Below are 576,716 nucleotides of genomic sequence, written 5' to 3' on the forward strand. Positions count from 1 at the left end.
GGCGCTCTGAGCTGTTCGCAGAAGCACCGGCCCCTCCTCACAGCACTCTGGCTGCCCTCCCACCGCCTGGGGCTCCGCCCGGCGCTCTGAGCGCCCAGCTCTCCCGGGACCATGCCTTCGGCGTCCCGTCCTCGCCCGCAGGGGGCCGTTGGCCCTGCAGGTCGGTGTCTCAGTTCCTCCTGTCGTGGCGGCCACGAGCGCATCGGGGCTGGTGGTGTGCCCCCGGGAGGGCCGGCCTGGGCCCCTACTGGGCGCCCCAGGTGTGAGGGGACCCCGCCCGGGGCGGCAGCTACGCCCCCGCGGTCCTGCGTGCTATGGGTCCTGGGCTCTGCTCTTCTGCTTAACGTCTTTCCCGGCGCAGGAGTCTTCTAACAACCGGTGTTTAGTTAGGACTCGTATTTGTGGACACCAGCATCCGTGTGGTTCATGGACGTAGGTTCCGCCACTGCCCCTTTCTCTGAGGGGAGCAGCTCTTGCTCCCGCAGCCTTGGGTTACCTGCCTGTGGGCCGCCGTCACCCACCAGGCTCCCTGGGGAGAACAATGGAAGGTGGCTTGGCCCTTCATGATCCTCATTTACTGTGGCAAAGTACTTGCTGGAGCCCAACTGCCAGTAACGTGGTGCCGACCACGGTCCGTGGAACCGTCTGGGGAAGGTCAGTTGGGAGGTGAGGGCTGTGGTTCTTGCTCTGTCACTAGGGTTAGTTCAGATGCAGCAGACTGTGATGGAATTCTGGGCTGGAGCAGGGTTTTAGGGGCCAGAGCTTGCAGGGACAGTGGAAGAGCCTGGACAGACTGAGTTCAGAGCAGCCCTGGCATGGGAAGAGTTTCCAGACCACCTCTTTCTGCCATGCTCCCCACCTCCCCTTTGTCCGGGGCCTGCTTTTTAAACACAGGGGAGAGCGTCCTCTGCCTGAGATCCCCCACCCCATCTTCCTGTTCCCTGCATCTCTGCCTCCCCGACAGCACCCCCCCACCACCACCAGCATGGGCTTTGGGCCATGCTGGGCCTTGAGCACCTGACCGAGCGCCGGCCGGGCGGGGCAGCTCTGTTGCCCTCCTGGGTGGGAAGGTTGTTGTTCCTCCTGGGAGGAAGGTGCTATGGCGGCTGCTTGCCAGGGTTTCCTGCGAGTGGAGTGAGCTTTGGGATCCATCCCGCAGCATGTGAGAGAGGAGCGGGCCGTCCTGTAGGTGTTCTTGGGCTGTCACCAGTGCCCGGAGAAGCGGGTGTGGCTCTTGTGCCCCACCTGGGCCCCTTGGGCACCCTGGCAACCACGAGGGCCGGGACGGATCCTTGCAGGGACAGGGTTTGCGGCCCTGAGCCTCCTCTCTTCTTGCTCCGCCACCTGAACTTCCCTTCCAGGCCCACGTGTCACTGGATAACTCGGGGTGCAGGTGTCACTCCATTGCAGTCTGCTGTCTTCCTGGGCAGCCTGGGGCAGCCCCGCTCCTTCCCCGGGATAACGATGCGAGTCAGATGGAGGCCCGTCCTGCTTTGTCTGTGGCCTTCACTCTGGCTTCTTGGTAACTCGTTACTGGGAAAGCAGTGACATGAAGTAGACGTGGTCACTGAAGCCATAGCCCAGGCAGTCCCAGCAACCCAGCATTTATTGGGCCAGAGGTGCCGTCTTTTGGGTCGTGTGATCATGGGAGAGGGAAGGAAGGGCCCCATTTCCTGTCTTCTGTTCTCCCCTTACTGACGGGCGTTATGTTAAATGATGTGTCAGCGTTAGGATTCCAGACGTGGTTCCGGCAGGTCCCAGGCTCTGGAATTGGGGGTGACAGCAAGAGGGGATGGGCTGCCTGGCCACAGGTGCAGCATGAGGACTTGGCAGAGGCCAGATGGGGGCTGCAGCAGGGACAGCTGTCCAGAATCCCAGCCTGGACAGAGGGCGCGGGAGCAGAAGGAAGCACAGCCAGCTCGTGTAGCCGGGGCCAGCCATGAAGGGCCTCGTGTGTTTGCTGAGAGATTGGAGCTTCCGTTGAGCCCTGAAGGGACCCTTGCAGATTTGAAAGGCTTTAGGTGTTTCCATCCCCCATTACTCCCCTTCCCCTTCTCCTCTTGGCTTAATGTTCCTTGTATGTGAGACCCCCAAGAAGTTCAAGGGTATTTATTTTCCTGGCTAAGATTAGCCCTACTTGCCTGAGGTCGCTTGAGGCCTGCATCTTGGACAGGGAGTGCCCGAGGAGGCGGCCATCTGTCTGTCGTGCCTTACCCTGGGGACGGCGAGTGCAGCCTGTCTTCTATGCCCAAAGACACTGGCTCGATGATCTCCACATGTCTCTTTCTCTCAGAGAAGTCCGTCGTGCCTTCAGCCGGGCTGCTGACACTAATTTTGTGGGGAGGGTCTTGGAATATCTCCATGTGCGGAGTTCTGTAAATATGATGGGTTCACATATAACGAAGTGGTTCTGATTGGGGGACTGTATTGATTTGCTGCACATGAAATGGGAGTTTGAAAAAATCCAAAGACTCTGTAATGAATTGTAAAGACTGAATGATTTGTATTATAAAATGAACTAAAACCTCTGTAATTTTGTACCATATATGCCTTTCTGTCATATGACCAGCAGCCTCTAAATAAAACCCGATTTCGTGCCTATGTCTGAGATTGGTCTTGTTGCTTTTCCCTCCGTGAACCCAGACGTGGTGGTTTTGCGCTCATTGTAGACTGTCCCACAGGGCAAGGGGTGGCCTGGGTCCAGGGCTTTTCAAGATTGAGGCTAGAAGAGGGAGGTTCAGGGAGGCAACAGGTCCCCGAGTGCATGTCTCCAGCCCCTCTGCTCTTTGTGGTTCAGACTGAAGAACCAGGGAGGTGCAGTGGGTTCTGTGACCAGTCTTATCCCCTTAGTTGAGATCTCTCTCCGGCGCCAAGAACCGGTGGAAACTTTGGGGTGGCCTTTGACCCCGGGTAATGGGAGCTTCTGGGCCAACTGGGAGGCAGCTGGCCTGGAGGGGGTTGGTGGGGGTGGGGACAGGCCGCTTCTCTGGAGCAGGACGTCCCAGTGCTCAGGCCAGGGCCCCACTGCCTTATCTACAAGATCGACCTCACATCAGACCCCCAGCTAGGGAGCCGGGGACGTGTTCCACGGCTGTACAGGCGGTTCTGGGAAGGAGGTGATGGTTGTGGACCCTGGCAGGGCTGGGCCGCACCCCCAACAGGCTGCAGAACCCAGTGTTCTCTGTTGGCTCCTGCTTGTCCCCATCAGGACGTGGCTCCCAGCCACCACCCAGTAGGGTTCACAACGGCACTCGGGGTGGTGGGTCCGGCCCCTCCGACCTGGGCAGCAGGGAGCAGGTCTCCTCTTAGATGGCCTGCGGGGACCAACTCGAGGTCCCTGAGCGCAGCCCGGCACTGGACAGGGACGAGGCCAGCCCAGGGTGCTGTTTCCACAGGGAGCCGACTCATGGGCAGCCTTGTGCCGGCCGCTTGTGTGGCCCTCAGCTGATGTAAATGTCCTTGCAGATGGAGAGGCCCGATTGGTGGTGGCCACCAGTCAGGGCACATGTTTGCAGGACTTGTTTATATTCATAAGTGCCAAAGACTTGTTCTCAGAGAAAGTACTGCCAAATTATGACAGAAATTTGGCAGCAAGGAGCTGCCCTGCTCTGAGGCAGGAGTCTGAATGTAGAACTGATCGAGCTCCTGGGATAAATCCTCATTTTTCGAGTTGCTACTCGTTTTCTTAAGATGAGAAGAGACCTTCTTGGCCTGCCTGAGGTGGTGGGCTTGTTTCAGTTTTTCACACCCGAAAAGGGGCTCCAGTGGACACGTCCCATTTAGTTCATTCAGTCACTCACTCGCTGAGTCACTCAGTGAACACTTGTGTCCTTGTCCTGCGCCAGGCCTCATGCAGCAAGCAGTGCAGACAAGTGATCCTGACTAGACGAGCCCCACAGCCGGGTCTAGAGGGCACGGGGTCGGCAGGAGGGGCCCCAGGGGCTGTAAGGGCTGAGGGGGTTCCCTCCAGTGTGGTGTGTTTGCAGGACTCAGAGGAGAGAAGTTGGAGGGGTATCGCTGGGCAGGCGGGTGTGAAGGAAACAGAAAGCAGTTTGGGCCCAAATAGAGGAGCGTGAGGGGACGATGGTTCTCGGCATTCCCGCCCCCATCTCCCGCCCACCTCCACTTGTGACTTAGGATTGGGGGGCAACTTAAAATTCAGCAGAGCCTTTTCTAATGATGTATGTATGGGAAGAAAACCATTTACTTCTTAGGCTTTCTCTGAGGAGGAGTAAAGCAAATCAACCTGAGTCTGTTGGGTGAGAGGGGGCTCAGGCACGTTGTCCTTAAGTCCTGGGTAAGTCTTTAAAGAAACACAATGAAGCTTCAGCTTTCTTTGATTTCATTTTTCACTGCTAAAGGCTAAAGCCACAGGAAAGATGGCTCCTTTAAGAAAACGAGGTGCTTGGGATGTGGCCTGGTGTGGGAGAGGTGGGTGGGATTTCACCACTCAGCACAAGAAAGGAAAAGGCTGCGGTCCCAGTGGTGGAGAAGGTCCCAGTGGTGGAGAAGCCGCTAGGACTGCAGTGGTTCTGGGATGGGGGAAGCTGGTGGGAAGGGAGGAGGAGAGGGAGGGAGGCTGGGGCCTGCATGAGGGCACCACGGGGCAGGACAGCTGGGGAGAGGCACAGCCGCTCCCGGGGTGGACACACCCAAACAGAGAAGGCGCTTCCGGGGGAGGTGGACGGACTCAGGGCCTTTTGTGAGCAGGTGGCATTCCCTCTCACCAGGCAGTGTTTGACCTCTGTCCAGGCATCCTCACGTCTCCGGGCGCACCAATCGCTTTTTAAAGCAAAGGCACCGATGTCTGAAACAGAATGCGGCCGCCCCTCTGTCTGTTAGTGTCGAGGCGCTTCCCAGGCGACCCTCCTTACCCAAAGAAATCCGGCCAGTCTTTGTTCAGTTATACGTTTTATTCTCTAATAGGTACAATACTAAAATAAACACAAATTAAAAAAAAGTTTTATTAAAACAAAACTGTACAAAAAAGCAGTATACTACATTTTAATTACAGAACAGTCTACTGTCCAAAAGGCACTAATCCAGAATAGGAGATACAATGATACAGGACTCATTTGAACTATTTTTAATCAATACAATAGAGCACTTGTTTCTTTGACCATTTACATCTAGAAACAAGGGCTTTTTGCTACAGTCATTACACATTGTTATAAATATGAGTCCCACAGGTGAAGGTGCAGTATCGCTCTCCCTAGACAAGGTTCACGCCAAGAGGGACTGCCTTGGGGTTGAGAGGTGGGTGGGCAGCGGGGGTGGGGCCCGGGTCCGGGGTGCCCGATGCCTCCCCCGGGGGAAAGGCGACCGCCCTGGCGCACAGAGCTTGTCTTCCAGCCTGGCCTCTCAGATGGTTGGTTTCTGGCCATTACTGGCAGCCACTTTACCTCCCTCTTGTGTGTTAGCACCGGGAAAGTGGGTTCTGAGATGCTCCAGGGAACTGGGGCTGGAGGTCTGGGTGATGAAGCGTCAGTAGCTCGGCAGAGGGGAGGCATTTTGGTAACCTGGTCTGAAAAAGGCAGCAACTACTCGGAAGAGGGACACAGAGCCCAGGGACAGCCAGTGAGCTGGGCACTAGAGCTGGGCAGGGCCCCCTGCTCCTTTCTGGGCAGACTTCTGGCCCAGAACTGAGAGGTCCTGCACCTCCCCCTGAGGGACCCGGTGGAGTCTTATGTTAGAGAGATCTGACGATCCTTTCTCTTGGAAGTTGCTTTCTAGAAGTGAGATTCAGCTTCCCAGAGGCCGTGCCCTGCCTCACTGCTGCCTCAGGACCGCAAGCAGCTCCTGGGCAGGAGAGGGCCAAGCTCTGTCCACTTCTCCATGTTTGGTGGCCTGGATAACTCTCTAAACCCCAGATTTCATTCTCTGTTGGACTCTGGACCTAAGGAAGAGAGATACTGCAGCTTTCCAAACAGTGTCATACACATAGAAGACAAAGACAGGCATCTGATGTTAACAAAAATAAGTAACAAAGAAATAGGATTAAACCAAATCTCTTCTCACAGCATCCTATACTACATCCTCCTTCTGCTTAGCAGAAAATTGTACGTACACAAAAATACAAATACACAATTTTGTAGAACAGTCTGATTTTAATATATTTATATATATTTATATTTATACGAGTGGCAGGTTAGTTCATTATATAGAGCTTTTTGCACTTTTGGCTCATATGCAACAAGGCTTATAAATTCAGCTTTAGCTTTCATTCAGGTTTTATAGCTTTTGAACAATTGTTTTCACATTTAAAGCAGCATCCAATTTGCACTAGGAGTTTGTGGTGATTACAGGAAAGATGGGGTCAGGAGGTTACCGACAGGGAAGGCAGGGCCAGGGGCAGATATACATTCCAGTGTGTGCGGCGATGTCAGAGGATTGCTATGGGACAGAGTTGACCATGATGACCCCTTGAGGTAGACTGAACACCTTACAGCAGACTCAGACACAGGTGCGACTCCCCTCAGGGACACATGGTGCACAAGATGGGGGACAGAGACCAGGAGACGCCAAAGGGAAACACAAAGACTAAGACACACGACGGCCAAGGCAGGGAAGGGGGCGCTCTGCCCCCACACCCATCTGGTAGGGACCCCACACAGCCCGTCGCAGATACTCGAGTATTTGGTGGACGCTAAAGACTTTCAGGCGGTCCCAAGGCATCTGGTCCATGGTATCTGATCAGATTACGACTGTCAAACCCACTTTCCGTTTTATAACCTGCCGTGCCAGCTCGCTCCCACCCCCGCCACCAACAGGCAGAAAGAGCTGCACGTGGTTCCGCAACGGGGATGAGCCCCCAGCACTCCGTGGGTGCCGGGGCGTTCGGGTCCAGTTAATGGAGAAGCAAGCGGGCCTCTTCGGCCGGGCGCTGCAGCGCACGGCCACCTCCCCGCGCCCCCCGCGGACCCCGCGCACGCGCGTCTAGGGCAACTGACTAGCGCTCGCGGCCCCATCCCGGGCTGGCTGCTGCCCTCAGCAGCAGCTCCCTCTCGTCACCACCAGGGCAGTGGCCTCCCACTGGGATCACTTTCATTAACACGCCTCCCTTCTCTATTCAAAATCCAAAGAATTCCTCTGGCAAATCTGCCCATACCTGTTAAATGTGAATGCCCACCGTTTGGGTTATTACATTGTCTGAACAAAAACGCTGGATTATTAATGAAAATAAAGTGCCTGGGTATGGATTTGTCCATTTTGCAAAAACTTTCTAATGCACCAACAAATCATCTGAGCGCTGCTTAGTGCCGTGATGTGAACAGAGTGCAGTCACAAAATAATCCGTCCTACACCCACCACATAATAAAGGCCCCGAATTTAGGTCAGACTTCAATTACTTTAAAAAAGAAGCAAACAAATAGCTCACACTCATTTTCAAAGACGCACTTCTGATCTTGCTTCACCCCAGCAATGATGGCCCTTCTGAGCCCTTGTGAGCAGACACCCTGATCCCTCAAATCTAGGAAGAGAGGACAGGGAGAGGCAGCCAGGGTTCCAGTGATTAATGATGGCAAATGAATCATGGTGTTTTTAACTGTGATTATCTGACTCTTTGCCCTCTTGGATCTGGGTGCATTTTCCAGCTGAGGACAAAGACAGACTGCATTCTGCTCTGTGGCTGTGTTGCTCTCCCCTATCTTCCCCACTCAGGAGCTGTAGACCTTGAGAAGCGGGCTCCTGAACATTCTCGATGAGCCAAGACTGGAAGCCCATCAACAGAGACATCCCTAAAAAGCAGCACAGGGAAGAGTGACAAGCCAGCCTGCCGGGGCACTGATGATGTCGCCCTGCCCACCAGCTTGCCCTGGCAGTTGTTCTGCCTGCAGAACGCTGGGGACCCTGGAGAGGGGCAGCTATCTGCGCCCGTCCCTGGGGGCTAAGTGCAGGGTGGGGAAGGGGTGGGGGCAGGGCACAGGCTGACTCTCTGGCAGGTTCCAGAGGTCTGTAACTTGCTTAGGCACTTAAAAAACGTAACTAGAAATGTATCCTTGGAAGGTACCGCATACCCAACGGTGACTATGGCCGTGGAAGGGAGGGAGGGGAGCCCAAGGGGAATCAGAGAAGGCTGTGGGCTCTTTCAGGGGAGGCAACTAGGATGTTCTCGCTATCTTCTGGCAGGGGAGCGCCCCACCTTGCAGCCTGGGTGAGTCTGAAGAACCAGGGCTGGGCTGGCAGGGGCTCTGCTCTTTTCTGTTTCTGCAGACCAGGGCGAATGGATGGGGGAGAGCAGGTGTGTGGGAAGTCGGGACGGCCTGCTCTAGACTCATGGCCACAGGACAGCACGGGCCTGCTTTCTATTATCCGTGTGAGGAAAACTACTAGGAAAAGAAGAGGCCCTTTCTGAAAAGAGTGTTCTGGCAAAACCAGTGAGCGGTAAAGAAAAGCCTTGCCAGAAATGCTGATGCTTGAAGGTAGAAGCTCCCTACCCCCAACCCCTGCCCCCAAGAACTTTGGTTTTGGTTTCGTGGTGCCCATTTTCAGAGATGCAGGACTAAGGGGCTCACTGACTCTAACATACAGAACTGGGGTTTTCAAGGCAAATCACTAACAATAATGCTCTTGCAAGGAGCCCGTGGCGGAGCTCTCACCTTCGTTCAATCCACTCCACTAATGTCCTCGCTGCCTACCCCGCCTATGAATCTGGCATAAAAACAAAAGAGTTCAATGTAATATTACTAGAGTGGCTGCTGTTTACACTAATACAGCACTAATGTCGTTTTCTTTCCAGTTTAATAGCTTCAATGAATGATGAAGTGGAAAAACGACCCTCGTAAGTTTATGCTGGGCTCTTAGTTCCAGTAAAGCAACAAAAGGGGAGCGGTTTCTGGGCTTAAAGGAAGCCAGAAAACAAGGCTGAAATTTCGGCTTGACCTGGAAGTGATGGGAAACTGGACAAGGCAACACAAATCTTGTGACTCATCTCTCCTACGTATACTGGTTGGTTAAGAGTCATGTGCTCTTTCCCAGGACGGAGTTAATGTCTCCATTCCAAAATTTCAGTGGCACCCAACTGCCACCAGAGATGCCACATCAGGATCAAAAGCTACATGGAAGGCGCGCAGACCTTGTTCTTCACATCACGGTGGGGGTTTTTGTTTTTTTTGTTTTGCTGTTTGTTTGTTTGTTTTTTTGGTGGGGGAATAGATAACCAAAAAACCCCATGGGCCAGCTAATGAAACAAGGTACCTATTACGGGGGCCCCCAATCCCAAGATGTCAACTTGGTGGATCCACTCATGGGGCCACGCCAATGGGGGCTTTCCTCCAGGGCGGACTCTACTCTCTTGGGCTTCAAGGATGCCTAGGACACAAGAGAGCGGATAAGAAGAGAGAGGGAACGCCAGTTCCTGAGAACCGCTTATTTGCAAGAGGAAAAGTGTCAGAGAAGTGACATGGAAAGGGGTTCACTGACTCTAACATGGAGAGAAACATGGAATTTCAGTCCCGTCCTCAGGTCAGCTTGGAGCCCATGCCCCTGACAGTAGTCACTGAGCTGCCACCTGAACTCTGAGGTAGCTCGGCCCTGTGCCAGGCTGTGGTTATGAGAAAGTTCTTATTCTGAGCCCAAATCTGCACCTGTCTCCATGCAGGGCAGACGCGAATACCAGAGTCCCAGAACCGCCTACTGGTCATGACTATGATGGACATGACAGCAGAATGAGTTGGAATGGCTTAGCTAAACACTTCTGTGCAGAAGCAGGATGCCTAAAGGTAACAGGCATTATGAAGATGCTCAAAGAGCTAAACAGAGAGAAAACAGGAAGTGTGTGAGATTTTTAACATCCTCTGCCTCAACTAACTGGAACTACACCCAAGGAGTGCTAGTAAATTCTATTTCTCCACAAGACACAGATGAGATAGCCATACTGTTTCTTCCCCACAAAAAGGCAGGACCTCACATTTGCCTTCTGGAGACAGGATGCCTGAAATAAGAGGTTTTACATCATAGCTGTGGAGCCTCCCTGAGGTCACTGTATTTCCATCACCATCACTAAAACAAGGAGAAAGGCCAAGAGAAAGGGGCGCTCTCGTGTCTAGATCATCACGGTAGCACTAGTTCAGGGTCAGAGGGAATGAAGGGCAGGGAGAGATGATAGCATTGGGAGAGGGGGCTGGTGAGAATTATCCAGTGTGGTCGTTTGAGAAAACAAAACAGATTAAATGCAGTTATTTCACTCAGAGCAATGCCAGGCAGACTCTCTGGTCCATTCTCCAATGAACATCCTACAAAGATGAAAGAAGCAACTGGAGATTTCACTCTTCTCCATTAAGGTGGTAGTGCTCAGTGTGGGGTCTGTGAATCTTCAAGAATAAACGAGACAGACCACTCAGCACAGTGCCGGGCACACAGTACATGCTCAGTAAATGTCAGCTGCTATTATCATGAGCTCTGAATACTTCAGGAGGTCTGAATGTTTGTCTCTTGTCACATCATGATTTAGAACAACGTCTTTACTGTTTTCTTGTAAGAGCAACTTCGGGTGTTTTCTTCCCCAAAATACGTATTTCAAGGGTAAGTCCTACCTACGTTTTCACAGATTTTGGTGAGTTGGCTTTCTTTTTTGGTTTTGTTTTTCTTTTTAGTGGGGGCTGCTGGTGGTACCGGCATATATGGTGGAGGGTGTTTTGAATTACTGAAGTGGCCTCTGGAAACACCTGGGGAGGGAGATGTCTTGCCAACTCTGGTTCTTTCTTAGTAGCGCCATTCCTTAAGCGGCGCATCTAATACTTTGATCCCTCAAATGGTAGATTGTGTTAGAAGGTTTTAACTGCAGTGATAATTCTATTTTCTTTGAATGTAAGCAGATAATCAGAATGTTCTGCTGGCTGTTTTAATGCAGGTCTCACAAATCACAGAATTATACTCATCTAGTCGGTTCTTAGAATTGCAACTCTTAAGACAGATTCTCAATTGTAATGGAGATAGTTATCTTTCAGCAGCTGGGAAAATAAGGGATGAGATACTCTGCTCTTTGGGGTCATAAATCCACGATCATTCCAACTGTCAGAAGACTGACAGGATCCCACAGAAAAGTCTCAAAGACAGCACATGTGTCTTGAAGGCAGGCATGCTGGGGTGGGGCTGAAAGTCCCTTTAAGATCATCTAGGAAGAGAAGCACTGAGTAAGAACTTATAATGGCATTTTTCCTGATTTAGCCCAACTACTATATATTTGGAGGTATTTTTGAGGGGAACAAGAATAAAAGACCCCAAGGCAGTCTTTTCCCAAATTGTGTGTGTGTGTGTGTGTGTGAGAGAGAGAGAGAGAGAGAGAGAGAGAGATAGACAGATAGACAGATAGATTGTGGACAGGGGGAGAGAACAGTTATAGAGAAGCAGCCTACCTCAGCATTTTCATCAAACTAAACTTTAGCGTTTGGTTAGGATCCCTTCTGAGCCGTGGACAGGGGAAAAGGTTTGTATGAGGCTAAACAGCAAAATACGAACAAAAGCAAGAGCCACATTTTCTCAGTGGTTACTAACCAACGCTGGAGGGTTCAGTGGGCCAGGCTCGTGAGCACAGCCAGGAGCCACATGAGAATGAAGCACCGGGAGGGGCCACTTGGTACGATGCTGGGTGCTGGTATTTGTGTAGACTGACTCTTGATATAACTGAATGAAGACTTCTGCAAGTGATGGAAGAAGAGCCAAAAGCACATTCTAGAGAAAGGCTAGATAAAGACACAGCAGCTCCGGTCCAGTGGGAGGTCTTGGCGAGGAGAACAGCAGACATCTGGGGCAGGAGACTGCGAAAGGCGTCCAGGCCACCCAATGCTCAGTGGGTGGGACGAGGTGGATGAAGAGAAAGGAAGAGAAGTAGAAGGGAGAGAAAAAGAACACGGACTCGGAAGGGCTAGGGAGACAATCCTGCCGACTTGGCAGAATAATGGAGAAAACCCTGGCTAAGAAAAGGCTGCCAGTACAAGGAAGTTGGTGGCTGCCGTGTGAGAGCGGCGTGGGGGAACACACGTATACCCAGTAGCCTCTGGACGCTGCCAATCAGTACTCCAATTACAGCCCATATGTGTTCCTATGTATTTGTGTCATGCTGGCCAAACATCCTAGGATCCAATGAGGAAAATGTGTAAATTTCCATTTGGTACTTTCTGATGGTGACAAAGGAAACACCAAGTAACCAGGGAAAGAATTAAAACCCTAGGGAGCTTGTTAAGCAGTGAATATCCTCAAGTTAGGCTGCACAGTACGCTAGTGGGCTAGCAAGTCAGACAGAGTCGTGGAGGCCTTGTCAGGGGCCGACTCAGTTTGGGATTCTGACTGTAGTTTCTGCCAAAGGTGAAGCAGTTTGAAACTGGATGTGAGACAAAGAGGTTTCAAATCATGTAGAAGTCAAATGGGGAACAACAGCAAAGGCTTCCATTTTGAAGCTGAAATAACTCCAAATCCTTCTCTTTCACTAAGGAGAGGACACGAACACCATGTCATTATTTTAGTTTACTGAGTTGCTGTTCCAAATGTTCTTGGGAGCATTAGTGCTAAAAGGGAACAGGGAATGGGAGATCTGCCATTTCCAATCACATAAAGGACAGAAATCCTTTTAATTATGACCATGCCAATCTACATCTTGCTAAAACAGCTAATTACATGTCAGGAGGACACTCAGTCATTCAGAACAATTGTCATTATATTTTTATATATTCATTCTGTGCCACCCCCCTCAATTACCATGGTTACAATTTGAAAGGATTCAGGCAAACCTTCATTTGATCACAGCACACCAATGTGAATTTGAGAGTTAATTATGGATGTACAGAGCCACGTTCATTAAAAGGGAAAATGCAAATGGAGTTAGGGGAGCGGCACCCCGAGATGTCCGAACTGGGAACCGAGCTATGAGCATACTCCCTCTTCAGGTCAGCCTCGGCAACCAGTCACACTCAACAGCTGCCCCATGCCACCACACCGTGGGGCTCAGACACCCACAGGAGGGCACAGTACTGCTGTCCAACTCAATCCCCAAACTTGCCAAGTAAAAAGGACGTCAGGAAAGCAAGGCAAAGCCTCCTGCAGATGTCTCCTTGTTTGCTGTTAGGGTGTGGCGCTGGCTAAGGAGCTAACGGGCGTGGAATGTGGCGGTTAGTGGTCTTGGTGTACAATACAAGTCAGACTTCACTTGAATGGAATCGATTTAGTTCTACTCACTGCTTGGCCCCAGGTGTCACGTGAAGCATGGTATAAAGAAAAAAGTCCAGTGATCTGCACATTTGTTACATATGGCGTCTACTATATCCTCAAGGTCCTCGGGTGACGGTAAGAACAGGATCTTTTGGTGTGGCCAGAGTTTCCTTCTCTTCTCCACCATATCTACTCCCCTCTTAATTACAAAGGAAAACTAATGTTACAGGAAACCGGATTTCTCAGATCGTTAGCTTTCTCTTTGCTGCCGCTTCTCATCTCTGCCAAGAAAGAATAATGAAACTGATGTAGACACCTCACAGTTTATGAACTTCCAGCTTTTGAACGTCCATCAATAGGAACAAAGTCGCACTTCAGAGTAAGCGAGTCAACCACTGATGGGTCCTCTAAGACGGCAATAGTGGGGGCTTATCACTTTTAGCTTATAAGTAAAGAGAATTAAGAACAGTTTTTCTGAACATAACCCAGTTTGTGAGAGGAGATTCTGTAATCAGAAAGGGACCTGTAGGTCCGATGTAGTTAAAAAGCCTTTCCCACCACCCCAGTAGGGTAGTTCTCCTGAGAGTGGTAAAGAAATCTTTCCTCCTAAGTGATAGTCATCTTTTGAAAAGAAGAGCATACAATGAAGGAGAGGGTGGTGCTGGAAAAGAAAGGGCCTCTGACAACAGGCTACGGTCAGGGAAATCTTTATAGGATAATCTGGCCCCTCATAGTTGCCTCCCTGGGAAAACCTCGTGTTCTCATTATGGTGCAATATCTTCAAACTGGAAAACATGAAGTAATGTAAAGTAGACAATCCGGAAATTAAGAAACAGGAAGAGGGTTTCCAGGGCATGCAGCTCAGTTAGCCAAATGCAATATGGCTGACAACTGATCCCTGAATCCTGAGTAAACATCCTTGCTATTTAGAGAGCACACAAAAAGGAATGTTTTAAATGTGTAATTCCCACCCCTGCCCCAGTGCATCCCCCCACTTCGCCCCTATCCCCCACACAGACGCCACCAGCAGAGCTGGTCAGTGCGCCCAACTTTCGCTTGGGAAATCCTGACAAACAAATCCGGCTCAGTAAAGCTATAAATGGATTTGGCTGGTCTCAATGCAGCCCCAATGAATACAGTAGTAAAACATTACTAATAATCACAACAACAAAATGACAAAATCTATCACCACTCTGACCTAAGATTTAAATCACGGACGGAGATTAACACAGAAAACCAACGCACAACGTGAAAGGTCAGGACTATTCAGTGTAGAGTGCTACTGAGCACAAGATCATCAATAACAAGAAAAATTATTGCCTAAGAATCTGTTGAGACTCACTGGGGAGAAAATACTCTGGTTGTCCTCTGAACAAGAAAAGACAAAAAGCAATTTTAAAAGGCAGAGCCACAACTTAAATGGGAAGACTGCTTCTACCCAAACCCTTCTTAAGACCAAGAGAGTAGGGACTTGAAGTTCACATTTTTAGGAAAGGGGTGGGAGGATCGTATATGAAGAAGGGATTATTTCCACTGTTATGGGCAGAGATAATGCAGCTGGTCAGTGGAATAAGTAGCTGGTCAAAAGGATGGCCTGCAAGACAGGACGGAGTGTTTGTGTGAAGAGAGGACCACACCCACCTACTCTGCCTACTGTGGAACATAAAATCCCAGCACAGATGTCAGATCAAGATGAGGCCTTAGTATTGGAAACCAAGAGGGAAATGGAAGAGGAACTGTTCACAGGAGGAGACAAAGCCACTGGAGATTCCTGAAGAAATGAGTCTATTTACACCTGGTGCCTCTGTTTGGAATCCAGGAGCGAAGTTTGTGAAGACAAAGGCCAAACAGGGAGAACTGAAACAAGTGTATGAATGAGCTCTTCATGAGTTGTCCCCTTTGAGGTAAAAAATATATGGTGGATATCTGGCCCCAACAGTGGTACTGCTGGTCACCGGACTGCCTGCCATCCTAATCTACCAGGAACTGGGATACTGGATTTGCACACCTCAGTGGTAATGAGCTGCTTCCTCACTCACATCTCTTTAGGGGGTCACCTCTACTAAGCTAGAGTGAAAGGTACCTTAAAGGGGTCTTCCTGTTCAGGAACTTTCTTCCTGTGAAGGAATAACAGGAGAATGGGGGGCGGGGCTGTCCCACCCAAGGACAGGGTGCGGGAACCAGACAGATTCCCTAGATAAGTGGGAAGGTGACCAACACTATCAACCACTTTAAAGGACTGAGACTGTGAAGAAAACTGCCCTAAGGTGTACTCAACAATTAATTACAAGCTTTGCTGAAATAAACCTGAAATAAACCAAAATGTCTATTTGGTACTGACGGCACCAGAAGGTATCAGCTAAGGGTGTGCTGTACGGCCCTCCCTGGCCTTCATCTTGCCTTAGGGTTATCAACAGCAAGGCCGAAGTCTCACGAGGGTGGTCCATCTTTCGAAGGTCCCTTTGTAAGGCTGTGTTGTAAGAGGAGTAGGAAGCTTACCCATGTGACTACAGTAATTCAACACAAGTGTCTTTTAAAAATAATAACAGACAAGTTACAGGAACTGCCGACAAGGTTCCCCATCCTCCTCACCCCTTCAGTCTTCCTCACGAGGAAAGAGCAGTCCTGAAACAGTCCTCTGGGGCCCGAGGGAAATACAATATGGAATAAGAGAAGAGGGACACAACAACCAAAAAGCACAGAACGCGATTTTTTTAAGAGCCTGGCTCTTTCCCCTTCAGTAAGAGCGCAGTTTAGGGTTTCTATTTAAATATCACCAAACCTGAAAAAGCTTAAGAAAACAAATTCACTAGCCAAAGATATTACAAATCGGACAGTGGCAACTCCATATGCCATCGTAAGAACTAAGGTAGCCCGGACAAGACAGAATTCAACCTGGTGTCAAAAAACAAAACAAAACAAAACAGACCCCAAAGCAAAAACAAATCAACCATGGTAGATTTAAATCCAGGCCCCAAAGACCTACATTTTCGCTCTTGGTGAAAAAGCAAAACTTATATGTAAGGCAGCGGGTCTTCAGAGCAGGCCAGCCGTCTTCTTCAATTGAAAGACGAATTCTGGATGAAAGCTTCCTTCCTCCTGTTCCTACTGGACCCAGGACGAGGCTATCCTGCATTGGTAGACATGTTCTTCCACTTTTTCCAGGTCGCCAGATAGGGCTCGGTACTGCTTTCATAGATACTGACTCTCCTTTATTCACTGAAGCTTTTTTTCCTTTCTTAAGGCCTTAAAACAATGAAACCTTTTAGCTCTTCTCTGGCAATCACTGTATTTCTTTAGAAACTGCAGCTGTCTTAACAGTTTGAGTCTGTTTCTTTAAAAAGACCAGCAAGAACAAATGATACCAGCAATCCCATCATAAAGAAGCTATCAATTATAATAATCTCCTTACAATAAATCATGGATGTGGCTTGTCAGACAGTATAGTCTTCTCTCTTCTTTTCTTTCTGAGTCAACCGAGAATAAGCAGACAAAATTCCACCGAAATGGAAAGTTACAATGTTATATTTCTTCTACGTAATATAAAAGGAAAGAAAGATAACATAATCTCCTAATTGAAATAAAATGTCAAACACACCAAGAAAGAAAATGAGCAGGGGGATCATTCCTGAGAATAACAAATGCTACTCTTCAATTTGTTGGTTCAAGTAATACGGTAAAACAGAAAAGACTACCCCATTTTACTTCAGTTCTTGGAAGAAGCATATACATTTTCTGCCCGAAATCCACAACCAAGAGCAGGCCCGGTCCCTGCGCAAAGCTCCTTAAAGTCACAGACCCATATAAGGTGGCATCTTCATGCCCTCTCGAAGGCTTCCGCACACTGGCCCAAGCAGAATGAACGGATACGGAGAAGACCTTGTCAGCATGTGCCTTAAATGGAGTCAGACCAGCTAAAAACTGGTGGATATTTACTATTTCACTAATGAGGAAGGGAAAAACAAAGAAGGTCAGTCAGTCTCTCTCTCAATGGTTTTAGGCTGATAGGGGAGGAGGGGTGAAGAGGTAAGGAAATGGCACCTTTCTTCCACCTTAGAAATCGTTCTCAGGTAATGGACGACAAGACAGAAGTCCTGGTTAACAGCCAGCCCCACATCCCCCTTTAAACAAGGCTTTACCGTGCGCAGAAAGGAGATGGAATGAGGCAGAAAATATACAGCAGGCATGCCTCCTTCAGACGCACCCTAAGCCGCTACATCGAAGGCGGTCTCCTCTTCCCCACAGTGACAGTGTGTCATTTAATCGGGATGCCAAGAGATCATTTTCATACAAGGCCAGCAGATGTAATTTTCTTTGATGCATGAATAGTTCATCATTTTGCTACTAGATGACAAGGTGATCACAGGGTGACTTTATAACGCAAGTTCACTGTTTGGTATTTTGAGTTCTCAAAATGAAAAAAAGATTTATCAAATATAAATATCTTTAAAAAGTAACAAAAGTGCTACATATGTGATCAAGGAAAAAAATTCCATTAGTTACTGCCACTTAAAGTAGATTAAACTTTACAAATATTACCACATCCATTATCAATATGGCTTCCAATTATTAAATAAATTGCCTGTAGCAATATAGCTTTTCACACCTCTACAAGGACAGAGTAAAGAGAACACCAAAGCAGTCACATCACGTTGTATCTCGAAGACCCACCGCGTAAGTGGCAACTGTCCCCTGCTTTTTTCTGCTCCTATTTAGGAAAGTATTTGCATTTGTGATAGTCAGCCAGCATAATCCCGCTCTAAAGTCCTCTATCAACCTCTCGTATTGAGGGGGCTTCAGTTAATGGATACAAAGACTGGAAGTTCATTCACTCATTTGTGACCTTAGCTCCATCCTTGAAAGACTTTTTTTGGTAGCAGGGAAAGGGGACACAGACAGGAGGCAGAGCAGCATCCATGATGGCCTCCAGCACTCTTCCAGGCAGGCACACACCTGTGCCACGCAACGTACAGTGGTTCTGAGAACTGGACTTAACATCCATTAGACATTCAGCTCATGTTTTTTTCCAATGCTCTCAAGCTGGGTTTTTTTTTTTCTTTAATGACTTTTGTTTTTTATCTTTTTGTTTGTCTGAATCATGGTCCCAAAGGCAGAAGGCAGTATTTTATCTACTAAGTCACACAGCTTGTGAGAGGAAAGGATGTCTGTGTCAGGCATGTTAACATCAACCAAAATTTGAGATCAAGTTTTTCCATGGACATTCTTAGCACAGCACCCAAAGAAGTATAATCTAGCCACAGTGTGACTATTATGAGGCACGGCTTATTGCAGCTGGAAATCAGTGATTCCCACGCTGAGTGGGAATTCTAGTGTTCCTTTTACTCTGCGGATACTCCCCAAATGGTGTCTGTCAATCCTGGGCCACACAACCTCAGCTTGCATCCTATCAGTCTTGGGGAAGGAAAAGGGTACAGTCTAGTGTTACAGGAATCTAAAGGTACCCAAGGTCTTACACGTAGCCTAATAGTGGAGAACCAAGGGCTATCTAAATACCTGGAAGCACTTTCTTGGAATGCTAAGACAGAGCAGCAAGGTTTTCTAGCCTCAGGGGCTGGGAGAGGGAAGTTTGGTTGGTTGGTTGGTTATAATTTACTGGGAATTAATACTGAGAGAGTATATGCAAAGGCTGAGGGCACCATGCCATCTTCACAGAACAAGACCCTAACGGCTAACTGACATACAAGAAACTGCAAGTTATACTGTAAGAACACATGTTAAGGACCGAGGAAAGTCTGCTAAGGTGCTACGTCTAAACTAAGTTAACTTCTCCTGTTCAACCCTCCCTGATCAGTCGTCATCCAGGGCCTCTGTCTTGATTTCGTTGGCTCCTTGTCGGGCCAATGCCAAGATAGTGTGGTTGACTGCTGCCATTTCCACAGCTAATGAGATGGGGTCTTGGTGGTCACTATGGCTAGTGCTGTCATCCTAGACGTGCAGAAATAAGAAAGAAATGTTACTAGTGGATTGGCAAAATGCTCCAACTCACAGAAAGGCATGCTGTGGGCAAGGGGAGGCAGAACATTCGTGGGAGGAAACAGTGGGGGAGGGGCTCATGACACAGTAGAGGTGAAATGTATTTAAGTAGACACTGAATGGAAATAGGTCAGGCCTTCAATTGCCATTTTTAGGATTCAACAAATAAAAAGCACCAAAATGTTTTCTTCTTGCTGAGAATTTGATTCCTTCTATCAGAAAGACTGCTGGTGATGCTAATCAAATCTGAACAGTCTAGTTTGCAACAGACATAGCACTAGTCATTGAAGGCCAAACTAGTGAGCTACTCAATTCTGGACTGGTACTCTTACAAACGGATTCAGACCTCATTGTACCTCTCTACTGAACTGAGAAAACTAGACTAAACTACAGACACCAACATCTAATGGGTAAAAACGCATTTTATAAAAGAACGAAAAACCAAAAACCTCTCAATTACAGCAGGATAAAAGTATACCAGCCGGAAATGGCTACGGGAGACAATGTGTGGTGCTCTCCTCCTGTAAGGCTGCTGTGCCGGGCAAGTGGCAAGGGAGTGCGAAGCTCTCCTTCAGCGCACAGCTCAATGTGTTACACAAAAAGCTGTGAAGGAAACTGGCATTGCAGGATGTTTGTCAGGCCCTGAAGATGGTGTTACAAATAAGGGGTAAGTTTCTCACCTGTCACATCTTCAGGGGAACTCTGCATCAAAGACCTTTGGAAAGGGTAAGCCCCTTTTGAAAAAAAAAAAAAAATCATCATGGGATATGCTGCCCTTAGGGCATGTGGAAAAAAACGGTGGAAATGATCCAACTACATTACATGGGTAGATTGAAAAAATAACAGGAATATTCCTGATTAGAAAGACAGAATATTTTCTTGAGTAAAATGTGGAGCTATGATTTAGAGTCCTAAAAAAGAGAAAAGGTAACTCCTGGGAATTATGGGCATCATTGTTTCATTCTCATTTTCACAGACTGGGCTTTAGAGTTTAAAAGGGGGTTGCGTGCACTCCTGCAGCGTCGGCGCTCAAGCTGGTAAGGAGAGGCTGTAAAATGGTTGGCAGAGGGAAGAACATGGCAGACTACATTTAAGAGCTGGCTGAGGGGCCAGGAAGAGATGTTTATATACCATAGGAAAGAACAAGAGTTTCCCTGCTGGGGTCCAGAAGAGATCATACGTCCTTTTCATATTCCAAACAGAAATGAATTTTAAATCCTATGGCAATTTTAGTGAAATCTGTCAAGAGATATGTGGGGGGAAATTCCCACGTTCTTGGTGACTGAATTACTCCATCCAGTGGCTACAATTAAATATATTTCCCCCCCCAAGCAATGAAGACTAAATCAGGGTGAGGTGAGAAGACATGCATTTATGACAGGATGTGTGTGTCGATGTGCCAGAGACTCTGGAAGAACCACTCATCTGGGCATGAGGGTTCTCGCTGCAATGGGGCCGTGGTGGGTGGGACCTTCCACTGTGTGCTGCGTCGGGACATGTTTAGGCATGGATTACAGCTACCCAGTAGCCCCTAGTATTTCTCAAACATTGAGTGTGTGTGTGGTGGATGGTGTAACTTGCTTGTTTGGATCAGATCCTCCTCTCTTCTTCTACCTTCTCTGCTTCTCTGCCTCCCTCTGAACTTCTTCCCTCCTCCTCCTCCCCATTGCGTACTTGCCAAGTATCCTGTTGTATGACAATAAATCCATGTGGGTGAATAACAGTTTCTCACAAATTTAACAGGACAACTGAATCTTACCACATTCCTTTCAAATTACATGAAAATCTAACTACACACATGAGCAGAGTGGAGGGACACTGGATTGTCTCCTCTTCCCCACCCCGTACAAAACGCACCCACAGAATTGACTTGTCATACTGTCCCACCCGCTCTGTAACCAAGAAGCTCTGCTCTCTGCTGCTCACCTGCTCTGAGTAGTCATTCCCGTCAACATCATCACTGTTGGAATGGCCTCCTGGACTCTGTACATCTATCCCATGACTCTCCAGGATTGCTGCTTCTTCGAAAAAAGCAAATAGATCCCTAAATTATCTGTTACATTATTGGAACAGCTTGAACACTGAATTAATCTTTGTGCTGAGGAAATAAGGATGTCATTAAACAAGAACCTAGATTCCTGTATGTTTTCTTTTAAATTGCAGATGGACAGAATTCAACTGCATCCAGGCCGGGGGGGGAACACGTCTGTCATTCTGGAGCCCCCGCTGCTATGAAAGCCACATGTGAGTGGTTGACTGTTAGGTGCTTCCTAAATACTTACCAACTAATTCAACAGCCCTCCTGTCTCAGGGCTCTGTAAAGTGTTTGAGAATTGTATTGATGGAGAGGAAGTTAAATTTAGAAATGAAATACAATTTTAGAAGCTCAAAACCAATTCCCCACACTAATCTTGTCAATTCATATTTCTTAAATGCTCTTTTTTTTTTTTTTTTTTTTAAGATTTTATTTTTTATTTGTCAGAGAGAGAGAGAAGCGAGAGAGAGTGAGCACTGGCAGACAGAGGCAGAGGGAGAAGCAGGCTCCCTGAGGAGCAAGGAGCCCGATGTGGGACTCGATCCCAGGACGCCGGGATCATGACCTGAGCCGAAGGCAGCTGCTTAACCAACTGAGCCACCCAGGCGTCCCTTAAATGCTCTTTTTAAAAACCCTTGTTTTGGGGCACCTGGGTGGCTCGATTGGTTAAACGTCTGCCTTCGGGTCCTGGAGTTCTGGGATCGAGTCCCACACGTTGGGCTCCCTCATCCGCAGGGAGCCTGCTCCTCCCTCTGACCCTCTTCTCTCTGGTGCTTTCTCTCTCTCTCTCTCTCAAATAAGTAAAATCTTTAAAACAAAAATCTTAAAAAAAAAAAGTCTGTGTTTTGCTCTGTTCCCTCTTAAGACTCTTTCATTCCAATTTTATTAAGCACATGTTTCTTAATATCTAAGTCACGGCCCAGTAACAACAAAGAAGCTCAGGGTCTCATTCCTGGCTCAATAGCTTAGCCAGTAGCTTTAATATGTGGCACAGGATTCATGCAGTCAGGGGCCATGTCTAATTCTAGATTCTAGACTATTAAGAACAATGATATTATTAGTATAATACAAACAGTGCTAATAATATTAGTTCTTGAAAACACAAAGAAAAACAAAAGGACAATTCTTGTTAGGCTTAAAAGTTAGCATCATTAAGACCTGCAGTTCTAACTGAAGGTGCTCTCAAAGCAAATACGACGTCCATGACTGCTTCAAAAGGGAAAGCAGCCTCTCTGATACATTACCAATATTGGCTCTCCTCTTGATCTCCTTCCGTCTGTTAGCAAACCAATTATATACTTTCAGGGAGGTAACTCGTTCCAGATCAGACAGTTTTTTGCCTGTGAATACATGCAATAAAATTCAGATAGTCTGCAGCTGAGACCAGTTTAAGGAATAATACTTTTCTTTTTGAAAAGTTCTTTTGATTGCATTTATTGCCAATAACAGATATAGGCTTTCTTGTTGTTGTTGTTCAGTATTGTGTATACACTTAAACTATTATTGAATGAATAAAAACCTAAGAAATACAAAAATAGCAGGAACATAAAATATTTCAGAAAGCCACATAACACTAAAGAATTCCAGTACTATAAACAAAATTAATGAATTCCACAAAGTCAGGCTGCCAGGGTTCAAAGGTCATAGGATAGGCTGTGGAGGCTTCATTTAATTAGCATCATTATAGGTGAGTATGTTAGGCTTCATCAAGTTTTCAGGTAGCTCAGGTTTACTTACATCTTTAAGGCCTTATATAAACTGTTTCCTGTTGTTAGTTAACATCTTTAAGGCCTTATAGAAATTGTTTCCTGCTGTCTACAGACAGCAGGAAACAACTGTCACCCATGTTTTCTTGAGGACTAAAGGTCACTCCGACATCCATTATTATAACTATGCTAGAACGCATAGCCCAATTCAGATTGCATTTTAGATTCATTATCTTCCTTGCTGTCAAATGTGACTTCTTACAGATTAGCACCATGCTGGCCAACAAGGGCCCGTCTGCTCCTTTCCTTTCTCCACTGGCCTTTTCTGTTTTAGCTTTTAATCCACAGAGGGTGGAGAAGCCAGAAAACAGGTTGAAGTGTTGATGATACGGGGTGAAGTGTTTTCCAGGAAGCTTCTGAGTTCCTGCACAGCCTCACGCGTGGGACTTTGGCTGCTGTGAAGTTAAGAGGTAAGGGTATAGGTGCCATTGGAGGTGTGTCTGGAGGGTCTAGATTGCTAGAAGTCTGGCTTCTGGGTAAGGGGGAATAAACCACAGTTTAATTAAGATAAAACATTGATAACTTTTTGTATACAGATGCTTTAAGCCAATCAGATTAACTGTCCAAATGAAGATCAATTGATCATCTTAACTGAGAATGATTTCTGGTAACAAAAACCGTGAAGTGTGGAATAATATTTTAACACATGGAAGAAAAGTCATGTGTGTTTAAGTTGCTCGGCTGACTTGCATTAAGAACATTAGGACTTCAGAATGGAACTAGCCTAAGTTTTTCCCAGGTGTGTGCAGAAGTCATCCCAATGTGGGAAGGAGAAAGAAGCCAACTCTAATAAGAATTCTTTCTTTAAACAGGAATACAGAATTATAAAACTTGTTAAAAAAATCTGAATCTTTTCATTTACAAGCCTTGCTTAAATATTCCAAACTTGAAAATTATTTTGCAATTGACATAGTTATGCTATATTTTTGGAGGAAGAAATCTATACGGTCTTTAAAAATATAATTTCAAGGTCTCATATCTTAAGCAGGGATATTCCCTGGAAACTTTCCCTATGAATGTTTGATCTGGAGTACTGTAATCGCATCCCTAAGAAGTGCTGCTTGAACAAGACATGGCAGTGACTGGACAGGAAGGTAGTGAGGACGGAGCTAATGGCACCCAGCTGGAATGAGTAAAAGAAGATTTCCCGTTACAGATGATGATCTGAAGCGGAGATGACCGCCATGGAGGAAAGCAGCAGCCTGCCGCCTTACCTGGCTTCTGTATGACGGCGTTGCAAGCGTTGGCAATTTCTTCTCTCTTAGCTTCATCTGGATATTGATTCTCATTGAAGTAACTGCAACCAATTAAGACACAAAGTTTGTATTTTAAAAAATGTGCTCTCATTAAAACACTAGCCCACTGAAAAATATATTCTTCTTTATGATGTAACATTAGCGTCTGGTCCAGGGTGTCCAGTGGAATTCTCTGTGAGGATGGAAATGGTCTGGCCTTTACTCTCCAAGAGGGGAGCCACTGCTCACAGGCGGCTGCTGAACAGCTGAGATGACGCTGATGTGACTGAGGAAGTGAATTTTTGATTTAATTTTAGCAAATTTAAATTTAAATCGCTAAATGTGACCAGTGGCTACTATATTAGTGCAGTCCTAGTTACTGCTTTGCTTCACTGAAAGATGTCCTTGATACAAAAGTTGCTTGTGATACATATGTGGGTGGTTGAAATCATGGAGTTCTATTACTGAGACACTGGTAACAATAGGACTTTTTTGTGTGTGTCATATTTTGTAGTGGCAAAAATTCTAAATGACCAAATTGTGCATCAATGGGAGAATGGTAGAACAAACTATGGGACATCTATATTTATACACGGCTATTTAAAAATGACTAGGAAAAAAAGAAGTTAGAGCTCTATCCATTGACCTGGAGGGATGTTTACAGCATTCCTAGGTCAGAAAAACAGTCTGCAGAATAATGTGCATGGAAAATGCCATTATGGAATTTGAAAAATTCCTATGTGCACATAAATTTGCATGGATAAAAGCTGGAAGAGCATACAACAGGCTGTAAAAATCAATTACTTCAATGTTGGGGAAGGGGATTAGTGGGAGGAGATGTAAATATTTTTGCTTTTTTCCATGTGTTAAAAAAAAGCACATATTCTATGCAATAATAGTACTTACAAGAAATTAGGTTTACAGAATTCCTCCTTAGCATTATCAGACCTTTGAGACTCTATGTGGGAACAGAACATTTATTAGGGCTACTTTTTCTGTCAACTATGATTTTAAGTAAAAGGATCTACATGTTATGATCAGGAAATGATCCCTTGTCAGGTCCTATACCCTCCTGTTTTGTCTTCAGGGGCTTCCCTTCCCTTAGCATGCAGCTCTTCCTTTCCCTCACCCTCTGGTCTGCAACGGTGGAAATGCCATTGTGTCAGGAATAAACAACTGGAGGCTGCAAAGCCTTCCTGTGAAACCCCAAACCCCGACTCCTGATGCCACCACCCCAGCTCCCACTGCCTACAACCCCCCCCCCCCCATCTCCATGGAGCACATCCTTTGACAGAATGGCTGCCGTCCCTGGGAAGTCTTTTCTTTGCTGAAATGTTAAGTCCTAGAACCAGATTATACCAGGCCTGTCAACTACCATCCTCCACAGTGGCCTCCTGCTTAACTCCATGCTTTAAGCATCTCTTCCTACATGATTTTCTGTCATCTTTAGGGCTCTAGTGTTCATATTGAGCATTTTCCCAACGGACTGTCCCCACAACTGCTCCGCTTCCACATTCCTACTGCCCTTTACTCCACCTGTGCTGTTCACTTGGGCAAAGACATTCTGAACCAGTTTCACAACCCTGCAACACCGGCATCAACTGGAGGCTTATTAGAAAGGTAGAACCACAGATCCCACCTCAAGACTGATTCAGAATCTGAATTTTCTAAGATTTCCAGGTGATTTCAATGCACATTAATATTAGAGAAGGGCTGGATTAGCCCATTTATTTAAAGTTCCACAAAGACAACAAAAGCAGATATTAAGTACCTAACATTGTACGTTTGCACTGTGGGTAAAGAGGATTAGATAGTTTGACTTTAAGGAGTTTATAATCTACTGGAGACACACATACAAATCAACATGCTCGTGGTAAAATTCGTTAAGATGTCTGAAGAGAGCACTGCTGGAGCACAGATGAAAGTGTGCTCAGTGTTGTTTGCAGGGTCCCAGAAGGATGTGAAAGAGGAAGTGCCCTCTTGAGTTACTTCTTGAAGATGGGCAGGAGTTTGCAAGGCAAAGAGGAGGAGGAAGAGCATTTCATGCAAGGGAACAGCATGTGCAAAAGCCAACGGTAGCTAGAAGCCTTGAGGATTCTGGCCACAGAAAAGAGTGGTTGGAATATGGCGTTCACAGGAAGAGATGAGATACTAGCCTGGAAAAGCAGGATGGGGCCGGCTTGTGAAGAGCTTGTTCTTGTCAATAGTAAAGACATCATGGTGAAACAGAGGTTTTCAAGCCATATCGAGATAGGTGTACACCCATCTGTGTTTTAGAGAGATTACACATCTTCAAGACTCAACCTTCTAACTGCTACCTCCATGATCTTCATTCTGAAATCCCCCCACTCAACTTTCTCCTTACTACTCCTCCTCTTCAGAATAATTTTTCCTTTACCTTCTTTATAATCTCGAATCCTTTTAAAACGCTCCCACTCCAACTTAAAAAACATCTGTTTATCTATTTTTCCGGCCTCACCTTTCATTTCTTAGCCTGAACTTCACGGCAAGCCAAATCAACAATATTCCTTAGGAGAAACTTATTTAGCTTCTCTATCCTTCCACCATGCCTGTCCAGCCAATTTCCTACCCTGCAGAAAGCACCTTCCACATGTTCTCTTCCATCCTTCTCTCCAAGTGTTCCTGGACAGTCATAAAATAGGGCCAATTGGTCTCTTTGTAAGTCTGTGGTTTTTAGCCTTAACCAGGCCCTCATTTCAGATGGGAACTTTTTTCTAACTGTTTTTAATACTCCATCTTTCATGTCCCACTTACCTGAAGCCTTTTCACTCTTAGGTTCCAAGTGCTCAAACCCACCAGTCATTCTTTTTACAAATGACCTTGCTTCCTCTTTTACCAAGAGGGAGGTTATTTGATGTAACTTTGTGTGATGTTTTTAGCATCTCAACCTCTCAACTTCTGAGGCATTGTTCACCTTTTCATGTCCTGGTGGAGGAAGATACACTCTGCTCTCCAAGGTCTACTTCTCCACTTCTATCTCTGATCTCATCCTCCCTCCTCTGTTTTCTCAGCTCTCTCCTGTCTTTCTTGCATGTCCCATCTTTTCCCTGTACCTGTGCAATGATGCTATTTCACAGATTTTGTGATGTACATTTATTACTATAATCCCTAAAATCAAGATGTATCTTATAATTGGTGGTGTCTGAAAATTAACTGGCAGTGGTTGTTGGGTTGTTTTTTTTTTTGTCCCCCATCACTGGTACATAAAATCAAGGTGTGTCTTATAATCAAGGCCTTTTCAAATCTGATAGAACATGGCTGTTGTTAAGACCTACAGGTCCTATTTCAGCAGCAGCTCTAGGCCACTATACCTCATTATAGCAACTCTTCTTCCAAATTACTGCAAAGCCAGTGACTGACACCCCATCTGCCCCTTAATATCCCTAGTGTACATCTCTAGTCATGGGCACTATCCTGTTAAAAATTTTTAAAAGTTTATTATAGAGGTGTTTGGAGTTCTCTTCTAAACTTCCCTTGCTTCCTTTTCTGTGGCTACTACCATATATGCATGCTACAGTCTAGGAAAATGGAATAGCCTTGTAAACTCCTGGTATCTCTGTGCCTTTCTCTTGCCAGTATATCTGCTTCTTGCCTCCCCCCAACCTAAATCTTGTCTTTCAGGATATAGGTTGAATATCAGCTCTTGGCCAAAGGTAAATATCAATCCCATGAATCCCACAGCACTCAATCTGTTCTTCTCTCACATTTTTTTCACCTTGTATTATAGTTATTACTGTGTACATCTCTCCCCTACTATGCTGAAAGCCACCTGAGATACAAGTCTGATTCATCCTTCCTTATATGCACCCCCACTGATGGCAGTGCTGATAAGTCAATAATGATGATCAAAGTGTCCACCAACCCAGTGTAGGGGTCTCCAAAAGAAATAAATACCACTGTACATGGACTGCTGAAAGTCAGGGATATAGAGTTATTTTAAGAAGGTCTCAAAAGATACATACTAAAGAAATGCCTGTCTCTTGAGAGCACGAATACTGGGGCTGGATGGAAGACAGGGAAATATTGGTGATAACTGAGATCCGTTTTCACAGTCTGTTTTATGTATTTCTCTGTTGAGTTTCTGAAATGAATATGGGCTATTTTTATAAATTTTTAATGAAAGAACTTTGGGGAAATACTGAAACAATTAAACACTAGTTTAATGATTAATACTCCATAAACAATATATGTTTGTAAAGTGTATTTGGATCAGCTAGAAAATATTAGGATTGTGACTGCTATTCTAATGATTAGTAGGATAAAGTCACAATATTTTGGGAAGTTAAGTGAAAATTTGTAGGATAAAGTCACAATATTTTGGGAAGTTAAGTGAGAATTTGCAGTTATTCGCTGTACGTATAACTTAATGAATTAAGAAGTCTTAAAAATCATTTTTACTATATATTTTTAGGATCCAGTCATATAAAATAAAGATGACCAGCATAAAAATAAATCAGTATCTTCTTCCAAATCAAGGAATATAAGAATTCACTACACTTCTATCTCTCTAAGCCGGACAATTAATCCTTTCTTCTATGTTAGGACCTATTATTTTCATAATTAAGAAATGTAGGACTATTCAAAGCGTAAAATTTCAGTAAAATGTACTACTGCAGCTGGAGGTGTGTACGCTGGACTACTGAGTCCACTTTCATCTTTTTGTGTTTCTGTAGTAATTCAATGTTTAAAAAACACAAATTCAAGGGAGACTGTATAATTTAAACTGATAAAATAATATACTTTAAGATACCCCATGGTAAACATATAAGTTTAAGATGTAATAATTAAAAATATTCACTGCAAAGCTCTTAAAGCCTCCCCAGCCCAAGTGGGAACAGATACACAAAACCAGCATAAAGTGGAAGAGATTTTAGGAAAGACAAAAGTAGGCCAGGAAATAAAATATTCAGCAAAAATGTTACATGAGTGTACTTGTGGAGTAGATATAAGTTCAAATATAAGCCCTGATCTTAAGAACATGTGGTTCAGCTGAGGAGGAATATATAAATAAATATATAAAAAAAGTTAAGCCATAGAAGGAGTCAAGACAACAGTCAAAACAGTAACAGACGAACCAAAATATAACAAGCTGCTAATTAAGGATATAAATGATAAGCTAAATAAATTCAGAAGAGAGATATTTCCATAGATGAGGCTGATCTGGGAAAGCTCACTGAATCAGGCAGCATTCTGAGGGATACACAAACTCCAGTACTGGAGAGGAAAGGGCAAAGTTTACAGTAAAGACAATGATACAAAGGCATAAAAACCTAAGATGTGCTTGAAAAACAAGGCAACTAGTAATGCAATCTGATTAGACTATCAGGGGGGTTATATATAGGGTGATCTTGGTTTGCCTGAGAGAGTGCTGTTATTTCGGGTTATTAACAAATTCACTTCCCCCAAAGTATCCCACTTTAGATAATAAACTATATAGTCACCCTGCAACCACATCATATTACTGACTAATCTGAATTAGTGTCAAAATCCCTTTTCATATGTGCTTTGTGAAAGAGAGCATGTTAATTGCTCAGAAAAAAAGGAAGCATCAAAGAAGGTGGTTAACTACAGTTTCTACCTAGTTACTCACAAGCGGACCTATCTGAGCCCAAAGAATCTGCTTGGCATATAATGGACATTCAATAAGCAACTGTTTGATCAATAGATGGTTGAATCAATAAATACATGAGGGAATAAATGATGGAAGAAGGAAAGAGAAGTGAAAACATAGAAAACAGTGGTTGCAGTTAAGGCTTTTAGTGAAACCATGGGTATCTTTCAGGAGAAAGCCAGTTGAGCTCTCATCATATTGTACACTATCTTCTCCAGGCACACTCGGAGGCTTTAGACTAAGATACAGCTGAATACAATTACATTAGCATAGTGTTTATTTCTGAGCTATTTATAACCAATAGACTATCAATGAATTTGGGAAATAGGTCTAATGACTTTGATTTTGGAAATAATCATTTAGCCAATGAAAAAATGTTGATTAAGTTCTAATTTATACCAGGCAATTGGCTAAATGGTGACAAAGATGAATCAGACAAAGCTTCCCAGTGTCACTGGGGGATGTATGTATGTAATGAAACGTATTATAAAATATCATAGAATGGACTGTATTAGTGATATGAATATAGTATATGGGAGCAGAGAGGAACCAACATTTGTGCAGGGTCTTGAAGAGAGAGCAGAGAGGGTGGGTAGAGGGAATTAATACAAAGTAGAGGAAGCAATATATACAAGAAAGGGAGTTATGAAAGAGCTTAGAATGTTCTTGAGAATGGGAGGAGTTCAGTGTGGCTGGAATATATTGTACATAAGATGGGGCAGTTGGGGACCAAACTGAAAAAAAAATCCACGAGGTCCAGATTTTAAAGGGTATGACAGAATTTGCAGTTAACTTTTTATGCAACTGGGAATGAAGGTTTTTAAGTAGGGGTATTATATGATCAGACTTATTTACCTAGGAAAGTATCTCTGGTGTTACTAGAGGCAGAAGTCAGTTAGGCAGTGTGGCAATAGCTGAGGAGGGGTCTGTAGTAGGCTGAGGCACAGAAACAGAGAGGAAAGGTAAAATTCAAGAGACATTTCAGAATGGTAATAATTCAAGACAGCTTCACCTCCCGGGTTTAGGTGCCTCTCTATCCCCATACCAAAAAAAAAAAAAAAAAAAAAAAAAAGCCTTAGGAATAGTACACACTATTTATTATTCACCTTTAAGCATTTTAACCTTTAGATTATGTCAAAGAAATAGATATTTCTATTGTTACCAGGTGGACAAATTATAGGAGAACTTGGCTCTAAGACTAAAAGAGATCTGTTTCTAAACTGGAACTCTGGAGTTCAAAACATAGTTCTGTTCCATATAAGAATATTTTATAGACCTAGACATTTTCCAAGACAAAAAAGGGAAAGAAATGTAAACAGAAATCTACAGGTAGTAATAAAAAAGTAATAAAATAAATCCTAAGGGCACTACACTTTTATAGACAAAGGACATTGTCAGCTGAGTAATCAGTGAATATCTTCACAGAGAGAAATCAAATGATCGTTTTGCCAGACAATGACAGCAAAGAATTAAAATGAAAAGTGGCAAAATAATTTACATGAGATGAGAAACCATAAGCTAGTAACAAAATGGAAATGTCCTTGAAGCACTTTCATTTCAATAACACTGAAGTCTATAAAAATTGCAGCCAGAAAATGCCTGCTTTTGTGTCTTGGTGAGCATATAGAAAAGATGAGGACTAACTCTTTAAGCAAGAGATAATGGCATGTAAATGAATTTTTTTTTTCCTTCTGTGCCTTTATGTGCACATCTCCTGAAGAGATATTTAAGCCTCACCATTTTAGTAATTCAAAATAAAGTTTCAGGACTGTCAGACATTGCCCACTATCTACAATCTAGTGTGCATTTCTTTATCACTAAGTAAAATTATGGGGCAGTACACAGGAAAGAGAATAACATGAAACTGGAGCCCTTGGGAACCCAACTGTCCTGTCTCCTACTTGAGATCACGTATGTGTTAAATGGTTTTTGGCCATCCAAAAAATTTAAAGTTTCTTATTTTTGTTTTTAAACAACAGAGTGAAAGCTGAGATGAAAGAAATGGGAAAACCTCCAAGTGCAACAACTATCTTGTTAATCCATGAAAGCCTAAGGAATAAAGAACCCCTTTAGTTCACATTCACATACAAACCAGTATAGTGATATTCTTGTATTTTATCCAAAGATGTCAAAGTCCTTCTGACGCTAATCAGACCTTAAAGTACCCCTGAGAAACAATCAGGGACCAGAGAAAAACAAGAGGAGTAGAGCTAGATATTAGCTATACATATGATTCTTCACTATTTAATGTAGATTTTAGGACAATGAGGGACCCTGAAAGATTATTCACTGATCAACATCCTCATTTGAGAAATGGAGACAGTGACAAGCCTATAGATGACAAGCTTCCCCAAAGTTAACAGATCTAGCTAGGATCAGAGCCAAGCTTTTGGATTTCTGAGTTGATTCTCTTTCTACTACTGCTTGCTAAGGAAATTGCTGGGTGTAGTGAGTTGAATAGTGTTACCTAAAAATTCATGTGGGCCCAGAACCTCAGAAAGTGATATTTGGAAACAGGGTCTTTGCAGATGTAATCATAAGGATCAAGATGAGGTCATACTGGGCCCTAAAACCAGTGTGAGTGTCCTTATGAAAGAGAGAAGAACACAGACACAGAGAAGACGAGTGTGGAAATGGACACAGATATTGGGGACAATCAAGTCAAGGAATGCCAAGGATTGCCAGTAACTGCCAGGAAGGAGGAGAAAAGGCATGGAAGTGTTTCCCTCTGAGCCTCTAGGAGAAAACAACCCTGCTGGCCCCTTGATTTCAGATTCTGGCCTCCAGAACTGTGAGAGAGTACACTTCTGTTGGTTTAAACCACCCAGTTTGTAGAAATTTGTTATGTCAGACCTAGGAGACTAATGCTGTGGAAACAGAGTCAGTACAAAAAGAATGGGATGGTCTTAAGGGCTAATGTGACTCAACTATCATGGTTTGACAGACTGTATTTCACTACAGAAATATACCTGGCAAGTAGACTGAATAGCAGCTGTTTTTGTAAGCTGAACAAAGGTTTTCTCTTCTCTAGAAAGTCTGGTCAAATACTAAAAAATTCTTTTTTTTTTTTTAAATATTTTATTTATTTATTTATTTGACAGAGAGAGACCACAAGCAGGCAGAGAGGCAGACAGAGAGAGAGAGGGCAAAGCAGGCTCCCTGCTGAGCAGAGAGTCTGATGTGGGGCTCGATCCGAGGACCCCGAAACCATGACCGGAGCCGAAGGCAGAGGCTTTAACCCACTGAGCCACCCAGGCGCCCCAAATACTAAAAAATTCTAACTTCAATTCTTTTTCCTCTGTAGTCCAAGTTAGACAGCTGTCCTGCTTCTGATGCTTGACACTAACCTTCGGTGGAACAGTTTTCATAATAAGGTCCCATTTCAAAGCTTTATTGAAAGTTTTTAGATTGGCCACTTCTTGATAACAAACAGGGCTAAGAGACTGCCGTATTCACCTGTATCTTCAGCAGTTAGTGCAGTGTTGACTTTTAAAAATCTTGGAACACTTAGTACAGATAACTACTTCTTTAACACAACCAAGAGTATTGATAATTTAAAAATCTGCTAAGAGATGTGTAATAAAACAAGTATTTTTAGTAAAATGTTAATGGTAGAATCTAGGTGGTAACTATAAAATTCTTTCAACTCTGCTGTATATTTGAAAATTTTCACAATAAAATATTAGGAAAACAGTAAGTGATAACATTAATAATAAAATGATAAAATGCAAGCAGCAACCTCATTAAATCAGAGACAAGGCAACAGAGCCCACAGCCTCAATATAATTTTTTCACTGGCTACAATTTAATGTTTATCTGAAAGTCCTAGTCAGTATAATAAGACATGAAACAAAATTAAGAAACAAATTGGGAAGAAGGGCCACAAAATTATCATTGGCATATTGTACTACATCAAGAAAGCCCAGGGAAAAATTGAAAATGCCTCACAAATAATTAGATGGTTGGGTCCTAAGTAGAAAAAAAATACTGAAACTTTCCCATGTATCAGTAATAACTGGTTTGATGTGATCTAACAGAAAAAAGGCATCTATTTAAGAAAGCAAGAAAACTGAGAAAAATAAAAATAACTGATGAGAAAAATATAGAAACCACATAAAAAACTAAAAAATTTCACTCACTTTGCTGAGAGGTACTAAAAAGATACAATAAGTGGAGAGGCGTATAACACATTGCCAGATAAGAATGAATAATATGACAATGTCATTTCTTCCAAAATGAATCTTTAAGTTTAATGCACTTTAATCAAATTAAAACACACACATTTTTTTTCTTCTCTCTTTTTTCTCCGTTGAGTGGTATGGAGTCAACAATATGATGTTAAAGTTTACCTGGAAAAAAAGATTGTAAATGGCTTAAGAACATTTTGATAATAAATAGTAAAGATGGGTCCTATCTTGTCAAGTATTGTGAAATTATAAAGTTACAATAATCAAAACTGTGGTTCAAGAACTGATGATGAGACAAATAGAACCAACAAATATAATAACTTTGTAGCAAGAAAGAAAGAATCTTAAAGGAGAAAGGAAAAACTGACTATTTGGAAAATAAGGCCAAATTAGATCCTCAACTTATATAGACCCAATATATTAGGGTGAAATGTGAAAGTGAAATCATTAAAAAAAACAAAAAACAAAAAACTAGAAGAAAACATCCAAACGAGAAAGCATAAACAATGGGAGGTAGCTACACAAGAATAAAGCAATGGATTTACCTATATTTAAGTGAAAAATAAAATAAATTACAAATAAATATAAACACATAGCAGAAAATGTTAATGATCTCATTCTATAAAGAGTTAATATCCAAGTCAATAAGAAAACATGAATACACAACAGAAAAATGGCAAAAGGAAAAAATAAACAGCAAGTATGAATAAACACATAAAAATGTTTAGCCTCACTAGTAATCAGAGAAGTTTAAATGTAGACAAAAATAAAACATTGCTTTTCACCTATTAGATAGGCAAAACAAAGATGATTACAATATGCATGGAAGACAGGCTCTGGTGATAGGAGCAGTATATGCTCAAGACACTGTGAGTGATGTGGACAAATTCAGCTTTTTAGAAGGAGGTAGTGCATGGAGCACTGGGTGTGGTGCGTAAACAATGAATTTTGGAACACTGAAAAAAAATAAATTTTTAAAAAAAGGTGGTTCATGCCAGTACTATTTAGGAGAGCAGAACTGGGAAGATTTAAAAGTCTAACCAAGTAATAACAGTTAAATAAATTATTTGAAGAAGAAAGGAGCCATTAAAAATCACATTTTCAAAGAGTACTTAATGACAGGAAATGTTGGGGGGAAAAGCAGGTTACAGAACCATATATGCTTTATTGTAATCATGTTAAAAAATTATATCTAGATACATAGATAGAAACACTGTAAGTAAATATATTCATATATTTCCAGTGTTAAACTTATGAATGGAAATACTTTTTTTATAAACTGTTTTCTAAATAGTTTACAGTGTTTAACTATTAATTTTCTAATAAAAATGTTCCTGAAAATACGTTATGTGATATTACAAAAAAACCTGTCATTAATTTTATAGCTACTTTTCAAAATACTTTCTCTCTTTTACCAATCATGCATCTATCTACAAACTGGCAACATAGCTAGTTATTAAGTCAGGACCTGAATTAGATACAGTTGCTAACCTAAATTTCTGGCTGCAGGGGATTGGGTAATAAATCATATATATATATATATATATATTTTTTTTTAATGGATTTAGTCATTAAAAATCGTGTTTTCAAAGAGCATATGTATATTAAATATAAAACTACATATCTTTGAAAAGATATAACCTTCTTTGAAAAGATGCATACATAACAGAAAAATGACCAAAAAGAAATACAGCAACAAAACATTAATGATTATCTCTAAATGGTGGTAAGTGGTATCTTAGTATTCTTCTTTATATTTCCTTACATTTCTCCATATTTTATATAAGCATGTGCTAATTTTTCAATCAAAAAAACATTATTTGAAAATAAAGTCTGCTGTCTCAAAGTAAACTTACGGAAAGTTGCATAAAATTATTTTTAAATAATTTTCTTGGTTTATCTTAATGCCTTTCAGAAACAAACAAATTTATACTTGAATGTTTGTTTTGCATATACACTATAGTACAACAAACAAAAGATGTTCCATACTGAAGTATTTTTTATAAATAAGAGTTCATTTTGAATTCTACAGACTTAAAATAAGTAACAGCTCTCTCCAAATCAGCCCTGTGGAAGGTTCCCTTGACTATAAGGAAAAGCTGAAATATAAATGAGTTCTATTATAGAAGAAGCTATAAGTTTTCATGGCTTTGCAGCTTGTTAAATTTTCAGAATAGAAAAGCCTATGAAAAGAGAAGCCTTTAAAGCAGAAAAATTAATATTAACCTATGAACAAATTAAAGAATTCAGATACAGTAAGTTGAATTTTGGAATCCTAATTCATAAATGCAACAGAATACCATAACATAACTCCTTACCCATGGATTTAGATATTTGACAGAGTAGATCCTGACAAAGAATCAAAGTACTTTAAGCTGAAAGGAAGTATTACCAAGTCACTCTCTTTATTTTGCAGATGAGGACATGAAATTTATCTCAGGTTTCCTGACTCAGTTCATTGGCTCAAAGTCCTCACAGGAATGGTCATCATTCTGTTAATACTTGGTATTGTTTCAGACTTCCTTTAAGATGCAAATTTCTGTAGCAATGAATCATGTAAAACAAACTCTTGTAAATTTCACAAGTGCTCCTAGAAGCAAAGATGCGACAGCATCAGTAAGAAACCCAGGATAGTCCCAGGACTACAGCTATCTCTCACCTAGGGGCTCTTTCCTTCTGGCAATTGCTCTGGAGACAACCACAAGGCTGACCTACCTTTTTTCACCTGGACAGAGGAGAATTAAATAAATTGTGGGACTTGTCTCTCAAAACACAACATCAGTACACATTTAAATTCTATGTATATAGTGTAGGTTAATCTAACATAGAAGAGTTGGCAGTACCTCCTCAGACACTAGCATACACACAAAAGCTTTCCAAGGCCTTATCAAGATGGTAAGATTCCTTTCTTTATTTGCTTAAAAAAGAAACATCCATATATGAGAGAATTACGGATACCATGTATGAAATGTGCCCAAACAAAATTTTTATCTCCCAAATGTTTTACTTACTTGCACCATGTAACCTGCAATTTAATGATAAACAGGTACAAGGGTAATACTGAATTTAGGGGCTACGTTTTTTAGCATACTCTATCCTATCAGTAGTCTTAGAAACAACATAGGCCCATTATTTGTCCAGTAACATGTAGGACTTCCCTACATGAAGTCCTACCATGGTAGAAATTTAATGTGAGTTTTATTACTACATGACAATTGTAGAGCTAGTTTTCTTTCTACTATGGATTACCTTTTAGTCATAAGTCTTGCTATGAAGACCATGAAAAGAATGGAGACCATTTTCTGGAGTTGGCAGACAAAAACAGTAAAATCGCCAAATTCTAACTACCTTAAAAACAATGGAGAAATGGTGTTTCTTTTGAAACCTGTCTCTTCACTGCATACTACTGAATTCATTAAATGTTTGTTCAACCCTCCATTTTATTTTAATAAGGAAGAAAAAGGACATGCACTTAAAGGCAGTGTTTGGCTTTGCTGGTTCAAACCCAGTTTCCTAGTTTTCCTAGTTTCCTAATCAAACTACCAAATATGAGTGAAAATTTTAGGAAGTTCATACCAGTAGAAACTGTGATACTTGGGAGAGTGACCTGCTTCTGCCAGATCACACACTCTAAGGCACGGAGGGCAGGGAAGTCAAGGCATTGAAGCTGGTGTGCCCCTTGCCGCATGGACTTCACTTCTGGAAGGGTAGCAGCTCTAGCCTCCTTTCCCTGTTTTGTCAGCCTCTGCTGGTAGGAAGTACGTTTACAAAAGAGACTTGTAAGGCGATCTGATGAAGTTTCTTACACCTGGTGTACAAGTTGTCCTAAGGCAGAAAGCCTTTAAATATAAAGCACTGATTATAAACTGATTACTTAAGAATTTGACACTACCGGGGCACCTGGGTGGCTCAGTGGGTTAAAGCCTCTGCCTTCAGCTCAGGTCATGATCCCAGGGTCCTGGGATCGAGCCCCACATCGGGCTCTCTGCTCAGCAGGGAGCCTGCTTCCTCCTCTCTCTCTGCCTGCCTCTCTGCCTACTTGTGATCTATCTCTGTCTGTCAAATAAATAAATAAAATCTTTAAAAAAAAAAAAAGAATTTGACACTACTGATCAACAATATACTTATTTTTTTAAAGTAATCTCTTCACCCAACATGGGGCTCAAACTCATGACCCTGAGATCAAGAGTAGCGCTCTTCTGACTAAGCCAGCTGGGCACCCCAATCAACAATTTACTATAAAGTGAAGATCAACAGAACAGGATTGATAAAATCAATCCATTCATTATCTCCTGCATGGTTTTTCTTATGATCAATACAGTCCTGCAAAATAATTACTTCTTGCTAAAAGGTATAGTCTGTATCTAAAATGAGAAGTTATTCTCTCCCAGGGGGAAGTCTGAACAAATAGCAAACTAACCACAGACAACAGCATAGATTCTTTATAGAGAATCAGAGGTAACAATGGTTGAGGATTATCCTCCTACCGCCCTGAAGAGGGAGAAACACAATACCTTGTATTTAGGGGTACTTACTACTTCCTCTAAAACTTAGCATTTACTTCCTGTGTCATAGGTTTGCTGCTGTTTTTATTGGAAGTCAATCAAACTACTCAGGATAAATGACTCTAATTGCCTATTAAAAAGCCAAGTTAATTTTGGTAACACTTGACAAAGAACTTGTACATTAATGTCAGAGTGAAAGGTTATCATACCAATTGTGTACAAGTTAAATTCTTTCATAGTAATACTACAGAGCAAATCTGGGTGGGGTATAGTCATCTTCCAAGGAAGATGTTTTGGTGACAAATTACAGTTTCTATTCCTATAAAGAAGATAACTATAGGATGGTCTAAAAATGGTTAGGACTATACATTAGTCTGATCTTTTGACCTACCAGTGAATGACATGTCAAAGTAGGAGCCAATAAAATATAATATTTGGGTGAGGCACTATTATGATTGGGATTTCTATGGTATACAGGTTTTTAAAGTGTAAAGATGATTTTTAAATACTTTCTTTTTTTTTTTTTTAAAGATTTTATTTATTTATTCGACAGACAGAGATCACAAGCAGGCAGAGAAGCAGGCAGAGAGAGAGGAGGAAGCAGGCTCCCTGCGGAGCAGAGAGCCCGATGTAGGGCTCGATCCCAGGACCCTGGGATCATGACCCGAGCTGAAGGCAGAGGCTTTAACCCACTGAGCCACCCAGGCGCCCCTGATTTTTAAATACTTTCTATTCCTGAAATTACACAGTCCATTCAGACTTCCTTAACCAAAAGGCAACTAAAACAGAAACAGCATATTTACCCACCACGTTCATATTCTACTATTCCAAGATCTTCAAACATGAAACACATATGTAAACGTTGATACATGCTGTGAATGTTTAGTCTATCCATAATGATTTCCTAATGCACTATTATAAGGGTCAGGACCACATCTGTTTTATTAATTACTATATCTGTCAGTGTCTATTACAATAAGTAGAACCTCAATAACTATTTGTTGAGTTTAAAAAACAAAATGCTCACTAGTTTTCTGAAGATTTTTCTATTAGTCCATAAATCATGTCGATATTAGTGTTTATAATATGATGCTTATAATTCTGCTCCTGGAATGAGTCATATCTTCATTGGTGATTCATTACATGCAATACCAGTATTTCCCAAATCATACTTCATTTCTTTGTAAACTGTGGCCACAGAACAGAATGAAGAACGTGGGGTCTTTGTCCTGTTTAATTGGTCAAGGAACTAAAGAAATGAGGGTCTGTTGTTTGTACAAAATGAAACTACTGGCAAGTCTACATGGGGATGGGGAGAATTTTTAATCTCCTCAAAAACATTGTGATAATTTCTTCTGGCTATTTCTGTTTGACCAGAAAGGAACCAGGAAGCATAATTTGCCAATTTTAAAATGCATTTAAGGACAGTTCATCTTCTTACTGGCTATGAGAAATGGATTGGGATAACTTTACCTGTCAATAAGTGGGAAAGTTTTGTTGTTTTTTTCCTCAAATAGTCTAATGGATTGAAATGAGGTCATGTCCAGGCTCCTGCTGTCTTATATAAATGTTAAGAACTTCCTTTTATTTGCAGAGATACAGGAGGTGTAGTTCATTATGTTCTACCCGAGTCATTCCATAAGAAGTATGAAAGAGGTTGAACTCTTTTTAAATTCAACTTCCAGCATCCATTAATTCCAAAATTTATAGTGTATTCTTGCAGCATTTTCCATCCTAGAACAGCAATGACATCAGAAAAGAGGGAAAGGAAAACCAGCTTGCCAGGGGTTGCAGTGATGGCAAGACAACCTAAGGGAGGACAGAGTACATATATATTAGGTCCTCATTCCTTATAGACCAGAACAAATATTCAGTTTCACAGGACTCATCTTTAGTCCCACAAAGTGTTTTTTGTTGGGGTTGGGGGAGTGGTAGAATGGTCAGGCTAAGGAAAAACATTATCAAGTCACTGGGAAGTCATTTTTCTGCTGTTTTTGAGTCATTTTGATTGGATCACTTTAAATCATCAAATTATTATTCATCACTGAATTGAACTGAATGCCTCACAACCTTAACAAAAGTAGGAAATATTGTATACTATTCCCTACTTTGAGCCTAATATGTCTCACAGGGGATACAGAGGGATAGCATTTTCTAATTAGGTTAAAGTTGTATAGTCTCCTTAAATATTCAGTCCAATCAAGTTCAAGCAACATTTATTGATGTTAGATTTTCATGCATAGCACCGTGCTAGCCTAGGAACCAGCTAAATATAACCAAACCCTAGCTTGTGGGAGCACATAAACTTCATCACTGAAGTACCAGGTGAAATTTACTTATTGGACAGTGAAATTATTCATTCTGGTAAAGATATGGCCCAAATTTTCTTCTTTAACAGAAGTCAGTAGAAAAAGTGAATTGTATAATTTTATGATAATCCACTTTTATAATACAAGTCAGCAGGGGGAAAATGGATCAAAAGATTTCTTTAAAAAAAAAAAAAACCTGAATGGCCGGAATTTCAACATATTTCCTTGAACACACAGAAAAGGGAGTATGATTTAGGCTCTCTCTTTTTTTAAAAATTTATTTATTTGACAGAGAGAGATCACAAGTAGGCAGAGAAGCAGGCAGAGAAAGAGGGAGGAGGAAGCAGGCTCCCTGCTGAGCAGAGAGCCTGACGCAGGGATCGATCCCGGACCCTGAGATCATGACCTGAGCTGAAGGCAGAGGCTTAACCCACTGAGCCACCCAGGCGCCCTGGGCTCTTATTTTTAAAAAGGAAGGCTGAGAAAATACTTCAAAATAGTTTCAATTTTTTAAAATTCTAACAATGTTTCACAAATATTAGACACAAGGAACTAGAGTCACCCTGAAAATAATTTGAGTCCCTGACAGAAAAGTTCTCCTGATGCTTTATATGTGGGAGGAAAATGGATTAAGAGATTTCTTCCCCCCAATTATTAGAACCATCATACTTCGGCATGGGTGCAAATACAACTGCTTTGAGAGAGACAAATGTTGCCACTGTGGCAATTCAAGTCTTTTCCACAATCTGGATGCAACCCGCTTCCAGCCTCATTTCCTGCCTGAGTGATCATACATTCCAGTTAGCTAATTTTTCATGCCTCTGTGCCTTTGCCAAGGATGCTTTTCTTCCTCTTCCTAAGCCATCTAAATCACACTTTTTTTTACAGGACCCTGCTTGACTGTTACCTCAGTGTTGCCACTCTCCTCTGTCCTATTGGACTTGGTACCTACCTCTTCCATGAGTTTTTTTTTGTTTTGTTTTATTTTTGGGGGGCCTGATTCCTTCCCACCCCCGCCCCAGTAGACTGAGGCCTATTGGGCTAATATGTTTAAATATGCTTCAGCACTCACTGGTTATAGTGCTTGTCACACAGATGATGAATAACTTTCTTTTAAGTAAAGAAATGCTAAATAGCCTTTTATTGGCCGAGGCTTAGGAATACAAAGAATAACTTCAGAAAATTTCATTTGAAGATACCCAAAATTCTTTTTGAAAGTTCCTACTTGTTTAATATTTCTGTGCTGAGTATTTAGGAGTAGGAGGCATATATTAAACTCCTACATGTGTCCCCTGTACCATGCTTTGTACTTTACATGCACTGTCATTTAGTATTAAACCATAGCACTCCTATAAGATAGGTGTGATTATTACAGTCATTTTATAACAAGGAATTGCCTGAGGATATATATAGTTAGTGCATAAGACAGCCAGGACTGGAACCCCAGTCTTTCTAACTCAAATCTGTGTTCTTAACCACTGTATTTATCAAAAACAAACAAAAAGACAAAAAGTATCATAAAAACATACAACTATTCAACATTTGGGGGAAATCATTTATTGAGAAGTTTTATAACCTCTCCCAATCTTTATCTTTGTAAATATGACTTTTTTACATTATTGTTATAATGCAATTTTTCTTTCATTGCTCGACATTATTTTATTCACATTTTTGTTTGAATTTACATAGGCCACACCTGTCATTCTATCATGATACTCCACTTAATAGACTGATCATCACTGACTCAGCCACTTCCTAAAAAGCTTTCATGGATGCAGGTAAAGAAAATATTTTCTGAATTTCCTATCCAAACAAAATCACTATCTTGGTTAGACACATGCCTTCTTTGGTCCTAGATGTGAAGAAGATATTCTCTTCAGTTAGTCCACTTAATTCAGAAGCAACATAACAAAGAAGAAAATGGGATGTAAGTTTCTTTGCAATTGTAAAGTACTTGAAGGAAGTTTTACTCTTAGAGATAGAACAGAAAATAGGAGAAGCAAATTTCTTCCAAGAGTGAGAACATTTTTTGCTTCTTTATAAGGAAGAAGGAAGTAATTATCACTATCTAAACTCATAAAAGGTAGGTGAACAGTGATCTCTTCACATTTCAAGGTTGCAATACTCTTAAGGTATTTCATTACTTTAATATATGAACACAGAAATTGAGAGATCAGAATACAAATTGGTTGCCAAACAAGGTACTGAGATAAATTTTTTTTTTAAGATTTATTTATTTATTTGAGAGAGAGAAAGAAAGAGTGTACGCACGAGCCAGGGGAGGGGAAGAGGGAGAGAGAGGATTTCAAGCAGACTCCCCCTGAGCATAGAGCCTCACGCTGGGCTCAATGCCGGAGATCGTGACCTGAGCAGAAATCAGGAGTCTGATGTCCAACCTACTGAGCCACCCAGGTGCCACAAGGTAACTGAGATATATTATGTGGAGATATATAATATGGAGATAACTGATCTTCTGACAGAACTGAGTTACCATGGAAGTGATTTAGTTCTTTGAAGTTAGTCTCTTCATGTTGTTACACTGAGCACCAATTATTTTCCAAAGATTTTATTCTAAGATGGGAGTATTTTCCTGTTAAAAGTCACTGGGTCTAAGAGAGAACAAAGTCTCCACACAAAACAAGAAATTAGAATCACAGAGCAATACAATTTGAGAACTTGAAAGATCCTTGAAAATTACAGAAGATTAACTAACTTTCTGAAAAATATGATTACCAATTTGCTTTTTATTCTTTTTTTTTTTTTTTTTAGATTTTATTTATATTTTAGAAAGAGAGAGCCAGCACGGGGGGAGGAACAGAGGAAGAGAGACAAGCAGACTCTGCGCTGAGCATGGAGCCTGATGTGGGGCTCAACCCCATGACCCTGAGATCATGACCTGAGCTGAAATTAAGAGTCAGATGTTTAACTGACTGAGCCACCTACGTGCCCCGACCAATTTTTTTTTTAAATGAAATTAAATAGGAGTATACTTTTTAAACTAAGTGTAGGAAATACTAAAGCATATATATCAGTTCACATTATAATCAACTACAAAGCAACTAAGAACAAAGGCATGATGGTAGAAGGTGTGCTTAAAAGAAAAGTGTAAAGGAGGGGAAAAAGGAAGACTTACAAGGCATGAGAGAAATAAGAGATGAATAAAGCAGCACAGACAAGAAGAAATTCAGTGAAAAGCAGTAAGAGGACTTTTATTTTACTCATTTTTGCATTCTAATTCTTGGCATGCAGCTTAGTTTAGAGCAGACATTCTATAAATGTTTATCAAAGAGGATAGAAAGAAAGGGCTGAGGGCACCTGGCTGGCTCAGTCGGAAGAGCATGCAGTTCTTGATCTTGGGGTCATGAGTTTGAGCCCCACGTTGGGGTAGAGATTACTTAAGTAAATAAATAAACTTTAAAAAAGAAAAAAGAAAGGGCTGAGAAGTTCAATGAATATACTTCTTAGAAATCATTATATGGCTCACATGGCTATGGATTCAAAATGAGCAACTTAATCTCATTTCTTCTGTGAGTTTAGCTAAGTTCATTAACTTCTTGGTTAATTAACTACAGGTTTTTGGTCTAAAAAATAAGCTAATTGAACTGGATGATTTTTAGGGTCTCTTCCTTATTCTCTCCTGAAATAGTAACCAAATATAGGTAAATAAAATCAAAGGAAGGTTCTTGGCTTAAATGCTGCTTAACCTAAATCAGTGGTCAGCAGATGTAATTTATATATTTTTGTACAACTAAGGCAAATTAGTCCCTTTATTGTTCATACGGCACAAGCAGTCATTCAAAGAAACATCTAGATAGGTCTCAATCTGTCAGAAGAACAGTATTAGGAAAGCATTATAAGCATTTCTGTCCCAATTTTTTTTCTGGCTAGATGTATCTTACTGAAATGAGCAGTGTCTCTTACTCTATAGATTTCTGTTTAGTATTAATGATACCAAATAATACTGAGACACTGCATAAAGTAATACAGAAGGATACTTCCAAGAAAGCAAAGAGTGACTATTTTTCCATTTTACAAAGTAACAGGATTCTGTTCAAGAGACAGAGATTTTTGTTTTTGTTTTGTTTTTTAGAGAGGAAAAACATTACTAGGAGAACAAGCAGTTATTTCCCCATTCTTTTATGGTAAATAAGGTCTCACACTATACTATACTAACAACTATACTATGTAATGCAAAACAAGAAGAAAAGAACATTAAAAGAAAATATGGCTTCATGGAATGGGAGCTGAAGTGGAGAAGAAAAAAATTCTGTGTAATTTTATAATTAAAATTTTCTGTGTAAAAAAATTTTAAATCACACAGTGATAATTAAAAGTAATAAAAGAATGATGGGATGCGGCACCATGAAATCAGGGTGGGTTAATATCATTTGGAGATTACTATAAAAGAACACAGAAGAAACAGATCTTCCAGAGCCACTTCAAGTATGAACCTATGGGACTCTTCTGTCTTTATTTTAATTAAACACACACACACACACACACACACACAGAGTACATACTACGTATCATCATATCATCATAATTCAGCATAATTCAAAGTCAGAAGACTAGGAAAAGGAATGTTCCCTGCAGGTCAGGGTTTTGATGACTGGCAAAACACTAGCACGCTTGCACTGCAGTTGTCTGAGCCACACCCAGTCTGCAGTTAAATATAGAATTTAGTTTCTGGAACTATTGGTCTTTTTAACCTTCACAGTCCAAGTATTCACTGAAAAAATTAAAAGTAAAAAGGAGAAAGGAAAGAGACTGAAACCGAAGTCCAAATACTAATAAACTGTCCTGGGAAGAGTTCCAAAATGCAGTAAATACAAGAGAATTAAATTACAGAAGCCTCAAGCAACGTTCTAGAAACACACTTTACAAACTGGTTTGTCTCTTCCATGCTGATTCTACCAGGATGTATAACATACTTATATAAAACGTATTTGTGTACTAGATCCATGTCTCTAATTCAGATTATATATCCAGGCTGTATAACATGTCAGGTTAACAGCAGTTACACCAAATCTGGAGCTATGATTTAATTTTGGTTTGTTATAGTATTGTGGTTGTGATGCTATTTTTGCTCATGAAGAGGTACTTTTATCCTAAGAAGCTATTTTTAGATTGCTTAAATTTTGAGGGAAGAGACACTCTCAAGCTAAAATTTTTAATACTGATTCTTTGTTGGGAGAATATTTGGGGTTTATTTTTAAAAGTTAATTTTGGAGACAGACAAAATTTAAACAACAACAAAAAAATGTTTTCCTCGTAATTTCAGAGGGCTCTGGGCTTTAGTAATGATTTTGTTTTATATATTTTTTATTTATATCTATATTTTAAATTTATATTTATTTATTTATATTTCACTGAGGACGAAGGTGGAAAGAATTAAGAGGAGCAAAAAACATAGTATAGGAATACTGTTTCCATGAAAAAATAAAACATACAATAGTTTTAATCATAAACACAGAGGTATTCATTTTGCTTCCACTTTCCTGTGCCTGGTATCTAGACACAGATTCATCATTCAGCTACGCTGATGAAAACTAAAAGCAGTAAGTACCCTATATACACAAATATGGCTCCAAAACTATTACTCTTAACCACTATATACTATTGCTTCTACCTGCCACAGCTAGGTGCTCTTACATTTATTCTTGTATCTAAAGTCTTCTCCAAATTGTTGCTTCTTTCTATTGTACTTAATTGGGCTGAAAAACCTGTATAAGGAGATTTGAAGTGTCCTTTTATCTATCTTCCTTGAAACCAGAATAGATGCACAGCCAGGTCGCATTCCTTTGTGTCCTGGTCATATCCTAACACTCCAGAGCCACACCTGTTTCCACAGCTAAAAGAATACCTGCCCAAATTGCAGAAAGGGTACAGGAAAGAAAAAAAGAAAAGAGTACATTAGAAGTCTTGCTCCTAGGCCACAAAGCCTCCAAAACTCCTGACCATAAACTTGAAAGACGTTTCGAGTCAACTAGGTTCATCATCCCTCTAACTCCTATCACCCGGAAGTATCTCCTTCTCTGTCCCCAGCGCTTTGCCTCACACCTAGTGAGTACTTTGTTGAATGAAATGAACCAAATGATGATTAGGTTTGCTGAATAAAAACCACATTTGAGTCTGACATTACATTATTTGCACATGCAGTTATTTCTGACATTATGATATAGATATTTTCTGCCCTTGTGAATAGGTAAACTATTGGAGGTAAGCCTCCCTCAGGGCCAGCACAGAGCAGACGCTATATAAATAAATGACTGAATGAATAAATATTAGTCAATTATCTAATTCTATTTTAACCATTTAAATCTAGTCAGGTCCTCCTTAAACAACTGTAACAACAATCTTTCCGATTACGGAAAATTTCAAATCTGTACATGTTTGTGGACTTCTCTGAGCGCTTCCCTCTCCTCATTTAAACAGGAAGCACGTCATCATGGGAATGAGGATGGGAGTTTGCAGAGAGAACAAAGTGGGAAATAATTCTTTAGAAGATTGGGAAAGACTGAACCAGGTGGGTTCCGTATACTATGATTGTCTGGCAGAATTAAAGAGCCACTTGAGGTTCATGGTCATGAATTTAAAATGAGATCAGTCCACAGGGTTTTAAATTTTTCTCCAGCCATAGTTAGCTGAAAAAATGCAAAACCAGTATAAGCAAAAATGCAAGACAGATTTGACCAGGATTCATTCATACCTGTGGCTTTAACTGCACCTGATGTAATGGTGCCTCCTAAGTCTCCATTTCTAAAGGCACTGAGCTCTCCTAACATCCTGAAGTGAGTTCACAGTCAAAGCTCAAAGTAGAAAGAACTTTAATGGAAAAAGAATACTGGCTCACCACTGGTTATGAGAAAGGCGTTCTACAGTGTGCTTTACAATACAGTGATCTCATATAACTCTTCTCATAATAGCATCTCCATTTTATAGAAAACTGAAATTCTTAACATTAAGATGAAGCTGGGACTAAATGGTAAGTCTTTATGACTCTGAAACCCATTCACTTCCTACTATATCATAATACTTAACTGTTCTTTTTTTAAATTTCGCAATTGGGGTTAAGAGATGTTGAATGAGGGGTGCCTGGGTGGTTCAGTGGGTTAAGCCTCTGCCTTCGGCTCAGGTCATGGTCTCAGGGCCCCATATCGGACTCTCTGCTCAGCAGGGAGCCTGCTTCCCCCTTTCACTCTGCCTGCCTCTCTGCCTACTTGTGATCTCTCTCTCTCTCTCTGTGTCAAATAAATAAATAAAATCTTAAAAAAAAAAAAAAAAAAGAGAGATGTTGAATGATTTGTCCAAAGTCAAACTATTTTCTACTGGTATAGATACTGTCTCCCAGAGGAATGTTCTACGAACATCATCAGCATTAAGCTCTCTTTTACACTTTCTGCTTTGTCATCTCTATGTTCCATCTGTAACTAGGTTAGGCTGTTCTTTTCTTTGTATTTTTTCTGATACCTATTACTTTCTATCCATTTTGTTTCCCCTTTGCCTTGAAATTACAGCTGGGGCGCTCATCATCCATGCATAGAAACTCTAATGGCCTCCTAGCTGGCCTCCACTTATCCCTCTTCCAATCCATTTACATGTGGGCTAATCATGGTCACTTCCTTTCTCTGAGGCTCTTGTCTATAAACTATAAATAATAAAAATATATACAGTACAAAATTTTGAAGGTCAATCATCATACAGAATAATTATCAATAAGATCAATAATTATATACAAACTAAAATTTATAATTATTTTAAATTTATTTTCCCTTGGCTCTAGGCATCTGGTATATGTGTTCAAATATATATTTGATTGGCTGATTTCTTGCCTATCTTCCATACTCCCACTAATATTACCTAATGGACCAATCTGATCAGGTACAATCTCCTTTATGAAAAAGCCTAATCAACCAAAGCTGTGGGATAATTAAGCATGGTACTTATTTAATTATAGCATGCACAGTATGACTAAGTCTTGTATAATCAATTCGAGATGCTCTTAATGAAAAACCCTATGTTTCGCCATGAAGAACTTCATGATAATCTAGAATATTCTCTGATTCTCTAATTAGTGAACTTCTATCATCCATCAAAATGCAGCCAGATTGTCATCATTTTGTTAAAGTCTTACTCTCTCCTCTGTTGTTTGCATCTCATGGACCCATACACTCAAGTACTCATCCTTATAGTAGCATTTATTCCTCAGTTCTATAATTGCTTATACAATAGTGCTCCCCCCAAGTTTGTGAGAGACTCTATTTCAGGGTAACTAAAGAGTTGATGAGGGAAAGTTCTTCTTTAGGGAGGAATTCAGCTAATTAATGCAGAAGAAATGAAAAAAATTGGAATACAACTGTTACAAAACCAAAAAGTGACTAGGAAAAAAATCATCAGTGGATGACAAAACAATGGTTTTCAATCCTGGCTGTACTTTAACATCACTTGGGAACTTTTCAAATATACCTTTATCTATCTATATGTCCCAGTTGGTCAAGGGTAATGTCTCACTGATATTTTTAAAAGCTCCCAGGTTATCCTAATATGCAGCTAAAGTTAAGAATCACTGCCCTCAAACTATTCACTAAATGGGGAACTTTCCAATAAGTGGATCAAGATGACAGCACTGAATCCCATGATTAATCTTATAGTTACTAAAAATGGGACAAGCAGACATAATGTGCCTCCTTATATGATGTACTGTGATGAACAAAGTAGCAGTTATGTGCCAAAAGAGCTAAACTAGAATCTAATGAGGACTCTAGATCTAACTACCAATCTACAGAAAATATGAAGTCATGTTAAGACACACATATGAGGATGTAACTGGCCAAACCTAAACTGTGGGAAATTCAATATGACAAATGCCTAACCACCTTTTTTTTTTTTTTTAAGATTTTATTTACTTATGTGAGAGAATGAAAGAGAGAGAGAAAGCATGAGAGGGGAGACGGTCAGAGGGAGAAGCAGAGTCCCTGCTGAGCAGGGAGCCTGATGTGGTGGGACTCGATCCCAGGACTCCAGGATCATGACCTGAGCTGAAGGCAGTCGCTTAACCAACTGAGCCACCCAGGGCCCTGCCTTAGCGTCTTTAACAAATAAACAGCATTGGGGTACCTGGGTGGCTCAGTGGGTTAAATAAACAGCATGAACAAAATGTGTGTGTGTGTGTGAGGAACCATTACAAACTAAGAGACTCAAAAGACACAGCCACCAAATGCAGTGTGTAAAAATATATTTGATAAACAGGTAAATGAATGAATGAATGAATGAATGAGTGAGTGAGTAAATGAATGCTAATTAAAGAAAAAAATCCAATCATTATAAATAATAAATTGTTAAATCATATACTCTGAAAAGCAGGGTGAGATGAGGGAAAGGATGCAGAAGTAAAATAATTATATGGGAACTAGTGAAATATTTAACTGTTTCTATCACTGTCATAAAGAAAATTTTCTAAAATATTTCAGTGGACTTAATGTTTGGTTTTTAATTTATATTTCTCTTTGCCTTATGACTTTGAGTAAAAAGAAAAACAAAAACAAATCATTATGGGGCAAACATAACCATTATTTTTTCGATTGGGGATGAGATACAGTTGTTCTGTATCAGAGCTGTCTAATAAAATTTTCTACAATGAGAAATATTTCATATAAAATTTTCTGTGATAGAAATACTGTCTAAAACTATAATCAGTAGCCATATATGACTACTGGACACTTAAAATGTGGCTAGTGTGACTGAGGAACTGAATTTTAAATTTTATTTCATTTTAAGTAATTTAAATTTAAATAGATACTCATCGCCACCGTATCAGACAGAGCAGTTCTATTTGATTACAACTCTTCTCTCTACCTGCAATATTTGCTCTTTCCTTATACCTAAGTGACTCTTACCACATCCCCTATTATAAGATGTCACACCATGGTGAACCTTTCCTTTCATACATATATTACTGTTGCAGTTTTACCTTGATTTGTGTGATTATCTGATTAATGTCTGTGTCTCCAACCTGATTATAAACTCAAGACTGCAGGAACTATTTACGTTCACAATCGCATTGTAGAGTGACACTCATTTACTAAAGAAAATGCTATTATTAGATAACACTGTGTAGTTGAGTTTTTGTGATAATGAAGACTTTTCATTTCTCGTAATTCCATGAAATCTGATCCAAGATTTAGATCCTTAACACACATACCATATATGTATATATGTGTATATATATACATGAAAGTAGAGAAAACTGTACCATGAACTCCCAAATAAACATTACCAGGCTACAGAAACCATCAACTTATAGATACATTCTTTGTTTTATCCACACCCTTGCCTCTGCCTTTCCACTTTGTGTTACACTGAAGTAAATGCAAGATAACATATCATTTCACATTATATTTTTCTAAAAGACAAGAACTCTTAATTTTTATAAATGTACCACCACTTACATATAAGCAACCATTATCATAACTGAAACAAGAATCACCATTTATACAGTGTTCAAATTTCCTCAACTGGCTAATGTATTAAAACAACTTGAAGAAACTTAGTTATTATATTCTTAGAATCTCTCACATCATGAACTTTGTTGATCTGAATTACCCATAGTATCATTTAACAGAACTTTGTTCCATATCTCCTACACACCTGGAGCTGGACCTAGAGGCTTGATTTGATTCAGCTTCAATTTTGTTAGAAAAGTACTCTATGTGGGTGGTGGTATTTACATCCTCCAAGAGGTACATAATGCCTGGTTGTCTGTCTTTGTTAACAGCTATTCATGATCACTGTCAGATCTATTATTTCATTAGGAGTTTACAAAATGATGACACTGTAATTATATTATTCCTTTTTCATTTATTAGTTGGGCATCCTTCATTAAAGAAAGCCTTTTTTGTTCATCAGTGATAAAGTTCATATGCAAAACACAAGTTAAAGGCTCAGTTCCTTCCTTTTACCACTTTGAAATTCAGTTGGTTCTCTAACATTCTTCAGGTGTGACCAATAATTTTTTTTAGTATCTTTATCACATATGGATTTTTAATAAGTTTGCTGGGCTTCAATCTATTACCACTGGTGTTACTACTAATGTTCAAATTATTTCCATCTTTGGATAAGGGGAGCCTCTTCAAGTTAGCTCCTGAGTCCTTTTGATATCATTCACCTATCTATAATGGCCTTCTTGCTTTAACAAGTTCTTGGTCTTATCATGTACATTTCTTGTCCCAAGTCTAGAATCAATCCAAGGAGTGTTAATGGTACCCATGACCACAGTCTGGGCCCCAGGCCTCCTCATTTAGGCTGATCGTTGTCTATGGGCTTTTTGAGTAAGTAAAGATGAAAAGTACACCCCTCCTTTTTTTTTTTTTTTTTCAGAAGAAACTACAACAAATTCACATTATTATTTCTAATTCACATTCAAGATTTTAGGATTTCCCACCAAAATTATGGCTGGCTTCTCAGCAGAAGTTGACAAGCTGATCCTAAAATTCATATGAAAATACAAAGGATCCAGAATACCTGAAATAATCCTCAAAAAGAAGAAAGTGGAAAATTCTTATATCCAGATTTCAAAATTTACTATAATAAAACAGTAATTATAACAGTGTGGTATACAGATCAATGGAATAGAAGAGAATTGAAGAGTCCCCTCAAATTTACAGTCAATTGATTTTTTTTTTTTTTTAAAGATTTTATTTATCCATCTGACAGACAGAGATCACAAGCAGGCAGAGAGGCAGGCAGAGAGACAGGAGAAAGCAGGCTCTCCATGGAGCGGAGAGCCCGATGCGGGGCTCGATCCCAGGACCCTGAGATCATGACCCGAGCCGAAGGCAGAGGCTTAACCCACTGAGCCACCCAGGCGCCTCACAGTCAATTGATTTTTGACAAGGGTGCCAAGAGTAATCACTGGGAAAAGAATAGTTCTTTCAACAGTACTGGGACAACTGGATATCTACATGCAAAAGAATGATGTAGGGTCCCTACCTCACATAATATGCAAAAATTAACTCTAATGGATCAAAGACCTAAATGTAAGAGTTAAAAGTATAAAATGCTTGGGAAAAAAACACAAAAGTAAATCCTGTGCTTTGATTTAGGCACAACTTTCTTAAATAAGATAATAAAGGTACAAGAAGCAGATGAGAAAATAAACTGCACTTCACGGAAATTAAAAGCTTGCATGCTCCAAAGGTCATCATTGAGAATACGAAAAGACCACCCAAAGAATGGGAGAAAATATTTGGAAACCATGTGTATCAGACCATGTTGTCTGCAAGAGACTCATTTTAGACAAAAAGATACCTCCAGATTGAAAGTGAGGGGATGGAAAACGATTTATCATACTAATGGACATCAAAAGAAAGTTGGGGTGGCAATCCTTATATCAGACAAATTAAATTTTAAACCAAAGACTGCAATAAGAGAAAGACACTATATCACAATTAATGGTCTATCTAACAAGAAGATCTAATAATTATAAATACTTATGCCCCTAACATGGGAGCAGCCAATTACATAAATCAATTAATAACAAAATTAAAGAAACACATCGATAATAATACAGTAATACTAGGGGAATTTAATACCCCACTCACTGCAATAGACAGATCATCTACACAGAAGATCAACAAGGAAACAAGGGCTTCGAACGACACACTAGACTAGATGGACTTCACAGGTATATTCAGAGCATTTCTTCCTAAAGTAACAGAATACACATTCTTCTCAAGTACACTTCAAAAATTCTCCAGAACAGATTACATACTGGGTCACAAATCAGGTCTCAAATGGAACCAAAAGACTGGAATCATTTCCTGCATATTTTTAGACCACAATGCTTTGAAACTTGAACTCAATCACAAGAGGAAATTTGGAAAGAACTCAAATACATGGCAGCTAAAGAATATCCTACTAAAGAATGAATGGGTCAACCAGGAAATCAAAGAAAAATTTAAAAAATTCATGGAAACAGGGGCACCTGGGTGGCTCAGTAGCTTAAGCATCTACCTTCAGCTCAGGTCGTGATCTCAGGGTCCTGGGATGGAACCCTGCATTGGGTTCCCTGCTCAGTGAGGAGCCTGCTTCTCCCTCTCCCTTTGTCTGTCACTCTCCCTGCTTGTGCTTGCTTTCTCTCTTTCTGTCAAATAAATATATAAATAAATCCATTTATGGAAACGAATGAAAATGAAAACACAACTGTTCAAAACCTTTGGGACATGGGAAGTATACAGCAATACAAGCCTTTCTTAAGAAACAGGAAGGGTCTCAAATATACAACCTAACTAGCCTTATACCTAAAGGAGTTGGAGAAAAACGGCAAATAAAGCTAAACTCAGCAGGAGTAGAGAATTAATAATGATTAGAACAGAAATCAATGAAATCGAAACCAAAAGAATAGTACAAGGGATCAACAAAACTAGGAGCTGGTTCTTTGAAAGAATTAATAAAATTGATAAATTCCTCGCCAGAATTATCAAAAAGAAAAGAAAAGGGCTCAAATAAATAAAATCATGAATGAAAGAGGAAAGATCAAAGCCAACAACGAAGAAATACAAACAATTATAAGAACACATCATGAGCAACTCTATGACAACAAATTGGACAATCTGGGAAATGGATGCATTTCTAGAGGCATATAAACTACCAAAACTGAAACAGGAAGAAACAGAAAACCTGAACAGACCCATAACTAGCAAGGAAGTTGAAGTAGTAATCAAAAACCTCCCTAAAAATAAAGAATCCAGGACTGGGTGGCTTCCCAAGGGGAATTCCACCAAATATTAAAAGAAGAACTAATACCTAGTAACTAAATCCTAGAGGAGAACACAGGTACCAACCTCTGTGACCTCAACTGCAGCAACTTCTTGCTAGACACATCTCCAAAGGCAAGGGAAACAGGCAAAACTGAACTATTGGTATTTCATCAAGATAAGAAGTTTTTGCACAGCAAAGAAAACAGTCAACAAAACCAAAAGACAACAGACAGAATGGGAGAAGATATTTGCAAATGACATATCAGATAGAGGGGTGGTACCAAAAATCTATAAAGAATTTATCAAATTCAACACCCAAAGAACAAATAATCCAATCAAGAAATGGGCAGAAGATATGAACAGACTTTTCTCCACAGAAGACATTCAAATGGCCAACAGACACATGAAATTATGTTCTACATCACGTGGCATCAAGGAAATACAAATCAAAACCACAATGAGATATCACTTCATCACAACGGTCAGAATGACTAAAATTAACAAGTCAGGAGATGACAGATACTGGTGAGGATGCAGAGAAAGGGGAACCCTTTTACACTGTTGGTTGGAATGCAAGGTGGTACAGTCCCTTGGAAAACAATATGGCAGCTCCTCAAAAAGTTGAAAATAGACTACCCTATGACCCAGCAATGGCACTGGTAGGTATTTACCCCAAAGATAAAAATGTAGTGATCTGAAGGGGCACTTGCACCCCAATGTTTATAGCAGCAATGTCCACAATAGCCCAGATGTCCATCAATAGATGAATGAATAAAGAAGACGTGGTCTATATAAATAATGGAATATTAGTCAGCCATCAAAAAATGAAATCTTGCCATTCGCAATGATGTGGATGGAACTAGAGGGTATTATGCTAAACAAAATAAGTCAATCAGAGGAAGACAATTATTATATGATCTCATTTATATGTGGAATTTAAGAAACAAAATAGAGAATCATAGGAAAAGAGAGGAAAAAAATAAAACAAGATGAAATCAGAGAGGAAGACAAAGCCTAAGAGACTCTGAATCACAGGAAACAAACCGAGGGCTGCTGGAGGGGAGGAGGGGTAGGAGGATGGGGTAACTGGGTGACAGACATTAAGGAGGGCACGTGATGTGATGAGCAGTGGGTGTTATGTAAGACTGATGAATCACTGACCTCTACCTCCAAAACTAGTAATGCATTACATATTAATAACTGAATTTAATTTTTAAAAAGATTTTATTTATTTATTTAACAGAGAGAGAGAGAGATCACAAGTAGGCAGAGAGGCAGGCGGGGGCGGGAGCAGGCTCCCTGCTGAGCAGAGAGCCTGATGTGGGACTCGATTCCAGGACCCTGAGATCATGACCTGAGCCCAAGGCAGAGGCTTAATCCACTGAGCCACCCAGGCGTCCCCTGAATTTAAATTTTAAAAATTCAATAAATAAATAAAATGTCAAGGTACAAAAAAAAGTATTTGAAACCATGTATCTTATAAGGAACCTCTATGTAGAACATATAAAGAAAACTTACAACTGAATATAAAGACAACCCAATTTAAAAAATGAGCAAATGATCTGAATAGACATTTCTTCAAAGATGAAACAGAAATAGCCAATAAGCATATGAAAAGATATTCATCATCATTGGTTAGGGAAATGCAAGTAACAACCATAATGAAAATCTACTTGTTCACATACTAGGAAGATTAGAACCAGTAAGACAGCAAAACAAACGCTGGTGAGAAACTGGAACCATCATATAGTGCTCGATGGAATGTAAAATGGTATATATGCTTTGGAAACTGTCTGGCAGTTTCTGAAAAGGATGAACACAGTCACCATATGACCCAGCAATTCCATTTAGTACACAAATTTCATTGATGGCAGCATTACCGATAATAGATAAAAAGTGGAAACAACCCCAAATGTCCAACAATTGATGACTGAATAAATTATGAATGAATAAATGAATGAAATAATAATAAATAAATAATGAAACAAATAAATAAATGAAATGAATGAATAAAATATGTCATATCTATAGAATGGACTATTCTTTGGCAACAAAAAGAAATATAATACTGAAATGACCTACAACATGGATGAACCTTGATAACATTCTACTAAGTGAAAGAAGTCACAAACAGCCAGGTTTGTTTGATTCCATTCATATGAAATGTCCAGACTGGCCAAATCTATATACAGGGAAAGCAGATTAATTGTTATGTAGGCTTGGGGAGGATGGGGTAGAAAGGAGGGACTGCTACTGGGTACAAGAGTTTTTTGGGAGGTGGAGAGAATATTCTAAAAGTGATTGTGGTGATGGTTGCATAATTGTAAGTACACCAAAAAGCACTGAGTAGTACACTTTAATTAGGTGAACCGTATCTCAATAAGGCTGTTATTAAAAAAATACAATCAAGATAAATTTCTATATGCACACACATACACAAAAGATTATAGTGATTTACTTAATTATTTTATGTTTATATGTTCTACACTGAAAAACTTGATTCCTAATAACACTATGATTGTCTTACCTATGTCTGTATCTACACAAATAAAAATAGTACCTGAATAACATTATTAACATTACCAACATTAGTAAAAGCAAGGTAAGATTTTTTTGTAGTTCTTTTTATTCCTAAGCTGTATTCCACCAAGACGCATAGTCAAAATACTGTGTTATAAAGCTATTCAACACAGTTCATGAATGTTTAGGTCACGCTTTTGTTTCCTTTTAGTTATTTTTAGGGGTCATCTTCCCCCCCATTTCAAAGTAATTTTGTTCTATAATTACATAAAATATTTATATGGTTACAATGTAAAAACATGGTATATTTAGATGAGTTGAGCTTCTATTCTTGTCCCCTCCAATCTGTGTTTTTTTCTCTTCTATTGGTAACCATTTTATTTATTTTATGGTGTACTCCTTCATCTTAAATTATAAGCAAACACATAAATGATAGCCTACTATATACAACTGACACTGCTTTTAACATTATATTCTGAAGATCACTGTATATAGAAAAGTATTCATTCTGATGGATATAAAAATGTGAAAAAGCCTTACAAAATATTTCATAGTGATGGTACAGAAGGACACAGTATGATTTTCACCATACCATCAACACCAACAAGTTGTAGAAAGGAAAACTGTAGAAAGGAAAACTCATTCCCTTTGCTGCTGTGTGGCACTCTATTATTTGAGCCTGCACATTCAATGTGTAATTCACTATAATTTATTCACCCAGTCCACTACTGATAGACACACAGGTTGTATTCAATATTTTGTTATTATTGCAAACAGGGATGCTATATTTATGCTTCTGTCAGTTTATCTCTGGGATAATTTTCTAGAAGTGAGAATGCTGAGTCAGAGGGCAAATCCATGGGCAACTGTCCCCAATACTATCAAATTCCTGTCCATGGAAGTTGTTACACTTTGCATTCCCACAAGCCGTGTATGAGAGTGCCCATTTCCCTATAGCTCAATCAATAAAAAAACGTTATGGAACCTTTGGATTTTTGCCAATGTGATAGGAGAAGAATAGTGTCTCAGTATAATTTTAATATGAGTTTCTCTTACTATGAGTTAAACTGAACATTCTTTTATATGTTTAAGAGGCATCTGCATTTGTTTTTCTGCAGGTATCTAGTTTCTACAGAATTGGTGGTCTTCCTTCTCTTTTAAAAGTTATTTATACATCAGGGATAATAATAAGCAACAAATATTTTTTCCAATTTTTCTTTTTCTTTTTTATTTGTATCTTGTTTGTAGATATTTTTCTCCCCAAAGTTTTTCTTTTAATGTAAATAATCAAATTTATCAATCCTTTCCCATATTTTGGATTTGGAGTTCTAGTTAGGAAAAATTTCACCATTTCCAGGGGACCTGTATTTTCTTCTATTATTTTATACGGATTCACTTTTTTTGATTCATTCGAAATTTGTTCGGTGTACGGTATGAAGAATGAATAATTTTTGACTTATACTAATATATTTGACTAAGCCTACCAGTTTGCTGGCTTTATAGTCTATGCATGTGTATTTATTCACCAATTCAGTGTACTGAAAAACACCATGCATTGCCAGAGAATTTTATATTCCATGTTAGAAAATAAAAATTTCCACTTTCACAGAATGAAATCATACCATGATCTACTGCTATTAAATACTCTGAGAGGCTTTTGCATTTTTGCAACTACTGGAATAAACTACATACTTTCTTACTGGTTGAGCCAAGTAAGATAAAATTAAACCAAAGATAACCAATTCCTGGATTAAAGGCATTTATTAACTAAAATGAGGGTTAAAAGGTGAAAACTAAGATTAAATGAGCGTTTTACACAGGGTAAGTGCTCATATCTTTTTTCTTTTTAAAGTGGGCTCATGCCTAGTGTGGAGCCCAATGTGGGGTTGGGCTTGAACTCAAAACCCTGAGATCAAGACTGGAGCCAAGATCAAGAGTCACCGGCAGCCTCAATATCTTTGTAACTGATATTTGATCAGTGTGATTCTGTGGGTAGTTTGGTTGCTTTGGAAACGAGGTTCAATTTTGAAAATGCATTAGGAATATCACCTTTCATTATTATATCAATTTTAACATTAATCTGTTCTCATACTGACATTATGTGATAAATGTATATTGGTATCTTCGTGAAAAAATTAAATGGAGGAATCAGTAGCAAAATCAGAACTTACAACCAAAGCTTGTTTTGTACCCAGGTGGAAAATAGATAATGCTGCAAATAATTTAAGATTGATATTATTTAAATTCATTTCTTTTTATTTATTTATTTATTTGACAGACAGGGATCCCAAGCAGGCAGAGAGGCAGGCAGAGAGAGAGGAAGGGAAGCAGGCCCCCGCTGAGCAGAGAGCCCGATGCGGGGCTCAATCCCAGGACCCTGGGATCATGACCTGAGCCGAAGGCAGTGGCTTAACCCACTGAGCCACCCAGGTGCCCCTTAAATTCATTTCTGTTATGTAGTAAGTTCTGAAGAAATTTTATGAAACAATCACAGTTTCTAGAAGAGAAAAATAAAGCAGATTTTAAATGTCAGGGCTCTGGGACAAAAAAGTCTCACTCTTCTACTTTAACTGCTCAAGCATAAAAGGATGCGTTATTCAATGAATGGCCTCTACTAGAATTTACAATAAAGAGACTAAGGAAAGCAACATATAACATCAGTGAATAATCTACAGTCTCTTTAAGTAAACTTTTTAATTTCAACTGAATCACAAGAACAAAAACCCAGGCCTCAACTTTCACATTTTCAATCTCTCTCTACTTTAGGTAGTGATGTCTAATGAGCTGGGAGATAATCAGAAAAGAGGCAGAAAGAGAGATGGCAAAAGTCCCGGATGACATATGGTTCACCAGCGGCTACTGAAAAAATTCATTTTATAGATGAAGAAATTACTGCTCAGAGTTTGTGTCCTGGACAAAGTTGCATAGCTGGTTAAATGCCAAAGCCAAACCAGGGTTTCAGGTCTTTGACTCTGAGTCAAATGCTCTTTCCAGTTTGCCATTCGACAAGTCAGATTAGATAACTGGGGAAAAAAGTGAAACTGGTTCAATATAAATATGTATTCTATGTTACCTTAGAAGTTAAACCCAGTTTTAAACATTCAATTCCATTCTTTTCCATTATTTAAATTATTGAGAAATCTTAATATGAAAATCCAATTGTTTTTACCCTCGCCTAATATATTCTTTTTCTCTATATTTAATCTTCAGAAGTAAATACTTTTCTAATGGAAAACATTACCTTATTGAATATAAAACTCTTCATCGAAACAAAATTCCATACACATTACTTATAGGTAGGAGACTAAAAGGATAATTCTACTACAGGATCACCCTAAATATACTGAACATTTAATAATCATATTTAATTAATTTATACCATTTCAGATAGGAAAACTGAAGCTAAGGTCTAATTCCAGTCTAAAACATACTGAGTACTTACTATGGATCAGATACTGGTACTAGAATCAAAAGATAAATTACCAAATCAAAGTAAAAACATGTATTTTAAACCTTTGGGACTAAGCTTATTTAAGCCACACTCCTGATTGAAAGAAGTAAAATCTCAGTGGACTCCTATGTAAGTATTCAATATTTTTGATGAAAATAAGACTTCGAAGAGTGTTTCTAAAATACAATATAAAGATTTAAATAAAAAAAAATTCTTCTAAAGTTTCTGAAATTACTGAGAACACTATTAAGTTATATTCACTGATGTTAAATCCAGTTTTATGACTTCTCAATGGTAAGATCATCTTATTTCAATAATATACATTTATAATATTCCAAAATACATTTAGAGATAGAACCTAGATCCCAAATTACTTGTCTGAAATGAAAACTGTCCCAAATCTATCTAAGGTTTCTCTCTTTCCTAAGGTTGGGAGATTGCTCATGGGAAAGGACACATGTACCTTTCCATTACAGCCAGGCACTCCTTTCTCCAGGTAAATCGACTCCCTCGTCGTAGTCGGAAGGTGCCAGATGTGGCAGAGACTGGGGGAGGTGTTTGTCTCCACTCTGGGTCCTCTATTGGAATGGGGGCTGGTCTCATACTTAGTGTAGCCCCTGAAATAAACAAGACATTTTTAGCAAATATCTTGCAATTTACTAAAATCAATGACAAATATAATCATGAACTCGACAACAATAAATTTTTGTCCTTCCATTGGAAATTGCAAGCCAAATACATTTGATATTTACATTAAAAAAAAAAAGTTCCCTGGGCCTCTCACAGTGCCTACCCCATGCCAATGCAAACTGTTGCCTTGAAACCATTGCCTACTCTCTATGCCACAGGCTATGGGTACTGAAGCAGTTTGCAGTTTGGGGGAAAAATAATTTGACCCAAACAAAAATCCAAAGGGACAAAAAATTTTCCTTAAAAAGTTTATCATTAATTACTTTAAAATGTCTTTTGGGGGGGGGTCACTTGTCTTTTATCTTTGTTTATGTCATCTTTTGAAACTAAGCCCAAAATCTCTCTCTCCAGGGGAAAAGGGAAGTATGGTCTTTGGACCAATGACAACTTAATCAGAGTATCTTCTGAAAAATCTTTCTTGAAATTTCTATCTGACAGTTTTAACTCTTTTGAACAATACATACTATATGATCAGAACTTTTCATTACCATTCAAAGGACTCTTATTAAGAAAATGGAGCCCTTAAAGAACGTATGCAGGTAGGAGATGAATTTAAAATAACCCTAATTGTTGTAAAGTCTCAAAGAAAAAAAGTCAAATGTAGCATCAAAGACAGTAAGTAGTATTTGACATTATTTTAGTCTACTAGTTAACTAAAGTCAGATCTCCATAGGTCTACTATGTGTTAAAGCTATACTGTTTTCTGTTACCTCCTGAATGTAATAAAAGCAATGGGGGGAAATGTAATTAGGATATTTTATTAATTTAGACTAGCCTTTTCTCAAACAATGAACTGCTGATGATACATGTATTCATTAGTTCACCATTTATCAACACCCCCCCCCTTTTTTTTGGCTTGCTCTAGGTTAGAAGCTAGGGGGAAAAAACCCAAAAAAAACAAAAAAAACAAAAAACCCAACATCGTCTCTGACCTCTGTAGAATTATTTCAAAGTATTTAAATATAACTTGGTATGTGTTCACAGACTTCAGTCCCTGGATTTCCCACTGTTCCTTCATTCTGAATATTGTTAAATTCATCTTCCCAAAGCATAATTATGATCATAGCATTCCACTGACCAAAAGCTTTGAAAAAGTTCCCACAGCCTATGGAGTAAAATACAAACTCTTAACATTGACCTAGAAAGACAGGTTAGAAATTGTTAGAATTATGTGGAATAATGCACATATTAATAAATATGTATTTATTTCTTCATAACAAGAACCATACCTTATTTATTGTACCTTGTAATTAATACCTTGGGTAGTATTTCTACCTTACTACATATAGATCTCTTTGTGGATCCCCCCTAATAGCTACATATTTATAATCTGTTATATAGAGGCCCAATATTTTAACAAATCCTGATTTTCCTCTCCAAACCTGCAGCCCTTTCCATCTGAGTAAATGGCATCTCTATTCTTCAAATTGCTTGACTCAAAATTCTCAGATTCATCTTTCACCTCTCTATTTCTCCTACATAACATATATCTAGACCATAGCAAACCCTGTTAATTTTATCTTCAAAGTATATCCAGAATCAGGTCCGTTTGTATTACTTCACTTAGCTTTAGAATAAGCCAGCATCAACTCTGTAAAGCTTAACTTCCTGGAAAGGTTCCAAACATGGCCCTTCATAATAAGTCACACCTCCTGGTAAACATGCTCTTGAATTCTAACCTGGTTCTATGACATGTTTTGACAGCAGAAAATGGAAACAGTTTGAGGCTAGGTCATAAGACCCTTTGCAGCTTCTAACTAGATCTTCTGTAATGCTGGTTCTGGGGGAAGCCAGTTGCCATATAAGAAGTATGGATAACCTGAGACTACAATACTGTAAGGAAGCCCATGTTAGCCACATGGGGTGAAAGATGCCCAGCCAACCCCCAGGTGCCAAAGTTGAGGGGAAAAAAGCCATTCTGGGTATTCTGGTCACAGCAGAGACCATATAGAAAACTGTATAACCCAGCAGATGGAGAAGTAAGGCCTAGGCATACACTACAAATATAGCCATGCGGTAGTTAGCCCCCAAGATAGTTCCAAAGGATCCCTGCCCCCTGGTATTCACCCTGTTGTGTAGTTTCTTCCCATACTATATACCAGGATTAGTGTTTGTGACCAATAACATATGAAAGAAGTGATGATATGTCGCTTTTGCCATTAGATTACAGACTACACCATGGTGTCTGTTCTAGATCCTCTATCTCTTAGATCACTTGCTCAGGGGAAAAACAGCTGGCAAGTTGTAAGGACACTCAGGGAGTCCATGTGAGAGAACTTGAAATCCCTGTCAACAGGCAGGAAGGAAACTGGGGCCTGCCAACACTCAATGGTAGCAGTCAGTGGCAGATTGTCCAGGGGCTCACAGCTCGACTACAACCTTATGAGAACTCTGAACAGAACCATCTCAGCTAAGCCACTCTTGGATTCACCACCCACAAAAATTGTGAGATAATAAACGTTTGCTGTTTTTAGCCGCTCAGTTGTATGGTAATGTGTTGCACAATCATATAAAACAAATATGAGATATTATAACCATCTCCAGTTGTTTATTTCCCCACATTCCCCAACATACTGAGTACTATGAGTATTATTATTCACATTTATAAATTTGGCAGGCAAAAAAATTTCCTTTAATATAGAGATTTCACTATTGGTAAAATAGCATCTTTTGTTTACTGAACTTTATATATCTTTCCTTGTGAATTTGTATCTTTTGTCTTTTCTTTTGAGTTATTTATCTTACCGGTGTGTTGAAACAATACCAATTGCTAGTCACACAGATTGCAACTTTTTTCCAGTTTGTCTTTTTATTTATGGTATGCTTTCTGATCTTAAATTTTATGTAGGCACATTTGTCACCCTCTTGTTTTGTGGTCAATATGCTTTGTATCATTCAGAATATTTTTATAGTTTTCTTATTATTTAAACCCTTGATACATGATTTCCTATTGTATATGATGTAAAGTAAATATTTAACTTCTTAATTATTAACTTCTTCCTCAAATGGACAAGTATGTCATCACACAATGCTTTAGAGATTCATGGCTTAAATGTCTGGCAGACTATGGCCAGCTGCCATAGTTTAAATAAAATTTTACCAGAACATAGCCACACTCACTCATTTACATGTTGCATTTATATCAAAGTTTTACATATACATTACATTTGCATCAAAGTTAACAAAGTTTAGGCACAAGGAGAAAATAGAGGGTTGGAGGATTTCAAAGTCTTTGTTTTGGCACTTTTCTAAATGCAAGCAGGAATTTCAGGATAAGGGCTCTGGAATCTACCTAAGTTACATTATATAAATTTTGCTCAATAGTGATGATAAGGGGTCCAAAGCAGAACCAAGCAGATTTCATTGCTGAACAAGACAGAGGTAAAAACAGATTGGGTAAAGCAGTAGGTCCCCTCATCCAAAGCCTGGCTTCTGGTAAAAGGATATTTTTAGGGCTTCAGTGGGTGAAGGATAGGGAATAGGTGAGTAAATTATAATTAGTAGGCTACACTATAACTATGGCATCTTTTCTTAGTTAAGGAATAGATAGGTATAAATAAAACAAAAATACTTAGAATCTTAATCATGGTAGTGGGGTTTATTGGTCACGTAACTATTCTTCTTTATAATAGTCTGTATTATACAATTTTTCTATACAAAGGAAATTTAGGTGAAACAAATTACTTTAAAATACTTAAAAAGAAATCAAGGAAACTTATGCACAGATGGGTGGAAACTCAGTAATTTCAAACTCGTAAACATACTGAATTTGAAACATAATATTATCACATTACTTTTGAGGTTTTTTTTCCCCTTGCTCCTTTTTCTTTTTCAATGTAGCAGTATTTAAAAATAGCACAAGCAGCATTCTGGAAACACTCCAATAAACACAGATTTGTTCTAGAAACCTTGGTTAATCTTGCTCTAGTCAAAGCGGATGGAGAGCAATGAATAATCCAAGAATGGGTTCAAAATTATAGACTCTGACAGAAAAATACAAAGATACTAGAATACAGAAACAATGTAACTTTAAACCCCTCTGAAATAAAATATGGGATTTCTGGATTGGCTATGAAGAATCCACTTTTTGTTTTTCCTTACAGGAATTTTCCTTCCAGAAACACTTTTTTTCCCATCTTGTATCTGGGCTCTCATTAAGAACAAAATTTTGCACATTAATCCAGCAACTCTAAACCCAAGAGGAAAAAAGTCTTTTCCTAATTTGCTGATAGATTTCTAATTTTGATAAATGTTCTCTTTGCATATATGATAATTTTCTTATCAGGTTTACTTCTGAGTGAGACTTTGCCAGTCAACTAATAGAATATGACTACAAGCTTGTTATTACTATCCCGTTCACAGAAACTACCTTCTCCAGAAGTAATTTTTCATCATCCCCTATGTCACACACATGATTTCCCTGAGGTTCTGACACTCGGCAATAGTGAAGGGAGGAGGCATTACTTCTGATCTCCAAATTTACTTCATGTGCTTGCTGTATGAGCCTCCTGGCAAACTTTATTTGTTTAATTTAGAAATAGGCAGAATCAGTGCCATGAGCCAAGAGGAACTCAGCAAACCCTGTCTGCTATAGTAATGTTTAAATTAGACAAGGGAAAAGATTGCTGAGCTTAATTTGATTAAATAAAGGGTTTTCTGATGTCAACCATGCTGAATTTAGTACCCATTTCTTTTAAAAAATGGGCGTTTTCTTGTAAATGTTTTCATAAGAAACAAGATAAAATGTATTTGATCAGTTTCCATCAGTCTATTTTATTCATACTCCTTGGCAGGCTTTGGGGTATGCTGGGAAATTCTAATGATGAGTCTGTTTATCAGAGAACTACAATGTATCTATTGGATTATCAGTAAAAATAACCTAAATACCACTCTATTATTTTTCTTGCTGAGTTCACTTAAAGAGAGACCAAAAAAAAAAAAAAAAAAAATCCTGCATCCAAATGGATCCAGAGTGAAGAGGTTGAGAAACAGAAGAACTTCAATGATGATAGACAGAAAGAAATGCACTGAGCCCAAGAATAGAGATAGAGAATGTAGAAAAATTTTTTTATTTGTTTTCTAAATGCTTACATTTAGAGAAAAGAAAAAAAGTACTTTTTCGTTTTGTGATTTTCCTTAATTTTGCATTTTCCCCCCAGAATATAGCAATGGGATGGTACCATTTACATTTATTCCGATGAGCAAGTAAAATTTGTGAAATAAAATCACTTCCTATCAATCAGGAGGTCTGGACCACATGAACCTAGGTTCTTCAGTTTTTTTTATATCTTGAAAACTGTTAACAAAGCAGATTAATTTCATTTCTGCCTCTCTCTCTCTCTCTCATTCCTTCCCTTCCTTCTTTCCCTTCTTCCTCCCTCTCTCCTCTTCATGAAACTTTATATGTATCTTTTGAATACATAGTGGAAGTACAAAATTCATAAAGACACGAAAGGTTATACAGTTAACAATCTCCCTGCCATCCTGTATTCCCAGTCTCTCAAAGCCTCTACAGAGCCTTCCTTAGCTCCAAATAGTCTGCTAGAGATGTTCTATGTTTACATGAGCATATACATGTATGTGTTCCTTCTATGTAAATGACAGTATACTGTATCTACTGTTTTGCACCTTACTTTATTTCCTTATGAATTTGATATTACTATATATAAATTCAATTCATATAAAACCCTCCTTTAAAAAAATAACTATATAGCCTCCATACTGTTCCACTGTACAGACGTATCATTTCTTTAACTGGTTTGTGACTGAGGGACATTAGGCAGATTCCAATCACTTCTGCACTGACCTGCAAGGAAGATTCTCATGTACTATAAGTACCTAACAACCAGATAGTATATAAGCTATTTTTAGGTGCTAACATAATTTTAGTTCATCAAGATGATCCAAACAGAAGAGTAGTTTCAAAGTGTCCATGGAGAAGAAACAACACAATTCTTTACCTAAAATCAAAGGTTATTTTATTTTATTTTTAAAATATTTATTTATTTATTTATTTGACAGAGAGCGAGAGAGGGAGAGGGAACACAAGCAGGCGGGACAGAGAGGGAGAGGGAGAGGCAGACTCCCTGCCAAGCAGGAGCCTGACATGGGGCTCGATCCCAGGACCTTGGGATCATGACTTGAGCCGAAGGCAGAGGCTCAACCAACTGAGCCACCTGGGCACCCCTCAAAGGTTATTTTAAAGTCAACAAAGCCTCACCTAGAAAGAATTCTATCAAATTAGGTCTTATAATAAAGGTAAAAATGCAAAGAATAATTTCTAAACATTAAATTTTAGTCGCTAATATCTGATTACTGTTGATGCTATGAAAACTACCAACTGACAATTACAAATTATCCTCTTCTCTTCAGCTAACTTTAAATTCTGTCCTACAGAACCCCTATGGACTTGGTTTTCAAGTAAAAAACAGAAAGTCCTTTAAAAAAAATAATCAGCAAAACAACTTCACTGAAAACCAAATGCATATAGTTAGGGGAACTTATTCTCTTTTATTTATTTTTAAGTAAACTCTACACCCAACATGGGGCTTGAACTCACAACCCCAGATCAAGAGTCACATAACTCCACCAGCTGAGCCAGACCAGGTATTCCTAGGGGGAACTTATTCTTAAAAGGAAGTACTATCTCCTTAAAGAAAGCAACTCCTCATCAACAGCTGGATGAATGCTGTTAGTCCTTTCCCATTTTCCTGTTTCAGTGCCCTAGTTCCACCTTTCATCAGTTTCCTGACAATGGTTTAGCCTAACTCTGGTTCCAAGACAAACTGAAATAAAAAATAAGATCAAAAATAAATAATTTTTAATAAAAACTTAATAATTTTTTAATAAAACAGCTTCAGAAGAACATTATATCACCCAGAGCTAAAAACTGGATTTTGATAGCAGTATTCTGCAGTTGGCAGTGCTATCAGATCAGCTGCAGGGACCTAAGAGCTGCACCTTAGTCCCCTTCTGCTTTCTGGTGAATTCATTTTCCTGGTATCCTAGTCCCTGCCTGGGACAGGAGCCCAGCCTTGAAATCCCAGGGGGATGGGAATTTAGCCTCACCAACTTGATTAGATTATATGTCAAGGCACTATTCTAAGTGCTAAATCTGAGAGACAAAAAAAAAATCCCTTCTCTTATGGAGGCTGATTGCCTGACACAGTTGGCTAGTTTTTGTCCTTCAAATTCTTCACTCTTCTGCCCTATACATTTTTGAACATCTTGATAATCCCTCTGGTGCTCCCCACCATGGCAATCAACTGCTGCAAAGTGACCAGGTTTATGAAAGCCCTAGGTACAGTTCCTTATTTACCTAGCCATCCCTTTGCTCTCAGCTGCTCTATTAAGCAGACCAAGTGCCAAGTTTTTGTTACTCACCATCTGATTTGCTTTGCTGTGTGTGAGTCATGGGAGAAGTGATGTCTTTGGAAAGATTGCTTAGAGCTAAGTTTAAAGCGTTGCTTCAAGTATGATTTATCTTAAGATTGTCAAATATGGTAGCCACTAGCCACATGTGGCCATTGAGGACCTGAAATTTGGTTGATCGGAAATGGTATGTGCTTCAAGTATAAAATACATACTAGATTTAAAAAATCAGTAGAAAATAAAAGAGGAAGGAAGGGAGGGAGGGAGGGAAAGAGGGGGGAGAAAATGGGGTGCCTGGGTGGCTCAGTCGGTTAAGTGTCCAACTCTTGATCTCAGCTCAGGTCTTGATCTTAGGGTTGAGTTCAAGGCCCACACTGGGCTCCACGCTAGGTGTGGAGCCTACTTTTAAAAAAAGAGAAAGAAAGAGGTCTCAATAATTTTTAAAAGTACTGATTAAATGTTGAAGTGTTAATACATATTTGCTAAATAAAATATATTATTAAAATTAATTTTAGCTCTCTCTTAATTTTTTAAATGTGGCTATTAGAAAATTTTTAAATTATGTGTCATTTGCATTATATTTCCACTGAATTGTGCTGCTTTAGAACATTTAGCTAATGGTAGCAACAAAAGAGTCATTATTTTGAGAGATGTGCTTACATATCTAGCTATCAGAAGAATACCTAAAAATGGAAGTTATTTGCAGAAAAACTGCTAGCTAATAAATGCTAAAGGAATGCTAAATAAGATCATCATCATTTTGCAATCCTCAATGGGATAACTCATTTAGGTAAGCATCATCAATGGGTGCTAAGACCACTGACAAAAGGTTGCTGTAGAAGAGGATATCCATCCGGGGGCAAAATGATGCCCTACAGATTATTATAAACTGCAAAGACAAGACCTGGTGGTCACTACTTTAACAAATGATCAAACTTAGCATATGATAGTGCTACAACCTGACATTACATGCCTCTTTGGATATATGAGGTAAATGTTACTGACAAAGCATTTTGTCTCAATGTTTTACTGTGAAAATTTTCAAACACATATACATCAACAATGAAAGAATTTTATGATGAAAATCTATACTCAAATCATGCAATATTTTACTCACTTACTTTATCACATTATGTATCCATCTCCTTATCCATTTTATTTTGATGCATTTCAAAGTACATTAGAGACCTCATTACATACTCTCTCTAAATAATCTATGAAGTGTTCTTGCCAAAAATGGTTAACTTGAATTTACTAAACCTTACTTCCAGGTTACAGGAAATACAGGGGCTATAGAGGAAAAAGTTAACTGACACTAAGAGAAAACAGAAAAATCCAGAATATGGGACATCTGTGACATTAGATGATTTAAAAAGTGTATGTTATTAATAAAAAAAAAGCTTGAGTGACTAGATTTAAAAGTTTAAAAAGATATGTAACAACAAATTCCAATCTGTCCACCTAAATCAGATACTATTTAATAAAAAAAATTCTTGTAACAATTAAAGAAATATGAATATATACTAGATGTTAGATGATATTATGGAATTAGTATTAGTTTTCTTAGATGTGGTCATGAACTGTGGTTATGCAGGCGATTACCCTTTTTTTCAGGAGATGAATGTTTACATGCATATACATATATACATAGATTTTAAATTTATTCATTTATTTATTTTCTAGAGATAAGGCAAATATAGCAAAATGTTAACAATTATTGTATCTAGGAAGAGAGTAAACATGTTCACTGTGCTGGTCTTTCAACTCTTCTATACATCTGAAACACTTAAAAACAGAAACTGGGGGGCAGGACAGATTAAAAAAAAAACAACTCGTTGTAGGGAGGCTGATACGGTCTTTTCTGTTTTGTTCTGCCTGGGCCTTTCAGATTAGGAATGTGATCTTTAAAAAAAAAAATCTTACCCCTCCCCCCACACGTTTCTCTAACATTATTTCCACCTCAGAGTCAATGCTATATGCAATAATCCAACTGCTGATTTAATCTAAAATAAGCAAAGGCTTTAATGCTATAGTGTTACAGAAGACAGTTCTCCAATCATAAGGCTAAACTTGAGATCAGGTTCATCGCCACCAGTCTGTGCAATGTATAGATTAAGGACAGGCTGCCACACACCTTCAGACTTTATATACCAGTTGTTAAAAGTATCCTACAATAGATCTTGCCTATCTGGCAACTTCAGACATAAAGGTTTTATGATTTCATTTCCTTCAGATTTCCTTGAGATTTCATTCTACTTTCCAACTTATTGCTGCTTTCTAAGTTATCAGGGCAGCTTCACCCTAATGTCCAAAGACATGCTCATTATCCAGGTAATTAGAAACAGAAAATCAGGGGCACCTGGGTGGCTCAGTGGGTTAAGCCTCTGCCTTCGGCTCAGGTCATGATCTCAGGGTCCTGGGATCGAGCCCTGCATCAGGCTCTCTGCTCAGCAGGGAGCCTGCTTCCCCCCTCTCTCTGCCTGCCTCTCTGCCTACTTGTGAGCTCTTTCTGTCAAATAAATAAATAAACAATCTAAAAAAAAAAAAGGAAATAGAAAATCATTAGCAGAGGTCACTGGACACAGTATAGCAGTAACTAAATAAAAGTACTGAATTTATATTTTCTAACTAAAATAACATTTACAAAAAACAAAACAAAACAAAACCAAAAAACCCCATCCAGATGCGGAATCTTATGTGTATACCTACAGTTGAAAAAAAGAAAACAGCCACTGATAATCACGACCTGTCTTTCAAACTATCATTAGAAAGAGCACATAACCTGCAAACAAAGAGGTGCTTTGGAGGAAGGAAGAAAATAACCAGACAGTATTAGACATGAAACTAAAAAACGGTATAATCAGGGCTTAGGTTTTACAATTAATGCTCTTTGGGCGAGATTGGGCACATTCAAGGTGGTATGGCCGTAGACAAGAGTGCTCTTTGCGAAAAAAGAACAACAGTAAAGTATAAAATCACCTTAGTGAAGATCAGTCAGCACACAGATTTAATAAAGTAATTAATTACATCTGTCTTGTTTCAGATGCAATAAAATAAGGAAAAGATATTTACCAGGGTTTGTCTTCTCAAGTTGGTACCATCGGTAAAATGCTCTTTTCTTCTGTTCACTCAGGTCTGACCCCTGCTGCAACAGCCAGTGAGAGATCCGGCTCTGACTAATACCTGTGGAGAAAGAGAAATAGCTGTTGCAGGTACTTGAAGCCCAGGGAAGCTGCGAGTTCTGTTGGTTCTAGGTTACTGGGTCCTTTTTTCTCTGTGTTAATCTGTAATGAAGCAACTTGAATGAATTCTCTAATATTAGATTTCTTTGTAAAGGCTGACTGCACTGGCTGGAATATACTCAGAAATGATCCACCAGAGGTCAAAGCATTTTATTAACCAAGACGTGAAAGTGGTCTCTAAAATTAATCCATAAGCCAAGTTCATGTGAGATAAATGAAGAGATTCCTAATTAATAGTTGTAGGTCGGAAGTTGACTACATTTATACTCTAACACCCCCCACTGCAGCCCAATCCTGGTTGAGAATGTTAGAATATTAGAACTTTTACCAGATACTGAGAAGGAAGAAAAAAAAATCAAGCCAGCAAGTTTTGCTATTCATTATCAACACTGAGAAAAAAGATTTAGGGCCTAAGAAAGGAGAGATTATTGAAAACAGTCTCTTCAATAAGGTTTCCGGCTTATTTGTTAATTCATATAGGCATTTCCAGACTCGTTACTATTACTACATATAACAAAGAATTGGAAGAATTTTAGGTTATGTTGCAATACGACTTTTTAAGAAACCTCAAGAGGTAAGGACATCTTTCTAAGACACAGACTTATTAAAAAAAAAAAAACTGAACAGAATATAAAGCAGTGGTTTTCAGCTACCTCTAAGAAGTTCTTGACAGCAATTAATTAGAAATGTGAAAAACCTCCACATGTGAAAGTAAGAAAGCATGACCAAAACTTACTAGTATGATAATCACATGCTTCTTCTGGTCATTATAGCTATTTCAAAAATGAATAATTCAACATGCAACTGGCAAAAGCAAAGAATAATAGGAAAGATGAAACTGTCTTATACGCCCATAAGTCACTTTCCAAAAGACTATTCAGCTATCATAGAAGGTTAACAGTATCTAAATTCTCCCAAGGAATTACTTATAGTAACTGGATGGTACTGAATGCCATGTGTGCCAACACCTGTTTAAAGCTATAATGCACAACAGGAAGAATAGTTATCAGGAAGAAACACACCTCCTAACATGAGAAGAAGCAGGAGGTCTGGTGATCACATTTAACTCATTAGAAGCAAGAAAATGGGAGGAAACTGGAGAGAGATTTGTTAAAAGAGAGGTTGGGGTTTGAATCATGTTTCTCTGATTGGAAATGCCTTTCACTTTGAAAGGGTAAAAGTCAAACAGTTTTCCAAAACCGAAGTGATTACATCCTCAAGTAATTCACACAGTAGTTTTCCAGTGGACTGAGGATCTATGTGATGCAAGTGCTGGCAGCTAGCACTGTATGCTTGTTCTAAGAGAATACAAATTATTCTGGATAATTAAATCGGCTGTTTAGCAATGCTTTCACCAAAGGTCTAGTTTCAGACATTATACTACTTTTTATATTACCTTTAAACAAGAGTGAAAAAAAAAAAAAACCAACGATTTACCACCATAAAATCAAATTTGGTTTTCATGTCATAAAATGAAACTATTTTATATGGATTCTTCATATTGGTACTACACTATTCATAAAGAGGAAATTCAAGAAAAATCTGTTAAGAAAAAAAAAAAAGGATACACAGAGATTCTGAAAACTTTCAGTATTGAATCTTCTGCACAGAGATCACAGAGCCCACTAGATATTGGAGCTGTCCAGTTCTGGCTGTGCTGTAGTGGAGGAAGAGGAAAAAGCCCATCAAAAGGAGATTAAATTATGGACTACTCACATAATAAAATACTGGGCAGACTTTTAAAATGTTCTTAAACAGCCAAAAAACCAAAACTAACACAAAAACAAACCAACCAAACAAAAAGCCGTCAATATCAAGTGTTGGCAAGGGCACAGAGTATATGGAACTCTCTCACTTCTGAGAGAAGGGTAAGATGTCAGGGCCGCTATGAGAAACAACTGAGCAGTATCTACTAAAGGGAACATATGGATACCGTATGGTCTAGCAATTTCTTTCCTTGATATACAGCACAGAAATTTGTACATACTCAATAGAAATGTGGGGCAAAAGGTATGTACAACTTGTACACATACAGACCTACAGAAGCATTATTCATAATAATCCCCAATCTGAAACAAGTCAAACACAAATCAACAGAATACATAAAAATCATGATTTATGCATTCTACTAAAGACTACCATATCAAATAGAAAAAGGATAAACCACTGATACATGGAACCACATTAATAAATCTCACAAGAATAATATAGGCCCCCCCAAACAGACACATACATAAAAAAGCCACACACGATTATATGATTCAATTTATATACAGTTAAAAAACAGACACAGCTTATCTATATGAGTGGTTACCTATGGATAGGAGGAAGGTTAATTAACTGGGAGGCAGTTGAAGAAATGCAGTGATCAGCATGATTACTGATCTTTTTTTTAAAGATTATATTTATTTATTTGAGAGAGAGAGAGAGAGAGCACACGTGAGTGCATGAGCAGGGGGAGGAGCAGAGGGAGAGGGAAAAGCAGACTCTCCGCTGAGCAGGGAGTCCTGAAGGATGTGGGGCTCCATTCCAGGACCCCAGGATCATGACCTGAGCCGAAGGCAGATGCCCATCCTACTGAGCCACCCAGATGCCCTTGCATCATTACTGATCTTGATCTAGATGAGAGTTATACATGTGGCTTCACTTTGTAAAAGTCATTAAACTTGGGACACTTTTCTCTGTATATATTTCAATTTCTAAAAAGAGTTTCCCGCCAAAGTTTTCAAAATTCTATGCAGTGTGTAAAAATAAATTGGTATGTATCAATATGGAAAGATGGCCATGATATCAATGAAAAAGTATATAGTTTTAAGAATATATTTTCACATAATCTACATCCTGTTTTGTATAGTAAGTAACAAAAGCTTATACATAGCCAAAGACACACAAGAGGAATTTAGAGTGGCTGACTCTTCCTATATTGCATACCTTTATATTATTTTCTTAATCTTCCTACAAATATGTATTAATTTATTTTTAACCTTTCCCTATAATCACGTTTTATTGGTTGTTTTAAAAACACTGTAATGAAGTTAAGGAACAGACGTGTGCAAAAAGAAGTTAATTTCTTCTTTCATTAATTCTCCTGAGGCAGGCAATGTTAACTGTTAACATATGTTGTTCCACAATTTTCTCCATGCATAATTATTAATTTAATAAAACAAAAGAAAGTAATAAAGAATTATTCCCCATCCAATCTTTTGTCTGAAGAGAAAATAAAGGAAATCTTCCCAGTATATTTAATAACAGTTTTCATATAATAAATATAGAAAATGAAGTAATAACTTTTCCAGAAGAGGCACTATAAAAACTAAATATGTACAATAATACATTTTGCAAAAAAAAAAATTTTTGCAGTGATTTTTCTTAATTAGCAGCTTGCTAATAAGTAAGTTTCCTTTAACACTCATCCTTCTGTGCCTGGTCCACGCCTTTGGAATTTTAGTTGATCTAGGTGTAAAAAGGCCCTGCTGCTTTTCTTTACTGTCTGCTTCGGTACTTCTCCTTGGGAGACAAATTCCCTTTCCTCCCTCCCACTGCTGAAAAAAAACATGTCATTCCCCACATGTTTTAGCTCCTCAAAACCTCTTCTCCACCTTTCACAGAGCAGAAGAAAAGAAAAATGCACATATAATTTTCATAACTCTCTTACACTGAGATACTAAAACTAACACCCCATTAATTTCTTTCCACTAAGAAACTGATTGGTCACATTGAATTCAAAGGATGAAAAATGCCAGTCTCATTCACATTCTTTTCTGAGCTTAGCTTCATCATGCTCCTTCCAGTTCCTCAAATGCCATGCTCCCTCCCACTAGAGGGCTCTCTACCACAACCCATTCTGGTCAAAAACTTTGATGCAACAAATTCAAATGTTTCCTCTTCCTTCCCCTTCCTGGGCAATGCAAATGACCAATCACATCATCTTCATCCTTGAAAAATGTTAGATACAACTATCTAATGCAACTTTTTAGTCAGCTTCATGGACTGTTTGCTAGCTCCTTACATGTTAGTGTCCTCACGGTTCCATCTCTAAGAATCTTCTCTCCTATACACTCTTCCTCTGGTCATCACAACTATCAATCATGATTTTAAAATTCTAAATGCCAATGACTTCCAGAGCACCAGACTGTTCTTTCAAACCATGTGCTAGATAGCTTCATGAGATTTTCCCACAGGTCTTCAGTATCGTTAACTTAACTCATATCTTCTTCCTTTAACTCTGCTCTTCTTTGTCCCCCATCTCAGTTCTACCTTCCACTCTACTCTCTCCTCTAATTCTCACATGATTACCATACCTAATCACTTCTTAAAATTCTCTTTATGTTTTCTCCAATCTTCATTCTTGCGGTTCAGAATCTCAGCCTTGTTTGCCTGGACAATTGAAATAACTGATAAAAGAATAAGCCATCTAAGATCCACAAAGACAAAAACCTCATGATCAGATCCTTCTTAATTACAAGGTCATTTCACAGTTGAAAACATGAAATGTGATTCTTCAGTCACTTTCTACTTGAGAACTGCAGTCATCTCAGGGCAACTAGAGTTATAACTCCAAATTTAAAACAGATTCCATAAAAAGTGTTCATAAACATGTGGGGGAAAAAAATCCATTCTCCATCCCAACTTTTCTATTTCTTATCCTAGAGGTTTATTTGGATGTGAATCCTTCTAGATTCTTTCCTGTGCACTTAAGACATAAACATGTACATATATATACATTTAAGTTTTTTTAAGCACACATTTGTAGTTATTCGATATATAAGTAATATTTCTCACATAAATGGAATTTTCTCATGTAGTAATTTAATGAATCTTCATCATTCTAATGGTTACATGGTATTCCACACCAAAATCCACTTACATATTTACCTATTATTAAACATTTCAGTTGTTGCTAATGGTTTACCATTATAAATGATGATACAATAAATACTCTATGCATATCTTCGTGCATATGTACAGATGTTTTAGGATTGATTTTTGAGAATGGAATTTTTGATTCACAGCATATGAGCACTTAAGTTTATGACAAATACCAGAGTGCCCCCTTAAGAAGGTTGTACCAAATTTTATACTCTGATCAATAGTGATGATATTATCTCCCTACATTCTCATGATTAGTGAATACTATAAAACTTTTTTTGAAAGTCTTTCTTTTTGTAATACATGCTCATTATTAAAAAAGAATTATAAGCAATTTAGCGGAAAGAAAAATTAAGAAGACAGCTAATAAAAAAAATACACACATCCAAATTCTTACCGTTTAGAAATAACTATACTTATGATAAGATCATTCCAAGCATATGTAGACATAGGGTAGGCAGAAATAATTACTAAAAGTGAACATATGCATACTGTATACTATATAGACACACTATAGACAGAATTTTGAAATATAAAAACATAAAAATCAGTTTGATTTGAACGCAAGAAGAATTTTTTAATAGAGTGAAAATAAACTATTACTCAATTTTAGTAAATGCTTCTATAAGGCAAGCAAGGTACCTAAAAGAATGCATTAAAGCAAGGAAAAGGCTTATACAAAAACATTAGGTTGGAAGCATTACCTTCTAACTTGTGGGCAGTATGTAATGGCTCCTGGCTAAAAACATTGAGGAAATTAGCAGGGTGTGGTGGCCAGGCTCTAAGATGACCCTTAATTATTCTCTGTCTTCCTCCTTTTGTGTAATACCCTCCAACCCTGCTTGAGAGTTGATCTGTGCAACCAACAGAATATGGCAGAAATGACAGTCTGTGACTTCCGACACTAGGTCATGAACAACGTTACAGCTTCTGCCTTGCTCTCTCTGAAAGCTGGTTCTAAGGAAAGCTAGTTGTCATGCTGTGAGACCATTCAACCTGACCTACAGAGGAACTCACGTGGCAAATAATTGAGGCATTCTACCCACAGCTACCCAAGTGAACTATCTAGACCTCTAGTCTTAGGTAAACCTCCCAATGACTGTAACCTCCTGAGACACCCTAAACCAGAATGTCCTGTCTAAGCTGCTCTTACATTCCTGACCCACAGAAACTGAGATAATAAAGGTTTAGATTTCAAGTTGTTAAGATCTGATGTTATTTCTTATGCAGCAATAGATAACTAATACACATATATATATATACTATATTTTCCCCATCTTTCTCCCTGGCCTATATACCTAACTCCTGATATTTGGAAGATAAATGCAGAGTCAACGTTTATATTCTGTTCTGGATTCATAATTTCCATAGTTGTTTACTTACAGGTCTAGATTCAAATGGATTCAAGATTTACCACATAGTTTATTTTTTGTTTTTAGCTGAGGCATATTTTATCCACAATAAAGTACACTTCTCTCAAATATATATTTCAATGGCTTTTGACATATGTATATACATATGACCATTGCTCAAATTAGTATATAGATTATTTTCATGCTCCCTAAAAGGTCCTTCTGTCCCTTTCCAGTTAAGATCCAAATTCTATATTTTCAATTTAATTTTTGGTTGGTAAGATTTCTTCATCAAGAAGTTTTTATCATTACAGGTTTATTGGTGTTGTATCCCCCAGTCCTTGTTTTCTTATGTTCGTCTTCCATGTTTATTTTTTGAGGACAACTCTACAAAGGAAATAATTTAGGAGGGATTAGCCTTTCCTCCAAAATCTGTTAAATTGGAGTGAGGTCTATGGGAATGGCAGACTAGGACCTCTGAGAAACAAGTCCTCTAAAAAAATAGCAAGAGCAAAAGATGTTCTGCCATAAAAATACTGGCAAAAATTGTCAGAATCCAACTTAACCAAAAGTTTGCAACAATCCAAGGAGTGCTTATTTAAGAAAAAATACTGAATTTTAATGAGATCATTTGTATGACATTTTAACCAGACCTACATCCATTCCCATTATCACCACTGAAACCAATATTCTTTCAATCAAGTGAAAACAGGAATGGCTTAGTAGCCACTGGATGGAGTAAAACAGGTTTGGAGTTCCCCAAAATACCATTCAAAGAGAACTATCATAATTTGACCTATCTGGCAATTCCCTGGAAACTCCCATTTGTAAAGGCTTGCCCTTATTTGACCCGATTCAGAGCTCACTGGGTGTAAACAGACTTTTCTCTAGGAGGGAAGAGCAAAGGGAGGTGGTTTATTGAAAACAATCAGTGACAATCATTTAACATTGCATTAATATTAACTGAGGTAATGATGACAGCTGGGGCAAACAAGGAGCTGACCAAAATATTTAAAAAGCTGAGGAATGAGATGTCTATGAATATCTTCGAAAACCTTTGACAGGGGCGCCTAGGTGGCTCAGTCGTTAAGCGTCTGCCTTCAGCTCAGGTCGTTATCCCAGCGTCCTGGGATCAAGCCCCATATCGTGCTCCCTGTTCAGGGGGGGAGCCTGCTTCTCCCTCTCCAGCTCCCCCATGCTTGTGCTCCCTCTCTCTATCTCTGTCATAAATAAATAATATCTTGAAAAAAAAAAGAAGAAAGAAAGAAAAGCTTTGGCATATTTTTGGGCAATCTAAAAGATTAGGCACACGCGTAGTACTGTGTCTATGTACATAATCACAGTAATATGTACACACAGGAAAGAGCTATGAAAGCACTAAGGTCTCACCTATGGCTAACCGGGAGGCACAGTATAAAGAGAATGTGAAGACAAAGGTGGAATTATGAAGTGCCTATCTGAGCATTAAGGGCATGCAGAGCCCCTCAGCAAAGCTGGGAAACTTAGGGGCTTTAGGTATTTAAGAAAATCTCTGAACAACAATTAGCTCACAACTAAGCTAACAAGAAACCACCACACACCACAAAGAATACTGATTATAGGATTAGTTCAGGAAAGTCACTAAACAAAGAAAGAGCAACAGTATCAAACAGAGACCACAACAAAGCCAAGGGAGGGGAGGAATCTGATTTCCAGATTTCCACATTATATTACTTAAAAAGTGCCCAGTTTGAAAAACAAAACAAAATTTATAAACCATGCGAAGAAATAAGAAAGAATAACACATAGTAAAAGAAGCCATCAATAAGTGTTTTTGAAGAAATCCAGATGTTGAACTTAATAGACAAAAATTTAAATCAGCTATTTTAAAGATATTCAAAGAATTAAAGAAAAAAAAAAAAAAAACATGTCTGGCAGTGCCTGGGTGGCTCAGTGGGTTAAAGCCTCTGCCTTCAACATCAGGTTATGAACCCAGCCTCCTGGGATCCAGCCCCGCATCAGGATCTCTGCTCAGCAGGGAGCCTGCTTCCCTTCCTCTCTCTCTCTCTCTCTCTCTCTCTCTCTCTCTCTGCCTGCCTCTCTGTCTACTTGTGATCTCTGTCAAATAAATAAATAAAATCTTTAAAAAAAAATGTCTGGAGAACTACAGGAAAGTGTGAGAAAAATCCCTCATCAAATAGAATATCAATAAAAAGAGAGGAATTATAAGGAAGAATCAAATAGAAATTCTGGAGTTGAAAAGTATAAAAATTGAAATTAAAAATTCACTAAAGGTTCAACATCAGATGTGAACTGACGGGAGAAATATCAGGAAACCTAAAGGCAGGTTGACTGAGATGATCTATTACAAGAAACAGAAAAGTGAAGAAAGAACATTTGAAAAAATAATGGCCAAATAGTTCCCGAATTTGATAAGAAAACATTAATCTACAAGTCCAAGAAGCTCAGTAGTATTTAACTAGGGTAAACTCAGAGAGACGTATACCTAAAAACATAAATTGTTGAAAATCAAAGACTAAGATAAAATTTGAAAGCAGCAAGAAAAAAGTGACTCACTATATACTAGGAATACTCAATAAGATTAATAGCTGATTTCTTATTAGAAACTGTCAGAAGTCAGAAAGCAGTAAGATGATATATTCAAAGTGCTGGGGGAAGGAAAAAGAATCTCAAACAAAAACTCTATATCTAGCAAAACTATCCTTCCAAAATGAAACAGACCTTAATAAATTGCCAGGTGAACAAACTGGACAGAATCTGATGTCAGCAGACCTGTCTGTCCTACAAGAAAAACTTCTGCTAAGAGAATTCCTTCATCTGAAATGAAAGAACACTAAATAGTAATTCAAATACACATGAAGGATAAAGAGTGCCAGTAAAAGCAATGACATAATTAAACATAAAAAAAACAGTATAAATGCATTTTTTTGTTTATAACTCCTTTTATCCTTTTTAAAAGTAGATAACGCAGTAATTATAAATCTAAGTTGATGGGTACACAATGTATAGCATATAATTTGTATGACAATAATGGCACAAAGCAGGGGGGAGAGGGAATGAAGTCATAAAGGAGTTAAGTTTTTCTATATTATTGAAATTAAGATGCTGTTAATCTATTACAGATTGATAAAAATTAAATAATTCTAGTTATATAATTATAAGTTAATGGTAATTCCCAGGTCAACCACTAAGATAGTAACTAAAAAACATATAGTAAAGGAAATGGTAAAAGACTTAACCTGGAACACTAGAAAATATTTAACACCAAAGAAGGAAGTAATCAAGCAATAAGGGGAACAAAACAGACACATCATAAAAAACAAATGACAAAATGGAAGACATAAGTCCTATCTCATCATAATTATATTAAATTTAAATGGATTAAACATTCCAATAAGAACTGTGCATTGTCTATAAGAACTGTACATTTTAAATTCAAAGACATGAATAGGTTGAAAGTAGAGGTATGGCCAAGGATATACCATGTAAACATAGCCAAATGAAAGCCTGAGTGGCTATACTAACATTAGATAAAATAGACTTAAAAACAAAATTTGTAATGAGAGACAAAAGAAGGCTATTTTTACAACAATAAAAAGGTTCATTCATGAGAAACATAAAACTACATACATAAATATAAGCAACTGAGCCCCAAAATATATGAGGCAAAACTGACAGAATTGAAAAGAGAAATAGACAATTCGATAATAACAGCTGGAGACTTCAGTATTCCACTTTCAATAACAGATAAAACAACCAGACAGAAGATCAATAAGGAAATAGAAGATCTGAACATCATAAACCAACTAGACCTAAAAAACAGACATTCCACTCAACAATAGTAGAATACACATTCTTCTCTAGTGTACATGGAACATTTTCCAGGACAGATATATGTGTGGCCACAAAACAAGTCTCAATAATTTTTAAATCATACAAAGTGTGCTCTCCAAACATAATAGAATGAATTATAAGTCAATAGAAAAAAAAACTAAAAACTCACAAATATGTAGAAATTAATAGTCTTAACCAATGAGTCAGAGATGAAATCATGAGGGATATCAGAAAACACTTTGAGATGATTAAAACACACACAGACACACACAGACACACAGACACACACACACACACACACAACCTACCAAAACATATGAGATGAAGTTAAAGAAGTACTCAGAGAGAAATTTATGGTTGGGATGCCGGGGTGGCTCAGTGGGTTAAAGCCTCTGCCTTCGGCTCAGGTCATGATCCCAGGGTTCTGGGATCAAGCCTTGCATAGGGCTCTCTGATCAGTGGGGAGCCTGCTTCCTCCTCTCTCTCTCTCTCTCTGTCTGCCTCTCCATCTACTTGTGATCTCTGCCTGCCAAATAAATTTTTAAAATCTTAAAAAAAAAAAAAAAGAAATTTATTGTTGTAAATGTCCCTACTGAAAAAAGAAAAAATACCTCAAATCAATAGTCTGGACTTGTACCTTAAAAAAAAACTGGAAAAAGAGTAACTAAATTCAAGGCAAGCAGAAGAAAGGAAATGAAATTATATAGAGGAGATATAAATGAAGCACAAAATAGAAACATAATAGAGAAAATCAACAAAATAATAAATTGTTTGAAACAGGTCAACAAAATTGAGAAACTTTTAGGAATATTGACAAGCAAAGTGAAAGAAGACTCAAAACTAAAATCAGGAATGAAAGAGAGGACATTCCTACCGACCTTAAAGAAATAAAAAGGGAATTCTATGAACAACTATATGCCAACAAATAATACATAATCAAGACGAAATGGACAAATTCCTAAAATAACCTGTGGAACCCAATTCAAGAAGAAACAGAAAATCTGAATAAACTTCCAGCAAGTAAAGATACTGAATTGGTCAAAATTTTCCCCACAAAGTCAGATGGCTACACTGGTAAATTCTAACAAGTATTTCAAAAATAATTCACACACACACACACACACACACACACACAGATCCCTCACAAACTTAGAGAAGGAGAAAACACTTCTCAATTCGTTCCATAAGGACAAAGCCAAACTAAGATACTGCAAGAAAACTATACATCGATACCCCTTATGAGTACAGATGTAAATATCCAATAAAATACTAGTAAACTGATTCCAACAACATATAAAAAGGACTTTATACCAAGACCAAATGAGATTTATCTCAGAAAAGCTAGGTTTATTGAATACATGAAAATATAATCAATGTAATACACCATATTAATAAATCACAAAATCCATGGGATTATTTTAAGACACAGAAAAAGAGTTTCACAAAATCCACACCCTATTGTGATATAGAACACTGAACAAACTAGTAACAGAAGCAAACTTTCATACCCTGATAGGGGACATCTACCAAAAATCCACAATTGATATCATACTTATGGTTAAAGACTGAGTAGCTTTGCCACGAAGATCAGGAACAACATGGAGATGTTTGCTCTCACTATTTAAAAAGCATTCAGGGGCGCCTGGGTGGCTCAGTGGGTTAAAGCCTCTGCCTTCGGCTCAGGTCATGATCTCAGGGTCATGGGATAGAGCCCCGCGTCGGGCTCTCTGCTCGGCAGGGAGCCTGCTTCCTCCTCTCTCTCTGCCTGCCTCTCTGCCTACTTGTGATCTCTCTCTGTCTGTCAAATAAATAAATAAATCTTTAAAAAATAAAAATAAAAAAAATAAAAAGCATTCAGATTACATTGGGGAGGGTATGTGCTATGGTGAGTGCTATGAAGTGTGTAAGCCTGACAATTCACACACCTGTACCCCTGGGGCTAATAACACATGTTAGTTTAAAAAAAAAACTATTTAAAAAAAGCATTCAGATTAGAGAGGAAGAAGTAAAACAACCTGTTTGCAGTTGACATAATCTTGTCTATTAAAAAATTTGAAGGAATCCATGTGAGCATGCATGCTCACACACACACACAGACATTAGAACTAATAAATGTGTTCACTAAGGTTGCAGAATACAAAATCAATATTCAAAATTAAATTCTATTTTTATCCACTAGCAATGAATAAAACAAATTTCAAAAAGTAATTCCATTTACAATAGCATCATAAAGAATAAAATATTTAGGAAATGCAAAGCCTGTAAAACAAATACTACAAAAAACTGTTGAAAAAAATTTAAGAATACCTAAATAAATGGAAAGACATCTCATATTCATGGATGGGACGGGACGACTTAATATCATTAAAATGACAACACTCCCCAAATTGATCTACAGATTCGATGTAATTCTTACTAAAACTCCAGCTGGCTTTTTTGCAGAAATTAATAAACTGATTTTAAAATTCCAATGGAAATGTAAGGGACCCAGAAGAGCTAAAACATTCTTAACAACAACAAAAAAGAACAAAGTTGAAGGATTCACAGTTCCGAATTTCAAAACTTACTGTCAAATTATAAAATCAAGAATATGTGGTACTGGCATTAAGCTAGACATACAGATCAATGGAATAGAACTGAGAGTCAAGAAATAAACCCATACATTCATTTATGCCAACTAATTTTTTACAATGTTGACAAGAAAATTTAGTAGGGAAAGAATAGTCTTTTCAACAAACAGTGCTAGAACAACTAGATATCCAAGTGCCCCCCCCAAAAAGGATATTGGACTCCCCCCTTACATCATATACAAAAATTAACTCAAAATGGATCAGAGACCTAAATATAAGAAATTATAAGCCTCTCAGAGGAAAACATAGACATAAATATGTGTGACTTTGAGTTGGGCAATGATTTCTTAGCTATGACACCAAATGCAAAGAAAACAAAATGGATTTTAACAAAATTAAAATCTTGTGTGCTTCCAAGGGCACCAATAGGAATATGAAAATCATTGCAAACCCTACATCTGACAAGGCACTTTTATCTAGAATACATAAAGAACTCTTACACAATTCAATATTAAAAAATAAAAACTCAATTAAAAATGGACAAAGGACTAGATGTTACTCCAAAAAAATACACAAATGTCCAAAAAGCACATGAAAAGATAGTCAACATCATTGGTCATTAAGAAAATACAAATTAAAACTGAGATACCACTTTACAACCACTAGAATGGCTGTAATTAAACAGATGAATAACAACAAGCATTGGTGATAATATGAAGCAATTGGATCGATCCCTTCTACATTTGTGGGTTTGTAAAATGGAAAACAGTTTGGCTGTTCTTCAAAATGTTAAACACAGAATTATCATGTAATCCACAATTCCAGATCTAGGTATATTCCAAGAGAATCTGTCCACACAAAAAACTTGTACATGCATGTTCACAGCAGCATCATACATAATAGCCAAAAAAGGTGGAAATAATCCAAATGTTCACCAACTGATGAATAAAGTGCAGTATTATCCAGACAGTGGAAAATCATTCATTTATTAAAAGAAATGAAGTACTAATACATGTCACAATACAGGTAACCTTTTCACAACCTTGAAAACATTATGCTAAGTAAAAGGAAGGCAGACATGAAAGTTCACAGAATGTAGGAACCTATTTTATGAAATGACCAGAAATCTGTCTCTAGGTAACTCCACAGAGACAGTAAGTCAGTGCTTCCAGGACCTTGGGAAATGAAGAACTAGAGAATGACTGCTTATAGGTATGGAGTTTCTAGACTGAATTTTATCTAAACAGGAATATTCCCATTATCCTTGTTCCTTCATCCCTTTACAACTGTTGTTGTTGTTGTTGTTGTTGTTCTTCTTCTTCTTCTTCTTCTAAGACTTATTTGTTTGAGAGAGAGAGTGAGTGCGAGTTCGGGGCCGGAGGAGCACAGAGAAAGGGAGAGAATTTCAAGCAGACTCCCAGCTGAGTCTGACCCAGGCCTCGAGCTCACAACCCCAAGTTCATGACCTGAGCCAAAACCAAAAGTTGGACACTCAACTGACTGAGCCACCCAGGCACCACTAGAACTATTATTCTTAAACCAAAAACAATGGATCAACCATTCATAACTTAAGTACTTTCAGACAAACTTATTACCTTCTCCAGAATGGAGGAGGCACATCTCAGTGCCCATCATTTTCTCGTTTGACTCAGAATTCTTATTTGATTTTGTCTGTGTTTTAAGGTTCTAGTTACTGCTTCATCAAAGACAGTTTTTCTTTTATTTTTGTTTCTGCTTGGTTAGATAGACAGAAGTGAAGAAAAATTTTATTCTGCTATTTTAAACCAGCAGTATACCTCAATCTACTAAAGTCTGCTGATCTAACAGGCAAACAAAACAAAACAAAAATGTTGTTAACTTGCAGTTGATTATTATTTTATTTTCTAAGAGGCTGCAAATTTTTTAATATGTTTACCGGTCATTGATATTAAATCTGTAAATTATATACTGATAGCCTTTGTAAATTGTTCTATTGATTATTTGTTGTTTTCATAATAACATGCAATCATTCTTTTGATTAGTATCATTGATACTAATCCTTTGCTCTCTATATTGCAATTATCTTTCTGTGTGAATCTTGTTACAGTGTCTTTTATTGGACATATTTTAAAAATTTTACACAGTTAAAGCCATCTAACTTTATCTTTTGGATTTTATGTATTACATAAGAAAAGTTTTCCTAAAGACATTTATCATATGATCTCTCTGATATGAGGAATTTGGAAAGGGTGGGGTGTTTGGGGGGTAGGGAAGGAAAAAATGAAACAAGATGGGATCGAGAGGGAGACAAATCCTAAGAGACTCTTAATCTCACAAAACAAACAGTGTTGCTGGGGGTTGGGCAGGGGTAGGGATAGGGTGGCTGGGTTATGGACATTGGGGAGAGTATGTGCTATGGTGAGTGCTGTGAAATGTGTAAGCTTGATGATTCACAGACTTGTACTCCTGGGGCAAATAATACATTATATGTTAATTTAAAAAAAAAAGTTTTCCTACCTTAAAATAATAAAAGTATTCAATATTTCTTCTAACAGTAATGTAACAGTACCCTTTATCTGGCATTAAAAAGTATATATACCTAGGGACGCCTGGGTGGCTCAGTTGGTTAAGCATCTGCCTTTGGCTCCAGTCATGATCCCAGGCTCCTTCGATGGAGTCCCACTTTGGCTCCCTGCTCATCCAGGTGTCTGCTTCTCCCTCTCTCTCTCTCAAATAAATAAAATCTTTAAAAAATAAAATAAAATAAAATAAAATAAAATAAAATAAAATAAAATAAAATAAAATAAAAAGCAAATATATCTAGGAGTGCCTGGATGGTTCAGTTCGTTGCACAGCAATGCTTGATTTCAGCCCAGGTCATAATCTCAGGGTTATAAGATCAAGCCCCATGTCCAGCCCCACTCAGTGGGGATTCTGCTTGAGATTCTCTCTCTTCCTCTCCCTCTGCTCCCCTTCCCCTGCTCCCCAGTCACACTTTCTCTAAAACAAACAAACAAATAAATAAATCTATCTTTTTTCCCTTAAGTATCTATATCTACCTCTTTATTCCATATGGAAACTCGTGTTTGGTTCTGGTGTGATGTTGACACTTATTTTATTTTATTTATTTATTTTTAAAGATTTTATTTATTTATTTGACAGAGGGAGATCACAAGTAGGCAGAGAAGCAGGCAGAGAGAGAGAAGAGGAAGCAGGCTCCCCGCTGAGCAGAGAGCCTGATGCGGACTCGATCCCAGGACCCTGGGATCATGACCTGAGCCGAAAGCAGAGGCTTTTAACCCACTGAGCCACCCAGGCGCCCCTTGACACTTATTTTAAACAACCAATAGAAAAACCCCATTTCCTTATGGATTTGAAACACTTCCTTTATTTAAGCTTTCTTTTTTTTTTTTAAAGGATTTTATTTTATTTATTTGACAGACAGAGATCACAAGTAGGCAGAGAGGCAGGCAGAGAAAGAGAGAGGGGTAAGCAGGCTCCCCGCTGAGCAGAGAGCCCGATGTGGGGCTCAATCCCAGGACCCTGGGATCACGACCTGAGCCGAAGGCAGAGGCTTTAACCCACTGAGCCACCCAGGCGCCCCTAAGCTAAATTTTCTTATATACAAGGATCTATTAATGAATTCTATTCTGTACAATCTGGCAGTACAATCTTGTTTACTTACTTTGTTAACCATATGGTACACTTTAATATCTAGTAGGGCAAATTTGTTCAAACTCATTCCTCTCTTCTTCTTAAAGAATGTTTTACTTATGCTTCTTCATTTTTCTTAAAGCTGAATTTTATTTTTATTTTTTAAAATATTTTATTTATTTACTTGAAAGAAAGAGAATGCGCGTGTACGCAAGAGTGAGCAGGGGGAGAGAACGTCCAGGAGACCTCCTGCTGACATGGAGTCCATTCAATGCGGGGCTCAAACTCATGACCCTGGGATCATGACCTGAACTGAAACCAAGAGTCAGATACTTACCCAACTGAGCCATCCGGTGCTCCTCTTAGAGCTGAATTTTAGAGTTATACTAAAAACTGCTGTGATTCTAACTGGTGTCAAAGAGCACACAGAACAACCTGGTAATACTTGAGTTGAATCTAGCCAGTGCACATTATTACCGATGAGCCTATGACATGGTATATGTTTCAAAAACTTATGTTTACAGATTTCACAGAGCACTGGGTGTTATATGTAAACAGTGAATCATGGAACACTACATCAAAAACTAATGATGTACTGTATGGCGACTAACATAATAAAAAAAAGAAATTGAAAAAAATAAATAATAATCATAAAATTTTTAAAAAATTGGTGCTTAAAAATAAAATCACTCATCTCTCTCCCACCACCTTACAACACATTCTCTTCCCCATTCTATTCGAGATATATAGAGCTGTCTTATTTTTTTATAAATAAATAGTACTCCATAATATTATATATCATAACTTACCTAACTAGTCCCCTACTGATGGACACTCGGCTTATTTAGAATCTTTTGCTAAAATATAATAAGCTGCAATAAATATTCCTGCATGTTTATCACTGTAGACATAAGCAACTATTTCATTGGATAAATTCCTATGAGATAAATTACATGGTCAAAAGGGAGTGTGTATATATATTAAAAAAAAAAGTAAGTTACACATACAAAAGTATATGTGTATTTAAGAGAATATGATAATAAAAATCATCAAGCTAAATCTTATCTAAATCTTTATCTAAATTTTAATTACTTAATTTATTAAACAAATATTTAGTTAGTGCCTACGTGGGGGATAAAGGCAAAAGAAATCAGTTTAAAGTAGCTACTGAATTGCTAAATGTTAATAGTTGATTGAAAATTATAGTATTTAGAAGATGGGATACTATGCATTTTTTTGGACAATGATAACAATATATACACATACCAAAAATCACATTTACATCTTAAGAATATAAAATTTTGTCAAAAAATTTTAAATTAAAACAAAACAGAAAAAGACAATCTTTAAAAATTAGCGACAGGGGCACCTGGGTGGCTTAGTTAAGTGTCTGCCTTCGGCTCAGGTCATGATGCCAGGGTTCTGGGATCAAGCCCCGCATCAGGCTCCCTGCTCGGCAGGAGGCCTGCTTTCTCTCTCCCACTCCCCCTGGATGTGTTCCTGCGCTCGCTCTCTCTCTGTCAAATAAATACATAAAATCTTAAAACAAAAACAAAAACAAAACAAAACAAAACTGGCAACAGATTTAAACAGGCAATTCACAGAAAGTATAAATGGTCAATAATATTAAGTGATGTTTAATCTAAATTATAATCAGAAAAATACATTTATAACTGCAGTGATGAAATCTGCTAAGAGAGTAAATGTCACAAGTCTACCATAAGAAAAAAAATTATTTTATAACTATGTGGGGTGACAGACGTTAACTAGACTTATTGTGGTGATCCTTTCACAATATATACAAATTTTGAATCATTATGTCGTACACATGAAACTAATATGTTATTTATCATTACACTTCAATAAAAAGTAAAATAAAAAAAAACTGCAGTGAAATACCATTTCACTTTTATCATGTTAGAAAACTTGACAACATGTAACAATGTACCAATTGTTGGCAAAGATACACAGCAATGGTTAAAGTATAGATAGTTAAAACTGATTTGCAGATCAAACCAAACAGATGTTCAACACTTAAACCACATTTCATCAAATCTATGACAACAATGACGATAAAAATGATCATTATTTTATATACCAATAAAAGAACAAAATCACCAAAAAAAAAAACAAAACCAAAAAAACCCAAACCCAGTGATAATATTCTTTACATACTGATATGGGATAACTTCCAAGTTACAAAAGCTCAGTGTAGAATAATGTAAATAGCATACAACCCCTCTGGCAAAAAAGGAGAAAGGACTGTGGATATACTTGCTTACTTTTTTTTTTTAGGATTTATTTATTTGAGAGAGAGAGAGAACAAATGGGAGGAGAAGAGGGAGAGGGTGAGAATCCCAAGGAGACTGCATGCTGAATGAGAAGCCAGATGTGGGGTTTGATTCTGGGCTCAAGCCCATGACCCTGAGATCACAATCTGCACAAAAACCAAGAGCTGGATGCTTAACCAACTGTGCCACCAGGCACCCATATACTTATTTGTTTTTTTAAATTTTATTTATTTATGAGGGGGAGAGAGAGAGAGAGCGAGCGCAACAGAGATAGCAAGACAGCAGGAACAGGAAGAGAGGAAGAAAAAGGCTACCCCCTGAGCAGAGAGCTCAATACCCAGCTCAATCCCAGGACTCTGGAATCATGACCTGAGCCGAAGGCACACACTTAACTGACTGAGTCACCCAGGACCCTACTTATTTGCTTGTAAATGCATAAAGTATCTGCCCAGACACTGGTGAAGTTCCTATCTTCTGAAAAGGGGATTATGACTAAGGGACAGAGATAAAAGAAAGATTTAGCCCTGTATACCCTATGTACATCTGAAGTGTAAACCACATGAATATATTTTCTAATATATTAAGTAAATTTATATTTATTAATTTTTCACTTTTAGTTCTTTAGGTTTTTATTTCCATAATAAGAATACATAGAAAAATCTTAAATTTCATTTTAGTGACCTAACTCTGTTCAAAAGATAATTTTGAATGACCTTCACTTTCCCTTCTATCTTTTAAAACAGATTTATTAAATATAATTCCCATACCATACAATTCACCCATTTAAAGTGTACAATTCAATGGTTTTTTTTTTTTAATTCAATGGTTTTCAATGCATTGTACAATCATCGCCACAACTGATTTCCCCACCTTTTGAATAATAAAATGAGGATACTAGACAGAATTCTGGCAAGGTCAACAGGTTGAAAATTATGGGGCAGAGAAAAGGAAGATCTTGCTATAAGGGGAGCTGAACTTTCCTTCCTACTTTCAAACTCTCAGCATTAGCTGTAATTATGTAAATAATATTTTTAAGGCAATTTTTTGTACATCAAAATGGAATAGTAATGGTGAAGAAAGTTTTCCATGCTAATATCAAATGAACTTACGCAGTATTTTTTTCAGATGGAAAAGGAAGGAGTATTTTAATAGTTTTTTTTTTCCCAATGGACTGTGGATATTCTCTGATATTACACTAAAACTTGACAAATGATATATTCTTAAAAGTTAGCTGCAATGTTGAATCTGAAATCAACTCACTAACATGCTTTTTTATACTCTTACATTAAAATCTCTAATCTATCATGAAATTTTTTATGTTAGTTTTAGGGGTCAATATAATGACTTGATAAATTTCTCAAGAAATGATTACCACAATAAGTCTGGTTAAAATCTATCATGATACATAGTTAAAATTCTTGTGTGTGTAGGATAAGAACTTCTAAGACTTACTCTCAGCAGCTTTCAAATGTACAATAGAGCACTGTTAACTATGGTGCCCATGCTGTTATATTATATCCTGAGGATTTATTTATAAGTGGAAGTTTGTACTTTTTGACCACCTTCACCCATTTTGCCCACCCCCTAACTCTCCAACACTGGCAAACACCAGTCTGTTCTCTGTATCTATAAATCTGGGGTTTTTAAAGATTCTACATATAAATGATATCCTATATTTGTCTCTCTCTGACTTATTTCATTTAGTAATAGGGTCTATGTTGTCACAAATACCCTCAAGGTCTATCTGTGTTGTCACACAGGATTTTCTTCTTTTTTATGGCTGAATAATATTCTACCGTATAGGTTATTTTCACATCCTAGCTTATAAATATGCTGAAATGAACAGGGGATGCTATATATTTTTTAAAGTTCATTATTAAGTGGCCAAAGGCTAGAAACATTATGGTTAATATATTTAGTCTCAGGAAGTTTAGCTTAAGAAAAATCAATCTGGAGAGGGACTAAGGAGTATAATAATGATGATAATATTATCATATATGATAATATCATATAATGATATCATATATCATATATCATATAATGATAATAATAAGACTTCTAGGGCATTTACTATGTACCAGAATCTTACATAAACCAACTCATTTAATCTCAAAAACCCTGTTAGGTAGGTATTACTATTATTCTCATTTTCCAAAAGAAGAAACTGAGGATTAAGATATTCAGTAATGTGCACAAAGATATGTAACTAGTAAGTGACAGAAAACATATGTATTTTTTAAAAAGATTATTTATTTATTTATTTGACAGAGATAGTGATCACAAGTAGGCAGAGGGGCAGGCAGAGAGAGGGGGAAGCAGGCTCCCTTCTGAGCAGAGAGCCCGATGTGAGGCTCAATCCCAGGACCCTGAGACCATGACCTGAGCCAAAGGCAGAGGCCCAACCCACTGAGCCACCCAAGCGCCCCCAGAAAACATATTTTAACCTTCAAAGTCATGCTCTAGACCACTGCACTATACTGCATCTATATACTGTAATGCTATATAATGAACACCGGCTTTGCAGCAAGACAAATGGCAATGAGCTGTGTTACTATGGGGAAAAAACTGACTCTCCTTTAGCCTCAGTTTTCTTGCCTGTAACTGAAGAAGTTAACACCTGCCTCTCAAATACATAAAACAGTTAGCAGAGCATCTAGCACTTGGTAAGTGTTAAAATAAATTACAGCTAAAAATAAAAACCCTCCAAAAAGAGAAGTTTAGCTAACAAGGTGCAGAGCAATAAAATGCAGAGCCACTGGTCATCCACAAATCACTTAAGAGGGCTATGTGCTCTCTTGGTAGGTTACCTATATAAAGCTGAGCTTTATATACATTTATATACATGTATATATACAAATATATAAATTATATACATTATATACAAATATACAAATAAAAGTATAGGCAACAATGGTTCAAGAGGTATTGTTCTTACTAAATATTATTACACATGAAAATTATTTTAACATATAGCACTCAAACATTTCAAAGGCATTCTTTATGTCTAGAAAAATTAAGACAAACTGGTAATATATCTTCCAAAAAGATATTTAGCAACAAAAGGGCATGGGTACCATGGTCAATCTTTATATTCACAGCAGTCAAAGGAGAAAAAAATGCACTCTTATGAAAACAGCATATTCTAGTCTTTAAAATGTCTCAAAAAATTAAATAAAGATCACATTAAGAATGTTTCTAAAAACTCTTCCCTATGTTCTCATCAAGAACAATGACAGCAAGCCTGGGGTAATGTTATATTGGATATGTACATTAAAATCAATGTGTTCAAACCAAGAAATTGTCCACAGATCTGCTTGGGAACAGATTTAGAGACAGGCCATTCAATATTTTTAAAACTACTACAGGAAGCAAAATCTCATAGCTTAAGTGAGTAAAAACTATGTCCTATACTCAGGCCTAGTAGGGCACAGGGGAAGGGTTATTGCTCTATCTAAAGCAAATTCAATTTGGTTTGTGGTTTGTAATCTTGCTATTTTAGGCAACAGGCAAGAGAAAAGTATTTCTGCAAAGGATAAAATCATGTAGAAAAGTGCTGGCAACCTTTGAGGTATTAAGGACCTGATAATCTCCACTATTCTATATGCTATCTGCAGCCTTCAGTACAAGATAGAAACCCTAAAGGATAAAATTCTTTAGTTAAGTAACAGCCAAGTGTAAGATAATCACTATTTAAAAAAAAAAAAAAAAGCACAGTTTCAAAGATATTTAAGGAAGAAATAACACCAACTCTACATCAATTCTTCTAAAAACACAAGGGAAAGAAACACTTCCCAACTCATCTTATGAGGCCACATTATCATAATAATAAAGTAGACCAAGGACATTACAGGAAATGGAAAAAGCAAAACAAACCCTGAACAATACCCCTAATGAGCACAGATACTACAATTCTACAATACTAGAGTATCAGCAAATTGAATCAAAACATATACAAAGGATAATACATCATGATTCAGTGGAATTTTTCCCAAAGTGCAAGGTTGGTTTAACGTGTGAAAATCAATCAATGTAATTCACCATATTAATAAGACTAAAAAAAAAAAAAAACCCATGTGGTAATCTCAGTAGATGCAGGAAAAGCATTTGACAAAAATACAACATCCACTCATGACAAAAAATCTCAGAAACCAGAAACAGAGGAAACTCCCTTGAAGGGGATCTTGAAAAAGGACAGCTATGAAAAACCTAACACTAAGAACACACTTAATGGTGAAAGAGTGAATGCCTACTTCCTAGGCTTGGAGAAAAGGCAAAGATATGTGCTCTCATTACTATGTTCAGTTTTTGTTTTTTTTTTTTTTTTTTATTTGACAGAGAGAGAGATCACAAGTAGGCAGAGAGGCAGACAGAGAGGGGAAGAAGCAGGCTCCCTGCTGAGCAGAGAGCCTGATGTGAGGCTCGATCCCAGAACCGAGATCATGATGTGAGCCAAAGGCAGAGGCTTAACCCACTGAGCCACCCAGGCACCCCACTATGTTCAGTTTTTAACCAGTGGTCCTAATCAGTGGATTGAGGCAAGAAATAGAAATAAAAGGCACAATCATTGAAAAGGAAGAAGGAGGTGCTGTCTTAGATGGAAGCAGTTCATGATGCTCCAAAACAATTATAATAGTAACACAAAGATAACTGATCACAGATCACCATAACAAATATAATGAAAAAGTCTGAAATGTTGCAAGAATTAATGAAGACACAGAGTGAGCAAAGTCTGTTAGAAAAATAGTTCTGGGGGAACCTGGGTGACTCAGTGGGTTAAGCCTTTGCCTTCAGCTCAGGTCATAATCTCAGGCCCTGGGATCGAGCCCTGCATGGGCTCTCTGCTCAGTGGGGAGCCTGCTTCCCCCTCTCTCTCTGCCTGTCTCTCTGCCTAATTGAGATCTCTCTCTCTCTGTCAAATAAATAAATAAAATCTTAAAAAAAAAAAAAAGAAAAGGAAGAAGGAGAATTAAGTCTACTCACAGATAACATGATTGTCCACAGAGAAAATCCTAAGAATTTTTTAAAAAGCTACAAGAATAAATGAATTTAGCAAGATCAGAAAACAGAATATCAATATACCCAAATCAATTATTCTGTGACTCAAGAAACAAACAACTAGAGATCAACTTTAAAGATAGTACCAATGTAATAGTATCAAAAATGCAAAACAGAGATAACTCAAGAAAATATGTGTAAGATCTATACACTAAAAACTAACATGGTTCAGAGAAATAAAGACCTAAAGAAATGAAGGCATACCATGTTCATGGATTAAAATACTCAGTATTAAGATGTCAATTCCTAATACAGACTGACCTATATTCAACATAATCCCAATCCCAATCTCATTACAAGCACCTTTTTTGTAGAAAATGACAAGGTAATTTTTAAATGTATATGGAAATGCCAAAGACCTAGAATAACAGTGATCTTAAGAAAGAAAAACTTCAAGACTTACTACAAAAATCTATAGTTTTGTATCGTTACAAGGATAAATGTAAAGACCAATGGAATACAACAGTCAGTCCAGAAATAGACCCAGGCATAAATACTCAGTAGATTTCTGACAAAGGTGCCAATGTAACTGAGTAGGGAAAAACTAGTCACCTGACCACAGCTGACCATTTTCAACCAATGGTGCTCCAACAATTGGATATCCATAGGGAAAAAAAGTAGGTCTTAACCTTTACTTTATGCATACACAAAAAATTAACTTGAAATGGTTCATAGACCTAAATGTACAAGCCGAAACTATAAGGCTTCCAGGAGAAAACATACGAAAATCTTTGAGACTTAATTTAGGAATATTTTCTTAGGACACAAAAAGCATGAACCATAAAGGGAAAAAAAAGATAAATATAAGTTAAAATTAAAACATTTGCTCTTTAAAATATAACACTAGGAAAACAAAAATGCAAGCCTCAGAATAGGATAACTGTTATATCCACTTTTTCAAGGACTTGTACCCAGAATATACATAGAACTCTTGTAATCAATAGTAAGGGAAACAACTTGATTAAAAAACAATGGGTAAAAGATTTGACAGACATTTCACCTAAGAAGATACATGAATAGCAAATGAGCATCTGAAAAGATGCTCAACATAATTAATCATTAGAAAAATGCAAAATAAAACTAGAGTGAGATGCTATTACATATGCACTAGAATGGCTAAACCTAAAGAGAAACACAAATACTAAATACCAAGTGTTGAAGAGAATGCAAAGCAACTGGAAATCTCATATACTGCTAGTGTGAGTGCAAAATGGTATAGTCATTTTGGACCACAGTTTGACAGTTTCTTGAAAAGTTAAACATATACTTACCAATAACACCATAATCCCACTCCTCGGTATGAAAAAACATATATCCATGTAAAGCCATGCAGACAAATGTTCACAGCAGTTTAATTCATAATTGCCCAAACCTGAAAACTACTCAAATGGCCATCAATTGATTAATAGATAAATGAATTTTGTTATAGCCATTCCATTAACTAGTATTCAGCATTTAAAACTAAAGAACTATGGATACATGTAACAATACTAATGAATCTCAAAAGTATCATAAGTGAAAGAAGTCACAAAAAGAAAGAAGTGAGACATAAAAAAAGGTATGTATTGTGTGATTCTAGTCAAAGACATTCTAGAAAATGCAAAACTATACTGATAGAATGCAGATCTGTGGCTGGCAGGAACTTGCAGTGGGGTGAGGTATATGACTGCAAACAGGCAGGAAGGAACCTGATGAAATACTGAAAATGTTCTATCTCCTAATTTTGGTTATGCTACTGTATAAATGTGGTACAATTCGGAGACCAATACTCTTATACAAATTTTATCTAAATAAAAGTGATTAAAAATAAAGGAAAAAAGCACATTTCCCCTGCATATCTCAAGTTTTGTAAGATCAAAAGATACAGCTAAATTTAGCTAAAGTTGACACATGGTGATATTAAAAGCTTTCTTAAAGGCCATAAAAATCTGAATGATTGTTTAACAATTTTACAGGCCTCTCAGATACCACCACCCTTAAACTTGGTTAGTTTGGTTAGTTCAAGCTTCAGTTCCTTACCTAAGGAAGTTACTAAAGTTAGAATTTACTAAAGTTAGAACTTACTAAAGTTAGTAACTACACACTACTAAATCCAGTATGTCTTCCTGACAGAACAAATTATTTGTAGCAACTGAGGTCAAATTCTTCGACTTAAGATCTATCGCTGAGTAAATGTCAAGAGTTAACAGAATAATTCCTTAACGCATAAAAGACCATACTATAGTTTACAAAAAATGGTATTTATCCCTTCAAAGCTTTTTTCTGCAGGAAGTTATTTATAATATTGCCTGATGACTCACATGAACTACAGCTGAACTTTAGATTTTGCTATTTTATCACAGAAACCTTCTGACTTATTTACTAGGGTATTCTGTCATTTATTCCTGTTGTTTTTTTTTTTTTAATATAAGGAAAATTAACTTATGTTAAGTAAGAAATAGTTCCTAAAACTGCTAAAGTAATATTATACTTCAGGTAAAGACTCTTCTCCACAATCTTAGGAAACAAGAATTAGTGAGAAGCAAAAATGAAAATGACTAACTGGGGAAAAAGCCACATCTATGCCTAACCTTTTAAAGTCACTTTTGTCGAAGCTTATGGTGGAATAAAAATTTTTTAAATATAGTTTCTACTTTAAATACAGGTGGAGGAAAAATCTTGTTCTTACTTGCAAACCAACCTTCTTAACTTTGACATTAAAAATGTGCAGTCCTATACACTGTATTTGAGATGATGAAAGCCTTGGTAGGACAATGAATTTCAAAAACTTCAAGAATTGTAGCAAACTGATTTTCTAACAACAAAAGTATCCTCTGAAGTTATTTTCACCCCAATTTCTTACTCAGCTATCACCAGAGTGAGAAAATGTGGGTATTCAGATATAGAGGCTAGACTTTTTCTCTAGGAAAAGGAAAACATAACCTTATGTGTTATGTTTATGAGAAAATAGTTTGCCAGCAAATTGCAGAAGATAGAAGAAAATGAGATAAAAAAGTAAGAATTTTTTGAACCACAGGACAACATCTGTTCTTATTCTCTAGAGGCTCCAAAACAAGAGAAAATCCTAACTGCACTCTGCAAAAATATTTATATTGTTGGTAACTGCAGTCCATTCAAAGATCTGAAAAGAAGTTTTCTCCTAACAAACAAAAACTCTAAACTTTTTCAATTTGGAGACAGAAGTTAAATCTCAAATATAGAAATTTGCCTTTTGTAGACAGGTAACTGCCTTCATATCGGAGATCTACCTAAAACGAGTGAAAGTCATTATGCAGGAATTGATAAAATCTTGTTAAATGAGCTTGACAATTAGTTATATTTCATTGTATGACATTAGGACAATACTACAGTCTGTGATATATGCCCTACCAACATTATAGTAACTTTATTCATAACTGCCAAAACTTGGGAGGCAAAGATGTCCTTCAGTAATGAATGGCTGAATAAACTGTTAAGTTCAGACAATGGAATATTATTTAGCACCAAAAAGAAATGAGCTATCAAGTCATGAAAAGACATTTAAGTAATCTTAAAACCATATCACTAAGAGGAAGATGCCAACATGAAAAAGCTACATATTCTAGGATAACATTCTGGAAAAGGCAAAACTGTAGAGACAGTAAAAAGACAGTGTGGTTGCCAAGGGGTTAGCAGGGAGAAAAGAAGGGATGAACAGGCAGAACACAGAGGATTTTTAGGAAGTGAAACCGTAGCATCATATTATGATACTATAATGGCAGATACTTGTCATTATACATTTTTTTAAAACCCCACAGAATGTACAAAACCATTTACATATAATGTAAACTATGGACTTTTGGTGATAATAATGGTGTCAATGTAGCTTTATACATTATAACAAAGGTAGCACTCCAGTGGGAGGTGCCGGTAGTAGGGAGTCTGTAGGGAGTAAACAGGAACTCTGTAGTTTCCACTCACTTTTGCTGTGAATCTAAAACTGCTCTAAAAAATGAAGTCTATTTTTAAAAAAGGTATACTGACACTTTAGTTGGTTTTTAGTATCTGGTCTGAAGTTCTCCATTTGGGGACAGGATCAATATATACCTATCTTTGTAAAGAAATTATTATAATTAGATTGAATATGCAGTGTTTTCAAACTTCATTTTAAACATAAATTTTAAAAAGGGAAGTGATCTAAGTACAGTTGGAACATTTGGAACATTTCTAAAACTGGTTCAGAGCTTTCTCTACACAAATTCTTACATTTTGGGAATGAGACGGTAAGACGCACACTGGTTAAATGAACTTTGTTTAAAAACAGAATAGAATTTGGGGCACCTGGGTGGCTCAGTTGGTTGAGTGTCCAACTCCTGGTTTTGCCTCAGGTCCTGATCTCTTGGGTCATGGGATCCAGTCTTGTGCTGGGTTCCAAGCTCAGAGGGAGTCTGCTTGGATATTCTCTCCTTCTGCCCTTTCCCCCACTCATATGCTCTCTCTCTCTTTCAAACAAATAAATAAATCTTTAAAAAACAAAAAACAGGATAGAATTTGATAACTCAAAAAGATTCTTGGAAATACTTGGCCAAAGCCTCTCATCTTATAAATAAGGAAAATGAGCCTCAGAGAAGCTACATAATTCTTCCCAGGACCCCAAGGCTATTTAAGACAGAGGACTAGAACTTTGGTATTCTAAAGTTTCGTGGTTGCTTTTTCATTACACTACTATCATTCAAGAAAACAAAATTGTGTTAGATTTCTTAAGGTTCAGAGATGTAAATTTTTTCTTCTTCCATTTTAAGAGGATATGAATCCAATTAGTGTATTTTTTGGCTGATAAGCACTCACTCATGCTCTGCCCACTTACTCATTTATTCTGCCTCCTTGATTTTTCCCAGAGGTCATTTAAAAAGAAAATCATATTTTAGTAATTCTAAGAGCCAAAGAAAATGTTTTACCATGAAAGTGAATATAAAACCCACGTGTGGGTTATTACTAAAGCAAGGGCTATGCTCCCCATCCCACCATTGTTAGTCAGAATTTAGAATCCTGCTCGACCTCTAACAGAGGTAAAAATCTACCCTTGGTGGGAGCAGCTGTGACTCTGTGAAAGAAGCTACAAATAACATGCTGGGAAATTCAGCAGGCACTGTTATTATATCCTGTTTATACTGTCATTTTTCCTATCAGTAGGATATTATTTATACAGACCCCACCCATGAACTTCTTGTTTATCTTATTATAGAAATCCTCCAAATCTATAAAAAGAAGCCTCTGTATTTGTTTCTGGAACAAGCACATGTGTTATAATTTTGCACCTCACTACATTTTTTTTATTTAGCATTTTCTTTTGTTATGCTTGTTCTCATTTTTATCTCAAGGTTGATTTATTTCATTATTTCACATATTAGAGTTGAACTTAACTTTTATTTATTTATTTATTTGTTTGTTTGACAGACAGAGATCACAAGTAGGCAGAGAGGCAGGCAGAGAGATAAAGGGGGAAGTAGGCTCCTGCTGAGCAGAGAGCCCCATGCGGGGCTTGATCCCAGGACCCTGAGATCATGACCTGAGCCGAAGGCAGAGGCTTTAACCCACTGAGCCACCCAGGTGCCCCGAACTTAACTTTTTAAGACTACATTATAGGACAAAGATTCTGGAACACCACATCTTAAACTTTATTTTGGGGTAGATTTCATCAGGTAGATATTCCTCAAAGATACACTGGACTAATTTGTTTAAAGATAAAAAAGTGCCTATATACTGAGATCAGGTACCCATAGTGAGTTAGTCCTAAATGCTAGAAGGCTTCCTTACATAGGCTACCTATGCCAGGTATGCCAGTCATGAGAGCCAGGCTTTATACTGGTTCTCACCAACTCACTATTCTGTAACTAGATCTCTTTTCTAGAATGAAAAGCCCTGTCCCTGAGTCTAGCTTGATGGTTGGATGGGCCAGGTGAAAGCATAACACAATAATATATGAGAAATACATGAATTCACCAAGTTGATCAATGGGACAATGAAGCAATGCGGTTGTAAATCATCCCTACTCCCCTGCCTTATGTAAATAATTCAATTAAAGCAGATAACAGAAAAAAATGGGATTCCTTAAGGGCAGAAACTCATGCCGCACTTTTGGAGCAAATAAATAATTATTTTTGGAAAGGGAACGTCACTGGACAAAGTCACTGGATAAATTTTCATATGTATAGCTTGTGTTAGCTTCACTGAAATTCCCTTTACCTACAAGACAGCAAGGTAGATAGGTAAATACGAAATCTTCAGAGAGCACGTATAATGCTAGACTCTCAGGATACATAAGAAAGATCACTGCATTTAAAGAACTCTAAATGCATAAACAAATGCATAACTGAAATGAGGCTTACTATCTAAGTATGGTGAACATACTGTAATTGATTTCAGAGAAAAAGAGAAGTCTACAAGAGCCAAAGTGATCAGAGAAGTCAGAATGAGGATAATAACAGCTAATCTTGATAAACACAATTTTATAAGGCTGAGGTGAGAAGGGGAAAGGCATCCTAGGCACAAACGATTTGTAAGGATCCAAGCGAGGAGAATTCTGAAGATGGCAAGGACCTAAATTTAGCTAGGGAGAATAGTGAATAGAAGATGACAATAAAAAGGAGGCTGGTGTCAGACTATAAGGAATTTCATTTTTCAGACAATGGAGAACTATCAAAGATATATGATTAAGGGAAAATGCACCCAAGCTTTTCGAGCAGGAATGAAGAGGAGGAAGAATAAGTTGGACTGAGGTTGAAATGGGGAAAGAAGTTTTTAACAGCATCAAATCCTATGGTTATAGCAGCAAAAGAAAGGTCCATGTGATAAACAGATATTTTCAAAAACAGGAGATGGCATCATGATGACTCTTACTGAGTGGGACAATGTTAAAACTATGCCAGTCCATTGACGTTAATGTCAGGAAAGCTTACCAATCTCCTAGAATAGTACTTCTCAAACCCAAATTACCTGGGGATCTGATTAAAATGTAAATTCTGATTCAGTACATGTAGAGTGGTACTCTGTATCTTTACATTTCTAACAAGCTCCAAATTAGCTCTTCCATGGACTACACTTTGAATAGCAAGATGCTGAAACATCTTTCATTTTCTCTTTCCAAAAAGGCAAGGCTACTATGTTGAATCCACTATTGTATAGCTAGCCCTTTTTACTCCTAAGAAATTCCATTTAAAGGTACTTTATTATAATTTACATCAAAGTCAGGTGGGTTTCAAAAGCTACAATTTTAAAAGTCCAAGATGATTCAAGATTCAGAGTATTCAAGATGCTGAGAAATATTTCCACCTGGAAAAAAAAATCAACTCTATAATACTGATCTATAACACTACAATTTTGTTCTTTTCTGTAGGCTGGCAAACTAGAAGATACTATTGCTTCTAAGCTTGGAGGCAAAGTAAAAGTCCTAAAGACAACACTCCATCTTTTCATAGTGCCCATCAGTGGGTTTTGGTAAAACTCACTTAACTTGCCCTTATAGTCCCGTTAGCATATTCCTTAATCCTTGGAGATAAAGGTAAGAATTTATTTTATATATTCTATTGAAAATTATAAAAATTAAATTCACACACCATCCCCCTGTATAAGATTTCTAAATGGAAGGATATGCCTTTTATTAAAATCTTTTACCATGAACAGAGGCATCATTTATAAAAATATATTACTAGTGTTATATATTATACACACATACATGTATTAAGATTAGTTGACCTTAGATTCTTGGGATGAAATTTAAGACTTCTGAGGTCTCAAGTTTCATCTTTAGCCGTATTTATGGTCAATAACAACCTTTTAGGTAAATTAGCTTCAATATATATCGATGTCTAGAGAACAGAAATGATATCTTAAAACTGGAAGGTACTGTATGATCAGATCCAACTATTTCATTATAGAGGTAAGAAACTGAGATGCAGAGGCTAAAAAGCCCAAAGTCACATAGCTGCTAATGGCATGTTAAAAAAGGGTGGGAGGAGGAAAAATATAATTTTCATATCTATTAATAGACAACATACAACAATGTATCAACTACAAAACGTAGTTAAAAGAGTTTCTGGTTCCTCTCATGACTAGGGCATAGTTGATTTTTTTAAGGTCTTATAAACCACTGATATCCAAAAAGGGAAGACTACATACCAACAAAGAAGACATGCTACCCCAGAATTTAAGAACTCCATAAAAAAAACGCAATCTGTATAGAGAATGACACATATACACCACATACTGAAGATGGGGCTGTGGTGGGGTGGGTAATGGGATGAGATATAAAGAACAAAGAGAAACCATGATAACTCTTATCTTCTCAGTAATGGTTTGAGGAAAGCTTTCACATAGAGAAAGGTGGTTAAAAAAAAAACAACAACTTCCTTTACTCTCATGAATCATTTTTTAATTGGTAAAATCAGGAATTAGGAGGACCATAAAGCTTTTAAAAATATGAAATGTAGATAGCAGTTGGATGTGCGTGTGTCATGAGCTTTGTCACAATTACAAGAAAACCACAGAACCCTTTTTTAGCCATAAAATGGGGAATTTTGTGCTTATCACAAATGCTATAAAATTTACTAGCACAAGTTTAAAAAAAAATCACTGGAGAAGTTCCATGATACCAGAGACAATGGGTTTTAAATCACAGGCATACATTATTATGCCTAAGTTGACAGGTCTGCACTGCAATGCAGAAATGCAAGCAATATTCCAACATCTGCACCAGAAGGCAGAGACTAGACATGATTCTAGAATAAAGGGCTCTTCAGCTCTTACCTGTAACCTGTGCAACAACTGCTTGGGAAATCCTCCGATTGGCAAGAAAGGCTTTGATTTCCTCTTTTATCACACTGCTGTCCCTCCTAACAAAAACAGAAGACAAGACCAACAATGTATGTTGAAGGTAGAAATCCTCATCTTTGCTAAGAAAGGTGAAGCAGAGAGGTGGGGAGAACATAGAAAGAAAGGACACAAAAATAAAGGTAAACAGACCAAGCTTGTGTGAAAATATGAAATTAAAATAAACCAAGAAACACCAAATATTCAAGTCCTAAAACATCACACCATCAGACAGACGCGTTAGTGAATGCCACATGAGATGTAAGTCTCATACCAGAGGATGGTTAATCGCATGCTGTGTATAATTCACATTAGGAACAAGGCTGCCATATGGTATATACTAAGTTTCATTACTGAGGAATGAATATACCTTACACAGACAGAAGCCCTAGAAAAATAAAAAACAACAACAACAATAAAAATCAGTTGTGAGTAGATTGTGAGCTTGCGTGTTAACTACACAACTGCATAAATATCATGTTCAGTCATTTTAAAACCTTTGTTAATGGAACAGAAATCATCATCATTCTTACAACTGCTAAAATATTAGCCATTTTAGGAAGTTTAATTTGCCTTCTTTTTCCTGTTAAGCCAAAAAAAAAAAAAAATTAAGTGGGATGAGGTGAATATAGAATTTTTTAAATATAAAAAAGGTATTTATTCATTTCCTATTATATGTAATATCTAGAATACTTAAAATTATGTTATACTATGTCCTTGAGATTACATACTATGGACCTAATTTTTCCTCCACCAGAAAACAACAAATTCTCAAAAGACTAGACATTCACTAGAATAACAATGAGAGGCAAGACTTCTATTTCTCCATCAGAATAATAAAGTAAAACTTATACTGAAACCCTTAAAACCAACCAATTTCTCTTTGAATGCTTTATGTCCAAAAGGATTACATAAGTAAAGCACTGATTTTTCATCAAGCTCAAAAGCAACACAGAAGAGCAGTAATTTATAATCTCATATAGGGTCAGCAAACTATGGCTAAATCTGGTCTCCCATCTGTTTTTATACAACCTATGAGCTAAGAATGGTTTTCACAGATGAACACTTGCAATCATTACTTGGTGACAGAGAACACTAACATGAATTAAAGCAAAGTATCATGTCCTCCCCACCAAAAATTCCATTCTTCTCATTGGCAGACCTGTATTTTAAAAACTATTTCCAATTACTAATATTCTATTTTGAATTTTGCCAATAAAAATTTGTGATCTTTTTGTTTTCTCTTAGCTGTAAGTATGTGCATTATATCCTCAATTTTGCCTCTTGGCCACAAAGTATAAAATGCTTACCATCTAGTCTTTTCCAGAAAGTTTGCTGACCTTTGATCTGAGACAAAGGGATCATGAAATCTTTACAAATCATTTTGTAAATGAACCACAAACTTCTATTAAGAGCTCAAGTCTCTTTAAAGATTATTTGAAGCAATGAAAGAAAAGATCCTGTTCAAAAAGAACCAGCTGTGATTTGACTTAAAGCAGGTATTTTAGCCCCTTGGTGAGGAAGGGGCTATACATTCTGCTGGTGGATTCCACGTTCCCTTTCAGGAATTCTGAAAAAGGGAAGAGAACCAACAGTAGGGACAACGTTCAATCTGAAGCTCTTATACTGCATTCCTGATCTACTGGTTGGAAATCCTAGTCAAAAAGACTCCTAGGGAAAGGAAATAGTCCGGAGCCTAATCCAATATTTAAAATTTCTCATACTCATCTAGATTCTGATCTAGATACTAGCTAGATTCTTTCCGTGCTCGCTTCGGCAGCACATATACTAGCTAGATTCTTTCCAAAACTTTCACTGATTTATATTTGAAGTATTTCTTTGAAAAATATGGATTTTCATTTTATTTAAAAACTGTGTATCGGAAAGAAAAAGGCACAAATAAATACACTTTAAAGTCAAATAAAATAAACTGCTCAGTAAAATACAGATAGGTAGTATAGGCCAAATGGCTTGTAAATACCCACCAATAAGCAGCTGAGCAAGAGATAACTTCAGTGGTAATGACATTCATTTGCCTTATGTAAATAAAACAACTAAATCATTTAGTTTCTGATATAACTTCAAAATTAATCTGAAAAATTTTAAATAAAGTACTGCATTGAAATATATAGAATATCTGTCTAGGAAAGTGAAAACTGAGTTTAAGAGAGAATAGCATGGAGGATATTAGGAGAAGGGGAAAATGAAGGAGGAGAAATCAGAGTGGGAGACTATGGAGACTATGGACTCCGGGAAACAGAGGGTTTTAGAAGAGGGGATGGGTGTGCCCAGTGATGGGTATTAAGGAGGGCATGGATTGCATGGAGCACTGGGTGTTATACGTAAATAGTGAATCATGGAACACTGACATAAAAAACTAATGACGTACTATATGGTGACTAACATATACACACATACACAAAAGAGAATATTTATTAGCTTAAATTAAAAATGTGCTTTTTGTGGGGAAAATGATTAAATGATATTTTCTTGACTACTGATTTAAATTGGAATTTAAATCAATTTATTTTAAATTGAATTCACCTAGAGTAGACACTAAATCATAAAGAGAAGATAACACTCAATTATTCCAATAGAAAATATCCAGTTTGTGAATTATTCACAGCCTTGCAGTATGATATTATCAAGGACTGCAGTAAGACAGAAGGAACTTCAAAAAGTCTGCAAAACAGCAGCAATTCACTTACCCTCTCATAGACTATATTTTTAGGTTTACTTGGCAAGTTTGTAAGTACCCACAATGAGTTAAAAAAATAGTAACAAAACCTCTTTTGTCAACTGTTTTACCAGAGAGAAGCTTTTTCAAATCTAAGAAAAACTCAAGACTTAAAAAATAAGGTTATGCTTGGGCAAGTCATTTAATATAGCTGGACCCTGGTTTCATCATCTAGTAAAATGAGAACATTAAAACCCTCATCACAAGACTCTTGAAATTTTTCTCCACACACTGAAATTAAATTTAAATGAAATATAGTATTAAATGTGTGTGTATATATATGTGTATAATATATAAAATAAAAAATTCTTCAATGTAAAAATTTTTGAAACTGTAAAAGCATTCAATAAACAATGATTATTATTTTATAAAACACCAGAAAGAATCTCAGGTAAAGAAGAAACAAATGATCTGCTATAACTACCTATGACTGAAGTAAACATCTGCATGAGGTACTTTAAGGCAACATGGAAAGATTTCTATGAAGTCAATTTAGACACAAGCAGTGATGTGTCATCTAGTTATTTTCTTTCTTTTAAAAAAATATTTTATTTATTTATTTGACACAGAGAGAGATCATAAGTAGGCAGAGAGGCAGGCAGAGAGAGAGAGGGAGAAGCAGCCTCCCTGCTGAGCAGAGAGCCAGATGTGGGGCTTGATATTAGGACCCTGAGATCATGACCTGAGCTGAAGGCAGCAGTTTAACCCACTGAACCACGTAGGTGCCCTGGTCTAGTTATTTTCATTAGGTACAGGTAATCCCCTGCTTTCTAAAAGTTTGTATTATGCCACTCTGCTTTTATAAAAGACCTACATTAGTATGGTAACAGCATTTTTTTGGTAAAAGTAAAAATCCCCTTCATTCCTTTCAGTTAGTGAAAACAGGTACTAATGGAGCTCTTTCCTAAAACTGAAGGGCATAACTCAAGCTTTCACATAGTGGAGGGAACCTGCATTTTCAAAATAGTAATAGTATTCAACTTTCACTTGTGTCCAATTCTCTTGTGTATTTCAAAGATCTCCATTCTATAAGTTAACTTGTTCTTTAAACTTTCAAAAATCCCCCCTTATTTAGTCTTAAAAAGCTGCCTCTCCTGCTGTCCACATAGCAACTCTGTGAAATGACCAGTTTCTTGGTGTGAAAACTCCTTTGTTTACTCCACATTTAATTTTCATATACTCTCCTACTGCTTGCTTTCTCCCTTTGTTTAAAAATTTTCATCCTCTTTAAAAAGAATGAATCCCTTTTCTTCACTTCTTTTTTTGAGAACTGATTTTTTCAAGTTTTTATTTTAATCACCCAGCACTCATCACAATTCACTTACAAAATTTCACATTACTCATGATTTGTATTCCTCAAGTCTTATGAAATTAGAGTGAAACACAAGTTGATTTTTCTTTGACTCCATAGCTTATTTCCAAGATGAGCTACCAGTCTACTCGCATCAAACCACTTCAAATCTATGTCATCTCCTCCTACCACCTTTTCCAAATCACAGCCACACTGAATTCTTCTATCTGGGTGCTTTCCACATGAGGATAAAATTCTTCCTTTCCACCCTCCACTACCATTAATTTTATAACTTGCTAAACTTTCCAAAGGTCTGTAGAGACCTTTCTTAACATCCAAATGAATTAATTAGTAATGCCTCTTTGTAGAATCACCCTTTCTTTAAGATACAATATAACTGTCATCTAGTCAGAGAAGTTCTCCCTGATCCTCACAGCTAAAAAAGATCTCTTTCTTCCAACAGCTAACTTTATCATTTCAATTATACTACTCACATGCTAATACGTTACATGCTATTCTATATTATAGTTATTCCTGATCTGGTCTTATCGCTCCTACTAGCCTGTGAAGTCTTTCAGCACAAAGATTGTGTCTTATTCATCAGGGGGTTTGCACATAACAGAGCTTAATTTGTTCAATGAATGAACAAATCTGAAGTTGAAGATAAAAGGTTATAAAATGGCAAACCTGATCTAGATAATTTATAAAACAGCTCTAAATTCTTAATCTCAGATATGTTTAAGCTTCCCAAATCAGAATGGAAAGTTATTTGTGCTAGCTCAAAATGGCAATCCTTCCATTTCTGGAACAAAGACTATTAAAGACTACATGTTTAAAAGTTGTATGCTTTAAGATCTTCCATATTCTCTCAGTTGATATATACTACACATTCTTTAGGACTCCTTAAAGTAGCCATCTATCTCAATGACTTCCAGAGATGGAGCAATACCTACAAGGACAGACTATATCACAGAAGGGAAAATACAATTACATACAAATTCTTTAACTTTTGAGTAAGAATCTCCTCCCTTTGATTCCTACAGGGAGATAAAGCATAATTAAAAATTTTTAAAGATAACTTTAAAAGGAAAGCTACTCTAATGTATACACAACATAGTAAGTGAATTTAGGAAATAAATACCCTAAATCACCTATTGTTAGGGATACAGTTGAGCACTTGGAATAAAGTCCTGCATCTTATATATAAAATACAAACGCAGTCATAAAATTTAGTACCTGGGTAGTTAAGAATAACAACTTAATATATGGCATTGTTTATGAATTCTTGATAAGCCTCATTTCAATTGTTATTTTATAATCTATATATGAAAGAACAGATTTACACTATAATATTAACAAATGTATACATATATATGCTGACATATAAATATATATGTTAATAGATGCAATTTTAAAATACTAATATGTATATGGGTTTTTCATTCTAGCTTTTCGCTTTAAAGTCCTTCCTAAAATGTTATATATTCAATAAATTGTTGAGAACTCACTATCTAGTTTTTTTTTTACCCCAATCAATTAAAAAATGGGAAAAGTAGCAGTTTCTTTCTTTCTGATTCTTCCTTAACAAGTCTATCAGGTATACAGTTAAAAGTTAATTTCTACAAAAAATTTCCTTTGTGTACCTTGAAATTTTTAGGTGTTAAGTCTATGAACTCAATGGGTTATGTGATTTGAAAAATACTTATGACTGAATGTTACAGAGGTTGGCAAATGTGAGCATGCAAGATGTGAATTATATATGATTATCTAGAAAAGAAGGCAGGAAGGCATTTAGATACCCATTCTCCCCACTTAGAGCCCACCAAATCTAATCCACTACAATTTCATAGTGTTGAGCGATTAGCAAGGGCAGTACAGCCCTACGTGGCACAGCATACTCAGAAAGATTCACTGCTCAAAAATTTCTCTAACATTCTACCAAATAAAAATTCATCTGGTTAGTAACTGATCTGAAGTGGCAAATATCATGGGGGTTGGGTAGAGGGAGGGAGGAGCAGCCCATTAAGTCATTCACAACTTCCACTTGTGTTACATCATCCACTTTTCTTAAAATCTTACTGAAATCTACAGACATGAAAAACTTATTTACAGAGGCAACAGATACCACAGACATGGTAATAAAGACATGGGTTAGAATTCAGGCTCCACCACTTTAAATTTTCTTGGCCTATTTATTTAAATTTAATGGATCTCAATTTCTCTGCTGTACCTCATACACAGCGTGGTTATAATGATTAAAAGTGAGAACAACCATGCAATAAACCTCTCCCTCTGACCTAAGGATCATTATTACGTGCAAACTTGAGAAAAATAAGAGGTGGGCATAAAGGAGGAGTGCAGGTGTGGGCGAGGACACAATGGCAGAGAACTACAGAGAGCCAGAAGGTTCAATGAGACCCTTAGATGATTACAGACCAAAGTAGCAGTTCATAGAAAGAAGCAAAGAATAGGGTAGAGATAAAAGTATTGCAACTATGCAATAAGTGGCAGTAAATTCAATGCAAAAACATGCATATTTTTAATGATAAAACTTGAATGTGTGTTAATTGTGGGATTTAACTACAAATCCTAGTCACTGCTAAATAGGTTTTCTATTCTGAGAACACAGTTGTATTATAACATTATGCCAATGTAAGAGCGAACAGTTAAGTTTTTAGACCCTTGTAGTCAATTTTTAGACCTTGGCCAATATTCAGAGCCTTTTGTTAACAAGAAAGTTTCCCCAAATTTTGTGGTAGTCTAATACACATTTGGGAATTAATTGTTATGTTAAAAGCTTATTAAAACTGACCAATGACAGCAACAATATAAATTTTATTATTGATATCCTCTCTACTCAGGATAATTAAAAGCTAACCTTGTTATATTTCAATGACTTAAGTAACTTCTACTTGACGCAATGGTTCTCCCTCTCAATCATGACAATGATACACATGTTAAATTCATGTTAACTTTGGCCAGCTGTTTTAATAAGTGAAAATGAATTCAAAACCAAATTAATCTCTTACATTTTAAGTTTTAAAAGTTTAAATAACAGGGTTCTATGGCTGCTCTATGAAACCATTCATTACAGGAATTACACTGGAATCTAGATGGAAGAGTCCATTTAGTTCACAATTGCATACAAGGCAGTGCTACCCTAAAAATAAATTCGGGACAGTTTATTTAAAAGAGTTTACCACTGTGGTACTAGAGAGTAGATCTTCCATATGCAATATTAAGTCACCATTATACCGTCTTCAGTCTTAAAAGCCTTAGGAAGAACTATAACTCATCATTACAGGTTTTAACTTTATTTTGACAAATTTGTGCTACAACTTCTTTATCTACTGTAACTAATCTATCTGCAGGCTTTCCTCCTACTACAGTAGTGATAATCTATTGAAAACAATACTGTTATGATGTCTATTCCTACAGACCTGTAAAAAATCCTTAATTCCAAACAAATTAAACATAAACTACTTGTGTGGAACACAAATCTTCCCAAACCTGTACTGCATCCTAAAATAATATTCTTATTTTCATAGTCTAGAGCTCATGCAACCTTTATAAAACTGAACATGCCTTGCCTTCTCTACCTTTTACTATTCCTTTAACTTTAAATAAAGTTCCTATATTTCAAAACGAAAACTATCCTTTTAGATTTAGCTCAAATTCATCCATTCATTTAACATATTAAACCCTTACCATGTGCCAAGGATAATTCTAGATCCTGGAAACACAACATTCAAATAAAACACACGTTTACTGGCCTCACAGTATTCCAGGTCCAGTGTGAAGCCTCTCCTAATTACCTCTTTTGAAAGTGGACTTCTTTCCTCAGTGTTTAAAACAACAAAGGCTTACATTTACCTTGTAATACATAATATATATACATACATATGTGTGTGTGTGTGTGTATGGCATACATTAAATTAGAACTCTGTGTATGTATATATATATGTATATACATACACACACATATATATGTGGTATCTATTAAATTAGAACTTTAGCTTCTTAGGGATAGAAACCATGTTTATTTTTCTTCCAAAGAACACAACTTTTTATATAATAGGTGCTCAAAATTATTTATTGTGGTATGTCAGAGTAAAAAACTGTACAAATTCTTATCATGGTAAAATCATCTTTTCTCTCAAAACTCTGAGGGCTGGAATGTGTTAGCAATTCAGGAAATTCAGATGTTAGCAATTAGTACTATAAAGAGAAGGTTAACTTCTGCTTTGATAAACAGAATGGAAAAGGCTTATCAGGCAGCAAAGAGAAAGGGCTATGGTAGAGAAGACAAAATTTGAATTAAAATCATAAAACTTAAAAATATTTTCTTTCACCTCCAACAGGAGGAGGAGTAAATCATAGTTCTTACAGGTAAGTAGCTGAAATACAGTATATTACTCAAAACCAATCTAAGAACACACAAATTTTGGGGACTCTGAGTAAGCAAAAGAACTAACCTCATTAATTCCTCCACTTTATCATCTACATCTAGGTCCTCTTCTGAGGCTTCAAAACTGTATGACCTCTGACCCATGCTGTTTGCATGGTATCGAGTGGGTGACATTTTTCCATTGGATGTGGATAATCGCTCGTTATTCTCCCTCCCATTTTGATTGGTAGTGCAAGGCTGTGGGGAGGTATCATAACTGTTGCTAGGAGATGGGGACATTCCAGAATGCTGGGTCTGTGTGGAAGCTGTAGCTGTGGACGAAGATGCTGCAACATTGTTGGTACTATTCCCATAAGAACTTCCTCCATAGCTGGACCTTCTTCCAAACTTGTCACTATGCTCTTGATCAAGACGGTCCAAAGTTTCCAAGGCATGGAGAATTTCATGTTTAGTCATTCCAGTACGCCGAAGGCGTTGAAGCAGATCTATCTGCTCTATGGTAAATCTGGGTTCATCTGTATAGTGAGACATGGTTTCCAGCAAACTAAAAAAAAAAAAAAAAAAAAAATCCTTTTATTTATAGCATGTATCAAAGAACATATCATTATAGAGAATGCTTAGGAGAAGATGCAAAATATTTCTACATCAATTTCTTCACTGAAAATGATTAACACATTATTATTATAATAATTATAATAACAGTTATTATCACTCCATGCTAAAATGTTTTTGTTACGGCAAACTGGTATAGTTACTGAGTTTATTAGCAGACGGACATTAGGTGTAACATAAAACCCAATTTCTTTTTTTTTTTAATATTTTATTTATTTATTTGACACACAGAGAGAGAGAGCGAGAAAGAGAGAGAGAGATCACAAGTGGGCAGAGAGGCAGGCAGAGAGAGAGATGGAAGCAGGCTCCCTGCTGAGCAGAGAGCCTGATGCGGGGCTTGATCCCAGGACCCTGAGATCATGACCTGAGCCAAAGGCAGAGGCTTAACCCACTGAGCCACCCAGGCGCCCCAAAACCCAACTGCATATGGCATAAAATTTATACTTTCCTCAATCTGGTAAATATCTGAACCAAAATTTCAGTTATGGCAATAATCCCAAAACAGCAGATTAGATACATACACTTTTAATCCTAGCCTAATTGTGATTACTCATAGGTGGCTTTTCCATCTCAAATTCATTACTCTACAGTAGAGTACCATTAATGAAAAGTTGTTGCAAAAGCAGTTTATATTATCTTGTTTTACTAAATATCAGCAAAACTAACCTAGGAAGTCTGTTATCTTCATTTAGTGCAAACAAATGACTCGGTAAGGTAAGCCCAAGCAAATACTAATAACCGGCAAAAATATTTAAATGGCAAAGAAGGTACATAAAAAAAAACTTACTAAGTACCATTTCATCCACCACTTAGCAATTTCATTTAGTATCTCATCTCTGTAATGCATTCTCTCTTAATAGTTATCCTGAGAAGTGGACCTTTTCATGGTTGTAGCCAAACTATTCATTTTTCTTAGGAAATTCCTTCCATATCATGTTTCCTTTAACTAACACAAGAAACCAGCATGCCAGAAAATGTCAGCGTTATAACAATATTAATTTTAAGCAAATTATCCAATTTAAAAATTCTCACTACTTGAATTCCTTTCTTATAAAACCTGACTTTCCTAATTTAAGATTTTTTTAAAAGGTTTTTATTTTTATAGCTCAAGTGCCAAAAGGATGTATGGCATACAGTAAGTTCTTAATAAATGTTTGCTAATGGAAGGAATTTTCTCATCCTTTACATGTAAACATCAGTTCTGGGTCAGTTCCCCACAGCTGTTCAAAGTCTGTTTCTTCATCCCTCTGTACTAAAAATTTACTGAACATTCACTTCTAGGCAGGCATTGGGCAAGAGTTTCATAGAATGTAATTTCATCTGATCCTCACAACTCCCTATGGCAGACTTTTAAAACTCATATTAGTTGACTGATCATTGAGGAAACGAAGTCTGAGTGGTTCTGTACCTTGCAAAAAATCTGATTTAGAGTAGAAAAAAGATTTAAACCTAGATCCTACTGATTACAAAAGCATATGTTATTCTGTTTTCCAACATATAGCAGAACTTACTGGAATCCTATGCTTTGGGATATAGGGTCTTGAACTCTTTTAAGTCTCCAGTTAAAACCACTTGGGTAAAATCACTCTACTGATGGACTCGAGGTCCTAGAAATAGGTTTTTTAAATTTAAATCTTTGCTCCATCTGGAATTTATATTTACTTAATGAGTGTGAAAGGATTTGGGCTTTAATTTTTTCCACAAATTGCATAGGTGGCTTTACTGAGTAATACATCTCTTCTCCTCTAATCTGAAATACAACCTTTTTCATATACAGAATTTTCACACAAATCTCTATCTACCTTTGGATTGTCTATTCTATTCCACTGATTGTGTTGCCTTTCAAATCCTTCTAAAAATGAGCAGGCAAAAATCTAGAATTTTTATGTGAGATCTCCACTTTTAGAGACAGGCTAATTAAAAATAAAAACAAACACATTTTGTGGACCCCAAATAATAATAATGTTGCAAGCCATTTGTGGTCATAGGTCACATCTTCTCCTTTCTTCCAATACTCACTGTGACAAGCTATCCATGATACAAGTCCTATTTTCATGATTTTTACATTCTTTCTTGATTGCCTGGGTTTTTTTTCTCCAACATTTTATAATGAAAAACATAAAACATACACAAAAACTAAAAGAAATCTGCAGTCAACAGTCACATACTATATTTTACTGTTAACATTCTACTTGCTTTATAACGTTAACTACCCCTTCCCTTATGTATCCATACCTATATTCATCTTACTTTTATGCATTTTAAAATCAAGTACAGACATCTGTATACTCCCTCCTAAACACTTCCACACGCATTTTATTAACTAGAACTCACTATTTGTAGGTTTTTTCTTTTGAGGTAAAATTTACATTAAAAAATACACAAATCTTATGTTTAACATTCTATGAGTTTTGAGAAGTACATGCTGTAAAAAAGAAATATATAACTTGTGAAAATGCCTATGAAGATACAGAATATTACTACCATCCTAAGAAGTGTCCTGTTGCCAGTTAATCCTTGGCCCCTTCTCTCACAAGGAACCCTGCTCAGATTTTTCCCACCACAGATAAGTTTTCCCTGTTCTAAAAATTTATATAAAGGGAATTTCTATGTACTCTCTTCACTCAGCATAAAGTTTTTGAGATTCATGTCCAATGTAGTGTGTATCCGTAGTTTGTTCCATTTTATTACCGAGTACTACTTCATTATAGGAATATACTACATGTTTGTTTGTTCATCCTATTTTAGACACATGGACTGTTTCCAGTCATTAGCTATTCTAAATGTTTTGGCTGTGGGGCACTTGGATGGCTCAGTCAGTTAAACATCCGACTCTTGGTTTTGGCTCAGGTCATGATCTCATGGGTTGTGGGGTTAACTCCCATGTCAGTCTCCCGGTTCAATGAGGAGTCTGCTTGAAGATTCTCTCCCTCTGCCCCTCTCTTAGCACATGAACTCGTACTCTCTCTAACTCAAACTGATAAATAAATCTTTAAGTTCTTTGCCTATTACAATTATACTTTACTACTTGTTAGCTTAATATATTCCCCTCCCTAATATATCATCATCTAGTTGGGAGAGAAGAGAAAACTGCAACCAGAGTAACTCGTTTATTTTTTTCTCCTGACCCATTTCAAAAGAACAATACACCTGGCTTAACATAAATGATCTATTATTAAAATGCTATGCAGTGCTGGTAATGTTCTGTGATCTATGTTAGTTATATTACACTGGTATATTCATTGTGAACATCCACCAAACACTGACTACTGATTTGTGTGTTTTTCAGGAGGTATATTAGGCTTAAATAAAGTTTGTTGTAAAAGCTATGTGAACATTTTCCAAGGGGCTTATAAGAGATACTTAATATTTTAGTTTCTGTTACAATCTTTAACCATTTGTCTGCTCTATCAATGCTTAGTAATATACTAAATCCAAATCCTAGGAACTTCTCTTTAAAAGCAGATGCAAATCTGTTCCACTGGTCGATGTTTCTGTTTTTACGCCAGTACCATGCTGTCTTGGTGATCACAGCTTTGTAGTAAAGCTTGAAATCAGGTAACGTGATGCCGCCAGTTTTATTTTTGTTTTTCAACATTTCCTTAGCGATTCGGGGTCTCTTCTGATTCCATACAAATTTTAGGATTATTTGCTCCAGCTCTTTGAAAAATACCGGTGGAATTTTGATCGGAATGGCATTAAAAGTTTAGATTGCTCTAGGCAGTATAGACATTTTAACAATGTTTATTCTTCCGATCCAAGAGCATGGAATGGTCTTCCATCTTTTTGTGTCTTCTTCAATTTCTTTCATGAGTGTTCTGTAGTTCCTTGAGTACAGGTCCTTTACCTCTTTGGTTAGGTTTATTCCCAGGTATCTTATGGTTCTTGGTGCTATAGTAAATGGAATCGATTCTCTAATTTCCCTTTCTGTATTTTCATTATTAGTGTATAAGAAAGCCACTGATTTCTGTATATTGACTTTGTATCCTGCCACATTACTGAATTGCTGTATGAGTTCTAGTAGTTTGGGGGTGGAGTCTTTTGGGTTTTCCATATAAAGAATCATGTCATCTGCGAAGAGAGAGAGTTTGACTTCTTCATTGCCAATCTGGATACCTTTTATTTCTCTTTGTTGTCTGATTGCTGTTGCTAGGACTTCTAATACTATGTTGAACAAGAGTGGTGAGAGTGGGCATCCTTGCCGTGTTACTGATCTCAGCGGGAAGGCTGCGAGCTTTTTCCCATTGAGGATGATATTTGCTGTGGGTCTTTCATAGATAGATTTTATGAAGTTCAGGAATGTTCCCTCTATCCCTATACTTTGAAGCGTTTTAATCAGGAACGGATGCTGGATTTTGTCAAATGCTTTTTCTGCATCAATTGAGAGAACCATGTGGTTCTTCTCTCTTCTCTTATTGATTTGTTCTATCACATTGATTGATTTGCGAATGTTGAACCATCCTTGTAACCCAGGGATGAATCCCATCTGGTCATGGCGGATAATCTTTTTAATGTGCTGTTGGATCCTGTTTGCTAGGATCTTGTTGAGACTCTTAGCATCCATATTCATCAGGGATATTGGTCTGAAATTCTCCTTTTTGGTGGGGTCTTTGCCTGGTTTGGGGATCAGGGTAATGCTGGCTTTATAAAAACAGAAACATCGACCCATGGAACAGATTAGAGAGTCCAGATATGGACCCTCAACTCTATGGTCAAATAATCTTCAACAAAGCAGGAAAAAAATATCCAATAAATGGTGCTGGGAAAATTGGACAGCTATATGTAGAAGAATGAAACTCGACCATTCTCTTACACCGTACACAAAGATAAACTCAAAAATGGATAAAAGACCTCAACATGAGACAGGAATCCATCAGAATCCTAGAGGAGAACATAGGCAGTAACCTCTTCAATATCAGCCACAGCAACTTCTTTCAAGATATGTCTCCAAAGGCAAAGGAAACAAAAGCGAAAATGAACTTTTGGGACTTCATCAAGATCAAAAGCTTCTGAACAGCAAAGGAAACAGTCAACAAAACAAAGAGGCAACCCATGGAATGGGAGAAGATATTTGCAAATGACAGTACAGATAAAAGGTCGATATTCAGGATCTATAAAGAACTTCTCAAACTCAACACACAAAAAACTGATAATCATATCAAAAAATGGGCAGAAGATATGGACAGACACTTCTCCAATGAAGACATACAAATGGCTATCAGACACATGAAAAAATGTTCATCATCACTAGCCATTAGGGAGATTCAAATTAAAACCACATTGAGATACCACCTTACACCAGTTAGAATGGCCAAAATTAGCAAGGCAGGAAACAATGTGTGTTGGAGAGGATGTGGAGAAAGGGGGACCCTCTTACACTGGAGGTGGGAATGCAAGTTGGTGCAGCCACTCTGACACAGTGTGGAGATTCCTCAAGAAATTAAAAATAGAGCTTCCCTATGACCCTGCAATTGCAGTACTGGGTATTTACCCCAAAGATACAGATGTAGTGAAAAGAAAGGCCATCTGTACCCCAATGTTTATAGCAGCAATGGCCACAGTCGCCAAACTATGAAAAGAACCAAGATGCCCTTCAACGGACAAATGGATAAGGAAGATGTGGTCCATATACACTATGGAGTATTATGCCTCCATCAGAAAGGATGAATACCCAACTTTGGTAGCAATATGGACAGGACTGGAAGAGATTATGCTGAGTGAAATAAGTAAAGCAGAGAGAGCCAATTATCATATAGTTTCACTTATTTGTGGAGCATAACAAATAACATGGAGGACATGGGGAGATGGAGAGGAGAAGGCAGTTGAGGGAAATTAGAAGGGGAGGAGAACCATGAGAGACTATGGACACTGAAAAACAACCTGAGGGTTTTGAAGGGGCTGGGGGTGGGAGGTTGGGGGAACCAGGTGGTGGGTATTGGGGAGGGCACATATTGCATGGAGCACTGGGTGTGGTGCAAAAACAATGAATACTGTTACACTGAAAAGAAATTAAAAAATTTTAAAAAAAGCAGATGCTAAATGACAAAAACAAATGTAAACATATTACATGCTCATGGATTGTGAGAACCAACACTGTTAAAATGTCCTTACTGCCCAAAGAAATCTACAGATTTAATGCAATCCCTAATAAAACACTAACAGCATTTTTCACAAAACTAGAGCAAATAATCCTAAAATTTGCGTGGAACCACGAAAGACTCAAATAGCCGAAACAATCTTGAAAAATATAACCCTAGACTTCAAGATACACTACAAATCACCAGTAATCAAAACAGTACAGTACTGGCACAGAAATAAACACAGAGATCAATAGAGCAGAATAGAAAGCCCAGAAATAAACCCATGATTACGTGGTTAATTAATCTTTGACAAAGGAAACAAGAATATGCAATAGGAAAAAAATCGCTTCAACAAATGGTGTTGAGAAAACTGAACAACTTTACATGCAAAAGAGTGAAACTGGACCACTTTCTTATATCATACACAAAAGTAAACTCAAAATGGATTAAGGACCTAAATGTGAGACCTGAAACCATAAAAGTTGTGGAAGAGAGCACAGACAGTAGTGTCTCTGACATTGGCCATAACAACATCTTTCTGGATATATCTCCTAAGTTAGAGGAAAAAAAAGCAAAAATAAACAATTGGGACTACATCAAAATAAAAAGCTTCTGCATAGCAAAAGAAACAAAACTAAAAGATAACCTCTTAAATGGGAGAAGAGATTTGCAAATGATAGACCCCATAAAGGGTCAGTATCCAAAATATATAAATAATTTACACAACTTAATAACAAAACCCCCAAATAATCTAATTTAAAAATGGGCAGAGGACTTGAACATACATTTTTCTAAAGAAGACATACAGATGGCCAACAGACACATGAAAAGATGTTCCACATCACTCATCACCATGGAAATGCAAATCAAAACTATAATGAGATGTCACTTCACACCTACCAGAATGGCTAACATCAAAAATACAAAAAACAAGAAGTATTGGTGAGGATGTAGAGAAAAAGGAATCTGTGTGCACCATTGGTGAGAATGCAAACTGGTGCAGCCACAGTGGAAAACAGTATGGAGGCTCCTCAAAAAATTAAAAATAGAACTACCCTATAATTCAGTAATTCCACTACTGGGTATTTACCCAAAGAAAATGAAAACACTAATTCCAAAAGATAGATGTAGCCCAATGTTTACTGCAGCATTATTTACAATAGTCAAATTATGGAAGCAGCCCAAGCATCCACTGTTAGATGAGTAGATAAAGAAGATGTGCTGTCTGTGTGTGTGTATATATATATATATATATATATATATATATATATATATCTACATATATATATATGTAGAGAGAGAGAGAGGAATATTAGTGATAAAAATAATGAAATCTTGCCATTTGCAACCACATCGATAGAACTAGAGTATAACGCTAAGTGAAAAAAGTCAGAGAAAGAAAAATATCGTAATTTCACTCATGTGGAATTTAAGGAACAAAACAAATGCACAAAGAACAAAAGAGACAAACAAAAAAACAGACTCAACTCTAGAGAATAAACTGCCAGAGGGGAGGTGGGTGAGGGATGGGTGAAATAGGTGAAGGGGATTAAGAGCACACAGCATGATGAGCACTAAGTAGCATACAGAATTGGTGAATCACTATATTGTATATATGAAACTAAGACAACACTGTATATTAACTATACTGGAATTAATATTAGAAATTAAAAAACAAGGGTACCTGGGTGGCTCAGTCACTTAAGTGTCTAGCTTTGCCTCACGTCATGATCCCAGGGTTCCGGGATCAAGCCCCACACTGGGCCCCCTGCTCAGGGGTTCGTCTGCTTGTCCCCTCTCTCCCTCCCTCTGCCCCTCCCCCCTGCTTGTGACACACACACTCTCTCAAATAAACAAATTCTTAAAATCTTTTTAAAAATTAAAAAATAAATAAATGTAACTGCCCAATCCCTTTAGTAATTGAAATAATTTACCCCTGAATTTATTGATTTATTAAGTTGAGGTTTCTAAACATTATTCTTTGCCCTTGTGAATAAAGTAGATCTGTCCTTTGCTAACTTCAGTCTTAATGCTTTCAAAATATTTCATAAACTACCTTAGTTTAAATGAGACTTCATAAACTGTTTTTATCATATGGACAAAAAAAAATCAAAGCTGATTTTTTTCCTATTTATTTTCCTATCCAATTATATCAGAGCAGGTAGTACCTGTATATAATTCCTTAAACCTTTTTCCATATGGAGCAGCACTCTGATAGCATAAAACTAAAATAAATTTTATATGAATTTAACCTGTTATTGAAAAGTACCATCCTAAGCTTGGATTATAACTATCAAAACTAATGATTCCACAGTATCTGGAACAAGTTAGTATTTTATGTCATTTCAGATTCACCATGGGAAACACTTTTATTTCAAAAGCCCTAAAAGGAGATAACAGAACATATGAATTATTTTTTTCTGCCTAGAGTGTCTCACTGTTTCCAACTATATGTTCTTGGTATTGCCACTAGTAATACCCCACCTCCTGGCCAAAAGGATGGGTACACAAGGAAGCCAAGCCTTGCCCTCCTTAAAATATTTAGGTTAGATCAGGCGGAAAATGGATAGTCACTATAACCGTGCTCAGTTGCAGAAAGATATTAGACGGACAGGTTCCTCACCATGTGAAAGAAGTGACTTTGTAGGAGAATAAAGCAGACATGGTAGGAAATGCAGAACAAAGGAGAAAGCAAAAACAAACAAACAAACAAAGGAGAAAGCTCTGCAGTGTTCATACTCTTTGTTCTAATAATTCCTGGGTCCGTGCCACATCTCTGTCCTTCTTGCTATGTTATGTAAGAGCATAAATTTCCCCTTATGCTACACTTGTTTAAATTGGATGTTTGTGCCTTGCACCAAGAGAGGTCCCTAGTACAAAGATAAATCTAATGTAAAAAGATCTACAATTGCTAAGATGGAATGTATGATCACTACAGAGTAGAATGATAATGGCATAATGACCAGGATCAAATCATGCATATGATGTTGAACGTACTATATTTCACTGAGAAAATGCCAAGATTAGAAGTTTTCATGGATATCAAGAATAGTATCTCCATGTGCATTAACATAAAAAAGATACAGCCTCTCATTTCTACACTTTGTTTCTCATAACTTACCTAGTTTAAGCATGTAATCCTGAAATTATGGCAGTAAATGACATACAAAGGTCATTTAAGTCCATGATACCAGCAATTCTTTTATAACAGGAAAAGATAACATGTAAAAACTGAATTAATTTTCTTATATAGCACAAGAACTGTTCACAGGATAAAGAAGGTCTTTCACTTTAAATCACTAATCTGAATGCAGACACAGGCACAATAATTGAAAATGATGTTAGAAGAATTTTGACACTGCAGTAACACAGCCAATGTTTAAAGCATAAAAGAACAATTAAATTCAGGAATTATGGCTCAGTTTATAAACTGATATTCCAAAAGACTATACTATCGGACCATAATAGTAAACCTATTTTATAATCAATTTTATCCCTACTTGGATTTGTACCTAAATCCTTCTTAGATCAGCATCTGGTCCAGAACACTTACCTAAACTAAATTTTACAAACATATAGAGCAAAGAAGGTTAAAGCATTTACATATAATTAATCTTGAAATTACATGTGCAAAAATGACATTACTACCTTACTTGTAAAGCATTAATAGTTACTAAGATCTTATTAAAATAACTGCGTTTGGCATTTTCTTCAGCTTGATTCTCTTTGCTATCTTTTTTATCTAGAATGACTAGGAAAATTTGACCTACTTATAAGTTAGTTTTGTTTCACATACTTGGTATTTACTGCATGATGATTTAACGCATTCTAGAGTTAATCATAATATTCATCAACTAAAGATGTACTCGGGCTCTTCTTACTATTTGTGGCACATTAACCTCTTTCACAATTATTATTACCATCAAAGGAGTGGGAGTCTTAAAGCTTAAAAATGATAAGAAGTGAGAATAAGTAAGAAATGAAGATTTACTGGGGCCTGAGCTCAACAGTATGATAAGATGATTCTGTAATTCAAACCAATAGGAGAACTGACTAAAACAAAAGAATAGAGGTTATGACTACAAACGACAATATAAGATGTTCTTTTCATAATAAAAAGACTTTGAGAAAAATGAGATTATATTCCAATGTGCCAATCACACTTTATAACAGTTATTTTTAAATTAACACTGATGAAGACTGAAATTTTCTTCTTGTAACCACCTTACACATGTTCAGGAGAAAAAAAAATCCAAGTCAAAATATGCAAGTTTATAGAGGGAAATATAAAGTAGGTGTGCAATCAGAAAACTGGACACCATTTAGAGACTAAGTCATTCATTCAACTAACATTTACTGAATATACCCTATGTGTCAGACCATGTACTTGGCAAAAAGGGTGCAACAAGGAACAGATCAGGCAAAAACTCCTGGTCTCATGACACTTACATTCTAATGGCTATTAAAAACAGCCATTAGCAAGTGCCTCATTAAAAAAAAAAAAAAAAAGGAAATTAAGGCCCAAAGTATGCAGTGCCTTGCCATGTCCCAAGGATATAGCTATTTAGTAGAAACTCAGGCTAGAGTTCACATCACCTGGGCCTAATTCCAGAGACTTTCTGATACATGATAGTCAGTGAGAGAGGGGGAAAAAAAAATTTTTTTTTGAGAGAGAAAAAGACTTTAATGAAAAACCCAAATAATAAAGAAAATCTATGTTAATGTCTACTTACTGGATTATAGAACTGTCAAACAAAATGGAAGGAATTTAATCGAAACATAGTACCAAATTTTAGAAAATACTTATGCTAAAGGCACTCTGCATTAGACTCTAAAGATGCACTTAATGAGCTAATAGATACTTTATCTTCTCTAATATCTGAAATTCCCGGAATACTTTTATTCAGGGGCCTATTTAATACGAACTAGTGGTTACAGTTCATATCCTAGCACAAAAATTCTCAACATAATACCACCATCTCCATTTGTATTTTTTGCCTGACTCCAAAGAAAGGCTACCAATGACATTAGCTAATAGGCTTAACTACATTATTATCTCCAGGAGGTAAAGGAAAAGGGCCAAGGTGCTTAGGAGTTTGCAAACAAAGGCAGGGTTAGGGTAACATGCTTCTAACATTCTGCCTGTCACAAGGAATCTAACAGTAGCTAGCCATCTATTCTGCAAGCTTCTTTTTTCTTTTTCTTTTTTCTTTCTTTTTTTTTACAAGCTTCTTTTTCTTTAAAGATTTTATTTATTCATTTGAGAAAGAAGGAGAGTGAGCAGGAGCAGGGATAGGGGGATGGGCAAGCAGAGGGAGAAGCAGACTCCCCGCTGAGCAGAGAGCCTGACTTGGGCTCAGTTGGGCTCCATCCCAGGACCCCGGGATCATGACCTCAGCTGAAAGCAGATGATTAACCATCTGAGCCACCCAGGTGCCCCTATGTTGTAAGTTTCTAACCTATTAATAAGCAGTTTGACAAAATTAGTAGTTTTATGTTAGAATTGAATGTCAGATATCAAAGTTGAAAATAAATGGTAAAAGAGAAAGTTCATAGATTTGAAAATTTATTCCTTCCCACTATGATTATGAAAAAATTCTTTCAACTCTACGAATCCCTGCTATCATTTTTTGGGTTGTAATCATAATGATTTCTTCACTGTATTAAAAACAATTGGAAAGATAAAAATTAAGAAATGGACGAGATACTTACACCACTGGGAAGGAACTGAGCATACTTTACATGAGGTGAATCAATATCCTTCCTAGAGATGATCAGCGTTATTAACCATTCTGTAGAATAAAGACAGAAAAATTCAGAAATACTCATTAATCAAATGTTGATTAAAAATTTTAACTATATAACTAAAAGATATTAACAGTCAACATCAGCTAACCATGTTTTTAAAATTACCTTGTACTTTTAAGATGAAATCTTGGCTTGAAGCAAAATTTAAAAAATAAAAAAATATTGATAGCTTTCACAATTACTCACTTGGAAAAAGTAATAAAATCACAGTCCTGATTAAAAAAATATTGATAGCTTTCACAATTATTCACTTGGAAAAAGTAATAAAATCACACTCCTGATATTTAATGTTATCAGACATCACCCAGGGAAAAAGATATAAATGTGTGATGGAATGTATATATTACTAAGACATTTGAGAAAACTGTTTGATAATAGTTATCAGTGCACTTATGCAGCACCCTATAAGCAAAAAAACCCACCACAAAATGAATACAGCTAAAAGTCTTAACTGTGGGGTAAATTTTGGGGTCTAGTTCCAAGTATACTAGTACTTAATATCTTGAGTAACTTAATTTCTCTAAGTCCTAATTTCTGCATCTATAAAATAGGGATGATCAATAACTACTTTAAAGAGCTACAAGAAGTTAAAACATTTTTTTAAAATGGTGATGAAAGCACTTCACAAGCTATCAAGAAGCAGGGACTATTATTACCAATTTAAAAGGGAGATTAGTGTCCATGTTACTTTAGATTACTGAGCACAGTGTAAGTTAATAATAGAGTGAGTCCAGTACTTCTGTCTTTTGATTAGTATTCTACTGCTTTATTCACCATTCAGACCCTGTGACCCCTTTCAATTCAGACATAGATTTTAACAAAAAAATGCAATCTACTACTCACAGCTTAGGAGCTGAAGATCATGTATTACTTACTGAACTTATTAGCAGTTTCAAACCACAATCTATAGAAGCAACAATTTCCATTAATGCAAAGTTAAGATTATAAATTACACAAAAGTTAAAAATGTTGATGTCAAAACTCTCACATTAAAATACACATTCAGCACTGAATTATATTAAGCAAGACCAAAGTGTCTAACAGTGACTAATGATATATGCGAAATGTACAGGGTAAAGTTAGAAACCTTTCACATTTGCATATCCTAAATTGTAGCTTTAATGAAGTTCCTGTTGTAGTTAATTTTCTTGCTGACTTAAGAAATACCTGTCCTAAAAAAAGGTAGATATAAAGTACAAGGAAAATCTACTGAAAGTGTTGCTGATTCCCAAAATATCAAAACTAAACCACAAAACTGATTACTGGCCAATATAAATTCCTCATTCTTGCTCAAATTCAGTTAAAACATATAAATATCTTCTTGCCCTGATATAGGCACAAACTCATAATAAGAGTAAGATATGGTCCCAGTAGTGAAGGTCAAATAAAAATTACACACACATACCTCTATAATAAAATGCATAATGTGATAAGACTGAAAATACAAGGTTTATGAGAGTAACAATTTAGAGATTAATTTAGGCTACAGAGAACTGGGAAGACTTCTTAAAGTGAGATCTCAGCTGTTATCTGAAGATCAGAATAAGACTTCCACCAAACCAAGGTGTGCAGGAAGGTGAGAATCAGAGGAAGAAAAGATTCCAGGGAGAAGGAACAGTTAAAGGAGAGGATGAGGTATGTTTAGGGATTAAGTAGACCTATGTGGCCAGCCTTTTACATATATGCATGAGAAATACATGGGCTAGAAAGGGAAGACTTCCACAATATGTGGAAGACTGATAAATGCCTCATAGTAATCCTGACCTTTATTCTGCAAATGTGAGGACTATGGTACAACTGAATCAGACAATCTAGGAAGTAAATTACCAAAACCTTCATTTCACAGGTGAGGAAACTGAGATTAAGTCACTGATACAGACTTGTGTAACTGCAAATCACTGAGTTTATGTTATTTACATTATGGATATAAACAGATTTAAATATTCAACAGAACTAAAATATTCTAAGGACAGAAGAGCAAGCAAGTAAGGTGGTGCTATGAATTCTCTACTCTCGGGCTCAATGTCACAAAGCCTTACTGCATAAGAGACACATTTTTTTTAATTGACAGATTTTTTAAAAAAATTGTTTCAAAAATGAGTTTAATAAACATAAAACTTACTTAAATGAGTTTTAAATAAAAATTAAAAATCACAGCCATTAGAAAGGCCATTATCAGGGGTGCCTGTGTGCCTTAGTTAGGTAAGCATCTCTTGGTTTCGACTCAGGTCATGATCAGGGTCCTGAGAACAAGCCCTGCATCAGACTTCCTCTTCCTCTGCACCCCCCATCCCCATGCATGTGTGCTCTCTCTGTCAAATAAATAAATACATAAATCTTAAAAAGGGGGGGGGAGGCGTTAAAAAAAAAAACGGAAAATAACAAGTATTGACAAAGATATGGAGAAAATGAAACCTCCCTGTGTTGCTGGTGAGAATGTAAAATAGTGCAGCCTTTATGGAAAACAATATGGAGGCTTCTCAAAAAATTAAAAATAGAAATACCTTATAATCCAGTAATTCCACTACTGGGTATTTACCAATGAAAATGTAAACAGAAAACCAAAAATATGTATGCACCCCTATATTTATTGTAGCATTACTTACAATAGCCAAAATATGGAAGCAACCTAAGTGTCCACTGACAGATGAATGGATAAAGATGTAGCATATATTTGAATGTGATATTACTCAGCCATAAGGAAGAATGGGATCTGGGACCACAAAGATGGACCCTGAGGGTCAGACATTAATCAGATTGAGAAAGATAAACACCATACGATTTCATTCATAAATGGAATCTAAAAAATAAAGAAACAAACAAAAAGCAGAATCAGACCTATAAATACAGGAAATACACTGATGGTTGCCAGAGGGAAGGGAGGTGGGGAGATGAGCAAAATGGGTAAAGAAAAAAGTAGGAGATACAGGCTCCCTGTTATGGAATAAATAAGTCATAGGAATAAATGGTACAGCATGTGGGATATAGTCAATGATACCACAAAAGCATTGTGTGGAGACAGATGGTAGCTACACTTGCGGTGAGCGCAGCGTAACATTTAGAGGTGCTGAATCACTATGTTGTACACCTGAAACTAATGAATATTGTGTGTCAACTATATTAAAAAAAAAAAACACCTTAAAAAAATAAAAGAAATCTGAACTTTAAAAAAAAAAAAAAAAGCAATCACCCAGCTCTAAAAAGCAAGTAACCTATAAAGGTTAAGAATCAGCTCCTCATTGGCCTCTTCATTTTTTGTACTTTAAAGAGAGGGGTGCCTGGGTAGTTCAGTCTGGTAAGTGTCTGACTCTTGATTTAGGCTCAGGTTGTGATCTCAAGGTCATGAAATCAAGCCCCCCACCTCTCAGGCTCTGTGCTTGTGGGGAATCTGCTGGAGATTCTCTCCCTTACCCACTACTGCTGTCTCCCCTTGCATGCATGCTCTTTCTCTCTAAAATAAATAAATCTTTAAAAAAATAATTTAAAAAATAGAGTTAAGGAACATTCACAGACGACAGAGACAAAAGAATCCTGTGCCAACCAAGCTTACATTTTGATACATGAAAAAAAACTGCAAATATGCAAAAATTCAGAGTATATTTTCTCAGGCACCCCAGTTAAGAAACATAACCGAGAAAGGGTTCTAACTAAGAAAAAACAAACCAGAAAAAGAGATGTGGTAACAGGGAAGATGAAAAAGAAGAGTAATATTGTCATCAATGAAATTTTCAGTTTATATTACATAATACACATTTAAATAATAACCAAATGTCTAGGAACAGATAACTTATATGATAAAGACTCTTGAAACAAAAGACTATATCATGAAAACATTTCAATACATTTCTAAACTATTCAAAGCAAAAGCGTTGCAGACAGGTGAGCTAAAGGTAGGCAGAAGTTAAAATACTTCCAAGATCTCATGAGGAAAAAGAGGATAAGGAGAAAAAGGAAGAAAGGCAGAAAATAAAAGTATTCTAAAGGTCTCATCTCTTCAAGGTCAAGAAGCCAACAGAGAAAGCAATTAGCATCTTTTGGGGGAAAAGAATATTTTGTTTTCAGATTACTGCAAAGAAACATGTATCAGTCAAGGTTTAATTTTAAGGTCAAAAGTACATACCAGGATAAAGAAAAATGTTATATAATTATGAAATACACAGTTTATGATTAAACTGTAAGAGTTAAAAAACTGTATATACCAAATAACATATCAGGCAATAAATTAAAACTTATTAGAACTTCAATAAATTTATTTTTAAAAACACAAATATACTGAGTAATTTCAGCATACCTTCTAGAATGGACAAATATAGTTGGAAAGAAGAAAATAACAAATTTAATTATATTATCAATAAATATGATTTTTAAAAGATGCCTTGTAATCCTCTAACAAAAAAGAGGTATTTTTTCCTAAGTTTATCACCATGACTGATCCTAAACATGGTCATAGTAAAAGTTTTAAGTTATTTCAGAGATATGTACCTCAAAAATTAAGAAAAAAAATTACAACAATTTCTTTCTGTAAAAACTGTGAGACGACACTTGATAATATTTGGATCAAATAGGAAATCAAAAGGGAAATTATGCTTTATGCGGTAAGCTATGACAAAAAATAGAATAAAATTAATTAAAACCCATGTGATCCAGCAAAATTTATATTTACAAGTAAATTTATGGCTCTAAGAATTTTAATTTTTTTTAAAAGGCAAGGAAGAAAAACACTCTGTAGAAAAGAAATAAGAGAAGAAACAAAATATATCAAAATAAACTAGGAAGGGGGAACCTGGGTGATTCAGTCAGTTAAGCAGCTGCCTTCAGCTCAGGTCATGATCCCAAGATCCTAGGATGGAGCCCCGCACTGGGTTCCCTGCTTGGCAGGAAGCCTGCTTCTTCCTCTCCCACTCCCCCTGCTTGTGTTCCCTCTTCACCTATGTCTTTCTCTCTATCAAATAAATAAATAAACTCTTTTAAAATATTAAAAAAAAAACCTAGGAAGAAGAAACTAAGAGATATTTAAAATTAACCTAACATAAAAAAAGTATAGAGGAGGGGCGCCTGGGTGGCTCAGTGGGTTAAAGCCACTGCCTTCGGCTCGGGTCATGATCCCGGCGTCCTGGGATTGAGCCCCGCATCGGGCTCTCTGCTCAGCAGGGAGCCTGCTGTCTCCCTTCTCTCTCCGCCTGCCTCTCTGCCTACTTGTGATCTGTCTGTCAAATAAATAAATAAAATCTTTAAAAAAAAAAAAGTATAGAGGACATAAATAAATCTAAAAGGTACCCCTTTGAATGATGATGAAATAATCACTCAGTCTAGTGAGTGGGTTAAACAAGGTGGGGAAAGAGACTCACAAGATTCAGAATAAAAGAGAAAACCATCAGCATAGGAGATAACTAAGAAAACAAGACAAAACTAAAAAAAAACAGAAACAATAACACACACAAATGCAATTGCGTGGCAGAATTTGAAAACCTAAAAGAGAAGATGATTTCCCCATAAAATAGAAAATATCAAAATTAACCCAAGAGAAATGAATTCTCGAGTAGAACCAAACACCACAAATTAAAGATAATTAAAAACCTACTATAGAAAAAGATACCAAGACAAGCTGGGTTCTCTGTAGATTCTTATCTTTAAAAAAAAAACATTATTCTAATAATATCAAACCACAGAAAAATACAAAAAATGTTCCAAGCCATTTTTAGGTCAAAACAACACAAAGCCAAATCTAGTAAAGGTACTAGCACATAAAATATACCCATAAACCGATTTCACTTAAAAGTATAATTCTGAATTTTAAAAAAAACAATGTAGACAACAGAGTCCAGCCACATGTCAAAAATAATATCCTACTATAATTATTGCAGAAATATGACAGTGGTCCCTTTATAATCAACATCATCCAAGACATCAACAAATTCAGGAGAAAAAAAATCATATCATTGTATCATTAGATGCTGAAATAGCATTCGATAAAATTCAGCAACCATTTTTAACAAAAGCTCTATGGGAAAAAATAGAAAAAAAATAAGCATTTTTGAAAAAAGAACAGTAGCGGGGCGCCTGGGTGGCTCAGCCGCTGCCTTCGGCTCAGGTCATGATCCCAGCGTCCTGGGATCGAGCCCCGCATCGGGCTCTCTGCTCACCAGGGAGCCCGCTTCCTCCCTTCTCTCTCTGCCTGCCTCTCTGCCTACTTGTGATCTGTCTGTCAAAATAAATAAATAAAATCTTTAAAAAAAAAAAAAAAAGAAAAAGAAAAAAGAACAGTAGCAAGTACCATATGTAGCAAAACACTATAATCATTTCAAATAAAACTAAGGTTACATGAACACCATAAATATGTATATACAGTGTACATATGCATGTGTTTATGTATATACCTATATTAAGAACTTGCTTCTGTATGGAAATTTGATGAACTGAGGAAGAGAACCAACGAGAGTGGTTACTTTGAGTACATGGTGGAAACTGAAAAGATTAGAGAAAGGGTAGGAAGGAGAGTGTTCATAGGAAACTTTTTTTATTATTTTAATCATATGAAAGTTATTACTCATTCAATAAATCAAATTAATAAAATGAGGGGTTAGAACAGCAAGCCCAGGTGTGCCTGGGTAGCTCACTCACTGAAATGTCTGCCTTCGGCTCAGGTCAAGATCCCAGAGTTCCGGAATTAAGGGCCACATCGGGCTCTCTGCTCAGTGGAGAGCCTGCTTTTCCCTCTGCCCATTACTCTGCTCATACTCGCTCACTCTCTCTCTCATTCTCAAATAAATAAATAAAATCTTAAAAAAAAAAAAAAAGAACAGGAAGTCCACTAATCCCTTTAAAATAAACACTGACTTGAAGATTACAGCAACTAATTAAGATACAAAAATGAACTAACTAAAAAAAAAAAAAAGAATTAACTTGCATAAATACCAGAATGAAAGAGAAAAATATCTTTTTGCTAAAGACCTGATGGAATACCTAGAAAATGCAGACAATTCCAGTAAAAGAAAACTGAAATTAATAAAAATAAATTATCAAGAATACAATACAGTTAAAATAAATAATAAAAAATTTTCCCTAGTTTAGAGAGAAACATCTACAAAAATAATGGGAAAAGTATTTCATTCATAGTACTTTGCCCCAATGACTGTATAGAGAAATAACCCCAAAAGATCTGTTCTTTAATTTTTATCGGATCTTAAAGTTATAAAGCAGAAAGTCCAAGAACTACCCAGAAAAGAGAGAAAACCAAAAGTGGAGTTCACTGACCATGTTTCAGAATACATTCAAAAGACACTAATCAAGCCGGGCGCGGTGGCGCGCGCCTGTAGTCCCAGCTACTCGGGAGGCTGAGGCAGGAGGATCGCTTGAGCCCAGGAGTTCTGGGCTGTAGTGCGCTATGCCGATCGGGTGTCCGCACTAAGTTCGGCATCAATATGGTGACCTCCCGGGAGCGGGGGACCACCAGGTTGCCTAAGGAGGGGTGAACCGGCCCAGGTCGGAAACGGAGCAGGTCAAAACTCCCGTGCTGATCAAAAGACACTAATCAAGGGGCGTCTGGGTGGCTCAGTCGGTTAAGTGCCTGCCTTTGGCTCAGGTCATGATCCCGGGATCCTGGGATCAAGCCCCACATTGGGCTCCCTGCTCAGCGGGGAGCCTGCTTCTCCCTCTCCCTCTGCCTGCAGCTACCCCTGCTTGTGTGTTTTCTCTCTCTCTGTCAAATTAATAAATAAAAATCTTAAAAAGAAAAAAAAAGACAATAATCAAATCAACATGGCATTGGCTTAGGAATAGAAACAGATGAGAGGAACAGAATAAAGAACTTAAATACAGATTCTAGTACATATGAAAAATGTACAAGTCAGAAGTTAAATTCTATTTCTGCAGGAAAGGATAAATTATTTTTTTTTAAATTATCACCACAAAACTGGCTGTCATCTAGCAAAAAAAAAAAAACAAAAAAAAACACAAAACAGATCTTTATCTTACATTTTTTTTAAAAAAGATTTTATTTATTTATTTGACACAGAGATCACAAGTAGGCAGAGAGGCAGGCAGAGAGAGAGAGAGGAGGAAGCAGGCTCCCCACAGAGCAGAAAGCCCCAGATGGGGCTCAATCCCAGGACCCTGGGATCATGACCCGAGCCAAAGGCAGAGGCTTTAACCCACTGAGCTACCCAGGCACCTCTCTTACATTCTTTATTAAAAAAATAAACTCTAGGCAGTTTAAAGAAGGACAAACAAAAGAAATAAACCACAGCAATACATTCTACAACATAATTTATAAGATGACAAGTATTCTAAACAATCTTAACAAAGAGGAGAAACTTGAAAAGATAGACATAAAAGTTTAGTTTCCTAGACATAATAAGTGAAAAAAGCATAAACAAACTCAGAAATTAAACCAGAAAAAATATTTGACATGTAGAAAGCGAGCAGACTCAAGTTGTCAAGTTTATAAAAAATACTCAAACTTACTAAAAGCAAAATAACAATTATGTGGTTTAACAATGAGATATCACTTTAGCAAAAATGTAAAAGACTGATTAATACCTTCTCAAAAGGGTACTGTTATATTTCGTTATCTAAGTGAATTATTCCATCCTTTTCAAAGGAATCTAGCAACATGTATAAAATTTAAAGTACATATACCTTTAACCTAGTAGTCCAATTCCTGGTAATCTAGCATATAGAAATATAAGTAATCATACCTAATATGTACAAAGATGCTTACTGTCACTTATTTTCCAAATTCTTAGTCTTTATAAACAGAGATGTTTCAATCAATACAGGAATGGCTGAATACATTACAATTTACTCTGATCAATTAACACAATGCAATCATTAAAAAGAATAAAAAGAATAAATTAGTTTTATTAGGTACCTTGGTGGTGGATTTGCACATTTCATTTGTTGAGTAAAAAAAAACCAAAATGCAATCAAATGAGTATAATATGACCAGGTTTTTCAAAAAATACAATAAAAAAAAACCCTCTGGATGTGTATGTCTTATGTCAGTGGTAGAGCTATATGCGTACATATACACATATGTAAGTACATGAGCACAGAGAGAAAAACAGGTAGTCATCAGGTCATGGAGTTGGGGTTAAGGACAGAAACGTGTATTTGGAATATGGTCAGGAAGGATAAATGCATCTATACAATAGATACACATGCACACGCATTTATGCAATAAAACTGTAAAAATTCCTACTATCAGAAATGGACTCAATTATCAAATGATTAATTTAGGGTTGTCAAAATCCTACACAAAGGCTGAACAATGAAGAAGACTACTGTCAGCATTGTTGACTACTAAAGAAAAATATAATCCAGAAAATCCATTAGGAATAAAAGCCTGTAGATGCTGTATAATCCACAGGTAGTAAGAAAGCTTTTTTTTTTAACCCTACTTTTTTACATAAAAAGTAGTAAAGGAAAAGATTAATTTTTTTGTCTTTTTTTTTAAAGGATGAATTTCAAAAGAACTACTATAGTCTGCCTCCCACCCCAAACTCCTTTTTCTCTTTCACCCAAACACCACTCAGTTTCTTCATACATCTTTGTACGAGGGTTAATATAACTTTATGATAAATTCCCAGCAGAGAAACTGTTATGACAAAAAGTATATACATTTTAAGTTATGATACATTTGTCAAATTGCCTCCCAAAGAGGAAATAATTTATACTCTCACCTTCAGGAGGTGCTTAATTGTGAATCCAGTATATCACTGGTGATATACAATTGAATTTATGCTGTGCAGTTCAGCACGTATCTGTTTCATTCAGTAAGAGTAAACACAGGAAAGACAGAATATTTAAATCAAGGAAGAAAGACATAAACAAGGAGTATAAGGCTTTACAAAAAGGGAAGCATAAGAGAAGGTAAAGAGTTAGCTATCGTACAAGCAGTAAGCAAGCCATCAAAAGGAGAGGGAAGAGTGGACAGTACAAACATCAATTAGTAACCCCTTATGTCCATATTGGGATACTAAAAAAGAATTATCAGAAGTTTAAAACAACCATTACAGAGCTCCTCTTACTGCTCGTTCAGCACCTCACACAGAACCCAGTGCTACCATTTAAACTACTTAAAATAAAGTAAAAATGTGTTAAAATAAGAGGTACACAGCTTCATGATCCTGTAAGTTGGATGCTATTAGTATTTTCAAATTACAGACTGTGAATTCACAGAATTTACAGAAGTGAACCCTCTTCCTGACTAGATACACATCAAGACATATACACATACACAAATACATAACTAAACATAAGGGCTGCCTGGTTGGTGCAGTCAGTTAAACATCCAGCTCTTGGTTTCAGCTCAGGTCATGATCTCAGGGTCATGGAGTGGAGCCCAGTGTCAGGCTCCATTCTCAGCATGGAGTCTGCTTGAGATTCTCTTTCCCTCTCCTCCTGCCCCTCCCACTCATGTTCTCTCTCTCTCTCTCAAATAAATAAATAAATCTTTTTTTTTAAAAAAAGAGAGAGATCAATAAACAGAATACATGAAGGTAAAAAGGGTCTTAAAAAACTCCACTAGAAAAAATAAAGTGAATATCCCTTCCCCTTAGCTCTCAGTCCTTTGACCAAAGATAAATACTATGAAGTTTCCTGTGAATCCGTATAAAGATAAAAATTAAGAAATAGGGATGCCTGGGTGGCTCAGTTGGTTGGACGACTGCCTTCGGCTCAGGTCATGATCCTGGAGTCCCGGGATCGAGTCCCGCATCGGGCTCCCAGCTCCACGGGGAGTCTGCTTCTCCCTCTGACCTTCTCCTCACTCATGCTCTCTCTCATATAAATAAATAAAATCTTTAAAAAAAATTAAGAAATAAATATACATAGACCTCCATATAGCTATCATACAATTCCTTTCCCTAATGGTGGTTTTAAAAAACTTTTTATTATGAAAATTTGCAAATATGTACAAGGGCAGTTAGAACACAGTAATAAGTGCTTAAGTGCCTATCACCCAGCTTGAATAATTAAGAAGGGAGGGGAGCTGTTAATTGTTTTAAAGCAAATTCCAGACATCTTAATCATTTTAACATGTAATTCTTAGCAAGCCTGAATATCTGGGTTCTACATTCAGCAGCAGATTAGATATAGAAATTTAGAAAGTGGTTGGGAGTGTATAAAAAGCTTTACCACAGAAAAAATGATAGCTCCCTGAAAAGAGCAAAATGAAATACATGAAAACAACTATTTAATTATACATCATATATCTAACACTAACTTTTCAAAAACTTAAAATCATGTTTAGTGGCCTTTGTTTTGTTTAAATACAAAAGGCAGGAAAGTATGTGATACACTCATTTTTAAATTTTTTTTTTAAGATTTTATTTATTTATTTGACAGAGATCACAAGCAGGCAGACGGGCGGGGCGGAGGGGCGGAAGCAGGCTCCCTGCTGAGCAGAGAGCCTGACATGGGGCTCGATCCTGGGACCCTGAGATCATGATCTGAGCCGAAGGCAGAGGCTTAAACCACTGAGCCACCCAGGTACCCTGATACACTCATTTTTAAAAGTTGAAATGGTTAAAAGTTTACATTTTAGGAAGTAATCAGAAAGTGTTTCCTTTATGTCAAACATTCTCCCCTGGACAATGCTAGATAAATGAGGCCTTACTACATTTAGCTGTGATTTGAGAGGCACATGCAGAGTTCTGCAGTGTAAAATGCTTGGTGATGTAAGGAAAACAGAACCACAGATATTACAAATTTTTAAAAACTCATCTAGATGATAATATTAATTTCTCAAATAATGCCTCCAAGTAGTTAAAAACTGTAAATAACAACTATTACCACTACTTAATGTATACTTCCATGGGCCAGACACTCACTGCATAAGTGCTTTACACATACAAACTCATTTAATCTCACAATCCCTGAGGTAGGGAATTAAGACAAGACACTACTTGACCACTGTCAATCAGCTAATGGACCTTTCCTTTTCTTATTAGAATTATAACTATATATGTACTTACGTCAGGCTTCATCTTTCTGCAAATATAATTTTAGGGATACAGTTTACAATTTTTCTGGGGCAATGTTTAATTGTGATAGGTACTATGCAACAAGTTGAGCAAAAGATACACCACTAAAAAATCTAATATTTACATCAAGTTTTACTCATTATGATTCATGATTAAAGGATATCTCATATTATGGAGATTTTTATTCCAAAAGAATTATTACATATACTACTTGTCAAAATTTTAAAGACCTATAGACTCATGTAGCTTCTCGTACATCTCCAGTAACATGGAAATTTAATGGAATAGTTTTGCTGATAAAGATCTTCCTTTTATAGACTCTAAATGGTTTCTTATAACTTCAACCCACTTGTCTGGCTGAATCAATACAGACTAAATTTCTTCTTTTCTCTTTCACAAGGCAGCTTTTAAAATTATCTGCATAATCTTGCAAAGAGTCTCCATGCTAAATATTCCCAGTCTTTTTTTTTTTTTTAATATTCCCAGTCTTGATTCTAATTTGACACGGTTTCTTCGTTTGTCATGATCCCGAATGTCTTCTCTTAAAAAGTGGCTCCCCAAATTCAACACAATACTTCTGCAAAGAACCTAATCAGAGCAGAATACAGGGAACTATTAGTTTTCTTGTCCTAGACCTAAAATTATATTACTTTCTCCCACTACCAAGTCAATTTTATATGTACTAAATTTGCAGACCAGTTTTTTTGCACATTCATTCAAGAGGCAGTGATTAAACATCTATGATGGTAACTGAACCAGGCCTCTTTTTATCCCAGACTTCCCTTCCCTAAACTTGGCCTTTTTTAAAAAGCAAAAACAATTTCACTTTTCCTTTCTTTTTCTTCTAAGCAAATATTAATCTGCAGTGTATCATATATTTATATTGTCTATTATCTGTGTCACTATTGTCCATTATCTATACCTGCCCTAGTATCTGGAACATAATAGGCACTACAATATTTGTTGAACTAATTCATGAATAGATAGAAGAGAGTGGAACATTCCTGTTTTTTATGGCCTCTAGAAAGGAGTCTCTAGGCTACAATACTTCATCGTTGGATGATCTTGAAGCTTTATCAATAAACACAATTAATCAGAGGAACTATATGACTGCCACATATCCTCTAGAATTTACTATGGTGGCCAAATAAAGGAGTTATAGGTTTTGATTACTTTAAGATACGTGGTGGTTTTTGACGTTATCTTCGAAGTATTCCCTACTTTTTTCCATTCTAAAATAATGGTATAACCTGAAAATAAAAATAGACATTTCTCTATTATCAATAGAAGGTCACTAGTAAACTCTATAGAACTATGCTGTTTTTGTTAGGAAATACTTATCCTTAGGTAAGAGGCTGAGCCTCAAATGTACTTAACTTCAACCATGACCACCTTTATATCTGTGTAGGTTTAGACACCACTTTCTTGTGGCTTTTATATCTGAAAGAACTGCAGTTTCAGATTCTTAAAATTTATTTAAGTTCAAAATATATGAAGTGGCTACTGTTTATATCATCCTATTTTGCATTCCCTACTATGGAAGTCTCAGGGTGCTTGACTCTCACGGGGTTCTTACAGTTAAGTTACACCATGACCTTACTTCATTCTCATTGAATTGCAGTACCAATACATTGCAGCAGACAGCATTTCTTCTCCACATCAGTTTAGAACAGTTTTTCCCAAACTGTGCTATGCATCAGAATTAAACACACAGAATCCTTAGCCAACTCAGGACCTACTGAATCCAAATAATTGGATGTAGGAATCCACGAACACGTTTCTTCCTTAAAGATTTCATTTATTTATTTATTTAGGAGATGGAGAGGGACAGAGTGTGGACAAGCAGGGGGGAGGGGAAGATGAAGAAAGAGAGAGAGAGACTCAAGCAAACTCCACACTGAGTGTGGAGCCTGACGCAGGGATCAGTCCCACAACCTTTAGATCCTGACTTGACCCCAAACTGAATCAGATGTTTAACAGACTGAGCCACCCAGGCACCATTCCAGGAAAACTTTTAAACAGCTCCTGACGTAATGCTACTTGGAAACTACTGGTTTAGAGAATAAGAAAGAACTCTACTAATATGGCAATGCCACAGCTGGTGTATGAAATGTAATGTCTAGGTATGAAGACAATTTTGAGAATAATGTTACCCAAAATGTTTCCTATTATTGCCCATATCAATCAATACTCTAAGCTGAATACTTAAAATAAAATTAAATGTTAAAAATAAAACAAATTTGGGGTGCCTGGGTGACTCAGTGGGTTAAAGCCTCTGCTTTCCACTTAGGTCATGATCCCAGGGTCATGGGATTGAGCCCCGCATCCGCCTCTCTGCTCAGCGGGGAGCCTGCTTCCCCCTCTCTCTCTGCCTCTCTGCCTACTTGTGATCTCTGTCAAATAAATAAATAAAATCTCAAAAAAATAATAACACAAACTTAAATTAATTGAAGGTAACATTGATAGAATTCTGCTTCACTGCAACAGGAAAATTTAATTTGAAGGTAGAGGCTATCATCATTACAAAAAATTTTTAAAGTCTGTGTTACTATCACTCAAAAATAGAACTATCCCCTGGATTAACATACACAAATAAATTCCACTGACATATATTTAGAATATTTTGATGTTAAAATATAACAATTTACTCACAGAACCAATCCACATGCCTTGATCCATGGCTCAAGCATTCATACAGCTTTGAAGCCTCTATTTTCTTCTGCAGGCAGAGTATATAATATACTGATAAATAACTTCTAGAACAAAAACTTGTGATTCTGCATTTCTGAAAGATCCAATATTTTCTTCCTGTTTTGCATTTCCCTACCCCAGCAGTTTCCCAATGCTTAATAAATGAAATAATTATACAATTGGATAAGAGATTTCATTAAGCTATATTAAGATAAATCATAAAATCTTAGATTAAGCTAGAATAGATGTTAACAGTGTATTCCAATCACCTCTGTTTACAGATTAAAAAAAAAAAAATCTGAAAATAGGAGCCAGAAACATTGACTCCCAAGTTACTGCTCACACTAGTTTACCAATAAGTAAAAGCAAAAATTCCAGTTAGTCATCCAGGATTGCAGGGTCTTTATAAATGCATGAAATTTGAAGGTTTTGTTGAGTTCAGAATTGTTATAAATATGCTAACAGAAGCTGTCCATAGTTGGCTCTGGGCAAGTATTTATTGGAGAGGGATTAATACAATTTAACATATTTTTGAGAAACAACATAACAAAAGATACGAGATAATTGTTTGGTACCCACTTTTCCCTACAGGTACTTCTTGTTATGCGTCAATCATTTTATGCATAAAAAGCATCTCAAGTCATACAGTACCTTGTATTCACTCATTTATGTTTTAAACAAATATTTATTGTTACATGTGTTACAATGTCACCTTCAATTAATTTCTATTACATGTGAGAAATTATACTGGGAAATACAGCAATGAAGTAAACAAAGTCCCTGTTCACATACAGCTTACATTCTTGTGGTGAAAGACTGGCAAAAAAAAAAAAAAGTTTTTTTTTTTTTAAAAGGTGAAATATACAGTATTTAGATCATGGTAGGTACAACAGAGAAGAATAAAGCTGAGAAAGCATTTAGGGATCGTGGATGGAGGCGTTAAAACTTTAAGTAGGGTGCTCAGAGAAAGCCTCAGTGATAAAGCTACATGAGAGTAAAGATTTGAAAGACATTAGGAAGCAAGCCATGTAGTTAAAGGGGAGAGAGTATTCAAGATCAAGACCTCGAGGCAGAAACTGTCTACCATGTTTAAAGAATACCACTGAGGACTCTAGCCACTGTGGCTAGAGTTGCATGAACAATAGAACATGAAATCAGAGAAGTGGGAGCTACTAGGAAGGCCAGATCAAACAGGAACCTATGGTTGAAAATTTCTATTAAAAATACTAAATATTATCGTGGCTAGGTAGAAATTAAATCAATAGCTTTACTAGGGATGACCCAATTTAATAGGAAACTTATCATGAATTGGTAATGGTAGAATTTCTGAAAATATCAACAACAGGTTAATAGGAATGTTATTTTGGGGCATTCCCAGCATCCATTAAATTGACTTCAGAGAGCACTATCAACTACTCATATGACTAGCTCTGAAGCATCCTCTTGTCCATTTACTAGGAGGTGAGTGCTAAAAGGAGGATACAAAGGTAGAGGATGAGGGAATTCACATCCTCTCCCTTGCAAGAGAAGCAGAGAATGTTTTACCTTCCACATCTCAGGAGAATATGCTAATACATAATTCAAAATAAGGAGCTGGCCAATCAGATAATGTTTTACCGCTGAAGTTGAAATCAAATGAATTCCGAGGAGCCAACTTACACTTTATCCCCAAACTTACAACACCATAGGCATCCCAAGGACAGCTGCACTTTCTTTTATTCCCTGCATTCCTCACAATCTACTACAGTTATTTTCGAGCCTCACATTTTGTACTGCCCGACCGCACAGACATAAAAAAGCATTTCAAGTCATGAGAAAAGGCTCTCTACCCGAGTTAGGGAGCCCACGGCTTTTCTCATCTTTAAAATCCTGGGGGTGCAGATATCATCACATTTTCTTTCTTTTGTTCCTTTATGTTCCCCCTGACCCGACCATTCCCAGCAAGATCACAAATTCTACTCCAAAACCATAATGGATTATCTCAATTTTATTTGCTGTAATATAATCTCTATATATTTCAGATCCTTTACTCTGAGTTATTTTCCTCAGATATCTACTGACAAACTCATGAGTTCTCAAACTATAACGACAATTATAAAGTGTAATGCACCATACAAATAAACAGTATTAATATTTTAAAATTGTTTACTATATCTACCAAATACTACTAGCTCTCAAAAAGCACTCTCTGTACTATGGATTTATATCTAATTATAAGTAGCAAGAAATGTTCAATCTTTGGAATAATTTCCAGACTCAAATCAGTTTTAAATTCTTTCATATTATGTCTGACCAGCATTTTAAAATGTGCTAAATCTGTATCCCATGATCTTTACTACTTTTTTTTATATGAGTTAACATATAAACAAAAGGGAAGGTTTAAAAATATCTATCAAGCACATTCATATTAAAGACAATCTCTACAAAGGGCAGAGAATGATTCAGTCTTAAAATTCTGATTTACACTTTATGCCCTATCCCCAAATATTAAGCATTAATAACTTCAACATATATTTGATAGGTTGTCATTTTAAACTGGAATTTATAGCTTGAAAAATCTACTCTTTATACAGTGAACTGAAACAAAACACAAGTATATGCTAAACCAATGATTTAATTATCCTTTTAGCAGGTTCTTTTATCTGTAACTTTCTCTATCTTACTCAAAACCTTCTCTTCTGCTATAATGATGCCATGGTTTCCAACTGTTCTCCTTACCTCCATTCTTTTCCATGTGACACACCGTTGACAAAATAGTCTTTCTAAAATTTAAAACTGGGAGTATAACAGAATAATACAAAGAATAAGAGACCTGGAGGAAGATGTTTGAAATCTCAGCTTCTACCACTTTTTAGCAGTTTGCTCTTGTACAAATGTCTTAATCTCACCAAGCACTGGTTTCCTCCTCTGTGAATTGTGAGCAGTGATTTCTACCTGAAGGGGTCACTATGAGGACTAAAATACCATTAAAAAGGCTCCTGAAGTAGGCACCCAGAAATGTTAGCTCTCTTGCTCCTTTGTAGATATGAACCAACAATCTTTTAAAAAGGTTACTGTAACCTAAGGAAAACTAATTTAAGGAGACTATCAGAAAAACAATATAATGGCTTGTATTGAGAATACTGGCTTTCTAGTAGGGAAGTTTATTTGGAAAACTAAACTATGAGAAAATAGTTTCACGAGTATGCAGATATCGAGAGCTAGACAGCTCTCAGCCAAGAACTGTTTGGACATGGCTTGCTTTTCCCCAGTAACTACAAGGACTCGTTGTCCCAAGTTTCCCACCACCACCAAATTCAATTTTTTATAGTGCCTCTAACTAACTTTCTAATTACTCTAATTATGAGTATATGACCTTGGCCATTTGAGAAAAAGCATCAGTGGCAGTAGTTTACAACCATCTGAAAGAAATTACTTTTTATTTCCTCAAAGCTGTGTAATCACCTTTGATGAACAGGGGTGAGGGCAATGGAAGTCTCTGACAAGAGGGAGAGAAGAGGTAATACAGACAATTTTATAACCCTCTCTAGTAGGAAATTCTGAAACGTGGGATTAAAAAAAATGAAGTAGATAGGTAAGAGTTTTTGATCCGACAGTAATCATAATTCAATGTTTGGAGGCTTTGGCTCCAAGTATTAATTCCTCTTCCAATACCTCACAGAACAAAGCATACTCAAAGGATGCCATGAATGACTACAGATAGAAAAACCTTTCTTGCTAAGATTTTAATACTTATTAACATCTATGATCATATCCTCCCAGCTCCTTCAAATAATGACCAAAATCTAGAAAGAATTCTGGCAGAGATCATGGAGAGAAAGCAGTATTTTCTGATCCTGCCTGCTAAAGTTCTAACAATCTACACCTCTAAAATAGAAAATGCTGGGACACCTGGGTGGTTCAATTGGTTAAGTGTCTGCCTTTGGGTTGGCTCATGACCCCAGGGTCCTGGGATCGAGTCCTGCATTGGGCCCTTTGCTCAGCAGGGAGCCTGCTTCTACCTCTGCCTGCTGTTCCCCCTGCTTGTGCACTTGCTTTCCCTTTCTCTCTCAGACAAACAAATAAAATCTTAAAAAAAAAATAATAAAATAAGATAAAATAGAAAAATGCCTGTTGGAGTCACAGGATATGGTCACCAAATGAATAGAAATGAGATATTAGAATCTCCTAATTCTTTACACTGTCATCAAGGGTGAAGGAAATTCCAAATGTCCTTTACTTTAAAGAAGACAAATTTAAGAAGACTATGATATATAGAACTAAATATTTAACAATCAATGGAACATCTAGAGGCAGTATCTAGCTGATAGCAGACAATGAAGAACCAGAATAAGTGAGAGTCAGAGCTAACGAAATAGACCAAAAACCCACCTCTGTATGTACAACAACAGAGGGCATAAACTGAAGGCTTAGCCAAGCTGGATCAATCCCATGGAGTATCTTGTTTAGTCTACATGGAATTTTAAAGTTAGGACACTGAATATAAATATGAAGACTTCTGTTTTTAAAGAAAAAAAATACAGCATCTGTCACCACTGAGTCACCACTGAGTTTATAATACGTTGTGTGCCAAAAATTGGCTGGAGTTGAATGGCACTGTCTCCCTTTATGTAAGGCAAGCACCCTCCAATTCACCACAGTCCCTACCATCTCTAGACACTAAGTATCTGCTGCCATTTACCACTGAGCTTACTGAGGTTTGTTCCAGGATAGAGAAATAATTCTTTATACTTTTATCTCTAAGAAAAGTATGAAAACAAAAACTAAATCTATTTTTTCCTTACACCTGGTCCATTTATTTATGTTCCTTGGGCACTGCCTAAGCAATCACCAAATAAAATGAGGTGGTAAGACTGCTCATTTATTAAAAGGAGGAGTCTAGAATATAAGCTAGAAATCAAAAACAAACTAACTTCTAAAAATTTATTAACTGAAAATGTAGCAGGTTTCAAATTATATAACCTTCAACCTAGCAATTCCAGTTCTGGAGACTTACCCCACAGATATAGACAGGCAAAATAACTTATGATAAAAGTTATTCTCTGTGGCATTATTTGTAATAGGGAAAGATTAGAAGCAACCTAAATGCCCGCCATTAGGGGACAATATAAATAAGTTATGATATAACCATACAATGCAGCCATAAAAAAATAAGGAAATTCCTGATGTACTAATACAAAACAGTCTCCAAGTGAAAAGAACAGAACAAGCAAAGCATGTAAGTCATTTGCAAAGGAGAAGGGAGAGAGTGGGGAAGAATATATATGTTAACTATATAGATTTGTTTATACATGCATAAAGCACTTCTAGAAGGATACAGAAGAAACTGGTAATACTGATTCCCCCATGGTGGGGGAACTTGAAACCTCAGGGATGGACGTGCTAGACTTTTCACTGGACATGTTTTTTGTATCTTTTGAATTTTGTAGCAAAGGTACTTATTCAAAAACCAGCTTTTAAAGATGTAACAGGTTAACTGAGCTAATTCCAAGAATGATTAAGAATTCAGCAACCACCATGAATGATGCAAATTTCAGCAGGAATCTAAAGGCGGTTGAGAGGGTGAGCACGAGGAGGGTGAGATGAAATAAGGACAATGGAAGAAATGGCATGGTGTCTTTTTCCATCTGGCTCTCTGAACTGGTTTTGAGCCCAGAAATAAAAGGATAGATGGAAAAGATAAGAAACCTTTTCAAGAGAAGCTGAAACTGTGAGCACCAATTCTGCTACTTTGGAATTTGGGTACAAAGTGTGGCACAGAGATGAGAGGTAGGGGGAACTCTCTAATTCAGCCATGTACCACCTGGGTACTCTGAAGACGGGCAGCTCTGAAAGCACTAAAGACAGAATTCCTGGCTACTGTCCCTCACAGGAGACCCAGCAGCAGGGGCAATGAAAAGGTACCATATTGGGGTGGCTCAAGAAGAATGGACTTACAAAGCAGGCTGTAAGAAAAGAATATTCACTTCATGTTCCTAAACACATTACATTCCACTCACAGACTCCCAGAAATACCTAAGGGAACTCTGAAAAGGGCTGGAGGGTTTGTGTGAGCAGAAGGGAACTAAAAGTTGTATTTCATGTCCATACAGGTGATGAAACCTAGAAATAATTGTGCTACAAAAATATAAAAGTATTATGCACAGGATGAAAGAACAGAAAACAATACACTGGCAAGAGAGCCAAAAGGAAAAGCCTTACTGTTTTTTTGTTTTTTGTTTTTTTAAACCTAGGCTATTGCTCACTGGACAGGAAGTAGAAGAGAAAAAACATGAGGATGGCTGGAAAGAGGTTACTCAAGGCTCTGCTGGGAACCAACACACTTAGTTATGCAGTACCTACTTTCCAAAGTGAAATCTTTCAACTGCTTTAAAATGTTTCTTTTCTAAGCCATTGAAAGCAATGAGATCATGTTCTTGATTAAGTGCCAGGTTTTTTTTTTCCCCCTGCAACCCAAACTGTTGAAGTTAAAAAGAAGAAAAATTAAAGGAATAAAAAAGGGTGATGGTAGGAAGAACTAGGAACAGAAAACAGAGAGGGGGGGGGAGCAACATAAATATATTTTAATAGGGCTAGTAGAAGAAAATTATGGAATGACCAAACATAGAAAGTTTGTTTTAAAAGTTGAGGGTATCTTGCCCTGTTCCAAAAATACAACAAAGTATCCATTCAATTTAACTGTTTTCCTATTCCATCTTATTCTGTTAGGGTAACATATACAATCCCTTTATGCCTCACAGCATGTAGTATTAAGTAATTACAAACACAGATTTATGAAAGATGAGGTCTGTATTAATACCATAGGGCTTGCTGTACCATAAAAAGGAATCTGAAGGCCAGTCTTAGGCAATTTTGACTCATGCTTTTCACAGTAGAAATGATATTCACTAACCTTAAACAATGTATAGTGAGAGCTATAATTTGTAAAATAAGCAAGAAATCAAATGTACAAGAAGCAGAAATTAAACTCCACCTTGAAATGCAATTCCTATGGCTTAAAGAATAAGTAACAGTAACATGGCCCATGTATTACTATCCATGACAGTGTCTTCCACTTATATCACTATTTCATGTAATTTTATATTTGAATAGCATTTTAGACTTTTCAAAGTATCTTCACATATCTCATTTAATGTTCACAGTACCCCTGTGACCATCTGCCCTGTAGGCAGAACAGGTATCACTAAGTTTTAGATACCAAAACAGAAAGGTTAAGAGAGAACTGACAGGTCAGTTGTAAGCCGGGAACAGAATATAAGGATCCAGAACTTCTGGTCCAATGTTTGTCAAAATGATGTTTGTGGACCATTATTCATCTGTGTTCACGATTTACCTAGTTAAGACTGTGTTTCAGGAACTACAGATAGAGGCAACAGCAATATGACAGAGAACAAGAACGCACATAATTTCTACTCTCTTAGAGCTTCCAGCTAAGTGAAAGTCACTGTTTAAATAATTTTACAAATAAATGGCATAGCTTCACTTGTGAGGAGTGCTATGATGTAGTTCTTGGTGGTCTGAGAACACATAATGTGGGAGAGTTGACCTAGGAAAGGATTCACTAGGAATCCATAATAGGCTACGATTCTCTTAGGAATTAATGATAAAGCTCAGATCTGAAGCAGACAGATACCATACAGACAAAGCGAGAAAGGAAACACTGATTCTAGACTAAGGCAACATCAGGTGCAAAAGACCTACTGTCGGAGGGGTTGTGTAAAACACAAGAGACCATGTGAAACACAAGTACACTGTGTTTGAAGTAGAAGGCCTGACCCCCAACTTATAAGAAGGAGATCAAGATTCCCCATGTGACCTTAGACACATTTAAAGTTTGAGTGACTACTGCCCTAGTCTAATTTAGTTTTACAATATCTAGATGCTTCACTCAAGAGCAGTGGGTAGACTGAAAAGAATGAAAATGTAAGGCAACTGCTACAACCATTAAAAGGTTTCCAAATCATCTGAATTCTAAGAGGTGAAATCACTTTTAATTTAGGACATAAAGAGAGAATTTATGGAGGTGGTGACATTCGACCTAGGTTTTTAGAGGTAGACTGAATTTCCATAGAGGACTGAGAGGCTAGCACAGATAAAAAAATGCAGAAACTGAAAAGAGGCCCCTTGTTGCTTCATAGGAGTGTGAATGTTTTATTTTAATGTACCCTTTTCTAAGTGGTACTTTAGACATACCATCCCTATAATATCTTAAAGTTGCAGCTTACAAAGCTTTGTTTAATTTTATACACATAACAGATTCTATTAGGTTCAAGGACAAACAGTAATTCTCTCTAATTTGCAAATAAAGAAAGCCAGCTAAATGAGGTTGACTTGTGCAAGGTTACATTTCAACACTGCTCTTTCCTTTTAACATTATAGATTTCTGGTCATCAGAATGTGGAACAGATATCAATATCTGTTATCTGAAATATAGAAAACTGAATAGGCCTGGCATACTAAGACACATAAGAACTCTACTGTGATAATTTGAGGCAAAAGCCAGTTATTTGTTTTTAATTAAATGAAAGTAATAGTAGGCATGTGGTCTTCTTAGATAGTGAGAGAGAAAGAGAAAATAACAGAGACAGAGATTCAAATGAGGCATCCCTTATAAGCTCTAATAACTGACGTATTAAAAAAAAAAAGCAGGTAAGGGGCTGGGGGTGGAGGGGGGGCACAACAGAACAAAGCGTGATATACTGAGGGACAAAAATAACAGATAAGCGGAATCTTAAACAGCACTTTCTAATGTTTTAAAATGATTTTTCCGGGGCACCTGGTGGCTCAGGCGTTAAGCGTCTGCCTTCGGCTCAGGTCATGATCTCAGGGTCCTGGGATCGAGTCCCGCATCGGGCTCCCTGCTCGGCGGGGAGCCTGCTTCTCCCACTCCTACTCCCCATGCTTGTGTTCCCTCTCTCTCTCTCTCTTTTTAAAAAAAAAATAAATAAATAAAATGATTTTTCCAATTTTCTTCCAGAAGTTGCCTTCAAGAAAACTCTTGATGATAACACTTTGAAAATCGATGCTATTCTTAGCCATCAAACACTTTTTCCTTTTTTCCTTTTCTAACACAGGAGGATTCTAAATGATGCAAATAACAGTCTTACTTTTATTAATAAACATTAAGCCTCTACTTTGTGTAAGATATTATGGAAGATACAAAAACAAAGTCTCCAGTCTCAAAGGTTTATTTACTTTGGCAACATCAGTAGGTCCAATCATTAGACTATATTCAAGAAAATCTGCTGGACTTTATTCTCATAAACAGAAAAGCTTTCTATAGAATAGAAAATTTCAGAACTCTCAATAAGAAGATCCATATCCCATGGAGACTGACCCAAGGAAATGGGTGCCTTTGGCTTATGAATCTATCTGGCCTATAACAAGCACCTTATAAAGTGATATTGTAAATATAAGAATAATTTTCCTTAAAGCATAGAGCATAAAATAGGAAGGAACAGAGATGGAATAACAGTCAACTACTAATAAGAAAAAAGCAGTTTCAATGACTATAGATAACAAACTGTAATAACTTATTTCCACAATCCAAAGGTCTGAGGGTCTCTGTATAGAAATACTGATACCCACTTTAATTTCTCAAGAACCAGTTTATAAATCTCTTTTTCAACCTCAGCTTTACCATCCTCATTACCAATCTTACCTTCTTCCTCTTAACAATCTTTCTCAACCTGTCCCAGTGACCGGGGTGACTGAAAAGATGGTGAACCAACAACGGAAAAAAGGAAGACACAAAGAAGACAAGTGTTTTTTCTTTCTTTTGGTCTCTTCAATTCTACTGTCTCATATCCTATCTATTTAATATAAAATGAAAAACAATACTGTACTTTAAAAGTAGAATGATGAAGTTTTCTAGTTTTCTTCCCCCAAATCCCTTAACTTGGTTTTCTTCAAAGTGGCCTTGGTTGCTATTATTTTTTAACCCTGTCATTCAGTGGTCCCTGATAAACACAGGTTCTTAACCTCTCTATTATGGAAAGTTTAAATTTATAATGGATGACTCATGGGTGAGTCTCTATAATCTAACTTTTTTAGATATTAAAAAACTCATTTTCTCTGTGTCAAAGACAAGTGGATTTGTGAGGCAACAAGAGTTCATCTCATTTGACATGAAATCATTCTCTTTTTTAGCTCAAAGTATCTAATATGTTCTTGGGAACCACTTAACTATCTTTTATTTCTTACAGTGGATAATTACATGTACAGTTGAATCTCACTACACTAAAAAAGTACACCAATGACCAATTCTATTACTATTATTATAGTTTACATATATGATACATCATATATATTTATAATGTTATATTTATTCATATAATAATAAATGACATGATTATTTCTTATTATCTCTACCTTTCTAGAGAATGTTTCTTCAATTGCTCATAAAAGTAATGCTGGTAAAAAGGACTGGCTTGGTATAAAACTACAGGGCATTCACAAAAGTACTGTGAGCAAATTGTCACTTAAGAGAAACGGGAAAAAAAAAAAAGACTATATCCACTTTTGATTTCTACAGTCAACAAAGATCAGAAAGATAAACTGGAGTTTAGGGATTTTATAGCTATTTTTACAGCTATTAAAATATTTAAAATTTTAGGGGCACCTGGCTGGCTTAGTCAGTGGAGTATACAACTCCTGATCTCAAGGTTGTGGGTTTAAGCCCCATGTTGTGTGTAGACATTACTTGGGGAAAAAAAAAAGAAAAGGTACTTAAAAATGTTAGACTCTCCTTAAGAGATAATTATACTTGGTTAAATGAAAAAGGTCCTTTCATACTCACCATTTTCAAGGGGAGGAATTAAGGTTCATTTATGTATGATAGCAATAATGATGATAATGATATATTAAAAATATCCAAAAGCATTCTAATATTTTATATCTATTTTTTTATTTGACCATCATTATAATCCTACAAGACAGGCATTAATATTACAATTTACAAAAAAGAAAGAATGAACCAAGGCTCAGAGACCGTAAAAAACAACAACAACACTAAATTTCATATACTGTATCTTTGACAAGTGCCAGAGTTAGGATTATGTATGAGAAGTTCCTGAGTCTCAACCTCAGCACTTTTTCTCCTTCACTATACTGGAGTGATGGACTGCATAATAAGGCTACAAATTATACCATCTCAGGATGTCTGTCTGTAATGTGACCTTGTTGCTCCTTACATGTCTTTCAAAGAAAGAAAGCTTTTAATTTTCATGAAATGAAATTTATCAATATTCATTCTCTTATCATTCATGCTTTTTGGGTCTTCTCTCAGAAACACTGCCTTTCAAAGTCACATTCTCTTCTGTAAGTTTTATAGCAATTTTCAGTTCTTAGGTTTACAAGCCCTGCATTGGGCTCCCTGCTCTGTGGGAAGCCTGCCTCTCCCACTCCCCTAGCCTGCGTTCCCTCTCTCACTGTCTCTCCCTCTTTGAAATAAATAAATAACATTGAAAAATAAATATAAAACATTTAAAAAATTTTTAAAAAATAATATTAAAAAATTTAAAAAAATTTTAAATAAAAATAATTCTGGATACAGTGTGACATAAGGGTCAAAGTACTCTTAACCCCCAAGGATATACAATTCCTCCAGCACCATATGCTCAATGAATTGCCTTGTCACCTTTGTCAAAAATCAATTGACCATTAAGGTGTACATCTTTCTAGACCCTGTTCTGTTCAATTAATCTGCCCTTATGCTAACAGCACTGTCCTGATTACTACAACTCTATTACAGTAAACCTTAAAACCAAAGTGTCAATTCCTCCAATTTTTTTTTAAATAAAAATGTGTTATTATAAGTCTTCTGAATTTCCATATTAATTACAGACTAAGCTTATCAAGTTCTACCAAAAAGTCTCCTGGGGTTTTGATTGAGATTGTGTTGAATCTATTTTCGGAGAAATGAAATTTTAAAATTATTGAGTCTTCTGATCCATGAACATGGTATACATCTCCATTTATTTAGGTCTTCTTTAATTTATATTAGCAGTATTTTATGGCTTTCAGCATCAGGTCTTATACACACGCATTATTTATTCTTAAGTATTTCATTTTTTGATATTATTACAAATGGCACTATTACTGAACATCTGCTTTCCAGTTGTTCACTGACAGTACCAGATAAGGGTTTACAAAACTAGAAATGATTTCTGTATATTGATCACAGATCCTATGATTTTGCCAGACTAATTTAATAGTTCTAAGGACTTTAAAAAAATAGATTCCTTAGGATTTTTTATAAACACAAGTAGGTTGTCTATGAATAAAGACAGTTTTGTTCATTTTTTTCCAGTTTATATGTGTTTTATTTATTTTCTTAACTTACTGCAGTGGCTAGGAACTCCAGTACACTGTTGAATATAAGTGGTAAGGGCAGAAATTCCTGTTGTGTTTTCAATCATAAAAGGAAAGCAGTGGTCCTTCACCATTAAGTATGATGTTAGTTTTAGGTTTTTGGTAGATACCCTTTATCAGTTTAAGGAAGTTCTTTTTTATTCCTAGATTGCTGAGTTTTGATTTTTTGTTTTTAAATCATGACTGGTGTTTTTCTGTATCTTCTGCATCTTTCTCCAATTTCTGCATCTTCTGCAATGAAAGGATTATAGTTTTTCTACCCCAGGCTGTTAATATGGTGAATCACACTGATTTAGAATGTTAAGTTAACCTTATATATTTTGTATTACACTAGTCATAATGTATTAACTTTTTATTATATTGCTGGATTCCATTTGTTATTTTGTTTATCCTTTCCTAATATTTTAGTAAGAATTTCTGCATATGTTCCTGAAGGATACTGGTTTATAGATTTCTTTTTCTGTCATGCCTTTGTCTTGGTATCAGTGTAATATAGCCATCATAAAATGAGTTGAGAAGTGTTCCTTTCCTATTTTCTGGAAGAGTTTATGTGGAATTGGCATTATTTCCTCTTTACATGTTTGAGAGAATTCACTGTGAAGCCCTGGAGTTTTCTATGTGGGAAAGTTTTTAACTACAAATCTTTTTTTTTTTTTTTTTAAGATTTTATTTATTTATTTATTTATTTGACACAGAGAGAGAGAGAGAGAGAGAAAGATGACAAGTAGGCAGAGAGACAGGCAGAGAGAGAGGGGGAAGCAGGCTCCCTGCTGAGCAGAGAGCCCCATGCGAAGCGGGGCTCAATCCCAGGACCCTGAGATCATGACCTGAGCCGAAGGCAGAGGCTTAACCCACCGTGCCACCCAGGGGCCCCTTTAACTACAAAATCTAATTTATGTAATGGACACAGGGATTTTCAGGTTAATCTATTTCTTCCGTGAGCTTTGATAGTTTGTGTTCATCAACGAATTTGATCATTTATCTAAGTTGTCAGAATTGCTGGCATACATTGGTTCATAATACTCTCTTAACTATTCTTTAGATGTTTTGGGGGTCTATAGCGATATCTTTTTTGTTGTTGTTATTCCAGATATTGTTTGTGTCTTTTCTTTTTTTCTTGATCTGTCTTCAGATCTGTCAATTTTATGGATCTTTCCAAAGAACCAGCTACTGGTTTTATTGATTTTCTTGCTTGTTTTCTATTTCATTGATTATCATTCTTGATCATTTCTTTCCCTTGCTTACTCTGGGAAATAAATTTGCTCATCTTAATCTAGTTTCATAAGCTAGAAACTTAGATCACTGATTTGGGACTCCACTTAGTTCACAAGAGTCCAAATCAAAAGAGTTTCTGCACCAGCAGAACTGAATTTGAGGAGCCTTATTCACATATGTACCTGATGCAGATGGACTTGGGACAACGACTACAATCAGATAAGACTTTGGGAAACTTGGGGGAGAAAACTTGCATGTAGGAGAAATACAAAATGTAGTGCCCAGAAAGTCGACTGTGGTAGATTATTTTCAGAGATGGTCATAATAATTACTCCTTTGCTATGTGACTTTGTCCTTCTTTTTCCTAAGAAAGAACATTCGAATCTCAGTGGATTTGGACTTGTTTTTACTAACAGGATGTGAGGGAAGAGAGGTTACACAACTTCCAAAGCCAAACTCTGAGCCTCTGGTAAATTATACTTTTCACTTTCTTGGAGAGCTGTCCTGAGATTACCATGCAAAGATGATCTAGTTTACCAGAAGTTGAGAGGCCACACAGAAGAGAACCAACGCATGCCAGCTGCCAGTCAGACATGTAGGTAATGCTATCTTGGACCTTCAGCCTCCACCTAAATGGACACCCATGAGTAAGCCCAGGCCAAGCCAATTGAGGAGCAGCCTAGCCAGTTATCAAAATCATGAGAAATAATAAATCTTTGTTGTTTAGTCACTAAGTTTTGAAGTGGCTGGTTAATCTGTAATTAACTGAAACTGAGTACTGATAGAAAAACAGATGAAAAAAATTTTCTATTTAAGGAGTTGATAAGGAAGAACATAACATTTAAAACAATTGAGATACTACGAAACATATGCATTAAAAACTACAAAAGTAAAAAATAAAATAAAAAAAGAAGGGGTATGAGGTAGAAGAACTTAAATAAGGGCTTCCCATAATTTATACGTTTGCTTTACACTGTCTATCAGTGCCTGTTCTCTTCAGAAAACAGATCTTACAACCCATTCTCAATAGTAGCCAGAGTGATCTTTTAAAACTGTAATTCCAATCATGTGATGGCCCTACTTAAAACTCTGCAGTGGCTCCCCAGTGCACAGAGAATAACATTTAAATTCTTTGTCATGATCTACACTGTCTTACAAGATTTGGCCTCTGCCCTTCACTCCCTATACTCTAGCCACAGTTGCCTTCTTTTTCATCCTTGAATACCCCAAGCTCACTCCTATTTTAGAGTCTTTAAACTGCACTCTGCCTAAAATATTCTTTTCACAGCTGGTTTCTTATTCAGATGCTAATTCAAATGTTACCTCAGAGAGACCTTTCTTGACTGCCCAATTTAAAATACTATATATTATTACAACTTTGACTTACATTCTTCTAGAACTTACTATTCTAAAATTACTTGTTTATTTGTTTATCTGTCCTCCCAGCTCTAAGAAAGTAAGGATTATTTAGTTAACCATTATATGCCCACATATGCCAAGAAATAATAAACTATATGCCTAAGACTGTAAATAGTGTCTGGCACATAGGAAGGGCTTAAACACTTGTTTTCTTAATGAGTGAATTATGTAAATATAAGATATTTAAATATAAGATATTTTGGGACTCCCACCCCACTCCCATGGGGAGAAAGATAAGAATGCTCAAGCTCCCCATTAATAAATAAGTATGTTGAAAGGTACAAGAAAAGGGGCACCTAGGTTGCTCAGTGGGTTAAGCCTCTGCCTTCAGCTCAGGTCATGATCTCAGGGTCCTGGGATCAAGCCCCACATTGGGCTCTCTGCTCAGTGGGGAGCCTGCTTCCCCCTCTCTCTGCCTGACTTTCCGCTTACTTGTGATCTCTCTCTGTCAAATAAATAAATAAACTCTTAAAAAAAAAAAGGTACAAGAAAAGTATTTGACTATTTCATAAGTTGTCACCCTTAACTATAAAGGGTCTGTGCTAGCACAACTTCCATACTTTATGCTACAAACCAGGGCTGTATGTGAACACATGACACTAATCTAGAGTATCCTAATCAGCTATGACAGAATTTTGACTATAACTTTAACAGAAGAACTGGAAACACAATTTAACCCAAAAGCCAAGTATCAAGCATGCTGAAGAAAATGAAGTAAGATACCCTCAGACATCCCTAAAAGTCCAAAGAATTATTCATCACTTTTGTTGAAAACAGAGTCTGACATGGTAACTCTCCCTTTTTTGGTGGAAGGCAGGAGAATCTTAGTATGTTAATCAGTCTGATGAATCCCGGAACACATTCTCACCTTTGCTTACATGATTTCTGCCACCAGAAATATTTGTATCAAGGATTTTTCATGTTTTCAAAAGCAATTCCATCTTTCAGAGTTTCACCATATGCTTTCAGAAGCAAGTAATAAACAGCACCATTCAAATGGCTTAAATTACGCCATGGCTTAAATTTACTATTTCATACAACAAGAAGTCAGGAAGACAAGGCAGCTTCAGAGTAACTTAATTAAGAAGACCAATGATCTTTATCAAAGAACCTTTCCCTTTCCCTGCCATCCCCATTGAGAAAAAAATAGCTTAAGTGCCTTTTAAGCTATAGATAGGGCTACATGGGGGAAGACCAACCTATATAACAATCAGAGCTCTGCAAGGTGGGAAAAAGAAAGACCCACTGACTAGGTAATTGACAGTACTTACGCAAAGGTTCAATCACAAATACTGATATTTCAAGAAGTCTTTGGGTACTCAAGTCTTCTGTGACATTACATAAATGACTTATATAATTATCTAGCATTTTAAATCATTCTTCTGCTATAAGATTATCATCTTTATTAAAATCTATATGAAAGGAATATACAAGGTATACAAAGCAGGTTTACTTGATATGTGTGAAGATACCAGCAGAACAAATATTAAAATAAGACTATATACCTACATGTAAGAGAATTTCAAATTTGGTATATATCTACATAGATGTGTATAATTTTAAGCTACAAGGATACTCAGAATAATGAAATACTGGAAACAACTCACATATCAAACAACAGATGATTGTTATATATATTCTAACAGAGTTATAGAACTCATTAATATATACTCTTAAGGAAAAAATTTTGGAAATCAATACCTAATGACAGAAAATGCTCATGATAGAATATTAAGTGAAAAGGAGACCACACAAACTCTATGTAGCACCTTTCTTCCTGGACCATTTGAACTAAGTAACAGAATATGCCAAACCAAGTAAAAGAGTCAGTATTTTAAAGTACTAACTTGTCAGGGCACCTGAGTGGCTCAGTCAGCTAAGCATCTGCCTTTGGCTCAAGCCATGATCCCATGGCCCTGGGATCGAGCCCCACGTTGGGTTCCTTGCTCAGTGGGGAGCTTGCTTCTCCCCTCCCCCTTCTTATTCTCTCTCCAGATCTCTCTCTCTCTCTCTCAAATAAATATATAAAATCTTTAAAGAAAAAAAATAAAGTACTAACTTGTCTTGACATAGAAGAGGCATCTGCAAATCAAGGTCAGAAAAAAGTAGACACACTGTTACTGTTCGTCAATTAATAAGCATCAGGATGTAGAAGAGTCAGAGGGCTGTTGTGATGTTCTGGTTTGGTTCTTCACTGATACTTCCTACATTTTAGGGCTGTCTTTCAACTCCGACTGTCACTATAAAGCCCAAGTGCTTTGGGATTATTGAAGAGGAACAAAGGAATAATAAATAAAAGATAAAAACCAGATTAGCTATGGGTCAAAGTGCTAAATTTTCAAAGTAAAAAAGTTAATTTTGTTACACTTACAAACTGCTGCTGTAATGTTGTATGACTTTTAGGAAATGAACCTACACATTATTCTTAAACTAATCTGTGCATAGGCATAAATTTTTTTTTTAAAGATTTATTTATTTATTTATTTATTTATTTGACAGACAGAGATCACAAGAGAGCAGAGAGGCAGGCAGAGAGAGAGGAGGAAGCAGGCTCCCTGCTGAGCAGAGAGCCCGATGCGGGACTCGATCCCAGGACCCTGAGATCATGACCTGAGCCGAAGGCAGAGGCTTTAACCCACTGAGCCACCCAGGCGCCCAGGCATAAATTTTATAAATCTGAAAAGTCTTTGCAAGAATATGTAAACTCATTTCACATGAAAACAACATTGCTGATGGGTTTATTTTTTTTTAATGATTAAATTCCGGGGGGTGCCTGGGTGGCTCAGTGGGTTAAAGCCTCTCCCTTCGGCTCAGGTCATGATCTCAGGGTCCTGGGATCGAGCCCCACATGGGGCTCTCTGCTCAGCAGGGAGCCTGCTTCCCTTCCTCTCTCTCTGCCTGCCTCTCTCCTTACTTGTGATCTCTGTCTGTCAAATAAATAAATTTAAAAAAAATGATTAAATTCTGAATGACTCTTTCAACAATATCCAATTTTTTGTCTTCTTTGTTCATTTCTTAAATTCTACATATGAGTGAAATCTTATGATATTTGTCTTAAACAGACTTTATTTAGTATTATACCTTCTAGGTCTATCTATGTTGTTATAAATGACATGATTTCATTCTTTTTTATGGCTGAGTAATATTCCAGTATGCCACCTCTTCTTTATCCATCCATCAGTGAATGGACACTTGGGTTGCTTCCATATCCTGGCTATTATAAATAATGCTGCAATAAACACAGGGGTGTTTTATCTTATCAATTTAGTGTTTTCATTTCATTTTTTTTGGGTAAATAACCAGTACTAGAATTACTAGATCACATGGTAATTCTATTTTTAATTTTCTGAGGAAGCTCCATAACATTTTCCACAGTAGCTGCACCAGCGTGCATTCCCACCAACAGTGAAACTAGGGTTTGTTTGTTTTTTCTCCACATCCTCACCAATACTTGTTTCATGTGTTTTTTATTTTAGCCATTCTGATAGGTATAAAATGATATCTCATTGTGGTTTTAACTTGCATTTCCCTGATGATTAATGATGTTAAGCATCTTCTTGTGTGTCTGTTAGCCATCTGTACGTCCTCTTTAGAAAAATGTCTATTCAGATCCTTTGCCCATTTTTTAATTGAACTGGGGTTCTTTTGGTGTTAAGTTGAATAAATTCTTTATGTATTTTGGATATTAACCCCTTCCTGCATATATCATTGGTATATATCTTCTTCCATTCAGTAGGCTGTCTTTTTCTTTTGTTGATGGTTTCCTTCACTTTGCAAAAGTTTTTTATTTTGATGTAGTAGCAATACTACTACATCAGAGACTGCTTCCTCCTCTCCCTCTGCCTGCCTCTCTGCCTACTTGTAATCTCTTCCTCTCTGTCAAAAAAAATAAATAAAATCTTTAAAAAACAAAACAAAAAAACCAGAGTCTAAACTTCCAGTCACTGGGTCTCAAAAGCAAAGCAACTACTTCAACTTTTTTAGGTCATCTTAGAAGACAGCTTCTAGGAAGAGATCAAGTCACAGGATCTCCAGAAATCCATGTGATTAAAATAATAATAATAAAAAGAACTGTTTATTTATTAAGAGGTAGGTGGTATAATCAAAATGCATTTTCTCCAAAGAAAGCCAGCATCAGGAATTAGGGTTAATTCTGTGGGAGCTCTCCAGTACTACTGGAAAAGAAGAGGATCCACTTCATTTCTTGGGTCATGGGGCCTAAGCGATTTTGTTTACTCCAAAAGTATTTCGATCTGTGCCCACTGAAAACACCATGAACATCTTTAACTGTATTTTGGAAGGAAGGGCAGATGGATTCTGTAATAAGAGATGATCCATCCTCATGAGGATATACTGAGTGTGACAACCAATGTAGAGACAGAAACTGAACAACTCTGCTATTAATAATGGCATATCTGAAAAATTTTATGGGGTAACTTTTATAACACTATGTACTGTATATGAAGACATTCCCAGATATGGGGAAATTTTATGCTGTAACCTGAAATAATTTTTAAGACTATTTAAGAGTTGTCTGGAATGTGACATCTTGGACTTAGGATCTCTATGTAAAAGTTCACAGGCAGCACAGCAGCTGTATTTCTTTTCTATATCTTATTATAGTACTAATCACATAGTGGAATTGAATATTACTTAGAGGCCAAATAAATACATGCATAAACTTTACATAATTACATAGCTTTTGGTAGAAAGGTTAGCAGCTGAATGCAGAATGAAATCCAGGTTCACGGGCATTCAATAAATAAAATTTACTACTCTGGACACAAGAATGTGATCCTCACTTATATGTAAAATTACCTAAGTGAAAAAAGTATAAAGAGAGACTATGAGTAGCTATGCCAAACACAATTACCCAGAATTCCACTCTCAGTAAAACTCAGTATTAAAGTTATTATTTCAAAACTTTCATGTGACCTCATCTACAATATTTACAATAACTTGTATTTAACTGGAATGATCAAAGGGGCACCTGGGTGCCTCAGTTGGTTAAGTGTCTGCTTTTGGCTCAGGTCATGATCTCAGGGTTCTGGGATCAAACGCCACATGGGGTTCCCTGTTCAGTGGAGAGTCTGCTTCTCCCGCTGTCCCTCCCCACCCACTTGTGCACTTACGTGCTCTCTCTCGCTAATAAATAAATTTAAAAAAAATTTTTTAACTGCAATGATTGGGATGAGTCCTTTCTAAATACTCTGGTCATGTGAGAATTAAGTTTCTTTTTAAAGGTTTACTTATTCTATTCTATTCGAGAGAGAGAGAGAGAGAATGTGCACAAGTGCACAGTTAGGGAGAGGGGCAGAGGGAGAGATTCTCAAGCAGACTTGCTGCTGATCATGAAGCCCAATGCAGGGGTCAATCCAGAGACCAATGAGGTCATGACCTGAGCCAAAACCAAGAGCTGGACTCTTAACCTGCTGAGCCACCCAGATGCCCCATGTGAGAATTAATTTTAAAGCAACAATATTCCAGGGGCACCTGGGTGTCTCAGTTGGTTAAGCATCTGTCTTCAGCTCTGGTCATGATCCCAGGGTCATGGGATTGAGCCCCATATCGGGCTCCCTGCTCCATGGGAAGCCTGCTTCTCCCTCTTCCACTTCCCCTGCTTGTGTTCCCTCTCTCGCTATCTCTGTCAAATAAATAAATTAAATCTTAAAAAAAAAAAAAAGGCAACAATATTCCAGTACTTGATTACTGACAATCCCTCTAAAGTATGTTGATATACAGTTGACCTCTGAACAACAGAGTTAGAGGCACCCTGCCATATAGTTGAAAATCTGCATATAACTTTTGACTCCCCAAAAGCTTATTAGTAATAGTCCATTGTTGACTGGAAGCTTTACCAATAACAGAAACAGATTTTTTAACATATTTTATTTATTTATTTAAGAGACAGTTAGAGAAAGAGCATGAGCAGGGGGAATGGCAGAAGGAGAGGGAGAAGCAGACTCCCCACTGAGCAGAGAGCCTGATGTAGGGCTCAATCCCAGGACCCTGAGATCATGACCCAAGCTAAAGGCAGATGCTTAACTGACTGAGCCACTCAGGTGCCACCATAAACAGAAGATTAACACATTTGTTGTATATGTACTATATGCTCTATTCTTATAATAAAGTAAACCAGAGAAAAGAAAACGTTAAGAAAATCATAAAATATATTTCCAGTATACAAATGGGCCCACATAGTTCAAACCCATGCTGTTCAAGAGTTTACTGTACTGTTTCATTAAGAATATAGGCATGGGGGGGGGGCGCCCGGGTGGCTCAGTGGGTTAAAGCCTCTGCCTTCAGCTCAGGTCATGATCCTAGGGTCCTGGGATCGAGCCCCACACTGGGTTCTCTGCTTAGCAGGGAGCCTGCTTCCCTTCCTCTCTGTCTGCCTACCTCTCTGCCTACTTGTGATCTCTGTCTTTCAAATAAATAAATAAAATCTTAAAAAAAAAAAAAAGAATATAAGCACAGGGGCGCATGGGTGGTTCAGTGGGTTAAAGCTTCTGCCTTCAGCTCAGGTCATGATCTCAGGGTCCTGGAATCGAGCCCCACATCGCATAGGGCTCTATGTGCAGGGAGCCTGCTTCCCCCTCTCTCTCTGCCTGACTGTCTTCCTACTTGTGATCTCTCTCTCTCTGACAAATAAATAAAGTCTTTAAAAAAAAAATAGTTCTGATATTCTTGCTCTACGCAGGGTTGCCACAAACACTCAATTAAAACAACACACACACAAAACCACACAGAAAAAAACATGCAATTATCTGCAAAGCACAATAAAATGAAGTATGCTTATATTATAATTTAGATGCTCTGAATATTTAGGTACTTGCTATTGTATGTATCTTCTAAAACAGGCAAAATCTGTACAACTCCTGAATAGACCCTGAAAATCTTTGTCTCTTGTTTTCTTCCACTTTCCCAATGATTCCCAGTTTATCTGAATTTTCCTCTCTGTTTGCTGCTTTTTGCTCACCCAACAAAATTTCTTTTTGTCGCCTCAGCACTAAGCATTTTAGTCCTCCCTCTCTGTTGCATCATTCCTTCTTTTCTTGCCACTGATTTTCCTCTCTTTTTGCATTTGCAGGAACTTGATTTGCACACCAGTAACAGAGAACTACCTTAAATTCTACACCTTTTCAGTTGGAGCACCTAACATACATAACAATGTCTGCTCTTAGGGTGCCTGGGTAGCGCAGTTGATGAAGCATCCAACTCTTGGTTTCAGGTCAGGTCCTGATCAGGGTCATGAGATCAAGCCCTGTACTCAGTACAGAGTCTGCCTGAGACTTTCTCTCCCTCTCCTTCTGACCCTCCCCACAGCACGTGCTCTCAATCTCTCTCCAAAATAAATTAATCTTACAAAAACTTCTGCTCTTCTCCATGACTTGTCTATTATGATCCTACCATTCAAAACAATAATGCTTATTGGAAGTTTTAAATTAACTTGAGACCCAGTTGGTGATTAACTATACTGTTTGGGGATGCCTGGGTGACTCAATCAGCTAAGCGTCTGACTCCTGATTTCAGCTCAGGTCATGATCTCAGGTTTGTGAGATGGAGCCTCGCATCAGGCTCTGCACTGGGTGTGGAGCCTGTTTAGGAATCCCTATCTCCCTCTCCTTCTGCCTCACTCTCCCTCTCTTCCACTTGCGCTCTTTTAAAAAAGACCAAAACAGGGACGCCTGGGTGGCTCAGTTGGTTAAGCAGCTGCCTTCGGCTCAGGTCATGATCCCAGCGTCCTGGGATCGAGTCCCACATCGGGCTCCTTGCTTGGCAGGGAGCCTGCTTCTCCCTCTGCCTGCCACTCTGTCTGCTTGTGCTCACTCTCGCTTCTCTCTCTCTCTCTCTCTCTCTCTCTCTGACAAATAAATAAATAAATAAATCTTAAAAAAAAAAAAAAGACCAAAACAAAACAAAACAAAACAAAAAACTATTCTTTCTGTATTAGAGTTTCTCATGGCTGAACTCAAAACAATTTCCTGAAGCAATTCAATGAAGCAGTCTCCAATTAATATGATCAACAAAACTTGTACGTTATTCTTCATTAGGGAAAAGAGAAATTCATATTTTAGATACATGTCAGATCAAAGATTTTCTTTTCTAAAAAGTTACTATAACTTCTGAGAATAAACATTTCTACAGTGTTTGGCAAGCGTTCAACACATATAATTTTTCTTGAATTTCATTTAAATCTGCTATGTCAAAATGTATAAAAAAACACAAATTTAACGGTCATTGCTTTTTTTCCTCTCTTGGTATCACCTGGGTTATGGCTCTTGTAAGTAATTAAAAGCACAATTATAGAAGAACATGGTGCTAATCTTCATCCTAGCCAACTCTTAATGGAATGAGCAATATGGAGCTACTTAAAGTGTAATATATCCACCCAATGCAACGCTTTGCAAATACAAGAAAGAATGAAGTTCTCCATGCACTGACATGAAAAAATTGTCATTATATAACTGTCAAATAAAATGAAGAAAAACATAAAATGTGCTACCTTTATGAAAAAGAAAGTGAAAATAAGAATATGTATTTGCATAAAGAAATTCTGGAAGGATATACAACAATCTAAAAACAGTATTACAAAAGAAAGAATGTCAGAAGGAATGTGTTGGGTAAAGAAACTTTCCAATTGTCAATATATAACTTCTTACATTTGTTAATTTTTAATCATATGGAATGTATTTGGTATTGAAAAATGATCTAATTTTAAATCTCCCCTCCTGAAATGAGATTATACATAAATATCAAGTTTAATGGAAAAAATTACTTTTAGTTAAAATATGCTGAAAATCACTGTGGTAACAAAAAACAAACAAAAAAGGGGGTTGAAGAGAAAGGACAGCCTTAGTTCCTAAAAGATTTTCTGGTGATGCTCTCAATACCATATTACATCATAAGCCTAAATCACTTGTCTAAAATTTATACTCAGAATACCCAGCTAGGTACTGAGGGACATGTTCCCTACACTCATAACATAATTGTCAAGAAAATTCAAATATAGTTATAAACAAACAAACAATGATTTAAGGCAGAAAGGCCTATGCCAAATGAGTGGTACAAACAATGTATGTTCCAACTGACTGAACTGAATGCTCACAAAACGCAAATAAATTAAGAGTTCATATAAGATGCAGGCATTAGGTAAGTGGAAAGAAAAGAAGACTATTCCAGGTTAAGTGGACTACTATAGCAAAGATGCTAAGGGAGAAAGAAAAAAAAGAACAAAGTATGCTTAAGGAAACTGACTATACCAGTTTAACTGAAATAAGAGGCTGGTAAGTTAACAGAGAAAAAGATGAATTCTAATAACTAGAGTAAAACTAGATATTGTGCAATATCTCACTTATATTATCTCATTTGATCACCAAAACAAGCACTTGAGAAAGGGTGGATTACAGACAGCCATGAGAATCACACTATGTCCAGCAGCACCATCTAAGTTGGACTAGTCCCTACATTTGAGGATAAGTAAGAAACTGGAGGCAAGGAGACTTGTTATGAAAGATCAGGCATAAGGTAACAAGAATGCAGGTTAAAGTGATAGTGGTGAGAAAAGAAAGGAAGGAAGAAATTCATCAGAATATGGTGATAACTGTGGGAGAAGGTAAAAAGTCTGCCAGCACTTAGACTCAGTTACTAGGAGAATGATATGGAAGTCCAGATGGAGAGGAGCTGTTTTTAGTAAGAGTCTGGTTTCAGAAATATGTTTGAAGTAAAACAATGGCACATCCAGTTTCTAGAGCCTCTATCACACATTCCAAGAGTGTGTTCTATGTCCGCCATCACCTAGCCAAGTGAGACATGTTTCTCTACCATTAGGCCCAGGGCCTAACATCCTCAAAATGGCAACTGATATGGGAGGGAGGAACCAGAGTGACTGCTTAATGGGTATGGGGTCTCCTTTAGAGATGTTCTGGAACTAGACAGGGGGTGATGGCTGTACTGTGAACACACTAAATGCCATTGATCTGTACACTTTAAAATGGTTAATTTACATTATGTGACTTTCATTTCAATTAAAAAAAAAAAAAAGGCAGCTGAAATAAGACCATGATGTCTTTCATCATGTTGTTAAAGGTCTATACCCAGAATGCCCTGTGCTGTCCTGACAATTCATTCTACCTATGCCTCTCTACCTTCCAAGCTGTTCCAGTGTGCCTCTGGCACTGTCTTTAGCAATAACCTGGACATTTTGTCTTAAAACTTTTTTCTTATTGTTTCTCCTTACTTTAAAATAAAGCTGGCTCTCCTCTATGTACAATACTTACTTGCAGCTCATCCAATGGGGTGTGTGTGTGTGTGTATGTGTGTTTTATTTTTTTCTTCACATGGTAGTTATCTCAGGGCCTGGAGGGAAAAATGAGTTTCCCTGGTTTCCCACCATAATCTCCAAAAATTACGCTTTTATCATCATATTAGAAAACAAACAACTCATTTCTTTGATGCACAGGCCCTCTCAGCTATATTACCATTTCTCCCTCATCATTGCTATCATTTTCTAACTTTCTGGTCATTGTCTCCTCATTTGTGTAAGTCTCTGGCATCCAGCTTACAGCCTCCTTCCCCCAAGCTTTGTCATCATTTTAGATACTTTCAGATCCAAGAGAACTACTTTCCCAAAAGTACGCTTTTGGGTCATCTCCAGTGATATTCTCCTTCATGCCACTTTAACCATCCATTGCCGAGGTAAAACTCTGGACACTGATCATCACTCAAAATGCTCTTCCACCAAAATTAATAACTCAGATATCCTATTATTATCTACTTTCGCCATGCATGACTGCATCTGAGCAGCCAAGCAATTACTAGGGAGAGTTTTCCAAAGGGTGAGTTGATTCTATTATTAACTCATCATTACTGATCTCAAAGGAGACTTCCATGCAAGGGAACAATCCTACATTTCTCCAGTTAATGCGTTCTTCCACATGCCACCATGGCTATTGCAAATCTTCTCCATTTTGGGGGCGGGGCGGAATCCTCTGATTGACACTCCCCTCTCTTGCTGTGAATAATGACCTTTCCTCCAACTTTAGAGAAAATAACCATTATGCAAGAACTCTGACATCCTTCCAATATGAAACGCAAAAAACGTGCCTTCAACTGCATCCACCCTATTCTCCCTGTCTAATTCTCAACAAAAGTGAAATATCCCCTTTCTTATCTCAGGCTAGTCCTATACTCTCTGTCTCATTCCCTTCATTCATTCTTTAACATTCAATAAATATTTAGTGAAGGCCTAAGTGCCAGGCACTGATCTCCACATGGGAGACACAATGAGACAAAAAGTCCTGCCCTCCTGGAGCTTACCTGCTGGGACTTGGGGGAGGATATAAATGATAAACAATAAGCATAGGCAATATGGGACATATGCTTCTATCATATGACATGAAAATTACATGTTAGAAAATAAGTGCTGTGGGGGAGGGAAAAAAAGCACAGAAGAACCAAGAATGTGTGGGGCAGGGGTCAGCACTATTTCACTGTAAAATGGGTGTCAGAGTGGACCTCACAAATTTATTTCTCCATCTCAGATCTGTCCTCTGAGCTCCAGACATAAATAATCCAACTCATGAAACTCAAACAGGTCCAAAGAGAATGTATGAATGTTTCCCAGCTCCCAATCTTCATATCCTTAACAAAGGATCCAAAACTACTGTCTTATTTCACTAAATGGTAACCTCCAAGAAGACTGTAAAAGCCAGACCTTTAAGTTATCCTTGATATCCTACACTCTTTCACTTGCCCATTCAAAGTCTTGCCAACTTAACCTACCAAATATTTCTGGAATCTGCCACTGACTTCCATCAACCGCCACAATCATCACCACCACTACCATCCAAGTGTAGGCTACCATCACCTCTATTTGATAAGTTCATATTCCCCCTGCTTCCTTACTTCCCTTCTCACAATCATTCTTTACAGAGCAACCAGACTAACATTTTTCAAAACATTAAAACACTCTTGCTTAAACGACTTACTCTTAGGATAAAGAACAATTTCCTTAAGACATATTACAAAAGGCCATGGATAATTTGACCCCATCCTATTCTCCTTGCCTTATTTTGTATCACACCTGTCGGATCTTTCACTCCTAATCATACTGGCTGATTCTTATTCTTGTCAAACTCCAAGTTACCACAGAGTTTCTGCTTCAAATGATTTTCTCTCCTCCCATAGATCGATTAACCTCTACTCATCCTTCAGATCTCAGCTCAAGAAAAGTCTTCATTAACTTCCCAGACTAGGCCCAACTAGCATGCATAGCACCATGCAAGTCTTCTTTATAGTAGTTGTTTATGGTAGTAGTAGTTCTTTGTAATAGTTGTTACAGTGACAATTTCATATTTTTTGTATGGGTTATCTGATTAAAGACTGTCTCTGCCTTGTAAAAACTGCTACTGAAAAAATTAAAACAAATTGCTGAACTCATAATATTAAAGCCTTATGATAGAATGTCTACTCTAATAAATTAAGGATTAAATTGAATGCCTCTTAAACTAGATCTGGAATAAGTAAGGAGAGTGCTAGAAGCACTGCAATTTTTTTTTTTAAGATTTTATTTATTTATTTGACAGAGAGAGAGATCACAAGTAGGCAGGCAGAGAGAGGGGGGAAGCAGGCTGCCGATGCCCAGTTTAATCCCAGGACCCTGACATCATGACCTGAGCCGAAGGCACAGGTTTAACCTACTGAGCCACCCAGGTGCCCCAGCACTGCAATTTTCAAAAATCTTTAATTTAAATCCAATTTAAGTAACATATACTGACTGTATTATTAGTTTCAGAGGTAGAATTCAGTGATTCATCAGTTGCACACAACACCCAGTACTCATTATTTCAAGTACCCTCCTTAATGCCTATCACCCAATTACCCCATCCCTCCACCTCCCCTCCAGCAACCCTCAGTTTGTTCCCTATAATTAAGAGTCTCTTATGGTTTGCCTTTCTCTGTTTTTGTCTTATTTTATTATTCCTTCCTTTCCTCTATGTTCATCTGTTTTGTTTCTTAAATCCTACATATGAGTGAAATCGTATGGTATTTGTCTTTCTCTGACAAACTTATTTCACTTAGCTTATAATACCCTCTAGTTCCATCCATGTCACTGCAAATCATAAGATTTTATTATTTTTGGTGGCTAAGTAATATTCATATATACACATCTATATATGTAACCTCTTCTTTATCCATTCATCTGTGAATCGTCATCTGAGCTCTTTCCATAGTTTGACTATTGTGGACAGTGCTGCTATAAACATTGGGGTGCATGTGCTCCTTCAAATCACTATGTTTGTATCCTTTGGGATAAATCCCAGTAGTGCAATTACTGGGTCATAGGGTACCTCTATTTTCAACTTTTGAGGAATGTCCATACTCTTTTCCAGAGTGGCTGCACGAGTTTGCATTCCCGCCAACAGTGTAAGAGGATTCCCTTTTCTTGGCATCCTCTCCAACATCTGTTGTTTCCTGACTTGTTAATTTTAGCCATTCTGACTGGTGTGAGGTAGTATCTCACTGTGGTTTTAATCTGTATTTCCCTGATAGAAGCGCTGAAATTTTATGACAGAGGTAATTTCTCAAAATCAGAGGTAAAAATTCAAACATTATAAATTTAATATATTTAATCCATCCACTTTTTTTTTTTTAAGATTTCTTTATTTTAGAGTGAGAGAGCACATGTATATACACATGCGTGCACACGGGCAAGTAAGGGTGAGGGGTAAAAGGAGAGGGAGAGAATCTCTCAAGCAGACTCCCCACTGAGTGTGAAGCCTGACACAGGGCTCAATCCCATGACCCTGAGATCAGGACCTGAGCCAAAATCAATAGTTGGATGCTTAACCAACTGAGCCACCCAGGTGTCCTAATCCATCATCAACCTTTTAAAGGAATGGGTACATAAATGTATGGGGTAGGGTGGGGTATATGTGTATAATCACCAAGAAAGTCACAAAATTCTTTCATATTTAAATACAAGTTCTTTAAGTGTTTTACCAAACTTTTTAGAAGGCCAGCAACAAATTCAGATTCATTTTACTATAATCAAATAAATCAATATCAAAAAAATTAAAGTTGATATAATGTTTGTGCATCATTTGAATAAATAAACACCATTTTCGCTCTCTGCACACTAGACTTTGCATACAACCTTTCACCTATCATAAGTATTTACAAGTAGTAGACCAAGATCACCAAAGACGACAGCTAAGAGAACAGCTTTTAGCCACATGTAGCTTATTTTCAGAATTTATTTGTTTTAAAAATATAGACAAATTGACTTCATAAGGATTAAATAAAAACATTTCTTTGAAATAAAAGATGCCTCTCATAAAAAGACAAAAAAAAAAAAAGAAGCAACACAATGAGGAAGAAACAGTATAGATAGATGCCTATAAAATAATGAGTTATCTTCACAAATGATTTTTCAGGGTTATAGGTGCTTTGAATCAAACCTTCATGACTAAGTCGATATTTCTGACTGGGTTGAGGTGCTCTACCTGGAGTATTTTACTTAGAAACACATTTAATTTTCACCTATGGAACTCGACATGCACTGACAGCGCTTACAAATCATTTTCTCCCATCACCACCACATAGCTGAAAGTAAGCAACAAGAAATATATTGTTTGCCAATAAAGAAACAAAAGAAAGTATTAAACAGTAACTATAGGGCTTTAGTTTAAAAAGAATAAAACTAGGATTAAGAAAAATACCTGGGGGGAAAAAACGTCTATGCAAACCAATTCGATCAGATGTAAATCTGGGCTTAGTCTCTCTTGAAGGTATTCCTCAGGGGCTCAGCTCTTAATCATTAATGCAAAACACCTGATACACTCTACAGCCATCAAATAATACATAAATAAGCATGGCTGCATTCCATTAAAACTGTATTTGTGGACAATGAAATTTTTATATGTTATAAAATATTGTTGATTTTTTACAAATATTAAAAATTTTAAATTTTAAATCATTCTTAGCTCCTGGGCTATACAAAAACAGGTAATCAGCCAGATTTCACCTCTGGTAGTTTTTTGATCAACCCATGATCTAGAAGAAAAGTCACTAATATGACAGATGATCCATTCTCTTATTTATATGTGATCCATAATTTCACTTTCTTCAACAATCCAAAAAAAAAAACCCATACAAAAATTACCTAAAAATGGATCAAATATCTAAATATAAAAGTGCTAAAACTATAAAACTCTTAGAAGAAACCATAGGGAGGGAAATCTTTATTACACTGGATGTGGCAAGGATTTCTTGGCTATGACACTAAAAGCTTGAGCAATAAAATTAAAGAAAAACAGGTACATTGAACTTCATCAAAATAAAACTTCTGTGCATCAAAGGACACTATCACAAGACTGGAAAAACAAGCCAGAGAATGGGAAAATATACTTGCAAATCATCTATCTGAAGGGATTAATATTCAAAATATATAAGGAACTCCTAAAACTCAATGACAAAAACAACAAAAAATCAAATACGAAAATGGACAAAGGACTTGAATAGACATTTCTCCAAAGATATACAAATGACCAACAAGCACATGAAAAGATGCTCAACACTGCTCATCAGGGAAGTGCAAATCAAAACTATAAGATACCACTTGATACCCACTACAGTGGCTGGAATTTTTTTTTTTTTAATGTTAAATAGCAAGTGTGAATGAAGATGTGGAAAAATTGGGACCCTTGTTGATGGGAATATAAAATGGCACAGTCACTGTGGAAACAGTTTGGTAGTTCCTCAAGAAATTAAACATAGAATTACTGATAATTCCAGTAATTCCCTTTCTAGGTATAAACCCAAAAGAACTGAAAATAGGTTTTCAAACAAATATGTGTAGATAAATTTTTACAGCAGCACTATTCATAATAGACAAAAGCAGAAACAACCCAAATGTCTACCAATTGATGAATGGAAAAACAAAATGTGGCATACCCATGTAACAGAATATTAAGCTATAAAAAGGAATGAAGTACTGACTCATGTTACAACATGGTTGAACCTTAAAAACATTATGCTAAGTAAAATAAGTCAGATATGAAAGGCTATACAGTGTATGATTCCATTCACATGAAATGTCCAACATAGGCAAATCCATAAAGATTGAAAGTTTATCAGTCCTTGCCAGGGTATAGAGGGAGGAGATAATTGGGACTGACTGCTTAATATAGGGTTTCCTTATGTAGTAATGAAAAGTTCTGGAATTATATAGGGGTGATGATTGCACAACACTATGAATGTACTTCACGTTACTGAACTGTATGCATTAAAGTTGTTAAAATGATCAAATGTTGTGGGGATTTACCACAGTAAAAAAAAAGTCTTAAAAAAAGGAACAAGAACAAGAAGGGGAAAATGCTTGCTTACCTACAGGCCTTTATACATTATTACTCCATGTATAAAATGAGATTGGATACATGGCATCACTTTATAAATTATAACTATTCCCGAAAAGTATGATTCCTAGCAAGACACACTCTGGATAAACGAGAATTCGCAGGAGAATATGGAATACATTCTATCGTACATAAAATAGTAATATATATTCACAGAAGCTGATAGAATATATTTGTAGTAATATACTGTCACTCTTTTTTTAATAAAAGATTTTATTTATTTATTTGAGAGAGAGAGAGCCCGAGAGAGAGCAAGCAGGGGAGAGGGGAAGAGGGAGAGGGAGAAACAAGCTCCCCACTGAGCAGGAAGCCCCGGACCCTGGGATCACAACCTGAGCCAAAGGCAGATACTTAGCCAACTGGGCTACCCAAGCATCCCTACTGTCACTCTTCTTCAAACACAACTTTATGGGTTCAAAGTCTCCATTACAGAATAAGAAGAATTTAAGAAAACAACTATGGGATTAATGCCTGGTGAGTTCTTAACCAGAGAACTGCTTGAAATTATATGAAAATTGTGTGTGGAGCACATATGCACATGCATCTGTGTGTCTATTACTATGAGTACAGAATTCATAATTTTTATTTTTATTTATTTATTTAACAGAGAGAGACACAGCAAGAGAGGGAACACAGCAGGGGGAGCGGGAGAGGGAGAAACAGGCTTCCAGCTGAGCAGGGAACCCAATAAGGGCCTCGAGCCCAGGACCCTGGGATCATGACCTGAGCCAAAGGCAGCTGCTTAACAACTGAGACACTCAGGTGCCCCAGAATTCATAATTTTTAGATTCCAGTGATACCCAGGTTGACAACTACTGATAAGCCACAAAGATTCCATTAAACAAAAGAATGATTTGTTTAAGCACAGATTTGTCTTTGTAAATATAAAGGGCTTAAAAAAAGGTAGAACTCAGAAATAAAAGCCTACCAAAGTAAGGCTTTATTATTTCAAGGTTAAGTTTAGGTCCAGCTCTTCCCTGAAGCTTTTCCTGAAGACTTCAGTTCATAATTATTTCTCTTTTCTTTTACTCCTCTTCTAAATATTACCTTTGTGATCGTTTCTTATGTAACTCTCATTTGTTAATTTAGTGTAATTCAAGACTTCGGTATGTGCTGCCTAGATCACTAAAACTTCTGTGGAGGTCTTCTCTACTTCCATAAATGGTAAGCTACCCAATGAGAGAGGTTTGTTTTTTACTTATTTAGCGATCCAAGAATATAAAAGATAATTATTTTCACATTCTCCATATATGTCTTTTAAAATTAACTACAAGCATTTATTATGGTTCATGTTCTGTATTTTAAATGAGATATATATCCTGGAGTAATTTTACAGTTTTAACACTAAATAAAATTAAACACATGCAGTTACCAAAGTCATTATTAAAGTAACTCCTAACCATGGTGTCTCATTTGGTCAACCATATTTACTAATGCTTCACTGCACTATTAGTATTGTCCATGAATGCTTATTTTATCTGTAGGGAGAGAAATAAACTAAAATCTTTCCAGAACCTTTACAGGCTTCCTTTACTCCACACTACTCATTGTGGGACAAACTAAGAATGAAAGGTCATTAGCCACCATTTTGACATCAAATGATGACAAAGGAACTATAGAAATATGTTTGGCTTAAATGTGATCAAAATGTTGAAGAAATGTTCCTTTTTTTTTTAAAAGATTTTATTTATTTAATTGACAGACAGAGATCACAAGTAGGCAGAGAGGCAGGCAGAGAGATAGGAGGAAGCAGGCTCCCTACTGAGCAGAGAGCCTGATGTGGGGCTTGATCCCAGGACCCTGGGATCATGACCTGAGCCGAAGGCAGAGGCTTTAACTCACTGAGCCACCCAGGTGCCCCTAAATGTTCACTTTTTTGTCATCACAAAGTTGCAGGCATTCAGAACCACTTAATCACTATAAATTACACTAGAATCTATAGTTTTCTTCTGTGTTTAGTTTAGTTTACCCAAGAGTAAGTCAGAATAGGAACTCAAAATAGGAAGTAAAATAAATCTCCACTTGTTAGCAATTTCATTTATCCTAGGTTCTCCACTATTATTATTTCATCCCCTCATTATTTTGTAGAACTCTAGTCTCTTGAAAGATATATAAAGCCCTTTCTGAGACTCTCCTCTCAAAAAATCAAACCAGAATTAAGCACTTTCCCTCTTTTTTACTTCTATACCACCTTGTTAGTATTTCTACTACGGCAATAATCATACTGCTTGCTTCATTTATACTCCTTTCTCCTTCATTAGACAGTAATCCTTATAAGGTTAGAGTACTGAGTTTCATATTATGTTTTCTAAAACTTAAGCACAATCTCTACTATATGCTCAATTGATGTTTGTCCATTAATTTTGGGGGAAGAAATATTTGGGTATGAGGAACATAAGTTCATACAGAAGCATTAAATAAGATTAAGTTCGTAATATAACCAACCACACAATAGCTTAACACCTGTGTCTTTTCTATTATGTCAGCACAAAATAGTCACGGGATAAATTTCGACCAGTGCCAAAATAACTTCGACCCTTCCTCATATTTCAAGTACAGAGGATAGGATGTACTTGAACTATCCTCCTCTTCAGAAAAGAGAGGCTAAGTTAAAATTTCACTGGAGTCAAGATCACCTAATATTTAGAACCAAGTGGCTAAAAATCTTTGTTTATAACAGCACCATGTCATTTAAAGAGTACATAAAGATGATGTATGGGACACAATTCATTTATAAAAATATCAAATTATTTCCAACACTTTTATTTTGTACCAGTTCTTTACCGTTTTGCTTAGAAAGGAAACTCCTGATATGAGATACAAAAACAAGAGAAAGAAATATTGCTCTACAGAAAACAATTATGACAGACATTGCTAACTGGTTGTTAGAAATCTTTTTGGGGGGCCCCTGGGCAGTCGTTAAGCGTCTGCCTTTGGCTCAGGTCATGATCCCAGGGCCCTGGGATGGAGCCCTGAGTCAGGTTCCCTGCTCGGCGGGAAGCCTGATTCTCCCTCTCCCACTCCCCCTGCTTATGTTCCCTCTGTTGCTTTCTCTCTGTCAAATGAATAAATCTTTTAAAAAAATCTTTTTCTTTTATTCCTTACTAACAAAACTCTGATTTTGTTTGTGATGGCAATGGGAGTCACCAGACACTCTTAAGAGTAGAGGTGTCCACAAGCACCTGGGTGGCTCAGTCAGTTAAGCATCTGACTCCTCGTTTCCACTGGAGATCTCACGGTTCTGGGATCAAGCCCCAAGTCAGGCTCTGAGCTCAGGGCTGAGGCTGCCTGAGATTCTTTCCCTCTTCATCTCCCTCCCCCTCTAGCCTGCCCTTGCTCCTGCACTCTCACTCTCTCAAATAAATAAACAAATAAAATCTTAAAAAAGAAAAGAGCAGAGGTGCAAATATAATACAGTTTTGGCCTGTAAGATTGAAGTAGAAGGAGTCTGTTAGATCAGAATTGAAGAAAAAAACTCAAAACAAGGGGCGCCTGGGTGGCTCAGTGGGTTAAAGCCTCTGCCTTCAGCTCGGGTCATGTTCCCAGGGTCCTGGGATCGAGCCCCATATGGGCCTCTCTGCTCAGCAGGGAGCCTGCTTCCTCCTCTCTCTCTTTGCCTGCCTCTCCACCTACTTGTGATCTCTGTCAAATAAATAAATAAAATAAAATAAAAAAACTCAAAACAAACGTAACTAGGACAGTTAACACAGGAAAAAGCTCATTTGCAGCTAAGGGAGACTTCACAGGCTTTATTCTAATTTTTGCAAATTAATAAAATCGCTTATTTTCTGGCAAAACACAGGTATTAGTTGACATACTAATTGATAACGTTAACAGAGCCCTAAGTATATAACAGGCACTAAATCTATGGGCTTCATACCAAGCAACTCATTAAATCCAACCCTGGATTTATGAGACAGGTAACAATATTAGCTTGTTTAAGGTCACACAGCTTATAAATAGCATATCCAGAATTCAAACCCAGGTAGCGTAACTCCACAGAGTCTATGCTGTCAATGACTATGGTCTAATTATGTTCCAAACATGGCAATACGTGTGTGTGTGTGTGTGTGTGTGTGTGTATATATATATATATATATATGTATAGGTGTGTATAAACATGTGTGAGTATAAACAAACATGTTTAGATATCATAGGAGTTATTGCTGAATTTGAATTTAACACAAAAAATCCTCATAATAATATAACCGATAATGTATTCACACTTTAAGCAAAAACTGCCTAGGGTTTTAATTTACAAGTACAGTTTATTGGTTTGGTGTGACCAAATCTGTCTTATTCACAACTGTGGTCCAGCCTCACCACAATGCCTTGTTCATAGCAGTATCTTAGAAATTTAGTGACCTGAATAAACAATATAAATAAGAGGTTAACATACAGATGTGAAACTACAGCTCTTGTCAAGTTTACCTGGCTAATGTTAAATCTTGGAAGAAATATTTTTAAAATGCTATATTTGTCACAATAAACATAATTGTTTATTCATAAGCCAATTTTGTATGCAATACATCTCTGAGCCTAGCTTTAAAAAAAAAACTCTGCTCGTTCTTTATAATATTTAACATTTAAAAGATCTTTTTGACTAAGGCTTTTATTTTTTTTTCTGTATTTTTTTAATTTATTTATTTAATAAACATATAATGTATTTTTATCCCCAGGGGTACAGGTCTGTGAATCGCCAGGTTTACACATTTCACAGCACTCATCATAGCACATACCCTCTCCAATGTCTATATCCCCACCACCCTCTCCCGTCCCCCCTCCCCCCAGCAACCCTCAGTCTGTTTTTTGAGATTGAGTCTTTTATGGTTTGTCTCCCTCCCGATCCCATCTTCTTTCATTTTTTCTTTTCCTACCCTCTCAACCCCCCCACATCGCATCTCCACTTCCTCACATCAGGGAGATCATATGATAGTTGTCTTTCTCCGACTGACTTAGTTCGCTAAGCATAATACCCTCTAGTTTCATCCACATCGTCGCAAATGGCAAGATTTCATTTCTTTTGATGGCTGCATAGTATTCCATTGTGTATATATACCACATCTTTATCCATTCATCTGTTGATGGACATCTAGGTTCTTTCCATAGTTTGGCTATTGTGGACATTGCTGCTATAAATGTTCGAGTAAGGCTTTTATTTTTAAATTAAGGTAATGATAACTCACTTAAACTCCATATTTACAGTTACCTTTGAACTTTAAAAAGGATAAACAGGGGCACCTGGGTGGCTCAGTGGGTTGAGCCTCTGCCTTCAGCTCAGGTTATGATCTCAGGGTCCTGGGATCGAGCCCAGCATCGGGCTCTCTGCTCAGCAGGGAGCCTGCTTTCTCCTCTCTCTGCCTGCCTCTCTGCCTACTTGTGATCTCTGTCTGTCAAATAAATAAATAAAATCTTAAAAAAAAAAGGATAAACAAAGACTAAATTTTTCTAACAAAGATCTGTGAGTGCTGATTTTATAAAAAATATTTAAAACAGGGTTTTATTTTGTTTTTTTTTTAGCTTTACCTGTTCTCCCTTAGGGCATTTTCAACAAAACTTGGTATAGAACAACTCAAAACTATTTACTATCTTTCAAGGATGTGTTTTTTGCTGAAAGAAAGTTGAACAGTGTATTATTTTGATATCCAGAATCATAAACAAGTCATTCAGGTTGTGGATATCCTACATCCTACTTCTGCATATAACTGTTACCAGTGTTACTCCTTCACTGTAAAAGGAAAGTTGGCTCTGTTGACAGGAACACTGAGCAACCAATATTCTATTCTGTCACTTTCCTCTTGGTACTTTGGCCAAGGAAAAAAACTTCCATGCTTTTTTAATTCCCTAATTTTCAATTTAGAATTGACAGGATAACGAAATGCTGTAAAAACTGATACAATATTTGGATAATGTCTTCAGAAGAGTTCCTGCTGTTTAAAACTGGATTATGACTTTAGTACTCTTTTTTTTTTTTTTTTGACTTTGGTACTCTTCACTGAATTCACGTGCTTAAATTACTTTGCTAACATAATCATAAACACCATTGGCAGACCCTTTAAAATTATTTGTTCACTCATTTCCCAGAAAATGACTATGCCTGTTCTTTCTTTTTTGTTTAAATTCCAATTAGTTAACACACAATGTAATACTAGTTTCAGGTGCATAATACAGTGACTCAACACTTTTTTTTTTTTTTAAGATTTTATTCATTTATTTGAGAGAGAGAGAGACAGCGAGAGAGGGAACACAAGCAGGGGATGTGCGGTAGAGAGAAGCAGGCTCCCCTGTGAGCAGGGAGCCCAATGCAGGGCTCGATCCCAAGACCCTGGGATCACGATCTCAGCTGAAAGCAGACGCTTAACCGCTTAACCACGGAGCCACCAAGGTGCCTCGACTCAACACTTTCATACAACACCTGGCACTCATCACAAGTGCACTCAATCCCCATCATCTAGTTCACCCTTACCCCCACCCACCTCCCCTCTGGTAACCATCAGTTTGTTCTCCATAGTAAAGAGAAAAATGACTACGTTTTTGAATGACCTCAGTTCTACTAGTTTCAGACACTTACGCTAAGTGAAAGGCTGAAAGCATTTAAACTTGGTACCCAGGTGGCAAAATGATGTTTATACACTAAAAGCAAGCTCAAACATCTCATCAGTTATAGGTTTTTGATAATGAAAGAGAGGACATCACTAGAGACCCTACAGAGATCATAAGAATAAAACAGAAACAAGTCTATGTCCATAAATTCAGCAACTAAGATAAAATGGACCAACTCCTTGACATACATAAATTACCAAAAGAAAAAACCTGAATAGTCCAACAGCTATTAAAGAAGCTGAGTTCATAGTTTTAAAATCATAGTTTTAAAATTGCTGAATAGATGATTCAACTTGAGGAAATGGGAAGAAGCAACATGCAGATAAAGCAGAAACTTTATAACTGTTTTGCCTACCAAAGTAGCTACCAGCCGTATGTGGTCATGGAGCCCTTGAAATGTGATTGATCCCAATTAAGATGTGTTGTTAAATGTAGGATATATAATGATTTTGAAGACATGGCATGAAAAAGAAAAGGAATGTAAAACATTAATAATGTTTATGCTGGTTATACGTTGAAATGGCAATATTTGGAGGATCTGTAGAAATTTTCTTTGTAATTCCTTCATTCCATTTGCATATGTTGATAATGCATTTTAAATAAAGCACTTTTATAAAGCACTTCATTTCCATTATAGTTATTAGATGCTAACACTGTTTTAAAATAAAGTGGAATAAATTCTAAGCAAATAAGTAGGTCCTCAGTGAAATAAGAATAGAGAAAAAGAAATGCTCACTGAAATGAAAACCATGTATTCATTTATTAGTTCAAAATTGCTGGGCCCTCCTTAGGCTAGGGGTATTAAATAGGTTTCACTGCCACATCATCTGTCATGGCTGCCTCTAGTGCTGTGGTTCAAAGGATGCTAGGCTGAAGCTGACAGAGATGTTAAGCAGGAAAAAGGAGAAAAGTGAAGACATATTTCAGATATTTGCCTCTGCTGTACAGCAGTGACTCTTCAGAATTAAAAGTAGGAAAAGATTATTTTGATAGGATTAAATTTCATGAACTTTTAATTAATAAGTTAAATTTCCCTGACCATTCTTTAATAGATACGTTATATATTTGATCTCAGAATTACAATTTCTTCTTAAGTTCCTAAACACAGATTTTATTATGTAAGTTCCAATAATTTTCTAATATCCATTTTGACAATTTAGGGTTAAAATTTAGGGAAAGTAGAAGTGGGAGGGAAAAGTGTCCTACTTAAATAGCAGATGAGATAACAGAGGCAGGAAGAAAACGGCCCAACTAAGAAACTGAGTTCAGTATAGCTGGAATACCAATTACAAGAAAAGTAGAAATACAAAATTCCACAGATATGTGGGTGCAGGTATCCTAGAGAGCCTTATAAGATACATTAAATAGTTTGGACTTTATCCTAAGGGCAAGGAATTACCATTAAGAGATTTAAGAGTAACATTATCTATCTGACTAGCCTGTGGGAAAGAGGACAAGACCAACATCAGGGAGTGTTGTTATAAAGTTCTACAGTAACCATTTGAGGCCATCATTAACTGTGACTTGGACCAGAGTGACTGCCGGAAGAAGAGAGAACTGGTGAATTTGCAAAGTTATTTTTTAGTAAACTGAATTCTAGAAGACGTGGTATGAAGGAGACAGAAAAGTCAGGGATAATCTCTAAGAATTCTAGCTTAAACAGATGTTTGATTGGTGGTGTAATTTCAAACAATACTTAGAAGAGAAAACCCAAGTGTGGTTTCCAGAAATGGTGATTTGGGGATGGCTTTAAGACACACAAAAAGAAATGGCTACCAGATATAGAGTTCTCTTTGAAGTTCAACAGAGAGGTCTAGGCCAGTAAGTGGTAACAGGCTATGGGAATAGAAGAGCTCGCCTATTCAGTGTGCAATGATAATAGGGCCTGGAGCAGATCCTTGAGGAACCTGAAGAATTTGGAGTGCAGAAAGATGAAGCCTCCAAGAGACTCAGAAGAAAAGCCAAAAATGAGGGTGTCAAAGAAGTCAAGGAAGGGTTTCAAAAAAGAGGCACGACTGTTGACAAAAACTGCTGAGATACCAAACTAGAAAACTTGTATTTGTCCATGGATTTTAGTTATAGAAAACAGTTTTGGGGATTAGTGAGAGTAGTGAATTGAGGAGTCTAAGAAAGGTCAGGAAATGGAGGTGAGGGCAGTCAATATGGTCTGTAGAGAAGAGATACATGACAAAATCTGGATAGGAAAATAAGGTTGAGAGAGCTTTTGTTTCTTTTTCTTTTTAAGATACAAAATACTTGAGCATTTTTAAACACCATTAAGAGACAGGATTTGTCTCATTAACAAGCTTGAAAATGCCAAATACTCATTTCCCAATTTCCTTTAGAAACAGCATTAGCAGATGTACTTAACTTAGACTTTGAATTGGGAATTTGTGTCACGAACAACCAGAAAGAACCTTTTTAAGCAGAAAGGATCATTGCAGCAAGATTAAGTTTCAGGGCAGCAACAAAAGTCAAGCAGCATCACTGGTCCAATGCCAGCAGCATGGGTCCTGGCTGGAGTTTCTGCCAGGGGACAGCCCCTAACAGTTCTTTCCATTGTACAAGCCTAGTTCTCTGGTCTTCCCAGAAATGGTGAGAGCTTCTGAACATCCATTTGATAAATTTACTTTTAGCATATATAGCCACAGTCAAATTTTGTTGCTCCAACTAGGAAAACTGACTGCTTAAGGAATGAAAACAAAAGCTGATCAGTCAATGATAGGGTAGCAACATACATACCAGGATATCTGGTTTAAAATACTGACTCAGTTACTTAACATCACTCAGCAAGCGAACTCTAGGATTATGTAAATCCTTCCTGGAATAGAGCTGAAAACAAACTAAGGTACCCAGCCACAGGTCTCTCATTTCACTAGTCCTTCTGGTTCCTTAAAATAAGGAACAATTTAGGGGTGCCTGGGTGGCTCAATTGATTATGAATCTACCTTCAGCTCAGGTCATGATCCTAGGGTCCTGGGACTGAGCCCCACATTGGGCTCTCTGCTCAGTGAGGAGCCTGCTTCTCCCTCCCCTTCTGCCTGTCTCTCTCTCCTTCTCTCTCATAAATGAAATCTTAAAAAAATAAAAGTAAAATGAAATAAGGAACAATTTTACCAAGTCAGAAAATTACCACTTTAAAACACACAGTAAAAGAAAAGAAAAAGCCAAACATTAGTTAAAACATCTGAAAATCATATATCTGATAAAAGATAAAGAAATCTTGTAATTCAATGAGACAACCCAATGGCAAAATACCCAAATGAATATTTCACAAAAGAAGATATATGAATGACCAATAAGTACATGAAAGGACATTCAATGTGATTAGTGAAATGCAAATTAATACCACGATGAGCTATTACCTCACTTCTATAAGAATGACTACAATCAAAAAGAAAATAACAAGTATTGACAAGGATGTGAAGAAACTTCAACCCTAATACACTGCTGGTGGGAATGTGAAATAATTTTGCAGTTTCTTAAAAAGTTAAACGTTAAGTTTACCATCCAAGCCAACAATTCCACTCCTAGGTATCTATCCAAGAGACATGAAAATATTTTCACACAAAAAGTTGCATGCAAATTTTCACATAACTTTATTCATAATATCACCCAGCTTGGAAACTAAATATGCATCAGCTGGTGAATGAACAAAATGTGTTATTTCCACACAATGGAATATTACTGAGCAATAAAAAGGAATGAAATACCAATATATGCTACAACATGGATAAGATTAAAAAATATTATGCTAAGTCAAGAAGACCAGACCCAAAAGATCAGATATTATGATTTCATAACATGAAGTGTCCAGGAAAGGCAAATTTATTGTCACAAAAAGGAGATTAGTGGTTCTAAATTTCATCTCAATAAAATTATGTTTTTCCTTTTTCTAAGTTCCCATGCCACATTTTTGGTTTCAGGAGGCCATTCAGCACTTCAGTAGGTCGGGCACCTGGATAATATTTGCAGGAACAGTACTGACTGTAAAAAGAGAGCTTTGTAGACTAGTTATTTGTAACATTTGTATATATTCTTGAACAGTGCCTCTCAGAGCACAGTCTGCAGACAAATGCCTATCTATGAGCACTGTTACTGTATGAAACTGGTCCATCACGAGGTAATTACAGAAGTTGAGAATACCTGTTTAGAAACCTTGATAACAATTTGACAAAGTAATATTACTGCATCTGCTGAATCTGATAATAAAATATTTGGACTTGTATCTTGTATTTCTTTGGTTACTTTTTCCATTTTATTTTTCTAGCCATTCATTTTTATTATATTTACATAAGAATCAGTCAGCCATTGATTGGAAACTTAAAAAACAATGTGTGCCACAGGAACTATTTACAGGGCTTTCCCATTATCCTACAATTGGCTATTGTACCTATTACCATAAGTCAAACTAATTTTTCTTCAAAAACATGTTTCCCAAGATAAAACCAGAAAGTGAGACAAACCATAAGAGACTCTTAATCTCAGGAAACAAACTGAGGGTTGCTGGATTGGAGGGCGGTGGGAGGGATGGCGTGGCTGGGTGAGGGACACTGGGGAGGGTATGTGCTACAGTGAGTGCTGTGAATTGTGTAAAACTGATGAATCACAGATCTGTACCCCTGACATACATTATATGATACTAAAAAAACCCACAAAAACATGTTTTGAAATGCTCAAACTATCTGGTAGTATATTTATCAGTGCCAAATTCTAAGGTCTGCATAATCCAGATATTAATAGATGTTCATCTATTTTTGTTTTTATAAATATATATTCAAGTTTATAATTAAAAGATAAAAATTCAAACTATATATACTTAAAAATTAATGTCAATTTTCTTCCCTTTCCCTCAACAAAGAAGTAGGTTTAAATTGGAAGAAAAAAACCTAGTCTTTACATTCAGATAAATTATGGTCCTACCGAGGTCCTCTAAGTCAAAACCAGGCCAGTTGATTATATTTTTATTTAAAAATAAAAGTATAAGCCAAACTAAACAACATGTTCCTATGTTCATTTGGAAATTAATATAAAAATGATATTTAAATCAGTATAAACCATTATCTAGACATTATGCAACATGATGTTCCAAACTGTATCAATAAATTAGATCAGGCAATATAATGTCCAAGCATACATATATCACTTAAGAGATCTCTAGGAGAGGAGCATCATTATGTAAAGGTCAATATATGGCTAGACAACTCAAAACTAAAATAGAAGAGAAGCTGCCTAAGATCCCTGAGAGATGCTGAGCAGTCTGCAGGCCTCCTGTGACACAGTCAGGTGTAGAGGCATATAAGAAATCAATGACAGCACATATCATTTTTATACCACTTGTACAAGATTATTTAGATAACGTATACTATACAATAAATAATGAAAGCAAAAGAGAGATAAACTGAATCACTGTTAAAAACCTAAACCTATCTATAAAAAGCGTTAATCAAATCCCCTAAATGTCCACAAATTTGCAGAATTTGAGCACAATGAATTAGAAAGTTTCAGCTGCCTTTGGTAACAAGTAGTACAATAGAGAGAATGTGAAATGAGGAGGTAAGTGACCTGAGTTCAACCCCGGCGATAATGACTTTACACAAGAACGTCTTTCTCCCTTCATTTTCTTATTGGACACAAGTAATAAACCATATTATTTTTGGTTCCTCCCTTTCAAGAATTCTACCTTACAGCTTGTTGATACAAACACCAACAATGAAAAACACTGTTACCATATACATTCAATCAACAGCCTTAAAATATTTACTGTGCCTCTTCTAAACTGAATCCTACATATGTGGTTCATTTTGCAAATAATCATACATTTAAAATAAATTAATTTTTCCTCCCAAAATTCCCATCATTTTCCAAATAATTCTGACAACATGTAAAATATGTTTGACTTAAAATTTATTATCTTGATAAGTCAGGAATTATTAGTTTGATAATTTGTTCAAAACTGTCATTTCTAAAAATTCTTCTAAGAATCTCTACTGAAACTATTATGCTTGAAAGGGGAGAGGAAATGGATAGGCCAAGTAAGAAAATGTTCACATAATGAGTATCTTTTATAAATGTAGTATTTTATAAACGCTACAAGACAACTGTATAAACACACAAATAATTTTCTATACAGTAAATTTTGTTTTTATGTAAGCTTGAAGGCAAGAAATGATTATTTTTAAAAATCTCATTAATTAAGAGTTAACCCAGTCATGCTGCTCTAAGAAATCTCTTATCCTTCTTTTACGGTTTCTCTAGATTAAAAAAAAAAAAAAAACCATCATTAACAGAAAGCACAGGGAAAAAGAGCTAATATTTTCCTCCTAACTACAGAAGTAGTAATTAACAACTTTAGCAATCCTATTCTAATTCATCTTAATCTTCTAGATCTGAAAAGATTAACCATTTATTCAGGTTCTATTTCCCAACGGATATTGCTTACTAGATAATTCATTAGGGTATCTAAAATGCCAGTTTCTGGATTTCTCTGATTAATCTCTGATGAAATTCTAAATAACACCATTTTATTAGGCAATAAGTCAGCTTGCACAAGTTCATGTAGCCAAAATTATGCATATATTCTGAAAATTCATATAATCAAAGCTAAAAAAAAGTGCTAGTAATATAAAGATTGAAAGTGTTGGAATCAAGTATTAGTGAAAACCAAGATGCTAACTAAGTATTTTAAAGAAGTATAAGAAATGTTTTGGTAAAAAGCAGGAGACGGTGGGGCGCCTGGGTGGCTCAGGTCATGATCCCGGGGTCCTGGGATCGAGCCCCGCGTCGGGCTCTCTGCTCTGTGGAGAGCCTGCTTTCTCTTCTCTCTCTGCCTGCCTCTCTGCCCACTTGTGATCTCTGTCTGTCAAATAAATAAATAAAATCTTTAAAAAAAAAAAAAAAAGCAGGAGACGGGCTGATGGGGTTTAACATATAAAGGTCCAGATTAAGGTAATCCAGAAATACAGATGACAATCAAGTAAATTAACCTGCTTAAAATAGAGTTGTTAAATAGGGAAATAGTCTCTGGAGCACACAAAAAAATATGATTAAATATATTTCATGAAAGGGACTGGAACCCAGCAAAACAGTATTAATTTTTAGACAGAAAATGCTTCCTGATAATCCCAAATACCCAAGACTGCTAAAATCCTATCACCAAGCATGTAAGTCAAGGATGAAGATCATTATTCTCTTCCTAATGCTACCACTGGCATTGCCTCTGTCCTTTACCCCCATGATATCCTAACAAATTCTACCAGTTTGGGGCAAGGCAGGTTTTTTTTATTGTTTGCTTTATATGTGTATATGGTTTCTGGCTTGTTCATTTAAGTAAGAAATGGTTTTCAGTGAACTTTGAGAAAAGTTCTTTTTTTCTTTTTTAAGATTTTTATTTGTTATTTATTTGACAGAGAGAGGGAGAGAGAGAGTACAAGGGGGAGCAGGAGAGGGAGAAGCAGGCTCCTCACTGAGCAGGGAGTCCAATGCAGGACTTGATCCCAGCACCCTGGGATCATGACCTGAGCTGAAGGCAGACGCTTTAACCAACTGAGCCACCCAGGTGCCCCTCTGAGAACAATTCTTAAGAATAAAAAAATTCTTAAGTTCCTTATTGTTCACCTAGAAGCTCTTAGGCAACCTCCATTTGGCCACCCAACACAACCAACCAGTGCCTTCTGTGCCAACCAAGAGTTGGTTTGTTCCTTAATTGTTTATATCAGTTGTTCATGCAGTTGTGGAATTATATATTATCTAAACCACAAAATGTGAGTATGAATTGTTTCTATGAAAATTAAATAGAAAAAATAGATGGAATAGTTTGGTATAATAGATGATTTACTTTAAAAAAAGAAAATGCTACTGAATTGGGTGTGGGTTAGTCTACTGTAAAAAACTTGAGGAATGGGCACCTGGGTGGCTCAGCTGGTTAAGCGACTGACTTTGGCTCAGGTCACAATCCTGGGTCCTGAGACTGAGTCCCACATTGGGCTCCCCCTGCTCTGTGGGGAGCCTGCTTCTCCCTCTCCCTCTGCCTGCTACTCCCCCAGCTTGTGCTCTCTCTCTGTCATATAAATAAATAAAATCTTTCAAAAAATAAAATAAAAATTAAAAATAAGTTAAAACTGGGGCGCCTGGGTGGCTCAGTGGGTTAAGCCTCTGCCTTCAGCTCAGGTTATGATCTCAGGGTCCTGGGATCAAGCCCTGCATCGGGCTCTCTGCTCAGAGGGGAGCCTGCTTCCCCCTCTCTCTCTGCCTGCCTCTCTGCCTACTTGTGATCTCTGTCCGTCAAATAAATAAATAAAATCTTTTAAAAAATAAAAAAAAATTTAAAAAAAAAATAAAAATAAGTTAAAACTTAAAATCATAAATAATATACATGGGTATGGTTCATGCATGAAAATCTAATGCAGAGTGCCAATCCATGGATTCACATACCAAGAAAAGGCCTTAACTTTAGACCAGGGTTTCCTGACCCTGGCACTATGGACATTTTGTACTGGAAAATTCTTGGTTTGGGGATTGTGAGGGAGGGAGGGGGAGCAATACTGCCCTGTGAATTGAAAGATGTTTAGCAGCATATCCCTCCCTGGCTTCTTTACTACTACCCACTAGATGGCAACAGCAGCATACTCACCCAGCTGTGACTATCAAAAATGTCCCCAAACATTACCAAATACCCCAGGGAGTAAAATTATCCCAAACAAGAACCCCTGCCCTGTATCAAACAATTGAGAAATATACGTATACTTATGTATTTTCATTAAAGTAAAATATTTAGGGGGCACCTGGGTGGCTCAGTGGGTTAAAGCCTCTGCCTTCAGCTCAGGTCACGATCCCAGGACTCTGGGATGGAGCCCCGCATCGGGCTCTCTGCTCAGCAGAGAGCCTGCTTCCTCCTCTCTGTCTGCCTACCTCTCTGCCTACTTGTGATCTCTGTCTGTCAAATAAATAAATAAAATCTTTTAAAAAAAATGTTTAAGTAATCAGTTTTTAATGATTTTTACTATAACCAACTTTTTTGATTAATTGATCAACTACTAATTCAAATTAAGTCAATTAAGAAGGCTTTTCTACATGTAACAGAAAATCCTTGAACTCGTTAAGTGCCAAATAAAATAGCTTTACTTTATATATGATAATATTCCCATTTCTAACACATCTTTTTTGAGATCAAAAGAGAAGCACAAAATTCCTGAATAGGTCAGAACAAGTAGAGAAGGAAGAAGCAGCAAAAGAAACAAAAGAAATTTAAAAAACAATTTCTAGATGGCTGGAAGAGTAGCATAAGGAGAAAAGCTTATCAGGTCTTGACCACACAGTCCTATTCACTGTTACTGCAGGCCCATCCAACACCGGTCAAGAGAGTTTCATATGCATAAACTCCAGAAAGCTTAAATGCCTGCTATTATAGCAAATTATGATTCACTCATTTTTGATGTCCAAAAAATTAAGGTCTTTATGTACTGACACTATCACATATCATTAAATAAATGTAAGTTGGAATATGATACAATTATTTAAGTAGGCATTTAGAAATATGATTTGTACATTAAAAGAAAAAGATCCAACAATAGACCAAATTACAAATAGCATTTATCTCTGGTGTGTTGCATTCTTCATAACTGGCATTACAATATTTCCTTCATACATGCTCTTCTAGAACCTTGCCACTCCTCCTTCAAGGATTCTGTATTCCTTGTTCTTGAACCTAGGCAGGGCAGCAGGACTGCCCCAATAAACAGGATACAGATGAATACTGTGTGGTTTCCAACGCTAAGTCATAAAAAGTGATATGCCTGACTTCCCTTCTCTCTGGGACACTTGCCTTTGGAACCCTGAGGTACCATGTAGAAAGTCCAACTATCCTGAATCCACCATACTCGAAGGACCACCAGTCTTCAGTTGTTTTTAGTTCTCCCAACCTGGGCAACAGACACAAAAGTGAGCCAGCCTTCAGATGACTCCAGATAAGAGATCCCAAGTGAGAACCACTAAACTGAACCAACCCCCAGAACCCTGCAAGAGAATAATAAAATGATTTTGTTGTTTTACGCCATTTAGCTTTGGTTTCTTAGGAGTTTAGTTTCTTATGAGTAATAGAACACTGGGGTAGAAAAACACTGGGGTAGAATATGTTAAGAAGAGGAGGGACCAGTTACAATTGTTATCTTATACATGCTTCTGCATTGTTTGGATTCTTTTCTATGTAATAACTTTATAATTGCAATTCTAAGTCCACAGATCTGCTGTTCTGGTAAAAAGAGGAAAAAACGGAGCTTATCCTCAGAGAAGAGTGAATTTAAAATTCGTACATATCACCTACCCTGTATGTTCTTAACCACTATCATTGGTATCAATATTCTACAGCCAAAAGTATTTGTCAGGAAGCTAAACTCAGCAATCTATATAGTGGTAATTGTTATTTTTGAGAGTAGATCAGAGAAATTACTGAACCAAGAATAACTAAGGTACAGTATGGAAATCTGTACCTCTAGGTTCAGATCTTATCAAATCCAAACTGTGAAGTACCTAAAGTATAGGCCTATGTCTTATATAGTATGTAATCAATATTAGTTAGATGGGACACCTGGGTGGCTCAGTGGGTTAAGCTTCCAACTCTTGATTTCGGATCAGCTCATGATCTCAGAGTCACGAGACTGAGCTCCCACGTCAGCCCACAATGAGTGCAGGGCCTGCTTGGGATTCTCTTTCTCCCTCTCCACTCCCTCTTCCTACCTCTGCTCACATACTCTCTCTCTCTCTAAAAAAATTAAATAATTAATTAATTAAAAATGAAAAATATATTAGATGAATGAGAAGTAATAAATGGGACTATGAAAATTATAGAAGGGAAAAGAATGCAGGGAGGGATAAGTCAATAGGAGACTCAAGGATCTTACACTTCAACTAGAATCCAATTCATATACATAAAATGAAAACTAGAATATTTACAATGTGATATACAATGCAAGTAAATACAAATTATAGACACTATTAATTGAGTGCATAAGTATTCAAGAGTCTGTGTTCTTGAGTAAATAACTGGTCCAAGTGTGACAGGGTTCACTGGAAAGTATCTCCTCAGAGAGGGAAGGCTTTAAATGGGTTTTATTAAGAAGATTTTAACTGGCAAGATAAGGATATACGAAGACATTAAGTAGGGAAATTAGCAAATACCAAGAAATGAAGGCTGAAAACATACAGCAGGAAGAAAGGTAATTTACTTGAATGTAACTGAGAAAAAGAATTTAAGAATAAGAAAATAGGATGCCAGTAAGGGAGGAAAGAATCTAAAAAAAAAAAAGCGCTGGGATTAAAATTGGAATATAACACAATTCAAACGAAGGTACAGCAACTTCTTGAATGACTTGATGAAAAGTGTTTGATGAAAATTATTCTAACAGTACTATGCACCATGGAATAGAGTAGGAAAGAGGCAGAAAGGCCAGTTTTACTGCCGTAATCATCTCAGCAAGAAGTGATGGGGATGGCAACTATAGATGTAAAAAGGGAGAGAATGATCTAAGAGATGTGATAGTGAAAGAATCAGCAGAACACTGCTGATGAATTAGATGGGAGAGGAGGGAGAGAAGTATGAAAAGAAAGTACTAAAAGGGTGTTTTTAAGGTTTTAAATCTAGGAACTCCAAGACCAGAAGTAAATTTTAAAAAGGATGATGGAAAGAAGAATACCTGGACAGAAAGAATTTTAACTAAAAGGAAACAGGCATTTGCATCAAATGCAAATAAGGCCTATGAAAGGATAACTGAGAAGGAAAACAAATCAGGGAACAAAAGTAAGTTGGTTAGGAAGACATTACATACAACATATGAGAACTCTATTGATTCAGAAGGAGAGTAAAAACCTTAGAAACAGTAGCAAAGGCCAACTAATAATAAAATGATAAGGTATGTCTTAATCCGTGCAACCACACTTCTAAGCACATATACTACTAAGCAGAGTAATTTACAAATATTGCCTTACATGCTCACAACAATCCTGTCATATGGGCACTACTATTTATCTCCAATTTACAGATGGAGTTACAGAGGTTTATGCAGTTATAGAGTAAGTTGTGGAGGTCAGATTTACTCCCAGGTAGTCTGGCTTCCAAATCCATGTTCTCAACCAGCTCAATATTCTAAGATAAATTAAGACTCTGAGAAGAATGACAATACACATTTTAAAGAGGTGAGAAATTAATTTGTGAGGGTAAAGGTTCATGAGATGGTTGATATACCAAAGCATGTATGTTGAAAAAGAAAATCCTGCTTAATCTAGAAAACTAGAATAAGGGAGAATTTATTGACTAAACCGAGGGTGGGAGTAGGGGCAAGGGGAAGGACTGCCTTAAGAGTTGGTATGTAAAATTACAGAAGTTTAAGAAAATGAACATATGACATAACCACAAAAGACTAGATGGTTTGGGGTATAACACTAACCATTAAATATTACATCTAGAAAAACAGCCATGGTTAACCAAAACACATCCCATGGCACAATCTAGTATCATAAGCAGTTATAGAGGATGGATATGGAATATTTAAAATAAGGCAGGCATATGTCAGGGAGGAAACATTCCAAGTTATACAGGAATTTAAGATTACTAAGTATTTTACCATAAAACCAAGCACATAGTAAGTTCTTAGTAGTATGTCTGTGCATTTTCCAAATGTCCTGAAGACCACCTTATTACAATTACCAGGCACGCTTATTATGAAGGACACATTCTTGGGCCTATCTGAGATTTTAAAAATTTGGGAGTGGAGTTCATAAAACAAAAATTCTAATACATTTTCCAGGAAATTCTTTTGCACAAAACTTGAGATGCAGTGCCTTCCTGTGTTGCCTAAGTATTTGAACTCTATGACTCCCCACTGTTTGTCTTCTATGGCTTTATAATCTGAAAGTGATCACCTAATTTCTTTCACTGCCTATGCTTGATTTTTGCTTATTTCCAAAATTTCAATCTTGGTTTGGTTAACTTAATCAAGACTCACCTTTGGAGTTTATAACCCTGAAATCCATATCAACTCCAATACTGGCATAGGGAGAGAAAAAGTTCTAGTTCCTTTCCCTAGTTCACGGATCTTCTGTTAAATATAACATATGGTGTCGACTAGAAACTGGGTTGACCCAGTAAGTTAATACTTATGTTGCCAGATCTGTACTGAAGAAAATGCTCAGTACTATAGACTTACCATATGAATTCCTGTTCATTGCCTCTTGAGTAAGAGGGCACAAATATCCTGTCTGTGTCCTAATTTACCACCAAAGCTTGTCAGGGATGAAAGACTTTTTTTATAAAGATCTTATTTATTTGACAGAGAGAGACACAGCAAGAAAGGGAACACAAGCAGGGGGAGTGGGAGAAAGAGAAGCAGGCCTCCTGCTGAGCAAGGAGCCTGATTTGGGGAGAAGGGTGCTCGATCCCAGGACACTGGGATCATTACCTGAGCTGAAGGCAGCCGCTTAAAGACCGAGCCACCCAGGTGCCCTGAAAGACATTTTTTAAGAAGACAGTTGTCACCATATAGACTGTATCTATGAGAATGCTCCTGTTTCTGAAATAGTGAGTTCTTTTAAGATGTCTCTTGACCACTGATAGGGCAAACGGTAGCCAAAAGGCCGTGCGCTTGATGAGAGGTAGAACTGGAAAAAGCCTCTTTAGTCAATAAGGGATGCTCTCTGATAGCAGCAACTAGGATCGTGAAAGAATAGCTTCAAACTACTTTCATGGTTTAAAAGATCTGTGATTCAAATTGTTGAGACAGTACAGCCATGTCTCTAGTGTTACTTTTGGCTCTTTCCATAATCCTGTCTAGTTCTACAGTCCTACTTTGTCATCTTTCTGGTTTGCCTGAAGTAACTAACATTAAAAGCTAACACTAAATTACACTGGGAGACTTTTGCCATTTCCTACAAATTATTTGATCCTTGAAGAAAAGGATTAAATCCAACTAATCTTTGTATCCCACAGAGTACCTAAACATGCACTGCTATACTTGACATGTTTAACTGAGTGCCCTGTTCAATCCCTACAAGAGAATCCTCCTCATGCAGAGCACCCAAAAGCATTAGCCTTATATAAAAGGTGACTTCCCCCTGTGTCATACCCTTAAGGTCATGGAATACAACTGACATCTAACTCATGGTCATACATTCAGGTTTCCCTCTTGCCACCTGAACTAAAAGAAGCACACCATCGCCACTAAGAGGGTAAGTAAGCTTTAATTGAAAGGACAAAACAGTTCAAGTCAGCACCGCTGGTGAACGAAATCCATCTGCAATTCAAAGTTATGGAGAAGCAGAAACTATGTAAAACTACAGTAAGGCAAACAGAAGTGGAAGGAAAAAGTAACAAAGCTTGATGAAGCAGACATAAAAAGAGAAGGCAAGACAAGAAACCATATATACCCAGAATGAGAATCAGAGACTAGCTTCTCAGATTCCTTACAGATCTCCCTTTCACACAACCTCAAAGAGCTGGATCCCTACAACAAACTTCTTTGAAGCCAAAGAATTCCTGATTAAAGCATTATTTTTTTCTTAGAATGTACACCAAGATAAATAAAAAGCTGGCAACAGATAAATCCAAAGAGGAAAAAAAAAATTGCACCAGGAAGAAAATGAAATCTCAGGTTAGTCAAAAAGTTCTCTAAATATGAATCTGACTTATCAGAAAGTACCATCCATACTTATCATATTCTTGTCAATGAAACAAATTAGAATTTAATTGCTATTTTCAAAGCAAATTATCAGTGTGCATAAAAAAAACTGTCTCAAGGGCGCCTGGGTGGCTCAGTGGGTTAAAGCCTCTGCCTTCGGCTCAGGTCATGATCTCAGGGTCCTGGGATCGAGCCCCACGTCGGGCTCTCTGCTCCGCAGGGAGCCTGCTTCCTCCTCTCTCTCTGCCTGCCTCTCTGCCTGCTTGTGATCTCTGTCTGTCAAATAAATAAATAAAATCTTTAAAAAAAAAAAAAAAACTGTCTCAAACTTAGAGGAGAAAAAGGCCATGTGATATATCTTTTCTGGTAACATATTTCAAAATATTCTGTTAGCCTATTTAAAGCAGATATTTGTTGTTTGATGTCTATAATGATCAGTAGTATATTACATTTATAGCCTCATCTTTAAGACAGGCTTCATAACTTAGACAGTTGATAATGGGAAGGCAAAGGCCAGTCCTGTAACTAGCCTCTAACCTGATGGTCTGTTCTTGTACGTAGACTAACAATAGTATCTAGAACCCCATTTTTTTCCCCTCTAAAGATCCTTTCTCTGGAAACAGTCTTTGAACTGACTTTTTCTGAAGAGAGTTCCCCTACAACAAATCCAAGATAAAATTACTATCAATTCATCTGACAAGTTTGCTTCAACACTGTTAAAGGCCAAACTAACATCTGAATAATTTTTATTTTGCTTATCTAATGCAGATTTTAGCATACTTCCTGTCTTGCAAGAAATATATCACTTAAGCCTTAAATTCATTTAAATCTTACATGCTTATTTACAGAAATTTTCCATGTTACTAACTTTAACTAAAAAGTTTAATGGCTATTAGTATTGTAAATCCTCAATTAAGTAAAGCTTGCCAATTTTTAAATTCTCACAAGAAAGTTTAATTGGACTTTCCCAAAAAAAGTTTCAAGATGTGCCAAAAGAATTTCTGAACTACTATAAAAGGCAAAAGAGTGAAATGACTGATCCAATAATTGGTGTTCTTCTCCTTAGTTATATTTGACAAAACAAAATTTATGACTAAGAGGGGAATTATTCAATCTCTGTAACAAAAGAATCGTTCTTCAATAGTATTTGATTGTTGTGGTGGTTATAGAATCCACCATACATGAGCAAGGGCAGATCGCCTGGTTAAGCATCTGCCTGCAGCTCGGGTCATGATCCCAGGGTCCGAGGATCAAGTCCTAAATCTGGTTCCCTGCTCCTCAGGGAACCTGCTTCTCCCTCTCCCTCTGCCTGCCACTCCCCCTGCTTGTGCATGTGTGCCCTTTCTTCTCTCCCTCTGTCAAATAAAAATATAAATAAATAAAATCTTTAAAAATTAAAAAAAAGAATCCACACATGTGATAAAATGGTGTAGAACTATATACACATATTGTACCAATGTCAATTTCCGGATTTTAATACGATACTAGAAGCTACATAAGATGTAACCATTAGGGAAAACTGGGTGAAAGGTATAGGCCTTCTCCACTATTCCTGTAACTTCCTGTGAATCTATAATTATTTCAAAATTAAAAATAAATAAGTAAACAATTTATTACTTTAATAACAAAAATATCATTTGTATTTTTTAATTAATCTAAATACCCTGTTTAGCTGACTAGGAAATAGAAACATAATCATTTATACATACAAGCTTACACTGTCAATAACAAAGTTATTTAATTGACATGCTGTCAACTAAGACATCTATTTCAGAAACTAGAAATTAAAATTGAAGTAACTAATAACTTGTGCTCATTAAATAATTCCTTGTTTTAGGGAAGAAGACCAGGTCAGTTGATACCTGTGTTAAACTGAAATCAAAGCAATATATATATATACATATATATATACACATATACCTATATATTAAAGATTTTATTTATTTATTTATAGAGATTTTATTTATTTATTTGACTGAGATCACAATTAGGCAGAGAGGCAAGCAGAGAGAGAGAGAGAGAGAGGAGGAAGCAGGCTCCCCGCTGAGCAGAGAGCCCGATGCGGGGCTCGATCTCAGGACTCCAGGATCATGACCTGAGCTAAAGGCAGAGGCTTTAACCCACTGAGCCACCCAGGTGCCCAGCAATATATGTATTTTTTAATTATCATACTTTAAGAAAAGTTCCTTTTTGAGAGGAAAAATAATCAAAGATATTTTTATTTAACCTTGGACTACCACCTTTGGAGGAAAATGACAGTTTACTGCAAAGATGATACAGAATTTCAAATAAATAAGATCATGCCAGCTTTTCAGAGAGGTCTTCCTCAGACTATAGCAACTATTCTTGTCCTGAGTGGTTTTAAACAGTTACTATGTAAAACTAAATACAGATAGGCTATATGTGAATCCACAAAATGCATTTTTCAACCAAATAAAGATAATATTCAGAACAGCTACTTTCAAGTTCTCCACAATGAACAATTATGTTCCACAAAGGTAAATGCTGGCTAGGCTAGTGGTTGCAAACTATAGTCATAATACAGCCTCCTACAAAAATTACATTCTAAAGTCTGGACTGATATCTTAGCTATCACCTTGCTACCTCTATACATAGTTTTGGGTAATATTTTTCCTTGACTCAGTTTGGTTAAAAACAAAAAACCAAAAAAACAGGACATTCTTTCTCCTCCATGAGGGAGGAATGAGACACAGATATGAATCACCATATATGTATCATCTACCACTTTGGAAAACCAACTAAAGCAGTGGGAAATAAACTAGCCACTCAACCTCAAGTATAAACATTAGTATGTAAGTAAAACTTATGACCGTTCCCAGATCATATATAATGCAACCATCCAACTGTCTCAATAGCAATGTTTAAAAAAAAAAAATTACCCAAAATGGAATAAGAATTTGGATTTGTGGGGAAAAAATGAAAGAAATTATATACAAAATTAATAGATCCTTCATGAAATTAGGTGAGAAGATAAAAAGGTTGGATTAGCAGTGGGAATCTAAGCTTGAAACATGAAAATGCATTAACAAGGGCAAAGAAAGTGAATTTTAAGTTGTTGTCTGAATTAGGCAATAATCTAACATTGCCTTTTACTTTGAAGGAAAAAACAGAAGTCAGAGCAACAAAATATACTACTATTCTTTATACAGCAATATGTTTTAAAGTTCACAATTAATTCTTTACTTCTGAAGACATTACCAACAACTGTAACCCTCACAGACTAATAATACTTCACCCTCCTTATCTATGCTAGAGTGCTTGTTTGGCCTTCCAGTAGTTTGACATGGCTAAGGCACAGGGTCTAGAGCTGATAATGATGAAATAAACAGAAGAAACTAGAACCCAAAATATGTGGTATAATATGATGATAATAATAGTTAACATTTATGATATTCCTGAAGCATTCTAGGTACTTAACAGTATTCTAAGGGCTAATGAAAATCCTATGAAGTAAGGACTGTGTATCCCCATTCTACAGATGAGGAAACTGAGGAACAGACAGATTAAAACACTTGCCCAAAGTCACATAGCAAGTAACTGGCAAAGCCAGGATTTGGACATGCGTGGAATGACCCTTTGGATTTATTTGAAAGGCTGGAGAGCCTCTGAAGGATTACAGGCAAAGTATGGCTAACAATCAAACCCACACTTTGATTTAGCAAGATCTCTCAGGTAGGAGTGAAAAGTAACTTAAGAAAAAAATACTGAAAGCAGGAAAATTAGTTAAGAAACTGATGTGGCAAGACAGAAATGATGAAGGCCCGAGTTAAGGGAATAGCATATAATGAAAAGAAGTCAACTGATACAGATACAAAGCAAGTATAATCAACTTGATTCTATGATTGGATGTGGAGAGTCAGAGTGACTCAAGGTTAGACTGAGTTGGCCCAACCCCAGTTTCATTTTAATCACGCCACTACCTTATCAAAATTTTAGGCAGATAAATTTAGTCTCAGGTCATCCTCATTTCAGCAACAGCCACAGCATTTGACTTTCCCTTCTTTGAAAACTGTAACTATAAACATTAAAATTACTGCCCCTTGGCAACTCCACACTAATTGTTTAATATTCATACAGTAAAGAGAGCTATTAAATGTTTTCAATAAACCACATGCAGACTGTCACTGAGCATTAGAGACAAGCTACAGAGGATATGTGCAACTTAGTAAACATTATCATAAACAGCACTCTGAGTTTTAAAAACCCTAAATGCCCTCTGAATGAATTAGAATCACTTTATCATTTTTAAGGAGGGATCTATGAATACCTGTTTTAGGATCCCAAAAAAGTATAATAACTCATAACTTGAAACTAAATCTATTGCTTTTTCTCCTTTTGTTTGTAAATGAAAAAACAAAAACAAAAAACAGTATCCTTATTCCCCAAGTCAAGGGTCTGTAACATATTGCATTAGAATTATAATAACCATTGGAAAAACTTACTGTAACTTCAAACTTATTACCATTGTAAGGGTAAAACTATGCCAAAGTCAGAGACTTCCAGTAACTAAATGCTCTTGGAAAGTGTCCAAAACAATGTTATAGTAAATTTCCAACTTGCTTCATCTGGGATCAAGAAAAACAAATTAACTAAAGCACTGGATTATGTTTAAATAGACTATAAGTAAAAGTTATACCTCAAATAATTCATCAGAAAAACCTTTCCTCTATACTTATGCTGGGCCCTACAACCAGTATGGGACAGGTGGGGAGACAGCTGTACCTAGGAATCTAAGTCACATATTAATTTATATTATTTTCAGAAAAATTTCAATACCAATAGGTTCCATCTTGAGAGAAACAGATTTTGGCATAATCTGTTAAAATAATGGTTTATAATGACACTGAAAATCTCCATAACTTCTATAATGTGGACAGCCTATGGTGGTAGTTACTCTGGTTTCTAGTTTGAGCCACTGTTTAGTGTCCTGTTATTTGTGGTTCAGATTCCTTTATTACAGGTTGCATGTCTCATAGATATATACCAATTTCATATATAAACAAACATAAAGATGCTTTATGTGAGTACATATGTAAATATAGCTATATGACACTCTAGACAAGCTGTGATTCCCACTAACAATTTTTTTATAAAATTTTTTTTAAAGTTCTACTGAATTGAGAAGCAAAAACCAATAATTAAGAGAAAAATCTGGCCAAAAAACAAAGGGAGCTACAAAATTAATTTTGGAAGCCAAAAAAAAACCCTAAATAAAGCAAGTTTTCAAAACAAACCCAACATATTTTCACTGAGCACTTTCTAGTTTACCTATAAACATTCACAGTTTTAAAAATCCGAGTGTTACACCAACTTTCATTTATGAAAAATGACATCTTGGGATAAATTTCTAATTTCCAAGAAAAATAACTCAAATTTAAAGATCTGCATACAAAATAATAGAAGCAAGAGCTGCAAAGAAAAGAACCCAAAAAGCAAATGTGGTATTACAGGAAATATGGAAGCTGTGTGCAACATTTAGAAGTGGAATGGACAGAATATAACATACACAAGACCCCAAATGAACTGCATAAATATCCCCAATGTGTTCAACATCTATTGAAACAAGCAATCCCATTCCAATACATACTTGCCGCAAAAATTGCCACAAACTGGTTACTTCTATTTTTTTTAAATGATGAAACAATGAGAGATTTGTTGTAATATATTTTATAACTTACCATTACTGAGCTACTATATTTCTATTAGTGATGCTTCAACTAAGGATTTGTGCTAAGAAGAGTGAAATCTGTTCATACAGCATTGAAAACGAAGCCTCACTACAGACATGCAACATAAAGCTGACCCCTAAAGGTTCCTTGATGCACATTTGCAACCACAGTATTCATGATACGCAGTACACTAAACTAGCAACAGATTGGTTAAAAACAGTTTGGATTCTCAACTTCCCATAATACAGGCAATATTTTTAGAAGCAATCATATTAAAATAAATGTGTCTTTCACAGTTACGGGATGAAATTTTAAGCTGGACAGGCACCAATGCCCTGATTTTCTACTTTTTTCATAAACCATATGACTTCCACATGCTGACAATGTTTTATGCTTTAACCTGCAGTAAAGGCTTTACATCATTTTAATGCTCGGTGCTTAAAATGCAACAGATTCAGCCCCGCCAAATGCAACAAATATGGTTTACTTGTAGTAATTTCAACCAGACTACTAGTCAGAAAAAGTTTAATGAAAGCTTTTCCCGGTAAGTAACTTTGCCCTTCCACGAAAGAAAAGAAGATCGGAGGTAAGGGTAGGTGGAAGAGAAAATACTGTTTTATTTTTCCAACCCTTAAACATTTTAGTTTTTTATTTCTAAAATAAGTATCTAATATTTAAAAACTCTACATCTCACAGAATACCTTTCAGCAAAAATATACTCTATTATGTAGTTACATAGGATTTTCCTCCAGTTTTGGCAAAGTAGTATTTCAGGTTAAGATGGAAGGTTAAAACAAAAAAATTCTGGATATCCTAGTCCAAAACAAACCAAAGGTTCAGCTTTGTATCAACATATTTTATGTTCTAAATTTGAGATTTAGAAGACACATACATCAATTTTTTTTTTCTATTCAGGTCAATCTAAATACACAAACTACCTCACGTTTATAGTCAGCTCATCTGTGTGAATGATCAACTGCAGAAATTTCAAATCAAAGGTTATAAAACATATCATAAAACTGCATACTGTATCTATGTGACTTTCAGGGAATCTAAGATCCTTTACTGATAGGTTTGAGAATTGGTAAGTGTGGAGCCATACATGTAAATATCTCAACAGTCAAAAGAGCAAGTATGCCAATTCCTTTAGTTATGTAAAGGTCCGTATTACACAAAAAAACTGTCACAGAAGTGCTATTGAAAACCTTCTATTTCAGGCTGAAGAAACTACAAAATATATGGTCTTAAATTATCCTGGTGTAATGTTATTAAATATTAAAGACTGTGAGAAAAAAGAGATGTTGCAATCCTCTTGCCTTTATAACTCTACTTGAAACTTGAGGAAAAAAAAATCAGAATTCAAATTTTCCAAACTTGACTTATAAACATAATTCAACTAGATCAAACAACAACTTAGTTGTGCAATTTTAAAATTAGTTTAATGCAAAGCACTTCAATCCTGTTGTGACAATTACCTGTGGCATAAATACAAAGTAAAAACAAATGCAAGTCCTTTTCATCTAATGATGCATTTTACAGTAAAATCACAAAAAGCACAACTATATTAGGACAAAGTAAATAAACAGGTACAGGAGGCATCATGTCCATCTGGGAAAAGAAATGCAGCATGCCAAGAAAGAAAGGACTGAAGGAGGAAAGAGGGAAGGAAAGAAGAGAAGAAGGAAGGGAGGGAGGGAAGAGAGGTTTCTATACCTGCAGGATCCCAGAGAAATGAACTAGTCACATCACTCTACCCTATTAGATACATAAGGGTTTTTAAAGCTTCAGGGTAAAAAACAGCAATCACTTTACACTATTCAACTTTGTAGAGTATAGTATCTTTAATGTCAACTGCCTTCCACCCTTCACTCACCCAATGCTTCCTCACTCTTCCATACCAGCTTCCAGACAAATCCGAGACAGAACAGGGTGGGGTAGAAGAAGAATACAAGCTGCGCCTATCAGCTACTCCCCCCGCCACCAAATAATTTCCAACAGTTTTTCCTAGTACGAAAATAAGTCTCCCTATCTCAAGATACACAACAGTCATCCTGTGTCTTTAGTACACACACAGAGACGCATACCCATGTCAGCACTCCAGACCCCCACCGCACGCCCCCGAATCTTAAGTAATGTTTAATGCATTTAACACGAAGACGACGAGATACATCTACCTACTGTTTCGGGGTGAGGGTGGGTGGAGGACTCCTTTCAAAGTAGCCCCAATAGTGTAACCAAAACACGGTTCCGGAATAAAATATTAAGAACACTTTTCCTTTCCCACCTATCTATGGACTTAAGGATGCAAAAATCCATCTCCACACCACCTCATCTCTAAAATTCTTCAACCCGGAGTTTGGGGTGGAGATTTGTCCAGGGGAGGGGGCGGAGGCGGAGAGGAGAAGAGTGAGCGGGCAATGGGACACAAACGAGTTGCTAACCCCAGCTACCCCGGACCACGTCGCCAGCCCAAAGGTCCAGGACCCGGACCTCACGCACGCTTCTCTGCCCAGGCCCAGATAAAAGCTATGACTCCAGCTATCTAACTCCCTATCTATAGACATTTATTCAAGACTAACATATCACACAAGTACACGTCACACAGTTTAAAACACAGTTATAAACCCCAAACAAACCCACACACCTCAAATTCACCTCGCAGTTTCCCAAACTCCAAACAGAAGACCCCACCTCCAGGATTCAAACCTTCCGCCCACAGTGGAGGAAAGCAGGAGAAAAGAGTTGGGGAGCAGCCGACGCCTTTCAATTACCGCCCCCCACAAACTGCCCCACCCCACACCCTGCGTCCGGGTTACCCACTCGGAAGCCCCCTGCTTCCTCCCTCCTCTCAATCGGGCCGCTTACGAGACCCATCCCCAGCCCACTCACTTACTCCCCAAAACCCCTCAAAGAAAAAAAAAAAGTGAAGAGAAAGAAGTGAGGAAAGAGACTTGAGGTAGTCCGGCTTCAAAACCGCTCGACTCACCTCAGAATCCTTGCTGAGTTCTCTCCGCCCGGCACAGCCCCCTCCCCAACGTCCCAGTACGAAGGGCTGAGGCAGGGAGGAGGGGAAAGCGGGAGGGGGAGGGGTGTCTTCCGCGTGGGGCGCCAGTCGGGAGGGGACTGGGGAGGGGTTGAGGCCGGCGCAGGAAGAGGAGAAGGGGGAGGGGAGGCCCCTATCTCCCAGTCTCCCCCTGAAAACCACCCTTGTCTCAATCACATCAGACTGACTGTCTTTGTCTGGCTGACAACCGCCATATTGATATCAACAGCCCCGCTCCCACCTGCTGCCGCCGGGCGGCCCTGGGAGTTGTAGTTCTTGCCTCCCTTGAGTAAAAGCTCGGGACTCGGCATCCGGAGGCCCCTGGGAACTACAGCTCCCGGCAAGTCCCGCGCCCATCCGCCTTCCCACAGGGAGGAGGGGTAAGGGTCTCCAGTGCCATGGGGACTACACATCCCAGAATACCATGGGTCCCAGGCCCAGCAACGGGACATGATATCATGCTGGGGTGCGGAGGGAGGATGAATTGGCGGCGGGGATGAATTTGAGCTGGCCGAAGGAGGCGTTGGAGAGGAAAGGGACGGAAAAGAAAGATGACCACAGTTCCCATGATTCATGGAGCAACGACTACATTTCCCATGATGCCCCGGGAAGGGGGGGGTGCGTAGAGCAGAAGGACTGCATGTCCCGCCATGCTCTCGGCGGGCCGGTGGCGGTGACTGAACCGGAAGACGCTTTCTGCGTTTGAGGAGTGGAGTGTCTGGTACTGAACAACCAAAAGTCCAGTATGAAACTGGTGAGTCTCTGCTCCTAGGTCAGAGAGCAAAGGTGATGCCATATCCTTTTGGACTTCTTCGTTTGCACCTTGGGAAGTAGAAAGTGGGTGGGCCAAGGAAAGCTGCTGCTGTTGGAGAGGTTTGAATCTTAGCCCCCACCCCCAGCTGCCTGGAGATCTTATCGATCCATTGACGGGTCCCTTTGGTTAGATAAAACGTTGACTCTGTCGCATTTTTTCCTCCTCCGAACTAAGGTTGGGCCTTAATGAGCTAGGTTTGACTTCTCAGCTGCCACGTGAGTGTTGAAATAGGTTAACTTCTTTTCCGTGCTATTGGCACTTGTTTAGCGTTTCTCCCTACCGTTGTTGAGGCGGCTTTTGTTAGATCTGAGCGGAGAGTAGAAAATATCGAGCAGAGGGTAATCACTTATTAAATTTTGTACTATAGAGTCCTAACTGCCCTAGGACTTCAGAGAAGGACGAAGCCAGGGTATGACTTTGGAGGATTTGAGTCTTAAACACTACATACCGTGGGCTGAGAGGCAAGTGTTAAGGCACTCCACCCTAGCGACTGCATGAGGCAAGGTTAGAGGGGAACAGTATCTGGAGAAGTCTTTCATCACAAAACCCAAACACTTTGCTTATAGAAAACTTCTCAGACCTTTATTTTGGGCCGTTTTGGTTGTGCGTAGATCTAACTAGTTTATTCTATCTGTATAGAATTAATAATAGCATTAATTAGGAGGTGTGAGACACTATTTCTCAACCTTTTAAAATTAATGTTCCTGCAGCCAAGTATGTCAAGCTTTACTTTCTGTGATTTTTATACAAAAACAAAAGGTTTGTTTTCTTATTTGAACATACTTTTCCACTTACATTCTCTCTCTCTGTCTCTGTCTCTCTCCAGGTATATACTCTGCATAGTGTTAGCGGTTTTTTTGAAAAGAAGTCAGAAAGTATTAAAGTAGATTAAACTCCAACACTGCTGCCATTTAAGGCTGCCCTTAGGTAGGGAGAAGGGCGCACAGATCAGTAAACTCTGACTACAATTTGTTCCTGGGCCCGAGTATGAAACATTTAAGAATGCAGAATTGAGGGGCACCTGGGTGGCTCAGTGGGTTAAGCCTCTGCCTTCGGCTCAGGTCATGATCTCAGGGTCCTGGGATCGAGCCCCGCATCGAGCCCCGCATCGGGCTCTCTGCTCAGCAGGGAGCCTGCTTCCCCCTCTCTCTCTGCCTGCCTCTCCGCCTACTTGTGACCTCTCTCTGCCAAATAAATAAAATCCTTTAAAAAAAAAAAAAAAAGAATGCAGAATTGAAAGTCACTGCCTTGCCCTACAGAAGCATGCAATTTAATGAAGATAGAAAAGAAAACCAAAATAATAATTCATTGCAATTTATGGTAAAATAAAAACGTGTTCAGCGTTTGGGGAATTGAGAGAATAATAGATGGGGAAGAGCTGAAAGACAGCTTCCTGGAAAGCACTCTAAACTGATAAGAGGAGTAGGCCAGGGCCTTCCATGAAGAGGGTTCACATTACAGGTGGAAAAGAGTTTGCAAGTGTGAAGCAATTTTTTCCATAATAATGCATTTTGCTGAGAGTCTCAGAGAGCCAAGATTTACTTTACATATACTTTGGTTTCCTCATAATATCCTTCTGCTTAATATATTTACAGATGTGAAAACATGGAAGGAAAAAGTAGAAACTTGATTTTTTCCTTTAAGAACCAAAATATGCCTCCTAGGAAGAGGAAATGTTCTATCTGTAGTCCCTTCCTCTTTACTTTCAATCCATGTGTTACATATTAAAACTAATTTGGTAGTTAGATGATCTTGTAGGATCTCTGCAGAATTACCATCAACATAGCAAAGTGCTTTGAAAAATATTGATGCTCACTTAGATGTCCTGTGTGTGGCAAGCCTGATAAAGTTGAAATAAATTGTCCCATGGCCTGAAATTTTTAATTTTTTGTACTGCGTCAGGAATATGTAGTAATAAACCATGCTTTACATTTATTTCATGAAACACAGAAATACATTTTATTGAGCACATTCTTGTTTTGAGATTATGACTTCCCAGAATACCTTCCCCGCGCTCAATCTAGGACCACATCTTTTTGCTTGATTCTTCCTCTGTTCTTGAACAAGTCTCTTTCTCTCCAGTCCCGTTAATACTGCTTTTGTACTGGCTTTTTTCACGGGATACTTGGAATTCAACAATACTTTCTGAATGATCTCCCTGTGTTCAATCTTAACCCCATCCAGTCTATTTACTCTACATCTCAGAAGTTGTTTTAAATTGCAGAGTTCCATAAAACCCCTCAGTACCTTCCTTTGCCCTTAGGATAAAGTCCTATAATTCTTAACTTGGCTTGCAGAATATGGCGTGCCTTCCTCTCCAGGCTCATACTTAGCCCTCACCTCCCTTGCTCTCCTGGTTCCAATTATATTGCACATCTTCTAGTTCCTTCAGCTCACCCTGCTTTTGCCTCTGGGACTTTAAGTGTATTGCTTTGCCTACAATGCTTTGTTGCCTGCCTTATTTCTTCATGTATCTCAGGTCTCTGTTTAACACTTCTTCAGGGTTTCCTTGAATTGGTTGCCCCCATTATATGCTTCCATGGCACATTTTCTTTTTGTAGCACTGGTAATTAATTATTGGTTTTATGTCTGTCCTCCTTCATATATTCCCAGGGCCTGACACGTAGTATGATGCCACTGAATAGTTGTTGAATAAATAATCTCTGAAGGATTATCAAATCCTGTGACTAATGATAAGAAAAGATTAAGGAGTGTATTTAAATCATGACAATAAGCAATATCCGTTGGAGTAAAAATAATAATAATAATTACTACCTTTTATGGAGCCATTATTGTGTGCCATGCACTGTGCTAGGTACAGTGCAATGTGTCACACTTACTCCTTTGCTCTAGGTGATAGTATTCCCATTTTACAGATAAAAAGTCTGAGCCTCAGGAAAGCGAAGTGGCTCACAGTTACACAGATGAAAAGTAGTAGAACCAAGATCTGAATCGAAGATTCCTTCCTTAAGACTCTTTTGCTTAATGAGGGCCGGGATTCCAGCACCTTGCCAAGTACCTGGCATATGTTATCTCTTAATGAAAGGAAGCTAGAGAGTGCATACTGGGAGAGTTTATTCCAGGCTGTTTTTAAAATTAGCTTTAAATGTGAGCTTGATTAAGTTAAGATCTTTAAAAAAGATTATTGGTAAAAAATTAAAGTTTGGAAACTTCCTTGATATTATAAAGGGCTCCATATCAGACCATACCAATTGAGTTGAGTGCCCAGGTTAGTTTTTATACTACCCAATTTAACCTCTGTAATCCCATTTATAGTTCTCTAACTTCACATATGATTCTCTTGGCTTTCCATACACCCAAGGGAAGACCACGGCTGACTTTATAAAATATTCCTTAGATATCTCCATGGAAAAATACCAACTCAAGGGGCGCCTGGGTGGCTCAGTGGGTTAAGGCCTCTACCTTCGGCTCAGGTCATGATCTCAGGGTCCTGGGATCAAGCCACATCGGGCTCTCTGTTCAGTGGGGAGCCTGCTTCCCTTCCTTTCTCTCTGCCTGCCTCTCTGCCTTAAAAAAAAAAGAAAAAAGAAAAATACCAACTCAAACGGTTTTAATTACTGTCTAATATTATGTGGTATTCAGGCAGTTTTTTTAACTGTAGAGAGTATATTGGCACCCTCAGTTAACCAGAATCATTTTTAAAGAACAGGAAAATTAGAAGATTAGAAGAAAATTATCATATTTTAGAGCCTGTTCTGTTATTAGTATAAATTAAGCCTACCTGGGTATACCCTGGTGGCCAATTCAGGAAAGGATAGAGACTAGAATTCATTAGGGTTCTTAGCAAAACATTGTGGGGAAAAAAAAACAAAACAAAACTGAATACGTTGACAAATTGAGTTTGAAACATGAATTTAGTCATTCAAATAGATATAAAGTGAATAAGATAGTAAGAAGCAGTTCAAGAATGAAGCATGTGTCACACTTTCTATGGATCCAGAGATTGAATCTTCTAGTTTATTAAGTCAATAAAGCTTTATTATACAACCACAGTACACCCTTGGCATTCAAAGTTTTAATACTTTCCATTTTAATTCTTATATTTGACCCCAAAGATTGACGACAGGAAATTATGATTTTGCTGAGGCACAAATTTCAATATGACTTTACGATTAGTGATAATCTGGGCATCTGGGTGGCTCAGTCAGGTAAGTGTCTGTCTTCAGCTCAGGTCATGATCCTGGGGTCCCTGGATCAAGCCAGGAGTCAGGCTCCCTGCTCAGCAGGGAGTCTTCTTCTCCCTCTCCACCTCCCCCGACCCGATCATGCTCTCTCTCTCTCTCTCTCAAATAAATAAACAAAACTTCAAAAAAAAAATTAATGATAATCCTTAGTGAATGAACCTGATTGCCTCAGAATCCATGGCTCTCTGTAGTTATTGTTGCTCTTTTGTTACAGTTCTGAAAGAAAGGTCATTTAAATGCTTGTTCTGCTATACTTTTTGAATTTGATGGAGGAAATTGTATGCTGTAGTTGTATTTACAAAATTTAAAACTCAGGAAGGCCAGGAGATGTTCTTCAGTGATCTATGCCCCTTGATACAAAGAGCTGTTTTGTTACTACTGGCTTTTTGGGGAAGGCTTAAACTTTTAACACACCATTTCTCCAGGAAAACAGATGGAGCAAAGAATTTGTCCTCCACTATTCCCAGTGGAGGACAAATAAAACATGAAGTGGAATTGTAGGTGATCTAGAAGATCTTTGTTTGCGAGGGGCAAATTCTGCCCCAAGGTCAATTTAACGAACCATTAGAAAGGGGTGTGTTTTTTCCTCACCTGGGATCTGAGAGTGATAGATTATTTCTGTCATTTACAGAATTGCAGAATGCTTTTGGCTTCTTAGAACTTGGATCAAGAATAGAAAATCTCTTGCTATAAATTGCAAACATTCACAATTTTACCAGTGCTTATTAATTCACCTGTTACGGTGCAGTTGTTAAACCGTCAACCTGATTTCACTCTTTTCTGTTTCTCTTCGCTGGTTGATTAGAGTGCCCTCGTGTGTCTTCACAATGTAATATCATTTCGAGCTTCCAAAAGGTCATGTTTTATCACAACTCCAGTATGATAGGTTTTTTCCTTTCTTTCCTCAAACTTAAAAGCAATGTGTAACACTAGACCAAGTCACATACTTTATTCAGCCGTGCTCTGAGATAAAAATGGATAAATTTACTTTGAGGCCTTTCAAAGTCATAATTGTTGTTCCTCTGAAGATTAACTCTTTTATACTTAAGGTGAAAAAATAAGTATACCAATAATAGATTTTTTTCAGCAATAATAGTTGAATCGAAAAAAATATATATGACTCACAACATAAGCATGACAGCATTAGTATTGCATGTAACTGCAGTAACACATCTACTTTGTGCCTGGTTTGCTTTGAGCACTCAAATGCCACTGTTACTGGCTCTGATGATTAGCAAAGTGTACTTGACATACCAGGGCCAAGAGTGTAGCATGGCATGGAAATCAGTAAAACCCAACATTCCAAATGGAAAACTTGCTCCTGGCTCACTAAATACCAACAGAGGTCCAGGCATACACGGCCCATCAAATCTCCATCATTATTCATTTATTCATTCAGCAGCTCTTCTTGACCACCCATCTCCTCTGTGCTTGCTCAGGGTACTGGGTGTATTGCAGGGAACAAAACAGATTTACTCCCTGCCTTTATGGAAAGTAATGTCTAGTGGGCTTACTGTGCAATTCAAACAATACTACAATGAACTTCTAATGTAAAGATATCATCGGGCACTGGCTCACCTATTTTTTTAATGTAATGGTCAAACAATGCATTTAATTGTATCCAATTAAAATTTTAGCAGTTATGGCCGACTTGCCCACTAGTTTACCATTGTACCAGTAGTGTATGAGAATGCATTTCCTCCCCCTTGCCAACAATGCCATCTGTTTCTTTACTCTTACTATGTGTCTTACTAATGCAACTTTCTTCTCTCATCAATCCTCACACCCTCTTGTCTCTTAAACTTCAGCCATATTTAGTAAAATCCTTACAGTAATGATATATGGATGTGGGAAAATGTACCAGAAAGGGGAACACATTTCTTCATTTTATAAAAAAAAATACTGTGTCATAAGAATCTTTAAAAGGAAATTTTTAAATAGTCTGGTGTTGCTTTGAAAATGCTGATGCATGGGTTTAGTAATTAAGATGGCAGTATTGTGGGATCAAAGGGATTGGAGAGGCAGCCAGGCCAAGTGTGCATAAATGACAGAGGAGATCCCCCATCACCCCCAGAAAGAGGATGATCTGTGAGGTGAAGCTAGAACTTGATATATCACGAAGGGCTGAGGAAAAGGTAGATGCCAGAATTTGCAGAGATCGTGAAAAAAGGCAAGACTGCAAACTAAAAGGATGAAGGGGAATAAGAAAGACTGTAAGGAGAAACAAGTCAGTTTGAAAACCCCAAGGCACTCAGTGATCAAGTCTAAGAACTGTGTGGTAGGAACTTCACTATGAGAAAAACAGGAAGTTTCAGTTGTCCCCGATTGACTATATATCCGAAGGAAATGCCTTGAAGGTCTAAAACATTTAAAATTTATTGAAAGCACAACTGAATGAACTTTAGCTCTCTCAAGGATATATAATCAGATAGATGATGTTCAAGAAAGTGATTTTTTAATAGGAATTGCAAAATGAGAACCCTTTTTGCCCTTAAGGTACAGTTTATTTTTCATCACTCATGTTTATGAAGGGGGGGGAGGTAAATAGTAAAAGGTCTTGCATAATCCATTCCTCAGATATTTATGGCCTAAGCAGAGATTGTCTTTTTCTAAACACAATATTTCTGCATTTTTCTATTTCAGTAAAATAGAGGGAGGCATAATTAGATGTTCTAATTTAATGTTTCCTTCCCATATGTTTTTCCAGCATATGAGAATATGAGTAAACAAGCAGTAGTATTAATAATGTAGAGGATATTATTATTGTAACCATTACCTTTTTTTTCTTTACATTTTAAAAGCAGCTTTATTGAGGTATAATTTACATGCTACCGAATTCAGACATTTAAAGGGTACTATGCCATGACTTTTAGTAAATTTACACAGTTGTGCAACAATCACCACAATCCAGTTTTAGAATATTTCCATCACTCTGAAAAGATCCCTGTGCCCATTAGCAGTCAACCCCCATTACGACCTCCAGGCTCAGGCAACTGCTTATCTATTTCTGTCTTGTAGATTTGTCCTTTCTTGTCATTTCATATAAATTAACTACTACAATATGCAGTCTCTTGTGTTGGACTTTTTGCTCTTAATATAATGTTTTTGAGGTTCCCTCATGTTGTAGCATATACTGCTTAATAAAATTCCACTATATGAGTATACCACATTTTGTTTATCCATGTACCATTTGATAGACATTTGGATTGTTTTCACTTTGGGGCTAGCATTGTGTGTAAGGTTTCCATTTCTACTATCTACATGATTTCATTTCTTTTTCTTGCGTGATTGCACTAGCTAGAACCTCTAGTACAATGTTGACTTGAAGTGGTGTGAGCAGACATCCTTGTCAATCTTTTTTCCTGGTTCCCAATCTGAATGGAAAAAGCATTTAGTCTTTCAGTAGCGAATATGATGTGAGCCATAGGTTTTTTGTAGGTACCCTTAATCAAGTTGAGGATGGTCTCTTCTAATCTTAGTTTGTTGAGCATTTTTAATGGGTCTTGGATTTTATCAAATGCTTTTCAGTGGGGTATCAAGATGATCATATAGTTTTTGTCCTATATCATATTAATATGGTGTATTACCTTGGTTGAATGTTGAAAATTTTTTTTAAGATTTATTTATTTATTTATTTATTTGACATAGATCACAAGTAGACAGAGAGGCAGGCGGGGGGACGGGGGGGTAGCAGGCTTCCTGCTGAGCAGAGAGCCCAATGCAGGGCTTGATCCCAGGACCCTGGGATCATGACCTGAGCCGAAGGCAGAGGCTTAACCCACTGAGCCACCAAGGCACCCCGAATGTTGAATGTTAAATCAATCTTACATTCCAAGTATAATTCTCATTTGGTCATGATGTATAGTCCTGTATACATATTACCAGAAATGGTTTGCTAATACTTTGTTGAATTTTTGCATGTATATTCACAAGTGATACTGTTCTGTAGTTTTCTTGTAATGTCTTTGGCTTTGGTATCAGAGTAATATTGTACTCATAGAATGAATTGAGAAATGTTCCCACCTCCTCTGTATTCTGGAAGGGTGCTCAAAGAATTGATATCATTTCTTTAAATGTGTGATAGAATTCATCAATGAAGCCATTTGGGCCTGGGCTTTTCTTTGTGGGCAGATTTTTTTTTTTTATAACCTTGTTCTTTTTTTTTTTTTTTTTTAAGATTTTATTTATTTATTTATTTGTCAGAGAGCGGAGAGAGCGAGTGAGCACAGGCAGACAGAGTGGCAGGCAGAGCCAGAGGGAGAAGCAGGTTCCCCGCCCAGCAAGGAGCCCGATGTGGGACTCGATCCCAGGACGCTGGGATCATGGCCTGAGCCAAAGGCAGCCGCTTAACCAACTGAGCCACCCAGGCGTCCCTGTGGGCAGATTTTTAATTGACTAATTCACTTTCTTTACTTGCTATGGGTCTTTTCAGATTTTCTGTTTGTGCATTACATTTTTTAGAAATTGAAGTAAAATATACACAACATAAGATTAACTCTTTTAACCATTTTTAAGTAGAGTTCAGTGGCTATAGTACATCCACATGGTTGAGTCACCATCACCATCCATGTCCAGACATCACTTAGCATAATATCTTCAAGGTTTATCCATGTTGTAGCACGTGTCAGAATTTGCTTCTTTGAGAAGGCTGAATAATATTCCATCAAACATGTATACCACATTTTGTTAATCCATTCATATGTCTATGGACCCTTGCATCATTTCTGCCTTTTGGCTATTACGAATAAAGCTGCTTTGAACATGGGTGTACAAATACCTGTTCAGATCTCTGCTTCGAATTCTTTGGGATATTTATCCAGGAATAGAATCGCTGGATAACATGGTAGTTCTTCATTTAACTTTTTGAGGAATGAGGAACAGAAAAACTCTGTTTTTCACAGCACATGCACCTGCACCATTTTATATTCCCAGTAGCAGTACACAACGGTTCTGATTTCTCCACATCTTCACCATTTGCCAATACTTGTCATTTTCTGTTTGTTTTGCTAATAGCCATCCTAATGGGTGTGAACTAGTATCTCACTGTGATTTCCATTACATTTCCCTAATGCTTAGTGATGTTGAGCACCTCTTTTGTAATTTTTTAGATAGGTAATACATGTACATTATTTAATAGTTTAAAAAAAAGAAACTGTACAAGTTTAAGGGGAAAAAAGGTGAAGAGATCTGCTCCTCTCTTTATTTTCCTCCCCAAGAGCAATCTCAGTTATCAGTTTCTTGTGTACCCTTCAGAGATACTCTGTGGATATATATTTATGTAATTTCCATCCCTTTTTTATTTTTTACATATATGGTGAGATCCTACCCACACTGGTTTTGTGAATTCCTTTTTATTTTTTAAGTTAGAAATGTATCTTACCTCTCATTTCATATCAATATCTAGAACTGGCTCATTTTATAAAACACTACATACTCCTAATAAATCAGAGTCTGCATTTTATAAGATCTTGGATCCTTTGTTTTCACAGTTCCTTCATTGTAGACAATGAAATATTTTCAATGCTCCTTTCAGATAGTTTTAAAAATATTTCTAACAGACACTTTGTATTTTCATTGTTGAAAGAGTTTAGAAATATGGTTGTTAGGCTAGAAGATAAAGTTCTGCTGCCCCCACCTACACCCCTCAGGACGATTTTGAAAATCATTCATTGTTAGAGTTTAGGGCATGGTTTTTTTACTAATATAAAACATAACATATGAAATTAGCATCAACATATCTCAAAAATATGTTCATATCATTGCTAGAAAATAAATCAGTTGCACAGTGTTTTGTTGTTTAGATATGCCATAATTTATCTGGCCATACCTTCATCGATAAGCATTACATTGTTTCCAGTCTCTTGCAGTTAGAAATCATGTTACATGATAATCTCCTTTGCGCGCACCTCTGGAATTATATTTGTAGGAAACATTTCTAGGGGAAATGGATGGTTCAAAGGGTGTGTGCATATTTTATTTCATTTTATTGCCAAAATGCCCCCATAGAGACTTATCTGATTACACTCTCTAGCAGCATATCCCAGTGTACCACTACAATTTTACCATCAAATAGTCCTGTTTTTTCTCACTGACAAGTGAAGAAATGGTCTGTCATTATACTTTTTAAAATGTTTTTCTCCTGTGCGTTAAGATGTAGGACATCTTTTCATGTGTCTACAAAAACATCTGTATTTCTGTTTTCTTTTCAACTCCTTTATCCCACTTGATATATTTTACAGTAATAAATTTTATTTTTTGTAGTTTTAGAGTATATTTTAATGTCTTTTTAAGATTTTATTTATTTATTTGAGAGAGAGAGCAAGCAAGAGCAAGTAGAAGTGGGGTGAAGGGCTGAGGGAGAAGCAGGCTCCCCACTGAGCAGGGAACCCGATGTGGGACTCTATCATGGGACCGCGGTATCATGACCTGAGCCCAAGGCAGACGCTTAACCAACTGAGACACTCAAGTGCCCAAGAGTGTATTTTAATATCTTGTAGTACTTGTTCCCACTCATTGCTCTCTACTTTAGGATTTTCCAGACTGCTCTCAAACATTTATTTTTTTCATATAAAATTTAGAATGTTAGGTATTCTATAAAATTGAGAATTATTAGTTCCCAGTAAAATCTTTCTCATATTTTTATTGGAATCAGGCTAAATTTATAAAATGTAAGGAGAGAATTGACTTATTTCTTTCAACATATCATTCAGTCTAAAGAACAAATGTCTTTTCCCTTAAATCCTTTCATAAACATTATCTTTTTTATTGTTACTGTAATTGAAATATTTTCCTATGTAGTTTACATATAAAAAGGGTATTTCTTTTTTTATATTCTCTCTATGGCCCCTTGTTGAATTCTTCATTTTAATTTTTAGTATTTTTTTTTCCAGTTAATTCTCGTGGTTTTTCCTGGCGTATAACTTTGCAGATAGTCTTTTTAAAAAAATCTCATTTTTTTCTGTAGTGCAATTACATTGGCTTATATTTGCGAGATAGTTTGGAGTAGGAGTGGTGGTGGTAGACATTTCTGTTCTATTTCTGACATAAACTGACATGCTGCTTTAACTCAGTATGTCACTGTTATATCAACTTTTGGTTTGAAATTTTTGTGTATTTTAATTTACATTCTATAGCTTTCTGTTTTCTTGCTCCAGAATTTTCTAGTCACTAATAAAGTGAGATTCTTTCATATCAACCAACAGTAAGTTATTTTTTAAGGGGAAGATCTATTTGTATTGTACTGTATTGTTTGTCCCAGGCAGTTAATTATATCTTGCAGGCCATTTCCAGACTTTTGAGAAAACAATGGTTTTTATAACTTAAAGTCTTGGGTGGTGTATAGCAGATTCACAGAAGTAAAAGACTTCTGTGACCTTAAGAGAAAATTGCAGGGTTTCCTTGGAAAACAGAACAGCCAGAAATAGTTTGTCTCTCTGTACTTAAGAGACAGGCCTGATAAAGGCTAGAAATGTAAACAAATTGGTCTGTTAAAATAAACGTAATTACCACACCAAAAAAAAAAAAAAAAGTAGAAACAAAAAAAGAGTTCAGAGCCCTGGGCAAGTGTTTATTTATTTTAAGCTGTATTTGATTCAAACTATGTAGATCCAATAGGAAGATGTTGATGAACAGCTATGAGATAGTTAAAATTAACAGATAAGAGAAGCAATAACAAAAATCCTTTATTTGGCTGTATGATCCAAAAAAATGTTATTAAATGCCTATCTTATACAAAACCTCCTTGATGCCATAAGACGTACTAAAGATAAATAAGACAGAGCCTATTATCAGTAACTGACTATTTAACAAGCTCTGTATGTGTATGTGAGTGACTATATGCAGTTTTAGCAATAGACTGATAAAGGCAGTAAGTGGGGTGTGTAAGTTTAGGATTATGAAAGATGTTTTCCAACCAGAAAGTCAGAGTTGCCTGCAGAAGTAAAACTTGAGTTGGCTTTGAAAAGTATGTTGGCTGACAAATATGTCAGAAGCAGAGTTTTGTGTCACTGCCACTGGGGTCAAGGGTGGAATTGCTGGGGGTTGTCAGGAATGACAGTTAGAAAGGTAGATTGAAACCACAGTGGTGACTGAATTTGAGACTCAATGGTTGGACAGTAGCAAATAAGGATATTTGAAAAACATATATTTCAAGGGAGTTTGGGAGATTTAAAGATTGACTTTTCTTTTTTAAGATTTTTTTAAAAAGATTTTATTTACTTATTTGTCAGAGAGAGAGAGCACACGAGTGCACAAACGGGGGTGAGCGGCAGGCAGAGGGAGAAGCAGGTTCCCCAATGAGCAAGGAGCTGGTTGTGGGACTTGATTCCAGGACCCTGGTCTAACAAACTGAGCCGAAGGCAGGCGCTCAACTGGCTGAGCCACCCAGGCATCCTTAAAGCTTTACTTTAAAGTAAGAACGTTTAAACACCTGGAGGCTTTACATTTATCCCTTGGGAAATCTAGAACAAAGGAGTTGGAGGAACTGTATTTAACACACTTAAAAAGAACTTTGGAATGTGAAATCAAAAAGTATGATTCACTGCAGTTACAGAAAATATTTTGAAAACTGAAATATAATCAGAAGAAGAAGCATTAGGGAGTTTAGCAAATGCATCAAAGCAAATGCAAAGTCAGAATTTACCCTACTTAGGATAAGATTTTTCTAAGCACTTTAAGAGGACCTTATAAGCCATAATCAAACTTATAGGTAAATCAGAAGATGAAAGGGGTCCAGAGAATTTATGGGACCAGTTGACAGTTACCGTATAAGAACAATACCCAGACAGGAAGAAAGGAAAGAACAGAGACAGACAGTGAATTCTTTGACATTCACCTTTATTTAGAAAAATCTGGGCGACAGTCCCTTTCCTGCAGAACTGATAAATGCATAGAATATTCTTGGTTACATCGACAACTTGCATATAGATAGATCACTAGAAAGTGTGATGCCATCCTTAGATTTTTTTTCATGTAATTTTCGTACAGTTAAAGTAGCATAAATTTCAAGTGTGCATATAGCTTGATCAATTTTTATCTATTACACTTCCATGTATGTTCTTGTTTGTGTCTGGCTTTAATTCAACAAGTTGTTGACCTGAAAGTTTTGAAGGTTGTCAACTATTGACTTGTTGGCTAACCTATGTCACCCGTGTATGAAAAGCAACTTCCTAGAGGACTGGCAGAGTGCCTATGGGATTACCATCTCTTTGTAGGGTTCTAGAAGGGACCCTGAGAAATTCAGCCTGGTAAAACCTATTTCTGGGCTTGGCAAGCTGCTGCCGTTCAGTGGGAGACTGTCGGGCAAACACAACATGGTTTCTTTTAAAAAAGAAATCAATCTGACTGAACTATCAGAATTCTGTAAAGGGACTAAATAAAACTTGTTCCTTTAATTCACTCAAATCTTTGAAATGCTTTTCTCAAAAATATTATAGAATCAATAATACTTACAAAAATTTTTTTCAGAATATAATTGAAAGCTATAAAGAAGGAAAGAAAAATCACCTGTCATCTCACTACCTAGAATAATTACTGTTTAACATTTTGGTATGTAATCTGCTCTGCTGGATGTGTGCAATGATCTTGTATATCAGTAAATCTAAAGTTAAAAATCTGTTAGGAGTAGATTCCACTGAGTGATAGGAAGCCTAAAGTAACCATGGTTTCTCTTACGTAAATGAAGTCTGTGGTTAAGTAGTCCAGGGCTGATAGGGCAGGCAGTTCCATGATCCTTAGAGACCCAAATTCTCCCTACTGGCTTATTGCCCCACCACCTTCAATATGTGGCTTACTGTTAGTGATCCAGTATGACTTTACCAGCTAAGGCCATCAGGTCCTTTTTCCAGCCAGGCAAAAGGGAGAAGGAGCAAAGAAAGGATGCCCCTTCCCTTTGTTTCTCAGATTTGCATACACTCCTTTGAGCTATCTTTTTGGCCAGGACTTACATTGCTACATCTAGTTGCAAGAGATACTGGGAAATAGTCTTTATTCCAGGTGGCTATAATTCCAGCTGACATTTGGAGTTCTATAAAAGGACAGAGGGGGATACAGATAATGAGACAACTGTCTCTGTCACAAGCCTTTCCATTTTAAATATTTGTATTGCTCTTGTGGGGTATTTTTATAGTATTACGTTATGTGGTTTTATTCTGCTTCTTGAACCTTTTGGTTTCCATCCCCTAACTGTCCTGCATAATGCTGAAGAGAACATAGTTTATTTACTTTTTTTGAACCCATCTGGTTTTTTGCTTGGTGTAAGTAAATTTCTTGGGTAGAATTGTGAGGTCAAGGACTGTACATGCGCATTTTAAATTTTGACTCAAGATTGCTTTTCAGAAGTTCTTTCATTTTCATCTACCAGGAGTAACAGAGTTTCCCTTTCCCCACATCCCGATGATTAGTTTCTTCAGGTGAGTGTTTGGACAGACCATTTCCTCGCAGTGTAGTTTTAATCTGCCCTTCTCTTATTTCTGTTTCTTGTAGAAGGTTGCATTTGTTTTTTTGGTGTTTTGTCATTTGGGTATTTTTCAGGGGCCCTTTTTACAAAGTACCTGTTTGTGGTTTTCCCCCGTTTTTCTGTTGGCATCTTTGTCTTTTTCTTACTCAGTTATTAGAGTTCTTTATATATTAAGGATATCAGTTCTTCATCTTGGTTTTATAAATGGTTTTTACCAGTGTATCTTTTTTTGCCTTGTTTTAGAGTAGTTCAGCCATACCGCCCCAAAGTTTTTAGTATAAATAAACAAATCTATCATGATTTTCTTTTCAGATCATGGCTTTAAGATGGCACTTAAAAGTCCCTTTCTATGCCAGGATTATATCAAATATTTCCCTGAAGTTTTAGAATTTCTCTGCTAGGATTCCATACAAAGTTTTTAAAGACGTGTTTTATCAACCACAACAAATTGAAAATCAAAATCAAATTACTTCCTCTGATAAATATGGGTCTCCCTGATGCCATTTTTGTAGTATCAGTATTAATAAAAGAGCTGCCTCTTCTGTTCTTTCCCAAGGACCCAGGTGGTATGGGCAAGAAAAAACTCTTTCCTTTACCCTGACTCCTGACATGTTAACTGTGTGACTAGTAGGAAATTTTTTGGTTGAAAAGCCTTTTCTAGACCCCAAAACTAATTGCTGATAGCCTGGTTTTTGTCCACACATAAATGCTCATGAAGAACCCAGCATGAAGTGCTCAATAAATGGTATCTGCTTTTAGAAACTTCCTCACTTAATAAAAAGCAGTTTGTAAATCCATTTCCTTGAAAATCCGAAGTGATTGAAAGGGGCTGAATTTCCCCAATCCACACAGAAACATACTCATATAAAGGTTGAGTTAGGAATATTCTTCTCTGTGCTGATACGCATTATTTTTGGCACCTTCTGCTTAAGTAGAACAGTTTTGTCGACATTGAAAGTCTGTTCAAGGGGTGCTTGGATGGCTCAGTCAGTTAGAAGTTCGACTCTTGGTTTCAGTTCAGGTCATGATATCAGGGTTGTGAGATGGAGCCCTGCATGGGGCTCTATGCTCAGCAGGGAGTCTGTGTGAAGATTCTCTCCCCCTCTCTCCCCATTCTCTCTCTGATAAATAAGTCTTTAAAAAAGAAATAAAGAGGAAAAGAAAAAGAAAAGAAAGTCTATTCCTTTAGGTAACACCTCTTCCCAGTTATCTACACAAATGCCCAGGAAACTCCCTTGTGGCCTTGGTATCTGTTCTCTCTCCTTAATAGTTGACTCTGACATCCACATTTGTCTGGGCATTGAACCTTGAACCAGTTCATTATGTGATTTGAGGGGGAGAAAAAGTGCACAGCTTTTTTAATATGACTAGACTAAACTCCTCTAACTTACTCTTGAATTAATATTAAACTAATAAGTCTCCTTGTTGATGCTGATCTTAGCCACTTACTAGTTTACCATTTTGTTAACCTTTTTTCTTTTTTCTTGCTCATTGTCATTGTTGCAGATTTTTAACAATTGGTATAAATTCCATTGCCCTTAAATTGCCTCTACTTTTACATAATTTATCCTGTAAATAATACCATTACCATATCTCTTTCTCCTTTTAGAGGTATCTTTACCTTCATCTATCATAATCATATATTGCTTTTTACTAGCACTTTTATCACTCTCGCTGCTTTTGTTCTTAGAGGACATCCTTTATTAATAGTGTTCATTAAACACCTGAAAACCAGTCACAAAACAGACACTATAGAACGAAACCAGCTCATAGGCCTGCCATATATGATCTTTAATGCAATATATTTTTGGTGGTGGTGGAGCACAGCTTTTACTCTGAAGTGTCGATATGTACATAGTTGGTTTTCATGAAAGATTAGGTTAGAGGGGCGCCTGGGTGGCTCAGTTGGCTGAGTGTCCATCTCTTGATTTTGGCTCAGGTCCTAGGATCGAGCCCCACATGGGGCTAAACAGGGAGTCTACTTGAGATTTTCTTTTCTTCTCCCTTCTGCTTCTCCCCCCACACCCTTCTAAATAAATAAGTGAATCTTTGAAAGATTAGGTTAGAGTAATACTTATTACTTTAATTTATTATTATCCTTAGCTATTTCTACCCTTATCTTTGCCTCCTGTATTCCTTATTTCCTTTCCTCCAAATGCTGTTATGCCTTCGCTCTCAACCTCTTCTAAAACACTGTTGCATTAAGGAGGGCAAGTGATATAATGAGCACTGAGTGTTACATACAACTGATGAATCTCTGAACTCTACCTCTGAAACTAATAATACACTCTATGTTAATTTTTTCATGATTATTTATTTATTTATTTATTTGACAGAGAGAGAGAGATCACAAGTAGGCAGAGAGGCAGGCAGAAAGAGAAGGGAAAGCAGGTTCCCTGCTGAGCAGAGGGCCCGATGCAGGGCTTGATCCCAGGACCCTGAGACCATGACCTGAGCAGAAGGCAGAGGCTTAACCCACTGAGCCACCTAGGCGCCCCTATACTGTATGTTAATTAAACAAAAAACTTTGTTGCGAATAGAAACTTCTATGGTAATTATTCTGTATTCCAAAAGAAAAAAAAAATCTGATCCAAAAACAAACAAACAAAAACTGGTCAAACTCTGGTTTTAAAAAGAACTCAAGAGGGGTGCCTGGGTGGCTTAGTTGGTTAAGCATCTACCTTTGGCTCAGGTCATGATTCTGGGGTCCTGGGATCAAGCCCTGCCTCGAGTTCCCTGCTCAGCAGGGACTCTGCTTCTCCCTCTACCTCTGCTGCTCCTCCTGCTTATGTTCTCTCTCTGTCTCTTTCTCCCACTCTCTGTCAAATAAGTAAACAAAATCTTTAAAAAAAACAAAAACAAAAAACAAGAGTATCTAAAGTCAAAAGTGAAAGTTGAAGTATTGTCAACCACCCTCTCCCTTTCAGTAACCACTTTTACCAGCGTGTTATGTGCTTTCAGTTTTTTTTTTAATTACATATATATAGATCTACATAAATGAGGTCATATGCATAGCTCTGTGAACTTTTTTTCCATCAGCTCTAATTACTTTTTAACATATTTAAAGTTCTGGTTCCAGACAGCCGGTGATGTTTGTTCCCAAGCCAACCCCTACCTATTTTCCGTCTCCCATCTTTAATATTTACTGCCAACATTTCCACCCTTTCTGAACTTATGTTGGGCTATGTGCGTTTTTATGACCACTCTTTGCTTCTTTACTCATTTGCATGGAGAGCCAAGTCAGGGAAAAGGATAAGCATGAAAGAGCAGCCGTGTCAGTTACCCAACTGAGTGTTATCTAGCCACTCTCCAGCCAGAAAGTGGCTTCTCTGTGTTCACCATGCATGCTGCAGATATTCTGCTCAAATGGAAAATTATCCCTCTATCCAGCTGTGTAGTCAGCTTGACAGTGAGTGTGATTGGCACATTTAACAGCTCTCCTGCAAGATAAAATCAAGATATAAAGTGAAAGAAAGTGAAAGATTACCACATAGAATTGAGATGTATTTATAGAAGTCTCTGAGTGTTGGAGGGCCTGGCCCAAAATTCTTAGCAGGGGTGATAGTTCCAAATTAGGCAAATATGGCTCAGTGGAAGCCAGTTTAACTCAGGATGGTGTGGTTTAAGGCAGAGTTTCTCCATAGAGTATGCTCTCCTTTTTCCCTGCCACACTAAGAATCTTATACATTCTATTGGGGCATGGAATATCTCCTGGTGAGCTATGGTATGGATGGCAACAAACGCATGTATGTATACTCAGGGGTGTTGGTACAGAGAAAAGTTCACAAGCCCTGTAAGGGCTAAGTTTTTTCTTTTTAAAAGAGGTATTTGGACTAGATGATCTTAGAATTCCTTCCAGCTTATGAATCATATAATGTCTTACATTTGCAGAAAGTCAGTTGTAAAGAACACAGTGGCATAAACACATCTCAATGGAAGGTTATATAAAAGACCAAGGAGTTTTGGTCAACCCAATGAAATGATGGAATAATGAGAAGCAACATTTTTGTGTTAAGAGAGAGGTTAGAGGAGCGCCTAGGTGGCTCAGTCAGTTAAGCAGCTGCCTTCAGCTCGGGTCATGATCCCAGGGTCCTGGGATGGAACCCCGCATCAGGCTCCCTGCCTCTCCCTCTCCCTCTGTCTGCCACCCTGCCTACTTGTACTCTCTGTCTCTATCAGATAAGTAAATAAAATCTTTAAAAAAAGAGAGAGAGAGAGAGAGAGGTTAGAAATAATCTAGTTAAGTTTCCTCATTTGCCAGGTGAAGAAATTTGAGACCCAAAGAATTTAGGGATTTGTTTGGACTAATAACAAATTAGAGGCAAAGTTGGAACTAATACTTTATGCCTAGAACTAATGCTTTATATTGGATACTGTGGTACACAGCACAGCAATAAAATCTCTGATTTTTTTTTAAGCTAAAAATAAATTTCTACTTTGGAAAACAGTTTGGTAGTTTCTTATAAAATTAAACATATGTAGCCCAGTAATGTCACTCTTAAGTATTTACTGAAGAGAATTGAAATCATACCACCTACAAAAACCTATATTGAATGTCTATAACTGCTTTTTCATATTCAGCAAAAACTGGAACAACAACCCAAATGTCTGTCAGTTTGTGAATGGATAAGCAAATTCTGGTACCTCTGTGCATTGGAATACTTTTTAGCAATGAAAGGAATCAACTATTGGTAGCAACAAAAAGGATGACTCTCAGAAACGTTATGCTCATATAATATATGAGATTTCTAATTTTTCTGCATCCTTGCCAGCACTTGTCAGTCTTGAATTTTGACCCTTCTACTAAGAGTATAGTGGTATCCTATTGTGGTTTTAATTTGTATTTCTCTAAGGACTAATGTTTAGCATCTTTTCACTTGAATATATTTGAAGTTGTAAGAATTCTACCTTCTAGTTCTTTATGAGATATGTGTTTTGCAAATATATTCTACCAGGCTGAGCTTTCTTTCATTTTCTGAAGACTATCTTTTGAAGAACGGTTTGTCTAATCTAAGACATCTTTGCCTAACTTAAAGCACAGAGATTTTCCTCTGTTTTTCTAGATTTGCCCTGTCTGGAACAGTATCCACCAGCTGCATATGGCTTTTTGTTATGTATCTATGTATGTATGTATTTTTGTGCATATGGCTTTTGAACACAGTGTTACTAGTATGACTAAGGAAGTGAATTTAATTTTTTTTCAAGATTTTATTTATTTATTTGAGAGAGAGAGAGAACGGGGAAGGGGCAGAGGGAGAAGCCGAGTCCCTGATGAACAGGGAGCCCAATGCAGGGCTCCATCCAGGACCTTGGGATTGTGACCTAAGCCCAAGGCAGATGCTTAACCAACTGAGCCACCCAGGTGCCGCAAGAACTGAATTTTAAATCCCATTTTATTTTATTTTGAAGATTCTAATTTTTATTGAGAGAGCGTGCAGGCACAGGAGCCAGGGAAAGGGCAGAGAAAGGATGAGAGAGAATCTGAAGCAGACTCTCTACTGAGCACAGAGCCCGTAGCAGGGCTCCCATCTCAGGACCCTGAGACCATGACCTGAGCTGGAATCAGAGTCGGACACGTAACTGACTGAGCCACCCAGATGCCCCAAATGGTGTTTTATTTTAATTAAACTTTAAAAGTTGATACTTGATTCAGTTACTGAGAAAATTTTTAATGTATTTGGAAGAACTTAGGTATGTGAATCTACTTTTTTAACTAAGTTTTATACAATCTAAATGCATATGATGTATTTCAGATGAAAATTTAACATCTGAATTGAAATATTCTGCAAATATAGCATCCATACTAGGTTTTGAAGACTTAGTACCATGATATAATGGAAAAATCTCATTAATATTTTTATATCAATTATATATTAAAATGAAAACAGAGGTATTTGGGTTAATGAAATATATTACTAAAATTAATTTTACCTGTTCCTTTTACTATTTTAATTTAGTTCCTAGAAAATTAAAAATTATGTATGTGGCATGCATTGTATTTCTGTTGCATTTACTTTCAGAGGTTTTATTGTTTTAGCTCTTGCATTTAGTTATATAACCCATTTCAAGTTCAAAGGCCACTTTAACCCATGTTATGATTTTTATGGAAGCTAAGAGTATGATGAACAGAAAGCTGAGAAAAAGAATTAAATTTTTAAAAAATTTGTAGATTTTGTCATTAGGAAATGCCACATTTTAAAAATGTTAAGATATACCAGGGTACAACTTCTCAGGGATATAGAAATGACAGTGTCAGTAGCTTAATCAACTAGTTAAATGTTTTCCCTTCTTTGTCTATCCCAAGCTCTCTGCTTTAGAAGTAATCTAGCAGGGGTTAGTGGTACAACAGGAAAACAGTATTGATAGAGAATTAGAAAAGATGACTACAAAAAACTACAGTTACTCTTGCTTCTGAGAGCCTTAGTTTGTTTTTTTTTTTTCCTATCCAACTATCCTATCTATATTAAACCTTGTGCTCTTATCATAAATCATAGGTTTCCTTCTAGTATATCAGTGCATGATTGAAGAGAAGGCATTAAGAACTTGTGCTGGTTTGAGTGCAAATTCAATCTTTTAATTAACTGTGTGATCTTGGGCTTTAACAATCGAGTTGGTATCAGTACTACTTACTTTATTTAGTTGTTGGGGAAGAACTAATTAAATACTGGATAGAAAATATTTGTCAGTAATTCGTATTGTTAGTGAAGGTAATTCATACAGTGAAATTTCCAGTTGCTGTTTCTTCCTAAGCTAGGGTCTAATTTTATTTTTAGAATTCCTTTTCAAGTGTCAGCATTAATGTGCATTTTTATGAATATGTATATTGTATAAATATAGCTATCGTGTTAATATAACATTCTTGGTAATTAGATAATGATCAACATCATTTGAAAAATTTCTTGTAAAATTATAAAGCCTTGCTGAATCTTGTTAGAGAAGTGTTTTGCCAAACTTCCTAAGACTAGGAAAGCATCAAGGAGTTCACTGACAGTACTAATGTAATCTCAGAATTTTAGACTAAAAATGTGGAAATTATCCTTGTTTCTTTCCTATCCCTGCCAAAGGCCATATCTTGTTGAATCATCCTTCTCACGAGGTAGCAGTCTCATTTATTCCATTTCCATTGCCATGTCAGCAGTATTTAAGTCTTGTTTACTTATACATCAGGACACGTATATCAAAATGAAAATTGCGGACCATTACCACTATTCAGCACAGTTCCTTAAAAATTAACAAAGATATCTAGCAAACGGTTTACTAATACTAAAATATTTATCCATTATGATCTCTTGAATTTTATTTTTGTACCATGAGACTTTTTTTTATAAGGAAAATAGCACTACAGATTTTGACAATAGTAGGAAAGGTATAGTTACATAATTCCAATGTCTGAGGAAATGTCTCATAACAATACAAAAAAAACCACCTTACTATTTGTTACTAATATTAAATAGATGTTAGTAATTTGCCTTTTTTTGTGATAATATCTCCTCTCTTCCCATCCCCTTTTTGAAGACATAAGTTATATCTAATTCTAATATCACCAACCTTCACTTTTCCTCCCTCTTCCTAGGTTATTGCTTCCCTCAAGTTGATGTGTATCATACCTGAACATGCTTCTGTTAGTTTAGCATATATTATAGTATGTATTCAGTATTATTAGGTATTGCCAACTTATTCTCCAGTCACACCAATTTATACTCCATTTTTACTGTATTCTCTTCAGTACTTAGTATCATCAGTCTGTTTGCTCATTATTGTCTTATTTTGCATTTCCCTAATTCTAGTAATTTTGAGCTTTTTATATGTACATTTATTGCCCACTCTTATTTCCTCATTTCTTTTGAGTTTTAAAATCTTTTTTGTTGTTGATTGGTATGAGTTTTTAATACCGAATATGATACTAGTGCTTTTTTAGTAACACGTATTGGAAATAATTTCTCCCAATCTCTGGCTTGTGTTTGCATTCTTTAATGGTATCCTTTGATGATTTTCATTTTAAACTACTGTAGTCACGTTTCTTAATCTTTCTGTTATGGTTTGTACATTTTTGTCTCTTCAGAAATTCTCCACTACCCCAGGGTAATAAAGTATTTATCCTTTTTTTATTATTCAGTTAAAGTTTTAAAGTTTTGCCTTCATATCTTCAGTATTTAAGTCATTTGGAATTAATTTTTGTGTATGATGCAGCCTTTTTTTTTTTTAAATGGGTTGCAAACTTCCCCAGCACCATAAATTGGAAATACCACTTTTATCATATGTCAAGCCCCAAGGTATGTGTGTGTCTTTTTTCTGGACTGTTTATTCCTATTTCACTGGTCCATTAGCTATCACAGTATAATATCCACTGTTGATTACATTACAGTAAGTTATAATGTTAGAAAATTTAATTCTTCTCAGTCATTTCTCTTTAATATTTTCCTAGGTAATACTTAGCCCTTGACTCTTCCATATGATTCTTAAATTTTATAAGAAGTAGGTTAGTGAAAATTGCTATTTTTTGCAACATTTTATTTTCCTTTCCAGTTAATATTATCTTTAACTAGAATTTTTAATTTTTTTCATAAACATTTTACATTTCTTTTTTACTTTGGTGGTGCATTTAATTTTTTGCCATATAAATGGTATTCTAATTTTTAACTCATTACTCTAATTGTTTGTTGCTGGCATATAAGAGCTCAGTTAATTTTGGTACATTGATTTCTGTATCCAGCAACCTTGAGGAATGCCCTTATTAGCTGTAATAGTTTGTTTTTAGAATGTCTTCTAATTATATCAGTTGTGAGCAATGACTTTTTATTTCTCCATTTCTAATTATCTTTTTTAGTTTTCTTACTTTATTGCATTCTGTAGCATTTCCAGGTGTACTGTGAGGTTTAAGCAGTCATAGTGAATATCCTTGTTTTGTTCTTGACTTTAAGGAAATAGTTTCACATAATTCGTTGTTAACTGTGATGTAGGATTTGGTTAGGAACCTTTTATCAAATTAAAGAAGTACTTTCCATTTATAGTTTGGTAAGAATTTTTGCCTAGAATCAATGTTGTATTTTTCAAATACATTTTCTGAATCTTTTGAGATTTGCTTTTTCCTATATTCATTTATGTGTGAATTATACTAATAGGTTTTCTGAAGTTGTACCAGGAACCAAAACCATTACACAAAAATCAGTTGGCTAAAAGTTTTTTTTTTTTTAAATGTTTTATTTGAATCAGAAACAATCTAAGTCACTTCTTTATTCCACTAGCAGGGAGAACGCAAACTGAACTTGCTTTCTCTTTACTTACAGATCTTCATGAGTTAGTTAAATAGACAAAGGAGAGAAGAAAAAATTGGTGATATCATTTGTAACTTATTTCTTTAATACTGTTGCCTATAAAAAGCAGTTCCTTTATGGTGCTGTGCAATTCTCCCAAACAATATTAAAGAGCTTTTGGCATTAACTCAACCTAGAGGTTATAGGTTACATTAAAGATAATTAAAGGTAGTTCAGCAACAAAACTACTCTACAGTGAGTAAATCCTATCACTTTTTTTTTTTAATGCAAGAGAAAATGCAACAAAAGGAAATTATTGCTATGATGGATTATAGACCAATTTAATAATTTAATTTACTTGGGACTTTTGCTTTATCTTACATTAGCTAGCTAACTAATTTTCTTTGTTCACTACCAGATTATAAATTCAAACTACATTCTTATCAATTCTAAGTAGGGCCTTTTAGAGCACATCATTTTAGAGCACATCAAAAAAACATTTTTTTTCTATCCTCTCTGATGATCCCTTTTTCTCTGTGTAGCATGGCATGCCATGGTGGTTAAGAGTATTCTTTCTGGATCTCACTGTCCTGGATTCAACCCTAGGACAGCTCTTACAGCTTTAGAACCATGTGCAAATTTCATAATCTCTCTGTCTCATTTTCTTCATTTGTAAGATAGGAATACATTTCGTACCTCATAACATTCTTAGGGAGATTAAAGGAATTAAATGTAAAGTTCTTGCAGAGCGCCTGACACTGCATAAACACCATATCTTAATAACTGTGTATGTTATAATTATTTTTAAACAGAACCAGGGAATAGGAGAATATATATGATATTTTGGTCCATGGTTCTTTCTGCAAAAGACCATGGCTTTATTCCTCAGAGCCAATTCACTGTAATTCAGTTTGCCATGACCAAATTGCCAAGTTTAACAAATGTACTAATTTGCTAAATCTTTTGTTTTGTTTTATGAAGTTTTCATTGTTTTATGAACAATTCATACTGCTTTTGAAGATTTCTGTCAGGTTAAGTTGGTTGGTCATTATTTTGCCTTCATAGCAGCTTTTTTTTTTTTTTAAAGATTTTATTTATTTATTTGACAGACAGAGATCACAAGTAGGCAGAGGCAGGAGGGAGGGGGTGGGGGGAGACAGGCTCCCCGCTGAGCAGAGAGCCCAATGCGGGGCTCGATCCCAGGACCCTGAGATCATGACCTGAGCCAAAGGCAGAGGCTTTAACCCATGGAGCCACCCAGGCGCCCCATCCATAGCAGCTTTTAAAAATATTAGAATTGCAGACACCTGAGGTCATGATATGAGTCTTTTTAGTAATAGATTTAATATTCAGAAACATATTTTAAAATCAGTATTCCAAACCCTCAAGGGCTATGTACCTCAGTGAAAGGAGTGCTAGAAAAGTACCATTTACTTGCTCAAGAGGTCAGTAAGGAAGATTGTCTCTGCAAGGAGCTTGAGCCAATGCTTTGAGAGTGTTAAAAGTCTGATTTATAAGCTCCTTTATATAGTTATAGATATTCAAGCTGAGAAATCAACATAAAAATTGATCTAAAGATGGTGATAGTTCTTGGGACCTGGCCCAACCCTTTCTACCTAGAATTTCCATAGATATAGACATAGATATAGATCCACTGAAGGTGGTCTTCCAAAATTTTAAAACAACAGCAAATGAAATCCACTGTGAGACTCAGCAGGTATAGCAAGACTCCTAAGAACTTCAGAAAATTGTATAACCTGCTGGAGAGTCTAAAATTAATATGTTAAAGTGATTAAAGACATATATGGAGATATCAAACTTATGAAAAGAAGAAAATGCTATCTTTTAAAGAGGTATTTATTAAATTTATTTTTAAGTAATTTCTCTGCTCAGTGTGAGACTCAAACTCACAACCCCGAGACAAGAGTTGCATGTTCTACCAGCCAGATGCCCCCAAGATGCCTTTTTTTTTTTCCCCCAAAAAGAACCTCTAAGAGTGCCAAGGCGGCTCAGTTACTTAAGCATCTAACTCTTGGTTTCAGCTCAGGTCATGATCTCAGGGTTGTGAGATTAAGCCCCACGTTAGGCTCCACGCTCAGCGCAGAGTCTACTTACGATTCTCTCCCTCTCCCTTTGTCCTTCCCTATCCCAACTCACTCTCTCTCTCTTTCAAAAAAAAAAAAAAAGTTAAAAAGAGAACTTCTAGAAATGAAAAACAGACACTGAAAAGAAAATTTCAGTAGAGGGGTTAAATAGCAGATTTGACACTACTGAAGAACTAGCTAGCAAACCGTAAGGTAGAGCTGAGGAAATATCCAGAATTCACAGAGCTCAAAAAGCAAAATACGAAAGGATAATTTAGTCACAGAGATGGAGAGTAAAATGAAACATTACAACATACACTTAATAAGCATTTCACTAGTAGAAACTAGAAAGAATGGGAGAGACAATATTCAAAATTATAATAGCTGGCAGTTTTTTTACAGTTGTGAAAGACAAGTCCTTGTATGTTAGAAGCATAAATCAAAAAGAAAGTTATACCTATGTAAATTTTAATGAAAGATCAGAACATTAATGGCAAAGAAAAGAATTTAATTGCAACCTGTAATGGAACACTAGTTAGACTGGCAGCAGATTTCTCATTAGCAAATAGATGCCAGAAGACAAGTTGGATATCTATGTCCTTAGTGTTCTGAAGTAATTTGCTACCCTATAATTCTACTTCCATCACTGTTGAGAAGTAAAGTTAAAATTAAGAAATTTCCAGACCAGTAATGACTAAGAGTTTACCTTCTGAACACCATCACCGAAGGCGGTATACTAAGGGATGTATTTCAGGAAGAAGGGAATTGAACCCAAAAGGAAGAAATGGGGTATAAAAAAAGGATTGCTGAGCAAAAATCGGTTAAAATGTTGGCAAATAATTATTAACTGTGAAAAATAGTGTAAAATCATTGACTCAACAGTGCTATTGTTAAGACATATCTTTCCTTCATTTACATAGCATCAGGTAAGAACAAAACAACGAGAATTAAACCATGACACAATTAATCATGGCACTGATTAATCTGTTAAACTAAATTCCCTTTCCTTTGAAATTTCTTTTATCTAGTCAAAGGAATATGGCAGTTGCCTTCACGTGAATTTCTTTGACTGTGATAGGGAATCCTTTTGTACATATCTTAGCAAAGCTTCGTTAACTTGTGGATAGCTCATAATAGAAAAAAGTCAATAAATAACTAAAATTCAATAAACCAAAAAATAACAGTATAACCATATTACTGAGAAATACAGATGTAACTAGAAGAAATAGCTAGAAGAGTCAAAAGTAGTTACCTTTCAGAATGGGACTATGAGATTTTTTATAGCTTGTAAGACTCTTTGATTCACTGTTAACTGTGTATGTGTGAAACTTCACTTAAAATAGCACGTGAGACAATGATCACCAAAGGAAAAATACTAGTAATAATACTGACTCTTATTTACCTAGTAGTGAAACTTCAAAATATATAAAACAACATTTGACAAAATTATACATTGACAAGTTTTTCTCTCCTAAGACTCAAGCAAGTAAGAGTATGGGAGATTTAAGTAAGGTAATAAAGTTAATCTATTCTGTATACACAATTAGATTATCTTTTCAATTTTCATTGATATTGGATCATTTGTAAAAAATCAACTATTTAGAGTGCACAGAGTCATAAAGCAAATTTAAATAAAGATCCAAGAAGTAATATACAAATTCCATTCTCTGACCATAATAAAATTAGAAGTCAGTAACCAAAAGATAATCATTACTGCCTGTATATTTTGAGATTAAACCAAACACACTTGTAAGCAGTTTCTGACTCAAAAAAGAAATCACAATGGAAATTACATAGTATTTAGAAATGCATACATTGAAAACACAATATAAACTTGTAAAACACATCCAGAGCATCACTTACAGGGCTGTTTGTAGCCTGAATGCGTATTTTAATCAGCTACACATCCAAATGCAGAAATTTTTAAATGTAGCAGTTTAACAAAACAGAACAAGGGGCGCCTGGGTGGCTCAGTGGGTTAAAGCCTCTGCCTTTGGCTCAGGTCATGTTCCCAGGGTCCTGGGATCGAACTGTGCATTGGGCTCTCTGCTCAGCAGGGAGCCTGCTTCCTCCTCTCTCTTTCTGCCTGCCTCTCAGCCTACTTGTGATCTCTGTCTGTCAAATAAATAAATAAAATCTTTAAAAAAAAATAAAAATAAAACAGAAAAATAAAATAGAGCAAAAATTAAGTAGAAATTAGAAAGCAAAAATACACTTATTGATAACTGGATGGTTGCCTATGAACTAAAGGAAGAAAATATTTTAAATTGTAAGGGAAGAAAAAAATAAAATTAATAGAGAAAATACTGCATTGCTCCTGGCTCAGAGAAATGTTGTTATATATTAAAAATGGCAGGGGTGGGGCAGCCAGGTGGCTCAGTGGGTTAAGCCTCTACCTTCCACTCAGGTCACGATCTCAGGGACCTGGGATTGAGCCCCTCATTCGGCTCTCTGCTCAGCAGGGAGCCTGCTTCCCCCCCCCCCGCCTACTTGTGATCTCTCTCTCTCTCTCTCTCTCTCTCTGTCAAATAAATAAAATCTTTAAAAAAAAAAAAAAAATGGGAGGGGCACCTGGGTGGCTCAGTCAGTTAAGCGTCTGTGTTCACCTCAGGTCATGATCCCAGGGTCCTGGGATTGAGCCCCACATGGGGCTCCCTGCTCAGCAGGGAGTCTACTTCTTCTCCCTCTCCTGCTGCCCCTCCCCCAGCTTGCGCACTCACCATGCGGTCTCTCTCTCAAATGAATAAATAAAAAATATTTTTTTAAAAATGGCAATATTCCCTAAATTAACATATAGATTGAATGTAGCCTCCATTGACATCCTTGGGAAAATGTGTCTTTAGAACTGAAGTCTAGTCATTCTAACTTACTTGAAAATATTGCAAAGTATAAACATTACAGCATTAGAAGTAAAAATAAAAAAACAAGCCCCATGGACAAAACAGGCCTCAAAAATATAAACTGCTATAGGACTTGGAGGTGTAAGTTACAAACCAAGGATAATTTAAAGGTGAAAGAGTCACCTTTCATGAATTTTCTAGGGCATTGAGGAAAATGGACTTAGGTCTTTTGTCCCAGTTAGGGATAAGAGATTAATTTAAGACTATTTATGAAAACAGTATTTTCAGAGATCAGTTGTTTGTCACCATAATAGCTATTCTGAAATGTGTTAATATAAAAAGAAAAGCAGCAAAGAAAGAATACACATAGTTGTTAAACTAATCCATGTTGAGTCATGAGCACTTGTTATACTAATTTTGCTTACTTTGCTTACTTGTATGTTTGAAACTTCCCACAATTTTTTTAATGAAAGTAAAGAATGGGGAAAATATGTAGTATGTTTAACTGAAAAAAATTTTATCGAAAAATAAATGCTTATATATATATACATACATATATATAAGTTATATATATATATACACATATATACATATATATAAGTTCCATAAGCATATATATATGTATAAAAGTTCCATAACCACATTCCATTTATTCAATATTAAAAGGAGATCAACAGGGAGACAAGTAAATATTGGTAGTAAATCTTTACACAGAAAAACCTGCAGCTTTGTTGCTAGTTAGGAATAAAACTAACAGGAAAGCATTGCTCTGTGCTTATTAAGCTAGAAAAAGATTATAAAACCTTATATTAGCTAGATTACTCATTTCTGTACTCGGTAGTGACTGTATCTTCCTAGAGGGAAAACTAGCAATAGACAGTATTTATAAAATTATTCACTCACTTTACCTAGTCTGTGGGATACACAAGTGTCTGAGACATTAGTGAATGCTACTATAGAATAGAATTTCTTCTCTAAAATGCTGTAAATTTAGGTGACCCTCCCAAATATAGGTGGCCTTTTCAGCCCTTTAATTGTTCTATAACAACCAGCAATAAACACATACTACAGGTCAGGCAGTTTCCACGCTTTCAGTCCTCCCAGCTTGAGGAGGGTAGCTTCTATTACTGCATCTTAGAGATGGGGGAACTCAGTCTTTGCAGAGTGAAGTGATTTTCCCCACATCACGCATTAATAATGAGCTCACTCAGGATTTGAGCCCAGGCAGTCTTACTTCAAACCCCCTGCTTTTTGAATCATTTCTCCAAACTCCCTCTCAAAATGAAAGCCATGTATCAAGTAGTTGACTTTCCTGTGTAGGGCCATTTAATTGCTTCAGGATAGCTACTACTAATATTACAGCTTCATTTTAGTATAGATTCTAGATGGTTTTGACCATAATGCTGATGGGAATAAGCAGTGAAACAGATCTTCTGATATATAACTGATGACATTGTAAATAGGTACAGCCTTTTTTGGAAAGCATTTTGGCAGCATATTTCAGGAGCCATAAAATGCTCATATTTTTTGACCTAGTTAATGCCACTTCTGGGAATCCTCTAAAGAAATAGTCTAATATGGAAAAAACCGTAAGCACTAAAGTGATCACCACAGCCATGTTTGTAATAGAGCAACTGGAAGCAACCCTAAATGTTCATCAGTAAAGGAATGATTAAACACACCATGGTATATTTACTTAGGCAGCCAATAAAAATGAAGTGTGATGCAACATAGACAAAGAAAACACAGTCATCTTGAGCTTTCAAAGCAGCATACAGCTGTATGTTCACTAAAATTACAGCTTTTACAAATAAGAAAAAAGACGGAGGGGCGCCTGGCTTGGTCAGGTAAGCTTCTGCTGTTGACTCAGTTCACGGTCTTGGGGTCCAGGAATCAAGCCCTGTATCTGGCTCCCTGTTCAGTGGGGAGACTGCTTTTCCTTCTGCCCCTTACCCCGCTCACGTTCTCTCTCACACACACTATCACTCAAATAAATAAATAAAATCTTTGAAAAAGAAGATGGCATAGAACAATGGTTGTGGGTGATTATTTTTCTTTCTGCTATTTTTCAGGCTTTTTGTAATACAGATTTATTCCTAGTTTTAAGATTTAAGTCACATGATTACTTAATGTTTTTGTGTATTCATCTCCTAACCCTCACTAGATTATAAGCTGCGTGTTTAAAAAGAGCATCACTTGACACAGGCGAACTTCAAGCACCTTGCAGGTGCCTCATTTGCTGGTTGCGTGAACCTCGGCCAGTCAGTCAGTCTCAGCTGACTCATTTGACCCCTGAAGTGAGCAGTGCAATTTGCAAGACATGAGTGGAATCTTTGGAGTGAGGAGACCTTGCTGTATGTCTTTGGCTCTTAGACAAGTGGCTCAAACTTTGTAAAGCTCGATTTCCTCATCCATAAAAATGGAGCTAGTGAGATCAAGGTCTGGCACCCCTTTAGTAGAGGCTCTGAAAATGTTCCTTCCATTCAGTCACAGCCCTTACAAAGTGTTCCTCACCTTTCTTTATCCTTACATGACAAGAGCAAATACAAAGTCTTCAGCTAACTCCTTTTGAGCAGCAGCTTTTACATGTCCATCTTCTGGCACAACTTGTTATCTATAATTTAGAGTTAAGGATGAAGGACAAAAAGCTTTGTCATTCAGCGTGACCCAAAAAATTTTAAAGTTTTGTTTTAGTCTTTTTTTCTTCCAACTGTACAAGTGTAGGTAAATGGTCATTGTCAAACATTTGGAAAACACAGAAAGCTGGAAGAAGAAAATTATAATCTTTCCACCTAGAAGTAACCATTATACATTTCATTTTATTTCTTCTTAATTTTTTCTGAATATCTGATTTTTTAAAAAGATAAATAGAGGAAATCTCTTATTAGAACATTTGTTATGTTTGGGGCAAGTTTAATATGATGTTTGTATTTGTTTTCAGATAGTTTACCTTCAGTAGGTTACTCTTATATAGGGATAAAGACCAAGCTAGCAATAAGGAAACAGATGGAGGATGGGGGTAGGGATAGCTCTGTCTTAATTAGTAGGACAGTTTGGTTTTTTTTTCTGTATTTCTGATACCTGTCAAAGAATGAACTTAGGTAAAGTCTAGCTACCCAAATCATGCTTCCTGGACTTTTTTTTAGGACAGTTACAATTTTAAATAGCTTGTGATGTTTTCTTCACAAGTTATCCTGTACCTTTTCAGACTATGAGCTGTGAATTTTGGTTTGGAAAATATAGTCATCATACATAAACTTGGGATAAAGAAAAAGCTTACAGAATAACCACAATTTCTTGGCTCTTGTCCTTATCATTTTTAGAACATGCAATTTTAAAAAATTATCAGTCCCTGTAATATCCTCTGGAAAAAAGGAGGAAATTTACCCAGTGACAGAACGAACAGAGCAGCAAAAACCTAGAAAGACAGCCTGAGCTACTGTGGCCATGTGGGGCCAGGCATTGATGTCACATTACCCTGACTTGTGTTGGACTTAAATCAGAAAGAGAGAATGTACTTGTTGGACTTAAATCAGAAAGGGAGAATGTACTTGTTGAGGGATTGAGAGCATTGATCCCTCCGTTTTCTGGACTTTGCTTGCAAGGGAGGCTTCTACAGGATGACTTTAAGAGTAGGGGAAAAGGTCTTTTCCCTCTTTCATTTCTTTTCTTCAGAGCAGCAATAGAATTATGAAAGGTGACAGGGTACATCCCATATAAATAATTTTCAGTGTGGCATATCTGTCATTCCCACTACATCGAGGAGGACATGAGAAATGTTCGAGGTCAGTGTATTGTCTTGCCTCATCACTCTCCTTTGAATATGCCACTGTGGCTTGTGCCCCTTTGACTTCTGAGGCCTGCTGCCCCAGGCAAGAGACTCTTGATTGGTTGGGAGTAGGTGTCCCTCATTCCTGTTTAAGTATCTGCACATCAGGGAAGTCACTTGTCCTTTTGAGTCATTTCTTCTGACAAAGATGGGCCATAACTCCTTACTGATACTTGGCTTATTAACCCTTTCCAGTCACTTCCTCTTTGAGGAAAATCACTTGACCTCTTCACAGGAGAAAAGCTAACCTATAGCACTGTTTGAGGATCCAGCTTGGAACCTAATGGACCTCTATAGCTTAAGGCAGTACTTAGGTACATTGGGACAGTGGGGATTTGGAAGTGTCCTGTGAGGGATTGGGAGCAGGGGCAGATAATTAAACCCTGTAAACTTTCTACTTAGAATAATTTTGGTCCCTCCAAAAGTGTGCTTGCCTGAGATAGAACTCGGTGTCCTATGAAAAATTATGACATGAGCCTTTTGAACTGCTGAGGGAAGTAGTAGCCAGAAGCTGCAAAGAAAGTTAGCTGAATTTACACACTGTTCTTATAAGAGAAGTGATCAGTTTTACTTAATTCACTGGACTCTTTAGACTTTTTCTATAATTGATTATTGTTAAAAATGATTTAATTTTTTTCAGTATTGCCTGTCGGGGCACCCGACCTTACCGTGCAATGTGCTCAAATTCAAATCAACTACCATTATGTTGGACTGTGGACTGGACATGACTTCCACTCTCAATTTCCTTCCTTTGCCGCTTGTTCAGAGGTATGTGCTGCTTCATCTGGGACAAAATGAGCTTTAGTTTGTTGAAAAATGGTGCTGCTTAGCATAAAGATTACCAGTACCTTGTGTGTTGTCCTTAGTTTACTTTGTTCACTTAAAAATGTTCTTCATCAGAATTATTTCTTTGGCTGGGTTGATGGAAAGTGTTGTATTGATTTATTGATTGACTTCTTTATTATAACTTCTTCTGAGCATCTGTAAAATGTTCCTGCAACTGCTCTGTGCAAGTGAGGTCATGTATATTTCATCTTTCTTGCTAATTCATGTAAGAGCTGATAAATGGTCAACTGATGAGCCCAAGAATTGAATTTTAGAATCATTTAACTGCCTTTGCAGGGACTTGACATCATAGAGCCTGACATTTCTTTTTGATAAGTATCTATGTGTTATTTTCATAATAGTTATAGATATCATGGAATCATATATGAAGCCAAAGTCCTTGTCTTAAAACAGATTACCCAAAACCTATAGTCACCACTGTTTACTCTTACTATGACTTTGTCTAAAAAATTGTTTTCTCAGCTTGCTGCTAATTGAAAACAGCAATTTGTAAGAGAGGTGGGTAACTTACAGAAGCAAATATATTCCCAGTAACAAAAAGTATTTTCACATAGGAGAGACAGAAAAGCTATCTAAAGCAGATTTAAGAGCTTAAAAGCATAGCAACCTGGGCAAACCATCTAATATATCTCATTCATTTCTGAAGACATCACTGTGTGTAATGATTATTCATAATGATAATCTTGTAGAGAAAGTATAATTAAAACTCAGCCTTTGATTTTTTTTCTGAGATAAGGGACACAATAAGGTGAAGGGGACAGAAAGAATTCAGAGATAATTTCAGATTACATTTTATGCAAAGCTGATAAAATTCAGTTATCACACACAACACTTAGAAATACATTTATTATCCACAGATATTATCTGTCTATATATATAATTACAGTTGCTTCAGAAACTGTAGGTATCATATTTCTGTAAAAAATGACTGATAGGTTATTTCTTACTGAAAAAGTCTGATATTATTGTCTGGTTCCCTCCAGAGATTACAGTTTTAATTTATTTTGTGTCTATTAAGAATCTGCACTGTGCTGGACCAGAGGATACAGACGTGAATAAGACAACTTTCCTTTCCTCATGGAGCTTTTATTCTGTTGGGAAGGAAGTATTCCACAGCCAAAGACTTCATTACACTTGTTTTAAGAGAACAACTACATGCTTGTGATAATTTCTAAAAAAAAATTTTAAATAAGGTATTACGAGAGTTTCCAAAAGGGGGCCTGCACACTCTGCAAGGTCATGAGTTATCTTGCTGCTCCAGTCCTGAACTGGGCAGACAGTTCTAGCTGCATATTTTCCCTTTCCTGTTCATTCTTGTCTTTACCTAATTCTTTATTCTCACTAACTCAGCATTGGAATCCACTTCCACTCTCTTCCCCTTATCATTGTTCTTCTGTCAGAGGGAAGTTACGCTAGTGGGATGATTGGCAGCCCATATATATAGTTCCTTACAAAAAGTATTTTCTGTTGCTCAGGCCAGAAACTTTAGAGATGCTCTTGGCTAAAACAGTACCCCCAGTCTCTCCCTAACCCCGTGTCCTGCTTTATTTTTCTTCCTGGTACTTACCATTACATTGTATATATGTATTTACTTTATATATTATTTAGTTTCTCCTCTAGAAGTTTTTTAAGGGCAGGGATTTTTTCTGTTCCCTTCACTGAATACCCAGTGCCTAAAATAGTTCTTGGCATGTAGTAGCTACTCAGTTAAGATATGTCATATGAATGAATCCTTTTATCTTCTCCAGATTCCAACCCTTCTTAATAGCAGTTTAGCTCTTAATTGTAATCTTTTCTTTATCTTGAACCTTTTCATCTTGATTCACTTCTTCCCATTTAATTATGCTCGGTTATTTCTAACTTAGTATTTAAAAAAATTTTTTTAACCTTCTCTGGACTACACTTTCCCCTTCAGCATTACTGACTCCTCTCCAGTCTGTGGTTTGCCCATATCACATATCAGAACACTGCTCTCTAGAGTCACAAATGACTTCTATGTCACTAGATGCAGTGACACAGTTCTCATCCCACTTGGCCCTTTGGCAGAACTGTCCTCCATCATCATGCATTTCTGCTTTTCCTCTTTTCTGACTCTTCTTTTCTATCTGCTTTGGAGATTGACCTTTCTCTAACAATAGTCATATATCAGAATTCTTCAATATCCAGTGCTTGGCCATCAGATTCTCCATCAAGGGAATTTCCTAAGTGCTCAGGGCTTTGATAATCATCTAAATAATAACCTACAAATGTGTATCTTTAGTTAATAATGCTCTTCTGAGTTCCAGATTCATGTATCCAAAATGCCTGCTGAGTTTCTTTCTCTCCTTGGATGTGGCTTTGAAGGTTCTTCAAAACTCAGCATGCCCCAAACTGAGCCCATGAGAAGACTTCATTCAGAAGAGGAGAGAAAACCCTCCCAGACCTAGGTTTCCTCCACAGTGTACCCTATCTTAGTGACTGGCATGCTGATATGAAAGCGAGAAAACTGGGAGATAACTTAGATATGCCACTCTTTCTCATTGCCCGTATCCAATCTTATATGAAGCCTTGTTATTTTTACCTTCTTAAAGACCCTGGAATCCAGTCATTTCTCTTTAGTCCTGCTGTAGGCATGACCATCTTTATAGGCATTACTGTCAAGGCCTCCTAGTCAGTTTCTTCAGTTCTGAACCTGCCCTTGTCTGAATCCAGAGCCATTTTTGTGTAACCTTTTTATTTGAAATCATTTCAGATGTACAGAGAAGTTGCAAGAATAGTACAAACAACTCCCAGTTACCCTGGTTAATATTTTATCACATGTACTTTATCACTTTCTCTTGATATGTATGCATGCATACAATTTTTCTGACTCATTTGAAGGATTTACCTTTACTGCTTAAATACTTGAGGGCCTATTTGCTAAGAAAAAGGAAATTATTTTACATTACCACAGTACACTAATCAAAATCAGTGAATCAAAATAACTCGCACTGACACTGTGCTAGTATCTAAACTGTATAACTTTTTCATATTTCCCAAGTTAGTCCAATTCTTATTTCACTATAATGCCTTTTATAGCAAAAAAGAATAGCAGTACTGGTCCAGGATCCAGTCCAGGTCACAGATTGCATTTAGTTGTCCCGTCTTTAGTCTCCATTAATCTGGAAGAGTTTCGCAGTCTCTTTATGATCTTGTCATTTTTAGGAGTATGGGTTAATTAATTTATATAATGTCTTTCAGTTTGGGTTTGTCTGATGTCTCCTCATGTTTAGGTTGGGGTTATTTTGATAGGAATACCGCACAAATACTCGTATATATTATCAGAGTGTACATTATGTCCATTTTCTTCAGAATCATCTTTTAGAAATATACATCTAATCTTGTCTCTCACCTCTTTAAAACCTTTCAGTGGTTTTCATTGCTCTCGGGATAAATACCAAGTTCATCTTGGCATATTATGGTTTATGCTTACCCCTGTAGTATCTCACGTTTTATTTCCTTTCAGTTTCAGAGAAATCCTGTCTCCTGCTCGGGAGCAGTCCCGCAAATTTTTCCTTCAGCCATAAAGGCTCTTTTCCCCCTCCTGCAAACCCCCTTCCCGTAGACTACTTAGCAAGAGCCTTTATGCCTCCAGTTTCTATATAGGAAGGATCTAGACATAGCGTCTGATTGGATGTGGTGAGAGAGGGTAAATGGGCCTCTTCTTTTTTTTTATCAAAGATTTTACTTTTTTATTTGACTGAGAGACAGCGAGAGAAGGAACACAAGCAGGGGGAGTGGGAGAGGAAGAAGCAGGCTCTGAGATCATGACCTGAGTGGAAGCCAGATACTTAAGGACTGAGCCACCCAGGCATCCTAAATGGGCCTCTTCTTGAAACTTCATTTGAATAAACTTTTATGTAAGATGTCCAGGACAAAGGTTGGTCAGAATGACTTGGAGGAAAATATGGGCCTTGTAGTTGTCTTTCTCTCTTCACTCCAAACCCTGCCCTTTGACTTAGTTTCCCCTTTAATTTAGAACTGTCCAAATCTCAATCATCATAGACCCAGAGAAGTCTTTTGATGGCCTTGACCAGTCCCTCTTTAGGGAACTTTGGACTAGACTGCATCATCATTTTTAACATCTGGTGCTCTTTTTGTGTGATTACTCAGAAGGACAGGTATGTTGTGTTCATGGTCACATCACCAGTACCTACATGCCTGACACATAAAGAAAGATTCATTACTGAATAAGTGAAAGTGAACACCTCATTCTCCTGCAGTACTATTATTACCACATGTTGAGGCTATTGCCTCCCTGTTCCCTCTTTATGGAAAACCTCCTCTACCTTCACCTCCTAATTCCTATTCCCAGCTCTCCCACAGCACCCCACGCTGTCAAAGGTGCCCTTTCTGTATGAACCCATAACACTTCTGCTTACCCCATCATAGCTTTTATTTTATTCTGTTGTGATTGCTTTTTACCATCTCCCTGTACTAAAGTGCACACTCCTGAAACTCAAGGATTATTTTACGTACTGTCATATCCTTGCACTTTGTATACTTTGTTCAGAGTAAGCTTTTACAAGTATTTTTTGAATGAATAAATGTAGTCATGCCTCTTACATTCTTTTAATGCATTTCAAAGTAAGAAGCTGGAAAAATGAAAAGTTAAAAGAGGAAATGAGTTGCATATCATGTTTGTTCTACCTTCTATTATTTTTTTAGGCTATAGATTACTTTTAAATGCCTTAGGTTATTTATTTACTTATGGGAATATTTTATCTATTTTTAAAAAAAATAAGTGGGAAAGGGGATTTAGTAGTATAGATATAAGTCACGGAGATGAATAGTACTGCATAAGGAATATAGTCATTAATATTGTAATAACGTATGGTGACTACAGTTATCGTAGTGAGCATTTAGTAATGTATAGAATTGTTGAATCACTATGCTGTATACCTAAATCTAATGCTGTATGTCAACTGTACTTTAATAGTATAAAATAAATAGCAGATCTTGTATATATGTGTTTTTGACTGTAACATTTTTAATGGCACTTTTCCCTAAGAAATTATTGTTAGTAAGAGATGGAAAGATGTCTTATCCATAATCATAATTTTTCTAATATATTCACCTACCATATTTTATTTTATTTTATTTATTGTGTTATGTTAGTCACCATACAGTACATCACTAGATTTTGATGCACTGTTCCAAGATTCATTGTTTGCATATAACACCCAGTGCTCCATGCAGCACGTGCCCTCCTTAATACCTATCAGCGGGCTCACCCATCCCCTCATTCCCTTTACCTCTAAAACCCTCAGCCTATTTCTCGGAGTCCACTAGGAGATGGAAGGATGTATCATCTATAATCATAATTTTTCTAATATCTTCACCTCCCATTTTTTATTTAAGTAGATTTCTGTGGAGACTTCTGTCTCCTAATTTTAAAAAATTCACACAGTTGAAGGCCCCTGGGTGGTGCCATCTGCTAAGCATCCAACTCTTGGTTTCGGCTCACATCATGATCTCAGAGTGGTGAGATCAATCCCCATATCAGCTCCACACTGGGTGTGGAGGCTGCTTAAGATTCTCTCCCTCTCCTTTTGCCCCCTCCAGCCCCCATGTGCACATGCACACTTGCACACTCGCTCTCTTAAAAAAAAAAGTACACAGTCACATTCTGTAATACTAAGTGCAATGTAATAAATCCCTTCCCCTTTGGTAGCTTAAAGTATACAGACTCTATGATGTAGTCATTAACTGAGTAGAACTCAGTCATCAAATATTTTTATCTCTGTTGTCAGCATCCCTTTGCCATTGGTGACATGTTTCTGTGGCACTTCATCTGTGGCACTATTGTTATAACATGGTCATTGCTCTTCTTTGAGCAATCAGTCCCATCGACTGGCAGTCTCTCAAATCCAGAATAACTACAGGTGTTTTGTAGAAGGCTTTGGTGTTATTTTAAAAAGCGCTTAACAAGAACTAAAACTACAGTATCTAAGGGGCTCCTGGCTGGTTCAGTTGGAGGAGCATGTGACTCTCACCTCAGGGTTGTAAGTTAACAGCTCTACGTTGGCTGTAGAGATTACTTAAAAATAAAATCTTTAGGGCACCTGGGTGGCTCAGTGGGTTAAGCCTCTGCCTTCAGCTCAGGTCATGATCTCAGGGTCCTGGGATCGAGCCCCACATCAGGCTCTCTGCTCGGTGGGGAGCCTGCATCCCCCTCTCTCTCTGCCTGCCTCTCTGCGTACTTGTGATCTCTCTCTCTGTCAAATAAATAAATAAAATCTTTAAAAAAAAAATAAATAAAATCTTTAAAAACAAAACAAACCTACAGCATCTGACAATTTTGCTTTTTAAAAACTTATTGTCTGATAAGCAGTGTAGCATTCTAATCATTGGTTGGTAGACAGCTAACTGAATCAGTCATCTGTAATTTGAAGGCTGATTTGTGGGTGTATGATAGGGAACAGACAGAATACATGTCCTGTGATCCAGTTCTCTTTATAAAGGGAAGTGGATATTTACAGTCTTCCTTTAGAGAATTAGTGTGCATGAAATGAGAACAGTATTCACGTTGTTTTGTCATTAAACTTTCATTTGAGTGCTTGGTTTTTTTATTTGATCTGACAGTAAATATATTTTTCAACAAGTCTGGAAGTGAAGACATACATATAAGTATGAAATGAGATGGGAATTAAACAGTTAATGATAGAATATTTTTCTGAGAGGCTAGAGCAGAAAGCTCCCAGAGTTTAAAAAACAAGTTTATCAGGTATAACTTATACAAACCAAATTTATTCTGCTACTGGTAGTTTTCATTCCCAAGTATGAAATCCAAAATTCTCACTTTTTGATAAATAAAAAGCAAAATGTAAATAGAGAATAGAGGCAAGGGATCTGTGGGACTTCATTATCCTTATATTCGTACAACTTTTCTATAAGTTTGGAGTTATGTCAAACTTAAAAGTTATCCCCCAAATTCCTATTTTTTTTCTAAAATTAGATGAATATGTATTTTATGCAAGTTTTTAACCTTCCTTGAAGATTAGAAAATAGTCACAATATTTATGTTTTTTTTTTTAAGATTTCATTTATTTATTTGAGAGAGCAAGCGAGCGAGCACAAACAGGCAGAGCAGCAGGCAGAGGGAGAGGAGAAACAGACTCCCCACTAAGAAGGGAGCCCAACACGGGGCTCGGCCTGAGCCCAAGGCAGGCACTTAACCGACTGAGCCACCCAGGCACCCCAATATTTATATTTCTATTTGACTTTCATACCCTTTCATCTAACTACAAAGTCAGAACTTGATAAAAAACTATTTTGGCAAGAGGATGAGGGACTGTATACTAACTTAATTTCTGATATGGAGTCTTTTAGTCCCACGCCATTACTTTTCCCTTACTTTTTACTTTACAAACTAATTTTGGGATGAAGTGCTAACATCCTCTTGCCATCCAGCTTGTACTTCCGATGTGCCTTTCTTCACATAACACCTTGGTCATTAAGTTTTTCTTTTTATCAGCATTTTTTCCCCTAAGCTATTTGCATTTTCAGCCTTCAGCATAATTCTAGTCAACTAATAGCATACACTCAAATCCTGAGATTGCCAGAAGTGAATGATTTCTGAATCTGGACTTTTTTAATGTAACATATACGTTAAATTAGCCTCATCTTCTAGAAATTATTCTACCAACGTATGCTGTCATTTTGTAATACTTAGGAGAACTAGGTTTATTTTTCAGAATTAGAAACCCAAGCCACAAGTGAGAAGTGACTAATATCTTTATAAGCAGTGAATCCAGAATGTGGACTTGACTGAAATTCAGGTATTTTTATTTGCCTTGAATTCAGGCTGATAAGCAGCTAAGTGTTCTTGTCAGAGCACCTGACCCCGGCTGCGTCTATTTTCTCATCCACAATGTGATGATCCCGTTCAGCCCTCCCCTCAGGCTTGTTGTCAAGCACAAGCCAGGGGAAGTCACTGGGAAACGATAAAATGTTCTAGTGTCTCATCTTTCTTTTTTCTCTTTATTATTCTGCATAGGAGTCTTTTAATTTTCCCAATTTAGTGCTAAACTACTTGTCATTTTAATGTTCCGTCGCTGCATAATTCTTAAGCTTGTTACAACATGGTTATTTTTCATCTTTTCGATTAGTATTTTGGGTGGACATTGCTGCCAGCAATTTCAGACTCTTTTTAACTTTATGGAGATGATACAGTCACCATGAAATCACTGAGGACTATAATCTATTTAGGATAATTTAATCTTTTGTTTTGCAGTCCCAGGCTGTCTAATCTTCCTGGCTGGTCCCTAAAGGATGGAAATGCTTTCTTGGACAAGGTAATAATAACTGAGGCATATCTACACCCAGTGGAAGCCATCTTGTCATACCAGAGCCACCCAATAGTAATGTAGTGGATGGGCTCATTTTTTTTCCTTTGTATTCTCTGAAAATTCCCAAGATCCATGTAGGGTCTTCAGTACTTGATGATTATTTTTAAGAGCCTTTTAGGGAATCTCAGTGTTCAGATTCAGGTCCAATTTGCTCGTGTGTAAAAATCTAAGAACTTCTGCTGCAAATACATTTTATCACCACAGAAAGAAAACTATTATTTTTAGAATTGCAATGAGAGTTTCAAAGGTAATGCCTATAGAGACTTCCATCCAGTTCGTTCTATTTTCAGGCTGTTACTGACTCCATGACGGGAAGGAGTAAAACTTTTTTTAAAAAACAACTTTAAAATCCTCAAGAATGTGAGTTTTAAACTGCTTCCGTCAGCAGTTAGGTAAAGTAGGGCTTTGAGAAAAGTTTGGTTCTCACTCTTTGGGTGAAGAGAGGCCGTGGAAGGAGGGCAGTGTCATCATCTGATCAGATCACTCTGGCTGCCATTGGAGAACAGACTGCAAAGCTGGTGTTTAACTTTCCAGGCAATGTGTTCTTGAGGAAGTAGGAAGGGAAACATGTTCTTGGGTAAATTTAGGTAGAGGGCCTTCTAAACTATGAGCAGTCATCTTCTCATTCCAGCCTTTCCCAGTAGCCCAGAATGGACAGCCTTATATAGGTCATGAAAAAAGAGCATAGTTCTAGGAATCTAGGATTTCGGATTTTATTGTGACGAGTCACTGACTAGGCCTACAGTAAATGACTTAAATTACTTTTTTCTTTGAGGCTGTTAAATTTTTGACATTAGATTGTCTTCACAGTGATTCCTTCTTCAGATCAGTTTTTAGGCAGTTAATTTATAAAGAGAGACCAGAGGTATAAAAAAATGTTAAAACAATCATCTAGTTGCATTTTCTACTAAAAAGATCAGAGGTAAAAGAAGGTTAAGAACGTTAAAGGTAAAGCTCATCCATGCTGTTCTTAGTCCTCTAAATCATTCTTTCTGTCTCAAATTTCACAATTGAAAGACTGAAGAAATTTAAAGATCCTTAAAAAGAATCATCCATGTAAGGCATTTCCTTCTAATAACAGGTATTATTAAATAAAGAGTTGCTCTTCTTACAGAATTAATTTCTGTAACTGCACTCCAACCTCCAATGTAGGGCAAATGCATAATTTGAAGCCAGATTTCCCTCCTAGCTAACTGTAAAATTATGTGACATTCAGGAACCTGTGCACCTGATTTCAGCCTAACTCTCCTGCTGGCTGTAAATCATTGTTCCCTGAGAAAGACTCAGAAGCATCCCATTACCGGTGCATTGTGAGCGAAAATGACTTGCATGTGTATGTGGGAGCATTTCATTAGAAGGGAGTGGTGAATAAAATACAGAGACACCGTAAGTGCGTGGAATGGCAAATATGCTTCTCCAGGCCAGGAAGGATGAGAGCCTCAGAGGAGGCTTGTCACGTGAGGTGGACATGCCCTGATGTGTAGCATTATGGGGAAGAAGATTACATAGGCAATTTAAGACCAGGCAGGACTTTGAAATTTCCATGATTTGTCTTTAATCATATTTAGCCTCATCCTGAGGGAGTTGGGAGTCTTTTCCCATTAAACATAATTGCTCTTTTGTTTTTTGCTAGCAGGTACATTGTAATTAAGAACTGTTTTCAGTCCATTTTTGGCTCAGTCTTTCACTGTTTAAATGGTAGTCCTGTAAGAAGAGGAATCTGTTTATTATAGCAGAAGGCAAGGGGAGGAAGTCTTCTGTCAGGGTTCTGATATAAGACTTGTAAAATTCAAAAGGAAAATCACACATAGTTAATACCCTAATTTCAGATAAAGATTGAGAGTGGAACCATGCAGACTCTAAAATATAAAGACACATATATAGAATATATAGACATACGTGTTCATTGATTAATGAAAACATGATGGAACAAAACTCTAACAGTATTTTTCTTTTTCTGAAAAGAGCAAACTGTCAACCAAACACTGACTTTCTGGTTTCCTTATAATGTCTTAGAAAACTTTAACCTTAATGATCAAAAAACATCCTCCACAGATTTCAGTGTAAAGTATGAGTGAGGGAAGACAACACTTCTAGTGGCCTTCGGGAAGCACTGTAGCAGCCCCTGTTGGCGGCCCTCTCATGCCTCTTCTCTGCATTGCTCTGTCATAATTTCAGATGCCAGTACCTGTATGAGTCTGCCAGAGAGATTTTCCCCGTGAAGCTGCATGAAATGTAGGAGCTGCCATGTAAATATCCCCTATCACTTGCCCCTGAGAATGGTGACTCCAAGATGTATGTTTTATACCATTTCTTCGAGTTCTCAATGGGAATAAGTCCCAGCTATGTGCAGTGGCATGTAGCTCAGTAACATACCATTGTCACCCCTCTTCCTTTCCCCTTATCACTTGCCTGTCTTCCAGCTCTTTTCTCAGCAATTCCCTGTTAGCTCGTACTCACCCTTTTCTTGAGATCTGTTAGGGAGGGAATCCAAACTAAGGCATATTAAATATCGTAGGTCCCAAGCAGAGTGGGAATTGTAGTATATCTCTTTCTATATAAGTATACTTTTTTCTTTTGAATGAATGCATTTGGTTTACAATCCCAAATAAATTATACGCTCCGCAAGGACAAAGATTATATGCACAGAGGTGATGGCGATCATGGTTGTTTAATCCCTACCCTCTACTCTTAATCTACCTCCTTGTTTGCCCTTGCCCCTCAAACCTTGGTAGGAGGAGGAAAAGGCTGTAAGTCATTTGTCTGGGGCCAAGACTCCTAAGGTGATTGCATAACAACATCACTAGAAATGCTTGGCCTCATACCCAGATTTCTGTTCCCTTGGGTCTTAGATGGGGACCCAGGAATGTTTATTTCCATCCGAGTTCCCAGATTATTCTGGTATTGCTAGTATGAGCTGCATAACTGTGCTGGAAACTCATGATGCAGTGCTGGAAAGCACTGCATCATGAGTTAGAAAGCAGCATATGTCCACACATGCCTTAAAGAGGCATGTACATTTAGAGAATGTACATTCAAATTCTGAGTTAGCCACCAACCAGCGTTTTAAGGCACTTAGCCTCCCTGAGCCTAAACAGGAAAACAGTTGACCTGAGTAACCTTCCGGCTGCCCTCCAACTTTCTGGAAGTCTGTGATTCTTCATGGAAAGTTTGATTTGGGAATGAAGTTTCTTTGGTGCTGTGTCTGTTGGATATCTCTTCTAGAATTTTTTCCTTTTTGTACCTTTTAGGAGCTAAAAGAATGCTCAGGTCATGTATTTGTGGATTCCGTGCCTGAATTCTGCCTGCCAGAGGTAAGATGAAAGTGATTCTTGTTGTAGAAACAAAGCATCTCTCTCAAAATGAAATCAAGAAATAATTTTAAGGGGCTTATTAGCTTTCTGTTTTCAAATTGAAATGAATCTGTTATTCTGGCACAGTATTATGCAACTAAAATATAATCATTTAGGAGCTTTTTATATTATCTGTAAGAAATTTAACTCTCCTTTTTGTATTCCTTGCTCCTTCTACAATCCCCACTGACACTTTGTACCAGGGCATAGTTTTGAGCAAGGTACAGAAATAACTCAAGTCTTTCAGTTTTGTAATTATATGCCTGTGCCTTAGATTAGCTGTACTTTTTGTAGTCTTACTTACAGTAGGTAATTGGGAATTGCTGTTATTCAGCCAATACAGTAAACTGTAAAAATTCTTGCTGACTTGAAATAGCATATCAAATATTGCTTGAAGTTCACAGATTCTGAATTGAGCCATGGATACCTATTGCTTACATATTATTATCACAGTGAGACTTGTTATAAGAGTCTGGGGCCAGTTTTATCATTTTAGAGGAAATGAAGATCAGTTTCCATTCATGTTAAAGGCATTTAATCCCAGCTGACAGTCCTCATCTCTAGAGCGGTGTAGATGGCATTCTCAACAGACAGTTAACGTATAGGGAGGCGAGGTTCCTGAGGAAATCCACAAGAGAAGCTACCATCCTGTCTTTTCCATGCACCCAGTGGATTACAGTGCTTGTAGGAGATGCTTTCACAGTTCAATGCCAAAAGAAAATTTGGAGTACTTTTTCCCCTATTTTTGTACTCTCTTCCTGCCTCTTTTTCCATTTCAGTGCTCTCTGTAGATAAACTTTTTTTCTTCGAAGTATGTTTATGTGCCCTTTTGGGATAGTGGAACGAAAGAGAGGAAAGATACAGTAATTGAGGTGGCAGTTAAGGTAACAAGTTTGAGATAAAGTCATAAGAATAAGGGTGAAGGTAAAGCGTTACCAAGAGTCCTGAGCTCTTCCTAACTGCTATTCAAATCTTTTGTCCCCTTCATCTGTCATTTAGGAATTGATGGGGCAGGTCCCCATCTGTTCAAAGATTCCTAATCCCAAGTGCTACATTTATTTTCAGTTTTCTACATATGGCACTGACTGCTGCAACCTTCAGTTTATGGACAACAATGTAGAATTTATGAATTGTTCTCTAAAGACTTTCTGACCTCCATAGAGCACTAAACAATCAGAAATTGGAATTAAACAATAACCATTTCACAGTTCATCTTTCATTGTGCTAAAGGATTATCAATATATTTAGGCTTCTAGAGCTGTTGTGTAAGGTTTTTCAACTTGTATTGTCTTGTAGTTGGTGTCAAATTAATAGTAGTCACTATTTTAAGGTAGAGGTAGGATATTGTATGACTGGGAGAAAAAATAGAGTCACGGGATCAGGAGAGAGGTACTTACTCCAGTCCAGTCTTCGCAGCCTTGTAGGTGAGCCAGGCAGACCTACTCTCAGTCTTCACTGAATTTATAATCTAGTGCAACTACCTGAAATATTTTTGTATCCCCCGAAGTCCACACTGTAGACTGAGTATGAGGTCTAGGGCAGTATAGTAAGCAGCCAGTAAATTATGAGTGATTGACCCAGTTCATGGTCTGTAGAACCCAAGTGTATCTGTATACAAGTTGAAAATTAAAATAATCCTCATTGGATTTCATCAAGTGAAAGAATGTAAGCAAATATATAAATGTGGGTATATAAACATGCATTGGATGTTAAATTTATTTCTCAGAGGAAAAATGTTTGTGTAGGCACTCTTGATATATATATATATTTTTTTTTTCTTCCAGCTGTCCTCACCAGATTTCTCATGATTCTAGACTCTGTGGGCTGATTCTTACATATTATAAAGAAATTTCAAACTCACCCAGTTTTTATACAGAAGAGGGAAAGTGGAGATGCTTTTGAGCTTTCTTGTTGCTTCAACTGTTGTTCCCTTGTTTTCTTCTGGATCTGTCACCCTGTGATTATATCTTAATTTTCTTATTTGTTTAAAAATGGTTCTAGAGAGGTCGTAGGGAACAGAACTAGTGGAATGTTACATGACCCTTCATTATGAGGGTACTGTCTTGGAAGTGCCGTGCACCATGGACTTAAGGGTGGTGTAAATTGGCTATTACTGTCATTAGGCATTTTATTCACACAGATTGCCATTGCCCTAGCAATGAGTAGCTTCTGACCTCTGATCTACATGCTGTCCTCAAGAGCTGGTTTTGTCTTGGTGGCTTTATTAAATTAACTTATTCCATATGTGAAGTCATTGAACTAGAAAATACAGCCCAAATGGCACACCGTCTCTGTTATTTGCAAAGACGGCACAGATATCTTTGTTACTACCTCTCTGTGGGAGACATATTAGCTCAATAACCCACTCTCCGAGCTAAAACACTTCCGTGGCTTACCCCATGCTGTCCTTTGCGCACCATGCAGTTTCTCAGAGGGAACTTCAGTGATCAAGATGATGTCTGTGAGCCAGAGTGACTCACGTTTTCCCACAGAGGGTGCAGTTAAAATGCTGCATCGCTCCAACGACAGGGCACCAAGCCTTGCTTTGCACTGGCTCCCCCAGCTAGGAGGGGACACAGATGAGTCACACAGGATCCTTAACCTTAGAGACATTTCGTGCTGGAGGGACAGAGCAGTACTTTGAGGAGCTGTTGCGTGGAAAGGAAACTGTTGTGAGAGGGACGTCCATAAAGTGCATTAGCAGTTCCGAGGAAGAGATGTTGGGTTTTTTTGTTGTTGTTGTTTTTTCCTCACCTGGGCAAATCAGGAAGGCTTAATGGAAAAAGAGAATTGAGCCTTAAAAGACAGAAAGGACTTAACTATATGGGAAAACAATCTCTTCTATGCAAAGAGTTTTTATAAAATTTACTAACCATGAGTGGCATTTTCCCTTTTCATGGGACCTTAATAAGGGAGTAAAAGGTAGATTTGTGGTGAAGGCTAGGGCAGAATATGAGAGTATAGTCTCCTTTTGTGATTCTGCCACAAAATTTTTGTTGTTATTGTTCTGTGTCCAGCACCAGTGGTCAAAAGTTATTTCAAAAAAGGAAAAAAAGTTTCCGCCTGCCTTTGACTCGTGAAGAGCTGGATTCGGCCTGCTTCTCCCTCTGATACCAGTAAATCCATGGCGGTCGTGCCTTATGTTCTCGTTCCCCTCACAGCTTCTGTTGTGCACTCTCTGCTTCATGGTAACTGGTTGCACTCGCCAGGCAGCAGCTGCTGGAGTGTCCTGTTGACGTTTACCCTCGTATGTCAAACTCAGAGCTCTATTTTAGTAAAGTCAGAGTGCTGCCAGAGTACTCCTGCGTTCTCATTAGCCATCCTGCCCTGCTACTTAATGTCAATATTAGGAAATACCCTAAAATGAGAGAACAGAAGTGTTGCAGGAAAGTCATCATTATTCTGTAGTACAAAAACGACGACTTCTCTGCATTCTGACAGCATCATTTTTCAGTCACATCTTGCTGATCTGTGTGCCCTGAACAGAAATGTATCATTCCCTCCCCTTCCTTTGCAGACCGAGCTAATAGATCTGTCTACGGTAGATGTGATCCTCATCTCTAACTACCACTGCATGATGGCGCTGCCCTACATCACCGAGCACACTGGTTTCACAGGCACGGTATATGCCACAGAGCCCACCGTTCAGATTGGCAGGTGAGAGCCGTTGTTCTTACCCCAGGAGAAAGTGGCTGAAGCACTTCTTCCTTCCCTGGGGACCGTGTGATAATGTCATGCCACGAGTGATTGCTGTCTCCTCCTGAGTAGCTAACCCAAAGAATTAGCATAAATAGACGACTCTCTAAATACCTCACCGGAATCGCCTTGAGGTTAATGCAGCTGAGTACTCTTGGTCTTTTTTGTTGTTGTTGTTGTTTTTGAAACAAAGACCGGAGGAAGGTGTTGGCGGAGACAGCTCCTCTGTGCAGGTGATACTAATTAGGGAAGGTAATGTTGAGTAAGACACCACAGAGTTGCAAGGTGAAGAGCTTCAGGAGAAAGCAGCATAACACATTTAAAAAAAGAAGAAATTTTATTACTTTTCTTTGAGAATTTCCCTCCTTTATGATTTAGCGCAGACTATAAATGGAGACAGCTTGCAGAAAACAGGGTAAGTAATTAGATGGTTGAGTTGACTGCTTTTGACAGAGTGCAACTCAGAACTCTAAGGAGCAAAAGGAGCCTTCCTTTGACTCTGAGAACACTCCGCCATCCATCCCTCTGCCCCTCCCAAGCCTTTATGACACAGGTGGTTGCTTCAAGTAGCCCTAGCATCATTCAGTGAGAGAAAAGTTGTGTGAAGAAAATCACCAATACGTCTAGGTGGCTTAGTTGGTTATGCAACTGCCTTCAGCTCAGGTCATGATCCCAGGATCCTGGGATTGAGCCCCGCATCAGGCTCCCTGCTCAGTAGAGAGTCTGCTTCCCCCTTTCCTGCTCCCCGTACTTGTGCTCTCTTTCTCTCTGTCAAATAAATTAATAAAATCTCTTTTAAAAGAAAATTACCTACCCCAGAAAAAAGCGTTGAAGCAAACTAGCAAGTATGGTGAAAGGTAAAGATATCAAGACTCAAAAGAGGGGATCAAAGTGTTGATACAGACTCTTAGCTTTGGGTACCAGTGTCTTGCAGAAGTGCAACAAGGTAGAATTAACCAGAGATGAAACCAAATATGCCTTGGTTTTTTGTGTCAGCTCCCATTAAAGAGCATGTAATGTATACAGAGAAACATCAGGGAATCTGAGGAAGAGACATTACAAGGAAGTAAAACAGAGACGATGGATCAGTTGCAGGGAAAGGATAGGCTGAAAACATGAGATTCTAGTCTGAAAAAGTTACAGCATGAGGAAGGACACACCAGACTCCAGAGAGCTACAGCCAGAACAATAATGAGCCTAGATCCCAGATCTTTGAATGCTGGAACTAGTGCTGCTCCTTCAAGATGAAAGGAGGAGATGGGATTAGGAATAAATAAATCTGATGAAAATGAAATGGAAGTTATTCAATATTCAAATGCTAGTAAATTGATGGCTTTGCATGTCTCTGTGTTCATTGGGAGAGGATTTCAGTTAATATGGATCATCTGTACTGGATTCTGAAAGGGGATTCAAGAGATTAAAAATCTATTTCTCACTTTTCGATCATTCTCTAGCCTTGCAGGAGTCTGTCTCTGTGCCATGTCGTCCTCAGAGTACATGTATCATGGATCCTCTCGAGTGAGGCATTTCTTCGGTTCCTTCAGTTGTGATTCCATTGTAATCCATCTTGTGGTCTGCACACACAACCTATCCCTTTGCAGGTGCTTGAGTTAGGCTTTTAGGAGTAATCCTTAGAGTATTTTTACACATGGAATTTTGTAAATCCCCAAAATACATGTCAAGAAAACGTACTTTTCCAATTTAAAATGTCCAGTTAATATTGTCATTAAAAAAAAATCCTGCCCCACCCTGCTACCACCACAATCAGGCACTTCACAGTTATTTGACTTTTCCCCCTTTTATATTTTTAGTTATATAAAGGCAGAGATCTTAAGAGCGAGAGTTAAACCACAGGCTTGTATATTTCAGTGTTCAAAGATAAGATGCATGCGAGGTTTGTTTTAAAGGTGCATTAAATCATTTATGTTCAAAATGTTTAACATGGAAGTTCAATGAGATGGCTGGGGTTTGGTTCAGGTTTATGTAGAAGAGTGTCCAAGTTTATATGCAACAGAGAGAAAGATGATTGGGGTCGGGGGAAGGCAGGCCAGCCCATTTGTCTTGGCTGCAATGTTAGGAGTATAGTGTTTTTCTTCTCCCTTTATGACGTTTACCACTTTTCTCTTTAATTCAGGCTTCTCATGGAAGAGCTGGTGAATTTCATTGAGAGAGTGCCCAAGGCTCAGTCTGCCTCCTTGTGGAAGAACAAGGATATTCAGCGGTGAGCAATAGGCCTGTATGTTCCTCTGGACAGTAGACCCTAGGTTTTGCAAAACAGTCTCATTTATTTTCTTATGTTACACTCTAACATTTATACTGTTAGAACTAGAGATTTTCTTTTCCCTGTTTTAGGGAAGGGCTGTGTTTGATTCAACCAGCACACAGTGGGAGGCAACCATGCCTTGTCCAAGGTACTGTGCTGTGTCTGAGTTTTTAAAAATTAGTAAAACAATTGGCACTGTCTTTGAGGTGCTCAGGGGTTGATGGAAAATCAGACCATTAACAGTTAAATTGCAGTCTTCGGTGGCATATATCGTAAGAGGTGCCTTTCATGGTGCTGTAGACCATCAGAAAATGAGAACTTTCTGTGTATGGAAGCCGAGGAGGACGTTACTTAGGAGATGACAATGAAAGTGGGTCTTGGAGGAAGAAGACGACTCTTCAGGATAGAAAAGATCAGGAAGTGCGTTCAAACACAGCATGATGGAATATAGTGTATTGGGGGACCAGGGAGAAGTACAGCGTGGATTAGAGTGGGAAGGCGGAGAGAAGAGGTGAGAGTTGAAACTAGAGAGGTGTGTTGGAACAAGATAATGAAGAATCTGATATGTAAAGTTTGAGTTTTATAAGATGGAGAGTGGGGAGTCCCTCTGTGGCTTATAAGGAGAGTGATGTGATCACATATTTGTTTGGGGGAAAGTAACTCTGGAAGCAGCGTGGGGGATGGATGGGGGTGCAGAGATAGGAGCAGAAGACCAGGGGTCAGACTGTCAGAAACCCAGGCAAGAATAAAAGCCTGAACTGAGGCAGTAGCAGTGAGCATGAAGAGTCTGACTTAAAAGACATTTCTAAGACAGAATTGAAATCAGTTGGTAAGAACTGTAAAAGAGGCTATAAAGTCATCCTTAGGAAGATAAGAGGAGAGCTGAGTGGAAGCCAAGGGAGAAAAGAAGTTTCCCCAAACCTGGGCTTGTCAGTGGTGTTAGATGCTGCAGAAATATCCTGTAAAATGAAGATGAGACCCTTGGTTAGGAAATCCTAGAGAGACTCATTTTAGTTGAGTAGGAACCCAAACCAGATTTTAAGAGGTGACAGAAGTAAAAATACAATGGCGGAGGGAAGGAGGCAACTTGATTCTACTTTCAGGCTCTCATATTTCATTGGACACCAGCCAGTCTTTAGCTTACTGCAGTTTCTCTGAGCCTCCCAGCTGCTGCCCTACCTCCTGGCACCACAGTGGTCCCAGCCTTCCAGGCCTCGAATCCAGGGTCTGGAGTAAAAACTTGCCATTGGCTTTTTAGGTAGTGGGTATCCCATACGTGCCTACCTAGGTCCACTATTTTCCAGCCACCTTGCCACTGACTTCTCTTTCCCTCTAGGTCAATAACTTGTTAGCTCTCTAGTTATCTGAACTTTGGAATGTCTTAGTTTTTGTGAATGTTGTTTCTAAGAGAATATGTATGTATAGGGGCACCTGGGTGGCTCAACCAATCAAGCTTCCTACTCTTGACTTCGGCTCACGTCATGATCTCAGGGCCCTGCGGGAAGTCTGCTTCTCCCTCTCCCTCGCCCTCCTGTGCTCTCTCTCACTCGCTCTCTCTTACTCTCTAATAAATCTTGTTTTTAAAAAAAGAACATGTATGTGTAGCTAAGAAAATATGCTTTGTTTTTGTACTCTAACTGTTTCAGAGTCTGAGCATCTGTGTGACCTCTGTGCATTCCTTTGTGTATGTGTTATTTGTTTTATTTAACTTAAATAGCACTTGCTGTGTGCCAGACATTGTTCTCAGTGTTTTACTTAATTCATATAAATCTTTAACATCATCTTACAGAAGAGAAAACAGCCACAGACAGGTTAAGTAACTTGTTCAAGGTCAGCCAACTAGTGAGCAGTAGGATTTGAATTCAAACCCAGGCAGGAAGTTCCAGAGTTTGTACTTTAACCATTATGCTGGGCTGCCTCTTGGGCACATGTGTCTCTTCTCAAGTGCATGTGAGCCCCTTCATGTGAGGGGAAGCATGTATAACTGTGCATGTTTTCTCTTCTTTTTTATGGATCTTCTTTGTATCTCTATTAACTTGATTATGGATATCATGTCTGTATGTCTTCATGGTAGGAAATGTTTTCTAGACACACACACGTCTGAGTCTTCTGTGTGTATGTGAGTGACTTCCTTGATCTAACCATACACCTACTTATGACAAGGTCCCTTCCCCTTCTCATTTTGCATTCTTACTCTCAGCTGCCTTTCCTCCTGCCCATTGCTGTCCCTCCTTCCCCTTTCTTTGTCTCTCCTGTGTACCCGCTGGGCCACATCAGACCTAGTTGTCTACACTTCCCTCCTTAGAAATTTTAGGACTTTGTTTTCTTTCCCTGTGGAACATGTACGCCTTGGCTTCCCTTACTTCCTCCTTTTAAATCTGTACCCTTTATAATATTCTGCCATAAATAATTTTGGCACAACAGAGGTGATGTTCAAAGGTCACTGTTTCCTGGCTCCCGAACCCTGGGCCAAGTCTTAGGAAGTCCCACGTCCTTATTTTGCCTTTTCTGCTGTGACCTTGAGCAGAGTCCTTGGCATTTTTCCTTTGCCTCCCATTCTTTGTGAAATACAGCAAGATAACTGGCTTACCAAAAAATGCCATCATTTATTAGGGAGAAGGGTGAATTGAACTAGAAGGAGCAGAGGGTGAGGAGGGTGGGGTTCCCTTTTAAAAAAGGATGCTCCTTGAGATAAAACCTGAACTTGCTATCCCGCCACCTGGTGGGCAAAAATCTGAAACTATTGAACACTAACTTGGTAGAGAAGCAAGGAGAATAACTCGCACTATGGGAGAAGACCTTATTTCCTTATTTCATATATTGTAACCATATTTCTGATTCTGGGCAAGTATTTTGCTTTGGCTTTTGAGCACAAGATGAGCCACCATTACTGACAGAGAAAGGGAAGAGTCTGATTATTGGAAAGAATATGCTACAGTGTTAGAGAACCAAACCAAGCAAGCTATGTCCTCTTTCTCCCCTGAATAAACTCACTATAAATATTAAAAGTGGTAAGAGGAATTTGAAGAGCTATTTTGTAATTAACATCAGACAAAAGAGTTCTTCTGAAATATTCACCTAGAATTTAACCTTGGGCCAGAATACTAAAAGTGTTTCATTTGAATAACATTTATACCAAAGGATTTACATCACTTTATAATTTCTCTCTGTCACGTGCCAGTTTCTGTCTAGTGTCCCAAAGTGCTGTGGTGAAACTAAATTGAGAAACACTGGTTTTTTGCTGTCCATTACAGTAGACATTTTTCCCAAGTGCTATGAGCTGTGTCTTATTTTTTCATTCCCTCTTTTTTTCCCCCCTTTTTAATTCCTGTACTCACCTTGTCAAGAGAGGCCTCAGGTAGGGATCGCAGACTCCGATGTCTCCAGGGATGGGGAAGGTAGATACAGGAGTAAGGTGGACCAGCGGCCACACCCGTCTAAAGGGGCAGCTGACACACAGCTTCAGCAGATTATGGCCAGATGGAAACGTGAGCCCATTGCTGCCAAATCCCCCCCCCTTTTTTTTCTTTTCTTAAGATAAACTCAAAATCTGGATGTTTTAAATGTGAGGTTTTTTTCATCTTTTTAAGATGTTGGCTCACACGTTAAAATAAAATCCTGTATGATCCAAGCAAAACACCTCTGAGTTGGATTGGAGACTCAAGCCCCCGGTTTTTGACTTAAACTTTACACAGGCTGTCTCTTGGTTAAGTGCCTGGAATTGATGCATTTTAGTAGCTTAAGTTATTTAATAAGACTGAACTAAAGAAACTAATAAATTAAAATCTTTCAGACTCATTGGTCAAAGGGATCTGACAAATTCTCTTAAATCATTTGAAGTTAGTTTGAGTTAGCTTTTGATTTAGTATTAGTATGTCTACCAAAAGAAGCTATTACTCTTGCTTTTTGGCAGCTATCTGACTCCCTGCCTTGGTTGACACTGCTCCTGAGATTTATTTAGAAGTTAGCCATCTTTCTTCCTCATTTTGATGCTGCAGTTTACTCTTCTTGAAAAAGAGATTTTGAAGTGTAGGAAATGGAGACTCCCTTGCAATGTAATTTTTGAGTCTCTGACTTTCTCATACTCACACTAGAAGTTTCGGGTTTGCAGTAGGAAAATTTAAAGTGGAATATTCCACTTAAGAAACTAAACCAGCTAGAAATCTAGTTATAATTAAGGAGAAATCATTACAGGATATTGTCATAACCCTCTTGCAAGCATTAAGGAATTGTGCACCGATATATTCCTTGCTAAAATGTTATGGCCATTTTCAGTAGTCACAGCTTAAAATGTGGGTTCATACCTTATCGAAGACATGAAAGAAAATATAGTTGAAGTTCCTCTGCTCTGATGCTTCATGGGCATTTATAGAGGAATTTATCAGGTCTAACTATATGGTAGGGAAAAAATTAAAGCTATGGGCTTGGAGATCAAATAGACCAGTGTTTAAATTTCATATTTGCTTCTTAGTAGCGGTAGCAGTTTATTTTTTCTAGGCTCTGTTTCCTCATTTATAAAAATTTTATAAAATAAGAATAATATTAGCAACTTTGCAGGGCTGCTGTGAGGACCAAATCAGCATGAGAGTCCTTAAAACAGTGCCAGGCACATAGTGGGTGCTCTGTAAACACCAGCATCCTTTTCCCCTTTAATGATACACTTGGCTGACATAACACCCTCTGAGTAATCAGCACACCTTTGCCTTCCACAGGCTAATTTATCTTGAGACGCCACCTTTCCTGATGAAAGCAAGGTAGTATAAGAAGGAAACCGTTTTTCTAATCCCACTGTTGCCTCCTGTTAGCACTGTCATCCAGATACCGGGACTCATTCTCCTTTTTTGTAAAACAAGGAAACTGAATTCAAGTATCTCTGAGTTCACTTAGGTTACAGTTTTTAAAGATGTCCAAGGGAGAGAAGCTCCTTCAGCCAGCATTCATGGAGTGGCAAGTACTTCGATGAAGTCATCAGCACTTGTCCTTGAGCTTTGCAGTTCCAGAAACTTAATCATTTCATTTCACTCAAAGTTGATTAGCCTCTGAGGGGCTGATTCGAACTAACTAAACTCCCAGGATATTGACTGACAAACAAAAATCCCATTTAATTACTTTATGCTGAGACATCTGCCTGGCTCCAGAACTAAAAAGGTTAGGACACTCTGGTCAGCAGGTTCACTTAAGAGATTAAGTTTAGGTAAGAGGAGGGTTTTTTTGATAAGAATAGAATCAAAGCAGAGGTAGTTTTAGGTATTCTGGAGAATTGTTTCTATAGTGCTTTCGTAGCCTAAGCAATTGCCTTTGTCCTTATTAGAGATAAATTGATCTAAGACAAAAATCAGTATTTATATAGTTTCAGATTAGTATTGAGAAATCCTTGATTATCAGGCTCCACTTTGGTAAACTCTGTAAAAATCACCACTCTGCTAACACATTTCCACTCCACCCCATCCACGTGTATTTTAAGTACACTTCGCTGTAATGAGAGGAAAAAGACTTCTGTTTCTTATATTCTTTGTGTTCTGCTCTTATATTCATTTTGCAGAATCCTTCATTCATCACACACTTAGAAAACGCCTAACCAGTGTTTTATCTACAAGCTTTTAAGTGGTCCTTGTGGACTTTAAAGTCTTAATCTTTAACACAAACACCTGGTCTTTGCTGCTTGTTGGATGCTGGTAAGATGGAAGAAGAGACAGCAGAGCTCTGGCATGATGTTAGAGCACTGGGGAAAGTTTATTAAGCACTCAATATGATAAGAAAAAACAAAACAATGAAATCTTTTAGAAAGTACTTATTAAACATTTAGACTTCGAGAACTTGACTTTGATAAGTTAGAAAGCCATAAAAATTAGAATTAGTTCCCACTGGGTTTCCTTATCCAGCTTATCCTGAATCAGCCAATAATCTTAATGGCTTCAAATGGCTCTAAAAATGCCACTCTGTAATTATGGCCTCAAGTAAGCATAAGCAGAATTTTAGGGAAAGCTGGGTTAGAATGTTAGGGGATAGAAGGAAATAGTGAAAAAGTGACTAAATATCTCAAAGGAGTAAGAAAAGGCTGTTAACCAAAAGAATTTGTGTGTGTAAATACGGAATTCAGATGACTTATTTGTTGATTAACTGCCAAGTGCCTGACATCATGGTAAGTTTGCAGAAAAGTGCCCAAAAAAGTTCAAGACATACTCCCTGTACCCAAGAAGCTTATCAAGCAAAGATTATGTACTAAGTGGCAAGACTTAGCCTGAGCTTGGCAGGTTAAGTAGGGTTTCAAAGAGGGAAGAGAAGATTCTAAAATAAGGGAAGGGTATGGGCAAAAACATGGCAACATGGCATGATGATGAAGAGGTGGCTGAATTAGTTAAAATCAGCCAGTGTACACCAGGAAGGAGAGAAAAGAATTGGAAATTAACATTATATAAAAGAATAGTGAAGCTTTGGTCTTTTGAAAAAGTCAGCAGTATATTTGACTAATTCCTAGTTTAAGTCTTTTCTTAAAAGAAATTCACCAAATTGTGAAAATTTTGTCACCAAACATATATGAAAAAGGAAACTTCTGGATATTTCACAAACTGTCATAGGGCTCAACCTCTTGCCAAATTTACTGGTACACTGCAGACAGAACTTGTTAATAATTGGCTCACTGGTTCCTACCTTTCCTGGGGCGCAACAAATGAACAGGTGTTTTGTCTTTTGTGTTGGGCACCGCTCAGTGCTGAGGATATGAAAATGCAAAAAGACACTACTATGTGAGTAATATGATATGACGGAATAAAAACATATACTGTTTTTGTTGTTGTATGTAACAAGGCTGTTCTCTCCAACAATGCTGTAGTAAACTGGTTGATAAAAATCATCATGAAGGTTTCTCTTTAAACAGATGATTTCTTTAGTTTCTTTGGAACATAAATTTATTATCTCTGTGCCATCTACTCTGAAGAGAAGATGAGAAAAGATCCGAGTTGAAATATATCTGAATTTTTCACACGTCCTTTGTTTGGCTTAAGGAAATCGTTTCCCTACCTGAAACACTCCAGTAATTTCTCTAGAAGTAGGTTCTGAACTGTTTAAGACAGAAGTAGTAAATGTTTCACATCTTAAGTCTTCCCTTTTTCCCTTACCGAGGGCTCAGAGCATTTACTGGCTTAATCTGGAGGTTGAATATATGACTGTTTAATCTCTAACAGAGTGGAAACACTATCCAAATGCCTCATTTGGAGAAAGACTACTCCAGATTTTAATCTGCTTAATTTTTGTAGGACCTTGTCCTAGGTGGGAAGGGGGGAGAGTATGCTGGGAAGGGACATCAAAGGAAGAAAGTAAAGCCCAGATGTTGTTTGCAGAATGGGAGTGCTGATTGTCAAGGGATGGGAAAAGGAGATGCATAGTAAAGAAAGAGGGTCTAATATATAGAATGGAATAATACTCGGCCATCAAAAAGAATTAAATCTTGCCCTTTTCAACAACATGGATGGAACCAGAGAGTATTATGCTAAGTGAAATAAGTCAGAGAACGACAAATACCTTATGATTTCACTCATATATGGAATTTAAGAAACAAAACGGTTGAACATAGGGGAAGGGAAGGAAAAATAAGATGAAACTAGGGAAAGAAGCAAACCATAAGAGATGCTGAACTTTAAGAAATAAACTTAGGGTTGCTGGAGGGGAGGTGGGTGGGGGGAAGGGGTAATCGGGTGATGGATGTTAAGGAGGGCACTTGATATAATGAAACTGGGTGTTATATGCAACTGATGAATCACTAAATTCTACCCCTGAAACTAACAATACAATATATGTTAACTAAATTGAATTTAAATAAAGAACTTAAGAAAGGGAGGGAGGAAAGAAGGAAGGAAGAAAGAGGGTCTAATCTAGCCTTGTGTATGACTTTTTGCCCACCCTCTAACAGAGGTAACTCAGTTGTGGCAGCCTGGCAAAGCTGAGAGCAGCGTAAAGCAAATTGACCTAGGTGGAAAGATGCGGTTGGGCTGCAGGCATTATTTGTCATCTGCCCGACCCTCTCAGGCCACTCCCATAATAGCCTTCCTGCTCTGGCATAAAGTTAAGAAACCTTTCTGCTCCTACCCAACCCAAAATAAGTCTTTATTTTTAATGAAGGTCAGCTCTAGGGGGCCCAAGCCCTGGTGCTCCCTGATCCTGAAGAATTTAAAGGAGGAGCTAAAGCAGGAGAGTAGCTTAGATTTTTCCTTGAGACCATGTAGAGCAGTGCTTGGGCCACTCAAGTTCAGTCATTGCTGCTCATTGAACTAATTCACCCCAGGCTGAAGTTTATTTACCATGGTATTGTGGGAAACCACATTTACTCCTGAGCTGTGGTGGCTGCATCTGGGGGGAGGGGGCGGTTAGAGACCATCTGTATTCAGCATCTGTTCTGTGTCAGACACTCACATACATTATGTCAGTTAACCCTCACAGAACAACTCTGAAAGAAAGGTGCTGCTCTCCCTTTTTCACAAATGAGTAAACTGAGGCTCAGAGGTGAAGAGTTAACTCTGGAATTTATACACAGACAAGTCTGTAAATCCTGTTTTTTTCCATCCTGTGCCTGGGAGAGAAACCTCTCCTTCCTCTGAGGGGTTGGCAGAGATTCAGCAGGAATGTGGAAGGAGAAGAAAAGTGGTGGCAGCAGCCCCCACCAGGAGCCGTCCAGAGGGGCCTTCTGTGCCATTTCCCTGTCTCTGATACACAGTCAGGCCATGTTCCCAAAGAGCACGTGAGATGTACACCTGGCCTTGACCACTGTCACAACACCTGAGAAAAAGTGACAAATGGTCTAGATTTTAAAGGAGTAAGTGTTGTCCACGCGAAATCAGAAGAAGACAGTGTGGTGGGTTACAGGCTTGAGGGAGCCTGGCACCGAGAGAACTGTTTGTAGCTCAGTTTATAGAACAAAGGCTGAGGCAGGACCCAGATAAAGAAGGGCCTTATAAATTCATGCTAAGAGCCTTGGATTTTATCCTGAATTTAATGGAAAGCCATTAAAGTCAAGGAGAGGAGGGGTGTGTGTGTGGGTGTGTGTGTGTGTGTAGATTTGCGTTTTTAATGTCTCATTTAGACCCTTTGGTGAGGAAAGGCAAGTCTGCAGGCAGGGATGTCTTATGGCTTTTGACATCTCTTTATTGCCTTATACCATTGTAAAAATTTTCTGGACTTAAGCTCCTTATGAGCAGAGGCCTTTCTGTAGTTCCTGTTAATATCTCTTACAGGACTTCAATGCTATGGCCATAATCAGGGCTAAATATTTATTGAGTAAATATTATAAAAACTAAAGCAATCGGGTGTACGTAGGATAGATAAGTGAAATAAAATCTTGTGTCTGTTTATGCAGAAGATAAAGGGAAGAATTATTAGTATTTTGTTGCTGGAGAAACAAAGGTGAAGAGTATTGGAACAATGTGATCTATATGCTAGGTTAGCTAAACTCACTAGCCACATAACATTGTTAGGATTATTTTTTCTTTCTTGCATGACTTTTTGTTTTCCCTTGAGTTAATAGGGCTCTTGTTTGCTTATTTGCTTAGTTTCCTACGTACTTCTTACTGATTTATCTCCAACCTCTCTGCCATTTGTATGGGTCTCTCCTCAGTATGTTCCAACTCGCTGGGTGTTGTAACAATTTTATCTTCTTGGAAATCCTCTCCCAGAGCCTTCTGTCTTTCCCCAGTCTGATCCCAGCTGCTCTTGGACTTGCTGCATGGCTCCCAGTTTAGGATTTCCTTCACCATTATCCTGAAGATATTTTCAGCTCTTTCTTCTGTTGGAAGCTCTATTTCCTGGGTCTTTCTTCATGCCTTCATTTTGCTGGGGACATCCTGAGGAAGAATGCACAGAAGGTCAATTTTCTGAACCCCTGCCTGTCTAAAATGCCTTAGTTCTACCCTTACCCTCCAGTGGGTAGAAATCTAGATGTGATAACAATTTTCTTTAGCTTCTGGAAAGGCCATTGAAAAGTCCAGTACTGTTCTGAGTCTATATCTTTGGTATGTATCCCACTTATTCCTTTGTGGAAACTTTAAGAATTTTCTTGTTCCTTAAATTTGTGATGATGTGTCTTAATAAAGGACAGTTTTCACTTATGTGCTGAGTACTTAGCGGGTCCTTACCATCCAGAACAGAGGTTCCAGCTGTGGCCAACCCCTGTTTAATGGGCCGAATCTGGCCTGCCACAGTTGTTACAGGTAAAGTTTGATTGGCACAGAGCCACACTCATGCATATACATACTGTCTGGGGCATTACACAGCTAAGTTGAATGATGTGACAGACTGTGGTCTACAGAGCTTAAAATATCTGTGGCTTTTTTCAAAACATGCTTGCTGACACCCCACCCCCCCCAGTCTAAAAAAACAAGAACTTCAGTTTTGGCAAAAAAAAAAAAATTTTTTTTTGTTTATTTTTAAAATTTTCTCTGTCATGTTTTGTGTTTCCCTCTTTCCAGAACTCTCACTACTTAGATTTTGAACCACCTGGACTGGAACTCAGATCTGTTTTTCTGCCCTCTCTTCCCTCTCTTTGTTTATGTTTGCTCTTTTGCCTGAAAAATTTTGTTTACCTCCCAACTGAACCATGAGTTTTTCACTTCTGCTGTCATAATTTCTTATTTTGGCATAATTTTATTTTTTAAATTAACCTTTTTATTATAAACCAAAAAAAAATCCCCAAAATAATACATAGTTAATAAATTTTTATAAAGCAGCCATCCTTATAAATGCTACCCAGGTCTAAAATAAATATTTCCAGTAACTCAGAAGCCCCTCTCTGTGCCCCAGTCTAATTACAGCCCACTCTGACACATATATCATGGATTTCGACCCATTGCAACACTGTCTTTTTTGCAGCTCAGATTATCCCATCTTCGGACTGTGAGCCTCTTTGTGCTGTCCACTGTGTCCTTTTATTGTGACCTTTGTACCCTTTGATTGCTTCCTTGCTATGTACTTTAGCAAGATGTTTAGGACTCCTCTTGTACATTCCTTGCCCTACATCTGGAGTCACCCATTTCTCTAAAAAACTCTGTATTCTTTTAGTGGGAAATAGAATTGTCAGCTCCTGATCTGTTTGCTAACAATGCTTATTACTCCTGCATTCGTCATTGTTTCTAAGTCATCATTTGGAGGAAAGAGTATGTGTATTTTCCTTCCCTTTTTTTTTCCATGCTCATATTATATTATCAGATATATTATATTACAGCCATTACATACTATCTTCTCTCTCTTTTAATCTTCATTTGGTCTTACTTCTACATAACTATATATTTAATATTCAGTACCAGCTTATGTATCGATGTTTCTATAGTCATTTAGGTTGTCTGAAACTCATTCTTCACAAGATACCGCAGGATGGGATCATGAGAACAATATTCCCTGAGTTCTTTCAGGGTAATAATTGTTTATCTGTGCTCTATAAACTGGAGAGTCAGTTTTGTTAATGTATAATCTTTGGCTTGCATTTTTTTCCTTTGAATGTCTTCAGTATATTACTGTTTTTTATTTGAGTAAAACAGCACTGCTGTTGAAACTCTGGTATTGTATTTTTCCCTTGAAGGCTTTCACTCTTTTTGCCTAGCTGCCCTAAAGTTTATTTAAAGTGTAAATATTTTCCCAGAATATATCTGGTGTTACTTCTTCTGGGTCAGTATTCTCAGGTATGCAGTGTGTCCCTTCAGTATTTAACTCCAAGCCTCTTTTTATTTTAGCAATTAGAGCTTTTAGTATTTGTTCTGTTCCCTTGTTTGGATTTCTGTTAGGGACTCCTGTTCTCTGTATTTTGCTTCTTCCTTGACTGTCTTCATTATCTGCCACTTCCTTTCAAAGTCTTTTTATCACTTCATTTCTTTTTAGCATTTAATCTTTTCTTCTATGTTCTTCTTACCTGTTGTGTGTTTATCCACTCTTATATTTCTATTAATTTAGTCTTCATTATTGAAAAAATTTTTTAAATTTCTAACACTTTATTAAGTTCTGTCACCTTGTTTTGAAGCTTTTTTGATTTTTCTTTTATGTTGCTCTTTTGTGTCTTGTGTAATTTTTTTGTTCTTAACTTATTTGAAATTTTGATAGGTTTTGTTGGTATGCTTTCGTTCTCTGTATCCTGTCATATTTTTATGTCCAAGAGCTTTTTTATTCTTTTAATGCTCCTCTTTTTTTTTAAAATAGAAGTCACTTCTCATTTCTTAGTCTATCTTATTTATCTCTCTAAGGATAATAATGATAGTATCTTTTAAAGTTCTATGATGGGCGCCTGGGTGGCTCAGTGGGTTAAAGCCTCTGCCTTCGGCTCAGGTCATGATCCCAGGGTCCTGGGATTGAGCCCCACATCAGGCTCTCTGCTTATCGGGGAGCCTGCTTCCTCCTCTCTCTCTGCCTACTTGTGATATCTCTCTCTCTCTCTCTCTCTCTCTCTGTGTCAAATAAATAAATCTTTTTTAAAAAATAAATAAAGTTTTATGCTACTAGCCTAATTTATTTCCTTTCCTCCTCCCTTCATTTGTTTTGGCCTTTATCATTTTAGAGACTTTCTTCAAGCATATGGTGATCCTTGGTTATTGGCCATGTTTAGGAGTTGGACAGTACAAAACTGATTAGAAAGTCTGTGCCATGAGTTAGGACTTGTTGAATTCTAGACTTTACCATACTGTAAGCGGGTTGGGCCATTTTATCATGAAACCTCCAGTGTCAGTATCTTTTAGTTGATTTTTTTCTTTGGTGCCAATCAAATTCTTCAGAGAAGTTCCTTCTGGTCAACTACCCTGGAGGATATAAGCCTGACTAATAGTGTTCTGAGAGCCTTATGAGAAGAAAATTGTTACTCTTGGTATATAAACTTTTGCTTATTAACTAAGCTGCCTCTAGATATTGATGGTTTCCCCTGGTCTAGACTTTCATTTTTAATTTCTCCAGAGAACAACCTCTAGCAACATGTGTGGGAAGGGAAGAGGCAGTCGCTGAGCTATCTAGACTAGGTGAAGAGAACTGGAAGGTTCTATTTCTTATCAGTATTTTTTTTTCAACAGATCCTCTTGTTTTTAGGCTCACCTTCAACCTCACTTGCACACGTGCCTATTGTTTCAGATTGCTGAGCTTTTTATGGGTTCTGCAGTATAAATTAATATGAATTAAATTTTCCTGTATCTTCTAAGTCTGTTGTCTTTTTACTTTCCACTTTCCAAAATGCTGTTGCTGTTGCCTCTTACTCTCTTTTGTCTTGAAGGGGTGTGTGTGTGTGTGTGTGTATGTGTGTGTAAAGCTCTTTACTATGTTCAGTGGTATTTCAGGAGAGAGAGCAAAGCTAATGCACACTTCAGTTGACCAGAAGTTCCTTGACCTATTTAAACAGAGAATCTCAGGGAAGTCACTTACCCAGGTCTGTTCCTGATTCTGTTAGAACAAATGACACAGTGTTTTTCTAATGACAAAGTTTTGTTTGCTTGTTTTAAGGGATACTCCTGATGCTGATCTGAAAAGTCACAAATTGTGTTTTATTCTCCTCCTTTATGCCAGGCCTCAACTATGTTTAACTCAGTCCTTTTCTATAGCTTTGCAGGCCCATGAATGAAGTGTACTTCATTTATCATTCATGAACAGAAAAAAGAATTTGAAATGTCATGTAGAAGTGTTCTGTGTTAAGACATATATGATAAGCCCTAGAACAACCACTAAGGAAATAAAAGGCTGCATCAGAAAATACTTACTTAGTATCAAAGGGTAAGTAGAAAAGGAGGAACAAAGGAACAAAAAAGACATGAGACATAGAGAAAACAATTGGTAAATATAATCCATCTTTATCAATAAGAAATGTGAGTAGATTAAATAGTCCAAATGGCAGAGATGACCAGACTAGATTAAAAAATAAAACACACACAATATCTGGCTATGTGCTGGATAAACAGAATAAGAAATAGAAAAAGAATAGAGAAAAGTTGTGTTGGTTTTTTTTTTTAAGATCAACAAAACTAGCAAACCTCTAGCTAGATTGACAAAGGAAAAAAGAGAATACTCAAACTGCTAGAATCAGAAATGAGAGGGGGACAGTACTACCAACCTTACAGAAATAAAAATGATTACAGAAGAATCCTGTACACAGTTCTATGCCAGTAAGTTGGACAGTTTAGATGAAATGGACAGATTACTTGAAAAGAATCCGCAATAACATAAAAAGTTGGCATTGTGATGCATTTACAGGCTGTTGCCTTCTCCACTCAAGGACGCAGTGGAAGTATCAACCTGGAGAAGATGCTATACAATGCAAGAGGTGAACTCTGCCCTTAGCAAAATCCAGCTGGTGGGATATTCTCAGAAAATTGTGAGTGTTAAATGATTTTAAGTGATATATGAATGCTTTCAATTCGTATTGTTACCCTTTGGGAGGAGGACATCTCACCCTATTCACTTCAGAACAGTGGGTGCAACTTTATAGGTTTTGGGCAAGTGAAATAGGAAATAGAGAGTATAAAACAGATCAAGAAGCAGTTTGGCAAGTAAAACTTTTGAACTCTGACCGGATAGTTAAGGATTCCCATTTTTGTTAACTTGTGCCCAGAGCCACTCAGTATAGAATGACCAAGAGATTAATGCCTAGGCTTAAAAAAAGAAAGAAAACCCAAGTATTTCTCTCTTTGGTCTTTCTGGTAATCTGTCGTCTCTCTCTTATGATGAGTAAAGCCTGGGTGCCTGGTATGTGTGGCTAGGCTGAAACTCAGAGAGGGGGCAAGTCAAGACTGTAGGATTGCTTTCTGGGTCTCCCTATATGGTCTCCATTGTTTTGTTTTGTTTTTTGCTTTACTTTATATTTTCTGTTTTACTTTAAATTTTCTTTATCTAAGTGGACAAGAATATTTCTGGGTTTTTTCCCTGCAAAGAGTTACCTGGTGTGACTGCACTGCTGAAAGCTCATCACACATTCTTACTGTGGCTCTTTTCTAGGAGCTTTTTGGTGCAGTCCAGGTGACTCCGCTAAGTTCAGGCTATGCCCTTGGAAGCTCCAACTGGATTATCCAGTCCCATTATGAGAAAGTATCGTATGTTTCCGGATCCTCCTTGCTTACCACACATCCCCAGGTAATTCTAATTCTCTTTTAACACTCAGGTTTTTGGTTATTTAACCCAAATTCATAATGTATCCAGAGTATCATCAGTTGGTTTTGTTTTTTTGTTTTTTTTTTCAATTTTTTATTAACATATAATGTGTTATTAGCCCCAGGGGTACAGGTCTGTGAATCACCAGGTTTACACACTTCACAGCACTCACCATAGCACATACCTTCCCCAGTGTCCATAACCCAACCCTACCCTACCCCCCTACCCAATGTCCGTAACCTCCCCTTACTCCCCTCCCCCCCGGCAACCCTCAGTTTGTTTTGTGAGATTAAGAGTCTCTTATGGTTTGTCTCCCTCCCGATCCCATCTTGTTTCATTTTTTCCTTCCCTACCCCCCAAACCTCCCACTTTGCCTCTCAACTTCCTCGTATCAGGGAGATCATATGATAATTGTCTTTCTTCATCAGTTGTTTTTAAATCTTACTAATTTTGGTTTCTACATGTATCCTTTGTTGTTGTTGTTGTTGTTGTTGTTGTTAGGGTAAGAATGCTGAACATGAGATCCATCCTTTTGATAATTTTTGTACTATACCTTATTGACTCTAGGTACGGTGTTATATAGCAGATCTCTAGAGCTTGTCTTGCTTAACTGAAGCTTTGTATTCTGTAGACCCTCTTCATGAAAGTTAGACTTTTCACATTCCAGTATTTAGGATTGCAAGTTCCTCTGTATGACCCTGCTGTCTTTAGGTTCATCTCCGGGATTCTGAGATTTTCCACCACTTGCAGTTACCATAGCCTGATACAGAACAGAAATGGTCACTCGTTTACTGAGCAAGTATTAATTATTTCTTTATTGAGGGTCTCCTCTGTATCAAGCACTCATCTGACCCACAGGCACAGTCCCAGTTCATGAATCCATGTTCAGAAGAGCTGAGAGGCCATTGTGACTGCAGCGTGCTGAGTTCAGTCAGTAGGGATGTCCATGAGATTCGCAGAGCCAGGTCACGTGGAACTTTGTAGACCATGATGAGAAATTTGGACTTTATTTTATTTTTAAAGATTTATTTATTTATTTTAGAGAGCATGAGTGTGAGGGGCAGAGGGAGAAGGAGAAAGAATCTCAAGCAGACTCCATACTAAGCACAGAACTTGATCTCACAACCCGGAGATCATGACCTGAGCTGAAGCCAAGAGTCGGATGTCCAACTGACTGCACCACCCAGGCACCCCTGGGTTTTATTTTAACATGTAGAGGGAAGCTATTAGAAGATTTTAAGTCGGTTGTTCATAAACAGTCTTATTTGGCAAGTAGCTAAGTACATAACCATTGTTACAAATGTATTCTTTATTCCTTTTTAGGTATTATTGTTCATTTCATGAATCCTGATTATTTCCATGTTTGTAAAGGAGGGGCAGAGAAGATGATATGTCAGCTGATGGATGGGTACATACGTAGATAACTTGGGGAAGTCCATATCCTTTTTTTTTTTTTTTTTTGGCCTTCACACAGATTTATTGTGACAAACAGAAAGCACACAGTTTGCTTGAATCTACCTCCGACCTAGCAAAGGCTAAAATACTTTTTTTTTTCATATCCTATTGAAATATGAAGGGGAAAAATGACTGCTGTAGGTCTAGAACAAAGGATGCATCTGAGCTACCACTTTGTATTGGCTTTTTTCATACCTTCTTTTAAAATCAAGTTTCATCTCAAGGTCTAGAGGGGACAAATTGCTATTTTTTCCTATAGCTAGCAGAATTCTGGGCCTTTCCCACTTATTGAAATCAGAAGCCCATCAGTGTCATCTTAATCCGCTTCACTGAATCAAAATACTTTATTGGCAGCTTCTATCATTCTTGATATATTCTTCCATAAAAGACAGAAAGGTTACTTGACTGCCAAGTCTTCTGATTTGTCCTGCTTAGATCAAAGCCTTTACAGTACTACTGATGTAATTTCCAGTAAATTATTCTTCCAAGGTTCGTAAATTTAAAGGAAAAATAAGGCCTTAAAAGTGATGAGCAACATACCTAAGTAATTAACTTTAATTTCTAGCTGGTAACCAGGGTTGTATGTAAAAAAAATAATGAATTAGGTGTTCTTTTACCCAGATAATTGGATTCTATATTGAATTAGCAGGGATAAGAAAAGTTTAGGTTTGGAAAAACTTAATAGTCCACTTCGTAGGTCAGCAGACTATGGCCCATGGGCCAAGTTTGGCTTGCCACCTGTATCTGTAAATAATGTCTTATTGCCGTGGAACAACATGCATTTAGAAATGGATTGTGTATGGCCGCTTGCACAGTGTAACAGCAAAGTTCTGCTTTAGAGTTAAACTTTACAGGAAAGGCCAGCCACTGACCTACTTGAGTGGAATCTCCCCAGCTGGGAAGAATAGGCTGTTGTTGTGATCTCATAAGCTAATAAGTAGAGGGGAGTGGAGCTTTGGATTAAGCCTGACATGGGAAGAATGGAGTGACAGAGAAGACACTGGCAGGTCTTTAATTCAACAAATGCTTATTGAATGCTTTCTGTCTTCAGGGAAGGAAAAATACAGGCCAGAGATTTCTTGCTTAGATGATACTGAGAATGGTGAAGATGACACTAATGCAGTCGACGTGAAGTTGGCAGAGGGGGTTCTGATTTCAGGAGGGAGTAGTGGGTATTATGAATAGGAATTTGAGTGGACACTGGCGACAGATGAAAATAGAGAACTGGAACTTGCATGTGATGGCAAGCCTGGAGACAAATTAGAGGAGCATCAGATTTCTTAAAGTCTGTAAAGAGCTGAAGGGGAAAGACTGAGTTGCAGGAACATTTACCCATAGAAGGTGGAAGGAAGAAAAATGATCTTGAATAAGAATGGAGAGTTAGAGAGTGCCTGGGTGGCTCAGTACTTAAGCAGCTGCCTTTGGCTGGGGTCATGATTCCAGGGTCCTGGGACTGAGCTCCACATCAGGTTCTCTGCTCAGCAGGAGACCTGCTTCTCCCCCTCTCACTCCCCTGCTTGTGTTCCCTCTCTCACTGTCTCTCTCCCTGTCAAATAAATAAAATCTTTAAAAAAAAAAAAAAAAAGGAATGAAGAGTTAGAGAATTGACGCCCACAAAAATATAGTATCCCAAATGGAAAGAGAGAGGTAGTTTTTACTGAGCAGAACATCTCAGTATTAATTTTTCTGATTGATCTGATATTCAACAACGTACTGAATTCTTATATTCTAATATTTATCTATTGATGGTGATATTATCTGGAAAGAAGTAACAGTTTTGTCACTTTTCTTCCAATCATATTTTCTTTTCTTTCTCTGTTCCTGTCTTACCAATTACATACTGTAGTCCCAAGTAGACAGAAGGGATGATAGTGGCAGCCTTGTCTGTACTAGATTTTAAAGGGAATGCTTTTGTAGCTTCTTCATTAAATAGCTGGCTTACTCCTTATTTTAGCTAGCAAGGTAAGGAGTTTCTCCTCTGTTCCCAATTTTCTGATTTGTAAAGATCAAATGTAGATGTTGTACTTTACCAAATGCTTTTTTTGAGTCTGTAGGATGATCATGTGATATTTTTCCTTTAGACCAGTAATGTAGTGAATTACAATATTAGGTTCTCTTATATTTAACTGTCCTTGTAGTCTTAGGATAAGCTGTATTTGATCTCAATGTATTCTTTTTAAAACACTCCTGGAATAAATTGGTAAGTATGTCTGCATTAGTGATTTTCTTCAAAGAATAAGTTTTTGCTTTTAATTGTTGTATTTTTATTCTCTCTTCTGCCCTTTATTATTTCCTTCCTCCCATCTTTGGATTTACTCTGTTGCTTTTCTTTTAACACTTACCTCATTTGTTTCCATCCTTCTGTGCTTTTCAATAAGTGTACTTAAAGCTATCAGTTTGTCTCTTAGTATCATTTAACTCTGTTAAATTGTTGATACATAGTGCTCTGTCATTCATCTCTAAGTATATCATAATTTCCTTCATAGTGTTCTTAATTTAAGTAGCCAAAGTTTATTTTATAGTGCTTGTCTTTTTGTTTCTAGTCCATCCAATATGATTAGACTTAGGGTTAGATGAGAGACTTTTTTCAATTTTTCTTTCCTTTCCTTTTCTTATCTTAATTCCTTCCCCCCTCCCTCCTTCCTTCCTTCCTTCCTTCTTCCCTGCCTGCCTGCCTGCATTTGGCTAAGAGTTTACTAATTCACTGAAGTTACATTGAAACACAGTCTGTTTTTTAAGTGTCCTGTGTATGTGGGAAAAGACTGTATTCACTGTTGAATGAAAATTTTTCTATATATATTTACTCATTTGAGTTTATTGTGTTATTCTGGTCTTTCATATCTTTGTTTAGCTTCCAGTTTCTGAAAGGATGTGGTGTTTGTTGATCAGTTTCTCCATGTACTTTCACCAGTTTTTATTTCTTCTGTTTTTAAGCTGTGTAGTCAGAGGTATATATTTTCATGATCATTATGTTTTATCAGGTTGCTAATTTTTTTTTTCTGTCAAAATTGCATTAAAAGCCAAAAGACTTTCTCCCCACTCCATATTTGCCTGGTATTCTTTTCCATCCCTTTCTTTTCATTCCTTCTGTATCCTTTTTTAGTGAATCCCATGTAGACAGTATAGTAAGGGTTGGTTTTTTTTTTTCTTTTTTAAGATGTATTTATTTTAGAGTGAACCCTCATGCAAGTGGGAGAAGAAAGAATCCTCAAGCAGACTCCCCACTGAGTGCGCAGCCTGAGGCAGGACTCAGTCCCAGGGCCCCCAAGATCATGACCTGAGCCAAAACCAAGAGTCAGACGTTCAACCACCTGAGCCGCCCAGACACCTTGATTCTTTTTTCTTTTTTAACCACGAGGGTCTTTTGATTATTTTGATTATTGTTTTTAAGATTTTATTTATTTATTTTAGAGAAAGAGAGCACAAGCATGAGCAGGGGGAGGGGCAGAGGGAGAGGAAGAAACAGACTCCCATGGGAGCAGGGAGCCCAGTGCAGGGCTCCATCTCAGAACCCTGGGATGATGACCTGAGCCAAAGGCAGACGCTCTGCCAGCTGAGCCCCCCAGGTGTCCCAATGAAACTATTTATATTTCCTGTAATTACTATTGTATCAAGGGCTTATTTTTGCAGTCTTATTTCATGGTATTTTTAGTTTATTCTTTTCCCTGTCCTTTCTGCCCATCTTTTAGATGGCTCAGTTTCTTTCTGTAAGTTTGTGTATTTGATTTTTATTCTTCTGGGTTTTTCCTTAATTTATTTTTCCTTTGAGTATCCTGAGCTTATCAATATCTTTTTCTTTCTCTCCAGAGCCATGTCTTCCTCTTGTCTCTGCCATCTTTTTCTTCTTCCTCCCCACCCCACCACCCTCCCACCATGTTCATACTGTCTGGAATTTTAATTCTGGGTTATTTAGAATGCACGTAGAGTACTGAATATATTGCTTATTATAGACAACAGTGAACCTTACTGAGTTTTGTTCTTTTTTTCACAACCTTACTTCCCATACATCTCATAATCCTTCTAGATTTACTTTCCTTCTTCCAGGAATACTTGAGGAATGTTCACCAAGAGAGTCCTAAAATGGTAACCCTTATGAGGTCTTAAAGTATGAGAACATCTTTAGTATTTCCTCACATGTAAATGATAGCTTGGATAGATATAAAATTCAAGGAAAAGAACTTTGGAACTATAAAGTTTTGAAGGTATTTCTTCATTTTCCGCTTGTACCCTTGTTGCTGTTAAGAACTGCAAAGCCCTGGGGCACCTGGGTGGCTCCCTCATTTAAGCAACCAACTCTTGATTCTGGCTTCTGCCATCTCAGGGGCCTGGGATTGAGCCCTGCGTTGAGCTCTGAGCTCAACCTCTGCTCTAGACACTGCTTTTTTCCCCCAGAATTTGTCTTCCTTATTTGTTACCACTGAGCCTTGTATCACTTAGCCTCATAGTATGAGGGAGCAAGGAAGGGCTGGTAGGGCTGCCTATCCCTTTTTTAAACACTTACCCCACTGTTCTGGTATTTTCTGCCTCACAGTGGGTTGGAACCCGCCACAGTCTGCCAATGGTGGTATGGAGGAGAGAGAAAAGGACAAAGAGTTCCTTGCCAGCCCGTATTTTTCCTGCAGTGCCCAGCCCTGTTTGGCTCTTGCTTGCCATTTTGTCCCCATTCCAGCACCCATGGTTTCCCCAGGAATTCATGATGGTGGTTTAGTTTCTCAAAATTGTCAGATGCCCTTATTTCTTTGCTTTCTCTCAACTTAGATTCTAGAAGAGAGCCAGCAGCTTGTGTTGACTCTCTCTTGTTGGGAACTCTAGTGGAATTTTTGTTTTGTTTTAAAATATTATTCCTTATATTTCTGATTGGAAGATTAATTTGCATTTATTGTAGTAGTTATGGAAAGTAAAAAATCTCAGAGAAAGCAATAAAAATTGTGATAATCCTACCATCAAGAGAGAACTCTTTGCAGCCTGGTTCTCTGCTTTTTTCCATTAACTATGTACTGAGGATTCCTCAGTTCATTAGTATTCCATACATGTTTGATATCTGCCTAGTATTCCATCATACGGATATGCAAGAAGGTATCTGTTTTCTCACAGTTAGACATTTAAGTTATTTTAAGTTAAAAAAAATTTTTTTTCCTGAAAAATACCTCCTCCAAATAGATGTGCATTCTGCCCAAAAAGAAGGCATAAGACACAGTTTAAAGACGGTAACTAATAGAACAAAACAGATGGTGGCTGTGGGTAGATCCCATAAATGCATTAGCAGTAACTAGTGCGCACTTTTGGTTAATATTAGAGCCCAAGCCTTCCTGGCCCTAGGAGTCAAATTAATGGATTTGCTTGTGGGTTGTGAACTTATATTTGCACACCAACTTTTCTAATATGATGGTTTGAAAAAGCAACGTGGTACACATTATTTCAATAGCTTCCTAGCTATGCCGCCTCACTTCAGGAGTAGGACTTGAGTTTTAGATGCGAAAATCACCGGCATAGTAGAACAAAACTACATATACCTGGACGTGGGGAGCTACAGGATTTGGGGTTAGTTTTAGAAACTAATCTAGAACAGGACATGGATTTCCATTTAAGGCTGAGATTTGAAATACAAGAAATTTTATTGTGTGGTAGACATTTTGTTGTTGCTGTTACTATTGGTAATAGGTTTGAGTTTGGTTTTTTTATTGTTTTTCTTTTTTTCCCATCCTTCTTCTGACTGTTAAAAGAGACCCAGAAAGTTTTCTGTCCCACTGCTTCAGCCCTCCTGGCCTTGAGGACTCCCCCACACTCTTGGGACTTGCAACAAACTTAGGAGACCAAGGTCTTCCAGTCACCACGCTGTTTCCTTCCCATTTGACCTTTGGCCTTGAGGCCAAGACAAGTAGTTCTCTCCTTTGCAAGGTGGGTGGTAGCTGTGAGGGACAATGAGAAGAGAGATGGCTTGAAAGCAAGGGCTGTGGATGGGAACTTATGCCTTAGAGCAGTGGTTCTTAACATTTTGTGGGCCAGGGACCCACCCAAAAGCCTGGTGGTGAAAATCTGGCAAGAATGATTAAAATAGGGTCACCTGGGGTGGCTGTTAGTTAAGCCTCTGACCCTTGGTTTCAGCTTAGGTCATGATCTCAGGGTCATGAAATTGGGTCCTACGTCAGGCTCCACACTCAGTGCTGAGTTTGCTTAAGATTCATTCTCCCTTTGCTTCTCCCCTTGCTCACATGCTTTCTCTCTAAACTAAATAAAATCAAAAAAAAAGAAAAAAGAATGACTATAATATGCCATATATATATACATATATATATATGCACACCTACACAATATTTTGCATTTATTTGGCAACTGTACATTTATAGAGCCCTCAGAAGCCCATTGTTATGTATCAGGTTGTTACATATCAGACTGAGAATCTCTTTTGAGTTAGAACCTGGAAATAATTTTTTTTAAGAAAAAAAATTAATTTAAAAAATTAATTGGTGGGGATGCGGCACAGGTGGCTCAGTGGGTTAAGCATCTGCCTTCAGCTCAGATCATGACCCCCGGGTCCTGGAATCAAGCCCCACATCAGGCTCCCTGCTCAGTGGGAAGCCTGCTTTTCCCTGTCCCCCTGCTTGTGTTCCCTCTCTCTCTCTGTCAAATAAATAACATCTTTTTAAAAAATTAATTAATTAATTAACTGGTGGGGCGGCTGGGTGACTCAGTCGGTTAAGCATCTGCCTTCAGCTCAGGTCATGGAATTGAGCCCCACGTTGGGCTCCCTGCTCAGAGGGGAGTCTGTTTCTCCCTCTCCTTCTGCCTCCCCAACTTGTGCTCTCTCTCAAATAAATAAATAAAATCTTTTAAAAAATTAATTGGTAATTTCTACTCAGTCAATTCCCTGAAGCCTATGATGTTCACAGTGGGAATTCCTTCTTGTTGTCAGCGCTGGAAAAGGTTGGTAGCTTGCCTATGAAAGTCTCCTTTGAGGCACACACTTCAGCATTCACTCTGCCTCTCCTTCCTCATCCTTCTCCCTTGGGAGTTCAGGATGAACTGTTGATTTGTTTTCCTGAAGTCTTAAAGACTTTGGCAGTAATAAATGTATATTCTTCTCTTAATCTAAAGAAATTATCTTAAATTTGGACTCCTTGAATCAGGTTTCTAGAGCTAAGGCAGTTTCTTGGGTAGGCTTGTTTGTTTTGCTCTGTTTTGTTTTTTATATTCTCTCTCTTCCCTCTGAATTCCCCAAGTGTTTTGTTGTTACTTATGCAGAACTTTGATCTGGATGCTCTACAATTTGGTTTTGGGTTTTTTAATGTATTTTATTTTGTTATAATAAATATGTGACTTGTTCCAAATCTTCACGTGGATGTACATGTTCAGCATTTTCAGCCATTCCTTAGTCTTCTGATGTAAAATTAATTTCCTTCTAGATATCCCTGGGAGATATCTGTAGGCCGCTGCTTCTCCCTCCAGGCCTGGCCTTACAGGGCTCTCACAATCAGGTTTAGTCTTTGTGAGGTTTCTGGGAGTGTTTGTCTTTCTCCGCTATGGAACTGTGGAATTAAAGCCACATGGTCAGCCTTAAGCACAAGGCAGAGCTGGGGATGTAGTGTCAAAACAAAGACATTTTCCTGCTTCCACAGAACCCTGACTTTAACACAGCTGGTTGAAGCTTCCCTTGCACCGCTGGTCAGAAGTTACAGGCGGGTTTCCCCACCCCATGTTGTTCAACGGTTAACTCTGTTTCCTTCTCTCAGAAATAATGTATGCTACTGACTTATTTGTTCAATCACCCCTTCCATCACTTAGTCCATGGCATCTCTTAAAACCCTACTTTGGGCAGTGGAATATGCTAGGCTGGAAGGGGAACAAAGATGGATAGGTTTTACATTTATAGGTGTTACAATAGGGGAATAAGATGGAGACCTGCAAGATCCTTCAGGGTGCAGGTGGTTAATCCTGTCAGATTAGGAATCCACTGAGAAGAGCCATGGAATTCTCCCCCTTCCTGGGGGGATTAGTGAGACGTCATAGGAGCTAGGGCTTTGATTTGGTCTTAGAAAGCTGGAGATGAGGTCCTTCATGATCTCAAATTTATGTCTTCCTTTCTCTCATCAAAGAAGTGTAGGTCATTGGGTCATTCACTCATTCCTCCTTTTCTGCCTTTAAGTAAACTTGAAGAGTTTTAATATGGAAAAAGGCTTTCAGTGGGCTGTCTCCTTGCTTCACCACCGGATTTTTTCTTAACCAGGATGAGATTTCTCCTGTCGTCTTGCTCAGCTCAGTCTTGTGCACCTGGCTTTCTCCTTCTTTTACCTCCTAGATCTGTTTCACTTCTGTAGCCCAACAGCAATCAGCCTCCAGCCAAATTTACTCTTTTCTGTTTTCCCCAGCATCTCACAGCTGCATTTGACACTGTTCATCATTCACTTGCTAAAATTCTTTTTCATCGAGGCTTCTGAGGCAGTCTTGCTGTTTTCTTACTCTGCTTGATCTTTTGTCATATTATAGGGTATAAGCACCAAAAAGCTGTATTTCCCGAACCGCCAATTTTTACAGGCAGGGAAGCTCTGCACTGCATTGTGTGCTTGTTATTTACTTGCTTCTCTCCCCATTTACCTTACGGGGTCCTACAGCCATGGTCCTAGACACACTCTACTTTCCTCACTCCAACAAACTGGCATTTTTGTTAAATACTTTGATAAAGGTACCTAGCAAATCTCCATATCTATCATGTACTTTTGTTTTATCTTTTATTCTCATAATCCATTTTGTTATCCCCCAAATATTTGCAACAGTCCAACACTGGACTTATTATTGCCTCCTTATTCTTTTAAATCATTGTGTCCAGATTTCCCTTTGTCTGCATTTCTGACAAGATCTCACTTTGTCCATTGTCCAATATATCTGGTCCATTCTGACCTGTCTATTAACGGTTTTCTATGATGTTGCTGGATCTGCCCCTTCTGTCTCCTCAAGTTCTATAAAATTATAGTTTTTCCCCCTTTATGTCCAGGCTGCTATAGAGGACTTCTGAGTATTGTCCCTTTTTTTGGTCTTACCCCCTCCTCAGCTGTCACCTATAATTATTGTTGCCAAAAGGTCACTCTCCTGCTTCAGACTGTTGATTTCTTCCTACCCACTCTGTCAGTTTTCATGATTCTGAACTTTGTGGTTCTTTACTAGTTACACTTTCCCTCATTTTTACTAATCTCTTTCTCAGCCCCAAAGTGAACTTTCTATTCCAGCCAAATAAATTCACTTGACATCTACCGGTTATCTTTCTCTGCCTTCTGCCCAGCCGGTCTCCAGTCCTCCTGCCCAAGTCGACCTGCTGATTCTCACCTTGCTGTCTTCTAGTGAACTATTTCCCATTATGGAATGCTCTCACATTTCCTACCAGACCATGTTTTTTGTGCATTCATTTATTCAGCAAATATTTGTTTACTATTTGCTGTGTGCCAGGCATTTTGCTAGGAATTAGGGATGCCAAATCCTTGCCCTCAGAGAGCTCCATAGGCCCGTTGGGGACACAGACAAGTAAATAGGCAGTTACAATGCAGTTTGATTAGTGCTGGTAGAGAAAGTCTTAGAGGCCACAGGGTCATCCCACATCTTGCTGTGGGAAAGAAGGGGTGTCATGCAGGCATTCCAAAGGCTGTCTTAAATTGAGTCTTAAGTTCCTTAGCCAAAGAAAGAAAGAAAACGGGAAGCAGAACTTTATGTGCCAGAAAGCCTTGTCTAAGTGGTCCCACCTGGCCTGGTGGGGCCCTCTACTCTGCATTCCTCTTGGCCTTCATGGACCCAGTGTAAATTCTTGAAATTCGCATTAGGTTTTCTATGGCTTTTTGAATAATCCTTAAAAAAAAAAAAAGATTTATTCATTTGAAAGAGAGAAAGGATTGGTGAGGGAGGTCAGAAGGAAGAGAGAGAACCAAGCAGACGCCACGCTGAGCGTGGAGATTGACATAGGGTTCAATCACACGACCCTGAGGTTGGACCTGAGACAAAGCCAAGAGTCAGACACTCAACCAACTGCGCCACCTAGGCGCCCCGAAAATCCTCTTTTTTGGTGATAATTTTTTTTTTCTTCAAATGGATTATAAACTTCTTTCAAGGACCTAGAGCCTGAGTCTCCTTTTTCTCATACTCTGTGCAAAGTGTCCAATGTAAATTCACCAGCAGGGGACACAGTGACCACAGCCTTCTTGGGCCTAGGGTTTTTCAAAATTTTATTCTGCAAGCTTGATTGTGACTGTCAATTTTGTAAGGTATTTTTATTTGAATCTTGGACACAGTGGAATTTTCTGTTGTGTGTGTTTGAACAAAATGTTCCCACTCGAAGCACTCAGTGAGTTGCCATTGACACCAATAATATGTACATTTGCCCTTTGGTAGTGAAATGGAGATGTTGGCGGTGTCAGCTTGGTTCTGAGAGTGTCACTAAAAAGCTTTTAAAGCAGTAGCCTTGGGAATCAACAACAAGGGTCTCCCAAGTATAGGGCTGAAATAACAAACACGTAGTCTGACCTGATCATGAACTAGTTCTCATAATTTCCAACTCCACAGTATTCATATTGTAGTACTGCTTTTGGTTTTTACTATGGGCATTTAATTTTCAAAGGAGGGCAGCATTGATGGCTGAGGTTCAGAGGTAATGTTTTCAGGGCCACATTTGTTCTCCATTATATGTTTTCATTTCAGCCCCATATGACAACCCAATCAAATGTATGAGAAAGTGTTCATAGGCACACAAAGATTGTATATACTATTTAGGGGGTTCCTAGACCCTCTGAATTCACCATCAGCCCTGTGGATCATTGTTGGCTTTTTCTAATAAGGTTCTTACAAAATTATTGTCTTTTCTAAATAGACCGTCTAACAAAGTTTGATCCCTTTTGTCATCCCTTTTGTTCCTTCTGTTTGACATATGCACACTTCTCCAGGCTCACTGTGCATCTACTATAAACCACCGTCCTGTACTTCTTCCTTCTCTGGAAACAGTGAATGTGTATGTGTTTTTTAGAGAACTGTGGATAAGTCAGTTCTGCCCAAGCAGAGGAAAAGCTCTTGTATGCATTAGTGTAGTACATCCGTGCAAGTAGGAATTAGAATCTATTCCGTATAGCTGTCACAACCATACTTTTCAGCCTTTGTGTTAAAGAAATGTTTCTCTGGTTATAAAGCAGCTTATATAACTAAAATCCTGTTATTTAAAGATAACGAGCCCCTATATCCGTGTTTATATAAAGTGCTAAAAGAATGTACATCAAAAGGCACATATGTTCAGGTAACATTGCAGGTGATGGGTCTTTGCTGTGCTACTGTTTGGAGTTTTCTTTATTTGAAAATCTGGGTGGAACAGAGAAAGGGGTATGAGGCTTCTTACTAAACTGGGTTTCTGGCTTTTTTCTTCTTACGTTCCAGTGAGTATATGAAATGACAATCAGGAGAAGATGGGTTACAAAATAGCTCCAGCATCTTAATCCATGGGTCTGCATTTTTTTTTTTTTAAGATTTTATTTATTTGACAGAGATCACAAGTAGGCAGAGAGGCAGACAAAGAGAGAGAGAGAGAGGAAGGGAAGCAGGCTCCCCGCTGAGCAGAGAGCCCGATGCGGGGCTCGATCCCAGGACCCTGAGATCATGACCTGAGCCGAAGGCAGAGGCTTTAACCCACTGAGCCACCCAGGCGTCCCCATGGGTCTGCATCTTTGTTTCAGTTTGAATCCTGATTTCCTTGGAAAGGATAGTTAGTGGGTTTTTTTTAAGTGCTCTGGAAACAATCAAAATTAAATTCAAATTGTGCCAAGTAAAAATAAAAATATGACATCCTGAGTATCCCATAATAGTGCCCCGTGGGACTTCACAGTTTACAAGAAGATTGTGTATCTTAGTTCATGAGACTCTCAGAAATCAGGGAAGGAAGATGGGGTCAACAGATATGCCCACGTGTGATCTATATGCCCAGCTCAGAGCCGTAGCTGAGGTCCCATGGCTTTATTAGGGAATGGGAGTGAACCTTTATATTTCTGGTTCCAAATTCAGGGTTCTTCCTGGCTCCTCTGCCATGGAGACTTGGGAAAATCGCCTTGGCTCTCTGAGTCCCAGCTTGCTTTGTCATAATGTAAACTTATTTCATGTGTTTATTTCAAGTTTTTACACTTGTTTTCATTTTGCAGAGTTGTGTTGAGAATCAGATTATACGGTGCAGTGGTTCTCAAAGCACAATCCCTAGACTAGCACCAGGAGCGTCTCTTGGGAGCTCATTAGAAATGCAAATTCGTAGGCCCACCTCAAACCTGAGTCAGAAACTCTGGGTTTCGCACCCAGCAATCCATGTTTTGGCAGACCCTCCAGGTGATTCTAATACACAGTCAAGTTGGAGACCCACCAATGATAATGTGTGAGATAGCATTTTGAAAAGAACAAAGCATTCTAGAAATTTAAGATGGGAAGCTCTTTTTTTTTCCTTTTTTAAGATTTAATTTATTGAAGAGAGAGTGAGAGAGAGCATGAGAGCAGGGTGAGGGGCAGAGGGAGAAGTAGACTTCCCGCTGAGCAGGGGGCCCCATGCAGGGCTCTATCCTGGGACTCTGGAATCATGACCTGAGCTGAAGGCAGATGTTTAACTGACTGAGCCACCCAGGCACCCTGCCCTTTTTTTTTTTTTTTTTTTCAGTTGAGGTAAAATTTATATGTGGTGAAACCCAAAGATCTTAAACATACAGTTCTATGAATTTTCACATTATGTGATCACCACACCAGTCGAGACATGGAACTCTTTTATCGTTCTGTAAAGTTCCCTCGTCCCTCCGTGGTCTGTCCTCATCCCCACTGGGCAACTGCTGTTCACTGAACAGACTTCATTAGAGGAAGTAAGAGGACATGACGATGATTTGATCACAGAGCAATGACTATATTCTCTTTTTCCTTTACTACTTATACTTGCCATTTCTTTTTGAATTACTAAGCAGAGTTCTCTCTGGTTTTTCAGCCCATGGACCAAGCTTCTCTCAAAAACAGCGACGTTCTCATTCTGACAGGCCTGACCCAGATCCCCACCGCGAACCCGGACGGCATGGTGGGAGAGTTCTGCAGCAATCTGGGTACGTGGCCAGCTCGCACCGTGAATGGGATGAGGTGTTCTAGGTTTACTTTTTTGATACCTTGCTTCGGTAGTATGTGGTTCTTCCCTTCACAGTCACACCCACCGATGCCCCCCCCAACCCCATTCAAAGCTTTTCTCCCCATCTGCTTCACCTGTCTTGCCTGTCCTTCAAAGCTTGCTGTTGTCAGCAGAAATTCTTAAGCAACATAAATCTGAAGAACGTCAGAATGACTGTCCTAAGAGTCAGTTCAAGTGCTTTATGCAACAAATACTCAACGTTCTCCCACTTGACTTACGTTGAAAATTCTTATTTATTCTTCCTGCTTTGTGGTGGGATTTGGGGGCAGGACTGGCATTCATACAAGGTAGCAGCTGTCAAAAAAGGGAAGAATTGCAACTTTGCTTTGCAAATAATAGCACGGAAAAGACTGTAAATGCTTTGCGTTCATAACAGGGAGACACTGAACAGATCATTTTTTTCCACCAATATTTGGTTGGTGTTATTTTTTTCTTTGAGAGAAGACTGAATTTGGGGGAGAGACCTGTGAGGTATTTGCTACCTAGAAGAAATATTTGTTTCTTTGGATATAATTGTTAGTAAAATCTAAAAATCCTGCCTTTCTTTATAGAAAAGTATAGGTTGTTTACTATCTTAGCTTGGGCTGCTGTAACAAAACACCATAGACTGGGTACCTTGAACAACATTTATTTCTCATAGTTCTGGAGGCTGGAAGTCTGAGATCAGGTTGCCAGCATGGTCAGGCTCTGGTGAGTGCCATCCTCCTGGCTTGTAGATGCCTGCAAGACCTCAGTTGGCAGAGGGAAGCAACTCTCGTGTCGCTTCCTGTTCTTGTAAGGGAACCAGTCCCATCTTTGGAAGCTGTCCACTCATGGCCTCATCTAATCCCAGTTACCTCCCAAAGCACCCACCCCCCAGTACCATCACATTGGGAGTTATGGCTTCACTATATGAATTTTAGGGGGACACAGGCCTTCAGTCCATGACAGTTACCAAAGAGGGGTTACTGAGCTCAGACCGACCACCCCTGGCAACTGTAAGTGCTATCACCTCTGCTCTGGGGAAAAGAAATGGTCATCATCTTATATTTATGTGAAAGGCAGTATCCTTTGACATTTCACTTGCCCATGCCAATCATCATAGTTTGTTGTTGTTTGCTGATAGTAAACCAGACACAGTTTATTCTTCCTTGAAAAAATTATTGGACTTGTCTCAAATAGCATCTTTGATCTGTATGTTTATTTGTTTATAATCTGGAATCATAGACTCAAAGAACTTTAGATCTGAAAGGAACCTTAAGCTAATCTACTGTTTTTCAAAGCCCACACTAACTACTTGCCTCAAGATCAGTGAGGCCGCTTATTAAAGATGCAATTTGGAGGCCCTGCCACAGATCTAGTAAGTCAGATTCCCTGGGGAGAGGAAAGACCCAGAAGAAAAGCTGCATTTTCAACATTCTCCCTGGCAATATTCACGTACACTAAAGCTTAAAGACCCCTGATCTAGTTCAGTCCTCTCATAACCAATCAGGAAACAGGCCCAACCAGGTATCAGTGGCTTACGTGAGGTCCTATTGCTTATGACAAAGGCGGGAGTAGAGCCAGGCCTCTGGAGCCCTGACCACTTTCTCTCTCCACACTACCATACTCTTGTAATGGCGAGTCAACCAGTGCTCGGAGTACAGTGTTTGGGAGAGTGTGTGTGTCAAACATGGGAATGGAGGAGGATCCAATATACCAGAGGCTTCAAGATCTATACCCAAAAGTTATGTGTTTCAGTTTGTTTTGGAAACCAAACAAGAAACAAACTTAGGAGAACTTTGATTTTTTTTCTTTTTTAGCTAGGTATAACTTCTGATCTGATTATTCCCATAAGTTGCAATTCCCCCATTGTATAACTTGTTTTAAGTATTTAAAGTATGAAGGATTTTCTTATAGATAACACATTAATGAAAGAAAATGCCACTAAAATGAGTCAAACGGAAAAACTCGGCCTATTTCCTTATAGGTCATTCAGCAGTGGTCAGAGACTGAACAGAGCCAAATCCAGCAAAGTTTTGAGCAGGAGCTAAAAAGAGAAGGAGCTTGGAGGGTCTTTCCTGAAGCTCGGCTGCCATTGGTAACCTTTAAAACCCAAACCCTTCACTGCACACTCTGTTCCCAGGGACTGAGACATCCAGTAAAAACCCAGCTGATGGTTAGCCTCTGTATTCTCCCACCCCCTTGCTGTTTCTCAAAAGAAGCAGATCATTATCCATGGGAAATGAATTATATGAACAGAAGTAGGAAAATGAAAGAAATCCAAATACCATTTTTAAAGTTTCCTTCTACCTTTATAAAACTATTCTTCTAATGCCCTGTTTTCTCTCTGGCTTCAACTTTTCTAGCACTGACAGTCCGGAATGGAGGAAACGTGCTGGTGCCCTGCTACCCTTCTGGCGTGATCTATGACCTCCTGGAATGTCTGTATCAGTACATTGACTCAGCCGGCCTCTCCAATATCCCTTTCTACTTCATCTCCCCTGTGGCCAACAGTTCACTTGAGTTTTCTCAGATTTTTGCTGAATGGTATGTCTGTGTTCTTCTCCATGACTCAGTACAAGAATAATAAAAATGAAAATATAAAAAGTTTTTTTAATTAAAAAAAGAATAGAAATAGGTTTTTTCCTCACATTATTATGAGACTTTCATTTTGTTATCTTTCTATGTCTGAGATGTGAAAATTGTATTAGTGAAAGCCAAGTCTGTTATATTGCTCGATGTAGAAGAATGGTTATCAAGGAGAGAAGGATGAAAGACAAAGATTTAACTCAACCAGCTCTTTCAAAATCAGTGACAAAAATATTATGATTTTATCTTCTCACATGCTACCCTCTGCCTGTTACAAAGTGAAGTGACACATTCTAGAAGCTCAGAAAAAGCCCAAGCTCATGTTGTCTGGAATTTACAACACCAAATCTTATAAGAAAGGCTGGATTTTTTTTCATTTCAATAGCATGATATTTGACAAAATTAAGTTTTATTACAGTAGGAAATTATTTTATTTAGTCCTGAGGTGGGTAAATGATTGCACAGGATGAAATCAGTGAACCCTATTAGAATTATTTAGATGCACATCTGAACCTAACTTGCCTGGCCAAAAAAAAAAGGAGGGATGGGGGAAATACATTAACTTTTACAGTCAACCGAACAGTGCCTTAGAGTGGAGTTTCTAGATGGGGATATGACACATGCTCCAGTGTATTTAATCCATTGTTGTGTGGGAGCCTAATAGACACAGTATTCTACTGAGTTCCTCATGAAAAAGGAATTTGTGTGTCATTCCGTCGTAACTTGTTCCATGTACTGCCTCCCCCCCTCCACCTTTTAAAAGGGCATTTTTTTCCCTCCCCTTTTAGTTGTAGTCAGGGTCCTTTTTTCTTTCACTCAATTCAGACAAGCTTCTCTATTCCCTGTGTGTGTTATTCATGTTTGTCCTTAGGGCTGTCATTTTTATTGGTACCTATGGAATTTTATCCTTTTCTCCCCCAACATAGGAAGTTAATCTTGAATAATTAGCAGTCCACCCTAAGTATCACTTGTGCAGTTAGTCAGCATATACTGAATTTCCTCATCCAGATCTTTAATAAAAAAACTCCAGGGCCAGCCCTGCGAGGCCCAGGGGCTGGTGTGCTCCCCCAGGCTTCCCCTCCCCCACTGCATGCTGTTCTTGTCAGAATATCTAATGGAAGAGAAGGCAGGGCCATGAGAATTAGTATAGGTCATTTTTATGTTTCTGGGTCTTCTTATTTGTTCATTTCTAATACATGTGTAAACACATTTACTATAGAAAACAATATGGGTTACAGAGGGAAAAACTGAACCCATAAGCCCACTCTCCAGAAGTAATATCACTGTTGGCAGTTTGATGGATTTTTTTTTCTTTCTATATGGGGGTCATGCTGATTATTTAATTTTGGATCCTGCTTTTAAAAATTTCAATCTGAGGGTGCCTGGGTGGCTCAGTGGGTTAAGCCTCTGCCTTCAGCTCAAGTCATGATCCCAGGGTCCTGGGATCAAGCCCCACATTGGGCTCTCTGCTCAGCGGGGAGCCTGCTTCCTCCTTTCTCTCTCTCTCTGCCTGCCTCCCTGCCTCCTTGTGATCTCTGTCAAATAAAAAATTAAAATCTTTAAAAAAATAAATAAATAAAAAATAAATAAAATGTTCAAGAACACAGTTTTTACATGACTGCATTATTATATCATTTGTACCTTATTTGTATATTGTATAATTTTCTTAACTGTTGTCTTACTGTTGGGCAGACAGGCTTTGCCCAGTTTTTTCCTTTTAGTAATAAATCTTCAATTAATATCATTTTCATGTATAAATGACTGCATCTTCTGCTTAAGTCAATTACTAAATGTGGAATTACTGGAACAAAGATTATAAATATGTTTCAATGCGCATTATACGGATCTAAATTGCTTTCCAGAAAGATTTTTGGCTTCTGTAAATTGTCCCTTTTTTTACATATTTAGAGGTGTTATACTTCTCTTACCAGTTTATCTAAACTCTACTCTTTTGTTATATTTCTGCAGACATTTTTTTCCCCATCTTGGCACTTTGGATTTTAAGCTCTTTGTTTTTTAAATAATAAAGGTGTGACTTTGGAATATTTTGGGGTTACAGAAAAGTTGCAGAGAGTGCAGAGAACTCCTGTATACCTTCTGCTTAGCTTCTGCTAATGTTAACATTTTACACAGCCATTTACACATGCCAAAACTAAGAAGTGGACATTAGCATATTATTAGTAGGGGAACTCCAGTCTTTATTCAGATTGTACCAGTTTTTCCACTAATGTCTGTTTTCTGTCCCAGGATCTAGTCCAGGATACCACAAGGCATTTAGTTTTCCGTTTTTGATTCATTTCTTTTTTGTTTTTGACAGAAATACTTTGGTTTTCTATATTGATGCTAACTAATGCAGCATAATATCCATTGCAACAATCTAAGAAACCTTAAATGAAGATCTTATATTTGTCTCTCTTCCTGAGTTTAAGAGTCTTATCTTCCTGCTTAGAACTATATAGTCTAAAGTAACCCTCCACAAGTATCTTCCTCCAAAAAAGATACAAAGTAATTTTTTAATCAAGATTAAAGAAAGGGAAGTGTAGGAAAAATTAAATAATAAATTGTATTAATGAAGTTAATATAAAACCCAAACCTTGAAGTCCTAAACTACTCCCTAAAAGTCATATCCGTTAGAACTGTTGAAACACTTTAATATTTTAGTAGAATTCTCACGAATGGGCGCTAACAAACGTACATCACTACATATATTTTTTTGTAACGTTTAAAAATGCCAAACCTATAGAACACCCATGGCTCTTAAGTTATCAGTTGTTAATTTTTGCCACAATTGCTTTATTTAGACATTTCCATATTTTAAATGTGAGATCTGGCCAAGAAAGAGCATAGTACCTAAAACATTCACAGTGTCTCCAGAGCTGAGATACTGCATTGCTCTCCAGTTTGAGTTACTGGTGCTGCTTAGTGGGTGTGCAAAATGGCAAGTTTTATGTCTGAAAAAAAGCTTTGTCCTCAAAAAAGATCGCAACGAGTGCAGTAGGAATCTTTGAATTGGATCCTGGAACGGGAAAAGGACATTAGTGGGAAAACTGGTAAAATCCAGACAAAACTGGAATGTAGTTGGTTGTAATGCACTAATATTAATTTCTTCATTCCCCAATTGGATTGTGGTTATGTAAGATGTTAACATGAAGGGGACACTGGGTATAGGGCACAAGGGAAGTCTGGACTGTCTTTGCAACTTTTCTGTGTAAATCTAAAACTATTCCAAAATGACAAGCTTACTTTTTAAGGCAAAAATGTATTGAGGAATTTTAACAGTTAAAAAATGCATACAAGGGGCGCCTGGGTGGCTCAGTGGGTTAAAGCCTCTGCCTTCAGCTCAGGTCATGATCCCAGGGTTGTGGGATCGAGCCCCGCATCGGGCTCTCTGCTCAGCAGGGACCCTGCTTCCTCCTCTCTCTCTCTCTCTCTCTCTCTCTCTCTCTGCCTGCCTCTCTGCCTACTTGTGATCTCTGTCAAATAAATAAATAAAATCTTTTTAAAAATTTAAAAAATGCACACAAGACATTTATGTTCTAAATACTCTGTAAATGCTGACTTTTAGTCACAGTGAGATTGGCAAGCAGGAAGATTTTAAATAACCTTTAGTATTTAGTGTTTATGCTGCTACCACTAGGTGGCAACAGATGCCTTGGGCGCCCTACCTAACAGGCTCTTTTGCTTTTCCTCTTTAAAAGGCTTTGTCACAACAAACAGACTAAGGTGTATCTCCCGGAACCACCTTTTCCTCATGCAGAGGTAAGAAAATGGCATTATTGGGTCAGAGCAAGAAAAACTGTAGATAAATAGTTCAAGATGGAGATAGCAGGTCATGAGGTTTTAAAAAATCCTGGGGCACCTGGGTGGCTCAGTCAATTAATTAAGTGTCCGACTCTTAATTTCAGCTCAGGTCATGATCTCAGGGTCATGAGACCTCTCTTCGGGTTCCATGCTGGGCGTGAAGCGTGCTTAAGATTCTCTCTCATCCTCTCTTTCTTCCCCTCTGTCTCCCTCTTTTTATATATATCTCAAAATAAAAATTAAAAAATCCTTAAGCTCATATAGCCCTTTGTTTCCCATTTAAGAGAACAGGGAAGTACTCTAACTCAAGATTCGCTACTTTCTCTTCTCATTAACACATTGTAGTACCAGTATGTGTCTGCAGTTCATAACTTACCTCTGTTCTTTTGTCCGGGTGAGGAATTTGATCTAACATCTACTGTTAACGTTTTTGCATAATGACAGATTTATTTATTGTCAGTCTTCTTTCCAGTTAGTTATGTTGATCGTAGATGTGATGCTTTAATGATGAAAATAATAACTTTAAGTTTTTGGAAAATAAAGGGTCAGAAGCTACAAACTTCCACTTATAAAATAAGCCATAGGATGTAGTGTATAGTGTAGTGACTGCAGCGACCAGTACTGTGGTCCGTGTCTAAAAGTTGCTAAGGGAGCAGATATTAAAAGTTCTCATCACAAGAAAAAAGTTTGTAACCACACATGGTGATGGACTTTAACTAGGCTTACTGTGGTGATTTTTTCACAACAGATCAAATGCTGTACAGCTGAAACTAATACAACATTATATGTCGGTTTTACCTCAGTTTCTTAAAGATGGAAAAATTATACCTTTCTCACAGAACAGATGAGTGTTTTTATATAAGTTTGTACCCAGTTTTTTTTTCATTATGTTTTTCACCAAATAGTGTATCATGGACATTTTCTTTGTGCCTCACGTCGTAATTATTGCTGCCTCATATCCCGGAGCGCATCATATGGGTGTTCTGTAATACACTTAACCATTCTCTTAACTGTCTGACAAGAGAGTTACGTCCAGTTTTCTGTTATGTTTTTTAAAAGGTTGTGTAAATTGGTATAACCACTTTAGGAAACTGGCAGTTATCTGCTAAAGCTGAACACATAATGTACTCTCTGCCTCAGCAGTTTCATTCCTGATGTATAAACCAAACAGAAATATGTAGGTCTGTCACCAAAAGATGCACAGAAGTCTTGAGAGCTCTCTTAGGAGTAGTTCAGAAATAGACCCAAATGCCCTCAGCAGTCTGGTGATTTTGTGGCATGTTCACACAATCTGCTGTCTTACTCCAGTAAGAATGAACAAACTCCCGTTACACGCAGTCATGTAAACAAAGTTCACAGACACGGAGTGAAGTAAGTCAGACATAAGAGAGTAGACACCATGTGATTTTCTTTATATACAAGTTCAAAAACACACAAAACTCATCTGTGGTATCAGAAACCAGCACAGTAGTTACCCTGGAGGTAGGGATGGGGCAGTAATAATTGGAAAAGGACAAAGGGGGATTTCTGAAAAAATTGCAATGAATATCCTGCTAGCTATTTTAAACTTAACAACTTGTACTATTCTTACTTATTCCTACTCCAGAGGACTTTAACGAACCGGAATCTTACATGGAAAGTTCTGAAAAATTCTTTTTTCAGTCCACACACTCTGTTATAGGAGCCAAGGTATTTGCGGGCTCTGCCATTACCACAGTGAAATTCAGGCTAGAAATATTTAATGTCAGAAAATTAAGTGTGGCAAAACATATTTTGTGGCAGACTTTCCCACTGAAAGTCTGTTTTTCTCCCCCCCTGTCAACAATTAGCCTTTCTTTGTTTTCTAAGAGTGTTGCTATACATTCATACCCACATATGTCACAGATGATCTTTGTCCCGTTTACAGTTATGAAAATGAAAAGACCATAGTGGCATGAACAGGGTTCCTGAAGTGCACTTGCCAACATTAGGGCGTGATGGAGTTGACTCTGGGTACTGTGACCAATGCCCATGCCCCCACGCAGTTCTGCCCTTAGTACTGATAAAAAAAAAAAAAATTACAGAATTCCTCCCCTGCGGCTTCATCCCCTGTACGGTTTAGACATTAAAGAAGTGCAGAGGTAATTCTGGATGGTCAAATGTAGCAAGTCAGCTGGAAAGGTAGATCCAGTTGGCAAAAAAAAAAAGAGAGAGAGAGAGAGAGATGAATTTATCTTAGTTCCTGTGCATTGATCAGAAGAAAGAACTTCAGGAACTGTAGGTAATGACTAAAAAATGATTTAAGTTATGTGCCAAAACCCACTGCTATTCTTAGAATCCCATTCATCTCCTCGACAACAATGAATACAGTAGGCCTAGTCTTTTAGATAGCGCTTACCCTTATTTAACTGGGACAGGGAATAATTTTGGCTATAAATCGGTTATAAAAAGGATGTCAGTTTACTCACATATGACTTGGAAGGAAGGTGGGAATTCAGCGTTTGCTCTATCTTTGCTGTGTATAACCTATCCAACCTTGGATGCCTGATTAGGATCTCTGGGGTAGTGTTGCAGTGCTACTAGTAAAAGCAGTCTCTCTGAATTAAAGGTTACATCTTTAAAGTGAAGAGAGTTTGGCTTCCATTTGGGTATTGTCCCATTGTGGCCACCCGTCAGTATTGGGGTGACTTCAGACGGAGTTGGGGTTGTTGACTGGGCTCCCCTCTTATGCATTGTGGCTTGCTTCAGGATTAAGTTGTGTCACAGATCATTTCTTTATCCATCAGACAATATCTCAGAGCAATACTCCCTTCGCCCTAGCTGGTATTTAGGGCCCCTGAAGTCTGGATGTTTGCCATCTGGCCTTTCAGTCCAGAAGGTGGGGGCGTGGGGGCAGGGCCGGGGCAGCAGGAAGAGCTTCTGAGCCATGCCACAAGATGCCATCTGTGGTTGTAACGGTCTGTGGTGTTGCCTTGGGTTGGGCATGACTTTGGGAGAATAGTGCCAGGTACTGTGCTGGAAGGGAGATTTTTTTGGTTCAGAACATACACTTTTAAGACAAGTTTGAGGCTGCACATGGCCACTTACCACAGTTCTCTGTGTCGTGAGCATGTCACATCTCCTAAATTTCTGAAAGCCAATTTGGCCTTTGTCTTTATTAAGTTGCTGCAGTAACTTTACAGCTGTAACTTCTCAAGAGGTGGTCCTTTGTGGGTAAATAATTTTTCTTGTGTGAGATGTTTATTGTTGACAGAACTTGGTGATCCACATGTTTTGGGAAAGTTACTTGTACTTCAAATAATAACTCATACTGGGAACTTCTGGGGCCAGGGCTCAGGGTGTCAGGAAGCTCTAAAGGAAGACTTAGATTACATCAGGCCTTAACAGCCTGAACAAAAGTATCCCCTGAGTATGTTAATACGTACCAGAAAGTCTCATCTGTCCAGAAAGTCACCTTGTAGGTAGAAAATCTCTGTTTTCGGCAAATAATCAGATTCATGTGTATTTTTAATTTCCTTCTCCTCCCTCTTGCATGCTGTGTGGTTCTTCCTTCTGGCTGCACAGGCTAACGTTTCTTCGTGTGCTTCTCTGTGCATCTTGCAGCTCATTCAGACCAACAAGTTGAAGCACTACCCCAGCCTCCACGGAGACTTCAGCAGTGATTTCCGCCAGCCATGCGTGGTGTTCACTGGGCACCCCTCCCTCCGGTTTGGGGACGTAGTCCACTTCATGGAGCTCTGGGGGAAATCTAGTCTCAACACTGTCATATTTACAGGTAAACAGACAGAACCTTACCCTTTCCACTGAGACCGTCACTCAGTGCACCAACCAGGTGGAGACCAAGGGACGAATTTCACAGTGAGACCGAAATATGAACAACACATCTGTCGTAAATACCAAAGGGTGACGAAACCACAGGGGAAGAGTAAGAATAGAGCAAGATGGACTGTGAGGAAACTACCAGGCAAAGCTTTCCTAGCAGTTTTGAGAGATTTTTGCCCGGAGGCAGATTCCCCGTGAACTACTTGTGCAATGATTTTGTGTGCTGTTTCAAGAATGGCAATAATTCTAGGAACCACTCTTGTTTTACCCTTTAGGAATTATTCCCTGAATTGGGTCTTTCACCTTTGGCTTTAGTTTTCTCTGGCTTACAGTTTTCCTTCTGGAGACAAACCCCTCAGAGTAGAACAGATCCTTTCATGAGGTCAGGCAGGGGTTTTACCTTAATCACTACATTATTTTATCAATTTTAGGTCTTCAGTCAGAAATCTTATGGGCAGTGAAGTAAAGAACCTTGATCCAAATCCGGTCCAAAGGACTGTAACTTAAGCCAAGTTACCCCCATGTCTCTGAGCCTCATTCTTCTTCGTTGTCAAATGGGGTTATTGCTGGCTCCTTCCTTGAGTATCTCTGTGCATTTAGTATAATGTTAAAAAAAGACACTTCATACAGTACCTGGCACATAAAAGCTTTTGAGAAAGTTATCAGTTGACTTCTTTCTCATTGTTTTTAAGACTTGAATGATGGAAGAGAATCTACTCCATCCCCAAGGCTTCAGGATCAGGGACCCCGGGCCCTTCCCTGTGTTCAGCCTGTTGGTGAGAGTGTCAGAGACCTCCACCACATCGCTAGTCAGACAGAGTTGGCTTAGTGACTCATTGCAAGTGGGAAGGATGCAAACCATGGGGAAGTGGAAGGCATCTCAGAGTATGTTGAACTTAACGGATTTGGGCTTCTGTTGGGTGATTTTGAGGTGGGTTCACGACTGTGGGTCATTGCGCTGGATTAGCTGTTGTCAGGAAACAGGAGTGGTTATATTACTGAGTATCTTAATAATTCTTATCTAGAAGGCAAGAAGGATGGAGCTAGGAGAGGGTAATGTTTGCTCATTTTGTGGTTTGAACAGTGTTGTGGTTTTGTGTTCAGGCATGATTACAGAGGGGTTCTTGTTTTTGTCTTGATCCATTGTGGTTACCAAATGGCCATGTCTGGTGTTAGTGTTCTGTGAAATTGTGTGTGTGTCCAACAGCAGAGCCCCGTGGCCTACCTATGAGTGACAGGCTGGCTCCGGCTAATACCAAGGCCTAGTAGAAAGTGCCCAGAGAACTGCGGCTGCTGCTCTCTTTCCCAGGCCCCCTTTGGCCAAGAGGAAGTCAGGCCACAAGACTTGATTCACAGTACCCAGAACCTCACTGTTACCAAGTTTTGCTAAGCAGGAGGTGATCTGGAGAGCATTGTCTGTAGTAGGACCAAAGGTGGTATCTCCTGTTCTTTTTGAGGAGTTGTTGACCCTGATACAGTAGTTGGTACAATGTTTACATAGGCGCAGTTAGAGGATTTTAGATGTTTGGTAGACATCTCCAATGTCTATGGTAGACGTTTTCCTTTAGCCGGTTAGGAAGAAATCAGAGGCTGTGTGATGGTCCATAACCATCCTGGATAATGAATTTAAATCTCAGCCAGTTTTGAGGGGCTTTCAGAACAGCAGTTAGGTCATTTGTGAGGTTAGGTAGTGTCAGAGAGGCGTCTTAGACCACTGTTTTGGGTCATATTACAGCTATGGCACAGTTGAAGCTCACTTAGTCCATGTCAAAAAGGAGTCTGTCATCTCTCCCAGATGCTTGCCTCCTTTGAGGGTATTCTTCTTGGGGAAAAAGGAGCCATTGGAGGGGGAGTAATTTAAAAATCTGGAAGTTCCATCAGTTTTCCCAAATGCACTGGATAAGTTAGTGGGACAGGTGAGTGTAAGCCTGAAGGCTGTAAGAAGTGATGTCCTCGTGGGGCCACAGGCTGTTGGGAATCTAAATATTATTTTTCACACCAGAAATGTGCCAGTTCTTCTGGCTCAGGGTGACCAGCCTCCTTGAGTGGATAGACCGTCCCTCCAAGCAGGCTGCGGGGAGTGCTGCTAGAGGGAACAGATGGGCCATTAGGGCAGGCGTGGTTCCCAGTCATGCTGTCACCAGCTTTGCTGATGGGAGCACAGCAGCGGCAGCAGAAGCGTCTGGTGACATGGAGCCAGGGTCCTTTTCTTTTCCTCTTGCGGCATTCTCTCAAGTAGGTGGTGTGTGGTTTGTCTCATACCTGCGTGTTAACTCTGAGCACTCGATTCAAGTGGCCTGCACCAGATTTCCCCACTGTGAGGTCACTGTTTTATATGTAATAATTATCTTGGGGAGCTGGGGGAGGGACTTCCCCAAACTTTTCTCTAATTTTTTTAGCATCTATTGATGATCCTAGTCAGAAAAAATTATTACTGTGATGGTTGCCAAATGATGATTTTTTTTTTTTTTTACCTTCACTGTTTCTGTTACATTTATTTGGCATGCTGTCATAAAGAGATTTTCTTCTTCCCCCATTTACTTATTTACCCCTTGTTTATCTCCTCGGTCTCTCCATGTTGAAAGCCTTGAGCTCACACCCATACCTCCAATTCCACATCCACTCTGTACTATTCACTCTGGCCTCCCTTGCCCTTATTTGTAGATTCCTCCTCCCCAGTGATAAGGAATCTGGTCCCCCCAGCCTCAGACACATACACTGCCTCACCCTCCCACCGGTGCAGCCATCTGCTCGCCCTTGACCACACCAGCTGCCTCCTCACTTGGCAGCAGCTCCGTTGCATGCATCTCAAATTTTGGTTCTTGTGCTCTCATTAGAACCCGATTTCTCCTACCTGGAAGCACTGGCTCCCTACCAGCCCTTGGCCATGAAATGCATTTACTGCCCCATTGATACACGGCTGAACTTCATCCAGGTGTCCAAGCTGCTTAAAGAAGTCCAGGTAAGGAAGGGAAGTGCACTGTCTCCACGGCCCTGTCACCGCTGGGGAGTTCGCGGGCTGCGGGCAGAGGGCCGCCTGCCTTGCTGCATTTCTCGCCTGGCTCACTTCCCACGCGTCCACAGCATGCTGAGGCATGCGCCTTAGTTACCCTTCACAGTACTGAGCTTTACACCTGGAAAGTCCTTTCTGTTCTAAAGAAATCAAAAGTGGAAGGAAAAAAAAGCATAAACGGTCTATTTTTTTTTTTAGTAATTTTTTTTAACATTTTATTTATTTATTTCACAGAGAGAGAGAGATCACAAGTAGGCAGAGAATCAGGCAGAGAGAGGGGGAAGCAGGCTCCCCGCCGAGCAGAGAGCCAGATGCGGGGCTCAATCCCAGGACCCCGAGACCATGACCCAAGCTGAAGGCAGAGGCTTAAACCACTGAGCCACCCAGGTGCCCCGGTCTATTATTTTTGATGAGGACCATCTGTGTCTGGTTAAAAGCAAATTGCCCCCTCTCCCACCAGAAAAGTTGTTCTGGAAACCTACTCATTGAGCCAAAAGACAGTTTAGCTGAAACCTGGGCTGGGCCCTGGGGCACGTGTGGATGAGCAGCACACACAGAGTTACTCTGCTTTTTTTACGAGAAGTTTCTTTTGATTTGGTTTTTGTTGCATTTGTTTGTTTTTTCCTTTTGCACTTTCTGCCATAGGAGAGAGCCAGAAGTAGTTGGGTAAAGGGGTGGGTGAAAGGAAGGCCATCTGCACAGCGGGAGAATGGAGAGGGAGAGTGGGGAATGGAAGTCACCCCACTGGGCAGCACGTCTGACAGTGGGCACGGGGAGGCTGCTTGGGATTGGCCCGGGAGCGAGGCCAGAGGAAGAGTTCTCATTCCCCGTTGCTTTGGGAGCTCAAATGAGCACCGTGGGGCCCTGGCGCATCTCAGGTCACAAGTTTGCTTTTCTCCTCCGAGAGTCTTTGACCTCGGGATGGGAGGCAGTAACACAGAACTCTGAGGAAGGGTAGCGAGGAATGGGAAACTCAGGAGCCTGAGGAATGCGGAGAACATGGCTGACAGTGATGGCTCACTTGCTGGCCCTACAGGAGGGAAGATGGGCTTTCTCTAGACATGATTCGAGCAGTAGATGAACTGGGGTGGGTTTGGCAATTCGCTCCCCCACTGTGTACGCATCGGCATGCGGGCAGAGACGGTTAAGAGCCTGTTGTTTTCATCACTAACTGTTCCCTACAGCAGTGCTGTGCTCTGTGCTCGTGGAGCCCTGGCAGCACAGGGACGGTGGGGACGGGAGGCTGCCTGGTCTCCCCTGTGGGAGGGGGAAAGCCGGCTGGAGGCCTCAGGCTGGGACCATGCAGGCAGGTGGCTCTGAGAGGAGTTACAGGATACCACCCAGGTCAGGAAGAGGACAGGTCTGAGCCCAACAGAGCAAGCACAGTTTGAATGCATCCGGTGGGCCTGCTGGAAGGCCTCCCTCCAGGAACTGGAGGTGAGCTCCAGGCTCTTCAGTAAAAGCAGTGGCAGTACAAAAACTCAGGGCCCCTGGGATCAGTTTTCAGTTGTGTGGTATTTGTCCCAAGTAGACGCTGGTTTACTACTTCTGTCTCTCAAAATAACAAAGAGGGACATTTTGTAAACAAGCTCTGAGTCAGTCTTTCCTACACAATTGAGAATGTGACCTGAGCAGTGCCCACTGCCAAAAACGAGCAGACCTGCCAATACTGGAAGAAAGCCCAACCCCAGAACACCAGACTAGCAGGACAGTCAGCTGTTCCTGCCTACTGGCCTCCAGCTGTCGCCACCAGTCAGTGATGGTAGGTGTGATGAGAAGACTATGCCCTCCAGCGGCTTAAGGACCAGCTGAGAGCAACCCCCTGAAAGTCACTGTCAAAGTGACTTAAAAAGAATAAAAAACAAATGCAAATAGAGGCAGTGGATCCCCACTAGTCCACGTGGCTAGCAGTTGAGGGCTTTGCCTTGAAATTTTTATTCTTTCCCTGCACTGCACTCACCTCTCCTGCTTCCCATTACTTGGGTTTGAGAGGAGGAGAGGTCAGAGGGCCCGAAAGTGGTGAGGCTGAGCGTGCGTGCTCGAGGCCTCACCCCGCCCCATCCCCTGGATTCCCAGCCGCTCCATGTGGTGTGCCCCGAGCAGTACACACAGCCACCACCTGCGCAGTCCCACCGGATGGATTTGATGATCGACTGCCAGCCGCCCGCCATGTCGTACCGGCGGGCCGAGGTCCTCGCCTTGCCTTTCAAGCGTCGCTACGAGAAGATCGAAATCATGCCAGAGGTGAGCCGTTCTCTCTCTCACGGTCAAATCCAGGCTTTCCACGTGAGTCTCAGAAAGAGGACTGTCCCAGAAGTGGCTGTCTCCTGGCCAAAGAATGCAGATCCTTAAGTGAGGACCTGGGAAGGGAGCCTTCCCAGGGATCTCTGGGATCTTCAGAGCCTTCTCATTTTTTGGGTAGTGAAGTAACTGCTGTTTACATCACAAGTGCATCATAACTGTGCCTTCAGGGGTGGGCACTTGTGATTTCTGCCCTTTCTGTAGTATAAATCATGCATTCAGAACCATTCATTTACAAAAATCTTTGTCCATGTATGGAATATAGAGAACTAAAAGCATCATTGAGTTTGGCCGGGAGAGGCCTGCACGAGATGCAAGGGTTAAAAGTCTGTCACCATTCTTTAGGTTTTACTACTACTAAAGGATGCTTATTTCCACCCCAAATGAGAGCGTGTCCTCTGCAGCTTCCTCCTAATCCTCCTCCTTCGTCCCTGTAAGTGCAGGATGGGAGACCTGATGTGCCAGCCCTTGTGGATGCATTCTGGTGGGAAAACTCTGGTCTTGGGCGGCAAGGGACGCGTCTCCAGCTCGCAGACGTGTCAGCTGAGTGGTGGTTGTTGTGGGCTCCAGGTAGACGTCCCTCATGGCACAACAGAGTCTTAGATTTCGCTCATGGGGCTGCCACGGTTCCCACGATGCCATCCCCAAACCTCCCAGACCAGTGCCGCCAGGCAGCCTGACCTGTGGGGGAGTAAGTACGGTGCAGGAAGGAAAAGGCTGTGTACGGACGGGCATTGTCAGGAACCCTGAGCAGGCATGGGTCTCCCCGGGGGAGCATTTCACACTCATGCCGTGTGTGTTTCCTTATTTCATGAAGCAGTTCTGATTCCTTTTAAATATCCTAAGTGGCTTCCTCAGTCCATGGGATATTGATCTTCATATTTACATAAATGGCATTTTGCATATTTATTCACTTTTGTTTTTACATAAAGGAGACTTGGACAGCTCAGGGTCTACATGTGTCAGAGCAATAGTCAACTCAACCCGGGAGCAAGGGCTTCTCACGGGATCATACATTGCTGCCAGTAGTGGAGTCGGGGAGCTCCAGAGCGTCAGACTCAGATGGTAGGGAAAGAGATGGCCCCCTAGGTAAAGGCTGGGTGTTCTTCCACTTTGGGAGAAGTCAGATTCCCAGGAATTAGCTCACTCAGTCCAAATGTTGCTGTCCCTGTCCTTCCTGCCTGACTAGTCACCTAGTGGTTATGAGGACAGAGGCAGAGGCCAACGTGGAAAGTCAGCACCTGTTAGGTATTCTGAATAAGAAGTCCTTAGCAGTTTCCAAGATATCCTACGGAAGTGTCAGGAGTGGTCTGGAAGCCACCCAAAAGGCGAGTTGTAGTGGTTCAGGTGATAAGCCTGTGGCAGGATGTTGGCGGTGCATAATTTGGGGGTTGACTAACAAAAGGGCAAAGCAGAAGGGCCAGCACCCTGGGCTCCCAGTGTGTGATGGCACAGGCTTACACGAGGTACCTGCTGAGAGTTGCACCCCAGACAGGCTTGGGCTCATTCTCCTCCTCTTCTCAGCCCAGTTTACCCGCCGCTGCCACCCCCTTCTCTCTGCTTGTCTTACCTCCATTCTTTCTTACGATCGATGTATGTATTTGTATATGTGATATATTTTTGATTGAAGGTATTTTTAAAGTTTTTTTACCTTCTTACTTCCTTAAAATTATGTGGTTATTTTAGACTGCATTGATATAAACAAAAGATAAAAGAAAGTGAGGGGGTAAAAAAAAAAAGTGAGGAATGGCGGTCACAAAGACTCAGCTTCCCTGCGCCATACGCCACACCTTTCCCTCCAGGCTGGCAGGGGTGCGGCGCTGCAAGCGAGCTGGTGGCTGTGGAAAGCTGGCCTGGCTGTCACCGGCCATCCGTGAGCTCAGTGTGGCCTCCTGGTCCTGACTTGGGATGGCGTAGCTGCAGCACCTCGTCCCTCACATGTAGGGGAGCCCAGCTGACACCCCTGTTTGCTTCCAGCTCGCAGATGCGCTGGTGCCCATGGAGATTAAGCCTGGCATTTCCTTGGCAACCGTCTCCGCTGTGCTGCACACGAAAGATAACAAGCATGTCCTTCAGGTATGGGGGCAGGTGGGCTGGGCTTGCACCCCCAAGTTGCCACTGGGGCCTGTGAAGACGAGGAACCCCCCAGGCCACCCCCATCAGTGGTCCTAGCGCTCCCACCAGCACAAGTCAGAGACCAGACTCTTAATGGATTGGATTGAAACAGAGAGGACATTGCATATAAATTCTTCCCTACTTATCTCTCTGGCCACATGCCTCAGAGAGAGAAGCGGGAAGAGCAGCTATTATTCATGGAGCTGGGGCCGCACCACATCCTAAGTGCCTTTCCCGACTCCCAAGGACTGGCGTCCCTCAGCGCGCCTGCGGGCGCCTTTGCTAGACCCGCAGTGCGGAGTGCGGGTGGGGGGAGCCCCCAGAGCAACAGGGAAACCCACCCCCGGGGAGGCCTCCCTACAGAACATGCCTTCAAAAGCGGGCAGCGGCTGGGCACCTGTGAGCCACGGGCCGCAGGGCCTTGTCCCCGGCACCTTGTGCCCCAGTTCACCGTGTGTTTACTGCCTCATGGCATGGCTCTGTGGGCTCTTGTCCTCACCCCCCTTCTCGAGAAAAACTCCTTTCAGACTTGGACTGTGCTGCCACATAAAACATATAAGCTCCTTGCCGTGAGCATTTCTTACCTTCCCACATCATCCTCACCAGACTCGGTTACCGCCGCTCTGTAGGCAGTTTCTCTGACCTTTTATCCCGACAGTCTGGGTTAATCCCCCACAGTGGGTGGCCCGGGCCACCGCACTACTGCTACCCCAGCAGCTGCCCACACAGTTTCTCATTCGAAGAATTTACTTGAGAAATACTAAAGTGAATCCTTTAAAACTTAAAAATGAGTCTTGATCAAAGGAAGATCTCTGCCGAAAAAAGTCCCAATGCTCTGTGGATGCTTGGCGTTAGCTTATGTTGGGAGAGTCCCAGCTGGCGTGGGGCCCTGGGCGGGACCAACAGACAGGCTCCTGCTGTGGCCCCACACTGGCCTCTGCGGCTCTGGGCTCACGAGACCCGCCCCCTGTGTCCCACTCTAGCCCCCGCCCAGGCCAACCCAGCCCAGCAGCGGGAAGAAGAGAAAGCGGGCGAGCGAGGACATCCCAGACTGCAAAGTGCTGAAGCCCCTGCTGAGCGGCTCGATCCCCGTGGAGCAGTTTGTGCAGACGCTGGAGAAGGTGAGCGCTGCCCCGGCCGCAGTACCGTGGCCTCCCCACTCTTCGCTCACCTCAAGGAACGCCATGTCGCTGCTTTTCTCTCCAGCTACACGTTCTGAGCTGCTGTCCCTGTAGCATCTGCTTGAGGCAGGGTCAGGGCAGAAAACAGAACCGGGGGAGGGTCCCAGAGAGTTGGGAGAAGACCATACTCTCCTTCCCTGTAGGTCCCCCCATTTCTTCTCTGCCAGCCCCTTGCTGTCAGACTCAGGCCACGAGAAGACTACCCTACCACACCCCATTTCTTGTGGGAACTAGACCAAGGGAGCCCTTCAGAAACTTAGATGTGACCGATGGGTGAGGTGGGGAAGGCCAGATAAAGGAAACTTTGTAAGTCTCCTCCTTAGAGACTCACTTTTCAAGAAGACCCCTTGCTGATCAGAGCGCCAGCATCGATGCTGGCCGTGTCACAAGAAACGAGAGGCTCATACTGGGGGGCGGTGAGGGCAGAAGCACCCATATGTCCAGGTCCCTGGGAGAGGGAGAAGCAGGGCCAGCAACTCCCAGATGGGCGGGAAGAGAGGGAAGAAGTCGGCGGTCCTCTGGAGGACACTGGCCCTTCCCTGAATCAGCAGCCAGCCGTCAGTGGTTTAATTTTTCCCTGAAGGAAAGACCGAGGCCAAGTTGTGCAGCCCTGCTAGCCCCTGAGGGTGGGGGCACTGCGTGGGAATGAGCCTGGGAGCGTCCCCGTATGATGCAGTGAACACAGCAGTAACTGCTTCCTCCAGATCTTGTACTCCTCCGGCCCCTATTGGTAGGACTCAGCTTGACCTGTTTTTTAAAAGCGTGAAACAGCTTCCTTTCCCAGAAGCACCTTCACTAGTTCTGCCTGGCTTGTATAGAACTTGACCCTTAGGATCTGCCCCAACCTGCACATGAGCTTTCTGGAATTAAGGGGAGAAATTCTCCCTAGCCCATGTTCTTTACCTATCCTGTGTCCCTTTCAGGCAAATCAGTCTTATTTCTCCTTTTCCTCTTCCCAACTTTATGTGTGATATGTAAGAAAATTCTATAACTCACATTAAGGTAGTTAAAGAAGGATTTGCTGTCCTACCTTGTCTCATTCTCCCTTGAGAAGGATTTGCCAGATCACAAGGCCATTGATATCTTGCTTTTAGGAATGGCATTTTTCTGGGATGGGGTGAAGCTTTTTTTTAATCAGGAACCTTTGGCTGGTGATGGACAGTCCAGCACCCCAGACTTCTGAACCCAGGCGCTTGGATGTGCTCCTCAGATAACTCAAAAGCTTAAGCAGGTTACAGAAATTTTGTTGTGTTTTCCATGAGATTTGGCATGTTTGGAGGCTTCTTTTAGAGTGTACGAAGCTGTTTTTTAATTCTGTTGCTATAGGAGATCTTGTGACAAGTCTGAAGAATTGTATTGGGGAGCATCAAAAATGACAGTTTCTAGAATGTTCAGTTTGGCCAAGCCTAGGAAGTATCCTTTCTTAAAACCATCAGTTGCTGCAGTATTCTCCTGCCTTTCAGTCAGCCTCTTGCTTTCAGAGTATCCATCATCTGCTTTCTCTTCTTCTTTTGGAGCAGCATGGCTTCAGCGATATTAAGGTGGAAGACACAGCAAAGGGCCATATTGTCCTGCTCCAGGAAGCCGAGACACTCATCCAGATTGAGGAAGATTCGACTCATATCATTTGTGATAATGATGAGATGCTCAGGGTACGACTGCGGGACCTCGTTCTCAAATTCCTACAGAAGTTCTAAAAGGAACATCTAAGCCATTTCTACTTCACTGAAATCCTGCAGTCCTCCGCTGGGGCTGCCGGCACAAACTGAGGAAGGACAGAAAAAGTGGGCCGTAGACTTTGTGGTGTTCTCTGGCTTAAGGAATAAAGAAGTAGCCCTTGAGGGACCTGATTGTCAGCAGTTACAGCCAGAAGCTCCTGGGCTGGATTTCCACTCCATTTTGGGCAAGAACTTTTGCTTTAAACTTGAACTCATTCTCTTCCCAATTTTGCCTCTCTTGGGTGGCCAGGTTGGTAAGGCAGCAAGCTAAAAAATGTAAGTGGAACAGATGCAGTTTCCAAGAGGTTAATGGTGGAAGGGGAGGTAAAAAATGACTGACTTAGCAGTCTTCATTTTTCATGGTTTCATAGGCCTTGGGCAGGAGGAACAAATCTTTGCTTGTGTTTTATTTACTTGTCTACAGTGCTATACCTAAGAAGAAAGATGATTTAAAAACATTTTGGTATAATGAACCATCTATCTGTATTTTATACTGTGAGCCCATTTTGTTAATAAAACTTATTTTTTATAGAAGTACATGTGCTCTGTTGAACCTAGAATGTATACATTGATTTAGTATCCGAAAAAATAATGGTACAGAACAGCATAAATTGAGAAAATACCATAATGGGGCACCTGGGTGGCTCAGTTGGTTAAGCGTCTGACTCTTGATCTCAGGGTCGTGAGTTCAGGCCCCGTGTAGGGCTCCATGTTGGGCGTGCAATCTACTTAAAAAATACCATAGCACGGGGCACCTGGGTGGCTCAGTGGTTAAGCGTCTGCCTTTGGCTCAGGTCATGATCCCAGGATCCTGGATCAAGCCCCACATCGGGCTCCCTGCTCAGCGGGGAGCCTGCTTCTTGCTCTCCCATGCCCCCTGCTTATGTTCCCTCTCTCGGTGTGTCTCTCTGTCAAATAAATAAAATCTTTGAAAAAAAAAATACCATAGCAAATTTTAGTTTGGTGCGTGCAAGCATATAACCCAACATTATTTAGAAAATTCAGACATATGTTTCTTAAATTGTATGAAAAGTTGCCTAACTTTATCTGAGCTGTGTCTGTATAAAAAACAACACAGGGGCACTTGGGTGGCTCAGTCTCTTAGGCATCCAGCGCTTGATTTTGGCTCAGGTCATGATCTCAGCACCCTGAGATCTAGCCCTTTGTCGGGTTCCATGCTCAGCACAGAGTCTGTGTGTCCCTCTTCCTTCCCCCTACCCCATCCCTGCTTGTGCGCTCTCAAATAAACATATAAATAAAATGTTTTTTAAAAAAAAAACGAAACACCAGCACAGATTAGTCACAGCAGCTTTAACCTTTTGGGGAAAGATCCAGAACACACAGCCCAGGCTCCATTAGTTAATCCATGCTCACCGCTGCCCTTGCCACAGATGATCAGGATTCTCTGCATTAAGCAGAGCATTAAACTCAGATGCCCGTAGACCCTTATAATAATAGTAAGCTACTACATTTACAATAATGCTGCTTCTTAACTGCTTAACACAGATATTTACCTCATCTAAGATACCATCAGTTGTAACAGATGTGTCAGTTTTGCAAGTATTATTGTTGGAAGAAGGAGGATAAAGAGCACAGGTCTTAGAATTGGTCAACTGTGGAAGTAGGCCCAGGTCAGCCTGCTCCTACGATCTCTCTAGACTGGTTGACATTCATTCAGTAATCAGTCCTCCAACTTGGCCAGCAGCTGTGCATCACGAAGGGATTTAGTGAGCCAAGAACTACGTACAGTTCTGTTACTGGCTCAGGTTTTAGAGAGAGTTGACAGACCATCCGTCCTCTCTCTGGAGCGGCCCTGCCAGTGGAGGAGTTCTTCATGAGGAGGAAAACAAGCAGCTTCCTTTGACAGGGGTGGGCACAGGAATGCTCAGCTTTGACAGGCCTCTGTTGGCTATGGTACAGGTCATTCCAACCAATCAGGGGGCCTAAGATGCATCTACAGAATGAACTGGGGGGACCTATAGCCTTGGATGGGGATTGACGTTACAGGAGATTGGTTGCTATAGAAAGCTTACCTGTGTTTTTTTAGGAGGAGACTGTAAATATGCAGCACATGTAGAAGACCTCCTGACAAAACTTTTGTGAGAAATCAAGTTAAATTTCAAGGATCTTTCAAAATGTGAAGCAGTATAAACTCAAGAAAATCAAAATGCTTATTTTACTTGGATTTGTTCCAGTTTGATTTCAATTAAAGGGCTTGCTCAGAGAGCCCAAGGCATTGATCCCTTGAGAGGTGATTACCGAAGAAACAAACGGTATGTAAGTGCAAATCAGTCTGTAAACTGACAAGCCAGTAATAACTTAGAAATTCTAAAAACTGTAATCAAGTCACCACCACCTACTGAGTGGCAAAAGCCAGAGAGGCAGGAAGAAGCAAAGAATCATTTGTTAGAGCGGAGAGAAAATCTAGAGCTGGAGCAGTTACGAATAACTGCCTAGAGTTCAGAGATTTGGATATTAAACTAGGTTGGTTAGTAAAAGATCCAGAAGGAACAACAGAACCTGCCTTCCCACGCCATGATTATACTGATGGGGGCTGACTATTGACAATGACCTGGTGAAGAGTTGGACATCTAGAACAATTTCTACTCAAGCCCAACAAAATCCTAATGATGAAATAGTCATTGAAAAACCATTACTAGTGAAGAGGAACCTATTTTTATTATTTCGTTAAATCTAAGAAGTGGTGTGTTTATTAACGTGTAACAAATTACTCCAAAACTCAGTGGCTTAAAGCAACATTCATTATCTCACCATTTCTGTGGGTCAGGAATCTGGTGTGGCCTGGCTGGATGCTCCTGCCTCAGGGTTGTCTCTCCACAGGGCTACAAATAAGATGTTGGACGGGGAAACTGAGGTACAGAGATTAAGCAACTTTCCCCAGAACATAGCCAATAGGTGGTATCTGCCTTACCATAATGTCACATGTTGGGAGCAGGAGCAGGAGCAGGCCTGGAAGCAGGGGCATCCCTATTAGTCCACTTCTTTTCAAGTAAAGGTAACAGCTACTGCTCTCCTGATCCCTTGGGAGCTTGAAGCTTTTGGACGTCACAGCTGTCCTACACAGGCAGGAGTTGGCTCTTCCAAACTACAGTGAAGTAGTAACAGAAACAAGAGTGAAGAAGCCTCCAAAGCTGTCTGATGATAACATTCCTGTGAGCAAGCAAACAGGTGGATACGAAAAGGAGACACTTCTCTCTGGCCCCAAGTCCAGTTTTCCCCTGTGGCCATAAGGAGAGTTGAATATTGTCTCATTGTTTCATGCCACATCGTGGGTAGGTAGGAAGTATCTGATGTTCTCAAATTCACTGCAGTGGAACTGTGGGTAAACAATAATCCTCTTCTTTAAACCCAGAATAAGGTTAGAAATAACCAACTACAACTCCAGAGGAAGTGGCAAGTAAAACCTAGAGACAGGCCCTGTAGAACTTGGCCGAAAATGTCTAATCTCACCAGAGGCTAGAGCCAACATCAATCATGAGTGTATTTACTGAAGTTTAAATACCACAGTCTCTGCTGCTGCTTGGCAGTGCGTTGTGGGTTTTAGTTGCATCATAAAAACAGTATTTTCCCATCTATAGATTCAATGAAATCCTTAGCAAAATTCCAATGACATTTTTCACAGAAATAGAAAAAAAAAAAAAAACCTAAAATTTTTGTGGAACCACAAAAGACCCTGAATAGTCAGCCAAAGTAATCTCAAAAAAGAACAAAGCTGGAGGCATCATAGTTCCTGATGTCAAGCTTTATAACAAAGCTATTGTAATCAAGACAGTATGGTCCTGGCATAAAAACAGACACATAAACCAATGGTACAGAGAGCCCAGAAATAAACCCACACTTAAACAGTCAACTAATATTTGATAAGGGAGCCAAGAATACTCCTTGGGAAAAGAGTAGTCTAATAAATGGGAAACTATAACCACATACAGAAGAATGAAATTGAGCTGCTATCTTACACCACTCAATAATTAACTTGAAAAGGATTAAAGCTTTAAATTTGAGGCCCAAAACTACTAGAAGAAAACATAGGAAGTAAGCTGCTTGACACTGGCCTTGGCAATAATTTTTTGGACAGGACATCAAGCACAAACAACAAAAGCAAACATCAACAAGTAGAACTACATCAAACTGAAAAGAGTTCTGCACAGCAAAGGAGACTCTCAGCAAAAGTAAAGGCAGCCTACTGAATGGAAGAAAATATTTGTAAACCATCTATATGATAAGGAATTAATACCCAAAATATATAAAGGACTCATACAACTCAACAGCAAAACAAAACCAATTTGATTTAAAAATGGGCAAAGGACTTGAATAGACATTTTTCCAGAGAAGACAGAGAAATGGCCATCAGGTACATGAAAGGGTGCTCAACATCACTCATTGTCAGGAAAATGTAAATGTTCAAAACTACAATGAGACACCACCTCACACCTGTCAGAACAGCTATCCTCAGAAAGACAAGAAATAAGTATTGGCGAGGATGTGGAGAAAGGGGAACCCTTGTGCACTGCTGGGACAAATGTAAACTGGTGCCGCCGCCACTGTGGAAAAACAGTATGAAGTACCTCAAAAAATTGAAAATACAGTGTGATCCGGCATTCCACTTCTAGACATAGAGACCAAGGAAATGAAGTCATTCAGATACGGGCAGCCTGAGTGTCCATTGATGGATGAATGGATAAAGAAAATGGACACACACACAATATGGAATATTATTCAGCCATTAAACACACACACACAAATTCTGCCTTTTACAACAACATGGATGGACCCTGAGGGCTGGCTATATGTGAAATAAATCCAAGAAAGATAAACACTGTCCAGCCACACCTCATGTAGCGCATCGCAGATACTGCTGTTTCGACAAGCTGAAGTTTCCAGACTTCAGTGGAGGAAGTGACTGCAGACGTGGTGGCAACAGCAAGAGAACTAGACTTAGAAGTGGAGCCTGAAGATGGGACTGGGCTGCCGCAAGCTCGTGATCAAACTTGAACAGGTGAGGAGTTGCTTCTCACGCATGAGCTAAGTGGTTTCTTAAGATGGAACTTACTGGTGAGGATGCAGGGAAAACTGTTGAAAGGACAGCAAAGAATTGAGCATACTACAGAAACTGGGTTGCTAAAGCAGCAGGAGGGTGTGAGAGGAGTGACTCCAGTTTTGAAAGTTCTGTGGGTAAAATGCTATCAAACCGCATCACGAGCTGCAGAGAAGTCATGAGAGGAAGAGTCAGCTAATGTGGCGAACTGCACTGTTGTCTTACTTTGAGAAATTGCAGCGGCCACCCCAGCTTTCGACACCCGCACCCTGATCATCAGCAGCCACTGGCGTCAAGACAAGACCCTCCAGCAGCAAAACGATTACACCTAGCTAAAAGCTCAGATGATGGTCAGCATTTTTTATCAGGGAGGTATTTTTAAATTAAGGTATGTATTTTTTTTGTGCACTTAATAGACGACACTATAGACATAACTTTGATATGCCCTAGGAAACCAAACACCTGATTTGACTCGCTGTTGCAATATTCTCCTTACTGCAGTGGCCTGGAACTGAACCCGCAGTATCTCCAAGGTATTCCTGTCTGTTCTCACTCTATGTGGAATCTAAAAAATGCAAACTCAAAGAAATAGTAGAATAGTGCTTGCCAGAGCTCGGAGGTGAGGGCATTGGGAGATGTTGGTCTAAGGGTACAAACTTCAGCTATAAGATGAGTAAGTTCTGGGGCCCTGATAGATGTACAGCATGGTGACCAATTAACAATACTATTTTAAAAAGTACTTGGAAGTTAGAAGAATGGATCTTAAAAGTTATCACCGCAAAAATGATCATTATGTGAGGAGATGGAGCTGTTAGCTAATTTTAGCATGGTAATCATTTCTCAGTGTGTACGTGTACCAAATCAGCACCTTAAACTGGCATGGTATGTATGTCAATAATAGCAGTAAAGCTGGTGAAACATTATTCTACATGTATTAAACTTAAGCATTTTTTGAGTCATGGTACCACAGGTTGTCAAGAGCATTTTGCCCACAACTTACTTCTTGTTTTCTTATATTGTTATGTGAGACCACAGTAAAAAACAGAGGGCATCCTGTGCACAATAATTCTTGTGCTAGCAGGGTTTACCTTTTACCCTTCTCTACGACAAGCCATGGTAATAATTCCTAACCCATTTATGAGTCTTCCTGACATCCGGTTAGGAAATCAATCACAAATAAAAAGTAACTTTATTTTTTTTTTTTACAAATAAAAAGTAACTTTAACTTGAATATACAAATTTTGGATTACGAAAAACATGATCAACTAAAAGTTTGCTGACATTTTTGAGATGAGCTAATATAAATGTTTCATCTAGTAACTAGTTATAATACGGTATTTTGAAAATAGTGAATTTTGATGTTATAAAGTCTTTTCCAGTCATCAGTAGGCCCTTCCAATCATCAATGAACATTTTTTAGGCACCTGTTTTAATCTGTGCATTGTGCTCCTTTGATTTTTTTTAAATCTTTTTTTTTTAAAGATTTTTTATTTATTTATTAGTCAGAGAGAGAGAGAGAGAGAGAGAGAGAGAGAGCGCACAGGCAGACAGAGTGGCAAGCAGAGGCAGAGGGTAAAGCAGGCTCCCCGCCGAGCAAGGAGCCCAATGCAGGACTCAATCCCAGGACGCTGGGATCATGACCTGAGCCTAAGGCAGCCGCTTAACTGACTGAGCCACCCAGGCGTCCCAATGTGCTCCTTTGATTTTAGCTTGCAAGAATAACAGATAAAAACTGGAGTTTCTCCTAAATTTCTCATTAAGTACAGAGGAACAAATTTCCAGGACTGTGTGGGTGTGTGTAATATGGAATATTACCAGCCATAAACAGGAAGTTCTGGGGGCCCTGGGGTAGCTCAGGTGGTGAAGCATCTGACTCTTGATCTCAGCTCAGGTCTTGATCTCAGGGTTGTAAGTTCAGGCCCGGCATTGGGCTCTATGCTGGGCATGGAGCCTACTTAAAAATTAAAGAAAAAAGGAAGTTCTGACACATACTACAGCATGTTGAACATTAAAAAATGCTGAGTAAAATAAACCAGACAGAAAAGACTCGCTATTGTATGAGTTCGTTTATATGAATGTCCAAAAAAGACAAATTCATGGAGACAACACTGAGGTTGTCAGGGGCTGACGGGAGTGAGGAATAGGGAGCTGCTGTTTAATGGGCACAGATTTCCTGTGGGGAAGATGAGAAAGCCTGGGAATTGCTGGTGGTGACGGTCATACACTGTGAGTGTGCTTAATGCCACTGAACTGTGCACTTAAAAATAGGTTAAAAGGTCATTTTTAAGTTATGTAAATTCTACCAGAACGAAAATATTTTAATTCTAGGGGCGCCTGGGTGGCTCAGTTGTTAAGCGTCTGCCTTTGGCTCAGGTCATGATTTCAGGATCCTGGGGTGGAGTCCTACAAGGGGCTGCCTGCTCGGCAGGGAGCCTGCTTCTCCCTCTGCCTCTGCCTGCCGCTCTGCCTGCTTGTGCTCACTCACTCACTGTCAAATAAATGCATAAAATATTTTTTTATATATTTTATTTATTTGACAGAGAGAGACCACAAGTAAGCAGAGAGGCAGGCAGAGAGAGAGGGGGGGGAAGCAGACTCCCTGCTGAGCAGAGAGCCCGATGCAGGATTTGATCCCAGGACCCTAAGATCATGACTTGAGCCAAAGTCAGAGGCTTAACCCATGGAGCCACCCAGGTGCCCCTAAATGAATAAAATCTTAAAAAAAAAATCTACCTTGAACAGACACATTGTTAACAGTCATGAACTTCATGTACGCCTGAGTTGGCATTAGTGGTAACTTGTCTTCCAAGAAGATACACACCTGTTGAACTTGATGTACAGTTTCTCAGCAGTTGTAGTAAGGATGAATAGTGGTACCCATGATTCTAGGCCCAGCACTGTCCAGTAGAGACACAGTGCAAGCTACAAATGCAAGCCATGTGTGTAATTTTATATACATAAAATTACAAAAAAAGCAAAAAGAAGTAAGTATAATTTTACCAATATATTTTAAGCAACTCGTTATATTCAAAGTTCTATTATTTTAGCATATAATCAATGTGAAAGAGTATTATGTTCTTGGGACTTCATCTTTGAACTCCAGAGTGAATTTTACACTTAAACAGCACATCTCAGTTCATACTGGCCATGTTTCAAGTGCTCAATACTGATACCAGGCTTGTATGACTATCATACTAACTGCACATGTCAATACCATTGTAGGTGCTCTGTAGTAATTTTATCTAAAATAGGATTTGTGGTTGTTTGTGTTTTGTGTGAGCAGAGTTGCTTGCGCTAGAATATATTTTTATGCGTAGTGATCCATAAAGCTGGTTGTGAACTTGGTTCCTTTCCTTTTATTGTAAATTTAAAGGTCACATGACCGAAACCAATTGTTCTCAACCAGGGGTAATTTTGCTCCCCATGGGAATCTAGTGGGTCAAGGCCACCAATACTGCACAGGTCCCCCACACCCCCACTCCCCACAGTAATGAATCATCTGGTCCAAATCTCAACAGTGCTGACAGTGAAAAACCTTACTCAACTTTGTCCCAGGTTACAACTAGATAAATTGCTATTATTTTGCTCTGAGAATAAACCATGTCTTTGTGCTGAACTTCAGTTGTTCGGATCATGGAATTTCTTTCCACATGTCTTGATATGGGACAAAATATTTTGTTTTCTTCTAAATCTCTAATTATATTCTCTTTGTTAAAATAACTAGTGTGTTTTTTGTTGTGTCGCTGGGCCTTGACTGGCAAAATTATTTTATGTCAAAGAGTTGTCCCTTTGGTTATTTAAATAAGAAACTAGAGATTTTTCAAGGCAAGAATGTTTATTTTGCAGCATTAAATGCCAGCATATCGTTACAGTGAAATCGGGGTAAGGCTGTCTATGACCTTTCATACATACCTGTGCTTCATGGCTTTTGCAAAGATAAGAAGGGATAGTGTTTCTTCTTCTTCTCCTTTTTAAGTAGGCTCCATGGCCAGCATGAAGCCCAGTGCACAGCCTGAACTCATGACCCTGAGATCAAGACCTGGGCTGAGATCAAGATTCAGACACTCAACCAACAGAGCCACCCAGGAGCCCCTCTTCTTATTACTGAGTGTAAAAAGCAAATGAGAGGTACAGTACTATCACTTTAAGTCTGCCCCATTACCCATTCCTACAGTGGCCTTCCTGGCTAACTCCCCCAGGAGAAACAACCACCTCACCAAAAGGGAGGTGCACTTTTTCCCTTGATTATATAAGAAAGATAATTCTAGGGGCACCTGGGTGGCTCAGTCAGTTCAGCATCTGCCTTTGGCTTGAGTCATGATCCCGGGGTCCTGGGACCTGGTCCCGAGTTGCGCTCCTTGCTTACTGGGGAGTCTGGTTCTCCTTCTCCCTTTGCCTGCCGCTTCCTCTGCTTGTGCTCCCTCTCTCTGTCTCTGTCAAATAATAAAATCTTGAGAAAGAAAAAAAAGGACAGACAATTATATCCTGAATGCTAACCTGATTCTTTTGAAGATTTTTTTTTAGGAGCTGGGGAGGGGTAGAGAGACAGGGAGAGAGGGTCTAAGCAGACTCCATACTGAGGCATGGAGCCTGATGTGGGGCTCAATCTCATGACCCTGAGATCACGACCTGAGCTGAAACCAAGAATTGGACACTCAACCAACTGCGCCACCCAGGTGCCCCATTTTAATTGTTTTTTTTTTTTTTTAAGTCAGTGAATAAAGTAGAGTAACATTTGAAAATCTGGCTGATAATATTCCAATGGGAGTTTTGTTTTTTGGACAGATGTTTAGACCCAGCGTATAAAATCTGCTAAATAATGGTGACTTTCTATTCCTCCAAAAATGATCTGTTGAAGAAGTCACTTTCCATTCAGTCCTGGTACAGATGCCAAATTAATGTACCAAGATCTTACATAGAATTTCTTTATTTTAGCCTGTTCTTTTTTAAAAAAACAAAAAACAACAACAGAAAAAACGCTGGTTTCTGTGTTTATAAACACCCACAAAACCTATCTTTTATAAAACGCTGACATAGAAGAACTAATACTCACATTAAATGTCCTGCTCCTGCTATAAGATCATCTTAAAATCAGTCAACAAACCGATTACTGTGAGACAATGAAGACATGCTAACCACAGTCCCTTGCCTTCTAGGAGTTTATCATCTAGGAGAGAATTGAGATCCAGGGAACATAACAGTGCCATCAGATGTTCCCTAAGAAAAAAGAGTCCCATGAATAAAAAAGTTCAGGAAACATTAAAAAAAAAAAAATCCTAGACTGAAATGTAAAAGCTAACACCATAAAGCTCTTAGTGGAAAATGTGAAAGAATATCTTTAGAACTTGTGGCATGGGGACACCTGGGTGGCTCAGTGGGTTAAGCCTCTGCCTTCTGCTCAGGTCATGATCTCAGGGTCCTGGGATCAAGCCCCGCCTTGGGCTCTCTGCTCAGCTGGGGGCCTGCTTCCCCCTCCCTCTCTGCCTACTTGTGATCTCTGTCAAATAAATAAAATCTTTAAAAAAAAAAAAAAAAAGGAACTTGTGGCATGGCTTTCTTGAGTCATAGAAAGCAATAACTAAGAGATAGACCATATCAAAATTACAAGCTTCTGCTCATCCGAAGAGATCAAGAAAATGGATAGGCAAGCTACAAATTGGGGAAGTATCAACAATAAAAAGACAACATACCCATACAATGGAATACTATCCAGCAATGAAAAGAAATGGGCTATCAAACCACAAAAAAGATGGAAGAAACAAGCATTCACATACCTGAATGAGAGGCCCATATGTGAAGGCTACATACTATACAATTTCAATCATAGGACATTCTGGAAAAGGCAAAACTATGGAGGCAGTAAAAAGATCAGTGGCTGCCAGGGGTCAGAAGGAAAGAGCTGGTGGAGCAAAGAGGATTCTGAGGACAGCGAAACTTCCGTAGAATATTATAATAGTGGGTATAGGTCATCATAACTTTTGTCAAAACCCAATAAATATACCACACAAAGAATGAACCCTAACATAAGCTAGGACTTTAGTTAATATGTCAATATTGGCTTATCAATTGTAACAAATGTGCCCCACTAATGCAAGATAATACTGAGGGCAAGAGAGAGCAGAAATTACTCTTCTACTCAATTTTTCTATAAACCTAAAGCAGCTCAAAAAAAATCTGTTAAAAATGTGCTTTTTAAGCAATACAAAAAAAAAAGACCAATTTTTTTAATAGGCATTGTCCAGATTTTTACAAAGAAAATACATATAAATGGTGTAAGCATGTAGAAAGGTGCTTAATGTCATTAGGCTTCAGGGAAATACACATGGAAAAGTAAGAGATATCATTATTAAATTTTTCTTTTTTTTTTCTTTTTTGAAGATTTTACTTATTTATTTGAGAGAGAGAGAGAGAGAGAGAATGAGAGTGACAGAGAGAGAGCATGAGAAGGGGAAGGGTCAGAGGGAGAAGCAGACTCCCTGCCAAGCAGGGATCCCGATATGGGACTTGATCCCAGGACTCCAGGATCATGACCTGAGCCGAAGGCAGTCGCTTAACCAACTGAGCCACCCAGGTGCCCCAGGAGATACCATTATTCACCACCAGAATGGCTAAAGAGACTGACAACAGCATAGCCTGGTGAGGAATTGAGTAACCGGAACTCTAAACATTTTTGGTTTTTGTAGAGAATGGGTACAAATACTTCGGGGAAAGGTCCAGCAGTTTTGTTTTTGTTTGTTTTTAATAAAACTAAATGTATATTATACCTACCTTATGTATCACACAATTTCACTCCTGAGAGAAAATGATAAATCCACAAGAAGACTTGCGCATGAATGGTCATGGCAGTTTTATTACTGATAACCCAAAATGGAAACAGCCCAAGTGCCTAGCAACAGAATGGATGAATGTTGCCATGCGAGGCCATACTACTCAGCAATAAAAGGAACAAATCACTAATAAACACAACATTGGGTAGATCTCAAAAATATGCTGAGTTTCTAGAAGCCTGGCACAAAAGAGTAAAAATTACCATTTATATGAAATTCTAGAAAACGGAAAACAAATCCAATGTGAAAAAGAAACAAAATCAAATCATTGGTTTTCTCGAGGGGGTGGAGGCGGAGAATGACCAGGAATTAACATAAGAGAACTTTCTGGGTTTAATAGTAATGTTTTCTTTTCTTTTTTTTTTTTTTTGAAGATTTTATTTATTTGAGAGAGAGAGAGAGCGCCAGAGAGAGCACACACAAGCAGTGGGGAGAGGCAGAAGGAGAGAGAGAAGCAGACTCCCCACTGAGCAGGGAGCACAACATGCTCGACTCCAGGACCCTGGGATCACGACCTGAGCTCAAGGCAGATGCTTAGCCGACTGAGCCACCCAGGCCTCCCTGTAATGTTCTCTATCTTGACGGGGGTAGGATTACACAGGTAGATGCATTTGTCAAAACTCAAGAGTGTACACTTAAGATTTGTGCACTGCAGGGTATAAATTTTATATTTAAATTTTATATTAAACACATAGAAACTAATACTGACCTCCAGCTAATGATATGTGTACTTATGTATTTGGAAGGAAGTATATTAATGTCATTAATTCACTTAGAAATGTGCCCAAAAATAGGATGGATAAAAGGATGAAGAGAAGACGGACAGATGGATAGGGGGATGGATACACAGACACGGATAAACCAAGTATACAGTAAAATGGTTGGTAAGTATGCGGGTTTATACTACAAATAATATACTTAATTTTTCATGGTGAAATATTGAGACCAATAGTTTAAACAGAATCTAAATAGTTTAAGCCCTAACATGACAACCCTGCGATATGACCAGGATTTGTACTTTCCCAAATACGAAGACAAATTGAAAAAGAGAAAACCATTTGCTGAATTAAAACAAGAGTTTACCAACTGGAATTTAAATTAAAACTTGAAAAGTAAACCAACCAACAAACCAAAACAAACCAAGAAATGGGAAGTTTAATAACAGACAGACCCAGCCCTATGGGTCTGTCTTCTGGAATCCAATCTGCATCTTTCATTCTCCTTGGCATGCTTTCTTGTCTTCCTTTGTCAATGAAGATTTAAAAAATAAAAATAAGACTTCTCAGCCAGTGTGCGGCAGGCTCCTTTAACTCTCTGGTAACACCACATCAACTCTATTCCGAAAGCACTACAGGTCTGGCTACCAATTCAGCTTGTTGCCCGCTGGGATTCCCGTGTGACCTTCTTTGGATATTTTGTCAAGTCATTCATTCATCCAATGGAACAGGAGATAGGGCAAGCGATGGCTTCCGGTGCGTCCAGAATCTCCCCCAACAAGCCAGCGTTAAGACACGCGGAATGCAGAGCAAGCCGCTGAGAATTTCTCAGCACATCACCCCAGTGAGCAGCATTTCTACTGTGGGCCAAATGGCAGATGCCTCACGCATTATGTTAACTTCCACCTCTGAGATCTAAACACACTGCTAGCTCCCCAGCACCACACCACACACACATTTTTAAAATGACCATGAAAAAAGGAAGAAAGGAGAAGCTGGCACTTGCCATCCTACATCCCACTGCCATCAGTTACAGGACACCTGAATTCCTCCCTGTGCCATCGAACCACGGATCCCAGGAATGAGCCCTGGCAAGGCAGCCCACGTCCACACATGCTGACAGCATCACACAGCATCACACGGGTTCAAGTGCACAGGCTGCTCCAAGACCAATCACGCAGCCCACAGGCTTGTGCGGGGAGGGGGCCCAGCTGGCTGCACACTGGCGGCTCCCTGCAATCAGGCAGGCCCCTTCTCTCAGGTCACTCTTCTGGCCCTGTGGAGGAAAAGCACACAGGACCTCCACACTGCTTGAGTTAAAGTCTCCATTTATTTTATTTTTTTACAAAAATCCAACATAAGACTATTGTGCTCATGACTGGAAAAGGGGGACGAGGTGGATGGACATGGCATGGACATCAAAGAGCTTCCCCCTGCAAAATATCATCATTTCAAACCAGGAGCTCTCTGAGCACACACAGAGGCAGCGACTGAAGAGACGACCCCCACCTGCCCAGACAGGGCCCCCCCGATGGTGCGCAGGCCTGGGCTTGAGGAGCAGTCCACAACACATGGAAAACCACTGCCACGGGCACAAAAGCTTAGAGTGGCCTGATGAGCACCTTGGGGAGGCTCTCACGTTGGTGAATGCCCCTCAGGGTGAAGAGCAAACTGGCTAGCCGCAGACGAACACATCCTGGGCCCTGGCAGCAAAGACCAGGCGAAAAGGTGTGACCTGTGGACGGCGGGGGAAACCCATGTAAGCTGCAGAGCTGTTTTCCTGTTCTAAATGAGTCCCCGTCACGTGGTTTAGATGACATCTGTATTTCCCAATGGGACAGATCAGCATCAAGGGCATTTGAAGCATGAGCTGGGTCTCCCCCAACCACCTTGCAAAAAGCAGCATCCATTCTCCAGGAGCACCTAACAGAGTAAAGGTCTGACTGCCCAGCCTCTTGCTCCTGAGGAGCATCGCTTAGGAACATGGCCAGTGCCCACCAGAGCCTGCTGTTTGGAGTCCCTCCAGTTAGTGTCCTGTTGGGTCCAAGTAGTGCTTGCCTTGAGGCTCTGACAGCATAAGCCTTCCTGCAGTAGACTTCAATGTCATCCAGAATCTCAGACCACTCGGCTACTCCTGGATCTCCCAACAGCATTCGGGGACCCCCAGCCTGGCTCTGTGACAGGGGGTCCTAATAGACTGCTCTTTTCTTGTGGGGTCCCACTGAAAGCCAGTTTATGAGTTCCTCACATGAAAATAAACAAGAGAAAAATAGCAGCCACGTATATAGCTCAAAACACCACACTCTTTGGCTCCCTGGAGGGAAGAAGGCTACCACTAGTTAGGAGTCAGGAAAGGGGAGTTAGAAAGTTAGGGTGCCGGGAGTCTGGACCCCTCTGCTGGACTGCTGAGAAGCACGGCTGAATTTCCTGGGTAGCTGCCTCTATAGGAGAGCAACAAGAAGATGCCAGTGGGAATCTCTGGAGGCCACAAGTCCTGGGAGCAGCCCTGGTCTTGCCTGCCAATAAGGAGAGGTCCTTTAATCCAGCTAGTCCTCTACCTGGGTGGGATCTATAGGACAGAATCTGGCTTCAGAATGATACTTGAAGAGACCCACTGAGACAGGTCAGAGGAGAATGTGCCCCCAGGAAAGAGAAGCACAGGGTGTCAAGGTCTGGGGAAGACAGAACTGGCTTAAGGCATGTACATGACCAGGACAGACCTGAGCTTTTGTCCAGCTGTGGGAAACCACCTGTATTCAACTCCACTGCAAGAAAGTGGGGTCCAGGAAAATGGTAGAAGTCATGGGTTAAATCCCTGCCAGATGCCACTAACAGCCTCTTCGGGTCCCCTACTGCCACCACCACCAAAACAAAAAAAAAGAAAATTAGCTTATTTCCATTTCAGCCAGGGAATAGAAATGTAAACCCAGAGTGGAAAATGGTAACACGGGTATGAATTCCTATGAAATCTCAGGCTGGACTGGAGCCTAACATAATAAATGATGTCTTCTTATCGTTCTGGCACATAACAAATCTCAAGGGGTTCTGGAACAACCTGGCATGAGGGATCTAAAAACTACAGGTAACATAGGGTATAGGTCCAGACAAAGGTTGAAGGAAGGTGAATTTCACCAAGGTATTTATCCCAAGGCTGGTGCCTTGCTGTAAGACTTCCCGGCCAGCCGGGTGGGGGTCCACAAAGGATGCTCGCTCATTCTACACCAGAGAGAGCAGGCCAACCTGCAGACCACTTCAGATCACAGCTGGAGGTGCGGCCTGCCAATTCTCTGTTCTCTTAACAAGAGAGAACTTCCAGGAAAGCCTGAAGCCAAAGCACAATGTGCATTTCAAAAGGAGGGCCCAACGAGAAGAGTCATCTGGGAGCACCATCTTCAGGTCTCACTCCTTCCTCATTCTTCTGTTTCAAACGGGAGAGAATGGGAGCTGGGACAGCTCAACCTAGCAATGAATCCTCAAGTAGCACTGAACCCAGCACAGGGAAGCCTCGCTGTTCCCAAATGTGTAGGTCCTCCCAGCGTACTCAAGCAACAGGAGGACTCAAGCTCCAGATCACCAGTTGGCACAGATGGAGGAAAGAACAAACCAAGAGGGCTTATCTCGTCCAAGAGCCCCCTAGGAGAGCCAAGCCTGGCCCTTTTTTGTTTCTGCACATAGATGCTCTGGGGAATATGGAGATGATCTTTAAGGATGAGCCAGATACCATAAGGCCAGGATCCATCTCCACTAATGTCCAGAACATCAGAAAACTTAGTGGGTCCCTCACTTTGTGAAACAGGCAGAACTCTCAAACTTCCCCCCCAAACCTATCTATATCTCTCTCTATATATATGTATATGTATGTGAGAGAGTGTGTGTGCATATATACATACATATATATACACACTGATATATAAATAAGCCTCAAATGGCAAATCTCAAACTTTCTCCTTTTAAATAATAATAATAGTTGTTACTGAATTTAAAAACCACAAACCAGCTGTCCTGGACTTATGAACTGCGTGAGCGACTCCCCGGAGTCCCCATTGTCCTCAGTGTAAGCTATCAGTCAGTGCCCTGTGTAGGGAACCCCCGAGTCCTCTGACCAGGGTTCCAGGCCCAGTGTGGCCGACTTTAAGAGGAAGAAGGCTACTTCCTTTCCACTCTTCCCGCCTCCTCTCCCAGTAGAGGGTTTGGGTCACCCACCCAGCGGATGTCCCTGGGGTCTTTCAACGTCTAGGAACCGTAGAAGCCATCTCCCCCACTCTGCTCATCCTCTCCCCAGCACTTGCAGTGTCCCTAGATGAACTTGAAGCACTTGGTCTTGTCGTGGGGCAGGCGGGTCTTGAAGAGCACAGAGTCCACCCTGAATTGAGTGTAAAGTAGGGGCATATAGCCATACACCTTGACAAAAAAGTTGATACATTTGTGCCGCTCATGGAAGTGGGAATCGTCGTGTGACAGGGCCTGAGGGCATCCTGGGCATCGGAAGGTCCACCGAGAGGTCACCTGGGGATAGGGAAGAAAGAGCACAGTGAGAATCGCAGGGACCAGGACAGACAGAAATCCTGCCGCCTAACCAATCTGACACTTCCATTTTCCCAGGGAAGACACTGACCGCAGATGGCCATGTTCACCCACAGAGGGAGTCAGGAGCCAAAGCCTTGGCTCCTTCCTGCCACATATGTAGCTGTATCGCTGGAAAGAGTGCTCTTTCCAAATGACCTAAACTGTAGATATCAAAAGCCTTACAAGGTTTAGTATTACTTGTCTCAGTAACTCCACCTCTAGTACTTATCTGGGTCACATGGCAAGACGTAGCTATAAAGGTGGAAAAGTACCCATCAAATGAGGACCAGTTAGATAATTATTAAATACTACACATCCACTAGGAAAAGGTATTTAGGAAAACTCTATCTGAAGACATGGGAAAGTTGTTATATGATAGTAGCAGTAGTTAGGATGATGCTGAGGAAATTTCAAGCAGTTAGAACAGAATAAAGAATAGTATTACAGCTTCACTACCAGCAATGTGGCAGACCAAGTAACCTAAAACTCCCTTAGCAGAGAATACCTGAAAATGCAGGACGAACTATATAAACAAACTCTTTAGGGATAGTAATGAAAGAAAACCTGTAATCAAAGGAACAGAAATAAAAGGAAAGAAATTAAATCATCAGAGGCCAAAATAATGAAAAAGCCTGAATTCAATGAACTAGCCAGAGCTTTGGTTTTAAACAGCCTGGGGAGGCAAGAGCCACAAAACTGAGATTTTTCAGAATACCCAGACCCAATGGAAGGCTGCATGGGTTGGAGGCAGCTCCACAGAAAGCTGTCTTCCCGGCCTTCACTCTAAGTGGAGGAGGAACTATCACCTATGAGAATGGATAGCCACACACTGGCCCTCACACACTTGGGGCTAGGGTTTATGTCACCTGTGTGTTCTGAAAAGCCCCAAGATGCTAATTTAGCTTAAACGGAGGGAGGGTGATATAAGGTCTCAACTAGGTCTTGACCCAGGGTATGCAGAAGAATCAAGTGCAAACCCTCTCGGGTATAAAGTCAGGCCTCCCAGAAATGCCATAAGTGAAATCCTAAAGAATACAATTTCACAATCAAATTCACAAAAAAGGGAATGAACCACAAGAGGGAGAATCTGCAGAAACCAACAATAGAATCAGACCCCAAAACCCTGCAGTATCCAGGATTCTCAGATGGTGATGAGAAAGGTAAATGTATATGTGCCCTGAAATTTTGAAAGACTACTTAAGGTCTGAGAAAGAAAGCCGGGACTCTCAAAAAAGTCCTAATAGATATAAAAAAGAACCAAAGAGAACAAGAATGAAAAGCATACTGAATTAAATCAGACAATGGATGGGTGTGAAGAGAAAATTAGTGAGGAAAAGCATACTAAAATAACTACCCGGAACAGAAAATATTGACTGAAAGCTTTAAAAAATAGGAAAGAATGACTGAGAGACATGGAGAGGAGATACTGTAGGATTCCATTTAGATAAAGTTCAAAAAGAGGCAAAACCGATCCTGCAAGAGAAAAAAAAGACCTTGACTGGCTGTCATTCCGCTGGCCGGGCTCCCTGGTCTGCAGGGAAGACACTCAGCCTCCGTAATAACCAGGCAAACGTAAATGAAAATAGTAGGATACAGTTTATACCCATCAGATAGGCAATAATGGAAGTGTGGCAGTACTGAATGTTAGTAAGGATGTGGAGAAACTGCAACTATTATACAATGCTGGTAAGAATATACACTGGTACATTTATTTCCAAGAAAGTTTGGTACTACCAAGTATAATTGAAGGTACACGTACCCCATGACCTCACAGGAGAGGAATGGACAGAGGGAGGGTGATATAAGACAACTACTCTATTTGTAATATTTTAATGTCTTTTAATTTTTAATTTTTTTTTAAGTAGACTCCACGCCCAGCACGGAGCCCAACACAGGGCTTGAACTCACGACCCTGAGATCAAGACCTGAACTCAGATCAAGAGTTGGATGCTTCACCAACTGAGCCACCCAGGGGCCCCTACTGAGATTTTAATTTTTAAAAAGTCATCCTAATCTTCAGCTGAACTCTTATTATATTCCCATAAGATTGAGAAAATTCTCAAAGAATACTCATTTTTCAAGATTTCACTTGGTAAGGATCATGTATACCATGTGCAAATTATTTCTGTCTCATTCTCTACACTGAAGAGATGGTTTGGCTAATGAAACACTGGCCTAATAATATGGTAGACAAACACGCTTTAATAAGGACAAAAAATTCATCACGTCTGTGAGTGCTTCAGGTGACTGATGCTATTATTAGGCACCTAATCACTCAGATACTTTAAATTTTCATGGATAATGTCTTCTGATCTACTAGTAAAGTATAAATAGAAGCATACATCTTGGATGAAGTTTAGTCCCTGGCCACATAAGAAAGGATAAAGAAAGAAAAGAACATTGCATCGATCATTAATTTCTTTCTAAGACCCCTATCTCCCAATCTTAAAGTTTATAAGGAAGTGTGTCTTTTCATTTAACATCACACAGAATGAAAACAAATATTTTCATTTAATATTTATTTATTTTAATATCTTTCACTGTACCTGAGAAACACACTACACTTTTATTAAAATAATTATAACAATTATTCCATTTTTTAAAAATTGGAATATTGTTTTCCTAATTATTTTTCTTTTGTGAGAATTTAGCAGACAGCCCAGGAATAGAAAAAACTATGGGGTAATCAGGAATTAAGTTCTAATGCTGAGCTATACTTGGGAAAAGGTATGATTAGGTATACATGAATGCATAAGGCCCACAACTGTTTTTCTCTCTTTTTATGCTTTTTTTAATGAACCCAATGTCCTCTGTTTACCACTCTACCACCACTAAAGAGATCATTAGCATAGGCTGATGATTACTTAATCTATAACTTACCTTCAAAATATAAGAAGAATGAAATACCCATCCAATTATTATTAATGATATACATGGAAGTAAACTTGTTATTTTGTAAAATTAAATAATATCTTTTTAATAATAATGACATTAAGATCTGACTCAGCTTATTAACCATGAGGACATCAGGTATGAATCCATCACATAAATACTGAAAGACCATGGTCACAGACACTATTACTTTGAACTGACAGATTCTCAAGTATTAACTGCTGCAAGGTCCTTACCAGGCCTACACTAATCCCCTACCAGAAGAGCTTTCACTTGGCTGCACCTGCAATGATGACACAGAAGGTGATGTAACTGGCCCTTCTGTGCATTGAATATGAAATTATTATATTCTGGTCAAATATATTCACTAACTCGAAGACAAAGACAGAACTCAAATTTCTAGAATTCTGAGGGTACTTGTGGTTTTGTTTTTGAGTAAATTGTCTTTCATAGTACTACTTATATGACTGGCACTATTTTTTAGAGCTTTACGTGTATTAACTCAGAAGTCTTAAATTTCTTGTGCCAAGGGTCTATAGAAAACGTAATAATTTTAAAGTCCTGATGGACATAAGTAATACTTCAAGATGTAACAACAAAAGTAACGTGATATGAAAATATCTATGAGTTCTATTGGTGACATAGTTGCTGCAAATACTCTTAGAATGGTCACATGTTTCCTAACTGATGAAAATGCTAAATCCCAGTTACAGATTAGTGAAAATTAAAGATGTTACATTTTTCCCATTCAAGTTCCAAACCCTCTGACTTCTGTCCGTTTAACCTTAGTAGTTAAGAGTCCCTATATTCACAATTCATTTAACCCAAAGACAATCACAGATGAGGACTCTGAGGTATGGTGAGTTTCATACTGCACTACCGCAAAATAAGTGAATTAAGTAAGCATGCACCCCCAGTCTCTTAAGTACGGGGACCCTCACCTTGATGGGGGGTTTCCGAGTGATGTGGGAGACAAGGAAGTTCATGGCAATGTCCTCACAGTTGATGTATTCATCCACCATATCGCGGATGGCCTGGGGCATCACGTAAGAATACAGGTAGGCATAATACTGTCAGGGGTAGAAAAAGAATCACATAATCCGTTAGAGTCCACAGTTCTCTGGCTCTCAGCCAAAATATACATGGATCCAGGGGCTGTTAGGAAGCGTAGGGTGGGGAGAAGGTTGGGTGTGATGATCAGTCATGGAATCACCACTCCATTTAGGGAGCTGGGGAAGGGATGCTAAACATCCTACAAGGCAGATATTCTGTAATAAAGAATTATCCCATCCAAACTGCCATTATCACCCCCCTTTTGAGGTCCTTGGTTCCTCAGTGACTTTATAATAATATGAAGATTCATCAAAGTAGGTCAGACGGTGGTTTAGATGAACAGCACCCTATGTGTGACAATGGCAGTAAGGGATAAGTGAGGGGAAAACCCAAGGATAGAGACATAAGACATCCAATCCCTCAGTTCCTCCACTTAAGGATTCTAGAATCGATCACTTCCGAACTCTTGCCCCTGGCTACTTCCTACTCCAAGCTACAAACATTTCTTGCCTGGATTATTCATACAGTCTCCTAAACAGTTTCCCTGCTCCCATATTTTCTTTCCTCCAATCCATTCTACGCACACCAGAGTGATCATGTTCAAATATAAGTTCAACTGAACATGTCACTCCAAACCCCTCAATGGCTTTTCATCTCGCTCAGAGTAAAGGCCTATGTTCTTAAAATGTCCTAAAGGCCCACAAAATGGTGTGCTAAAGCTGGCTCACACCTGCTAATGAATGTCAATTGCAGTATTTTCAGGAATTTTGTGAGGCCACTTAGAATTTTGTGAGATTATTATGAAAAATAGCCATTATTAAAAAATATAATTACATAAACTTAAAATTAAATAAGCTATATTAAAAACCAATAAATACCTAAAGCACATCACTTCTTAATTAATTAGCTTCATTTCACCATTATTATATTTTACTATTGTCTTAAGTTATTTATGTCTATCATATCTGTATGGTGAAAATATTATAGAACTGCCCATCCCTTCCTATCTCCAAATTCAGTGACTCATGTCCATAACTTGAAATGAGCCATGCTAAAAATATTTATACCACAGAAATGGACAAATGCCATAAACACGGCATATATTAACTATGATATGTTGCAGTGTTGCTGCTGCTGAATGAATAGGTGAGGTGCCCAATAAAACTGATTTATATGTTAGAATTAAAACTGATTTAAATAGTTAAAATCTATGTAATGAAATAATGATCATAAAACTTTTGTACTACCCACTGGTTTGCTGGTTATCTTGTGGCAAAGTACTTAAAAGATGGTGAACTTAAAAGGTGAATTACAGGGATGCCTGGGTGGCTCAGTGGGTTAAAGCCTCTGCCTCAGCTCGGGTCATGATCCCCCAGTCCTGGGATCAAGTCCCACATCGGGCTCTCTGCTCAGCGGGGATCCTGCTTCCCTCCCCTCTCTCTCTCTGCCTGCCTCTCTGCCTACTTGTGATCTCTGTCAAATAAATAAATAAATAAATAAGGTGAATTACACATATTTCTTTTATAAAAAGACAGATGATTGAAATTTGTTGACACTTTAAATGGCCAGTGGCTATCATGAGTAGGCTAATGAGAATATATTTACTGAACACAATCTATATCCTCAACAAGAACTGCCTTTCTAGAATAATGGAGAAAGTATTATGAAAACAAATGTTTAGAAGTATTTGCACCATTATGTGATTAAGACTGATGCCATAAATCAATAAATACTCTGATATCTGTATATTTTAAAATATATAAAAACTTTGTAATCTATTTAAAAATATTTTATCTTTTTAATTTTTATTGATTTTTTTAAAGATTTTCTTTATTTATGACAAAAAGAGAGAGCAAGAAAGGGAACACATGCACACAGGAGTTGGAGAGGGAGAAGCGGGCTCCCTGTTCAGCAGGAAGACTGACATGGGGCTTGATCCCAGGATGGTGGGATCATGACCCAAGCCAAAGGCAGACACTTAACAACTGAGCCACCCAGGCACCCCTGTTTACAAATATTTTAAATGAAGTTTCAATGGCTTGAGAACCTACTGTAAGAAAAAGTAACACTTTCTCATTAGTTTGCTAAAAAAAAAAAAAAAAAAAATCAAATGGCATTACAGAAGATGAAAATTCTAGTCCAATTTGAATACAATTTAGTGGATGAGTATCGTGACTTAATAAGCACAACAATATGATATTTCTTACAGGGACAGTAACTAAAACCAAGTATCAAAAACATGTTTAATTTAGAAATAGAGCTCTGATTTGCCATAACACAGTGTCAAATCAAGATTTAAAAAAATAATACACTGAATCTAATATAGCACTGTATGTTAACTAACTGGAATTAAAACAAAGAGTTAAGGGGCACCTCAGTGGCGCAGTTGATTAAGAATCTGACTCTTGGTTTTGGCTCAGGTCATGACTTCAGGGTTGTAAGATTGAGCCCCATGTCAGGATCCATGCTGGGTGTCAGCCTGCTGGGATTCTCTCTCTCCCTCGCCCTCTGTTCCTCCCTGCTGCACACACACTCTCTCTCTTTCTAATAAATAAGTAAATCTTAAAAAAAAAAAAAAACCTTTAAATAAATGAAGCACATTCAATCATATTGCTCTCACTAAAATTTAAGAATTCACTGAAAATATTATTTTGAAACTTTATTTCATTTTATCTCAACATAAAAATTTCTGTAAGTACAGTAGTACATATATAAATTTAATTTATAAATAAATATACACATCTGTGTGGTACAGGTTTAAAATTTTTTATTGATAGGTACTTATAATTTAAAAATTTGATCTTTCAGAATTAGGGATGACCAACTTCACTGTTTTCAAGGACCAAACAAGAAAGGTAAATAAATGACTTTTTTTTTTAAGATCTTATTCATTTATTTGAGAGTGAGCGAGCGTGAACAGTGGGGAAGAAGTAGAGGGGGATGGGAAAAGGAAAGGGAAAGAATCCCAAGCAGACTCCCTGCCAAGCACAGAGCTCGCAACAGGGCTCAACTCCATGACCCTGAACTAAGACCAAGAGTCAAATGCTCAACCAACTAAGCCACCCAGGTGCCCCAGGAAGCAACATTTTAAAGAAACTGATGAAAGAAAAAATAAAGAATCATGGGGCAAATAAGCGCATACACGTCCATCTACAGGGAACAATAGCTATGTAGCTCCAGCCAATTGGTGCCTGACAAGAACAATGCCCAAATGTGACCTGATCTTCATGGTTACTGAGGTCCAGATCTTTCTGTAAAATTCTCTGGTACTGAAAAAGCCTGGCAGCGTATGGGATAGCACTGGGGGACTAAAAAAACATTTCTGTAAACCACAGGCTTGAGGGCTACTACTTTATAACCCTTGCTCTAGATTTCAAATAGAAAATAAAAAGTATAAGGTATATTAAGTAAATGATTTATTACTTGAAAGTAAAGGGATCTTGCTCTGTAACTTTTAAAGAGCAATCAGAATTTGAGAAGAGGCGACATCTCAGAAGACAAGTAAATTCTCAAGGTATGAATAGACAATGCTGAAATTAGTGGCTCTTTCTCAGATGACCAGTGTGAAAATAAAGGACTCCTAGTTAGGTATGGTTTCTCAGTCAGAAACTTCCTAATCCTACTGGCATCCCCCATCCCAACCAAAACCCACCTGTGTTTGGAAAATAAGCACAAGGGTAAGGTTCAAGAATGGGAAAAGCATATCAGCTTCACACATTAAGTTGTAAAAAAGGAAAAAAAAAAAAAAAGCTAACAATGTAATGATTTCTTAGGCTGGTTCAAAATGTCCCTAGCAAGATGACTTTCAAGATTCTATTTGAGGTGGGTCACAAGATCCCACCATCTGAAATATGAAATATATGAGGGACAAAGCCAGGGGAGTGTTGGGATGTCAGTCTGAAGTACCAGAGGGACATACAGGGGGGTGGTGCCCTGAAAACAATTAGGTATATGAGTACAGGCTTCAGGTAACAGCCAAGGTTGGAATACAGACACAGAAAATTACCAGCCTGTCAGTATTCAGCCCCAAGACCTTGAAATATGAGAGAATGTCTAGGGAAGACCAAAGTAAGAAGACCACTAGATAGAGAAGCCAGAAGACTAAGATACTTCAACATTTATGGGGAAAACAGTATGGTAGATGGGTCTTCCATGAGGGCAATGAAGTTGCCCAGAATGAGAGAGGGCACTGCAGGGGAGATCAAGAGAATGGGCCATGTGCCACGTTTTCAATGACCAGGAAGAAATGGCTGGGAGGTGCTAGATGGCAGCAACAAGACAGACGCTGTGAGCCTCAAATGAGATTTTATATGATAGCTGAGAATTGTCTGGAAGTGTCATCAGTAAGCAATAATGGTTCTTTATATCTTTCCTGCTCCAAAGTACATATCTGGTGAAATAGTACACTCAGTCACTGTCCCTGGAAGAAATACAGAAACAAGGTAAAGGGGAAGCACTGTCCTCAGAGAAAAGTCAGGTTTTAATCAGGTCAAGAGATAGAGGAGACATCCTGTGAAGTGGGGTGTGCAGGCAGCTTGACCTCAGAAGAGGGATTCTTCGGAGCCCAGAAGCAGTACTTGGGAGAGAAGATATAGAGCAACACTATCTAAGATATGTGAGTCGCATCTGTTACTTCTCTAGTAGTCACATTTTAAAAAAAGATTTTCTTAATTCATTTGTGAGACAGACATAGAGAGCACAAGCAAGGGAGAGGGACAAGCAGACCTCCCACAGAGCACAGAGCCTGACACAGGGCTTGATCCCAGGACCCTGAGATCATGACCTGAGCCAAAGTTAGACGCTTAACTGACTGAGCACCCAGGCATCCCTAGAGGCCATATTGTTAAAAAGAGAAACAATAAAATTAACTAGAATAGATTTTATTTAACCCAGTGTAACCAAAATAACTGCATTTTAACATATCAAAATCTGGTGTGCACTTTACACTTACAGCTCATCTCAATACTGGCCAGCTGGATTTCAAGTGCTCAACAGCCATGTGTGGCCAGTGGCTACTTTATAGGACAGAAAAGGTACGGATGAAAGATAAGTCAAGAGCAAAAAGAACTTAGCAATAGCAACACAGGAGAGAAGTAATGACTAGAGGGGTTTGCATTTTAGATATTCAATAAAAATTGGGATGTGTGCCATGGTGAAAGCTCTAAGGAATAAACAAAACTTGCATAACCGTAACAGAGGCTCGTAGTGAAGCCTGAGATAGTAGTGGGTTAACCCGAATGAGAAGAGAACCAGCCTTCTGCTGGGCAGGCCATGTCTGGGATGGCAATGGCAAAACAACAGTATTTTAGCTCAAAGCTCTCAATTTTACAGAAGGAGAGCCTACACCCAAAAAGAACAAACTAATTTTCCTAATAGCCTACATACAATTGTGCAGGGAGCCTTCTCACCCTGACCTTTTATTCCAGAGTTGGTCTAAGCATCTTGAACACAGTCTTTAAAAACAGAAATAACTTACATCTAGCACGCAAGGGACATATAAGAAACATTAGAAGGCCTAACTTTAGGGCAGCATTTCACTACCACACAAAGGCTCAACTCTTAACCAACCTCACACCAACCTTACCAAGCTTTTTCTTACCTTGTGAAAGAAGGCAGCACCTGTCAGCACCATGGACAGCTCACAGGAGTAGTTGGAGTTATAGAGCCAGGACTGATGAGGGATGTCCCATGCATGGTAACGGCCAGGGAAACCCACAATGCGATCCCGTGCTTCTCTCCACACCCTTAGAAAACACAAGTATATGCACATACCTGAGTACAAAGCTCTAAGATTATCAGAAACATTTAAAATTATTGCTCTATCTTGCAGGCTCTGGCCCTTGGGCTATTCTTTTTTCCTCTTAAAAATTTTTAAACAGGGGCGCCTGGGTGGCTCAGTGGGTTAAAGCCTCTGCCTTCGGCTCAGGTCATGATCCCAGGGTCCTGGGATCAAGCCCCACATCAGGCTCTCTGCTCAGCGGGGCGCCTGCTTCCCCCTCTCTCTCTGCCTGCCTCTCTGCCTACCTGTAATCTCTGTCTGTCAAATAAATAAACAAAATCTTTAAAAAAATTTTTTTAAACAAAATTAGTCACAGGCTAAACAGGATAAGAACAAGCAAACAGTGCTACATGTAGCTTCTTTAATAAGCACCCACTTATTGCTCTTCTAACTTCTGCAGCCAGGACTTCTCTGCCCTTTACAGAAAGAACAAGCTGGAATATCATGCGAAGGAGGTAACTGAAGTTCAGAGTCTCCAAAATGGGGTATGTACATCATCAAAAGAAGTGATCTATAGGACCATACAATTGAAAGACTCATAAATGCAAGAAATAATAAACTGAGGGGTGCCTGGGTGACTCAAGTCAGTTAAGCATCTGCCTTCGGCTCAGGTCATGATCTCGGGGTCCTGGGTTCAAGCCCCACTCATTTTGGGATCCCTGCTCAAAGGCAAGACTGCTTGTCCCTCTCCTTCTGCCCCTCCTCCAGCTCGTGCATGCATGCACTCTCTGTCTCAAATAAATAAATAAAATCTTTAAAAAATAATAAACTGAAAACTCAGTATATTTTCAGGATAAACTTTTATATCATCCCCAAATTTATTGATAAGGTAAAACAAATAAAACCAGTTCCCCAATTTCACAGGCTAAAATCAGAAAGCTGAAAGCACTTATGCACTACAAAAACCCTACAGCCCTGTACAACAGCTTCAGGAGTCCTATAAACAATGAACCACTACACCCCCACTCCACCTCACTCCCCAAAAAAATATAAACTGCTTGAGAAACTCTCTCATCACTTACATGGAACTTCAATTCCTAAAAAATGAAAGAGTTTATTCCCAAAGAGTTCCCCTCCTGTTAGGTTTGAAAGCAATTAATCCAGTAGGATAGATGAGAAACCACAACTTCTATCACAATTTAACAGTCTTCTAGATGGGCCTTCTGCCATCTCCTACCCAAGTCCTACCTCAGTCCTAATTTATTTCCTAAGAACAACTCCAAATTACTAACCTAAAAAGCTGTAAGATGTTTTCATTATATATTTGAATGTAAGAACTGCCAATAAATACCACTGAGATATCCAAATGTTATCATCAATATTCCTAAAAATACTGATGTCTTCAAATGCCTATTGTTCTTACTAGTACTACTAGGCTAGCAGAATAGGATACTGAAAATTTCAATTATCTGATTTGGTTGATTTAAATAAATATAATGTAATAAATTCTTAATAAGGCAGAATCTATTGGCTACACACATGATATCAAAAGATACCATCTAATTTGTTAAGGGCTGTCAACCATGATACAGTCAACTGGGTGTTAATTATTTATTAAATAATAAGGGGGAAAACCAATATGGAAGGAATTGTAAAAGATAAACACAGGAAACAGCTTAATTAAATTCCTGGGACAACACATCAGTAGTTTTAGATAGTATGGCCTCAGTGGATATTTGAAAGTTAGGCATTTTAAAAGATTGACTATTAGGGACATCTGAGTGGCTCAGATGGTTAAGCATCTGACTCTTGATTTTAGCTCAGGCCATCATCTCACCACGGTTGTGAGATCTAAATGAATCCAGCTCCACACTCAGCGGGAGTTTGCCTCTCTTCCTCTCCCTCTGCCCCTCCCCCACTCGCGTGCCTGGGCTCTAAAATAAAGAAATCTTTCAAAAAAAAAAAATATCAAATATAAATAATGCTACCAATTTACATAAAAATGTTGCACATAATCAGTTCCTTAACATTATACTCAAACTTGCACTGCACTAAAGATTTTTAACGTATGTGCTATATTATAGATCAAGCTTTGGTATACTTTACCTTTAATGAATTATTCTTTAAATGTGTTAATGTTCTGGTTACCAAGACACTATTTTATTTATTCGCTTTAGAGGGACAGTGAAGGGAAGGGCAGAGGGACAGGGAGAGAGAAACTCCAGCAGACTCCTGGCTCACAACTAACCTATGGCTCAATCCCAGGACCCTGAGATCATGACCAGAGGGGAAATCAAGAGTCCAGCGCTCAACCAACTGCACCACCCAAGGCCCCCCACAACATACTATAATAGGAAAAAAGTTTCAAAGGTAATTTATAGCTCAAACTTCAAAAAAAATTTCGCTAGATAAATGAAAACTCAAAAAACTAAGGAAAATTTTAGAAATAATGAAATCAAGACAGAATTCCACTGAAGAATTTGAATCATGAGTAATATTCTTCTATTTACATTTCAAACTTAAATACTGTCCTCTTGGAAATAAGTGCACCAATTCAACCTTTTTGTGGTATGAAGTTTGACACATCATTTACCACACATCATTTCCAAATTAGTAGAGTCAGTTCAATAAAAACAAAAAACTGTTAACAGTTAAAACACTACATATTTTAAATAAAGACATATTTTTAAGCAAGTATGCAAGATCTAAATAATTTTTAATGAGTCACCTGAATGAAGCAGATGTTACTGTTAACTTTTTTTTTTTAAGATTTTATTTATCTATTTGTCAGAGAGAGAGAGAGCAAGCGAGCACACAAGCAGGCAGAGGCAGAGAGAGAAGCAGGCTCCCTGCTAAGAAAGGAGCCTGATGCGGAACTCGATCCCAGGACCCTGGGATCATGACCTGAGCCGAAGGCAGATGCTTAACCGAATGAGCCACCCAGGCGTCCCTACTGTTAATTTTTTTTTTAAGATTTTATTTATTTCGTTGAGAGAGAAAGCACGAGCAGGGTGAGGGGCAGATGGAGCAGCAGACTCCCCAGTGAGCAGGAAGCCCGATGCGGGGCTTGATCCCAGGACTCCGGGATCACAACCTGAACTGAAGGCAGATGCTTAACTAACTGACTGATCCACTCAGGTACCCTTTACAATTAATTTTTTTAAAAGATTAATTTGAGAGAGCGAGCAAGCATGGGAACGGAGATGGGGAGGAACAGAAAGAGAGGGACAAACAGCCTCCCAGCTGAGCACAGAGCCTGATGCAGGTCTCTATCCCACCACCCTGAGATCATGACCTAAGCCAAATCAAGAGTTGGATGCTTAACTGACTGAGCCACCCATGTGCCCCATTACTGTTAATTTTTAAATGAAAGCTGATTTTATGATCTTTGAAACTTAGGCATAACAGTTCTGAATAAAGATCAGTAAATATTTATGATATTACAGTATATTAAAGTGTATTTACATTTAATGTAAATGTAATAATAATGTACATAAAGGTAAAGTACTACATTTAATATATATTTAGTACCTTAAAGTCCATATTAAACTAAAAAGGACTTTATTATACAAAGACACATTCTTAATCTTGTTGGTTATACTTCCATGCTTTTCCTTCTGGTTCATTAAGAATCAATTTGAAATGCTGTAAGAAAATAAACTGTAAAATTAACTAATAATCCAAAAACGTGTAAAAAAAAAAGTAAGGTGAGATTTTGCCTTCTATTTAAGAAACAAGAATTTCTTTTCCAAATCCCATGTTTCTTATATTATGATAGTATATAAGCCTTTTCCTCCTCTCCAAAACAAAATACTGAGGAACCTATACTAAATCATGGCAAAGGAAAAGGTTTTGGTTAGTTCCCTTTGGAAAAGAAAACCCATAAAGCAGAGCCATGAAATACAGAGAAAAAGACCAATGTACTGCTCCAAAACAAGAGACACCTGGACCCAGTAAGAGAAACCTACCTTACAGTCCAGAATCCCATACCTTCTCTTAAGCTTGTGTAGTCTTTTCTTTCTTTCTTTTTCCCAATAAAGTTTACTGAGATATAAATCACATACCATAAAATTTACTCATGTAAAAGTGTTTGACTTTGGGTTTTAGTATATTCACAAAGCTGTGCAACCATCACCACTATCTAATTTGAGATTGTTTTCATCACTTCAAAAACAAACCCCATACCCATGAGCAGTCGCTCCCCATCTCCGTCTGTCCCCAGCCGTGGCAACCACTCATCTACTATCTGACTCCATTGATTTGCCTACTGTGGACATTTCACATAAACTAAATCAAAGAGCAGGTGGCCTTTCATACCTGGCTTCTATCACTTAGCCTGGTTTCAAGATTCATATGGTAGCTCATATCAGTACTTCACTCCTTTCTATTGCTAAATAGTATTCCATTGTATGGATATATCACTTTTTTTTTTAATCCATTCATTCGCTGATGGATGTCTGGGTTGTTTACACTTCTTTTATTTTTTTTAACAACTAATTTTTGTGTGTGTGGCAAAATACATGCAACATACATTTACCATTTTAATCATGTTTATGAGCACAGTTCAATGGCATTAAATACATTCACAGTGTACAACCATCACCTCCATCCATCTCCAGAAGTTTTTCATCTTCTCAACCTGAAACTCTGTGCCTATTAAACACTTAACTCCCCATTCCTGTCTTCCTCTAGCCCCCTGGCAACCACCATTCGACTATCTGTCACCGTGGATCTGACATATAAATAGAATCATATGATAGTTACCCTTCTGTGTTGCTTATACTTGTTCACTATTATAAATAATGCTGCTGTGAACATTAATGTACTGCTTCTGTATGGGCATATGTTTTCAATTCTCTTGGGTCCCCGTTGTTTTACCTGTCCATGAAGAACCTATCTGCCTTTTTCTTTGCTATATAAGTTGAAATTAGCCAAACCCCTATTATCCTTTGCCTGAGGAGGTAGTTTTTGTTATACCTGCTTCTTCCCTTTTGAACCTAGGTCTGTTCCACTCCCATTCAGATAAAATAAACAAACTGGAAAAAAAAGAAAAAGCTTTTAGGGGCGATTGGGTGGTCCCAGGGTTCTGGGCTGAAGCTCCACATCGGGCTCTCTGCTCAGAGGGAAGACTGCTTCTCCCTCTCACACTCCCCCTGCTTGTGTTCCCTCTCTTGTTGTCTCTCTCTCTGTCAAATAAATAAATACAATCTTTAAAAAAAGAGAGAGAAAGAAAAAGAAAAAGATTTTAGATCAAAGGATGCCCAAATAAATGAGTCAAGTTGATGAAAGGTTGGGTAGTACCACCAGAAATAATTCTCCAGTTCCACACCAGAGGCTAAACCACAAATTTCCAATGATTGGTAAGAAATTCTAACAACTCAATAATAAAAAGACAAATAATCCAAATAACAATGGGCAAAGGATCTGAAAAGACACTTCTTCAAGGAAGATACACAAATGGTTACTGCACATGAAAAGCTATTCAACATCCTTAGTCATTAGAGAAATGCAAATCAAAACTATACTGAAATACCACTTCACACACAGTAGGATGGCTATAAACAAAAAACAAAGAATAGCAAATACTGTCAAGGACATGGAAAAATTGGAACCCTTATACACTGATGATGGCAATGAAATGGTGCAGCCTCTGTGGAGAACAATACAGTAGTTCCTCAAAATGTTAAAGAGTGATCTCACCCCAACATATATATCCAAGAGAAAAGAAACATGAACACAAACACTCGTACATGAATTCTCATAACAGCACTTTCAATAACCAAGAAATAGAAATAACCCAAATATTCATCAACAGATAAATCGACCAGCAAAATGTGTGTATCTATACAAAATAAGTATCAACATGTGCTATGAGAAAATGAACCTTTTAAACACTAGATTAAGTGAAAGGTGCAGGTTACACATCAGCACATAGTATATGGTACCATTTACAGTCAAAGTGTCCACAAAAAGCAATTTATGGAGGCATAGGTAGATTAATGGTTGCCTAGGGCTTAGAGCAGTTGGAGGGAAATGGGAAGTGACCAGTTATGGGTACAGGATTTCTTTTGGCCGTAATGAAGATTTCTAAAAAGATCAAGGTGACAGTTGCATAACTCTGTAAATACACTAAAAACCATTGAATGAGACATAAATGAGTGAATTGTATGACATATGAATTGTATTTAATAAATGTTATCCAAAACGAAATTGTGAGGAAATGATCCCAAACCCAGATGTCACAATAATTGTCAAACTGCTTTAAAATTAAGTCTCTAAGGCCTACCCTCAATTTTTGTACTTACCTCACTGTGGACAGATGATAAACTGTCCATGGCCTGCATTCTAGTCCATGATACACTTTGAACAGTCCTGATCTACTCCGTTCTCTAACCAGTAATGCTCCCTCAACTGGGATATATAAGCCCCAGTAAGAACTACTAAGAGTCAAGAAAACAAAATAGTTAAGTCAGTGGATACTGCAAGTTCCGGAGTCAGACAAACCTGCACTTGAATTCCAGCTCTGCCACTTACTGTCTAGGGTCATGGTTTGGTTCTCCTGGATCTCAATTGACTCCTATGTAAAATGGAAATGAGTACAACTTTTATCACCAAGTTTTTGGGGTGTTAATGAGATAAATCGTAGAGTGCTCAGCCAGTCTCCGGCACACAGCCTGGACTCACCAATATCATGCACTGTCATTATCAGAACCATCTCCACCATCTCCTCCCCCTCTTTTCCTCTGGATCTTTACATCTAACCCCATCCTTCCCTATGTCTTTTAAGCCCCAGGACTCTGGCACTGTTGCATTGCCCTAACACACAGCAACATGTTGCTTCTGCCTGACTGGGAGCTATTCCCCATTCCTGTAAACACAAAAAGCTCCCATTTCTTTCAGGAAACTACCCTTTGCCTCCACTCAGTCCGTGTGGTTTGTGTTTGGAAGATGATGTACTTGCAGCTCCAGGGCCCGGCAGATAAGCCTGGTCTAGCCAATCACAGAAGCCATCTCCCTGGCCTCAGAGGAAGAGCCTTTGCAAAATCAAAGGCAACAAAGAGGAAAGCAGAACCTCGAGATGAAGAGAAATGGAGTTCTTCAACATCACCTATGACCTAAAATCCAGCCATGTCCTAAGTCAGCCATTACTACCTCTGAGGATTTCTGTTACTGACAGCCAAGAAATTCATTTTGCTGCCTAATCCAAGTCTGAGTTGCTTTTCTGTCACTTGCAAACAAAAGCGTCTCCTGATTGAAAATCAGCTGCTCACCGAAACCCAAACATGATTTCATCATGGCGGAGGTGAGCATCATCATCAATAGAGAGAATGGCCTCTGTCTCAATTTCATTCCAGGGCAAGAATCGATTGTTCAAACTGTTCTTCTCAGTACGGACCACCTGTAAGGAGGAAGTAAAAACACTAATGGTCAGTGCTGCATTATAGAATACGAAACCCAAACTGCCTTTAGGTCAAAAGTAAATTTACTAAATAATCTTGCCTGGTTGCCTACTGATTGTAAACCCTAGCATATGCCTTTCAGGAATAGAAACTGCCTTATAATTCAGCAAATGTTTAAGGATTTCACACTTTAAGCTTTATTCATTTGCTAGCTAATTTTCTTGTGAAAGCAGCTAAAGCTGAGGATTATTTTACATAAGCGATAAACACAGTCTAGGGAAATCAAAAATAACTTTCCCAAGAGAACACAAGGTGGCAGAGTAGAACTGAAATTATAATTCCCAGCTCTGAAATCCCCAGGCTTGCTCATGAATTTTAAAACCCAATTCAGAAATCCCCTCAGTCTGTGTCATTTCTGATGCCTAATTTTAAGGTCTTTTATCTGGTATTTTAGAAAAAAAAAAAAAAAAAGGAGCGCCCACCCAGTGGAGATTAATTACCTAACCCTTTGCAATTTGCAATTTCCACCTGTGGCACTGACTATACATAAAAAACTTTCTTTCAGGGGGTACCTAATTCAGAAAAGTTAACAGCTGTGTCCACAGCAAATCCCTATTCAAAGAATCTCTACCCAAAGTGACCCATATATGCAAAGCAGTATTTTCTTCATAAAACAAAGATTAGTGCCCAGAGCTACATTATTAAAAGAAACTTTTTTTTAACTTACACGTTACCTTAGATAAGCATAGTTTACTACAATGCAGGCAGTAGCTTTGCTAATCACCTTGCCCAATACTCAAATGAGGATGACCATACTCAGCACTTTAATAGCTCATTTTATTTTTATGGTATCTGTATCTAATTAATTCAACTGATGAGGAACTATCATTTTATTGCCAAAAAACAGAAACAAAGAACTTCCTGAGGAATCATCTTTTTAGAAAGACTGGAAGAGTCACCTTTCTTTTTTTTTTTTTTTTAAGATTTTATTTATTTATTTGACAGAGAGAGACTCAACAAGAGAGGGAACAAAAGCAGGTGGAGTGAGAGAGGGAGAAGCAGACTTCCCGCTAAGCAGGGAGCCTGATGTAGGCCTCGTTCCCAGGACCCTGGGACCATGCACGATCCGAGCCGAAGGCAGACGCCTAACGACTGAACCACCCAGGTGTCCTGAGTCGCCTTACTTTCAACAGAAGCTTAAAGCGAGAATAAGCTCTACCTAGCTTGATCAATGGAATTATACGCAGGGTCCAGAAGTTTATGAATGGTTTCAAAGGTCCTCCTATGACCTCACAAATATGGTCTCTTCAGTTTAAAATACTTTTTCTCCTATTCTTCGACCGAAATTATTCTCTCCCTAGAGACTGAGCTCTCACACCTCCTGTCACTTCCTCTCTTTTCAAAATTAATCACTTCTATGTTCTTAGAGCACAGTCCGCATACTTCAATTAAATCATTCTAAGACACCTAGAATCCAATTAATTCAGAGCTCAAAGGGCCTTGGAGATCATACGGTCCAATTCTCATCCTGTACACAAAACGACAAATGGCAGAGCCAGACGCTAACTTGTGCCTTCTAACTCCAAAGCAGTCTTTTTCTGCTAAACTCTTATTAAATTTAGAACTCTAATCAAATCAAAGCCCTATGGAAAATGCATTATCAACTGTGTACCATCAAGGAAGAAAAATGCTGCCAAATAAGAAAGCATGTGAAATAGTTTATCACTTAGAATGCTTACTCTACTAAAGAGCTTTTTAAGACTTTGCCTCACCCCCAGAGGAGCTCCTCCCAAGTCAAGACAAGAGAGGATCTATAACAGATTTGCTACTACAGAAAATAGATGTCAGAGCCAAGCAATAGACACAGATTCCACCCTGCCCTGAAGCATGTTTGACCAGTGTAAAAATCCCTCGTCTCCCAAGCACAGATTCAGCAGTTACAGAACAAAGCACTGGGCTCTGGGTCGGGGGAAAAGATCAAGGAGGGGGAGATGATCAAGTATTCACCATAGAAGCTGCTGGGCTCCATCCCCAAGGAGCAGGAAAGTGGCCAGAAGTAGTAGACGCCAAACCCCAACCTTAGCAACCATAAAATGCCATCTATCTTACAATGAACCGAATTTCAGAGATGTTAAAATGTTAATAATGTCCACCTTACAATCAATGGACTATGACATCTGTCTGCTCAACCACAACCAACAAACTTCATTTTACTTTCCAAACATGCCTAGCATTCAGTTAATACAGAACTGCAATTCTGCCAGTTCAGGGGAACAAAGCTGCCCCCTCAACTCTAGTAACAATGCGCATAGCTTAAAATGAAGAAGAAATAATTGAAAAATCCATTTCTTGACTATTCAACTGTAGATTATCAGTTTTGCAGGTCAGACACGAGGAGGATTATCTATAGCAAAATTAGTAATCCAGGAACATAGCACAGAGCTTTAGTACTCAGAGTGGACCCAAAGATCGGCAACGGGCCTCGCTGTCCTCCTGAGGACTCTCTTAGAAATGCAGGCCTACCCCAAACCTACCAAGTCAGAACCTGCAAAATCCCCAGGTGATTCCTATTTTGAGAGGGTCCGGAGAGGAAAAAGGCGGCTTTGGCGTCAATCAGAAAAGCCTGAGTTCAAATTCCAACTCTACCACTTACTTGTTGTGTGAAGGTAAGGAAACAGCCTCTCTGCTAAATGGATACAGCACCATGTTGTGTGCAGAAATGGAACTTGCTTATCAGCCACACTTGACAATCTTATAAACAACCTAATTCACTCTAAAAACAAAAAGCAACAACAAAAACTAAAATGTCGTGATCTGATGCCTAGATCATATCCAAATTTTTTTTTTAAAGATTTTATTTAATTTGATAGAGATCACAGGCAGGCAGAGAGGCAGGCAGAGAGAGAGGAAGGGAAGCAGGCTCACTGCCGAGCAGAGAGCCCGATGCAGGACTCGATCCGAGGACCCTGGGACCATGACCTGAGCCGGAGGCAGAGGCTTCAACCCACTGAGCCACCCAGGCGCCCCATATCCAAAATTTTTATCCAATTTACAAAGTAAATCAAATCAAGAGGACCTACTTGTTCACCGAAGACTTGGAATTGAAGATCTAATACTAAATGTGTTTTAGCCTAGATTTCACATCCACGTTTTTATCAAGTTTATTAAAGTCCATTAAGAGGCAAGTCCATTAAGAACAATTACTATGGGGGCGCCTGGGTGGCTCAGTCTGTTAAGCATCTGCCTTCAGCTCAGGTCATGATCCTGGGATCCTGGGATCCTGGGATCAAGCCCCACGTCGGGCTCCCTAAGCAGCAGGGAGCCTGCTTCCGCTTCCCCTTCTCCCTCTGCCTCTGCCTCCACTGATGAGTGCTCTCTCTCTCTCTCAAATAAATAAAATCTTAAAAAAAAAAAAAAGTACTACTACTATGGATTCCAGAAATAGAGTACACATACTACTTCTGCTCATCCTGGCACAATTCCAATGGGCTGAATGGCAGCAAGATTTTCAGGATTAGCGAACTGACCAATAGTCATCAGAATAAAAGAAAAAATTTAAGGATTCATAGAAACACAACATCATGAGTTACAGCAGCTTATTTCTGGTTAGCTCACAAACAACTGTGGTCAATAAGTCTGCTTTCAGAATTTATGGCAGGGATTCTCAATTCTGAGTGATTCTGCCCACCATGAAACATTTAAAACAATGTCTTTGGACATTTGTGGTTGTCAGAACTGGTGGTGGAAGGGGGTAAGCTACTCGTGTCTAGCGAGCAGAGGCCAGGGGTGCTGGTAAATCGTACAAAGCACAGGACAAGCCCCACAACAAAGACTCATCCGACCCTAATACCATTAGGGCTACTGCTGAGACACCCTGATTTAGAGTCAACGATCAGAAGACAGTACACCAAACTGCAAAGAATAAATGTAGTTTGTTACTTAAGAACAATCACCTTTTCCTCCTAACCAAAAAGATTTCTGCACTTATAAACACCGCACATACAATCTAAAATTAAGGAGGGGAAAAGAGTAAAAGCTTTCTTCTAACAGTTCTGCCTCCAAGCTACAGCGCTTAATGGCTAGACAAACCAACCGTTATCCCTTCTGGCACCAAAATCATAAGGACAAAAAAACTTAAATATTTGTATCGCAGACCTGCAGATGAGCTTGGCCTCTAAGGGTCTGAGAAATGACAGATGATACATGAAAGAAATGAGTCATCCAGATTAGTAAGTCGTGTTTACAAAATATTCTCATTTTTGTTGACATTCTTTGTTTTGTTTTTCAAATTAAAAAACTCCTTCTTCCTCAACTGGCTATTTTTTCATGCCTTATGATTATACGTTAGTAACCTGTGAACATGAAGACTGACCTTCACGTTACTGAGTGAATTACTGGTTACAACACTGACCAAAACGTACAGATTATGGTCCATGGAATCCAACAAGTGTTCAACAAACATTTTATAAATGAATGAATGAACAACTGACTAGGAAATAAGACCTAATTTAGCCCTGTCCATTTTTCAGAATACGGAATAAGACGATAAATTTATGTATCAAAATGTAACATTCTATATACTGAAACCTCCTTGTATTTAATCTAGTTTTCCACAGCAAAACAATCCATCAACCTACAACTATCAAGTCAGGAGCAATGCTCAGTAACATTCATTTTTCTTGTTTCACATACAATGCTTCCTGGGGATGCTTCACTAGTTCTCCTATTTACCATCATTCATAAAAGCCTTGACTTTCTCTCACTGCAACTCTCTTCCTGTCACAATGGAACAGTACAGCAATCATAGCCTGGAACCCTACCATATGCAAATGTATACAAGTGTATGTATGATCAAAAAACAATTAATAGTAACCTCAGGTAACATTCAAATTGGTTCTTGAGGAATTCTGGAATTTATGAATGATAAAGAGCTACTATTCTAATAGGATCCTTTCTTCTAGTACGCTAACTAGGCATTTGGCTTCTAAATCCAGACAGAATCAGCAAACCCACATGAAGTAGGAAAGTATCAATTTATATCATAAATACTTAGTTATCATGATAAATTTGATGTCCAATTAATAGTTAGCAAATATCTCTTAATATGTAAGGGGTGGAAATATAAGTAGTTATTGCTGTTAACAAGGAACAGCACATGTCAACAATTATTAAGTGATAGTTGCTTAAATGTAGCAGGATAAATTTGGACTCAAATAGAATAAATACTTAAATATGGAATCTTTTATAAAAGCAGCTCATGACCAGCCATAGGTAGGTCTTTGAAGTTGGTAAGCGAGAAAAACAGGGCTTGAAGAGATTATGTGAATTAACACAAGTCATAAAGCAGACCAAGAACAGACAGCACAAAAAGGTAAAACATACCTAAGAAGTAATAAAATTAGAAAACGTATGTGGAGGGGCTCCTGGGTGGCTTAGTTGGTTAAGTGGTCGCTCTTGATCTCAATGCAGGTGATAATCTCAAGGTCACGAGATGGAGTCCTGTGTCAGGCTCCATGCTGAGCAGGGAGTCTGCTTGAGACTCACTCTCTCCCTCTCCCTATGCCCCTCCCCTGGCTCACACGTACATATACATGCATGTGCGCTCACCCACTCTCAAAATAAATAAATCGTGGAAAGAAACAGAGAGAAAAGAAAATGTAGGTGGAAAATATAAGGTGATCGATCATGCAAACACATAATGCCACCTACTAAACTCAGCAATTTAAATACCCTTATAACATTATCCTTTCTCTCCTTTTCTCTCTTTTATTTTTTACAGAGAGGGAGAGAGAGACTCCTAAGGAGGCTGCATGCCCAGCACAGAGGCCAGTGGTGCGGCTCCATCTCACAACCCTGAGATCATGACCTGAGCAGAAATCAAGAGTTGGGACACAAGCAATTGAGTCACTGGGATGCCCCTTTTTCTCTTTAAGATCAAATTTTGCTCAGCCAAAGCTAGCAGTTTTCAGCCTCAATACATAAACACGTATAATGCACTTCTGTAATGAATACATTTCTGAAAATGAACCTTATGTCAAGTCATCATATAGACAGTAAGGTAAACAGCATCTAACTTTTGTCCTCCATCCTTCCCTTTCCTCCAACTTAAAAAAGTAACCCATCGCAGAGCTCAGGAATCAAGAAGATGAGGTCCAAAAGGAAGCACATGGTCACGTTTACCTACCTGTGAGGACCCACGTGAAACAGCTTGAGGGGATGGTGATCAACAGATAAAGGCCAAGGAGCATTAAGATATATTAGTTTTTCAAGGGATTCATTCAATAAACACCAAGTGGTGGGACAAAAACTTAGGAAGTGCACAGAAGGAAGAAAAAAGGATAAGAAGGTAACACACTGAACTGGTTTTCTATTTACAACTTACTTTAAATTGGGGTCAATTGCAGTATTAAAAAATTATATATTTTAGGTTGTAAGTCTGTTTTAACTCATATAAGAGAAGTTACACATGCTCCCTATGAAACTGTAGGTAAAGAACTGTGGGCAGCATAGGTTGGAGGTCTGCTATCAAATCAGAGAATGCATAGCAAGACCACAACACAGTGCTGAACCAGCACACAGAAAATGCTCAAAACTTGTTAGCACTTATTATTACACAAGATTAACACAATCTCTTCCTGTTTTATTTTGTGAACATTTTATATACATACATATACATACATACATATACACACACACATATACATACATACACATACTGTGCCTTTTCAAGAAGTTCAAATTTGGTAAAAATATGCACTGAACATGGTTCAGAAGTCCTAAGTTCTAATTTCAATATTAATTAGTTGAGTGACCTAAAGTAATAAAATTCTCAGTCTTAGATTCCTTACTTTGAATTAATAAAAAGAGTACATATAGACTAAGAGGGGAAGATTCTACCTAAAGAACTGATTTGTAGCAATTAGGAAATCATTTATGCAACATGACTTTTCGGCAATTCCTTTATGTTATACATTTATAATTCTTGCTATCAATTTCTGATTTCTGGTAGCTTTGTCTTAAACAATTCTCCTTTGCAGCCATGCAGCCCCTTCTCAAACAGAAAAAAAGAGAGCCACAGCTGTAATTACCAAGTTATTAAATAAAATGATGTCCACCCCCCCCCGAAAAAAACCCCAGATACACCAACACCTAATGAAGTCTACCAGACTTTGTATAATCTTGGACCTAGAAAAGCTGGACAGGGTTTTTCCTATTAGTTATGCTTCAAAATCACAATTTTAGGAAATTATCATCTGACATACCCAAGTAATATTTTTTTTAAAGATTTTTTAATTTATTTACTTGACAGAGAGATATCACACATAGGCAGAGAGGCAGGCAGAGAGAGAGAGGAGGAAGCAGGCTTCCTGCTAAGCAGAGAGCCCAATGCAGGGCTCGATCTCAGGACCCTGAGATCATGACCTGAGCCGAAGGCAGAGGCTTAACCCACTGAGCCACCCAGGTGCCCCTCAAGTAATATTTTTTAAAGGTGAATGGGCACAGATAAAAATAAAGTGTATCAACTTTCTAAGGAATAGCCTTTGGAATTACCTGTACTGTTGCCTGAGGTCTAGCCAGAAGTAAAGCCTTTAACAGCCGGACTGGCAGAGACCCAGGCCTGAATATTAATGACACGGAATTCTCTTCTAGTCTTCCTTCTTCTCCCCTTAGTTGACCACTGGCATGATGACTGACAGGACAATAACCACCTTGGCATGACATCAGGTTCCCAAAACAGAATTCTCCTTTTCCAATTCTAATATCAAGGGCTGAGAAGGAGGGGAAAAGGCAATGGAAAATACTATCCTATCTCTATATATAGTTGTCATTTGGAACAACAAGCACATTTTGGCCTTACCACTTCCACGGAGACCTTGGAGTCTACAAGGGAGGTATGATATGCTTAAGTCACCCTCTCCACCACCACTGCCCAGGTCCAAGCTGCCCACACCCCTCACCTAGGCTCTTGCAATAATAAATAGCCTTTGAACTGTTTATTCTGCTCTTTTCTCCGTAGTCCAACACACATCATATTACTCCTCACTCAAAACCCTCTAATGGCATCCTAACATACCTAGAATAAAATCTCCAATCCCTACCATGACCTACATGGTCCTACATGTGCTGACTTCTACTCTCTCCAACCTGCTTTCAAACGCTCTCCTTGCTCACTCCACCTCAGATAACACAGGGTATTCTTGCCATGTCTCGAACATGACAAGCTCCTCGCATTTGCTATTCTCTATATATTCCTCCAGAATTTACATAGCCCATTCCCTCACTTCACTCAGGCTTCTGCTCACATATCACCTCCTCAAGGAGGCCTTCCCAGGCACATTATGTAAACTGACTGTACCCTTCAATGGAGAAGAGAATTAAAAGTTAAGAATTGGGGAACTGGCTGCCCACAAGACTCTCTGAGAAATGAGTAAGTATGCAGTGTGAAGATGAGTGGGGTTTTGAGTGAGCAAGACCACACCATTAATTACTGAAACATGTCCTCCTTCATAAGAACCCAAGTTTTCAAACTCAAAAAGGACAGATTTTGATGTTCTTATTTCCACAGAAAGCTCCAAACAAGGCCACCCTATTTATTACTATTATCCAGAATAAAAAGGAGAGTGAGGAAGATGTGTTAACTAATGAGAATGAAGTAATAACTCAAACCAAAATTTGGCATGGGCTATGTATCAAAAAGATTACTTGGAGGTTTCTGTTTTCAGGATGGCTGAAGAAGCTCCTAATAGACCCAAACCTCCTGCAGATGGTAACTATAAACTCTGGACAAAAATACCAAGAAAGCAATTACCTGAAGGCACTGGACAGTGAACAGAAGGTGGCAAATTCCAGAGAGGAGCTGAAATTTAGGAAGGAATTACCAACATGAGTAGAATCACCATTGCTTTTATCCTGACAGTAGGCCAGAGTCAGCAGCGTATAGAACAGCTAAACTCACATACAACATCCAACTCTTTTCTGGCCTGAAGAACAAGAGGGAAGAGTGGGAGTCAAAAACAGCCCTCAGAAAGAAAGGAGATTCCAGAAAAGAGAGAGCCAGATAGAGGGAGCTCCAAGTTCTATGTATAAACTACCCAGTCTCTGGCCCCCTCTAAGCCACATGTGCATGCTTGGTGCTGTCTGTAAGCAGACCAACAAAATATAAAAGGATCAAACTCACATTTGAGTTGCCGCTCAAGAGACAGAACTTGCAGTCTAAGTTCAACTGAAGAAATTGCTTGCAAAAACTAAAACATCAATACTTTTCAGAGAAACAAAACCAAACCCACAGTCTTCACAGTATAACATTCACACTGTACAAAACTATGTGACGTACCAAGAACCAGAAAAACATGACTCTCAAGAAAAAAGAAATTCAGTTAAATCCAGCAAGTGACCTATATGTTGGAATCAGGAGACAAAGATGTTAAAGTAGCTATTATAACTATGTTCAATGAAGTAAAAAGCATACTCAGAATGGAAAAAAAGAGATCTCAGCAGAGAAACAGAAACTATTATTTTAAACTTTTAATACTTTAATAGTTTTAATAGTTTTTAATAGTTTTAATAGTTTAATCTATTATTTTAAAAACATGGATAGTCTGGAATTGAAAAATATAATATTTGCAATTTAAAACTGATTGGATGAGCTTAACTGTAGAGATGACACAAAAGTCTGTGAATTTATCAATCAAGAGAAATGATCAAAACTGCAGAATAGGAAAAAAAAAGTTTAAAAAAAATGAACAGACACTGAGAACTGTGGGATACAATCAAAATGTCTAATATACATATAATGGAGCCCCCAAGGGTGAGGAAAGAATGGAACAGAAAAAAATATCTGAATAAATAATGAAGTAAAAATTTCCCAGTATATGCTGGAAAAAAAAAAATTTGACCGATTTAAGCAGCTTAGTGAATCCCAGTCAGAACACTAATCAAAGAAAACCATGCCAAGGCATATCATACTCAAACCACTGAAAACCAAATGTAAAAAAAAAAAAGTCTTGAAAGCACCCAGAGAAAAGAATATATTCCACATGGGGAAACAAAAATTTGGAAACCACTGACATACCATCAGAAACAAGGGAGACCTGAAAACAGTGAAACAGCCTTAAGATGCAATGAAAGTGGTTGTACCCGACCCAGTAAGGAGTTTTTGGAAGGACCAGCTTTCAAATCCCTTGGCATACTACCTACTTCTCTCCATTTGACTTCCATTAGATAGTCTTTGTTGTTATGCTCCCAGAGCTAAGGAACCTGATTGAACTGTTTACAAAACAGGCAAGAGACAAAGCGGTCACCCACCATCACCACATCTGTTCAGCAGCCCCACACCATTCTGACAGCTACTGCAACTAATGGCACTTCTCCCATCTCTCTGGGTGGAGTCCAATCACCTTGCCCAGGCCCTATCCTCTTTGAACTGATGAGAATTAAAGCAATCGGGGCAAGAGTATCCAAGGATGGTAGCAGTAAAGGTCACATTTACTCTAAGCCATATCTAATTCAGTTTCCTTGTTATCTAAATAATAGACAAGAATGAGGAATTTTAATATACAAATACTAGTAGGCACCCCTAAGACAATCCCTCTCTACCAAAAAACCTAGGGCTCAATAGATTTCATAGCCCACATATATTTAGCATTTATATCTAAAGCTTAGATAAGAACCTGAGCACAAGAGAAGCACAAATTGTCCATCGTTTTCTGAAATGGCATGTGGGGTTCCTGGGTTGATTCAAAAATGCTGATTTCAAATCATTTTCTCTGAAGGACTGGAATCTGAGAGATTGCCTGGGAATCACCCTACTGCTAATTTTATAAGGACCTGTTAATTATAACATAATGGATAAGGTACATCTGCATCCCAGGTAGCAAAACTACTCCACAACATCTCATTATAGTGCCATTTCTCCAGAGGGGAGAGAGCTGCCAGTCCCTCCTAGTCTCAATACCTGATAATGTTGGCTCCATGCCCAAGAGGCCAGCAATTCAACCACTGCTCCCCCCCCAAAAAACCCTGCCTCTCAAATAGAAAATGGAGTCAAAATATTTAGAGAATACAGTGTTTTCTCCAGCTTGAAACTGTTTCCTCTTTTTCAGAAGAACTAAAAAAACACCAGTACCGCTAATATGAGTAAGCTATGCAGAATGGCCTCCCATATGGAAAGTTTCTGGCATTTTCCAACTAGGCATTGTATTATTGCAATGAGCCACCCAGTAATCAAAAAGGACTACTTATTTCCCACCAGAGTTAAAAGAAAGGATTAGTTCTGGTAAGTTCTCTAACAAATTTCAGTCACTGTTAACAAGGTGGTGTCGGCTTCTCTACATCCATACCAAATTCAGAGAAAACTCAGGAAAAATGGCAAACAAAAGCTGCTTTATTATTGTATTTGAGCAGCATCCACCTTTCGCAGAACAAATGTTTTCTTTTTTTAAATTTCGGTGACACTTAAACAGTTGTAACAGAGAAAGAAAAAAGTGAAATTTATTAAGAAAGAAATCTTCCCATTCACACTTTTCTTAATATACAAGATAAATTCTGGGACCAAAAGTTTTTAGAACCCCACATAGTTTGAAGAGCCTCAGATTATAAATTCAATTAAAATTTTAAAAAAGAAAAGACTAGCAGTGGTAGAAAGAAAATTTAAAACAAAGATTTTTACAAGAGAAGGTAAATGGTAACAGCTACAACACAAAGGGAAATTATGCAGAGGACAGACAAGGCCTTTACCAGTGAAGTGAATTAAAGTTGTCCAATACACAGGGAGCATATCCATACTGCTTTCCATCTTCTTGGACATAAAGGGATAAGTAGGAATCAAACAGTTACTGGGTACCTTTCTAGATTCCTTACTTGTATTATTTTATTTTCCTCTCTAAGCCTTAAATCAAAGAAGTTAACTCATCAAAGATCACAAAACTGAGTACTTAATACCAGGTCTCTATTACTCCAAAACTCATACTGCCCTATTATACCATGCTGCTGCTCAGGAAATATTTCACATGAATCAGTTTCTTGCTGATACAATTTCAAAAACCAGTCTAGCACAAATATTCCCCTTCTAAACGGATTCTTCCTAAAAACTACACTAATTTTCTTTAGCAACCTTCTAGTAATGCAGGGCCCATGGGAACTTCTGCCTTTCCTTGCTACCTTTTTCTGAAAAATATCTGTGCCACAGGATAAATAGGGGCAGTTTGTTTGCTTATGACTTGCTCTAAGGCCTCACATTTAAGATAAATAGGTAATATTCTAGATTGCTAAATTTATGCCAAAAGGTGGATAAACAACAAAGTCCTCAGAACGAAAGCCCTATCCTACTATTATCTTTCCTGTAAAATATGGCAACCAAATCATGACAGATAAGATAAGGTAAAGAACAGAAAGAACCTGTGAGAGACCAGGACCTCCAACTCCCAAATATTTCAAACCCCAACTCCAATCTTCCAAAAAACCTCTACAATATTCTGATAAATAGTCTTCTTGCTAAGTCTGGAAGGTGATTAAAGCTGCAGCTTCTGGAATCAGACAACACTGAAGCTCAGTTTGTCCATGACTTGTCATGATTATGACCTTGGGCAAAAGAGTTAACCTCTTGAAGCCTCAGTTTCCATAGATATAAAGAGAAGAAACCATAATAATGATGTAAGTTTATAAATCCTAAATTACACTGCCTGGGTCATATGCACTTCCTAAGCATTAGCTTTGTCATCATCATTTGCATGAACATCTTTGTTATGACATGGAAGACATCAACAGGGTAACCGAAGGGCTTTTGTAAACCTTCATGGGGCCAATATTGATTTCAGTTTTGGAGAGTCTTAGGAGATTTAGGAAGTGAGTAGCAGAGATGGAACTGGCAAGGCCTGAAAGGACTGAAAAAGAAGCAAGCACAAATTCCACAGGGAAAGGAAATCTGTATAGTTTAAAAAAAAATTGTATCGACAAAGACTTACATTATATATATATTTGGAAAAGGGATTACAAGTGAAACACTAACTCATGCAGTAAAACAAACCGCTCATTTTTCTATTACCATGATAGGGACGCCAATGTCAGGCCACAGAAGGTCCTCCGACGGCAGCTTGGGTGAATTCCATACCACCACTACCTTGTTCAGATAAGGGAGTCCATTCAGTCTCTCTAGAGAGTTCATAAGCACTTCCTCCCGCTCATAGGTCAACATCACCACTGTGAACTGCTCTCGTGGAACATTGCCTCCAAGTGCTGCCTGAAACTCCTTGCCAGAACCCCCAGCTCCACCACCAATAGGCCGAAATCCAGTCCCTGAGCCCAAGAATTTGGCTTCTGAGGGCAACACGGGGTCAAAGGGTGTGTGGGGGAACAGATGGAAAGGCCCTGGAGCAGAGTTCCAGCTGCGGTAAAAATCAGTGACAGTCAATGTAAAGTTGCGGAGGTATTTGGGTGAGGCATAAGGCGGCTCCGTCTCCACTGGCCCCAGGTCCAGGTCCCCGTTGTCAGCCATGTTAGGGTCAGTTCCAGCCGCCTTGCCTGACCGATGGGGGATCTCAGCGGCTGCCTCTTCCCGGATGGGAGCAGCTGGGATCTGTATGCGAGTCCTAATCATAGCCAGCACGGTATTAAAAATACTGTCAGCGGTTGAGAAGTAAGTCTCCCAGAGAAAGCGGCCTTGCCGCCGCATAGCCAGCAGATCACTATCTGAGAGGCTTCGTAACAGAAAATGAACCTCAGTAACGCGTGGCTTGGGTACCACCAGGGCGGCCTCATTCCACTGCAGCATGTCCTGGTAAGGAAGCTGTACCTGCTCCCCCAGCACAACTGGGACAGCACCGACTTCCAGGGCTTCAAAGAGCCGTGTTGCACACCCAGATGAAATAACCAAGTGAGGGTCCCCAGGAGTGATAATGAGGGCGAAGGTGGAAAGCTTCAGCAATTCCAAGCGGTCCTCACGCTCACCACACAGTGCCCACTCGGTAGGCAGACTGGGCTTTGGCTGGTTTTTGCAGGTAAATTCTACCAGGACCTGATCTAGCCTGCTGTCCTGTACAGCCTTTAAGGTGGCAATGATTCGATCATCATAGTCAGCTGGGGGGTCACCTTCCATTTCTTCTTCAAAGGAGCGGGCCTCCTGAAGGCTGGATCTCAGTGATTCAATCTTCTCACCCTGGAAGGTGAAAAGGTATTTCCGTTTAACTGGCACCTGTGGTGGGATTTCCATGAAGTTGGGCTCTGACATGGCATGGACTAGTGGCGACACTACCAAATCAAAGCCAGGTCTGTATTGGGAAGCATAGAAAGTAGACTGAGCCACCATGGCACGGCCTGTACTGACATTATATAGTAAGTTCTGTGTATCTGACTTCCGAGACAGATTGATGATGACATGGTTGTGTCCATCTGTCCGCCAATGTGGTAGGGAATAGAGCTGCTTCTCAAGTTCGGCAGGCTGAAGCACTACTGGCTCCTGTATTTCTCCCACTAATATCACATAAAGGCAGGCAATGTCCGCATTTTCTGTAACATATACATTGGCTCGTGCTGTAGCCTGAAAAGCCTGCTTGACTAAGGGATCCAGGTAGCTGCCAAAGGCAAACTGGTCACTGTCATATACATAGACTGGAAAACCGGAGGTGAGAGGACAACGAGAATAATCAAAACAATTGTGAAGCCGGCATCCCCGTATGACCTTTGGGGGAGGAAGACCAGCATCGTCCTTCTCTGGAAGCAGCCGGATAGGCAGAGAAAGTTTGGGCTGATTCTGAGCCATCAGCTCTTTATAAGAGTGCTCAGTCTGGCTAATGACATTCTTGAGCTGAAGCAGGTCCTGCTTGGCATTCTCAATACTCTTCTTACAGGCTTCAATCTTCAGATTCAGCTTGGCAATTTCACTGTTCAGCTCTTGGCGCTTGGCTTCCAGCTGCAAAAGCTCCTCACTCACAGACTCACGAATCCGGCAAAGATCCAGCACATGCTTTACCTCGCAGAGTTCGTTACCAGCCCTTGGACCAAAAATCCGCTTGCCGGCCTCATCAGCCTCATCCAGAGTGGTGAGATAATAGTGAGCAATGAGGGGGAAGAAAACCAGAATAATGAAGAGCGTAAAACTGAGCCACGTGAGTCGGATCCGGTTGGACCACCGTAACATACAGGTTTGACCTCCATTCCCCACTCCCCCATTCCGCAACATGGTATAGCCCGTCATGAGTTCCTGTGTGGCTTTTGCCCCCTCTAGTCACGTTGGGTCACTCGCCATAACCATGAGTTTCTAGTAAACAAACTCAATCTCTTTTCACTCACACCTTTCTGTTAAGAGTTAGTGTGCTCCCTGTACAAGGCACGGAATAAAATGGAAATTTCATTTTCCTCAGCTGTAATTGAAATGGTCTCTGACCTTATTCCAGCAGATTTTAAGTTCTGATTGCTGACCAAAGGACATGTCCTTACTCTTTATTGAATGGTAAAAGGTACCACATTGTTGATGAGATGAAAAGGAGAAGGTCCCTGATGATGAAACCCAGGAAAAATAACCTGGAATCAGACAGACTTTTTCAACTGCCATAGCTCTTGTTCCTCGATTTTGCTGACCAACAAATACACATAGTTACTATTCACAGTTAAAAAGTAGCTGGTTAGAACAGAAAGAAATGCCAGCCTCTTATCGATGTCATTGCCAACAATCAGGCCTGCAAAAGAAAGAGAACCATGTCAGTCTTGAAAAGATTATGTCCAACAACCCCACCCTCCTTCATGTTTCTAGAAAATGCTTCTATCTTAAAAGGTAAAGGAACAGCTGAAACATTGGGCATGTGTCTCATAGGACATCTTAAGTTCAGTTTAGGTTGCCTTCAGTATGGATGTTTTCCTTGTGGTTAATAAGAAATGGGTAAGGATAAGTGTCCAAAAACAGCCTCAGATTTTATACAAACAAATATACATACTCCTTCCTCCTATTTAACTGGATATAGAGCAGAATTAGAGCTCTATAAAATGAAGTTCAACCACATTCATCAGAGTGCAAAGATGTCTGCAATAATTTTTATTCAAAACTGAAACAGCATCTTTAGATGGAGAAACACCACCCTAACCAGCCTTAAATACCCAGTTCTACTCCTAAGATGAGTCTCCTTTTAAATTACTTAGGAAAGGAAAAAAAAAAAAAAAAGACTCTGAGAAGCTCAATGTTTTATATTCAGAGTTGAAACAAGTTGAAGAGAATTCTTTTGATCTTTACCCAGTAGTAGGTGCATTAATCCAGAGACAAAATGTATTTCTCAGTTTGCTTCTCATTTATCTTCTGCTAGCAGACATCATGTGCTCCTTCTTAAAATATAAATAGTAACTTGGTCTTTTAGAAAGACTACTATACTTAGAAATGAGGACCATTATTTCTTCTCCTTTGGAGACAGATTTGCTATCAAACTTTATACCTCAGTTTCCTAATCTCCCAAAATGGAGAGAAGTGTACTGAGACAGAAACAATATATTGTGTTGCTATGACAAGAAAGGACAGAGGATGTTAGGATACTTTCAGCTAATAAATCTTGAAACAACATTCCCTCTCCTGTTCATTTACCAACTTTACAGCTACAAAAAGCTTTTCACTTCTTTCATCTCAAACTTAACATATGTAGAACTGAACTCCTAATATTCTGTGCCAAAGAATACTCCCAATTTCTTCCATTCATTTCCTCCAAAAAGTATTTATCATACTTTTAACATGTCTAAGACATGTTCAGTATAGCTGGAAGAAGCTAGAATGCAAAATAATCTTTGAGGGAACCTCCTTTAACCTAAGATATAAGATGTAAACGAACAGCAAGGATATTACTACAAGGTAGGATAATGTACATAGCCCATCAACAGGTCTCATTTCACAATCCTCTCTCTAGCTTCCATGTTTGGTATAAAATTATTAAAGTCTGGATACAGTCTTCTCTCTTTTAAATAAAAAAAGTTGCCAATATTAATAAAAGGCTTGAGTAAGTAGAACAAGAGATACAGACAACAGAAAACAAAACTATTGATCACAAAAAATATGTGATTAAATTTGGTGGATCAAACCTTGGATAATTAACAACTAAGCAAATATCCCAGAGAATGTTAAGTCAGTATTTCTAAAGCACTATCCTTCTAATTCAAATGTTAAAAATCTCTCTGTTTCCAAAAGAATACTCTCTGCACCCTGCACCTTACAATCGGATTATAACAAAGAAAGAAGTAGTGGAGGAAATAAAGGAATGCATAATCAAGAAATTCAGTTGATTCATTCCTTCCTTACCATGTGTTTCTGGATCCTTTCTTTTTCTAACTCATGCAGCATTTTACTTCAGTATATAGTTTCTTGAAATAGTGAACTCCAGGTCCCAGGGCTTGCTCTCCTGATAGAAAATAGAAAAGTGACATGCCATTAGAAAAACACTCAATACTGGGCAGCCTGGTGGCTCAGACAGTTAAGCTTATGCCTTCGGCACAAGTCATGATCCCAGGGTCCTGGGATTGAGCCCCGTGTTGGGCTTTCTGCTCAGCGGAGAGCCTGCTTCTCCCTCTCCCTTTGCTGGCCGCTCTGCCTACTTGTGCCCTCTCTGTCAAATAAGTAAATAAAATCAAAGAACAAACGAAAGAAAGAAAAATACTCATAAACTAAAGGTGCTATTAAACAATGTATTTACTAAAGGGGGAAGATGCTGTGGGAGTAGAAGAACCCTAGGCTTGCCTCATGGTCCCATGAACACAACTAGATAACTACCAAATCATCCCAATACCCCAGAAATCAGAAATTGACCTGAAGACTGGCAGAACAAACTCCACAACTAAAAGTAGAGAAGAACCCATACGAAGAAGGTATGAAGTGCAGAGACACGGTTTGGGAGAGAAGTGGATCCTGGCCACTGCAGTGAGCAGTGAGCCACTGTGGCGAAGAAGGGCAAGAGACAGACTAGCACCCACATGTGGAACACAAATTCCCACAGCAATGGCTTGGAAACCAAGAGGGGCCAAATTTCATGAGCACTTGCTAACAGTGGAGCTTAAAGTCTGGAGTTTTAAAAGTCTGCAGGCTTGGCTCAGGGAGAGCCTAGTGGGCACTGGGACTGTTCTTGGAGAGAAGGCAGGGTGAAGAGCCCGTGGAAACAACAATCTGAAGAGCACCTGGGGCACACAGTGAGGAGATTATTTGTTCATCTAAATGGCAGTGTTTGCAGAGAGACCTCCCCAGGAATGAAGGAACTGGCCTGCACCACCACCTCCGGCCCCTGCCACTCAGCATAAGCACCAGGTCACCTGCGGAACCAGCACACCCCTCACTGCTTTACTCGCTTATAGCAAGTCCCACCACACCCACTGAGCTAGTAGAACTGGCGCTCCCTTCAGGCTTGCCTCAATCCCAGCACAGTGAGCTCCCTATCTGGCACAACCTCCTGCCCACACCACATCTCCCGACCCGGGAGTTTTGCAGGGCCTCGGTTCAGGCAACAGTGGCAACAGGTCTTATTTCACAAGCAGATGAGAGCACATTTAGTAAAAACTCGTCACATTCAGGCCAGGGACCAAACATTGCTCACAACAAGCAACATTGCAGATGACTGGCCTAAAGGATAAAGTAACCACAACACAACAGGAGAGAGCAGGCAGCACACAATGGAGACAGTCCCTGAAGTGCCAGACCCTGGGGAACAGGGAACACTGCACTGTAGGGCAGCACTAGACCAATTTCTTCATAAGGCCATTACCGTCAAGAACAGAAGACTTAACTATCTTCCTAACACAGAGAAATAGGCACAGGGACCTAGAAAAAATGAGATGACCGAGGTATGTGTCCTAGAGGAGAGAACAGGACAAGGCCACAGCCAGATATAAGAGATATAAGTGAAACAGCTATAAGTAAGATGCCTGATAGAGAATTTAAAGTAACGATCATAAAAATAGTCACTGAACTTGAGAAAAGAGTGGAAAGCATCACCAGGAGGATTAACACAGAGATAAGGAATACCACAGCAGAGGTAAAGGGCTCAATAAAAGAAACAAGAAACACCCTTGATGGAATGAACAGCAGGCTGCAAGAAGCAAAGGAACAAATGAATGACAGAGAAGGCAGAATAATGGAAAGTAATCAAGCTGAACAAAAGAGAGAAAAAAGAACTATGAAAATGCAAACAGACTTAGGGAACTTAGTGACTCCATCAAACAAAATCACACTTGTATCACAGGGGTCCCAAAAGAAGAGACAGAAAAGGGGACAGAAAAATTTATTTGAATGAATAAGAACTGAAAACTTTCCTCATCTGGAGAAGCAAAGATATCCAGATCCAGTAAGTACAGAGAACCCCCAACAAAGTCAAGAGAATCCACACCAAGAGATACTATAATTAAAAATGCAAAATGTAGTGATAAAGAAAAAAATTTTAAAGCAGCAAGACAAAAGAAAACAGAAACAGAAGGGAAACCCCATAAAGCTGTCATTGGATTTTTCAGAACTTTGAAAGCCAGATGGAGTGGCATGATATATTCTAAGTACTAAATGGGAAAAACCTCCAGCCAAGAATACTCTATCCAGCCATGAATACTCTAAACAGCAAGGCTATCATCCAGAATACAAGGGGAGATAAAGAGTTTCTCAGAGAAACAAAAATTAAAGGAGTTCACGACCACTAAACCAGCCCTGCTAGAAATATTAAAGAGGATTCCTTGAGAAGAAAGGAAAGACCAAAAATGACAGTATGATTGTAGGAAACATAAAAGCGGTACAAAAATGAGTATTTCTGTAAAAATTCAATTAAGGAACTCACAAAATAAAAGGATTCAGAGTATACACCATACACCTAAAATGTGGGGAGGAGAGGAGTAAAGAATGGTTCCAATTTAAATGATCATCAACTTAATATAGACTGACATATGCAAAAGATGTTATCAATAAACCTAATGGAAAGGATGCCTGGGTGGCTCAGTTGCTTAAGCTTCTGCCTTCAGCTCAGGTCATGATCCCAGTGTCCTGAGATCAAGTCCCACATTGGACTCCCTGCTCAGCAGAGAGTCTGCTTCTCCCTCTGCCTGCCACTCCTCCTGTTTGTGCTCTAACAAATCAATAAATAAAAATCTTTTTTTAAGTATAAATAAATAAACCTAATGGTAACCACAAATCAAAAACTACTAACAGATACGCAAAGAATAGAGAAAGGAATCCAAATATAACACTAAGGTAAACTAGTGAGCCATGAAAGAAAAAGAAAAAGCTCAGAGAAAAACTTCAGAAACAATCACAAAACAAGGACTAAAACAGTAATAAATGCACATCTGTCAATAATTACTTTAAAAAAAAAAAGATTTATTTTAGAGAGAGAGGGAGAGAGTGTGCAAGTGTAGACACAAGAGTGCAGGGGTAGGGGCAGAGGGGAATGAGAAAAATCCTCAAGCCAGCTCCTCACTGTGCACTGAGCCCAATGTGGGGCTGACATCATGACCTGAGCTGGAAATCAAGAGTTGAACGCTTAGACAACTGAGCCCCCAGGTGTCCCTATCAATAATTACTTTGACTATAAGTGGACTAAATGCTCCAATCAAAAGACATACAGTGACTGAGTAAAAAAACAAGACCCACCTATATGCTGCTTACAGGAGACTCAATTTAAGACCTAAAAACACCTGCAGACTGAAAGTGAAGGAATGGAGAAACATTTATCATGGAAATGATATCAAAAGAAAGCTGGAGTAGCAATACCCACATCAGACAAAACAGATTTTAAAACAAAGACTATAACAACAGACAAAAAAGGGCACTAACCACGGTCGCCAAACTGTGGAAAGAACCAAGATGCCCTTCAACGGACGAATGGATAAGGAAGATGTGGTCCATATACACTATGGAGTATTATGCCTCCATCAGAAAGGATGAATACCCAACTTTTTTATCAACATGGACAGGACTCGAAGAGATTATGCTGAGTGAAATAAGTCAAACAGAGTGAGTCAATTATCATATGGTTTCACTTATTTGTGGAGCATAACAAATAACAAGGACAACTCCCTTCTCCTCTCCTTCTACATGAGAGGAGAAGGGAGTTGAGGGAAATTGGAAGGGGAGATGAACCATGAGAGACTATGGACTATGAAAAATAATCTGAGGGTCTTGAAGGGGCGGGAGGTGGGAGGTCGGGGGAGCCGGGTGATGGGTATTATAGACAGCACGTACTGCTTGAGCACTGGGTGTGGAGCATAAACAATGAATTCTGTTACACTGAAAAAAAATAAAAAAAAAAAAAGTTTTCATCCAAAAAAAAAAAGGGGGGGGGCACTATATAATAATAAAGGGGACAATCCAAGAAGATACAACAATTGTAAATATTTATCCACCCAATATGAGAGTACCCAAATGTATAAACAGTTAATAACAAACAAAAAACCTAATCAATACTAATGTAATAATAGTAGGGAAATTTACTTACTTGCTTATTTATTTACTTATTTATTTTTCAGCAAGCTCTACACCCAACATGGGGCTTGAACACACAACCCTGAGATCAAGAGTCACATGTTCTACCAACTGAGCCAGCCAGTGCCCCAATAATAGTAGAGGACTTTAACACCTCACTTACATCAACTGACAGATCATCCAATCAGAAAATCAACAAGGAAAAATGGCTTTGAATGACACCAGATCAAGGGGATTTAACAGATATATTTAGAACATTACACCCTAAAAAATAGAATACACATTCTTTTCAAGTGTACATGGAACATTCTCCAGAACAGATCATATATGAGGCCAAAAAACAAGTCTCAACAAACTGAAAAGGACTGAAATCATACCATGCATCTTTTCTGACCACAACACTACACAACTAGAAATCAACCACAACAAAAATCTGGAAAGACCACAAATACATGGAAGTTAAGTAACATGTTACTAAACAATGAAAGGGTCAACCAAGAACACAAAGGAGAAATCAAAAAGTACATGGGAACAAATGAAAATGAAAAAACATGGGGTCCAAAACCTCTGGAATGCAGCAAAAGCAAAAAGGGAGGGAAGTTTACAACAATATAGACCTGCCTCATGAAGAAAAATCTCAACCTAAACTTACATCTAAAGGAGCTAAAAAAAGAACAAACAAAACCCAAACCCAGCAGATGGAAGGAAATAATTAAGATCAGAGTAGTAATAAATGATACAGAAACAAACAAACAAACCCCGCCCCCTGCCCAGTAAAACAGATACATAAGCCAGCAACTGGTTCTTTGAAAGGATCAACAAAATTCATAAACCTCTGCCCAGACTCCTCAAAAAACAAAGAGGGAAACAAACAAACAAACAAACAAACAAAAAACCAAAGAGGGGGTGCCTGTATAGCTCATCTGGTTAAGCATCTGGTTCTTGATTTCAACTCAGATCATGATCGCAGTGTTGTGAGCTCGAGCCCCGCATCAGGCTCTGTGCTCAGTGTAGAATCTGCTCCAAAATTCTCTCTCTCCCTCTCCCTTTGCCCCTCCCCTTACTCTCTCTCTAAAATAAATTACTAAAAAAAAAAAAAAAAAGAAGAAGAAGAAAGGATTCAGATAAAATTACAAATGAAAGAGGAGAAAAAACCAACATCACAGAAATGCAAACAATTTTAAAAGAATATTATGAAATACTAATACCAACGAATTGGACAGCCTAGAGGAAATGGATATATTCCTAGAACATACAGCCTACCAAAACTCAATAGGAAGAAACAGAAAATTTGAATAGATAATTACCAGCAAGGAGATTGAATCAGTAATCAAAAATAAATAAATAAACTCCCAAAGAATGAAAGTCCCTGACCAGACAGCTTCACAGGCAAATTCTACCAAAGATTTAAAGAAGAGTTAATACTGATTCTTCTCAAACTATTCCAAAAAGTAGAAGAGGAAAGAAAACCTCCAAATTCATTGTATGAGGCCAGCATTACCCTGATACCAAAACCAGATAAAGATACCAAAAAAAAAAAAAAAAAAGAGAGAGAGAGAGAGAGAGAAAGAGAGAGAGAGAGAACTACAGGCCATTATCTTTGATGAACATCAGTGCAAAAATCCTCACAAAATATTCGTAAACAGAATCCAACAATACATTAAAAAAATCATTCACCACAATCAAGTAGGATTTAATCCTGGTATGCAATGGTGGTTCAATATCCACAAATCAATCAATATCATACATCACAACAATAAGAGAAAACACAAAAACCACATGATCAACTCAAAAGATGCAGAAAAAAATCTGACAAAGTACAGCATCTATTAATGATAAAAGTCCTCAACAAAGTAGGTTTAGAGGGAACATACCTCACATATGAAAAATTCACAGTGCACATCATAGTCAATGGCAAAAAACCGAGAGCTTTTCCTCTAAGGTCAGGAATAAGACAAGGATGTCCACTCTTATCAACAGAGTACTGGAAGTTCTAGCCACAGCAATCAGACAAAAAATAAAAGGTATCCAAATTGGTAAGGAAGAAGTAGAACTTTCACTATTTGCAGATGACATGTTACTCTACACAGAAAACCCTAAAGACTATACCAAAAAACTACAAGAACAGATAAATGAATTCAGTAAAGCTGCAAGATACAAAAGAAATGTAGAGAAATCTGTTGCATTTCTACACACCAATAATGAAGCAGCAGAAAGACAAATTAAGAAACAATCTCATTTATCACTGCATCAAAAATAATAAGATACCTAGGAATAAAGCTAATCAAAGAGGTGAAAGACCTGTACTCTGAAAACTATAAAACACTGATGAAAGAAACAAAAATAACATAAAGGAATGCAAAGATATTCCATGCTCATGGAATGGAAGAACAAATATTATTAAAATGTTTATACTACCCAACACAATCTACACATTTAATGCAATCTCTACCAAAATACCACAAGTATTTTTCACGAACTAGATAAAAAGAAAAAATCCTAAAATTTATGTGGAACCATAAAAGACCCTGAATTGCCAAAGCAATTTTGAGGGAAAAAAAAAAAACAAAGCTGGAGGTATCACAATTTCGGACTTCAACTTATATTACAAAGCTGTAACAATAAAAACAGTATGGAACTGGCACAAAAACAAGACACACAGATCAATGGAACAGAGCAGAAAAACCCAGAAATGAACCCACAACTGTATGGTCAATTAATCTTCAACAAAGCAGGAAAGAATATCCAATGGGAAGAAGACAAACTCTTGAACAAATGTTGTTGGGAAAACTGGACAGCAACACGCAAAAGAATGAAACCGGACCACTTATTTACACCATCCACAAAAATAAACTCAAAATTGATTAAAGACCCAATCCAAATGTGAGATCTTGAAACCATAAAAATCTTAGAAGAGAGTACAGGCAGTAAGGTCTCTGACCGTCAACTGTTGCAACATTTTTCTAGATATTTATCCTGAGACAAGGGAAACAAAAGCAAAAATAAACTACTGGGACTTTATCAAAATAAAACGCTTCTGCACAGCCAAGAGAAACAATCAACAAAACTAAAAGGCAACCTATGGAATAGGAGATGTTATCTGCAAATGACATATATGATACAGGGTTAGTATCCAAAATATATAAAAAACTTAAACAAATCAACACCCCAAAACAGATAATCCAATTAAAAATGGGCAGAAGAAATGAACAGACATTTTTCCAAAGAAGACTTACAGATAGCTAACAAACACATGAAAAGATGCTCAACATCACTCATCATCAAGGGAATGCAAATTGAAACTATAATATCACCTTATACCAGTCAGAATGGTAACAATCAAAAACACAAGAAACAACAAATGTTGACTAGGAGGTGGAGAAAAAGGAAGTCTTGCATGGTTGGTGGGAATACAAACTGGTCCAGCCACTGTAGAAAACAGTATTGAGGTTCCTCAGAAAGTTAAAAATAGAACTATCCTACAATCCATTAATTATGCTATCAGGTATTAACCAAAAAAAATACAAAAATTCTGATTCAAAGGGATACATGAAGCCATATGTTTATAGCAGCATTATTTACAACAGCCTAATTATGGAAGCAGCCCAAGTGCCCATCAATAGATGAATGGATAAAGAAGATGTGGTGTGTGTATATATCTATATAATGGAATATTATTTGGCCATAAAAAAGAATGAAATTTTGCCATTTGCAATGACAGGGATAGAGCTAAAGAGCATAATACTAGGTGAAATAAGCCAGTCAGAGAAAGACAAATACCATATACCATATGAGATTTCACTCAGATGTGGAATTTAAGAAACAAAACAATCAAAGGAAAAAGAAAGAGATAAGCCAAGAAACAGACCCTTAACTATTGAGAACAAACTGATGGTTATCAGTGGGGAGATGGCTGGTGGGGGTGGGTGAAATAAGTGATGGGGATTAAGGAGTACATTCTTTGTGATGAACACTGGGTGATGTATGGAATTGGTGAAACACTATTATATACCAAAAACTAATATAACACTTTATGCTAATGATACTGGAATTAAAATAAAATAAAATAAAATAAAATAAAAAATAAAATGAATGTATTTACTGACAACTATGAAAAGCCTTCCCTTATGTATATTAGGTGACCACAGAATTTAATATTCAAACAGAGACACTCTTAAGTGAAAAGGGGTGATATTTGATAATTTATACTGGAACAAGCATATAAATTGACATTTGAAGACAAACCATCCACATATACAGTTACCTGTTTATGTGCTCAAAGAGGGAATAAACTAAAACACTGAATTGTTTAAAAAAAAAAATCCCTACCTATTAGAAGTATATACTGAGTTTTTTTTTTTAAGATTTTTATTTATTTATCTGACAGGCACACCAACAGAGGAAACATAAGCAGGGGGAGCAGCTGAAGGAGAGGGAGAAGCAGGCTCCCCGCTGAGCAGGGAGCCCGATGTAAGGCTCTACCCCAGGACCCTGGGGATCATGACCTGAGCAGAAGGCAGATGCTTAACAACAGAGCCACCCCAGGCGCCCCTATACGGAGATTTTTACAGAGAAAACAATTTATCCAGAATTTGCTTAAAAATAAACAGGATGAGTGAGGGTGGTAAAGTGTGTTTGGAGGTACAGATGAAACAAGATTAACCACGAGCTAACTATTGTTGACACTGCATGATGAGGATATATGGAAGTTTATTATACTGTAGTCTGTATTTACATATGTTTGAAATTTCTCATATTTAAAACTCTAAAATATATTACGCAGAGTCTAAACAAAAAATTTTTTAAAGTCATTTGCTGACTGACTATACTAAATCTGATATTGTTAGTGCTACCAACTTACATGAACACACGTGGAAACAGAAACAAATGGGAATCAATAATTCAAAGAATTTTCCCATCAAGTTCCATCCCTTTTATCAGAATAAAGCAAAACTATTGCCAGTGTCCAAGAGCATGAACTTTCTTTCCTAAACAGACAATTAAATTATTTCAAGCACAAAAGAAAAAGAAAAGCCTCAGAATCTCTTCTGTAAAAAGAAAAAAAAATGAATCTCTTCTTTCATTCTCTGTAAAATGACAATGAAGTTCTTAGGATATAGAAATAAATGTCACTGAAACACTGATAAGAAACAATCTCCAGAGATTTTCTTTACTCCAAATACTATATAACCTGCCTTATTCTCTGTCATCTGCCCAGCAGTGAACATCTAGCTTGTCAGCCTGCCCCTACAAAGCATTCTATACATAGCAACCAGAATCATCATCTTAAAACATGAATTAGAATTTTGGTGGTTCAAGAGCGCAGTGTAAGAAGACACTGAACTCACCTCCTACCAAGGTCACACTGAATTTATACCTACATATAAAGCAATTTCTCCTGAAGAAGAACTGAGGGCTCATTGAAAAGATTCTGCACCAAAAAAAAAAAAAAAAAGAGGGAACACATTTAGAAAAATGTAGGAGGGACAGAAACACTGTAACAACAGGAATCCCACCCCAAAACACCATCCTGCAGTGGGGAGCTATATTACTGAGGGGCCTGTGCACTGATTCATGTATCCCAGGGCACAGCGAGAAAACAGTGATTTCAAGGGCAACTACACCACAAGTGAAAGAAATTCATTTACTAACTCTTGAGCATACACGAAACAGGAGGAAAATTCTCGAATTCTGTGGGGTCAGAGGCACTAGCAAGCCTCTCCACCTTGATAGCATGAACAGGAGCAAGGTATACATGCTCTAGCTGGTGTGCTAAGGCCTCCCCAGCACACTCCAGACCCCAACCCACCCCAGGCTCCAGGTGTCCCACCAAGGCAGCTCCTGTGCAACATGCTACAGGCTCACTTGGCCCATGCCCACTCCAGCTGGCCTTACAAGAAATGTTAAGGAGTCTTTAAGTGGAAAAGAAAAGGCCATAACTAGAAATAAGAAAATAAACCATAACTACAATAAATAGTTAAGGGATAAAAAAATGAACATATAAAATATGAAATCAAAGACATAAAACAGGGTAAAGGGTAAAAACATAGCGTTTTTAGAATTTACAATGTGTCTGAACTTAAGTGACTATCAGCTACATATAAAGATCAATATATATGAACCTCACAGTAACCACAAACCAAAACCTACAGAAGATACACAAAAAATAAAGACAAAGGAACCCAAACATAACACTAAAGAAAACCATCAAACCACAAGAAAAGGGACAAAGAGAAGAAAGGGACAAAAAGAGCTACAAAAACAACCAGAAAACAATTAACAAAATGTCAATAAGCACGTATCTATCAATAATTAATTTAATGTAAAGAGACTAAATGCTCCAATCAAAAGATATAAGGGTGGGGGTGCCTGGGTGGCTCAGTGGGTTAAAGCCTCTGCCTTCAGCTCAGGTCATGATCCCACAGTCCTGGGATCGAGCCCAGCGTCAGGCTCTCTGCTCAGCAGGGAGCCTGCTTCCCCCTCTCTCTATGCCTACCTCTGCCTACTTGTGATCTCTGTCTTTCGAATAAATAAATAAAATCTTAAAAAAAAGATACAGGGTGAACAAATTAAAAAAAAAAAAAGGATCCATCTATATGCTGCCTATAAAAGACTCCAGATCTCAAGACACACAAAGGCTGAGAGTAAAGGGATAGAAAAAGATATTCCATGCAAATGTAAATGAAAAGAAAGCTGAAGTAGTAGCAATACTTGTATCAGACAAAACAGACTATAAAACAAAAACTGTAACAAAACACAAAGAAGGAGGGTGCCTAGGTGCCTCAGTCAGTTAGGCGTCTGCCTTTGGCTCAGCTCATGATGCCAAGGTCTTAGGATCGAGCCCCAAATCATCAGGTTCCCTGCTCAGCAAGAAGCCTACTTCTCCCTCTCCCTCTGCCTGCCACTCCCCCACTTAAGTGTGCTCTCTCTCTCTGACAAATAAATAAAATCTTAAACACACACACACACACACACACACACACAGAAAGGTATTACATAATGATAAAGGAGTCAATCTGATAAGAGGATATAACATGCATATTTACGTACCTAACATAGGAGTTGTTTTAATATTAAAAACAAATATTAATGGATATAAAAGCAGAAATGGGCAATAATACAATAACAGTAGGGAAAATTATACTCCCAATTATATCAACACATAGATCATCTAGACAGAAAATCCGTAAGTAAACACTGGCCTGAACCACCAACACAAAAAAAAGGAGTAAGTTACAGGTCAATATCCTTGATGAATACAGATGCAAAAAACTTCAACAAGATATTAGCAAACTGGGGAGAGAGGTAAGATGGTGAAGGAGTAGGGGAGACTCATTTTATCTGGTTCCTGGAATTCAGCTAGATAGCTATCAAATCATTCTGAACATCTGTGAACTCAACCGGCAATCTGAGAAAAGAATTGCTGCAATTCTACAAATAGAAAAGCAATCACTTTTTGCAAGGTAGGAGGTATGAAAAAGTGAATCTGAGGCAATATATCATCGGAAGATAAACTGTAGGGGGAGGAAGCCTCTATAAGCCTCAAAAAGTGATATAAGCAGTGGAGAACAAAAGTGGAACTTTTAGAAGTCTGCTCCATTAGGGGAAGCCCCTGCCTGAAGGGCACTCAGGTGGCAAAGTGGAGCAGAATCGCAGGTGCAACAGTGTGATCTCAGGATACCCGGGGTCACAAAAAAAACGGGGGTACCTGAGTGTGGCAGGGTTTCCAAGTATCAGAGCAGGGAAGCCAGCTGCAAGCAGTAAGCACAGGTTTGAGCTTTGTGCTCAATGTTGGCATAAACTGCAAAATGAGGCCCAGTCGTGTGACTGCTCTGCAAGCAGGAGCCCAGCAAGGCAAGACCATGGCAAGACCCCACTCCCTCCCCCAGGAGGACCAGCACTGGCTTGCACCACTGGAGTCCATAAAGTTTGGAGACTTGAAACGGGGTCACATGCCTGAGATAAAAACACTTGATCATGGGATGCCTCGGTGGCTCAGTCGGTTAATTGGCTGCCTTCAGCTCGGGTCATGATCCTGGGGTCCTGGGATTGAGTCCTACATCTGGCTCCTTGCTCAGCAGGAAGCCTGCTTCTCTCTCTGCCTTTGCCTGCCACTCTGCCTACTTGTGCTCTCTTTCTGACAAAAAAATAAATAAAATCTTAAAAAACAAAACAAAACAAAACAAAATGCTTGATCACAGGCTGCTTGAACACTGAATGCAGACAGAAACCAGGGAGACAAGAGTGACTGCTTTTCTGTGAGGGCACACTGAAGAGTCAGGGGTGCAAACTTTCAGCTCCAGGGCTGGATATTGGGAAGCTGCAGTTTTCATACCCCAAACTGGTGCTGAAATCAACCAGTTTAGAATTTAGAGAACAAAAGCCACACAGAGCAATCTGGGGTTGCTTATACTGAGCTTGGCCCCCTGGTAAGGGGGATGCAATTCCACTCAGGCAAAGACACCCAAGAATCAGCCCAACAGGCCCCTTCCCCAGAAAAACAGCAGGAACTTCCAGCTAATACCAAGTTTACTGATCACAGAGAACTGCAAAACTCTGGGGGAAATCGGAATTTGTGGTTTTTTTCTTCACAATTCTTTAGCCTTTCAGTTTTAAGTTTTTTCCTTTTCAGCCAATTCCCTATTTTGTCAACTTTTTTAATTTCCATTTTTACATTTATGTTTTTTATATATATACATATATATATTTCATTTTTGGTTTCCTTTCATTGCATTCAGTTTTATTTTTGTATATGTATATAAGCTTTTATTCTACAATTTTGGGATCTAGTTTCTAGTTTTGATTATTCAAACCAAAATACACCCAGGACCTACTTTAATATTCTGTTCTGTTCACCTCTGTTTGATTTTTTTTTTTTTAAGATTTTATTTATTTATTTGACAGACAGAGATCACAAGTAGGCAGAGAGGCAGGCAGGCAGAGAGGAGGAAGCAGGCTCCCCGCCGAACAGAGAGCCCGATGCAGGGCTCGATCCCAGGACCCCGAGATCACGACCTGAGCTGAAGGCAGAGGCTTTAACCCACTGAGCCACCCAGGCGCCCCACCTCTGTTTGATTTTATTCTCTATTCTTTCTTTTTTGGTTTCTGATCTCTTCTGATTAGTATATATTTTTCTGGTGTCATTGTTGCTTTTTATTTTTTTCTCTCTCTCACCTATTCTTCTCTGGACATAATGACAAGATGGAAGAACTCACTGTCAAAATAAAGAGAACAAAAGGCAGTACTCGCTGACAGGGATTTAATAAATATGGGCATAAGTAAGATGTCAGAACTAAGAATTCAAAACAATAATTATAAAGATACTAGCAGGGCTTGAAAAAAAAAAAACACAGAAGACACTAGAGAATCCCTTACTGGAGGAAAAAAACCTAAAATCTAAACAGGCGGATATAAAAAAGGCTATTGCTAAGATGCAATAAAAAATGGAGGTCCTAACTTCTAAGATAAACGAAACAGAAGAGTCAGTGCTATAGAAGACAAAATGATGGAGAATAAACAAGCTGAGAAAAGGAGATAAACAACTACTGGATCATGAGGGGAGAATTTGAGAGATCAGTGATAGTATAAAGTGAGACAATATTAGAATAATTGGGATCCCAGACGAAGAGGAATGGCGGGGTGAGAAGGTTTATTTGAGCAAATTATACCTGAGAACTTCCCTAATCTGAGGAAGGAAACAGGCATTCAAGTCCAGGAGACACAGAGAAGCCCCTTAAAAATCAATAAAAATAGGTTAACACCCTGACATATAATAGTGAAATTTGCAAATCTCAAAGACAAAGAGACAATTCTAAAAGCAGCTCTGGGAAGAGGCCCATTCCCTACAAGGGTAAAACATAAGGCTGGCAGCAGGCCTATCCACAAAGACCCAGCAGGCCAGGCATGACATATTCAGGGTGCTAAATGAGAAAAACATGCAGCCAAGAATACTTTATCCAGCAAGGCTGACATTCAAAACAGAAGAGATAAAGAACTTCCAGGACAAACAGAAACTAAAAGAATTTCTGATCACTAAACCAACCCTGCAAGAAATTCTAAAGGGGATCCTTTAAGTGAACAAAGAGTCCAAAAGTAACACAGGCCAGGAAAAAAAAAAAAAAAAAAAAAGACAAAAGCCCAAAAGTGACTTCATAGGTAATACAATGGCACTAAATTCCTATCTTTCACTAGTTACCTAAATGTAAATGGGCTAAATGCTCCAGTCAAAAGACACAGGACATCAGAATGGATTGAAAAAATAAGACCCATTGATGTGCTGTCTACAAGAGACTCATTTTAGAACCAAAGACACCCCAGATTGAAAGTAAGGGGGTGGAGAACCATTTATCATACTAATGAACCATCAAAAGAAAGCTGGGGTAGCAATTCTTATATCAGACAAATTAGATTTATTAATTTATTAGCAAAAACTGTAATAAGAGATGAAGAAGTACACTGTATCATAATCAAAGGGTCTATCCAACAAGATCGAGCAATTGTAAATATTTAAGCCCCTAACCTGGGAGCAGCCAGTTACATAAACCAATTAATAAAAAAACTAAAGAACACATTGATAATAATACAATAATAGTAGGGGACTTTAATACCCCACTCACTGCAATGGACAAATCATTTTAGCAGATCAACAAGGAAACAAGGGCTTTGAATGACACGTTGGACCAGATGGACATCACAAGTATATTCGGAGCACTTCATCCTAAAGCAACAGAATACACATTCTTCTCAAGTGCACATGGAACATTCTCCAGAATAGATCAAATACTGGGTCACAAATCAGGTCTCAACCAGTACTAAATGACTGGGATTATTCCCTGCATATTTTCAGACAACAATGCTTTAAAACTTGAGCTCAGGGGCACCTGGGAGGTTCAGATGGGTAAGTGGCTGCCTTTGCCTCAGGTCATGATCCTGGAGTCCTGGGATTGAGCCCCTCATTGGGCTCCCTGCTTGGTGGGGAGTCTGCTTCTCCCCTTCCTCTCTCACCCTCTGCCACGCCGCTTTGTGCTTTCTCTAATTTAAAAAACAAAACAGAACAAAACCTAACTCAATTACAAGAGAAAATTTGGAAGGAACACAAACACATGGAGGATAAAGAGCATCCTACTTAAAAATGAATGGATCAACCAGGAAATTAAAGAAGAGTTCAAAAAATTCATGGAAACAAAAGAAAATGAAAACACAATTGTTCAAAATCTTTGGAATGCAACAAAGGTGGTCCTAAGAGGGAGGTATATAGCAATACAAGCCTTTCTCAAGAAACAAGAAAGGCCTCAAATACACAACCTGAACTTACACCTAAAGGAGCTGGAGAAAGAATAGCAAATAAAGCCTAAACCCAGCAGGAGAAGAGAAATAATAAAGATTAGAGCAGAAATCAATGAAATAGAAACAAAAAGAACAGTAGAACGATTAACAAAACTAGGAGCTGGTTCTTTGAAAGTATTAGTAAAATTGATAAACACCTGGTTAGACTTATCAAAAAGAGAAAGGACCCAAATAAATAAAATCATGAATGAAAGAGGAGAGATCACAATCAACACTGAAGAAATACAATTATATGATCATATTATGAGCAACAATATGCCAACAAATTAGGCAATCTAGAAGAAATGGATGCATACCAAGAAACATAAACTACCAAAACTGAAACAGGAAGAAATAGAAAACCTGAACATACCCATAATTAGGAAGCAAATTGAAGCAGTAATCAAAAATCTCCAACAAACAAGAGTCCAGGGCCAGATGGGTTTCCCAGGGGACTTCACCAAACATTTAAAGAAGAATTAATACCTATTCTTCAGAAGCTGTTTCAAAAAAATACAAATGGAAGGAAAACTTCCAAACTCATTTTATGAGATCAGCATTACCTTGATCCCAAAATCAAACAAGGACCCCACCAAAAAGAAGAATTACAGACCAATATCCCTGATGAACATGGATGCAAAAATTTTCATCAAGATACTAGCCAATGGGGGCGCCTGGGTGGCTCAGTGGGTTGAGCCTCTGCCTTCAGCTCAGGTCATGATCTCAGGGTCCTGGGATCGAGTCCCGCATCGGGCTCTCTGCTAGGCGGGGAGCCTGCTTCCTCCTCTCTCTCTCTCTGCCTGCCTCTCTGCCTACTTGTGTTCTCTCTCTGTCAAATAAATAAATAAAAATCTTAAAAAAAAAAAAAAAAGATACTAGCCAATGGGATCCAACAGTACATTAAAGGGATTATTCGCAGAACCAAGTGGGATGCAAGGGTAGTTCAACATCTGCAAATCCATCAGTGTGATATAGCACATTAATAAAAGAAATAACAAGAACCATATGATCCTCTCAACAGATACAGAAAAAGCATTTGACAAAGTATAGCATCCTTTCTTAAGGAAAACTCTCCACAGTGTAGGGACAGAGGGAACATACCTAAATATCATAAAAGCCATATATGGGGGCGCCTGGGTGGCTCAGTGGGTTAAAGCCTCTGCCTTCGGCTCAGGTCATGATCTCAGGGTCCTGGGATCGAGCCCCGCATCGGGCTCTCTGCTCAGCAGTTAGCCTGCTTCCCTCCCTCTCTCTCTCTCTCTGCCTGCCTCTCTGCCTACTTGTGATCTCTCTCTCTCTCTGTCAAGTAAATAAATAAAATCTTTAAAAAAAAAAAAAGCCATATATGAAAAGCTATCATTCTCAATTGGGAAAAACTGAGAGCTTTTCCCCTAAGGTTGGGAACACAGCAGAGATGTCCACTATCACTGTTGTTACTCAACATAGCACTAGAAGTCCTAGCCTCAGCAATCAGATAACAGAAAGAAATAAAAGGCATCCAGATGGATAAAGAAGAAATCATACCCTCACTCTTTGTAAATGACATGAAACTCTATGTGGAAAACCCAAAAGACTCCATTCCAAAATTGCTAGAAGTCATACAGGAATTCAGCAAAGTGGCAGGATATAATAGCAATGCACAGAAATCAGTTGCATTCTTCTACACTAACAATGAGACAGAAGAAAGAAAAATTAAGAAATCAGTCCCATTTACAATTGTACCAAAAACTGTAAGATACCTAGGAATAAATCCAACTAAAGAGGCAAAGAATCCATTCTCTGAGAACTATAAACACTCATGAAAGAAATGGAGGAAGACACAAAGAAATGGAAAAACGTTCCATGCTCATGGACTGGAGGAACAAATATTGTTAAAATGTCTATGCTACTCAGAGCAAACTACACATTCAATGCAATCCCTATCAGAATACCATAACATTTTTACAGAGCTGGAACAAATAATCCTAAAATTTGTATGGTACCAGAAAGGACCCCCAAATAGCCAAAGGAATGCTGAAAAAGAAAACAAAAGCCGATGGCATCACAATTCCAGACTTCAAGCTCTATTACAAAGCTGTAATCATCAAGACAGTATGGTACTGACATAAAACAGACACAAAAATCAATGCAACAGAACAGAGAACCCAGAAATGGTCAACTAACCTTCAACAAAGCAGGAAAGACTATCCAATGGAAAAAAGACAGTCTCTTCAACAAATGGTGTTGGGAAAATTGGACAGCCACATGCCGAAGAATGAAACTGGACCATTTTATTACACCACAAACACAAATAGACTCAAAATGGATGAAAGACCTCAATGTGAGACAGGAATCCATCAAAATTCTGGAGGAGAACACAGGCAACAACTTCTTCAATCTTAGCCACAGCAACTTTTTACTAGACACATCTCCAAAGGCAAGGGGAAAAAAAGCAAAAATGAACTACTAGGACTTCATCAAGATAAAAAGCTTTTGCACAACAAAGGAAACAGTCAACAAAACCAAAAGACAACCTACAGAATGGGAGAAGATATCTGCAAATGTCTTATCAGATAAAGGGCTTGTATCCAAAATCTATAAATAACTTACCAAACTCAACACCCAAAAAAGAAATAATCCAGTCAAGAAATGGGCAGAAGTCATGAACAGACATTTCTCCAAAGACATACAAATGGTCAACAGATACATGAAAATGCTCAGCATCACCTGGCATCAGGGAAATGCAAAACCACAATGAGATACCACCTCATTCAGTCAGAAAGGCTAAAATTAACAAGTAAGGAAACAACAAATGTTGGCAAGGATGCAGAGAAAGGGGAACCCTCTTACACTGCTGGTGAGAATGTAAGCTGGTACAGCCGTTCTGGAAAACAGTATAGAGGTTCCTCAAAAAGTTTTAAACAGCTACCCTATAACCTGGCAATTGCACCACTAGATATTTACCCAAAGGATACAAACGTAGTGATCCGAAGGGGCATGTGCACCCCAATGTTTATAGCAGCAATTTCCACAATAGCCAAACTATGGAAAGAGCCCAGATGTCTATCAACAGATGAATAGATAAAGAAGATGTGCTATATATATACAGTGGAATATTAATTAGCCATCAAAAAATGCAATCTTACTGTTCACAACAACACAGATGAAACTAGAGGGTATTTTATGGTAAGAAATAAGTCAATCAGAGAAAGACAATTACCATATCGTTTCACTCATATGTGGAATTTAAGAAACAAAAGAGGATCATGGGGGAAGGGAGGGAAATATAAAATAAGACAAAATCAGTGGGGTGCCTGGGTCGCTCAGTGGGTTAAATCCTCTGCCTTCGGCTCAGGTCGTGATCCCAGGGTCCTGGGATCGAGCCCCGAGTCGGGCTCTCTGCTCATCGGGGAGCCTGCTTCCCCCTCACTCTCTGCCTGCCTCTCTGCCTACTTGTGATCTCTGTCAAATAAATAAATAAAATCTTAAAAAAAAAAAAAGACAAAAATCAGAGAGGGAGACAAACCATAAGAGACTCAACTATAGGAAACAGACTGAGGGTTGCTGAAGGGGAGAGAGTTGGGAGGATGGGTATCTGGGTGAGGGGTATTAAGGAGGGCACATGATGTAATGACTACGGGGTGAAGTGGCAGGATACAAAATTAACATGCAAAAATTAGTAGCATTTCTATACACTAATAATGAGTGATTAGAAAGAGACATAAAGAAAACCACATTTACAATTGCAACAAAAAGAATAAAATATCGGGGCACCTGGGTGGCTCAATCGTTAAGCCTCTGCCTTCCGCTCAGGTCGTGATCCCAGCGTCCTGGGATCGAGCCCCGCATCGGGCTCCCTGCTCATTGGGAAGTCTGCTTCACCCTCTCCCACTCCCCCTGCTTGTGTCTCTCTCTGTCAAATAATAAAATCTTAAAAAAAAAAAAAAAGAATAAAATGTCACTTTTATTCTTGCCTCTGCTCTCTGCTGATGTGCTATGTTGGGGGTTCCAGAATGGTTAAGTGGTTCAGGATACACAGCCTCTTGAGCACCAGGCAGGGCACCAGGGCAGGGGTGCGTGGCTGTAGCTGGGATGGGTCTGAGGATCCCCTGACCTGGATGTGTGGAGGGCAGCAGCCTGGCCTAGGCCACATTGTTCATGGAACCCTAAGAGGTCCCCAAGAGGGCCCCAGTCTGAGATCCCATGCCAGGATAGGAGGAGATTGGTTTGAATGCATTTTAGTTTACTGGTCATCAACTGTATGCCAAGGAGTTTTTAATATAAGCAGAGATTTCTTCCTTATGAAAGAGAGGCCTCACTGTGTAACTGCATGTATGCCTGCCCTATCACAGTGTGAAATCAAGTCAACATTCAAGTAAAGTGCACTTAAGGTTTTAGATCTTGATACTGTTTCAAATTGTAAAACTTTGCAAAAATCAAATGAATATCATCAACTATGCAGGTGAAAGATGTATGCTTGAAACACAGACTCCTGCTAAATGAATGCTTTCTGGGCACACGAAAGGTGACCGGAGGATGTCCCCGGTAAAAAATTTGAAAACTTGATCTTCACAAGAGCTTCTTGGATCATTTAAAATTTCCAGAAGTCTGAGGGGTACTAAAACTATTGCTTTTGGACAGTCCATAAATATACATTTAAAACAGTGGGACTACTGAAGAAATATTTCAGTAAGTTTCTTGGAAAAAAAGAAAGAATAAAATACTTAGAAATAAATTTCACCAAGGAGGTAAAAGATGTGTACTCTGTAAACTAAAGGACATTGATAAAAGAAACTGAAGACAATATAAACAAACAGAAAAATGGTCTGTGCTCATGGACTGGAAGAATAAATGTTGTTAAAATCTCCATACCACCTGAAGCAATCTGCAGATTTGATGCAGTCCTCATCAAAATACCAATGGCATTTTTCACAAAAAGAATAAAAATTCTAAAATTTTTATAAAACCAAAAAAAAAAACCACCTTCAAATAGCTAAAGCAATCTTTTTTTTTTTTTAAGATTTTATTTATTTATTTATTTATTTGACACACACAGAGAGAGAGAGAGAGAGCAAGAGAGGGAACACAATCAGGAGGAGTGGGAGAGGGAGAAGCAGGCTTCCCATTGAGCAGGGAGCCCGATGCAGGGCTCAATCCCAGGACCCTGGGATTATGACCTGGGCTGAAGGCAGATGCTTATCGACTGAGCCACCCAGGAGCCCCTAAAGCAATCTTGAGAAAGAAAAAGCTGGAGGTATTATGCTCCCTGATTTCAAACTACACCATAAAGATATAGTAATCAGGGACGCCTGGGTGGCTCAGTTGGTTAAGCAGCTGCCTTCGGCTCAGGTCATGATCCCAGCGTCCTGGGATCGAGTCCCGCATCGGGCTCCTTGCTCGGCAGGGAGCCTGCTTCTCCCTCTGACTCTGCCTGCCACTCTGTCTCCCTGTGCTCTCTCGCTCTTTCTCTCTCTGACAAATAAATAAATAAAATCTTAAAAAAAAAAAAAAAAAAAGATATAGTAATCAAAACAGTATGATACGGCCACAAAAACATAATAAAATCAATGGAATAGAGAGCCCAGAAGTAAACCCATGCATATATGGTCAATTTAAAATGGAAGCACCAAAAATATACAATGGGGAAAGGATATTCTCTTCAATAAATGGTGCTGGAAAAACTGGGAAGCCACATACAAAAGAACGAAATGAACTAGGTCCTTATCTTACACCATACACAAAAATAAATTCAAAATGGACTGAAGACTTGAATGCAAGATCTGAGACCATAAAACTCCTAGAAGGAAATACAGGTAGTAAGCTATCTCACATCAGTTTCTGCAATATTTTTTGGACCAGTCTCCTTGGCAAGGGCAAGAAAAACAAAAATACACAAATGAGATTACATCCAACCAAAAAGCTTTTGCACAGCAAAGGAAACCATCAACAAAATGAAAAGGCAACTAAAGAATGGGAGTTGACATTTGCAAATCATACATCTGATACGGAGTTAATACCAAAAATACATAAAGAACTTATAAAATTTAGTCTCAAAGAACCAAACAACCTGATTTAAAAATGGGCAAAGGACCTGAATAGCCATTTTTCCAGAGAAGACATACAAATGCCCAAAAGGGACATGAAAAGATGCTCAACATCATTAATCATCAGGGAAATGCAAATCAAAACCACAATGATATATCACTTCATACCAATCAGATTGGGTATTATCAAAAAAGACAAAAATTACAAGTGTTGGTGAGGATGTGAAAAAAAGTACATCATGAGAAGGTATACCGGTGTAGCTACAATGGACAACAGTATGGAAGTTCCTCAAAAAATTTAAAATAGAACACACCGTCCAACAATTCCACTTCTTTGTATTTATGCGAAGAAAACATAAACAGCAGTTTGAAGAGATATATACACCTCCATGTTCACGGTAACATTTTCACAACAGCCAAGAATATGGAAGCAATCAAAGTGCCCATCAACAGATAAATGGATAAAGATGTGGTGTATATATATACAATGGAGTATCACTCATCCATAAAGAAGAATGAAATCTTACCACCTGAGACAACATAATAAACCTAGAGGATATAATGCTAAGTGATATAAGTCAGACACAGAAAAACAAATACTGTATGATTTCATATGTATGTAATCTAAAAAACAAAATAAACAAAAGAGAAATGGACTCAAATACAGGAAACAAACTGTTAATTATAAGAGGAGGCCTTGGTGGGGTAGGGGTGGGCAAAATAGGTAAAGGGGGTTAAGATGTACAAATTTCCAGCTACAAAATAAATAAGTCATGGGGTTATAAAGTACAATTTAGGGAATATAATTGATAATATTGTAATAACTTTGTAATGTGACAGATATAATCAGATGTATTGTCATCTGATTCATTTCAGGAATCATTTCACAATGTATAAAAATATCAAATCACTGTGATGTACTCCCAAAACTAATGGGATATTATGTCATTTACATATTAATTAAACAAACAAATATATATGAATTAGACCATGTCTCTCCCCTCCTTAAAAATTTTCAGGGGCAGGGCACCTGGGTGGCTCAGTCATTAAGCATCTGCCTTCAGCTCAGATCATAATCGCAGGGTCCTGGGATTTAGCCCCGCATTGGTCTCCCTGTTGGGTGGGAAGCCTGCTTCTCCCACTCCCTCTGCTTGTGTTCCCTCTCTCGCTGTCTCTTTCTGTCAAATAAATAAATAAATAATAAAAATTTAAAAAAAATTTTTTTTTCAGTGGCTTCCCACTGTACTGCCAGGCTTTTCATAACTAGATCCTGACCACAGACCTAATCTCATTTGCTATCACTGTTCCACTTCCTTCCTCAACTTTAGCTACACTGGCCTCCCTTCAGTTCCTTAACTACACCAAGCTCTTTACTGCCTCTCAGAACTTTTACACCTGCCACTCTTTTAGTCTCAAAGGCTCTTCCCCAGGGTTTCTCTGGCCAACTCTCATCCTTCAGTTTTTAATTTTCTTGCTATTTCTGTTTAAAGCAGTTTCTTACCCCCTGACACTTTCTGGCATTGATCTACTGATTTCTTTTGTAACATCTTTCATTTAATTCATTTAATTCTTGAGGACAGGAATCTCATTTGCTTGGCTCACTGCTATATCACCAGTACCGAGCAGAGTGTCTGGCACACTATAAGTGCTCTATAAATGCCTGTTAAATAAATGAACTATATCACCCATCATTTTCTCATTCTACTTTCTACTTGATTTCCCAGGAAACCATACTTCCTGGTGTTCTACCTATTTCCCTGACTTGTTCTTTCTTTCTGCTTTGTTGGCACCCAGTATTCCTCCTACCTCATAAGGAAAATGATCCCCAAAGGTTTTCAACATACCTGATAATGAATCCATCCACTTAAAAGGCTTCAACCCCCAGACCTATTACTCTGAACCTACCCTTTCTGCTCTGCACCAGTAGACCAACATTTCCAATGCCCTAAAGGATACTTCTCCTAGGATATATATCACAGTCATGACTCCAAATATCTCATCTCTCCAGAAACTTGCAGTTCTGCCCATAATACTACATTCTTCCAGTCTTACCAACTAGAAACAGTGTGATATATAGGTAGGAGTATAGACCTCAGGGCTCACCAGACCTGGATCAAATCCCAGCTTTATAAACTATTAGATGGTCACTTAACCATTCTGAGCCACAGTTTTTCATCACTAAAATGGTAACAGTGATGCTCAGGATTGTTGTGAGAATTAGAAATAGTAAATAAAAATTAACCTGCACAGTATCTGACATATAGTAGGCTATTTACCAGCCACAAGTCTTAGAATTATTTTTATTTTTTTAAAAGATTTGAGAGAAAGAGAAAAATAAGAGAGAGAGCACTAGTGGGAAGGGCAGAGGGAGAGAGAATCTCAAGCAGACTCTGCACTGAGCATGGAGCCTAACGTGGTGCTCAATCTCATGACCCTGGGATCACAACCTAAGCTGAAACCGAGTCAGATGCTTAAACAACTGTGCCACCCAGGCACCCCTTAGAGTTATTTTTAATTCTTCCAACTGCTTATGTCCACATCTGACCTTGTGCCAAACTATATCCATTCTTTCTTATAATAATAATTATGGTAGTACTATTTATAATAGCAATAATAATTTATAATAATGTTTGCATTTATCCCTACTGCCTGCACTCTAGTATAGGACCATAAGAAACCATAATGCCTAATCTCCACACTCCATCAACTTATCCTGTTTCACTCTAACTGAATATTTTTTATTTCATCTAATAGTGCTTCAGCTTGAATAATTTCAAGTGACCTTTGAATTCACCAAACCATTCTTCTGTTATGTATAGCCTATCATTCATTTCATTCAATAAATTCTTTTTTAAAAGATTTTATTTATTTATTTGAGAGAGAGAGAGCACGAGTGGGGTGAGAGGCAGAGGAAGACAGAGAAGCAGACTCCCCACTTAGCAGGGAGCCCAACACAAGGCTCAATTTCAGGACCCCAGGATCATAACCTGAGCTGAAGGCAGATGCTTAGCTGACTGAGCCACCCAGGAACCCCTATAGATTTGATTCTAATTGACTATTTTTCCTCTCTTAATCAAGGGCCGTATTTACTTGTTTCTTTGCAATCTTAGAATTTCTTATTATGTGGTAAAATATATAGCACATAAAGTTTGCCAACTAAATCATTTTTAAGTGTGCCACTCAGCAGTATTAATTACATTCACAATGTTGTACAACCATCACCACTATGTATTTCCAAATCTTTTTCATGACCCTGAACAGAAATTCTTGTAACTATCAAGCAGTAACTCTCTCTTTCCCTCTCCTCCCAGTCCCTGGTAACCTCTAATTTACTTTCTGTCTCCATCAATTTGCCTATTCTAGATATTCCTCTAAGTAGAATCATACAGTATCTGTCCTTATGTGACTGGCTTATGCTACTTAGCACAATGTTTCAAGGTATCGTCTACATAATAGCACGTCTCAGAACCTCATTCCTTTTTATGGATGAACAATATTCCACTGTATGTATACACAATACATCCATTTTGTTCATCCATTCATCTGCTGATGGACACTTAGGTTGTTTCCATCTTTTCAGATACTGAGGTATTAGTTAATATTGGCCTAGTTTAACTTCTTCCGTTCTTTTTCTAGCAAACTTTCTATATCCATGTGTTTCAGGTACCGCTTACAAATATTTGAGAATGAGATTTCACTTTTTAAATAATATTCCAATCTAACAATCTGTCTCTAAACTAGTGTTTGGTCCACTTTTGCTTATTGTGATACATTAAGATTTACTTATAACAATCTTAATCTGTGTTATGTTTCTCTATGCTCCTCACCCCTATCCTGTCTTGTTAGTTATCAAGGTTTTTTCTTCTTTTTAAACCCCTCCACCAATCTGTAAGTTATACATTTAAATTTATCTTCTTTAGAGGTTACTCTTAAAATGTAACATGCATCCCTGACTTAAGTCAAAAGCTTACCATATCTCTAATATTTCCTCCCTCTTCTCAATTAATAAAAGATCTTCTTCACCTATGCTGATCTACCTCCTGAGTTTTTCATCATCACTTGCTAACATTTTATTGTTTTTAGCTTTTATTATTACTAGAATTCACACGTGTGTGTGCTACCTTCTGGAAACTTCCTCATATCTATCCAGTTTAGGAGTCAGGAAATTTTTTTGGTAAAGAGCCACAAACTAAATATATTAGACTTTGGGAGCCACATACAGTCTATGTAGAGAGAATATTTTCTTTTGTTAGGATGCCTGGATGACTCAGTCAGTTAAGCGTCTGCCTTTGGCTCAAGTCATGACTCTAAAGTCCTGGATTTGAGTCCTATATCAGGCTCCTTGCTCAGAAGGAGCCTGCTTCTCCCTCCACCTACAGCTCTCCCTGGTTGTGCGCTCATGTGCTCTCTCTGACAAAATCTTTACCAAAAAAAAAAAGAATATTTTCTTTTGTCTCCTTTTTTTAAAAAAACAATCCTCTAAAAATGAAAACACCATTCTTACCATGCAGGCTTTACAGAAACAAGCCAAAACCCAGATTCACCCAATAAGCCATTGTTTGTCAAATCCAGATCTAGTTCATTAATTCTCTCTTCTGTATCTAAGCAGCTGTTTATCCTACCCACTGGATTTTGTTTTTTTGCTACCCCCTGGGTTTTAATTTCAATGACTATTTTATGTTTCCAGAAGTTCTACTGGCTCCTTTGTTTTCTGATATGTTGTTGTTTATGATAGCACCTATTCTTTTTCACGTTTCCTGTACCTTTCCTTCACGTGTTTAGTTTGTTCTATCTGCTAATTCTTGCTTAGAGACAAATAATGGATTGTTTACTCACATGCTGTATAATTCTATATTGAGTTCATTTTTGGTAGTGCTTTATTCTAGGAAACACACGTGTTCCGGGTTGAGGATATGTACCTCTAGAAAGAGTTCTGTTTTCCAGACACCTCTGTCATATGAACAGGCTTAAACCACTTTTTTAATATCAATTTTCAATCTGGAGATTCTACCAGATCCCACAGGTATTGTAAATTTGAACATAATAACCATATGAAGGAAAGTCATGGTCTTGAGCTCTCTGCAGATATTCCCTTCCCCAATGAATCCAGGATTCAGGCTAACAGAAACATCTCTGTGCTCACAGGCAGATATATCTTTTTTTTTGTTTTGTTTTGTTTTTCTTTTCAGCGCAACAGAATTCATTGTTTATGCACCACACCCAGTGCTCCATGCAATACGGGCCCTCTATAATACCCACCACCTGGCTCCCCCAACCTCCCAACCCCGGCCCCTTTAAAACCCTCAGATTGTTTTTCAGAGTCCATAGTCTCTCGTGGTTCATCTCCCCTTCCAATGTCCCTCAACTTAATCTACCTACTCCTTCAGTGAATGTTCAGCCCTCTGAATATCTATAGTCTTATGTGGTGTCTCAATTCTAACACTCACAGGCCTAAGGGTTTTTCTCTTATCTCTATGAAAACTAAAATGCAAGTTACCAAGATTAGCAAACAAACACTCTAAGGGGGCTGTAAAATCAAACTGCACACCATATGCTTTTTCAATCCCAACCTTCCCTGCTCCCACCATACTTTTACTTTTTTTTTTCTTGACAGCAAAATATGTATTTTGTAGCAGTGGGGATTTCTATTTATCTAGCCTGCTATTTTGCCAAAACCAGAAACCTCTTCCAGTCTTTTCTCTATGCATGAATAGACATGCTTACAAAAACATACAAAATGTTTCAAATCGTGACTCTTTTAAGCACTGTCCCAATACAAAGAATGAGCTGGCTCAAGCTGTGCTCTTTTCCAATCTTCATCTCTCCTCCCCAACAACCATGCCAAAAGACACTTGGATTGATATTCTTTGTCTTTTCCATTTATGCACTAATTTTTTTAAAGATTTTATTTATTTGACAGACAGAGATCACAAGTAGGCAAAGAGGCAAGCAGAGAGGGGGGTGGGGAGGCAGGCTCCCTGCTGAGCAGAGAGCCTGATTCGGGGCTCGATCCCAGGACCCTGCGATCATGACCCGAGCCAAAGGCAGAGGCTTCAACCCACTGAGCCACCCAGGCGCCCCTATGCACTAATTTTTGGGGGCCATTTTTAAAGACTTACCTCTTTCATAAAGGTTTCTCCAACTACACTTGATTACTCAACTCTCTAAACACACACTGTATTCAGTATCAGAGAATTCAGAACTTAATCAACTGGTCATTAGTTTTATTTAAGTAATTTATTTCTCACCAGCTGGATTAAATCTCCTTATAGAAAGAAACTATTTTTCTCACCACTTTTGAAATCCCCTCTACAAAACACTACAAAGTTCAGGTACCTGATCACTGCTCAATAAATGGATGATACTAGCTCTAAGTCATAATTTACATATTCACTCTCCTTCAAGTTTAAGATTTACAGCCTAGATAGTCTTGGTTCAAGGAAAATAAAATATTGTAAAATAAGGGAATTTCACAGCCAGGAGGAGGCTTGAAGGCCACCTGGACTTGCTCAGGAGTCCACACACTTTCATTATTTAGGAATGTTACATAATTTCCTCCTTAAAGTGATGTTGAAAATCCCTACCTACCTCCAGGGGATTCAATAACATACATGAAAAATATTTGTGGGACACAGCTAAAACAGTGGTGAAAAGAAAATTTATGCATGGAGAGCCTACATTAGAAAAGAGGGAAAGTCTCAAATCAATAACCTAGGCTCCTACTTCAAGAACCTAGAAAAAGAACAAAATAAACACAAAGCAGAAGAAAAGAAATAAAGAGCAAAAATCAATAAAAACCAAAAATGAAATATCAACAGAACAAAGAGGTTTGTCAAGAGTTTTGACAAACTTTCAAAACTGACAAAAAAGGGGGGGGGCACTTGGATGGTTCAGTTGGTTAAGCCTCTGCCTCCAGCTCAGGTCATGATCCCAGGGTCCTGTTATCAAGTGTCACATCGGGCTCCCTGCTCAGTGGGGAGTCTGCTTTTCCCTCTGTCCCTCCCCTCTGCTCCTGCTCTCTCTCTCTCACTCTCAAATAAATAAAATCTTAAAAAAAAAAAAAAAAGACTAAGAAAAAAAAAAGACACAAATTACCAATGTCAAGAACGAAATAGGGAATATCACTACAGTGCCTGTAGACATCAAAAATGTAATAAGGGAAGAATGAAAAAACTCTACACACAAAAATTTTACTTAGATGAAATGGAACAATTCCTTAAAAAACACAAACTACCACAATTTACCCAATATTAAATAATTAATTCTATAATTATTAAATTAACTTTATAATTTTAAAACTGCCCAAAGAGCAATCTCCAGCCCCAAATAACACAATCTCTACCACAGGGAACACTTTCTAGTTCATTTTATAAACCTAGCATTTCCCTAATACCAAAACCAGACAAAAACAGCACCAAAAAAAGAAAGCTACAGAAAAATAGCTCTCATGAATGTAGGCACAAAACTACTTAATAAAACATCAGTGAACAAAATTCATAATATATTTTAAAAAACTAAATTGTGTTGCATTTAAGTAGGAAAGTATTATTTTCATATAGCTAATCTTACCCAGAATAATGAAAATCCTCTCCATTTATTCACACCTTCCTTGATTTCTCCTATCAAAATGTTCTGTCATTCACACACACACTATCTCATACTAGTTAATTTTATTTTATGTTCTCAAATCATCTGTTCTCTTGGTTCTTCACCCCAATAGCTTTTTCTCTGACTCCTTCACACCTTTTTTTTTTTTTTTTTTTTAATTTATTTGACAGAGAGATACAGAGAGAGCACAAGTAGAGCAGCAAGCAGAGGAAGAGGGAGAAGCAGGCTCTCTGCTGAGCTGGAAGCCCCACGCAGGGCTCAATCCCAGGACCCTGGGATCATGACCCGAGCTGAAGGCAGCTGCTTAACCAACTGAGCCACCCAGGTGCACCTCCTTCACCACTTTTAAAGACAGTGGTTCTTCACCAGTTCCTCCTTTGTCCTCTTCTTTCAGTCTTCACTTACTAGACCTAGTCAATTAGCTTCAATTAGCTCTCCTAACTGGATAACTGGATGACTCAAATTTACCTCTCTAAACTTGACCTCCTCCTGATATCTCTTTCACATGGTCAGCAACAGAGACAACCATACCTTAATGTTCCAATGGCAGTAAGAGTACATCTATGATTACAAGGAGGTTATAGTACTAAGTTTCTTCTCCCAGCAAAGAGAGAGAAAAAAAAATTCTAACTACTTATACATAGAGATTTACCATGCAGATCATGGCTGATGCCCTACTTTCTACTATTTCCCTCCTCAAAAAATTTTGCTGGTAACTGCAAAGTAGAATTCTTCATCTGTTAGCCACTCACTCCAAGGCTTCAAACAAACTATGTTCCTGGAAAGCAGAAGTGGTAAATAATTCAATTCAAAAGTCCAAGAGGTAGGGCGCCTGGGTGGCTCAATCAGTTAAGCATCCATCTCTTAATCACAGCTGAGGTCATGATCTCAGGGTCCTGGGAATCAGGCTCCACACTCAGCAAGGAGTGTGCTTGAGGATTCTCTCCCTCTGGCCCTCCCCCTGCTCATGCTCTCTCTCTCTAAAATAAGTATCTTTAAAAAACAAAACAACAACAACAACAAAAGAAATCAAAGTCCAAAAGGTGAGCTGAGAAGTTGGGGTTCAGGTCCAATTTAGAATTCTGCATGCATTTGTATTCCCCTCTCATCTTCTCACGCCTATAACTCAATATACTAATGCCCTCTATTACTGCTTTTTCTTTGCAGTGGCCTTCTAACATTCCTTATCACAACTGCCAAACTATCAGCTGGAACATTACCTGTGATCAGGATTTGGCTTTCAAGAGTTTGATGATACAAAACCATCCTACCAATTACTGACTGGACTTTTCTTCTTTTAAAACCAAAACACTCTGATACTGAAACTCCCTGTCATGGACCTGGGATATCTCTTTATTCAGGTCTTCTTTTATGCCTTTCAATAAACTTGTATAATTTTCTTCATGCCAGAAAAAAATCAGCAAAACTGAACTAAAACACTCAATGGAAGATAAAAAAAAGCAGAAGGGAGGAAAGAAGGAAATGGCGGGTTCCATTTGGGCTGCCATCATAGATCGTATCTGAAAGGTATGAAGAGAGAATGGGGCAAGAAACAGAAAAACTCAACAATTTCCAGATTTTCTCACATGAGGAAACCAAAGCACAGAGGTTAGGTAATTTGCCTAAGATCATCCATACTAAATAAAACTTGGCTTCAAATCAAACTCTTAGACCTGCTTTGATGTGAGGGTTGATTTTAGAGTTGCCCACACTCTTAATCCCTTAACCATTATGATGAACTGCCTGTGATATTAACTCAAGAAACACACATAAGGAACATGCATATTGTGCATAAATTATTTTAAAATTATCCATATTACTATTGCTTCACTGTAATCGTGGATAATAATTATAATTACAACACAGTAATACTACTTCAGAACCTAGAGCTAACAATACATTCATATTTAAAATATTTAACTGCTCTATCCCAGAAACTAATAATACACTGTATGATAACTAAATTGAATTTAAATAAAAATTTTTTTAAAAAGGAAAAAAGTTATGTATCTGCTTTAAAAAAAGAGAGAGAAAAAGAAAAAGAGAGAGAGAGAGACAATAATATACTCAGAAGAAAACATCTTTGCCAGTGTACCTATGATTTACCTGTGTATCTGGTGCATGTAGTACTATTTTTTTTTCATGTAAGACAAACTGGTCCATCAAGGAAGCAGAATTTCATTACAACCCAGGTGCAGGTTCTACAGATTTGTTTGTACATTGTTGCTGTTACTGCCACAAGCCCTTCAAATTAGGTAAACATAGTTCTGTACAGGAAATCACTTCAGCAAGGTTGTTGAAAGCAATATTTCAGACGCTTTGTTTTGTTTTTAAATACTAACAACCCAAAAGAACATCATTTCCTGATTTTCTACCAAACACAGGCATGACAAATAGCCTGTTACAGCAAGGTAGTACCTAGCTCAAAAATCAGGAAGTATGTTAATAATTACTAAAACAATTCTCCAATACTAGCACTACTGTTAAGAGTCTGACTACTCTCTTTTATTGTTCAAAATAACAAAGGCACTTTCCAGAGAAGCTAACTATAGATAAAGCATGACTGGTAATAACTGCATGTAGGCACTTCACAATGTAAAGGAGATAGTGGCCATGTGTTGTTTTTTTTCCTCTAGGATTATTTTTTAAGCTTTTATTTAAATTCCAGTTAACATATAGTGTAACATTAGTTTCATGTGTACAACATAGTGTTTCAACATTTGCTTACAACACCCAGTACTCATCACACCAAGTGCACTCCTTAATCCCCATCACCTATTTCACCCATCCCCCCATGCTCCTCCCCTCTGGGGACCATCAGTTTGTTCTCTACACTTAAGAATCTGTTTCTCAGTTTGCCTCTCTTTTTTTTTTCCCCTTTACTTGTTTTGTTTCTAAATTCCATATGTGAGTGAAATCATACGCATAGTATTTCTCTTTCTCTGACTTAGTTCACTTAGCATAATACTCTCTTGCTCCATTCATGTCACTACAAAATGGCAAGATTTCATTCTTTTTTATTGCTGAGCAATATTCCATAGTGTGTGTACACACACACACACACACACACACACACACACACGTCTTCTTTATCCATTCATCAGTCGATGGACACTTGGCTGACACTTGGGTTTATAATTTGGTTATTACAGATAATGCTGCTACCTATAAACACTGGCATGCATGTATCCCTTTGAATTAGTGTTTTTGTATTCTTTGGGTAAATACCTAGTAGTGCAATTGCTGGACTGCCAGGTAGGTCTATTTTTAAAGGTTTTTTTTTTTTTTTAAGATTTTTTTATTTATTTGACAGACAGAGATCACAAGTAGGCGGAGAGGCAGGCAGAGAGAGGGTGAAGCAGGCTCCCTGCCGAGCAGAGAGCCCGATGCGGGGCTCGATCCCAAGACCCTGAGATCATGACCCGAGCCGAAGGCAGAGACTTTAACCCACTGAGCCACCCAGGCGCCCCCAGGTAGTTCTATTTTTAATTTTTTTCAGGAACCTCCATACTGTTTTCCAGAGTGGCTGTACCAGCTTGCATTCCCACCAACACTACAAGAGGGTTCCTCTTTCTACATCCTCGCCAACATCTGTTGTTTCCAGTGTTAATTTTAGCCATTCTGACAGGTGTGAGGTATTTATCTTATTGTAGTCTTGATTTGTATTTCCCTGATGATGAGTGATGTTGGGCATCTTTTCATGTATGTTAGCCAACTGTATGTCTTCTTTGGAAAAATGTGAATTCATGTTTTCTGCCCATTTCTTAACTGGATTGATTTTTAGGTGTTGAGTTTGGTAAGTTCTTTATGGATATTGGATACTAACCCTGTATTAGATATGCCAAATATCTTCTCCTGTTCCACAGGTTGCCTTTTAGTTTTGTTGATTGTTTCTTTTGCTGTGCAGAAGCTTTTTATTTTGATGTAGTCTCAATAGCTTATTTTTGCTTTTGTTTCCCTTGCCTCAGGAGACAGATCTAGAAAAATGTTGCTATAGCTGTCAAAGAGGTTACAGCCTGTGTTCTCCTCTAGGATTTTTTATGATTTCAGGTCTCACATTTAGGTCTTTAATCCGCTTTGAGGGTTTTTTGTGTTTGGTGTAAACCAGTGGTCCAGTTTCACTCTTTTGCATGTAGCTGTCCAGTTTTCCCAACACCATTTGTTCAAAGAGACTATTTTTTTTCCCACTGAATATTCTTTTCTGCTCTGTTGAAGATTTATTCATCACATAGTTGTGGGTTCATTTCTGAGTTTTCTATTCTGTTCTATTTCTGTTCTGTTCTGTTCCATTGATCTGTGTCTAGTTTGTGCCAGTACCATAGTGTTTTCTTCATTACAGCTTTGTAATATATATTGAAGTCCAGAATTATGATGCCTCCAGCTTTGCTTTTCTTTTTCAAGGTTGCTTTGGCTATTCAGCGTCTTTTGTGGTTCCATTCAAATTTTAGGATTATTTGTTCTAGCTCGGTGAAAAATGCTGATGGTATTCTGATAGGGATTGCATTAAATGTGCAGACTGCTTTGGGTAGAATAGACATTTAGCAATATTTGTTTTTCTAATCCATAAGCATGGAATATTTTCCTATTTCTTTGTGTCGTCTTCAATTTCTTTTATCAGTGTTTTATAGTTTCCCGAGTATAGGTCTTTCACCTCTTTGGTTAGGTTTATTCCTGGGTATCTTACTGGTTTTGATGCAACTGTATATGGGACTGATTCCTTAATTTCTCTTTGTGCTACTTCATTATTGGTGTATAGAAATGAAACACATTTCTGTACATTGATCTTGTATCCTGCGACTTTACTGAATGCTTATCAGTTCTAGCAGGTTTTGGGGACGTGTGTTTTTCACAATACAACAACCACAATAGCTTATTTACTGGACAAACTCAATCTGGATATAAAAGAAGGGAAACAGAAAGTTGTCACCAATTAAAAACCAAAATGAGGTAAGAAAAACTGATTGTACTCTGATCTACTGAGTTGAGAGTCAAGATAAAGATCCAGAGAACACCATCGGTTAAGCCACCCTTATACAGAGCTTTTAGAAAGAAAAACAGGTATTCTTTGGGCTCAAGAGCAGATTTCTAAGGCCAAAGATGTTCCACAAATACCACTCACAGACAAATCAAGGTATTACAAGTAAACAAAGATTCTTGATTAACCCAGGTCACCTGTTTAGCCTGTGATAAACCTGAAACCTGAAGTCTCAATACCTTGGTAAGTCTTCAATTTGAAAATTATCCCATTTCCTATTATCTATCTCCCTTACCACCAGTTTGATAACATCCCACAAACCAAAATCATATTGTCTCACCAGTCAGTTTTTAACTAAGGTTACAAACCAGATTCACGACTCACTCAAGAATTTCTTTCAAATGACAGACCCAGGCTCAGCCTACATTAACTGAATCAGAACTTCAAAGCATGGGGCCCAGGCTCCTATACTTTGACAGAAGCCTGGGCCCCATTCTTTGAAGTGATTTTAACACAGGGTACTCAACTCTAACTCAAAACCACTGGACTAACAAAGAATTAATGACAACCTCCATTTTGATCAATGACATCTGACTCAATGTAATTATAGATAACTAAGGAAGACAAACAACACCACACCTTATTCATGTAAGAATTCTACAGACTACATCATACACCTTTGGAAGACATAGACAGTATGGGAGACTTTCATTTGTTATAAATTATATTTATTTATATTTACAGCATACTCTAGATAACATACTTTACACATATTATCTCATTTCATCCTCACATCAACCATCTGGGGTTGGGGATTGTTATTTATCCTTTACAGATAAAGAAGTAGGAATCATTGAGGTTAGGTAACTTGTTCAGGGCCATACAGAAAGAAAGTTGAGGAGCCCAGGTACAAATCCAGGTCTATCTGACCTATAGCCTACTTACTACTTACATGTTTACTCTTTGTTTACTCAACACTCATTTTGCCTTCATTCATTTAAAAATAAGCATGTACTAGTTTTATAAAGAAAAATATTATCTTGCTGCAGTCACTTTAAAGTACACCACACTAGATTTTTCAATAAATAATGTGACAATCAGCTTTTTGGAAAAAATAAAGTCAGATTCCTCCATGACAAACCAAATCCAAAAATAAATCCCAATGGATTCTAGAGGTAATTGTAGTAAGTGAAACCATAAAAAGAACAAAAAGAAAACATGTAGTATCATCTCAAAGTACAGCCACTTCTATAAGAAATCAAAGAAAAACAATCTGTAGAAGTTCAACAGATGTGACTACATACAAATCAAAGGCTTCTATGTATTTTTTTAAAAGGTTTAGATTCAATAAAAAGACTGGGAGAAGCATCTGCAACATGACTTCACTTTAAGAGAAGTAAAAGCAATACAACAGTGGTCAAAGGAAATAAACAGGAAATTACAATGCATGCTTCATTTTATTTTGCTTCATTTAATCGCACTTCATGTGTACTATGTTTTTACAAGGGGAAGATTTGTTGCAACCTGAGTCGAACAAGTCTATCTGCCATTTTTCCAACATTTGCTCACTTCATGTGTCTATGTCACATTTGGTAATTCTCAAAATTATTTCAAACATTTTCATTATTATTTTATTTGTTAAGGTGATCTGTGATCAGTTGATGTTACTACTATAATTACTCTGGGGCACCAGCAAACTGTGCCCAGCCAGAACAGCAAAATTAATAGACAAATGTTGTGTGTGTGTTCTGACTCCTCCACCTACGCTGTTCCCTTGTCTTTCCCTCTCCTCAGGCCTCCCTATTCCGAGATACAACAATACTGAAAATACACCAGTTAACCCTACGGTGGCCCATAAGTGTTCAAGTGATAGGGAGAGTCACACATCTTTCACTTTAAATCAAAACCCAGGAATGATTAGCTAAGTAAGGAAGACATACTGAAAGCCAAAGAAGGCATGCTGAAAGTCGAGACAGGCCAAAAGCAAGGTCCCCTGTGCCAAATGACCAAGTTGTAAATGCAAAGGAAGAATTCTTAAAGGAAATTAAAAATCTTCACACAAATGATAAGAAAGCAAAACAGCCTTATTGCTGATACAGATGGAGCAAGTGGTGTGGATGGAAGATCAAACCAGCCATGCAACATTCTGTTAAACCAAAGCCTAATCCAGAGAAAGGCCCTAACAGTCTTCAACCAAAGCCTAATCCAGAGCAAGGCCCTAACAGTCTACTATTCTGTGAAGGCTGAGAGAGGCAAGGAAGCTGCAGAATAAAAGTCTGAAACTAGCAGAGGCTGGTTCAGGAGGTTTAGAGAAATAAGCCATCCCTATAACATCAAAGTGCAAGGTAGAGCAGCAAGTACTGCTGTAGAAGCTGCAGCAAGTTATCCAGAAGATCTAGCTCAGATAATTAATGAAGATGGCTAAGCTAAACAACAGATTATTAACGTAGATGAAATAGCGGCCTATTGAAATACGTCACCTAGAACTTCCATAACTAGAGAAGTCAATGCCTGCCTTCAAAGCTTCAAAGGACAGACTCTCTTGGTAGAAGCCAATGCAGCTAGGCTGAAGCCAATGCTCAATAATCATTGTGAAAATCCTAGGGCTCTTAAGAATTGTGCTAGATTTACTCTGCCTGTGCGCTATAACAGGAAAAAAGGCCTGGATGACAGCACATCTTTCTCCAACACGGTTTACTGAATATTCTAAGCACACTGTTGAGACCTACTGCTCTGAACAAAAGACTCCTTTCAAAATATTACTGCTCATTGACCACGTTACCTGATCACTCATGACCAAGAGCCCTGATGGAGACGGTAAGATTCATGTCGTTTTCATGCCTGCTAACACAACATCCATTCTGCAGCCCACAGATCAAGAAGTCATTTCAATTCTCAAGCCATATTATTCTTAAATAGTACATTTCATGAGGCTACAGCTACCAGAGATAGTGATTTCTCTGACAGATTCTGGGCAAAGTAAATTGAAAACCTTCAGGAAAAGATTCACCATTCTAGGTGCCATGAAGAACACTTGTGATTCATGGGCAGAGGTCAAAATATCAACAAGAGCAAGTCTGGAGAATCTAACTGCAATCTTCATGGAGGACTCTGGGGAGAGGGGTGGGTTTCAAGACTTCAGTGCTGAAATAACTGCAGATGTGGTGGAAACAGAGAACTAGAATTAGATGTGGAGCCTGAAGATGGGAGTGAACTGCAGCAATCTTGTGATGAAACATCAATGGACGAGGAATTGCTTCTTACAGACGAGCAAAGAAAGTAGTTTCTTGAGATAGAAACTACTCCTGGTGAAGATCCTGTGAAGACTGTAGAAATGACAACAAATGGGTCAGAATATTATAGAAACTTAGATGATAACATAGTAGCAGAGTCTGAGAGGACTGACTCCAGTTTTGAAAGAAGGTCTACTGTGCATAAACTGCAAACAGACAGCATCACATGCTACAGAGAAATTGTTTGTGAAAGAAGAGTCAACTGATGTGGCAAACTTCACTGCTGTCTTATTTTAAGAAACTGCCACAACCACCCCAGCCTTCAGGACCACCACCCTGATCCATCAGCAGCTGTCAGCACTGAGGCAAGACCCTTCACTAGCAAAAAGACTGACTTGCTGAAAACTCAGATGATAGCATATTTTAGCAATAAAGTTTTTTTTAATTAAGGCATGTACATTTTTTAGACATAATGCCATCATACACTATTTTAATAGACTATGCTGCAGTGTAAACATAACCTTTATATGCACAGGAAAACAAAAAAAAATTTCATCTGACTTGCTTTATTGTGGTATTCATTTTATTGCAGTGATCTGGAGCCAAACCTGCAATGTCTCTGAGGTGTGCCGGCATACAAAAAGAAGGGGCCCAAATAATAAATCGTTTTAAATGATTAATTATCCTGGCAATCATAGAAATGTTCAGATAAACAAGATACAATGACATTTTCCACATACAAATAAACAAAGAGTTGTAAAATTAGAATATATGGTGCTAGCCAGGATCAAGGATAACATCCCCACACTCTGCTGCTGGGAGTGAAAACTGGCAGTCCTTCCAGAACACAATTTGGCAGGAAGTGATAAGTGCCCTGAAACTGTGCCTCCACTGTAACCCCACAATTCCACTTCCAGAAATTATTACTAGGTAAGAATCACAAATGAGACAAAGGATTTAACTTCAAGAATATTCACACTACACCATACAAAGTATACCACTTAACAGTACTGTACATCCCTGCACTACACTGGCAGCTACACACTGTGGCAGGAACTCTTGCCTGTATTAGTAGGAAGGTAACAGAGAAGTAATTTGCCACGTATAACAGAAGTCTTTAAAGTGTTCAGCAATTTCACTTTCTAGGAATATATCCCATGTGAACACAGCTTTCCTTTTAATAGCATACAGAAAAAGAAAAGTTTAAATTAAATGTTCAAAATGAGAAGCATGGTTAAGTATTAAGTATGATAAAAATCCATGTCATTAAAATGATTATCAAGCTGTCAATAAGCTTTTCAATCATTTTATATAAAATTGCAAAATGTTCACAATATAATGCAAAGTGGAAAAATACAGATTCCACTATACTGAAGAGAGGGGGAAGAAAAACAAGTTTTCAAAAATAAGGTCTTCAGGGGTGCCTGGGTGGCTCAGTGGGTTAAGCCTCTGCCTTCAGCTCAGGTCATGATCTCAGATCCCTGGGATCAAGCCCCACATCGGGCTCTCTGCTCAGCTGGGAGCCTGCTTCCCCCTCTCTCTCTGCCGGCCTCTCTGCCTACTTGAGATCTCTCTCTCTCTGTCAAATAAATAACTAAAATCTTTAAAAAATAAATAAATAAATAAATAAGGTCTTCAGCTGGATTTTGCTAAAGCGTCTTCCTGGAGCAGTCACTTTGACATGCAAGTGCCTGGAGTATAAACTAACTTCTCCAAGGTTTTCGTGTCTCAAGAAAACATGATTTTTATTTTATACTATGAATGAGACAGAGAACTGAAGTAAAAGTGTGCGAAGTCATACATAAATCAGCTTTATGACTCAGGCATCCAACTGTAACCTTCATGGGTGAATTTAAATTGAGACTCCACAGTTTTGCTGCCCCTCTCTCATTACCGCCTGATTCACTGGGTCCCCCTAACTTCACAATTTCTTGTCCTTCTGGACTCATATACTCCTTATCCTTTTTTAATTCATAAATTAAAGGACTGAAATAAATGACCTCAAAGACCCTTTTAGATTCTTGGACCCCACTGATTTACAACCAACTGGTACACAAAAAGCACATACATACCTATTTTACTGTGGGGTAAAATATTACTCACATGTCAACTTAGGGCAGCAAGGCTCTTCCCAAGACCTCCTTTTGTTTCATCTCCAAGATTTTAAGCATAATGCTTTCTTTGAAGGCCCCCCTTAATTTTCCACTGAATCCATTAATAACAGGGTGCTCATCAATTACTTTCTAAGCCATAGGGCTTCTATATTTTACAGCTCCACTTCAGAGATAAAGACCTCACGCTGGGAAAAGTAAGTCAAGGCTGGAAAAAACTTCAGGATACAAAAAGATTTTATCAGTCTGGACTATCCAAGCAGATGAAATTTAATAGAGATAAAGGCAAAGTTCAGCACTGTATCTTAAAACTACAGGGAAATGACATGGTTTAACAGTAGCATAGACATATACACAGAGCTGTGATTTCAGCTGACGAAAATTTCAGGAAGTCAAGAATACAGGACTGCTTAGGGAAAGATAGACCTTACCATCTTGTTTTTCTGCCTTTTTTTTTTTTTTTTAAAAACCTGGTGTCAAAATGGAAAGGAGTAAAGGTTACTCTCTGCTCTGTAAGGTGACACTGTATGTCGACTACTATAAGCTGTGCTGAGTCCACTTTAAAAGGGAAGACATTAACAAAGTAAATGGAGGGCAGAGGACTAAGAAGCTGATGAAGGGATTTGAAACTGTCAAATAAGAAACATCTGAAGGAAATGGGAATATTTAGCCTGTGCAATAAAAGAGCTAGGAAAAGGAGAGCAGTAACTACAGAAGCCCTCAAAGTGAAGCAAAAGAATGAAGTCAGTAGGTAGAGACCTTAGCAAAACAGACAGTATATTACCATGAAAGGGAGATTACCACCATTAGAAATGCAAGCTCTGTATTACTGAATCTTCTAATTTTCTTTCCTCAAGAAAAGCCAGAAATTTTTATCTGAAATCTCCCCATTTCTAAAAGTCCACTCCTAATTTAAGTTTTTGCATAATCTGGGCAGCCAAATGATACCTATGCAGGCCTCTTTTGACAAGGCACACCAGTTTGCAATTTGTGTCTTGGGAAAACATGATGGCTACCTTCCAACATCTGAAAAACTGTCACAAAGAAGAGGCAGAGACATGTTTTACACTGCCCTAAAAGGTGACAATTACAGAGAGGCCAACTGCATGTCAACAAGGGAAAAGAAAACTAGTCTACAAATTCCAATGGGACATATTCAAATGGAGACAGGTCAGTAAGTAGTATTGGCCAGGTCAAGATCTGCACTTATTACCACTGGCCTTGGTCAAATAACTAAACCTCCCCACACCTCAGTTTTCTTTCTTACCTTCCCTTCCTCTCAAAAGAAGAAACAGTATTAACATTTAGCCGTCTATCTCTCAGTTACTGTAAAAATCAAAGCCCACGTAACAAAAAAAGAAATATATGAAAGTACTGTATGATGGCAAAGAACAACAGTAATTATGACATTATCATAACCTGCCATCATAAGGTATTTATGTATTTCTTTTATTATACAAGCTAAGGTATACTCCCAATCTAATTCATTTCCTGCCACAGAATATCGAACATTTATTGAAAAAATGTTTAAAGTGTTTAAAAAATGCTAAATGTTGAGAGAACAAGGTTAAAATGATAACAATGTAAGAAGATAGGATAACAGAGAAAACAGTCACCAAAGCAAACATCCAGGATGTTAATCATTAACACCATTGACTAGTCTAAAAGGAACTGCACACAACTGGAGGGACACACAAAAGTAAGGACACATGTATGAGGGGATGATGCACTAGGGCAGACAGTGGTAAACTACAGCCAGCTGCCTCTTTTTTTTTGTAAATAAAAAAAAAAAAAGCACATCCTTGCTCATTCAGTTATGAATTACATGTTTGTACTACTGTACGTATTTATTGTATATACGCATTATGTATATGCTGCTTTCGCTCTACAGCAGCAGAGCAGAAGAGCTGCAAAACCTAAAATAATTATTATTTGGCCCTTTACAGAAAAAATTTACCTACTTTTCTGTAAAAGTACTCTTAGGTTGCAAACCACACAGGTGGCTGAATGATGAAATAGCTCAGCTTCCTATGGCTCCATCCCTAAGATTTTACTGGATCGTTTAGATGCATGTGAGCAAAATCCCAAACTAAACATTACAGCCTGAGTACAGGGGAGGTAAATGTGCACTAAATGGAGACTCCATATTCCTCTACACACTCATGATTACAAAATTTTTAATACTATCTCTCTTCCACCTAGTAACATCACCAAAAAGATGTGAAAAATTCCCAGTGTACAAGGAGTATGGGACTGATTCAGGCAGGAAAAGATCATGCTTACAGATAAACCTACCTCCATCCCTCTTAAGTTCTCAAACTCCCATATGTCTGAGCTCCACTATTTGCATGGAAAATACAAATGCATGAAAAATCTTCTTTACTCTTGGTTATCCTATCATTACAGGTTTTCGAAGGAGTTACCAAAAATTAAGAGGGAATAAAAATAAAATGGAAATAAATACGCTAACAGAAGTTTTCTGATATACACTTAATATCCAGCAGAAATAAGTGCAGTTTTAGGACTTTATGAAAGATTCATATGCTTTGCCTCATTCTGAACTTATCACATGCAAAGTCGCTCAAATCTCTACCAACGGTAGATTGGGACAGACTTTCATTTTCCTAATACCTGACTCTACCTCTATTTCCGGCAATATCTCCAACCCTACTCCAGGGCATTACTTGCCAGTCTCACCTCCGATAGGGAACACACACACACACACACACACACACACACAGCCCTGCCACCATTCTCTCCTGCACCATGACTTTTCGCTCAACAGATAGCCTAGTGCCCAGAGGGAAGAGGCAAGTCCTTATCTAATCCCCACATTCTTCTTACAGCTTCCAACCATCCTTTGAACCTTCCACTGTGTCCTGTAAGTCCACTACTCAGGCTTACCATGCCTTATTTCTCTCTAACCTGCTCGTTTAAAGTCTTTTTACTCATAGGTTAAAACTCTGAGACCTAATCATTAAGAGGTTCCAACTACATGCCAAACATTTAATGCCAGTTTTTTTCCCCTAGAAAATGGAGAGAAATAAGAAGGAATGAAGACACACTCTTGACAATCATTTGGTTAACAGGCATGCCCCCTGAGACCACGGACCACATCTTCAGGTATTAAATAAATATTTCAAGACTCCAACGATCCACAGTTCTAATTCTCCTCCAGAAAGTTTTAAGTGAGTTTCCCACATACTTATGAGTATTTACAATTCCTCAGCCTCCCCCAGAGGTGGAAGATCAGGAAATTCCCACAGGATAAGGTATTTTTAACTCACCAAATAACAGTTTTAGATGAGGAAATATTTAAGTCCCCCTGCTAAATAAGTTGTTGAGAATGTTTAGCTTCACTCAAGACTATCAAGACCCCACAGGTTACTATCCCAGGCACTCCAGATATACCCTATAATAACTGGGTAGAGCGCAAGACTAATCTTGAGCAAAACAGGGTAAAATGCTGATAGTCTCCATGATCGCAACACACAAAGAAAAATCTTTTAAAAACAAGGAAACATGAGGAGCCCAGCCTTCAAAACTGAAGCTACCTAAATTAGAGCGAAAACAGGACAAAGTGAGGGGAAGAACCGCTAAAGACACCTCTTAAGTAAATCACATAATGGGGAAAAAAAAGGACATATACTGTTCTGGATTTCCTCCTCCTCCTCCATTGGAGTTGAACTAAGAGGACTTGTCGAAGCCCTTAAGAATTTTTTAAAAGGAAAGAAAAGAAGTCCAGGCCAACAAATTCAAGTCTTTTGAGAGCTACAGATAACAAAGAGGAACTGAACCGCTGGCTCAAAGTGGAGAAGAGATATACAACACTATCTGCAGTCTGGCAGCCCTGCCTGATCTTCAAAGCGCTCGGGATTTGTCCTGTCCCCTGCAGCGCGCGGGTCGGGTCACCGGCTAAGATTTCAGTAGTGTGGACATGCACTCCGCAGTCCCTCTCCTCCCCAGGCAGCGCTAGGCCCATCGCTACAGAGCCGGGCCTGGGCACAAGAATCCCAGATGCAGAGAACAGCGGCCCCTGGACCCTCGGACAGGAAGTGGCTATTCCGACTGCGGGCTTATGATCAAAGGAGGTGAACCCCTGAAAAGAACCAAAGCAGGAGCAGCTGCAGGCGACTGTGTGTGAACGCGGCGCAAAGCAGATGGTGGGAGTGTGTGCACGGGGAACAAGGGAGGGAGGCAGACCCGGGCTGCCCCTTCGTCCACAGAAGATGCTCTTACCCAAGCAGCTGGACAAACACAAGGGGCAAAGGAAGGGTGGAGGGCTTAGGCAGAAGACGCTGCACAGCTGAAGACGAGCTTCCAGAAAAAGGGGTGGAGGTGGGTACGCGGCAACCCCAACGGGCTACAAGGGACGCCGGGGAGGAGGGAGGGTCGTGTTGAGAGCCCCCGGAGCCCGGTTACCCCTCCTCGCTGGTGGCTAAGGCCCTGGAGGTCCTCCCCCCGCCCCCGACCCTCGAGAAGGCTGGGAAGGCCTACTCCGATGCTGCACGCCCCCGCCGCGCAGGGCGGCAGCCTCCCCGCGGCTCCCGCGGCCCCGGCACTGCCGGACCCGGTCCCGCCCGCCCGCCGGCCCGCCCGGTGCCCAGCGCTCGGGGCCAGCCCCCCGATCCCTACCACGAGCGCTTCCGGGCCGCAGCCCCCGACTGCTCGGAGCTCCAGCCGCCGCCGCCGCCGCCGCCAGGAGTTCGACCGGCTTCCAGTTCAGGGACGAGCCGCCGCCGCCTGCGCGAAACTCGGGTACCCCAAAGCCGCTCTCGCCGCCTGCTGTCTGCCTTCCAGGCCGCGCCGGATCCTCCGCTCCCCCTGCCGGCGGGCAGCCATTTCCGACAAGCGACTGCGGAACTTGCCGAAGTGCGCCGGGCCGGAAATGGCCGAACCTGGGCGCTCGCGAGCCCGGGAGGCTGGGGGCGGTCGCCACTTTCCGAACTGCGCCCGAAGGGCCGCCGAGGCCTCGGGCTCCGCCGCCGGGCTCGCCTGAGTCCGGGAGCAGCGGCGGCGGCGGCGCCGGGGATTGTGGGAAACGCGCGGCGAAAGCGAGGGCGCGGGCGCCCAGCCCGAGGAGCGGGAAGGAAGGACGCGGCGGGCTCCGCTGGGCCCTCGGACCGGCGCCCTACAGATGCCCCTCGCCCCGTAGAAGAACCTACCTAAGGAGTGCGGAGAGAATGCCTCCGACAGCTCTGGAACGGGTTCCGACTCCGAGAAGCTCAGCCGCTTGGAGCAGGCCCGGTGAAATCCAAGTCCAAAAATAAACCCAAACCGGTAGAAAAGGCCTTCCTAAAGGAACCGACCGTCCCCAGCAATGGTCTGGAGTTTTGAAACACTTTGAATGTAACAACAAAGAAAAGGCCCGGCAGCTTGGATGCTTAACAAAACAAACAACAACAAAAACCCCCGGGGCTTTACAAAAACAATAGCTTAATCCAATCCTGTAGCAAGATCTACCAAAACTAGGAGGAAAAAGCAATACCGTTCGGAATACTGAAGAGCCAAGCCCTGTGAACCTGCAAGGGCCCCCTATCCTACAGTCCTAAGAGACCCTCACACCTGCAAAGTCAGCACAAGATTTTTCGGCGAACTGAAACAATGGGGGTGGGCGAAGCAACTCTACCAGTCCGAAAAGACACACCTGATCATTATTGTGAACTCAAGAAGGAGTTTAAACATTATTTAAAATCTATAAATGGATTCAATATTTTCTTGACATGTTTTTAAGCCCCCAAGTGGGCAGGGCTTCTACTCCAAGGTTTCCTGAGCAGGGAACCCAGAACACCCAGAACACACCAGAACCGAGAATAGCTGGGGAGGGCCAGCGGCAGGCTCCTATCCCTGTGCGTGGGTGGTTTGGCGCTCTAGCCGAGCTGCACCCCCAGAGACAGCTCCACAGCTGCCATATCCCACCCATACACCCTTCCCGGTGGAGCCCAGGCCCACGCTCTAGCTAGGAGGCCGAGAAAACACTGAAGATTGATTAGTTTCCCACAGGGGACAGTTTGAGCTGAGGATTCCACCCCAAAACAAAACTTTAAGAAACCTAGCAAACTGTTTTCCAGAACACACCCTTCATTCCTCCTTCTGATCCTCCTTTTTCTTCTTTCCTGACACCTCCTTACTCATCCCTACTTCCCTTTCTCCTCCTACCTCACCGTTTTCCTCACCTTTATTACTTTATGCTAATAGTTTATCACTATGAACAAATATTCAAAGTCCTACCACTATCATGTATGTACAACAACCTTTCTAACTTTTAACCAGTGTGTTCAGGAAAGCGGCGGGGAGCAAATTTTTAAAAATCAGAAGCATTCCAGGAAATGAAAATGAGGAAGACTTGCCCAAATAACCCTGAATATTCTAAGGTTGTCTTTTTTTCCTTTCTCTCTCTTTTTTTTAAACAGCTCATCTTCTTGGCTCTCCTCCAGAGCTCTGTGGCAGCAGGCAGAAGTCTGGCAGTGTGGGAGGAGACACACACAAGCCCAGAAGCCATGGTAAGTATTACCAGGTATTGGTTCATCTCCACACTGACAAGAGAGGGCCTGCAGATAGCTGCTACCTAGAGGACTCAGCCTAAATGTCTCCTTGCCCATCCAAGTGACTTACCACATGGTTGTCCCTATGGTTGATTTCCTTGACGCTGAAGATAGATAAGCTTTAAGAAGAAAAAGGACACCCAACGGAAATTTGGTGTCTCGACTTCAGTAGAGCTCTGGGTGCTAACCATCCTCTTCCTTTGTATCTTTTGAGCCTGTCCTCTCTCTCTTGCTTTTTCTGATTCTTCTCAAACAGTTCCATATTCAGTCTCTCCCTCTGGCTCCTGTTCCTTCTCCTATCTCCTAAGAGACGTTGTTCCCTGAAAAGTAATGACGGGCCACTTTCTGATTCCTCTCCTCAGTCTCTTCGTTGCCAATGTCAACAGCTCCCTTGCATCGCATGCATGCTCCTCTAAGCAGATTCCTGTCTTTGAGTCCCTGTCTTCGAGCTGCACTCCGGACATAAGCACATCATCATCATCATCCTATCAATACATGTTTTATGAATACTTAATTGCCAAGCAATAAGCTAAACCCTTTGTAGGCATTGTCTCATTTTAACCCTTACAGGGAGCTATCAGTGGGGAACAGAGACTTAAAGAAGCCAAATAAGTACAGTGCCCAAGATCACAGAATGGGGTGCAAAGTACAACGGGAACTCCAAGTCCTCCGAACTCCAAAGCCGGTATTCTTGACCAGAACAATATGACTGTCTCACCAGGACTTTAAACTTACTATATCCCGCACTGAACTTATCTTTACCCCCTCCCCCTTTGCTCTCCTCAAATGTCCCTGTTTATAATGGTGTTACCATTATCTTTCCTAACATAGAAACTCAAAACCTGGCACCATCTTCATTTTTCTCTTCACCCTCACATTAAATCAATTTCTAAGACCTAATAATTTCATGTATAGGATCTCTACCACCTCTTCTCTGCAGTCCCACACTTAGTTGCCTGATCCAAGTCCTCATTATTCCTCTCTTGGGCTGTTGCCTTAACTCTGCAGTTTCTGGCTTGGAAAATACAATCACATTCACAGTAACTGTCCTCAAGAAAGAAAGCCAAGACAGTAGGATATGCAATGAAACTAGTTTACTGATCTCTCCATATTGTGACCTTTTACAACATTTATTGTCTCTACTTTGCATTTTGGAACTCAATCAAATAGTTTTGCTTTGTTACTTAACTGTCATATATGCAGATCTTTATACGCTTCAAGGAACCCAGTGTGCCTTTGGTACCAAAGCAGGAGCCTGTGGGTCTTCTCTCTAGAGCACAGTCATAGGGACTCTGCAGTGCCCAGTCTGCCTCTTTTTGTTCCAGATTTTAAATTCCTGGAAAAGAGACATGATTGTCCTGGCTTGGGTCCTGTGCTGACCCCTTGATCAATCAGCTTTGGCTAAACAGCAGGTCAGCCTTGTCTAAATACAGCAATGAGAGCCTCTCCTATAAATACAGCATGTTCCCAGAAAAAAAGAAGGCATACACCATTGTTTATTGGTTTATTCATTCATTCCATCAACAAATAGTTGAGCATTCTCTCCAAATATATGCAGGGTTTTTTGCACATACGCAAAATGTTTAAAACATAACCCTTCCCTCACACCATGAAACTCATAACATAAAAAGATAAGAAATCACCAGATAAAAAGCATAACAATATTCACCCGTAAGAGACCCTCAATTCAATTATATATGATGGAAAATAATTCAGCACACCCTGCATGAGCCTGTGGTGGTAAAAGTAATCAGGAGTAATGTGTGCACAGTCAACAAAACAAATTCACAACAGCACCACAAGGAATAGACAGACACAGAAAACAACCTCATGTCCATCAGGGATAGACTAGATCAACAAAGTGTAGTGTATTCACCCAAATGAATACTTTACAGCAATGAGAATGCCCTACAAATATATACAATACTGGGGAAGCTCACAAACAACGTTAAGCAAAAGAAGCCAGACAGGAGGAAAGTACCTGGGCTGTGACTCCATTTATGCAGAGTAGCAACAGAGGCAAAACTAATCTACCCCAAGGAGCAGTGACCAGAAGAGAGCAAAAGGAGCTACATGTGTGCTGGCCATGCTCTGTTTCTTGAGCTGCACGCTGCGTACACCTGTTATCAGTTTGTCAAAATTCATCAAGTTGTACACTCATGTTAGTGTCCTTTTCTATATGTATATTATCCTTCAATAAAAAGATTTTTCAAGTAAGTAATTCAGCCCACAACACGGAGCCTTTAAGCACCCTGGAACTTTGTCACCATGACTATCCCAGCGTTGCCAATACTGCCACCCCACCCCCACCATCACACCACCTCCTTAGAGACCCTTTGGAAATAGCCACCATTCTTATGTCAAGGCTTCATCCCTTCTAGCCCCAGCTGATCGGACTTCTTCTCATCTGGAAACTTGGGAGCAGGAGTCAGGTGATAAGAGTGCCTCATCTAATAAATTGTATAGATCTGGAGGAAAGGATTTCTGGACATGGGCACAGTGATAAGCCAAGAACGTTGGTCTGCAGAAAATAGAGCCAACACACAGAGGGAAGCAAACAGGCCTGTGGGAGATGGAGAAGCCTCAGAGGTTACGCACTCTCCAGCTCTGGTCGCATATATCCCAGCTGTCACTGGGTATCCTTGGGATTGCTCACGTAGCCTTGCTATTGAAAAACAGAAAGAAAGAAAGAAAGGAAAGAAGGAAGGAAGGAAGGAGGGAAGCCGGCCTTACTTATTTAAGCTAGTGCAAATACGTTTCTGTTTGTGGAATGTATTATCTCCTTTAGTCCTAACAACACTACATAGTAAGTACCGTCATGATTCCCATTTCACAACTGAGAAAACTGAAGCCCAGAGAGGTTATGTAACTCACCCAAATCACACAGCTGGTCAGTGGTGGTGCCAGGATCTGGACCCTAGTACTCTGACTCCAGAGGCTGAAATCTTAACAACCATATTACACCGCATTGCAAGAGAAATGCTGGAGATGGCAATGTGAATTGTATGTTGCATTAATGGATTGAACAAATGGAGACATCCGATTCTGTTAAATGAGTTCAAATGGTACAAAAGATTGAAAGATTGGCTGCTTAAGAAGTTGGTATTTATTTCTTTCACAGGGGAATTATACTTTGAGTCATAGATGTTGGAGAAATAGAAAATGCATGGAGTGTGACAGATTATACTAATGAGACTGTGTTGTTACATCAGGAAATTTATTTTATAGATTTCAGGAAAGAATTCCCTTAGAAGATCCTCACTGATGACCTGTTTTTCCCAAAATGTTAATATCCAGGAGAAGGGGGCTTTACTCCCATAGAAAGAGAAATTGATAAAAGTTAACTTCAAGTTGTAGAGGGAGAGAGGCGCCAGTGGTCACTTTCCATGATGATGGCTGCCAGACCCACAATCCACTCAGCAAGGCTTCCAGATCAATCACCAGCAAGCCACCGGTGACCCCCAGCAACCTTCAAAAGATATGATTCAGGAATTATCGGTGAGTTTAAGTCAGATAAAAACTTGTTCTATCTGTAGTGCTTTGATTTTAAAGGAAAGTGCTGACAGCCACTATTCAAGATCTTTTCTATATATAAATGATTGAGCAGTTTTGTGGCTTATAATTAGAACAATGCATGACAATTCCTAGATTAGAGTTCCAAGGTTACTCTTTTCTTTGGTCCATCAATGCCAAAAAGACGAAAGGTCATCTTCTGAGGCTCCATGGATGGCATTCACTAGCCTGCTAAGTGGCTCACTCTGAAAGTTCTGGCTTTGATGTTATCTTTTAAAAGAGGCTCTTTTTTATCTGGCAAAACCTGAATAGTTTGGACGGTTTGCAAATAATCTGTAGTAAGAACACTGAGTTAACATCACCTCTAAAACAGCACACATTACTGTCAAAAAAGGATTTATTGGGGCACTTGGGTGGCTCAGTCCAGGCATGATCCTGGGGTCCTGGGATTGAGCCCCATGTCTGGCTCCCTGCTTCCCTGCTCCACAGGGAGCCTGATTCTCCCTCTCCACCCCACCCCCCATTCATGCTCTCTATCTCTTTCTCTCTCTTTCAAATAAATAAAAAAAATCTTAAAAAAAAAAAAAAAGGATTTGTTAACTCCTTGCCTCATGTCATAGTACTCACTACCTTGTATGTGGCTGTGAAAAAGAAATTTTGTACTAGTTTCACATTCCTTAGGATGCTTAGCCTGGTTCAAACCGGTTACCTACATAAGATGCGTAATCTGTAATGACCAGTTAACATTTCAAAAATTAGCTGTCATCCCTAAAAATATAATGTATCTGTCTGTAAGGTCCCTTCTTCCTTCAAGTGCTGTCTCCTCTGTGACTTCTTGTTCTCTCCCTACCATATCAGCATAGCTTTGCAGAGGCAGTCATGTTTGATGATCAGTAGGTATCAAAATGCCATCAAAATTTCCTAAGCTTGTTCCTGGAAGTTCCAAGTAATGATACATATGTTCCCCACCGCAAAAATACAGGTTCCTAACATTTACTCTAAATTATGCTAGTGAGTGCAAAAATGTGCTCAGCTAGACACAGCATGCCTCAACATAGCATGTCTGAGTGTTTGCAGAATTTAGCATAATGAGAGCTGTAACCAGAAAAAAAGAAGAAAAATTAGGGAGAGCATTGACAGCTGAGTTCCAATGTCACACTATATGCAGCTCTATGACTTCAGGAATGTCCTTACACCAAAAAAGCTACCCATAGATTCAAAAAATCAAATGCTTGCTATGCTTTCACTTAAAAATACCTCAAGTAAACAAAGCATTCCAATTGAAAATTGGCAAAATGTCAAAGAAGTACTTACAGAACATCAATTAATTTCTTAGTTAACCAATTTGGTTATAAAATCAAAATTGAGGGGGCAGCTGGGTGGCTCAGTGGGTTAAAGCCTCTGCCTTCGGCTCAGGTCATGATCTCAGGGTCCTGGGATCGAGCCCCGCATCGGGCTCTCTGCTCAGCAGGGAGCCTGCTTCCTCCCTCTCTCTCTCTGCCTGCCTCTCTGCCTACTTGTGGTCTCTGTCTGTCAAATAAATAAATAAAATCTTAAAAAAAAAAAAATCAAAATTGAGGGGCGCCTGGGTGGCTCAGTGGGTTAAGCCTCTGCCTTCAGCTCAGGTCATGATCTCAGGGTCCTGGGATGGAGCCCTGCATCGGGCTCTCTGCTCAGCGGGGAGCCTGCTTCCCCCTCTCTCTCTGCCTACTTGTGATCTCTCTCTCTCTCTGCCAAATAAATAAATAAATAAAATCTTTAAAAAAAAAATGAAACTAAATGAAAATGTGACATTTCTACAAATCCATCAATTCTGGGGGCCACAATTAACAATCCAAAGCTCACCTCAAATGGATAGTGTCAGATATGTCATCTCTTTTAAGTAATCTCTACACCCAACAGGGGCTTGAACCTACAACCTCCAGATCAAGAGTCGCGTATTGTGCCAACTGAGCCAGTCAGCATCCCCAGATAGTTCATCTTCTGTAATAAGGGACACAAATAATAACATTGTTATTATTGTTATTATTATAACATTATAAAGAAATGCACACCTATAAAACGAAGAGGTGATTATTTAGAAAAAAGGGTAAATGAGATAAATGATGCAAGTAATCCAAAAATAAATTAGTTATATGTAAAATATACTAAATATGAAAATACTTTAAAAGTTCAAACAGCACCATGCATTTCTATTACTTTTATGTACATTTAAATATGCTGCAATGATGTTCACTTTTTATATATTTCCTCTTTAATTAGCTTAAATAATAGACATCTAATGAATATCGGTAGGAACACAAATTAGTAGCAAGAAACACAGAAACTGATAAGTATTTGTCAGTTCTGTGGCTTCCAGCCTACGAGCATAATTTTATAAAATTGCTATCTTTATGTATCAGCCATTTCAACAACTTCTTTTTGCTTTGTTGTGTTCATTCTCATCTCTAAAGGTACTAGAACATTCCATGTCTATTCTCAGTGGTCCCTGAATGACAGTCTGTGGACCAAGATTAGATAAAATTTTTGTCAGTCCACCGTTCAATGAGAAAAGCAAAGGCAAGTTATTGAGCTTTTAATAAAGCTAAATTTACTCAATTTAAAGATTGTCCTTTATTTTGAGATTATGTCCCTTCCCCTTTCTTATGTTAAAATTCCTTTTTAGAAAATAAAAGTGATGGTAAATGGCAGCTTTTTAAAAATCTTCCCTACATGACAAAATCCTGAGACATACTTATTTTGGTGCCCCCCCCCACTAATTATTTGTTATTTTACCAGTTCTAATATTAAATCCAGAAGTCGGCTAACTATCTAACTATACCCTCTTTGTGGCATTTTAAGGTATCAGCCCACACAGAGATACACACACACACACACACACAACGTTTTTGGAAAGACTGCTGTGGTAACCAGCCTCCAAAACATCCCCAGCAATCTCTAGCCCTAGTATTCACAGCCTCATGTAGTCCCCATCCACACTGTACCACAGATGATCTCTGACCAACAGAACACCGCAGAAATGATGGTACGTCACTCCTGAGATTAAGTTATAGAAGGTATTTCAGCTTTCACTGTGGTGGGTTTCTTTCTTCGATCACTCACTCTGAAAGAAGCTAGAGGCCATGTCATGAGCAACACTGTAGAAAGACCCATGTGGTGAGGAACTGAAGGTTCCTGCCAGCAACCACGTGAATGGGATTGGGAGCAGATCCTCCAGCCCCAGTCTGGCCTTCAAATGATGCAGCCCATGAGAGATCCTGAGCCAGAACCAGCCAGCTGAGTTGCTCCCGAATTCTTGACCTACAGAAACTGAGAGATAATAACTAGTTGTGTGTGTGTGTGTGTGTGTGTGTGTGTGTTTTTAAGATTTTATTTATTGATTTGACAGAGAGAGAGAGAGAAAGCACAAGTAAGCAGAGAGGCAAGCAGAGGGAGAGAGAGAAGCAGGCTGTCTGCTGACCAGGGAGTCCTATGCGGGGCTCGATCCCAGGACCCTGGAATCACAATCCAAGCCGAAGGCAGCCACCCAACCAGCCACCCAGGCGCCCCACTAGTTGTGTTTTAAATTACTACATTTGAGGTCATTTGTTAGGGGACAACAAACAACTAATGTGACTCCTTTGTCCTTTTTCAGCTGCAAGATGAACAGCTATCTAGGCCCAGAACAATGCTGAAACTGCTGAGCATGTATGTATTCATGCCTGTGTTGGGGGGATAGAAAGGATTAGCAAGGACTGTGATCTCCATTATCCTGACTTTAGTTTACTTACGCTGACTTTTCCCTTCTCCGTTGCTTTTTCTATTTTTCTCATATTGACCAGAGCACTAAGTAAATTGAATAATTCATCTCCAGCCAGAGAATCAATTCTACTCATTTGTAGGCTTAGTTTAAGGAATCATTCTATGTAAATATGGTATTTCATCATAGTTTAGAAACCTGGTAAATTTCTTTGTCAGAATCCCTCACCCTAGCTGTCAGGTCTCTCCTAGACCCATTCCTACCTCAACAGAAAAGTACATCTCATGTTCGCTGAGAAAATAGAAACAACAGACATAATTCCTTTAAGTTCTCTTCTCCCATATTTAAACCATCTTTAAGTACTGAGTGAAAAGATTATTGTTTTAGCAGCTGATGCAAAGCTCCTCTCAGGGATAGACAAGGCCTTATAGAGGAAACTACCTCAATATTACACTTGGAGTATGGAAGAAGAAAGCTTGGCTTGTAATAAAACTGTGAAACAAAGAGATTGCTAAACAGATCTGCATTTTAAAAAAGAAGAAGACTATGAAGTCTGGAACAGGGCAAAGAGGAGAGGAAATGGGAGGAGTGAAAGGAGAGCTGGGGCTTAAATAATGGCGTGGGAGCTTGAAGCTTGGGGAGAGAGTTCCAGGGATGGGGGAGCGGAAATCATGTTTAAAATAGAAATTTCTATTACTGGACTTCACATTGTTTTGTGTTGCTAAGGATATAAAATCCCTGAAGCCTTCAGTAATATCTGACACATGCACAAATGCCTTTTGTGAGTGATTTGGGGGAAATCAAGGAAAGAAGATGCAGAGGGGACTGGTCTGAGTTCTACAGCTGGGTCAGCCTGGAACCAAGGAATAGAAACAAGGAAACTGAATTAAAAGTGAGATGAAGAATTTAGTGGAAGCAGAAACTCAAAAGCCAAAGAAACCGCATGATGAACTTCCAGGAATTAACAAAAATCTTGGAGAAGACACTGAACTTTTCGAATGAAGTCCCAATGTGGAATGGGAACTTTTTTAAGTAAGCCAATTTTTACTCAAATCTCAAAAAAAAAAAAGGTCTACCTGAGCTGACATCCGGTCCATATTCATGGATTCTTCTCTCATCTGTTCTGGCCTTTGACAAAAAAGAGATGTCCAAAACTGGGCACTCTGTTTTTTAACATGATCTGATATTCCTCCTTTCTGTGACCTTGCTCCATCAATCATTCCCTTTATACATATAGTCAATATTCTCCTTGCTACCGGGATTTCCCCCACTGCTTATACACAGGCTCCGGCCCCAACTACCACCATCTTGCAACCCCAGATTTGAACTCTGAAAGATTTAGATTTTGAATCCTTGATCTACTATTAGTAGTATAAACCTTGGGCTTATTACTTAACCTCTATAAATTCTCTTGGCTACAATTTCCTCGTGACAAAATGGGGATAATAATAGCATATACCTCATATGGGTTATGGGTTAACTTGGTTAATGAGCGTAAATTATCAGCCCAGTGCCTGGCCGATAGTAAGGCCTCTTACTTAACTGCTGTCATCATCATCATTCACCAGAATTCTCAAGAGTCATCTCTACTCTATGCCTACTCCTCTCCCACCACTCACTCTGTAACATCTAGAAGGCTGGCTTCCGCCAAACTACTAAAATTGCTCTAATTATGGTAACCAAAGACTTCCTCATTGAGTAAATGCCAATGAATCGTTTTAGGCCTCCCTTTGCAATTCCTCTTCAGTACTTGGTAGTTCTCATCACACAGCTTCTTAAAATGGTCCAAACCTGGCTTCTCACCACATCACTCTCTCACCACACTTTCTCTTTTCTCCCACTGACTCTTCTTTCCCCACCACCTTTAAATGAAGGTATACCAAGAATTCCACCCTTCACCATCTTCTGTTTGCATTCAGCACTCTCCTGGCTATACGCGTTCATGACTTAAGCAGCCAAATTTCTACCCTAATCAAGACCCTTCCGAGCTCTTGAGCCAAACTGCCCACTAAGTATCTTGCCCTAAGTATTTCATATACCCAGCCACCCAAACCACGTTTATAGCTACTGTTAACACAGTCACCATCTTCTCTGACCTCCCCAGTTCTTTCCCTTCCCTAGTAGTCATTTTCATGACTAACACCAGCTGGGATCCTTCTTGTCTCCATTCCTCATGACCTCACTGTAGTTCCGAGTGAGCCTTAGAGTCACATGGGCCTGGGTCCAAATATTAACTACGATAGTTCTGGGCCAAATTACTTAACCTCTCCGACCTCTGGTTTTTGTGATAGTGAAATGAGATATCACATGCAAAATGGCCAGCGCATAGTAGGAATTCAGCAAACATTCCCCTCCACCCTTTCCTTCGGGTCTCTTTACCAGCTGCTTCAGTGCATTACCCACCTATTTGGTTTCCCTTGCCCCTTCCTCCTCCACAGTGTCCTAGAGTTAATCTTCCTAAAGAAAATAAATGTGATACTACTATCTCTTTGCTTAAAAATCTTCAACGTTTTCTTTTTTCTTATGGAACAAAATCCAGATTCCTTAACATGGTAAGTTCGAACTGGCTTTCTTGTCCCTTCCCCTCCAGACCAGTTACTCTAAAATATTGGCTAGTCACCAACTATTTCATGTACATACTGTTTTACATCTCTGCACATTTGGAACCCTCTGGCTATAATTCCCTTCCCATGCCCAAGTTCTTCTGTCCAACTGGCAAGCTTCTTCATCCCCCTCAAGACCTACCCGAAAAGCTGTCAATTATATGACAACAAAAGCTCAGTCACCAAAGACAGAAGTTTTTACACAGCAAAGAAAACAATCATTAAAATGAAAAGGCAATCTACAGGTTAGGAGAAAATATTTGCAAACCATGTAACTGATAAGTGTTAATATCTAAAATATATAAAGAACACCTGCAACTCAGTGGGGAAAAAAAAACAAAACAAAACAACCCAATTAAAAACTGAGAAAAATCCTGAACAGACATTTTTCCAAAGATGATATACAAATGGTCAACAAGTACAAAAAAGGTGCTCAGCATCACTAATCATCAGGGAAATGCTTATCAAAACCATAATGAGATATCACCTCATACTTGTTAGGATGACTACTATCAAAAAGATAAGAGATAACAAGTGTTGGCAAGGTGTAGAGAAAAGGGAACCTTTGTACACTGTTGGTGGGAAAATAATTTTGGTACAGACATTTTGGAAAGCAGTATGGAGGTCACCACTCCCCCTGCAAAAGAACTATTCCATAGAAACAAAACTACCGGGAAGCCTGGGTGGCTCAGTCGGTTAAGTGTCCAACTCTTGATCTCAGCTCAGGTCTTGATCTCAGGGTTGTGAGTTCAAGCCCTGTGTTGGGCTCCACGCTGGGTGTGGAGCCTACTTTAAAGAAATTATTCAGTTAAATCAAATAAAAAAAATCAAATTAAATTAAAAAAATCAGAACTACCGCATGATCCAGCAATCCCTAGTCTGGGTATATATCCAAAAGAACTGAAGTGCAGGTACCTAGAAGAGATATCTGCACTCGATGCTCATGGCAGCATTATTCACAATAGCCAAGATAGGGGAAAAACCTTAATTATCCATCCATGAACATATGCATTAAAAAGTAGAGATGTACATATATGCCACAATTGTATTATATGTGTGTCTATGTGCACACACACACACACACAGACACGCACAAACAATAAAATATTATTCAGCCTTAAAAAAGAAAGAAATCCTGCCATTTGTGACAACCCAGGTGAACCTGAAGGACATTAAACTGAGTGAAATAAGCCAGATGCAGGAAGAAAAACACTGAATGACCTTACTTATATGTAGAATCTAAACAAGTCAAATACATAGAAGCAGAGAGTAGAATGGTGGTTGCCAGGGGTGCTAGGGGTGGGGGAAGTGGAGAGATGTTGGTCAAAGGCTACAAAGTTGCAGTTATACAAGAGGAATAAGTGTACAGATGTAATGTACAGCATAATGACTATAGTCAATAATACTGGATGTGAATACTGGAAATTTGCTAACAGGTTAGATTTGAGGCGCCATCACCACAAAAAAGAAAAAAATGGTAACTCTTTTCAGGTGAAGAAGTGGATTTGTTAATTAGCCTCACTGCAATAATCCTTTCACTATGAATATACATACAAAATCATGTTATATACCTTAAATGTATAAGTTTTTTAATCTAAGCTGTCATTAAAAGGGTGACACTTTTTCTTTACTGGTTCAGAATTTAAAAAAAAAAAAACAACAACAAACACAAGTATTCTAGGGGGTGGGTGGCTGGCTCAGTTGGTAGAGCATGTGACTCTTGATCTTGGGATTGTGAGTTAGCCCCATATTGGGTGTAGAGCTTACTTTAAAAAAAAAAACTATTCTGTACACACAACACACACACACACACACACACACACACACACACACACACACACCCCAAACACACAAAAAGGGAGGAGAGAGGAAGAAAGAATGATAATGTGGATGTAGCACATGTCAAAAAATGGTGAATCTGGGTAAGAAGAATCATTTGGAACGGGGTGCCTGGGTGGCTCAGTCGTTGGGCGTCTGCCTTTGGCTCAGGTCATAATCCCATAGTCCTGGGATCAAGCCCCACACCAGGCTCCCTGCTCAGCTGGAAGCCTGCTTCTCCCTCTTCCACTCCCCCTGCTTGTGTTCCCTCTCTCGCTGTGTCTCTCTCTGTCAAATAAATAAATAAAATCTTAAAAAGAATCATTTGGAACTTACAAAAAGTTGCAAAACTCTATATAATTCTGGCTTTTATGTAAGTTTGAAATTATTTCAAAAGAGAAAAAGAAGAAATCATGAAGCAATCTAACCAGGCGGTAACAATCAAACAAACCCAAGTTGAGGAACATTTCACCAAACAACTGGCCTAGATTCTAAAAATGTCAATGTCGTGAAAAAAGAGAGGAAGCCAAGAGGGAAGGAGGGAGGTGGGGGCTGGGCTGAGGAAATGCCGGAAATCAAAGGAGACTAAAGAAACATGACAACCAAATGCAATGTATAACCCCGGGTTGGATGTTAAATTGGAAAAAAATTGCTAAAAAACACATTATAGAAACAGGTGGTGAAACTTGAAAATGGACTGTTTATTATAGAATAGCATTATAGTAATATTAAATTTCCTGAATTTAAAAATTGCACTGTATGAGTATGTAGGAGAATGTTCTTGTTCTTAAGAGATATATCCTGAGGGATTGAGGGACAAATTATGGTAATGTCTGCAACTTTATTTTGTTTCAGCAAAATTCATAGTAACAACTAAAATGCATGTATTTAAAGAGAGTATAGCAAAATGTTAACAACCAGTGAATTTGAGTTAATGTTCCCTTTTTTGCAACTTTTCCATGTTTGAATTTTTTTTCAAAATAAACAGTTTTTTAAAAAGCTATCACTTATTTAAAATCTTTTCCCCCTCTCCCAGATAGAATTAATGCTGCCTCCTCTAAGCTGCTACAAATGTTTTAATTTTGACTCGAAAATGCTCAGATTGGGTTGTAATTATTTTTATAAGCATTTGGCTTATTCCATTAGATTGAGAGCTTCTTGGGGCAGGAACTAAAATTTCTTTTGGAAATTAATAATGGCAGAAGTATTCTAATTCAGGGCCATTTTACTTGCTGGCATGGTATTAGTCGAGTACTCTGACACTACAGTTAGGGCTCAGGGCCAAACACGGCTGGATATTACTGAGTGGAGAACCAGAACAGAGCATAGGAAAGTGCTGGAGTTCATCTACAACATAAATCCCTTTATGGAGACTTCTGCTGGCAGAGCTGGGCAGCCCTCTGGTCCCAGGCAGATACATAAGGGTGCTCTATGTTTGAGGGACAGTCCCATGAAAGTGGAGCCAAATCACCCCTGATACCTGGAACACGCCTGCCCATATATCTGTCTTACCACTTCCAACACGTGTGTAACAAGAGAGCAGCCCCATCCTTGGCTGGCCATGGGGCTAATTATAAAACCCATGCATCAGAGGATCAAACTATTGGAGAGGAGAAACCATGCTCCTCCCATCTCCCCAGTGCTTGCTTTGCTCAAGAATATAGGAAACTGGGGACGCCTGGGTGGCTCAGTTGGTTAGGCGGCTGCCTTCGGCTCAGGTCATGATCCCGGCGTCCTGGGATCGAGTCCCGCATCGGGCTCCTTGCTCGGCAGGGAGCCTGCTTCTCCCTCTGCCTCTGCCTGTCTCTCTGTCTGCCTGTGCTCACTCTCTCTGACAAATAAATAAATAAAATCTTAAAAAAAAAAAAAAAAAAGAATATAGGAAACTGTCTTTCTCCATAGTACTAAGAGGAGAGCTTCTATCCTTCTCTCTGCCCACTTCCCTTACTTGCTCAAGGAAAGACACAAATTACTTCTATGATGGATGAGACCGTGTACAGGGTCATTATGCACGCACTACCCAAGGGCCATGTCTTCTTCTCTCCTCATGCAGCGGTAGGTAAAGCCGGTTCCAGTGACCTTGCCTATGTCAAGGGGGACAGTTCAGTTCCTGGAGGAAAAAACAAGAAGCCAGTGTTGGCCTCGGGTGCAAACCACATTGTCCAGACCAGCTTTAGCAACATGAAAGATGGTATTTCAGTCCCAGTCTGTTTCTTCTAACTGTATCGTTTTGGTCGATATAGCACTTAGAAAAGAAAGGGGTATGAGGGTCCTCTCCGAATCCCCACAGTATTTTACTAATCTTTGGATCTCCATGGTGGCTTGTTTTATGAGAAGTCCTCAATAAATCGTTGTTGTCTAGAACTCAGACAATGTGACACGCACGCAGGCATATGACTGCTCACAGCTATCCATGTGGTGGGGGTTGTGTTTTTTCATCGTACAAAGTGGTTTTTGAAGCTTTTCTAGTTTGAGGGCTCGGAGGCTACAAGGAAGCAGGCTTTCGTCAGTAGAAGAGAGACAGCTGCGTCTCTGTGCTTCACTGTGATTGCAGTACCGGGCCGTGATAGCCCAGGGGAGCTGTCAAGCAGCTCTTGATGGCAATTCTAGCAAGAAGGTGGTAGAAACCCAATTTTAGCAATAATGATCAAACGGGTTTTGAAATTTTCCTTTATCCTTGAAACGCCTTGTGTTGCTGAAAGTCTATTCATTACTGATCATTCATCTGTAGCAAGTCATCTCTTTATGCATCCGTGCACGGAAGTGACAGCGCGGGGAGGATTTTGACAGAGAGATAAAGGCTCCTAGGCACGGTGGGGGAGCCAGAAAGGTAAAAGTGAACAGCAGCTCAAGGAGGCAGGTGATGGAAACACAACAGAGGAAGGAGAAGCCACAAGAAAGTCATCTTACTTGAAGGGGGCTTTGGTTTTTAAAGTGGACACCACAGTCCTTTAATATGCTTACTGGGACCATCTCTGGTACCTTTGTCTTCTTTTGGGTCCACTCCCCTGATCTCATCCATGAATCACTGCTTTTCTCTCCAGGATGTCCAACTTCTCCCATCTCCTTCACCCCAACTTGTAAATGTGCCCAAGTTTTTTACATCCCCAGAAGCCTCAATACCCTGCAGTGACCACTCTCTTGCCTCCTCATTGTGTATCCTAGTGCCCCCCAAAGTGTGGCTCATGGCCAGCAGCATCAGCAATGCATGGGAGGACATTCAAGGTGCAATCCTCAGGCCCACCCCAGACCTACTGACTCAGAATCTCCACAGGTGCAGGTGCAAGATCTTCTCCCTTACGTTGAGGCTCTCCAGGTGATTCTGAGGCATACCTGAGTTTGCAAAGTGCTCGCTGCCGGTCTGCCATGGGACCACCTTCTTCTGTCCCTTCAAAGTTTTTCTCCAAGGCTCTGTCCTGGCCTCTTCTTTTCTTGAGTTATATCCTCTCTCTAAGTGATCTCAGCCACCTGAAGACTGATTTAGTTACTTGAACACAGGTGTGCATAAATTTGAGCACTACTCCATCCCTGGGCTCATCTCTGAGCCTCCAGCATGTCCAGCTGCCTTCTGGACCTTTCTACCAAAATGCTGCACAGTTTTCTAAACTTGATCTGTCTAAAACAAACCCAGTATCTCCTCCTACACCCACTCTGCATCTGTTTTAACACACTGGGTTGTAGGGTAGCACTACCACCCACGTAGTCACCTTGAACTCCTCAGCAGCCTGCTTCCTTTCACCCACCTCTGGCCAGTCTCCAAGCACAGTTCCACACCCACCACTTCCCCAGCGTGCACCCTGTCAATGCCCATCTTCACGAATCAGTCCGTCCTTCATGCCGCCACCCCATCACCTCCTCACTTAAATCCCTTTCATGAATCCCAACTGTTTACCTGATAACTTCTAAGCCCCTTACCCTGGCCTCATCTCCAAACATACGTCCCATCCATTCTCCCCTTCATCGACACACGGGTATTTTAGTAATAGCAAATGACCCCTTGTTTTTGGAATGGGCTATGCTGCTTCACAAGCTTGTGTCTTGGCACCTACTGGTACCTGATTCTGATATGCCCTTCCTTCTGTATGCCTTCCCACCTCACCTGATCTTCCTGGAAAACTCCTATTTAACCCCTAAAACCCCACTCCAAGGTCAAATCCTCTGTGAAGTCTTCCTTACACTATATATAGAGTACTTACTAATGTGTGTCCCCTCAATAAGACTAGATCACCTTGATGGCTGGAAGCCTGTCTTATTTGCCTTTGTATAAATAGCACCAAGCTCATGCTCTAATATCGAGAGTGTTTTAAAAAAATTTTTTTTTCTCCCTTAGGTTGATTCATTCACCCAACAAAAATCCACTGAACATATATCATTCAAGGAGCACCATGGATACAATGGGCAAGACAAGAACTCTCGGCCCTCTAAGAAATTATCATTCAATAAGGAAGCTAACAAGTAAGCCAATAATTTTAACAGTGTACTCAGTGCTACATACGAGGGATAAGCTTAGGGAGTTATGTGGGATGACACCTAAATTAGTCTTGAGGTAATCTTATTGTGCCCTTGGTAATACAGGCAGTCTTCGGATCTGCAAGAAAAAATGATCGTATGTATTTTTTTTAAGATTTTATTTATTCATTTGACAGACAGAGATCACAAGTAGGCAGAGAAGCAGGCCAGAGGGAGAAGAGGAAGCAGGCTCCCTGCTGAGCAGAGAGCCCAATGTGGGGCTTGATCCCAGGACCCTGAGATCATGACCTGAGCCGAAGGCAGAGGCTTTAACCCACTGAGCCACCCAGGCGCCCCAGATCATATGTATTTTTAAAAGAATATCACAATATCAAATTGTTAATGTTTCTGCCAATAACAGGCATATTTGTCCTTCTTGAGTAGATCTCCCTCCTTCTGCTTAAGTCTGAAGAGGGAAGACGTGAAAATAACTCTCCACATGATTTTTTCCTCGGCAGCTGCCATGCAGGTGAACGGGAGCCCCTCAACGGTTTTTCTTTCAAATAGGACTGAGGAAGCAGGAAGACCTCTGGTGGTTGACTGGCACTGTGTGTCCCATCACTAGCCGCCCCCTCCCCGCCCATTTCATGAGCTTCTTTAACCTAACCTTCAGAAGCTCTGTCAGCCGGCAGAGAGGTAATACGATGCTAAAAAGGCACAATGTCAATGGCAAATCCGCCTGCGTATGTCTCTTCTCCCTCATCCATTTCCCACCATTTGAGCCACAGGAAGTGTAACCTGTGTTTCGTGACTAAAGGACATCAAGCTATGACAAATTCTATTTGTGGGTGATCCTGCCTTCTTCAAACTGACGGCCAATAAAAACATATGAAAGAACATATAAATAAACTGAGCAAGGCTTATATTCACCATACAGTCATGACAATATATGCTTCGTGGGAGGCTGGGTGGCTCAGTTGGTTAAGCGTCTGCCTTCGGTTCAGATCATGATTCCAGGGTCCTGAGATCGAGCCCTGCATCAGGCTCCCAGCTCAGTGGGGGAAGCCTGTTTCTCCCTCTCCCACTCCCCCTGCTCATCTTCCTGCTCTCGCTCTCTCTCTCTGTGTCAAATAAATAAATAAAATCTTTTTTTTTAATGAGGAAAAATGTTTTCTGTATAGTTTTGGAATTCTTTAGAGTGATGGTTTACATACCCAGCTAATGGTTATGGTTGCCTTTCTAACTTTTTGCTCAATTTCAAGATATACGTATCACCACCAAGCATTAATTGCCAACATTCTAGATCAGCAGTTCTCAAATCTGAGCATGCATCAGAATCACCCAGAAGGCTTGTTAAAATGCAAACTTCTGGGTCCCATCCCTAGAGCTTCTGACTCAGGGGGTGGGACCAAAGATTTTCTAGTTCCCAAAAACTCCCAGGCGATGCTGCTGCTGCTGCTCACCCAGGGACTACACTTCAAGAACCAGTAAAGTCAAGGGTATAACTTTCAGCTGTACCCGACAATCTTTACCACCACTAAGACAGACGAATCTGAGGTGCCTCAAGAAAACCGTATTGTAAGAAAAGCAAATAATTGCTACAATTATACATCTTTTTTTTTAATGATTTTATTTATTTATTTGACAGACAGAGATCACAAGTAGGCAGAGAGGCAGGCAGAGAGAGGAGGAAGCAGGCTCCCTGCTAAGCAGAGAGCCCAATGCGGGGCTCGATCCCAGGACCCTGGGATCATGACCTGAGCTGAAGGCAGAGGCTTTAACCCACTGAGCCACCCAGGCACCCCTACAATTATACATCTTTTAATGATTTTATTTATTTACTTCAGAGGGAGAGAGTGCAACATGAGGAGGGGTGCAGAGGGAGAAGCAGATCCCTGCTGAGGAGGGAGCCCAACAAGGGACTTGATCTCATGACCTTGGGATCATGGCCTGACCCGAAGGCAGACATTTAACCGACTGGGCTACCCAGGCGCCCCTACGATTAGACATTTTAACAGCCTCTGCCTACTCCATGCTACTTAAGGGAGGAAAACATCATCTGGTATTAGCAAAGCTAAGTGTTGGAAAGGCAAGAGGAACACAGGTTCCAACACTCCCAATTCTATTCTCTTTTGAAAAACAATGACAGCAAAGGCAGAATACACCTATAATAAAGAAATCACTCCCAAAGGCTCCCATTCTCCTGAGGTTTCCTTCTCACAGACTGGTGCTAGTGGAAAGAAGAATTTTGGTAACTATTCCTTTTATCCTCATTTAGTGACTGATTTGTTAACATCAGGTGAGTTTAAGCAAAGGGTCCAACTAACATTTAAAGCAGGTGCCATGGTGCCCTCAGGAAAAGAATTAAGGATTTGCTGTCACACTATTCACTCCTTTATGTTTCCAAAAGTTGAAGGGACTATCCAAAATGCCAATGTAATAAAGAGGAGGAGGCATTTGTGATGGTTAATTTTATGTGTCACTTTGACTGGGCCAGGGTGGGGGGGAGTTGGCGGAGGGGCAGGTGGGGAGTAGGGCCCAGATGTCTGAACACGATTCCGGGTGTCTCTCTGATGGTCTTTTTGGAGGAAATTAACGTTTCAATCAGTAGACTGAGTCAAACAGCCTGCCCTCCCCAATGTGGGTGAGCCTCAGCTGAAGGCCTGAACAGAACAAAAAGGGTGAGTTAAGAAAGACCTCTTCCTTCTTGACTGCCTTGAGCTGGGACATGGATCTTTTTCCTGCCCTCAGACTCAGACTGAAACATTGGCTCTTTTGGGTCTCAAGCCTCATGGCTTCTGGACTAGAACTTACACCATCAGGTCTCCTGGGTCTCTGGCTTGCTGCCAGAAGATCTTAGGACTTGTCAGCCCCCATTACTGCATAAGCCCATGCCTTACAATAAATCTCTTTATATATATGTGTGTGTGTATGTGTATATATATGTGTATGTATGTGTGTGTGTGTATATATATATATCACACACTTCCTGTTGATTCTGTTTCTCCGAAGCACCCTAATACAGCACTGGACAAAAATGTCTTTCTAAATCACCTGTTTTCCGCTTTAATTTCTAGTTCACTAAAAATCAGCGCCATTCCCAGCAACCTCTACTGAAGTCCCTTTATAAAGGATGTCTGCAACTTGACATTTCTATAGAGGTGATTCTGCTTCAGTGACTCACTGGTGATCTCAGCCCTGTTGTGTTGTCAGCCCTGGAAGTGACATCAAGGTTGGGACCTGCTAAAAGGGGAATGTGGGCTCATTTAAGATACCCACTGGAAGAACCTGGCTAGTGTAGAGTTTCCTTTGTTACTCTCAGAGAATAGAGAAATTAGAGAAGCAATGTCAAAGGCAGAAATAATATTTTCAGTCACAATCATTTGCAAGGATCCTGTTTCATTTCTGTGGATGCACGTGCATGTGCGCGCGCACGCACAAACACACACACAAACACACACTCTCCTTTTCAAACTTCTGAAAGCTTTTACTTGTACTTTTCAAAGTAAAGAAGCCATGGAGGACAAATCAATTCATTAAAAAGAGTACCAGCATTTTGCTGGAGATGGCAACTTGAAGAGAAGCATTGGATAGGCATGAAAGAGCAGATAAGCTATGTTAACACTCCACTCTAGGTACTGACATAGTAATTATGCCATAAACAAGAGTGTTCCAATGGCCTTGGTATGCAACACTGTTGGAATAAAGTTAGGATGCTTTCCTTACAGCTACCACCATGCAAGCTGAAGGAACCCTAGAATACCACTCAGATTAAGACTGCTTCCACTGAGGGGCACCTAAGTGGCTCAGATGATTAAGTGTCTGCCTTCGGCTCAGGTCATGGTCCCCAGGGACCTTGGATCAAGCCTTACATCAGGCTCCCTGCTAGGCAGGGAGCCTGCTTTTCCCTCTACTTCTACTTGTGCTCTCTTGCTCTGTCAAATAAATAAATAAATAAAATCTTTTAAAAAAAATTTGGTTCCATTCAGCATTTCAGAGCAAACAGGGCTACTCTATAGGTTACTGGTATCTAGTAGATATTCACCAATCTGCCAGGCCTAGGAAAATTTGTATATTAGTCATGATATAGGGAATATTGTTGGGGCTGCTTGAGGAGATCCAGATGATGTGAGTAGTATTATTTTGGGTCAAATAATACTAATATTAGGGGCACCTGGGTGTCTGGTCGTGAGATCGAGCCCCTCATCGGGCTCCATACTGGATGTAGAGCCTGCCTAAGATTCTCTCTCTTCCTTTCCTTCTGTCCCTCTTCCTGTCCCTCTCTTTAAAAACAACAAACATGGGGCACCTGGGTGGCTCAATGGGTTGAGCCTCTGACTTCAGCTCAGGTCGTGGTCTCAGGGTCCTGGGATGGAGCCCCACATTGGGCTCTCTGCTCAGCAGGGAGCCTGCTTCCCCTCTCTTTCTCTGCTTGCCTCTCTGCCTACTTGTAATCTCTGTCTCTCTGTGTCAAATAAATAAATAAAATCTTTAAAAAATTAAAATTAAAAAAATTAATGGTAGCTTCCACTTAATGAACAGTGATAATTACATTAATAGTTAACTCTAAGAAGGTATTTTTAAATGACCTGCTCAAATTCATACAGCTAATAAGTAGCAAAGATCTGACCCTAAGTGCTTCTAATTCCAAAGCATGTTCCCTTTTTTTAAACGATTTTATTTATTTATTTGAGAGAGAGAGAGAGAGAGAGAGAGAACAAGAGTGGGGGTAGGAGGTAGGGGTAAGGAGAAGCAGACTCCCTGCTGAGCAGGGAGCCAGACGTGGGGCTTGAACCCAGGACCCTGGGATCATGACCTGAGCTGAAGGCAGCCGGTTAAAAGACTGAGCCACCCAGGCCCCCCCTCAAAGCATGTTCGCTTAACCATGATTCATTTCTGCCTTCCAGAGGAATGACTAATCTTTAAGGAAATGTCACCAATCAAATATACATAAATAAATAAGAATGAGGTATCACATTACATCTAGGCTATTTATCCACTTAGGGTGATAGCCACTTGGTCAGGAGGCCAAGAATCCCAGTACTAAATAGAAATATTCTCAGTACCTATACACAGAATGAGGAAAAGGCTGACAAGGATCCCTTTTTTTGACCACACTTTGGTCCGGCTCTTCTGAGCTCTTGTCTTGACCAGGCTGTGTCCCAGTCCTCAGCCTGCTTATAACCAGTTCCACACAATCCTGCTAAGCCAGTTTAGCAAGAATCCCCCAACCCTTGGTATCTGCCCAAGTTCCTCTTAGGAATTTTCCATCCATTGATGCCTCTCATCCTTCCTGTTGGCTATAACCCCACCCACCCACACTACTCCTGTGTATTCAGAGTTGAATCCATCTCTCACCCCTATCCTAATTCTTGACCCCTAATGCATTAGTACTGAATTAAGTCTTCCTTGCTGATTTAAATTTGTCTGATACAATTTTCCTTTGACAGGGCAAAGGAGGAGCTGTGAGTACAATCATATTCCCTCATCCCTGCAATCACAGAATATTCAACAAACCTCCCAAGTCCAGCCTGCCTAGAGAATTGTCCAGAATTCTTGGCTGTGAGAACCCTCCTGCAAGCTAAGAAGATAAGCCAAAAAGTGGGAAGAAAGGGTGGAGAAGACCAGGCTTAAGGAAGAAATGAGACTTCCAGTCTAAGCCAAGAACTGGGTATAGGAACCCTCTGTACCAAATCCAAAAATCCCATCCAAAATCCCACTGAAAGATGTTTTGCTGGAAAGATTTTTTGCGAAAGAATGAAGTAATAACAGAAGTACAAAAATAAGAAGGGTAGCCATCAGAGGACCAGAAAGCCTGAGAACATAGAAGCATAGAGAACATATAGGGCATAGAGAGCATCAGAATGGGGTTAACAAAGACAGCTGAAACACCTCAGGGGACCACCGGTCTTGAAAAGAAGTTCTCCAGAAGCTTTAAACTGGGTGGCAACCCAAAGTACAGAAGTGCCCCACAAACAATCATTAGATAATTTGTTAGCAAGCAGCATTCAGAAGCTGGGAAGCTGGGGAAGCTGGGAATTCCGGTGTTCTCCACCTAAACAAATTTAGCTTTTGCCTTCCAGCTACACATGGAAAACAGATCTAGGAAAGAACAAAAAAAAAAAAGCACTTGGTAACTAAAGTATAATTACAGGGGGTAGGAAATCCAATAAAAGGAATGAGTTTATTAGAATGCACACAGGCAATGACTCAATCTGTGAACTGGACGTAAGGGAGAACTTTCAGATTAAGGAGCAAATAGACCAAAATGTGGAAATAAGAGACCAAAGATAAGGCTCATGGATGACAGATTCAGGTAGCCCATTATTCCTTCAATAGGAATTCCAAATGGTGAAAAAGAAATAAGGAAGGGAAGGAGGTCATCAAAAATATTAGAGAAAATATCTCTGAGCTAAAGACAGACCCAAGTCTTCAGATTAAAAGCCCAATGAGCACTGTGCAGAGTGAACGAACAAATACTCAACTTTGTGACCTTGCTAGGAAAGTTCAAACTTCAAGAAATTTTAAGGGGCGCCTGGGTGGCTCGGTCAGTTGAGCATCTGCCTTCAGCTCAGGTCATGATCCCAGGGTCCTGGGGTCGAGTCCATGTCGGGCTCCCTGCTCAGCAGGAAGTCTGCTTCTCCCTCTCCCATTCCCCCTGCTTGTGTTCTCTCTCTCAAATAAATAAATAAAATATTAAAAAAAGAAATTTCAAAATTTTCCAATGAGAGGGGGAAAAACGTACACAAAGAGGAAAGAGAATTAAACTAGCAAACTTCATCAACAATATGAGTTGCCAGAAGACAATGGAAGAATATCTTCAAACTCCTGAGAGAAAAACTACTTGGAGCTCTGAATTCTGTGGTTAAAAAATCATTCAAAATACATTCAGATCTGTAAACACTCAGACAGTTTACAACACTCATCGTATCTGAAAAAATTACTTTAGGTGTTTGCTCACACAAAACGAAACAAATCCAAGACAGAGGGTGACATGGGTTTCAGAATGAAATCACAGCAGGCGATTTTAGGAATGAGATGTTCCATATTCTTCTGTGGGTCATTTGTTCTTTCTTTCCACCCTGGTGCTCACTGAGAGATTAGTTGCCAAACTCAAACTTGGACTTTGGCCTTACTCTTTAAACACTTCAACCCTATACAGATTCTCCCCTCTTTTTGTCATACTTTTGGTGCTGGCATACTATAAAATCCTAATTATCAGAGGACTCTCTGGAAAATTGACTTTTCTTGCTAATGCTTTAAAAATTCTGGTTCTCTTTCGGTGTGCGTAAATTTTAAAAATAGTTTTGAATGTATCTGTCCTCTCGTTTGCCAAACTAAACACACAGTGAACAAAACGCTACTTGTTCCTCAATTCAGGATCATATATTACTGTGGAACAGGTCACCATTCCCCAGAACCAAAATGTTTGCCCTAAAACCCAGAAAAACAATCAAGTAACATGCCCGCCAGGCCCATAGCCACTTAATGGCAGATTCTGGATGAGAACCCTCCTATTCTGACTCCTGGTGTTATGGACTGAAGTTTGCCACCACCACCAGCCCCCATACACCACCAAATGCATCTGTTGAAACTCTAACCCCCAACGTGACTGTAGTTGGACATAGGGCTTCTAGGAGGTCATTTAGGTTAAACGAAGTCGTAAAAGTGGACTCCTCGGGGTGCCTGGGTGGCTCCGCTGGTTGAACATCCGACTCTTGGTTTCAGCTCAGGTTACAATTTCATGGGTCTTGGAATCGAGCCCCGTGACCCGCTCTGTGCTCAGCAAAGAATATGCTTGAGATTCTCCCTCTCCCTCTGCCTCTCTCTCTCTCAAGTAAAGAAATAAATAAATCATTTTTTTTAAGAAATAAAATCTTTTTTTTTTTAAAAGTGGGATCTTTATCAGATAGGACCAGTGGCCTTACAGGAAGAGGAAAAAAGATCTCAATCTCTCTCTCCACATATACACACAACACACTGAGGAACGGCCAGATAAACCCAAAAGGTGGAAGGGGGCGCCTGCAAGCCTGGAGGACAGCTCTTACTGGAACCGAACCATGCTGGCACCTTGATCTCGGACTTCCAGCCTCCAGAATTACGAAAAAATCGATTTTCTGTTGTTGAAGCCACCTAAGCAGACCACTACCGACCGAATGTTTGTGTTCCTCCAGATTCATACATTGAAACCTCATCCCCAGTGGGATGGTATGAGGAGGTGGAAACTTTTGACGGGTGAACACCTCCATGAGTGGGGGATTAGGGCCCTTATAAAAAGATACGAGAAAGATCCCTGAACCCCCTTCTGCTGTGAGGTTACAGCATCCATGAGGAAGCAGACTCTCACCAGACAGTGAATGTGCCATTGCCTCAATCTTGGACTTTCCAGCCTCCAGAACTGAGGAATAAATGCTTATTGTTCCTAAGCCACCCAGTCTATCGTGTTCTCTTACAGAAGCCCAGACTCAGACACTCAGCCAAATCCCATTTCATTTCTCTCTGCTCATCTCGAATGAGTTGTTTGTCAAGTGCATTTTTATCTGTCACAGATAAAGAAGATGTTGACTATCTGAAGTGAATAGCTCTTTCTACAAAATAAACATTCATATTTTAGTATTAGCTTACTTACTGTGCTTCTGCCTCTTTTGCAAGCATCCCTAAAAGAGCCCATATTCATAAATTCATAACAGAGTTATGCGATTGACTTTTTCTTCCTTCCTCTCCCCCAGCAACTCTATTTCTTCTCAATTTCACCAAACTGTTTTTTAGCTTTGTGGTGAGGTAACTGTTTTTCCATCACTCAACAGAACACCTATCATAATTTTATTTTATTATCTTAATTGAGATATAATTGACATTAATATTATATTAGTTTTAGGTGTATATCTGTCATGATTTTATTTTTTTATTTATTATTTGAAAGAGAGTGAACACAAGCAGGGGGAGCAGCTGAGGGAAAGGAGAAGCAGACCTGCTACTGAGCAGGGAGCCCAATACCAGGGGCTCAATCCCAGAACCCTGGGTTCATGACCTAAGCCAAAGGCAGACGCTTAACGAACTGAGCCACCCAGGTGTCCTCTATCATGATTTTAAATATCAAACTCACTCTTCTGAAAATATCCATGGCTAAACAAGTATATAAATGCTAGAAATGAAAATGTAATTTTACTTTTCACTGCGTTTCAGCCTTGAAAATCCATTTAAATGGACAAGTGAGCACATTCACTAAGTTGACAGTGCTAAGATAGAAGACTGAGCTAACCCCAGGTCAGGCCCCACTTGTACTTTGAAGGGATAAGGAGACAGTGATATTTTCTAATTTATTTTCTTCTTTCCCCAAGAGTCTCTTCGTAATTCCTGTCTGCTGGAGCAGCCAAATTCCAACGTCTGCCTTTTTAAGCTTAGAGAGAATCAAGAGATCAAGTGTCTGCAGTTCTGTGACCAGCCTGGACCAGCAGTTTTGCAGAAAAAAAGAGATAACCATAGCCTCTATCTGAAACATGTTCCACTGCGGGGAGGCTTAAAGGAGACCTTGTGAAGTGGAAGAAACCAGGGGTTCCGACAAAGGTGGTCTTCAAGTGGGGGGCTGCAAACACCTTCTATATGGGACGAGATACCAGCAGCTTAGGGAATCGGTGTCCAGATATGCAACATAAATTCAACAATTTCCCTGCCTGAGCTCTTGCCTGTGTGGCACAAGCAGATTCTTCCTTTCCCCAACAGTCTTCCTTCCACTCTACAAAGGACGAGAACACCTCTCACCTGTGGCAGTCTCACCATGGCGCACCCCCTTGGGCACCAAACAGAAAGAGAAATGGGAACACTAGTGTTGGTGTGGAAGTAACAAGACTGAGTAGCATGTGCATGTACAAATCAGGGGAGTTTCCGATGCTTTGGGTTCAACAAAGCTAAAGGAGAGTCGCAGACTTAGAGAGCATTCAAAATGACTTTTGACAATAGGTCAACAGAGAATTTGGGGCTCAAAATGAGCTCAAAGAATTAACTGAGGGTGCTATAACACAATTCTTTCCATTCCTATCTTCTTTTCATATGAACGAGATTCCTCGGCATTTCCACTGAGAAACACAATTGTTACTGAACCCTGACCCACTCTAGCAGTGAAAATAACCAAACCCAGATACACAACCTCCCTGTGGTAAAAATCCCATCTCTCTCATTAAAGGATATATTTCCACTAGAATATAACTTTACATTTAGTAATTACTTACTAATTTGAAATATATATTGTTGTTTTGATAATTATAATGATAACTCCAACAGAAGACAGTATTCAATGGTCATAGGAGATACAGTCACAGGAAATAAAAATATTAAAATCTACTTTTATATGTATTTATTGCAGTACAACAGGGTGACCATGGAAAGATTTTCAAGCATAAAAATATACATGAGAAAAGTCCATATAGGAAGTGGAATGGAAATTCAAACTTAGGGGAAAAAAAGGATGATGTAAAATTTCTGAGGTTTAAAGGAAAGTTTGTTCCTGTAGTGTTTTAATGGATGATGGCGGGTATCAATCACTATTAGATTCCTCCGCATACATATAAAAGAATAATGTCACAATTTTGAGTGGGTGTGTGTGTCATACACACACACACACACATATATATATATACACATACATCTGGATCAATCGACCTATCTATATATTTGTGTTAATGCTCTATATTTTATCATCTGTAGTTTATATAAATATATTTATATTTTATATTGTATTATATATATTATTTATATATGTACACAAAATATAAATATATTTTTATATAACTTATATCTTTAATGGGGATATATAAATGTGTGTGTACATATACATACACACGTTCCTATATATGCACTATAACAAATATACCATACATATATGTGTGTCTACATTTATCCAACATACTATATACATAGCTCTATCTGCACCTATTCATGTTAAGACTTTACATTTAGGTGTGTCTATTTTAATAAACACACATACACATACACATGCATACATATATGCACATTTATATTTATGCTAAGGCTTCACACTGTATATAAATACATACATGTATTATGCACACACACACACACACACACACACATGAAAGCCTCAACATGAATATTCTTTGTGGTAAAATATGTAATTACATGCAATTACCAAAATTTATCAAACTGTACACTTAAAGTTGCCAGATGTTATTGTACGTAAACAAAACAAAGAGAAGCAAAGCCTCCCCATTAAGATGCAAATAGAAAAAAAAGCAAAAAATAGAAACAGGATATTTCCTTGGTATGACTGGTAAATAAATATCTCGTGTGAGTGTGTATAAAATGGCTTAGCACACACATATGCAGGTACATGTATATTCAGTAATTTTTTAAAGTCAATATTGACAATAAACTATAAAATATATCCTTCACAACTATTTAAACCTAAAATTTCAGATACAGACTATAAAGGTGTGAGGGGGGCATGTAATTTTCCAGAATCCCTCTGGAGGATGTGTAAGCCAAAAAGTCTGATGACCCCTGGGTGCCAAGACAGGACAATACATATGGGTGAAACCAACATGGTAGACACGGAGAGAACAAAGAAACAGTCAGTACATTTTTGCTACTAGGATATAGGAAGGCTAGATTACAATGACGTAATGTTTACATATGCAGTAGACACAAAATTTTAAAAGGAGCTCTTTGTTCTGCTTACTATGGGGCAGGCACCAGCACATATGAAGGGAAAGAGATGACCGGACAGGCAAGCAATTAGACTTGCTGATGCTGAGACACCACCAGATCAAATCTGGTAGAATGACCCTGGGTTCCAGGATAGAAGCCCACACACACGCATGGTCCCACCTTAAGCCCAGGTCACAGAACCTTGTCTCAGGACTCATTCCATAACTACATGAAACAAGCCTCATAATTACTTCGGGTGGGGGGAGAGAGGTCAATTCTGCTGAACTCCTACCAAGTTCAGAATCTTTATCATTAAGATATAACTGGATTCTTTTTCCAAATCGCACTGCAAACAAATTTATTGTGCTCCTAGGGTGCCATATAGATAGTATTTTATAAATGCAGATGATTCAAAAGCGGCAAACACTGGGCCCGTGCTCTCAGTAAACTTGCATCTAACCAGGAGGACAACATCCAAGTTAAAACAACTGAAGAACAATTCAAAGCCACATCAAGAAGTGTGTAATAATCCCCCAGGAGAAACCACTACTCTCATACTTTCCCAGTGGCAGTATAAATTGGTACAATCCCCTGTGGAAGGAATTTGGGCACATAGATCAAAATTACAACTAAGTGTCCCCTTTGACCCAGTAATTTAACCTCTAGGAATGTATCCTTTTGGCCATACTTAAGAAATAACATATATACAAAGTTTCTCATTGCAGCATTATTCAAAATAACAAAAAGCTGTAAAGGACTCAAATACCCTTGAATAGAGGACTGGTTAAATAAATTATGCAACATATGCACAATGGAATATTTTGAAGGTATAAACATGCACGAGGAAGCTTTCAATGCACAGATATTTTTTTAAAGTCTCCAAAGTCTATTAGGTGGGAGAAAAAAAAACAAGCCCAAAGGGTGGAGAAAATGTATATACGAGGCATCCTTTTGTTTACGAGGGGAAAACAAGAATGCAGAATATATTTGTATTTCCTTTAATATTCATAAGTAAACTCTAGATGAATACACACAAAAATGAAAAACTGAGACCAGCAGTGAGTTGAGTGAGGGCGAAAAGAGAGTGATGGGGAAGGGAAGGAGGGAGACTTTTGCTGCATAAAGGGCATAGATCTATTTTGAATCACGTGAGGGTCTTCCCATTCAAAACAACTAAGAAGAGAACAATGTAAAAACACCGTCAAGGAGGCCCAGCAGAATGAGGATGAAGCTGGTTTTCGTGGGACTCCTCCTCGCCCTGTGTCAGGCATGGACTTGAGCACTGGGCAGCTCTGTGAACAGAAGGGAAAATGAAAGGGAGCAAGAGCACTGAGTTTCTGCACAGCAGCACGGGGATGTTTCTACAGGTGTCATCATGTATGAAGGCCTCTGAGCCACTGCCCAGCTGAAATCCTTCCCCCAGTGGTGTCTCCCCCTCACCAGAGCCTGGATTCCATTCCTCCCTGCCCTCCTTGTTGCCAGGATGCTCGTGCCCAGCCATCCACACCAGTTACCAGAATCCTCAAGCAGCTGGCTTTAATCTTTACTATGGGAGAGTAGGAGGGGGAGGGCAGGGTCGATTAAGTAAATTTCTATTAAGGGAAGAGTAAAGTGCAGGAGGTCAAAGAGTCTGGGACAGATGCCTGGCTGGCTGCCAAGCCAAGCTTAGAAAATACTCCCTAAAGATACCAGAGGGGGAAAAAAAAAAAAGATACCAGAGAAATCTGCCCAAATGTGAATGCTGCTGGCTTCAAGTCATGTAATCATGGGTGATGTGCTTTCCAATTTTATTTTTATTTTAATTGTTTAAAGATTTTCTTTATTTATTTGAGAGAAAGAGAGCAAGAGAGAGAGGGAGAGAGCACACGAGAAGGGGAAGAGGCAGAGGGAGAGGCAGACTGCCTGCTGAGCAGAGAGCTTGATGCAGGGCTCAATCCTGGAACTCCAGGATCATGACCTGAGCAAAGGCAGATGCTTAACCAACTGAGCCAACCAGATGCCCCTCCAATTTTATTTTTAAATGGAACACAGATTACACTTAGAAAACAAAACAAAAAAAAATATTGCACACAACGTGAAAGATGTATACATTAAAAAACCAAACCACTGTTATTACATAGTTCAGAAACTTTGGAAGATAAAGAAAGGCAGCTCAAATGGGCAGCATAAGAATTTCACAGCTGTAGGGGCACCTGGCTGACTCAGTCAGTAGAGAATGTCACTCTTAACCTTGGGGTCATGAGTTCAAGCCCCATGTTGGGCACAGAACCTACTTTTAAAAAATAAATAATAAAATAAAATACAGTTTAAAAAAGAATTTTACAGCTGGAAACAGTAAAAATAAGAATACCATATTTTGTGGAACATGGAAGGAATAGCATGGAGGACATTAGGAGAAGGAAGGGGAAAATAAAGAAGGTGAGGGGCGCCTGGGTGGCTCAGTGGGTTAAAGCCTCTGCCTTCGGCTCAGGTCATGATCCCAAGGTCCTGGGATCAAGCCTCGCATCGGGCTCTCTGCTCGGCAGGGAGCCTGCTTCCTCCTCTCTGCCTGCCTCTCTGCCTACTTGTGATCTCTGTCTGTCAAATAAATAAATAAAATCTTTAAAAAAAAAAAAAATAAAGAAGGTGAAATCAGAGGGGGAGAAAAACCATGAGACTACGGATTCCAGGAACAAACTGAGGGTTTCAGAGGGGAGAGGAGTGGAGGGATGGGTGAGTGCCGTGATGGGTATTAAGGAGGCCACATACTGCATGGAGCACTGGGTGTTACACACGAACAATGAATCATGGAACACTGCATCAAAAACTAATGATGTACTGTATGGTGACTAACGCAACATAATAATAATAAAAAAAGAATACCATATTTTTAAAAGTTTTCCTATAATGCTGAAGATGTTACCTGACTGGATGTCAGCGCAACCTGCCTGGTCAGGCTGAGCAGAGTGGAACTGTCCATGGTTCCAGGGCAGGAAAGGGCAATCATTTAAGAGGTGGCTGCATCAGTCCTAGCTCTCCAGGCCACAGCCAGGGACCCCTTTGTCTTCCTCTCACTGGGTTTGAAACTCAGTATCTAGCACTTTGAACCCAAATGATGGTGATGGTCTTATTCATCTCAGAACCTTAACAAACACATTTTGAAAATTGGCCAGTTTTTCTCTCACCTCCTTAGTAATCGTGGGGAACATAAGCTAATATTCAAATTGCTTGGGTAGGTTTGGGCATAGTTGAGGCTAACAAAGTTTCTCACCATTTAAAAAACAGTTCTATTTAAAGGAAAGTCAGTAGAATTAGACAGAACATCGAGCCCCTCAATACTTGGAAAAAAAATAGACTGGACCTTGATGAAGGGGTCTATCCTAAAACCTTCCTGAATCCCAAATGTGAGAACTGCACTATCGCATAGAACTTCCACCTTTATTAGTCTTTCGATTATAAATGATAGGCACGCAAATGACCGAAATGAGAGTGTCCTGGAGGACAGAATTCAAGGAATGGCTAGACAACAAAATCTAAAAGACAGGGGTACAGTAGGCGACCACAAGAACAGGGCCCGGAGACACATACACCAGCAAGACTCTGTCCATCTCCCACTTGCTTCTCCGTGCAAGCCATTTTCACTGCCTGCTCCATGTGATAGGAAATATGGCCATTGAAAGGCTGCTCAAGTATCACCACTGGCAAGGAATTGCTCAAATTTTTTCTGGTTTTAAGTTCAAATATCATGAGAAAAGTCTTTGACCTGCAATGGTCAGGTGTCCACTGTGGACCAATGAGCTATAAAAGCATGGCAGCTCCTTCTAGACTCATGTGGTTGAAGGGAAGAACACCTGATCTCAGTATTCAGAAGGTGCTAGACAGACCAAAACAAACAAACAAATAAACAAAACCAGAGGTCTACTACACTGCAGTATAGAATAATATTCTAAAACTCAAAAATGTAAATGACATTTCAACCTTTATGGGAGTCCTTTTTTATTTTTTATGCAGCAAAGCTGCAGTGAGATAAAAAGGCTAGGACTTTGTCTGGGTACTCTCAGAAGCAAAGAGCCTCCCTCCCATATACCAGCCTCACAGCACACACAATTCAAGATCAGTCCACCTTAGCTCAATCCAAACCACTATGTGTCATGGACTTCTGATTGCTCACAGGTGGTAAATTATAAATAACAAGGGTCTAGAATGCCTCAGAGAAAAGCATTTTTAATGGCAGGTGCTTCTCTGAAATGAATAGATTATATAAAAAGGAAGAATGGTTCTCAATGAGCCTGTATATTCTGACTCATCTTGACACCACCTGCTCCTTCCCACCCACTCGATCACCAACTAATTCCTATTGTTTCTACATCAATAGCAACCCTCCCTTTAGTCGCTTCCCCTTGTTCTTCCACTGTCCTGCTTCAGGACATTATAACCAGGTTGAATCATTCTATGAATAGTAGAAAGAGAAATAGGGTGCCTGGGCTCTTGTTAGCCAAATACCTATTGAAGAATAAATGACTTTTAGTGCCAAAGTTTAAGAATAATGAAGCCAAGACTAGGAAAATGACAAGAGCATGGGTGTTGGAACAAGATAGCTCTGTTCTGAACTCAGCCCTGTCATTTACTCTCTGCATGACCATTGCCAGTTATTCAATCTCTCAGAGGCTGATTTTCTTATAAAACTGGCATAATAATATTTGTCTTGCAGACTTCCTGTAAAAATTAAAATAGGTGACAGACTTCAAATTGCTCCAAATATTAAGGGAATATTTTGTACTTGCTTCTGACAGTAGAAGACTCGTGCTGACCTTACAAAGGTCAATAAGCAAAAGCAAAGAGAATACAGGGGGCCAGAGACTAAATCTGTTCCCCTCCTCCCATTTTGCTGTGGCTCACAAACAAAGAACGGCCATTTTTTCCCTCTAAGCCTGAAGGGTCTGACTAAATAGTAGCTCTTGGTTTTCCTTGTTTAGCACTGCTTTGATGCAGAACAGTTATCTGAAGGGAAAACGTCTGGAGTCACTCTTCAGATTGCATATAGCCAGACTCTGCATTTAAGGAGACAGAAAAGTCTGGGAAAACTAATTCCCTGAATGCTTTAGTAAAGTTTGGGTAACTTGAGTAATTTTCACAGCATATTGTAATGATAGGGTAGGAGGGGTGTGTGGCACGTGCCAGTAAATTTAAATGTTTGAAGGATTACGACTAAGGATTACGACTAACTTGGAGTATGAGACAGAAGATAGGGCTTCGGATCAAACACCTGGAGTATTTTGTCCTATACTATTATATGATAGAGACTGCTATGGGAATATGATGACAGAAGATGGAATTAGTGAAGATTCTGCAGTACTGAACATGGATTCAACAAGAAAATCTTCCTGAAAAAAATTTTTCTTGTTTTAATCAAATTGAACATAGAGGAAACTAATCTCTTGTGACCTACTGAGGAGGTCAACAAAATCTCCTGAGAATCTGTAAACCAGAGAAATTTTTATCTCTTTCTCCTTATTCAAGAATCCTAAAAGATCATCACTAGGGAAACCGAATCTGGAGCTAAAAGTAATACTATGTCGCTTTCTCCCATGTTAGGTAACATTTATAAGACTTTACATCTCAGGAAAATCCTTTTCTGTTGTATTACAGAGATTTGTTACTATCTTCCTAGCAAGTATCAGCAAACAACCAACATAAGTAATCTGTAAAAAGAAAATGTGAAACACTCTAGAAAGAACGTAAAGATCTTCATAAATAGAAAAACACCCCATGTTCATGGATTAGAAGATTTAATGTTGTTAAGAGATAACACTACACAAAGCCACACATAAATTCAATGTGGTGTTTATCAAAATCCCAAGGATCTTTGATTTAAAATGGAAAAACCCATCCTAAAAACTCGTATAGAGCTTCAAGGGACCCAGAATAGTCAATATAACTTGAAAAAGAAGAACAACTTTGGAAGATTCATGCCACTTGATTTCAAAACTTATAAAACCACAGTAATCAGAACTATAGTGCTGGAATAAGAATAGACATATAGGCCAATGGAATAAAATACAGAGCCTAGCAATAAACCTCCAGATGGATGGTCAGTTTATGCTGATAAGGATGCCAAGACCTCTCAAAAGAGAAAGAACAGTCTCTTCAAAAAATAATGCTGGAGCAATGTCCACAATAGCCAAACTATGGAAAGAACCTAGATGTCCATCAACAGATGAATGGATAAAGAAGAGGTGGTGTGTATGTATATATATATATATATATATATATATATATATATATATATATATATATATATATATACAATGGAATACTATGCAGCCATCAAAAGAAATGAAATCTTGCCATTTGCGATGACATGGCTGGAACTAGAAGGTATTATGCTGAGCGAAATAAATCAATCAGAGAAAGACAATTATCATATGATCTCCCTGATATGAGGAAGTTGAGAGGCAAAGTGGGGGGCTTGGGGGAGTAGGAAAAGAATAAATGAAACAAGAGGGGATCGGGAGGGAGACAAACCATAAGACTCTTAATCTCACAAAACAAACAGAGGGTTGCTGGGGGAGGTGAGTAGGGAGAGGGTGGTTGGGTTATGGACTTTGGGGAAGGTATGTGCTATGGTGAGTGTTGTGAAGTGTGTGAAGTGTAAAACCTGGCAATTCACAGACCTGTAACCCTGGGGCTAATAATACATTATATGTTAATAAAAAATTAAAAATTAAAGAAAAAAGATGTTGGGGGGGGGCGCCTGGGTGGCTCAGTAGGTAAGCACCTGCCTTCAATTCAGATCATGATCCTGGGATTGAGCCCCATGTCAGGCTCCCTGCTCAGCGGGGAGTCTGCTTCTCCCTCTCTCACTCTCCCTGCTTGTGTTCCTTCTCTCTCTGTGTCAAATAAATAAATAAAATTTTTTTTTTTTAAATTATGCTGGGAAAACCAGATTCCACAGGCAAAAGAATGAAGTTGGCCCTTACTTAATACATATTTACAAAAATTAAGTCAAAATGAATCAAAGACCTAAATTTAAGAGCTAATACTATAAAACTTTTAGAAGAAAACATAAGGGCAAATTTGTATGACTTGGATTGGGCAATGGTTTCTTAAATATGATACCAAGAGCACAGAAAACACAAGAAAAAAATAGATAAACTGGACTTCACGAAAATTTAAAACTTCTAGGCATCAAAAGACACTATCAGGAGAGTGAAAAGGAAACCCACAGAATAGGAGAGAATATTTGCAAATCATACATCCAACACAAGTTTAATATTCAGAATAAAGAACTCCTAAAATTCAACAAGACAAAACAAACAACCCAGTTTTAAAATGGGCAAAGGGAGGGGTAGAATTGAGAAGGATAAATAGGTGGGACACAGAGGATTTCGGGGCAGTGAAATTATTCTAGATGCTACTATAATGGTGGATATATGTCATTATACATTGATCAAAGCTCATGACCTCTGACGTAAACTCTAAACGTTGGATGGTAATGAGGCACTGATACAGGTTCACTGACTGTAACACATGTACCTCTCTGGTACTAGATAAGCTGATCCTAAAGTGCAATAGAAGAATGAAGAACTAAGAATAACAAAAAAATTTTTTTGAACAAAGTGAAAACAATGTAGGCCCCCTCTCCCTCTGAGATATCAAGATGTAAAAGATGTTACAGTATGTAGGCAGTGTGATATTAGCCCAGGAATAGACAACTGGATCAATGAAGCAAAGACCCCCCCCGATGAACCCAACTGCATGGAAACTTGGTTTCAGGCAGACATAACAGATCAGTGGGAAAAAAACAGACTATACAGTAAAGGTGCTGGACCAACTGATGATCTATATGGAACAAAAAGAAAAATGGATCCCCAGCTGATGCCAACCACAAAATAAATGCTATCTGGATTACATGATTAATGCGAACGTCAAAACTTGAAAAAAAATTCAGAAAAAAATACACATATGATTTTGGAGTGGGAGTAAAACTTTTTAAATAATACTTGAAAACCCAATAAAGACAGTGAAATCATCGACTACCTTCAAATTAAACTTGACTGTATACCGAAATACCCTATAAACAAAGCAAAAGACAAGCAAGAGACATGGAGATCCCTGCACAATACATGACTGGAAAAAGATTAGTAACCAGAATATACAGTGAACTACTTCCACCAACAAGAAAAAGAACTACAGGACAGAAAAAAGCCAAGAATATGAACAAATAATTCAACCAAGAGGAGACATGAGTGGCCAAGAACCACATGAAAGAATGGTCAGCCTCAGTATAAGGAAAATACAAACCATCATGAGAGATCATTTCACATGCATCCAACTGGCAAAAATATTTTTAAAATCAGACAAGGGTAAGCATGACTAAGGCAGCTCAGAAGCTGTCACACACGCCATCAACTGGTACAACCATTGTGGAGGGAAATTTGGCCATATCCGTGTGCATTCACTAGAACTCAGCATTGCAGCTCCAGCCAAACATGCTAGAGAAACTCCCACCCCCATGAGTGAGGACACAGCTATGAAACTGTGTCTCAGAGCATCAGGTATAAGTGTGTTTATCCATGCATTTATACGTAGCAAGTGACAGGACAAAAGCACACACCGTAATGGTAATTCCGAACAGTGGTGGCCTCTGGAAGGGAGGGAGGGGGAGAGAGAATTGGAGAGAGGTACACAGAGGGTTTCAAATACATTCATATCTTTAATCTAAAAAACAGAACTGGAACAAAAAGGCAAAATGTTAAGATTTGACCAAACAATTGTGAGTACATGATGTTCTTTACACTTCTCTAGATCCTTGAAATATTTCATAATAATAATTTTTGAAATTCTAGCAGTAGTTATCCAGCATGACTTTGAGGACATGGACATTCCAGATAGTTGGGCAACAGCAGAGGAGGAGAGATATTTAGAGCTGGAGGATCCAGGAAATGTAGATGAAGCAACACCATGAGATACAAACTGGAGACATCAACTGTTTCCCTCCTGGTACAATGATCGGCATCAGGGGGATTCTCCTGAGAACTCCCCCAGACCCTATCCACACGTCTCTCTCAAGGCTTTATCTCGACTTCTCTCTCCCACTAATTATAAGCCCTTTTCTACACACAGAGAAGAGTCACTTATTCGTTCTCAGCATTTCTTGCAGAGATAATTAAGTATTTTAATACAAAATAAGGGAAACTCAAACGTTGTTCCCTTGCAGCTCCTACTGCAATGCAAAAAGTGTTGGCAAGGATGTAAAGAAAAGAACCATAAGCAAAAATAACAACAACCAATGAATGACTCACCAAGTGGAGGTAGGAAGGTGTGGTGGTCAAGTGGGTTTGCATACCAACTCCTCTACTTATTTGCTGACTTAATTGATTATATCTCTGAAGCTCAGTTTCTACACCATCAAATAACAACAATAATTCCTGCCTCACATGGTTAATGAGAAAATAAGATTATATATAAAAACCACTTACATGGGGTGTCTGGGTGGCTCAGTCGGTTAAGTGTCTGCCTTTGGCTCAGGTCATGATCCCAGGGTCCTGGGATGGAGCCCCAAGTTGGGCTCTCTGCTCAGTGGGGAGTCTGCTTCTTCCTCTCCCTCTACCTGCCGCTCTGCCTGATTATGCTCTCTCTGTCAAATAAATAAATAAATCTTAAACAAAACCACTTACACAATGGCTGGAACATGACATATTAATAGTAATAACAAAAATTCCTATTATCAATAACCACGGGTTGGACTACATTGTATTTAATCTTTGCATTTGCTAGAATGTAAACTCCATAATAATAGGAAAGTCTGTTTTGTCTCTTCTGTTCACTGATGTGACCCAATCACCTAGAACTCTGGCCCATACTAAATAATAAATGTTCATTGAATGAATGTGAATCTCAGGATTTGGCACATATTAGGCACTTAATAGTTACTATTAATTGAGAGCTTATTATGTGTCCGGCATTACATATTTTGTATCTCCTTTAATCTCTACAACAACAATATATTATTTGTTTTTTACATGAGGAAGCTGAGGCTCAGAGAAATTAACTTGCTTCCCCAAGCATGCAGAGTTAAAAGGAAGAGTCAGGATTTAAATCCAGGCTGTCAAACTTCAGATATTTGTTAAATTTAGTAATAAGTAACGGCTCAGAATTAACTTGGCAATATAGAGCATGTTCAGAGTAGTTAGGGTAAGAAAGACAAATTACCCTTGGTGGCCATGTGAATTCTTATGAATTTTATCATAAATTGGCTATTCTTAATTTAGTGTTTTTTTTTTTAAGATTTTATTTATTTATTTGACAGACAGAGATCACAAGTAGGCAGAGAGGCAGGCAGAAAGAGAGAAAGGAAGAGAAGCAGGCTTCCCGCTGAGCAGAGAGCCCGATGCGGGGCTCGATCCCAGGACCCTGGGATCATGACCTGAGCCAAAGCCAGAGGCTTGAACCCACTGAGCCACCCAGGTGCCCCCTTAATTTAGTATTTATTATGTGTATCTATGTTCCAGTCCAGGGGTGGAGCCCCATGATATTTCCAATATCTCTGCAGGGGTAGGAATGAGAAAGTTCTCCACATTTTATAGGGAGAGTTACTGGACAAAAAGCTGAAAAATAAATGTCCCAAGGTTATAAGGAGAATTAATAAGTAAACTAGAAATAAATTCCAAGTCACCTGCTCTCTTCTCACAAAACTCCATCTAACATAGCTATTGATTTGGAATCCACTGCATCTAGGAAAAAACGGTATCAAGGCAAGAAAGTAAAATAAACCCTTTCCTTTTCATAAGATCTCAAATATTTCCATATTTATCTATAACCAATTACTTCTCAAGAAAAAGGTCATATAAAATAGCTTTATGGAAGTTTATTGTAGAAAAATTTAAAACACAGATAAAAATTAATTTCATTACCACCATACAATCTTTGTTTATCTTCCTAGTCATTTTTGCAAATTTTTCTTCTACAAAAATGGGATGAAACTCTACCCACTTTATAGCTTTGATTTTTCAATTAATAAATTATAACTATCCTTATATCTCACTAAATACATTATTTTCAACTGAGGAATCTCCTTGTATTTATATATTAACTCCCCATGGCTCAAAATTCAAATTGTTTCTAATTCGCCTCCATTATAAACAAGGCTGAGCTGAACATATTAGAGCTAAATCTTTTTGCATGTGTTTAATTATTTCCTTAGGATAGATTTCCAGAAGTAGACTTGCTGGGTCAAAGGGCTGCATTTGGAATTTTTTAATTTAAGCACGAACATCTGTTTCAAATATATCTTAACTTGTCTTTCACTTCATTTTTAGTTTCTTTTTTAGAATCAAGAACTACAAATACAGGTGAAGCCCCCGATAGAGACCGGTTGACTGAACATCTCTTTATTCCATTTCTCTCTCTTCTTTTTGGAAAAAACTGTCTGCAAGTTAAAAATAAGGAAATAAAGATGAAAACAAAACAATAGGGGCGCCTGGATGGCTGAGTGGGCTAAGCCTCTGCCTTCGGCTCAGGTCATGATCTCAGGGTCCTGGATCGAGCCCCCCACTGGGCTCTCTGCTCAGCGGGGAGCCTGCTTCCCCTCCATCTCTGCCTGCCTCTCTTCCTACTTGTGATCTCTCTCTCTCTCTCTCTCTGTCAAAGAAATAAATAAAACCTTAAAAAAAAAAAAAAGAAAAGAAAAAAGAAAAGGGCATGGCCAATCAAAGAAAGAAAGTAGGAGAGGAAGGAGGAAGGAAGGAAGGAAGGAAGGAAGGAAGGAGCGGGCCCCACTAATAGCTAGGGAGATCAAATTCCATCATTAGAAGCATACGCAGGATGTTGTATTAGGCACAGTAAGATTTAGAAGAAATGAAATATATAGGGCAGGTTCTACCCCTTAAGAAGCAGGGCATCATAATGAAAAGATACGTTGTACATTTTATTCTAAATTAATGCTTGAAAAACATTTACGCATGATCTCTGAATGAACCATCACGGAATTTCTTTTGGAATAACTCCATTAACTAGAGCATCATAACGCTTTAGTAAAGTGGTTCTATTTTTGGTTTCCTTCAGTTTTTTAAAAAGTTGTTAGTAAATTAAATTTTTAAATTAAAAAAATTTTTAATTGACTAACAATTCTCCCTCATATTTGTTTTCTCACCTATATCCAGTTCTACTATAATTATTCTTAGTAAGTTACTCTTATCCAGTCCTTTCCACACCTCAGCTTGGTTTTTATAGAAGCAATTCCCTTTCCAACTCCTGTTTCATAATGGACATCAGTTAGTGAGCCTCAAAGAGGCAATGGGAACAGAGTTCACACAAGCTAAACAGAAGTCTGTTACTTCCTTTACACATATGCATGTTCCTCAGATCAAATCCAGATGGCATCTACTCAGTAATTACCCTTCTGAGACAAACAGGGAAGCCACCAAATCTGAAGTGTAACTTCCAGTGTTTTGTGGGCAGTGCATCAGAGAGCCAATGGGATACGCTACCAACCCTACCTGGGAGCTCCAGAAGACACTTGGGCCTCTACAGACCAGGGAGTGGTTTTTTCATCCTGAGAAACAGTTGGAATCTATTGGGACATACAGAACCAACAAGTACATTTTAAAAAGTGGAACATGTTGGGTGCCTGGGTGGCTCAGTGGGTTAAAGCCTCTGCCTTCGGCTCAGGTCATGATCCCAGGGTCCTAGGATCGAGCCCCACATCGGGCTCTCTGCTCAGCAGGGAGCCTTCTTCCTCCCCTCTCTCTCTCTCTGTCTGCCTCTCTGCCTACTTGAGATCTCTGTCAAATAAATAAATAAAATCTTTAAATAAATAAACAAATAAATAAAAAGTAGAACATGTGAGGCTAGAGGCAATAATTAGTTCTTTCAATTAGTATAAAAATCATACCACACTAGCCTGTTAAAAGTGCTTATATCATGATATCATGGAAAAAGAAGCCTCTCTGGACTGAAAGTTATGAGCTCTGAGTTCAAGACCAATTAGGCCTCTGGCTTGTACAAGTTACAGGCCCTCTAAGCTCCCTCTTCAACTACCGAATTAAGTGAACTAGTGCTAGATGATGACTAGGATTCTCCTCAGTTTTAAACTCTACTATTCTTTATGGAGGAACAATAAGCACATTTTTAAAAAGGCAGTAGACAGGGGCGCCTGGGTGGCTTAGTGGGTTAAGCCTCTGCCTTTGGCTCAGGTCATGATCTTAGGGTCCTGGGAGGGAGCCCTGCATCAGGCTCTCTGCTCAGTGGGGAGCCTGCTTCCCTCTCAGTTTCTGCCTGCCTCTCTGCCTACTTGTGATCTCTCTCTCTCTCTCTCTCTGTCAAATAAATAAATAAAATCTTAAAAAAAAAAAAAAAAGGCAGTAGACAAGGGCACCTAGGTGACTCAGTCTGTTAAGTCTTCTTGATCTCAGGGTCCTGGGATCGAGTCCCACCTCTGGCTCTCTGCTTTGGGGGAGAGTCTGCTCCTTCTCACTCTCCCTCTGTGCTCATGTGTTCTCTCTCTCTCCCTCTCAAGTAAATAAAATCTTTAAAAAAAAAAAAAGGCAGTAGATATTGTATTCTAGATTTTCCAGTAGTTTACTGAATCCAGATTCTAAAACCTAGAAGAAAATTGGAAAATTGCCTCATACAATAATTAATACCTCATTTTCTCTCACAATTCAATCAAATATTTATTGGGTGTTTCACTCTGATGCTGGGGATATTTCACCAAGTAAGGGAAATACCTGCCTTCGTGGCCTTTACGGTCTGCTGAGGGATATGGATGACTTAACATTTACAGTAGAGTATGATCACTGTTAAGATGGGAAAACTAGAATGTTCTAACAGGAAGAAATGTGTACATCATACAGTATGGACGGCTCTTCTCAGTACAGTCATACCTAATGGGAGACCTGAAAGGATAAATAGAGGTGCACAAGGAGGGCGCTCAAGAGGGAAATGGTCCAGGTGGAGGGAGCAGTATGTGAAGAAGATTATAGCTGGAGACAGATGGCTAATCTGGCATCTATGGCCAAACTGTCTGGAACAAATGATGAAGTAAAAAGTGCAGTAACAACACCCAAAGAACAAATAATCCAATCAAGAAATGGGCAGAGGACATGGACAGACATTTCTGCAAAGAAGACATCCAGATGGCCAACAGACACATGAAAAAGGGCTCCACATCACTCGGCATCAGGGAAATACAAATCAAAACCACAATGAGATACCCCCTCACACCAGTCAGAATGGCTAAAATTAACAAGTCAGGAAATGACAGATGCTGTCAAGGATGCGGAGAGAGGGGAACCCTCCTACACTGTTGGTGGGAATGCAAGCTGGTGCAACCACTCTGGAAAACAGAATGGAGGTTCCTCAAAAAGTTGAAAATAGAGCTACCTTATGACCCAGCAATTGCACTACTGGGTATTTACCCTAAAGATACAAACGTAGTGATCCGAAAGGGCACGTGCACCCGGAAAGTTTATAGCAGCAATGTCCACAATAGCCAAACTATGGAAAGAACCTAGATGTCCATCAACAGATGAATGGATAAAGAAGATGCGGTATATATATATACAATGGAATACTATGCAGCCATCAAAAGAAATGAAATCTTGCCATTTGCAGTGACGTGGATGGAACTAGAGGGTATTATGCTTAGCAAAATAAGTCAATCGGAGAAAGACAACTATCATATGATCGCCCTGATATGAGGAAGTGGAGATGCAACGTGGGGGGCTTGGGGGGTAGGAAAAGAATAAATGAAACAAGATGGGATCGGGAGGGAGACAAACCCTAAGAGACTCTTAATCTCACAAAACAAACTGAGGGGGGCCGGGGGGAAGGGGGGCAGGGAGAGGGTGGTGGGGTATGGACGTTGGGGAGGGTATGTGCTATGGTGAGTGCTGTGAAGTGTGTAAACCTGGCGGTTCACAGACCTGTACTCCTGGGGCTAATAATACATTATATGTTTACAAAAAAATAAAAAAATTTTTTTTTAAAAAGTGCAGTAAGCAGTAATGCCAGCACCCAAGTACTTACAGAATATAATAAGGAGTTTCCCCTTTAACTTCCTGCCAATGCAGGGGGTCATCAAAGTTTGCATGGGCAAGTGATAGGATCAGATTAACATTTTCAAAAGATTACCCTGGGGGTGCCTGGGTGGCTCAGTCAGTTAAATAGCTGCCTTCAGCTCAGGTCATAGTCCCAGTTTCCTGGGATGGAGACCCACGTGGCGCTCCTTGCTCAGCTGGCAGTCTGCTTCTCCCTCTGCCTGCTGATCCTCCTGCCTGTGTTCTCTCTCTCTCACTCACTCACTCTCAAATAAATAAATAAAAACCTTTAAAAAAAAAAAAAAAAGATGACCCTGGGTGATGTGAAAGAAAAAATCGAAAAAAATCACTGCGAGGCTGTTGCAAGAATCTAGACAAAAAGTGGTGACCTGAACTAAAATACTGGCAGCAGGGAGGGAGAGAGATTTAGAAGTTGGGATGGGATTCAGTGATTAAGCAATGGGGGAAGAGGGTTCCAAAAATGATTCCTAGAATTCCAGATTAAGAAATCGGGTAGAAGTTTTTCCATTGTTTGTTAAGAAAATTGGATATAAGCCGGGAGTTGCTGACAGGCAGTTTGCCATCATTTGGAAAGAACATGGAGCCAACAGAGAAGAAAACAAAGTTAAGAGACAGAGAGAGTGAGACTGTTTGTGATGTCTCTGGACCCGCCATCCCAGCTTTACTGCTGGACTTTGCAGGCTCATGAATCAATGTATTTCCTTCACTGTGGTTTTTGGTGGTGATGGTGGTGACGGTGGTTTGGTTGGTAGATGGTTTAGTTAAATTTGAGTTGGGGTCTTACTACTTGGAATCAAAAAAGCCTTGGGAAAAGTGGGGACAGTGGGAGCACAGAGGCCAGGGTAGAATTGTCATTGAAGAGATAACACAGGAAGATGAGCCCAAGAAGAAAGCAAGAGGAAAAAGGAACCCAGGAAAATAGAGCGCCAGATGAAGATAATTATTCAAAAAGAAGCACATGGTCAGCAAAGTCCAATGCTTTTGAGAGACAAGACAAATGCACTGGGGTTAGCAACAAGGCAGTAGTTGTTGGGCTTTATGAGGACAGATTCAGAGGATTGATGGAAATATAAGCCAGACTAAAAGGAGCTGAGATGCTGGGATGAGGAATAGAATAGAAATAGAATAGAATAGAAACGCCGGGCACTCAGAGCACCGGCTGAGGCACAGACTTAAGGGTTGGCCCTACTCAAGGGAAGGATACCTCTTGAGTGGGGACTGTATAGACAGAGCAGAGGATGCACACGGAATTAACCAGATGAGTTCACACGGCAGCAGGAACCCAAGGAGTTACTGCTGGATAGCCTCCATCTTCTCCCAAAGTAGCGGGCATGGTCCTTTGCAGAAAAATGAAGCGTGGGAGGTTTAAGGAGAATGAATCTGTTTGGAAACTTGCTGTGGGAAACAGGAGCGAGACTAGGGTAAAAAAAAAAAAAGTGCTGACTGAAAGCTACAAGGGCTCACTTGTTGAGAGAGACCACTCCCTGGTTTTTTGTTTTTTGTTTTTTTAAGATTTTATTTATTTATTTGACAGACAGAGATCACAAGTAGGCAGAGAGGCAGACAGAAAGAGGAGGAAGCAGGCCCCCCGCTGAGCAGAGAGCCCGACTCAGGGCTCGATCCCAGGACCCTGGGATCATGACCTGAGCTGAAGGCAGAGGCTTTAACCCACTGAGCCACCCAGGTGCCCCCCATTCCCTGGTTTTACCCAAATCTGGTAGTTGAAGAAAGGGTGGAATATGAAAGTAAATGCTTGCTTACAATGAGACAGTTGATTTACGAAAAAGACCTTTATAAAAGAGTCTCTTATAAATTAAAAAAAAAAAAGGTAGTACTGGAATATTCTTCATTACTAATCTAAAAGAGGAACTGTTAAGTTTGCTGATATGACAATCAACCTTTCTTCATCAGAAACTGCCAACATGTTGGAGATAAATCACAGGAAGAGCTCACAAAATGGTGTGACGGGGCCCAAAGTGGCTGCTAAGATTCAGCAGGCTGGAATAGGACAAGGAATCTGGGTTTACAAAACAAATCAAACTCAAACTGTGCTTATAAAATAAAGGTTTTGAGATCTTAGTGACAGCCCAATGAAGGGATCCAAGTTACCAGCAACAGTTCTCTTAAGAGCAGACACAACCCTTGGGCTGACCAAATACCAAATACCAAGAATCTACTGATAAGGTCCTTTTGCAGTGTCAAGACTCTTTAAGTTCCAGTTGAGAGTGGTAAGAGCTCACATGAGGCATCTACAACAAAAGATGGCCTCTCCCAGCCAATTAGCTGTCTACGTGTTCAAGTTCTACCCATTTACCCCACTGTATCCTCATCATGTGGTGTGGGAACCATATTATCTCAGCCCTTCCTGAAATGTCTTCTCTGAATTACAAAGTCATCTTGTGATATCTATCTTCAGGAAGCTATGATACCAATATTCTGAATAGCGTTTTTTGCTTTTAGGGTTGAGGGTATCTCCTAAATAGAATTATTCAATGTTCTTCACAAAGGACAAAACAAACAACAACAACAAAAAACAGAAACGCAGGGGCGCCTGGGAGGCTCAGTGGGTTAAAGCCTCTGCCTTCAGCTCAGGTCATGATCCCAGGGTCCTGGGATTGAGCCCCGAATCGGGCTCTCTGCTTAGCAGGGAGCCTGCTTCCCCCCTCTCTCTCTGCCTGCCTCTCTGCCTGCTTGTGATCTCTGTCTGTCAAATAAATAAAATCTTAAAAAAACAAAAACACAGAAACCCAGCCAGGAACTTTGCCATCCTAGGCCCTCCTTGCCTGGATTTTCATTTATCTGCCTCATTTCTTATCTATCTTTCCAGGTTCTTGAGCTAGAAGGTTCATTCCTCCTTTAGAGTACTCTGACTCTCCTTCTCAGGCTTCACACACTGAGGTTACCATGTCCCAGAAGTAAGTGATTACAGATTTGTAGACTAAGTAAATAAAACTGGACGGGTACTGTGAAAGTTGGTAGAGGGGCAAAAAGGTGAGAGTGATCACCTCTTCCAGCATGGACAGAAAGAGTCAGGAAGGCTTCATGGAGGAGGTGACATTTTAGCAGAATCTTAAAGGATGAGAATTTCTCCAGGAAGGGAAGGTGAGAAGGAAGCATGGAAAGCAGAACAGCAGAGAATAAAAAAACATGGCACGTGGAATAGGCTTACTTCTCGGGGCTGTAAGTTGCACAGCATGAATGGAGCACAGAGTGTAGGGAGAAGACAGAAAACAAGTTTAACAGGTGAGAAGGGACCAGACCAGACACTACAGGGCTTAAGAGTAGTTAAGAGTTTGGACTTTATCCTAGCCCAGGTATGAACCAGTATTTTTTTCCATTGGCTTACATTGGATAAGATTAGAATTTTTAAAAGAGAGGTTTTGCTGAAACACAAAGGGAAAAGCAAACAAATATAAAAACACAAAGCAAACGTACAAAAGCATAAAAATGAACAGCTCACAGGTCCCAGACTGCAGTCGCAGATCAGCTTTGCTCATATTTCTCATAGACAGATGGTCCACCCCAAACTTTCTCTCTTCAACCCATCTAAGTTAGCACTGGAACAGCCTACTGTGCCTCTTGTCCACTACCCCAAACATGAGGCTAATGGAAGTTTTGCTCCTTCTAGAGCCAATCTCTTAGTATTCACTCTTGGGCAGTCCTGTTTACACTGAGATTGACTTGAGTTTCTAACCTGTAGCTTCCTTGGCACCTGGAGGTCTTATTTTAGATCTGGGATCAGCAAACACTTTCTGTAAAAGGCTACTTAGTAAATATTGTACGCACAGTGGGCCATATTTCTGTCACAACTACTTAACTTTGCTGTTGTATCATGAATAGATAGTATGTAAACAAAAGGACATGGCTGTGTTTCGATAAAACTTTATTTATGGGCACTGAAATTTGTATTTTATATCATTTTCATGTGTTATGAAATCTCTTTTTTTATATAAAAATATATAAATATATAAAATATATATTTTATATAAAATATATAAAAACCATTCTTAGCTCACTAGCTGTACAAAAACCAATATGGGTTTGATTTGGCCTGTGGACGAAAGTTGCCGAGCCCTATTCCAGGCACTAATTCCCAGGACAAAGATGGCCTATTTCACTGTTATCTAATAAGTCTATTATTATAACTCATACTAATAATACTAATACATGCCATGTGTTGAGCACCTAGGTGCCAGGTAATATGTACCACAGAGACTGCTTTGAAGAATAAGCAAAATAATGGACATAAAGCTCTTAACATCATGGCTCATCTGAGGTAAGCATCAATAATTGTTAGCTACTATTATTATTTTGGTTTATACATCTTATGTCTGATCAGCAAAATGACTCATAAAAGGATGATACTAAAATCCAATGGGGGATAAGAAAAATCAAGTAATTTGTGAAATCACATAGTAAGTAGCAGAGCTAGGATTTGAACCTGATTTATCTGACTCCAAAGTCCATGGCCTTTCCAGTACCTCAAAACCTCTTGTTTAGTGTCCATGAAGTAAATTCATTGGTTGCTTGGTAATTGCTGGTCTATCCAAGAGCAGCGGCCATTATCATCCCTGAAGCCTGCCATCTTGCGTCAAGGGCAGCACAGTGCTTACTCTATTCTTACTTCAAAGCCTAAATGCCTGTTGGACCTCTTAGCTCTTGTCTTCTGCAAAGGGATATTCTTCTTTCTGACAGGTAAAGATGACTAAGCTCAACGGACAGTTAAGTCTTTTCCCGCTCATGTGTTCGATTCTGCCCACTTTCCTAGGTTCTTCTGATGACTCATCCTTAGGTAACTTCCTAAAACTGTCTCCCCAGGGATCCTACTGTGACAGCATTCTAACAGAAAAATACTTTACACTTCCAGGGATAACTCCGGATAGTGTCTACGCAAAGCTAAAAGTGTTGTTGCATAAAAACCATTTATCTGCATGATGTTTTCAGAGTTGACCATAAAATGGTATTGAAGATACTGTCCACAGCTTCAAAATTATATTCAAGGGAGCTCATGTGATAAATCCTTCCTTTAATTTAGTGCCAGGGGAAAAAAAAAAGTCTTCTCTATAGTTGAATATTTTATCTTGCCAGAATAAGAATATGATGTAACCCAACCTGTTTCCTCTTATATCATGGCTTCCAAGAAACATAAAGCCAAATTCCATGCCAAAGTGTCTCATCCCAGGTGCCTAGTAGAATCTATTTCTGCTTCACTGCTATGGCCACTTTAATGTTTTACAATTTTAAATCTAGTTAGCATATACCCTGTGTCTCCTCTATGCCAGGCACTGTGACTTTCCTAATGTGCCTTTCCTTCTTAAGTGGTTTCAAATCTTTTTTTTTTTTTTAAAGATTTTATTTACTTATTTGACAAAGAGAGATCACAAGTAGGCGGAGAGGCAGGCAGAGAGAGAGAGAGAGGAGGAAGCAGGCTCCCCGCCGAGCAGAGAGCCTGACTCGGGGCTCGATCCCAGGACCCTGGGATCATGACCCAAGCTGAAGGCAGAGGCTTTACCCCATTGAGCCACCCAGGTGCCCCAAGTGGTTTCAAATCTTGTGCTTGTTTTACTAAACTACCTTAGGGCCTTAATTTTTTAACGATTTTATTTATTTATTTGAGAGAGAGAGAGAGATAGTGACAGAGATAGCAAGAGACAGCACGAGCAGGGAGGTGAGGGAGAAGCAGGGAGCCTAACTTGGGGCTCGACCCCAGGACTCCAGGATCATGACCTGAGCCAAAGGCAGACATTTGAGCAACTAAGCCACCCAGGCATCCCTTGTGCCTTATTTTTAAAGTTCTGTTTTACTTCATATCCTATATCTAAGATCTCTTGAAAGCAGGCAGGTCCAAATATTGGATTTAAAAGAAACAAGGCTCCGTTTGCCTTATTGGATATAGTTGTGAGGAGCCAACCTGGCTTTAGCCTTACAGGCCACCTGAAAGGGGTGTCATACCATGACCATAAGGGCTTTTCTGGGTTGCACTGTCTGCCACACCTCTCTCTTTCTACCTCTACTTGTCTCCATGTACCACTCATTTTGTTTACCTTCTGGAGTTCCCACTGTGGGCATCACTGTTCCTCTGTGTAGGCACTAAGAACTTTAGGCAGTCCGGTCTGAGCCAGGGGCGAGTTACATGAGCCCAACTCTCATCCGGCTACATCCACAGCCCCCAGACACATATCCCACTGAGACTCCTTTAGCTTGGTGTGGCTTCCTTACTGGAATCACAACTCTCTTGGGCATCTGCCACCCTCCTACTTCCCCTCATGTCACTTCCTCTCCAATTACATCTGCTCCCCTACTGACCTTTCTGTAAGTCAGTGAAGGTTAATCTAACTTAGAGTATACGTTCAAGGGCAACTCTCAGGGCAGCATCCAGAATAAACCTAGCAGACAGCTGTTAGTGAAAAAACTGGAAACTGGAGAAGATATCTGGCATGACATAGGTCCTCAAATATTTGATAATGAATGAATGAATGAATGAATGCACGAACCCTAACTCATCACCACTTTCCCACCTTACTACCCAGACAAAGCCAGCAACAGAATATCAATTCTAAGCACACAGATTTTCTTCAGTAATTATAATCCTATGAATTGACTTCAGTAAGACTGATCAAAATGGAAAGCTTGGTTTCTCTCTCTACTTAAAAAGAAAGCCAGATTTTAAAAAACGGGGGTGGGGGGGATACCTGAGTGGCTCAGTTGGTTAAGAGACCAACTCTTGATTTTAGCTCAGGTCATGATCTCAGTGTTGTGAAATGGAGCCCCACGTGGGGCTCCATGGGGAGTCTGATTGACATTCTCTCTGTCCCTTTCCCTCTGGCCCTCTCCCCTCCCACCTCTCAAATAAATAAGTAAATCTTAAAAAAACATAACAAAGCAAAACAAAAACAGAAAGCAAGCAAGCAAGCAAGCAAGCCAGAGCAAACCTCTGTCAGCTCAAAGAGATTCCTTGTCAGTAGCAGGCACAACTGCCTGGCAGAGGCCAGGTTTTGGCTTTGAATTCTCCCTTTGCCTGAACTTGCTCTGTGACCCTGGATAAGTCACTCAATGACTCTGGGCCTCACTGTGCTCGTCTGTGAAAAGTGGAGGTTGAACTAAACGGTGGGTGCTTCTGGAACCTTCTAACTTTACACTTCCGTGATCTGTCCTCTGGGAATCCAGCCAGCATTCTTTTCTTGGGCTGGGTTTTTCGAGATGTCTGCTTTAATTTTTGACTCGCACTTCCTAGTCTTCTTACCACAAATTTATTAAGTTTCTGGACTTTGGTCATTTGACCATAACGTGATGCTCAGTAGGACGCGTGTGTGTATGTGTATGAGGTAAAGTACAATTGATCACTTCAGCCATTTTTCAGTGTCTAGGTCAGTGTCATTAAGCACATTCACACTGCTGGACCGCTGTTACCACTGTTCATCCACAGAACTCTTTTCAGCTTCCCAAACTGAAACTCTACCCATTAAACAGCAGTTTCCCACCCACCTCCTCCCCTGTGCCTGGCAACCACCAGCCTCCTTTCCATCTCTATCATACCTGGAATCATGTGTTTGTTCATGACTGTCTTGCTTCACTCAGCATGGTCCCCAAGGCTCAGCCATGTTGAAGCACATGAGAATTTCCTTCCTTCTTTTTTTTTTTTTTGAAGATTTTAGTTACTTATTTGACAGAGAGAGATCACAAGCAGGCAGAGAGAGGGGGGAAGCAGGTTCCCTGCTGAGCAGAGAGCCCGATGTGGGGCTCGATTCCAGGACCCTGAGATTGTGACCTGAGCCGAAGGCAGCGGCTTAATCCACTGAGCCACCCAGATGCCCCTGAAGATAGGAATCTTATCCTACTGATTGCAAAGGGTGGTTCTAAAACCCAAATGAAATAACATATAATTCATTCTACAAATGCTAAGCCCTCATCATTGCTTTTCTATTATTTTTTTTAAGATTTATTTATTTATGAGAGAGAGAGAGAGAGAGAGAGAGCATGAGCAGAGGAAAGAGGCAGAGGAAGAAGCAGGCTCTCTGCTGAGCAGGGAGCCTGATGTGGGGCTCGATCCCAGGACCCCGGGATCATGACCTGAGCCGAAGGCAGATGTTTAACTGACTGAGCCACCCAGGTGCCCCTCATCAGTGCTTTTCTAATCACTATTACATCCATCTTCCTCCTGGCCTCCTAAGTCTAACCTTCACTCAGGCTTTGGAGGGACTCTCTAAAGCATATACGACCCCGTTGTTCTCCCACTAAAGATTTCAGTGGCTCCCCTCACCCTTACCAAGCCTCCTCTGATCTGACCCCTACCTCTCTCTTCAGCCTTATTTCTAATTTTTCCAGGCCTCCTATCTTGCGACTTTACCCCCATGATTTTGTTCATATTTGTCCCCTCTCCCTAGAAAACCCCTCTGCCATTCCTGGCTAAAAGTCATCCTTTAAAATGAATTTCAGGCACTGACTTTTCCAGAAGGCCTTTTCTGATCCCACCAGACCAGGAGAGGAGCCCACAGCAGCGGGAGCAGATATTACCATATAAAGCACACACTGTCTTATAATTATCTGTAGGGTGATATCCTCAACTAAATCAGCATTTTTTTTATTTTAAGATTTTATTTATTTATTTGACAGAGATCACAAGTAGGCAGAGAGGCAGGCAGAGAGAGAGAGAGGGAGAAGCAGGCTCCCTGCTGAGCAGAGAGACCCTAGGATCATGACCTGAGCTGAAGGCAGACACTTAACCAACTGAGCCACCCAGGCGCCCCCTAGATCAGCTTCTTAAAGTCAGCAGTTAGATTATTTGTATTTCCAGTGTTAGCACAGTGTTAGGATGTTAAATATATGGATATGAATAAATAGGGTGGTGTTTTCATTATTACAATGTTGGGATTATTACAAAGTCCTATTACATGACTCTATTATTAGAATAATTCTAGTATCACACTATATAATGAAAAGGGTTTTTTGTTTGGTTGGTTGGTTGTTGTTGTTGTTGTTAATTGGCACCACAAGGGATAGAAGCCAAAGGGGAACTATTTAAAGGTACTATCTCTATCCCTTCCTCCTTCCAAAATAAATGGTGTGTTTCTAAATTGAGGTCCTCTGGTCTTCAGAGTTCTTCTGAAAGATGCTTTTGCTTCCTTAGTGATCGAGAAATAGCCTGGCCCCTAATTATATGGTCCTGGAGACACAGCCCCCAATAAGAGATCCCCCTACAGCCATTTTTCACTAGGAGTGACTAAAGCAGGGAGTCCGGTCTTGCATCTAGTAGATACTTGATAGATGTCTGCTCAAGAAAGGAGTAAATCATGAGTTGCTCACAATTTGTGCTAACTCCTGTAAACTCCAGCCTGCGGCTAAGGGTCAATTTTTAAATTCACCTCCTTCAGAAGTAGGAACTGTGTCAGCTGTGTTGTTTTTGAAGCAATAAGGACATTGGAAGATTGTAAAAGTAATGGGCTAACTGTTTAAGTTAACCTAAATTGCATAGATGTACAGTTGGTGTGGGAAACATTTGATCTGCTTATTTTTAGTGAGCCCATGAATTTGTATTTAAGTTTCTTTCCGTGGGTGTCAGTGTCTTTCCATATGACTCTCTTGAGGCTGTGGGCTCACCGATGCTTATAACCTACTGCACAGAGTTATCTTTAACATCTCCTTAAACTGTTCCTTTTAAGCCTCAAACAGTGCGCTCTAGTTTTTATGGGTGTTGGTGACTATTAATGACTTAACTAGATTTTGGTTTTATGTTTTGGGTTTATTGCCACTAACTAAGGATCTTGTGATGGGAAATGCTGATGTACACTAACACAATTTTTTTCTTGTTTTTAGTCTTTTAAAGATTTGTATCTTTTCACTCATCCATACACAGAGCTTTAAAACAAATATTAATGTTGGGGCGCCTAGGTGGCTCAGTCAATTAAGCGTCTGCCTTCAGCTCAGGTCATGATCCCAGAGTCTCACGATCCCAGAGTCTCAGGATCGAGCCCCACCTCAAGATCCCTGCTCAATGGGGAGTCTGCTTCTCCCTCTCCCTCTGCCCTTCCCCCTGCTTCTCTCTCTCTCTCTCTTGCTTACTGTCTCTCTTTCTCAAACTAAATAAAATCTTTAAAAGTTATTAATTAAAATTTTTTTAAAATTATTGTTAAATGTGGAGAATACAAATCTTTTCCAAAAAGAATTTTATACATAATGAGCAATTCATAATTTCACATTGTGATAGAGAACTAACACTCTGGACCAAAGTACCCAGAGACAGGACCATTAAGGACCATTAAGAATTTCTGCTTAACAAAAATTTAGAATCCTAACAATTTCTAGACTTACCCTCTTTCCTTGGACATAGGTAAGGTGATAACAGTTGGAGGGGCGCCTGAATGGTGCAGTCAGTCTTGGGTGCCTGGGTGGCTCAGTGGTTAAGCCTCTGCCTTCAACTCAGGTCATGATTTCAGGGTCCTGGGATCGAGCCCCACATCGGACTCTAGGTCAGCAGGGAGCCTGCTTCCCCCTCCTCCTCTGCCTACTTGTGATCTCTCTCTCTCTCTGTCAAATAAATAAATAAATCTTTAAAAAAAAAAAAAGAGCCTGACTCTTGATTTTTGGCTCAGACTCTGATCTCAGGGTGGCCAGATCGAGACCCCTGGTGGCTCCGAGCTCAGGACAGATTCTGCTTCAGATTCTCTCTCTCTCCCTCTCCCTCTGCCCCACCCTCTTGGACATGCTCATACAGTTTCTCTCTCTCTCTCTAACTCTCTAAAATAAATAAATCTTTTTAAGAAGGTGATAACAGGGGCGCCTGGGTGGCTCAGTGGGTTAAGCCTCTGCCTTCGGCTCAGGTCATGATCTCAGGGTCTTGGGATAGAGCCCGCATCGGGCTCTCTGCTCAGCAGGGAGGCTGCTTCCCCCTTTCTCTCTGCCTCCCTCTCTGTCAAATAAATAAATAAAATCTTTTAAAAAAATAAAATAAAAATAAAAAGGTGATAACGGTTTGAAAGACTTTCCTTATTTTTGATATCTCCAGTCAGGAGCTGTATTTAGCAAAAAAGGAATCTGTGTTCATTTGTAGCATTTTACATTTGGAAGGAATAAAGAAAATTTAATCATCCAACGTTCTCTTCTTAGAGGCAGAAATGTTCTAGAGTCAAGCTTGTTGGACTTCCCATCTTCTGCCTTTTATGATGAGCTAAGTTGCTACTTAGGATCATGTTCATCTGAAGAATGTATCTTTAAGTTTTCTAAATCTTTATTACAAAACAATAAATGAAACTGCTTGGATTTCACAAGTAAAATCAATCAATTGATAATTACTGGAATGGCTATAACACAGGGTGGGGGTTTTTAAAATATATATACCTTTAAAAATATAATTTACTTTACATTGGGGATAGGGCTCAGAGGACTAAAGAGCTTTTCTGAGCCTTTAGATGTGGGCAAAAGGACTTCATTTTAGAATCGCAGCCTGGCGTTTTCCAGGTTGGGATTATTTTGGGTTGGCATTATTACCAGGAAGTGAGACTGAATGAACGGAGACTTGCGGTGTGACCCAGAAACAGGCTGAGGAGGACGGACACCAACAAGCTTTAAGCTATCGCAGGTGCCCCCCTATTCCAGGACATGCCGTCTGCCAAACTTTATTTTTTGGAAAGCTCAAATTGTAGCCTCTCCAAACTAGGGTGAGCTGTGATGTGAGGGGGCTCTGGCTGTGGCAGTAGGGACTGCCGGGAAGCGGTGTCCTAGGCAGCCGTCCTGGGGTACGGTGTGTCTGGGTCTGTTAGAACTTGAGGACACCCACTGGCTTTAGATCACAGGACAGCCACCTCCGGATAGGGTGGCGCAGGCGGCGCACGTGACAGACACGGCTCCCCAAGTACCTGAAACCGCGGGGGCTCAGGGTCCCCACCCACATCGTGAAACAGACCCCGACAGACATGCACGCATCCGAAGAAACCAGCCCACACCCACACAAGTTCTCCCAGTCTAACCCCACCCCGGAGTTTGCTTCCACACACAAGGCAGAACGGATGAACCGAGAGCTTGAAATTACCCAGGCACAAACTCCCCAAATCAGGCTTCCCAAAGCCCCGCAGGGTGGAGGGAACCGAGAAAGGGACGCAGACAAAAGAGTTTTAAAACAGACCTCTGCGAGCCGACCTGATTGCTCCCCGGCGAAACCTTGGCCGCTTGTCTTCTCCAGTTTGAATAAGAAAAGACTCTACACCCACCGCCCCTCCCCCCAAAAAAACGATGGTCCCGAAGAGCCCCCCTACCTTGCCACAGCTCCGGGTGGACAGGTCTCCGAGGCTGAGAATAGTGCGACCTAAGCCCCGGCGGCTGCCCGCAACAGCCACACACACAGCTGCTGCCGACCGAAGAGACGGCGGCCTCTGGCCCCGCCCCGCCCCGCCCCGCCCCCCCCGGACGCCCCGCCCCCCGGACGCCCGGCCCGCGTCCCGCAAACCCTCCCCGCTCCGGAGCTGCGGCCGCAGCTCGGTCACCTCCCGGAGTGCGCACTACAGAACCCGGTGCATTGTGGGAAGCCAGAGCCCAAAGCTGGGCGGACGCTGACCCCTGGTGGGCACCGTTCCAAAGGAACCCCGGGGCTCGGGTTGGGGGCGCTCGCAGCCGCGGCGGGAGTTGCAGCCCAGAGGGAAGGCCGACCACCCAGGGCCACCCCCGCGACCTGGTGTCCGTTGCATATCGCTCTTATCTCAGTAAAATATCAGAATAAACCCAGATGCTTTAAAAGTCCCCGAGGCCCCCACCCCCCCCCACCCCCGCCTCCCTAGTAGTGACAGAAGTCAAAACTAAAGGAACTTGGAGGCTAAGGAAAGCTTTTTAAACTAGGGAAAATACTTTTTAATTGTAAGACTAAATGACGTCAAGAACATGGAGAAATCTGCACTTAATATTTATTTCTGGTAAAACCACAGATGGGCTCAATCTGTCTAGAGAATTTGGGGAAAAAATGTAACAGGAACTAGGAAACTGGAATCCAGGGCTTTCTCTTCCGAGCGTACACCTCAAGGAAATAGTTCAAAGGAGTAAAATAAAAAGAGGAACTTACACAAAAGTATTCATAGTAAAAGTTAGAAAATAACAAATGACTAATAATACATGAAAGGCACAAAAACAATATGCAGCTCTTTAAATAAGACTATGGGGAGCTTGGGTGGCTCAACGGATTAAGCCTCTGCCTTGGGCTCTGCCTTCGGTTCAGGTCATGATATCGGGGTCCTGGAATCAAGCCCAGCATTGGGCTCTCTGCTCAGCAGGGAGCCTGCTTCCCCCACCCCTCCTGCCTGCCTCTCTGCCTACTTGTGATCTCTCTCTCTGTCAAATAAATAAATAGGATAGTTAAAAAAAAAAACAAAAAACAAAAAAAGACTATGCATAGTATCATTGTGTGGAATAAAATAACGTTAACCAAAAAACATAGAACACAACAAACCACAAGGTTGAGGCCCCTGAGGGGCTCATTGGATTAAACACTTGACTCTTGATCTCAGCTCAGTCTTGGTCAGCTCCTTAGGTCCGAGTTCAGGCCCCGCCTTGGGCTGTGTGCTGTGTTGGACCCTACTTAAAAGGAAGAAGAAGAAGAAAAAAGGAAACACATGGCCAATGATTCCAACCATGTGAGAATGTATGTGTTCACAAATATAAAGAAACTTTGGAGTAATGTAAATAGTGTGTAGAGTTTAATATGTCTTAAGATTTCTTTATTTTCATTAAATAACTTTTTAAACATTGCTAAATTGTGCTAAATTGTTGGGACTAGTTCTAATTTTGGATGGCATTGCAATAGTTTCAGCTCACTCTAAGTAATTAAAAAAAAAAGTTGTCTAAAAAGAAGAAATTCTCAGGCAGTCATGAACCATGATAATTTTACTTGTCTGCAAACCCTGGAAAGGAAATAAATTTACTGGGAGGGGAAGAGGGTGGGGAGGGTTGTGTATCACTCTGCTAGGACTGCCTTAACCAAGTACCGCAGAACTGTGTGGCTTAAACAGAAATGGATTTTCTCACAGTTCTGGAAGCTGGAAGGTGGAGATCAAAGTGTCAGCAGGGTTGGTTCTTTCTGAAAGCTCTGAGGGGGAAAAAAAAAATCTGTTCCAGGCCACTCCCTTAGTTTGTAGATGGCCATCTTCACATTCCCATTCATTCTCCATATATGTGTGCCTATGTCCAAATGCTCCCCTTTCATAAGGACCGCAGTCATATCGGATTAGGGGCCCATCTTACTCCAGTATGACTCCATCTTCTCTAACGAAGTCCACAACCATATTTCCAAGTAAGGTCAAATCTGAGGTACTGATGATGAGGGCTTTAATCCATTAATTTAATTTAGGGGAGCAGAGAGAGGACACAATTCAACTGTCACAGGATTCAAGTGTAATCTTGTGAAAATGGCACCCACCCAACGACAAAAGCAATCGTATAATGTATCCCATCTCACGTGTATCAAAACCCTAACAACTTGAACCCAGTCAAGCCAAAGTGATGACAGCTTTCTTCCATCCTTTAACACCATCCAGGCCTTTTTAGTTGAAACCAAGGATGTTAATGAGATAAAATAGCCTAGAGGCTTCATAAATAGTATATCTGATGTGTTTAGCCTCCTGTGGGAAGGGCTTGAAGATGTGTCCAAACGCCTGGGAGGAGGGCAACACCCCTTGCACTTGAACCTCGGGAACATGGGCAGAAAGAATATGGGTTGAGAATTCCAGGAATCAGGACCCTCATCCTTGGAGGGCACACACAAATACCATCCTGCTGAAGAAGTCAGCTTTAGTGCAAGAGGCTGAGGAGAGCCCTTGCAGCTTGGGGACGATACCCCCCAAGGGTGGAATGTGGTCTCTCTGAATGGAGTCAGTCTCTTCCAATCGCCCTTACCACATGGGTGAGATGAGAAGCGACAAATTTTCACTGAGCCCTACCTCCTGTCTTCTGATGAGGTGATGAAGACCCAGAAGATCTCTGAGATAAACAAAGCCCTGTCTAACATGTCTGGGTCAATTTGTTTGTTGGTTTAAGTTCTGAAAGCACCAGAAGCCAGTTCAGTGGGGTACCGATTAAAAGGACCTCCAGGAAGAAAAGCTCTGATGTGTGATGTTTAGGGATTTCTGTGGTGTAACACTCCCGCCGGGGCTGATCTCAGGCTACAACATAAGGTCACGGAACACGGAGCTGGAGCTCCAGCACATCCCCAGGCCCCAGGGAATTGGTTTAACAGAGTCCCGAGGCTGGGAGCCTGCTGGCACAGAGCCTAGCTGGGAGCGCCCCAGTGAAAGGCAGATGGAAGGGGCAGCCCTTGTGGGTTAAGAGCAGAGGCTCCAACAGGGCAGTAGGGCCAGTGAGTGGCAAGCCATGGGCACTGGGGTGGCTCCATAAGAAGGGAGTCCACACACAGCCTCCAGGGCAGTGGGCATGGGAAATGGGCAGGAAGACCAAACACAGCAGGCAGAAGGGAGGAAGTGCATTCTTTCAGAGCTGAGAGAGGCTCACCCAGTCTGGGTAGGAGGACAGGCAACTTCAGGGCACGGGTGAGGCAATCAGAATTTTCTCAGACTGGAGGGAAACACCCCTCCTTTATGTCCCTTATTATGGCCTTTTCCTGGTAGAACCTTGCCAGGAAGAGAGACATTTAGCTTAGAGCTTTCAGGGCTCACATAGATCATTCTTGTCAACAGAGCTAAATCCCAGATGGACTTCCTCCCTGCTAGAACAGAGCAAAGCTTGTGTGAAGGCAGGCCAGAAAACCAAGACAAGCTGCTGGTTCTCCTGATACTTAAACTGGACCTCAGGGGCCTTGTGTATGGTGCAGACGAATGGCACACCTGGGCCAAACTTACTATTTCTTCCCTAGCCTAACCCTGCAGTGTTCATGCTCATCACTCTGCTTTCAATATTATTCTTGTACACTCTGTGCCCCATACTTGCTGGAGTGCTGTTTCACAGGCAAACCTGATCAGACACACATTCCTCCTACTTAAGAACCCTCTCCTGGGTCAAGTTCACTCTCACTCAGCACACAGGCTTTTTCTGACCTGACATCTTCTCCTCCCTCCAGCTTTACCTGCTGCTCTACTCCTGGTAACTTCCGTTTATCTAGGTTGTCATTCCCAAACAAGCAATGTCTTCTTGATTCCAGGCCTTCATGTTTGTGTTTCTGCTAAGTTTTTACTCTTTTCCCAGCTCTATCAGTCTATGCCCATGTCATGCATCTTAAGTCACATCTCTAGTTTTATTATTAAATTCCTAGGAGTTTTTTTTTTTTACTATCTTTTTATTGTGGCAAAAATGTATATAACATAAAACTTACCATTTTTAGGGATGCCTGGGTGGCGCAGTCAGTTAAGCGTCTGACTCTTGGTTTCAGGTCATGGTCTCAGGGTTGGGGAATGGAGCCCACCTCAGGCTCCACATCCAGCACAGAATCTGCTTAAGAGTTTCTGCATCCCCCCCTTCCCCCCCACTTTCTCTCTCTCTCTGTCTCTCTCTCTAAAATAAATAAATAAATATTTTTTAATGACTTTTTTTTTTAAAGATTTTACTTATTTATTTGCCAGAGAGCGAGATCACAAGTAGGCAGAGAGGCAGGCAGAGAGAGAGGTGGAAGCAGGCTCCCCGCTGAGCAGAGAGCCTGATGTGGGAGTCGATCCCAGGACTCTGAGATCACGACCTGAGCCGAAGGCAGAGGTTTAACCCACTGAGCCACCCAGGTGCCCCGAATGACCATTTTTAAGTGAGAAGTTTAGTGCCATTAATTACATCATTCACAATATTGTGCAACCAAGTCCACTATTTCCATAACTTTTCATCACCCTAAATAGGAACTCTCTGTGCCTCTTAAACAATAATTCTCCACACCCCATTCATCGAAACTCTGCTAACATCTAATCTACTTTCTATCTCTGTGAATTTGCCTATTCTAGATACTCAATATAAATGGAATCATACAATATTTTGTCCTATTGTGTCTGGCTTCTTTCACTTAGCATAATATTTTCAAGGTTCATTCATGTTGCAGCATATGTCAGAATTCCATCTCTTTTCCATGGTTGAATAATATTCCATTGTATAAATGTACTACATTTTGTTTATCCATTCAAATGTTGATAGACACTTGGGTTGCTTCCAACTTTGGTCTGTTGTGAATAATGCTGCTTTGAACGCTGGCATATTCTTCCCATGTTTTTCCCTCTACCGTGGTAAGATCTTCTTTCCCTTGTAGACCTGGTTAACTTCTATTTATGTCAGAGAATCCTTTATGCGTAGAAAATTGTGGAACAGGAGGCCAAACCCAATCCCCCTGACTGTGACCAGGGATATTTCCACTTTGGTCCGCTGAATGACAGGCTTCCCTAGATGGGTTATCAAAATGCATGAGGGAGGATTGCAGGCAGCAGATCCCAAGAGGGCTGGTTAGGAGGCTCTAGAAATAGGATTTAGAGCCTGGGCCAAGGGTGGCAAAAATGGGTCAGCATTTGATCCTCACAAACATCCACAGGCAGCCATTTTCATAAAGGGACGATGTGTGTGGATCACTGTGGGGTGTCTATACACGAACTGCTAGACTGGAGAAGAGTAGGAAAAAAATGGGAAACAGATGGGAAGAAGAGAGATTAGAGTAAGTGGTCGTGGGAATACTCAGCGGAACTTTAGTCAAGCTGCCAGATCATACGGTAACAATAAATATGGTCCAATAAAGACAAAGTAGGTAGTGGGATGCCAGCATGCAACTTTATTTCATCTGCTTTTACCTGCATATAAGTAATAGAGCATACTAAACACAAACAAGGAGAGTTAATTGACCGTATATTAAATGGCATGATCTAGTCTGAATTTGCTCAAATTCAGCTCATTGCTGTTACAATTCCCCCTCAAAAGCTGTCACTGAAAACCTCTTTGATTCTTTCTTTCCTACCCCGAAGCCTTGATTGAGGCCTTGTATTGAATATTGCTGGCATTTACCACGAAGTTGTAAGACATTCCAATCTGTGTACTCCGAGGTCTTTTTAGGGGCACCTGACTGGCTCAGTCGGTAGAGCATGTGACTCTTGATCCTGAGATTGTGAGTCTGAGCCCCACACGGGGTAGAGAGATTACCTAAATATAAAATCTTGAAGACAAACCATAAGTGACTCTTAATCTCACAAAACAAACTGAGGGTTGCTGGGGGGAGGGGGGTCGGGAGAAGGGGGTGGGGTTATGACATTGGGGAGGGTATGTGCTATGGTGAGTGCTGTGAAGTGTGTAAACCTGGTGATTCACAGACCTGTACCCCTGGGGATAAAAATACATTATATGTTTATAAAAAAAATAATAAAAAAATTTTAAAAAATAAAATAAAATAAAATCTTGAGAAAAAAAAAAAGTCCCTTTAGAACACTAGTCATGGGTATTCGTGAAGTAAAACTGAAAGTAAGCGGCCAGGATCTTCTTTCTGTGCCTTTTCCTTCCAGGCACCAGGTGTTAACAGGTCTGAATCATTAAGGGTGGAATCTTAGGCATGAGTAGAAAATAAATTTTGGAGATGTGGCAACCTTGCTGGCACTCCTCAGATCACACCATCAAGATACAACGCACCCTCAGCCTGGCTGAAAGGACAGTCCTGCCTGGACAGATCCTCTCAAGCCTGAGACACTGACAGGAAGTGGGCTTTGAAAGAATGTCCTGCGTCTTGGAGTTGAGCATTGCTAGACCTACTGATGCTATCTTGAAGCGGTCTGAGTGAAAAGGGTTTAGAATGGTAAAAGAGGATGTGGCTAAAAGAAGGAAGCAAAAAGAAACCTTGGGGAGTAAGCCTGGGAATCAATTTTGTCTTTCCCTCAATTTCCCAAGCTTAGGGAGAGAAACCACAGCAAAATCTAAGATAGACCTATGAGGAGCCACTAGGTGTCACCAAGTCATTCCTTGGAGCCCTTGTGCATTTCTGGAGAGTCTAGACTCTCCAGATCCAAGTCTACACTCAGGGCAGAACTGCTAACAAAGTCGCTTGGAAAGGAAAGCTCTAAAGCATTCAGGCTTTATCAGTCTTGGGCATAAATCTCAAAGAGCACAAGATTTGACTTTTACATCTATCTATCTCTCGAACTACTCTCCTTTCCCTCTATGGAGCTTCCATCTTCCTGTCTCAGTTACAGACTCTTAATGTCTTACAACTTCACCATTTCCTTCCATATAAAATTATACTTACCTTTAAAAGGATCTTAGATACTTATTCATACTAAAGTATGAATGACTGAAAATAGCTTAGTATGCTGCAAGAGTTGTTATATTTGCCAAGATAATAATTTTATCAGTGATAGATTTCATGTAATATTTTTTTTAAAAATCCAAGAGATGGAAAAAGGTATACCATGCTAACACTAATGAAAAGGAAGCTAGAGTAGTTATACCACTCTCACACAAAGCAGACCTCAGAGCAAGGAAAATTATCAGGGATAAAGAGGGGTATTACATAATGCTAAAGTAGTAAGTTCTTCAAGAAGACATAATCATCCTTAGTGTATATGTGCCTAACAACAGTGTCAAAATACATGAGACTAAAATGGATAGAACTGCAAGGAGAAATAGATGAATCCACTATTCTAGTTGGACACTTCAACGGCCGTCTGTCAGAAACAGACAGGTCCGGAACAGAAAATCAGTAAGGACAAAGTCGAACTCAGTATCACCAATCAACTGGACATAACTGACATCTGCAAACTACTTCACTCAAAAACAACAGAAAACATATTCCTCTCAAGGTCACACGGAATATTCACCAAGACAGACCACATTCTGGGCTATAAATACATCTTAATAAATGAAAAAAATAGCAACTACTCAAAGTATGCTCTCAAAGCATAACCAAATTAAACTAGAAACCAATAGCATAAAGATATTCTAAAATATTTGAAGAATAAACAACACATTTTTTTAAAAGATTATTTATTTATTTATTTGACAGACAGAGATCACAAGTAGGCAGAGAGGCAGGCAGAGAGAAGGGGGGAAGTAGGTTCCCCGCTGAGCAGAAAGCCCGATGCAGGGCTTGATCCCAGGACCCTGAGACCATGACCTGAGCCGAAGGCAGAGGCTTAACCCACTGAGCCACCCAGGCGCCCTAAACAACACATTTCTAATTAGCACATGGGTCCAAGAAGTCTCCAGAGAAATTTTAAAATATTTTGAACTAAATGAAAATACAACTTATCAAAATTTGTAGGATGTAGTGAAAGCAGTGCATAAAGGGACACTTAGAGCACTGAGTGCATATATTAGAAAATAAGGAAGACCTAAAACCAATCATCTAAGCTTCCACCTTAGGAAACTCAAAGAAAAGAGCAAATTGGGACTCCTGGGTGGCTCAGCCTGTTAAACATCTGACTCTTGAGGGGCGCCTGGGTGGCTCAGAGGGTTAAGCCTCTGCCTTCGGCTCAGGTCATAGTCTCAGGGTCCTGGGATCAAGCCCTGCGTCGGGCTCTCTGCTCAGCGGGGAACCTACTTCCCCCCTTCTCTCTGCCTGCCTCTCTGCCTACTTGTGATCTCTCTCTCTCTCTCTGTATCAAATAAATAAATAAAATCTTTAAAAACAAAACAAAACAAAACAAAAATCTGACTCTTTATCTCAGGGTCATGAGTTTAAACCCTGTGTTGGGCTCCATGCTAGGCATGGAGCCTACTTAAAAAAAAAAAAAAAAAAAATGAAGACCGTAAAGAGCAAATTAAATCCAAAGTAAGCACAAGAAAAGAACTAACAAAAATTAAAGTAGAAATCAATGAAGTTGAAAACAGAAATCCATAAAGAAATTCAACAAAACTAAAAGTGGATTCTTCTAAAAGATCAATAAAATGGATAAACCTGTGGCCAGAATAACCAAGCAAAACAGAGAGAAGATACAAATTACTAATACCAGAAACGATCATTAATTAGTGTCCATTAATAAATAATTATGTAAATACATAATTAAAAACCATAAATACTAGGGCGTCTGGGTGGCTCAGTCATCAAGCGTCTGCCTTCAGCTCAGGTCATGATCAGGTCCTGGGATGGAGCCCCGCATTGGTCTCCCTGCTCGGTGGGAAGCCTGCTTCTCCCACTCCCTCTGCTTGTGTTCCCTCTCTCACTGTGGCTCTCTCTGTCAAATAAATAAATAAATAATAAAAATTTTTTTAAAAACTTTTTTTTTCAGTGGCTTCCCACTGTACTGCCAGGCTCTTCATAACTCGATCCTGACCACCGACCTGATCTCATTTGCTATCACTGTTCTACTTCCTTCCTCAACTTCAGCTACACGGACATCTACAAACTACTTCACTCAAAAGTAGTTCCTTAACTACACCAAGCTCTTTACTGCCTCAGAACTTGTGTTCCCTCTCTCACGGTCTCTCTCTCACGGTCTCTCTCTCTCTCTGTCAAATAGAGAAATAAAACATTTAAAAAAGAAAAACAAAAACCGTAAATACTGACCCCATGGACATTAAAAGGGTGATAAAGGAATATTATAAATAATTCTATGCTCACAAATTTAATAACTTAGATGAAATGGGTCAATTCCTTAAAAGACACAAGTGTTTCTACCAAAATAATTGCTACCAAAACTTACACGAGGAGAATTATATAATCTGAATAAGCCTTTATCTAAGAAAGAAATGGAATCAATAATTAATAACTTTTCAAACCTGAAAGCACTAGGCCCAGATGGTTTCTCTGATGACTGCCAGCAAACATTAAAGGAAGAAATCATATCGATTATCTACCACCTCTTCCAGAAAACGGAGGCAAATGGCATGCTTCCTAATTCATTCTGAAGGAGGCATTATCCTAATACCAAACCAGACAAAGACATTGCAAGAAAGGAAAACTATGAACCAATATCACTCCTGAACATAGATGCAAAAATCCTTTAACACATTATTAGCAAATTGATTCCAGCAACGTATAAAAAGAACTATACACCACAACCAAGTGGGTTTTGTCCTGGGTGTGCAAGTTTAGTTCAACATGCAAAAATCAGTTAATGTAATTCAACGTATCAACAGACTAAAGAAGAAAAATCATATTATCCTATCAATAGAGGCTGAAAAAGTCCCTAACAAAACCCAACATCCAATCATGACAAAAGATATTCATGTTCGATCTTATATAAAAATTAAGATAAGGGCACCTAGCTGGCTCAATTGGGGGAGCAAGCGGTTCTTGATCTCTGTGTTGTGAGTTGGAGCCCCACATTGGGTGTAGAAATTACTTAAATAAGTGACCCTTAAAAAAAAATTAACAAATAGGGGCGCCTGGGTGGCTCAGTGGGTTAAAGCTTCTGCCTTCAGCTCAGGTCATGATCCCAGGGTCCTGGGATGGAGCCCGTATCAGGCTCTCTGCTCAACAGGGAGCCTGCTCGCCCACCCCCCCGCCTGCCTCTCTGCCTACTTGTGATCTCTGTTTGTCAAATGGATAAATAAAATCTATTCACAAAAATTAATAAATAGATAATAAATTTAACCTGAATAAAGACTACTCAGAGAGAAAAGACTTGCCTTTCTAGAGTTTTAAAACATGTTATAAATGGACAACCACTTATTCAAACCCTAAGATAACTTTGGCCCCGAAGACACGTTGTGACCAAAATGTCTTGCCGCTGGGCTGGCACTGCTCTTCCTTTCTGCCGTCTGGCCCCAAGCAGGCAAACATCAATTAAGAAAAGAGCCATTTGCCCTTTGGTGACGGGAGAATCTAAAGGGATTGATGACCCTGGAACGTCAAGCCTGCGTCCTCATGATGAAGGCAAGAAGACTGACGAGTTCTGGGGGTGACGGTGGCAAGCTTCTGCGGCTAGAAGTGAACAAAATCACTTCTGTATTTAACCCTGTGCCTCCTTTGACATTCCCCTGGCCAACTGGGTCTTCAAAGCAGAAGGATTTAGAAAATGAGAAGGATTTTTCCAGTGATAAAGAAAAGAACTCACGAGCTGTAAACAAGGGGCACAAAGAAGCTATGACAGTATCCTTTGTATTTCTCAGTAGCTTTTTACTTCTGGGGATCAGAATAACAAACCCCTTGTGCCAGATGCTCCAAATTCAAGGTCATTATCCTCTTCTGCCACAAAGGGGTGGAAACCGTGCTCTGGGCTAAAGCATTTGTCACAGTATGGTTCAAAACTCTCACTCAGAAAACTGACAAATTAAACACACTTAAAGGCATTTGGAATCTAGACTATTGAGCTAGACGAGGCCATAAAAATGGATTCCCGCCCCCCCACGTCCCACTTAATAAACGAGAAAACCCCAGCCCAGAGAGGTTAAAAGACTGGCTGGAGGACACACGACAAGGAGAGACAAGAGAGGATGATGCAAGCAAACAGATCTTAGCTTGATTCCCAAACTTGAAGAATCGTTTCACGAGTCCAAGTCCCTGCTTCTTCATCTGTGAAATGGGGATCAGAAGAATCATTTCACAGGGTGGGTATAAAACTAAGATAGGAAACCTGCAAAGCACCTAGCATAGTTCTTGCTACATCAAAGTCCTCAATCACTATTTCCCTTTCTTTAGGTTTCCAGGGTCAGAGCCAGTACTTGGTACCTGGGCTCTGGATTCACAGTTCTTTCCTCCCTCCCATCCAGATGACAGTAACAGGTATTGTCATGCAGGTATCAGGTCCAGCTGGCAATGGAAGAGGTTACAGTGGCTACAGTGGTTCTATGGCTTGGCTGTCTCCCGCATGAGACCCTCAGCTGGATTTAGCATCTGTCTCTGCCACCGGTAAGCTATGCATGAGAACCTAGAACCACCTACAGTTCAATGTCTCCATCTGAGAAAGTACAAAGATCATTAAAAATTTATATTATCTGGCATTTTGGAAGCCTTCCCAGCTGTTAAGTTCAGTGAACTTTCTTTAATCTATATTTATGTCTACATTTGCTGCAAGAATAAAGGGTGTGTGTGTGTGTGTGTGTGTGTGTGTGTGTGTAGAGGTATCTCAGACTGGGGATGGGGAAGTCGGTATTGGGAACGGATGGGGAGGTGGTCCTACTCAAAATGGAAAAAATGATCAGGGTCAGTAAGGACTTTGGTCAGCTTGGGTCCTCGTATTTGTAGAGAAGATGGATTCCTGAGCTTGAGAGAGTGGGGTTAGGGGTTTGATAAGAAGAGCGCATTGGCAGAGAAGATAGGGCAATATTCATCCTATTGTCTTATGGCTGCTCAGATCTGTATTTTCAGCCTTGACCTCTACCCAGGGAGATTTCTTGAGTCTACCCTCTCCCCATCCAAATCTGCTCGTCTTTCAGGCAGCCCTATTTCAGAAAAAGGAACCATGATCCACTCAGTTGCTTATGCCAAAGATCTAGAAATTTTCCCTGATCTCTTTCTTTCATCTTCTCTATTGCTTATAGGATCTATGTCCACAAGGCACCCAGTCCTTTCTCTCCTCTCCATCTCTTATCAGTACAACTCCATTTGCCACCCAAGCCCAGGCCACCATTAGTTTTCATTTTCCCATTGTGGTATCAATCCAACTGGTCCAGCTGGTCTTGTCCCCTCTTCACAAACCCACCAGAGTGACCTTTCAAAAATGTATACCAGGGACGCCTGGGTGGCTCAGTTGGTTAAGCCGCTGCCTTCGGCTCAGGTCATGATCCCAGGGTCCTGGGATCGAGTCCCACATCGGGCTCCTTGCTCAGCAGGGAGCCTGCTTCTCTTGCTGCCTCTGCCTGCCTCTCTGCCTGCTTGTGTGTACTCTCTCTCTGACAAATAAATAAATAAAATCTTTAAAAAAAAAAAATGTATACCAGATCCAATGATCCCTCTGCTTCAAGCTTTCCAATGATTGCGCGCCGGACTTAGGAAAAATTCCAAATTCCTTCCCCTGAGTCACAGAGTCCTCAGTGACCTGGCCCCAGGCTGTCTTTCTAAGATCTCATACCCACCCCGTTTGCTCACTGTGCTCTGGACAAATTCGCCTTGTTTCTGTTCCTCTAATACGCCAATCTTGGCCTTGCCTTAGGGCATGTGCCCTAGCTGGGGCTCTGCCTTGAATGCACTTCCCTTATATCTTGGCATGGAGGGCTTCCTCAGAACTCAGTTTAATGTCACTGTCTCTGATGACCCATAGAAGAAGCCACCCATTCATTATTATGTCACTTTATTTTCATGCTCTGTCTGCTCTTATCGGTTGTTGATAATTTTATTTATTTAGTTACTGTCTATCTCGCTCTACTAGAAGGGAAGCTCTAGGAGATAACAATCTCCCTTATTTGCTATACCTTAGTGTTCAGACCCTGTGCTGGCACATGATAGGTACTCACCAAATATTTGTTGACTGAATCAAATAAAAGGAATGAATTCCAAACCACCAAAAGGGAACTAAAGAGCCTTGTTTCCAAGGAATGTTCGTTTTAACTGAACCCCAAGACAATATCACAAAAAGCTGCCAACATTCAGAAACTCGCCAAGTCAACCAGACAGCAGGACAGGAATGAGAAGAGAGTAGCAAGTGCAGAAGTAGAACTGTCTTCTAAAGGATCTCAATCGGCTGGACATCCAGGGGCATCTCTACCAGGAGACCCCTGGAAATGTAGTTCTCTGTATGTTTCTGTAATGGGACCAAATCAAATATCTGTTTAAAGGCAGTTAAATTGGGGGCGCCTGGGTGGCTCAGTTGGTTAAGCATCTGACACTTGATTTTAGCTCAGGTCATGATCTTGGGATGGGAGACTGAGCCCCCCCAGCCCATCCCAGTCAGGCTCCATCCTGGGTGTGGAGCCTGCTTAAGATTTTCTCTTTTTCTCTCTCCCTTTGCAACCCCCCTCCCCTCCCCCAAAAGACAGTTAAATTGTGTTCCAAATGCTCTCTGCTACGTAAATACTCTGGTCTCTCTTGAACGAGGTAATTCCAAATGCAAGGGGCTCTCTTGAGCCAGAGTTCAGCAGGTGTTAAGAAAGATCAGTTATCTAAAGCAAATCTGAATTTTTCCTACTGTCACTACATGCCACATACTTTCATACCTTTGCCTGTATTTAAGCTCTTTCTCGCCCCACCCCCATTCTCCACCTACTGAAATTCCTATTTCTTCATAATGGTACAGCTTCTGAGAAACTCTTTGAAAGTCAGGACTTTCCCATATTCCATTACCTTTTTGTATATAAGTCCGTTATATTACTTCTTTTATTTGCCTTATATTATAATCACTTTTACATACCTAGCATTATCCTCTAAGATTATAAGTTCCTTGAGGGAAGAATCATGTCATTCTTTTTTTATCTCCTCCTAGCAACTATCATAGTTATTTATACAGAGGAGATGTTCAGTGAGTGTTAGTAAACTAAACAAAGAAATTAGAGAGAAAAGTGTTATTCCTAGTAAGGTGGGTGGCTAACCACCAATTTAGGACTGAGAACAAGAGACAGGGCGGGGATCTTAAACTTCTGACAGCATTTACACACACTCATGCTACCTTCTTTCCTCTTAGCACTGGGAGTCTGAAAAGACGAACTGAAGCCTTGTTGTGATTCTCTCAATTAACCCAGACAAGAGGAACAGACTTCCCCTAACAGGTGTCAAAGGCATGTGATGTCCAGTCATCCTGAAAGCTGAAAGATTAACTGGTAAGATAGGATCTGCCTATCTATACGTGAAAATTTTAGTTGACGAAGAACATGTCTAACTTTGCTTTGGTACTTGCTTACAAAGTTGTTCTAGGATGTGATCTCTAAAATAATTAAGTTAAACTGTTTTAATAAACATACTTTTTAGGTAAATGAGACTGGAAAATTCATGTTGGGGACATTAAATTTTGATCTACAATAAGGCCTCACCATCAGCACCCCAGGATGGCCATATAACAGGATTTCCAGGGGTCATTATTTTTGTTTTTGTCTTCAGGGAAATGAATTTAGTCATTTAAAAAGGCAAATGACATAGTTCTGAATGATTTTATCCTCTTATAAAAGGCTTGTCTTCTCTCTCTTTTTTTCTTTTGTGATCAGCAAGACAACGTTCAATACTCTTCAGAGTCATGCAAAAACAGCCACTGTCCTCTCTACCACCTTCCCTTGCCTTGACCTCAACATCCTACAGCTGAATCCTCAGTCCATGTGCCAGAGCCCAGTCTCCTCCTTCTCCTTCCTTTCTTTCTCTGTTTCTTTTCTTTTACAGTCTCCCATTTGGTTTACTCCTTCTGTCCCTCACTATTTTCCATCCTCTGATAATTTACTGAGTCTTCTACAAAAGCACAGATAAGAATCTCTAGGGAGGATTCTTCTCTCTCCAAGGTACTTCAGATTAAAATAACCAGGGGTTCATTACCTACTAAACCTAAACATGCCTATACTTTCTGACTCAGTAATTCCACCCCTGGGTATATATGGTAGAGAAATGAGTGTCTATGTCCACCAAACACAAGTACAAGAATGTTCACAGCAGCTTTGTTCACAATAACTCAAAGCCAGAAACAACCAAATGTCCATCAACAACAGAATGGATAAAGTATGAATAAATTCACACAATGGAATGCTACACACCAAAGAAAAAGAATGAATTACCACCATATACAACACCATACATGGATGAATCTCAAAGACAATGATGAGAAAAAGAAGCTCAAATACCCAAATCTCTTCTCCACCACTCCCCACATATGCATAAATCAAACAGGCAAAGCCAATTTGTAGGGAAAGAGACTGGCAAACGAGGTGACCTCTGGGGAGATCCTGACTGGGAGGGGGCCTAAGGGATCCTATCAAGAGTCCAGAAACATCATGTATCTTAATCTAGTTTGTGGTGGTTACAGGGTACTAATACACATGTAAAAAGCTATCATGATTAGGGCATTTTACATAAGTTACACATCAGTTAAAAAGAAAATACATTAAGATTTTTAAAAAAGATTTTAGGGGCGCCTGGGTGGCTCAGTGGGTTGAGCCTTTGCCTTTGGCTCGGGTCATGATCTCAGGGTCCTGGGATGGAGCACTGCGTCAGGCTTTCTGCTTGGCGTGAGGCCTGCTTCTCCCTTTCTCTCTGCCTGCCGCTCTGCCTACTTGTGATCTCTCTGTGTCAAATAAATAAATAAAATCTTTTTTAAAAATTTAAAAAAGGTATAGAGGGAAGGTGAGGAGGTATGGCAACCTATGGAATTTTCCCTCTTAAAAAAAAAAAAGATTTTAATTATTTATTTGAGAGAGAGAGAAAGTCCTCAAGTCGGGGGAGGGGCAAAAGGAGAAGCAGACTTCCCACTGAGCAAGGAGCCTGATTCAGGACTCCATCCCAGGACCCTGGGATCATGACCTGAGCCAAAGGCAGATGCTTAACTGACTGAGCCACCCAGGGGCCCCGAAAATACATTCAGATTTTAAAAAATAAAGTAACCCATGGATTACCACAACTTCTAAAACAGAAAACAAGCTGTGCTCTATCCCTCTCCCCCACATTCTAATTTCACGTCCTTCTTTTGTATTTGTGCCAGGTTGGCATACGATGGGAGCTGTTAGCATATGACGTGGGGAAAATGCGCAAAGCAAGCAGACAGCGTGGCAGATGGAGGCATGCTCACCTTGTGAGAGGAATGGATCTGGATCTTCCTTTTGCAATTTCTTCAGCTGTGGGTATAGAAGATGAGCATAAGCCCTGAGGAAGATGCTGGAATAGGGAGTTTCTCTATGATTACTTCCCCCCTTGCTTTTCCTCTGATTTCACCCTCACACTCTACCCCATAGTCAAGGAAAACTCTCTTTTTACTTATTTATTTATTTGAGAGAGAGAGGGAAGGAGAGAGAGACTGCACGAGCTGGGGGAGGGGCAGAGGGAGAAAGAATCTCCAGCAGACTCCCACTGAGCTTCCTGTGGGTTCCAAGGGGGACCCAGTCTCACACCCTGAGATCATGACCTGAGCCAAAACTAAGAGCTGGATGCTTAACCAGCTGAGACACCCAGGCTCCCCAAGAAAAACGCTCTCTCAAAGCACCAACACCCATGTTCTACTTTCCAGCCATTTAACCCACCATGGCATGCGGTACAGGACCCAGCATGCCTCTCTTCCTCCTCCTTCCCCTTCATCTCTTAGCCTCTTCCTCACAACTTCTCCCACTACATCCCTCTTTATCTTCCTACTGCTTTTTCTGTCCCCACCCCTCTGTGATTCCCTCTCCCTTCCCAGTCTTTTCATTCCTTTCTTTCCTCTACAGTATGGAAGATGTAATGATTTTCTATAGCATTCTGCATGAATTAGGTTAAAAGAAGGAATTTGGGAAAATCTAGACTTTGTTTTATAAAACACCTTTCCTGTTCATTTAGACTGATCTACATTATTACGTGGACACTTGATTTTTAAACTGCATAGCTGTCACTCTGGAGTTAGAAAAATGAAGCCTCTCGGAGTTGTGGTATGGTGGGCTTGCTGTTTTCTCCGTAGGAAAACAATTTCCAGCAACACTGTTATTAAGTACTAAAAAGATTTACTCGGAGTGAAAGTCACATAAAATTTCTAAATGACCTCAATTTATATACACAATAACTTACAAAATGCCTAGTGGTAGAAAAGCAGTTATGGGAGATTTGTTTCATTTCTACTTTATGACCCACAGGGAGAGGAGTGGGAGGGGGTGTGGAGGGGAGGAGAGGGGCTTCCCTAGGGGGAGGGCCAGACTGCAGAGACTGCGTGGAGACTAGGCAGGTGAGACACAGATGGAGCCAAGGATGGACTGCAGTTGCCTCAGGAGGCCAACGATTTACCTGGCCTTCAAACCCGCGGTGTTTAACTACCCGTTCAACACCGGGAAGGAGGGCGAAGGGCGGCCAGGTGCGGGGGCGTCCGGAGGAGGGGAGAGGGACGGGCGCCCTCTGGCGGCAGCTTCTCAGATTTTCCTCTCCTGTCCCGAAGAAGTGAGATCTACATTTAACCCAGCACAGCAACCCAGCAAACCAGAACGTGCTTCAGTCAGACCCTCCCCGACACTCCAGAACGTCCTCTGGCAGAGAGGGCTTAACTGCACCCCACCGCCAGCAGCCCACCAACTATTTGTTACAGCTGTTTCCTCAGCTTTCCCCCAAGAGCAGTACTGGAAATAAAGCATTCTGCACTTCTCCACATTGCCAGTAGGTGTCAGCACTCTTTAGAGGATGATGTCTAGGCCGCTACAGTTGGCCCCATCTTTGATTCAGCTCTGCAGAGAGCTATTGTGGGACCTTTTAGAATGTCCACAATAGGATAGGGAAGAACCCTCCCATTTAACCTGATTCTCCGTTCCCAAATGTTCCAAACTAGGAATAGTAACACTTACCCCCTAGGGGTGTTTTGAGAACTAAATGAGATACAGGGCCAGGTGCTCAATAAAGGTTCCTTCCCACTCCCATCCCACTCCACTCCATCCCCTGTCCCTTAAAAATATGAGTTGGTAAGTTTATTTCCCCCACACTGCTTGGCCTGAAATCAAGACATACTGCCCCCATGTAGACAGAACCATCTTCTTTCTGGCGTGGCAGCCTCTCCTACTCTATTAGGTTTGTGACAGCTTTCTGCAGCTGCTTTGACGCAGGAGCATTTTATTATGGCCTAAAATGCCATCACTGTTTTTCTACCTAAAGAAACATCACCCATAATGTGAGAAGCAGTTATCCTCCTTTGTTCCCTGAGACTCGCATTGACGACCTCCATCTCCCAGTACCCAGCTGGATGTCAGCCCAGCACATTACTTAGTAAGAAAACAAACAGACAAGCAAACAACAATTTTACAGCTGGACACTGTTGATGGATGCGATCAAGTCCCTAAGTCCAACAGCAACATCAGGTAAAAAATAGGTAGGGACCAAAGTGTTCTGTTTTATTGCAATCACATTCAGAAGCTGGCAAAGTGGTGAACCGCTTCAGAAAAATGGGACTCCTGTTAGGGTGCATTTTAAAATTATCTTACAAACTGCCTTCAAGAAAAATGGGTCATGTTCAGAGGCAGGTCCTTCTATTCTGCTGAGCTCTTTGATAGTTATGGCTAAGTGAAGGAGGGCCTGGAGTTAAGATCACCCATTAGAGCCAGAAAGTGTCTTACAGACTGTTTTTTTTTTTTAAACCATAGCTCTTATTATTTATACAGTATGATCGAAACACATTTCACAAAACAATACTTATTCTGACTATACACACACTCCTCCTTTCTATTTTATTTAAAAGAAAATCTCTGTGACTCTCTAAATTGATTCCACTACGCACTAATGGATTATGACACAGATTGAAAAACAGTGGGTGAGGATGCTGAATTACCCTGTAAAATAGAGAAAAATAAATGGGTAGTTCCCAAGGATAACTGGGAAAAATCATGTAAGGAAGAGAGGAAAAGGAAGAAAGAGAAGAGCTAGAAGATGTGGTAAAGACAGAGTGATTAAAAAAAAAAAAAAAGACAGTGATAAGGGGGTTAAGATGACAAAGAGCCAACAACCTGGCTGATGGACCTTTAAAAATAGAGATTTCTTTTTTCCCCCCTCTCCAGACTTATTGATATAATTAAGGTGTCCATTGTGATGATCTAATATACGTACATGTTGTGAAATGACAACCACAATAAGGTTTGTTAACAGACCCTTTACCTCATATGGTTATCTTTTGTGTGTGTTTGTGGTTAGAATTTTTAAGAGCCACTCTCTTAGCAACTTTCAAAGACCCAATACACTACTCTTAGCTGTAGTCACCGAGCTGTCCATTACTCATCTTATCAGTGGAAGCTGGTACCCTTTGACGACCTCAACCATCTTCCTCCCTTTACCCAGCCCCTGACAACCATCAGTTTCTCTCAACAACAGACATTTCTGACACCCATTTTGAAGCTGTTCGCCTTGAAGCATTGCGGCCCCCTCTTCTTGAACATTCAGTTAGGCCTGTTCCTCACACAAACGCCTCCTGGAAGTAGGTTTGGGGTAGAAACGGATGAGAGGCTGAATCTCCTTGCCGGGTGGGTACAGTCTTCTTACTGGGTGAGCATGAGACCCACATGCTACACTGGTGGGAAGGCAGGGTCCAGCATCAGGGAATAACAGAAATGAGGACAAAGTTCTGGACACCTCTGTGAGGGCAGTCGAGCCAATCTTTCTTGGATCTTAAGGGCAGGGTTATGCAGGATTTTTAGACTGCATATCCCAAATCCCAAGTTCTCAAGAGAAGTTTCACACCTCAGACAGAATCTCTGTCAGAGAAGATGTGTGGGAATGGCAGAGGAAAAAGGCAAGTGAGGAGGTCCCTTCCGTGAGAGGCCGTGGGAGGAGAAGGAAAGTGGAGTGGTCAGGAGACGCAGGGGCTCTTACCTGGGAAACAGAGTGAGAGGTTGAAGCTGGGACTGGATGAAAATGGAGGAGGGGTGAAGAGTATGTGGACTAGAGCGTGTGGGAGAGAGACAGGGAAGACATGGAGGTGAAGAGAAAGGAAGGAAGGAGGCATGTGACTTAGGGTGGGTGAAAGGGAGAGCGTTTAGGGGCAGAGAATTGCAGGGAAACTTGGTATACTTTGAAAACCTATCGATGCCATAAAAGTTGTCCTTAGACAAAAAAGAGGCAGACAGCTTGGGGTACCCCCCAGTTGCTGAATATCAAGTACCATTTTGCCAGTGGCTAACCGTAAGCTGGAGGAAATGCTTTACTGGAGACCGTGCCCTACGCGCAGGCGCAGCTGCCCCTTCTCCTCCAGGAGCTGCAGAACAGTGATAAGGCGAGACACAGGTGTTGGTTGTGCAGGCGATTATCAGGTTCACATGGACATCGCCCAAGTGCCTTTCTCAGATCTAACATCGTTGACTCTGTGAGTGATCTTTTTTTTTTTTAAGATTTTATTTATTTATTTGACAGACAGAGATCACAAGTAGGCAGAGAAGCAGGCAGAGAGAAAGAGGGAAGCAGGCTCTCTGCTGAGCAGAGAGCCCGATGCAGGGCTCGATCCCAGGACCCTGAGATCATGACCTGAGCTGAAGGCAGAGGCTTCAACCCACTGAGCCATCAAGGCGCCCCACGTGAGCAGTCATTTTTGATGGAGTAATAATCCCTTCATCAAAGGGTAGCTGTGAGGAGTACTGAATTGTTGTTACTCTGTGCATCCCTTTTTACTTGTCTGCAAAATGTGGAAGCAAATCTCTCTCTCCCTTTTTTTTTTTTAAAGATTTTATTTATTTATTTGACAGACAGAGATCACAAGTAGGCAGAGAGGCAGGCAGAGAGAGAGGAGGAAGCAGGCTCCCCACTGAGCAGAGAGCCAGATGCGGGGCTCAATCCCAGGACCCTGGGATCATGCCCTGAGCTAAAGGCAGAGGCTTTAACCCACTGAGCCACCCAGGCGCCCCTGGAAGCAAATCTCTTAAATGTTGAACTGATGATCTGTAAACCACACCTCAAATGAATTTGTGAAGCTTTTGGAATATATGTCTCTTGAATTGCCAATTATCATCCTGGTACCAGAGCAAAACACAGGTATTTATTTCCTGTAATACGGAAAGATTAATGTTTCCGTTTTTGGAGAGGCGGTAAGACGACGTAGTGTTTCAGAACATAGCTTTTGGAGCCAGATTGCATAGTTCAAATCCTAGCCCCACTAATACTGGCTGTGCAACCTTGGGAAATTGACTTAATCTTCCTCTACTTTCCCCTTCTGTGAAATGGAGACGATAATAGAATTGTGAGTATTAAATGAGTCAATACATGCAAGGCATGTAGAACAGTGCTCAGTACAGATTGCACATTTTGGGATTTTTAAAAGTTTATAATTTATGATATTAAATATCAGTGGAACAAAACGAATACGCTTCAAGTTAAAAAATTATAAACACATAAAACCATCAAGTAGGATATGTATATTTATAAATGGTATCTGATTATATTAAAATGATAAAAATGAAAATAATCATGAAATATTAAACAATGAAATACAGTTTTAGCTCTTAAAAAAAGTGAAAAATGAGGAGCACCTGGGTAGCTCAGTTGGTTAAGCATCTTACTCTTGGTTTCAGCTCAGGTCACGATCTCAGGGTTATGAGATGGAGCCCTGCCTGTGGCTCACACACTGGGCATGGCATCTGCTTAAGATTCTCTCTCCCAAGGGGAACCCTCCTACACTGTTGGTGAGAATGCAAGCTGGTGCAGCCACTCTGGAAAACAGCATGGAGTTTCCTCAAAAAGTTGAAAATGGAGCTACCCTACAACCCAGTAATCTCACTACTGGGTATTTACCCCAAAGATACAAATGTACTGATCTGAAGGGGCACGTGCACCTGAATGTTTATAGCAGCAATGTCCACAATAACCAAACGATGGAAAGAACCTAGATGTCCATCAACAGATGAATGGATAAAGAAGATGTGGTATGGGCGCCTGGGTGGCTCAGTGGGTTAAGCCTCTGTCTTCGGCTCAGGTCATGATCTCAGGGTCCTGGGATGGAGGCTCGAGTCTGGCTCTCTGCTCGGCACGGAGCCTGCTTCTTCTCTCTCTCTACCTGCCTCTCTGCCTACTTGTGATCTGTCAAATAAATGAATTAAAAAAAATCTTAAAAAAAAGAAGATGTGGTATATATACACAATGGAATACTATGATTATTATATATTAAAATTACATATTAATATTATATATTACATATTAATATAACATAGTATAATACTATAATATTATATATAATTAATATAGTAATTATATAATTTATAATTATAAAATTAAATATTTTAATAATCATTAATATATGTATATATTAAGATAATATATATTATACTATGATATTATAATATATATACATAATGAAATACTATATACTATGGTATATATACCCAATGGAATACCATCAAAAAACCTGAAATCTTGCCATTTGCAGTGACCTGGATGGAACTAGAGGGTATTATGCTGAGCGAAATAAGTCAATCAGGAAAAGACAATTATCGTATGATCTCTCTGACAGGAGGAATTTGAGAGGCAGGGCGGGGGTCGTGGGGGGTAGGTAGGGGAAAAAAGAAACAAGATGGGATGGAGAGGGAGACAAATCATAAGAGACTCTTAATCTCAGGAAACAAACTGAGGGTTGCTGGGGGGAGGGGAGGAGGGATGGGGTGACTGGGTGATGGACACTGGGGAGGGTACGTGCTATGGTGAGTGCTGTGAAATGTGTAAGCCTGATGATTCACAGACCTGTACCCCTGAAGCAAATAATACATTATATGTTTAAAAAAAAAAAAAGATTCTCTCTCTCCCTCTGTCCCCCCTTACATAAATAAATAAATAAATAAATAAATAAATAAATATTGTTTAAAGAAAGTTAAAAATTTTAAAAACCCAAAATGCTCCAAGAGTATCATTGTTTGCTTATGATTATATTTTGTGCAAATTTTCCCCGTAGCTGAGAATTTTTTAACTCAAACCCTAGTGGGGGGAGGGGAGTTAGAGAATAATAGTTACAAGCTATTTCCAAATATTTTCCTCTGAATCCATCTTCAAAGGATATATACTTTTTGTTATGCTTTATAACTTTGAAAAAAGCTTTTTAGTACCACTTCACGCTTTTCTCCCTGCCCAGGGACAGCAGTTATTTCATTGTTTAAGTTTCTGTCTGGATTTCTTTAACCTTTTTTGCTCTTGTCACCTAAGATTCTAACACAGAGTCACCTGTATCAATTTCCATACTGTCATGTTCATGTTCTGCTTGTTCAAAAGTCTTTGAAAACAAAGACTCATTCTTGCCAAAAATTTTTTTGTCAATTATTTTTCTTCCTTTTCTGGAACACTATAGAGGCACGGAGGCATTCTTCCCAGAGAAGTACACGTTTACTCCATTTGAAAATTAATGTAGTGTCTAATTTTCTGACTACATCTCAGCATATACATGTTTCCAATTTTAGTTTTTATTTCTTTCAAATATTGATTTGAGAGAGAGAGAGAGCGCGCGCGCGGGCACACGCGAGCAGGGGGAGGGGCAGAAAAGACGGAGGCAGAGAATCCTCAAGCAGACTCCCCATGGAGAGCAGAGCCCATTGCAGTGCTCGATCCCTCAACCATAAGATCACCATCCCTCAACCATGGGATCACGACCTGACCAGAAATCACGAGTCAGACGCTCAACTGACTGAACCACCCAGACACCCCACCCGACTTTAAAAATACCATGATGGCAGCATCGTGCAAACAAAGATACTGGAATATTAATACATCACATCACTGAAACACCGAAAAGTGAGATTGCATCCGTATACTTGAATGTCAAAGAGCTGCTCTAATTGTTGAGGTGAATCAAGGAGAATCTCATATTGCTCAGATGTCAGACCCTTCCTTGATTCCTCTGCCTTTTTCCTCTGTTTCTCTGCAGCCCCCTGTCCTGACAGCCCAGCAAGGTGCTGGGAACAATTCCCGCTCTGGGACTAAAATCCCATTAGGTTTCTTGCCCTTTGGCTTCCCCCTCCTCCTCTTCCATGTAATATGCAGCCTAAAAATGTGACAGTAGGGGGAGCAACCGTGCTCTAGTTGTCTAACTAGGCCAAGGTCAGGAAGCTGTGCTCTCCTTCACAGGGGTGGGTTCACAGGCGCAAAATCAACTGTCACAGATAAGCTAAAAAGTAGCCAACCACCACCTTCATGAAGTAATTTTTCTCCCCCCACCTCCTCCTCCTCCCCCTGCCCTCCCCTCCTCTTCTTCCTCCTCCCTTCCCTCCTCCCCCCCTTCTCTTCCTCCTCCTCTTCCTTCTTCTTTTTTTTGGGGAGAAAAATAGAGAATGTCCGTCTCAGTCAGTTTTAAAATTAGGACCATAATTGGGGGCCCTACACATTGAGTTACTGAACATTATACCACATGACAATTATTAGTGTTCAGGTTTGTATTATGGGCAGATTTCAGAAGGAACAAGAGAGACAGCATGGGGCAGGAAGCCAAAGATAGAAGGAGAAAGAGAGAAATCATGAGAGCAAAGGGACAGGGAGACAGGAGCTGAGCGAAGGGGGTGAAAAGAGTACAACGGTCAGAATCCTAATGAGGCAGGGGGAGCCAGAGAGGAGGAAAGGGAGGGAAAGTCTAGGATAATGGTTCTTTCTTAACTTTTTCTCATTGTAGTCCACTCTGAGGCTATAAGAAACGACAGGCCTTTCCCATAAAATACACATATGTTTATCTATTCCAGAGCCCCACGAGCCACGGGTTAAGAACTCCTGATCTAAACAGGGCTCCGGAGAAGGCAGAGCCAAGAGAAACAAGTAGAGGCAGAAAGACGGAGAGGCGATGGGAAGAGCCTCATGGAAAAGGGTGGGCCCCAGTTTCTGCCTCCTCTCTCACACCTGGACCGGCGCTGAGCTTCCCTTTGAAGCTGGGCCTTCCTCAGTGCTGTTGGATCTCCCCACCCTTTCTCTCTCCTGCAGACATTCTCCCCTTACTACAAGGGACCACTGTGGTCTTAGAACTTATTAACACGAGTTCTTCTAGAGTAACATCACAAAGGAGGCCACACTCCTGAGCAGAGTTATCTCTGCCAGTCCTTTCCCTCTCTTCTGGGCACAATGAAGGGATTCGCGGAGATGAAAATGGACATTTTTAAATCATCACTATGTCAGCTCAGAAGTTGTCCCGGGGTGGGTCAGTAGGAGTCTTAGGTGTCATGGAGAGACGGCAGGTGCAAAGGCTGCCAGAAAGATGAGCTAAGGCTTCTCTGCCTTCCAGCACCTGTGGGCTACAGAAACGGAGACAGGAAAGAAGGAAAACGCCCTTTTGGAGGGAGGGAGGAACCTCCCTTTATGCACTTCTGTATAGTATGGTCTTAGGGTTAAAGAAAGTGGCTATGGATATTGAAAGCATCAGCCTAAAGGATCTAAATCTGACCTTTGCCCTAGGCCTCTTCCTTTCCCTTGGAGAGTTGGCTGGGGATGGCCCAGGAAAGAATTTGAAATTGAACTCCGTAAATTCCATCTTATCTTACAACTTATCTTTTAATTCCATTTTGTAGGCCTGGCTCTAGACTTCTTACCAAGAGCTATGAGGAAAAGGTACTATAGGGGGTTGGAAGTAGGGATAATATAGGAAATGAAGTTTCTGGATTAGGCCAGCCTCTTTACAGGAATAGGGACTCCTGACATAATATTCTTAACCTCGTGTTGTTTTTTTAGGGGTTATATTTCCTAAGCATCTGGGGGCTTGGGGGGCAGGAATTACTCAAAAGAACAGAGGCTTTGTTTTGGATGATTTGGAGCAGACAATATCCCCATTCAAGGGATCAAGGTGGACTGGGCAGGGGTAATGGATTGAGGAAGAAAGGAACAGATCAAGTGTGAAAATTCTGTGCCAAACAACCTCCACAAGCTTCCTTCCAGCCCATCTGACCCTTTTCAATGAGAAGTGTGAACTAAATTGTTGCTTTGATGATTTTTCCACTTTTTCCCACTGAGGTGAACAAGGAAGTCCTATGGCATCCATTCATTTGCAATCCTACAAGAGAGGGCTCCAGGCCAAAAGTGAGTAACTAGTTCCTCCCCTCTAGTCAGTCAACAGGGATGCTCATTAGGAAAGCTGGCTTGAAACTGCCCTGTCACCTCGCTCCCGCTGTACTTCACCCACCAGCTGGCAGGTGTGGGCATACCTCCCGCAGGCCCGCCCCACGGCCCTGGCAAGCTGCTGCAGACCAAGGGATTCTGGAGCAAAGGGGAAGGGGGGGGGGGATCTTCTAAACAAGTATTCAAAACCACTCCTCATCCCCCCGCTTATTTGTCCATCTGTGATTGGGAGGACTGACTCGTTGCCTAGGGGATTCAAGTGTAAGAAGAGGGTTTTTTTTTCAAGGTGTGACTTGGGGGCCAAAGCCATCAGGATCCTGTGTGCCTTTAAATTCAGATTGGGGGGTGTGGCGCCTGGGGGGGCTCAATCCGCTCAGCGGTGGACTCTTGATTTTGGCTCAGGTCCTGATCTCAAGGTGGTGGGATCCAGCTTGGCTCCGGGCTCGACGTTCACCCCAGAGTGGGTTTGGGATTCTCCCTCTACCTCCGCCCCCTCCCCACACTGCCCGCTTATGCTCTTGTGCTCATGTGCGCGCTCTCTCTTTCTCTCTCACTAATCTTTTTTTTTTTTTAAAGAAGATAAATTCAGATTCCCGGGTGGTACCTCAGACCAGCTGAATCTAAACCCCTGAGGAATATGCCTGAGAATCTGCTTTTTCATAATTTCATCCTTCTCTCCCCAAGTGACTTTTGAGCAAAGAAAAATTTGAGGATCTCTGTTCTAAGAAGATGAGCTCTTCTCTGAGACTCATGAAAAGCAGATTCCTAGTCCTGGCTTTCCTTCATGCTAACCAGGTCTCAGTTTTATCACCTCTTGAGTTGGCCAGGAGTCAGCAAACATGGACCCTTGGTCCAAATCTGGCCCCCTGCCTGGTTTTATAAATAAAGTTTTATTGGAACCTGTTTGCGTGTTGTCTCTGGCTGCTTTTGTACCACGACAGCAGAGCTGAGTGGTTGTGATGTGGGTGATCCCAGTTTGAGATCCTAAAATACCTACTGTCTGGCCCTTTCCAGACAAAGTCTGCCTGTCCTTAAGTTAGATGATTTCTAAGGCCTTTCCTGACCCTGACAATCTTTAAAAGAGAGTTAATCACCCCCTCCACGGACATATTTATATTGTTCCTGTATCAATAATTTCTTTTATTGGAGGCATGCCGAGGGAAAGTGAGGGAAGAGGTGAAAGAAGAAGACAATCTTGGAGACTGAGAACTAGGTGATCAGTATCAAATAAAAGACAAACAAAAGGGCAATTCTGGAGAAGGTGGGGTTCCTCCCTCCGTTTGTTTGTTCCCTTGTTTTAAACTGTCAAAGTCTAAAACCCTGAGATAGCTGAAGCTGGTTTGGGTGCCTTTGGCCTTTGGCCGATCCTCATTGAAAGCATTTTTCCAGCACAGGGCTTACATCCCCAGGCTAAACTACTATATTTCCTTCTACCTTATAGAATTTCTTAATCTGCAGCACACCCTGTCAGAAATAAAGTGTCCATCTATAAATGAATCCAGTGAATCCATGCTGATGAGCTAATGAACGAAGAAGCCCACTCTCAAGGAGAAAAAGGACATTTTAACTGCATCTCTTTGTTATCTAATTGTTAGACTCCAACCCATTAATAAGCCTCAGTTACCTCATGCCCAATAACTATCTCCAAGGCTCCCCCTTGGCGACTTACTCTCATAGACACACCTACACTTCTTACCTCCATTCTTTGTCCCACCCAAAACAGGTTTTCCGCCTCATTTCTTCACCAAAAGCATTCATTTGAAACTGACTTCCAGTTGCAAAATCAATGGTCATTTCTCAGTCCTCTTCTTTGACTTAGCAGCACTTTTCAACAGGAGAGCTGAGCATACAGGCCCCCTGGAAAAACTTCTTCTCTTGCTTTCTAGGATAACATGTTGTTTACCACTCCTTGATCGCTTTTGCTGGTTTCCTCTTATCTTCCCACCCTCTGAAGGTCTCAGTGTTCTGGTGAACCTCTCCCTGCTATCTTCCATTACATAGTGTCGGAATTGAGTTGACACCTACCAGGTGTCATGGGGAATTGGTGATCAAGAACAAAAGAATGTTTATATAGTGAAATGATTACCACAATAAATTTATTTTTTATTTTTTTTTACCACAATAAATTTAGTCAACATCCATCACCTCATGAAGTTACAAATGTTTTTCTTGAGAACTTTCAAGATTTACTCTCTTAACAATAGTCACCATGCTGTCCATTATATTCCAGAATTTCCATCAGTTTATTTTTAATGAGTAATGAATCATGTTTTCAGTAATGACTTTGTAGGTATTGGCTCCATAATTAAACTCAATCTGGTTTTTTTTCCCCTTAGCTTTATTGAGGTAACATTTACCTCAAAAAATCACCTGTTTAATATTGTAATTCAATGATTTAAAGTTATACGAAGTTGTACAACCATCACAATAAAATTTTAGAGAGCATTCACATCATAGCCAAAATCTCTCATGCCCATTTCCACTAATCTATTTTCTATCTCTATAGATTTGTCATTTCTGGACATTTCATATAAGTGGAATCATACAAAATGTAACCCCTTGCATTTTGTTTCTTTCACTTAACATAATGTCTGAGGTTCATTTACATTGCAATATATAGCATTAGTTCCTTCCTTTTCATTGCTGAATAGAATCTGACTATATGGATATGCCACATTTTGTTGACCTATTCACCAGTTAATGAGTATTTAGATGGTTTCCATTTTGGGGGCTATTATGAATAATGTGGCCATGAACATTTGCTGGTAAGTCTTTGTGTGGACATATGTTTTAATTTTTCATGGGCAAACACTTAGGAGTGGAATTGCTGGGTTGTATGGTAAATTTTTGTTTAACTTTTTAAGGAACATCCCAGCTCTTCTCCAAAGTATATATATCATTTTATGTTCTCATCAGCAACGTATGATAGTTCCAATTTCTCCACAGCTTCATCAACACTTGCTATTATCTGTCTTTTTGAGAATAGCCATTTTGCTAGGGTAGGGTTTAATTTGTAGTTTAACTGGAATTTTCCTAGTAACTAATGAGATTAGGCATCCTTTTATGTGCTTATTAGCCATGTATATATCTTCTTTGGGGAAATGTCTACTTAAATCTTTTGCCCTTTAAAAAATTGGTTTGTTTCTCACTACTGAATTGTGAGAGCTTTTTATATGTTCTTGATACAAGATCTTTATCTGATTTTCAAATATTTTCTCCCACTCCGTGGCTTTTCTTCTAATGTTGTTAGTAGTGTCTTTTGAAACACCAAAGTTTTTAATTGTGGCAAGCCCAATTTATCAATTTTTATTTTATAGATTGAGGTTTAGGTCTAAGAATTTTTTGCCCAACCCAAGGTCATGAAGATTTATACCTATGTTTTCTTCTAGAAGCTTTTTAGTTTTGTTCTTACATGTTGGTGAACACTGTATTTTAGCTGAACATTTGTGTATAGTATGAGTTTAGGGTCTAAGTTCATTTTTTTTTTTTTTTGCATATGGATATCTACTTGTCCCAACATAATTTATTGAAAAAAACTACCTTTTCTTCTCTTAAATTTTCTTAGAATCATTGTTGAGAATTGATCAACCATAAATTAAAGATTTTTTTAAAAGACTCTCAATTCTGTTCCGTTGTTATTTGCCTATTTTGTACCAATACCACCCAGTCTTATTTCTTGTGGCTTTATAAGTTTTGAAATTCAGCAGTGCAAGAGCTCCAACTTCATTCTTTTCTAAATTGTTTTTGCTTATTCTAGATCCATTATATTTCCATATAAATTTTAGGAGCAGCTTGTCAAGTTTTATAAAACTCCTGCTGAAATTTTGGCAAGGATTACATTAAATTTATAGATCAGTTTGAAAAGAATTTTAATAATATTGAGTCTTCCAAACCATGAAGATGGATTTAGCTCTTCATCTTTTTTAGATCTTCTTTAGCGTCTTTTAGCAATGTTTTGTAGTGTTCAGGGTACAAGTTTCACACTACTTTTGGTAGGTTTATTAATATTTCATTTTTAAAAAGATTTTATTTATTTGAGAAACAGAGAGAGAGAGCATGAGCAGGAGGAGGGGCGGAGGGAGAGGGAGAAACAGATTCCTTGCTGAGCCTGGAGCCTGACTCAGTGCTTGATGAACCTGAGATCATGACCTGAGCTGAAGGCAGTTGCAATTAGCTTATACAGGTGTCCCATTACAAAATATTTTCTGATTTCCCTGGTGATTTCTTTTTGACTCAGGAGTTATATAGAAGTGTGCTCAATATATAAATATTTGGAGTTATTCAAGATTTCTGTATTATTGATTTCTCATTTAATTCTGCTTTGTTTGAAGAAAATACATTGTATTATTTCAATCCTTTTACACTAATTGAGACTTGTTTTATATCATAGCACAGAGGTTGGCAAACCATGATCCGCAAGTCAAATCTGGCCTGCCACCTGCTTAATAAATAAAATTTTATTGGAACACAGCCATGCCTACTTATTTATGCATTATCTCTCACTGCTCTACTGCTACAAGAATAAAGTTGCACAGCTGCAGCAGAGACTCTATGGTTCACAAAGAAAAAAAAAAAAAAACTATTCTCTGGTCCTTTATAGGAAATGTTTGCCAATCCTTGTCCACAGCATATGGTCTATTCAATAGAATGTTCCAGGTGCCCTTGAAAAGAATGTGTACTCTGCAATATTTAAATCACATATTCCATGTAGGTCAGTTAGGCTGAGGTGGTTGATTGTTTTCTATATCCTCACTGGGTTTGTGTCTAGCTGTTATACTAATTACTAAAGAAAAACCCAAACTATTACTGTTGAATTGTCTATTTCCCCTTTCGTTTCCGTCAGGTTAGATTCCCTGTGTTTTGAGGATCTGTTCTCAGGTAGGTATATAATTGTTACATTTTCTGGATGTATTGGCATATAAATGACCCTCTCTGATTAACATTTGTGGTATTAGCATAGCCTCTACAGCTCCCTTATGGTTAATGCTTGCATGGCATATCTTTTTTCATCTTTGTACTTCAGTCCATTTTGTCTTTGAATCTAAGGTGCACCTCTTGAATAGTATATACTATGACATTGGTTTTTTATTTAGGTTGTTGATTGCTAGCTTTTGAGGGGTATTATCATGCTAAATGTAAGTATTGATATGGTTAGAGTTACATTTGCTACTTTGCTACTTGTTATATGTCTCGTCCTTTTTGTTCTACTATTCCTCCTTTACTTCCTTCTTTTGTGTTAAATTAAAAAAAATTTTTAGTAGAACATGCTAATGTCTATTTTAACCTTTTTGCTCTATGTTTTTACCATTACTCTCTTACTATATGGATTTTCTTACTTTAGGGATTATACTATGATTATGAAAACTACCTCAAATTAATACTAATTTAATACTAATATATAATATTTGGTCCAACATAGCTCCATTCCCTTCCCCCTCCTTTGTATTTGTCATATATGCTGTCATAGTGTCACATATACATATGTATAATATATACATTATAAATCCAACAGTAAGTTTTTATTATTGTTTTATACAATATAAATATATTTTTACTCTTTTAAATAAGAGAAAAAATATCTGTGGGATCTTTCATATTGCAATATGATTATTTGTAAGAAATATATATTTGGTATTCAGATGATCAAAAATATATTTCTCAGATATAATTCGTCTTCATCCATAGTTCCTGAATTGCTTCAGAGCTATAGGGTGAAATGGGTATCTTGTAATGAAGGTGACTTTTGGACCATACCCAAGGGGGGGTCTGGTTGTCAGGAGGACCAATCATGTGATTAGAGGGTTGGAACTTTCAGTCCCACCCTTCTAACCTCTGGGGAGGGAAGAGGGACTGGAGGTTGAATCAGTCAATGTCCAATGACTTAGTCAGTCATGACTGTAGTAAAGCTTCCATTAAAAACCCAAGAGGGGGGCGCCTGGATGGCTCAGTGGGTTAGAGCCTCTGCCTTCAGCTCAGGTCATGATCCCAGGGTCCTGGGATGGAGCCCCTCATCGGGCTCTCTGCTCAGCGGGGAGCCTGCTTCCTTCTCTCTCTCTGCCTGCCTCTCTCTACTTGTGATCTCTCTGTCAAATAAATAAATAAAAATCTTTAAAAAAACAAAACAAAACAAAACAAAACAAAAAAATCCAAGAGGACAGCTTTTTTGGCTCTTTTCAGAGAACTTCTATGCTTGCGGAACCAGAACACTTCCATGTGCCACCGAGCTGAACCCCTTCTGAGGAAAGAAGCCCCCTTGTTTGAGATCTTGGCCTATGCATCTCTTCATCTAGAAGATGTTGTTTTGTATTCTTTATCATACCTTTCAGTAAACCGGTAAACCTAAGAAAGTGGTTCCCAGAGTTCTGTGAGCTGCACTACCAAATTTATCAAACCTAAGGTGGAGGCCCTTGGAGTCTCCAGTGTGTAGCTGGTATGTCAGAAGCACAGGTAACTGCCTGGGGCTTGTCACTGGCATCTGAATTGTGATGGGGTGGGGGCAGTTCTATAGGACTGAACCCTTAACCTATGGAATCTGATGTTATCTCTGGGTAGACAGTGTCAGAAATAAGTTGAATTCTTGGACACCCTGCTAGTGTCTGAGAATTACTTGGTGGTGTATGTGGGAAATAGCCTCCCCACCTCACCCCTACTCTCCTACCATGTTGGAAATTGATATCTTAAAAAGCATATTAACCCACACATTTACCATTTATCCATTTCTTTCTGTATATTTGAGTTACTAGCTGGAGTCATTTCCTTTCTGCCTAGTGGACTTCCTTTAGTATGGTTTTTATACAGTCCAGCATTTTGACTGCTTTCATTGGGAGGGTTATTCAAAGTATGTACAAAGCCTTCCAGCTGCTGGGAATGCAAGTTCACTACTTACTCTCCAATCCACTCCACACCGGCTTCTCTCCCACTTTTCAATAACCTCCATGTTGTAAAATCACATGGCCTCTCTCAGTCATCATCTTATTTGATCTTTACCCATCATTCGACCAGTTGAGCTATACCCTCTTTTTAGTACACTTTTCTCTCCTGGCTTCCCTAACATATTCCTTTGATTTTCTTCTAATCTCACTGGCCTCTCCTTCTTGGTCTCCTTTCTTGACTTTCTGTCCTCTACACAATTTCTCTTCTCTACCCACTTTTCTCCAAGGTGATCTCATATAGCCTGATTCTCCATCTTAATGAGTCTTAAATTTCTATCGCAGGCAGTAATCTCCACTGGAGCTCCAGACTCATATCCAGCTGCTTACCTGGCATCTCCAGTTGGATCACTGAGAGTGACTTAAACTCAATCTGTCCAAAACAGAGCTCTCAATTTATTCCTCTAATGTTTATTATTCCTCTGGTCTTTTCCACTTCAGTGACACTATAATCCACCTAGCTGCTTTGACTAAAAAACTAAGAATTATCTTTAATTCATTCATCCCCTTTTCTTCACCTATAACATCCAGTATATATTTTTGTTTTGTTTTGCTTTTTTTTTTTTTAAGAGAATGAGGAGAGGATGGGCGGAGGGAGAGAGAATCTTAAACAGGCTCCGGGCCCAGCGCGAGCCCAGTGCCAGGCTGGATCTCAGGACCCTGAGATCATGACCTGAGCCAAAATCAGGAGTCTGCCACTTAACTGACTGAGCCACCCAGGTGCCCCTAGTATCTTGGTCTTAATGACTCTATCTTCAAAAGACATCCTGAAGCTTCCCTTTTTTGTCCATCTCTACTATACCATCTGCATGCAAGTCACTATTATCTCTAACCTATACTAACACAGCTGGTTTTTTATTGGTTTCCCTGTGTGCATTCTCGATCCTCATAATCCATTTTCATATATCTGCCAGAATAATTTTTAAGAGAAAAATTATGTGATGTTAATCCCTTAATTAAAATGCTTCAGTGCACTGTTTTGCATTTTGAACAAAATCCATAATCTTTACCAAGACCTTTAAGCCCCTCCCTATAGGATAGTTAAAGCATCTATTATCTTAATCTGTTAATTTCTTATTTATTATTGTCCGCCTCCTTTTATACTCAACATTCTGATTACAGAACTGCAACAGAACAACTACCTGTTTGTTCCCTACCATAACCCTAGCAATTTTATGTGACCAATAAATACCTATCAATTAAATCCTTCATATTCCATCAAGTTCCCTTTATGCCCCGTCTTCATGGCAGAAGAAACGTCCTCCGCATTTGTGCTTGCATAATAACACTTTGGACACATCAATACTCAGGTGTTTAAAAGTACATCTTCTCACTAGAGTGTGAACTTTGCAAGCGTATAAACAGTGTAATTTTTTTCATCTTTGAATTCCTGGGGTCTTACTCACTACCTGGTAAGGAGTAGTAAACAAATGAGTATTTACTGAATAAATGAATCAATTAGTGCTTACTATTGAATCCTTCCAGAAATGTGAAACATCATTTTAAGATTTATTTGAGAGAGAGAGCAAGGAGGGGAGGGGCACAGAGAGAGAGAGAGAGAGAGAGAGAGAGAGAATCTCCAGCAGACTCCCTGCTGAGCACAGACCCTGATGCAGGACTCCATCTGGGGCTCGAGGCAGGGCTTGATCTCATGACCCTGAGGTCACGACCTGAGCTAAAGTCAAGAGTTTGACGTTTAACCAACTGAGCCACCCAGAGACCCCTTTAGCAAACACTTTTTAACAAATCTGGTGCCAAAAAATTCTTAAAAATATACATGCTTCGTTGGTTCACCTCATGTGATGTTAGTTTAAATGCTTCTTTTTTTTTTTTAAGATTTTATTTATTTATTTGACAGAGAGATCACAAGTAGGCAGAGAGGCAGGCAGAGAGAGAGAGGGAAAAGCAGGCTCCCTGCTGAGCAGAGAGGCCGATGCGGGGCTCAATCCCAGGACCCTGGGATCATGACCTTAGCCGAAGGTAGAGACTTTAACCCACTGAGCCACCCAGGTGCCCCTAAATGCTTCTATTGTATTAATTACTGTACGGTAGCTAATCTAACATTGTTTGAAGTTGATGAACTTTCTATAAGCCCCTTACGGTCCTTAGTTTTGAGCTGTCTACAGAGATAAATGAAAAGCACTCAGCATAATTCTTCAGCTGCAGAATAGAAGAGAGTACCCTAGCAAAAAGCTTTTGTTATTTTCAATTATTTGTGAGTACCTGCTTAGTTTTTTGTTTTGTTTGGAATAAATTAACCTGTATAAAACCCTTTCTGGTGTATGTGTGTTGCTCTGGGGTACCCAGAAACCAGGTAGTAAAGCTATGTTTCTTAACCTTTTGACTACTTGGCACACTTGAAAATCTTGCTATTTTCCCAAGGCATATTCTTCTTATCTCCTTCTGGCAAATGGGTGGGAATGTGGAGGTGATAATAATATATATTTGATTAACAGAGAAAAGTGAAGAGCAGAGTCGTAAAGAGGAGGAAGAGATGGAAGAGAGGATAAGAGCAGGAATGGGAATAAATGAAAACTGAAAAATAAATGGTGACAAAAATGAAGAAAAGAGAATAGGAAGAGAGGCACCAGGGACTGATTTCTCTTATTACTCAATACCTCCAACCTGCCTCCACCCACAACAATCTGTTTCAGGCAACCTGCCAGCTCCCTGAAATGCTTCTTATTCTTAATGGACTCCTTGGGCTATTTTCCATGACTCAATTGTTCACTGCCTACACGCTGCAGATGTGGGGGTATGAGGCTCAGTTTATTAGTTTTTGAATCCCGCTTTAACAAATTACCCTAAATTTAGGGGCTTAAGCAACACAAATTTATGATCTCTGTAGGTCAGAAGTCTGACAGGAGTCTCATGCTGCTAAAATGAAGATGTCAGTAGTTTCTAGAGACAGCAGAGGAATATTAATTTCCTTGCTCATTCTAGTTGTTGGCAGAATTTAGTCTCCTGCTATTGTGGCACTGAGATCTGTTTTCTTGTTGGTTGTCAGCTGAGAGCCATTCCCAACAACGGGAGGCCACCCACATTTCCTCACTCATGGCCTCCTTCCTCCATTTTTAAAGCCAGCAATGTCAGGTTAAGTCCTTCTTGGGTTGTATCGCTCTGACCCTTCATCCCTTGTCACTTCCCTAATCACAGCTGGAAAGGGTTCTCTGCTTCTAAGGACTCGTGATTAGATTGGGCCCACATGAATAATCCAGAATAATCTCTCCATCTCAAGGTCTATAACCTTAAATACATGTGCCGAGTCTCTTTTATCATGAAAATAACACATTCACAGTTTCCGGGAATTAGGGAGTAGACATTTTGGGGGGCCATTATTCTGCTCACCACACTCAAAAGTGTGGGGTGCTGATCAGTTTGATTTCTGATTGTTGCTCCTGGGAAGAAGGGGAATGGGAACAGGAAAAATATATGAAGGAAAATATATGAACAGGAAAAATATATGAATATATGAAGCACATTAGCAGGGTCTTGTTTTCATGTGAGAACATTAAATTAGGAGAGCCAAACAAAAACTGAAGGATTCCTGGGTAAGTCACATTCATTCACCAAGAGTCTCCTCAAAATGGATTCTAACACGTTCTTTAGAACTAACAGAGGGAAAAAGACAGCTAGGAAATGAATGGGGACATTAAGGGTGGAATTTTAGAAGATACCTACAGATCACTTAATTTACTAATTTTAAACAAATTGTTAAACTTTTTGAGATAATTATGGATTTATGTGCAGGTGTTTTTTTTTAAATAGATTTATTTATTTATTTGACAGAGATCACAAGTAGGCAGAGAAGGAGGAGGAAGCAGGCTCCCCGCTGAGCAGAGAGCCTGATGTGGGGCTTGATCCCAGGACCCTGGGACCATGACCCGAGCCGAAGGCAGAGGCTTTAACCCACTGTGCCACCCAGGCGCCCCTTCATGGGCAGTTTTAAGAAATTATTCCCACACCTAGTTTTCCCCAATGGTAGCATTCTTTGTAAATATAGTACATATCAAAATTGAGAAATTGACATAGATACAATCCATCTATTTCATATGGATTTCACCAGTTTTAGAAGCACTCACTTGTGTGTGTGTGTAGTTCTATGCAATTTTATCACATTTGTAAATTTGTGTGACCACAACAATAGTCAAGATAAAGAATGGTTTTGCAATTTACAACGTGGGTTCTTTGAGCTCTTAAGAGTTGCATCTAGGTGATTCAAGGATGCTGTACTAAAGAGAGAGATAAAAAGTCTAGGTCAAATAATTAAGATTTCAGGCACTTTCTCTTTAAACCAAGGTCTGCTTTCATCTGTTCTATGTACTGAGACTACATATACTGTTTGACAAAAAGATCCCATGGCTAAAAACCAGGGGCTTGGTCCAACAGGTTCATTTTATAGATGAAGAAAGTGTATGCATGTGTATCTAGATACCCTGCCACATACACCATGATTAGTACTGAAACTGCTAATGATCAAAATTTGTGTAGTTAGCTAACGACCAACATAAAACACTCAAAAAAACTTCCCCCTAATTTAGCAGCCATAAAACCAGAATTTAGGATATTTTCCCATCTTTTTTTTTGTTTAAATATTTTCCCATCTTTTTTTTTTTTAAGATTTTATTTATTTATTTAAACATTTTATTTATTTATTTGACAGACAGAGATCACAAGTAGGCAGAGAGGCAGAGGGAGAGAGGGGGAAGCGGGCTCCCCGCTGAGCAGAGAGCCCGATGGGGGACTCGATCCCAGGACCCTGAGATCATGACCTGAGCCGAAGGCAGAGGCCTCAACCCACTGAGCCACCCAGGCACCCCAATATTTTCCCATCTTTATTAAATGTTTGGGTCACCTTAGAAATAAACTATCAGGAGATTAGTAAGAGCTACCCCATTCTTTTGTGAAAACCTTAATAGAAGTAATAGTGTACTGAATATAGTGCACACTGGATTCTTCAGTGGTTTTACACTATTACATGTTCAGCACAATGGCAATTTTAAGAGGGATATTCATAGCTGGAGTCTTTTGGAAGGGAACAACTAGGGTCTGACAGGAAGTCATGGAAAAACTGGAAAATAGGACACAAACTGGAGAATTGTACTTTTTTTTTTTTGAAGACTTTATTTGAGAGAGAAAGAGAGCATGAGTGGGGGGAGGGGCAGAGGGAGAGAGAGAAGCAGACTCCCTGCTGAGTGGGGAGCCTGAAGTGGGGTTCGATCCCAGGACTCTGAGCCGAAGTCAGACACTTAACTGACTGAGCCACCCAGGTGTCCTGAGAATTAGACATATTTTGCTTACAAACAAGATTTGGAGAAAACATACCTTTTCTCAGATGTCTAGAAAATAGTCCTGTGAAAGAATGATTGTATATCTGTAGAGCAGTACCGATGTATGAAGGTAAAAAAGAAAAGCATTTTCCACTTAACAGATGCAAAGCCTTTTATAACAATTCGAGTGGCCTCAGGGCCCCTGGGTGGCTCAGTGGGTTAAGGCCTCTGCCTTCGGCTCGGGTCATGACCCCAGGGTCCTGGGATCGAGCCCCACATGGGCTTTCTGCTCAGCGGGGAGCCTGCTTCCCTTCCTCTCCCTCTGCCTGCCTCTCTGCCTACTTATGATCTCTGTCTGTCAAATAAATAAATAAAATCTTTAAAAAAAAAAAATTCGAGTGGCCTCAAAATGGCATGGAAAGCCTTACAGAGTAGTGAGCTTCCTGTTACTGAAATCACTGAAGCAGAGGCTTACAAAAGATGGTTTTGAAGGATTTTTGAACTGGGTTGGAAGTTGGACCTTATGATTTCTAAGGTCCCTTCCAACTAAAGGCTGTATGATCCAGGCAAGAAACTCTAATATTTTAAATCCTGATCTGCTTTCTTATGCATGAAAAAAATGAACTGATTTGTTTATGTGGGTAGGCTTTCCTACTGGAAAATCAATATGGATACTTTACATTTTTATCAACAGGTACTTATCGAACCCCTATTATGTGCCCAGTAGTGTTACATAAGGAGGATAGAACAATAAATAGAGATGGGTCTATCTATATTGACAAAATAAGTATGAAAGAAAGAGATAGGACACTGGATAGTTTTTGTTTATATATTTCTGTATTAAAGAATAATATGAATTCTATTATTATAAAGGAAAAATGTTAGTTATATTAGAATATAAAATATGAAACCTAATTAAAAAACAGCAGTGTAATATGTTAAATAGTCTAGAAGATGACGTAAGGAAATTAAAGGCAATCAGGTACTCATGACAAAATAGAGAACAAATTATTTAATTTTATTAAAAATTTCCAATTTATAACCAAAATATACAACCACTACATTTAAAATCAGTTTGTACACTCACAGTTAAAGTGCTAAGTAAAAACATTTACAAAAACTGACATCAGTCTACTGTAAACAAAATAGATCTACAAGAGCAGAGTGCAAAGCACATCCAGCTAATGTGAAAATACAGTTCATGCTCTAATCAAGTGCACTTGCTCTACACATACCTCAACAACAGTAACTTTCCCACTCACTCGGAAATGAATGAACAATTTTAAGTACATAAAAAAGAAACATGAAAAGCTAATGCCACAAAATACAAGTTTTCAGCATAAACACTTTCTAACTAGATGCTTACATGAGAAAAGCAAGATTAATATTTTAGAATCAATTTTAGAATCACCTTGTCAATTTAATTCACAATACCATTTGAAAACTAAATTGCCAAGTGCCAGGTGTTTAAAAATAGTAGTTTTTTTAAAAATAATGAAAAAGGAATATTGTTTCTACCTTTGTATCTCTTGAAAAGAGGAGAAGGTGGTAGTCACATCTATAACAGTAAAGTGAGAAAAGATATTTTCCTACACTGAATGAGCAGAGATGGAAGAGAGATAGGCCTAGCTGGACAGTAGAAAAAACTGAGACTGAAATACTTAAAAGAGTGTGGGTGATGGATATCTAAAATGCTCCTGATGTAGCTCTTGAGCCGAAAAACAGAGGACCAGCAAGGCCCTGACTTCAATGACCCAAAGATCCAAGGGACTAGCTCCCTTCCTCAAGGTCACTGAAAACATACAGCAGTTTCAGACATCACATAGGTTCCGGGAAAGAGAAAAAGATGCCCAAATTAGGTAACTTAATGGTATTTCTTGCCTCAAAAGCTCAATATTCTCATTTGATAGTAATTTGTGCTAATAGCAATGAGTTTGTCTTTACTGCAGATTTATCTTTAAGAGCAATAAAAGGGCTATAGTCATTAACAGGTGAACAGGAATTAAAGCAAATTTCCTTCTTCTTAACACCTGAAAATAGATTATACTTCCAAGTACTGATAAGGAAGACTAGGGCTAGAAGGCAGATAGGAAGGTCTTAAGGAATGTAGCATTTGAGGAATAGGCCAGATGGAGAGTATGTACCTGGGCTGCTCAGGGTATCACTAGAAAGAAGTGTACCAAGCAGTTACTGAGAGATTCGAATCAACTTTCTTCAATATTTAAGTATATCTAAGACTGAGACATCTAGATTAATATGGAGTACACTAGATCAGCTCTTGTTGGCTAATCTGCCCTTACTATTCATAATAATAATATTTAAATGAAGAATATAGTGTGAACTTAGAACAATCCAATCTACTGCTTAGATAATAGCTCTTCTAAAATTCTGGATTTCCTGTGTAGGAGTTTCATATTTTTTACATGCATTTTTAAACTCATATACTTTTAGCATATTCAATAGTATTCATTATTTTAGAATGCCTACCAAGAAGGTAAAATTCTACGGCTAGCAAAACTTGAGTTCATTGTACACAAGATATGTGTGTGGAAGGGGTACTTATTTTGCCTCTAAATGATATTTACAGACTAATCAATTGATATATAATAATATCCTGGGTTCTGAAAGTTTTTATGTAACTTACATATTCCCAAAGGGTATTTGCTTCAATTACTATGATCATTTTTTAAAAATATCTTTAAAACTAAGCAATTTCACTACAAAACAAAGCAGAATGTTCCTGATAGGCCTGTGGTTATCTATGGTTTGAATCTCCTTCATAAAGTCACTGATAGATTGATAAGAGAAGTTGGAATGGTAAGTCAATATACCTGTTCTAAAAGACTTTTGTTTACTTCTTTCTTGAGTACGTATTATGAAATTGCAAACATTTGATCCCTTCTGACAAAACCAGCAATTTTACAGAGTTCAGAATAACACTATTCAACTATGATGACACAGTATAAATCTTCTTAAACTGTTTTTTTCTGAGAATCAGGCCATCTACAAAGGGTTTTCTGCAGAGATGACCATGATAACCTAATATACACTAAGAAAACAAGACAAAACAAAGGCGCACACACACACACGCACACACACACACACACACACACACACACAAGCTCACATTAAATAAATGTGAGCTTCAGGTATCACATATTATAGAAAGTGAAATAACTAATAGCTATTGTTAATTACAGGTACAAATATTTATATAAATAATCCCTTAAATTCACTATCAGATTAAAATACAGCAAAGTATTTTCTAAATTAAACAATTTTAAATTAGAAGAAACAGTTTCCAAAGCTCTTTCAAATAACAAAAATAAGACAAATTAATAGCTTTTGAGTGTCAAATGAACTTTTCTTTTTGGGGTTGGGGGAGAGCAATGGTGGTGGTAATATCTGTATTATACCAAAGTAAATGTCTAAACTGCAGTCATTCCTTCACAATATGCAGTACTGTGAAACTTCAATGAAAAAATAAAACTCTCAAAAATAAAATTTGTATTTGAAAACAAAAGCAGAAAAGTTGAAGTTGGTGTTAAAGATATGTGAAATGGAATAATTCTAGAGAAGTAAAATTTTTTTAAAAGATGAATGATAAAGAATTCAGATTTATTCTGATAACTCATAGTAAAGGCTAAATAGCACCTGATGACAAAATAACTTCTAGACTAATATTTTCAAGTGAGAAACTCCTTTTTATGATTAAAAAAATAATTTTAAGTTCGCATATAAAGAAAATACAGTATTTTCAAGTACATATTCATCTCAGTTCAATGTAAAGAACTTCTGTGTTGATCTTATCCCAGAAATATAGAATTATTTCCTATTAAATGTTTCTGCTGACAGGAGTAGTTCAGGGAAAAATTATCTGAGGCAGGGCTAATGGAGTAAAGGAAGACAATTATAAAGGTTCTTTTCAGAACTGGGGAGGGGAGAAGTAGTTAGAGAAATAGAAAAATAGTGGATGGATAAATGTAAATTAAATCACGCTAAGATTATCTGCTTTATCTTACAGAATATCCCATTATCAAAACCCAGAAAATCTTCAATGAAATGTTCAGACCTCAGATTCAAGTTTAACAAATGTAGTAACAAAACATGCAGAGCCAGAGAACTGAAAATAAAAGTTGTTTTTTTTTTTCTTTACAGGCAATCAAAATAATATTGTAATATAGCTATGTCTGAATGAGAAAAGCTGGTCATCTAATTTAAATTCTAGAAGACAGGAAGGTTGTCTAATACAATGAACTGACCAAAGACAAGGAATCAAGTATAGACAAAAAACACACCAGAAATCAGTACATTTTCCTACATCAAAAACTTTCCATTATTCTTCCCTACCCATCAGACACCAAATCCAAAACCTAGATTATAAATCTATAGACCAATGTGTTCAACAGATTGATATGAGCTAATGCAGACAATCACAGAAAGACAATGATCTTTAAAAGTAACAGGAACCTCCTTGGCCTGGTTCTCAGAGAACACAATTTAAATCTACAGGAGAACTCTGCTGAGAGATTGTACTAATGGAATCTCTACATTTTATTAGATAGTTAAGGAGGCTTTAGGAAAAAATCTTCTGCGTAGTTAGAAAAAAATTTAAAATAACCACATTTATCTCTAATATTTTAGAGCAGGACATTTCTCATGGCAATCTGGAAACGATACTTATTCAATGAATCTAAGAACATTTTAAGAATAATTATTGAACAGGAAAATTTCAATCCACTCTTTTGAAATTACTTTTACATTTTATAGTAATTTTAATGTTGGTAAAACCTGAGAGCTTTTTAATTAGCTATATGGTCCAGCACTATCACTGCTTTGTTCACTAATTCCATCGTGAATACATTTTGTTTAAAGTTTAGGCTAACTAGCTACATTCAAATTTTAAGAGAACAAAGACCACAAAGTTTTATGCCATTTTTTCCCCGTATATCAGTACTAAGGTGCTAATACTGGTGTTTTAGGAGACTTTTCCTATGGGAAAAAAAAAGTCATGTCAATTATTTGTAACGTTTCTTTCCCTTTTATTTCTTTAAACTTTGATTCTATGTAATATAAGTTTCTCCTTAAAATTACTCAAAATCATAACTGGAAAACAAACTTAATAACGTATCTGAATCCTAACAATTTAAGTAAAGATTGCATTACCAGTACAGGCTGATCTAGTAAATATAGTTCACTGGAAGAATAACAAGAATAAAAGTAAGCCAGAATAATGATTACAAAATGGTCAAGGGACAACCAAATTACAGGCAGGTAGAATTTGAAACACTATCTAATCTAATCCCCTTGTTTCTTTCATTTACAGACAAGAAAACCTGAGGTCCTAAGAGGTAAAATTTCAAAGTTACAAAGCTCATTGAAAACAGGCAATACTAGAAATCAGGTCTCCTGAATCTAAATTCTGTGGTATTTAAAAAATAACATAATGCATTTTTACTAAGCATTAGGGAAAGAAATCTGCCAATTCAGAAAAAAGAAATTATGAAGCTCCAAAGTTTTTCTTTTAAATCAATAAGCACAACACAATTAAAGAAATATTTGCAAGTGAGCAAGATAAACAAGCTGACTTACATTAACAAAAACTTCAGGGCTGCTACAACAACAATAATAAAGTAGTTCAACCTACTTCAGGAAACATGAAAGAATAACAAACTTAAAAATATCACTGTCTTATAAATACCAAAGTTATTAGTAAATGGTCATTACTACAATAATGGAACAGTGACTCTCCAAATTCTGAATTATTACAAGTAAAAAACTTATTTATCAGGGAAAACTGGTGACAGTAGCCAATAAAATGAGAATAAATTAAGATCAATGGTAGCATACCAATGAAAATGTCCAAGAAAGGACACAATAGATTTCCTGAGATAAATGATCATTAAAAAAAAATAATCTGAAGGGAACTATAACACATTTAAAATGACTGAACTACTCTCTTTTGTAAGAAGTAATGTACTGGTGTGGGATTTGACTAACATATAAGTGACACTTTACTTTCTTTCATCTTTATGGCAACAAAATTTTATTTTCTAATGAGAGATCACAGAATAGGAGCTATGTTTATTAATTTATTATATTAAATCTCTGCAAATCAACCAAATAGGAATGTCCAAGAAATGGATGCTTTTAGGTAGACCATAACATTTTCTTTCCTAGAAGATTTTGGATCTTGGGAGACAATTATAATCCTGTATCAGTTTGTTATTAAAGAAGTATAGGATTAAAATTAAACCAGAAAAACATCCCAGGAGACTGCGTACAGTTAGATGAAGGGTAAGGGCTGCTTAGTCCTCTTATTCTTTACTCCCTCATATCACTGGAACAACAACAACAACAACAAAAAAATCCAAATTTTAAAGAGGTGTCAATGTCTTTTCATATAAAATAGAAATGACATAAGAGTAATGTATAAAGGGGCACCTGGGTGGCTCAGTCAGTTAAGAGTCTGCCTTTGGCTCAGGTCATGATCTCAGGGTCCTGGGATTGAACCCCGTTTTGGGCTTCCTGCTCACTGGGAGGCCTGCTTCTCCCTCTCCTACTCCCCTTGCTTGTGTTCCCTCTCTCACTCTCTGTCAAATAAATAAATAAAATCTTTAAAAAAAAAAAAGAAGAATGTAAAAATGCGGCTACTGGGAAACAAATGAATTGAATGCAAACACTTTTTCTTATTTTAATCAGAAAAGGCATAAAAACACTGGCGGAAGAAAAAGATGGGACCGTGGTTATAGATTCTCAGTGTGGGCGAGGAAGGTTATTTTGATTCTTCCTGGCTGTATCTTGATATCTTTGTTAAAGGACTCAACTTTCCTAAGATAAAGGGGGATTAAAAATTGGTTTACCTATAGGGGTAGCATTGATTGGAGAAAGGGAGTTACCTTGAAGTTTAACTCTATATGAATATTAGAAAATAAAAATAAAAAAGGAATAAACTGGACTAAACTAAACTAAAATTTTAAAAAAAATTAAAAGCAAATAGAAAAGGAAAAGAAAAACACAGGTGTATGTATCAAAAAGTTCAGGTTAGAAGTTTATTATGGAATTTGATGTACTGGACATCTCACTGTGATGGGAATGCAAGTTGGTGCAGTCACTTTGGAGAACAGTGTGGAGATTCCTCAAGAAATTAAAAATAGAGCTTCCCTATGACCCTGCAATTGCACTACTGGGTATTTACCCCAAAGATACAGATGTAGTGAAAAGAAGGGCCATCTGTACCCCAATGTTTATAGCAGCAATGGCCACGGTCGCCAAACTGTGGAAAGAACCAAGATGCCCTTCAACAGACGAATGGGTAAGGAAGATGTGGTCCATATACACTATGGAGTATTATGCCTCCATCAGAAAGGATGAATACCCAACTTTTGTAGCAACATGGACGGGATTGGAAGAGATTATGCTGAGTGAATTAAGTCAAGCAGAGAGAGTCAAGTATCATATGGTTTCACTTATTTGTGGAGCATAACAAATAATATGGAGGACAAGGGTAGATGGAGAGGAGAAGGGAGTTGAGGGAAATTGGAAGGGCAGGTGAACCATGAGAGACTATGGACTCTGAAAAACCACCTGAGGGTTTTGAAGGGGCGGGAGGTGGGAGGTTGGGGGAACCAGGTGGTGGGTATTAGGGAGGGCACGGATTGCATGGAGCACTGGGTGTGGTGAGAAAACAATGAATACTGTTACGCTGAAAAGAAATAAAAAAAAAGAAAAGAAAAGAAATAGAAAAAAAAAAAAGAAAAGGCATAAAAGAAGTTTAGAAGAATCATAAATTCCTTTGTAAATCTAGGCTCCATAAAATTCTCTTTTGTGTATTGATGTGTGGAAAAGAGGAGAAATCCTTACTTTATGTAGGTTTTAAAAATTATATATACAAACATACAAAAAATTAAGATAATGTTACAACTTAAAATTTAAAGTTTTGCCAAGATGGATATCAAGTTATGGTTATTAACTTTTTAAAATTTGTCCTTAATCAGAAAGAATTAGGACATGAAAGTCCTCAAAGAAAAGTTAAAGGGCCTACACTCCTCTTAATATTTTTCTTACAACTTTCAGTCAGTTTATATAATTCCATATCAAAAGAAAAATATAATGGAGATCCCCAAATTCCTGTTGAGAGTGACCAACAAATTTAACCGTATAAGTCTGAGAGTGTACTCTGGAATGCATATATTAAAAAGCTAACACAGTTTAAGGGTATAGCTACTCTTGAAAAAGAACCTCATTTTTAAAAGGTTAATTGGATTGTTGATTCAAAGATTATACCAAACGAATACTGGTCTAATTGCCTTTTTGTTGTTGCTGCTAAATACTACTGAAGACCATATCCTTGTTTTCTATAACCCTAAGTTCTAACAAAACAGATAATATCCGTAGAGCAATTTATAGGTTACGGAGCACGATAATTCATGTCATCTCATTTGATCCTTACAACCAAAGTCCAGCGAGGTAGGTTTTGGAACCAAAAGTTACCTTATCCTCATTTTATACTGAAGAAATGGGAGACTAAATGACCTATCCTGCTCACATCATTATGGGTCTTCGAATTCTAAGCCTAATAGAATTTTCACTGCACAAGGCTATGTAAGTCATCCAAATGATAATATGCAAATATACCTTTGGCATGTCAAAAGCAGTATAAATATCATTATAATGAAATTTTGGCATGTTATTGTTTTTAAGCTCTGGCCAATGATTCACTAATAAAATTTTTTAAGTAGTTCCTTTTAAATCACAGGGATAGAGCCTCAACCAAGACAGTTACAACTTAAGGGCGCCTGGGTGGCTCAGTGTGTTAAAGCCCCTGCCTTTGGCTCAGGTCATGATCCCAGGGTCCTGGGATCGAGCCCCGCATCGGGCTCTCTGCTCCGCGGGGAGCCTGCTTCCTCCTCTGTCTCTGCCTGCCTCTTTGCCTACTTGTGATCTCTGTCTGTCAAATAAATAAATAAAATCTTTAAAAAAAAAAAAAAAGATAGTTACAACTTGTTATATCCAGCTCTTATCACAAAGAAACTAATGAGGTAGGCTAAAATGTAGTAAATTTTTCTAATTTAAAGAGATTCTTAGAATTTTCATATATCTGCTCTAAGAAGCAGAAAATCATTACTAATAAAGGTTTGTTTGAGTATTCATTTACCCAACTAGTATACAAAGATCTAACTTCACATAAAACCAATAAGAGCTTGAATACTTCTAAGAATTGCTATTCACCTTTCAAAATTAATAAAGTGTTGGTACAAGTTTGTGTATATATTTCTCATGCAAGTTATGTTAACTGTTTATTTATTTATTATTTAATTAATTAATTAATTTATTTGCCACATGTTATTCTTGTAAAGCAGAAACTTCATTTCACTCAATTTAAGTTTAGATCCTCCAAATTCCTTTGAGGTGAGGTTCTCACTACTAAGGCTTAAAGTGAGTTTTATGACATGAGTTGTTCATTCATAAATATTAATTGAAAAACCTACTATGTACTAAGCCCTTTGATAGTTGTTATTAATCAGTTATTCTTTGAAACCAATTACTGTTTTGAGCTTAATTTTATCTTTTGCTTTAATTACTGAATAAATTAAACAGTATTGGTGAAATCGAAGTACTTTTTGAAAGCCTCTTGATTATATATTAACATTTTCGAGAGAACTATTTTCACAGTTGTCAGCTATTCAAATAAAATGCTAAACATTATCACATGCCAATCAAAACACAAATTAAAGTTAAACATATGGTAAGAAAGCTGTCTCAACTTGTTCAAGTTGGATTAAGGGAACTGAGACTTTGAAATTGCTGGTTTGCCATAGTTCTTTAACAGTTTCTTAAAAAAGAATTCTTAATTTAAAGCACCAGTTTGATAAATAACATGACCCAAACTAAATATAGTTATCTAAAACAATGCATTGATGATATTAAGTAAATTCTGTGGGACAAAATTAAGATACTGAAAGTAACTGAAAGGTCAACATAGCATTTACATATATGCCAACAGTGAGTTTAACAAAGAAGATAAAATGAATTTATAAAAAACAAAGGAGCGCAAAGTTAAGATTTTCACAGGGATGTGCACTTAACTGTCTACACTTGGCCTACTTGTACAAGAAAATCAGTTAACATTTTGGCAATTGATAATATAATGCAGATGGCGATGGATGACAACATCTTCGAGCTCAAACTGGTACCTTCTATTTTAACTTCTTATTTTTGTTTCTCAATGTTTGTTTTGGTCCTCTCATGCTGTTCTCAGGAGAGATCCTCAGGAAAAAAGCCTTATGAATTACTGAGTTATTATATAAATGAGTTGTTGTAAGTCTGGCCTTCAGAGGAAAGGCTTACTAATTGTCAGTTATGAGGGAATTCAGATTCTGCCTATCCAGCACTAACTCCAGTTCCAAGGAGAAAGACAATGAAGACAGAGGAAAAAGAAAAATGCTTTGGGGCTAACTGTTCAAATATGTTCTATAAAGAGTTAATCATAAACAATAAGATATATGTACTTTGAAAAAACATGATATACAAATTATTGTCAGAAAACCAATTTTTGTACTTGATGAAAGCCTTAAACACATGTCAAGGAATGTACTACAGTAGCCCTCAAACAAATCTCCTAAATCCTTAATAATCTTAATCCCTTATATTCCACAATGTTTTACAGTTTTCAAATGATTTTTCATGTGATCCCCATTTGACAACTTTGTGAGGTAGGTACTTATCTTCTATCTTCATTTATAAACAAAGGAAATGAGGCTCAGAGAAGTTTACTTGTTAAAGATGACAAAATTGACATATAGCGAAGCCAGGCCTCCCTAGAGTCTTGGAATATTTTCCAAAGTGTGATTCTTGGATTATCTGCATTAAGAATCACCTGTAGTATTTTCAGAAATATAGACTTAAAAAGCCCTACCACCTTTGACTTAGTTAGTAAGAAAGAATCTTTAGGAGTGCCCCAAATTCCACATTTATAATGAGCAATAAAGTGAAGAACAAATGTATATCAGGTGATGATACAAAAGCACAACATCGAGTCCAGCTAGGTATTTATGAGATATAATATGATGCCATCAGCTCATTATCAGGGGGCAAGTTAGATCAAAACAGTCTGCAGATTAGAATCACCTAGAAAGCTTTAAAAAAAAAAAATATATATATACACATATATATATATAAATTAATTCTCCTCTAAATGAGAGGAGGGTGTTGAGCATCAGAGGTTCCACAAGTGATTCTTATCTATAGTCAGGGCTGAGGACTACTTGTTTAAATACACTTTACTATAAAACACATCCAGCATTTTCCACAATTTTTCTTTCCCTTCTGATCAATTTCATGTCTAATAAAGTTTGCAGTTTTTATTGTAAATTATTTAAACAGTACACGACAAAATGTCAAACATTTTTGAATTGATATTGGTAAGACTAAAAGATTATACTTCACAGCAAGACTACTCATGCTTCATTTAGTTACAATGATTTTCAAATACCTCAATCACCACTTTGGACTTAGGTTATATATATTTCAACTGTTTAAAAAAAAAAGATCCAGAATCTAGAAACAGGAATGTGGGGCAAAAAGCTGTAGCCTAGTGGCTACTGTACAATGCAAATGCAGACAATCAGGTCACTGATAGGACGGGCCTGGGTACCAAGATCTGGTGGCTTTGGCAAGATCACATCTCACTGTAGAAAAATACAACAATGAATATAGAGAAAATGTTTTGCCATTTTGTAACTGTGGCTCCCACAAAAGAGTTTATAATGTGTGATGCTTGTTACATGCCTCCATGGAACAGATCTGAACATGAAGTTCTCTGTGAATCAATACTACTATATGGGAAAAGGTGGCTACAAATTAAACTTCTTTCACCATGCATATGGTTAAGTTATAAAAACACAGCCAGTAAAAGTAATATTTACAAAAGTAATAAAGACAGCACAACTATAGAGAAAAAATGTCCATCTCTGCCTTTTATTTCATTGTTAATCTTAATCCTGTATGTTTCTGGATGAAGATTATTTCGATAGAATTTTTAAACAGCCTTCAGTAGACTATTCAGATTCCTCTTCTGACCTTATATCCTATTAGCTAAAATACCCTTGCTGATTTATCAAATTCTCCTACAGTTTAAAAACATAGTTCTTTTTCACTTAGTGGAAAGAAAACTACAAAGTCCAACTATTCTTCTGAGAAATAAACCTTGCATAGAAAGTTTCCTTAATTCTGAAATTTTTGTTTTATTAATACAACTACCAGAATGTTATCTCACAACTAGTTGATATCATATGAAAGTTCACTACAAAGCAGTCACCACACATTTAGGGTTTTTTCTAAATATAAAATAAGTGGGTTTATAAAAATGCTTACCAGACAAATAATTATCTCGTCAACAACCTAGAAATAAGAATTATTTATGTGATGATATAATTATTAGCATTTTTGATGCTTTGATGTTCCAAGTTTGATGCAATATAAAAGGCGAAATTTACTTTTCCAATGAACACAATCTGCATCTGACTGAAAGCATGATAACAGTGAGTTACGGCCATCAGTCATGCAAAGGCAAAGAATAAAATCTGCTTTTTAGATAGCACAAGTTTTCCACCTTCGGACAATTTAAGCACTGGTTCCATCTTCTTCAATGACCCGATTCATGCTGGTACCATGTGTGATGTGAGTCATAGGATTATTACTGAGGTCTCTGATACTGCTATGTCGTGACTGTTCGTTGAGCCGATGAGAACTACTGTGCCTGGAGTGATCCGTCAGTCGTGACATGCTGCCGTGAGGTAGTCTCTCTTCCATTCCTCTATAACTGCACGGAGTGTACCTAACATACAAGAGTTTATTTTGAAGTAGGTAACAGAACACACTAGAAAACTAAGAATTGTCATGAAAATGCCTCATTATGTAAAATGACTAGGAAACTTGTAAGTGAAAAAGTAACAACCAACTTTTGATGATCTATAGTAATTTCAAAGAGTAGAAGTATTCACATGGTTGACCAGAAAGGGGGATAGCCATCCCATTAAATTCAGAATTAAGGTCTTATTCCTTGCAAAGGGACAGAAGCTAAGGTTAAATAGAGCTGATATGCTAAGTATGGACACCTTCCTCATTCTAGTGAATTTTCGGTTACGAGATGGGTTCTGGCAGAGGAGGAACAATAATAGAAGAAATACGGCATTGTCTCAGGGAGTCTAGAAGGCTGGCTGGTTATAATTAGTAGTACAACAAATTCAAATTTACTGAAAGACGAGGGTTGAAAGAGGGAGCATATGAAATTAGAGGAGAAATTAATGTAACCAAAAAAAAAAAAGTGAACGAATTGTCAAGCAATGATGACACCATGTGCCGACAGCTTCTTTCTAGATAGCCCCAGTTAACAGCTGAACAAATACCTGTAAATGTCTTAATTATTTTCCATTAGGGCTTGAGGCTGTGAAGATGCTATTTCATAAAAGCTACATCTACTTAAATATTCTAGTGACATCCTCATAACATTTGTAACCTATATCCCAGATAAAGCAAATTCTCTCCTTACCCCTAGCCAAGACCCAGCCTTTGAGAAGTGAATGTGTGTGTGCGTATTGCAGGCAGGCAGTCTTCTCCCTATCACTGTGCTTATCTTGAAAGACAACAGTGGGAGCATCAGAGTTAAGCAAACATACACGTATACCTCTTTTGTAAAAAAGTAATTTAGGATAACAAAGCTCAAAGAAAATGAAACTGAATATAATTTATAACTTTAATTGATATATACTAAATTTTACTTTAGTGTTGCTAAAATTAAAAAGGATATAGCAGGCCATTCCTTTTTAAATAGTCATCAGGGATGCCTGCGTGGCTCAGCTGGTTGAGCCTCTGACTCTTGGTTTCAGCTCAGATTGTGATCTCAGGGTCGTGAGATCAGCCCTGCATGGGGCTCCTGCTTAAGATTCTCTCTCTCTCCCTCTGCCTATCCCCTGCTCACATGTGTGCTTGTTCTCTTTCTAAAAAAAATAATTTTTTAAAAATGGTCATCAAAAGAATGAATCATAAGCAGCTAAAGACCTATTGGTTGACAAAATCATTCATTTATCATTTTTTCATAATAATTACAAATTTCATGATTCAATATGAATCATTTATAAAATTTAAAGATTTTAAAGACTGATTCATACACCACTTAGGTGATCTAGTTTTATAGAAGTGCTTGTCAAATGTTTTCATCAGATCACAGAATCTAAAAATTGAGAAGCCCTGGGGCACCTGGGTGGCTCAGTGCATTAATTGTCTGCCTTCAGCTCAGGTCATGATCCCAGGGTTCTGGAATCAGGCCCAGCTACAGGCTCCCTGCTCAGTGAGGAGCCTGCTTCTCCTTCTCCCTCTGCCCTTCCTCCCAGCTCATGATCTCTCTTTCTCTGCCAAATAAATAAATTAATTTTTTAAATTGGGAAATCCTTCTATTTTTATTAAAAGATGTATTATTTATTTTAGAGAGAAAGAGTGAGAGCACACAAGTGGGGGAAGAGGCAAAGGGAGAGAAGCAGACTCCCTGCTGAGTGTGGAGCTCCCACATGGCTTGATCCCATGAACCGAAGATCATGACCTGAGCCAAACCCAAGAGTTGGATGCCCAACCACTGGAGCCACCCAGATGCCCCTTTTTATTAAAAATATTTTATTTTTAAATAATCTTTACCCTGAATTCACAAACCCTGAGAACAAGAGTTGAGTGCTCCACCAACTGAGGCAGCAGGGTGCCCCAGAAGTCCTTTTAAAATTATAAAAAGAGGGGCGCCTGGGTGGCTCAGTCGTTAAGTGTCTGCCTTCGGCTCAGGTCATGATCCCAGAGTCGTGGGATTGAGCCCCACATCGAGCCCTACATTGGGCTCCCTGCTCAGCGAGGAGCCGGCTTCTCCCTCTCCCACTGTTCCTGCTTGTATTCCTTCTCTTCTGTGTCTCTGTCAAATAAAAAAATAAAATCTTTTTAAAAAAATGATAAAAAAAGCATGTCTTTTGTTTCCAGTCTGAATAAAGCAAAAAATAATTTAAGAATGGAAAGATCCATTTTAAATATTTTAAAAATTTATGTTAATAGGTAAAAGGGCATTTAACTCTTTTCTATTAAAAGATATTTCATATTCAGGACAAATAGTTTTAAATTTGATTTGTATATTTTGGTAAAATAATTATAGCTTGCAACTAAAAATATTTCAGAATGAGTTTATTGTTCTAGTCAATAATTATTATTTTACATCATGATTATTGTCCTAAATTGAGTGGAAGATTTTTCCAATTATAATTTTCCAGGTAATTTGGAGATCTTTCACCTCTCAATGACTTCATAAGCATCTATTTCAAATAAATACGGCAAATGAAAAAAGCAAAGTATGATGCAGTTTAATGAATATCATAGTAGTTAAAAAATAAAAACAAAACATTATTTAAAAATATGAATTGGGTATTTTCTAAAATAAAACCTAAATCTTTGAGTTTAACCAATAAACTTCAAAACATATATCCGACTATTGGTTTTGGCTCAGGTCATAATCTCAAGAGTTGTGAGGTCGAGCCCCACGTAGGCCTCCACAATCAGCATGGTCTCTGCTTAAGACTCTCTTGCCCTTTTCCTCTGTCTGCCCCCACCCCACTCTTTCTCTCTCAAAATAAATAAATAAATATTTAACACCTACTCTACCATCTACACTACTACATATCTACTCTAATATACAATATAAAAATGTACATTAAATTTAATATAAGCTTAGGCAAAATGATAGGAATGGTTAATTTGCTGAAAAGATAATATGGTGTATTCCAAAGTCAAAATGAAAGAAACTTGAGATGATTTAACCTTTTTGATTCTCTATATTAGTTGCTGCCATTAACATAAATATTTGAATTCATTTTGGTTTAACCAGTATCTCATTTTATTCATTCCCTAGTTTTCCCTTGTCATGTCACCTACTTATCACCTAATCACTCATTCCCAAACCTCCACCTACCTACTCAACCATTTCCCTTTCTACCCATCCCCAAGTCTAACTAATACTTATTCTTTGAAGTTGACATACATGTGTAGGTGTATTTGCCTTTGTCTATTTTATTTCATGGAGCACTGAGATGAATAATTACCCATCAAAGAGTCTGGACTAGAGTGAGTATTAAGAAGCAGGTGCGTGCGTGCGTGCATGTATGTGTCTATGTGTATCATTTCATAATCAGATACCATGAGATGATGAGAAAACAATGGCCAAAAGACACTGTTAACATGTAAACTCAAAAACTGACAGAAAAGAAAGAAATCTCCATGAGATGGTTTCTGGAATTATGAAAACCCCTATTTAGACTTTAGGGTTCAACATGGTCTCAGAATATTTCAGATCTGCTCTTATGTTCTGGCTATGGCAGAGGGCCGTGCAGTATGCATATTCGTGTACCAGACATAACACCCTTAGTAGACTGTCATTTTAGTTCTGGGCCCTGAATTGCTGGGAAATGCCCGCATCTATTCTTCCTTCTTTCTCACCCTCCCTTCCTTCCTCCTTTCCTTTTTCTCTCTCTCTCTTTTTCTTTCTTTCTCTCTCTTTCTTTCTTTCTTTTGTAATCTCTACACCCAACATGGGGCTCAAACTCATAAACCCAAGATCAAGAGTTGCATGCTCGGGCGCCTGGGTGGCTCAGTGGGTTAAAGCCTCTGCCTTCGGCTCAGGTCATGATCCCAGGATCCTGGGATTGAGCCCCGCATCGGGCTCTCCGCTCCGTGGAGCGCCTGCTTTCTCCTCTCTCTCTGCCTGCCTCTCTGCCTACTTGTGATCTCTGTCTGTCAAATAAATAAATAAATTCTTTAAAAAAAAAAAAAAAGAGAGAGAGTTGCATGCTCTACTTACTGAGCCAGCCAGGCACCCCTAAATGTCCACATTATTTCTAAAGTCATTAGTTATTGAACAGATTTACCTCTCAATAGACAGACACACAGACAATACAGACAAACAGATATACAGATAGAGATACACGCCTAGCACTGTGCTAGGTATTGTGGAGAAATACAGAGATGTCTGTCACCTAGTTTTCATTTCTCCAGAAGTTACAAACTTAGCTGAGAAAAGACAGCTATATAAAAAATAGGTCATACCCCCCAAAATAATTAAAAAGCAATTAACTGCCATGGATATGGGAATTAAGCAGGCCTTAAAAGATGGGTATGATTTTGATTAAGCAGAGAGGTAGGAAAGGCCATTATAGGAAGTCATAATCTACCCTCTGGTTTTCATAGTACTATACTTTTATAGATTCCCTCATATATCAATAAACACTTTCTTTGAATCACATCTGGCTATTCTTCCTGTGTTATTATTACTGCAAGTATTTATTTATTTATTTGTTTATTTATTTATTTTAACTGTAGGTATTCAAACCAAGGTCTTATTCTTGGTCTGTTCTTTTTTTATTATGTTTCAAGTAATTCTATCTCATAATTTTAATTATCAATTATCTTATATTAGTGATTAAAAACTTTCTTATCTAAGCTCCAGTTCCATTCAGATTACAGAGGCTGAAATACTCTTTATTTCATCACCTTCAGAAATTTTCTACTCAATATGAATTTATCTTTATTACCATTCACTCACCCTATGTATTTCCTCTCAGATATTTTCATGGGCCAATTTGATCTTTCCCTTATAAAGTTCTATAACATCAATCATCTCTAACACTCACTGTTTTAATTATATGCTGACTTGCACTATTATGTAATTGGCTCTTAGGTAACTACGTCTTATCGTTCCTATAAGATTATGCTCCTAGGGGTGCCTCAGTGGCTCAAGTCAGTTGAGCTTCTGTCTTTGGCTCAGGTCATGATCCCGTGGTCCTGGGGTCCTGGGAATGAGTCCCATGTCAGGTTCCCTACTCAGCAGGGAGCCTACTTCTCCCTCTCCCCCTGTCGCTGCCTCTGCTTGTGCTCTCTCTCTGTCAAATAAATGGGTAAATCTTAAAAAAAAAAAAAGATTATGCTCCTACAATGTAGAAATTACACGTAACCTTTCTTCTGTATAACTACACACAGAATGCCATATGCATAGGAGGTGTATTATAAATAATTGTTCATTCCCTATTGAAAAGGATGAGGCTAACAATGTCAAATGCCCAATAATGCTGAGTTAGTTCACAGAGGGTGGTGTTGACAAAACATATGTTAAGACTCTCAAATCCCTCCCTCCTTATAAGTATCTCAATTTACTTATTACTGCAGAAACTTCCCAACTGGGATTACTTACAATCTTTTCTTCTATGCTGTTGCCAAAGTGATCTTTCTAAAACACAAACCTGATTTTATTACCCCAAGGCTTCAAGTCCTTTAATAGTTGCTTATGACTGTCAGGAAAAAAATCCAAACTCCTTAGCATGTTTCATCTGCCCAAGCATATATACTGTGCTCTAGCTCTCCTCTGGTACCTAACTGCCTGTTTGTCCTCCTTGCTTCCACATGTGCTGTTTCTTTGTCTTTAATTTCAACTGCCTCCACTGCATCCTATTCAAAGTGGAAATCCTGCCTGTAGAGCTTTCTGTGACTTTCAATAATAACTTAAATGGTTTTCTTCTCTGGGATCTCAAAGCATTTTGTATATGATTTTATTAAACCCATTAGAGTGTATTACAACTGTACTCTTTGTCTTCCATCTCTGTGTCCCTAACACTTAGAAGAGCGCTTCTCATATAGGAGTGTTTAATGGAAGGACAATGGCAATAAAATGTAAGTATCTTTGAATGTGGTTAAAAAACAGGTCGGGGCGCCTGGGTGGCTCGGTTGGTTGAGCATCTGCCTTTGGCTCAGGTTGTGATCCTGGGGTTCTGGGATCAAGCCCGTGCATTGGGCTCCCAGCTTGGCCGGAGGCCTGCTCCTTCCTCTCCCACTCCCCTTGCTTATGTTCCGTCTCTCGCTGTGTGTCTTTCTGCCAAAAAATAAATAAAATCTTTAAAAAAATAAAAAAATAAAAAAAATAAAAATCAGGTCATTGGTAATGCTAGAAAGTACAGTTTAGGTGGGTAAGAAAACAAAAAAGGGATATATATGAAATGAAGGATGTTATAGGTAGAAAGAAAATATTCAACAAAACTCATTTCAAAAATCTGCAAAAAAGAAATGAATAAAAAACAGAAAAAAATATCACAAAGAAAGACTGCTAATTTTTTTAAAAAACACAGATAGCTGACCAAGTTAGAAGGCAAAAGAAAGCACTTGAGAGAAAAAAACCAGAAGGCTTAAAGAGTAAGTGTAGAAATCGTATCCTACACTCAGAGGATAGAGAAGACAGAAAGAGAGGCTGGAAAGAGACTGGAAGAATATAGGACAGTTGTTGAAACAGATGTATCAAAGTGGGCATGGGACACTTTCCGTTTCAGGCATTAAAATTTTCATTCTTTTAGTTTCCCAAACTAGAAATCTTTAAAAAAACAAAAAAAAACACCCAAACAAAAAAACTTTGGCACATTCCTTCTACCCACCTATTATTAATCTATAACCAATTATCATTTCTTCTTTGTACATATCTTTCAAATCAGTTCTCTCTTCCTCCTGCCACTACTCTCCTACTTAATAAGCCTTCATCAACTCACTGAATTACTGCAAAGCTCCTAAGAAGTTTCTAATAATAAGTTAATATAACTTCTATTATTATTATAAGTGAACAAATAAAGTAAAATATAAGTATCACATTGTAGAGTCTAGAAGTTGGCAAACTTTTTCTATGAAAAGCCACATAGTAAATATTTTAGGCTTTGTGGATCATATGGTCTCTGTTTTAACTATTCATTTCTGCCGTTGTAGTATGAAAACAGCCATAAATATGTACAATCAGAATGAGAATGGCTTTTCCAATTAAACTTTATTTATAAAAAGGGGAAGGGGCTAGAGTTGGCCAGTGAGCCAGAGTTGGCCAGCCCTTGTTTTGTAGGAGCAGTAGTAGTGTGGAGGAGGGAGTGAATCTGGTCAGGACAGGGTCAGAGAAAGCTTCATGGAGAATGTTTGAGAAGGCTGGGTGTGTTTTCTTGTTAAATTTAATAATGGAGACACTACAAGTTGACATCAGGTTCTTACTGAGATAAGCATTGTTCCAAGCAATTACACATATTATCTCATTTACTCTTTACAACATTCCTTTTTAAAAAAAGATTTTATTTATTTATTTGAGAGAGAGAGTGTATAAGAGTGACCAGGAGGAGGGGAAGGACAGAGGGAGGGAAGCAGACTCCCCACTGAGCAGGGAGCCTAACATGGAGCTCAATCCCAGGACGTGGAGATCATGACCTGAACCAAAAGCAGATGCTTAACCGACTGAGCCGCCCAGGCGCCCCTTTACAACATTCCTAAAGAGGCAGGTATTCCTATTTCCCTTTTATAGATGAGGAAACTGAGGATTTTCATTCCAGGCCCCATGTTTTTAACTGCAACACTAATACTGACTATATTCTCTTTCTTGAGTTTGTTAAGAACACAGATCATGCCTAAATCATCTTATTCCCAGAGCCTAGCATAGTGCTTGACATAGTGTGCATTCCATAATTATTTGCTAAATTAATCCTACTAACATATCCACTTTCACCCTGGCCTTCTCTTTGCCTTAATATCTTTCGATGCCTCCATATTTGCTGACTGCATTGGGTCTAAACCTCTAAACTCTAACTGGCTTTAAGTCTGGCCATGATCCAGGGAAACTATACCTAGCAAAGTTCAAAAAGCTTAATTATGTTCAACTTCTTCTAGGAGTTTTGTGGTTTGGGGTCTCACATTTAGGTCTTTAACCCATTTTGAATTTATTTTTGTGTATGGTGCAAGAAAGTGGTCTGGTTTCATTCTTTTGCATGTTACTGTCCAGTTTTCCAAACACCATTTGTTGAAGAGACTGTCTTTTACCCACTGTATATTCTTACCTCCTTTGTCCATATTATGTGTGGGTTTATTTTTGGACTCTCTATTATGTTCCACTGATTTATGTGTCTATTTTTGTGCTAATACCATCCTGTTTTGATTAGTACATGTTTGTAGTATATCTTGAAATCTGGGATTATGATACCTCCAACTTTGTTCTTCTTTCTCAAGATTGCTTTGGCTATTCGGGGTCTTTTGTAGTTCCATACAAATTTTAGGATTATTTGTTCTAGTTCTGTGAAAACTGTTGTTGGTATTTTTTTTTAAGATTTTATTTATTTATTTGACAGACAGAGATCACAAGTAGGCAGAGAGGCAGGCAGAGAGAGAGGAGGAAGCAGGCTCCCCACTGAGCAGAGAGCCCGATGCGGGGCTCAATCCCAGGACCCTGGGATCATGACCTGAGCTGAAGGCAGAGGCTTTAACCCACTGAGCCACCCAGGCGCCCCCTGTTGTTGGTATTTTGACAGAGATTACATTAAATCTGTAGATTGTTTTGGGCAGTACGGATATTTTAAACAATATCGGTTCTTCTAATCCTTAAGCATGGACTATCTTTCCATTTGTTGTGTCATCTTCAATTTATTTCAACAGTGATTTATAGTTTTTGGAGTATTTGTCTTTTGCCTTTTTTGGTTAAGTTTATTCTTAGGTATTTTATTATTATTATTACTATTTTTTAAAGACTTTAATCAATTAACAGAGAGAGAAAGAGAGAGAGATAGAGAGAGGGGACACAAGCAGGGGAAATGGGAGAGGGAGAAGCAGGCTTCCTGCTGAGCAGGCAACCCGATGTGAGGCTTGATCCCAGGACCCTGGGACCATGACCTGAGTCCAAGGCAGACGCTTAATGACTGAGCCACCAGGCGCCCCAGGTATTTTATTATTTTTAGTGCAGTTGTAAATGAGATTGTTTCCTGAATTTCTTTTTCTGCTGCTTCATTACTAGTGTACAGAAATGCAACAGATTCCTGTATATTAATTTTGTATCCTGTGACTTTACTGAATTCATTTATCAGCACTAATAGTTTTCTGGTGGAGTCATTAGAGTTTTCTATATATAGTATCATGCCATCTGCAAATAGTGAAAGTTTTACTTCTTCAGTACCAATTTGGATGCGTTTGAACATAGGCAGTAATCTCTCTGACATTGGCCATAGAAACATTTTTCTAGATATGTCTCCTCAGGCAAGGGAAACAAAAATTAAACTACTGGGATTACACCAAAATAAAAGGGTTTTGCACAGTGAAGGAAACTGTCAACAAACAACAAGGGAACCTGCTAAATGGGAGAAGATAATTGCAAATGATATATCCAATAAGGGGTTAATATCCAAAAATATATAAAGAACTTACACAACTCAACCTTAGAAAAACAAAGAATCCCATTAAAAGATGAGTAGAGCACCTGATTAGACATTTTTCCAAAGAAGATATACAGATGGCCAACAGACACATGGAAAGATGCTCGACATCACTAATCATCAGGGAAATACAAATCAAAACCACAATGAGATAGCACCATATACCTGTCAGAGTGGGTAAAATAAAAGACAAGAAATAATAAATGTTGGTGAAGATGTGTAGAAAAAGGAATCCTAGTGCATTATTGGTAGGAATGCAAACAGGTGCAGCCTCTGTGGAAAACAGTATGGAGGTTCTTCAAAAAATTAAAAACAGAATTACCACATGGTCCAGTAATTCTGCTACTGGGTATTTACCCAAAGAAAACAAAAATACTAGTTTGAAAAGATATATGCATTCCTATGTTTACAGTGGCATTATCTATGGAAGTGACCCAAGTGTCCATCCATACATGAATGGATAAAGAAGATGGGGTATATATATAAAAAATGGGAAATTACTCAGCCATAAAAAGAATGAGATCTTGCCATTGGCGAAAATATGGATAAACCTAGAAGGCAAAATGCTAAATGAAATAAGTCAGATGAAAAAAGACAAACGCTGTATGATTTCACTCACATGTGGAATTTAAGAAGCAAAATAAATGAACAAAGAAAAAAGAGAGACAAAAAAAAAAAAAAAGACTTTAAAATACTGAGAACAAACTGGTGGTTGCCAGAGGGGAGGTGGGTAGAGGGATGGGTGAAACAAAAAGGAGATTAAGAGTATAATTATGATGAGCACTGAGTAATGTACAGAATTGTTGAATAATGATAATACCTGAAAGTAATGTGACCCTGTATGTTAATTATACTTCAATTAAAAACATTGTTTTAGATACAAATAATGTCCAATTTCTATCTCAGAACTGGTTACCCTTCCTTCATAGCTGTGTGACTCTAATTCAAAATGTGAAATAAACTAAGCTACCAATGAAACTCACCTGCCATCACGGGATCTGTGGAGACTGCCGTGGTAGCTGCTTACTTTGCTGTGGACGCTCCCTGCCTTGCTTCTCTGATCATCCACCATAGCAAGCTGAGTTGAAGAAGCATGTGTGGATGTTCCTTGAGTGGAAGTTCCTCTTGATTTTCTTATAATAGGAGTATTTGGATCCCTCAAAAGAGACTGAGCAAAATCAGGTTCCTGTAATACCTGTCGGCTCTCATTCACTATCCTAGAAAACAAAATACTAAATTTAAGATACAGACTAACATCCCCATAGACCAATAAATGTGACACGCTGACATTATTCTTGAAATTAATTGCTCTCCAAATAATGTCTTTAGGAGAGATATAAGGTAACATTGTTGACAGAGGAAAGAATTTAACAAAGATTATGTCAATCTGTGCTTTAAGGTGGTATGATGGAAAGAAGCCTGCATTAGAATAAGGAAATCTGGAATTTTGTTCAATAAATACATGACCTTAAGCAAGTCATTATCCCCTTTTCTTCATTTTCCTCATCTATAAGATGAAGCTATATGATTTTATCATTTCTAAAAGTCCCTTTCAATTAAAGAAATTTATGATTCTCAAGTACACTGAAATATTACAAAGATATTACAATAGAGAAATTTTTTTCTTGCATGGTTTATGGATGTATTAGAGGCCTCACTGTAGCATATATATATATATGTATGTGTATATATATATATATACACACACACACACACACACACATATATTTTTTTTTAATTTTTTTTTTTTTAGAGACAGAGAGAGGGAGCACATACACACATGCAGGGGTAGGCAGAGAGAGAGAAAGAATCTCAAGCAGACTCCCCACTGAGTGTGGGGACCTGAGATGACCTGAGATCATGACCTGAGCTGAAATCAAGAGTTGGATGCCCAAATGACTGAGCTACCCAGGTGCCCCAACAGGTATATTTCTCAACCTGTAAGAACAGTTTTCTTTTAAATTATTTTTATTAACATATAATGTATTATTTGCCTCAAGGATACAGGTCTGTGAATTATCAGGCTAACACATTTCACAGCACTCACTGTAGCACATACCCTCCCCAATGTCCATAACCCAACCACCCTCTCCCTACACCCCCACCCCCAGCAACCCTCAGTTTGTTTTGTGAGATTAATAAGAGTCTCTTATGGTTTGTCTCCCTCCTGATCCCACCTTGTTTCATTTTTTCCTTCCCTACCTCCCAAACCCCCGCCCTGCCTCTCAAATTCCTTATGCTGAGTGAAATAAGTCAATCAGAGAAAGACAATTATCATATGATCTCTCTGATATGAAGAACAGTTGTTTTAAGGCTACAAGTTGGTCTTATGGTGAAACAGTTGTTCCATGCTAGAATAAACATGAGTGGTCAAAACTAGAACAAAATTAATGAAAAATTAATTTAAGCTAAGATAAAATTAATTACTAGACATCTTAAAGGCTTAAGGAAAAAAACTTAAGATGAATTATTGTCAAGAATAAAAGTTTTTAACTGCTAGAGAATGGTTAAAAGCAGACGTTTATTATAATGAACAAAGCAGCAATTAAATTGATCAAAGAGCCAGTTAAATAGTCACAAAGATCAGAGTCTCACTTTATATAAATGACTATGAGAATCAGAGGTTAAAGTTAAAATAAAATAAGTAATTTCATGAAAAAATAAAGCTCCAGCATATATAGATTGGACCATACACTGAGAAAGTGCATATATTCTAACTTTTCAGATTACAAAAGGATCCTCCTTTCTACTATTGTTTTTAGTGGTGAGGTAGGAGGGCTAAAGGCAGGCTAACACTTGTTGAGTACCCACATTATGCCAGGTATTTCACATTCACTCTCCTTTGATCCTTCTTAATAATGTTTTTATTATGGAGATGAATGTCCTAAGAGGATATCTGTTAAGAGGATATTATGTATCTATTGTGAATAGATATCTATCAAGAATAAATACTGTGATCTCCATTTCATAGATGAAAAAACTGAGGTTTAAAGGATTAAAGAATTTTCCAAAATCATACACCAAAACCAACAGTCAGGAATCAAACTTAAGTTTAAATGGCTTAGGGGAGGCTGGGTGGCACAGTCAGTTCAGGGTTCAGCTCTTGATTTCGACTCAGGTCATGATCTCAGGGCTGTGAATTCCAGCCCCACACTGGGCTCTACGCTGGGTGTGGAGCCTGCCTGAGATTCTCTCTCTTCCATTCCCCTGCCCCTCCCCAACACTCTCGTGTTCACTCTTAACAAATGGCTTAAAAGTCAAAGTAATGATAAAATGTTTGTAATGATAAAATATTATATATACATATGTACACATATGTATATATAACATATGTGTACACACACACACACACATTTCCTCAAATCAAAGTATCAAAAACTGGACAGAAGAATGAACATGTTAGAAACAGTTAAAACAAACAAACAAACAGTATCTGTTTCTCTGTCATCAACGGCCCTAATCATATATTTATACATCGCAAATCAGCCTTAATTGCTGACTTTATTTTCTAAACTTATTTTTAAAACTTCGTTCAAACTGACTTCTGGTCATGCCAAAAATTTAATCCATCTTCAAATGGTAAACATTTGTCCCCTCATTTTACAGATAAGAAAACAGAGAAATTAAGTGATATGATTTATATAATTCCAAAAGAAGATTTCTAAAAATATTTCAATCAGTGTCAGAATTACTAGTATAAGCACAATGTTAAATGTGGCTTCACTCAGGGGCAAAACACTAATTTGATTAGCACAATTTTACAAACTAGTCTCTTTGTAGCACAGTACATAAGCAAAAACAAGAGTCTAGAATCAGACCGCTTAGGTCTGAATCTCAATTCTAGCAATGACTATGAAACCTTGATTCCTTACCGTAAAATGATGATCTCTCTTACAAGGCTGTTTGAAGGATTAAAAGTTTTAATAATACATAAAATGCTCAGAACTGTGCTTGGAGTATTAAATGTGCTCAATTAATTGGCAACTGTTACTACAATTACTTTATAGTTGTTTTTCAAAGGCTAAAGCAGACAAATGCTAGATATAGCTATGGGACGCTCTCGCTCTTGGGCTCCAGAATAAGGAGCTGCCACTCTAGCCCAGGGCACAGTCCTGGCTTATTTCTTTAATGCATTTCATTATCATTATATAATATATTTAATATCATTTTTCTATTTTGGCTTTAATGTGTACTTTATCATAATGGAATAACATATTATCTATATAATTTCTGGTATACTTAGAAGAACAATGGACAATTGGAAAGGGAAGTCTAATACCTGTGTGATTTTGACCAAAGCATTTAATCTCTCTGTGCTCAGTTTTCTCATCTGTAACACATAAATAATACATACCAGCCCTCACAGGAATATCAAGAAGATCAAGTATTAACATAGACATATAAAAGCATTAATTTGTTCTTATTTTTGAGAAAATTATAATTTAAATTTCTGAAAGTAAGATCAGCTTTCCCTCAAATACTTTCAGTTAGTAGTTAGTAAGGTATAGACCTTAAGCCTGCCTGGTTCTACTTGGCTATCTTCTCAGAATCAAGTTTTAGCTTTTAATTAATACATGCTACTGTGCTAATCACAAGTGGTTGTAGCTAAGGTTACAATCACATTGAAACACATCCACCAAATCCAAAGTGTTTTAACATAAGCAATACAAAAATTTTATGTGAATGTGAGGTTTGTGAACATTGTGATAATTTCAACTTACTCTTTTTTCCTACGACCATGAAAAAAACTGGCCCATTCAAAGCATGTCTTTTTGCTTCCAACCCAAAAGATGGAGGGAATACCAACAATGAGAGCCATCAGGTATTTCATCAGAAAGAGAATCAGGTCTGGACGACTCATTTGAGTAACCTACAAGAAGGGAAAGAAAAATACCTTAAATATATAAAAAGAAAAAACCTTCTATCAAAGGCCATTATAAATCTTTAAAATAAACAATAGTTAAGTAATTCTACAAACTTGGTATTTTCACTTTTACAGTTCTGTAGTTAAATTTCTTGTTACACGAAAAAGATATACACTCCTGATAATCTGACAGTAAGTTTCTATTTTGTATTTTGAGTCCTATATTTTTCTTATTAGCTCATAATGGTATCTTCTAAGGAAGAAGATTATTAATGTAGAAAATAAGCCATGAATAGGAATAGAGGCTCAAATAAATAATACCTATATTCTTCTTGGCCAATTCTGTTAGTCCTATTATTGATCATTACAACATAAAATTAGGAAAGTATTAGTTTTTCCCCCCATTTCATTAATTTCTGTGCTTATCTTTTGTAGCCAATCCTTCTCCCTACTTCATCTTACTCTGCTGGCTGTTTTCAAGCTTCCTCTTTAACCTATGAGCTATTTCTAGGTACATTTTCTAGTTTCTAGTCAGATGAGTTTTTAAAAATTGCTTTTTATTGTTGGTTTCAAGTTTAATTATTGTGGTCAGAGAATTTGTCTATATTAATCTGGTTACCTTAAATTTTGGAGAATTCCTTTTGATTTAGGACACTGTCAATTTATGTAAGTATTCCTTGTGAACTTTAAAATAGCCCATACTCTCTGTTGGGTACAAAATCTTCTATATGTATTAGATCCACTTTATTAGCTTTGTCATTCAAATTTTTTATATTCTCAGTTTTGTTTACCTGTATTAATTTTTTAAAAGATTTTATTTATTTACTTGTTAAGAAGTCTAATTGATAATCTTTTGGAGATTTACTTCCTCTCTCTGGTAGCTTTTAAAATTGTCTTTATCCTTTTCCATTTATAGTTGCACTGAATGTTTCTCATTGTGATTGATTTTTATTTCTCCTTCTTAGTATGCAGAGTGTACTTTTAATCTAAGGACCTATGTTTTCAGTTCTGGAAAATTCTCAGACATTAGGTTTTTGGTTATTGCTTTTTAGTCATTCTTATGGCTTCTTATTCTACAACTCCCATTAGATGTGTACTGAAGTTCCTCAATCCTTATTTTTTATGTCTTTTAACTACATAATTACATAGTTTTTAGTATTGTATGGCTCTCTATATTCTGTATTCTGGGTGAACTCTTTAGAACAATTTTTTTACTTCACTAATTCCCTCTTCAACCGTGTCTATGTTAGGGTTCATGCTCTCTACTGATTTTATTTCCATAACTTCAATTCTAAGATGTCTAATTAGTTATTATATTTGCCTATTCTTATTTCATTTCTACTAATTTACAATCTCTTATTCTTTTAAAGTGGTTTTTATTGTTTATCTTTTAGGGAATCCTAAACATACTTTTTTAAAAATAAGTCTTTATAAACTTAGTTTATTACTTTCATTTAATCTGGGAGCAAATCTATCTTCCGATAGATTTGTTGATTTTGTTGGATTCTTTCTAGGTTTGGCTTTTCCCTTCTTTGAATTGTGTTTTGGAATTTCAGTTTGCATATCTTGAGTTAGAACTTTCCCTTTCTCTTCCCCTCTCTCCCTTCTTCCCTCCCTCCATTTATCTCAACCCGTCTCATGACTTTTTGTCTTCACCAGTGCCCACAGGGACCTTGTCAAAAATCAGGTTTTATACTGGTGATTGTGAACTACAGATGTTACTGATTACTGGAGATTCGGGTACTAAGTCCTGGCAGTTCGGCTTAAATATCGGTCTTAAGGCTGTCCTGGTGTCTTCCCACATTTCTAGATAAGTATTTTTATATTAACTATAGCCTCAGGGAACAGTTGGTATTACCTTTTACATGGACTTCCTTTCTAGAGCAGGGGAGCCTCATTTCCAATTCCTACTTTAAACCAGTGAGCCTAGTTCTGGTCCTCTGACTTCCATGTGACACTTACACTTCAAATACACCCCAGAAACTGGATACCCACTCACCTCTAGCTACTTCATACCTGGAGTTCAGCAGGCCCCATGCTTTTCATAACTAGTTATCAATGTGCATATCTGTTATATAAATAAGTTTATTTTGTCTTTTAGACTGATCACATTCAAACATTTTTATTATGTTTTATCTATAACTAATTTTATGTTTATGTTTCATCTATAATGGCACATGATTACAGTTAGCCTGGTAAGCTCAAAACATGGAACTTAAATTACAACCATAACCTAGAATTAAGGTGTAATTCCTTTAGAATTTAAAAATCAAAAAATCAAAAAGCAAGTATTTATAGATCATCCACTACTCTAAGAATAATTCTGTTTAAAGTCCCATGAGGCTTGGGGCACCTGGGTGGCTCAGTGGGTTAAAGCCTCTGCCTTCGGCTCAGGTCATGATCTCAGGGTCCTGGGATCAAGCCCCACGTCGGGCTCTGCTCAGCGGGGAGCCTGCTTCCCTTCCTCTCTCTCTGCCTGCCTCTCTGCCTACTTGTAATCTCTGTCTGTCAAATAAATAAATAAAATCTTTAAAAAAAAAAATAAAGTCCCATGTAATCTCTGTCTGTCAAATAAATAAATAAAATCTTTTTTTTTTTTTTTAAAGATTTTATTTATTTATTTGACAGAGATCACAAGTAGGCAGAGAGGCAGGCAGAGAGAGAGGAGGAAGCAAGCTCCCCGCCGAGCAGAGAGCCCGATGCGGGGCTCGATCCCAGGACCCTGGGATCATGACCCGAGCCGAAGGCAGAGGCTTCAACCCACTGAGCCACCCAGGTGCCCCAATAAATAAAATCTTTAAAAAAAAAATAAAGTCCCATGAGTTATAAGTTTACAACTTATAAAACAGTTGTAAGGTATGATTAATGTTCCCACCAAGATGATAATCTAAATGAAAATACAAATTAAAGAAACCATTGAATAGTTAAGAACTATAATGAAAAGAAGCAGATGAAGAGACATGAAAGCAGATCACAAATAACCTTCTCATTAAAAAATACAATGGCTTCCTGTTGTTCCATTTTTTTTTTTAAGATTTTATCTTTAGGTAATCTCTATACCCAACATGGGGCTCAAACTCACAACCCCCAAATCAAGAGTCACATGCTCTACCGACTGAGCCAGCCAGTTCCATTTTTAAAAAATATTCCAAAAAGCATCACTTATTGATGATTATCTCATACTTTACAAAACCTTTATGTCCCCTGACTTCTATAACACTGCATAGTCATGATTATTCTCCTAATGAGGCATTACTTTCTTACTTTCATTACTTTCTTCTTGACTTCCTACTCCTGCTCTTTTACCATTTGCTCCCCCATTACCCTCTATACAAGAGTTTTTTGTTTTTTTTTTAAGATTTTATTTACTTGAAAGAAAGAGCAAGAGAGAGAAAGAGAGAGAGAGAACAAGCACGTTGAGGGGCAGAGGGAGAAGCAGACTCCCCACTGAGCAGGAAGCCTGATGCTGGGCTCAATCTGGGACTCCAGGATCATGACCTAAGCAGAAGACAGATGCTTAACTGACTGAGCCACCCAGGTGGCCCTATACAAGAGTTCTTTTTTTGTTGTTGTTAAAGATTTTATTTATTACTTGACAGAGAGAGACACAGCGAGAGAGGGAACACAAGCAGGGGGAGTGGGAGAAGGAGAAGCAGACTTCCTGCTGAGCAGGGAGCCTGATGCGGGGCTTGATTCCAGGACTCTGGGATCATGACCTGAGCCGAAGGCAGTCGCTTAACAACTGAGCCACGCAGGTGCCCCTATATAAGAGTTCTTAAAGTCAGTGTGGAGATTCCTCAAAAAAGTAAAAACAGAGCTACCCTATGACCCTGAAATTGCACTACTGGGTATTTACCCCAAAGATACAGATGTAGTGAAAAGGGCCATATGCACCCCAATGTTCATAGCAGCAATGTCCACAATCGCTAAACTGTAGGAAGAGCCCAGATGCCCTTCAACAGAAGAATGGATAAAGAAGATATGGTCCATATATACAATGGAGTATTATGCCTCCATCAGAAACGATGTCATCCTTGCGCAGGGGCCATGCTAATCTTCTCTGTATCGTTCCAATTTTAGTATATGTGCTGCCGAAGCGAGCACCAGAAACAATGAATACCCAACTTCTATATCAATAGGGACAAGACTGGAGGAGATTATGCTAAGTGAAATAGGTCAAGCACAGAAAGTCAATAATCATATGGTTTCACTTACTTGTGGAGCATAAGGAGTAACATGGAGGACATTAGGAGAAGGAAAGGAAAAGTGAATTAGGGGAAATCGGAGGGGGAGACGAACCATGAGAGATGTGGACTCTGAGAAACAAACTGAGGGTTTTAGAGAGGAGAGGGGTGGGGGGATGGGTGAGCCTGGTGGTGGGTATTAAGAAGGGCACGTAGTGCACGGAGCACTGGGTGTGGTGCATAAACAATGAATCTTGGAACACTGAAAAAAATAAAATAAAATTAAATTAAATAAAACAAAAAAAGAGTTCTTAAAGTCATTCCTCAATTCTCTCTTTATACTCTCAACTAAACATTTAAACTTAGAAGTCATCTAGTCGTATTCTTTACCTAGCAAATTAATTTGCTTTCAATCTACTTGTTCTGTGAATATAAATTAGTATGGTGGTATTGATAAAATACAAGTTTGCCTTTCCCACATTCAAATAGCTAGAATAGCTCTAGCTATTCTGCCCACCTGTCCTAGTTTTGTCCTCTGGTGCTGTCAAGAGTAAGGCTACCATTCCAAAAGTCCTAGTCAAGTCAATAAGATACCCTGCCAGAAGGAAAACTTAAAAAAATGGTGAAAGTATTGGGAACAAAGAGACAAAAAGACTAACCAGAAAATCCAAGAGAATCAACGGAAAAACGAAACAATAAAAGAGTTAGCAAGTTGGGCAAGATTAATATACAAAAAATCAAATGTTTTCTTATATACTGTCAATAACCAGAGAAAAAACATAATGAAAACAATTTCATTTATTTATTTTTTTTTTATTTTTTTTTAAAGATTTTATTTATTTATTTGATAGGGAGAGATCACAAGTAGGCAGAGAGGCAGGCAGAGAGAGAGAGAGAGAGGGAAGCAGGCTCCCCGCTGAGCAGAGAGCCCGATGCGGGACTCGATCCCAGGACCCCGAGATCATGACCTGAGCCGAAGGCAGCGGCTTAACCCACTGAGCCACCCAGGCGCCCAACAATTTCATTTATAATACCAACAAACCCAAAAAATATCTAGGAATAAACCTAGCAACCAACTAGCAAGAAATACAAAGAAAATGATAAAACACTATCAAAGGACACAGAAAAAAACTGAAATACATAAACAAGTCCATGTTTCTACATGCAAAGACTCAATGTTTTCAAGATATCAAATCAATTATTCCCCAAATTAATCCTGTAAACTTGGTACTATCCAAAAAGAGCAAAAGGATTTTTCACAGAATGTTAAAAGTTAAGTATATGATAAAAGTATTTCAAATAAATGGGGAAAAGATCATAGATTGTTTAATAAGTGATGTTGGGATGGTTGGCAATCCACTTGGAAACAAAGTAATTTAGATGCCACCCCACACAATGAAAGAAAAATAAATTCTAGACAGATGACAATAAATCATAAAAGTATGAAAAGAATGAAGAATATTTTTATAGTGGAAGTGCATAGGCCTTTTTAAAAAAAGTAACATGAAACAAAAAAGCCATAAAAGGAAAAGACTGACAGTTTTGATTAACAAAAGCTTAAAACTTCTGCAGAACAAGAAACTATAATTCAAATCAATACACTAATGACTAACTAGAAATATTAACTATATTATCTATATAAAGCAAATTAAGGAACAGAAACTGAATTAAAAATGGAAGAAACAAAGGGAAGAAAACAGCAAATATGCACACATACAAGCATACACACAGCTACAAAGAGAACAAAACTAAAATGGCTTTAAGAAATTACTTTGCTCAATTCTATTCAAATAAACTTGGAAACTGATAGAAGCAAATGATAGCAAAATATAAACAAAACTGATTATAGGGTGCCTGGGTAGTTCAGTTGGTTAAGCGACTGCCTTCGGCTCAGGTCATGATCCCGGAGTCCCATGATCAAGTCCCACGTTGGGCTCCCAGCTCCACAGGGTCTGCTTCTCCCTCTGACCTTCTCCCCTCTCATGCTCATATTTAAAGAATATGCCATGACCTCTGATCAAGCAATTCTTTTAAAAATTTAAGCTACTGATCTATTCACGTATGTGAAATGATATACAAAAACTGTTTGCAATAGTAAAATATTAGAGACAATGTGCATGGTATATTATGAGGTCAGAAAAAATACCGAGGGAGCCTTTTCGCTTTAGGTATTAGTCTCCAAGATATACTGTTAAATGACAAAAGCAAGACGGAGAAGTATGTATAGTAGCTACCATTCAAGTAAAAAAGAAAAAGGAATATACTTGGTTGTACATCCGTAAACATCTCTTAAAGTATATACAAATTCCTGGCAACATTCAAGTCACCTTGGGAAGGGCACTGGGAAGATGGGAGACAATAAGCACAAGTGGGAGACCTTTTCCCATATACTCTTTTAACTTCAAGGTTTTGAACCATGTGAATACAGTATCTATTTAACACTATTAAGAAAAAAAAAATAGAGCTTCATTTTTCTAAGTCTGAGCATTCCAAATATAAAAATAACAGTTGGGTGGTCTATGAGGAAATATCCCCATTGGGGGGCAGTATCTAAATTGGTATAATATTTCTGATGGACACTCTCATAATACTTAATAAAAACCAAGATGTGTACAACATTTGAGCCACAAATTCTGTTTTAAGAAATAAATTCTAGGGGCGCCTGGGTGGCTCAGTGGGTTAAAGCCTCTGCCTTCGGCTCAGGTCATGATCCCAGGGTCCTGGGATCGAGTCCCGCAGTGGGCTCCTTGCTCTGCAGGGAGCCTGCTTCTCTCTCTGCCTCTGCCAGCTTGTGCTCTCTCTCTCTCTCTCTCTCTGAATAAATAAATAATAAATAAAATCTTTAAAAAAAAAAAAAAAAGAAATAAATTCTAAAGAAAGAGTAGGTCGGGGCGCCTGGGTGGCTCAGTGGGTTAAAGCCTCTGCCTTCGGCTCAGGTCATGATCTCAGGGTCCTGGGATCGAGCCCCGCATGGGGCTCTCTGCTCAGCAGGGAGCCTGCTTCCTCCTCTCTCTCTCTGCCTGCCTCTCTGCCTACTTGTGATCTCTGTCAAATAAATAAATAAAATCTTTAAAAAAAAAAAAAAGAAAGAGTAGGTCAATAGGAGATTGTTCAAATAAATTAAGGTACATCCAAATAACAAAATAAGTAGCTATTCAATAATGGTAACATAAAGTGAAAAAAGGAAGATACAGTGATATGCTTGAAATGTTTAACTGGCTTTCTGGATGGAGGTGAGCTCTGTTTTGTAGTATCTACAAATTTTGTAGTATAAATACTCCAACCATGCCACTTTCAAGTTACCAGTGGGATATCACTTACTGTGCAGTCATGAAGAGATACACATACTGACTCTTGTGAGTCTGTGTGAGCCAGCTCTAATACACTACTGGGAGTAGACGAATATGTCAAATATGACCACATTTATATTTTAAAATTATATATATATCCATATTTATAATATTAATGAGAATACCCATATTTATATAATCAAATATGACTTTTTGATGTGTTTTGTTACCTATCGCTACACATTGTTCTAGTTATCTAGTCTCATGTAAGAAACCACACCAAAACCAGGAGCTTATTCTCTCTGATGGTTCTGTGAGCTGACTGGGGTCAGTTGGGTGACTCTCACCTGGGTTCTCACATTGTTGCAGTTGGATGACAGATGGGGCTGGATCATCTGAATGTAGTATTGAGATGGGCATATATGTAAGATGACTTCTTCACTCAAATACCAAGAATCTCAGCTAGGATTTCTGGAAAAGTTGGGAGCTGGCTGGGATCTCTCTCCCACTCTCCTTGCCTTCCTCTATTCATGCAGCCTTACCATACAGTTTATGACCAGTTTGGAATTCCACACATTTTGTGGGTTCAGAGCAGGCTGACTTATTAGAGGCTGGTTCCTCCCACAGCAAGCATTTTAAGAAAACTTGAAAAAAATGGCAAGGCTTCTTATGACTTAGCCTCAGGGGCATGCAGAATCACTTCTGCTGCATTCTACCAATCAAAAGCAAGTCACAAAGCCAGCCCAATTCAAGGAAAAGAACTACATAAGAGCAAAAAGTATGATTCACTAGCTGGAGGCAACAGAGTATTTATCTCTAGAGTAGCTATCAAAATATTAGAAAAATACACAGAAAAATGTAAATACTGGTTATACTGATGGGGAAGTATGTTTTTCTTCTAAGCATGTTTTATAATAATTTTTTCCTGATATTCTGGAATTTTTTTAAGTAGAAAAACAATATGTATATAATCAACATTTACAAAACATATTAACCAGGAAAACTTTCATTATATTAATGGAATGCAAAAAGCTCATGTGATACAATGTAAATCTGGATTATGGTATATATCAGTAAATGTTCTACAAATGAATTGCTCTAAGAAATATAAAAAAATTATATTCATATTAAATATAGTATATAGTGAATATCATAAATATCTAGAGTAAGATATATAAACAGACCAATGATCAACTAGATAGAAAACATGATGAACTGTAAATGAATCAATGCCCAGGATTTCTATTCTGTATTTATACACACACACACACACACACACACCCCTTCTTGTGACTTCCTTGCATTCTCTACCATGGCACATTATTTCTTAAACACAGATTTTCACATAGTAATAAGAACAAATTAATATAGATAGTACATAAAATGAGTCAAAACATGTAAAGTACTTAGAACTGTACCTGACACCTAATAAATGTTCAAACATGTGGTACACGGGGCACCATTGTCCCAGAAGATACTAAAAAGGTCCATAATAAGATATTCTGTGGTAAAATAAAATTTGGATATTATAATCTCTCCTTGGAGAGTCACATGCACATTCAGCTATTAAAGGCTTTGAGAAGTCCTGAAGTAAGCAATTGTTTATCTTCATTTATTCCAGTGTCTCTAATGCTATTATATATACTTAAATTTCCCCACCTGAAAACTGACGGGTTAGAATAGGTAAATTCTAAGTTTTTCCTAATAACCTATAACCCTATTAATCTTGAAAATTTTTCGAGGTGAACTAGAGACCAGTCTCTAATTTTTATTATGCTTAATTTTGCCCCCAAAGTTATTTTCCATTACTTAAAAATCGTACTAGTTAACACACACATTTTAACTGTAATTATATACACTTCTGACTCACAAAAAAGAGAAAGAAAGTTCCTATAGAAGTGGAGGGAGATAAGGGGAAGAATGAGAGCACTGAGAAGAATACTTCAAATCATGTCTGCTTATATTCAGTGAATGGTGAGAAAACAATGACTGACTGAAGAAAAACAATTATTAGCAAAGTAAGGAAGAAGGCCAAGAACCTAAAAATTAAAACTAGTCAAACCGTAATTAAAGAAGTCTGGAGGAAGATCTAATCAGAGTTGAGCAGAGAATCAGAGATATTATGTAATATGAAAAGAGCACTGGCCTGAGCAATATGACCTTGGTCAAATCATTTAAAAAATGGCAGGCTTGAACTCAATGACTTTGAAGTTGCCTTCAATTCCAGATGACTGGTCATCTGCAATCTAAAATACTCTTCTTCAGAGATCTTATATAGTCTAATCCCTTTTTTCATATATATGTGGAATCAAAGCCTAGGGAATTGAATTGATTTGCTCAAGGTCATGTATCTAATTAATTCAGTCACTTAAATACTGAGTGCCTACTGTATCCTGGTACAAGAGATAAAACAGTAAATGAGTCAGAAAATTCTCTGCCCCACTGAGCTTAAATTCTAGAGAGAGGTGGTGGCAGGGTGAGGGTGGAGTGCTGTCAAGAAGGAAATAAAAAAATCTTATAATACCAGGTAGTTATTAACTCAGAACTAAAGCAGAGTAGGGAACAGGGTTTGTGAGGTGGTGTAGTACGTGTGCCACATAGTTTAGATCAAAATTGTGAAGAAAGGCATCTCCTAGAACACATTTAAACAGGGATTTGGAGTTTTCTCTGCAGTAAAAGTATTTCAAACAGAAGGGACAGCAATGACAATAATCCTGAGAGAACAAATCTGTTGTCTCTCAAGAACAGTAACAAGGAGACCAGTGTGACTACAGCTGAGCAAGCAAGGAGAATGGCAGGTAGTAAGTCAAAGAAATAGGCTGAAACCACATTATATATGGCCCCGCAGGCAATGGTAAAAATGATAAATTTTATTCTAAGGGTAACAGGAAGTCATCGGTGGGTTTTGTTTGAAGGCACACCATGAACTCATTTATGTTTTAAAAAGTTTACCCTGGCTACCATGTTGGAAATGTAAGGAACAAGAATAGAAGATGAATTGGAAGGCCATTGTGGCCATCAGAGAGCTTGGACTAAGGTAGAAGTGAAGGTGGTAAGCAGTTGATGCATCGGGTGTGATGAGGTATGTGAAAAAAAGGGCTCAAAAATGGCTCTTAATTTGGGTAAGAGCAACCTGTGGATGATGACACCATTTACTAAATGGGGAAGAACTGGGGATGGGATGTAGGAAGAAGGAGAAAAACTAAGTTCTATTTTAGACATGTTAAGTCAGAAATGCCTTGCAGACTTCTAAATGGAAATGTCATATATATGTGTGTGTGTGTGTGTGTGTCTGGAGCTCAGAAATGAAGTTGGGCTATATAGCCTAAAACATGGGACTGGGCAAGATTATCTAGAAAAAGACAAGACTATCTAGAAAAGACTATCTAGAAAAGGGCAAGTCTACCTAGCTAAAAGGTCTTTATCTAGAAAAAGACTATCTAGAAAAGCCCCCCCCCCCCTTTTTAAAAGATTTTATTTATTTATCAGAGAGAGTGAGCACAGGCAGACAGAGAAGCAGGCAGAGGCAGAGGAAGAAGCAGGCTCCCCTCTGAGCAAGGAGCCCGATGTGGGACTCGATCCTAGGACCCCAGGATCATGACCTGAGCCGAAGGCAGCCGGCTGCTCAACCAACTGAGCCACCCAGGCGTCCCCCCCTCCCCTTTTCTAAGTGAGAAACTGTATCTTATACCTTCTTTAGTGTTTTAAACTGCACTGTATTGTCTTTCACAAATTAGATATATTGTCCACATAACAGAAATGCTTTAATTAAAGGGAAAGAGTGCTGAAAACAAAATCGGTAATGACAACAGCAACAACAAATTAGTAAAAACAGCAACAACCAAAATCTTCAATTAGGCATGATAACACAGAGGAGAACTGGAGGACAGAGAGATGTAACACAGAATATTTTGTATTATAAGGTTCTGGTTAAAACCAAAATTCCAGGGAAGACAAATCAGCACCTGTCCATGGTAAGGATACAGTGAGAAAGCAACTCAGGTAACGCCTGCTTTGTGAACGTGTCATATGCAAAGGGTGTTGGCGCCAGAAGGCTAAGACACTAGGAAAGAATAGCCAAGCTATTGCTGTATGGAAAGCATTTTTCCCTTATAAGTAAGGAAAAAGAAAGGGAAAGGAAAATGCATTATTATCGAGCTGTAAATCACAAAAAAATTAGGCAGTTAGCATGTAAAACAGGATCTGTGATAGCTAGAAAGGCAAAGCTCATTAAAGAAAAATATTTAAATAAAGGAAAAGGAATACAATGTTCAGTTTTTATTTAAAAATAGCCCTATAATGCCTTGGTGGGTCAAACTGTTAAGTGTCTGACTCTTGAATTTGGCTCAGGTCATGATCTCAGGATTGTGAGATGTAGCCCCACGTTGGGCTCTCTGCTCAGCATGGAGTTGACTTGAGATTATCTCCCTCTCCCTTTGCCCCTCCCTGATCACACTCTCCCTCTAAAATAAATAATCTTTAAAAAATAAATAAAAATAGTTCTATAATGAGCTGAATGCTTATGGATTTTTTTTTCTTTTGAGGAAAAAACCCACCATATACCTCAGTTCGTTGTATAGTTAAAAGGAACAAAGGAGAAACTTCATTCTCTCATTTATATTTGTCCTTTTAAAATTCTATATTCCTATTGATGCTAAATAAACCACCTTAACAACGCAAAAAAACACTCACCTGATATATTTCTTTGGTCTATTTATTGTGAACTAAAGGAGAAGCCCAGAAGGAGAAGGGAAACAATCAGCATCTTCTCTAAGCCCTATATTTTGATTACTGTAATTTTTGTTATAAGCCCACATTCACTCACTTCTGAATAACTAATCTCCTCTAATGCCACTCTAATTTTAATCTATAGAATTTTACAATATGAGTTTATTCAACCATAATATGGGAGATTATTTCCATATTTTGTTTTTTCAAAATTAGATCCAAAATCCACCCTGGGGCTTAAATTCTTTTTAATTATAAAGAAAAAATTATTCAGGCTAAGGGAGAAAAAAGCCTTGCAAAGAAAAAAAAAAAAAACACCAAGGGTGTACTTTTGGCTGTTGTAGTAACCTAAATTGAATTATTGTTTCTGAGAGTTTGGCTCTGAATCAGGTTTGAGAGTCCTTGGCCACTTTCCCTATCAAAAGGAATCTATACTAATGGGTACACATTAGGTTTGCTTTCATTTTATGTATTATTCAATGTCATCTTATATAACCTTCTTTTACATTATTTTCTCTCTGGTTTGCTTTCATTTTAAAAAAGATTCATTACAAATGTTGGTTTATTCTAAAGCCCGTGGTCCCCTAAATCCCATGTAAAAATAAACTGTTGATCAGGCTCATGCAGAATATCATGTTGTTAAGTGACAACAGTTTTAGAATGGAGGTCTGATTCCAAATTTTGTGCACTTATTACACTACACTGCTTTATCTACCTTTTAGTCTGCCTTGAAAAGTCACCTACTGGCCCCATCAGATATAAAGACTTATGGTAAATGCTATGGTAATTAAGATAACAGAAAATTAAGAAAAGTATAGAAAACCACAGAATAGTGAAATCAGTTTCACACATAGGAACTTGACATACAGAAGAGGCAGCATTACAGATCAATAGATAAAAGACTAGTCAAGAAATAGCACTAATCAGATACCTATATATTTAAAAATGCTATTTCCCCAGCACACCAGATATAAAAATAAGTGGTATAGTTTAAAAATCCAAATCTGGAAAGCAGAACTTTAAAACTGCTGGACGAAAACACAGATGCATATTTTTTATGACTTTCAATAGAGATTTTTAAAAAAGATTTTATTTATTTATTTGACAGAGAGAGAGATCACAAGTAGGCAGAGTGGCAGGCAGAGAGAGTGAGGGAAGCAGGCTTCCTGCTGAGCAGAGAGCCCCATGCAGGACCTGATCCTAGGACCCTGGGATCATGCCCTGAGCCAAAGGCAGAGGCTTTAGCCCACTGAGCCACTCAGGCGCCCCTCAATAGAGATTTCTTAAAATACATTAAAAAACAAGAAAAAAATGAGTAATATACACATTAAATTTTTAAACTTCAGCTCAACAAAAGACACCATTAAAAAAGTAAAAAGCCAAGTTAGATATCTGTAATGCATAAACTGACAAAAAAAAAGTATAACCCAGAATATATGTGTGCATATTTGTGTATGTCTATAAAAATTGCAATTCACAGAAGAGGAAATATAATTAGCTAATAAACTTAAAGAAGTTCAATCTCACTAGCAATACAAATTAGGGAATTTGGGAAACTCCCACATCAGGGAAGTACAAACTAAAATAGCAATAATGATTGCCAATAAGACTGGCAAAAATTAAAAAGTGTGATGACACCAAGTGATGGTAAGGATATAGAACAATGGGAACTCTCTGTACTTTCATCTGGAGTTCTAAATTGGTACAACCATTATGGAAAGCAATTTGTCAACATCCTAGTAAAGCTGAAGAATCACATGTCTTATGACCCAACAATTCCATTTTTAGGTATATATTCTAGAGAAACTCAAATGGATGAACAAGAATATTCATGGCAGCATTATTTACAATAGAGGAAAAACAAGATACAATCTAAATACTCACTGAGTAAAATAAACTAATGTGATGTATTTATACAATAAAATATTGAACAGCAGAGAAAGCAAATAAACACATACATATTACTATGTCTCACAGACATGTACGACAAAAGCTGCAAAAAAGGCTTACAGTTTTGACACTATGAAGTTTTAAAACAAACTAATACTATACATAATTTAGGAAAAAATACATGTGAATAAATATATAAGTAAAAACACAAAAACACCAAGTTCTAAATAATGATAGTTTAGAAGAGAGGTTCAATTAGGGAGACCTGAGGTTTTTGTTAGTGTTTTATTTATTAAGTGGTTGACAAATCTACTGATATTTGATGTATTATTCTTTATACATATCTGTATGTCAGACACATTTGTAATATCTTTATTTATTTATTTTTTAAAAAGATTTATTTATTTATTTGACAGACAGAGATCACAAGTAGGCAGAGAGGTAAGCAGAGAGAGAGGAGGAAGCAGGCTCTCCGCTGAGCAGAGAGCCGGATGCAGGGTTCGATCCCAGGACCCTGAGATCATGACCTGAGCCAAAGGCAGAGGCTTTAACCCACTGAGCCACCCAGGTGCCCCTGTAATATCTTTTAAAAAGAAAAGACAAAAAAAGGAAGTTAAGGATCCTATAATGACGATACTTTGTTCCTCTCAGGAAGACAATAGTTTTAAAATTATACTACGTAGGATAAATAGAGACCTAGTTAGTAATTCACTTTTTTCACTAGATTTGTATCTATGTATCTTCCTTCCACTTTCCAAGTTTATCTTCTCCTATTCTGGGCCTATCAATTTATTTCTAATCCTGTGAAAAATAAGTACAGTGAGCTGATAAGGAAGGAATTAACTGGTAAGTTCTTAGAAAAGTAACCACAGAATATTTTTATCTCAAAAATCATGACATCTGGATATATTACACCGATTATTTAACTCCATAGACCCACACAAATGAAGTAAGAAAAGGCTTAAAGCCAAAATTTATTCAAAAACTTAAAATGAAGACAAAAATAATAGTTATCTTGGGGCACCTGGGTGGCTCAGTGGCTTAAGCCTCTCCCTTCAGCTCAGGTCATGATCTCGGTGTCTTGGGATGGAGTTCTGCATCAGGCTCTCTGCTCAGTGGGGAGCCTGCTTCCCTCTCTCTCTGCCTGCCTCTCTGCCTACCTGTGATCTCTCTATGTCAAATAAATAAATAAAATCTTTTATTTTAAAATTTTTTCATTTTAATCTTTTTTTTAAAAAGATTTTATTTATTTATTTGACAGGGAGAGAGAGATCACAGGTAGGCAGAGAGGCAGGCAGAGAGAGAGGGAGGGAGAAGCAGGTTCCTGCTGAGCAGAGAGGCCAATGCGGGGCTCGATCCCAGGACCCTGAGATCATGACCTGAGCCAAAGGCAGAGGCTTAACCCACTGAGCCACCCAGGCACCCAATAAATAAAATCTTCTTAAAAAAAAAATAGTTATCTCATTATATTCTACTAATTCTTTGTTTTGATGGCATTATGAAATAGAAAATTTCACTGCTTTAGAAGTTATATTTGATTACAAGGGATGTAACCACCTTGACTTTCACCCAAATTATAATTGAGGGGAAAAAAAAATCACCACTCTGATGTTACTTTAGTCTTACAAATTAGAAATAACTAGAAAATGGAAAAGTACATATACTTTTATACATATACATATACTTTACAATATGTTTGCAATAGTAACCAGGAAACAAATAATTAAAAATTTTGTAGAACTTCTACTTAATCTTGATGCAGATAAAGAATTCTAATCTTCATTTACAATATAAATGATGCTCATTCATCTTGTGAAAAGCATAATTCTTTTTTAGATTAAAAAAATAAACTAGTCTTCCCCCCAAAAATAAAGGGTAAATCATTCCGAAAAGTTCCATTCTCTCTTCCAAATACAAACTGAAGAAAATAAATTAGTTTGTTATTAAGTATAAAATAATGAAACAGAAAACACAGTTTAGACTTTGCCGAGCATTACCACAGCAAATCAACTTCCTCAGCCTTAAAAAACTGTTTAGGGGATTGGCCATATTCAGAAATGAGTTCTTTGAAACTTGTCAAAATTGTTCTGCAATCTCATGATTTACAGATTAAGAAAATAAGACATCAATGAATGAAATACAGGACATAAATAAATGCAAGGGTATTTTGTGCTCATGTACTATTAATATTGTCAAAATGTCCATACTGCCCAAAGAAATCTATAGACTTTCAATCCCTATCAAAATTCCAATACCCAACTTTTGTAGCAACATGGACAGGACTGGAAGAGATTATGCTGAGTGAAGTAAGTCAAACAGAGAGAGTCAAGTATCATATGGTTTCACTTATTTGTGGAGCATAACAAATAATATAGAGGACAAGGGTAGATGGAGAGGAGAAGGGAGTTGAGGGAAATTGGAAGGGGAGGTGAACCATGAGAGACTATGGACTCTGAAAAACAACCTGAGGGTTTTGAAGGGGCGGGGGGTGGGAGTTTGGGGGAACCAGGTGGTGGGTATTAGGGAGGGCACGGATTGCATGGAGCACTGGGTGTGGTGAAAAAACAATGAATACTGTTACGCTGAAAATAAATAAAAAATTTAAAAAAAATTTAATACAAAAAAAAATTCCAATGGCATTTTTCACAGAAATAGAACAAATAATCCTAAAATTTGTTTGGAACCACAAAATACCCTGAATAGCCAAAGCAATCTTGAGAAAGGAGAACAAAGCTGGAGGCATCATGTTCACTATTTCAAACTATGTTACAAAGCTATAGCAATCCAAACAGTATGGTTTTGACATAAAAACAGACAGATCAGTGGAACAAAGAAGAGAGACTAGAAATAAACCCATGCATACATCGCCAATTAACCTACAACAAAGGAGTTAAGAATACACAATAGGGAAAGGACAGTCTCTTCAATAAACAATGTCAGGAAAATTAGACAATCACATGCATAAGAATGAAACTAGACTACTATCTTAAACCATACACAAAACTAGCTCGAAATGGATTAAAGACTCAAATATAAGATCTGACAGTATTTAACTCCTAGGAGAAAACACAGGCAGTAAACTCCCTAACATCGGTCTTGGCGATGAATTTGGGGGTTGGACATCAAAACCAAAGTTAACAAAAGCAAAATTATGTTGTACGTCAAACTAAAAAGCTTCTGTAATGTAAAGAACACCATCAAAAAAAGGAAAAAGCAACCTACTGAATGGCAGAAAATATTTGCAAATCATACAGCTGATAAGGGATTGACATTTAAAATACATAAATAACTCATATGACTTAAGAGCAAAACAATCAGTCTAATTTAAAAATAGATCTGAATAGACAGTTTCCTAAAGAAGACCTACAGATGGCCAACAGGTAGATGAAAAGATGCTCAACATCACCGTTATCAGGGAAATGAAAATCAAAACAATACCACCTCACACCTGCTGGATTATTATCAAAAAGGTAAGAATGTATCTGCAAGGATGGGAGAAAAGGAAACCCTGTTCACTGCTTGTAGGAATGTAAAGTGATATAGGCACAAGGGAAAACAGTATGGAAGTTCCTCAAAAACTTAAATTAGAACTATCCTGTGATCCAGCAATTCCACTTCTGAGTGGAAATTTCATATTCAAAAGAATATGAAAACACTTAACTGAAAAAATACATGCACCCCCATGTTCACTGCAGCATTATTTATAATATCAAGATACAGAAACAATCTGTGTTCATTGATGGATGAATGGATAAAAACTGTGGTGTGTGTATACACATACACACACACACACACACACAAATATTAGTCAGCCATTAAAAAGGACAAAATCTTGCCATTTGTTAGAGTATGGATGAACCTTGATAGCATTATGTTAAATAAAAAGTCAAACAGAGGAAGACACATAATATATGATCTCACTTATATGTGGAATCCAAACAACAACAAAACCAAGCTCACAGATACAAAAAACAAGACTGGTAGTTAGGAAACAAGTGAAGAGGTTCAAAGGTACAAACTTTGAGTTACAAAATAAAAATGTCATGGGGATGTAATGTATAGCAATGGTGACTATAGTTAATAATATGGTATCACATATTTGGAAGCTAAGAGAGGAAATCTTAACTCTCATCGCAAAAAACATTTTTTATAATTATGTACGATGATGAATGTTAACTAGACTTATTGTGATCCTTTCACAATGCATACAAACACTGAATCATTACGCTATACACCTGAAACTAGTATGTCAATTATACCTCAATTTAAAAAATTTGATCTCACATTTTTTAAGGTGTTTTTTTTTTAAAGTAATCTCTACATCCATTGTGGGGCTCGAACCCACAACCCCAGGATCAAGAGTTGTGGACTCCACTGACTGAGGTGTCCTGATCTCACATTTGTATAATACTTAAAATAATACAATAATACAATAAAGTAATTCCTTTCGGGAAAAATAGGCATGACCAAATTTTAATTTCATGAATATATTCTGAAACTCCAGAATAACTTTCCAGAAAGCATACGAGTTTCTATTAGACATATTCACTTTAAAAAATATTTTCTCCATTTCAATTAGTTTTAGGCCAAAGCTAGAAAAGCTTTTTGAAGTTTCCATTAAGACTATGACATGCATGTAATACAGTTTTATGGTTATAATTTACATTTACAGGTATAAAGCAAGTTATGACATCTAGCAGCAAAATACATGGTTAATTATGCTTTCTGGTTCTTAAGGTCATAAAATGGTTAAGGAAAGAAGGGAATTAAATTTAGTTGACTTCTTATTGTGTGCTGAGCTTTTAAGTATCTGAGGACTTTTATTTCTCAAAACAGTCTCATGAAAAAAGAAATTCTGGAAATATATATAAGAAACTATAAAAAGGGGGTAAAAATTGAGAATATGAGGAATGTAAGTAGTAATAATGCTTTTCACTATATATTTTTAACATTATAAATCATGCTAAGATATCATCTATTAAAAAAATTAAATTAAAAAACATAATCAGGAAAAAAAAAAACCTAAAGAACAAGAGGCCTCTGATGGGGAGAAAGTAAAAAATGGGTGGAGGGAGGAGGGCATTTTAGCAGATTCTAGATTACCATTGATTGATTTTTTTTTTTTTTTTTTTTTAAGAGAGGGACCACGCAGGGTGGGATGGGGAGGGTTAGAGGGAGAGAGAGAGAATCATAAGCAGGCTCCATACCCAGTACAGAGCACAATGTGGGCTTTATCTCATGACCCTGAGATCATGACCTGAGCCAAAATCAAGAGTAGGCCGCTTAAAGGACTGAGCTACTTAGGTGCCTCTGTTAATTGATTTCTGATGCAATTCATTGATTGAAGCATTAATCCAATTCTGGTCTATATATAGTATACATTTGTCCTTTTTTCTACTGGATTTTAGGTAATTTTTAAAAAATATGTTATTTATTTATTTGAGAGAGAGAGAACATGGTGGGGGGTCAAAGGGAGAAGCAGACTCCCCACTGAGCAGGGAGCCGATCCCAGGACTCCAGAATCATCATCTGAGCTGAAGGCAGTTGCTTAACCAACTGTGTCAGTAAGGCGCCCCTTAGGTATATATTTTAAAACCCCAAATTATGCATTGTTAATATTTTACAGAAACAGTATTTGTTTAGCTTTATGTACATACAATTTTATTTCCTCATCATTCTTTCTTTCACCTCCTAATATCCTCCAGAGATCATTTTCAAGAAGAATCTTGAAACCTTTAGAAATGGCATTAGTTCAAGTCTTAGATTCTCAGTTTTTGTTTATATGGAAATAGTTTCATTTCATCTTTGTTCTTGAGAACATGTTGAATTCTCCGGAAGATGCAGAGATGAATTTTGGGGTACAAGATGTTTATAAGGAAGAGATCTGTGAAGGAAAGTGGTGGAAGCAAGACTAGGCAAAGGAAGAAGTGACATGCCAGCCATGAATTCTCAGACAAGTCTCCACAAACTGGTAGGGAGCCCTGGAGCAAACAATGGCCTTCAAAAGGTCTTTTTTTGTTATTGTTGCTGTTTTTGATGATATTTTCTATTTTCAAGATTGTTGTCTCTGTTTCTCTCCCAAAATTTCACAGAAGTGTTGATTTCTTTTTATTTATCCTGCTAGGGCTAGCAACCAACAAAACGATGAAACCAACTCAACAACTATGAAAGCTAAAAGACAGTATAATATTATCTTTAAAGTGTGGAGAGAAAATAATTTCAACCAAAAGTTTGTACTTTGTGAAACTTGTAAACATGGAGATGCACTGCCAGATCCCCTTCAAAGAAAGACTTGCTGCTCAGTTGTAGGAAGTGGGTTAGCAGATACTCTTCAGCTGCAGAGAGTTGCCTTATCTAACTTCATGCTCTTCCTGGGACAGCCTGCAACTAGCAATTGTTGGAGGGGCTAAGAAGGCCTGGATGAAACTGTGAGATACTGCATAAGTATGCAATATTTATAGAAATAACAGATACAGTCACAAAGATTACCTATCTATATGAAACTACTTGGAATAAATAATTTTTTCTAAAAATTAGATGTCTAGAAACATAAGTTTTGAAATAGAAGTATTTAGATTTCTGAAATGCAAAACTACAGTTTAAACTGCTATTTGAAGAGAAATTTAATGAACTATTATATGTAGGTGAAAATAAAGTTATCCAGAATGCAAGAGAGACAAGGGAAATATGAAAGTGATGTTAAGAGAAATGGAGGACAGAATGAAAGGTCCTAAAAAGAGGATGATTAGAGTCCTAGGAGTGAGTTCCTAGAGGGGATAATGCAGAAGAGATAATATTTAGGGAGATAATGGCTGCAAATTTTTCCAAAACTGCTAACATGTGGATCCACAGATCAAGGAGGACTCTAATTATCCTTTTTATTTTCACACACAAAGTATTTATTTGAACCTAAAATTAACATCTGATGTAAGGTTGAGGGGCTTTTTCTTAAATTGCTCATCTACTAATATTTCAGATTTTTCTTACATGCTACAAGCTTATCACCATCCATGATTTCCACTTCCTATTTCTTCAAAGTGAACAGAGCATTCAAATACTCATAAAGCAATCTATGTGCAAATCCTAGATTTTTACAATCTCCTCAAAGATCTTTAACAGTTCATCTTGCCTATATTAACTTCAATAATAATCTTTTTAAAAAAACAACTTGACTTCATCAATACTTTTTTTTAAATTTTATTTATTTGACACAGAGAGAGAGATCACAAGTAGGCAGAGAGAGGGGGAAGCAGGCTCCCTGCTCAACAGAGAGCCCGATGCGGGGCTCTATCCCAGGACTCTGAGATCATGGTGCCCCTCAATTCTTTCTAAAGCAATCAACTTATTTTCATGAAAATAATGCTTTCTTGGGGTGCCTGGGTGGCTCAGTTGGTTAAGTGTCCTACTCCTGATTTCGGCTCAGGTCATGATCTCAGGGTCCTGGGATGGAGTCCTGCATTGGGTTTCCCATCCAGCAGGGTATCTGTTTTAGGATTCTCTCTTCCTCTTCCTCCCCAATCACCCTATATCTCTCTCTATAAAATAATCTTAAAAAAAAGAAAAAAGAAAATGCTTTCTTTTCCAATCCATTCTTCACTGTTTTACCTAATATTTAATTCAATTCCATACTGAAGTAACACATACTACTTAACATAAACAGGTTCTAGATAAACATAATGAATTTAGAATAGACATAATAAACACCATTAACACATAACTACTGGTAAGGAAGAGAAGTTTGCAGGCATTCCAAAAAATAGTCTTCCAGGAGATGCATCCAACATGCACAGGTCATCAGTTTATCTTATAGCAGGGTTGGAAAATATCCTCCAACCTAGCAAGCCAGCTAATCTGAAAAGTCAGTTATTTTGAGCACAATTGGTATCTGTACATGGCACTTTTTAATCTTTGAGGGAGCTCAAGTCTCACTTCCTGGTTCTGCTTCTACAGAAAGGTGTCTGATAAGGGCCAAGAACAAAATGGAATCCTCAGAGAGAACAAATGTGTCACTGTACCAACAGATGAACATTTTGTAGGAGAAGGAAAATAACTGAAAAGTTTTGGGTGAAAACTCTATTAATCCTATTTCTCTTTTTTCCCTTGCTGATGCGTCCCTTCCATTGGAAGAGCTATTAGAATTAAGAAGGGATCTGGAAGAAAATAAGCATAGAGAAGGTAGTTTATGAAGGCTCAGCTTTAGGCGTTAAGTAGAAGAGTTATCATTTTCAGATCTTCACTCACTTTCTCCAATTACAGTACAAGTGGTAAACCTCGGAAAACCAGAAGTCGACTTTGGGCAAAATTTATAAGGCAGTTCTTTTGGCCTTTCTTTTGTAAAAAGGGCAAGAGGAAATCCTCTAGATAGATAAACGGACACATGCACACATCCCTTTGCAAAAAACATCACTGTAAGCAGCTACTCAAAAACTTGGGCGTTTGAATTATAGCCAACATTCTCTATCAGCTATGCAAAATATACCATTATGTTCACATAAGAACATGTATTTGCATGCATAGTGCTTGTATTTGGTGGTAAAGTTAAGACATCACTTATCTTAATTTTTTCCACAGTTACCCTTTGAGACTGAAGTGCTATATTTTATTTGAGGGTTAAGATGATAAAACATTTATCTAAGAAACTGTTAAAGTGATTATCTGGTCACCTTTAAACTTTAGGACCTCAGGAAGCATTTCCCTACTCAACTTATAAAGAGACATAATAACTTGGCTATGAAATATTTCCATTGGACATGCTGGAAAAATAAATGTACTCTTCTAAATTAACCTTTGTATACTTAATAAACAACTTGTATTTTTAGCTATAAAATAATCCATATCATACTTAATATGTTTTCACCAGAGTTCTCCATATTTTTTAAAGGAACAAAAGAGTAAGAACTCACTTTGGCTACAGAATTATCTGATTCCCATATTGATTTTCTCCTACTGGGCTAATGAATTCCTTCGGGGTAAAAGCTGTATTTTTGCACTGTTGCTTCCTCAGCAACTATCAATATGCCTGAACGTTAGATATATGTAATAAATGGCTGTTGCATTAATGAGTGAGTTTTATATAGGAAGGGAAAAAAGAAACTGTGGCTTATGGGAGAAAAGTTTCTAGATTCATTTAATACTAGATTAGTAAGAACATTAGAGATTATTCAATCTGATCTCCTAACTTTTTTTTTTTTTAAACTTTATTTATTTGACAGAGAGAGATCACAAGTAGGCAGAGAAGCAGGCAGAGAGAGAGAGAGAGAGAGGAAGGGAAGCAGGCTCCCCGCTGAGCAGAGAGCGCGACACGGGGCCCCATCTCAGGACCCTGAGATCATGACCTGAGCCGAAGGCAGAGGCTTAACCCACTGAGCCACCCAGGTGCCCCTGATCTCCTAACTTTTGAGATGAAGAAATTAAAAACTGAGTGGCCTAAAGACACAAAGTTAATCAGAGATACAGCCAGAACTAGAATGTCTCCCAAATGCTCATTCATATAAGTGTTTTTTTATTTTTGTTTTTGGTATTTTTAATAAGAAGAGGTGTACAGTGATGTAAAACTGTGGGCTTTGGAATTAGAAAGACGATTCACATCCCAGCTCTATCACTTTATGAATTTGGGTAAATTGTGTAACTACATGAGACTCAATTTCCACATTTGTAAAATTGAGTACAATCTAACTTACTGGGCTATTCTGAGGATTAAATGAGATATGTGTATAAATTTGCTGAAGGGGCACCTGGGTGTCTCAGTGGGTTAAGGCTTCTGCCTTTGGCTCAGGTCATGATCTCAGGGTCCTGGGATGGAGCCCCGCGTCCAGCTCTCTGCTCAGCAGAGTCTGTTCCCCGCCCACCCCTCAACCCCCTACTCTACCTACTTGTGATCTGTCAAGTAAATAGACAGAATCTTAAAAAAAAAAAATTGCCGAATACAGGACCTGCTGCACAGTATACTTAATAAACTAGAAACTTCTATGATTATTACATTATATTGCTTTTATTTTACTATTCCCATAAACTACTGAAATTATTTCCCTAAATTGGTATGGTGATGCCTTCAAAGACTACTGGAATAAGATTTATTGGCATGTCTTTATTATAGTTACATACTAGAATTTATTTGTATCTATTACAGTGATAAAATAGAACTAGATTATATTGAATTTTTTTTTTTAAGTAAACTACACACAGCATGGGGCTCAAACACACGACCCTGAGATCAAGAGTCATGTGCTCAGAGCGTCTGGGTGGCTCAGCTGGTTGAGTGTCTAACTTTGGCTCACTGAGATCATGACCTCAGGGTCCTGGGATCGAGCCCCGAGTTGGGCCCCTGCTCAGCTCCCTGCTCAGCTCCCCACTTTTCCCTCTCCCTCTGCCTGCCTCTTCCCCTGCTTATAATCTTCCTCTCTCTGTCAAATAAATAAATAAAATCTTAAAAAAAAAAAAAAAGTCACATGCTTTACCAACTGAGCCAGCCAAGTGCCCCTGTATTGAATATTTTTAATGCTATTTTGCAATTCAGTAAAATAATTATCCTCAAAAGCAGTAATGAGAATGAAACCGTGACAATTTACATGGGACAGAAAAACACCACAGGCTACCATTTCCTGTTATAAAAGTTATCAAAGGTGATACAGAATAATGCTTGCTATAGGTCAGGAGTTGGCAAACTACAGCCTGCAGACCAAATTTGCCACAATTCTGTTTTTGTAAATAAAGCTTTACTAGAACTTTATTTGTTTATATACTGTCCATGGCTGCTTTTGTATTACACCAGCAGAGTTGTGTAGTTAAAAAAAAATGTTATATATATATATATATATATATATATATATATATATCTCAAAGCCTAAAATATTTACTATTTCACCTTTCATAGAGAGTTTGCTATGCCCTGCAGTAGACTGTGGCAAGTGTATTAAATTTTTCCTAAAAAGGTGTTAAAAATTTGGACACCAGATATATCTGCAAATAACACACTGAACTCATGGCTTAAGTTATTCTGTGTAACAAGAAGCCAGAATAATGGCAACTTGTAGGTTTTAATATATTTATCCAAAAGTGCCATGTGACAGCATTTTACAACCTGTACATAATAGTATTAATATTTTATTATTAATATTCATTAATGTTCTATTTATATATTTTATATCTTCTTAAAAGAGATTTAGAATACACACACACACACACACACATACACACACACACATATATTTTAAAGATTTATTTATTTACTTTGGCAGGGAGGGGCAGAGGGAGAGGAAGAAAGAGTCTTAAGCAGACTCCACGATGAGCATGGAGCCTGATGCAGGGCTTGATCTCGTAACCCTGAGTTCATGACCTGAGCTGAAAGTAAGAGTTGGATGCTTAACTTACTGTGCCATCAAGGCACCCCTGATTTAGAATTTTTTTTTTTTCAGGGAATTCTCACTCTTTTCTTGTATTATTGACACTGAACAAATTTGGGAAAAAATCAGTTTGGTGCTAAGAAGTCACAGGCAACATATTTACCACCTTAAAAATTAGGAGCAAAAATAAAAAAGATTACTAGTACTATATATTTACACAGAACTACTCACTGTTGCTAATGTGGGAAGTGTAAAACATACCCATTTCTCTCATGGTCCTTTCATACACATTGCTGATCCCTTTTGGATTGCATGGTAAAGGGAGCACTCTTACCAGAAAATGAAGCTAAAATCATACCAAGTTAGATTTCACATTATTCTGCTATTTTTGTATTTTTCTGGATCAAGACTAGATAAATAACAGATGGGTTCCCTTGTGTGACTGAAAGAATACAAATAATATTTTTTGTTTGTTTTCTGTAAAAATTTTTTTTCTCAGAATTCTACAAATGGCTCTAATGTGAATGTGACAGTCTCAGCTAAGCTGCTTGTATTATGGTAACATATTTCTATTACCAAAACACAGGTTCTAGAATCAAATCCTTGGGACATAGAGCACTGAATTAGATGGATGGAAGAGATGAAAAAAATGAAGAGGCACTTTAGAAAAGGAAACGTTTCCTTTTGAAAATCAATGTTTAGAAGAAAAAAGTGAAGGATAGGAATAATCCTCCTTCGAACCTCAGTAGTTATGTATTTCCAACAACAGAATATTGAGAATTGTCTTTGTGCAAGGCACTCTAGTACAAGTATGGCATTTAATCTTCACAGCCACCCATGAGGTAGATATACTGTATTTAACCTATTATTTCTTGTGTTTCATGTAAGGAATTGAGGCTCAAATTATTAGAGGCAGGACGTAAACCCAGTCTATGACGTCAAAGCCCATTTTAAAACCAATATGTTACAGTCAAATAGTTTTCTAGAAATACTAACAATCTGAGACTTAAACTCTCCTATAAAATGCTTTAAGCCTCTTAAGAGGCACTAAATAAATATAGGGAATTTTTTTAAAAGATTTTATTTATTTATTTGACACAGAGAGAGAGATCACAAGTAGGCAAAGCAGCAGGCACAGAAAGGGGGAAGCAGGCTCTCCGCTGAGCAGAAAGCCCGATGCGGGGATCGATCCCAGGGCACCGAGATCATGACCTGAGCCGAAGGCAGAGGCTTAAGTGACTGAACCACCCAGGGGCCCTGGGAATTATTTTTAAAGGAAAAAAAAACAAAAAACAAAACTCCCCAAGTATCTGGAAAACTACTGTGATCTTTAAATAATACATAAGATGGAAACATATTCTAGAAATAAACCCTACTGATTATAAGCTGTAAAATATGCATTATTCTGACAACTCAGGCTATATTTCATAATTAATTCTGGATTCAGGCATTAAATATTACTTTCTCAAGTATTACTTAATACATTTTTAAAAAGCGTTCTTGCTAAATAAATAGTTGGTATAAAGTATTTTAAATATTTTAGAAGACTATATCAGCCATTTTTCTTCAAATTAATTAAATACATGCAATTTGCATTAAATCCAATTAATACTCTGAAACAATGTGATCAACTACTTCACAAACCCATTTTTTAAATATTTGAAATCTTCAGTATTATGCAAAGTGACTATTAAGTAACCTTACAATTTTAAAGCAAACATATACAAATATTATGCTCTTTAAGTCACCTGAGGAGGCTACTCCAAGGATAACATCTGAGGCTACTCCAAGGATAAAAAACTTCTCATTAGAAATTATTCAGAGCCTGCTAGGTATTCTTTTAGGTATTCTCTTGTTAGCAAATCTTGAGCCCGCTAGGTATTCTTTTAGGTATTATCTTGTTAGCAAATCTTGTTCAATTATGTGTGCATATGACTTCAAATAGGAAGATAGTATCTCTGGTGCTCAATTCACAAGTCTGTAGAAGATTTGTCTAAAGTAAAATTCTGAATTAAAATATAAAAATTCTAATATTTGAATTTTAAAAAATCATAAAGTAGGACAAATATTATAATGATTCACTTCTATGAAGTACCTAGACTAGCCAAATTCATAGACATAAAGTAGAATGATGGCTGCCAGAGGCTGGGAGGCAGAGAAGGATGGGAATTACTGATTGATGGGTACAGAGTTTTAGTTTAAGAAGATAAAAAAGTTCCTGGAGATGGAGATGGCTGCACAACAATGTGAATGTACTTAATGACACAGAACAATACACTTAAAAATGGTTAAAATGGCAAATCTTATGTTAGCATTTAATGGGAATATTTTACCATAATTAAAAAAGAAAAAGCCCAACCTAGGTGGCTGGCCCTATCATTTGTCAGCGGGCTATAGACTGCTGACCACTGATACACTTTGTTAACGTGGCTCTGTGTAAGCCATATGATTTCTTATCGCGTCAACTTCCTCCCATGAAAGTGGCAGAAATGAAGGCATACTATCTATTTCATAAGATGTTGCAGATATCAAGTAAGATAATAGATTTTAGCCACAATGAAGTTTATATAATTAAGAGTTGATGTTTATAGCACTTTCTTCTTCCTTTTTTTTTAAGGTGGGGGAGGGGTAGAGGGAGAGAGAGAAAGAGAATCTTAAGCAGACTCCATACCTAGTGTGGAGTCTGGTGCAGGGCTCCATCCTACGACCCAAAGATCATGACCTGAGCTGAAATCAAGGGTCAGAGGACACTCAACTGACTAAGCCATCCAGGTGCCCCTACAGCATTTTCTTTTTTTTTGAACAAGCCAGATTTAAAGATTTTACTTGTATTTAATTGAGAAAGAGTGAGAGAGCAAGTGAGAGCACGAGAGTGGGAGAGGGACAGAGGGAGGTTGAGAAATAGGCTTTCCACTGAGCAGGGAGCCCAACATGGGGCTCCATCTGGGACCATGACCTGAGCCAAAGGGAAACACTTAACCAACTGAGCCATCCAGGTGACCCTTGAACAGCCAGGTTTAATACAACATCTATTACTTAAGCAAGACTGAAAAGCAGGAGTCACAAGGGAATTAATGGGATCACACACACAATAAAGCTTTAATCATACCTGCACTATCTTCCAGAACAGCCTCTGAACTACTGTGCTAAAGAAAAAGGCTAATATTAACTCTGGGGGAAAAAAATACATACTGTAGGAAATTTTTTTTTAAATGTCTGTATATGAGTATTATTAATTCATGGGGTGTTAGTGTGAAAAACAGTTCTTTCATCAGGTTTAGGAAAACTTTAACGAGAAAAAAAAAGTCAAGAGATTCCCTAATTTGAACTAATAAAGGGTTCTCCAAAAAACAATAAATAGGCCACAAAGATACTTGAAGACAAGTATGGGAAACAAAATGAATGAACAACCAACATGGTTAATAATAGTTTTTGGTTAAAGCTAAAATGAGTATTAAACACACTTTAAAAATTTAGAAATACTGAAAATGCATGAGTTAACCTTTTAAGAATTTAGAAAAACAAAGTAATTTTAAGAGAAGCATTAGTAAGAAAATAAGAACAGAAATAACTGAATTGAAAAGATAATCCTCTAGCAAGACTGATCAAAGTGGAATAAAGAGAACATACATTACAAACAAAAAATGGTAAAAATTTACAAAACAAAAAATATATGAATAACTTGATACTAATATATTTGAAAAGTTAGATAAAATAATCTTCTAAAAAATTAAATGAACAATGCCTTTAAAAGAAATAAAACACCTGAATAAAACAATTACTATTTAAGAAATTCAAATAATAGTTTAAAAAACCTAGTGTCTTTCACAACTTCTCCCTCTCTACTTTAAAGATCCTAGGACAGAGGTGCCTGGGTGGCTCAGTCGTCGAGTATCTGCCTTTGGCTCAGGTCATGATCCCAGGGTCCTAGGACTGAGCCCCACACTGGGTTGCCTGCTCAGTGGGAAGCCTGCTTCTCCGTCTCCCACTCCCCCTGCTTGTGTTCCCTTCTTGCTATTTCTCTCTCCGTCAAATAAATAAGTAAAATCTTAAAAAAAAAAAAAAAAAAGATCCTAGGACAGAGTTTTTAAGAGGCTCTATCAACCCTTTCAAAGAGCAAACAGCCTCTCTACTCACTGTAAAAACTGAGAATTTAAAAAAAAACCCTCATTTTATGAAGCTGTTATAACCTTGATACCCAAACTGGACAAGGACAATACAAGAAAAGAAAAACTTATCACAATCCATTTCATATGCAGCGTTGGTGGTATAGTGGTTAGCATAGCTGCCTTCCATTTTACATATGCATATAGAAGCAAAAATCTTAAAACATAAGAACTGGAAAGCAACGAAAAGACAAATCTGTCCTTACCTGCAGACAACAGTACTTCTACAAAGAATATCTAAAAGAACTTACATAATTAGAATTAATAAAAAACTTCAGCAGGGATGCTCAATATAAGATCAATACACAAATTCAATTAATGGCATTCTTGTGCACCAGCAATAATCAATTTAAAAATGTAATAGAAAAAAAAATGTAATAGAGAAAAGATTCCATTCACAATTGCAACAAAAAATATAAGGTACCAGGGACGCCTGGATGGCTCAGTGGGTTAAGGCCTCTGCCTTCGGCTCAGGTCATGATCCCAGGGTCCTGGGATCGAGCCCCACATCGGGCTCTCTGCTCAGCAGGGAACCTGCTTCCTCCTCTCTCTCTCTGCCTACCTCTCTGCCTACTTGTGATCTCTGTCGGTCAAATAAATAAATAAATATTTAAAAAAAATATATATATATAAGGTACCGGGGACAAACAAATGAAAACATAAATAACAAAAAAACATTAAAACTTAGTATTATAATGATGGCAATTTCCAAGTTCACTTAAAATAAAAAATAATTTCAATCAAAATGCCAAATGTTTTTCAGGGATAAACTGATTCTAAAATTCATATACAGAAGTGGCAAGAATGGTTAACATAATTTTGAACGGCAAGGTAGGGGAAACATGGGATTAATACAAAGCTGTAGAAATAGACCAATGGAACAAAAGAGAGAGCCTGAAAATGAAATTTGAGTGTGACAGAAGTTGCATTACAATTTAGATGGGCTATTTGATAAATGGTGCAAAAGGCATAGTGCTTACTTGTATGAAAAATAAAATTATCTTCTTCATAATGTAGAAAAATACATTTCAAGGGATTAGAGATAGTAGTCAAAAAATCAAATTTTAAAAATTGCTGTGGGCACCTGGATGGCCAGTTGGTTAAGCGTCTGACTCTTGATTCTGGCTTGGGTCATGACCTCAGCATCCTGGAATGGAGCCCCACATTGGGCTCCTCACTCAGCACAGAATCTGCTTCAGATTCTCTATCTCCCTCTGCCCCTCCCCCTGCTCATGCCCATGCACTCTCTCAAATAAAAGGAAATCTTAAAGTAAAATAAAATAAAATAAAGCAAATAACCTAACAGAGCAATGGACAAAGCAGGAAATGAGCAAAATCACAGAAGAGAAACCCCGAATGGCCAATAAACCTATGAAAACATGTTCAACCTTACAAGGGGAATAAAAATTACTATGGGATTGAGATACTGTTTTAAAGGCTGGCAAAAACTAAAAAGCCTGAGAACACCATGGTGGGGAAAATGGAAAATTCATACTTAACTGTGAGTGTAAATTAAAATAACCATTTGGTTTGATGATGTATCTTACAATGCAACAATTTCACTTTCTGGTATATACATCCTAGAAATTCTTGGGACATGTGCAAGGAAGATAGGTATTAAAAGAATGTTCACTGCAAAATGGTTTATAACAGCAAAAAAAATTGGAAACTACATGTCCATAAAAGAATGAGTGAACAGATTGCAGTATATATATATATATTAGACTAAGACAGTTAAAATGAACAGATTAGTAGTATACACATAAAACCGAATGAAAAAAAGCAAGCTATAGAATGATTTCACTTAATGGATTTTTAAAACTTACAAACTGCAAGTTTTATAGATCTGCAAATACTCAGCCACAATACAAAAATATTGGGAAGAATGATAAGCACCATCTTTACGAGAAGGGTTACCTGTGGGGAGGGACAGGAAAAAGAACGGGAACACCTAAGGGAACACAGGCAGGCATAAACTGTGTCTTCAATGATAGCTAGCCAGCCAGCCAGCCAGCCAGATAGATATAATATAATGTTAGGATTTCAAGGCAGTTTGGATATGAGTACACAAGTGTTTGCTATGTTATTTACTATACTCCCACGTATTTGAAACATTTTATAATATAAACTTCCTTAAAAGGAAACACATTTTAAAAACTGAACTAGAGGGGCGCCTAGGTGGCTAGTCAGTTAACTGTCTGCCTTTGGCTCAGGTCATGCCTGCATGGAGCTCCCTGATCAGCATGAAGTCTACTCCTCCCTCTGCCCCCCAAGCCTGCTTGTGCTCTTTCTCTGTCTCTCTCAAATAAAATCTTAAAAATAAATAAAAATGAACTAAAGCCACAGCATTAATATAAATACATCTCAAAAAACTAAATGTTAAGTTAAAAAAATCAAGTTACAGAAATATGTATAGTATGGTATCACTGTATATCATATTTCTGTAAAACAGTTGTTCCACAGCTATATACATATTGTATATATGTACACATATAGTTGTATAGACTTTCATGGGAATGGTATACTCCAAATTCAGGATGATGGTTGTCTCTGGGCAGGGACTAAGAGGAACAGGATTGGGGAAGGGAACATAGGGAGCTTCAGCCAAATCTGTAAAGATTTCTTTTAAAAGCCTGAAGCAAGGGGGACCTGGCTGGCTCAGTCATTAGAGTGTGAGTCTCTTGATCTCAGGGTAGTGAGTTCAAGCCCCACGATGGGTGTAGAGCTTACTTAAAATTTTAAAATAAAAGAAAATCTGAAGCAAATATGGCATCTGGTAAAGCTTGGTACTGGATGGTTTTTAAAATCCCATATTTATATCTATGTATGTAAATAACAGCAGAAACAATAACAAATGAAGAAAATGAATGAGAGCTAACATCTGAGCACTTATTATTGTAGTAGGCACTCTTCTAAGCGCATGCATGTATACTCCTAAGAACAACCCAAGGAAGTAGATTCTGCTTGTTTCTAATACTATTATTATTTTATTACAATTTGATTCTATTACTCATTTCACAGATGAGTAACTAAAGCAGAGAGAGGTGAAGTTGGCCTAACACTATAAAGCTAGCAAATAGTGAAAATAAGATACAAAGCCAGGATTTGTGCTCCAGAGTTTACACCTTAATAACCATGTTATCTTTACAATGTCATTCTCTATTCCTTTCACTATATCGTCAATAATTCATTTCCAATGTTACTTTGGTATGTTGGAAATGAAAAACACATTTTAACCCATGACCACACAAACACACAGATTTCTGTGCAGCTCACACTAGTTCTAAAGATGATCAAATGCTCAAAGAATTCTAGGAATGTCCTGAAAATAGTGGCATCCCAACTAATTTATCAATTTATATATTTCAGATTTGGTATTTTTTAAGTCATTATTTTATAATCAAACATTATTTTTTCAATAGTCTAACATACTATATATCTGGAATCTTAGATAACTTATATAAAGAAGCCAATGATGTAACTGAACCATCTCTTTCTCTCTCATTAGAGGCAAAATTCCATAACTTAGCTTCAGGCCTGAAAACTCATATTAAGAGTTTTCAATAAGTCATTCTGCCAAGAAATTCAATTTCAATCATTCATTTTTTCTGGTTTCTCAATATAAGTTGTTTTTAAAAAGCCCATAGCTAATATTTATACAATAATAAATTGACATTCTCAGTCATTAAATATTTATCAGCATTGATTATGTGCTAATCATACACTCCTGCTCACTGTTACCATTTCTTTCCCACCCCCCCCTTTTTTTTAACGATTTATTTATATATTTTAGGGAGAGACAGAGAGAGAGTGAAGGGTGGGGGAGAGGAGGATGGAAAGGGAGAGAATCTCAAGTAGACTCCCTGCTGAGTGCAGAGCCCACAGGGAGTTCAGTGTCAACCCTGAGTTCATGACCCGAGCCAAAAGCAAGAGTCAGATGCTCAACCAACTGAGCCACCAGGCACACACACCCCCCCATTTCTTAAAAATGTCTTTTCTCCATATATACAGCCACATTCTTTTTTTTTTAAAGATTTATTTTTTTATTTATTTGTCAGAGAGAGAGAGAGAGAGAGAGAGAGAGAGGAGCGAGAGTGAGCACAAGCAGACAGAGTGGCAGGCAGAGGGAGAAGCAGGCTCCCTGCCGAGCAAGGAGCCCGATGTGGGACTCGATCCCAGGACGCTGGGATCACGACCTGAGCCGAAGGCAGCTGCCCAACCAACTGAGCCACCCAGGCGTCCCGATATACAGCCACATTCTTGATGTTATCATCTACTAACCTACAGAATATGCATTCAAAAAATATAAAAATATGAAAAAGAAGTTCTTGTTTTCAAAGAATTCACTGTCTAGCAGGGGAAAGAGACAAAAATTATCTATAATATGTTAGTACTTTAAAAAAGGTAATTAAACCTTAAGGGTGAGGGGAGATGAAAGGGTGGCTTGGTGCACTTCTAACAGCTAACCTAGAATGTGAACAGGAGACAGCAATGGAGACTGCTCTTTCAAGAAAACTTGTCTTAAAAGGAAGAGAGAATGATAGCTAGGGTCATAGGTTCTAGAGAAGGTTTTAAGATAAGAGAAATACTTAGCATCAATTATTCTGGAGTACTTTCCTTGCTACATTCCTCTCCTAACACTAAATCCCAGTTTGGATATAACTAAGTCACTTAACATTTCTAAGCCTCAAATGAGATAGATGTTTAAGAACTCTAAATTATGGGGCACCTGGGTGGCTCAGTGGGTTGAGGCTGCTGCCTTCGGCTCAGGTCATGATCCCAGGGTCCTGGGATCGAGCCCCGCATCGGGCTCTCTGCTCAGCAGGAAGCCTGCTTCCCCCTCTCTCTTCCTGCCTCTCTGCCTACTTGTGATCTCTGTCTGTCAAATAAATAAATAAAATCTTAAAAAAAAAAAAGAACTCTAAATTATGAGGAAACTCAAATAAAAGACCTCTAAAGTTCTTTCTAGACGTAAAATTCTATGATTCTGTGACTGATTATCTGACCTATTTAAATTCAAAGGTAAATCATAAAATATTCAGTATGCAAAAAAGAAAAACCAAGACGAATTAAGAGATGAACTAGTTGTACAACTGCATTCTATTACTTTTGCAAAACTGTTAAAACAATTCCTCTTTTAACCATCAATAAAATTTTCAGAAAAGACAGTGCCTTTTTATCAGCTGGTAAAGTGCTTCTCACCCTCAAACCTGTACACTTCTAAACAATCACCAAGCAAACTGTTTTGTGACAACAGAAGTAAACTGCTTAAAAGCCCATAGCTTAGACTTGTAAAAGTCATCTTTTAAACGGAAGAGGTTTATAGAAACACATATATTACATTCTTTCTATAATATATTTGTTCATTATCTTTAAAATTTTAACGTACAGGTTCATAAACAGTCTTTTTTTTAAACTAGCTAAGATTAGATCTTTAGAGTAATATGCCTTCTTTTCACTATTACACATTCCGAAATTTAGAACAAGGTTTCCCTTACCTGATATGGACATGGAATGTGATATTCTCTGCAGCGTTCTTGTATCCATGTTGTTTCCCAGATGCCACGGTAAGCTTGCTCATAAAAGTAGCATCCAATTACAACCAAGAGTGGTACGAGATAAAGAATGCTGAAAACACCAATCCGGATCATAAACTTCACCAACTTATCTTGGTTCTCCTTTTCTAATGGAATTTCAATTCGAACTCTGTTTAGGGATATAATGCCAGCTAAGAGGAGAGAAACTCCAACTACCACATATAGGCAGAGGGGAGCAAGAACAAAATATCTCAATGCGTCAACATCGTAGAGGCCAACAAAACACACGCCACTGATATTGTCACCTTCAATTTTATTCATCGCTAAAAGGATGATAGTTAGAGTTCCAGGGATGCCCCATGCACTGGCGTGAAATAGCAATGCTTTCTTCTCAATAGCTTCACTACCCCACTTTGGCACAGCTGCCAAGAACCATGTGATGGTAAGAATTACCCACCAGACACTGCCAGCCATAGTAAAAAAATAGAGTACCATAAAAAGCATGGTACAGGCTTTATTATGAGATCCTTGTGTCACTGTGGAAGCCTTATACTGTGCAGGGCTAGATGCATTGCAGGCTACTCGATCCTCAAGCAAAAACCCAATGAAGAAAATTAGTGATACCATCATGTAGCAGACTGCATAAAATATGATAGGTCTTTCAGGATAACGGAATCTTGTGACATCAATCAAAAAAGTTAAAAAAGTAAACAATGTGGCAGAGAGGCAAATGATTGAAATCAATCCTATGAAGTATCGAGCAAATGAAAGTTCTTCTCTCCTAAAGTACATATTTGGACAAGGAGGTGAACAATCACGCACGTGTAAAAAAGAATAACCAAGATCAGGATCAATTTTCAACTCTCGAGGACACCAAAAACCATAGTCCCTCTGCACTGCCACTGGAGCTCCTTCAGTAGGATCACCAGCTAAATTCAGATCCACAAGTCGAGGATATGGCTCATCACAATCTGGGAACCTAAAAAAATACAAGATAAGAACCATTTTCACTTATTGGGAAATCTATTGATACCTAACAATTTGGGTTTCCAAATTTAGCACTCATGACCTTCTTCATTCTAATATCCTTGGAGTACAATTATATTAAGTAGGAATAAAGTAAATATTGATTCTTGTTTACGGGCCATATAATCAGATTGTCCATTGTTGATCAAAAAGTGATATGGTTTTATATCTGTTTTTTTTTTTTAAAGATTTTATTTATTTGACGGAGAAAGACACAGTTAAAGAGGGAACACAAGCACGGGGAGTGGGAGAGGGAGAAGCAGGCCCCCTGTCGAGTAGGGAGCCCAATTTGGGGCCTGATCCCAGCACCCCAGAATCATGACCTGAGCCGAAGGCAGACGCTCAATTGACTGAGCCACTCAGGCGCCCTGGCTTTATACTTAATTTTGTTTTGGTTTCAAAAACAGTGCTTTTTTTAAGTTCTTTTTTTTTTTCCAAAAATTTCTACCCCCAACATAGGGCTTGAACTCACAACTCCTGAGAACAAGAGTTGCATACTCTTCTGACTGAGCCAGCCAGGCACCCCAAAGAGTCTTCTTTTAATTAAAATAGTCTAACTTAGCCATCAATAAATAACACTGTATATAGGGAACATTTATTTAAGACACACACTTTAAAATAAGATTTCAAACTATGCATTATTATAAAAGAAATAACTACATATCTCTAACAAAATAGTAGCTTTCCCCCAATCTTTAACTACAGTTACACTAGAGTCAACGGAACTTCCTTAAGCAGAAATGTTAAAAAATTTTTCCCAAATGCACAGCCCAAGGTGTTCTGAATTATATTAGCATTAAAAATCATTATAAGTGGCGTAGTTTTTAGACCTTTCTTTCCCATTTTATATTCATTCCCTGCTTAGCATATTGGTTAATTACAGTCCTTCTAAGGTCTCTAATATCAACTACTTCTTTCTTATCACTCCTAATTTCTCTCCGATCCACTACATTCTCTAACTCAGTTATTCTCAAACTTTGGTGTACCTAAGAAAAAATATTGTTTTAAAAATAGAAGTTCAGGGCGCCTGGGTGGCTCAGTGGGTTAAAGCCTCTGCCTTCGGCTCAGGTCATGATCCCAGGGTCCTGGGATCGAGCCCCGCATCGGGCTCTCTGCTCAGCAGGGAGCCTGCTTCCTCCCTTCTCTCTCTCTGCCTGTCTCTCTGCCTACTTGTGATCTGTCTGTCAAATAAATAAATAAATAAAATCTTAAAAAAAAAAAAAAATAGAAGTTCCGTGCTACCTGGGTGGCTCAGTCAGTTAAGTGCCTGCCTTCAGCTCAGGTCATGATGCAGCAGTCCTGGGATCAAGCCCCAAGCTGGGCTCCCTGCTCAACAGGGAGTCTGCTTCTCCCTCTCCCTCTGCTCCTCCCGACGTGTGCTCTCCCTCTCCCTCCCTCACTCAAATAAATGAATAAAATCTTTCTAAAAATAAATAAAAATAAAACTTCTTGGGGCACCTGGGTGGCTCAGTCAGTTAAGCATCTACATCAGGCTCAGGTCATGATCCCAGGGTACCACTCAGCAGGGAACCTGCTTCTCCCTCTTCCTCTGCCCTTGCTTGTGCTCTCTCTCTTGGTCTAATAAAGAAATAAAATCTTTAAAATAAATAAATAAATAAATAAAATTCTTGGTTCCCACCACCACAAATCATATTACAGTATACCTGTGTTAGGGCCCAGAAATTTGCATTTTAGCAAGTTTCCAAAGGTATGAGATCTGTAGACTTGAGAAAGTGTCATGGCTGCAGAACAAATAAAACAGGTTTGTGGTGCAGACATGAGTAAGGGTACCATTCTCATGAACTTCTGCATCTTCAATTTTCTTGCCTGTATCAGTTTCTAAGCCTTCAGACTCCTAATAACTAGATGTTTAATAGTTTATATACATCAAATAGTTTCCAAGAAACTGTGGTTGATATTAAGTTTGACAAAAACATGCAAAACCTTATGCTGTAGCTGATTAATCTTTTATTTTCTAATATAATCCATTTTCTTCTCTGGACTTGGAATTGTAAATCCAAATGAGAGAAACTTATGGCATCTAAGCATCTGCTTATATCCTGCAATATGTCAGGGATTAAACATGAAAAGACAAAAAAAACAGACTTTCTATCCTGCAGTCTAAAAGGAGATACAAATTGTAAATACAAAATTCAGCAGTGGGATATATGAAGCAAACAAACTCTATATAGTGTATAAAAATAATACAAAAGATTAATTCTTCCCAGGGGCAAGATTATGGAAGACTTCATAAAATAAGACCCTCGGTACAGGATTTTGACTCGGTATTTGACAGTTCTGGTAGTATGCCAATCAGTATTCTAGCAAGAAATGCAAGCAATGGCAAAGAGATTTAATATTGCTGGAGCATGAAGTGTGCATGGCTTGTGACAGGAGATCAGGTTGGAGAGATAAGCATGTTGCAGAAGAGAGAGAACAGTGATATAAAGTTTAAAACGATGACAAATTATACTCTATGTTTTTATGGCTGTATTTGTATATTCATCTGCCACTCAATATATATATACTTCACTCTATAATCTTTCCAAAAACCAAACTCTTGATTTCTACTCCTTAAGTTTCCCCCAATTCCATAAGTGGTAATCACATTCTTCTAGTTACTCAGGCCAAAAACCTTGGGGTCATCCTTGAAATCCTTTCCCTCTAATATATACCTCACAATCTGCCACCAATATCTATCACCGTACCTTATGATGTTATCTTCTCATTCCCTCCACTGCCTCTGTGCAGTTTAAGCCATTAATACCTCTTCCCTGGACTTCTGGAGTGTCTTCCAATTGATCTCCATTTCCACACAGCAGTCAGTGTCCTTTATAGACATGCCACTCCTGTGCTCATGATCATGTCTCTTCTGCTCAAAGTCCTCTAGTGCTCTCCCACCTCACTAAGAGTCAAATCCAAAGTCCATATCAGAGCTACAAAGACCCTACGGCCAGTATTTTTCTGATCTGATATCCTTCCATTCTCCCTAAATTACTTGACTCCAGATTCTCTGGTCCCCTTGTTCTTTGGCTAATCCAAGCATGCTTCCATTTCAGGGCAGGTGCACTAACTGCTGTTTCCTATGCCTAGGTTTTTCTTCCCTAGACATCTAGATTATTTGTTCTCTCGTATGCTTTGGGTCCTTATTCTTTTTTTGGGGGGGGGGATCCTTATTCTAATGCCTCTTTATCAAAAAGGCGTTCTCCAATATGTCTGTAGAAGAGAGTCCTTCTGCTTCCCCATATTTTATCATTACCACCCAACCGTATCCTTTTTCTTATTAGCATTCATTACCATCTGATATTATCTATTTATTTGTTATCTCCCACCACTGCCATCACTATTAGAATTTTAGTTCCATAAGAACCAAGACTGTATTTTGTTCACTACTTATCTTTAGCATCTAGACTAGTGGCTAGCACACAGGATACACCCAACTAATATTTGTTAATGATTATTGAATAAACATATCCATATAGACCTAACCCAGGTAATTAGAAAGATGACTAGGAACAGTGTGGAAGATAGACTCGGGCAAAAATGGAGGCAGAGATATTAGTTGATTCAAATAATATCAGGACTAAAACCAGGTAAAGTCAGGGGCACCTGGCTGGCTGAGTTGGTAGAACATGTGACTCTTGATCTCCAGGTTCTAAGTTCGAGCCCCATGTTGGGCATAGAGATTACTTAAAAATTTTTTAAAAATCCTAAAAAGAAAGAAAATAAAACTAGATAAGGCAGTGGGAATGAGACATATATGAAATTAGTTAGATAAAAGCAATACAGTTTATAATTGATTAGATATGGGAGCTAAGGCCAATGAAGGAGGAACAGAAGATGACTTATAGAGAATTAAAAAAATGAGCAAAGGAAAATCAATTTTAGACGTGTTGAAATTGAGGTATTTGAGACAAATGCAGGCTAGGATTTCCAATAGCTGCTAGATATGCAGATTTGGAACTCAGCAAGAAAATGTCAAAGCTATAGATTTAGGTGTAGGAGTCAGCAGCAGATGAGTAAGAGTTAAAGTGAGTGAGATGAGATCATCCTGGAAAGCACGTAGAATCAAAAAGAACAGGAACAGAACTCTGGAAAGCACCAATACTCAAGGGGTAAAATGAGGAAGAGGATCCAAAAAAAGAAATTAAGAATAATTGGTCTGAGAAATAGCAGACCAGAATAGTTCACATATAATGGCGTAAATGATTTTCATGAAAAGAGGGCAAGCTGAGGTTGAGGGGAATTAGGATGAAATACAGAATAAAGCTGAAATACAGGTTTGAAGTGAGTGATACAGATTTGACAGAGGTGCTGAGAGGAATAAACAGAAATTATTCTGTTGACCAAACTGGAAATTTGCCAAAGACAAACAGCAAACAGAACTGCTATGGATGGCATCATTAAACATATAGCATATAGAAATGGGTTGACTCAATCCAGTTGGAAATCTGAACAAGTTCAGTAGAAGGAATTGCTTCAAGATTGCTTCAGTGTTGGGACGCCTGGGTGGCTCGGTTGGTTAAGCGGCTGCCTTCAGCTCAGGTCGTGATCCCAGCGTCCTGGGATCGAGTCCCACATCGGGCTCCTTGCTCAGTGGGGAGCCTGCTTCTCCCTCTGTCCCCGTCTGCCTGTGCACTCGCTCTCTCTCTCTCTCTGATAAATAAATAAACAAAATCTTGAAAAAAAAATTAAAAAAAAAACAACAACAAAAGATTGCTTCAGTGTTGAAATTGCTAGCAAGGTATCATTTCAAGTGATAGACCACGAAGGTTAAGTGAGGAAATAAATGAGATTAGGAAGAGGGATGCTAGGAGAGGGGGGAAAAAAAAAACAAATCAAAGTCTGGGAGTGTCCAAGAAGTTCAAGAGCAGTAGGAACAAGAATAGGAGAGATGTGGAAGAATGAAAGGTTGTTATGAAAGACCAGTTTGCCAGAATTTAAGGTTTCACGGTTAGTCGATGCCAGGCAATAGTGAGGACATAAAACAGATCTAATCCCACCAAAATAAAGATGATAATGAGATTTCTATACTAGTATGTAAACTATTAATGTAAAGAGACTACTAAATAATGGGAGTTAGCTACAAGAAACGTAGAGTCTTGCCCAAGCAAATCATAACTATTGTTATAAATACCAAGAAATTAACAGACTTCTAAAAGAGGAACTGTAAACGCTACCACATGTTTGGGGAGAAAGTGGATGAATGGTTACATGGGACTAGATAAGAAAACAGGTTAAACAGGTGGGAAACAGAGTAGACAAATATGAGAAAGCAAAATGTCAGTGAACTGACTATAAGAAACTGATATGTTTTATTTCTGAAGTTTTTCCAAATGCCAAATGAGAGTAACAACACCTGCTTTTTACCCACGTCCATGGACTACTTTTAGATGACAGAATTAATTTTAACATAAAGGAGAAAAGAATGTTCACTGCAGCACTACTGATAACAGCAAACACCCAGAAATAACTTAAATGACTATCAACAGAAAGTGGCCAAATAACTATGGAATATTAACATAGTAGTCCATTACGTAGCAATTAAAAGGAATGAACCAAACCTACAGATATACAGATACATTTAAAAAATTTTAATGTTGTTTATAGATATGTATATATGTAATAAGAGTATAAAAGCAAATACAGAAGTGATTAACAACACAGTCAACATAATTATTACCTCATCTCTGGGGAGGAAAGAAGGGAATGAAATCAAGATGTGTACCAAGGAAGGAACTTTCACCTCTACCTGTATTATTTCTTTAAAAAAAAAAAATAGTGACCAAACCAAGAATCACAAACTGTTAAGACTGGATAAAGTTAGACAACAATAGTACTTAAGCATTTATCTTATTATTCCTTATTTCTGAAATATTTCACAATACAAAAAGGTATAAATTATATAAGAAATACTCTATACATTATTACTAACAATAACATTCTCTCGTATAAATCTACAAGACTGTCTCGTGAATGTTGTCAAGTCTTTAGGAAATGCTTATAATCTATATTTTGGGAGTAATCTGAAAAGTATCTGACATTTCCTAATTCTGGTTTGTTAATTCATGACAAAAAAAGGGGTTTTTTTTTTAGTCATTAACACATTTAAATCATACAAATATTTAATTTCTACTATGTCATCATTAAAGACATTTAATGGTGAGGTAATGAATGATTATTTTCTTCTCTATATTTTTTAATTGCATTACTTACTAGTAGCATTATTTGTATAGCCAGAAATTTTTTGAAGGAAGAAAAATCAACTTTACATCTTGACTGTTTTTCTTAATTCTCTTAAAAATTTCTTCATTGAAATGTTTTTTTCCTTTTCTACCTTTTCATTCAGTGATTTGAAATTCCTAAGGAAATGAACAATTCTGAGGCCATGAAATGGCTGCTAAAATTAATATGTACTTCAAAAAAGTTTTTAAAAACTGATGAACTAGAAGACAAGTAATTTTAAACATACTGTAGCATTAAGTAATGATCCATGAAAATCTATGGTTTTCGCACCTACTGCATTCCATATCTTCAGGCCACGGAACACCAAACATCTCCATGAGCTCCGAACACTCACTGTAAGCCCGCTGACACAGCCTACGACAGGGAAGAGTGACACGTCCATATTCCATACAAATAGGAGCATAGAGTGCACAAAGAAATGGCCGAAAATCCCGAGAACAATCCAGATTCACCATTGGGTGGAATGGCTAGGAAAAAGTTAAAATTGAACAATTAGAGAAAGAATTGTATACAATTTAAAACTTCCTATTTAGAATATTACAATATTCTTTTTTTTTTTTTAATTTAAAAATTTCTGAAGGCTATTAAAATTTCTGAAGGAAAGTTCTTGGTTTTTGAAACAAAATCCTCTTAGCTATATCCCTAAAGATTCTGAATTGGTTGAGACTGAGACGTGTTTCAGAATCTATATGTATATTTTAATTGTTAGAGGTGATATTAATGAAGAGGCAGGGCTGAGAATCACAATATGACACATTTTACATAGAAAAAAAAACCCATAAAAGATATATGCCAAATGCTCAAAAAAGTGATTACCGCTTGGTGACAGGAATCTAAGAGATTTTAATTTTCTTCTTTTTATGAATTTCAATTTTATTCAACTAACAAGTATCAACAGGGGAGAGCAGACAAATGCTAAAAGAGGAAAGGGAGTGGGAGTGGAGGAAGAGAAGCAGTTATACATAGCAGTAGTTATTTTGGGAGTGTGGGAGAGGGAAAGATCTCTCACATTTGTCTCATATTTTCTTGTTCTTTTACATTAAAAAATTTTTTAAAAATGGGTATCATATGATGTAAACAGAACTAACACTGTAAGCTGATATTAAGGAAACAAAAGGAAAAATAGAGGCTCTAAACGTAAAACCATGCTTAAATAATCATTAAAACCACAGGAATAGATCAAACATCCCAATAAATATTCATCTAAGTTTTTCATTATCAAATATTCTTTTCACTTACTCATATAATGGTTTCAGAGTCATTGCTGATTTTGATCTGGTAACAGATATCCTCACCACTAAGCCTTTCTATTAAGAATCAATCAGCTTTTACATTGACATTTTCCAAAGGCCTCCTATACAAGATGCAGTCAGAAAACCAAGAGTCACTTAAAGAAACTGAAGAGTTAACTGTATAATGGACGTGGTACCCAACATGTAACAATAAATTCTGTGTGACCATCATTCCCAAGGATGAAGGAGTAGGTTGTGTAAAACCAATGTTTCCATCAAGAACAATTTTAAAATACAGAAAAACAGTTTTAAAACATCTATTTAAAGCAAATGAAGAACTGCTGAAGCAAAAGAACAAGAGGGACCAAGAATTCAGAGAGCAGGAAACATGGATATGTGGCCTGATATGCACAGTTGCTTTTCCAAGAAGGCATTTGTTGAATCTTGAAATTGAAGTTGAAGGCAATTTGTTGAGGCATAAGGTGAGAGGCTGAGAACCAAGCTTTGACTAGGCTGGTGCTAGAAATCAGTGCAGTTTTGGTGGCCTTACAAGGCTATAGACAAAATTCAAAATGAAAGGAATAAGACATAGGTTTCGAGAAGGGGAAGTGCCAAGGACTGAGTATGACACAGAGCCCAATTTTCCCTTCAAGAAATCAGAAAATTCTGAAGCTGCAGGAGGAAGGAGCTAAGAAGCTAAGCAGAAAGCCTCTTTGAAAAGCAGAGTGGAGATTTTGGCAGTTTTATTGTACTGAGGAAACATGGGTTAGAGTTCAAGTTCTGACAGAGGAACTGAACATACTGAACTCTCCCAGGTGGAAGCCTCTGAATAGCTACATTCTTACTGCAGTAACAAATCAAAGGAAGGCAGAGACCTACCAGCCTCAACTCAGCTCAGCCCCTAATGGAATTAAGGTGATCCACCATTTATCTGCTAATTAGAAGAAAGGGTGAACCTTCTCTGGAGTAACAGAACATTATCTGGAACCTCACCAACAAAAAATAACTAGGTGTTTTAAGAGACAGGACTATATGAGGTGTCTGGGTGGCTCAGCTGGTTAAGCCTTTGGCTCAGGTGATGATCTCAGAGTCCTGGGATCCAGCCCCCCATCAGGCCCTCTGCTCAGCAGGGAGTCTGTTTGTCCCTCTCCTCTGCCCCTCCCCACTCCGTTCGTGTGCAGTCTCTCTCTCCCCCCTCTATCAAATAAGTAAATAAAATATTTTTTTAAAAAAGAGAGAGAGGAGACAGACCCATATGATTAAAACCAAGAAAAAAAAATTACAACATTTTGGTGGTCCAGCTATTGAACTTAATATACAAGACTGTATATAACTATGTCAAAAATGTTCAAGAAAATAAAAATGAAGAATTTCACCAGAAACTGAAATCTATTATGAAAGGAATCAAGTGGAAATTTTATAACTGAGATATACAATCTGGAATTAAGAACTCATTAGATTTATCAAAAGACAGAATTGGCAAAATAGAAAACAAGATAATACAAAATATCCAAACAGAAGCACACAGAAGCACACAGACCAAAAAATGCTGAAAAATGCATAAAAAAAACAAGAGACATGTAAAACATGGAAAAGCCTAAGATATGCATAACTAGAATCTTAAAAGGTGGGCAAAAAGAAAATGGGCAGAGGCATTATATAAAAAGATGATGCCTGAGAATTTTCTAAAACTAATTGAAGACAATAATCTACAGATTCAAAATCTTCTACAAACCCCACAAAGGATACACATAAGAAAATCACAGCTAGACAAATGTTAAATTGTTGAAAACTGAAGAAAAATATCTGAAAAGCAGCCAATGGGAGTGGAAGGAGGAAAAGACAACTTACCTTTAACAGAGCAACAGTTAACCCTCAGAGCTGACTTTGGAAAACCATAAAACAACAGAATGACTTTTAAAGAGCTAAGGAAAAATAACTGCAAACTTCTAAGTCTACAGCCAGCAAAAATATCCTTCATAAATGAAGGTAAAGTAAAGACATTTTCAGACAGACAAAAAAATGAGAGAAAATCAGTCACCAGCAAACCTGCACTGTAAGAAATACTCAAGAGTTTTTTAGACAGAAGAAAGATGATCAAAGATGAAAACTCAAAAGTACTTAAAATCAACAAAAGGGGTGAAAATGTGGGAAAATATAAATGAATACTCTCTGTACCAATAAAAAGTAATAATGTCTTAAAATACATACAAAATACCGTGTGTGTGTGTGTGTATCTCAATAGGTGACAGAAGAGGACAATAATTCTGTAAGAATACAGAAAATCTAAACAAGCCAATTATAAATTTGATCTAAATAACATATTTATGGGGCGCCTGGGTGGCTCAGTTGGTTACGCGACTGCGTTTGGCTCAGTCATGATCCCAGGGTCCGGGAATCGAGCCCCACATCGGGCTCCCTGCTCAGTGAGGAGCCTGCCTCTCCCTCTCCTTCTGCTGCTCTGCCTGCTTGTGTCTCTCGCTCTCTCTGTCAAATAAATAAATAAAAATATTTTAAAAATAAATAAATGAATAACATATTTATACTCATGATATCCAATAATAACTGGATCCTATTTAACAGACACATGGAATCTTTATTAAAATTAGCCATATTCTAGATCCTAAAGCATGCCACAGCAAACTTCGGAGAATTAAAATCATTCATAGAAGGTTCTATGACTAAAATGTAATTAAGGTATAAACCAATTACAGAAAAAGTCCAAACCCAACTTCTTGAAAATCTGGAAATTAGACAACAAACTTCTAAATAACCCATAATCAACAAAGGGAATCATAACAGAGATGTAAGTTGTACATATAATTATGCAGGTTATATAATCTATATATAAAAGTAAATAAAGACAATATCAGCAAAAGCTGTACTCAGAGAAAATTTACAATCTGATATACACATAACAGATAATAAGAAAGCCTGAAAAAAATTAATGACCTAAGCTCCATCTCAAGAAGCTAGAAAAAGAATGGCTAAACTTAAGGAATGTATAAGGAAAGCAATAACAAGAAAACAAACAATTTGAATTATCACTATCAGGAACGAAGAAAATTAATGTAGAAAAATAATGCAGATACCATATATAATAAATTTACTAGATTTATATTACTAGATTTACTAGAAAAATAATGTAGATACCAAAAGTAATAATTTTGACATGATGAAATGAGCAAATGCCTTGGGGAAAAAAAATCACAATTCACCAAAACTCATAAAAGTTTATCTTCTATCTACAAAGAAATTTAATCCATTATTAGAAATTATTCCCCCCAAAGAAAACTCTAGACTAAGATGGCTTTACTAGAAAAATATGTCAAACATCAAAGCAAGAAGTTGCAGTAATCACACAAAAACTCTTCCTAAAAGGGGGGAGAAAGGAACTTTACCCAATTCGTCTAATGAAATCAGCCTAATTTTTATAACAAAACCCATCAGGAACTATCTAAGAAGAAAAATTATTCCTCATGATCATAGATATAAAAATTGTATCAGTAAATTAATCCAGAATATGTACAAAAGGAGTAATATACCACATGAACTTTTTTCCTAAGGATAGAACACTGATTAACATCTGAAAAACCAGTTAATGTAATGAATAGCATTAATAGAAAAAGGGTGAAAAGTCACATGATCCACTAATAATAGAGATGTAGTAAAAGTATTAAATGAAATTCAACACACATTTATTATGAAAACTACTTGCAGAGTAAGAAGAAATCTCCTCAAATCTTCTGGAAAGTAGATACATCAAACCACAGCAAACCTCATACTTGGTGGTAAATTGGAGAAAGCTTCCCAAAATCGAGGATGAGGCAAAAGTACTTGTCATTACCATCTTATTTAACACTGTATTGAAAGTCCTCACCAGGGCAGTAAGAAAAGAAAAAGAAATAAAAGGTGAAAGAATAAGAAGGAAAGAAATATAAGAATTAGGGGTACATGGATCAGAAAGGAAGAAACTATCATTATTCATAGATGACTTGTGTTCCAGTTATCAAACTTTTATCCCTCAGTTCCAAACTCACCCCTCAATACCTGCTCTATGATAATCATTTCTCCTTTATAGTAAGCATGAGTTTAAACTTCATCAATAAAGAGTGTTGGAGAAACACTGCAGGACAAAAGGGCTTCCTTGTTGGTTGTGGTTGCTGCACAGTGAGGCAGCAGTGCAAATGTTAAGAAATTTATGATTCTCTATTCCACCATGTGCAGAAAGGTCTCTTAGTAGCCTCACGATCACAGCATAGCTTGGTGACCCCCTTCTTGCAGCCCTTCCGATATGTATACTGCATAGTTGAGGCCTCCCACCTGCAACAGTGCCCTGTCTCCCTCCTTTTGCTCAGTCACCAGCTAACACCTGCCCATCCCTTGAAGACTTGCTTACTCCTTGCCCAGCAACTATTGACCAGCTCTGGCCCAGCCAACCTGGTGAATTTCTCTGCCATCCATTGAGCTGCAACTACATCTATAATTAAGGTCTGAGCCTTTATGTCTGGTTGTCTCTTCCAAGATTGTCCCTCTGCCCTAGAGAACCCTGTTGAGCTATCTTGTAAATACTCTCTTATACTAGCTTATTAATTCTTTATATTACACTTTCCTTGTTTAAATCATTGAGTGCTTCTGTCTTCTAATAGAACCAGACTAATAAAATCTGTTACAAAGAAAAACCAAGATAATCTATAAACCATTAAAATAAATGAATTTACTAACACTGGATAAAAAAATCAATTAAGATAAAAGTTATCTGTATTTCTACATTCCAGGAATATATTAAAATGAAAATTTAAAATATCACCAATAGAAAAGGAAACTAAGAAAAAATTCCATTTTTAAGAGCATCAAAAAGAAAGCATAGCATCCTATTCTTAGGAATAAAATTAACCAGTGTGGTGAAAGACAGAAAACTATAGAGTATTACTGATGAAGAAGACCTAATAAACAGACATTCATATTTATAGATTAAATGACAATGTTACTAAGATGGTGATATTCCCTAACATGATCTATAAATTCAATCTAAAAATCCCAATGGCCTTTTTTTGCAAAAATGGGAAAGTAGATCCCAAAATTCATATAGAATTGCAAGAGAGTCTGAACAGATCAGAACAACCTTGGGTAGGGGGAGCAACAAAGTCAGAGTACTCATACTTTCCAATTTCAAAACTTAATACAAAGCTACAGTAATCAAAACATGTGGTATTAGCGTTAAGTCTAAACATGCAAAAGAATAAAGCTGGAGACCCTTGCATTATACCACATACAAAAATTACTTACAAATGGATCAAAGGCCTACACATAAGAGCTAAATCTATACAACTTATAGAAGAAAACAGAGGTAAACGTTCATAACGTTGGGTATGGCAATGTTTTCTTAGATTGGACAACAAAAGCACAAGCACAAAGGAAAAAAAATAGATATATTAGACTTCATCAAAATAGAATGCTTTCACATACCTAAGGACATTATCAGGAGAGGAACCAGACAACCCACAAAATGGAAAAAATATTTATAAAGCATATCTGGTAAGGGTGGTAAGGGTCTAGTATATAGAATATAAAAAGAACCCCCACAACTCAACAAAAAGACAACCAAATTTATTGAGTGGGCAAAAAACATGAATAGACATTTCTCCAAAGAAGTTACACAATGGCCAATAAACACATGAAAAGATGTTCAATGTCATCAGTCATTAAGGAAATGCAAATCAAAACCACAATGTATCTACATTATACCCACAAAGATAGCTAATCTAAAAAACAGAAAACAATAAGTGTTGACAAGGATGTGGAGAAATCAGAACGCTCATGTGTTGCTGTGGGAATGTAAAATGATACAACCATGACAGAAAACAATTTGGCAATTCCTTAAGATGTTAAACATAGATTATCATATGATTAGCAATTCTACTCCTAGGTATGTGCCAAAAGAATCAAGAATGATGTTCAAGGCAAAACTTGTATATGAATTTTCACAGCAAGACAGCATTGCTCATAATAGCCCACAGAGTAAAATAAAGCAAAGGAAGGAAATAAAAGAAGAAAAATCAATGAAATTAAAACAGAAAAGCAAGAGAGAAAAATTCTCATATAAGGGCTGGTTCTTTGAAACTACCAATAAAATTGTAAGTTTCTGGCCAAGACTATTAAAGAAAAAGGAAAAACACAAATTATCAATATCAAGAATAGAAGAGGTCACTGAAGTTCTGTAGGCATTAAAAAGACAATAAACAAATATTACAAACAACTCTATGCACATAAACTAGCCACCTTAGATGAAGTAGACCAATTCCTCAAAGGCAGATTACCAAAACTCACCCAAGATGAAACTGATAATCTGAATAGTCCTGTAACTACTAAAGAATTTGAATTTGGGTTTAAAAATCTCCAGAAAAAGGGGCGCCTGGGTGGCTCAGTGGGTTAAAGCCTCTGCCTTCGGCTCAGGTCATGATCCCAGGGTCCTGGGACTGAGCCCTGCATCAGGCTCTCTGCTCAGCAGGGAGCCTGCTTCTCCCCCTCCCCTCTCTCTGCCTGCCTGCCTGCCTACTTGTGATCTCTGTCTGTCAAATAAATAAAAGTATTTAAAATAATAATAATAATAAAAATAAAAATCTCCAGAAAAAGAAATGTCCAGGTCAGATGGTTTCATAGATAAAATCTAACATTTAAAGAATAATTAACATCAATTCTAAACAATCTTTTCAAGAAAATAGCAAAGAAAGGAACACATCCCAACTAATTCTATGAAGTATTAAAACCAAACAAAAATAATACAAAAGAAGAAAACTACAGACCAATATTCCTCATGAACATAAATATAAAGTCTTTAACAAAATAGTAACAAAGCAAATCCAAATATATATTAAAAGCATTATATACCACAACCTATTAGGGTTTGCTTCAGAAATTCCAGGCTGGTTCAATATTCAAAAGTGAATTAATGTAATCCCATATTACCAGCCTAACAGAAAAATCACATTATCATACCAATGCAGAGAAAGCACTTATGATTTTACATTTTCAATGAACTAGAAATAGAGGGTAACTTCCTCGATTTGATAAAGAGCATCTACAAATACCCTACAGCCATCATAATTAATGGTGAAACATGGATGCTTACCCCTAAGATTGGAAATAAGGGAAGGGTGTCTGCTCTTACCACTCTTATTCAACATGGTACTGGAAATCCTGCCAACACAATAAAGCAAGAAAAGAAAAGAAAAGGTGTACACTGGAAAAAGAAATAAAACTGTTCCTGTGGCGCCTGGGTGGCTCAGTGGGTTAAAGGCTCTGCCTTTGGCTCAAGTCATGATCCCAGAGTCCTGGGATCAAGCCTCGCATCGGGCTCTCAGCAGGGAGCCTGCTTCCTTCTCTCTCTCTCTGCCTGCCTCTCTGCCTACTTGTGATCTCTGTCTGTCAAATAAATTAATGAAATCTTAAAAAAAAAAAGATTAAAAAAAAGAAATAAAACTGTTCCTATTTGCAGTTAACACTACTGTCTACATAGAAAATCCCAAGGCATCTACAAAGAACACCTCCTTGAATTAGTGAGTTTGGAAGACTGCAGGATATAAGAAAAACATACCAAAAAAACCCAACTCTATTTCTTTAAAAAATAAATAAAAAGATTTGTCCATTTTGAAAGAAAGAGGGAGAAAAAGCATGCATAACATAGGGGGAGGCACAGAGGGAAAGAATCCCAAGCAGACTTCCTGCTGAGTGCAATGTCAGTCGCAGAACTCAATCCCATAACCCAGAGATAATCACTCGAGCAAAAATCAAGAGCCAGATGTTTAACTGAGCCACACAGGTACCCCAACTCTATTTCTCCCCCCCCCAATATATTTATTTATTTATTTATTTATTTATTTATTGTGAAAGAAACAGAGCAGGAGGGTCAGAAGGAAGGGGAGAAGCAGACTCCACTGAGCACAGAGCACAGAGCTCCATGCAGGGCTCAATCTCAGGACTCTGAAATCACAGTCTGAGCTGAAGTCAGATGTTCAAATAACTGAGCCATCCAGGTGCCACAGCCTAACTCTACTATATAAAACTGTGTTCTATTTATAAAGAGCACATGAAAACTAGAACAATATACTTATAACCATTGAAAAAAAGAAAGAAAAAAGAAATACCTGGGTGTAAATTCAACAAAACATGTACGGACTCAAATGCAGAAAACAATAAATGAGACAGAATAAATCAAGGAATATAAATAAATTAACAGATACACACTGTTTTAGTTTGCTAGGGTTGCTATAACAAAGTACCATAAACTGCGAGGCTTAACCAACAGAAATTCCCTGCCTCACATTTCTGGAAGCTAGAAATCTGAGATCAAGATGTTGGCAGAACCATGTTTCCTCAGAAGGTGCAAGAGGAGGATCTGCTCCTGCTCTCTCTCCTATCTTCTGGTAGTTCCTTGGATTGTGACAGCATAAATCTGATCTTCACTGCATCCTCTCTATACCTGTTCACATCATCTTCCTTCTACTGTGTGTCTGTCTGTGTCTAAATTTCCCTATTCTAAGGGAATTCAGTCATACAGAATTAGGGCCCCTCCCTACTTCAGTATAACCTTATCTTAACTAATTACATTTGAAATGATCTTATTTCCAAATAAGGTCACATTTTGAGGTACTGGGTGTTACAACTCCAACACAGACATTTTAGGAGGACTCAATTCAAGGCAACCAAATTTACTGAATGGGTTGAAGATTCAACATTAAAGATGCCAATTCTCTCCCAGATGATTTCCAGATTTAATGAAATTTCTAACAAAGAGCAGCATATCCATCACAGCCAGGTGGGATTTCTCCCTGGGATGCAAGGGTGGTTCGACAATTGCAAATCAATCAATATGACAGAACACATAAATACGAGAAAGGCAAGAACCACATGTTCCTCTCGACTGATGCAGAAAAAGCATTAGACAAAATACAACATCCTTCCCTGATTAAAACTCTTCAGAGTAGAGGGATAGAGGGAACATTCCTCAATTTCATAAAATCAATCTATGAAAAACCCACAGCAAATATCATTCTCAATGAGGAAAAGCTGAGAGCCTTTCCCTTGAGATCGGGAACACGATACAGATGCCTGCTCTTGCCACTATTGTTCAACGTAGTACTAGCAACACAGTACTAGCAATCAGACAACAAAAAGAAATAAAAGGTATTCAAACTGGCAAAGAAGTCAAACTCTCCCCCTTCACTGATGACATGATACTTTATGTGAAAAACCCAAAAGACTCCAACCTCAAATTACTAGAACTCATACAGCAATTCAGTAATGTGGCAAGATAACAGAAATCAGTTGCTTTCTTATACACTAACAATGTAACTGTAGAAAGAGAAATTAAGAGAATCGATTCCATTTACAATAGCACCAAAAGCTGTAAGATACCTTGGAATAAACCTAATCAAAGAGGTAAAAGATCTATACTCTAGGTACTATAGAACATTCATGAAAGAAATTGAAGAAGACATAAAAAGATGGAAAAACATGTCGTGCTCATGGATTGTTAAGAATAAACATTGTTAAAATGTCTATGCTGCCCAGAGTAATCCACACTTTCAACACCATTCCCATCAAAATACCAATGGCATTTTTCAAACTGCTAGAACAAACAAGCCTAAAATGTGTATGGAACCAGAAGAATGAAACTCGACCACTCTCTCACACCATACACAAAGACAAACTCAAAATGGATAAAAAGACCTCAATGTGAGACAGGAATCCATCAAAACCTTAGAGGAGAACATAGGCAGTAACATCTTCAACTTCTTGCAAGGCACAAAAGCAAAAATGAACTTTTGGGACTTCATCAAGATAAAACAAAACAAAAGAAAAGCAAAATGGGAAACAGAAGCAAAAATGAACTTTTGGGACTTCCTCAATATAAAAAGCTTCTGCACAGCAAAGGGAACAGTCAACAAAACAAAGAGGCAACCCACGGAATGGGAGAAGATATTTGCAGGTGACACTACAAAGCGCTGATATCTAAGATCTGCAAAGCACTTCTCAAACTCAACACTCAAAAATCAAATTATCAAGTAAAAAAATGGGCAGAAGACATGAACAGACACTTCTCCAAAGAACGCATACAAATAGCTAACAGATAATGAAAAAATGTTCATCATCATTAGCCATCAGGGAAATTCAAACCACTGAGATACCACCTAACACCACTTAGAACAGCAAATACTGACAAGGCAAGTAACAACAAATGTTGGAGAGGTTGTGGGGAAAGGAGAACCCTTTTACTGTTGGTAGGAGTGCAAGTTGGTACAGCCACTTTGGAAAACACTGTGGACGTTTCTCAAAAAATTAAAAATAAAACTACTCTATGACCCAGCAATTGCACTACTGGGTATTTACCCCCAAAGATACAGGTGTAGTGAAAAGAATGGCCGTATGCACCCCAATGTTCATAGCAGCAATGTCCACAATAGCCAAATTGTGGAAAGAGCCAAGATGGCCTTCAACAGATGAGTGGATAAAGAAGATGTGGTTCATATATATAATGGAATATTACCAGCCTTCAGAAAGGATGAATACCCAACTTTTGCATCAACATGGATGGGACTGGAGGAGATTATGCTGAGTGAAATAAGTCAAGCAGAGAAAGTCCATTATCATATGGTTTCACTTATTTGTGGAACATAAGAAATAGCATGGAGGACATTAGGAGAAAGAAGGGGAAAATGGGGGGGGTATGGGAGGGGGAGGCGAACCATGAGAGGCTATGGACTCTGAGAAACAAATCGAGGGTTTTAGAGGGGAGAGGGGTAGGGGGATGCATTAGCCCAGTGATGAGTATTAAGGAGGGCAGGTATTACATGGAGCACTGGGTGTTATATGGAAACAATGAATCATGGAACACTACATCAAAAACTAATGATGTGGGGTGCCTGGGTGGCTCAGTGGGTTAAGCCTCTGCCTTCGGCTCAGGTCATAATCTCAGGGTCCTGGGATGGAGCCCCACATCAGGCTCTCTGCTCAGCAGGGAGCCTGTTTCTCCCTCTCTCTCTGCCTGCCTCTCTATTTGTGATCTCTCTGTCAAACAAATAAATAAAATCTTAAAAAAAAAACTAAAAACTAATGATATACTGTATGGTGACTAACATAACATAAAACAAAACAAAATGCAGCATGACTTTTAGTAGATAGAGAAGAGTTTATTCTAAATTATATAAAAAAATGAAATAGATTTCGAAAAAAAATTGGGAAGAATCATGCCAGCCAATTTTAAGACTTATAGGTAGCTAACAGTAATCAAGACAGTGTGGTATCAGTGGAGAGACAGATACAAAAGATCAATAGAACATAATAAAGAAGGGGCACCTGGGTGGCCCTTGGTTTGGTTAAGCATCTGCCTTCATTTGGTTAAGCATCTGTCTTCAGCTCAGGTCACCATCCCAGAGCCCTGGGATTGAGCCCACATTGGGCTCCCTGCTCAGTGGGGAGCTGCTTCTCTGCCCCCTCTCCCTGCT

General features: G+C 38.7%; 4 protein-coding genes and 2 long non-coding RNA genes across 15 annotated transcripts; 2 read left to right on the forward strand and 4 right to left on the reverse strand.

Annotated features, from left to right (window-relative positions):
- Window positions 1-4,900: 4,900 nt before the first annotated feature.
- HMBOX1 (homeobox containing 1) lies at window positions 4,901-201,559 on the reverse strand. 10 transcript variants are annotated; one of them, XM_080797805.1, is made up of 11 exons: window positions 201,251-201,559; window positions 125,111-125,190; window positions 112,774-113,250; window positions 104,208-104,293; window positions 71,671-71,781; window positions 61,001-61,154; window positions 24,156-24,238; window positions 22,420-22,515; window positions 21,067-21,158; window positions 20,722-20,826; window positions 18,236-19,092 (listed from the first exon to the last, which is right to left on the reverse strand). In XM_080797805.1, the coding sequence occupies exons 2-10, from the start codon at window positions 125,131-125,133 to the stop codon at window positions 20,731-20,733; spliced, it is 1,218 nt and encodes a 405-aa protein (XP_080653931.1). In that variant the 5' UTR covers window positions 125,134-125,190; window positions 201,251-201,559; the 3' UTR covers window positions 18,236-19,092; window positions 20,722-20,730. The 10 variants fall into 10 exon arrangements, with proteins under 10 accessions (XP_080653928.1, XP_080653926.1, XP_080653931.1 ...); XM_080797799.1 differs by having other exon boundaries at window positions 20,755-20,826; window positions 21,067-21,161; window positions 201,251-201,550; XM_080797806.1 differs by having other exon boundaries at window positions 21,067-21,155; window positions 201,251-201,540.
- A 229-nt stretch (window positions 201,560-201,788) lies between these two features.
- INTS9 (integrator complex subunit 9) lies at window positions 201,789-304,043 on the forward strand. Its single transcript, XM_080795429.1, has 17 exons — window positions 201,789-202,061; window positions 235,430-235,557; window positions 243,890-243,950; window positions 247,256-247,318; window positions 250,875-251,014; window positions 253,188-253,274; window positions 267,516-267,636; window positions 268,257-268,391; window positions 282,835-282,946; window positions 285,354-285,534; window positions 289,275-289,335; window positions 292,960-293,131; window positions 296,016-296,140; window positions 298,268-298,435; window positions 300,470-300,568; window positions 301,591-301,728; window positions 303,309-304,043. Exons 1-17 carry the CDS (start codon window positions 202,053-202,055, stop codon window positions 303,483-303,485), a joined length of 1,977 nt encoding a protein of 658 aa, XP_080651555.1. The 5' UTR covers window positions 201,789-202,052; the 3' UTR covers window positions 303,486-304,043.
- A 13,375-nt stretch (window positions 304,044-317,418) lies between these two features.
- On the reverse strand, window positions 317,419-399,213 carry EXTL3 (exostosin like glycosyltransferase 3). The gene is made up of 7 exons (XM_080796724.1): window positions 399,058-399,213; window positions 355,002-355,101; window positions 350,778-353,406; window positions 337,607-337,734; window positions 330,216-330,360; window positions 324,505-324,633; window positions 317,419-320,611 (listed from the first exon to the last, which is right to left on the reverse strand). Exons 3-7 carry the CDS (start codon window positions 352,923-352,925, stop codon window positions 320,402-320,404), a joined length of 2,760 nt encoding a protein of 919 aa, XP_080652850.1. The 5' UTR covers window positions 352,926-353,406; window positions 355,002-355,101; window positions 399,058-399,213; the 3' UTR covers window positions 317,419-320,401.
- On the forward strand, window positions 398,333-409,276 carry LOC308338541. Its single transcript, XR_013966414.1, has 4 exons — window positions 398,333-398,760; window positions 400,836-400,925; window positions 404,319-404,465; window positions 408,115-409,276. It is a non-coding gene; the product is annotated as an uncharacterized lncRNA (long non-coding RNA).
- On the reverse strand, window positions 404,168-456,154 carry LOC308338540. The gene is made up of 4 exons (XR_013966413.1): window positions 456,043-456,154; window positions 438,215-438,372; window positions 406,326-406,463; window positions 404,168-404,436 (listed from the first exon to the last, which is right to left on the reverse strand). It is a non-coding gene; the product is annotated as an uncharacterized lncRNA (long non-coding RNA).
- A 50,218-nt stretch (window positions 456,155-506,372) lies between these two features.
- On the reverse strand, window positions 506,373-564,440 carry FZD3 (frizzled class receptor 3). The gene is made up of 5 exons (XM_080796835.1): window positions 564,248-564,440; window positions 556,667-557,684; window positions 521,426-521,574; window positions 517,688-517,921; window positions 506,373-507,259 (listed from the first exon to the last, which is right to left on the reverse strand). Exons 1-5 carry the CDS (start codon window positions 564,430-564,432, stop codon window positions 507,046-507,048), a joined length of 1,800 nt encoding a protein of 599 aa, XP_080652961.1. The 5' UTR covers window positions 564,433-564,440; the 3' UTR covers window positions 506,373-507,045.
- Between the last annotated feature and the right edge of the window lie 12,276 nt (window positions 564,441-576,716).

The sequence above is a fragment of the Martes martes genome (assembly GCF_963455335.1).
Source record: "Martes martes genome assembly, chromosome: 2".
In the NCBI taxonomy this organism is placed as follows: Eukaryota; Metazoa; Chordata; class Mammalia; order Carnivora; family Mustelidae; genus Martes; species Martes martes.

What these genes read in the sequence shown, in the direction of transcription:
- HMBOX1 (XM_080797799.1), bottom strand. Translation starts at nt 125,133, where the DNA reads ATGCTCAGTTCCTTCCCAGTGGT. An exon ending in CTCAGTTCCTTCCCAGTGGT is followed by an intron (nt 113,251 to 125,110) that starts GTAAGTATCTCG and finishes TTTTTTTTTTAG; the next exon opens with TTTGCTGGAAACCATGTCTC. An exon ending in CAAGAGGAGAGCCAATATTG is followed by an intron (nt 21,162 to 22,419) that starts GTAATGTATCAG and finishes CTTTTTTCGAAG; the next exon opens with AAGCAGCAATCCTGGAGAGT.
- INTS9 (XM_080795429.1), top strand. An exon ending in TCTCAGATTTTTGCTGAATG is followed by an intron (nt 285,535 to 289,274) that starts GTATGTCTGTGT and finishes CCTCTTTAAAAG; the next exon opens with GCTTTGTCACAACAAACAGA. An exon ending in TTGTGCAGACGCTGGAGAAG is followed by an intron (nt 301,729 to 303,308) that starts GTGAGCGCTGCC and finishes CTTTTGGAGCAG; the next exon opens with CATGGCTTCAGCGATATTAA.
- EXTL3 (XM_080796724.1), bottom strand. Translation starts at nt 352,925, where the DNA reads ATGACGGGCTATACCATGTTGCGGAATGGGGGAGTGGGGAATGGAGGT. An exon ending in ACATTGGCGTCCCTATCATG is followed by an intron (nt 337,735 to 350,777) that starts GTAATAGAAAAA and finishes TCCTCCTTACAG; the next exon opens with GTGGTCCGTACTGAGAAGAA. An exon ending in CTCGGAAACCCCCCATCAAG is followed by an intron (nt 320,612 to 324,504) that starts GTGAGGGTCCCC and finishes CCCTATCCCCAG; the next exon opens with GTGACCTCTCGGTGGACCTT.
- FZD3 (XM_080796835.1), bottom strand. Translation starts at nt 564,432, where the DNA reads ATGGTGAATCTGGATTGTTCTCGGGATTTTCGGCCATTTCTTTGTGCA. An exon ending in CATGGTCGTAGGAAAAAAGA is followed by an intron (nt 517,922 to 521,425) that starts GTAAGTTGAAAT and finishes TTTGTTTTCTAG; the next exon opens with GATAGTGAATGAGAGCCGAC. An exon ending in CACAGATCCCGTGATGGCAG is followed by an intron (nt 507,260 to 517,687) that starts GTGAGTTTCATT and finishes CTTGTATGTTAG; the next exon opens with GTACACTCCGTGCAGTTATA.